Source organism: Lepisma saccharinum, chromosome 7 (genome assembly GCF_977018435.1).
Source record: "Lepisma saccharinum chromosome 7, izLepSacc3.1, whole genome shotgun sequence".
Taxonomy (NCBI): Eukaryota; Metazoa; Arthropoda; class Insecta; order Zygentoma; family Lepismatidae; genus Lepisma; species Lepisma saccharinum.
Genome location: NC_139235.1, coordinates 46864787 through 47441502, shown reverse-complemented (window position 1 = coordinate 47441502; position 576716 = coordinate 46864787). Strand labels below are relative to the sequence as shown.

Below are 576716 nucleotides of genomic sequence, written 5' to 3'. Positions count from 1 at the left end.
GTCATCGATGATTCATCTCCTCCTCCACCCCCGACACGTGGCGCTTAATTAATTAACAATAGCGTCACCCTCGATAATGAATAAAAAGCCATTAATCATAATTAAAAATGACAGAAAATCGATGAAAAACGACGTCGAGGGTTTTTGATTCTACTGTGGGAAAATACTGAAAGTATTGTGACGTTCACTACAATTATCCTAGTTTCATTTGGATACTAAAGCATAATTGGCAGCTCGCTACAGCTCTGGCAAATCTAGGCAATTAATACACAAATAACTTTTTTAGGCAGATTTTGATGTTTCGCCGTGTCTAAATGCTGCAATAATGAAGATATCTTTGAATATCCTACCCTGGTTTCACACAACTTGCAAAACACAATCTTGTCGTCCGTGGAGAACTCATCACCAGGGAACGGAACTTTATGTGCTAAAAAACTCAGAAATATTTATTTTTTATGTCTCATAAATGTTGAAAATATGTGATAAAAATAGGAAAATATGTGATAAAAATAGGAAAATATGTGACAAAAAAACATTTGATAACAAAAACAAGGTATTACATGCATTTTAAACACCTGAAATCAGTTTCTAAATGCTTACCTGTTAGTGAGCTATTTTTTGGAAGAGTTGCAGTGGATCACCTGATAGGTTAGGAGTGAAGGACATGGTAATATAGATTAATATAAGTTGCACAAGATAAAACCAGACGGTGAACAATTAACATATTTAATAGAAACTGGACGTTATGTCCGAAACATTCAAGTACATTGAATCATTAAACAGCAAGAATTACACAGAATACATCTGCTTATGATTCTTCTTCTTCTGGCCGTGAAGACCATACCTTGCAGCCATACGCTTAATACCTGGACCGTATCATCCCTCCAGGTGTCCCATTAAAAAAAAATGAGGTATGCTGATGACCGTATGGATGACTGGTGGGCGGCGAATCCTGGTAGACCTTCTCGGAGATGAGTCAGGTGTGCTAGAACCTGATCCTGGGTTTCCGGCTCTACCTGGGGTAGGTTCTGGTACCGTTCCACCGGGGTTTGTTGAATTTCTATTTGGGATTGTAACGTTGAAGTCGTCGCCATCTTCCAACATCTTCCCCAATTCGACGAATGAAAACTCCTGGGATGTAATATGGAGTACCGTTCTTAGGTGATTGAAACCAAACTGCTGAGTTGATGGCGAAAGTACCATATCTCGATGAAGAGTCGTTCCGAAACTTTGCTGACTTCCTCGGCTTGAACGGAGATTCACTCGACAGAGGCAGATTGTTTGGTTCCCATCAAAATCTGGGCCGGTGTTTCAAGACAGAAAGTGCTGGTGGGCTTCCTTTTCCACCCAGTCGCGTGTTCCGAAGGATGAAAAGAAGGTTAGCGATCCCCATATCAAGTTCAAGCGTGCTCAGATTGGGTTTGTCAGTTATAAGCTTGACAAGAGCGGTTTTAACAGTACGAACGTAGCGTTCGGCTAAGCCGTTGCTGGGGCTGTGATAAGGCGGTGAAGTAACATGTTTGATACCATTCTTAAGGCAAAAGTTACGAAATTCGAGAGAAGTGAACGTTGGGCCGTTGTCGGATACGATAGTATTTGGTATCCCTAGCGTGGCGCAAGATTGCATAAGCCAGCTGATCGTTTCCTTTGTGTTCAATGAGTGTACAGGCCATACTTCTGTCCACTTGCTGAAGGCGTCTACTATCAGTAGGAACTTACGAACTGCAAAGAAAAAAATGGTCTATATGCCATATCTTGTTCACGTATGAAGCGAGAGGCCATGAAGAATCGGGTCCGTTGCGGGCCTTAGGAGCATTAGCTCGGCATGTATTTCAGCCAGTGTTGCCACAATCTGTTTGCACAATTTCCCTTTCCAAGGGGTAAAATTTCCCTTTTTCGCCCATTTTTTCCCTTCATCTAAAGAATTATTATTAAAAAAGTAAAGTGCTCCCCTGTGCATAGCACCACGCCATGAAGGCGTATAGGGGGTGTGGGAGTAACGCCCCACACTTTCTTGATCCGGTCATGAGTGGGGGTGATGTGATCAGCATCACGACCCTGACCGCCTTTACCCCCCAGGGTTTCCCCCAGGTACCCATGTTATTTGACGCTGGGTGGGCGCCGGGGCCGCTTCCAACCTTAGAAAAGTTCCCGGATTTGAACCGGCCGGGGATCGAACCCGGGACCTTGAGCATTGTAGTCAGACGCGTTACCGATTATTATTATTATTATTAATAATAATAATAATAATAAATTTTTATCGTTGACCCATGTTCGTATGTATGTATAAAATGTGAATCAATTTAACTTTTAAATGCTACGACGCCAGGGGTACCGGGTTCGAATCCAGGCCTGTTCATGGCTGTTTGTGAGTGTCCATTCATAAATTTCATCATATCATTACTCATCCCCATCTTTGCAATTAGCCAAAAGTGGCAGAAAAGCGAAGTAAAATAAACCAAATCAATAAACAATAAAATCAATAACTTTTAAATGTTTTTTTGGAAGATTTAGATTTTATTTCTAAACCAAGCTATTTTTTTTTTGTTTTGAGATGAAAGCTAAAAGTATGTTATAGTTGGCAACTGAAGATTTTCATCAGTAAAAAGCAAAACACACAAACAGAGATTGGATTTAGGGAGGCCAATGCCCCTTGTCTTCATCCTACAATCAGAAGAAAATTAAAAATATTCTACACAAAATGAAGGCGCACATATGAAGAGTTTGTGTGGAAAATCACATTTTTGCCTCCCCATAAAAATGTTAAGTTCGGCGCATGGATATACGCGTTTTATTAAAAAAGATATATAGTACATACCTCAGCAAATGTTCTATTCTGGTAAATTTCACATATTAGGTGGAAACTTCTAAAACACAGCAAGTTTTTTATTAAAATTTAATCCATTGTTGGTCACTTCTTGCCACTCTGCACGGAATTTTTTAACTTGTTTCCGTGGTGTTTTTTCATCTTCCGATAATTCTCCACGACGTTTTCTAATATATTCTGGAGTTGCAGGTAGTTGCCTTTGCTTCCCTTGTTCTCGCGTCGTCCAAGACGGGCACAGCCTTCCACCAAACACTCGTACACGACGAATAACCCACCCAGTGTCCAATGAAGGTTTGCGACAAAGATAACTTTATGGTTTGCACGTGTAGTGTTTGAGGCAAAATTCAGAGAACCGGGAAAAGCTTAAATAAACAAAACCTCTCAGAACAAAGTATACGACAAAATAAGAAAAATAATAAGTTCTCATTTTCAAAACTGGAATCTGTTATAATGTTTAATATAATTACTGTAATGTTTAGTCGGTCTTAAAATTTCCCTGAAAATTCGCTGTTTTTCATCGAATTTCCCTTTTCCCTTTTCACTTAAAATTAGCTCCAAATTTCCCTTCAAAAAGGGAAATTTCCCTTCATGTGGCAACACTGATTTCAGCTTGTTACAAAATCCGTAATCTCAGCTGACATGCCTGGCCACCAAAATGTGGATAGACACAACTCTTTCATACAAGTTGAACCTATGTGTCCATCGTGTAAAGCTCTAAGAACTTCATTCCGTTTAACTTGGGAATGATAAGTCTACCCGACCATATGAGCGTTCCCTGCTTGTACGTAAGATGAGCTCTTCTTTCGAAGAAAGGGGCGAGCTTCTTCCGTTCGGTAGACGTGTCGAGTTGATCTGGCCAACCATTTACTACACAGGACACAACTAATGATAGCAGTGGGTCTTCTGAAGTGGCGTTCTGTATTGAGTCTCGAGAAAGAGGAGCTACAGCGTCTTCAATGGACCCGAAATTTGCATGAAGTTCTTCTTCTCCAGCTGGTATTGTGTCACGTGTTTGCGTAGGCAACCTGCTCAGCATGTCAGCTACTTCTACATTGCTGGAATGAATTATATTATATTGGTATGAAGATAAAAGTAGAGCCCATCTCATCAATCTATTGGATGAATGTTTTGAAATGGTTCGATCCGGAGAAAATATAAACTTTATAGCACGTGCGTCTGTAACAATCTCGAAATTGGATCCGAGTAAAAATTTGTGAAATCGCTTGATTCCGTGAACTATGGCTAGAGCTTCTCTCTCTACCTGGGAGTATCTCCGCTCCGTCTCACTGAAGGTGGCAGAAGAGCAGGCGATGGTCTGTAGACCGCTTTCAACTCGATGACACAATTGCGCGCCACAACCGAAAGGAGACCCGTCGGTAATAAGTACAACTGGCTTTGTTGGGTCGAAAGGCACAATAGGATTTACCCGTCGAAGTTCCGCCATGATGCTGTCGAACTCGTGTTGACAGTTATCGTTCCAGTTCCAAGAGACGTTTTTCTTGGGTAAAGAAAGCAAAAAGTGAAGTTTCGAAGTTAAGTTCGGTACAAACTCTCGATGAAAGTTGATCATCCCGATGAACGTAATTGTGATTTGTCTTGAGGTGGTCTAGAATTTAGGACGGCCTCTACGTTCTTGTCTGACGGCCGTATACCAGTGACGTCAATCTTGTATCCTAGGTACTCGATAGATGAGGTTAGGAATTGGCTTTTGCTGGCGCTCGCTTTCACATTGTGTTTGGCCAGACGACTCAGGACATCACACGTGTGTGAAGCATTCTTGCAATGTTTCACCTCCGACGATGACGTCATCAAAATAGAAAGAAACTCCGGGAATGTCATCTTCGCTAGGACCATTTGAAACAGATCTCCACTTATGTTTATGCCAAAAGGTAGTCTGTGAGGTTTATATAATCCCCAAGGTGTGTTGACGACAGTGATGCGTTTGGCAGCTTCAGAAAGTTCCAACTGTCCGTAAGCCATTTGGAGGTCAATTACCGTAAAGTATTTACACCTGGTCAACTTGGAGAAAATATCCTCGACTCTAGCAATGGGAAACTTGACGTTTTGAGTCATTTTATTCACCGTTCCTGAGAAGTCAGGGCAGAGACGAAGTGAGCCATCTTTCTTGGTAACAACGACAAGTGGTGAGGCCTAATCAGAATATTCGACCGGTTCCCATAACCCTACTTTCACTAGATTTTGAATAGAATCCTGAACACGGTCTCGAATACCGTAAGGAACTTAGTAATGTCTACGAAAAATCGGTGCAGAGTTGGATTTCAGTGGTATATCGAGCAAATAAGGTGCAACGGGCTTGGTCAAATCACCATCAAAGATTTTCTCGTATCTAGAAGAAATTTCTCGCCTTAGGTCGTCGGCACCAGCGTTAGTAATAGTGCCTTGAAAGTGTTAGTTGAAAGAACACCAGCTGTAACTAATAATGGCCTCCAAGATGGTTGAATAATGTCCAACCACGTACGACCGATCAATGGATATAAAAGTTTCTCCTGACAGAGAAAGACAGTTAAAGTATAATCCCTATTGTCTAAGTATAGTTTGACGGATGTTTGTGCTGTAACACGTACATATCCTTCGTCTACACCTCGTAATCGTAGACTGGAATTAGATTTAACATAGTGTGGAAACAACTGGTCAAAATACCTTTCGTTGAAAAGAGTAACAGCAGACCCAGTATCTACTTCACATTCAACAATACACTTATTGATTTGGAGATTTATTACGAAGCTATCCGAACTGAATTGCTCCTCCAAAATGTGTTGAGTAGAAGTAACCAGTGTGGAATGATGACTGAGCGCATCAGTGTTGAGATGGGTAAAGCTGAACGTAGACAACTCATCGGATGTTGTGTTCCGTGAGGTTGAACTGGACGTTCTATTCATGCCTCTATCTTTCTGCTTCTTTCTGCATCGTATATTCCAATGGCGTTGTCGTTTGCAGTAGCTACAGGTTGCATTTCTTGCCGGACATAGACCTTGTGGGTGATTCTTTGTGCAGTTGCCGCACTGGGAGTGAGGATTTTGCTTGGTAGCAGTTGAGTTCTGAGGTTGATGGTAGCTGTTCTGCCTCGTTTCGGCCAGAGCGTGAACTCGTTGAAGGGCCTGTTTGACGATCTGGATTCATCCGCGTCAAATTTCTTGAGTTGGTGGCAAAAGTCACAGAATCTGTATTGTACTTATTCGAGAATAATTTAACTTCTCGCTCTAATAACTCACAATGCAATGCAATCTCTTGACATTTGGCAAAGGAAAGATCACTTTCAGATAATAATCTTTTTCGAATACTGTCTGACTGTACACCAACAAGGAATTGTTCAACAAGTGCCTCATCTAAATACTGCTCATACGCACATTTGGCTGTTTCTTGTTTGATTCTCACTACGAATTAAGTAACTGATTCTCCTTGAGACTGAATACATTTTCGAAACTTGAACCTCTCTGTAAACTTGTTGGTTTTGGGCCTGAAGTGCTGAATCATTTTGTCTTGAATGACAGCATATGATAGATTACATGGCATTTCAGGAGCCGTAATATTGCGAAGTACTTGGAAAGCCTTAGGACCAATGACTGCTAATAAAACTGCTGCCTTTCTTACATTCGCCACATTCTGAGCGAGATAGAGTTGATCAAAACGCATGAAATAATTTTCGATATCTTCATTTTCTACAACAAATTCGCTCAATGTAATGTTGAGAGCCATGTTGTTGAAACTTCAAATTACATTAACTGATAGAAACCACTGAAACTTGATTTTGTACAAGCTTGAACAAAATTAGCAAACTTAAATGTTACCTGTAAAACACCGTCTTGTTGATTTGCTACATGAAATCTTACTTGTCATAATCCCGTGACGATAAAGTCATATAGTCATCCTGACGTTACGATTAGAATCCTTCCAATCCTCTGTCAATCCTCTGTTCACTGTCCGCAGCGCCAAATTGATAGGTTTGGAGTGAAGGACATGGTAATGTAGATTAATATAAGTTGCACAAGATAAAACCAGACGGTGAACAATTAACATATTTAATATAAACTGGGCGTTATGTCCGAAACATTCAAGTACATTGAATCATTAAACAGCAAGAATTACACAGAATACATCTGCTTATGATTCTTCTTCTTCTTTCCGTGAAGACCATACCTGTGACTATACTTTGCAGCCATACGCTTAATACCTGGACCATATCATCACCATAGTTTATTTTCCAAATTCTCCATTGTAAATCTGTGACGATTATCTCTAAAAAGGATCTTATATTGTGAGAAAGATCTCCACGTCACAAGAAACAATTCTTGCATATTTGAAGCACGAATGCCACTAATGCTGAGGTTTACCAAAGCTTCCTCTTCCTCTACTTCACCTCATTCCATAACATGCAATTTGGCACAACATTTGAAAACCTTGGTTTTTCCCAAAAATATCTGTACATTTAGACATTAGCACTTGTGCGTTAGATCCAGTGGGAATAATATTTTCCCCCAATAGAATCGTAGGCGAGACGCCAGAAGTCTGCCAGCGAGCGTGTTCAAAAAGACAAAATAAACCTAACACTCTCGATATGAAAAAGGTGCGGAGAATAAAACTTTTTTCCTTCAAGGATTTCGAGGTAGCTGAAGACAATGAGCGATTTTATGTATTTATAATGAAAATTCGCAATATATATATATATTTACATACGGAAAACTGGAAAATATGTGTTTTTATGTAAAATAAATTTTGCTGCGTTGAAATATAAGGCTATGATCAGAATTTTGGCAAAAACGAGGGTCTCTACCTTATCGCAGAAAAAAACCCATTTATTTACCTAAAGTTCCGTTCCTACTCATCACTTCCAAATTCTGTAACTCTCAGTTTCACCGCAACACGAGGCATTCTATTCACTCGCACCGCTACACATTTATACGAGCCTGGGTCAAACGACAAGTGATCTTGAATCTTCTGTACTCGATTGCCGCCAGAATTGGGGCTGTAATGTACCGAATGCTTTTTTACTTTTGACTGAACGTTGTGAGAAACGAAAAAAGGTAAAGAAATGAGAACAATTGAAACTTATTTACTTCCCGTGCCCGCACAACAATGAGGAAGTAAGTACATTCTTCCTCAATAATGTTTACACGGCTATCAATTGTCGGCAGGATAAAAAAGGGAGGTATCATTGTTCTATACTATTTGGTAAGACCTCATCTGCTTTTATTTTCTTCGTTCGTAAATTCCTTATACAGTAACACCTCGTTAATCCGGACCCCCATAAGCCGGATTTTGCTTAATCCGGACAGGCAAAAGGAAAAAAAGATAAAAAAGCAGAATGCAAGGTTTTAAAATTAGGTAGAAGTCAACAATCGCATTCGTCGTACGTACTGCATTGTATGTACAGTATTGCTTTACATTTTACTGTACTGTATAGTGTATTTATGTCTATGCCTAGTTTTAATGCACTTTATACTGTTCTTTTAGGATAGTTCAGTTAATTCGGACTTTCACTAAACCAGTCAACTTATCCCCCCATTAGTCCGGATTAACGAGGTTTTATTGTACTGCCATCGATAATATGAACTATCAATTGCGTTAAAGGTACGATGAATAAATTATAAAATAACCGATTATATGCAAGGCAATTACGAAATTATACAGAAATATGTCTTCTTACGAGAAAATTGAAGAAATTTGTTGTCGGAACGCGAAATTTGTAAAATATGTTAAAATATGCCTTATCAAGTTCATCTCTATCGGCTGATTTTCATCAGATACCCAAAGATCCCACCCAAGTATTTGATCCTATGCCAAATAAAAAATATGTTATAATATAAAGTCCTTGGTTCTAATTATGACAAGTGCTTCTATTTTATTGTACTTAGCATTTCTAGATTTGAAAGCGGCATTTGACTCGGTACCTAGAAAATATCTATGGGAGGCATTAGAAAGTAAGGAAGTACCTAAGGAACTTATTAAAGCAATAAGAAGTGTATATAAGGATGTAAAAGGAATAGTAAGAATAGAAGGAAACGAGTCAAAGGAATTTCAAATAGAAAAAGGAATTAAACAGGGAGATAGTCTCAGTCCTTTACTTTTCATTAATGTAATGGATGATATAACTAAAATTTGCAAAAGAAGAACCCCAAGAGTACAAATAGGATATTGGAATATGAGAGTAGTACAACTGCAAGTACTGCTATATGCTGATGATATAGTCTTAATTGCTAGTAGTGAAGAGAATTTACAGAGGAGCGTAATAGAATGGGGAGAAGAACGTGCGAGAAAAGGGATGAAGATTAATATTAAGAAAAGTAAAGTTATGCAGGTGGCAAAAGGAGAAAAAGATCATGAAATAGCAATTAGATATGGAAACGAGAACTTGGAAGAAGTAGACGAATATGAATATTTAGGAACCATCATAACAAGTGATGGTAGGTGTGATGAAGAAATCCTAAATAGGAAAAGAAAAGCAAATACAGTATATTATCAGTTCAGTAAAACAATAATGGGAAAGAAAGAAGTGGCAGTAAAGACAAAAATGCAGCTATACAAATCAGTATTGGTCCCTACATTAACATATGGAATGGAAAGTTTACCACTTCAAGATAAACATCTGAGTAAAATTCAGGCTAGTGAAATGAAATACCTGAGAAGAGCTGTTAATAAGACTAGGAGAGATAAAGTGAGGAATGAAAGAATAAGAAGAGAAGTGGAACAGGAGTCGCTAGAGAAAATAATTGAAAAGAGACAGCTAAAGTGGTGGGGACATGTATTCAGAATGAATGAAGACAAAAAGGTAAAGCAAATTCTAGAAGTAAAGGTGCAAGGTAGGAGAGGTAAAGGAAGACCAAGGATAATGTTTGAAGACAGAATGGAAAAGATTGGAAGAGAAAGGAATAAGACAATAAATATGATGAAGAGAATGATGGGAAACAGACAGGAATGGAGGAGATGGATCGAGGCAACCAACCCTACGCTATGATGGCAGAAAGGGACTAGAGGAAGTAAGTAAGTAAGTAAGCTTCTATTTTATTGGGTTAAATGAAATGCAATGTTTCGATGTAAACTACTTAGATTTCAACTAAGGATTAGGATTTTCCCTATTTCTTTTTTTCGTTGGCCAGAAATTGTAGGCTTTCAATTTAGAAACAGTTTAAAGACATTTCTGAGACAAATAAATGGATTTTGTAATGACTTTCCTTGCCTACTTTAGTCATAAGTGCCTATTTCGTAAACAATTGCCTTTTTAGTGGCTAAAATGAGAAAATGACGATTTTTTTCTTTAGCGGGGGAACTTTATTTCTAAAATAAAATACAATAACTGGCAAATTATGGGGGGGGGGCTAGATCTCCAGAGGCTCATGTCAGTTGACGCCACTGAAGAAGGAATACATTTAAGTTACTTCATTAAGCTTCTCGTACTTGTTACGTCGACAGTCGCAGAATAACCTTGTATTGGCAGGCTGGTGGGGAGGGGCTCACCGTTCAGGGGCTTGTTCGGTTTGGTGTGTGTTCAAAGTTCTGTGTGGTTTTACTTTATACGCTCGTACACACGAATTCGAAAGAAACGCCCTCCCTGACGGTTATGCAACCCGGAATTTTATATCATCTAGTTTCGCCTGGTAGAGTAGTTCCCGAGAGGAGCAGTGTTTCCAAACCTATAACTGTAGTGTTTCCAACCCTGTATTGGTTGGTTGGTTGGTTGTTGATTTGGTGTTTTAAGTCCACAATGCACGGTATGACTAATCGGGACTAGACCTACAGTTTAAAGTGGGATCCGAACCCCTTTGTGCCTCCACCGGAACCCCTTGATTACAAGGCGACGACGCTACCACTGCGCCATCCAAGCCTGTATTGCTTCGTAGAAGATGAAACCTTCACGTAAACTTCTTCATTCGTGAGTTACATTTGGTTTACAGACTCACATTACAGGGTACTCTTTTCCTGTATTGCATGTTTTCTGGAGTATTTATTTTTCCTTCTGCGGAGAAAATTCTGTTATTATTTTACATCTTATTTTTCGCAATTTCTCTAAGATTTATCGGATAATCGCAACAATGAGGATGAATGATGACTCGATGAAATTGATAAAAGGACAGTCATAAAGAAATCATAGGGTGCTAGATCCATATTATTATTATTACTATTATTATTATCTTTCTTTTTTTACTTTACTTTTGGCTAATTGCAACGATGAGGGTTAGTGTATGATAAAATTCATGAAGGAACACTCATAAACAATCATACCCAGACCGGGACTCGAACCCGGGAATTTCAAAAGCCGACGGCTTACCACGCTCGGGCACAGCGGCGGCCAATTATTATTAGTGATATTGTCTCAAGTAGTGTATTTTCCCACCATATTCTTTCATACAAACATGAAACGGATGAAAATTAAAATGTTAAAATACCCAAATTGTGGGAATACGAAACAGAACCAAGTTAACATATTGGATTGATTTGGTGTTTTAAGTCCACTTTATGCACAATAAGGCTAATCGGGACTGGGCCTACAGTTTAAAGTGGGATCCGAACCACTATGTGCCTCCACCGGGTATCGAACCCGGGACCCCTTGATCACAAGGCATCGACGCTACCACTGCGTCATCGGGGAGGCCCAAGTTAACATATCTTGACCATGGAAAGTGTTAATACAAAATCTAGAAAAGAGCCATTTAACAGTTGCCTGATTGCTTTTCCATTTGTTGTATGGGAAGAATTGTCTGAAATGTGTGTGTAGTGGCAGGCAAAAGAGAATACAAAGATCGAATAGAGAGGCAACACTGTCACTGTTCTACACTGCACAGACAACGCGCCTCGTCGAGTGGGCGGGGCACCGTGGGTGCGAGCGAGCTGCTGTTGCTTCTGCAAAAAGATAACTTACAGACAACTGAATGACGCTAAGCTTAAAATCTAGTCAATCGAGAAAGGATTTGTTGAGGAAGGGAATTGAAATATAAACGCCAGAATTTGGTCTAAGCCTATAATGGTTACTCGCAATAAGAGCTGATCAATTTTTACATGTGGAATTCCGTAATGAAAGAGGCAAGAGGCCGCACTCCCCACCTTTAGCCTGGTAACACTAATAAATCATCTCATTATATGCGTTCGGTTATGCTGATAGTCATGTTTAATATATTACCTTCAAACATAAACAATATCATGGACTCACTCACAGGCAGAATTCAATTTTACGCTTTATTTTCCTGAAGATATTGTATCAATATAATACAGGACCTACAGTTTAAAGTGAAATCCGAACCACTATGTGCCTCCACCAGGAATCGAACCCGTGACCCCCTTGATTACAAGGCGACGAGGCTACCACTGCGCCATCGGGGAGGCACTTAAAGAGTCAACAATCAAAGCTAATACACATCTATTGATCAGAAATTACTAGAGTGTTAAAGTTGTTTTTGTATCTTTTGTTATTATAAGTCGCTCTTCTGCCACTTTCGGCTAATGAGGACGAGTGACGATTAGATTAAATTGATACCATGATACCAATACTGAAGCCGTGGCTCGAACGCGGAAATTTCTTGGGATCGGAAGTGGACCACTTAACGCGCTTGGCCACCAGAGAGAACCTGCTCTGTGGCCAAGCGCTGTTAGTGGTGGACTAACGATCCAGACACCGAATTTTCCGGGTTCGAGTCCCGCCCGGATCTTTGTCAATTTCTTAATCGTCAGAAATCCCTTCACAATCTAAGACGTAACACTTTATCAAAACTTCATTCCCCTCCCCTCCACCTCAAATGTAATACTCAATCTTCCCAACAAAATTTCCATGCCAATTTTAAACTTCCTGTTGATATTGCTCTCTCCAAATAAGCAATCTAAGACGTAATAGTAATACACAAGACTTGGGATTCCCTGCCCCCCAAAATAATTATCAATCCCGCTACCTGAAAATCCCACTAACTTCATTAATCGCCCACCATAATTTCCCTATCAATCTAAGGCCCCCCACTCCAAAATTAATTATTACCCGTAACAATTCCCCTTACAATCTACAAATTACTATTTGTATAACAGCAATGGCTAATTGATGACGTAATTCAACTTGGGCCCTGTTTACTCAGTCAAATTTCCATCACAGTCTGCGCCCCACCCCTGATTTAGAACTGTGACAAGGTGACAGTTAAGTGTTAGGAATGGATGCATGTGTGCTGTGCATTTGAATTTCATGTGAATCAAATCTGTTCACTAATGTGAATATTAATATTATAGAATATAATATAATGGTTCAGGTGTGCGAAAAAGTAACCATGAGCACCCCAAGGTATCAATAAGAAAGAATTGGAAAGTTAAGTTGCATACGGAGATGTGTGTAATTAGTTTTGTTCTGGAATGTAGAAAAGGACCGGTTAAACCGTGCTGGGTTTCAATACTGTGTCCACCCGCCGTTGGATTCAAGCACTGCATCTAGTCGACGAGGCAAGGATTCCACGAGCAGATGTTTGGTCTTCTCCTTAAACTCTTCCAGACATCAAACACGTGCGCCAGTAGAGCTTTCTTTGTTCTCAGCTGTCTAGGTTCCCACTCTCTCACCATCAACGCCCAAATGTTTTCGATTGAAAGACTTCGCTGGCCAATCTACTCTTGAAATTCCTTGCTGCTGATTAAACCGGGTGGTGGTCGCTTTCGATGTATGGACGCTGCTGTTGTCTTGATCGAAAGTCACGTGAGGAATCTCTTCTTCAGGGTGTCTCTCTCGCACGCTTTGAAGCATGTGGTTTTCCAGCACTGCGACGTATTCCTGCGAATTTATTCTCGAACACACTTCCACCAATCCATCCCCACACTGCCACGGATATCCTGCCGCTCCTAGGATCGGTAGAAATGTTCTCGTAGCCGTAGCGAGTGTTCTTGCGCCTACAAACATAAAACTGACCATTTTCGTCAGACGAAAATACTTTCTCGTCGCTCAAAATTACGTTCTGCCAAATTTCTTCAGGAGCTGGTAAATATTGTAAAGCAAAACTGATCCGTGCTTCGTGATGGAAATGCGTCATTGCTTCATTCTTTGCCGCTCGACGGTGTCGAACTGTTGCAGCATGGCACTCCAGTTTCAACTCTTGGCGAATCTTCGTTGCAGCCATGAAGGGGTTGCCCTCGCTCATCTCAATGATGCCTGCATCTTCTTCCCTGGTTGTCTTCCTCAGCCTGCCTTTTTTTTGGTCTTGACTTCATTCCTTGGTCCCCTTCTTCCTCGTAACACCGAATCCAACGCCTGACGCATGAATCGTCCACACCAAGGGTCGTAGCAATCTGTAGTGCAGCAGATCCGGCGCACAAAAACATGCAGACTATCTTCTCTCTTGTAAATTCCGAAGTGTAAGGCATGATGAAATGATATCGTAAAGGGACATTCGGACCGAAGGGACATGCTGCACGTGGCACATACCTCTTGAAAACAACTTATCATTGGTGCATGTAGAGTTTCACGCCCATTCCGGTGCAGAAAGTTTCATTTTATTGGTTCCGTTGCAAGTGACATGCTCAAGGCATAGATACGAGTAAAACTGCTGCAGGATCTCGAACGAAGCACCCACCGGGGCTCGAATTAAAGCCAAAGCCTGGTGGCAAAAGGCAACCGTGAAGTCAAGCAGAGCCTGCGTGGTGTTTGCAAAGAAACTCACTTTGCTTTAGGAAATAAGGATACTATTGAATCAATGCAATATGAAAGAGTATCTACCGTAAAATATACATTATTATTTACTCATGTTTCCCTGAAAAAAATGCATCGTTTTCTCTCACATTTCTGCCTGCAATGAATATAAATGTATAATCTATTAAATTAAGCAGGTGCATGCAGATTTAAAAATATTGATAATATGATTCAATTGAATTGAATTGTTGTTTTTAAAGTTCACTTTGTGCACAGAAAGGCTAATTGGGACTGGACCTACAGTTTATAGTGGATTCCGAACCACTATGTGCCTCTACCAGGTATCTAGCCCGTGAACCCTTGATTAAAGGGTGACGACTCTACGACTGCGCCATCGGGGAGGCCCTAGTCCTCTCACGGAGATAATTCGTTCAGAGCAATAGAAATGTCCTATCAAAACAATTGGGGAATATTATCTTCAATGTGGATATTCTTCGGAAAATATGTATCTAACAACAGTTTACCTAAATAGTGGGGACGTGGGGTGAGAGATAGGCACGGAGTTGGAAGAGAGAGAGGGAAAGCAGTCGACGAGGCAAGGATTCCACGAGCAGATGTTTGGTCTTCTCCTTAAACTCTTCCAGACATCAAACACGTGAGCCTTTGGGATTGCTTTTTCATAGCGCACCAAAAACACAATACGTATAACCCAAATACAACCCAAACCTTCAATGGCGAAATTGTGAGTCAATCACTCAACTGGAATAAAAAAGTTCGGATTTAAATCTAGGAGGCCAGAAGATAGTTATTGCGCTACCACGTGCTAATACAAAAAAAATCACTTTGCCCGCGAGAATTGTCATGCCTGAGTGACATGTAGTTTACGTTAGTTGCGAGAGTTGCTTCAATTCCATTGCCTGCCAAGAATAATGATAGGGCTGAAAGCATAAAATACGGAAATGTGCATGTTTGGCGAGCTATGAGAAAAGCAGATCCTTGTGTTTTCCTTTCGACTTTTACTCATTTTATGTCAACTTTCACATATATCCAATGGCGACAGAGGATGGATGATGCTTCAGGGAAATTGATGGAGATTGAAGAAACAACGAAAAAGAAAAACTCATTATCAGAGGCTAGAACCCATGAACCCTGGCTACGCAGCATGTTATGATATTTAAGTATATCACGGATTGCTGCTAAATCCTTTCCTAGATATTTGAAATGAATGAACCCCCGCCCCCTCTACGAGAAAAATAAAGACTATAGGATGTGAAACATTCACAATGTAATTGCATTGCTTTACATTGCTCTTGGCTGTATTCCAAAGAGATCAGCAATGAGTTGGATTTTTTTTTTTCAAGGTATAAGTGTATTTGAGCGCAAGGGCTACATATTTCATCATTTATAAAGAGTTAACTTCGTCGTTACACTAGCACCAGGCATAAATGCATCCATTTCTATTTCGGTTATTTTACATCACTCTTCTTCCTCTTGAGTTAATCGCGATAATACGGATGAATTATCAATTTATAAAATTGTGACGGGACAAACTCAGTGATACATTCATGCCTGACCAGAGTTCGAATCTGGAACATATGACCTCGCTTCGCTAAAAAGGCTGGCAGAAATGTATCGGAAAAGTATAGGAGCACCAAGAACCGGTTTCACCTAGCACAGACGATGAAATAATTTACAGCGACTCGCTATGGCACTGTTGCTCGCCACCCCCTCCTCCTCGCTCGCAGGTAGCCTTATCAGCACGCCACCTGCTGATGGAAGAGTACGGTCAAAAGCTGCACCTACTTTTCGTTTCAAGCATATTCCGTCTGGAAGGTTTCTGGCACCCCTTCGCCCCCCTCCCTTTCCACCATGGTTAATGAATGAGACCCTTATCGCAAGAAAAAGCTGGCATCAATTATGCACCGCCATACAATAAGATCTACACGGGAAACATTTCCTAACATATTTTCTTGATTCGGACTAAGGGCAAATTAAAAATAGTCAAAGGAATTATACACAGGAGAATTAAATTACTGAAAATATGGAAAAGCGCGACACCGAATCTGTAATGAGTGCGAAGGGAAAAGAAAAGGAAAAAAAGTATAAAAAGTATTTGAATAACCAGATTAAGAGAGATAGTTATCACGGCTCGAACAATGCAAATGAAAAAAAAACGGAAAAAAGAACTAATACGAATTGAAATATACGACAATCGGAAGTAGGCTGAAGGAAACAAATTTTAATAAACGTGGGAAGAAAACATAATCAAAGGAGCGCTGGTTCGATTCGCGACGGAACCTCATATTTGTTGTTCGAATCCCACTCCACACTGTATGTCCAGATGCATTTACACTTAAAACAAACTTCGTGGAACTTTTTCCAAAACAGATGTCGCCAAGCATTTAAAAGCAAAAAGAATAACTCTGAAGAAAAAATGCCGAAAGCGTTATTGCAAAACAAAACAAAAAATGTGTAGTTGGTTATGGGGGTCAGAATCTTCTCTTTGGACTTACCTATGGTGGCAGGACCAACGAGAAAAAGATCTCGAAAAGAATAACTGCAACAATGGAGTTATTCTTTTCGAGTGATGTAAAAACCAATCACAACTTCCACGTCATTTCACTTTTGCCTTTCAAGGGTTGTTCCGAGCACACGTAAATTTTTAAGAAAATTTTTTATTTCAATTTATGCACAGATACATTAATGGAAACGGAACTTATGATCTAGAGTGGTGGGCCATCAGTGGAAATTGTATCTAGGACCGCTTGATTACAAGGCGGCGACTTTAGGCTATCGGAAGGAGCTTTTTTTTTTTTTTTAATAGATAACAGAATTAGTCATAATGCTATCTTCTCGTCTGCAGGACTCTCTCATGGGAGGTGTCAAGTATCCGAGCTATAACGAAATCCGAGATACCTTCTATCTTCACATATTCGTTTGGAAATGGTGAAAGAATAATAAAAAACTCAAGCATAAATGTTAATAACACTTGTTATTATTACCAGAGACATTCTCAATATAAACTTGTTGTCCGTTGAAATCAAATCAAGAGGAAAGCAAGATCTCCACCCGGTCGCGTGAATCTGTGACTAGATTCAAGAGTTGGAAACACTACGTTTCTCGCGAGCTGCTCTTCCTGGCGAAACTAGATGATATAAAATTCAGGGTTGCTTAACCGTAAGGGGGGGAGTTTCCTTAGATTCCCAGTGTACTTGGAAGAAATATGACATCCTTAGCTTTATTGTGTTTCAACAGCAAAGTTGGTTTTTACTGTTCAACTAAAACGAACGCTTTCTAACAGAATCGGTATTGCAAGCTATGGTACATCGAATGCAGACGAGGGTAAGAAGTATTCTAGTTATTAATATGTTAAACAAAATTTGCCGATTAACACAAATTTGTTTTGTGTAAATAATATTTGGTGATTAACATGTCCTTCCTAGGACCACTCTGTAGTTGCGCCGATATCGAGAGACAGTTCCTCTTCCCATTACAGACTAGTGAATAGTGTTCCTTTTAGTTTGAGAGATGTTTGCCTTTGCACACTGTGATTATGACGAATTGCTGTGTTGCTGCCGTATTTGAGTGTGAGTAGCAGGAACACATAACTTAATGTAAGAAGTTTGTCGTCAGAAGTTTTTGTGACGTGTGTTGTGTTTCACCGTTGAATCACGTGCGTGTATTCGATTGAAACGATAGGACATACATATTTCGTGAACACGAACACGAAAATCTATGGTATTGTTTTTGTGTAATTTACGTTCTGTTTGTGCTATATATGTCAATGTTTGATTTATTTTGAAAATTTTTGAGTGACGTCAGCCTGTTGAAGTACACAGTCCCACCTTGTATTTATTAATCTTGTTGCTGGCGTCACGTTGTTAGTTTATAATTTTCTGGTAAAATTTTGCATTACTTAAAGAAGGTCTTAATTGCATAACGCATTATTTAATTTTGCACTGTTACCGTGTCTTTTCTGCATCTTGTTATTATGTATTAATGTTTTTAAACGCCTTTGTCTATTTAATTTATGTTCTGATACTAGTCATCTGTGACGACATAAACAGTATAAATACGGGTCGGTCGGCCAAGATTAGGAACCAATTTTCATTTGCTCTTTAAAGCGTATGTATCTCTCATGTGCCTTACTTAGATTGTCCTTGGTGCTTGTTGTGGTGTGCTTTGTGTGGAGGACTAGGTGGAATACACTCTACAGCCAGGGTTGTTAAAGTGCCAGGAACCAAGACATTGTAATTGGTTCTACTGGGTTCCGCTGCAGGACTGGAACCTATTTTGCTGCACAATTTAAAATCGGTACAAGTTGCGTATTGTTTCATAGAAGAAAGGTTCCTGGAACGTATTTAAATTAATCCGAAAAAAAGAAGTTCCTAGACCGTATTTAAATTGATCCGTAAAAAAGGTTCCTGGGCAAAATTTAAATTCATCCAGAAGAAAGGTTCCTGGACGGAACTGAAATACTTTACACATAAAAAGGTTCTTTACGGTCTAGAACCCATTTACACTTGCTGATTTTGTCTCCCTGACGGAAATTGAATTTATTTACAATTCTTGGACTTTTAACAACCCAGGGGTTTTTAGAGATCCAGGAACCCAGACATTCTAATGCGTTCTATTTGGTTCCGTAACAGAAGCGGAACCATTTTTATCGCACAATTTAAATTCGGTCGAAGTTGCGTATTGTTTCATTTCAATGCGGACCTTGGATCCTATTTAAACTGATCTGGAAAGAAGGTTCCTGAACCACATTTATATTCATCCGGAAAAAAAGGTTCCTGGACCGTATTTAAAGTCATCCGAAAGAAAGGTTCCTGAACCGTATTTAAATTCGTCTGGAAAAAGGTTCCTCGACCGTATTTTAATTCATTCGAAAAAAGGTTCCTTGACCGTATTTAAATTCATCCGAGAAAGAAGGTTCCTAGACAGTATTTAAATTTACCCGGAGAAAGGGTTCCCGGAGCATATTCAAATTCATCCGGAAAAAGGTTTCTGAACCGTATTTAAACTGATCCGAAAAAGAAGTTATCTGGACAGAATTGAAATACATACTTTAAAGGTAGAAATGTTATTTACGGTCCAGAACACTTTAGGATTGCTCAGTTTCTCTCCTGGATCGGAATTGAATTTATTTAAAATTCCTGGACCTTTAACAACCCTGCCTACGGCCCTCTTGTTTTGTACACAACTCGTTTTCGCCCTGGCACTTGTTGAGGTTATCTGTGCGGACGAATTTCTTTGATTTATTATTGTCGAGGCTCGAACCCTAAACCTTTGTTGAGACCGCTGTCTCGGGGTGTGATGTTGTCCGTATGTTTTAACTTGTTTAAGTCATTGCACGTTTATTTTGACTGACAGCCAGTTTGAATTGATTTAATTGATATAAATTGCCTTTGTACACTTATGTACATTTTCATTTATCCAAAAATTATATCTTTCATAATATAAATGGGCCACTCCATGACAAAGTGATCCTTTCACTCAAAAAGTGAAATTAGTCCAAAAGCTATTTAAACAACATTAAACTTAAGCTTTAGTTTGAGCTTGGTGCGGGACACTAAATAGTTAGTAATTTGATATTTACATGTCCTTGAATGGCTTTAAGAATTCAAATTAACAAAGAGAAGTGGAAAATGTGATAAAGATTGTATTTCTTACATTAAGACTTGAGTGTATAAGCAATGCTCAATAAATGTGTAATTTTCACAAATAAATTTCGTTATTATTAAACTCTATGAGTTGAGGAGGTTCTTTTTCCCTATGATATTGTTCAGTTAAAGTATTAGATGAGTAATATGGTATTAAATGGAGTTAATAAATGAGGTATTCACATAGGTCACCCTCAGAACGTTGTTTTAAAAATTAATAACAGTAAATATAAAAATGTTTTCGCTGGAATAAAAGACATGATATGAAAGGATACAATCTACATTTCCCCCCCAAAAATATGATGGATAAAAAAAGTTGTAAAAATTCACATAGTTTTCAAGTTGTGTGGTCTTAGGTGAAGCTTTTACCACCGTTTCACACCCGAAACTCCCGTTATTATTGAATTGCCCAAAAACAACGTTGGTCACAGAGCTCACTCTTCAGGAGAGTAATAATGTCATCATTCTGAATACTGTAATGATGATATGGATGAGATCAATGTCTTGGTTTACAAAATATTTAGATTTGAAGCGTGTGGTTGTCACACCCGAAACTCATGGATTGGCCCAAATATAAATATAGATGTCGAATCTATATTTCAAAACTAAGTTTTGACTGCAAATCTTAATACTTTCTCGTGCTCTGAGATGTATTATTTGTTACCATCGTAGAGTCTCATACTATACATGACATGTATTAATATTATTGTTGTTGCTACTAATACATTTTGTCGCCGCGCCTCCTGTGACATGTATAACATAAGATTGTGAAAACTAGTAGCCAATGAAGCTTAAGCCAGTGACTTTTATGTGAGGTCTTGGTCATCTTCGCCTGTGATAAGAAGGTCCACGCCGCTTTCAGCTGTTGAACTTTACCAAGTAATTATGAAGACGTGAGATTTTGGAACTATGCATTGCAGTATATGCAGTATGCAGAATATTCAGATAGTCACAAAATAATGTTTACACTCTTTCAACGTTAATAACAGAGAAACTATTGATATGACTTGACTGGACGTTATAGTCTATACGTTGTGTGTGTGTGAGCGTGTGTAGGCATTCTGTTGTTTTCAGTTCCGGCACAGTCCGCCAGGCTGTAGGCATTAGTGTACACAAAATAGCAGAAGTGAGCAATTTTTATTTCGAAAAACGTAAGAAGTGTCGAATACGTACACCGTTAGACTTCTTTCTACCTGTGGGGAACTGTTAAGAACGATGCGTGCGCAGCAAAGTCACTGGCACTTGATACATGAGACATGCGATTGGGACTATCTTTCCGTGATTTCCTTTCCGTGGAAACCGTATATGCTCTTTGTCGAACGGTTCAGCGTTGAAGACGATGCATGGCCGTCATTTCGAACATCTTCGTGTGGCACGAAAAAAGTCCATACTTGCTGCTATTAGTGTTCCCGTTACGAACGTCCAATGAGTGTTAACACTATTTTGACATGTAATGATCCTAAGAGATCATACTCCTTAGTAACACTAATGTTTATTTACTCGGTGTATATGTAACCATTGTTATTAGGTTCAAAGTTATTTTATTTACTTGTTCAATGTTACATGTGTTAGTACCTGCTTTGATAATTGTGTTTATCAGTAGTGATTTATTATTATTCTCTTAATAAGGCCCTGCGTGGTCGCAAAGAATATGTATTATTTATCTGATAATTGTATATTAACGTTTAGCACACGTTTAATATTATATGTATTTATCGTTTGTGCCTTGTGCACGTAGTTCGATTGTCTGCCGTAGAGATGGCCTTGCCTGCTCTAGCACGGTTCCACGTATTTCGCGTGAACGGCGCTAGAGGCGCTACTTGAACCGAGTCTATATAACCAGCCGCGGAGCAGATTTTCTTCAGTTGGCTTTCAGGTCGGCTCACGATAAGATCTCTCTTACCAACGGACCTGGAAGAAGGATAACTCCGCTCTTGCGAGAGTCCAAGCATCCTAAGGAAGGAAGTTGCACTCCGCTCTTGCGTGAGGCCAAGCAGCCAAGAGAAGTTGTCCTCCGCCTGCGGGCGAGAGAAGCCACACTCCGCCTTCCAGCGAGAGAGGTTGAACTCTGCCTTTGGCAAGAGAACCCACTCCACTTTCGAGTGAGAGATACCACACTTCGCTTATTGGCGAGAGAGAAAAACTCCACATTAGAGTGAGAGGACCCGCTCCGCTTGCTGCGAGAGGTTTCCTCCCCCTATCAACAAAAATAAACACACGTATATAATTAAGTTATGTTTATCAATATCGTCAGAAGATGGCAGTGCACTTTAAAAAATCGTAAGTTTTGAATTGTGTGTCAAAATGGAGAAAAAAATGGCTAAACATTAATAAAAGTTCCTAAATTTGAAGGGACAACAAAATAAAAAATCAATATTAGACAAAGTGTAAAAGGAAATAATTGTACAGAAGACGGCTATTTGTATATTTTCTCTCTAAAAACATAAGAAATTGTCTTAAATAGAAAGCGAGTGGCATACCCAGTTGAATACAAACTTGTAAAGTTCGATTAATTTTATACTATAATAATAAGTTTTCAAATATTATTAATTAAAATATCACACAAAAGAATAAACTAAAATATTAATGAGAGTAAACTTTATAAATAATCAATTATTGAACAATATCAAACAATTTACTATTTCAAGACAACATAATCATATACAGGTTCTGTCAAATCTTACACATCGAAACGAAGTATTCGAATATTTCCAAATTACAAGAGACATCCGGAAAATCATACATTTCTCATATCTTGAATTGACAAATCGGATCATCCAAGCATTTAAAATGTTTTCAATGACTTCTTGGAAATTCGCCTAAAACTGTTCTTCCTTTCCTTCTTTTCAGCAAAATGTTTGCACTGTCTTCTACTTCTCATTGATTCACTCGCTTGATAAAATACATTCTTTGAAAGGTGAGCTTGAGTTATTTCTTGGCCACTTCCGTGCATTTTCTTCTTGAAGATCGATTGATTTTCTGCTTGGGCCGGTTCAGGGCGTGTTCTCCTTAAAGTTCGCTTGATTTTATACTTGGTCTGTTCAGGCCGTTTCCTCCTTAAAGTACGCTTGATTTTATACTTGGTCTCTTCAGGCCATTTCCCCCATAAAGTTCGCTTGATTTTATACTTGGCCTCTTCAGGCCGTTTTCTCCTAAAAGTTCGCTTGATTTTATACTTGGTCTCTTCCGGCCGTTTTCACCTTAAAGTGCGCTTGATTTTATACTTGGTCTCTTCAGGCCGTTTTCTCCTTAAAGTTCGCTTGATTTTATACTTGGTCTCTTCAGGCCGTTTTCTCCTTAAAGTTCGCTTGATTTTATAATTGGTCTGTTCAGGCCGTTTTCTCCTTAAAGTTCGCTTGATTTTATACTTGGTCTCTTCAGGCCGTTTTCTCCTTAAAGTGCGCTTGATTTTATACTTGGTCTCTTGAGGCCGTTTTCTCCTTAAAGTTCGCTTGATTTTATACTTTGTCTCTTCAGGCCGTTTTCTCCTTAAAATGCGCTAGATTTTATACTTGGTCTCTTCAGGCCGTTTTCCACTTAAAGTTCGCTTGATTTTATACTTGGTCTCTTCAGGCCGTTTTCCCCTTAAAGTTCGCTTGATTTTATACTTGGTCTGTTCAGGCCGTTTTCTCCTTAAAGTTCGCTTGATTTTATACTTGGTCTCTTCAGGCCGTTTTCTCCTTAAAGTTCGCTTTGATTTTATACTTGGTCTCTTCAGGCCGTTTTCTCCTTAAAGTGCGCTTGATTTTATACTTGGTCTGTTCAGGCCGTTTTCTCCTTAAAGTTCGTTTGATTTTATAATTGGTCTGTTCAGGCCGTTTTCTCCTTAAAGTTCGCTTGATTTTATACTTGGTCTCTTCAGGCCGTTTTCTCCTTAAAGTGCGCTTGATTTTATACTTGGTCTCTTGAGGCCGTTTTCTCCTTAAAGTTCGCTTGATTTTATACTTGGTCTCTTCAGGCCGTTTTCTCCTTAAAGTGCGCTTAATTTTATACTTGGTCTCTTCAGGCCGTTTTCCCCTTAAAGTTCGCTTGATTTTATACTTGGTCTCTTCAGGCCGTTTTCCCCTTAAAGTTCGCTTGATTTTATACTTGGTCTGTTCAGGCCGTTTTCTCCTTAAAGTTCGCTTGATTTTATACTTGGTCTCTTCAGGCCGTTTTGTCCTTAAAGTTCGCTTTGATTTTATACTTGGTCTCTTCAGGCCGTTTTCTCCTTAAAGTGCGCTTGATTTTATACTTGGTCTGTTCAGGCCGTTTTCTCCTTAAAGTTCGCTTGATTTTATACTTGGTCTGTTCAGGCCGTTTTCTCCTTAAAGTGCGCTTGATTTTATACTTGTTCTGTTCAGGCCGTTTTCTCCTTAAAGTTCGCTTGATTTTATACTTGGTCTATTCAGGTCGTTTTCTCCTTAAAGTTCGCTTGATTTTATACTTGGTCTCTTCAGGCCGTTTTCTCCTTAAAGTGCGCTTGATTTTATACTTGGTCTGTTCAGGCCGTTTTCTCCTTAAAGTGCGCTTGATTTTATACTTGGTCTCTTCAGGCCGTTTTCTCCTTAAAGTGCGCTTGATTTTATACTTGGTCTCTTCAGGCCGTTTTCCCCTTAAAGTTCGCTTGATTTTATACTTGGTCTCTTCAGGCCGTTTTCTCCTTAAAGTTCGCTTGATTTTATACTTGGTCTCTTCAGGCCGTTTTCTCCTTAAAGTTCGATTGATTTTATAATTGGTCTGTTCAGGCCGTTTTCTCCTTAAAGTTCGCTTGATTTTATACTTGGTCTCTTCAGGCCGTTTTCTCCTTAAAGTGCGCTTGATTTTATACTTGGTCTCTTGAGGCCGTTTTCTCCTTAAAGTTCGCTTGATTTTATACTTTGTCTCTTCAGGCCGTTTTCTCCTTAAAGTGCGCTAGATTTTATACTTGGTCTCTTCAGGCCGTTTTCCACTTAAAGTTCGCTTCATTTTATACTTGGTCTCTTCAGGCCGTTTTCCCCTTAAAGTTCGCTTGATTTTATACTTGGTCTGTTCAGGCCGTTTTCTCCTTAAAGTTCGCTTGATTTTATACTTGGTCTCTTGAGGCCGTTTTGTCCTTAAAGTTTGCTTTGATTTTATACTTGGTCTCTTCAGGCCGTTTTCTCCTTAAAGTGCGCTTGATTTTATACTTGGTCTGTTCAGGCCGTTTTCTCCTTAAAGTTCGTTTGATTTTATAATTGGTCTGTTCAGGCCGTTTTCTCCTTAAAGTTCGCTTGATTTTATACTTGGTCTCTTCAGGCCGTTTTCTCCTTAAAGTGCGCTTGATTTTATACTTGGTCTCTTGAGGCCGTTTTCTCCTTAAAGTTCGCTTGATTTTATACTTGGTCTCTTCAGGCCGTTTTCTCCTTAAAGTGCGCTTAATTTTATACTTGGTCTCTTCAGGCCGTTTTCCCCTTAAAGTTCACTTGATTTTATACTTGGTCTCTTCAGGCCGTTTTCCCCTTAAAGTTCGCTTGATTTTATACTTGGTCTGTTCAGGCCGTTTTCTCCTTAAAGTTCGCTTGATTTTATACTTGGTCTCTTGAGGCCGTTTTGTCCTTAAAGTTCGCTTTGATTTTATACTTGGTCTCTTCAGGCCGTTTTCTCCTTAAAGTGCGCTTGATTTTATACTTGGTCTGTTCAGGCCGTTTTCTCCTTAAAGTTCGCTTGATTTTATACTTGGTCTCTTGAGGCCGTTTTCTCCTTAAAGTGCGCTTGATTTTATACTTGGTCTGTTCAGGCCGTTTTCTCCTTAAAGTGCGCTTGATTTTATACTTGGTCTCTTCAGGCCGTTTTCTCCTTAAAGTGCGCTTGATTTTATACTTGGTCTCTTCAGGCCGTTTTCCCCTTAAAGTTCGCTTGATTTTATACTTGGTCTCTTCAGGCCGTTTTCCCCTTAAAGTTCGCTTGATTTTATACTTGGTCTGTTCAGGCCGTTTTCTCCTTAAAGTTCGCTTGATTTTATACTTGGTCTCTTCAGGCCGTTTTGTCCTTAAAGTTCGCTTGATTTTATACTTGGTCTCTTCAGGCCGTTTTGTCCTTAAAGTTCGCTTGATTTTATACTTGGTCTCTTCAGGTTGTTTTCTCCTTAAAGTTCGCTTGATTTTATACTTGGTCTCTTCAGGCCGTTTTCTCCTTAAAGTGCGCTTGATTTTATACTTGGTCTGTTCAGGCCGTTTTCTCCTTAAAGTTCGCTTGATTTTATACTTGGTCTCTTCAGGCCGTTTTCTCCTTAAAGTTCGCTTGATTTTATACTTGGTCTCTTCAGGCCTTTTTCTCCTTAAAGTGCGCTTGATTTTATACTTGGTCTCTTGAGGCCGTTTTCTCCTTAAAGTTCGCTTGATTTTATACTTGGTCTCTTCATGCCGTATTCTCCTTAAAGTTCGCTTGATTTTATACTTGGTCTCTTCAGGCCGTTTTCCCCTTAAAGTTCGCTTGATTTTATACTTGGTCTCTTCAGGCCGTTTTCCCCTTAAAGTTCGCTTGATTTTATACTTGGTCTGTTCAGGCCGTTTTCTCCTTAAAGTTCGCTTGATTTTATACTTGGTCTCTTGAGGCCGTTTTGTCCTTAAAGTTCGCTTTGATTTTATACTTGGTCTCTTCAGGCCGTTTTCTCCTTAAAGTGCGCTTGATTTTATACTTGGTCTGTTCAGGCCGTTTTCTCCTTAAAGTTCGCTTGATTTTATACTTGGTCTCTTGAGGCCGTTTTCTCCTTAAAGTGCGCTTGATTTTATACTTGGTCTGTTCAGGCCGTTTTCTCCTTAAAGTTCGCTTGATTTTATACTTGGTCTCTTCAGGTCGTTTTCTCCTTAAAGTTCGCTTGATTTTATACTTGGTCTGTTCAGGCCGTTTTCTCCTTAAAGTGCGCTTGATTTTATACTTGGTCTGTTCAGGCCGTTTTCTCCTTAAAGTGCGCTTGATTTGATACTTGGTCTCTTCAGGCCGTTTTCTCCTTAAAGTGCGCTTGATTTTATACTTGGTCTCTTCAGGCCGTTTTCCCCTTAAAGTTCGCTTGATTTTATACTTGGTCTCTTCAGGCCGTTTTCCCCTTAAAGTTCGCTTGATTTTATACTTGGTCTGTTCAGGCCGTTTTCTCCTTAAAGTTCGCTTGATTTTATACTTGGTCTCTTCAGGCCGTTTTGTCCTTAAAGTTCGCTTGATTTTATACTTGGTCTCTTCAGGCCGTTTTCTCCTTAAAGTTCGCTTGATTTTATACTTGGTCTCTTCAGGTCGTTTTCTCCTTAAAGTTCGCTTGATTTTATACTTGGTCTCTTCAGGCCGTTTTCTCCTTAAAGTGCGCTTGATTTTATACTTGGTCTGTTCAGGCCGTTTTCTCCTTAAAGTTCGCTTGATTTTATACTTGGTCTCTTCAGGCCGTTTTCTCCTTAAAGTTCGCTTGATTTTATACTTGGTCTCTTCAGGCCTTTTTCTCCTTAAAGTGCGCTTGATTTTATACTTGGTCTCTTGAGGCCGTTTTCTCCTTAAAGTTCGCTTGATTTTATACTTGGTCTCTTCATGCCGTTTTCTCCTTAAAGTTCGGTTGATTTTATACTTGGTCTCTTCAGGCCGTTTTCTCCTTAAAGTTCGCTTGATTTTATACTTGGTCTCTTCAGGCCGTTTTCTCCTTAAAGTTCGCTTGATTTTATACTTGGTCTCTTCAGGCCGTTTTCTCCTTAAAGTTCGCTTGATTTTGTACTTGGTCTCTTCAGGCCGTTTTCTCCTTAAAGTTCGCTTGATTTTATACTTGGTCTCTTCAGGCCGTTTTCTCCTTAAAGTTCGCTTGATTTTATACTTGGTCTCTTCAGGCCGTTTTCTCCTTAAAGTTCGCTTGATTTTATACTTGGTCTCTTGAGGCCGTTTTGTCCTTAAAGTTCGCTTGATTTTATACTTGGTCTCTTCAGGCCGTTTTCTCCTTAAAGTGCGCTTGATTTTATACTTGGTCTGTTCAGGCCGTTTTCTCCTTAAAGTTCGCTTGATTTTATACTTGGTCTGTTCAGGTCGTTTTCTCCTTAAAGTTCGCTTGATTTTATACTTGGTCTCTTCAGGCCGTTTTCTCCTTAAAGTTCGCTTGATTTTATACTTGGTCTCTTCAGGCCGTTTTCTCCTTAAAGTTCGCTTGATTTTATACTTGGTCTTTTCAGGTCGTTTTCTCCTTAAAGTTTGCTTGATTTTATACTTGGTCTCTTGAGGCCGTTATCTTCTTAGATTTCGCTTGAATTTCTACGGGGCGATATCACAGTGTTTTCTCCTTAAAGTTCGCTTGGTTTTCTACTTGGCACAATGTTGCATTATGTTTGTGAATGTTTGCTTTAATTCATACTTGTCACTTAAGGGTTTTTCTTCTTAAAGTTTGCTTGATTTACTACTTTCCTCTGTTCCTCCATGTTTAAAGAATGTTGAGATACTAATTAGGGAGTCTCTGTGTCGTCCTCCTTCGAATGCACCCCTTTAATGAAAAAAATGAAATTGTTGTTTTTATTATGAGCCCTTAGTAATTTAATAATTTAAATAATTTATTTACAAGTGGTTATTTCATGGTGTTCAGGCTCCTTACTTACACAAATTGTTTAAATTATCCCGTGAATATGAATTTATAACTTGTAAGATCAAAAATATTTTTTTCCATAGCTAATTCTAGGGTATAGCTCCTTGTTTTCTGGTGCTCTAACAAAGCAGCCACTGAGACAGACAGATGTCTTTTTTGTAATGATATTTGTAAATAAATTTTCAATACAATCCTGTGCTCTGTTTTTGGTTTCACTAGCGTATGCATTATTGCTTTCGGACTACGTTGTATCTAGAGGATTATGGCAAGAAACAATATTTAATGTTTTCAGTTATCATTTTGAGATTTTGATTTAATTGTTCTTGAAAGACAAAAATGGTAAAGTGGGGTTATCTTCGAATCAGTTTATTTATATTTTCCACTTTGATTTTTCGATTGTTCTTTACTGCTTTCATTTGACAATTTTGTTTTTTCTATCAATTTGGGAGGGTGCATGGTATGATCAAAAAATTTAAATTATTTTTATAGCACAAACTTTTAGTACATATTGGAGTTATCGTTTAATCTTATTTCTAATATTTCAATCATGTTGCTAATAATGATAACATTTGCAGTGGAAAGGATGCCGAGTAATGGCTAAATAAATATCTGATTAAATTTCAAGCAATTTCTTCTACACAAGGAATAGAAAAGAAATTTTAATTCCATTTCCAAGTATAATTGTAAACATCTCTTCTTTTACAACCTTATACATATACCGCGTGTCTGTGTGTCCTTCCATCAGTCCATTCATTATATTATACTATACTTTTGGAACAAAAGCAAATTCCTCCACATATTTTGAAAATGTTTACATTGCGGTTGTAATACGACAGGTATATATAGTAATTGTAGTGGGAAAACTGTTCACACCTAATTCTTCTGGTTCATTAAATTAGACACTTCAGTTTTTCCTTATTGCATTCAACATCACACATATACGTACACTGACCTACACAATTATAATATGTTGTCATTCTTCTATCGACACATCCAAGTATATTTTCGAAATTTTATTATGTAAGTATCAATCTTCAAAGGTATCGTACTGCTATAAAATACTCACTTCGAGTGCCCTAAATTTACAGCAGATTTAGTAGTCCAAAATTTGGCGATTTGTCTATCCCTTTGACATCCAGCCCTCCTAAATCTTCCACGTTTTATTCCCAAGCATCACGATGAAATATGTGTACATGTGTGAGAGTTTACATAAATACGATAACACTTTCTTGATAAAAGATAAAGACGGTGATTTTCTAGCTGACCCAAGCGATATTCTAAATAGATGGAAGAACTACTTTAATGACCTTTTAAATGTCCATGTAGGAGATATATCAGAAGTAAATGAAGTACACACAGCAGAACCTTTAGTTCCAGAACCTAACTTGACTGAAGTTAAAGATGCTATTAAAAGGCTAAAGAATAACAAAGCACCTGGCATTGATTTAATACCAGCTGAGTTAATTAAATATGGTGGAAATTCATTAATATGTCAAATTCATAAATTAATTTGTTTAATATGGAATAAAGAAGAAATCCCTCAACAGTGGAAAGAATCCATAATTGTTCCTGTGTTTAAAAAAGGTGATAAAATGAACTGCAGTAATTACCGTGGAATTTCTCTACTCTCAACAACATACAAAATATTGTCTAACATTCTTTTAACAAGAATAACCCCATATGCTAATGAAATTATAGGTGATTATCAATGTGGATTTAAACGTAACAGATCAACTACAGATCAAATTTTTCACATCAGACAGACACTTGAAAAAAAGTGGGAATATAATCAAAATGTCCATCAGCTATTCATTGATTTCAAAAAAGCATATGATTCGGTCAAAAGAGATAAATTATATAATATATTAGTAGAGTTTGGAATACCTAAGAAGCTTGTTAGTATGATAAAAATATGCACCAGTGAAACAGAAAGTAAAATTCGTGTGGGTATTAATATGTCTGACAAATTTACAATTCATGATGGGTTAAAACAAGGAGATGCATTATCTCCATTGCTCTTTAATTTTGCCTTAGAATATGCTGTAAGGAAGGTAAAAGAAACTAAAGAAGGACTAAAATTAAATGGTGTGACTCAGTTGTTAGCATATGCAGATGATGTAGACTTACTGGGGGATGATGTGAATACAATTAAGAATAATGCTAAAATATTTTTCAAAACTGCTAAAGAAATAGGTTTGGAAGTTAACAAAGAGAAAACTAAATATATGCTTACAGGCCGAAACCAAGTGTTAGGTAATAATCAAAATCTAATTATTGATAACAACTCGTTTGAACCAGTTTCCAAATTCAAATACTTAGGAGTAATATTAACAAATGAAAATTATATTAAAGAGGAAATAAAAAGTAGGCTTAATTCAGGAAATGCATGTTACTTCTCTCTTCAAAAACTTTTGTCTTCTCGTTTAATATCTAAGAAACTAAAAGTTAAAATATACAAAACAGTAATTTTGCCTGTAGTATTATATGGGTGTGAAACTTGGTCCCTTACATTGAAAGAGGAACATAAATTGAGAGTATTCGAAAAATAAGATCCTTAGGAAAATCTTTGGACCTAAAAGGGATGAGGAGACAGGTGAGTGGAGAAGGTTACATAATTTAGAACTACACAATTTGTACTCATGTCCAGATATTATTAGAATAATTAAATCAAGAGGACTTAGGTGGGCAGGCCATGTGGCACGAATGGGAGAGGAAAGAGGAGTTTACAGGATTCTTGTTGGGAAACCAGATGGTAAGAGACCTATAGGAAGGCCAAGACGAAGATGGAGGGAAAACGTTGAGATGGACCTAAAGGAAATCGGTAGGGATGGAAAAGAGTATATAGATCTTGCTCAAGATAGGGACTGATGGAAGGCCTGTGTTGCTGCAGCCATGAACCTTCGGGTTTAAGAAGGCTACAGAGTTAGTTAATTAGTTAGCTTTCTTTAATTAATTGTAGAGATACTACAAATGTCATATCTTTCTCGTGCATGCCATATGAAAGAGGAAATCAAATCATTTCTATTTTCAGCCACAGTTCGTATTTCTCCCTTTTCCAGCATTTTCCATTACTTGCTAAGATGACGACCATCCGTGTAATTCTTTTCTCTATGTTGCAATACGTTAGAAGCAGGTATCCTTTCCACGGAAAAGGAGCAAATTTACGCTTGACATGACAAATTTGTAAACACTTAGCCTATTACCATGAAAGATATGGCGGAGTTTGTCTGCCATACAATATTTGTGATGTGAAGTGATCTGGATATAAACTTACAAACATCCTTTTGAAAACAAAAATTATATTATTTGTAGTTTTTATGCAATTATTTAAGGAAAATGCTGCTGCACTTTATGAACACCCTGTATAGCTTTCTTGAGAACGTTCTCAACAATGGCCACACGGGTTCGAATCCAGGTCTGGGCTTGGGTGTTATTTCTTATTGTGCCTTCATCAATTTAACATCACTCATCTTCATCTTCGATTATTAGCCACAAGTGGCAGGAGAGCGAAGTAAAATAAACAAACTCAATAATTTAACCTATATTCGTGTCATGTAATTATGCTATAGTCGTATTCTGCCTGGAATTATATATATAATATATATATATACTGTATATAAATGATAGTATGTTCACTGGTTTAGCAACTCCAGTGTAAATACTTCCATTTGCTTGTCAAGTTATAAAATAAGTAGCATGCAGCTTGCTTAGAGGTGAAAGCTTTGCTTCTTATTTGATTGATTGTCAATTGTGGCTAATAGCGAAGATAAGTCGTTTCTTAAGTGACTACATAAAGCATTAATTGAAAGGTATATTCTAGAGGGAAAACGTTGAGCACAAAAGCAACCTGTGAAAGATATGCTACAAAGTAGGGAAAACGATGTTCAATATCAACTGGATATTTTCCAAGACGCCCTTTCCCCTTATACACACACACACACACATTTCTGTGCTAAGTTGTCTATGAAAACTACTTTAAACTATACAATTAGTTAATTCATAGAATGGCATTTATTCTTAGGATACGTACGTGCATGTGGGTCCTTCATATGTTTGATGATCTACAAACAAAGTTGTTGGGGGCCCGGGTTTACCCAAAGCTGCTAGCTTCATCAGAAATTGATACCAGCATATCATAGTATGTTTATTAAAGAAAATAATGTAATTTTCAAAAGCCTTTATTATTTTGCTCTCTTTTTAATGGTGCATCTCTGATAACTACTCAGTAATTATTCCTTACTTTGTTCAAATTAATATACCTTTTTGAATTTACTTCACAACAGTGGCGTAGTGGCCGCAACGTCAGCTCCCTGCTTTGCGGAGAGATGAGGCGAAGTTTAGAGGCCATTAAATGTTCTCTCTGTGTTCCTGGAATTGTAAAGGGTGTCCCAACAAGAACGCCGGATTTGAATTGTGCCATTGTCTTGTTGTTGTTGGGTTGGCGGCACTGTTCTTATAACTTCTGTTGGCATCTTATTTGAAATTTGTGGATATTGAACACTTGTGGTTCCAGCAGGATGACGCTATGTGCCACACATCCCAAGAGACGATTGCCTTCATGCACGACAAATTTCTAGCCCCAGTCCTTACGCGCAGCGGCGACCAGTAACTGGCCAGCGAGGTAACGTGACCTGACACCCTGCGACTCCTTCCTTTGGAGATATGTGAAATCGCAGGTTTATGAAAACAATCCAAGAACCCTACCAGAACACAAGGAGGAAATTCGACAATCAAGTTTGTGTATCACCACTTCATCGATAGATTGATTAATTGAATTGGTGTTATAAGTCCACTTTATGTACAGTAAGGTAAATTGGGACTGGACATACAGTTTAAAGTGGAATCCGAACCACTATGTGCCTGCAGCGGGTATCGAACCCGGACCCTCTTGATTACAAGGCGACGCCTCTACCACTGCGCCATCGGGAAGGCCCCTTCATGGATAGAGGTGACTACATGCGGAGCAAGTCGTGGGGCACATATGGCAGATATTGTATTTCATACTTAAGTAACAACATGCTCTTTGTAATGATGTAGAAATGCATGAGATTTCATAAAAATATTTTTTTAACGTTATTAAATTCGGCGTTCTTGTTGGGACACCCTTTATGTAATCTTAGAGATTCAACATAAAGTAGCACTTACATGACAAAATTAGATTTGAGAAGTAGATGTTCTGGGTCAACAATGTCACAATTTGAACCGTAAATTCTTCGAGGTGGAGCAAGGGATAGAAATACCCTTATGGTTGTTTGTCGGTGAAAAGTCCGAAAAGTAACTTCACGACTTTTTGTTTATTATTGCACGTGGGCAGGTGGTTGATTGACTTCACAGTAACGCAACTCAGTTAGAGGAGCTCGTACAACTTGATGCGGGGGTCCCAACCAAAATGTTGAATTAACTTACTTTATCACAGTTGGTCATCAATAAAAAGTTAGCCTCATCACACTGTTGTGTAATTAGAGTTGTATAATTTCTATTTCAATTTCGTTTTAACTCCACTTATATGCACATATAAGGTAATTGGGACTGGACCTACAGTTTAATGGGATCCGAACAACTGTGCAATGTTACTCCACCGGGTATCGAACCCTGAATCCATTGATTACAAAGCGACAACGATACCACTACGCCATCGGGGAGACCCTATCTCTGGAAACTGGAAGCGAACGTGTTTCTAAATTATATTATAGTATAGTATAGAGTTACTTCTCTCTTCATAAACTCTTGTCTTCTCGTTTAATATCTAAGAAACTAAAAGTTAAAATATACAAAACAGTAATATTGGCTGTAGTATTATATGGGTGTGAAACTTGGTCCCTTACATTGAAAGAGGAACACAAATTGAGAGTATTTGAAAATAAGATCCTTAGGAAAATATTTGGACCTAAAGGGAATGAGGTGACAGGTGAGTGGAGAAGGTTACATAATTTAGAACTACATAATTTGTATTCATGTCCAGATATTATTAGAATAATTAAATCAAGAAGATTTAGGTGGGCAGGCCATGTGGCACGAATGGGAGACGAAAGAGGAGTTCACAGGATTCTTGTTGGGAAACCTGATGGTAAGAGACCTATAGGAAGGCCAAGACGAAGATGGAGGGACAACGTTGAGATGGACCTAAAGGATATCGGTAGAGATGGAAAAGAGTAGATCTTGCTCAAGATAGAGGATGGAAGGCCTGTGTTGCTGCAGCCATGAACCTTCGGGTTTAAGAAGGCTAGAGAGTTAGTTAGTTAGTTTAGTTAGTTAGTATAGAATTTATTTAACCTTTATGTCGTGTGTATTTGTATTTTTAAAATTTCACCTTGCATTTCTGGCACTTTTGGCTAATAGCTACGATGAGGATCTGTGATAATTAGATGAAAATGATGACGGAACAATCAAACCCAGTGTGGGAATCGAACCCAGTAACTTAACTCGTTGGCCATTATCTAGCAGTATTTATGGTGTATGTTACAAAAATATGTGCACATGCAGTAGGCGGCGATTAGGTTCCAAAACCGAAGGGGGGCAAGGTACCAAAACTGGGGGGCAAATACAGTATATTTCTCTTTGTAGATAAGGTTTAGAATAGTGCCGGGGCAAAAGTGGCGAAAAGTGGGGGGGGGGGCAACTTCTCCCTCGCCCCCTCTAATCGCCAACACTGTGCACATGTAAGAAAACTTTATGAAGTAATTAGAACTTTGACCACTAGTTCATTTTTTAACGTTAATTAAAGTAATACAGGGTGGTGCATATTGTATCTACCAATTTGAATTGGCAACCCTAGGGGAATGCTCGTGTGCACGTGTGCCATAATCTGCATCTCCCATATAAATGTTTCACACGAGCTCACTCCCTCTCTGGTGACGTCACGCGTTCGTGCAAGATCGGCAATCTTCGGATGGCTTTACTACAGTGCCTTGAATAACGTAGTGTGGAAAACGACCCAAGAAACCGATTCCCGCGACTGATGAGAACATAGATGGGAGTGCGATCAGATCGGTGCTAATTTTCTTATGAAAGTAATGCGGCTTTGTTAGTTTTTTGAATATATTTTGTAGATTTGTTTATCTCGAAAGGCGGTACTTGAATTGATGGAAACAGTTATATTTGTGGAGTGATTTGCAATCACGAAATGGAATTAATTTGGAAAGAAAAGTAAAATAAAATTAATAAATAAATAGCATGCGTGCGTAACACAAGAAGAAACATCGCAATGTCATTCCGGACGTCAGGTCTTGGACTGTGCATTAGAGTTTATTTTTCTATGTTATAAGAATATAAATAGTATCCTGAGAGATATTTCATACCGAGGCGACAAACCACAAGTGTCGCTTGAAAGCGAGCAGTCGGTAATCAAAGCAGCCTTTCGAACCGTAGGGACACAAGCTCTGACTGCACCGTTTCCTCAAGGAGATTTTACACCAAACGAACACGCGACAAACGATACGAGGATTTCACACAAAAGCGACACGGGTCTTTGGTCCAAGGCTACTTTCATACCGAAGCGACACATGTTGCTTGGAAACGAGCCAATCAAGAGCAACATTTCACATCGTAGCGGCATGACGGGAAGCACAGGCCAGCGTTCGGTTGGTGAAATCCTCAAGCGATAAGTGTCGCGTGCCGCTTTTCGCTTTGGTGCACAATCTCACTAAAGCAAGACACTCATTGCATCGCGAATTCGCGAACAACAAACCTCGGCAACATGTTGCAAGCTATTGAGGAAATGGCCCAGTTTGAGAGACGCAGAAGCGACAAAGCGACACGTGTGGCTTATCGTGTCGCCTAGATCTGTTGTTGTTATGTGCGGTTTATAGTGTCGCCTATCTGTTGCTCGCAAGCAACGCTTGCTAATAGACTGAAGGCACCATGTCGCTTGTCACTTAGTTGGGAACTTCCCCTGTAGCGCGTCGCTTCGGTCTCAGCACCCTTCCTTTAAGGAGCTTTCCGACCGAAGTAACAAGTAGTACGCGAATACGCCATATGAACGTGTCGTTTGCTGTTTGGACTCTCATGTGCAATGAATGCTGTTTTACAGTCTGGAAGTGTTTGTCACTGGTGTGACAGTGTGAACATCCCGTGTCGCTTGTCCCATTGGTTTGAAAGTTTCCTTACACTCATGTCGATGGCACTAAGAAAGTTTTGTGGGGCTCCCCTTGTCATTTCATGCAATCATCATTATCATCATCGCCGCGATTAGTTTAAAGCGGAAGAAAAGATACAGTAAATATCAAAAATATAAATGCTTCAGTGTGTATATCTTTAAAAGAAATGATTATGATGATAATAATAATGAACCTAATTCATACACATTCCACGCGTATTTTTTCTCCCGTATTATAAACGAAAGTATGACGATAACAGGACGTGGTCGACTGTCTAGAATGTTCGTTAATATCTTCGCGACCACTGTACCAAATATCATAGCAATTATCACATTCATAGAAATGCTTCATGTAAAAGAATCAGACGTTGCAGCGAAAACTCCATTTACTTCCATTATAAGCAGACGAATACCAAGCACCGAGTCCAACACCAGCGCCTCTAGCACTATCATTTTCGAGTGGAACCAGCCAGAGAGCGCAGAACCGTGCCGTTTTCCACACTACGTTATTCAAGGCGCTGTAGCTTTACCTAATCTCTATGTACCTTGCCATGGAGCATTGGCCAGCGCAGACGCGGATTGCGACGGTGGAAGCGAGAGCTGTTTCAGTCTTATGGGAGATTGGTTGACCGTAGTTAGTATTCTGTGTTTCTACTGTTCCTCGCTAACCGGCTGAAGTCAAATGCGTGTCCATATTCACGAACCTTTTCTTCTACTAAATTGTATTGCGAGAATGTGAGTAGGATACGTGTAATATTTACAAATAATACCAGCAATGTACGTATTCTACAACTCTTTCATTTACACAATATTTAATTTCCAATTTGGATAAGTAGCTTCATCCGGCTGATCTGCTTCCGTAAATTTTGAATTTCTGTCGTCTGATACTTGTCAATATGTTTTTGGAGATACGGTAAGTTTTGCCTAATGTAGTTAATGTGAATGTAATTATCATAAAGACTGTATGAAATCACTGCGTAAAATTACAGCATTTTTCAAAAGAAAAAATATCGCCAACTAAATTCCGTTCATTTCGCATATCACTAGAGACTTGACTTCAGTATCAAAAACAAACTTTTTAATTAATTGTGAACCATTTGTTGTTTAAAAATAATAATATTATAAACTGTTCAGTGTCGTTATTTTGTAAGGCCCAAGTTCCATGTGTATAAGTTAATCTGCGATGTTATGTTTTCTACAAGCAATTAATTTTCATTCGCCCTCATATTTGATTGCTTGAGTAGATTAGGTGGGTCAGGTTTGGTTCTCTTACTTTTATAATTATACACACGCGAGGAAATAATTAAACCTAATGATTCTGACCTACTTAAAACGGTGCACGGGTGCACTAATTTCAATGTTGTTTTTTTATGTACATATAATACTAAATGATCACTTGAGGTAAATGCAACTTTGTATTGAGAGCAGCATATTTTCAGTTACTATTTTAGGTGAAAACCTCGTTTTCACCTAAATTCATGATTCCTCACAATCTTGGAATTATTTTATAAACATTCACGTTCTCTTGTAAGATTTTGTTTTGCATGGCTTGTTAGGTTCTATGTCTCAAAAAATAATCATCTATACCATGTGATATCACTGGTCTCTAAAAAGTGGTAATAATAATCATAATTTTTAATTTGTGTTAAGCTCTATAGTTAGTTGAGTGATTTAACTTGCAAAGATTGACAATGTGTGAAATATAATAGTATTTGAACATGAAAATGCAAGAAAATTAATCCCACTGTACATATTTGGAATGAAAGTACTAGTATTTTTTTATATATAATAGAGCAGTTATTTAATTTCTAGGAATTATCCACCTGTGTGCGTGTTTTATGCACACAACAAGATAGAAGAGATACAAATGCAAAGTCCGGTATGGGACTTGGACGTGGGAAGTGTAATAAATATGGCACTTCTCTGTTTAAGTCTCGTATCAGCTGGCACGAAGTTCATCAACATTTCTTCATTCATGTTCAGCTATTTAGTAAATGATTAGTATTTGGTTTTTAAATAAGCTGTTTTATGTAAGAGATATTGTAGATATTATTTTATATATATATATGTATGTAGATATTAATTTTGTTAATATTTTCTGTGTATTTTTAAAGTAGAAATATTAATTTTCAATATTAGGGGTTTTCATTCTTTGAATTGCTTTAAATGCTGAAAGAAGTCTTCAAGGAACAACAATTAATTTTCCAAAATATGTTTTCATACTTTTTTTCAGGGTAAAAAGCATATATGTATAGTAGGTGCTGCTGCACTTGCTACAATAAGGTATGAAATTTCACTTCAACTTAATGGTCAGTGTCATGACAGTAAATTTGTGTTAAAGGCTGAACCTTTTCGTAGCATTCAACCTAGTACTTTATATTTATTTGATTTCTGAGAAAACTTCCGAGAATTCTCTTGGTAATTATTATATTTTTTCTGTGCAGACTAACCTATTTCTAATCAGTGCCATAAGGTATGTGAACTGATCAATGACAGTATTGAAATTTTTATTATCGAATTGAGCGTAGTTGCTATACGCAGTCATTTTTTCCTTTTTAATATGTGGCAAACAATTTTTTTTTTTGATCGGTGTAAAATCTTGCAATACAATCCTGTATAACCGAAGAATCAATAAGGAAAAAAATATTTTTGCAAATATGGATTATCCATAATAATAATCGTTCTGAATTACTTATTTCATTCCATTTCTCCACTCAAGAAAAAAAAAGTCCCCTATTTTAAGACGGTCATTTTCGTATGATGAAGAATGTTTTTAAAATGCCTTTAGATGGAATTATATACCGTGCGTCCATTTCGATCTTCAGCCGAGAGATCGGGAGAAGCGTGGCAGGTGGCGCTGACGGAGATGCCGACATTTCCGGCCTGCAATGCCCGCTTGTTTTTATGGACATATGGAGACATTTATATAAATATTGCAAAACGAGCACTAACCTGTGTTATAAGAGTTGTTCAAAGTGATGTCCACCTACATTCACACATTCCTGGCATCGTTTAATGAAATTTTGATACACACGCAAAAGTTCTTCTTCCGTAATTTTTCCAAGTTCTGCCCTTATATTGTCTTTTATTTCGTCGATGCTATGAGGGTTATTTTGGTAGACTATTTTTTAAGGTTCCCCACAAATAATAGTCACATGCGGTAAGATCTGGCGAACGTGAAGGTCTAAACCTCTAGAAATTATTCTGTCATCAAACATCTCCCTTATAGCGTCCAAAGAATCAGCGCCGGTATGGGCTGTGGCCGAATCTTGTTGAAAATACTCATATTTTCTCTCATTATCTTGATTCAGTGTTGCACATTCGAAACCTCCAAACGATCCCCATCGACACAAAACTCTTTCAAGGATATAAACTTAAGGAGGACGTAACTTGTCAAAACTATGATTAAAATGTTTTATTATCTGTGGCTCTTAACATCGTTTCTAAAGCGTATTTATTTGTGTGATGAATTACAGAAGAACTTTTGCGTGTTATAAGACAGGTTAGTGCTCGTTTTGCAATATTTATATAAATGTCTGCATATGTCCATAAAAATAAGCGGACATTAAAGACCGCAAATGTTGGCATCTCCTTCAGCGCCGCCCGCCACGCTTCTCCCGATCTCTCGGCTGAAGATCGAAATGAACGCACAGTATTTCCGCTCAAAGTAATATTGCAATTTCAGGAAGTTTTGGTAATAGAACGTTTTCCATATAATTTTCGTATACTTTTATTTTTGTGATAGAAATCAATTTTAATGCGAAAAGTTTGTAATTAAACGAAAGCATTGCATATAATTAATTTTCGCCATTTCTAACTACGTTTAGTCAATTTGCGCGTATAATTTATTATACGCGCAAATCGCCTGAACGCAGTTAGAAAGTATCGAAAAGCGAATGGTACGGCACACGATAGTGTTTTGTAGTTTCGATCAATCTGCGACTTCTTGCGCATAGCGTTCGTCAACTGTTTTTTCCCCGACGGTGCTGCCGTCGGTGGTCGCGAGGAAACGACCTTCCAGTGCCGCCATACTGTCAACCATTTTTAACCCGCAGCTGTAACATCTTGTAGTAGTATGTCTATGGTGGAAGCCTTCATCCAAACAGGCACCGGGCACTGCAGCGGAACAATGATAATCACCATGGAACTGTTCCAGAGACACACAGCATTCTGTGTGGGTTAGACAGTGGAGAGCCACGGGTAATGTCGTGTTCTGTCTGTCGCCGTGAAATACGTGATATTCCACAGGACATACGCTTAATTCACAAGCGAGATATTTGCTTTTCTCAGCATGTGACAATTGTTTCACAACAGCTGAGAAACGTCCCATTACTGCAAAAAGCACGATGCAAAGTAACATAAAAGTAGTCTCAAGTACTCAGATTTTGTGTAACTGAACACTGCGTTGTTGTTAATTCAGAATTGTAGTTCAGCACCATCTGCGATTCCTTGTTAAAGTATTGACTTCTATTTGGTTCTGTAAAAGGACCAGAACTTTTGCATAGGCAACCTAAGATGGACCTAAAGGAAATCGGCAAGGATGACCCGGGTTCGATACCCGATGGATGATCATAGTGGTTAGTGGTTAAACTGTAGGTTCAGTCCCGATTAGCCTTACTGTGCATAAAGTGGACTTAAAACAGAAAATCAATTAATCAATCGGTAAGGATGGAAGAGATTGATGTGATCTCGCTCAGGGTAGGGACAGATGGAAGGCTTCTGTTGCTGCAGCCATAAACCTTAGGGTTTAAGAAGGCTAAAGAGTTAGTTTAGTTAACATGGGCGACTCTTACAGCCTCTTATCAATGCGTACCTAGAGTGCGCGTCAAATCTCCTGCATATGGCCTTGAACGACTGAACAGCACCAGCGAATCACGGACGTGCGGTGTTGCCTAGTTCAGAAGCTGTTTCACCTCGCTACTAAATCGTGTACCTGGCGCTCGGATATAAATAGATTATTTCAAGTGTCAGTAGTTCAACAGATGGAAAGATAATGAATTTGCGAGTATGTACGAAAAACAAGCGTGATTGTAGCTTATACCGTTCGCTCTGTAGAAGTAATGTTATTATAAACGTATTTGCATTGTATCCTTTTTGCTCTCCCTTCGTTCCTGTTGCATTCTGAAACTTTCCGATTAGCTAAGGGAACAGGGCACGTTCGTTCCCAGTGATGGCAGAAGTAGTTGACGAAGAGAATACCGTCATTGTTCGTTTTTTTTTCATGTGTTTAGTGGGTGTGTGCAGCATGTCGTTGAGTAAACCAAGTGGTAGTGATGGCGAGAGAACAGGGAAAAATACAGTGTCGTACGAAGCCAGGCACGACAGGTGATTTTTCAGGTGTACAATTTTTTTTTAAAAAAAGTGTTCGAGTTACGAACAAAGAAGTAAAATTGACTTTAAGAAGTGCCAGGATCTAACAGCTCAAGCGTGTGGTGTGAATCAACCTACCGTTTCTCGGATATGTTCGGGGGCAAAACAATGTGGATCGGGGCCTGCTCCAATGTTTCAATAACCTAGACTAGAAAGCACATTAATATACCGAAAAGAACGACAAATTTAGATGACTTTGAAAAAAGACGTAGTTCGTAAAACAGTCTTTGAAATTTACGATCGTGGCGAATTTTCTACTACCAAAAAGATAACGTACTCTTTACGGGATAAAATATCTTACAAAGGCTCTACAACTTCCACCTTGAGAATATTGATAGAATTATGCAGTCCCTAATCAGGTATGTTCTTTTCTCCCATTAAGTTTATTATACGTTATATTATCTAATGTTCCGTGTTCTCCGTGACAAGGCGTTTCGCTCGACCACGCTGTCTCTTTCCGTGTGAGATTTCGACATGGCACCGCTGCAGTGCGCTGCTATTGGCTATCGCCATATGCAGGAGATTTGACGCGCACTATAGCAATCCTGAGGAGGAAAGGTTGCTGGAGCGTGGTGCTGATTACAGTATTGTAGATCTTTTTAGGGTAATTTATGTTTAGTTGTGTTATTGTTATTGAAAATCGTTTTTTCCTGGTAGTTGGTTTTGTGGTAAAACTTCACTGAAGGATATTCGCCTGATACTTGAAAATACATTTTTTTTGGACTTTCACTTGTGTGTAGTTTTCATAAAATACGCGACTTTTTTTAAAAAAAATGAGTTACTTAAACAGAAAAACACAATAGGAGAAGTATTTTATGTCAAATGTGAGCATCTGAAATGTTTCAAGAAATTCTAACATATTCTTGTTTAGCTACTGATTGTACAATTGTAGATAAATTACTGTAAACAATATGAAAAGTATCCCAGTCAATTTGCACCATATTTCAACCGAAGAAACAGAAATGTGTTAAAATCATGTCAACATTATCATATACGCTACCTTTTGGACTAACAAGGAAAATACGCAAATAAATATATGAAAAAATGCGTTGATATTGCTTACATTATTAAGTACATTGTCCTCCTTTGTTGTGCACATGGTCTTTATAAATATATCGTAGGTTATCAGTAATCATCAACAACAGGGATGCCCACAGGGGGGATTCATGACGCGCCTCCGTCATGACAATTTTTTGGGGGGGGGGAATTTTATAGTTTAGCTACCAATTTTACATATCTTCACACAAAAATAGGGAGGATCGTTTCGTTTGATTGACTTGTTATTGATTTTTAGTTACGGTTATTATGTACTGTTTTTCTATTTCTTTCTTTCGAAAGGTTTCGAATGCCATACACCTTTCGATTGTGGGCATCTCTGCAGGTGGTAAACAATGCCTGCTGTTTTCTTTGAGGTGGTTCCGTGCCGGCTCGGAATTTCCGACATGGGGACTTCAGTTTTAATGTTGGATGATTTCAGGCACGATATGTATCTTGTAAGTGTTCCTACGACTGACTGGATAATTGTAAAATACTGTCAGTTTTCAATGTCAAAAGCTTACGAAAAGCTTGGAAAATTTATTTTTTAAAAAACGAAAGCAAATTATCAACATTCAAACAAAAATCAATTACTGCGTGATTTTCCAAACTATATTTGTGTGTGCATGTGTGTGTGTGTGTGTGTGAGGGGGGGTTGTGATGAACATTTCCTTTGAGGGGGGATTTTGATGAACAACATTGGGGGGATGCGTCCATGGCCTTGGTGGGGGATGGGCACCCCTTATTTTTTAGCAATCCCCCAGTCTCTTACCTTCATCAGCCGTTTCTTCACGTACATCTTCCACTCTACATTGCATTGGCCTTCATACACGTTCAAAGCATCTTCGTTCATAATTCTTAGTTTTCTTTTGGTGAAGAATGAACTGTTATATGAACATTAAGAACCAAATTAATATTTCGTGAAAATCTGCTTGTATTACCATGGTTTTAACTTCATCATTTTTTCCCCATTATTGTAATTTTCCTTGACTATTGTTTAATTTCCATCACATGTGGATTCACATAGTGAAATTCGTTGTCTGTTTATTGTGGAATTAACGCTACAAGCATAGAACCAGCATGTTAGATTCTCCGCTCAATACAATGGGATGACTTCCCCCTACTGTAACAAATAGTTTCATTAGACTTTAAAACATAATCTTTTTTGTGAATCCAGTATCGTTTCGTACGAACGACTTGACTACTGATGAGCTTAACGATTTCTGGTCATATCATTATCATCACAAATACTAAAAAAATGTGCTTGTTATTCTTGGTTAAAATGTGTAATATACGTATTAATCAATTTATAGCTACAAATGTATTTATGAGATGAGAAAATCTTCCACGTTGGTAGAAATCTGTTCTTAGTAATTTGTATATAAAAAACAATAAATATAATTTTTAAAGATAAATTTCGCTTCTCTAAGAACAGCTAAAAGTTTTGTAAAACATGATAATGGTTAATATAGTTTAACAATTCGTGAAACGTTTTTAAAAAAACCGAATATAATGTGTACACCCTGAATAGTAATTTCTATGAAAGAATGAACAATTCGTTATGAATTTTTATCTTAATGTTTTGTTGTACTTATTGTCACTACTACTACCACTACTTCTAATAATAATATGCATTTATCTACCTTCAAAGAGAAAGTGCTTGTAAATATATTTTTTTATTATTTACACCTGACTCTAGCTATGGACGTCCGAAGCAGAAATGTTAATGGCATTCAGCAAACAACGTCCCCCATGGGTCGCCAGAACAACCGTGAAAGGGATTAAGCGCAAATGTAAAATTGTACGCTCTTAATCTGTTTTGAGGTTGTACCTCTCGCACATATTCCTTCGCGGTTATTCCGTTTCGCGCTTAATCTTTTCGCTCTCATTCCTTTGATCTTCTTCCGTTCTCGCTTAGTCCGTTTCGAGCTAATTCCTTTCGCTCTAATTCCATTCGCTAATGATCTTCTCGCTTGTATTACGGTGTTCAGCTTTAGTTTCGCCTTGATCCGTTTATCGGTTGTCTTTTTCGCTCTCATTCCGGTGTTAAATTTTGGTTTCGCGCTTAATCCGTTTCGCTGTAGTTCATTTCGCGTTTATTCCTTCGCGGTTATTCCGCTCCCGTTCAATCTGTTTTTCGCTTAATCTTTTCACTCTGATTCCTCCTCTCTTGTTCCTTTCTCGCTTAGTTCGTTTCGCTCTAATTCCTATCACTTTAAATCCTCTTGCTATTGATCTTTCGCGTTTATTCCGGTGTTCAGCTTCAGTTTCGTGTTCATCCGTTTATCGGTTGTCTCTTTCGCTTTCATTCCGGTGTTAAATTTTGGTTTCGCGCTTAATCCGTTTCGCTGTGGTCCCTTTCGCGCTTATTCCTACGCGGTTATTCCGTTCCCGTTTAATGCCTTTCGCGCTTAATATTTTCCCTCTTATTCTTTCGCTCTGGTTCCGTCTCTGTTGTTCCGTCTGTGATTAGTCTGTTCCGCTCTAATTCCTTTCACGGTCGATCCTTTCGCTCTTATACCAATGTTAAATTTTGGTTTCGCGCATAATTCATAGATGATTATAATTGATGATTCATAATTAGAATATTGATGTCAGGGGAAAGTTCACACTGTCAGACTTATGACACATTGATTAACATTTCATGCAGGTTACTTTTTAAATGCTAGTCAAAGAAAAATATCTCTACTTTTATGTTGTGTTTTTTAATATTGCCAAGTATTATTATACTATACTTAGCGTGCTAACGCGTCCATCCGCATCAAGGAAGACAGCCCCACTCTGACGGCGCCAACCGGCACGAAAGTGCTCCTGTTAGTACTCACGTGACCGGAGAGCCGCCAGTCATTGGCGAGTTCCCCGAAATCAGATGATGGCGGCTAGTCGCATCTGCTTTATTAAATTCTGTCTTTACATACATGACTTGAAAATTACAATGTTTATATATTACATGAGCATGATGCAAAAGGTCAGGTAAATGACACACCCGGCGCATGAGATCATTCACCACGGCCATATTATCACAAAACAATTGAAGAGCATAATCAGACAAAAACAAAAGCGCCACCAAAGTGGCAAGGAACTCCATGTAAAAAATTGGATATGCTGCAGAGATTATATTATTAGAATATATATTTTACAAAAAAAATCTATGTAATCTGTAATAATGTTCAGTGGGATGCATTCCGACGGTCTATAGAATTGCAGCCACAGGTATTTATACATTTCATATTTATTTTGAAGCAGGTGCATCTTGCAGTCTTGCACTTCGTTTTGGAAGAGCAGGTCACAAGTTCAAGCAAGATACTGGTACTGGAGGTAGTCTTGTCCACTAGGGTTTGATACAACCTAATTCCCTTTTCCAAGCATCTGCGGACAATGTCACAACAATAGTTTCTCTTACTGATTGAAGCCAACTCTGTGCCTGGTACTTTGCAGTTTGCACATGAAGCTCCAGAGCATCACGTGTTGGAGGAAGCAGTTTTAGGACTGTCTTGCCCTTTGTGAACATGTTTTATCTTGCAATGTTAACTAATTTCACCACTGGACTTCCATAGAGGTTGGAAACTAACTCTTCAATCAGCCCAAGCTCACCATCACGACCAATCCCATCTACCAGGCGTGGGTTTTTCAAAAACATTTTCCAGCGGTTTTCTTTTTCCATAACCACTCAATGAAGAGGTTGTATCGCAACCTGTAACTGCATGGAAACTAAATAGGTTATTTCCCACAGTATTGAGAAGGTTTTCTTTTTGCTACTTGATGAATGGTAATGCACTTCTGCTTCTTTGCAATCCCAGAAACCATCCACACTTCACTTGCTTTAGGGGCGGTGAAGTGCAAAAAAAGCAGCATGACATCTGTATCTCTGCACATCATAAGAATTCGCCATATCCAATGTTTCAGAGTACTTTGAAACTTAATCTTTATAAACGAGTTATTTTCTCCACACATTTCTCATACCCACTCATGACACAGATCTCGGTCTATCTAATTTCAACACGTTGTCGTGGCAACTCTTTCAACAACACACACGATCTTTATAGATATTTATTCAAAACCAGATAACATGGGACAATAAACTCGGAGACATACATAAATATCAAAATTTGGGATCCATGAATAAAGTTGGAGAATCATTCCGGAAGCAAAACTTCAACATATGTTTACAGGACTCCACTGTATTCAAATTTAACGCAGTGGTGGCGATTAGGGGGGGAGGCGAGATGGGGGAGTTGCCCCACTCCCACCGTTTGCCACTTTTGCTCCCGCAATCAAGGGAAAGTAAATTGTTCTAGCCCCCCCCCCTCAGTTTTGTCACCTTGCCCCCAACCCCAAGTTCTGGAACCCAATCGCCGCCACTGCTTTAACGTGATTAACTTTGCCCCACAAGGCCTACTTCTGACATCAATATTCTGACCTAAAAATATAACCAAACAGTTTGTCTCGTGCATACATTTCGTTTCATATATTACACGACTATATTTGGATGAGTTTGAAATTTGACCTCTTCCGGCCACAACATGATCTTTAAATTACCTTTAAGGTCAAACTGTTTGGTGGCATACACCCTAAATTTTCTCTCAGATCTATGACTGATTGATTTAGCATGGATGCCTATTACTAACATTCCATGCGGTTAAAAGTTTTTAAAGCTTTTTCGCTTCTTGGCTGGTATACAATGATGACTGTCATATAGCTTCACCCTAATGCCGTCAATGTTATTTGCACTATTATATCTGTAATTGCAAAATAATGCTCGAAATAAGTAGTTTAATTTAATTTATTGGATAACAAGCAGCAGTTATCCGTATTTAACTTCGTGACATTGTATTTCCATTACACATAATTTATATTATGAAATGCCTTGTATCTTTCGTGTAAAAATGACAACTAACCAACTCTCTATCCTTCTTAAACCCGAAGGTTTATGGCTGCAGCAACACAAGCCTTCCATCTGTCCCTATCCTAAGCAAGATGAATCAAATATATTCCATCCTTACGGATTTCCTTTAGGTCAGTCTGCGCGTTATCCCTCCATCTTCGTCCTGGCCTTCCTACAGGTCTCTTACCATCAGGTTTCCCAACAAGAATCCTGTAAACTCTTCTCTCGTCTCCCATTCGTCCCACATGGCCTGCGCACCTAACTCTCCTGGACTTAATTATTTTAATACTACCTGGACATGAGTACAAATTAACCTATGCAGTTCTAAACTAGCAACCTTAGTAAAATAATGAAGTGTAGGTTCTCCGTTAAATACGAGGTCGTATAGCGCACACAACTGTACATTTTCTTGTAAATTTAGCATTTTTTACATAATTTGATTTCGATGTCTGTTAACATATACTGCGGAGTTTTAGCGTTTATGGTAACTTATGGCGAATCAGGCCTATAAATCAGTGTAAATATTTCCTATAATTTCATTCAAATTTAACTTTGTGTGGAATATAGTAAATTAGCTATCCTTGACTATAATTGCCAGTAACTAATTGTTTAAGTTCTCTTACCTTTGTGCCCACAGCATTTAGCTATATTTCAACTCTCTATGACCCTATTCACCCTTAAGAGTTTGGGTGAATCGGATCACGACGGAGGGTGAAACGGGTCAGTTACCTAAAACTGAAATATGAAATATTAGTCTATAATTCCCAATACAAATCTTATGTTCAGAGTGTCGAACCTTATATTTTGTTCGCACATCTTCCATAAATAAACAAACTTTTCTTCCCTGTGCACCCACACATTTCTCGTGATACTACTCTTTAAACTTTCCTTGCCACTGTACTCAATCACCCAATTTCACAGAAACATGATCGATGAATTATTATGGGGACCGTCGACCCATTTCTAACTGCCATAGTTTTGGTGTAATATCCTCTGCCTCGTTATTTATTGACTGAGCCTCATATTTGTGATGGAACTAGACTTGCACAATTCGAACGCTACCTTCCTCACATCCAGGCCAGGGAGGCTCAGCTCCCCCTGCCACTGCCTCAAGCCCCCCTGGCTTTAAGTAAACCTATTTTGAATTCTAATTTCTTTGAGGTGGAGAAATAAAATGTAGACAGCATATATTATTTTGTTCACAAATTCGCGAGGGATAAATTTACAGAACGTAAACAGCAGCTATTAGATTTGTTCATCTTGTTTGTGAGCAGAAGTCTAAGCAGCGGCAAGTGTTTAGAAGATTCTCTTGACTTTAGAAAGTTCTTTCATAGGGGAGCTTCTTTATCTGTAACTTCCCTGCCCCTGTTGCAGCCTTTCGTTTAACAAATATTTGTGACTGTAACGTCATCATTCACATTTCTGGCTCCCGGACCACCCGGACGCAAACACCTCGTTTGGCACAAAGCGCCCTGGGGCGACATCCTTCGGTGCTGGATTTCATCCCGTGGACGATTCTGGAAAGTTGAAGTTTGGAGGAAGCGTGTGACGGGCTGACATGTAATTCACGCAGCGATAAAAGATTACGTACCACTTAAGAAAACTAAATCATGAACGTTTCCCTCTTGGTTCGACTCTGAACTCTTACTTGCCCTGGGAAACCGAAAAAAGGCCTGGGATCTCTGGAAACAATTTCCTAACGAGAACACTCGAAAAACCTACACCGATTTAAGACGCCACTGTAAAAAATTAAATACAATGAATACATCGGAGCTATCACAAACAACATCAAATCAAATCGCAAACGTTTTTGGTCACTCAACTCAAGAAGGCAAAATTCCCGAATACCTCTCGAAGTAAAGCATGACTCAGCACACGAAGAGGGCCCTGACAGAGCTGATCTCTTTAACTCCCTTTTATCTAAAAATACCTATAGTGTCAAATAAATAGGCTTCTTCTCTTCCTAATCTCACTCCAGTTTTCTGTCACTGTCACTCTCTGACATCTCTCTCCACGTCTCCGGGAGAAGTTCAAAGCATCCTATCTTCGTTGCCTGAAAATCGCGCAAATGGTCCCGACGAAATCCCTTCTGTTATCCTCAAAAACACTGCTTCTTCTCTCGCTATTCCCTTCTCTATTTTATTAATCAGATGCTTCAATGAGGCAACAATCCCGGATTCATGGCAAAAGGCTAATGTGGTACTGTTATATAAATCTGGGGAAAAGTATGCTGTTGCTTCTTATAGACCCATTTCCCTGTTATCACCACTTTCTATCGCCTGTGAAAAAATATAAAGGACCGACTTTACAAATTCACCTCTCCATACACAAATACTACAGCACAGCACGTCTTCTTACCAGGAAGCTCTTGCTTAACTAACTTGAGCATCGTATTATCTGACGCTATCAACTGTGTACCTGAAAATTCTCAACTGGATGTAATATATATATATATATATATATATATATATATATATATATATCTTGAATTCTCCAAAGCCTTCGACTCTATAAACCACAAATACCTCCTACATAAATTATCTCATCGTTTTAATATTCATGGGAAATTTCTCTGCTCAAACACTACCTCCGAAACAGACAACAAAAGGTTGTACTTTCTGGAACCTCTTCTTGTTATCGAAGTGTATCTTCTGGTGTACCCCAAGGCAGTGTTTTTGGAGCTCTTCTCTTCATCCTCTACCTTGATGATCTTCCAGAATATCTTTCTGACTCATGTAAAAACCTTCTTTTGTTCGCCGATGATTGCAAAATATACACTAAAATATCAAATTTAATGACATGGAACTGTTGCAAAAGAACTTAGATTCCCTAATAAAGTGGTGTGAAATATGGAACCTGAAACTTAATCCTCAGAAATGTACCACCATGACCTTCTCCTTAAAGAAAAATACATTTAATACGCAATATTTCATAGTAAATTATTGCGCTCAAAGGGTTGCCGCACAGAAGGACTTAGGCGTCATGAGAAACTCTCCTTTTCGGACCACATCTCTGCAGTCACTAAGGGTTCCATGGGTCTGCTGGGTCCCCTCTATCGTTTTACTGAAATAAGCAACCTGTCTACTCTCCGCACTTTTTACAAATCTCTCGTTTCACCAAAACTTGAATACTGTTTTAGTAGTATAAAATACAATATTACTGGGACGAGAAATGATGAACCCCCCTCAGGCAGATTTGGCTACACTTAAAACTAGCTCAACATGCCCATATGAGCTTTTTGCTCAAGTGTGGTACTCTGTCTAATCCAAGATTTTTGTAAAAATGCCCTCGGGAAGTTCCTGTAAAATGATGAGCCCCCTGAGATTGATTTGCCTACACTTATAAAAGGCACTTCTGTGAGATTGTTGTCCATAAATTTGTTAAAAATGTGCCCCTCTTGATATTTTTTTTTGGCTACACTTAAAACTAGGCCAAACGTATTAACACACCCACACCCACCCACACCCCCACACACACACACACATATTTACTTCCGGTTTAAGTTCAATTGGATACCAGGTTCAATTTGTTTATCTAATATTGAAACAATGCATTGTGCACGAATCTTCTAGAATTGCTCTGTGACCCTCTCATTTCTTACATCATAAACATATGATTTTTCACCTATGAGAATAACACTACATATAGTGTCATCAGGGAGTGTATTGTGGAATTCACAGATAATTTAATGTTTGTCCTGTCATTAACCACAACTTGTTTCCTTTTTGAAGTGTTGATGACAAACATGGGTCTCTGTGCTTTGAATTCATCTGGTGTGTAATACATGTCAGTATTGCCAGTAGTGACCCTTTTGTATGCTGTAAATGCTTCATATAATTTAAGGAAATCATCCTTGGACATGTCTAAATTATAATTTTCTCTAGGGAATACCTCATTTCTGCCATTTTTAAGATATATGTTCTTGATGTTGCAGTTATCAAATCTACTTGAATTTTTTTCCTGATTATTGTGTCTTCCAGTCTGAAACAGTACCACCACAAAATCCGGCATGTCATATTGTATACTGGAGAATGAATTTGTAGCATCAAACTCATAATAAGTACCAGTGGCAGGCTTCTGTACACATTGATATGTATAAAATTGTAAAGGTACTTGTGGATTTTTTATTATATCTGCTTTGTATTTAAGAGCATAACTGGCTTCATATTCAACAACTGGGATTCTTAGCTCCATAGTCTGAATAATGCATTTGCCTTCATCAGGTAGGGTAATGGGCAGAGCTTCCCCTGTAGAATTTAATGTACTGTACCTCATCAAAGCATTATTATCATTGGCAGCTCTTCTAAATGTGATTCTTAAACCACCCTTCCACATAATATCTTTGTAATCTGAGAAGAATCCTGGCAACAGGCGCATAGGAAACAGCACTGTGTGGCTCTTGGATAATATTTTATCACCAGCCTCAAATCCACCTATTTTGTAGTAAGAAGCCTCGGTTTTGGATAATTTTAGTGTGGGCAAAGCTGTGGAGGTAATGCCGCGATAATCTACTCTGTTTATAACAACACCATGCTTTCTGATCTCAATTTCAGAGAACAGATGCGGTACAAAATTGTCCACCAATCTTATATTTGAATTTGCCGGATAATCTGCACCATCGAGCTTTACAATATCAAATTTGATGTATAGATCTGCTCTGTGGGGGTGTATAAAGCCATCCCCTACATCAAGATCAACCTCAATTTCTGTGTTGGGTTGATTTAAATTTGCAAATGTCCTCCTGTTTGGAGGGAATGAATGTAGCTCATAACTCTCAATATTTTCCATTTTCTTCTTGTATGTATTTTTATTTAAATATTAATCTCTATGATTGCAGTTGTTGTGGCTCCAGCAAAATCAACTAATTCTTCTTTTTCATTAGTGACCATCAATTCAATATAATGTATTCTATTATGGCACACAGGAAAATATAATGTTGGGGATGGAGTGTAGATGATGGGCTCCATAAATTCAGAATTAGGTTTAAATGTTGCAATGATGCCAGTTTGTTTGTGAGTGCCTATGCCATTTGATTTGGTGATCATACCCTCAGCCACATTACAGTGAATATTTAGAGTCTCTATGGCTAAGAATTTAGGTATATTAATAGCAGTGTGTTTGATGGCTGGTTCAAGATTTGTGTTGTTCTCAAAGCCTAACAGCTCTCCTATAGTACCCAGATCCACTGTTTCTGTAGCAGATACAATCTCTACTCTGTGAGTGACAGAATTTTGAGTTAAGACTATACCTCTGGGTAATTGAGCATTTAGAGTGGACAGATTATATTGCCCTGGAGTGATGACAATTTTTTGATCCCCTACTGCAATTGTGTTGTTGTGGTGTGTAATATTAGGGATCAAGTACATGCCATAAAATGCTCTGAGAGCTATTGTTTTGGGATACACTATATCATCATGTAATCTAAGTTTCAATATTGAATTTTGGCTGGTGAGATGGAATACACCCATAATGTTTTAAATACCACAAGGCCTTTTGAAAATTTTCAATTGATGGTTTATTTATTTGAGACATATATCTAAGAACAGATAAACACAAATGTCCACAATTAACATCTTTGAAGTTTTGAACACGGGCATTATTGTAATAAAGATTAGCTGATTTTAGATATTTTATTAAATTTTCAGGTGGAACACCTCCAAATGAATTAAACACAAATGCCTCATCTTTTAAATATTTAAGATAACAAATCCAGTGAGTGCCCTGATTTTTGTACTTATCCAAATTAACAATGCCACACTCTTTGTTGAGTGGTTGTTCTGGTAAAGAATCAGACATGTACACACCTCTAAAATTTTTGATGCCCAGAGGCTTGATTAAAGCTTCAATATCTTGGTTTGTAAGCGGCTCTTGTTTTTTTAAACTTATTCATGGCTCTCTTAACACCTTTGCCTTGTTTCTCCATGGCCAGGTTATGGCGCTTCAATTCATCTAATTCTGCCCTATTCTTCTTGGCATCTATTACTGTTTTTGCTATTGCAGCTGATCCCCCAGCCAAGCTCCCAACAGCCCCAAGTGCTGCTAAGATGGCCGGGATAGTAAATATGAAACCCCCTGTATGCAATTTTTTTCTAGATTGTTGTAATTTTTTTAATTGGGGGGTACTAAGCAACAATTTCATACCATGGCCCTTTGCAAGACAAGAATTTTTTTCTTCCGCTGCTTTTTGGTTAAAAGGCTATCAATAGTTTTAAGAGATTTAAGACCTGCATAAGGTATTTGATACATAACACCCTTGGCCTTCATTCTAGGTTTATTATATATATATATTCACAGCCCCCACCCCAGTTTTTGTTTGGTGTTCATAGCTATGGTGGTTCCCAATGCTGCTATTCTTTCACTCAAAGAAGCATCTTTGCTTACAAATCTACCAAATGCAGCCTCTTCTAATTTCTTGTCTGCAACATGTCTCTTGTCAAGATCAGTATGTGTGTTGTATGCTATGTCATGGTCTCTGCAAGCAGCATCTAGGGGATTAACACCAGGATCACCTCTGTTTAATCTATGGTCCAATTTTGTACCGGGACCACAATACTGATAGCCTGGAATATGTAGTTCAAATGGCAGCTTGTTTATAATGTCATTAACCAACCCCCGACCCTCAGAAATATTCCAAAATTTAGGTGGTAGAGTATTAATAATTTTTATAAGATATCCAATCCCCTTAGTGTCATTCACTATAAAATTAGACAATTTTGTGCTTATCATGTCCATAATTCCAACCTTTTCATTGTAAAAATTGTGGTTGCCAGCATTTTCCTCCCCAGCTATCACCAATAACCTATCTACAAGTTTCCTGACATCATCAACCCAGACAAATTCTTTAGGCAGGGTGTTGTATTGTTTGATTCCACTGCCAGTCTTGATCTGTGACCATATGGGCTTGATTAAGTTGTTATATTTTGCTCCACTGCTAGACTTGACTCTTTTTTGTGTGGGATCATTGTTCTGGTATAGAGCATGTGATTTTATTAATATTTCTTTGTAGTGCTCATAATATTGATCTGTATAGCTGCCAGGTCTCTTCCTAGTCATCAGTTCCCACAATCCAGGTGTGCCGGGATATTTAACAAAACCACCTTTTTCTCCAAGATGAGATTCTGAATATACAATGAGATCATCTCCCATAAATGTTACTCTGAAATTGCCAATTCTATGTATGATGCTACCATCACGCTCTGTGTCAGCATATAAGCCAAAAACCTCATCTTTGTTGTCTTTAGGTGTGCTTAAATATTTTTGAGCAAGAAGACCCAATTCAAGAGGATCCTGAGTAGCTTCAATTCTTCGAGGAGCAACAGGACTAGGTGTATGAATACTGGAAAGTGGGGTGATTGGATAATCTAATATGTTCCTTGCAGCTACAGGTACAAGCTCTGTGATCAAATTTTGATTTTGCTCTGTAACAGTTTTGATATTTTTACCTAATTCACTAATAGCATCAATAATAGGCTGTTCTGTTTGTTTGTGTTGTTCATAAATTCCTCGGTTCTGTGATTTCCATCCCTTAAATCTTTTTACAAGATAATCTCTTAATTTAAGATCATCAATGATTGGCCTTTTCATGGTTATTTATATATGTTTCAATATCTAGAAAATTGTTGATTTTATTTCTATATTTGCCACTATTGGGTTTTCTTGTCATATCAATTGTGACAAACCCATAACTGTCCTGGTTCCAGCACCTACTGCAAAACTTGGAAAAATCATTGTAGCTCAAGTCCCCACCTACATATTCATCATGTATGTGTTTGAGGTTGGTATGATCTTGATGAAACACACATATAAAATTGCTGTTGTCTCGGATCAGCTGCTTCGGTATTTTAGAAAAAGTCTGTGCCAGGTAGAAGCAATCAATGTTTTTGTGTCGGCCCTGTGTAAAGAAATTTCTAACCTTGTTTTGATTATCCAGTATAATGTCATCAAACACAACAACAGAATTATCGAGACATTCATGGAGTGGCTTAACATCTGGTTCAAAAGTGGCAATATCCAATCCATCATATAGCTTCATCAACTGCTGATATTTTAATTGTTCCAAGCTCTTAGAGAAGACATACAAGTGCCTGTTTTTCCAGTCTAACCAGTTGGGTGCCAATAAAAAATTATCAATCATTAGTGTAGTTTTACCACAAGCCGATGGCCAACAATAAGACATCTAATATTTTCAGGCAGCAACTTGCCATTTCTCTTAATCTGCTGTTCAGGTTCTGGCAGCATTTTTATAACATCCCAGGTGCTCATATTATCACTTTGTCTGCATCGATCCAGCTGTGTTCTAGAAGTCCTAGCCATTTGACAAATAACTTGTTGCCTTTTCTGCGGATGATTTTTTCTATGAGATATGTGTCAGGCTGTTTAGTTTTGCTGAGTTCTTCTTCATAGAATCTGCCTTTGAGAATTTCTCCTCGGTGGTCTTTTATTATATATGTGTTAAGGGTCCCAGGTTTAACTTGAACCACTGTAAATAATTCAGTGCTCCAGTTTCTTGTAAAGCCTCTTTTGAATAAGTGCTTATATTTGCTGATTCTTACTTGATCACCCACCTTGTTTTTGGCTTTTCTTGTTGTTGGCTGGTATCTAGGATAATAAACAGTCCTGATCAATTTTTGCTCATCAGATGAAGTTACTTCAGAGGGTTTCATGTTGATTGTGGAATGGACCGAGTTGTTATATTTATGTAGAAGTTCTGGAAGAATATTAAGCCATTTATAATTACCTTGAAGTGTAAATTGTTTATACATAAGATTTTTAGGGTTTTGTTGAATCTCTCTACAATTGAGGCCTTGAGATCACTGTAACTCGAATAATGTTGTATTGACTGGCTTTTAATAAATTGTTGGAACACAGAATTATAAAATTCTTTGCCATTATCTGTTTGCAAATAGCGCGGTGATCTTCCACTCTGATTGATGATTGTCCTGAAGGCTTCTGTAACACATTTTCCAGTCTTGGATTTGAGTGGCACAGCCCAGGCAAATTTTGAAAATGTGTCTATTACAGTGAGTAGATACTTGTAGCCCTTGTTGATTTTGTCTAAGTTTTTCAGCTGTCCACTTGCCATCTCAATCAAGTCGCTCTGCCATAAATCATCTATGCCTTTTGTGACTACTGGCAGTCTCTTATAATTATGTCTGGCTTGTCTGTGTAATTCATCAACAATAATTTGTCTAGACATAATATGAAAACAAGAATATTGCAACTATGGGGTGTTCAGCAGCTGATATTACAGGATTTTCTAAATATAATTTGTCTCCTATTTGTATATGAAATTCCAGAGAGCCATCATCTTCAGCATAAGATGTTTCTAATGTATTGGGATCTGTAAAATCCTCTAACTCTACACTGGTGATTTTTGGTTTGTTGTCAGCATTTGTTATCGATAAGGTGGGGTAGTGGTGTGCCTGTGGTTGAAGCCAATATTTGATCTTGATTGGTCTCAGTGTGCCCCCAACAAAAAACTGGTAATAAAATTGTGCAGGGGACAGCATATATATTTTGCCACCTGGTGTAAATGGTGAATCATATTCTTTGTTGGGGATGCTGTACAATTCAAGAATTACTGTATGTTTAGGATTCTCGATTATGCCTGTTATTTCTTTTTCTGCTGTAAGCAATCTGCTTGTTACAGATTCAAGGTGCTCATTGATGGTCCTAACAACATCATCATGGCCTGGCTTGATTTTTATGTCCACAACAAGTTTCTTGTATTGTTGCACAATCTCTTGAAGCTGGGTGGCAAAAACAGACAGAGCATTTGCTTGATTGGATTCCATGGTCCCTAGCTGTTGCTTGATATTAGCTACAATTTGTTGCAAATTTTCAATAACTGCCAATTTTGAATTTTGAGCAGTAAGATCATGGACCTGTCTTCTGATATCCTCAAACAGGGCATGCAGTTCATTAATATGTTGATTAGTTGGTAGAGTGGCCACTGTCTGAGTAAGTTGTTTGATCTCTGTCTGGATATTCTTGATATCTTCTGATTTCAATATGCGATTCACTGCTCTCTTAATATTTTTAAGTTCCTGTGATGTGGGAAGATTTGATACTGTATTTTGCAAAGATTCAAGTGCCAATTTCACATTATTTAATTCAGAAGCATCAGCCACATTTTGCATAGCATTTTGGAGCAGGGCTATATCTGCCTGAGTGGGTGTTGATTGTTGTAAAATTTCAAGCTTTGTTTGGATATCATCAATCAAATGATGAAAATGAGATAGTTCAGATTCGGTGTTGAGGTTTTCAAGCTTTGTGATCTGTTGCTGGACACTGACAAGTGTGTCTACAATACCGGGCAGGCGGGATTCTTGTATATTTGCCAAATCATTTTGCACTGCTGCTATTGTACCCTCAAGATGGGTTATGGTACTTTGAATTTTTCCAAAATCTTCATATGTTTCAAGTTGCAGCTTGATGTTTGCAACACTCCGAGTTATTGCATTCAAAGCATCAGAAGATGGCAAATTGTTCATAAAATTTTCAAGTGTCTCAATTTTTTCTTTAACCTCGGCTATGGCATTGTTCAAGGGGTCCAGATTAGGTATCTGGAGTGATTGAATCTGTTCCTTTAGAGTGGAAATCACTAGATCAAAATCTTCTTGTGATTTTATGCTTTTGACAATTGTTTGGAGCTGTGTCTGGACATTATTTATCTGCTCTTCCAATTGCTGTTTCAATTGCTCAGAGTTGGTGGCCTGGGTCTTAAATTTGGCTTGAAGAGCTGCTACAGCCTCTTCTAAACTTTGAAAATTATCTAATGTGGCCAAATCAGTATATTTCTGAAGCAATAATTTGAGTTCTGAGTCAATTTTAAGAAGAGGGTCCATGCATTGTGATTGTAAATTTGTAATTTCTAGTTGAAGACTGGCATTGAGTGTGGTTTGTAAAGCTTGTAAATCACTTCTTAATTTCTTGACTCTGACATCAAGCATCAGAATCTCATCACTGTGATCTTCATGCCTTGTATGGCCAAATATATCATTAGGCATTTTTGTTTTAGTTGTTATTTATTATAGAATATCTAATTCTTAATTCTATAAAAAAAGGTATAAGCTTGTCATAGGATCCCGGGACCTCAATATATAAGCAGTCACCAGCAGAAACAGTATATACAGTGCCAGAAATCATGTTTGAGTGCTTAATTCTATAAATATTTCTCCCTACTGAAATCTTGACATTACCCTCAGGGGTTGTAATAAATTGCAATTGACCACCTACAGGTAATTGGTAATGATTTAAATTATTGTTAAATATGTACAATGTTTTACCTGTTTCATCATCAACATCTGTAAGTATGCTGTTCAGATGAATAATTAACAAAGCACTTAGTTTAGATATCATATCAGAAGAGGGTTGTGGTGTTGGCAGGTCCATAATAGCCTGTTTTTTGAACCCAAATAAGTTCATAGGCATGTTTATTTATTTCAAATCATGCTCTGTAATTGGGCATTGATTACCACTTTTCAAATCACAATGACCCCATGGTAGAGTATGTATGCCACATGATAAAATGCATCTCTTATCATCATGTGGATCCAGAGCCACTTTTCTTACAATATTTGTAGTCAACAAGTGATCCACACTCTGAATTCTGGATTCTGATGTTCTGATTGTGCTACATAATTTGAGGCAATTTTTGTAATCTTCAAATTCAAGCTCTTTGTCTACAGTCACTCTGCCAATGCCCTTGGCCTTTTTGGCAACAGCGCCACTACATGTTTCAAAACTGTACATCTTGGCTCTTAACCCAGCAAATGCCACAATACCATCACCAAGTGTCTCATCTTTTAACTTGCCAGGCACCTTTTTGTTGTGGTGTTTAATCTTTGCATGTTCAGTGATATCAAAATATTTAAACAATTCAGGCTGTGCTCTATCTTGATAAACATCTTCTGTTTGAATATCAAGAACAAAACTATCTGTGTCCATGTACATCAGTTTTACACGATCCTTATAAAAAGGCTTCAACACATTATAAAACAATTTTAACATGTGTAATTTGGCCAATTCCAATATCACAGCCCCTACATAAATAGGCTTATCAAACTTAATCTTTGTTTTTTTCATGTTGAAAAGAGCCATATTTTCATCATAAATTCTTCTGTAATTGAAGTTGGGCTTTGCTATCAATTTTTTGCTCCGGCTGGGGTCAGTAATTATTTTAACATCAATATGTTTTCTGACATTTTCAATTGTTTTGCCATACACAGAATTGACCATCAATTTAAACAAGGTCTTATCAAATTGGCTCATTGCAGATGTTCGAAGCTCTGTGTTTGTATCAATATATGGTTTCAACCATCTTGAGTGCCTGAACCTCAAAACTTTTCCAACTTTGGTCACTTGAACACCATGTTTCATCAGGAACTGGAGGTTTTTGTAATATATGACATAATCCTGTTTCGGCTCTAGAGTCATCATCAATTTCTTCTGTTTAGAACCAGGTGAACACTTAACCTCGGGAATTGGGGGCAGATCAGAAAATGTGTTGTGTAAATCATCAGGAATTGTCAGATCAACCTCTAAGAACAGGCCATAGTTACTGTCATCAAAATCCTGAAGATCTTCAATATTAAAATCTTCAACCCACTCAAGCCCTGCATATGGCAATTTATCCATCATAGCATAACCATAGAGGTTGTTGGCATCTACATACAGTATATAATTTGATGGCAGTGCTGGATCATAATCAGGAATATATTTGTTATTTGCTCTGGCATATCTCTGAGAACATTGCACCATGCCTCCTCTTATACATTGTTCCATAAACAGATACATATCTTTATCCTGGATCAGATCCAATTGCATTTTAGTGTTTAAAAACATTGCAGACCATGCTAGGCCCGGAGCACTGTAAAAATACATTGGATCCAGCTTATAATTTTGCATGGAAGATTTTCTAAATGCCTGAAGTATATCAGCTAAGAGAGTGACATCAAGTTTTAAATAAGCCTTGTGATAATCACCAAATGTCTGGCATTTTAAATTGTTCCACATCAACTGGGCATGGTGATAATCTTCATCAGTGATTCCAGATCCTCTGATTTTGCTGTAAAACTCTTGTTGCGGTGGCAGAGAACACTCATCAAATTTAGAAAAATCTGTAACATAATCATATGGATATACACCCTTCCGCCTAATTAATTTCAGCTCCTGATTTGGAAACAAAGCACATGTGATTTTGAATTGATCATCAGATAATTGAGTGGCCAGTGTAGCCAGGCTAGCATACAGAATTCTGTATGAATCAAGAAATCTTAAGTGAATAGGAACACCATTAACTTTAATTATTTTGCTAATGGCAATATATTTCTCATTATTTTCAGCTAAAATATTTAAATTCTGCTTGTCAAACCCCTCGTACCTGATCAAATGATGAAAATCATAATTGGATGCACCATGGCAAAATATAGGGACAAATTTTGGTCTCTGGATCTTAATATTACAGCTATTACACAGGGCCATTAAGAATTTACCATCTGTATGAGAATGGTGATGAACCTTGATATTTGTATCTGAAAATTCAGAATCACATACCGGGCATTTTTCTGCATTGTTGAAATCTTCAATCTGTTTCTCTGTTAAAGGCAACATAGGTTTTGATTTTAATAAGACATTAGATGCTATGTCATGGCACTCATTTTCTATTCTATCTGCAAATATTTTGATGGCATCTGCTCCCATGTATAAATTTTCTTTACTAACAACACCATCCTATACAACAACATAATAAAAACTAGAAGGTTCATGTAACTGGTATGATGTACTTGAAGATTCATCAGGATCTGGGCTACAGAATGCAAGAGGTTTGAGATTTGATTCAAAATCACAGACAATATATGCTGGGTGTTCCAACAAGGCTTCAAATTTTTTGAATTTGGCATTTTCACTTGGATTAGGCATCACCATATGAACAGGTTTATGGTTGCCACAGTATTTCAGATGCTCAATTAACTTGTTTTTAGCAATTTCTGTATTCACTTCCCGAACCCCATTTACCATTTCTTGACCATCAAATACAATTAAACATCTTCTACACAACTTGAATATTGTAGTGGATTTGTCTAGTTGTGTTCTCACTAAAGCTTCAAGATTATGTATCAGAGTATAATGGTGTGTATCATCCCCTTCAATTAAGAGCAGATCAATCGGAACAGCAGAATCATCATCAAATGTACTGATTCTGAGAGGTGCTATCAAGCAATTGCCACGGCCAGTAGAACAAATAAATACATTAATAGATAATTGTTTACCATTGATATTCCTGGCCTTTTTTCAAATTTATCAATATTCTGAACAGACATTGGATATTCTAAACCCTCCATTGCTTCATCAAAATCATTTTCATGTTGTTTATAATAACTTATTCGCTCAGGATGCCTTGAAACTGGATACAAAGCAGCTAAAATACACCACAAAAAGCATTTCTCATCATTATTTTTTATATTAACCACGGCTTGTTTGTTTTTAATATTGGCAGGTAATGGCAAATATGTAGATCCTTGTAATGGGCTGAATTCAGAAATATTAACATAGAGCTTGTGTGGAGATCAGCATAGGCTCCATCCAGACTCTTTTCCAGCAAATTCAGAGTGTTTAATATTCAATTGATCTATCAAACTGCTTATTATTTTGTCTGAATTTGCATTTGAATATACCGGTACAGTTTCTGTTATGTGGGGCTGTGTAAATTTTGTGCCATTTGGCTTCTTATATTGTGTAAACAATTTGAGAGACAGCTTATAAGAGCCATTTTGTGCATTTAGAATTGCCTGCACATCTGGTTTTATACTGTTCAAAAAATTCTTAATATCACATTTTGGCTCTGATACAAACCGGTGATCCCTAAGTTGGCCATTAAAACTGCTATGGATGGGTTCATAGCGTGGCTGCTTTGCCGGTCCAGCATTAACAGGTGTTTCATGCTTCCTTTTCAGACCAGATGTAGATGGTTGTGGGGGCAATGTTGATGACTGTGCAGAACAAGTACCTTTATGTTTATATGTGAAGTATTCCATGCTATATTTTCTATGGCATTTAGGGCATATATTTGTGGGAGTTCTGCATTTGTCTGGATTACAATTCTTTTGGTGCCTGGCCCAATTGGGGCTGGATATATTCTTATTGCATTGATTACAATATTTTTGATTTGGCATTTTTGTTGTTGTTTATTATATAAGATTTCCTGGGGTCCAAATCAAAATTCTATGCTTAATAAAAAATATCAGTTGGGTTCAGCAGTGTGTTTTGTATATTTAGTGTGTGTGTGTGTGTATGTGTGTAAATATTTTTGGCTTTGGTATTTATATAAAATTTCTTGGGGTTCAAATCAAAACTCTATACTTAATAAACCTATGACAGGTTGTAAAGCTGATAGCCTACATGCACAAAGGCAAAATAAGTACAGAATCACTGCCCTAGCACAAATGCATGTCTACACAGGCATGTCCTAGAAAAAACAATGACCTAATACCATGTGTCATGTATAAGAAACTGGGGCAGATATAAACCTGACTCCAAATATGAGTGGATTACAACAAACAAGCAAGAAGTGTCAAATATCAGACCTGTATGAGGAGCAATGCAACAACACATCTGTACTTCTCAGCCACTCTCACAATACTAACTGATATGTGATGCAAAAGCTCTTTATATAGCCTAAGCACGGACCGCATTGAAAACATCTAAGTGGGTGTGTGTGTGTGTGGGTGTGTGTGTGTTTGTGTGTATGTGTGGGTGTGGGTGTGGGTGGGTGTGGGTGTGTGTGGGTGTGTGTGTGTGTGTGGGTGTGTGTGGGTGTGGGTGGGTGTGGGTGTGTTAATACGTTTGGCCTAGTTTTAAGTGTAGCCAAAAAAAAAAATCAAGAGGGGCATATTTTTAACAAATTTATGGACAACAATCTCACAGAAGTGCCTTTTATAAGTGTAGGCAAATCAATCTCAGGGGGCTCATCATTTCACAGGAACTTCCCGAGGGCATTTTTACAAAAATCTTGGATTAGACAGAGTACCACACTTGAGCAAAAAGCTCATATGGGCATGTTGAGCTAGTTTTAAGACTTGCACAATTCGAACGCTAGCTTCCTCACATCCAGGCCAGGGAGGCTCAGCTCCCCCTGGCACTGCCTCAAGCCCCCCTGGCTTTAAGTAAACCTATTTTGTATTCTAATTTCTTTGAGGTGGAGAAATAAAATGTAGACAGCATATATTATTTTGTTCACAAATTCGCGAGGGATAAATTCACAGAACGTAAACAGCAGCTATTAGATTTGTTCATCTTGTTTGTGAGCGGAAGTCTAAGCAGCGGCAAGTGTTTAGAAGATTCTCTTGACTTTAGAAAGTTCTTTCATAGGGGAGCTTCTTTATCTGTAACTTCCCTGCCCCTGTTGCAGCCTTTCGTTTAACAAATATTTGTGACTGTAACGTCATCATTCACATTTCTGGCTCCCGGACCACCCGGACGCAAACACCTCGTTTGGCACAAAGCGCCCTGGGGCGACATCCTTCGGTGCTGGATTTCATCCCGTGGACGATTCTGGAAAGTTGAAGTTTGGAGGAAGCGTGTGACGGGCTGACATGTAATTCACGCAGCGATAAAAGATTACGTACCACTTAAGAAAACTAAATCATGAACGTTTCCCTCTTGGTTCGACTCTGAACTCTTACTTGCCCTGGGAAACCGAAAAAAGGCCTGGGATCTCTGGAAACAATTTCCTAACGAGAACACTCGAAAAACCTACACCGATTTAAGACGCCACTGTAAAAAATTAAATACAATGAATACATCGGAGCTATCACAAACAACATCAAATCAAATCGCAAACGTTTTTGGTCACTCAACTCAAGAAGGCAAAATTCCCGAATACCTCTCGAAGTAAAGCATGACTCAGCACACGAAGAGGGCCCTGACAGAGCTGATCTCTTTAACTCCCTTTTATCTAAAAATACCTATAGTGTCAAATAAATAGGCTTCTTGTCTTCCTAATCTCACTCCAGTTTTCTGTCACTCTCTGACATCTCTCTCCACGTCTTCGGGAGAAGTTCAAAGCATCCTATCTTCGTTGCCTGAAAATCGCGCAAATGGTCCCGACGAAATCCCTTCTGTTATCCTCAAAAACACTGCTTCTTCTCTCGCTATTCCCTTCTCTATTTTATTAATCAGATGCTTCAATGAGGCAACAATCCCGGATTCATGGCAAAAGGCTAATGTGGTACTGTTATATAAATCTGGGGAAAAGTATGCTGTTGCTTCTTATAGACCCATTTCCCTGTTATCACCACTTTCTATCGCCTGTGAAAAAATATAAAGGACCGACTTTACAAATTCACCTCTCCATACACAAATACTACAGCACAGCACGTCTTCTTACCAGGAAGCTCTTGCTTAACTAACTTGAGCATCGTATTATCTGACGCTATCAACTGTGTACCTGAAAATTCTCAACTGGATGTAATATATATATATATATATATCTTGATTTCTCCAAAGCCTTCGACTCTATAAACCACAAATACCTCCTACATAAATTATCTCATCGTTTTAATATTCATGGGAAATTTCTCTGCTCAAACACTACCTCCGAAACAGACAACAAAAGGTTGTACTTTCTGGAACCTCTTCTTGTTATCGAAGTGTATCTTCTGGTGTACCCCAAGGCAGTGTTTTTGGAGCTCTTCTCTTCATCCTCTACCTTGATGATCTTCCAGAATATCTTTCTGACTCATGTAAAAACCTTCTTTTGTTCGCCGATGATTGCAAAATATACACTAAAATATCAAATTTAATGACATGGAACTGTTGCAAAAGAACTTAGATTCCCTAATAAAGTGGTGTGAAATATGGAACCTGAAACTTAATCCTCAGAAATGTACCACCATGACCTTCTCCTTAAAGAAAAATACATTTAATACGCAATATTTCATAGTAAATTATTGCGCTCAAAGGGTTGCCGCACAGAAGGACTTAGGCGTCATGAGAAACTCTCCTTTTCGGACCACATCTCTGCAGTCACTAAGGGTTCCATGGGTCTGCTGGGTCCCCTCTATCGTTTTACTGAAATAAGCAACCTGTCTACTCTCCGCACTTTTTACAAATCTCTCGTTTCACCAAAACTTGAATACTGTTTTCCGATCTGGTCTATGACATGCCTCTCAAAATTAGATAGACTAAATTCTGTTCTAAATTTCTTCCTGGCCATTTTTCGTCACCGAATTGCACACACAAGACATTAACATAAATCCATCCTTCTGAAAATGCTAAGTATAACCCCTCATGATAGACACACACTTGCAGACCATATTCTCCTCCATAAAATAACCAATGGGAACATAAGAAGTGATCGCCTTCTTCAAGAAATTCTCTTTCGAGTACCGTTCCGCACCACAAAGAGCACTTAGCTTTTCACATATCAGAAACCGAGATTAAGCCTAATACAGTGTTCTCTCTTCTACAGACTACCCGGCTAATACAACACTATACAAAACCGAGTTGACATTTTTTAAAACCAGGCAAGTTTGAAAAAGCTACTGGGTAACAACGTCTAATTCACTTTATCTCATGTATGTATTTTAGTTTATGTTATTATTCTTTATTGTTACTTCCATTGTTATTCTTTGTTATTTCCATTGTTATTACATTCCAATGTAAAATGGCCAAAGTTGTATTTGGAATTCTCTGGTAAATAAATAAATAAATAAATAAATAAATAAATAAATAAATAAATAAATAAATAAATAAATAAATAAATAAATTGCTTTCACAGCTGCGTCAACAGATCCAAAGTTTTGAGAACAAAGATAAGTTTTATTGCTTCGGCTGAGGTACGGTAGGCACTATGATTGAAGTGAATATTGTACATTTTTACTTGTATGATATAAATACCTGTATCGTCAAAAATAGTATAGAGGATGGTGTCAGTAACAGTCAATATATGTTTCAGAAGGTCTAGGAAAAACTGTAGTATTTCCATGATATTTCTAAATTTTATGTTTTATAATAACATAATGCTCCCCCTACAATTTTCCTCCATTTAATACTGTTAAACGTTTGAAAATTGGACTTGGGTGACAAAGCCCCCCTGATAACCCGTGAGTCGCCCTGGAGATCAATTCGCTATGGTCCTGCTCACATCATTGTAGTCGAGGACAAAAAAACACGCACAGAATTTTAATATGGTATATCAGTTTATCCTTCTGTTCCACGGTGAAGGTAGTTTGCACTCCTCCTTTTTTTCTCAAGGGTTCGTCCTGGCCACGAATGGGGAACATCAAAGCGTTCCTCGGCATGTCGTTGGTCCCTCCCCTCGATCTCTTGATCACCTTCTGCATGTCTTACTCATTCACGATGACGATTTCCTTGTGTATTCCCCCCATCTGTGGATCACGAATTAATTTTCAAGCCTCAGATGATGGTAAATCTTATAATCTCTCCTACGACATCAAAATATATTGATACGTACAAATGGTCTTTAAAATATCGCATATAGTGCAAGTGCAGTATACAACACTAATAAATATACATAGCCATTTTCTTAGAACACAGTTTTACTCGTGTACTTATATTTAAAACTTCTGTAGTTTTCTGCACCTTCAAATACACAACTTCTTTGAAGTTTCTTCATTCAACAGATACCAGAAGTTCCGAACTTCACAGGCAGGATTGAAGCACTTTCTTCTGTTCTTTTGGTTTTGTGTATGGAGAGAGAATTGGACGGGTTAAATTACAGTGATGTAAGGCACTTAAAAAAAAGACAGACACAGAAACCAGATATATCGAAGTCAATCTGTTAACAGAAAACGTGAAATAAATTAGAGATTCATTCAACTGTCAACAGATGAGAGCTTAAGGTCTTGTAATAAAGGAAACAGCTGTTGTGTTGATCAGCAAAGTGCTGTGAGTCAGACTATTTTTTTCTTTTTAAGAAAGTGACTTACACCACTGTAACTTTAACCCGTCCAATTTCAAAAGTGACCCGATACACCCTACGTTACCCTACTTACTTCGTGTTTCCTTGAGGACAGTTTTACACTTCCATATACTCCTATTGGGTCGAAGACAAGGGTCCCGGGTTCGAATTCCCGCCTGAGCATGAGTGTTCTTTGTGACAGTCCCTTCATCAATTTCAACATATCATCACTCATCCTCATCCTCGCGATTAACCAAAATGTGGCACAAAAGTAAAGTAAAATAAATCAAACCAAATTCAACACCCGTCTCAGTGGGTGAAAGCACTCACGTGGCATCTTCCAAGGTCCTTCAGCAAACGGCAGACCAGTCAGTGGCGGGAACTGTACCTGGAGATTAACATTCTGAAGTAGAACATCGACCCACTTCTGTAGTTCCAGAGACACAAGGAGCCTGGTTGGACACCTTCTCTTCTTCTTAAGAGTTAAATATATAAAATGCATTACGCTGCTGATACTTACAAATCCATAATTAGACTCACGCACAAAAATACCAAAGAATACCCTATCTCTCCCGCCGATTTTGCCGTCGCTGAGTTGTTACAGGATATTTTTTTGGCTCGGTACTCGGTTATGGAGTATAACCAGGGCCCGAAATGAACCGGAGCCGACCGGAACGGCGTTCCGGTTTGTGAATATCTGGAACCCTTCCGTTCCGTTATTATTATAACTGTTATTATTATTTTTCATTTTAGATATTTCATTACATTTTCTTTTAATGTGAACTAAATTGTTAATACACTTTAATAGTGCATATTGTAACATTCATGTAAGCTTGCAAAGTATACAGCATCTATGTTGCCTAAGTTCGAGAAAAGTACAAAATAAAAGAAAATTATAAAATAAGAAAATTTCAGAAGCCTTGTGTCCAATCATTTGATATTTATAAATATAAGTAGTGTAATATTAGAGGTTCCAGGCAATCTTTTTGGCGTTTTCAATCCTTTTGAAATTAAATCTTCAGTAGTGAACGAACTCGAAAAAGGTCCGACTAGATTTCATGTCACCCCAGGCGCCACTGATGTCAGAGCAGGCTTCTGATCTGAAAATATGGAAGTCTTTGAGTTGTGCACCGAAAGCAGTTCGACGTAGTTTGACTTCAACCGGCAACTTCTTACTCTGTTTTGTCTGGGGCGCATCAGTCGAAGGATTGACAGTTTTTCTTTGCAGAACTATTTGACTAGTCGTTGTTGCTTAGGGAATTGCAGAATTAGATGACGCTTTGCAAATCTTAACGTTCCTTTTTAGGTTGTTCATGCTAATTTTCTTTCCGCATTGAGGACAAGCTTTGGTGGGCCACAACTTTTTTACCGGTGCGCAATTACGTTGATTCGGGCCCAACGAGAACTATCGACACTAGCTTGACACTTGTCACAAAGTTTTCGTGCCGGCATGATATTTCACAGAAAATCAACGAGATTAAAATAAAGTAAACAACGATGGAATTTTGCAGATATGTTATTTATAGAGATTTTCCTGGAGTCAACAAGTAAAATCTGATCGTGTAAGAAATTCAAAAACTAAGAAACACCTTCTAAAAACTCTTTAAACTTGAAATAATTTGTCGAAAACAAGTCTAAAAACTATAGTCGCAAATACGATATAATTTTCAGGTATGTTATTTATATAGAATTTATCGGGAGCAACAAGTAAAATCGGATCATATAAAAAAATTCAATGTGTTTATATTTTTTAAAAAAATGCAAAATATACCTTGGAAACACCCGAAACACCTTTTAAACAGACTCTATAAACTTGAAATAATTTGTCCAAAACAAGTTAAAGGACTATGGTCGCAAATACGATAGAATTTTCAGGTATGTTATTTAAATAGAATTTCTCGGGAGCAACAAGTAAAATCGGATCATCTAAAAAAATTCAAAGTGTTTAAATTTTAAAAATGTTCAAAATATGAGTAGGAAACACCCGAAACACCTTCTAAACAGACACTTTAAACTTGAAATAATTTGTCGACAACAAGTTAAAGGACTATGGTCGCAAATACGATAGAATTTTCAAGTATGTTATTTATATAGAATTTCTCGGGGACAACAAGTAAAATCGGATCATGTAAAAAATTCAATGTGGTCGAAAAAACTAGGAAACACCTTTAAACTTGAAATAATTTGTCGAATATAGCTTTGAAACAAGTTAAAGGACTATGGTCGCAAATACGATTGAATTTTCAGGTATGTTATTTATATAGAACTTCTCGGGGACCACAAGTAAAATCGGATCATGTAAAAAAATTCAATGTGTTTATATTTTAAAAAAATGCAAAATACGCCTTGGAAACACCCGAAACACCTTTTAAACAGACTCTTTAAACTTGAAATAATTTGTGGAAAACAAGTTAAAGGACTATGGTCGGAAATAGGATAGAAGTTTCAGGTATGTATGTTATTTATATAGAATTTCTCGGGAGCAACTAGTAAAATCCGATCATGTAAGAAATTCAATGTCGTCGAAAAAACTAGCAAACAACTTAAAACTTTCAACCAACCAATTCTATTTAGGTTGGAGAAACCTGTACCTATTGTCATTTTTCCGAACTTTGTTATTCCAATGTTATTTTTGACTCAATTTTCAAATTGGCCATTACCAAATTTACCACAAGGAGATGGCGGTATGTTGACGTACTGAAAAAGTTGACAGAAAATTCCAACATTCAAGTTTTGCTCATAGATAATGGCTTTGTCGTCGCCTATCAAAAATTCGAACCTTCTTCTTCTTATTTTTTTTCAAAATTGCAAAAATCATAAAATGGCGACCGGATCTCGGAAACGGCGAAAAATACCCTTCCCGACGACGTAGCAAAAAATTTGGAGGTCCCGAGAGGTCAAGAGTGCCGAAAAGTTTCGAAAAGGACATGGGGTTTCTTGCGTTAGCATGTCCTCTCCGACTGGAAATTTCAAAATGGCGTAGATCCATCTGAAAATATTTTCCAAGTCCTGCGTTAAAAAAAAAACAACCTAAAAATCAACAACGGGGAGATTTTGATGATGCAGAGTACGTGTACAAAATTTTGGGGGACCTAAGTTCAAGGGGGAGGGGGTTTTGTCCACCAAATAAGTCGTAACTTTCGAAAGTATGATCGCTTTTTGCGTTAGCATCGTCTCTCCCTTCATAATTTCGACCGGATCTCGGACGGTCACACTTTGGTCGAAATCTGTTTTTTGAATTAGCAAGGACTAGGTCATGTAAGTTAGTTTATCACGTAAAAGATCGAAAAAAACAATAAAATAGGTCAAAAGACGCGTTAAGAGTAAGAAGAAACATGGTGCAAATTTGCAAGAGGTCAAAAAATAACTTAAAAAGTATTGACAAAGCCTCTACTGTTCATTTTTTTACTTTTAGGTTAGCTTAGCACGTAAAAGATCTTAAAATCAAAAGTAGGTCAAAGTATATCGCCAGAAGCATTTCACCTACTACAAAAGTAGGTCAAAAGGATGTGTATGTTTTCTAACTCGTGAAGGATCTAAAAAAAACGATTAGGTTAAGTTATATCATATAAGATCGTAAAAGGTAATAAGAAAAATAATACGTAGACAAAAACAGCCCTTGTAGGTTAACTTAGCCCGCAATAGGTCGTAAAAACAAAAGTAGCGATGCATTTCTCCCAAGAAAATGGAAAACGACCAAAAGGATTAAAAACGACCAAAAAGATGGCGTGGAACCGTAATATTACACTACTAATATTTTAATATTAACTCTTGTAATACAGTGTGTCATTTCACTAGTCGTCGCTGTAGTAGTCAGTCAAAGAAGATAACATGATGTTAAGGAAACTAAAGCATTTAGTTTCGTGAAAAGTTCCATTTCGAGCCCTGGGGAAAGCAGGGGTAAGAAAGATAACCGAGTAACAAATACCTTTTTTCTGCTCGAAGGGATGAGCTTCATTTTTATTTAATCCAGTCTATGCACATGTTGACTAATTGGGACTGAAATGGCAGATTCAAAGCTCTGAATTCTAAACGTAAACATTTATTTCGATTGTCCTTTATTACAAGTTCTAGGTACCATGGTAACGAATATACTACGTCAGCTGTAGTTTACTAGCCTCCATTTTGAATCCACCATTTTGGGTCCAGGTACAAAGTAGTATTAAATATAACTTGACTGTACTTTTTCCATTTGAAGCTCCAATCTCTACGTTGAGATGTGTGAGCCTGTGAAGGCATTCTGTTGTTTTTTGATACACGACAGTCGGCCAAGGGGTAGGCATGAGAGGTACACAAAATAGCAGAAGTGAGCAATTTGTATTTCAATAAAAGCAAGAAGTAATGAACGTAAACAAAGATCTTCCGATTTAAGAACATTAGATTTGAACCTTGTGGGGAGCTGTGAAGAACGATGTGTAGTCATATAGCTATATATACTGACACTGGAGACAACCGATTGAGACTACCTTTCCCTACTTTCCCTATTAATCTTGCTGATGTGAACGTTCAAAGACTATTAACAATATTTTTGGACACCCTGTATATTATTGTGGACATCGAGTAGATACAAGAAAAAACTTCTCAATAGTCAATAAGTTAGCATTAGAAAATTCACTAATGTTTTATCTCTACACACACTTTAAAGAAAAATAAATGCATATAATGAAGTCGTGTTTATCAATTTCGTCAGAAGATGGTAGTGTACTGAAGGAAATCGTAAGTTTTGAATGATTTCTCAAATTGTAAACAAAATGCACAATGTTAAAGAAACAAATTCAATTTAATGCATAAACGAAACAAAAATCAAAATGTAACGTAGTTTACAAAATAGAGCAGGAAAAAAACCTATTGTAAAAATACCATCTAAAAAGAAATATCAAAAGTTGTCTTAAATACAAACCGAAAAGCAAACGCAGTTGAATCCAAAATTCTAAAGTTTGATTAAGTTGCTACTAAAATATTGCTCTTTTAAAAATAATTATTTAGATTATCACATAGGCAATAAGAATAAACGAAAAATAAAAACATTAATAAGAGCAAATTTAACAAATAATTAATATACAATTATTGAAAAATATCAAACAATATATTATTTCAAGACCACATGATTATGTGTACAAGTTCTCTTTAATCTCATATATCGAAAAGGAGTATTTGAACGTTTACAAATAAGAAAGTACGTCTAGGGAAAATCATATATTTCCCATGAAAAATGTCGTCTAAAAATAGCATCTGAACAGAACAGTCTTCTTCAAATGTTTTGAATTATTTCATGGAAATTAGCCTAAGCGCATCCTCTTCCGTCTCTGATTAAAAAAAAATTGTTTCACATGTATCCTACTTCAAATTGTGCATTTGCTTATCACAAAACTGTTTTAAATACTTTTCATTAACTTGCATGCATTCGCCTGCCTCATATATTGTTCCAGAAACTTCTTGACCACTACACTTTTGTGCATTTTCTTCTAAAAGTTCTTTTCATGTTCTTCTTGGATACTTCCATCCATTTTCTTCTTAAAGTTCGCATGACTTGCTACTTGGATACTTCCATCCTTTTTTCTGCTTCAAGTTCGCTTGACTTGCTACTTCCTCTGTTCTTAAAGTTTGCTTGACTTGCTACTTGAATATTTCCGTCCCTTATTCTTCTTAAAGTTCGCTTGACTTGCTACTTGAATACTTCTGTCCCTTATTCTTCTTAAAGTTCGCTTAACTTGCTACTTGGATCTTACATCCCTTTTTCTGCTTAAAGTTCCCTTGACTTCCTACTTGGATACTTCCATCCATTTTTCCCTCTTAAGTTCGCATGACTTGCTACTTGGATACTTCCATCCTTTTTTCACCTTAAAGTTCGCTTGACTTGCTACTTCCTCTGTTCTTTAAGTTTGCTTGACTTGCTACTTGAATACTTCCGATCGTTATTCTTCTTAAAGTTCGCTTGACTTGCTACTTGGATACTTCCATCCTTGTCTGTTCTTAAAGTTCGCTTGACTTGCTACTTGGATTCTCTGTTCTTAAAGTTCGCTTGACTTGCTACTTGTATACTTCCATCCTTGTCTGTTCTTAAAGTTTGCTTGACTTGCTACTTGGGTACTCTGTTCTTAAAGTTCGCTTGACTTGCTACTTGGATATTTCCATCCTTGTCTGTTCTTAAAGTTCGCTTGACTTGCTACTTGGATACTCTGTTCTTAAAGTTCGCTTGACTTGCTACTTGGATACTTCCATCCTTGTCTGTTCTTAAAGTTCACTTGACTTGCTACTTGGATACTTCCATCCTCCTATGTTCTTAAAGTTCGCTTGACTTGCTACTTGGATACTTCCATCCATTTTTCTGCTTAAAAATTGGCTTGTCTTGCTACTTGGATACTTCCGATCGTTATTCTTCTTAAAGTTCGCTTGACTTGCTACTTGGATACTTCCATCCTTGTCTGGTCTTAAAGTTCGCTTGACTTGCTTCTTGGATACTCTGTTTTTAAAGTTCGCTTGACTTGCTACTTGGATACTTCTATCCTTGTGTGTTCTTAAAGTTCGCTTGACTTGCTACTTGGATACTCTGTTCTTAAAGTTCGCTTGACTTGCTACTTGGATACTTCCATCCTTGTCTGTTCTTAAAGTTCACTTGACTTGCTACTTGGATACTCTGTTCTCAAGGTTCGCTTGACTTGTTACTTGGATACTTCCATCCTTGTCTGTTCTTAAAGTTCGCTTGAGTTGCTACTTGGATACTTCTATCCTTGTCTGTTCTTAATGTTCCCTTGACTTGCTACTTGGATACTCTGTTCTTAAAGTTCGCTTGACTTGCTACTTGGATACTTCCATCCTTGTCTGTTCTTAAAGTTTGCTTGACTTGCTACTTGGATACTCTGTTCTTAAAGTTCGCTTGACTTGCTACTTGAATACTTCCATCCTTGTCTGTTCTTAAAGTTTACTTGACTTGCTACTTGGATACTTCCATCCTTGTCTGTTCTTAAAGTTCACTTGACTTGCTACTTGGATACTCTGTTCTTAAGGTTCGCTTGAGTTGGTACTTGGATACTTCCATCCTTGTCTGTTCTTAAAGTTCGCTTGACTTGCTACTTGGATACTTCTATCCTTGTCTGTTCTTAATGTTCCCTTGACTTGCTACTTGGATACTCTGTTCTTAAAGTTCGCTTGACTTGCTACTTGAATACTTCCATCCTTGTCTGTTCTTAAAGTTTACTTGACTTGCTACTTGGACACTTCCATCCTCCTCTGTTCTTAAAATTCGCTTGACTTGCTACTTGGATACTTCCGATCGTTATTCTTCTTAAAGTTTGCTTGACTTGCTACTTGGATACTTCCATCCTTGTCTGTTCTTAAAGTTCGCTTGACTTGCTACTTGGATACTCTGTTCTTAAAGTTCGCTTCACTTGCTACTTGGATACTTCCGTCCGTTATTCTTCTTAATGTTATCTTGAATTACTAATAGGATACTTCCATCTCTTTTTCCTTCTTAAATTTCACTTAATGTGCTGCTTGGATACTTCCATCCCTTTTTGTGCTTAAAGTCGCTTGACTTGCTGCTTGGATACTTCCATCCATTTTCTTCTTTGGGATATAACTAGGTGTCGCACTCTTCCTAATATATCCTTTGAAATAAAAATGAAATTTATTTTTGTATTGTAAAGCTGTAATTTTAATTTAAAAATTGTGTCTATTTAAGGTGTTCAGGCTGCTTACTTACACAAATTCTGGTAGTTTAAATTTCACCGTGAATATGAATAGCAATCTTGTAGTACGAATAGAGTCTCATTCATTGCCTAATCCTTGGGTATGGCTCATTGCTTATAGATATCTATCAATGCAGGCCACTGAAACAGGCAAATAACTATTTTCTTTAGTTATTTGTAAATACATATTCAAGATAATCTCATTCTCATTGTAAGTACTGACTAGCGTGTGAAGGATTTTTTGGGGACTATGGTGTTAACTTGTATCCAAGTTAGTTACATTATTCAATATTTAACAATTACAATTTTGATATTTTGGAGGGGTTTCTATTTAACAATTTGGTTTTTCCTAGTTCTCTACTGCTTTCATATGATTTTTTTCTATCAATTAAGAGGCGCGTTGTATCCCCTGAGTACGCCAATGTATGACCTGTTCAAAATATTTGTTTATTGCTATCGCACAGAAATATAGTACAGGTTGGAGGTATAATTTAATATTATTTACAGGGTTTTTAAAGTCAAGGAATTTGTAAATAAATTAAATTCCTGTCGGAAAGAGAAAGTCAGTGAACCGGGGTAAATGGGTTCTGGACCGTAAATAAACCTTTTATCTTTAAAACACTTGAGTTTCGTCCAGGAACCTTTCTTTCTGGATGAATTTAAATACGGTGCAGGAACTTTCTTTCATAAAACAATACACAACTTGTACCGAATTTAAATTTCGCGAGAAAAATTGGAACCCCATTAAAACCCATTAGACTTTATGGGTTCCTTGACCGTAAAACATATGAAAGTACGTTTATTAAATTAAGATAACATCAATGTCAGAACCTCTATTTCTTTTCTCTCTTTTGAAAGGTACATTTCTAATAACTATTCAGTAATCATATCTCATTTTGTTGACTGTTGATTTTACTTCACAACAGTGGCATAGCTGAAGCTACCGCAGCTCTCCAAATTCGGGGGGGATAGTAGTGGAAATTAGTTGTTTCTACGCAGTACTTAGTAGGTATCCTCTTTTTTTATCAATTGAATATCAGTTTTTGACATATTTTGACAATTTTTTGTCGATGTTTTAGCGTTTAGCGATGTTTTAGTACAATTTTCAATGTACCACTTTTTTTTCCCACCTCGTACTTGTAGGTATATCACGATCTTACTTGATATAACTTAACCTATTCATTTTTTTTGCTAAACTACACGAGAGCGTCTACATGCTTTGACCTACTTTAGAGTAGTGAGAGAAAGAGAGTTCTGGAACCGAAAGTGGGGCTCGGTGGGGCTCGCCTTAATGGTTTGCTCTTGTAAGGCATAAGCCCCATTTTCTCGCAGTGTTGCCAACACCTTACTCGATCACGATCTTACGTGATATAACTTAACCTATCTTACGATGTTTTGCTCTTGTAAGGCATAAGCCTCATTTTCTCGCAGTGTTGCCAACACCTTACTCGATCACGATCTTACGTGATATAACTTAACCTATCTTACGATTTTTTTTTCAACGATCTTCAGTGACCTATCATTTTTTTTTATTTACGCACCGAACTAACTTACATTGGACTCCGCGTTTGTTTTAATATTTCAGTATTTTAAAGTTTTCACATATTTTATATAACCTAAAAAATGTATTGATTTTTTTTTAGTATGTGGCAATTTTTTTTAGGAATTTTTTAAAACTGCTCCGTGACCCTCTCGTTCTTCACGTCATGGATGAAGGACTTCTCGGCGACCAGGATGACGCTGCACACGGTGTCCTCGGGCAGCGCGTCGTGGAACTCGCAGACGACCTTGATGTTGGTGCGATCGTTGACCACCACCTGCTTCCGCCGTGGGCCACACGATGCACGTGACGATCTGATCGACCGAGTCCGTCGTACGATATCCCGTGTCGAAGTATTCACCCCACGCTTTCTTCAGGATCGTGATCACAAAATTTCTTTCTCGCACGTCTATGGCGGTCCTCAGCCCTTTAAATTGAACCTCGTCGCTGTCGGCCAGCTGCACGACGTACTTTTTCTTGGTCAGCGCGAAAAAGTTTTTCAGTACGAATTCGACCTTCACCCGCAGTTCGGGAACCAACCGCTCGTGCAGGTGATCGATCAAGCTATCCTGAGTACGTTTATCCGTGAGTATGAAAAGCGAATCCGTATCCATGTACATCATGCGCGGTCGCGGGTTCGAGGGAAATTTTTCGACCACGTCGCGCGATTTCAGTAGGATGGTTCGCGACAGAAAAGTGACGAGGGACGCGCAAGCGGGGTTCTTCGAAACGAACGAGCCCCACGTTTTTCCGTACGGCCAGCGAATGTAAGGTTGGTTCACGTGAGCGCGAATTTCTTCGGGAATGTCTTTCAGCTCGTACATCTGACCGTACATGCTGTTCATCATCAACTTCGCAGTGTTCTGTTTCGCGTCCATTTCGAGCAATTTGCCCGGCGGCAGGGCCTTGCAGTTCTTGGCTTACGCAAATACACGTGGAGATCCGCTTCCGTGCAGCCGGTTGGGATTCGTGTTGCCGCGATAAACGTCCACTTCCGTGCCTGGTGGAACGGACGTTTCGGTGTGGAATTCACGCCACTCCCAAAGTTTACGTTGAAGGGCGAGAGCCCCGCTGCGACCATGACGCTCGGGTAGAGGGACGTATGAACCCCGAGAAAATTCTATATAAAATAACATACCTGGAAATTATATTCACAGTAGATTGAATTTTGATTTTTTGTATTCCCCCGAGAAATTCTATATAAATAACATACCTGAAATTCTATTCACAGTAGATTGAATTTTTTTGAGTTTTGTAATCACCCCCAAGAAATTCTATATAAAATAACATACCTGAAAATTGTATTCACAGTAGATTGAATTCTCGAGTTTTTTTGTAATCACACCCAAGAAATTCTATATAAATAACATACCTGAAATTCTATTCACAGTAGATTGAATTCTTGAGTTTTTTGTATTCGCACCCAAGAAATTCTATATAAAATAACATACCTGAAAATTGTATCGCTATATACTAGACTTTTTGATTTCTGTGATTTTGGAGAAAGCAATGGCATCCACCACCAGTTTCAATCGTAAAAATGATAAAACTGAATGTGTTACTTGTGGGAAGCTAATCTCAAGGAACAATTTATCGGTACACAGGGCAAGATGTAGCGAAACAGGTTCGAGAATTAATCGTTCGTTACCTTCTAAGCCTTGTGCTCGATGCGGAAAGATGATCAGCATTACAAATTTAAGTAAACACCTGAGAATTTGCAAACCACCGACCGAACAAGGAACATTGAAAAGAAAAATCGATGATCTAGAAACGGAAGCTTCCACTTCCAAACAAGTTAAATTATCCGATGAACGAAAACCAATTAGATCTGCATTTAACCGTCATATTCAGGATTTCTCTTTTACTTCGGAACTAGGCTGCGACATTCTTAGTTTCTTGCGTGAAACGAAAACATCCGTGATAAATATTCTAAAAAATAAATTGGAAAATAATTCCATAAAAGTATACGTTGATCTATTTTCCGAATACGAAAAAGTCGATGGTACAACAAGAGTCTTTTATCATCGAACAAAAAACCAGGCTCTTCATTTGGCGGACGTCGATAATTTGGACGAATTTTATTCTGATCTTTCAAATGAGCTGGTTAAGAAACACGACGATTTCGAGGCTAAAGGGTCGGGATGGTCTCTGTGTGGTAGTCCTCACACGTTAACTGTTTACGTGAACCAATTCTCGCCTCTTCGCACTTCCAGCTACGTTCCTCTTCCACCGAACATTCAACACAAGAGGGCTGTGTAAAATATACAGAACAGCGATAACAAGTGTTTCCTTTGGTGTGTGTTGGCGGAACTTCACCCGATTCATTGGTCAAATCATCCAGAACAAGCAGCATGAACCTGAACTGGAAAATGCAATGTCTGGCATCGAATACCCGGTGACCATTTCTGATATATCAAAATTCGAAACACGAGCACGAGATGCAGAAGGAAAACGCTTAATCATCAACGTGTATTCCTATACGTTGGATAAACATGTCGTGCATCCCGTCAGGATAAGCGATGTCGACGATGATGATGCTCGTGTGATTAATCTTCTTCTAATTTCAAACGACAGTGTTCACCATTACTGTCTCATTCGTTCACTATCACGCTTAGTCAGAAGTCAATCAACCAAGCATGCAAACCACATCGAAGTTTGCCCGAGGTGTTTGACCACGTTCGACGATCAAAAACAACCCAATTATCGAAAATACACTGGACGTCAGATTGCTATCGATAAACTTGCCGAACATAAAATATATTGCGGCAACAACAGACCGGTTCGAATGTTGATGCCCGAAAAAAACGAAGTGGAAGAATTCAAAATGCACAAGGCGTTGTTGGAACATCCGGCCATCATCGTTGCTGATTTCGAGGCGTTCCTCAAACCACTCTCATACTGCGATCCGGATCCCGAAGTTTCTTCCACCACACCTTACCAGCTTCACGAACCAAACAGTTTCGGTTACGTTGTCGTGTGACAGGATAAAATAGATGAACCGTTCGTATACCGAGGACCCGATGCAATCGAACGCTTCTTCGAAAAGATGATCGAGGAAGTTGGGAAAATTGGATGCATGCTGCCGTGCGGTGTACAGTCTCCATTGTTTGCTTTCGGAAACCAAAGAGACTCATTGTCCTTGCTAGTTATTTATTGTGTATGTGATAATTTGAGACAGTTAAAGTTTTTTTTATTTTAGTTATAGTTATTTAAGTTTATTTTTTTTTCAATTGCATTGCCTACAATTTTTACTAATTTCTAAACGATAGTGTCCCCAAGGCAACGTGTGGATTCCACAAGACAAAATACATCTCTTATCGTCATGCGGATCTAATGCTACTTTCCTAACTTTGTTTGTTGTAATCACATGGTCTACACCAGGGGTTTCCAACTGGCGGCCCGCGGGCCGCATGCGGCCCTCGATGCCTTTTTTTGCGGCCCGCGAAGCCTGTTTGCAAAACACATTAATTTCATGTAATTTTATTAAAATACGTTCTTTTTTTGCTGTTAAATGAACGGAAGCTCTGTGAAGAAAGACAATATCACAGGTAGAATTGATTTTGCAGTCAATAATGATCATCAGAAGAATCTAAAGTGACGTAACGTTCTCTTCACACCATGCATTCACCCCCTTCGCTATGCGGAATGAACTTGCCCGCTTCCCACCTCTTCGCTATGCGGAATTGCAGGGAATCGTAATAAACTTATGATTTTCAACGTTACTTTGGAGAGGAATAACCTGGTCCATTTTCCAAGCTGTTGGCGGCTAGCAGAAGATGAAGAAACACTGGACTTTTCTGAATTCAGTGCAAATATTAAAGAAATAATGCATGAGTTTGACTTCAGATTTAAATATTTTCAAGAACTTAAAAGCAGCATCCAGCTATTTAGCAATCCTCTTGGCGTTAATATCGAAGAACAAGAAGCTTTTCTCTCCTACTTGAATTGTGTGGTTTGCAAGGCGATTTCCTTCAAACTAGGCAAGAAAAGGGGCCCGAGTTTTTCGAATACCTTTCAAAGGAACGCTTTCCAAACCTTCGTAGTTTTGGGTAAATAATGACATCGATGTTCGGCAGTACATACGCGTGTGAAAGTGTTTTTTTTTGTTTTTTTTTTTTCAATTAAGTTCATCAAGAACCGCTACAGAACCCGACTGGCAGATTCTTCACTGCTTCACCTTCTGAGACTTTCAAATACAGAAATTGAAGTGGACATTCCAACTTTAATGAAAGAAGCAGATCGGCCTCAATTTTCTGTTCAGTACTTACAACCTTTGTAATTTTTAATCCCCCCCCCCAAAAATGCGGCCCGCCAATCAACTGCTGGATATAATTTTGGCCCTCGGACCTTTTGAAGTTGGAAACCACTGGTCTACATTTTGAATTCTTTGTTCTATACTTAGTATCGTCGATTGTGAGCAAAGGCAATCGATGTAATCGTGGAAGGTGAGTTTGTTCTCCACCGTATTCTTGCACACACCTTTTGCTTTCTTCGTGACGCTACTTTCTGTTCTCATGGCATACATTTTCGAACGCAAACCCGCGAACTCGACAATAATATCACCGTTACATTCATCTTTCAGTTTACCTAGGACTTTTTTGTTGAGGGAAGGAATCCCAAATCTGTTGGGTTGAGGATATGCAGAAGTATCGAAATACTCAAGCATGGAAGGATTTTTTATGTCTTCATAGAGGTTAGGTGTTTGTATGCTGTAAATGAAGCTGTCGGTGTCCGTGTACAAAAGTGATATCTTATCATTGAAGAAGGGTTTCATCACGTCATAATGAAATTCGAACATGTAAAGTTTCGACAAGTCGAGAACCGTTGCGCCAACGTTAATTGGTTTTCTGAATTTCATCAATTTTATATCTAGATTGAAAAGTGCCAAATTCTCATTGTAAATTTTTCTCGACTTGAATCTAGGATCGGCCACCCACTTCATGCATTTATTTTTATCTGAAACCAATTTCACGTCTACATGATTCCGCACGTTTTCCATCGTCTTGCCATACACCGCGTTATTCATCAATTTAAAAAATCTTTGTCTAAATCGGAAGTGGCAACTGTCCTATGTTGCGTGTTTGTTTAAATGTACGGTTTGAGCCACTCGGAATGTTTAAACCTGAGGACTCTTCTAAAATTCGCTACCTTAGCACCCTTCCCGATCAAGAATCGGAGATTCGAGTAATGAACAACGTATCTCTTTTTCCCCTCTAGAGTCAATAAAAGCTTGCATCGATTAGAATGAGGCGAAGATTTGAACTCGGATGCCGGTGGTAAATCGCTGAACAGATCGTGTAAATGGTCGGGGAATTCGATATCCACCTCTGCGAAGAAGCCATACTCACTATCATCGAAATTTTCTACAGCTATTGATGCCCATTCGAATCCCCCGTAAGGAAGTTTCTGTACCATGCCATGTCCGTAGAGATTATTAACGTCGGCGTAGAAGATGTAATTCGATGCTCGATTTGAATCATAATCTTCTTTCATGTGCACGTTGTTGGCTTTTGCATATCTCTGTACACATTGTACCATCCCGCCCCGAATCCCCCTCTCGATGAAAAGTAACATGTCCACGTCCGATATCAGTTCCAGCTTGACCTTTGTCTGGAATAACATTGCCGACCACGCTAATCCCGGTAGGCTGTAGAAATACGCTGGATCTAATTTATAAATATTCATTGCCGTTTTCCTGAACGCTTGAAAAACATCCGCGAGTATCGTTACGTCTAATTTTAAGTAGGCATCGTGGTAGTCTCCGAGTGTCCTACATTCTAATTTCTCCCACATGAGTTGCGCGTGTTGGTATTCTTCGTCCGTAATTCCTTTCTCTCTGAGTCTGCTGTAAAATTCTCTTGGAAGTGGGAGAGCGTCGTCATTAAATTTAGAATTATCACTAACGTATTCGTAAGGATAAATCCCTTTACGTCTAACGAGTTCCATGTCTACGTTGGGAAAACTAGCTTTTGTAATTTTGAATTGGTCGTCTAAAAGTTTGCTGGCAAGAGCGTCCAGGCTGGCAGAGAGAAATCTGTATGAATCCAGAAACCTCATCTCGATGGTATTTTTAGTCTCAGGAATTATAACTTTCTTACTTATAGAGATGTATCGTTCTTCGTTTTGAGCAAGAATATCTATTTTTTGAGTGTCGTATCCGAGTTTCCTAATTAAGGGATGAAGGTCGTAATTAGAGCCATTGTGAAAGAATATGGGGACGAATTTTGGTTTTTGGATTTTGAGGTTGCATGCATTACAGATTCCGCTTATGAAACGACCGTCCGTATGCGAATGGTGAAACACTTTATGATTGTCGTCCGTGAAGTGGTTATCACACACAGGACACTTGACAGTGTCATAGTAATTTTGAAGTTCGATAGCAGATAACGGAAGCATCGGTTTCGATGTTTGCAGCATGCATCCAATTTTCCCAACTTCCTCGATCATCTTTTCGAAGAAGCGTTCGATTGCATCGGGTCCTCGGTATACGTACGGTTCATCTATTTTATCCTGTCACACGACAACGTAACCGAAACTGTTTGGTTCGTGAAGCTGGTAAGGTGTGGTGGAAGAAACTTCGGGATCCGGATCGCAGTATGAGAGTGGTTTGAGGAACGCCTCGAAATCAGCAACGATGATGGCCGGATGTTCCAACAACACCTTGTGCATTTTGAATTCTTCCACTTCGTTTTTTTCGGGCATCAACATTCGAACCGGTCTGTTGTTGCCGCAATATATTTTATGTTCGGCAAGTTTATCGATAGCAATCTGACGTCCAGTGTATTTTCGATAATTGGGTTGTTTTTGATCGTCGAACGTGGTCAAACACCTCGGGCAAACTTCGATGTGGTTTGCATGCTTGGTTGATTGACTTCTGACTAAGCGTGATAGTGAACGAATGAGACAGTAATGGTGAACACTGTCGTTTGAAATTAGAAGAAGATTAATCACACGAGCATCATCATCGTCGACATCGCTTATCCTGACGGGATGCACGACATGTTTATCCAACGTATAGGAATACACGTTGATGATTAAGCGTTTTCCTTCTGCATCTCGTGCTCGTGTTTCGAATTTTGATATATCAGAAATGGTCACCGGGTATTCGATGCCAGACATTGCATTTTCCAGTTCAGGTTCATGCTGCTTGTTCTGGATGATTTGACCAATGAATCGGGTGAAGTTCCGCCAACACACACCAAAGGAAACACTTGTTATCGCTGTTCTGTATATTTTACACAGCCCTCTTGTGTTGAATGTTCGGTGGAAGAGGAACGTAGCTGGAAGTGCGAAGAGGCGAGAATTGGTTCACGTAAACAGTTAACGTGTGAGGACTACCACACAGAGACCATCCCGACCCTTTAGCCTCGAAATCGTCGTGTTTCTTAACCAGCTCATTTGAAAGATCAGAATAAAATTCGTCCAAATTATCGACGTCCGCCAAATGAAGAGCCTGGTTTTTTGTTCGATGATAAAAGACTCTTGTTGTACCATCGACTTTTTCGTATTCGGAAAATAGATCAACGTATACTTTTATGGAATTATTTTCCAATTTATTTTTTAGAATATTTATCACGGATGTTTTCGTTTCACGCAAGAAACTAAGAATGTCGCAGCCTAGTTCCGAAGTAAAAGAGAAATCCTGAATATGACGGTTAAATGCAGATCTAATTGGTTTTCGTTCATCGGATAATTTAACTTGTTTGGAAGTGGAAGCTTCCGTTTCTAGATCATCGATTTTTCTTTTCAATGTTCCTTGTTCGGTCGGTGGTTTGCAAATTCTCAGGTGTTTACTTAAATTTGTAATGCTGATCATCTTTCCGCATCGAGCACAAGGCTTAGAAGGTAACGAACGATTAATTCTCGAACCTGTTTCGCTACATCTTGCCCTGTGTACCGATAAATTGTTCCTTGAGATTAGCTTCCCACAAGTAACACATTCAGTTTTATCATTTTTACGATTGAAACTGGTGGTGGATGCCATTGCTTTCTCCAAAATCACAGAAATCAAAAAGTCTAGTATATAGCGATACAATTTTCAGGTATGTTATTTTATATAGAATTTCTTGGGTGCGAATACAAAAAACTCAAGAATTCAATCTACTGTGAATAGAATTTCAGGTATGTTATTTATATAGAATTTCTTGGGTGTGATTACAAAAAAACTCGAGAATTCAATCTACTGTGAATACAATTTTCAGGTATGTTATTTTATATAGAATTTCTTGGGGGTGATTACAAAACTCAAAAAAATTCAATCTACTGTGAATAGAATTTCAGGTGTTATTTATATAGAATTTCTCGGGGGAATACAAAAAATCAAAATTCAATCTACTGTGAATATAATTTCCAGGTATGTTATTTTATATAGAATTTTCTCGGGGTTCATACGTCCCTCTACCCGAGCGTCATGGTCGCAGCGGGGCTCTCGCCCTTCAACGTAAACTTTGGGAGTGGCGTGAATTCCACACCGAAACGTCCGTTCCACCAGGCACGGAAGTGGACGTTTATCGCGGCAACACGAATCCCAACCGGCTGCACGGAAGCGGATCTCCACGTGTATTTTTCGTCCGACACGCTCAACGCCCTGTGCATCCGCAAGATCATGACCTTGCGTAAGCCAAGAACTGCAAGGCCCTGCCGCCGGGCAAATTGCTCGAAATGGACGCGAAACAGAACACTGCGAAGTTGATGATGAACAGCATGTACGGTCAGATGTACGAGCTGAAAGACATTCCCGAAGAAATTCGCGCTCACGTGAACCAACCTTACATTCGCTGGCCGTACGGAAAAACGTGGGGCTCGTTCGTTTCGAAGAACCCCGCTTGCGCGTCCCTCGTCACTTTTCTGTCGCGAACCATCCTACTGAAATCGCGCGACGTGGTCGAAAAATTTCCCTCGAACCCGCGACCGCGCATGATGTACATGGATACGGATTCGCTTTTCATACTCACGGATAAACGTACTCAGGATAGCTTGATCGATCACCTGCACGAGCGGTTGGTTCCCGAACTGCGGGTGAAGGTCGAATTCGTACTGAAAAACTTTTTCGCGCTGACCAAGAAAAAGTACGTCGTGCAGCTGGCCGACAGCGACGAGGTTCAATTTAAAGGGCTGAGGACCGCCATAGACGTGCGAGAAAGAAATTTTCTGATCACGATCCTGAAGAAAGCGTGGGGTGAATACTTCGACACGGGACATCGTACGACGGACTCGGTCGATCAGATCGTCACGAGCATCGTGTGGCCCACGGCGGAAGCAGGTGGTGGTCAACGATCGCACCAACATCAAGGTCGTCTGCGAGTTCCACGACGCGCTGCCCGAGGACACCGTGTGCAGCGTCATCCTGGTCGCCGAGAAGTCCTTCATCCAAGACGTGAAGAACGAGAGGGTCACGGAGCAGTTTTAAAAAATTTAAAAAAAAAATTGCCACATACTAAAAACAAATCAATACATTTTTTAGGTTATATAAAATATGTGAAAACTTTAAAATACTGAAATATTAAAACAAACGCGGAGTCCAATGTAAGTTAGTTCGGTGCGTAAATAAAAAAAAAATGATAGGTCACTGAAGATCGTTGAAAAAAAATCGTAAGATAGGTTAAGTTATATCACGTAAGATCGTGATCGAGTAAGGTGTTGGCAACACTGCGAGAAAATGAGGCTTATGCCTTACAAGAGCAAAACATCGTAAGATAGGTTAAGTTATATCACGTAAGATCGTGATCGAGTAAGGTGTTGGCAACACTGCGAGAAAATGGGGCTTATGCCTTACAAGAGCAAACCATTAAGGCGAGCCCCACCGAGCCCCACTTTCGGTTCCAGAACTCTCTTTCTCTCACTACTCTAAAGTAGGTCAAAGCATGTAGACGCTCTCGTGTAGTTTAGCAAAAAAAAATGAATAGGTTAAGTTATATCAAGTAAGATCGTGATATACCTACAAGTACGAGGTGGGAAAAAAAAATGGTGCATTGAAAATTGTACTAAAACATCGCTAAACGCTAAAACATCGACAAAAAATTGTCAAAATATGTCAAAAACTGATATTCAATTGATAAAAAAAGAGGATACCTACTAAGTACTGCGTAGAAACAAATAATTTCCACTACTGGGGATCAATCAATGTTTTCTCTGTGCTACGGAAATTGTATAGGGTGTCCCAATAAGAACCCCGGATTTCCAGATTTAAATTGCGCCTTGTCTTGTTGTTGTGAGGTTGGCGGGTACTATTCTTATATACCTAGGTATATTTAAGTACTGTTGTCCTGTTTAGGGATGGCCAAATCCGGATCCTAAAATTTTTCGGATCCGGATCGGGATCCGTTTTGCCATCACACATGAGCGCTTCTTTAGAAAGTAAGAATGTGTTTATAACATATTGTTACCTGCTAATATATATATATATATATATATATATATATATATATATATATATATATATATACTACCGACAAAAAGTTTAAGACCACCAAGAAAAAGTGCCAAAAATCAGTAGAAATGAGTGTATTTCGTAATTAATGTACAAGAAACAGATGTAAGAATCTGCTTGGCAATGTACAAACATAGATACATCCACTATACATACGAATGTAACCTCATATTTTGCTTTCATCAATATGTCCGCCATGGGCCTTAATGACAGCAGCGCAAACGCGTGGCATGCGCTCCAATAGTTTTTCCAGATAGGATGGTTGAATGTTACGCCAGGCATCGTTGATGAATGCTCATAGGTGTTGAGTGTTGCTGGGTAGCTTCTTCCTGATGTCCCTAACGATTTGGTCTCATAGCAGTTCAATTGGTGAAAGATCAGCAGACTGTGGTGGCCACGTCATGAGAACTAATGCCCCTTCTGTTGCCTTGCGTTCCAAATACTGCGTACACAATTTGGATGTATGTTTGGGATCATTGTCTTGTTGAAAAATAAACCCATTAGCAACAAGACGACGACCGGGTTCGATACCCGGTGGAGGCACAAGTGGTTCGGATCCCACTTTAAACTGTAGGTCCAGTCCCGATTAGCCTTACTGTGCATAAAGTGGACTTAAAACACGAACTCAAACACGAACGAACTCAAACAAGACGACGACCAGAGGGGATGGCATGGTGCACCAATATCTGATGATACCCTTCTTTTACCAATGTTCCCTGAATTTTATGAAGGTCCCCCATCTGGTTTCCGGCAAAACATCCCGAAACCATTACACTTCCACCCCCATGTTTCACTGTGGGAACAAGACACTCTTCTTTCATTCTCTCGCCGACATTTCGACGCACAAAGTTTCGCCTATTGCTGCCAAATAATTCATATTTGGATTCGTCGGTCCAGAGTAAACGTTTCCAGTTATCCACAGTCCAACCTTGGTGCGTTTTAGCCCAGGTCAATCGTTTCGTCTTGTTCACACGTCGTAACAATGACTTTCTAGCAGCTACGCTGTCATGACGCCCTTCTTCACGCAACCTATTCTTCACCGTTGACACAGACGCAGGCGTCACTCTGCTGTTATTCAGGGAAGCAGCGATGACTGGTGTTGTTAGGCGCCTGTTCCGTTTTCTAGTTACTGTAATATATCTATCGTCAGCTGCAGACGTTACACGAGCTCTTCCACTACGTGCATGGTCAGCATGACTGTTGGTTTTACGGAATCTGTCCAAAGCAAAATGAACACCAGTCTTGGAAATATTCAGTTTTCTTGCTATTTCGCGTTCCGGATAACCTTCACTTTTCAGTGCACATATCACAGCACACTTTTCAACCGAAATCGCCTGTTCCCCACGATGACGGGCCATTTCACACAGCTCCACTTACCTTGCAGACCTCACACACAATAATGGGCTCGCAATGTCGCCTGCATGAACAGCAACTGATCCTGAGCCACTGATAAGGATGCGCAAGAGGCTGGCTACCGTACTGACCGGTTTCACGCACACATCTGCAATGTTGCCAGCTTCAGCAACGTTTTTGTCACTTTCCATTTTGCCAACTACATGCTACACATTCGGAAAAAAATTGGTTTCGCGTCTTGCGAGGTTCAAACTAGACTACATTGCATTTTCCATGTGTATCATCGTAACGTCTTTCTTGGACAGGAACCGTTTGTTCCATACAACACTCCATACTGATTTTTTGGGCGTTTTTCATGGTGGTCTTAAACTTTTTGTCGGTAGTGTGTGTGTGTGTGTGTGTGTGTATATATATATATATATATATATATATATATATATATATATATATATATATATATATATACAGGGTGTTTCTAAAGGTCGTTTACAACGCTTGGGAGGTGATTCCTCACACGAAAACAAGCAAAAAGTCTAAGTTCCATTTTTACGACTGAGGCTTCGTTTCCGAGATAGGAGCCTCGCAAAAGGTGACAAAGTGAACGTCACACCTAACTGGGACGAATACTATCACAGATAGAGAGGCGGTTCCAAGGGAATCATAAAGGAATCGTATGTGCTCAGTCCGGAAGTCACTATGAAAAGTTCACTGCACGCATGCGTAATGGAGTCCTCAAAGGAATTGGGGATTTCCAGCAACAACAATGCATGGAAAAGGTATGTAACGCAGCAAGAAGGACCGTGACAATGAGAAATGCGTTCAAGACAACACATCCCGACCTCAAACATCAAAACATGACCACCGAACACAAAATCCGAAAAGTTGAGCACGGTTGCATACCCCAGTTACACGCGAGGAATGAACGAATCATGTCATGTGGCATACGAGAGACAGGAGGAGGGAAAGAAAAACACAATATCAGATGATTGCGACAACGTGTATTTTTACACGCGACAACTACGTAATATCCCCCCCCCCCACCACACACACACAACAAACAACAAATGCTACAATATCTTACGCACAGACAGTCCGTGTCACTGTACACCAACTGAAGATGTCACTTTCACCACACAAAGGGGGTGGGGAGCAATACCAAAAGTGTTCGCACGCGATCATTGTGACGTAAAAGATACCAGTTTTGGAAGCGCTGCACAGGCAAGTCTGGCTCTCGTAGTCTACGTTTGACCTTCATGACTGCTGTTCCCGCGAGAGGAGCTCGAAGGGTTGGTTCTCTCCGGCAGTCGTCCCAATCGTGTTGCAGGTGCTGGGATATGATCAGCAGTTCGCTCTAGGTTGTCATACGCATTGAAGAGTACTAGTATGTTGCATTGAAAGAAGTTGACGTGGTGGAGTGGGCAAGTCAAGTATCGCAACAATTGGTCTGTGGTGTTCGTACGGTGATACGGCCAATTTGTGCAGTGTGCCAGTGTTAAACAAAAACAATACTTTGCAGTTCCAGCTCCCTATTACACAGATGGCTGCGTATACGACTCAGCAGCTAGCAGACATGCATCTCATGTATGGGGAGGCACGTGGTAATAGCCGTGAGGCAAGGCGTCTTTATGGAGAACGCTTTCCACATAGACGTTTACCGTCTCACACCTTCTTTCAGGTAGTGGACAGTCGACTGCGTGAAACAGGGTCAGTGTTACCACCGCGACAAGAAGTTGGAAGACCCCGAAGTGTACGCACACATCAGTTTGCAGAAGATGTGTTAACAGCGGTCGCAGAACATCCTGGCACCAGTACGCGAGTGCTCGCTCGGGCACGAAACACGTCTCATGTGAATGTTTGGCGAGTGTTGTCAGATGAAGGAATGCACCCTTTTAAACTGCAGAAAGTACAAGAACTGTTACCTCGTGACTTTCGCCCTCGTATGGAGTTTTGTCAATGGTTGTTGCATCAGCTGGACACAAACCCTCACTTCGGGGCAAACGTATTGTGGACAGATGAAGCCATTTTCACCAGGATGGATGTCTTCAATAGTAGAAACAGTCATGTATGGGACTTTGACAACCCACATGCACTTTTTGTGGCCCATCACCAGCACAGGTTTTCAGTGAATGTGTGGTGCGGGATAGTACATGATCATTTAATTGGACCATACATTCTCCCTGTTCGCCTGAATGGTCGCACGTATCATGCATTTCTTAGTGAGGTTCTGCCTGAACTGTTGGAGACCGTACCTTTGGCACTGCGGCAAGAAATGTGGTACCAACACGATGGTGCACCAGCTCATTTCGATCGTAATGTACGACATTTCCTGCATGACGTGTTTCGCAATAGGTTCATTGGTAGGGATGAGCCTGTGCCTTGGCCACCGAGGTCGCCAGATCTCAAGCCTCTCGATTTTTTCTTCTGGGGAGAAATGAAAACCCTCGTATACGACACACCTGTCACATCAGCTGAGGACCTCGTTGCTCGCATCAACGTCGCCGCCGCGACGGTAGCAGATACACCTGGCTTGTTTGCTCGTACTCGACAATCCTTGATTCGTCGCTGTCATCTCTGCGTAGAAGTAAACGGCAGACATTTTGAAAACCGTCTGTGATTATTGCCCTCGGCAAATACCAGTGAGAACACTTTTGGTATTGCTCCCCACCCCCTTTGTGTGGTGAAAGTGACATCTTCAGTTGGTGTACAGTGACACGGACTGTCTGTGCGTAAGATATTGTAGCATTTGTTGTTTGTTGTGTGTGTGTGTGGGGGGGGGATATTACGTAGTTGTCGCGTGTAAAAATACACGTTGTCGCAATCATCTGATATTGTGTTTTTCTTTCCCTCCTCCTGTCTCTCGTATGCCACATGACATGATTCGTTCATTCCTCGCGTGTAACTGGGGTATGCAACCGTGCTCAACTTTTCGGATTTTGTGTTCGGTGGTCATGTTTTGATGTTTGAGGTCGGGATGTGTTGTCTTGAACGCATTTCTCATTGTCACGGTCCTTCTTGCTGCGTTACATACCTTTTCCATGCATTGTTGTTGCTGGAAATCCCCAATTCCTTTGAGGACTCCATTGCGCATGCGTGCAGTGAACTTTTCATAGTGACTTCCGGACTGAGCACATACGATTCCTTTATGATTCCCTTGGAACCGCCTCTCTATCTGTGATAGTATTCGTCCCAGTTAGGTGTGACGTTCACTTTGTCACCTTTTGCGAGGCTCCTATCTCGGAAACGAAGCCTCAGTCGTAAAAATGGAACTTAGACTTTTTGCTTGTTTTCGTGTGAGGAATCACCTCCCAAGCGTTGTAAACGACCTTTAGAAACACCCTGTATATATATATATATATATATATATATATATATATATATATATATATATATATATATATATATATACGTGTGTGTGTGTGTGTGTGTGTGTGTGTGTGTGGGTGGGTGGGTGGGTGGGTGTGGGTGGGTGTGGGTGTGTGTGTGTGTGTGTGTGTGTGTGCAGGGTGGCTCAAAAAGTAACTTAACACCCTCGGTACAAGGCCACTACAACGAGCAACACGCGCAACATGGAAATTGTTTATAACCAATCGTTGCCAAGCCAAGGGGGAACCACATTGACGTCATCCGCACGATCGGCGGTCATCTTGATGTCCGCCATCTTGAATTCAACTTCAGAATTTTAAATGGGAAGGGTGTGATATGATATAGCAAATCAGGCTAGAATTTCACGAGAAATGCAATGGTGAAGGTTTTTCGACATATCATTAACCAGAAAAAAGTTATGACTGAATTCTTGTACCAATTTGCTCCTTTTCGAGGTGTTACAAAAATGCCTTAACATTTGTTTAGCGCATCGGTAATGCATCGAGATCAAAGTGATGTCTAGGGAGAGAAGTTCGCATGCCATTGCACACGATTTTAATCGGATACATTCATGAAGAGCTGCGCATTATGAATGGTTGTCGCGAACAATTTACAATGAGAAAACCTTCACCATTGCATTTCTCGTGAAATGCTAGCCTGATTTGATATATCATTAATCATATCATATCACCCCCTTCCCATTTAAAATTCTGAAGTTGAATTCAAGATGGCGGACATCAAGATGGCCGCCGACCGTGCGGGTGACGTCAATGTGTTTCCCCCCTTGGCCTGATAACGATTGCTCATCACCACTTCCATGTTGCGCGCTACAGTGGCCTTGTACCGAGGGTCTTAAGTGACTTTTTGAGCCACCCTGTATATATAGTGCGTGTGTGCGCGTGCGCGATTTGTAATTAATACACTTACAAGGGAGGTCTATATCTCCCCGTCTGATTTCCATGAAACTTGGCAGGTGTATAGAGGGGCCCAAAGGAAGAAATACGTGTTTTTTTTGTTTCGGCTAAAAAGAAAACTGTTTTAGGGGGCAAACCCACCCCCTCAAATGTTAAGATGAGGACAAATTGAAGTGGGCATTTGACCCCGGTCCCCCTCCGATTTCCATGAAATTTGGCAGGTGTATGGAGGGGCCCAAAGGAAGAAGTACGTGTTTTGTGTTTCAGCTAAAAAACTGTTTTAGGGGGCAAAACCCCCCTCAAATGTCAAGATGAGGAGAAATTGAAGTAGGGATCTGACCCCAAAACCACGTAAATATGGCATAGGAAGAAACAGGGGGCATAGGGCCCGGCCCCTCTATACACCTGCCAAATTTCATGGAAATCGGAGGGGGACACAGGGGTCAGATCCCCACGTCAACTTTTCCTCATCTTTACATTTGAGGCGGATTTTGACCCCTAAAACAGTTTTTTAACTGAAACAAAGAAACACGTATTTCTTCCTATGGGTCCATTTATACACCTGCCAAGTTTCATTTAAATCGGAGGGGGACACTTAGATAACCTCCCTTGTTAGTCTTACACGTTGTAATTATATAACACTGCATATATTATAATGTTTTATTTTAATTTATAAAACTGTAACTGTAGAACAATTGTATAATTTTTGTATAACATTTCTATCTTGTTAAATGTGTTAAAGGTTTCATCCTGGAATGGAATGTCTCACATTTATGTGTGTTTCCATTTCCAATACATTCGAATGAATACATATTCGTTTCAATGGCATTTACAAAATCACCTATGACATTTCATGTTAAACAAGTAAGATTATTTTTGTGCACGATTGTGTTAGCCGATGCGTAGCAAAGTATTTTAGGAACAACACTTGAAGGTTTCTTTGTAATCAAATATCATAATACCTTTTAAGGTGTGGTAATATTATAATGGGATTGAGATACCAAACTCTCGGATCCGGATCCGGATACGTAACATTTGGATCCGGATCCGGATCCGTTTGGCCATCCCTAGTCCTGTTGTGGACTTATTTGTATGGGGGGATATTGACCACGTGAGGTTCCAGCAGGATGGCACTACCTGCGACACCTCCCACGAGACTATTGCTTTGATGCACGACAAATATCACGGCCGAGTCCTTTTGCTCAACGGCGACCAGAACTGACCAGCAAGGTCATGTGACCTGACACCCTGCGACTTCTTCCTTTGGGGGTATGCAGGTTTATGAAAACAATCCCCGAACCTTACCAGAACTTAAGGAGGAGATTCGATGAGCAAGCCTCTATAAGAGTCATCCGTACGGCTGAGCCGTAACCACTTTGAACCGATACAAATACCGATACCAATACCTATACCGATACTCTCACCGATACCCACCGATACAGATACTTGTATAATTTAAATTTAAAATATAAAAGGCTAATTATGTGTGTGTGTGTGTAATTATTATTATTATTACATTTTATTCGTATGCATTTCTGGCGAGAGGCGATGAATAAACGAATCCATCGAACGATGCCCTCTTCCTACGATGCATCTCAGCTTTACAGTCCTTTTTTAGATAAGTGACAATCGATCAGATGTTTCAAATAGGAGAGAAATATTAAGTGCAGCTAAGAGTGAGGCAATCGTGTTGTCGTCCTCCTCCTCTCCCCCAATATTCAACTTCCTCTAAAACTAAGGGATTACTCTTCCAAAACACGATGATGATTGGCGATTTACCAGCCCCGGACACAACGTCTAAAACTAACAGTAAAGCTGAAATGTGAAACCAACGTCGTTTCTCTTTTGTCTTTTATCAAAAATAATAAATATTTGTTAACGAAATTTAAGGAGAGAATGAAAACTTACTAGTCTCTTGCTTCCATATCAGGCGATCGATTTCAGTACAGTGATATTCCGACGTGACTTTGCTTTTCATATAATATACTATTGGCAAATGATAAAAAAAAATAAAGGTATAGTGCTATCGCTTGGCGTGAAAGGAAATCCAAACCCATCACTACACTTTCCAGAAAGTAAGTGCCATTAACTGTTGTTCAAAGAAAATTATTCCCTTGTCACGTTCCCTGTGCCGTCAAAACACGCCCGTTGAACCTGTAGCACAGGTATTTGAATATCCAGGAATATGCTACGTACTATGTCCGAGACACGTCCACCACTCACATGGACGATGACTTGTCTCTAAAGAGAGAGATGTCCACAATACACCAGTGGGATTATTGTTACACGAGACGGAATCTGTGGGAACAAAGCCTGGTAGACTTCGAAGGAACTCCTATGGGGATAATTTCACGTTACCCTTGATTTGCAAGATACTTAACCACGAGTATTATCTGCGTATTGATCTTTGTGTCACGTACTTGCTGTTCACGGAAACTTGAGTACAGGTTCATTAAACAAATGCACAATACTTTCTCTCTTTCTTCTTTTTTTTCAAAACCAAAGGTAAATTGGAAAAAACTGAACGAACCTTTTAAAGGGAACAAAGTTTGGCTTTGGCCGCGCTTCTAGTGACTAAAAAACAATGGTATCGGCTAGTATCGGTGCAAAAATATCAACCGATACTTACCGATACGGATACTTCGTTATCGGTATCGGTTCAGTTTTAGTCATCAGCAATATCATCGATAGAGTGACTACATACACAAAGTGTCGTGGGGCACATATGGCAGATATTGTTTATCATACTTAACTAGCAACGTATGCCCTTTGTAATGATGGAGAAATACATGCGATGCCATACAAATAAAGTAATTTTCTCAGGTTATCAAATCCGGCGTTCTTGTTGGGACACCCTTTATAAAATCCTAGAGATTTAACATAAAGTAGCATTTACTTGCAAAACTTCGATTTGAGAAATAGATGTTGTGGGTCAAGATGTCACAATTTGAACTGGAAATTCTGCGGAGTGGAGCAAGGGATAGAAATGCCTTTATGGTTGATTGTCGTTGAAATACTGTACTACGTACAAGTCCGAAAAGTAACTTCAGGACTAAGTGTTTATTGCTGTACGTACATGGGCAGGTGGTTGAATGACTTCATAGTAACATATCAAGTCAGTTAGCTAATTAATACGTGCGTCCCACCCTAAAGGTTGATGCAGGGTGCGATTTGTAGGGGGGGATTTCCCCGTTCAACCACCCGCTCTCAGGTTATGAATGACACATCCCAAACAGGGATAATTAATTCCAACTCACTAAGTACTACCGCCACCTCGTTGTTGACAATGTCAAGTATTCCTTGAGTGATCTCCAACCTGACCCAGCCACCTTATCTGAGCCCCAAACTGTTGGCGCCAACCCGCCTCGAAGTGAAAGTGCAGTTCAACATCCCCCAGCCCCTATCCACCCTGGAAGTTCAGGAATGCAGTACGATCGGCGAAGCAAATGGTCCCGCGGAAATGGCCTCCGGCCTCTCTGAAGATGTCGACGTAGCCACGCCCATCGCAACCTGACAGGTAAGAAGGACATCCCCTCAGGACCCACTGGTGTATTAGTGAAAACAGCTGACAATCTCGAACCTAGCGGAACGAGTACAAACGCAACTAGTGCACACCCCGTTTCTGATAACTCGCCAGAGAATGTACATTCAGTCAAAACCGTTCACGAGAATCAAACAAATCGAGTCCCCATGAGCATTATTTATCAAAACCTAAGAGGTATACGCACGAAAACGAATCAGTTTCTTCTCAGCATTTTGGCGAATAACTACGACGTGGTCTTGTGCGCTGAAACTTGGCTCAACACTTCAATATCCAACTCGGAAATATTTTCAGAACAATACAGTGTTTTTAGATCGGGCCGCAACCCACGAGAAAACGGGAAAACCCTAGGAGGTGGTGTTCTTATTGGTGTAAAGAAAGAACATTGCCCTGAACTGGTGGATTTACCGTTAACTGAACAAACCATAGACTGTGTAATTATAAAATTAAAACCGGAACATGCACATGCCATCTATATTTCTGTAATATACATCCAGCCGTCATCACCCCTACCGGTATATGAAACTTTGTTCTCCCACATAACCGCACATTGTCCTCTAGGGGCCCCATTGCTCATCGCTGGTGACTTTAACATCCCTGACATAACTCATCCTACTAACGACCTCCTCACGTTAGGTTCCCACTGTCGTGAATTGAAGTACTTTATTGATTTTAATGATCTCAAAAACTTAAATACTATACAAAATGCCAACGGTAAAACCCTAGATTTAGTCCTAACAAATATAGATAATGTAACGATACTCCGGCAGGATGCACTGGTGCCGGAAGATACTCACCACCCTCCCCTAGGAATAAATGTACCACGCCCCAAACCTAAGCGTAAAACTTCAGATTCGAGTATTAAGCGATACAATTTTAAGAAAGCTGATTTCGTCAGTATGTTTCACAAATTTAAATCGGCTAACTGGGAACAATTACATAAATACAAAGATATCGATCTTGCAGTGGACAAATTTTATGAAATAATTAAGTGTATATTTGATGAATGCGTCCCATTCTCTCGCTCAACTTATTCTAATCAGTACCCATGTTGGTTCACGCTAGATATTATAAAAGGTATAAAGATCAAGTCGCACCATCATAAAAAATGGAAACAAAAACAAGGGAATGTAGGGTATCATGAAGCTAACTTTAAAGCCCTAAGAACGAAATTAAAAGCGGAAATAAACAAAGCTTACCAAAACTACCTTAACAGCTGCGAAGCTAATCTGACTCGCGACCCAAATCTATTTTGGTCTTTAGTTAAGAATCAAAGGAAGAATCCACCAGCCCAACCAACCAAACTCAATGGTGAACCTATCGATAACAATAACATCCAGAATGTTTATGCTACATATTTCGAATCTGTCTTTTCCGCGGAACCGTCCTCTTACGAAACCACACGTACGAACGCGCTCCCGAAATCCCAACTTAGTCTCTTAAGCATCCCAGAAATCTCCCTAAAAGAAATCGAAAAAGCCATCAAGAAACTCAAACCAAAAAGAGCAGCTGGACCGGACCTAATCCCCCCCTACGTTATTAAAGGTTGCTCAGAGGCGCTCAAGTTCCCTCTCCACACCCTCTTTAATTTAATCTTGAAAACAGAAAAATTCCCCGCAAGTTGGAAAACGACGGAGATTTGTCCAATCCCCAAAGCGGCAGATAAGACAGACATAAGTAACTACAGACCAATCGCGAAACTGTCAGCTCCAGCTAAACTCTTTGAGCAAATAATTTATAATCATATTTACTCTCATGTCAAACCTATCCTTTCTCCACACCAGCATGGATTTGTACAAAACCGTTCAACTGTGACTAATCTCGTTGAATTAACAAATTACGTTGCGTCAACTATTGACGATAAAGGACAGGTCGATGTAATATACACGGACTTTTCAAAGGCCTTCGACACGGTACACCACGATACTTTAATTCAGAAACTAGCTTACATCTGCCTCTCCCCGCAACTTATAAAACTACTTGCTTCATATTTACAGAATAGACGACAATATGTCATGCACCAAGGACTAAGGTCCTCCTATTACGTAGCCAGCTTCGGTGTCCCCCAAGGTTCGAACCTAGGCCCCCTGCTGTACTTGATTTTCATTAACGATTTACCAGATGCACTAAAAAACTCCGAAAAATTAATCTTTGCTGACGATGTCAAAATTTTCAAACAAATTAAAAGTGATCACGACTGTACGAAATTACAAGACGAACTTAACGAAGTACTTGATTGGTGCAAGAACAACAAGGTTAATCTCAATCTCAAGAAATGCAAAATAGTGTCATTCACACGTAACAAACATCCCATCCAATATTCATATAACATTTCCGACATAGAAATCCTAAGAGAGAATACTGTAACTGATCTTGGAGTCACTTTTGACAAAGTTTTAAATTTCCAGACACACACTGCGCGCATCCTCAGTGAAGCGCACAGGAACCTAGGATTTGTGATGAGAATGTGTAGCCAGTATAAGAAAAAAGAAACCTTTTTGCTACTTTACTATACGTTTGTCAGATCAAAACTTGAATATGCCTCAGTCGTTTGGGACCCGTTATTTATAAAGGAAATCGAAAAAATAGAGAAACTCCAAAATAAATTCTTAAGGTATTTAGTATATAAATTAGATGGCATTTATCCAAAATTCACTTCGGGTGACATCTTACGCAACATGCTGAGTGTCCCGTCCCTTGAAAAAAGAAGACAGATGCACCAGTTAACATTCCTTTCGAAACTTGTCAATGGAAAAACAGACTCCTCCGCACTTCTCGCAAAAATAAACTTTTACGTTCCATGCTCAAAATTAAGACCCAGAAATGACCTCTTTAAAATTTCACGCGGTAGAACCAGGATGGCTGAAATGGATCCCATGAGGAGGATGTGCGCGTTGTACAATATAGTCTCCAATAATACCCCTGACATTGATCTATTTAGACCTAAAAGCAAACTTATTATGTGAACCCTGTATATAATAGCATTGTAACCAAATATGTTGTATACTTTATGATATACCACCCTTGTATTATATATTGTTGTTATGTAATGATTATTCTGTTCCGTCTTATACGTAGTTATTTTCTACTTGTCTTTGTTGTTTTCTCTTACCAATTTTTAATTACTTGTTTTGTCAATATGTATGTAAACTGAACTCAGTTAACCTCAAAGCACTGTAACTGGGCATTTGCCCGTAGTGTTTAATAAATAAATAAATAAATAAATAAATAAATAAATTATTTAATATACCATACGATCCACCACAGTGCGAACTAAGCTTTTTGCTTTGAGGGGATGGCCACCCAGTGGCGTATTTGTAAATTCATTTTGTTAGGTTGGTTTTTTGCGTTGCAAAGTTTGAGGTTCTTGTTGTTATTGTTATTAACTTAAGTCCACTTTAGGCACAGACAAGATAATCAGAACTTATTTAGGTATGCACATTTGTATACGTTTTACCAGTCACCCTATTAAACAATTTCCTTGCGGTTCTAAGAAAGCACCTTAGAACATGGGTTCTAACCAAGGTCATTAAATCTTATGATAACATTTAAATGTAATTTAGAAACACTTAGAAGACTATATTAACATTCTAAGAAAACCCAGACATGAAATGTCTTTTTAGGGTGTCTAACATTAGATATGAAGTGGTCCAGTCTTAAGAAAACCAAGTATGTCGTGGTTTCTAAGCTGGTGGGAGACCTCCTCGATGGCGCAGTGGTAGTGTCGTCGCCTTGCAATCAAGGGGTCCCTGGTTCGATTCCCGGTGGAGGTACATAGTGGTTCGGATCGCACTTTAAATTGTACGCCAGTCCCAATTAGCCTTACTGTGCACAAAGGGGACTTAAAAACTTTCTTTTCTCGTATTCCTGTATAGGCGACTCTCGAACTGCCACAGCCTCTTATCAATGGTTACATGGGGACAAACCTGAGGAGGAAAGGATGCGGGAGCGTGTTGCTGATTACAGTATTGTATATATTTAAGTAATTTATGTTTAGTTGTGTTGTTGCTATTGAAAATAGATTATCCCTGGTATGTGGTTCTGTGCCAAAGACTTAAGTTGAGGTTATTCACTTGATATTAGAAAATACTTTATTTCTTTTTTTGCACTTTGAGTTACATGAAGTTTCTCATAAAGTACGCAACTGTTTCAAACAATGCTTCTTAGACAGAAAAACGCAATAGGAGAAGTATTGTCTGTCAAATGTGAGCTTCCGAAAATTTTACAAGGAATTCGAATAAATCACTTTAAAATATATAAAGTATCCCAGTAAATTTCATTCATATTTGGATTGAAGAAATAGGATTGTGTTAAAATCATTTCACCATTTTTATACATGGTATATCCATATTATTTGACCAACAAGAGAAAAACGTAAATAAATATATGCAAAAAATGAGTTCATATTGCTTAAAGTATTAGTTTTCCGATGATACATTGATCTTCTTTGTTGTGCACATGGTCTTTATAAATTAATCCTATGTTATAAATAAGCAACCCTCCCCCAGTTTCTTACCTTCATCAGCTGTTCCTGCATATGCTTCTTCAACTCTTCATTGCAACGGTCTATATACACGTTTAAAGCATCTTTGTTCATGATTCTTCGTTTTCTCTTGGTAGAAAATGCACATTTATAGCGTTTATTTCCAATTATGAATCAAAATAACATTTCGTGAAAATCTTCTGAAATTACCATGGTTACAAGGTCATCATATTTATTTTATTATTGTCATTTTACTTGACTTTTGTTTAATTTCCATCACATGTGGATTCACATAGTGAAATACATTGTTTGTTTATTCTGAAATTACTTCTAGAAACAAAGAACCACCACATTGGATTATCCGCTTCATAAATTGGGATGACTTCCCCTTGCTGTAACAAATTGTTCCATTAGATTTTAAAAATTAGTCTTCTATGTGAATCGAGTATCGTTTCATATAAAACGACTTAACTACTGGGCAGATTCTAATAATATGGTCAGATCAATATTATCACAAATACTAAAAAATAACGTGTTTGCTATTCTTGGTTAAAATGTGTAATGTACGAGTACGTATTAATCAATCAATTTATAGCTACAAATTTATTTATGAGATGAGAAAATCTCCACTTACAGAATTGTTCTCAGTAATTTGTATACCTATTCATAAACTATAACTATATTTTTTCAAATAAATTTTGCTTCTATCAAAATAGTTGGAAGTTTTCTAGAACAATATAACAATTCGTGAAATATTTTTTTAAAATCCGAATATAACTTGTAGGCTCGGGTACAGGGACGTAGCTAGGTTGATCAGTTCGGAGGGACCCAAAACTTAAGATTTTTTCTATCAAGCCATTAAAAACTAACAAACTATTAATTTACCATATATGCCTACATAAATATATGTACAGTATGTATGTATGTATGTATATATATATATATATATATATATATATATATATATAAAATCTTGTTGGAAGAGAACATTATTTTCTCCTGTAGCCCCCAAAAATTTACGGATATAGATTTACGAAATCCACGGCCATTATTCGGGAATCTAAATGCAGAATGAACTTATTAACTTAATGGTATCTAGACAGTCTTTAAAAATCCATGTATTTTCTCTTATGTTAGATTTTTGAGACACCAAGGACAATGTCATTAGTCCTTACTCCTTAGATTTGTAAATTTCCTGAAAAGAAAATTGAGACGTAGAGAGAAACCTCTTCCCTCGGATTAGATATAAAAGGGTGCTGGTATTAGGTGTACGTACAAGTATGACAATGGTCGAAAATGAAATGTTTGTGTAATGAGTTCAAGATAGGCATCCCATGTCTATTGTTTATACCAGAATCGAATCCGGCGGCCTTTAGTGCAATTCGACACCCTTAACCACTATTCTGTGGGACTTGCACGAGTCTTTTGTGGCGTCGTACTGTACACATTGGAGAATGATGACGATATATAAGAAATTTTATGCACACATTTAGTTTCTTAAAAGTAATCTTCTTTGCGCGTGCAAAATTGAATATATGATGGCAATAGAAGCAACAAAATTCTCGCGCGCTCAAATTATTGCGCTCTAGTCTTTCAAGGTTCGATCCCTGGTAGAAACTCTATAATTTCTGTGATGGCCTAACATCGTGATGACAATTGAGAAGCTACTTGAAATCAATATGTAAGCAAATTCCACTCTCCAAACTACGTAGATGGGACTCGATGTGATGACCACGCGTCACCGAATGGAAAAACACTTCGGAGGCTTTGTCCTTCAAAATTAATTTTACTGAATAACTGTAGTTTTCTTTAGAGGACCTAAACATGGCTTTTTTGCACAGTATATTGTTGTTTTCTTTCACCCTACTTTTATAGTTTTTCATTCAAAGGATTACACCCCCGAAGCATGAGCATGACGCACTACGAAACCAGAGGTCCAAGGTTCGGACCTTGGACAGGTGTGGTTGCATCATGTCTCGCATCGCTATTCCTCCGGATCATCATTCAATCTCATCGTCGCATTTAACCCAAGAGGTAGAAAAGCGGCGTAAAATAACGAAATAGAAATTATTGATTGACTTGGTTCATTTTACTTCACTTTTCTGACACTTTTGACTAATCGTGAAGATGAGAATGAGTTAAGATTAACTTGATGAAAGGACCATCACAAAGAAGACACATTCTCAGGCCTGGATTCGAACACGGGACATTCTGCTTCGTATCGTAACCTGCTAACCACTCCACCACGGAGTTGTCGGCCCAAATAGAAATGAAAATTAGAAATTGCCGTCTTGAATTTGCAGGAACCGAGTTCACCAGCAAGGGCAAAAGATTTTCGCTCCCATTAGGATAGACAAATGACAGAAAATGCTTGATAAGTAATTTGGCTCTCCATATTTCATGATATTGTTATGGAAGTAACTATTATTCGCTATATAACTTTGTATTAATTTTATTTGTATGTCTAGTCGACTTTCCCGCAAGCAGCAGCATTTGCGGGTGGAGGCCAGAGTTGCTAAAGGTCCAGGAATTTTAAATAGATTCAATTCCCATCCAGGAGAGAAAATCAGCAAGCGTAAATGGATTTGGACCGTAAGGAACCTCTTCATCTGTAACGTTTTCAATTCGGTCAAATAGGTTTAAATAGGGTCAAAGTTCCGTAGTGAAATGAAACAATTCGCAACTTGGTACGAATTTAGATTGTGCGAGAGAAAAGGTTCCGGTCCTATAACGGAATCCTATAGAACAAAGTAGAATGTATGCGTTCCCTAATCTTTAACAATGCCAGGGTTGTAAATGGTTCATTTCACATCCGGGAGAGAAAATCAGCAAGTGTAAATGGGTTCTAGTCCAAGAACCTTTTTTTCGTATGAATTTAAATACGGTAAAGGAACTCTCTTTTCGGTAAAATTTAAATACGATCCAGTGTCCTCTTTTTAATGGAACAATACACTACTAGGACCGAATTTAAATTGTGCGAGAAGAAAGGTTCTGGTCCTGCAACGGAACCCAATAGAACCCATAGAAGTTATGGATAGATGGACCTTTAACAACCCTGGTAGAGGCTAAATGAAGAAAAATCACAAAATATGCAGAATTTTGAAACGTATTATTTCTAGAGCATACACACTACTATATAAAGTTCACTAATTGAAATGTGACTTATTCTTCATCACATGTGAGATCAACCGCCCTGGGAGTCAAACGCGGTCTCCTGAGTGATGGTCGGACACCAATTTAGAAAGTCAATGTGTTGGATATTTGGTCGATCAATCGATCCTACTTAATTCTTTTCGAGAGGAAAACGAGCTGGCAGCTTCACACTCGAAATTTCACTTCGCCTACCCCCGTGGCGGAGTGGTTAGCACATCGTGCTACGATGCCAGGTGTGCCGGATTCGAATTCCGGATTGAGTATGGGTGTTTGTTGTGTCCATTGATCAATTTAATCATATCATCACTCATCCCCATCTTCGCAATTAGCCAAATGTAGCGGAAGAGCAAAGTAAAATGAACCAAATCAATCGAAATTTCACTCGCAATGCATGAAAATGAGATCACAAGCACCCCGTGATCCTACCGGAATCTCACGTTTACAGAAGCTAACTATGAAACCACTTCTTGGATCAAACTGTTCTTCGAACTAGTTGGCAGTCATCAATTGTCGACCAATCAACACCGTAGGGCAAAAAGAAGCAGATGTTTCTTGAAAATGAGTGGAAAGTTACCAAGGAAGGATATACGTAAAGTCCATTACAAAGGCTTATTATGGTGTTTCCTTTCATTGCAGGTTATGAGCACAAGGGTTGAGTGTGGGAACCTGAAGGAACCGCGACATCTTTGTCATTCATCTCCCGCCAGAAAAGGGACAAACAGTAGAATTTTGTCTCTTGCAATTTGAAAAGCGTATGTCCATTCTTATTCATAAAGTAATTAACCCAGAAAGTCCTAGCCACATGCAGTGCGTTTCGGCCGATAACCAGAGCCAGATGAAGAGAAGATTTTGTGAGAGGGGTGACCTGGCTTAGGCCCCCTGGTGTGCATGAAGGGAAAGTGTGTTTTCAAAAGGTCCCCGACTTCCCAGAAAGGGACGGCCCATAAAATTACTGCATTTCCTACCAATGCATCCGTTTGTGTTCAACCAAAGTGTATGTCACAGTAGAATCCGAGCGCTTCGAGTTCTGTCGGTTGCGAGACTTCTTGAGTCTTTTGTCAACATGGTGCCAATCCGAGTTTCTTTCTGCCAAGGTCGTTGCACCTATGAATCGGCTCTTCAGCTTGAGTGGCAAAAGACATGTTGTACGGAGGAAAGTTGCACCGGAAAAATTACCTTCTTAAATACGATGAAACCTGTAAAACATACACAGATATTTATTCGGGGATGGTCCCTCCGACAAAACATCAATATTCTTAAAATTCTTCGAACGGACTGTGTAAAACATTGCAATACTCCAAACACTGAACCTGCTCTGCAACACAAGGAAAATGCCTCAGTTAGCAATTAATGTGCCTTTGTTAAGTTGGTAAGTTCAGTATGGCACTACATTTTAAATAATGCTCATGGAAAAAATCAATAAAGTTTGTTAAATGACAACGACTCCTTACCACAAGAATATAATTATTATTTACGGATATCTCCTATAACGGTTGGGGGTTCGACGTGCTGACCCAACGTCACCGTATTACTGGTTAAAGATCTCCACACCTCTAGGTAGGATTGTGGGAGGGAGACTGGCAGTCGGGACTTAGACCAAGGCCCTACCAGCGCTGTCGAACCACGGCTTATTATTTATTTATAGATGCTTAAATATATGTGCAACATCACATGTCTTTCCAGTGGCTTATTTCAAGGGTTGTACTTGACTCAACAAATTAAGCTTACTGCGTGAGGCAGATTCATACGAACCAAAAATACCGAAAATAATAACAATAATAATAATAATTTATTTCAAAATTACAAAAATGTATTTACTTGTTCGTGTTAAGGAGTTCAGTTGTGTTGGTGTTTTTATGTCCACTTTATGCACAGTAAGGCTATTCGGGACTGGACCTACAGTTTAAAGTAAGATCCGGACCGCTGTGTACCTCCACCCATGTATCGAACCTGGGACCCCTCGATTAAAAGGCAACAACGCTATCACTGCGCAATCGGGGAGGCATCGTTTGTTAAGGAGGATTCTCAAAATCTGTCTTCACGATATCGAGAAAAATATGAGACTCGAGAAATCGTACAGTTTGTGAAGATAATTACTTTTAACACGCTGCGTGTTTTAGACTGTTTCAATAGAAGAATAGATATTTGGTGCGAATAATACTACTTACCCGGATATATGAGGCATCCTGCCACCATTATACTTATTTAGCGTCTATTACGCTCTGATTAGGGACCAGTTGTAACTGTTTGCATATATGTGGTTTACCTCTGCACAAGCGGTCGTTCTTCAATCTACTAAATCTCAAAACATTGTTTGGACGCAACGGCAACACTCAACGCCCAACCCTGTCTGTTGTTGACCTGCGACTGCTAGGGGTGGAAAGACCGCTCCCTCAAAATTCCGAGAAACGACGAAGTTGTAGGTTCCTACACTGACATCCACTATAGCTAGAACAGGAAAACGAGAAAGAAATGTGGTTTTGGGTTCGTGCCACTGAAATTAAGAACAGTGTTTCTAACTGAAATAAAAGAAATTACTGAAAAGTTATTTTGCAATATTTGTTATGAAAGTATAATTTTCAGCAAATATAGAACAATTTGCTGGGGCCACGTGAACGTTTCGGGGGGCCAGTGCCCCCCGGGCCCCTCCCTAACGACGTCCCTGCCCTGGTAAGGATAGTAGTATTGATGTGCGCCAGTGGCAATTAGTGCACGTATTCACAATTTATTTGCACGTATTTAGAATTTATTTGCACGTATTCAGAATCCATTTGCATAATTTAGAATAAATTTGCATATCATTAGAATAATTTACATTTATGTATTTGCATGTTTATAACTTTTATGAATATATATATATAATTATTTATTTTATGAAAAATATGTATATAGAAGGTAATTAGAGGTACTAAACACTATGCATATGGTTTTATATTCATTACTGCAAAGTATGTAATGTATGAAACGATAATATTAATGTTTATAGTATTGAAAATAAGAGTTTACGGTTTATGAAACGCTATGAAGGGTGTTGATGGTACGAAAGAAGACGGTCCAGGTTCTCGAACCCACGATATGTAACGGTAATAAATGGTTAGGCATATAGTGTACTATGTATGTAATAATTTTATTATGGTATGATAGACGATGGTACGACACGCTAGACAGGAGACGGTGAACTCCGCGCAGGTAGACGAGAAAGGAATTTGGGGGATGTGCGATCTAGGTCAAATGACGTCAGAACGCCAGAACAAAGAAAGAACCCGATTGACCAATCAGAACAGGTTTTCCCAAGGTTAATCAGAACGCAAGAACAGGGGAAAGGTATGCAACGCCGTAGGGCAGGGCAGAGATTGAACCAGACAACAAAGGATGTCTGGGAATGCGCAGCAAGGGTCAAATTTTTTGAAACTGTGCGTCGCTTGCATGCTAGAACATGTTTCTGTCAAAGTAGGCCAAGGTTTTCTAGAACACTAGAACAAAGGATGTCTGAGAATGCGCGCTCAATGCCAAACTCTGAAGCTATGCGTCGCTTGTAGAACCGGTTTCCACCGCCAATTAATATTCCGCTCAGGGTTGCCTCCAAGGCACTGAATTCTGTAGCTTAGGTTTTAGGGTAGAACGCTTGCTTGTCAGAACAGGTTTCTGTCAAAGTAGCCCAAGGTTACCGAGAACACAAGAAAAAAAAGGATTTTGGGATACCCAATTAGATTGGAGCGAGAACTTTACTTTGAACAAGGAGAACGAAGCGTAAGGGTTTTTTATCTGTACTAAGAAGAAGGGAGAGCTATCTGCTTTTATCACGGGGTAACGAACCTAGGACCCTTTGATTATTGATTTAGTTAGTAAATGTATCTTACTGTGTGCTATTTAACATAATATTGAGTTTATTTTTTACCAAACTTTGACTTTATGTTAAATATTTTACAAGTTTTGATGTATTTTTACTCAAATAACACAATTTAAACGATTCTAGCAAGAGTTTTTATTATATTTTCAACACACAAACTACGTTCTTCATTTTTCAATTGTTTACTTTTCAAGTTTTGGACACACAAAGTGTGTCTTGTCAACTTTTAACTTATTATTTTACCAAAACTTTTATTTATCTATTTTTCTTTTATTTTATCTATTCAGCAAACATTTTTTATTATGTTTTAGATTTACAAAGACTTTTTTCAACTTTTAATTTATTATTTTACAAGATTATGCTTATTTTTACCAAAATAACGCAATTTCATCTAATCAGGAAACATTTTTATTATATTTTACTCACAAAGACATTTTTTTCAATTTTTAATTTATTATTTTACAAGTTTATAACTATTTTTACTTAAATAACACAATTCCATCTGTTCAGGAAAGAATTTTAGTTACATTTTCGACACACAAAGTGTGAGTTTTCATTTTTATCTGTTTATTTCACAAGTTTAGCCTAATATTTACTCAAATAACACAATTTAAATGTGTTTTGAATTAAATTTTGTACACACGAAGTGTGTTTCGTCAAGTTTTACCCTTTTATTTTTCAATTTTATGCTTATTTTACAACAGTAAGACGTCTTAGTCTATTCAAGAAAGAGTTTTAAATTATATTTTGGATGCAAAAGTATGTTTTGTCAAGTTCTACCATTTTATTTTACAAGTTTAGACTTATTATTACTCAAATAACACAATTTCATCTATTCGGGAAACATTTTTTATTATATTTTACTCACAAAGACATTTTTTCCAACTTTTAACTTATTATTACTCAAATAACACAACTTAATCCATTCAGGAAGGATCTTTATTATATTTTGGATGCACAAAGAGATGTTTTCAACTTTTTTACTGATTTTATTTCTGGGTTTGTATTAATTTTTATTTATTTTGTTTTGTATCCGACATTCACTAATTTTTAACTTGGAGTTTAGTATTTAATTAAATCTATTCAAACACACTAAAGAAAAAGTACTTTTAGCTAAAATGTAAGCCACAGAATATATTATTATTATTATTATTATTATTATTATGGTTTAGTGATTTCCATTATGCCATTTTTTGTTTTGTATTTCTATATTAATTTAGGGCAGGTTACGCCTGCTACGTAGGAAAGTTTGTTTATTTTAGAGTTTGCTGAGTATTTTGTTACTGTTGTACTAGGTAAAAGTTTTCTAAATATATCAGATAGGGATCCATATACTTTTGTTTTTACTACGTCAAATTCAAGCAGCAAGAGGAATACATAGAAACCAACATGGCATCCAGAAAAGGGAAATCAGTAGTCACATCCATAGCACAATTTAAACAACTACATAGCTGAAACCTTAGAGAAACATAAAACTGCAAACACATTATATCCAGATTCTTCCAAGGCATATGATAGAGTAAAAACATGGCTTGCTTATGGACAAACTCAACAACATAGGACTGAGATGGACAAGCAATCTTATTTTCAGTACAAAATTCCAATTACTCAAATAAGCTACATCGTACGTAGTACATAAGAAGAGCAAATTAGCATCATCAGCAGTAAACGATCATGCAACTTCTACCTGCTGAAACAATTAAGTGAGTCTAATTTATCAGAAAAATGCCTACATTACAGATGAATTACTACCAGAATACTAAGGCTTCAAAAGTGAACACTAAGAATAATGTACAGACTAAGGTATAGGGCATCTTACAAAGGATTAATACTCGCTACATCTACAAGTCAATAACAATTATTCTAAATACTACGAACTTGGACAAAATATAGTCAAATACACAACACAAGAAGGAAAATAATTACAAGTAAAACAGCAGACACTCAATATCTCAAAACAATCAGGTAAAAATATTCTACAACAAACTGCCTCATAACATAAAACTGCTAAGTCCCCAAACCATATCCAAATACAATCAATAAAAACTACTTGAAAAGGGAAAACTGTCTGAAGTGTCACAGAGTTGATGTAAAATAACAGCAAAACTTAGAAGAATTCACAGTGAATAGTACTCAATTTGCATACAGTTCACATGCAAACTCTCATGAAAAGGTTCAACACAGTCTCCCAGCTCAGTTCTCATCTATATTTGGACAACAAAATCCTGCAACAAATTCTCAGAAATCCTACCTTTCCTACCCTTGCTTGAATAGCTAAAGTGCAATCTTCATACTAAAATATTGAAAAAAGGCATATGTATGTACATTAAAGTGTGTACAGATGTGTTTGTCTGCGTGTACTCTTAGATAAATTGATAAAAAAGGAATATAGTTATAAATCAAAGACTATACCTAATAATATTATTTTCAAAATAAGCTGATAGAAAAAATATAATAACTACAATATAAGCTTTTAATTTTTGTTAATTACAAAAAATAAAGTTAAATACAGTAAATAAACTTGGTCCCTTACATTGAAAAAGGAACATAAATTGAGAGTATTTAAAAATAAGATCCTTAGGAAAATATTTGGGCCTAAAACGGATGAGGAGACAGATGAGTGGAGAAGGTTACATAATTTAGAAGTACATAATTTGTATTCATGTCCAGATATTATTAGAATGATTAAATCAAGAAGACTTAGGTAGGCAGGCCATGTGGCACGAATGGGAGAGGAAAGAAGAGTATACTGGATTCTTGTTGGGAAACCTGATGGTAAAAGACCAATAGGAAGACCAAAACAAAGATGGAGGATAATGTAGAGATGGACCTAAAGGAAATTGGTAGGGATGGAAAGGATTATCTAGATCTTGCTCAGGACAGGGACAGATGAAAGGCATGTGTTGCTGCAGCCATGAACCTTCGGGTAAGAAGGCTAGAGAGTTAGTTAGTTATACATTAAATAAGCATAATATTTGGATTGTAAGTAGTGAATATAACAAATGTACAATGCATTGTGCGAAAACTATGTCAAATTTGCATTATAAGCAGAAAATTAAACCAGTTTGCCTTAGAAATAAATTTTAAGAATAGCCCAAAATAGCATGCGTAATAGAAAATTAAGAAAACTTTCTGACGCATAAAAGTACTGACTAGTGCTGAATGAATCAATTACTGTAAAATATTATTCTCTGATTCAAGTAATTTAACTGTAAACATTATCTTTTGTGTGTAAAATATAATTGTTAGTTGCACTGATAAGTACAAATATTAACTTTATACGCCTTCATACACTCTAAATAACATAACTTTGATCTATAAATTAGTAACAATTTGTTAAAAATTAAATTAAACTAGAATTGTTTTCTTAAATAAATATAAAGTAGTAAAAATACTAAACAAATAATTCCTTCTTTAACTATTGAAAGGATGCCAAACAGTGTAAACCAGTTGTTAGTGGCTAAATAACATAAAATTTGAAGGCAGTAACAATATTTTTAAAAATACTGTTTTTTACCTAACTTTGTGAATTAAATAATAGTACATTTTGTCAAATTATAAATAAAATTTACCTATTTCTTTGGTATTTGTACTATAGTGAAGGAAAATGTTACTAAAACTTGGCTAGTACAGTAAATCTGAGAGTTTTATCTTTATTTGTCCGTAATTCGATATAAGTGTAACTTGTTAATCTCGCCAAACACAATATTTACCTCAATTTTGGAAGCTATCTGAACTTTGGCGTTTCGAATTACATATAGTGAAGGCCTCTATAGTGGAAAAATACACCCAGTCTGTAAAAATTTGGAAATGTTGTATCCTTCTCTGTCGAACCAGACCAAGAGTGTTCTCAAGTGTTTCAATATATTTCTTAACATAACTAACTTTTCAAGAAAAGAATACGTTGTGCCCAGATAGCTTAGTTGGTATAGCGTTAGGCTTTTAACCTATCTGTCCAGGGTTCGAGTCCCTGTCTGGGCGATTACAATTTTTAAATTTTGTCATCGGATCTCTTGAAGAATGGATATAAAATATGTTTACAGTCTAACAGATTATTATTTATCTTAAAATTTTGCAAATAAGCTTTTAAGTTTCTCAAATATCAGCATCTTTAGCTAACAGTACAGCATAACCAGTATTATTATGATAGAAATGTTCTGGTGGTAGAACCTACACCTACTGTAATATCTCTGTGGTATTAACTTACATGCAGCCCATAACTTTTGGGACTGTTTCTCCTCCGTTACATTTCCTCGCTATTTACCCTTAGCCTCAGAAGCAAAAAAAGCGAAATCTTATATTTGTTCCTTTTATATCTCTGAAACCACCTATACTATAGAACTACATTTAATGAATTTTGCAGTCTTCCTGTTTGATCTGTTAAATAATCCAGTTAATAAAAATATACTTACATAGAAACATCTGTTTTTTAGATACTTTAATCGGGTAATCTGCTTTTGCGTACTTCCTCAGAAATATACACAATCATAGTTATTTATAAATTTAGCACCTGATATAGAATAAGTCGAAGTCTAGTTAGAGTTGGCCTGTAAGTGCCAATGTAGTTACTTCAAAAAGCAAATATTGGGTGTATAAAAGATGGCATTCTTGTGAAACAGTAAAAAATCAACCTCATTTCCTCGTAATATTGCAGATTAACAAAGCTCTGGCGTGTGGTCCTACGTCACCTACAATCCTTTGTAAGGTTCGTGTTGTCCTATAAATTGTCGATATACATACTAAGTCCCTAGTTACAGCCCAAGATTTTAGTTTCAATCAGAGGATTTCAGTGTTCAGATAGTGATTGTAGCCTCGTATAATAAAACAAATGGAAATAACCCAAGTGTTGATGCACCCAAAAAACCAGTAATACTTCAAAAATACCTTGAGAAAGGCTATAAGGCTAAATTATTCTTCTAGCATAGAAAAAAGTTTAGCAATTGGACCTATGGTCCATATAGTCAGTCGTCTGTGAACTTCGTCTTGTCCTGTGAATTGTCAATATATTGATAAATGGTTATATTAAAAAAAACGAAACAATGTTGGTAAGCGTCCAGTTATGGACCCATCGGTAAAGGGATTTCAGTCTTTATAGACACACAATAATTTTCGTTACACTAAACATTTGGCCTCCTACAAAGGCAAATAGTCGAAATGTTAAACATTTCATGTACGTTATCCAGTAAGCCTTAGCTAGAAATACAATAACAACGTTACAGACATAAAAATTAAGCAAGCTTTGATATTCTAGTGGCACATAATAAGTATAAAATATCCTTTAAAATACTCTGACAAATAGTTGTGGGTTATCTGAGATCAAAATTTTCAAGCCCTCTCTCCTGCATAAATAGGCTCTAGAATTGACTAAGCCTCAAAATAATATTGGGTACAGTAGAATGACTGCACTTCGTTCCTACGCGTCAGCAAAAATTCGATGCGACTGGTGTTATGTTACATCCGGTGTAGCGGGGTACGAGCTGTTTTATTTTTGAGTCAGCAGAACGTGTCTGATCACGTTGAAGACATCGGAAGCGGTGGGGGAGGGGGTCAATGGATTTGTCACGTTGTTTCTTGATGTATGCTAACCTAACACGTGCGTATGTTTGTTTGTGTGTGTGTGTGTGTGTGTGGAGGAAATGCGCGCGCAACCATTGCGTATGATGCAAGGACATGAAGAAATGATTTAAAGATGGCGCCGAAGGTGCTGTACCCCCGAAAGCTTAGCGGCTAAGGTTATTGCTCTGTAAAACAAGAGGCGTCGAGGGTTCGATTCCTGGTAGAGTCAATATTGATTGATTGATAGATTAAGTTAGTTTTTTTCAAATCCGTTTTATGCACAGCAAGACAAATCAGGATTGGACCTACAGTTGAAAAGTGGAGATTCGGACCACTATGTGCCTCCACCGAGTATCGAACCTGGGACCCCCTTGATTACAAGGCGACGATGTCAATATTGAATGGTCTCGATTAGCCTGTGTGTAAATAAAGGCAACAAAATGGTTGAGTTCGAAAATCGAGTTGGGTTAGTGGTTAATGTTGTCACCTGGCAATGAAGAGGTCGCGGGTTCGATTCTCTAGGTAGTTAAATGAGGCCAATTGTTTAGTCCCGCCATTATGGGTCCCTCATTAGTCCATCTGTGCATAAATAGTGTTTGAATAAAATCAATATGGCGGCCTTGGGTTAGTGGTTAATGTTGTCGCCTGGTAATGAAGAGGTCGCGGGTTCGATTCTCTAGGTAGTTAAATGAGGCCAATTGTTTTGTCCCGCCATTATAGGTCCCGATTAGTCAATCTGTGCATAAATAGTATTTGAATAAAATCAATATGGCGGCCGCGTTTTGTGTTCAGCGGCGGCGGCGGGAGCGCGGCGCGGGGCGGAGCGGGGCGGCGCGGGGGGTGTTTTTTTTATTCCGCGAGATGTTTTAACCAAGTGGTCGAATGTTCGATTCCCAATGTTGGTGAAAATTGGATATTCAATTGTATTTGTTTAAAAGTTCCGATTAGCTTTTTGTGCACAAAGAGAAAATGAACTAATTGGAAATAGGATGTTTATGCTGTAATGAAAAGGTCCCCGGGTTCGATTCACAATGTCAAATTGTCTGATAATGAAGTTGTTTTTAAAATTGAAAAAAGAAGTGTGTTGAGTCCCCATTAGTATTTATGCAGGAACAGATATTAAAAATCAAAACAAAATGCCTTTTGATTACAACGCAAAGACTTTACCGCTAATGTATAAACATAAATTAGAATCTGTTGTTTTGCCGTGTGGGGCCCCCAGTACCGATTAGCTTAAATGCATAAAGAGTAGGTAAAATAAGCAAGATGGCCGTCACTATTGTTTTGTGATCAAAGAGGAGTCACAGGTTCGATTCAATCAAAGGAGGCAACATTCTATGTTTCAATTCCATGTAAAAGTCTAAAGTTATGTTTCGATTAACCTCAATGAATAAAAAAAAATTAAACAAAAAACAAGCAAAATGGCGACAGATGTGATAAAAAAATTGAATTAGTTTTTTTTATAGTGACAAGAAAAAATAGCGAATCACTGTTAGAAATAGAATAAAAATAAAGATACCTGCCTTTGCGTGTCCAGCGCTGTGCAGAAAAGCTCTCATGGTTTATCTCCGACAAGTCCACATTACACAATTTTTTTTATTGTATAGTTAATTATTAATGTTGTTATTAACACAGATTCTTACCAGTGCGAAGAAAAGCTCTCATGCTTTATCTCCGACAAGTCCACAATACACACTTTTTCATTATATAGTTAATTATTAATGTTGTTATTAACACCGATTTTTACCAGTGTGAAGAAAAGCTCTCATGCTTTATCTTCGACAAGTCCACAATACACACTTTTTCATTATATAGTTAATTATTAATGTTTTTATTAACGATTGTTACCAGTAAAAATATAAACCATGAGGATTTTTAAAGGGGTGATAAGTGAAAAAAAGCCAAGACATATATTTTATCCCTGTTTATTACCAATATTTACAAAATTCAAAAGAGCCGCACACACACACATACATATGTAAAATGTTTATGTTGTGTCACCAGTTTATCAGCATGTTATTTAACAAGTTTTTATTCTTCAAGTTTGTTCACTCACCCACATAAGGAATTGTGTCACTATCATATCCATTTTCTGCTGCAACCACTGAATTTCCGTCGATGTTTTGTATAGACAAAGGCTCAGGTTTTGTACATCCATGTAGATGGGAAAGCACAAACTTCTCCTTATTACATGCATGGACAGGGGAAATATCTGTGCAACCGAAACATTGTTCGCGAAGGTCGAGAATGCAAGATTCCACACAGTTTCCAAAATATGATTTCAGATACGGCGTCACTGTTTCACACATAACTTTCGCATGCTCGATGCACACAAATATCTTCATAAAGTTCCGCCACGAACTTTCTGCGATGAACACTATCTCCAGGGAACCGTAAGCTGGTTTCTTCCTTATAATGATCTGACGGCGATTGTACAGTGTGGTTTTCAGCAATTCATGTTGCTCACTTAGTGGGTAGGAAACACGAGGCTGCTCACCTGGAATAGCGATGTAATTGTCGATTACTGGAAACAATTCCTGAAGAGCGTGCCACTCCTGCAACTGTAGTTCAACACCGGCCGCCCCGCTTCTGTGTAGCCTGACCACAGGTTGGAAATCCAGATGAGAGGAAAGTCCGATTGAGATAACCTTTGTTTTCGAATCATTCAAATAGTAGGCGTGATCAAATAATATCGACTGGCGTATAAGACTAGTTACTTGTTTTGGTTCTTCAGGTAAATGCTGATCGCTCTCTTTCTGAAGAACCCCCTTGAAATTAGTGTACGGTTGAAATTTTTTTTTCAGCGGCATCGAAATAGAGGATTCCATGACTCAGGCTGTGTCCGAAAGCTGCAAGATCATACTTGAAGCGAGCATACTTCGAGAGCATACTCGCAGTGCGGTCTTGAAGCCTGGAAGCGGAAAGCTTTCGAACTGCACTTCGACTGCAGCGCCAACACAAGTGAGGAATGCAACAAAAGTTGCTTCGAAACTAAAATTATCAAACATCGACTGTATGTGCCACTCTTGTTTTCCGTGAACAACACACACATGACTCGCCGTGCAGTTTATATAACACAGCACGTTATTAATTATAGAAATATGAAAGAAATTTGCTCTTTCAAATTAATTTTCATACATTCCGCAACATGGTTTACGATCGCGGGAAAAGAAATTGTTTTCTCACTTTTAAACACCTTCTCACTAAAGAAGAATGAATATATGAATATATGAATAAAACCAATAAATAAAATTACATAGTATTTTAAAAACTTGTTTACTTACATTTCCACACAATGGAAGAACTACAACTACCAGCTGATTGACTTCAGACGTCCATTTTTTTAACAAATTAAAAGCAAGCACAGATCGCAAGTGTGCACCGCTCGTGTGCTGCGTCCTCTGGTCTTGTACACTCGTTTGCTTGGCGCTTTCGAACTGCACTAGCTGACGTCACTTCCGTCAAGACTGTACTTCAAGTATGTACTTTGTACCTTTTGGACACAGCCTAAGAACTGCGAGATACTGCATGTCGCAGCGTGCAGGTATATATTTCAAGAAATGCGTGGGTGTGTTTTTGAGACGCATGCGAGCGTAGCAAACCAAGCATGTGCTGCACAAAAAAGGTGGAGGGGGGCGGGGCTTTACAAAGATCAATGGTGAGAGAAAAATCAGCAGAATATCATAAACGTCATATTGAGGAAATATTGGATAACAAATATTAATTAATTTAATTAAAGCATCAATCGCATTGTCGATCTGAAATTAGGTTTATAGACAGGGTGCAAAATGGAAAATATCGACGATGTTCTAGTATTGGATTGTTTCTGTATTTCCATCGGTATAATCCTCCACCACATTTGAAGCATACTGTTTTATCCTCTTTTTGAATGTAAAATAATCCTGCTTCGGACAGAGCTTCTACAAACGGGGATTCTTTTGATTGCCAGTTTCTGAAAGAGGACAATCTAGCATTGAAAGATCCCATCTCTGCATATTGCGTCATTGTTCTGTAAAGACACAAAACAAGATAAATATTATAAGTAAGCTGTTGTAAACTGTAACGCTACAAAATTATTAATATACTATTAGGACTATATGTAACTTGTATAAAATTTCAAACAGTATTTACTGTCAATATTTTCTAGTATACGTACCGAGTATTATAAATTTAATTTACGAGTCAGCAAATAAGTTGTTATAATATTGTCGTTTATATCGGTACTGGGAATAAAATTTGAAATTTATGCATGGGTTTACCAGAGGCTCTATGGAATAAATACAGAAAACAGTAATGCCCACAGTACACAGACCCGTAACTTTGTATCTGATGAGTGTTGTACGTATAGAATTTAGAGTTACTTTCCAAAAATCGCAAATGGTTATGCACATGTGGAGGTTTTCCGTAACTATCAAAAGATTCCCCCCGGGAGTTACTGTCTATGTAAATTGCTACCCAGTGCTTCCCGGGGCTATCTTTGGGATCTGTATTTACAATCAACGCTGCTGGTAGTTCCACATGTACAGGTAATTCATTAGAACATGATGATTGTCAAAGGCTCTATTTGATATTAACCCGTGAAGCAAATTTAAAGTCGACAGCATTGCTGGACACTAAATAGTAATATTGTGCAACTCACCTTTTTATACTTCAAAGTAGACGGTACACGTCACAGTAGATTCCAGAACCAATTTGATCTGGGCCACCAAGCTGTTTATCGTTGTTGAAACAATGGAGAGCTATGTAACACAACGCTGATGCTCGGAATATGTAGGCGGGTTTTACAAACGCGCATGCGTACCGTGTTAATGCTACCTGGCATTTGTTGTGCTGTTGTAAAGTGAATTTTGTTCTATAAGAAAATTGTCTGTCTGTGTGTGCGTGTGTGTGTGTGTATATATATATATATATATAAATATATATATATATACAGACACACACACACGTATTTATTTATTGATGAAGTATATAAATATATATATATATAATATAATACAATATAATATATATATATGTAATTTGAAGATACAACATATCAGTAAAATCTAACAACTAGAAAAATATTCATAACATTCGACTTTTATATTATATGTAATTTAAAACATTCTTCACAGTTTGAGAAATGGAGTGCTTGTGGAAACACCCGTTCTCTGCAATATTGGCTGGTCCATCAGGATGCGGAAAGACATATTTTGTGAAGCATTTTCTCCAGTGTTTACCCCAAATGGTAAATGTAAAATTCAACAATATTTTGGTGTGCTACGGGGAATGGCAATCTGCATACAATGATTTCCCTGGTTTTGTAAAATTTCGGGAAGGAATGCCTAATATTGACCAATTTGTGCCAAATTCTGGACCTCATCTTATTATTATCGATGATCAGATGAGGGAATGCGATCAAAGAGTCAAAGATTTATTCACAAAAGGATGTCATCATCGTGATATTAGTATTTTCTTTATCACTCAAAATCTATTCCATCAGGAAAAAGGGAACAGGGATATATCTTTAAATAGTGATTATATTGTATGCTTCAAAAATCCAAGAGACAGAGCCCAAATTAATTATTTATCTAGACAAGTATACCCGGAGAATCCAAATTTTATAAAAGATGCATATTACAATGCCACCGCTGAACCCCATGGATATTTGCTGTTTGATCTGAAGCAGAACACTCCGGAAGAAGTACGTTTTCGGTCACGGATATTTCCCGTATATCAATTATGTATATATTCCTACAAAAAAAGCAAGCATAATCACTAGTCCTTTATTCTGTCATCATGGCTCCAAGAGTGAAACACGCTAAAGTGCTCCAAGTTTTGTCGGATGCTAAACCAGCTCTTCGCACAGCGATATTTCAAGCTGCTGATTCTTCCTTAGTTAATTCAATCTGTGAGTGTTGTTACAATGTTCTAAAAGGGAATGTTCCTCTTTCAACACCTCAGAAAACAAGATTGAGCCAAGAAGGTGATACGTAATCTCTCTGCCAAAGGACACTCTACAAAGCAGAAGAAACAGATAATATTGCAACACGGAGGATATCTACCTGCCAAAAAAATGGTTATAATACCTCAAGAATTTATGGATAACATGAGACATCCTGCTATATCTGCACCGTCTACATCCTTATCGCAATTGGATCAGGATATGAAAGTAATTTTGAATCTCAAAGGTCTTTGAGATGATGAGAAATGGAAGCGTTACAGCATTGTGCTCCAAAAATTTCTGTCTATTACTCGAAAACAAAGAGAACCTGTGTCGCTACCGATTACAGAATCTACTGAGATGTTGACTGATATGAAAGAAGAAATTCTAGCTGCTACACCTAGCATGTATCGTAGAAAAGCCGAACTGTTGTATGAACGTCTTTTACATAATAGTAATATTGATTGGGATAAATATGGGGCAGTTTTTATTAACAATAATAAAATTGAAGGCTCAAATATTGTCAATCTAGTATCGGATATAATTCGACCACGAAAAACAAGCAATCCTGTTGGGTGGCAACTGTTCAATAGAGCTCTGGCCTTATCTAATATTCCTCAAGAATATATTGGAAACCCCCGGAGACAGGAGTTTATTCAACAGATTGTTTTTGGCAACCCCGGACGCCATGTTCCGCTGTCCGGAGCTAACCAAGAAGAGGAACAAGAATTAACAGAAGCAGAAGAAGAAGAAGAAGAAAAGGAACCAATTTCTTTTGTATCATCATTTCCAGGGCACAAACGTAAACGTACTGTTTCACTTTGGTCAAGATACAAACAATGAGCGAAAAAATATTAGAGAATATCTGGTACAATCCATCTCATCCAGCATCCTATTCTACAGCTTCAACACTATGGAAAGCTGTAAAAAAATCCATACCATTGTCAACAATCAAACATTGGTTGACAAAGCAAACTGCATACACTTTGCATAGACCTGTAAAGCGTCGATTTCCTAGAAACTTTTATTTTGTGCATAATATCGATGACCAATGGCAGGCTGACTTGAATGACATGCAGAGTTTGCGGAATCACAACAAAGGGTACAGATATATACTCACAGTTATCGATATTTTTATCAGGCATGCTTGGGCTGTCCCTGTAAAAAATAAAACTGGTGTATGTATAAAAAAGGCTTTCCAGCAAATTTTCAAACAAAGCAAAAGAAAACCTTTGAAATAACAAACTGACAAAGGGCGTGAGTTTACCAACAGTATTGTGCAGCAATATCTCAAAATACAAAATGTAATTTATTTTACAACAAAGAATCGTGATATTAAAGCTAGTATTGTTGAAAGATTCAACAGAACTTTAAAGGAACGCATGTGGAAGTATTTTACTAAGCAAAGAACCAGCTGTTATGTTAATGTACTCCCAAAGCTTTTGAAAGCTTATAATCATAATATTCACTCGAGTATTAAAATGGCACCAGCAAATGTTACTCCTGAGAAGGTTTTGAAAGTATGGCACAATATGTATGACAAAAAACTCAAATCTCATTCATCTCCACTATTGTCATTGAAGATGCCATTCAAAATAGGAGATACAGTGAGAATAACAAAAACCAAAAAAACGCTTAGACAAAGGTTACATGGAAAATTGGACAAGAGAAATATTTGTGGTGGAACGTATTTTGAAAAGAAATCCTCAAGTGTATGAATTAAAAGATCTACAAGGACATAAAATCGATGGAACATTTTATACGGAAGAGTTGCAACTGGTCGGCTTACCGGATATGCATGAAATTGATAAAATCCTTGCGACCAAAGGTAAAGTAGCCAGTAAAAAGTTGTTAGTTCATTGGAAAGGTTACTCCAGATTATTTGACAGTTGGATTAGCGCATCGTTTTTGGAGTCAAAAAAAGAGAGAGAGAGGCATAAATTTTTGTAGGTATTCTCATCATTGGTACAAATAACCTTCATAACACATCATGAGAAAAGCAAACGCTTTCTACCTTACTTTGCCTAGTAACAGTTCCATGAAATATTTCCCAAGTAATACTCTAACTAATTACACCACAAAGCTTCTGAACCGTGTGGAGTTGGACACCAACAAATGGGAGATGGCATTGGTAGAAGTGCATTATCCTTATTCAATACTAAACATTACAAAATTTAACAACTATATTCAATATAAATCTATGGATGATGTCAAATGGAACGAACTTCGAATATCCGAAGGCTATTACGCATCTATAAACAGCATTGTTGCAGAAATCAATAAATATTCTGAAACATTAAATTTTAGTCTCCGATATCATCCTGCGTACAAACATGTGACTGTTGATATATTTACCAAGCAGAGAAACATAAATGTACGATTGTCACCTCAACTGGCACGGATATTAGGTTTTAAACCGACCGATGATCTATCAGAAGTAAAAATTGGACGCTCGCCTCCAAATGTTGTGAGAGAAATTCCTTCCCAGATGTATATTTACACAGATATTGTGGAATCACATATGGTGGGAGATGCTATCGCCCCTCTATTACGTATTATAAACATTAATCCTGTGGAACATACTTTTGGAAGTGATGGTGTGCAAATTTTCGATTCACCACATTACATCCCAATGCAGAAACATAATTTCGAACAAATAGAAATTGACTTAAGGGACAGCACTGGTGCACACATCCCATCCTCCTTCGGACTAGTGTGTTTGAAACTTCATTTTAGATGTTGTGGTGAAAAGCTCTGATTATGAATGACCCATATTTTCAATACTGCCATCAACAAGCTGGATCTGGTGTGGGTAACATATATTACGATGCTGCCTATCAAAAAGGACATGGCATTGGAAGTTTTCTTGGAGGACTTTTTCGGTCAGCTTTGCCTCTTATCAAGAAAGGAGCGAAAGCTGTAGGGAAAGAAATGTTAAAACAGGGGTAAATGTGTTAGGTGATGTTGTAGACAAAACACCCCTAAAACAGTCACTACAATCCAGAATTTCGGATGCCAGATCAAATCTTAAAAGAAAAGCTGAAACAAAGCTAAAAGAAATGAATGGTTCAGGTTATCAGGGGCATAAACATTTCAAAAGGAATCACTCTGCTTCGGGACAGCGAACTGGAAGGACCGCTCAGAGAAAGAAGAGATCCAGTGCCAATACAAACACCAAGAAAACCAAACGCAACCGTAAGAAAATTCAAATAACATCAGATATTTTTGATTAGATATGGCGCTAATTAGGGAGAAATCATGTGAGTGTTTTAAAAGTGAATTGGATATTTTCTCGGTAAAACCTACTCAGACAAGCATCTTAGAACACCACACCATCGGATACAAACCTGTTAGTTCTCTGGCAGATAATGCCCCCACCGAGTTTGTAATACCTGGACATGGTGATGATTATATGGATTTAGCACACACAATGTTGAATATAGATGCCAGAATTGTAAAAGCGAATGGTCAGTTATTGCTACCCACAGATAAAACAATTGGGCCTGTCAATGATTTTCTCAATGCAATGTTCAGCGAAGTACAAATCTACTTAAATAACAAACTCATCTCGTTTCCATCACACATGCACCCATACAGGTCTTATTTTGAAAAAGCACTGAACTATGACATATCTGCAAAATCATCTCATCTCCAAAGTGCATTGTGGTACAAGGATACAGCAGGCGCTTTTGATAACGTTTCGGAAGACAACAAAGGCTTTACAAAACGTAACCAACTAACAAAACAGAGTAAAACATTTGATATGTTTGGTTACTTGCATTCTGATATTTTCCATTAAGAGAAATTTTTGATCAATGAAGTGGAAATGCGAATAAAACTGATTCCTTCGAAAAACACTTTCTGCTTGATGGGATTAGATGACAGTGAAGGCAAAGTGGAAATTCTGGATGCTACACTATATGTGAGAAAAGTATCGGTCAGTTCATCCATCAAACTTAGTCACAATCGCATATTGCAAAAACATACAGCAAAATACCCTCTAACAAGAGTACAACTTAAAGCTGTAACTATTCCAAAAGATATTGTTTCAAAAACAATTGACAATGTGATACTTGGACGTCTTCCGAAACGATTAGTTGTGGGGTTTGTTACCAACGATGCATTCAACGGCACTCTGTCTACAAACCCATTCAATTTTCAACATTTCAATTACAACTTCTTTACTTTATATGTTGATGGAGTCCAAATTCCCGGCAAACCACTTCAACCAGACTTTGAAAACAACAAGTACATAACAGCATATCACACATTATTCTCTGGAACAGGGATACACTATATGGATGAAGGAAACAATATATCGCGTGAGGAATACCCCCAGGGATACGCATTACTTGTTTTCGATATAACACCAGACGCAGCTGCAAGTGCCATATCCCACTGCAGTCTTCAACGGCAAGGGGCTGTTAGCTTGGAAGTCCACTTCAAATCGGCTTTGGAATCTACTGCGACTTGTGTTATCTACTCTGAATTTGACGCTCTCATGGAAATTAATAATCAAAGAGATATTCATCTGGATTAATTGTATACCAAGGTGAGTTGCACAATATTACTATTTAGTGTCCAGCAATACTGTCGACTTTAAATTTGCTTCACGGGTTAATATCAGTAGTATAAAAGTATATAGGATAAACCCGAGAAAGTATGAACCCCCCTCAAGCAGATTTGGCTACACTTAAAACAAGCTCAACATGCCCATATGAGCTTTTTGCTCAAGTGTGGAACCCTGCCTAATCCAAGATTTTTGTAAAAAAGCCCTCATGGATTCCATGAGAAAGTATGACCCCCCTCAGATTGATTTGTCTATACTTACAAAAGGCACTTCTGTGAGATTGTTGTCCATAAACCTGTCAAAAATATGCCCCTCTTGATATTTTTTTAGCCATACTTAAAACTAGGCCAAGCTGCTTATAAGAGCCACCTACACACACACCCATACATATTTACTTCTGGTTTAAGTTCAATTGGATACCAGCTTCAATTTGTTTATTAAAAAAAATGCAATATGCAGAGACCCTCTAGAATTGCTCTGTGACCCTCTCATTTTTTACATCATAAACATATGATTTTTCACCTATGAGAATAACACTACATATGGTGTCATCAGGTAATACCTCATGGAATTCACAGATAATTTTAATGTTTGTCCTGTCATTCACCACAACCTGTTTCCTTTTTGAAGTGTTGATTACAAACATGGGTCTCTGTGCTTTGAATTCATCTGGTGTGTAATACATGTCAGTATTGCCAATTGTAGAAAACAGTAAACAAAATTTGCCTGTTTTAGAGATATTCCAAAAAAATATATATATTTGATAAGCAACAACAACAGGGCCATCTATGTGCAAATGTCTGAACTCGGTGAACACTTGGGAACAAGTCAATTTTTTTCAATATGTCAATATTTTTAACTATTTTTGCCAGTAATAGGGAATGGTAGTAAGCATTAGACAAAGTACTTTGGAGCCGAATATGCCTTTCTTAAGACGTCGTATATTGCTAAAATATCTTTAATTCACATATTTCTCATACCGCCGTATCTTGTTCTATTAGGCCTCTTCAAGAAAATTGCCAATTAGTGAAAATTAATTGAGCACAACAGCAAAAGAGGTACTAATAGGGCAAGCATACAATGATATGGGGATATGTGAATTGTTGGTTTCTTCGATTCAGATAAATGGATTGAATTGAAACTGGGATATTTTGCATTTTTTTATACAAAATCTGATATTTGTTACATCCAGCTTGTTTGTTGTAATCTATTCATATTTAGAGTCAGGCCTATATCTGTCTAAGTTGTTATATAAAATCAATATACATGGCATTAGGTCAGTGCCTTCTGGGACATGCATGTCTGTGCAGGTATTTGTGCTAGGTCAGTGCCTCTGAAGGCCGCTGAAAAAAAGCCTGCGGCACGGCCAGTTCCTCTGCACGGATCAATACTCGGGGCAGTTTCTCAGATTCCCGCGCCGTGGAGTTGTGGGATCAATATTCCCCGCCCGGGCAGTTTTATTCCCGCCAAAGTGGTTCCTAAATACAAAATCTCAAGAACTAATTGACATAGAGCTATGCAGTTTTTTTTGTCTGTACTGAACCCAACTGATATTTTTTATCCAGCATAGAGTTTTGATTTGAACCCCAAGAAATTGTATATAAATACCAAAGCCAAAAATATTAAGTGTATACACACATACACACATACACACACACACAAAGCACAGTGCTGAACCCAACTGATATTTTTTATCCAGCATAGAGTTTTGATTTGAACCCCAAGAAATTGTATATAAATACCAAAGCCAAAAATATTAAGTGTATACACACATACACACATACACACACACACAAAGCACAGTGCTGAACCCAACTGATATTTTTTATCCAGCATAGAATTTTGATTTGAATCCCAGGAAATTGTATATAATAAACAACAACAAAAATGCCAAGTCAAAAATATTGTAATCAATGCAATAAGAATATATCCAGCCCTAATTGGGCCAAGCACCAAAAGATTTGTAACCCGGACAAATGCAGAACTCCCACAAAAATATGCCCCAAATGCCATAGAAAATATAGCATGGAATATTTCACATATAAACATAAAGATACTTGCTCTGTACAGTCATCAACATTGCCCCCTCAACCATCTACATCTGGTCTGAAAAGGAAACATGAAGCAATTGTTAATGCTAGAGCAGCAAAGCAGCCATGCTATGCACCACCTATCCATAGCAGTTTTGCTGGCCAATTAAGGGATCACTGTTTTAAATCAGAGCCAAGATGTGGCATTGAGAATTTTTTGAACAGTATAAATTCTGATCTGCAGGCAATTCTAAATGCACAAAATGGCTCTTATAAGCTGTCCCTCAAATTGTTTACACAATATAAGAAGCCAAATGGCACAAAATTTACACAGCCCCACATAACAGAAACTGTACCTGTATATTCAAATTCAAATTCAGACAAAATAATAAGCAGGTTGATGGATCAATTGAACATTAAACACTCTGAATTTGCAGCAAAAGAATCAGGATGGAGCCTATGCGGTTCATCACATAAGTTATATGTTAATATTTCTGAATTCAGCTCATTACAAGGATCTACATATGTGCCATTACCTGCAAATATTAAAAACAAAAGAGCCGTGGTTAATGTTGAAAATAATGATGAGAAATGCTTTTTGTGGTGTATTTTAGCTGCTTTGTATCCAGTTTCAAAGCATCCTGAGAGAATAACTTATTATAAACAACATGAACATGATTTCGATGAGGCAATGGAGGGTTTAGAATATCCAATGTCTGTTCAGAATATTGATAAATTTGAAAAAAGGGCCAAGCATATCAATGGCAAACAATTATCTATTAATGTATTTATTTGTTCCACTGGCAATTGCTCGATAGAACCTCTCAGAATCAGTACATTTGATGATGATTCTGCTGTTCCGATTGATCTGCTCTTAATTGAAGGGGATGGCACATATCATTACACTCTGATACACAGTCTTGAAGCTTTAGTGAGAACACAACTAGACAAATCCAATACAATATTCAAGTTGTGCAGAAGATGTTTATGTGTATTTGATGGTAAAAAAATAATAAAAGGGGTTTGTAAAGTGAATGCAGAAATTGCCAAAAACAAGTTAATTGAGCATCTCAAATACTGTGGCAACCATAAACCTGTTCATATGGTGATGCCCAATCCAAGTGAAAATTGCAAATTTAAAAAGTTTGAAGCCTTGTTGGAACACCCAGCATATATTGTCTGTGATTTTGAATCAAACCTCAAACCTCTTGCATTCTGCAATCCAGATCCTGAAGAATCTGCAATTACACCATACCAGCTACATGAACCTTCCAGCTTTTGTTATATAGTTATACGGGATGGTGTAGCTAGTGAGCCACACTTATACATGGGACCAAATGCCATCAAAGAATTTGCACATAGAATAGAAAATGAGTGCCGTGACATAGCATCTAACATCTTATTAAAATCAAAACCCATGTTGCCTTTAACAGAGAAACAGATTGAAGATTTCAACAAAGCAGAAAAATGCCCGGTATGTGATTGTGAATTTTCAGATACAAATATCAAGGTGAAACACCATTCTCATACAGATGGTAAATTCAAAATGGCCCTGTGTAATAGCTGCAATATTAAGATCAAGAGACCAAAATTTGTCCCCATATTTTGCCATGGAGCATCCAATTATGATTTCCATCATCTGATCAGATACGAGGGGTTTGACAAGCAGAATTTAAATATTTTAGCTGAAAATGATGAGAAATATATATCTATTAGCAAGATAATTAAAGTTAATGGTGTTCCTATTCACATAAGATTTCTTGTTTCTTACAGAATTTTATCGGCTAGCCTGGCTACACTGGCCACTCAATTATCTGATGATCAATTCAAAATCACAAGTGCTTTGTTTCCAAATCAGGACCTGAAATTAATTAGGCGGAAGGGTGTATATCCATATGACTATGTTACAGATTTTTCTAAATTTGATGAGTGTTCTCTGCCACCACAAGAAGAGTTTTACAGCAAAATCAGAGGATCTGGAATCACTGATGATGATTATCACCATGCCCAGTTGATGTGGAACAATTTAAATTGCCAGACATTTGGTGATTATCACAATGCATATTTAAAACTTGATGTCACCCTCTTAGCTGATATATTGCAGGCATTCAGAAAATCTTCTATGCAAAATTATAGACTGGATCCAATATATTTTTTCAGTGCCCCGGGCCTAGCATGGTCTGCAACGTTTTTGAACACTAACATGCATTTGGATCTGATCCACGATCAAGATAAGTATCTGTTTATGGAGAAATGTATAAGAGGAGGCATGGTGCAATGTTCCCAGAGATATGCCAGAGCAAATAACAAATATATGCCTGATTATGATCCAGCACGGCCATCAAATTATATAGAGTATGTAGATGCAAACAGCCTCTATGGTTATGCCATGATGCAAAAACTGCCATATGCAGGGCTTGAATGGGTTGAAAATTTCAATATTGAAGATCTTCAGGACTTTGATGACAGTAATTATGGCCTGTTCTTAGCGGTTGATCTGACAATTCCTGATGATTTGCACAACAAATTTTCTGATCTGCCCCCAATTCCCGAGGTTCAGTGCTCACCTGGCTCTAAACAGAAGAAGCTCATGATGACTCTGGAGTCGAAACAGGGTTATGTCATATATTACAAAAACCTCCAGTTCCTGATGAAACATGGTGTTCAAGTGACCAAAATTGGAAAAGTTTTGAGGTTCAGGCACTCAGAATGGTTGAAACCATACATTGATACAAACACAGAGCTTCGAACATCTGCAAAGAGCCAATTTGATAAGGGCTTGTTTAAATTGATGGTGAATTCAGTGTATGGCAAAACAATTGAAAATGTCAGAAAACATACCGATGTTAAAATAATTACTGACCCCAGCCTGAGCAAAAAATTGGTTGCAAAGCCTAATTTCAATTATAGAAGAATTTATGATGAGCACATGGCACTTTTCAACATGAAGAAAACAAAGATCAAGTTTGATAAACCTATTTATGTAGGGGCTGTAATATTGGAATTGGCCAAATTACATATGTTAACATTGTATTATGATGTGCTGAAACCTTTTTATGGTGATAATATAAAATTGATGTACATGGACACGGATAGTTTTATTCTTGATATTAAAACAGAAGATGTTTATCAAGATATGTCACAGCCTGAATTGTTTCAATACTTTGATACCAGTGAACATACAATAATTAAACACCACAACAAAAAGGTGCCTGGCAAGTTAAAAGATGAGACACTTGGTGATGTTATTGTGAAATTTGCTGGGTTAAGTGCCAAGATGTATACTTTTAAAACATGTAGTGGCGCTGTTGCCAAAAAGGCCAAGGGTATTGGCAAAGTAACTGTTGAAAAAGAGCTTGTATTTGAAGATTATGAAAATTGCCTCAAATCCCAGAATTTAATCAAAACATCAGAATCCAGAATTCAGAGTGTGGATCACTTATTGACTTCAAATATTGAAAGAAAAGTGCCCCTGGACCCACATGATGATAAGAGATGCATTTTATCATGTGGCATACATACTCTACCATGGGGGCATTGTGATTTGAAAAATGGGAATCAATGCCCAATTACAGAGCATGATTTGAAATAAATAAACATGCCTATGAACTTATTTGGGTTCAAAAAACAGGCTATTATGGAGCTGCCAACACCACAACCCTCTCCTGATATGCTGTCTAAACTGAGTGGCTTATTAATTATTCATCTGAACAGCATATTTACAGATAATGATGATGAAACAGGCAAAACATTGTACATATTTAACAATAATTTAAATCATTACCAATTACCTGTAGGTGGGCAATTGCAATTTATTACAACCCCTGAAGGTGATGTTAAAATTTCAATAGGGAGAAATATTTATAGAATTAAGCACTCAAACATGATTTCTGGCACTGTTTATACTGTTTCTGCTGGTGACTGCTTATATATTGAGGTCCCTGGATCATATGACAAGCTTATACCCTTTTTTATAGAATTAAGAATCAGATACTCTATAATAAATAACCACTAAAACAAAAATGCCTAATGATATATTTGGCCATACAAGACATGAAGATCACAGTGATGAGATTCTGATGCTTGATGTCAGAGTCAAGAAATTAAGAAGTGATTTACAAGCTTTACAAACCACACTCAATGCCAGTCTTCAATTAGAAATTACAAATTTACAATCACAATGCATGGACCCTCTTCTTAAAATTGATTCTGAACTCAAATTATTGCTTCAGAAATATACTGACCTGGCAACATTGGATAATTTTCAAAGTTTAGAAGAAGCTGTAGCAGCTCTTCAAGCCAAATTTAAGACCCAGGCTAACAACTCTGAGCAATTGAAACAGCAATTGGAAGAGCAAATAAATAATGTCCAGACACAGCTCCAAACAATTGTCAAAAGCATAAAATCACAAGAAGATTTTGATCGAGTGATTTCCACTCTAAAAGAACAGATTCAATCACTCCAAATACCTAATCTGGATCCCTTGAACAATGCCATAGCCGAGGTTAAAGAAAAAATTGAGACACTTGAAAATTTTATGAACAATTTGCCATCTTCTGATGCTTTGAATGCAATAACTCGGAGTGTTGCAAACATCAAGCTGCAACTTGAAACATATGAAGATTTTGGAAAAATTCAAAGTACCATAACCCATCTTGAGGGTACAATAGCAGCAGTGCAAAATGATTTGGCAAATATACAAGAATCCCGCCTGCCCGGTATTGTAGACACACTTGTCAGTGTCCAGCAACAGATCACAAAGCTTGAAAACCTTAACACCGAATCTGAACTATCTCATTTTCATCATTTGATTGATGATATCCAAACAAAGCTTGAAATTTTACAACAATCAACACCCACTCAGGCAGATATAGCCCTGCTCCAAAATGCTATGCAAAATGTGGCTGATGCTTCTGAATTAAATAATGTGAAATTGGCACTTGAATCTTTGCAAAATACAGTATCAAATCTTCCCACATCACAGGAACTTAAAAATATTAAGAGAGCAGTGAATCGCATATTGAAATCAGAAGATATCAAGAATATCCAGGCAGAGATCAAACAACTTACTCAGACAGTGGCCACTCTACCAACCAATCAACATATTAATGAACTGCATGCCCTGTTTGAGGATATCAGAAGACAGGTCCATGATCTTACTGCTCAAAATTCAAAATTGGCAGTTGTTGAAAATTTGCAACAAATTGTAGCTAATATCAAGCAACAGCTAGGGACCATGGAATCCAATCAAGCAAATGCTCTGTCTGTTTTTGCCACCCAGCTTCAAGAGATTGTGCAACAATACAAGAAACTTGTTGTGGACATAAAAATTAAGCCAGGCCATGATGATGTTGTTAGGACCATCAATGAGCACCTTGAATCTGTAACAAGCAGATTGCTCACAGCAGAAAAAGAAATAACAGGCATAATCGAGAATCCAAAACATTCAGTAATTCTTGAATTGTACAGCATCCCCAACAAAGAATATGATTCACCATTTACACCAGGTGGCAAAATATATATGCTGTCCCCTGCACAATTTTATTACCAGTTTTTTGTTGGGGGCACACTGAGACCAATCAAGATCAAATATTGGCTTCAACCACAGGCACACCACTACCCTACCTTATCAATAACAAATGCTGAGAACAAAGTAAAAATCAGCAGTGTAGAGTTAGAGGATTTTACAGATCCCAATACATTAGAAACAGCCTATGCTGAAGATGATGGCTCTCTGGAATTTAAAATACAAATAGGGGACAAATTATATTTAGAAAATCCTGCAGTATCAGCTGCTGAACACCCCATAGTTGCAATATTCTTGTTTACATATTATGTCTAGACAAATTATTGTTGATGAATTACACAGACAGGCCAGACATAATTTTAAGAGACTCCCAGTAGTCACAAAAGGCATAGATGATTTATGGCAGAGCGACTTGATTGAAATGGCAAGTGGGCAGTTGAAAAACTTAGACAAAATCAACAAGGGCTACAAGTATCTACTCACTGTAATAGACACATTTTCAAAATTTGCCTGGGCTGTGCCACTCAAATCCAAGACTGGAACATGTGTTACAGAAGCCATCAGGACAATCATCAATCAGAGTGGAAGATCACCGCGCTATTTGCAAACAGATAATGGCAAAGAATTTTATAATTCAGTGTTTCAACAATTTATTAAAAGCCAGGCAATAAAACATTACTCGAGTTACAGTGACCTCAAGGCCTCAATTGTAGAGAGATTCAACAAAACCTTAAAAAATCTTATGTATAAACAATTTACCCTCCAAGGTAATTATAAATGGATTAATATTCTTCCAGAACTTCTACATAAATATAACAACTCGGTCCATTCCACAATCAACATGAAACCCTCTGAAGTAACTTCATCTGATGAGCAAAAATTGATCAGGACTGTTTATTATCCTAGATACCAGCCAACAACAAGAAAGGCCAAATACAGGGTGGGTGATCAAGTAAGAATCAGCAAATATAAGCACTTATTCAAAAGAGGCTTTACAAGAAACTGGAGCACTGAATTATTTACAGTGGTTCAAGTTAAACCCAGGACCCTTAACACATATATAATAAAAGATCATCGAGGAGAAATTCTCAAAGGCCGATTCTATGAACAAGAGCTCAGCAAAACTAAACAGCCTGACACATATCTCATAGAAAAAATAATCCGCAGAAAAGGCAACAAGTTATTTGTCAAATGGCTAGGACTCCCAGAACACACTGGATCGATGCAGACAAAATAATAATATGAACACCTGGGATGTTATAAAAAGGCTGCCAGAACCTGAACAACAGAATAAGAGAAATGGCAACTTGCTGCCTGATAATATTAGGTGTCTTATTGTTGGGCCATCTGCTTGTGGTAAAACTACACTAATGGTTGATAATTTTTTATTGGCACCCAACTGGTTAGACTGGAAAAACAGGCACTTGTATGTTTTCTCTAAGAGCTTGGAACAATTAAAATATCAGCAGCTGATGAAGCTATATGATGGATTGGATATTGCCACTTTTGAACCAGATGTTAAGCCACTTCATGACTGTCTCGATAATTCTGTTGTTGTGTTTGATGACATTATACTGGATAATCAAAACAAGGTTAGAAATTTCTTTACACAGGGCCGACACAAAAACATTGATTGCTTCTACCTGGCACAGACTTTTTCTAAAATACCGAAGCAGCTGATCCGAGACAACAGCAATTTTATATGTGTGTTTCATCAAGATCATACCAACCTCAAACACATACATGATGAATATGTAGGTGGGGACTTGAGCTACAATGATTTTTCCAAGTTTTGCAGTAGGTGCTGGAACCAGGACAGTTATGGGTTTGTCACAATTGATATGACAAGAACACCCAATAGTGGCAAATACAGAAATAAAATCAACAATTTTCTAGACATTGAAATATAAATAAATAAACATGAAAAGGCCAATAATTGATGATCTTAAGTTAAGAGATTATCTTGTAAAAAGATTTAAGGGATGGAAATCAGAGAACCGGGGAATTTATGAAAAACACAAACAAGCAGAACAGCCTGTAATTGATGCTATTGGTGAATTAGGTAAGAATATCAAAACTGTTACAGAGCAAAATCAAAATTTGATCACAGAGCTTGTACCTGTAGCTGCTAGGAACATATTAGATTATCCATTCACCCCACTTTCCAGTATTCATACACCTAGTCCTATTGCTCCTAGAAGAATTGAAGCTACTCAGGATCCTATTGAATTGGGTCTTCTTGCTCAAAAATATTTAACCACACTTAAAGACAACAAAGATGAGGTGTTTGGCTTATATGCTGACACAGAGCTTGATGGCAGTATCATACATAGAATTGGCAATTTCAGAGTAACATTTATGGGGGATGATCTGATTGTTTATTCAGAATCTCGTCTCGGAGAAAAAGGTGGTTTTGTTAAGTTCCCCGGAACACCTGGATTGTGGGAACTGATGACTCGGAAAAGGCCTGGCAGCTATACAGATCAAGATTATGAATATTACAAAGAAATATTAATAAAATCAGATGCTCTATACCAGAACAATGATCCCACACAAAAAAGAGTCAAGTCTAGCAGTGGGGCAAAATACAACAATTTAATCAAGCCCATATGGTCACAAATGAAGACAGGCAGTGGAATCAAACAATACAACACCCTGCCTAAAGAATTTGTGTGGGTTGATGATGTCAGGAAACTTGTAGATAGGTTATTGGTGATAGCTGGGGAGGAAAATGCTGGCAACAACAATTTTTACAATGAAAAGGTTGGAATTATGGACATGATAAGCACAAAATTGTCTAATTTTATAGTGAATGACACTAAGGGGATTGGATATCTTATAAAAATTATTAATACTCTACCACCTAAATTTTGGAATATTTCTGAGGGTCGGGGCCTGGTGAATGACATTATAAACAAGCTGCCATTTGAACTACACATTCCAGGCTATCAGTATTGTGGTTCAGGCACAAAATTGGACCATAGATTAAACAGAGGTGATCCTGTTGTTAATCCCCTAGATGCTGCTTGTAGAGACCATGACATAGCATACAACACAGATTCTGATCTTGACAAGAGACATGTTGCAGACAAGAAATTAGAAGAGGCTGCATTTGGTAGATTTGTAAGCAAAGATGCTTCTTTGAGTGAAAGAATAGCAGCATTGGGGACCACCATAGCTATGAGCACCAAACAAAAACTGGGGTGGGGTCTGTGAATATGTATATAATAAACCTACAATGAAGGCCAAGGGTGTTATGTATCAAATACCTTATGCAGGTCTCAAATCTCTTGGGCCTATTGATAGTCTTTTAACCAAAAAGCAGCGCAAGAAAAAAAAATCTTGTATTGCCAAGGGACATGGTATGAAATTGTTGCTTACTACCCCCCAATTAAAAAAATTACAACAATCCAGGAAAAAATCACATGTGGGGGGATTCATATTTACTATCCCGGCCATCTTAGCAGCACTTGGGGCTGTTGGGAGCTTGGCTGGGGGATCAGCTGCCATAGCAAAAACAGTAATAGATGCCAAGAAAAATAAGGCAGAATTAGATGAATTGAAGCGCCATAACCAGGCCATGGAAAAACAAGGCAAAGGTGTTAAGAGAGCCATGAATAAGTTTAAAAAAAACAAGAGCCGCTTACAAACCAAGATATTGAAGCTTTAATCAAGCCACTGGGCATCAAACATTTTAGAGGTGTGTACATGTCTGATTCTTTACCAGAACAACCACTCAACAAAGAGTGTGGCATTGTTAATTTGGATAAGTACAAAAATCAGGGCACTCACTGGATCTGTTATCTTAAATATTTAAACAATGAGGCATTTGTGTTTGATTCATTTGGAGGTGTTCCACCTGAAAATTTAATAAAATATTTAAAATCACCTAATCTTTATTACAATAATGCCCGTGTTCAAAACTTCAAAGATGTTAATTGTGGACATTTGTGTTTATCTGTTCTCAGATATATGTCTCAAATAAATAAACCATCAATTGAAGATTTTCAAAAAGCCTTGTGGTATCTGAAACATCATGGGGGTATTTCATCTCACCAGCCAAAATTCAATATTGAAACTCAAATTACATGATGACATAGTGTATCCCAAAACAATAGCTCTCAGAGCATTTTACGGCATGTACTTGATCCCTAATATTACTCACCACAACAACAAAATTGCAGTAGGTGATCAAAAAATTGTCATCACTCCAGGGCAATATAATCTGTCCACTCTAAATGCTCAATTACCCAGAGGTGTAGTGTTAAGTCAAAATTCTGTCACTCACAGAGTAGAGATTGTATCTGCTACAGAAACAGTGGATCTGGGTACTATAGGAGAGCTGTTAGGATTTGAGAACAACACAAAACTTGAAGCAGCCATCAAACACACTGCTATGAATATACCTAAATTCTTAGCCATAGAGACTCTGAATATTCACTGTAATGTGGCTGAGGGTATGATCACCAAATCAAATGGCATAGGCACCCACAAACAAACCGGCATCATTGCAACATTCAAACCTAATTCCGAATTCATGGAGCCAATCATCTACAATCCATCCCCAACATTATATTTTCCTGTGTGCCATAATAGAATAGATTATATTGAATTGATGGTCACTAATGAAAAAGAAGAATTAGTTGATTTTGCTGGAGCCACAACAACTGCAATCATAGAGATTAATATTTAAATAAAAATACATACAATGGAAAATATTGAGAGTTATGAGCTACAATCATTCTCCCCAAACAGGAGGACATTTGCAAATTTAAATCAACCCAACACAGAAATTGAGGTTGATCTTGATGTTGGGGATGGATTTATACACCCTCACAGAGCAGATTTATACATCAAATTTGATGTTGTAAAGCTCGATGGAACAGATTATCCGGCAAATTCAAATATAAGATTGGTGGATAATTTTGTGCCGCATCTGTTCTCTGAAATTGAGATCAGAAAGCATGGCGTTGTTATAAACAGAGTGGATTATCCCGGCATTACCTCCACAGCTTTGGCCACATTAAAATTATCCAAAACCGAGGCTTCTTACTACAAAATAGGTGGATTTGAGGCTGGTGAAAAAATATTATCTAAGAACCACACAGTGCTGTTCCCCATGCGCCTGTTGCCAGGATTCTTCTCAGATTACAAAAATATTATGTGGAAGGGTGGTTTAAGAATTACATTTAGAAGAGCTGCCAATGATAATAATGCTTTGATGAGGTACAGCACATTAAACCCTACAGGAGAAGCTCTGCCTAATACCTTACCAGATGCAGGCAAATGCATTATTCAGACTATGGAGCTAAGAATCCCTGTTGTTGAATATGAGGCCAATTATGCTCTTAAATACAAAGCTGATATAATAAAAAATCCACAGATTCCTCTGCAATTTTATACATATCAATGTGTACAGAAACCTGCCGCTGGTTCTTATTATGAGTTTGATGCTACAAATTCATTCTCCAGTATTCAATATGACATGCCTGATTTTGTGGTTGTATTGTTTCAGACTGGAAGACACAACAATCAGGAAAAAAATTCAAGTAGATTTGATAACTGCAACATCAAGAACATATATCTTAAAAATGGCAGAAATGAGGTATTTCCTAAAGAAAATTATAATTTAGACATGTCCAAGAATGATTTCCTCAAATTATATGAGGCATTTACGGCATTCAAAAGGGTTACTACTGGCAATACTGACATGTATTACACACCAGATGAATTCAAAGCACAGAGACCCATGTTTGTAATCAACACTTCAAAAAGGAAACAGGTTGTGGTGAATGACAGGACAAACATTAAAATTATCTGTGAATTCCATGAGGTATTACCTGATGACACCATATGTAGTGTTATTCTCATAGGTGAAAAATCATATGTTTATGATGTAAGAAATGAGAGGGTCACAGAGCAATTCTAGAGGGTCTCTGCATATTGCATTTTTTTTAATAAACAAATTGAAGCTGGTATCCAATTGAACTTAAACCAGAAGTAAATATGTATGGGTGTGTGTGTAGGTGGCTCTTATAAGCAGCTTGGCCTAGTTTTAAGTATGGCTAAAAAAATATCAAGAGGGGCATATTTTTGACAGGTTTATGGACAACAATCTCACAGAAGTGCCTTTTGTAAGTATAGACAAATCAATCTGAGGGGGGTCATACTTTCTCATGGAATCCATGAGGGCTTTTTTACAAAAATCTTGGATTAGGCATGGTTCCACACTTGAGCAAAAAGCTCATATGGGCATGTTGAGCTTGTTTTAAGTGTAGCCAAATCTGCTTGAGGGGGGTTCATACTTTCTCGGGTTTATCCTATATACTTTTATACTACTAATATCAAATAGAGCCTTTGACAATCATCATGTTCTAATGAATTACCTGTACATGTGGAACTACCAGCAGCGTTGATTGTAAATACAGATCCCAAAGATAGCCCCGGGAAGCACTGGGTAGCAATTTACATAGACAGTAACTCCCGGGGGGAATCTTTTGATAGTTACGGAAAACCTCCACATGTGCATAACCATTTGCGATTTTTGGAAAGTAACTCTAAATTCTATACGTACAACACTCATCAGATACAAAGTTACGGGTCTGTGTACTGTGGGCATTACTGTTTTCTGTATTTATTCCATAGAGCCTCTGGTAAACCCATGCATAAATTTCAAATTTTATTCCCAGTACCAATAAAAAACGACAATATTATAACAACTTATTTGCTGACTCGTAAATTAAATTTATAATACTCGGTACGTATACTAGAAAATATTGACAGTAAATACTGTTTGAAATTTTATACAAGTTACATATAGTCCTAATAGTATATTAATAATTTTGTAGCGTTACAGTTTACAACAGCTTACTTATAATATTTATCTTGTTTTGTGTCTTTACAGAACAATGACGCAATATGCAGAGATGGGATCTTTCAATGCTAGATTGTCCTCTTTCAGAAACTGGCAATCAAAAGAATCCCCGTTTGTAGAAGCTCTGTCCGAAGCAGGATTATTTTACATTCAAAAAGAGGATAAAACAGTATGCTTCAAATGTGGTGGAGGATTATACCGATGGAAATACAGAAACAATCCAATACTAGAACATCGTCGATATTTTCCATTTTGCACCCTGTCTATAAACCTAATTTCAGATCGACAATGCGATTGATGCTTTAATTAAATTAATTAATATTTGTTATCCAATATTTCCTCAATATGACGTTTATGATATTCTGCTGATTTTTCTCTCACCATTGATCTTTGTAAAGCCCCGCCCCCTCCACCATTTTTGTGCAGCACATGCTTGGTTTGCTACGCTCGCATGCGTCTCAAAAACACACCCACGCATTTCTTGAAATATATACCTGCACGCTGCGACATGCAGTATCTCGCAGTTCTTAGTCATGGAATCCTCTATTTCGATGCCGCTGAAAAAAAAAAATCAACCGTACACTAATTTCAAGGGGGTTCTTCAGAAAGAGAGCGATCAGCATTTACCTGAAGAACCAAAACAAGTAACTAGTCTTATACGCCAGTCGATATTATTTGATCACGCCTACTATTTGAATGATTCGAAAACAAAGGTTATCTCAATCGGACTTTCCTCTCATCTGGATTTCCAACCTGTGGTCAGGCTACACAGAAGCGGGGCGGCCGGTGTTGAACTACAGTTGCAGGAGTGGCACGCTCTTCAGGAATTGTTTCCAGTAATCGACAATTACATCGCTATTCCAGGTGAGCAGCCTCGTGTTTCCTACCCACTAAGTGAGCAACATGAATTGCTGAAAACCACACTGTACAATCGCCGTCAGATCATTATAAGGAAGAAACCAGCTTACGGTTCCCTGGAGATAGTGTTCATCGCAGAAAGTTCGTGGCGGAACTTTATGAAGATATTTGTGTGCATCGAGCATGCGAAAGTTATGTGTGAAACAGTGACGCCGTATCTGAAATCATATTTTGGAAACTGTGTGGAATCTTGCATTCTCGACCTTCGCGAACAACGTTTCGGTTGCACAGATATTTCCCCTGTCCATGCATGTAATAAGGAGAAGTTTGTGCTTTCCCATCTACATGGATGTACAAAACCTGAGCCTTTGTCTATACAAAACATCGACGGAAATTCAGTGGTTGCAGCAGAAAATGGATATGATAGTGACACAATTCCTTATGTGGGTGAGTGAACAAACTTGAAGAATAAAAACTTGTTAAATAACATGCTGATAAACTGGTGACACAACATAAACATTTTACATATGTATGTGTGTGTGTGCGGCTCTTTTGAATTTTGTAAATATTGGTAATAAACAGGGATAAAATATATGTCTTGGCTTTTTTTCACTTATCACCCCTTTAAAAATCCTCATGGTTTATATTTTTACTGGTAACAATCGTTAATAAAAACATTAATAATTAACTATATAATGAAACAGTGTGTATTGTGGACTTGTCGAAGATAAAGCATGAGAGCTTTTCTTCACACTGGTAAAAATCGATGTTAATAACAACATTAATAATTAACTATATAATGAAAAAGTGTGTATTGTGGACTTGTCGGAGATAAAGCATGAGAGCTTTTCTGCACAGCGCTGGACACGCAAAGGCAGGTATCTTTATTTTTATTCTATTTCTAACAGTGATTCGCTATTTTTTCTTGTCACTATAAAAAAACTAATTCAATTTTTTTATCACATCTGTCGCCATTCTGCTTGTTATTTGTTTAATTCTTTTTTATGCATTGAGGTTAATCGAAACATAACTAGACTTTTACATGGAATTGAAACATAGAATGTTGCCTCCTTTGATTGAATCGAACCTGTGACTCCTCTTTGATCACAAAACAATAGTGCCGGCCATCTTGCTTATTTTACCTACTCTTTATGCATTTAAGCTAATCGGTACTGGGGGCCCCACACGGCAAAACAACAGATTCTAATTTATGTTTATACATTAGCGGTAAAGTCTTTGCGTTGTAATCAAAAGGCATTTTGTTTTGATTTTTAATATCTGTTCCTGCATAAATACTAATGGAGACTCAACACACTTCTTTTCTTTATTTTAAAAACAACATCATTATCAGCCAATTTGACATTGTGAATCGAACCCGGGGACCTTTTCATTACAGCATAAACATCCTATTTCCAATTAGTTCATTTTCTCTTTGTGCACAAAAAGCTAATCGGAACTTTTAAACAAATACAATTGAATATCCAATTTTCACCAACATTGGGAATCGAACCCTCAACCACTTGGTTAAAACATCTCGCGGAATAAAAGAAACACCCCCCGCCCCGCGCCGCGCCGCGCACCCGCCGCCGCCGCCCGCCGCCGCCGCCGCTGAACACAAAACGCGGCCGCCATATTGATTTTATTCAAATACTATTTATGCACAGATTGACTAATCGGGACCTATAATGGCGGGACTAAACAATTGGCCTCATTTAACTACCTAGAGAATCGAACCCGCGACCTCTTCATTGCCAGGTGACAACATTAACCACTAACCCAACTCGATTTTCGAACTCAACCATTTTGTTGCCTTTATTTACACACAGGCTAATCGAGACCATTCAATAATGACATCGTCGCCTTGTAATCAAGGGGTCCCAGGTTCGATACTCGGTGGAGGCACATAGTGGTCCGAATCACCACTTTTCAACTGTAGGTCCAATCCTGATTTGTCTTGCCGTGCATAAAACGGACTTGAAAAAAACTAACTCAATCTATCAATCAATCAATATTGACTCTACCAGGAATCGAACCCTCGACGCCTCTTGTTTTACAGAGCAATAACCTTAGCCGCTAAGCTTTCGGGGGTACAGCACCTTCGGCGCCATCTTTAAATCATTTCTTCATGTCCTTGCATCATACGCAATGGTTGCGCGCGCATTTCCTCCACACACACACACACACACACAAACAAACATACGCACGTGTTAGGTTAGCATACATCAAGAAACAACGTGACAAATCCATTGACCACCTCCCCCACCGCTTCCGATGTCTTCAACGTGATCAGACACGTTCTGCTGACTCAACAATAAAACAGCTCGTACCCCGCTACACCGGATGTAACATAACACCAGTCGCATCGAATTTTTGCTGACGCGTAGGAACGAAGTGCTGTCATTCTACTGGTACATAAGATAAGAAGCAGATGGAGAGTGTTGCTGATCGCATCATCTCCAAAATAGCAAAAAGAAAAGTATATGGATCCCTATCTGATATATTTAGAAAACTTTTACCTAGTACAACAGTAACAAAATACTCAGCAAACTCTAAAATAAACAAACTTTCCTACGTAGCAGGCGTAACCTGCCCTAAATTAATATAGAAATACAAAACAAAAAATGGCATAATGGAAATCACTAAACCATAATAATAATAATAATAATAATAATAATATATTCTGTGGCTTACATTTTAGCTAAAAGTACTTTTTCTTTAGTGTGTTTGAATAGATTTAATTAAATACTAAACTCTAAGTTAAAAATTAGTGAATGTCGGATACAAAACAAAATAAATAAAAATTAATACAAACCCAGAAATAAAATCAGTAAAAAAGTTGAAAACATCTCTTTGTGCATCCAAAATATAATAAAGATCCTTCCTGAATGGATTAAGTTGTGTTATTTGAGTAATAATAAGTTAAAAGTTGGAAAAAATGTCTTTGTGAGTAAAATATAATAAAAAATGTTTCCCGAATAGATGAAATTGTGTTATTTGAGTAATAATAAGTCTAAACTTGTAAAATAAAATGGTAGAACTTGACAAAACATACTTTTGCATCCAAAATATAATTTAAAACTCTTTCTTGAATAGACTAAGACGTCTTACTGTTGTAAAATAAGCATAAAATTGAAAAATAAAAGGGTAAAACTTGACGAAACACACTTCGTGTGTACAAAATTTAATTCAAAACACATTTAAATTGTGTTATTTGAGTAAATATTAGGCTAAACTTGTGAAATAAACAGATAAAAATGAAAACTCACACTTTGTGTGTCGAAAATGTAACTAAAATTCTTTCCTGAACAGATGGAATTGTGTTATTTGAGTAAAAATAGTTATAAACTTGTAAAATAATAAATTAAAAATTGAAAAAAATGTCTTTGTGAGTAAAATATAATAAAAATGTTTCCTGATTAGATGAAATTGCGTTATTTTGGTAAAAATAAGCATAATCTTGTAAAATAATAAATTAAAAGTTGAAAAAATTCTTTGTAAATCTAAAACATAATAAAAAATGTTTGCTGAATAGATAAAATTGCGTCATTTTGGTAAAATAATAAGTTAAAAGTTGACAAGACACACTTTGTGTGTCCAAAACTTGAAAAGTAAACAATTGAAAAATGAAGAACGTAGTTTGTGTGTTGAAAATATAATAAAAACTCTTGCTAGAATCGTTTAAATTGTGTTATTTGAGTAAAAATACATCAAAACTTGTAAAATATTTAACATAAAGTCAAAGTTTGGTAAAAAATAAACTCAATATTATGTTAAATAGCACACAGTAAGATACATTTACTAACTAAATCAATAATCAAAGGGTCCTAGGTTCGTTACCCCGTGATAAAAGCAGATAGCTCTCCCTTCTTCTTAGTACAGATAAAAAACCCTTACGCTTCGTTCTCCTTGTTCAAAGTAAAGTTCTCGCTCCAATCTAATTGGGTATCCCAAAATCCTTTTTTTTCTTGTGTTCTCGGTAACCTTGGGCTACTTTGACAGAAACCTGTTCTGACAAGCAAGCGTTCTACCCTAAAACCTAAGCTACAGAATTCAGTGCCTTGGAGGCAACCCTGAGCGGAATATTAATTGGCGGTGGAAACCGGTTCTACAAGCGACGCATAGCTTCAGAGTTTGGCATTGAGCGCGCATTCTCAGACATCCTTTGTTCTAGTGTTCTAGAAAACCTTGGCCTACTTTGACAGAAACATGTTCTAGCATGCAAGCGACGCACAGTTTCAAAAAATTTGACCCTTGCTGCGCATTCCCAGACATCCTTTGTTGTCTGTTTCAATCTCTGCCCTGCCCTACGGCGTTGCATACCTTTCCCCTGTTCTTGCGTTCTGATTAACCTTGGGAAAACCTGTTCTGATTGGTCAATCGGGTTCTTTCTTTGTTCTGGCGTTCTGACGTCATTTGACCTAGATCGCACATCCCCCAAATTCCTTTCTCGTCTACCTGCGCGGAGTTCACCGTCTCCTGTCTAGCGTGTCGTACCATCGTCTATCATACCATAATAAAATTATTACATACATAGTACACTATATGCCTAACCATTTATTACCGTTACATATCGTGGGTTCGAGAACCTGGACCGTCTTCTTTCGTACCATTAACACCCTTCATAGCGTTTCATAAACCGTAAACTCTTATTTTCAATACTATAAACATTAATATTATCGTTTCATACATTACATACTTTGCAGTAATGAATATAAAACCATATGCATAGTGTTTAGTACCTCTAATTACCTTCTATATACATATTTTTCATAAAATAAATAATTATATATATATATATATTCATAAAAGTTATAAACATGCAAATACATAAATGTAAATTATTCTAATGATATGCAAATTTATTCTAAATTATGCAAATGAATTCTAAATACGTGCAAATAAATTGTGAATACGTGCACTAATTGCCACTGGCGCACATCAATACTACTAAGGATGTTTCTGTGAAAAATGATGGATTCGTTATGAATGTTTATCTTAATGTTTTGTTGTACTTGTTGTCACTACTACTACCTCTACTGCTAATAATAATATACATTTATCTACATTTCAAGAGAAAGTGTTTTTTTCTTGTAAATACATTCATTTTTTATTTACATCTGAATCTAGCTATGGACAGCCTCCTCCTCTCCACAAGAAGCAGAAAATTTAATGGATGATATTTAGCAAACTATTTCCCCCATGGTTCGCCAGAATAATCGCGAAAGAAATTAAGTGGGATTCGAGCCACTATGTCCCTCCACCGGGTATCGATCCCAGTGCTCCTTCATTACAAGGCGACGTTGTTACCACTATGTTATATGAGCACAGCTAGCTGCTTTTTATTTCAGTACACATTTATCAATTCTCTCATTATCATCGTCGCGATTAGCCAAAATTCAAAGCTAAGAAACAATAATCAAATCAAATGCAATCAGTGAGGAAGGAACGTATTGCTCGCAGTCCTGTTTTTCAAAATGAAACCATAAAATTCAGGACATGTTCCTATCCAAGTAGGTAATATTACATTTTGTGATTATCACGGTTATTGGTTTATACATCTTGTTTCAACTTATCTGCTGACTACACATTGTTCATTACTGAAAACTTGCTTTGAGTTTCTGTGTACAACGTACTCAATACAAAAAAATATTAATTTTATACGTATACGTTTTCTAGCTTTCTAGACTCAGAAAGTTAAATATAGCAACATTCCATTCGTCGTTTTTCCAAAATTTTTGCAATTTTCTTATAACCACCATGCCTATTTCCAGGTTACTGCTTACAAACTTGAAATGTTAGATATGGCAACCAGACATTTCTGTTATTTATAAGTTCCCTATTTTGTAATTTTTGCAGTAGTATACGTATGTAACCATTAAATACCTATTTTAACTTCCTGCCTTTAAAATTGGGAAAAATAATCGATTTGACAACTCTGTATTTCATACTATTTGAATTCCTCTGTTCGGCTGTATACAAACAGCATTCCGATTTTCGACTTTATACCTTCATAAAATTAAACCAAATGTGGCAACTTACATTTTTGGTTAAGCCGGTTTTCAACTTTCTAGTTTTAAAAGTTAGATATGACAACTCTGTATTTCAAATTAAAACGTTTCCTAATTGGCCATGTTTACGGTAATATTAATAAGCATGATTCCGATTTTCAACTTCATACATTCAAAAATCGAAAAGTTAAAATTAGCAACCTGAATTTCCAATTACTTTAAACTTTCCCCTTTCGCTACATTCAAAGTATCATACATAACCAACGTAAAATAAAGTTAGATATGGCAATCATGCATTAGCGAGTGTTTTGCATGAACACCTGTCTACCTTTCATCTTCCTCCGTACAAGTTGCTTCGCCTTTCCTCTGCGGGCTCTTGACCTTTGGAACAGAAGGTCGAATGGATTCTCTGCAGTAGTTTCGCCAGTGTTACTCGAACCAATATTCCGGAATAACTCACTTCTCCCGCGGCGTGGACTGTAACGTCGGGCCGATGTGCCGAAGTGCTTAGCCCGAACCAGAAGTTGAACCGAAATGAGTTTCAGTCGTTATCCCTGGTGGCAGGAAATGAGAGAGTGGTTCCATTCTCTCAACTTATAAAACCACAGGTGGCACACCTGCTATTGAAATATATTGTCCCCAGAAGTAGTAGTAGAGTAGTAAAAGTGATAAGGAAAATAATAATAATAAAAACATCGCTCTCTTCACGAAAACAGTCCAGTGAAGATCGAAGCTTCCCCTTACTTCTTCCACACCCCTGGCCCTCCAGGTTTGCCACACTTCTTCTACGCTTCACAGTTGACACATTGCGCGTTGTACTTATGCGGTTGATTGTGCCTTCCCTGGTGTATTGTGTAAGGATTATTCTTTGCTTGTTGGCAACAGTGTAGGTGAGTGACGTGATCTTGGCTGGACTGTTTCCGTGGCGTTAGCTTTAGTAATAATCAATTTTATAACAACAATAACGGGCGATTTTCAAATGCCGTGCAAATTCCACAAACAAAATTCCTAATGTACTCGGAACCTTTGATCGTTAGTTTTCTGTATACACTCGTATTATCCAACCTCGGAGCGATCCGGAGTCGCTCCGGAGCGGAGTGGGCAAGTTCTTAGAATATCGCTCCGGAGCGGAGCATCACAAGGTATCGCTCCGCTCCGGTCCGGAGTGAACCGTTCCCTGGAATTTCCGATTCCCGCTGCTCCGCTCCGAAGCGAAGCGAACCATTTCTTAGAATCTCGCTACTCGCTCCGGAGAGTGGGCAACAACCGGAGCGTTGATCCGCTCCGCTCCGAAACCCTGGCTAGAAGTAAACAAAGGCCTACTTGCTAATTTTTCTTGGCTACTTTTCTACGTGGAGTAGCGTTTCACTTTCACTGCTCCTATATCATTTCCACTGATCCTTGGCGTAGCATACGTTACTTTCATTAATTCATACTTTATTGGTTTTACCGTATACCAGCTCTACAGCAAGTGTCCTAAACATACGTCATGCATGTAACATGATACTGTTACATCAAATTACAAATTTTGACTATATACAATTTTCATATACATTATATATTTACATCAATATCATGCAAAATCTAAGATTGATAATAAATACAATTGTTATATCTAGTGACTATCAAGTTACATATTTTAAATATTTGCAATTTTCATATGTCAATATTAATATTATGAAAAAATCTAAAAATGATAATTACATCTGGTGACGATATTAAAGAGGATAAAGATGTTGGGAGAGGTATTCCTTTTTTTATTAAATTCTTGAATATGATCTCCCTTTGAGTGGTATAAAGAAGACATTGAAATATAACATGATGAGCATCTTCCTGATCTAGATTGCACTTCCACATCCACGAATTGACTAAATTAATTTTATATAAATGGTGATTTAAACGTATGTGACCTGATCTCAATCTTAGTATTATATCAAACAATGAATCATATTTATACATACACAGAGTCGTTGCTATGCAATGCCTGAACCGGAAAGAAAAAATAGAAGTTGATCTGGTCTAGTAGCTACCTAGCCAAGTTCAACCATAAAAGTAAATCTTACTCCATATATACAATGCCATATGCTCACTCACAGCTGTGCAAAATGAATAACTGTGCCAAAAAAATGAATGAAAGGAGAAGACATGATAAAAGGCCAAAATAACAAATAAGAAGGCATGGCATTAAATCTTGCCGGAACTTCAATATGTGAAGGAAACCGTCAAGATTGCAGGTGAAATGAGAGTCCCATGAGATTACCTCAGAACCTTTTACTTGACAAGTAAGAATTATTTTTAAGAGAAAAAAAATTGACTGTGTTATTTTCTAATTATCTATATTGCAAACCAACAACAATATCAGTTCAATAGGACAACAAAACTTACCAGTATAAACTTGATATGATACTTGGATATCGGTGGCTAGGAAGACAATTTTAGTAAATTTCTTTAGAAGCCACTAAGTTAATGTAAAACTTATTAATAAACGAACATTTAGACTGACTTGTTCGTGTAAAATCAAATAATTAATGTTAAGAAAAATTAACCCGAATTTACATTAATAATAACAAAATTACAACAAAAGGTAGTCTGGACCTTTGGCCAGAACAATCCTCATTGGGCTGTGTGTGTGTTGTCCTGTGTTTTGTCTTCGTATGTGCTGAGTGTCCCTTACAGTCTCAGCTTTTAACCTAGGTAAGAATATTTTAGTCCTTTCAAACAGAAAGGTTTTAGTTCTTGCTTAGTAGCAAATGAATGAATTAGTTTTAAAAATTGAGTAAGGAAGCTTCTAAGAGACATTTCTTTTCTTTTTAGAGGCCTGCCCTCCATTTTGTTTTAGTTTAAGGGTTTTACCCCGTATAACGTGACAGGCCGAAATAGCATATGTGCTTAAGTGATCATAATACACAAATCAATCAATCAATGAATCAATAGAAGGTGGAAAATTCTTTGCCTGGTTGGGAACTTAATTGAAGATGCATATGTTGGGAAGGGAAAATATAGAGGATTTCCCCCTTTAATTCGAAAAATGGATGGTAGTAATACGCGTATGGAAAGAACAATGATGGACTTCAAGAATAACAAGAAATATAGTACGATAGAAATTTGCTCTCCAAAATTATTAGATTTTGTACTGACCGCCAATAGGTAGGAAACTAGAAATAAACATTGAACACAAAAACTGCGCAGGCTTGCTCCACATTACTCTACTTATCTTAGTACGAATAACTTTTGAGTCGCGTGAATGAGTAAAATTGTCTTTATCTGTTCTATAATGTTAGATACTGAAATATTGAGTAGGGATAAATGTAATCGAATTCCTATATCTGTATTTGTAGTAGGCTATTATATTTTTGCTTGTTTGATTGAAAACGTTTTGTGGATTAAGTAGTAGAGAAGCCACCGGCTGAACGTTCTCCAGGAAAAAAAACAATGTCTAATTTCTACAGGGCAATCATTAACAAATAACAATTTTCAAAGCAATAAGTTAAGATATCCACACCCCTAGAACTACAGCACTGACAAAAAAACACTAAAAAGAATTCTTCGAAACACATATATGAACTAACCTTCTCCATAAAAAAAATAACTCTGAGAGTTCAATAAACTACGGCGAAAGTTGCGAAGAATTTTGCCGTTATAAAACTGCCCAAATAGTAGATCTGCCTGTTCCAGTAACAATGTGATTTATACGTCCCATCTTTTTCAAGTTGTAGTGGAGGTACCTGAACTGTACAGTAGCCCAGAAATGTAAAAATGCATTTGATGTTCTGCGTTTAAAAAGGATGACTTATTCTCAATGCAGCTGCTTTTGATACGAGGTGTCAAGTTTATAGCGGGGAGAAGGCGTAACACTTCACCTGGTGACTTACTGACGGAGAACCAGGAAGCCAGGGATTTGCAGGGCAAGAACATTTTTACGTCATTAAACTTAATGTTTTCAATTGGCATTAACTGTTATATAATGCTGCTGAATCCATCTAAACGTGAATGTTGCACATTCATTTCCTCAGCAAGCATCACATTGAAATATGCAAGGTTTAAATACAAGTTTATTGTAGCTTAATGTTTAAAGGGTTTGACTCAGTTTCACATAATGTGGACTAGACTTTGAGTTAAGTAGGGTGTGGACAATTATGTGCAATCACGCGGAATCGAATCTGCGACTCCTTGATTGTAAGCCATTAGGGTTAACCACCACATATCGAAAGCAGGGTTGTTAAAGGTCAAGGATCCCATAAATTCTAATGGGTTCTCCGTAACAGGACCGAAACCATTTTTTTCTCGCACAATTTAAATTCGGTCCAAGTTGCGTATTGTTTTATTGAAAAAAGGTTCCTGGACCATATTTAAATTGATCCGGAAAAAAGGTTCCTGGACCGTATTGAAATTGACCCGGGGAAAAAGGTTCCTGGACCGAATTGAAATGTTTTACAGATAAAAAGGTTCTTTACGGTCCAGAACCCATTTACGCTTGCTGATTTTCTCTACCGGACCGGAATTGAATTCATTTAAAATCCCTGGACCTTTAACAGCCCTGTCGAAGAGGCCCTCAGTGAAATGTACGAGTATCAATCTCATTTTAAATCAAGTTTGAAAAATGTTTACTTTATGATTAATCAATGGTGGTAATAACATTATTTGTAATTGCGCCAGGAGTTATTATTATTTTACTTCTTGTTTTGGAGATAAAGGATACATAGTCTTTTTTCCAACCGGAGCTCTAAAATATGATGGGTACATGAATATATATATATATATATATATATATATATATATATATATATATATATAATATACAGTGCACATTCGAACCTGTTGTGTCTCCACCCTTGCGTCTTCCCCATGTCAAAAAATACATATTACATAACATTACACACATACCCACATGTAACATTCGTTATTGAAGATAATTTTTTCGAAGTAACGCATTACTTGGAACGAAGCTACAGATAACTGTTACTTTTACAGTAACTGGGGTACTTTTTAAAATTGGTACCGTAACTCAATCTGCAACTAGTAACTAAATTATAAGTTACTTACTCGGAGCCTCCCCCTAAATACCTCCTTGTTTCTCGACTTTAACTGACTGAAAATTTCTCGCATTGTCCATTTAGATGGAAAGAGGAGTGGGCCAAAGACTTTTTTCGTTTGGGCTACAGCTCCCTTTGTCCTCTTTGGTCACACAAGCTGCATTCTCGACAGAAAAAACACTTTCTCTTTGTTGTACAATTTAACGCTCTCCGCTGCACCCCTGAAAAAAAGTAGCCTTTCTTATGAAAGATCCCCATTCACAACTGTTTATCTTCCTTCTTCGCGGAAATAAACAGTGCTTTCGATATGTTTGCGCAGTCTAAAAGCAACAATAATTTTGGTTGCAATATAATACGGCAAAAAACTCAAATAGATTACAACGGAATCTGTTGGCCATAAATACCGTCAGAAAAACAACAGACTCCCTTCACAAGTCAGTATTCCGTTCCTTTTAAATAGGCTTACCTTCCCTCTGTTGGTGAAATCCTCTTTTTTGTTGACTGGAATTCGCGGTTGGTGCAAAAATGTTTTGGCCTCTTCCTCATCTTCCTTTTTTTGTGTGCTTACCTAAGTCCTTAATATCTCGAATGGTTTTGAGCTGAAGACGGCTAATGGATAACCGTTGGGTAAGTCGGCAAGTACGTCCAGCCTTGGTCCAGCCCTTCCAGTGTTGCCAGGCAGGTTAAATTTTGAAATTAATGTTAATTTTAAAATGTTCTTACCCTTTATGTTAACGTTGTACGTCTGTAAGTTAATCGCTACAATGAGGAATTCATGAAGATATGAAACTCTCCACATGTCGGAAGTCGAACCAGTGGCGTATGCACAACCAATAACTTTTTTGTTGCGAGGTTGTTACTTTAGCACCCAGAGACAATTCAGAAACCAATTTTCACGATCTTGCGTTTTGTGAAAGTAATGAACCTTCCTGTGTGGAAATGCCACTTAGTCCCTGCCCGCTGAAATTCCCTCAACTCTTCTGGTCCTTGCAACCCTGCTTCGACATTTGTACATCTCCCAAAAGTACTCGACGTGTAGTCATCCACCTGATTTAAGACTGCTGATGGAAAATTATGGCCAGGAAAGAAGAAGAGAAGTCCATTATGTAACACTTTCCTTGAGGTTTCAGTCCTGCGCTGCTCTTGATGTTCGGCCCTTCCCCAGGCCAAACCATTCTTCAGGTTGAGATGAGAATTCCTCCAACCACTCACTCTCTTCCAGGAGTCATTTTTACGGTGGTGAATTCTTTCCATCTTTAGTGAAAATTCTTGAATAGTCATTAAATGGGACAGTCTGTCTTTCCATCAGTGTGCTTATTATGTAGGCTATTCTGTTCCATGTGTTACAGAGCATAAGCGGCGCCAAAGGAGGCCGCAACGGAAGTCCCTACGCATTCTTTGCGCACCCCCAGTTTTTGACTCAATAGTAAATAACAAAAATAGTATGTATCGATTCAAATTTGCTGCTTTAAATATTGCAATAAGGTTATCTGCTCTTCTACAGCGGCAATGTCCAAAGTGTAATCCAGACTCCATTAACCTCTTCGTAATAGAACTATTGTTTTCTAATTTTGTAAAAAATAATTTTAATAGGAATTTTAAAGCAGTAATGCGAAATTTTCTTACTGATTTATTTAGTTAATTACTTACATAAAATTAGTACCGAAATCATTATTATTTAATTATTACTTTATTACTATATTTATATATTCCTTATACGTTATGAGCATGTAATACATTAGATAAGTATTGATATTACGAGATCTTTAATGAGCGTAGGACTCGAAGCTGATCAGTTTCGTTATAAAAAGATGCACAAGCAATAACGCTAGCATTAGTGTCATTTTAAATAATAATAATCATATGCTGTCACAGTAAATGATAAACAGTACCCCAAAATAATACAGCCGGGCAAAACCTAGCGGCTAAATTTGTAAAATAAGCAACTGATCGTCTCTCGTAATTACCTTATTCAGTGGAAAGAAAAAAATCAGAATTGAAATTTTAATTTGAAAATAAATTAAATATAGGCCAATAGATAAAACTGATCTAACTAGTCCCCATCTTCGGACTGCAATGTTCTAATCAACGTCCAAAGCGTAGATTAAAGTTACTTCAATTTCTGCGGTGTACAGCCAACGACAAGTATAACAGTAGGCAAATTGTCCATCGCTACGTTCATTCTACGTTTAGTCTACACTGGAATTCTGTTGATGCATATTTTGAAAACTGATCGAATGAAATTTATGTTAGATAATTCATCTACCATTACTTTTGCCATTGTGTAGAAACTAGAGAGTAGTATAGATAAGTATTACGAAGCAAATTGTTCACCGTGTTTATTCTCTTTGTTTTACACAGAATTCAGGCATTCAAACAAAACGCCAAAAAAAAATTTTTAAAAAATGGGCTCACCTCTTCACCAGCATACGTAAAACCCATTCATTAGAAACACGTAGGATGCAGGACTATTAATGGTAATAGTCATGGACAGTGGCGGAGATTAGCGGGTCGAGGAGGGCAGTTGCCTCCCCACTTCTCGCCACTTTTGACCCCGCACTATGCTAAACCTTACCTACAAAGGAAAATATACTGTCTTTGCCCCCCCCCCCAATCGCCGCCACTGGACATGGACAATTTGCCTAGAAAAGAACAGAGAGGAGAGAGGGAGAAGGAAAGACTTAAAGAGAGAAGAATAGGTGAGGGAAAAGAGAGAGACAAAGAAGAATGCGAGGTAGCGAATAGAAAAGATTTGACTTCCTTCTGTTTCTCAATTTCTTTCTACAGTTGCTTCCCTCTTTTATCCTTCCTTCCCATGTTTCGCAATAATTGTTCATCCGACTGTACATTCCGCATTTGCTCTTAGCTCTAAGATAATCCGGATCCTTGTCCACCGTCCGGTGTGGCAAACGGTGGATAATGGACCGAGACTCATTTCCCTAAGACATCCGTAACGCTGTTTAACCCCGCAGATGAAAGTAATCTCGAGGATCCTGCTTCGTGCATATTACGTTGAAGTAAGCGGCAATGGTCGCCGAACCGTTGCAATATTAAGTGAGACTACTTGCGGAATCCGGAGGAGGAGGTTTCGGGTTTCAGCCGGTATCAGATGGAGAGGAGGTGTGTATCACACCTCTCTAATCCTGTGGAAGTTCTTATTTCTTCTTATTTCTGAGAAGACGTACATGTAAAATGATATGCTACATGACCCCCTACCAATTTTAAAATCTGGATGAAATTCCAAGATGGCGGCTTTCAAGATGGCTACCATGATACACACTAGCCCCATCTGGTGTGCCCCACCCCAATTACCCATATCCGAAATTTCATCGCCCTCCGTCAAGTCGTTTTCAAATTAAAAGGGTGGTGCCGGATTCTTTCCTCATCCTGTACATACAAAGGAAGGCTCGCCTCGGCTGCTTTTAAAAATGTTTGTCTTTGTCGTTATTTCTATCACATGCTGGTTAAGATTATACGCCAGACCATTAATATGTAATCATCAAGCTTCTATTATTTGTTTGCTTGCTTAATTACCTAGAGACTAGGGAGCCTAAGCCCCAAAAACCAGACATTAGTGCACCCAAACGCTTATGAGCTAATAAAAAAAGAAAACGAGAAAATATAGGGATGAACTAAAATCTGTTGATTGATTGAGTTGGCGTTTTAGTCCACTTTATGCACAGATAGTATAATCGGAAGTGAACCTAAAGTTTAAAGTTGGCTCCCAACAGCTGCGTGCGATCGAACCCGGAACCCCTTGATTACAAGGCAACGACATAGGCGTGCGCAGGGGGGGGGGGGCATAGGGGCATCCTCTGATACTCTCATTTAGAAATTTAGTGAAGAGGAATCTTATCACCGTTCTTAAACAATATTATGGTCCTTAAGAAAATAAGTATATTCAAGCCGACGGAAGTTCGAAGCAACTACGGAAGGGGAGGAAGGTACATTATTTCCTATGAAATTAAACTATCCAACTTCGTTCTCTAACAAATTTCTTGTCATTAACACTGGCACACATTTATTTCGTTAGTTACGTTACCTCTATGTGTTCGCAAAATGAATAGGACATCAGGGGCGATTGGGTGCCAAAAGTGTGGGAAGCAAGAACAGTTCACTTTCTCTTTTTTTTGCGGGGGCAAAAAGTGGGGGAAGGGGAAATTTCCCCCTTAATCGCCGCCACTGTTGGAAATCAATAAAATACTTGTAGCTGCTTTGAATCTGCTGCACGAAACCATGTTTATATGTAAAATAGCATCTGAACCACAGCGAGGGGGGGTAACGAGCAAAGAACGTTAGTGTCACGGAAGTCTGAAATCTCCTAATGTAGGGATTTTCTACGGCACACTCTATGTATATACTCAAGGGATACAATGAAACTGTGAGATGAAATTAGGTTTTTCTTTCTCCGACTCAACTTTCATCAAGGCTTTGCTCCCCCTTCCCCCAATCAGAGGGTCTGCGCACGCCTATGAGCGACGACGCTACCACAGACGCTACCACTGCGCCATCGGGGTGACCTTTTTGGCCTTTGTCAAGAATGAGGTTTACAGTCTGACGCATTCTTGCATACCATTTGTAAAGGTAACGACAAAGTGCATCGAAAGATGCAAGTGAGTTTGTCTATATCGAGCTGTGTTTTAATGCACCTTGCTGCGTCCTTCTCGATGATGCACTTAAACATTTAGTTTGAGGTACAGACTGCATTATTTTGTCTCATCTGATGCACTTACTTTTGTGCGTGCACCGGAGCAACAGATTGAGAAGAGATACGTACAACCATAGACGGTGTTAGAGTATGACGAGGGACTGTGCTTAGATGCCGTCACCAACCACAAATTATTGAGTGGGGTCGAGGCCCGCGGGACCCTTAGCTCACGACGCTGTGTAGGAAGTAACGAATCCATGTGCAGTCTCTAGAGAATACTGTAGCATGAATGTATGACATCGAATTTTAAACAATTTAGAATACTGCATTGTTGGCGTGTAATAATGTTTGCGTTTCCATAGAAAACTGTACAAAGAAACTTAACTGTACAAACTATAGTTAATGACAGATTGGCTTACGGAATTTTTTAAGCTATTTTAACTTAAATAAAGCGAATATGAAATCAACAACAAAAATAGAAAGGTACGTAAAATTTATATATCAAAATTTAAGTAAATGTAAATATATAACCAGTGGCGGCTGCTTAATACGTGCTACCGTGCTATAGCACGTTGCTAAATTTGTTAAAATGAAAAGAAGAAAAAAGCAAATCTCACAGATGCAAGAAGTTAATGAAGCCCCAAAGTGAAATGAAACTTCTCATGTTAAGAGCCTCAACATTTACCAGCGGCGCCACGTATTTCCCTCACGCTGTTGGGCTATATGGAATAGCGTACCGTGCTAAAATCTCAACAGCACGTTTTCGCCCCTTTTTCATCACTCCGCGCATGAATACTGTACACTCCCACTCCTCGATTTGTACGGGGGATAGGGTCTCGCCTCGAGAAAAATCGTCTGCTAGCGTGCTACAGGAGGACTCAGCACGGTAAGTGTGCCATCTCAGGATAAGAAGAAAGTCTACGACCACCTATTGCCTCTGTCAGAACAACGTTTCTTAATGTCATTTTCAAACGTTCTGTACGTTATCAGTGTAGACTTATGTAATGTTTGTAACATGTCGTATACATTAGCAGCACCTGCAAAAAAGTTGGAACGCGAATTGACACTACACCCTAGCCTTTTATCTATTTCGGTGGTAAGTTGTAAAGACTGCAACTCTGAAACTATAGTCCGTGCCTTTTTTGCTTCCGAAAGTTGATTCTGCTATGTAATTTATGTTTAGGAAATGCTAATTTTATATTTTATCTAAATTACCTGTTTTTAAATGCTGGAAATATATTTCCTTGTGTTTATGTAGCACTTCAATAGTCAAGAAACAAACTTACAGAGTACCGTCATTTTCTCCCGGCTTCCAGACACCCGAAAATTTTCCGAGCGGTTCATTGTGTTAAAATCGCATCGCGTGTGAAGGGGTGGTCATTGTTGTGAAGGATTAGCTTTTTGTTGTTGTTAGAAGTGAAAGTGAGTGTGTGTGTTAGTGTACCATGAATTCGGTGGATTCTTTGTTGCAGCGACCTTTCTCTTCAAGAACACTTGAAGAAAAGTTGGAAATAAAAGCGCTAGGACGGCCGTTGCTAGATTTGGATCTATCGCAAAATGCAAAGGGAGGTCAGAACGCTACGCATAAAAGGCGATTTAATAGAAAACTGTACGATAGTGAACCATGGCTTTGTGGGTGTCAAATTCGAAATGCGAAATGCATTATTCTGTTTTCCTTGCATACCTTTTGGAAGTAATGATTCGTGGTCTAAAGGAGGGGAAAAAGATCTAGGATATTTATGTGAATATATGAGAAAGCATAGTAGTGAATAATGAGTTAAATTTTGTCTCTCTCGGAACTGTCAACATAACAACGCAGTTAAGCCACGCTTATCTAGAATCGCATAATGAGCAAGTCTTGTCAAAAATTATAGACTGCATCAAGTTCTGTGGAGCTTTTGCGTTGGACCTGCGTGGCCGGCCACGATGAAACAGATTCCTCCGCAAACCCTGGGGTATTTTTAGGGCTCCTTTATTTTGTCAGCAGTTTAGACAATGCTGTTAAAGAACATCTTGACAACAGCACTGTATTTAAAGACACTCGATCTCGCCATCCAAGTTCCGGGTTGGAGTCTCGGCCCGGGCATGGGTATTCTTTGTAATACTTTGTAATAATGAAATTAATGAAGGGGCATTCATTCACAAAGAATACTACCCATACCCGGGCCGAGACTCCAACTTCGATGGCGAGAACGAAAGTCGACCACCTAACGTTCGTGGCCACAGAGCCGGCACGTATGTGTGGATGGGGGTGGGTGGGGGAGGGTAGGGGTCATTATAAGTACATGTAAAACAGCATCAGTTGTAGCACGCATCTTTGAAAAGTCACGAGCCGCCGCTGAGTAGATTACTTGTTTGCAGTGTCACATTCACATCAATGCCAAAAGAAGTGGCTTGCAATATTTACATCATATTTAATTGCCATGGCAAAGCAAGTTAAGTTATGCATGGTGTAAATTTCGTGAACTGTTCTCTTTTGTTGAGGAAAATTGTTATAGCAAACACACGTTCATTTCCACCTTTAGGCTTAGGCCTCTTTTGATTGATTAATTGAGTTGGTGTTTTAAGTCCATTTTGTGCACAGTAAGGCTAATTGGAACTGGACCTACAGTGTAAGGTGGGATCCGAGCCACTATGTGCCTCCACCGGGTATCGAACCCGGTACCCCTTGATTACGAGGCGATGATGATACAACTGCGCCATCGGGGAGGCCCCTTAGGCCTTTTTTGAAATGCCATATTTATGTTAATATAATGATATTTATCAAACTTTAAACAGATTACCCTAACCTAGAACAGTAGTTTTTAATTGTATATTTATGATCTTGTATTGGCAGTCGGCAGGCATGCATTTAAATCTAACTTACTAAATTGCAATGTAACTGTTAATCTTAATAGATAACATTTTCGGTGTGCGGACGCAAATACCTAACTAACATTCATTTTTTAAACATATATTTATGTGTTAAACATTACTTTATTTATTGCTTAAGAACAGATGAAGACGAGAAAAATGCAAGTTTATGATTAGTGGGAATGAATGTACAGGTAATTTAGAATCTTTTTCTTTAGAAAGCATTTAGCGATATTATTTTAATGCTAACGGAACTTAACCAAACTACTAGAGCATTTAGGTTTATTATTAGAAAAATGCTAAGGAACCTAATTTTAAAACATTTTTGTGAAAGTAATCGCTACAACTTCACAGTATGTGTTACAGACGTAATTGCATACATAGGATGATGAAATCACGAGATAAAACAAAGACCGAGTTTGCTGCCACGCACATCTCTTTTGAGGTTCCAGCAAAGAACGTAGCAGCAGACACTACCCAAAACAAATGTTTCGGAAGAACGCGCTTACGCACAGTCTAATGTCCACGGCGCAACCAATCAAAAAGTTGCATTTCTCGTATCAAAGTATGAGAATAGATAGGAATCAAAGCAAAACGCCTATAAAATCGCTTGAGCTAACATTGGGCCCGTTCCGAAAGTCGCACGAGTTTAACGCGTTAAACGAGTTATGGCAACTGGCCGTTCCATAAGTGCATCCGTGCGTTTTGTGAGGTTCATTATGCTGTCCCAAAAGTCGCATTCCGTGCGTCTCGTGCAAGAACGAGATTCACCAAACGCACGGGCCAGGTTTGTTCAGTGAGAATCGTCTGCTGCCTGCAGACACCGCGGGTGCGACTTTTGGGACAGCATAATGAAACTCACGAAACGCACGGAAGCACTTATGGAACGGCCAGTTACCATAACTCGTTTAACGCGTTAAACTCGTGCGACTTTCGGAACGGGCCCAATGTGATTAAAATTACTAACAGTTTCCGCAGTAGAGTTTATTTCTGCCAGAAGGAAATGCCTTCCGCTGGACGCCATGCGGAAAATTTTTATAAACAAAACGCTGCGCCTGCGCTTTCGTTTAGAGTGTCCCATAAGTCTGTAAAATAACTGGTTTCACCAGGTTCACGAGCCCAGTTACTTTCGTTCGATTCGTTCGTTTCGTTATGACTTTCGAAACGCGCCCAATGTAACACGGTCTTCATACAAAGTGATTTTTACTAGCATTTTAGGTGCGATTAAAAACTAGTAGTGGCAACATTAGTTGTATTTCAGGAACTGGCAACGTTGCTAAAGGACATTTTAAATGTGCATATTCTACGTGTTGTATATATTTTTAAAAATTATAACGTTAATGAAGGTAACATTATTACAGGATTTGAAATTAATTAATAATAAAACTAGGCTAAGAATTATTTTACAAAGTTTGTGAGTAACGAATTACATTAAGCGGAAAATGTGATATAGCAGACTGCCCTTGAGGGAATAATGTTGACTCGCTTTTCAATCAAAATATAATTACTTTAACGCAAACAATTGTCAGGTTATTCCTATGGGAAATAAGGAAGAATCAACAGTACTCGATCTATGCGATTTCCTTCTCGATTTGCAGTTGGACGGACGATGTATTCATTCCATCATGCTACGAATGCAATTTTAACATGGTTCGATTTCGATTTACTTCTGTTAACACATACTACGGAGTTTTTTGCTATTACTTATGATTTTGTTCAATGTATGCTTTCGTAGTTAGGCATGCAAGGTTTGGTTGTCTTAGCATTAAAATAAAATACCTAAATTTATTCTACTAAGGTTTCGATTCACTTCTATATTAATTCCCACTAGTCTACTACATTCGTTTGCCACATGCTTGTGTAAGGTAATTTTTAATTTTTTTTTTTCAACATAAATAACTTTTTTCGAACCCTTGCCAATATTCCCAACACCGATGCTTGCGTGCCGTCTGACAGACTCACGCGATGACCTGCGTTGAAAACATATTTCTTTGAGGATTATTGTGGTTCAGATGAACCGAAGCGTGAACACATTTGTATTTCAAAGCAATGAATTTATTTAAAAAATACAAAACCTACATATTTAATAAAAAATAAACTAGCAATACACAACAAAAACTTACATTTTTATTTGGATAAAAGACTTTATTAGCCTTGTTGTTTCTAGAACTCATGTTTGGTAACACTTTACTATACCGGAGACAGATTTCTTCAAATTTACAGGAGAAAGTACTTACGCAAATCATTTTCTGTAGTGTTGTTGATGTTCGGGAATGTAGTTTTGATCCATTTTAATGCGAATGCATGTGGTTTTCTACGAAAATCTATTTCCGATGCGCTATTGCTGCTGCCGCCATGATGTCCGTATGTGCTAAATTGAACGAAAGGAGTGCTAATGGAACCTAACCTAACAGGCTTAACCTAACCTAGTAGGCATACATCGTCCCCGTGATGGTTCATGGGTAACGGTAGTATAAACCGGAGACGGATTTCTTAAAATTTACAGGAGAAAAGACGAGAAAGTACTTACGGAATTGCGTTCTTGTAGACTTTCTGAAGCCGGGGAAATTGTTTTTTTAGAATCGTGCAACGTATTTTGCCTGTAAATAAGGTATTTTTCGTCAATTATGCATCTCCGTTGTACGATAGCTCGTACCGCCATTACCGTCGACTACGTGAATCAAATGTTCCATGCGTTCGGTTATGTAATCCCCTCACAGTGTAGCAACCACGCGGTAGTTTGACAAGATGATGTGTGAGCGAGGTTTTTTTTTTCCAATGTAAGGTAAGACTCTAGTTTACGTCATTTTCCTAAGGAATACGTGTCATATATCGTTGGAAAGCTTATTTTATAAGGAATTCAACAACGTAAATCCCAAAGCGAGCAAAAATTTCCTGAAGGAGTAAATCGAGAAAAAACCGATGTTGTCCGGATATGCGCAATTGAACGTATTGAGGAATTTTTTTAGATGATGAAGCACATATTTAGGGGTGAAATGAGTGCTAATGGAACCTAACCTAACAGGCCTAACCTAACCTCGTAGGCATACCTCGACCCCGTGAATGGATAGTGTGGCTATCGTGAACAGAAAGTGTAAAAAGAAAAAGGTACTTACCCGAAGAGATGCCGGGTGCCGTACAACGATCGCGCACCGCGAACACAAAGAAGCAATCAGCATGCAGATAAGGACGTAAAGTAGAGTCTAGCCTCAATTTTAGCTTAAAAACCTTTTGTGAATAGTTTGAGCGGCATTTATCGGTTCATAAGTTTGGAAACACTGCACATCAGCTGACGATACTGCATATCAGCTGACGATAAACAACGTGAGTCAAAATTTGCGCGCCGAATTAGCAACGACCAATAAATGATTATAATGTTAGAAATAATCCTTTTTTCATGGGGAAAAAAGTGATCCCCAGCTTGAAAAACCGCTATGCATATGAGGTAAGTAGCAATGATTTTAATTTGAAAACAAACGAGTTTAATGTGTCTCCGGCTTATACTACTGGTACCGGTTCGTGGGGCTAACGTCAATGGTTTGTGGGAAATAAGGAACAACAGTAAGTACTCGTTAATGTAAGAAATAGACATTATTTTCGTTATAAATTCATTATTTCACCTAAAGAAATGTTCCGCAATGCAGAAGAGTACGTTAGCAATGTAAAAAATTGCGAAATAAATCATTGATAGGTGTCTCCGGTATAGTAAACTAGTACCCTCATATTTTATAACATATGTTGTATTTACGATTTTGTAACATGAGTATCCGCGTCGCATCTGAGAGACTGTGCAGACAATATCACTAATAACTTCTTACCGCACAAACTTGAACTGTCGTAACTCGTTCTGAATAATCATTTGGGTAACATTATAGTATAGGGATGACGGATTTCTTCAAATTTACAGGAGAAAGTACTTACGGAAATCATTTTCTGTAGCGTTGTGGAAGTTCGTGAATGTAGTTTTGATCCATTTTAATGTGAATACATGTTGTTTTCTGTGAAAATCTCTGTCCGACACGCTGTTTCTACTGCCGCCATTTGCTTTCTGCACGAGAGAAATGTCCCATAGTCAGTGTTTCAGCCTCGCCATATTTTCACTAGAACATGACATGTCGAGTATTTTTTTTTTTAACTATGCTTGCCTAACCTAACCTAACCTTACGGAAAATGGTTTTTGGGGCTAACGTCAATGGTTTGTGGGGCTAACGTCAATGGTTTGCGACGTATTAGCATAATTTCAAATCCAGGCACGAAAGTAGGTATTTTCCGGTGAACGAGGTTGCAGCACTGCATTAATCGACTATACACTGTAACAGTAAGTACTCGTAAATGTAAGAAATGGACATTATCTTAGTTAGAAATGCATTATTTCACTTTAGGGAATGTTCCACATTCCAAAAAAGTACGTTAGCAATGTAAAAAAGTGCGAAATATATGATTTATAGGTGTCACCCCCATAACTATAATAGTACCACAATGGGAACCGTTAACTTTACTGTCATTGCCTTTAGTTTATCTATGGTTTGATTAGGGTCTTGTTTAGTTGAAAGGAAGAGAACACCATTTGATTTTGTGGAGTGGAATCTGAATTGGTTTCAGGATTTAATGTTGAATATAGTGGTGGTGGATTTGCTTTAGTTTTTATTTCAGAGTATCCTAGAATATTATAAGTTTTATTTAAAATTATTTTATTAGGATGTGATATATTTTATTTATTTTGCTTGATGGTAACGGTTCTGATTGTTTTATGATTTCTCCTAGCACAAAGACTAATTATCGTAGAATTTTGGAAATCATTGTCACACGAAATTTGAACCTTCCTTAAAGTAATGAGCACTGTTTGGACTCGATAAAAGTTAGTTATGTTGAGAAAAAAAACAACTTTTAATTACCTCACGCACTTCTCATGGATAAGATATTCTTTGTCGACAAGCGACAGTAAATATCGCAGAAGCGTGGGAATGAATGTAGAAGTAAATCGGAACCTTAGTAGAATGCATTTAATGCTAAGGGAACCAAGCCTAACGTAACCACGAAAACGTATATTGAACAAAATATTAAGTGATCGCTAAAACTCCGCAGTATGTGTTAACAGACATAAATCGAAATCGAACCATGTAAAAATTGCATTCGTAGCATGATGAAATCGCAATAAAACAAAAGGAATTTGGGACTGCTTGATTTTTTGGCCTAAGTTCATTTTGTTTTATTGCGATTTCATCATGCTACGAATGCAATTTTTACATGGTTCGATTTCGATTTATGTCTGTTAACACATACTGCGGAGTTTTAGCGATCACTTAATATTTTGTTCAATATATGCTATCGTGGTTAGGTTTGGTGTCCTTAGCATTAAAATAAAGTCCCTAAATGCATTCTACTAAGGTTCCGATTTACTTCTACATTCATTCCCACGCTTCTGCGATATTTACTGAGAATATCGTGTCAATGAGAAGTGCGTGAGGTAATTTTAAAGCTGTTTTTTTTTTTTTTCAACATAGGGTCATTCCACGTCAGTTCAACCAGGCCAGGGAACCCACCATCTCAGATTTTTATGAAATTTGGTACATTCAATCCTTCCATGGTGGTAAGAAACCACATAAAATTTTTCGCCTCTAACTCATCTGGTTTCACAGTTATGGCCTCTCGAACTTTCAGCCAACTCTCGTTTCCCTTCATTTCCGAAGCCCTCATTGAAACCTGCAGCGCTTTACAAAATAAATTCTATCTCGCACACACATGATTCAATCCTTTTGAAATTTCACAACAATATTAACCAAACAATAGGCATTCCAGAAAAAAAATATGACATCACATGATATCAATATTTTAGTAAAACAAAAAATTAATAAAAAAATATTAGCGGGATTTTGTTGCCAAAAACATGCCTTGCTAAAATTTCAATTATCATTAAAAGTGAATGAATTAATACCAGCATAAATATTTTTAAAATTAACGTGGATATGTATTCTAACTTACCCAGCAATAAAAGTTATGATTATTTTATTCCTATAAATATAATCCTACTTATGTCTGATATTTGGATGAAATGTCTTCCGGAGTATTAAAATATTTTGGTTAACTCAAAATCAATCAAATAATGTGTTATAAATTAACACAAACTCGAAATTTACCCAACTGTGGGTAGGAATGGCCGAACCTGCAAGTTGCATTGTTTTTCAAGCAGGCTTTTTAGATTTTTAACTTTTTACCTGTGAATAGGTCTATTGTACAAGTTTTCTTAGGGAACGACATGCTTTTTACGTACTTCTAATAGCAAAAACATAATATTTTAAATGTATCCAAACCAACCCTTAACCACAATCCTCATATTACATTTTTGACGCAGTACTATGTCAAGTACCTAGTTTTTTTATGAACCTGAAGAAGGAGATAGTCAATCTCTCAAACGTCATTCTACAGGAGGAACAATATACTCACATATGTAAGTACAATTTTTAACTTTCCTTTTTTATATTTTGGATTTGTGAGAAACACGCGACTAACCTACAATATGCTATATGCTACATGTGCCACTTAGCCTATATTTCATATAGTGAGCTATATATTGTAATTCATGAAAAACAAAGTAGCAACTTTCGCGACACTTGGAAACGAATCCATTACAGTACAGGAGGAACCTGTAGCTGGATAAAATACAGATCATGGAACAAAATTAATTGTTTGTATTACAAAACATAAAAAGGTACGAGAAAGCTGCAAAAAGCTTGAAATGTATTTATAAGTTAGAAACATGTCCTGGAAACTTTCCGTTTGTGGGTGGATGGTGGAACTTCTTGTACGAGTGTCCAGCAGTAATCTGCCAAAAGGTTTGGCGACCATCTTCCCTTTTATCGTCTTTCCATGGCAGCGATATCTTGGTGAAATCGCTCACCATGTTCGTCACTCACATCTCCGAGATTAGGTGGGAAAATATCCAAATGAGAATGCAGGAAATGTATTTTCAAAGACATGTTGCACCCCATAGCCTTGTAACAGTCCAGCATGTGTTCCGTCAGTTCCCTGTAATTGTCAGACCTGATGTTAGCCAAGAAATTGTTGCATACATCTTTGAAGGCAAGCCAAGCTGCCTTCTCAGTATCTGTCAGCAACTCTTCAAAGGTTATGTCATTCATCAAGTCACGAATCTGAGGACCAATGAAAATACCTTCTTTAATTTTTGCAGTACTAATTGCAGGACATTTGGACAGTAAAAATTTAAAACCCTGCCGTCTTTGTCCATTGCTTTCACAAAATTCTTCATGAAGCCCAATTTCAGATGGAGCGGTGGTAACAGCACACTGTCTTTGTCAACAACGGGTTCATGCCAATTCTGCCTGTGACAATGGCTGTGGTTGGGGCTGTGATGTAGATGGCGTGTAATCAAGATCTTCGTGTTGGTTGGTCACTACCACCATCTGTTTCATCTTCCAGTGTCCATTCCGTTGGTGGTTTTGGAACTGGGACAGAATCGGAATGCGGAACTGGACGCATTGCAGATTCCAAATTTAGATATGAAACTGTGTGTTTTGATTTACTTGAGATTCCAGTTAGTTTCATTGAACAAAAGCAATCTGTTATGTGGTCTCTAGGTTCCCTCCACAACTGTGGTACGGCAAATGGCATAGATGGGTGGGTTCCATGCAACCAGCCTCTTAAATAGCGGGAGCAACGTGAGCAACAGTTCTGTGGTGCCCAACACTTAACCTCATCTACCTTTGATTCAAAATACAACTCGTACGTCTTTTTGACAAGCAGGGAAATGGGATGTCTTTGAGATTTCGTCGTAAACTCACCACACACATAACAGAAAAGGTTTGGTAAATTAACACACTTCCTAGCCATCGCTGAACACAAGAAACACGCGAACATGCTGTTACTTGTCTGGTCCCCCACACTTTACCTCAGCACTCGAGGTTCGATGCACTTCGTACTCGGCTCAGATTTGTCTAGGGGTATCTTTCTTTGTACGACAATGCACGTGGGTTGCTACAAGTCAACATAATTATATAATTAACTACAAGAGACAACGAAAAACCTTTTGCGAAACCTTTATGATCAGGGGGATAAATTACCTTGTCCAGCATGTGTGAAATTAAAAAACGGAAATTTTGGATATTTTCTATAGTTTAATTAACATAAAAGTTGAAGTATATACAAGTCGTATCCGGACGTTCATTTCTCTAATTGTCGGGCCAAAACTCTAATTTTGATGTTGGAATCTCTATTGTTTGTACCTGGATGCTTTACATTTCATGAATTACATCAGGAGTACGCTTGTCACAAGGTAGACTCGCATTTCTCCAAGAAACGTCTTAACAGGCGCTAGGCCGCCCGACGTGTACATTTCTCAACCTCCACGGTGACAAGGCACTAGGCTGCCCGGCGCACCGTAATTACTTCAAAACAACATCCAGTACAAACTACCTTTTTACCTGTAAACTGGACACCAAGGCACTAGCTTGCCCGGCAATCCAATCTCTTACAGCATCCGTTTCGGGAGACCTGTCCTCCGGTCCTAGCTAACCGAAGCAAAAACAGCCTCTCCCTTCCAAGTCTCAGTTCCAACAGCCGACCTCCCCTACTCTCATCTGCGAGTTTATATACGTTTGGTTGGCGTCTGTTGCCAACCGCCCTTCTTTCAAAATTTTTAATCTTTAACAGCTAAACTGCCCACCTTTCTTTTGAACGTTCGAAACACGAAGCAAGAACAGAGAGCTACATGGTATTTATACATGGAATAATACGAACTTAAAAATGCATAATAAATGGATTTACACTAATCACACATATATATGTTTATACACTTGATTACCCAATTAATTAACATATTAATAAATATTTCAATAAGGAAAAAAAACACTGTTGCCCTGACACGGGGGCAGGGTAACAGATTCCCCCTCCCCAGCGTTACAATTCAATCTGAAATTAAATTTCAGTCTGTGTGAATTGTCTTAAAGTCACTGAGAAAAGTTAAGCACTGTATCTGAAAAAGAAAAGTTCACTGAAAAAGTTATTTTCACTACACGTCAAAACGTCTCTCTCAAAAGAAGAGTCTCGATTTCACTGCACTAAATATCCTATTTCCACACGGTTTCTTCCTCCGGAATCCTGGAATCTCCTGGACATCTCGGTCATCTGGTCATCTGGTCTGCTCCCAGGTGCAGGCAGATTCAGCTCCTCCACCTTTCAAAGAAACAAGTCCGGCTCCCACTCTAGGGTCGACTCAGCCTCTCCTCGGTCCATTCGAAGATCCACCGGCTCCTTAGTCCCCTAGTCCTTGCGTCTGGGACTTCTGTGCTACTTGGTTCGACTTCTGTCGAATTTCAGCTTCAAATGCTTTCAAAAGTTCTATCGTTTGATCACACGACCCGACTTTAAAAATGGCTTTCTCATTTTTCCATCTATAAGGATCTTTCCTTTCCTTCTTCGGGCATCGAACTGCCATCCTTCAGCATTCTCTTAGCGATGAAAATCTCATGTCCTCGTGTGCAGAATATTCATCTACTTTTATCGGTAAAAGGTTTACATAACATAAAATCCAACAGTCCGTAATTTAAATCTTACATTCTCATGAAATAAATTTACCAGGACACTAATGTGTAGCGACAATAAATCAGGAACTTAATTACTACTGTACAAACTAGAAGTCGTTCACTCGGCTTCCTTTCCATCATTTTTCACAGACCTTCTACCCCCTCCCCTTGAGATGGATTCTCAGGGTAGAATTTAGGGACGAATGCTTTCCCTCACACTTTTCAATTTCTTCTCGGAATGACCTTCAGCTGGTCAACGTTAGCCAGAACTCTCTTCCCCTCAGCTTCCTTTTCCAAAACAACATTATTTGGAGTAGTGAAATTCAGAATTCTGTAGATCCCTTTGAATTTCGGGAAAAAGCACGCAGTTTGCTTATTAAAAGCAGACGATATTCTATGCTCTTGAAGCAATACTCGATCTCCGACACAAAGATTAACCCTTCTTCTGCCCTTATTGTAGGCCCTTGACGCCTTTTGCCTCGTCTTTTCCTCTTTTTCTTTTGCAAATTCGAAAGCCGCGCCCATTCTTTCCTTTAACTGCATGACGTAATCCATCTGTCTCTCCGCCGTGATGTCCTCCCCGGTTCCATCTTCCCTCTGAAGCTCCATTTTCCGAGTGTCATGCGGTGTGTACAAATCACGTCCAAAGAACAAGAATGACGGCTTCAATCCAGTCATCGAATTCGTTGCATTATTAATGGCAAAACTTATCGCGTCCAAATTTTCAGCCCACGACGAGTGCTCTCTGCAGAACTTCCCAAGTGCTTGCTTGATTATCTTAATAGCTGCTTCTGATTTGTTTCCCTTCGGTCTATATGGCGTAATATAGACCGGCTTGCAATTCACAGAACGCAACGTTTGTGAATACAGTTTGCTTCGAAATACACTCTGGTTGTCACTGACAACGTATTTCGGGAATCCTGACTGAAAACAGTACTTCAAGAATGCTTGCGAGATCGTCCTCGCCGTTGTAGTTCTAAGCGGTGTCAAACTAATGTGCCTTGAGAACTCATCTTGAATGACCAAACAGTACTTGTATCTCCCCTTCGTACTTGTAGGCAGTGGTCCAAAAATGTCCAGAAACACTTTGTATCCAGGCGCAGTAGCTTTCCTCGAGTTCATAAAGCCCATCTTTCTGCTGTTGTCAGGATTATACTAAAGACAAGTGATACAACTTTTGCAATAGTTACTGACATCTTTGACTACTCCGTCCCAAGTATAATTCTCTAGGACCTTAAACAATGTCTTTCCATGTCCTAAGTGCGCAGATAATAAATCATCATGCGAAGATTTAAGTACTTCATTCTTCAACTTCTCTGGTACCCACAGCTTCAATCTGGAGCTAAACGGTGGATAAAGTCCAGTGTTTTCGTCAACGAAACGGTAAAGCAGTCCATCATCGTCGAGACAGGAATGTTGCAGATAAAAGTCAAATTTTCTCTTCTCTCGAGCATCCTTTATTTCAACTTCTTCTCCATTTAAACATCCAATTAATTTCGACAAGTAAGGATCACTCTGTTGTTCTCCTTTCCACATTTCTTTATCGTTAAGATCTACGGGCGGCGAAGTTTCTGTCTGTCCGTCCGTTTGTCTTCCATTTACAGTGTTGCCAGCTGCATCTGTAAACATCGCTTCCGTTTTCCTTTTCTGCTTCCGGTCGAATTTCTGACACACTTTGCCTTCGACTTTAGGAATCTCATGGTGTTCCATTATCGTCCCATCCGGCATCTCTAATCTGAAATATCCTTCAGGCTTGATGTCCTCTATCGGATAATTCTCTTCTGCATCCGAAGATCCAATGTAATTCTCCCTTTCTGAGAATCCCGCTTCGATCCTCGACAAGTAGTCAACCGCTGTGTTATTCCTACCGGCAATGTATTTTACTGTAACTGGAAACCTGGTCACCCTGTTTATCATTCTGTTTATGTGGCTCGGAATATGAGAAGATTTCAAGATATCCACGAGCGCAGAATGGTCAGTGTAAGCGATCACTTCCGGTGCTTGCAGAAAGTAATATTCAAATTTCTCCAGACCCATGGTCAACGCAAATAACTCTTTCGCTGTCACAGAATAAGAACGCTGAGTTTCAGACAGCTTCTTACTCCCAAATGCAACAGTCTGCAATTTTCTGGTTTTATCGTCCTCCTGAGCGACGATATAGCCAAGCGCTATGTCAGAGCAGTCTACAAACAAGTGAAACGGTTTCGAAACGTCAGGAATCTTGAGATCAGGGCTATTTACAATTGCATCCTTCAACTTCTGCAAACTCTCTTCTTGTTCTTTTCCCCAAGAAAATTTCCTATTTCCTTGTAACAAGTCCGTGATCGGTTTGGATATCTTTGCTTGGTCCTTTATGAAATCCGACAGAAAATTTAAGAAACCTACTAGTCTCCTAACTTGCGTGATATTTCTCGGCCGCTGCAATTGCTCTGCTTGTTTCCTCTTACTTTCCGCACAAGATATCGTATTTTCTGAAATTGTAAACCCAAGAAAATCAATTTTCTTTCTGAAGAGACGTGACTTTCGATAACTAATCGTCAGTCCTTTGTCTTTCATCTTTCTAGGACAGAATCCAACACACTCAGTTGTTCTTCCTCGGTAGCGTTTGCAATCACTACGTCATCATAATAACATATTGCATCAGTTTGATAATGCTCTCCTAGCGTCTTCTGCATCAGTTCTGCAAGGTGAAAAGGTCCACTACGACAGCCATAAAATAACCTTTTGTATCTAAACGTTCCCATTTCTGTCAAGAAACCTGCATATTTTCTTGTATCTTCAGAAATCTGCATATTTGCAAATGCAAACGGAATATCCAGAACTGTAAATATAGTTCCCCAAGAAAGCTTACATATTGTCGACCTAATATCAGGTATTTCTCTATGTCTAGCCTCCAATCTCTTATTCAAGCCTTTGCTGTCGATGATCACTTTACATGTGTTATCTCTCTTCACATGAAGAATAGGTGGTGAAAGGTAATCTGTGTCACCCCTTTCAATGATCCCGTCTTCAAGCATCTGCTCAACAGCCTGATTCATTAATTTCCTCTTTTGTTCAGAAAGTGGCCTAGGTTTCGCTCGGAACGGCTTCTCGTCATTCACATCCAAACGAACCTCGTAATCCTTTGCTAATCCCGGTTTATCTTGAAAAACATCAATATGCCTTCTCAGTATGGCAATCAATTTCGGCTTGTTTTCCTCTGAGATATCGGTACCCTCCATCAGCATGGCAATCCTTCTCTCTTCGTCAACCCCCTCCCCTTTGATGTCGCTGCTACGTGTCTCCGCTCCGCAAGCAGAAACGTTCTCTCGGACCCCTTCGACTCCATCCGTGGTCGAACCCAGTCCCCTAGAACCAACAGCATCAACGCTGTCACGTGTCGACGGCGAATCAAAAGGCACGATTTTCGAAAGATCAGGCTCAATTGCCCACCCGTTACGATGAATCATGGGTACAAGTCCCAGCTTAGCCATTAATGTCCTTCCCATTAACATTTCATGATTAGCATTTGATAACACAAATATCTGATCCCGAGCCTTGTGTCCGTGAAACTTAATATTCACGTAAGCGCTCCCCAAAGATTCTACATTTCCTTCCGCAAGTATTACTTTAGTTCTGCAACCCTTCAATTTCACTCCATTTGTCTTCATTTTCTCGAAGACCTCCAAAGACACAAAGTTATTGGACGACGCCATATCAATACATGCGTGTACTTCCACATTAGCCACGTTGCATAAAACGATAGGTTCCCTTACGTCTTTTACATTTACATTGTGACGTGAAAAATTTTCCTTCCGCGTAAAATTTGCTGTTTCCACGCCACGAACTTGACAAATTCGTGGCGATTCTACGCGTTTTTTGTCACTTCATTCCCACGTTCATTTATCTTGTTTTTCCTACGGTGATTTGAAGCTCTGCAACCTTTCTGTCCACAAGTGTAGCATAATTTATTTCGCTGGCAATCTTCTTTCGAAAAGCGGTTCTGTTTGTTTTCATCCCTCACCGCAAGCCGCGAGGGTGGAGGGCGTGAAACCACATGTTCAGCCCTCAGGCGCTCGACTTTCGGGCGGTCAAAACCAATGCTCACAGGGTCCAAGAAAATATCAGATTTCTTTCTCCCCCTCTCCTCTTCGAATTCCTGGTTAACGGACTTTCTCAGAGCCAAGTTGCGAATTTCGTCTTCAGAAACGAAAGACTTGAATCTCTGCCTTTCCAAAAACTCCGATTGTAATTCCAGGGCGTACTCGCTCATTTCTCTCATAGAAGTGAAAGCTTTGTTGTACAAATAATTCCTAAATATCGGATTGCAGTGCGATTTCACAAAGTCAATTCTCTCCTGTGAAGAAGCCGAATTCCTTATCCTACTAAAATGCCTGTCAACTTTGCGAACGTATTCCGCCAATCCCTCGTTACCAAGTTGAAACCTTTGCGACAAAAATAACTCTGCTTCTCTCTGACAATCCAATCCATGAAAAGCCTGCAAGAATTTATGCCTGAAGTGTGAAAAATCACCGAACGGTTCCGTGAACGAAAACCACTCCCTCGCTTCATTTCTCAACGAAAGAGGAATAAACTGCTTCAGAAGATCATCTTCAGAAATTTTCAGCGTTCTCGCGTAATCTTGAATCCTATCCAGATACGAAAAAGCATCTTCCTTCCCTACATTTCCCTCAAATGTCGGAAGCGGCAAACGAATTTCCTCCATTGTCACTCTTGGAACGCACCTTTGTTCCTCAACAACAGAAAGTTCTGACGCGGTCAGGCTGGACCTACTCGAGTTACCAAGCGACATTCTTGTAACTTCCCCTCTTCTGTTTCGCAAGATCATCGGTTCGATCCTCGTCCGTTTCTCTCCTCAACTTTCAAGCAAAAATCTCTTTCAATATCCTGCGACAAGACCTCAAATAACTAAGTTCAATCGCGGACAGAGTCCCCAAGTAAATTTGTTGCTCGTCTGTCCCCCACACTTTACCTTGGCACTCGAGGTTCGATGCACTTCGTACTCGGCTCAGATTTGTCTAGGGGTATCTTTCTTTGTACGACAATGCACGTGGGTTGCTACAAGTCAACATAATTATATAATTAACTACAAGAGACAACGGAAAACCTTTTGCGAAACCTTTATGATCAGGGGGATAAATTACCTTGTCCAGCATGTGTGAAATTAAAAAACGGAAATTTTGGATATTTTCTATAGTTTAATTAACATAAAAGTTGAAGTATATACAAGTCGTATCCGTACGTTCATTTCTCTAATTGTCGGGCCAAAACTCTAATTTTGATGTTGGAATCTCTATTGTTTGTACCTGGATGCTTTACATTTCATGAATTACATCAGGAGTACGCTTGTCACAAGGTAGACTCGCGTTTCTCCAAGAAACGTCTTAACAGGCGCTAGGCCGCCCGATGTGTACATTTCTCAACCTCCACGGTGACAAGGCACTAGGCTGCCCGGCGCACCGTAATTACTTCAAAACAACATCCAGTACAAACTACCTTTTTACCTGTAAACTGGACACCAAGGCACTAGCTTGCCCGGCAATCCAATCTCTTACAGCATCCGTTTCGGGAGACCTGTCCTCCGGTCCTAGCTAACCGAAGCAAAAACAGCCTCTCCCTTCCAAGTCTCAGTTCCAACAGCCGACCTCCCCTACTCTCATCTGCGAGTTTATATACGTTTGGTTGGCGTCTGTTGCCAACCGCCCTTCTTTCAAAATTTTTAATCTTTAACAGCTAAACTGCCCACCTTTCTTTTGAACGTTCGAAACACGAAGCAAGAACAGAGAGCTACATGGTATTTATACATGGAATAATACGAACTTAAAAATGCATAATAAATGGATTTACACTAATCACACGTATATATGTTTATACACTTGATTACCCAATTAATTAACATATTAATAAATATTTCAATAAGGAAAAAAAAAACACTGTTGCCCTGACACGGGGGCAGGGTAACAATGCACAAACAGTATTCTTCACGTTAGGAGTTTGGTATGGCACACACTGCAGGAACAGACACCGCGTGATCCCACTAGCAACTGACTGATGCAAATAACTGCAACTCCATTATACCTTACCATACCTCAACCAAGTGTCTATCTATCTTTTCCCTCTCCACCCCCTCCCCTATGCACTGTCGAGCCCTAGTAACAGTCTGTGATGATAAGTGCGCGACAACAATAACCTGCAGTCGTGCGCTGACAAAATTGTGTTTTCAGAGAAAAGTTTAGGTGATAGCGTAAAAAGGTTTTCACTATCGTCATCAGGGTACTGAACTTCATAGGTACACATGTTTTTGTTCTGCGGCAATTTTCATTGTCGCACAGTGTAATTAGTCTTTCTGCTAAGAGAATTTGAAAAAAAAAAAAATCATAAAACAATTGGAACCGTTACCTTACATTCTATTCTTGTATGCATGTAGTTTTGTAAAATATTAAATAAAGTAATGTAGCCTTTCCCCATCCAGGATGAAGTCTGGAGCATTAATTTTTGCATAATTCCAAGCCTCTTGTTAAAGTACAGCTTCAGTTTTCATCGTAACTGGCCTTGTGGTAGGGGTTTTTTATAGAATAAAAAATATATATTTTCTTAATTTCCAACTATACCTAAGTAGGGGGCGATTAAATAAATGCTAAGAAAAAGTCGTGAAGTAAAGAATTTTGGATTTCTTATTTTGGTAGTTACTGGAAAAAATATGATTTGGCAAGTAGCTTACGTGAGCAGGCATTCTTGGTTTTTGCTCATCTCAGACATGAGTTCTTGCAAACTTTCAATCGAAGCTTGAAGAGTCTTTTATGCTCGAAATATTGGGTGATCAAATGTTTCAAGCGTTTAGGGACATTATTTGAATGCTAACAGCCCTGAATCTTATCCACCTTACCTAACAACAAAAGGATTTTGGGATGTTTTATTTATGATAAGAGCCCTAAATCTGACCTGGATAACCTAACAATGAAAACATTTAGCAACGTATTCCTTTGCACCCCGCGCATGTGAAGTGGATGGCAGCATCAATATGTGGCTGCTCCTGAACAAAGAATCCTACAGGACTATATGGAAGAGAATAAACATTCTCCAGAAAACACATAGCAAGTACTCAGTGAAGTATGTGTTATCAGATATAATTAGAAACCAAACCCTGTAAAAAAATATGTGCACCATGATAAATTTACAATTAAACAATTGGAACTTGGGCGAATAGCCATTTGGTAAGTTCATAACATGTACCAATAACATTTAGCATTAGCAGACATTCAATATCATTGTAGTGTACAATCATCACATGTGTTGAATAAGATAAATATCTTTTTTTTCTGTGTGGGTGCAAGGTTGATTCTAAAAGTATCCAAATTTTGACGATGAAAAATGCAAGTACTCACTTGGAGGTCTTAAACCCAAGTCCCCATCAAGCTGTACACACTTCTTCTAGCGTTCCCACCATTGTTGGAAGCATTTCTGGATGGCCTTTTTTGGGGCTGGGCTGTCGTGTTCTACATAATGTCTGTTTTCTGACCTATTGTGTTCACTTGTATCTCGCCAACTTAATCCTTTGGAATAAACCAGTGTTACTACCAACATGATATCTAATCATTGTACTTCTGGCCACTGGCATACACAGGATTCTTTTTGGGAGGGACTGGAATTGTAAAGGTGGATAGCAAGGGCACCCGCAGGATTTTTCTCAGCAGGGGCAGAGTCATACAGTTTTTATTATTATTATTCCTAGCCGGTCCTCGTGGCAGAGTAGCATATCGTGCTACAATGCCAGGGGTCCCAGGTTCGAATCCTGGCCTGGGCATGAATGTTTGTGAGTGTCCATTCACCATATCACTCATCCCCATCTTCGCAAATTAGCCAAAAGTAAGATAAAGCAAATAATCAATTATTATTTCTATTTTTGTTACTACTACTACTACTGTTTTTTTAAATACATACAAATGAAAAGGTCCACTTTCTTGCAGAAACTTTATTACAGTAGTTGGCTACACATACGAGGTGTGGCTAGAAAAAACTGGATTGATGTTGCTATCGACAAACGGCAAGCGCGTCAAGGATAAGCAGTGCATGGGTGTATAATGTGATATCTTGCCTATCGGCTGTGTGATTGCCCAGGGTGTTCGGTGCTCAGTTCTTCTGTAGCTTGTGGACGAAGTGGACCGTACATCTGTGCTCCGTTGGAAAAAAATTAAGTGTGAAAGTGGAACAGCGTATCAATCTGGAGTTTCTTATCAAACTCGGAAAATCCGCCACAGAAACTTAACTTGTTGAAGGAAGTGTGTGGAGATGTGTGTTTATCACGCACTCATGTGTTTGAGTGGTTTCAAAGGTTTAGAAAGGTGACGGTCTTGCACGTCAAAAACGGAATCAAACATTGCAAATGTCGTTGAATTGATTTGAATTGTGTACCCGAAGGTCAAACTGTCAACCAACAATATTTCATTACGAAGCTGACACCCTTCGTGGGCGAGTAAGAAGACGACAACCTGATTTGTGGAAAAGCAAGTCATGGATTCTTCATCAGGACAATGTTTCTGCCCACACGGCATTGTCAGTCAAGGCTTTATTGGCTAAGTATGGGAGCCCAGTGTTAGAACATCCATCTTATTTGCCGGATCTCGCTCCATGAGACTTTTTTTATTCCCAAAGATCAAATCAGCACTGAAAGGAACCCGATTTAAGACTGTAGAATCTGTGAAAACAAAAGCGACTGATGTCATGAACATGGTTTTGGAAAATGATTTCCAGCACTGTTTCCAGCAATGGAAGATTCATATGGAGCGGTGTATTGATAGTGCAGGGGAGTTCTTTGAAGGGGATAATGTTCATATTGTACAAAATAACCAATAAAAGATATTGTAGGAACAGTCCGGTTTTTTTCTAGCCACACCTCGTATTCACCGTATCAGGTAAGACACTGGTCCCACTTGGTAACAAGGTCATGAATTCCTTGGTAGAAGAAGTCCTTGTGCTGGGAATGAAACTATTCCCTGAGACCTTCCTGCAGCTCAGGACTCGAGGCAAAGCGTCGTCCTCTGAGGTGTTTCTTCATAGGTCCGAAAATGTGAAAATCACATGGACTCAAGTCAGGACTGTATGCAGGGTGGTCTAAGCTCTTCCCAATGGAATGATTGCAACAGATCCTGTGTCTGTCTGGCTGTATGGGGACGAGCATTGTCCTGGAGTAAAATGATGCCTTTGCTGAGTTTTCCTCGACGCTTATTCTTGATTGATGTCCGTAGACGATGCAGTGTTTCACCGTACGTGTTTGCGTTAATTGTGTGTCCCTCCGGAAGGAACTCCACTAGCAGTGGCTCTTGGTGATCGAAAAGTACGGTCATCATAAGTTTGCCGACCTTAGGTTGTGACTTGCTTTTCTTTGGTTTTGCTGATCCTGTATGCTTCCATTCCACACTGTCCTTCCTTGATTCTGGCTGGTAATACGGGCAGATGGATTCATCTTCAGCAATGATTTTGCTGATTAAGTCCTCACCTTCATTCCTCTATCGCATCAAATGAGCCAATGACATTCCCATTCTGCACATTATTTGTTCCTCTGACAAACACTTTGGCACCCATTGTGCGTGCACACTTTCCTGCAACCCAGTCTGTGCCTCACAATGTCATGCACACTACCCAATGACACATTCACTTGTTCGCTAATGTCTGCCGGGGATATTCGTCTGTCTTCTTGAATAAGGTTGTCAATAGCAGCCACTGTCCAATCAGGATTGCGATTTTTCAACTGTCCTGGCCGAGCATCGTCCTTCAATGTGTTTCGTCCACCACGAAAACGCCTACATCATTTTCTCACTGTTTTGTCCGATACACATCTTTCATTCTCCTATGAATGTCCACTGGATGTACTCCTTCGGCATGTAGAAACCGAATTACACCCCGCTGTTCTTCCTTGGACACATCCCTTAATGGCAGCTCCATTGTTCAGCACAGCGTTCCACCTGGGGGAAAGAAAGTGAAGGTGATTAGATAACGGACACGTGCTACCTGGACACACTTGCGCATGGGCAGATGCCTCATTACTAAAACGTCACATATACCTATGGGTATCCAAAAACATGAAATTACTGTCTCGCATAAAACGCTTTTTCAGAAAAAATAAAATGGACCTTTTCATTTGAATGAACTAAGTATCAATGTAAAAGAGACTAAGTTTAAATGTAACCTTACTAAAGAACAACACTAATAATAATAGTTGCTATAACTTACGGTCTATAACTCATAGAAAACAATATTTTTTGTTATAAAATATCACTACAATTTCTCCATTCAAATTACATTACCTTTTTCCATAAATCTGGGGCGAGGTGGCCCCTGGCCCCTTCCTGTGGCCACCCTTGCTGGATAGGATCCCCTGGCCCCTTCCTGCGGCCACCCTTGGTGGATAGGACATAGCTGCTTTCTAAGGGGATGGTACACAATAAGATATTTAGCATATATATATAAATTTCTACTCTCAAAAATGTCACTTGAGGGGCATTTGAAGGGGGAGTTTGCATTTATCACTTTGTTTTTTCCTAAGATCTTCACTGCTTTTATTTGAAAATGTGGATTTTCTAAAATATTCAGAAGGGCTGTTGCCCCATCAGCCCCTCCCTCTGTGTACACCAATGCTTCTGGCAAGGATAAATATATCAGCACCTGGACTTAGAATTAACGAGATACACGTAGTGAACTCACTTATATTGCTTGAGATATATAAATCTTCACTTTTCATGCACGTCATCTATTATGTAGAAGGAAACGCACAACTGGTGTGGTAGCTAGATGTTAAGAATTTTTCGCATGTTATACCCACCTATACCTTGTTAACCTCAAATTTAAAATTATCATTTACATTGAAAAGAAAGGATTTTTTTCTTTCGTCCGACACTGCACTGTGGCTAGACATGTTAAGTGTTTTATCCTAATCCATGATCTCACCTGTACAGGTCTTGGCAAAGCATTAGATGTTCCAAATGAAAGGCTTGGGAGTAAAACATGTCAAGTGAAATATTGGTCAGTATTGAGTTACAATGTAAAAAGAGCCATCCTTCAATTTTCGCGTGTAATTGTCGTGTCATGCAATTTGTATTGGTCTCATTGAACGCTTCTGAAATTGGTAAAGAGAACACAAAAAATAATTTATCTACTATATATATCCTCTAGACAGCCTCCGTGGCAGAGTGGGTAGCACATCGTGCTACAATGGGCATGGATGTTTGTGAGTGTCCTTTCATCAATTTCATCATATCACTCATCTCCATATTCGAAAATTAGCCAAAAGTGGCACAAAAGCGAAGTAAAATAAAACAAATATATCAATATATATATATATATATATATATATATATATATATATATATATATATATATATATATATATATATATATATATATATATAGAGGTCGATTAGTCAAAAAGTTAGTTGCACAACAAGAGAAAACAAAAGAGGGAGCAAGCTTTCACAAAACTTTTATTTGCACCTAAAAGTTCCATACAGAAGCTACTTTTTGACTTAATCACCTCCTTTGTTTGAACAAATTTAAACATTTGTCGAGGTGTGTCAAGTTTGTTTATGCCTGCTGCTAAAGGTCACGTCCAACGTCCGATAACGATTGACGGGTTGCAGCGTGCACCTCGTCATCTGAGTGATGTCATCACTTTGCAAGTCCTTCTTTCATGGGTCCGAAAACATGGAAATCACAAGGTGCAAGATCTGGACTATAAGGGGGTGATCCCACACTTCCCACCGAAATTTGCGCAGAAGATCCGACGTTAGTCTTGCGCATGTGGTCTCGCATTGTTATGCAGGAGCACAATGCCTTTCGAAAGTTTACCTGGCCGTCGATCTTTAAGTGTTTTTCGCAATCGTTTTAAGGTTTCTGTGCAGTTACACTCTCTTGCCCACAAAAACCGAATCACTGCACACACTTCACTTTGGATGCCACCTGCAGCTGCCGAAACATGTTCATGACTGGTTAGCAAGCAACCTCCAACTGCCACGTCAATGCTGCTACATCACAAGCCACAGATACATGTCTGCAGTGTTGCCAACCCGTTGCATGAAAATATCCCTGTACCAAAATTTTTGACGGGGGTGTGCAACTAATTTTTTGACTTGCCCACGTGTGTGTGTGTGTGTATGTATATATATATATATATATATATATATATATATATATATATATATATATACATAAACCTTCTAATAAACTTTTTTCTTAATAAACTCAATAATGTCCAAAATATCACTATGTTTTACTCCCAAGCCCTTCATCCCTTGAGTGGTTAAGTTACACGAATCAAACAAATTGCACAACTAACAGAGCATTTGTCTTTTATGTGTATTTTTTAAGCATTTTGTTAGACATAGGCACAATTTATAGAAATGTAGGTCTTGCTAAGAAACACTTTAAATTCAATTTTTCATGCATATTTAATCATGTTGTCTTATGTTGTTATTTTTTCCCCCCCCAGATTCATTGAATGGTTGCTTTTAATGCAAAACATGGATCTAAATCAGAGTATATCTTACACTTCTAATATTAAGAGGTAAGTGAACATGGGAGTGACATTAACTCTCAAAATCTCTTTTCCAGTACCATTTCGCCTGATATGTTGAGAAAATTTCTTCAATATTTCTTGCCTGCAAAGTTTCACAAGGCATATTAGGATAATAGTTGGCCCAATTGTCTAATGATATGGATAAAGTGATATTAAAAAATCTTACAAATATCAATTGCACCGATTCAAAATAAAGTGGCTAATAAAAGTTTAAAATCATCTTGCATATAGATGAGGTGGGTTACCACCTCTGTTTTTTTCGTCAGTTGTTGCATTATGGAATGTCTGGCAATATATTTGTATGAATGCTACGCTACATTTGGAAAACAAAATGGCACTGTTTAAATGAATGGTTTTTCGATAGTAGATGGGGATTTTTTTAACAAATCTAAAAAAGCAGCAAGAGCATAATTCATTCTTTGACATTAATTCATTCTTGTGCACAACCAAAAAGTATTCATAAAGTACATTGTATTGAAATTGTCATGAAATGTGTGATGTGAAAAGTGGGTAGCCAAGCTGTCCCATTGCGGCAGCAAGTGGTTCAGCACTATACAGATCAGGTAGATAACAATTATAATAATAATCGTTTATTTTAAGTGTTGAGCACAGTATGAAACCTTATACACTTATAAATTGGTTCATAGTAAAAAATAAATTATTTTAGCCTATAGTGATGCAGATATTCAAAATATTTTTGGTATTCTTGTCTTCTTCATCAGTTCATCTTTCCTTCATTCTTCCTCACCATGCAGATTAACCTGCGGAGGTAGAAAAGTGATGTAAACGATAAAAAGGTATTTTGAACAGTATAAAATTGCTACAAAGTTAAAGTATTGTCAGTCCAAAGTTAATACCATCTCAGCCTCAGCTTATCTTTTGTACAAGGCTCATTCAATATACACTATCTACCAGAAAGTAATTGGGCACCTATGATGGTGGTTAATTTAGTATCTAATTTGAATCATTTAGTATCATTTAGTGGGACCACTGGTGGTTGTTCGTGGCACAATGAACTCACAGGCATACTGTACAATACTAGACAATGAAATGCTCCCAACCTTGTGGCGTTTTTACGGAATGGACCCCTGTTACTTCCAGGATGACAATGATAGGTGGCATGTTTTGGAGGCTACTATGCAGTGGTATGCCGACAACAATGTTCACCGATTGGTCTGGCTTGCAAAGAGTCCTCATCTCAATCCCATAGAACACCTTTGGGAAGCATTGGACTGGCGGGTGAGGTCTCGGGAGATGCGGCCAAATTCCATTGTCCAACTTAGTGAGATCTTGCAAGAGGAATGGCGACACATTCCAATGGACGTCCTCCACAAACTAGTCGAGAGCATGCCTGACAGAGTGGCTGCTGTTATAGCAGCAAGAGGTGTCTCCACGAGGTTCTAACAGGGTTCGCACCACCAGACAACCATTTTGTACACATGCCCAATTACTTTTTGGTAGATAGTGTATAACCGGAAATATGTTGTAACAAATATTTATTACAAGCACCAAAAGCACCCCCCCCCCTCCAGTTCAATGCACCTACACCAGCACTTGATAAGGGCACTGATTCCACAGGAAGAAAAGCTTTTGGATGCATGTGTAACCACTCATGCACCACTGACTGGACTTCATCATTCTGGAACCTCGATCCACTTAGTGCATTTTTCAGTGGGTCAAAGGTGTGGAAATGGGAAGGTGCGAGATTGGGGGAATATGGAGGGTGGGTTAAGAACTCAAAACTTTAGGTCCTCGATGGTAGACAATGTGACAATGCCAGTGTGTGGTCTCACATTGTTATGGAGCAAAAGCACACAAGTGGACACCAGACAACCTCGTCTCTACAGAATGGCTGGTTTCATTTTTTCACGCAAAAGGTTGGAGTAGGTGGTACTGTTTACATTATGACCTCTGGGCATGTAATGTTCAAGAATTCACCCCTTTTGGTTCCAAAACAAAGTTTATATGACCTTTCTGGCACTCTGTTGGGCATGCACCTTCTTTGGTCTGGGAGATGCGGCCATGCGGCGATGAATTTCTTTTGGTTTCATGCCTTCACTCAACAAAATTCTTACGACACTTCACAGCTCCAGTTTGGAGCACTCCTGTAAGGGTGTCGCCGTCTTGTGTAAATGTTTCCCATCATCCAGTGCGCGAGGCAGGTGTGCCAGCCCCAGCTATAAATAGCTTACAGATGCCTTCACAAAATAACAAACATATAATAATCATGGTCGTATTTTAGATTTTTTATACTACTTTTCCTGTTATTTATTTAATGCATCTTGTATGTTATGATTTTTTTTACACGATGTTGTTCATGTAGTACTTTAAGGCAGTAACTTGTAATGTGAAATCTGAAGATTTTTTTTTGTTGGTAATATGTAAGATTCCTAAACATTCTCATGCTTGTATTTAGTTGTGAATTTTCTATGATGGGTCTGTTGTTTATTAATTATTTCCTTTTTCTTTTCTTCCTTTTTTGATTAGGCTAACAGGATTTGATTTGAATTCTGCTGTGAACACTGCTCTTTATATCCAAAGGAAAAGAAATTGGGAAAATATTTTCAACTACATAGAATCAAGAATAGTAAGTTATAGTAATGTTATATTACATACAGTAAAAAGTAAAATAAAGTGCTCCCCTGTGCATAGCACCTGGCATGAAGGCGTATAGGGGGTGTGGGGGTAACGCCCCACACTTTCTTGATCTGGTCATGAGAGGGGGTGATGTGATCAGGATCACACCCCTGATCGCCTTTACCCCCCAGGGTTTTCCCCAGGTACCCATGTTATTCGATGCTGGGTGGGCGCCGGGACCCCTTCCAATGTTAGAAAAGTTCCCGGATTTGAACCGGCCGGGGATCGAACCTGGAACCTTTAGCATGGTAGTCAGACAAGTTACCAACTGAGAAAAAAGTATATATTAGTAAATTTTACATGAGCAGGGTTTCCACACATCTGGAAAAACTGGAGAATCTGGAAATTTAGGGAATTTGAGGAAAATACAAATCTGATGGAAGTCTGTGGGGAAAATCTTCTAAATGATCAATGTATCCCAGTGAAGCACTTCGGAGAGACTAAAATATGCTCCTACCTGCTGATTATAATTGCAACTAATAAGTACTAATAACATGGGCCTGCATGTTTCAGGGATTTGAGAAGAAATGGTGTTTTTTTAGTAAATGCATAGTGCTGAACACGAAAATGACACCTGTTTTATTCCTTCACCCATAGTTCTTGCTGTACGGCTACCATGTCATTAATATGTAATACACATAAATCCACTTTGTCTTGTCTGCAATACATTGTGTTTTGTTTCCATTTAATATAGTTCCATGTTTTTTTGTTGTAAGTATGCAGGTGTAGCAACAATGTTTCCCTGATGTTATGTCAGGAATTTCAGAAGAAGGGGTGACATCGTTGCCAGTGACGTAGTGAATGTTTCCAGTATCTGCAATAAATTTTACACGGTATCCTGCGCCAAGGTGAAAGAGGTGTATTTTAGGCACAGATATAAGAAAGTTAATCAAGGATGATTTTTTTTTAATCTACAATGACACATGTTGAAAAGCAGGCATGGGTGAGTTTCGTGGATGTAGTCGCAAATGTTTTTGGTAAGGAACAACATTCTGTAAACAGGAAATTGTTTGTAACAATGTTGACAAACTTTAAAAAATTGTGATGCAATATGAATCTCAAGTTACAGTTATATCTATTGCATTCCCATTTAGACAACTTTCCACTAAGTGTTTATGACACAAGTGAGTAGCACAGTGAAAGATTTCACCAGGAGATGGAGATAATGAAACAACGTTATCAAGCTCATTGGAGTGTGAACATGTTAATAATAGACTACTGTTGGTATATTAAGAGAGAGAAGAGTGGAGAGATTTATAAACGAAAATCAACCAGACTATCTTTCGAAAACAAAAAGGGCTCATTACTGAAGTGTACTGCTTTCTTGCAATTTGCCTGACAAGCGAACTGCAATGTTTATATTAGCCCATCTTATGGATGCACATAGTGGTTTGGATCCCACTTTAATCTGTAGATCCATTCCCGATTAGCATACCTGTGCATAAAGTCAGCTTAAAACCAGGATTGACATTTTGCCTGTTTTTTTTTTTTAAAAAAACAACCCAGGTGGGCTTTTTCAGTTTTTTTGAGATAAAACCCGGGCAAACAGGGTTTATTGTTTTTTTTTTTTCAGGTTATGTTTATAAATATATGCAGTGGCGGCTGGCAGCTAGTATGATGGGTAGTGCCAACGTGATCAGTAAATCGAAATTTTTTTGCTAGCATATGTCATAGAAATCTAATGAAAGAGGTAATTTTAATCGAACTTTGTTTATTAAAATTGCAGACAAAATTTCAGAGTTCCTAAGATTGGTTTATTTTACTTTGCATTTGTACTACTTTTGACTAATCCCTAAGATAAGGATGAGTGAACACTCACAAAGAACACCGATGCCCAGGCTGAGATTCGAAGCCGTGATCCCTGGCATCGTAGCATGCTGTGCTACGGAGGTCAGCCAGAGTTTCTAGGAAATAAATGCGACTATTGAAATTTCGACACCTGTCACTTACCACTTTTTCTTTAAAAAAGAAAGAAAGAAATGGAATTGATGTTTAAATCTGGTGTGGGACGGCCAAGTTGTTTAACTTTTAATTTAATATCGTATAGTACCTTGGAAAACGGTGTATATAATAATGCTCTAATCTGACTCATCTTCACTGACTACCCTTCCTTTCACACACCATCGAACACTTTCACTTCACTAAAAAGAAAAACACTGAACAATTAGACACCAAGTTGAACACTGTATTCTCGCCTTGCTTTGTTTGTAATTTGCAACCCCAGCACGGCAGCCGGTACATCAACAATCAGTGTTTCGAACAACTGAAATATGATTATCTGCTAAACGAACTGTGGATCTACAATTTTTAAAATTCAATGCAAGAAATTGAATTATATCTCCAAGTGAAATTCTTATACTGATAGATTTTCTGTGTGATTTTTTACAAATATTAATGTAAAAGATCCCCTGGTGATGCGAGTTCCTTTTGATATTTAGACAATTCTTTTTTAGAGAAAATGTCTTCAATATTGTACGTCAGTTGCAACATGTGAGTGTCTGTGTGCGAGAGAGTAAGGGATATATCTTTTCTTAAGGAAGGAATGGATAACAAAAAAGTTGGGATGGCTCTTTAGACGCATCTATCTAAATGGTTATATAAATTTGGGGAAGATATTACGTTCGTTCTTGCCAAGTAGGTAGGAAAGTATCTTTCTCGCGAATTACTTCTCCAATGAGTATTATAAATTGGTCAGGATTAGTCACTTCTTTATGAAGTTTGAAACTATGTCAACACAATGCGAAAGCTTTCGCTTCGTGCCAGCCGAAAATGGGCAAGGTTGGTTGTCTTATGGTTACCATCTCCTTGCTCGTTCCCTGCGGAGACTTTTCCATGCCTCCGTGCATGCCACTGTGCACAGGCCAGACTAGGCTGGCCCAGAGCAAGTGAGAGAACAGCTGGGGATGCGGCACAGGAATTGAGGGGGCTGTAAGCTCGAACGCTTACGAGATTCGAATCTCCTCGTTCGTAAATGTATTAATTTAACTATATTTTGGCGAAGCAAGTGCTTTTTCTTTTTCTGAGGGTAGAGCCATGGCACGGCGGCTCTCCCTTTAGAGCCGCTGCTGAATACGAGGGTGTACCCAAAAGAAACCGGATTTTTTTTTAAAAGCAGTTTTTTTTTGTTTTTTTGTTATACAAAACAACCTTATCACCTTCAAATTACTCTCCATGACACTTAATACATTTGTCCAATCTGTGATTCCATTCTTGGAAACATTATTTAAACTCATCTGTTGTGATGGCTGGCATCTCCTTCCTCATTTTTTCCTCTTCTACGTTGTCAAATCGCTGTCCCTTCATGTCCCTCTTGATTCGGGGAAACAAAAAAAAGTCGCACGGAGCGAGGTCAGGTGAGTAAGGGGCATGGGGCAAGAGAGTCATGCTGTTTTTTGCCAAAAACTTGCGCTCGGAGCTCTTCTTTCAAAGCACGGCATGTTTCCATTCGACATGCTTTTTGCTGGTCACTCAGATTCCGAGGCACAAATTTCGCATCGACCCTTCTCATTTCCAAATCTTCCGTTACAATTCGCTGAACTGAGCTCCAAGATAGTCCAGATAACTTCCCAAGCTCTTCAATGGTCCGTCGTCGGTCTTCGAGCACAAGTTCATGCATTTTATCGACATTTTCGTCTGTTCTGGAATCGGGAATTGACAGCAGTCCACATGTCACCTTTCTTGAAGCGAGAAAACCACTCGTACACTTGAGTTATCCCCATAGTGCTGTCCTTGTAAGCTGTGTTCAACATCACAACCGTTTCTGCGGCATTTTTCCCGAGCAGGAAACAAAATTTCACAGCCGCACGCTGGTCTCTTACATCGGCCATCACAAAAAATGAGGTGCGAGCGAAACTGCTTTTACGAAAAAAAATCACCGTGACCAGAGACAACCTTTCATGGTGAAGCCACTGGGTGCACTGAACTCACAACGAGTTGCTCAACGCTTGCCTGGCAGGAAAAATTCGTACTACGGAAGCTCAGCCCAGCGCAGCTTTATTCCATTTTTTTTTTTTTGGGGGGGGGGGTACCCCCTCGTATATGTATATATTTTAAGAATGAAATACATTTCTCCCTGATAGTAATAAATTGGAACATTCAATTTGTATTGTTTTAGTTCACTGAATCAAAAACTATTTAATATTTTCTGTTGACATAGTTAAGAATTGCCAATCAAGCTCTCATACCTTGAAATCATTAAACTAAAAACATACATAACCCGTGCCACAGTAGACCATTGCCCAGGTCTACCGACCGACTGCCGGTCGCACTCCCACCTCATCCTACTCTGAGGTGGGAGTTCATCCAACCAGTTGTGGGGTGATGTGTGGTCAGCACGAGGAACCTCCAGTTGTCGTCTTAGGTTTTCATAACCGGGTTATGCTACTAAATTGTAGCTCTACAATTTAATCATGATGGTGAGTGTTCACCAGTCTCATACACAGGCCGAAATCTCAGGAGAAAAGCTGTTACATTTCCCAAAGAAGACTCAAACCTGCATGCATCCCATAGCCGGAGCCCAAAGCATGACCGCACAGCCACAGTGCGGGACAAATGATTAAATATCTAAAATAATATGTTCTGAAAAATTTGACGAACAGTTTGATTCTACTCTTGCTGGATGGCATAACAGTTAATATATCTATGATCAGTTTCCAGGGTTGTGCATTGCGATACTATACTAATATTTCATAGCTGTGGTGGTTTAGTCAACCTCCACGGCAGAGTGGTTAGCACAGCATGCTGCAATAAGTCGGAGTTTGGTTGTGATCACATCACCTCCAAAATGGCCGAGATCAAGAATATGTTGGGCCCTACCCCCATATCCCCTGAATGTGCCTTCATAGCACGGGGAACTTTACCTTTACCTACTATACAACATACGGTAGCTGCACACACACATTTAAATCTGCTTCAATACAGTTTGTTCACAGTTGTGTTTTATCATTATTTTTGTGGATGTTTTAAGTTTAAATATCTCCTCCGTGTATTAACTATGCCAAAATTATAAGGCTGATATATTTAATTGTCTTGACTGATTTCATCCAAATGAAATACCTTAACCATCCTCAGAAATATCTGGTTGCTATCAAACTTACAGTTCCCATGGACAAAACATTTGTGCCCCCCATTTGGATCCTAACATACATATTACTAGAGCCCGGATTTGTAAGCGAAATGCATATTCTTTTCCAGACTTCTAATGGTAAGGAGAAATGTTATACTTCGTATTACATACCTTGATGAGCTATTTAACTAAGGTTGAAAGTGCTTATAAATGCTTATTTCTGCAGGAAACTGTTATGCTTGCTTATTTTATGATTTTGTTTTAAAATAGCATCTTTTACCCAAATCTGTCTATTTCAATCACACGACGGCATTGGGATGACGAGATCAATGCTTCTAGATAGCCGCTATGGAGAACCGGAATCCAAGAAAAGATACAGTACATCCAAAATCATTTTTCCAAATTGCCTCGTATTATAACACAGTTGAAAGCTCGAAATAATCCATTGCAACATTCGTTTTCTCTCATTGATGAAATTTCAGTAACGTTGTCTTCAGAAACTCACGGTGTTGCTAAAATTGTGTCCAACCTACTCAGTCAGGTATTACTGAAAAATCCCGGTTATAAAACACTATGTGAAATTTATAAAAATATTTCTGGTGAAGAAACAGACATTGAAGGTGAATTCACCGAAGAACTGTGTTGTTTTTCACATGCGCCTGTAATGTCATTCTACGAGGAAAGAACATTTTCACTGCACAAATCATTCTTCACTGACAGACACAGTAGCTTCACACAAGAACATCTCAGGATGACCTTCCTTACATACTGTAACAGCTTTGAATAAGATAAGAGATCTAATAAACAATGTTTTTTCAGATTTTCCTGTATTTGTTTATGCTTATTTTGGTGCTTATTTTTTTCATTTTTGTGCTTATTAACTTGCTTATTTTACTGTTTGATTGTGCTTATAAATCCGGGCCCTACATATTACTGTGTGGTTTTTAAGCACAGCTGGAAAATGGAAATATATTTGTAAAAACTTGAATGTTTGTAAATGCTCTGGCCTAGGTTGCTTTCCCGGTAGCCAGGAAACCCAACAGTTGTTTTCCCTCAACGGCCGTCCTGATTAAAAACTAACAATAGGGCCTTGCCCCGGAAGTTGGGGGTGGGCCAGTTTGTTGGAGGTATATATACCATGTTATGAAACACCGACTGTAGAACCACTGCAAGAAATTGGACTCACCCAATTCTATCCGGGCAGCCAGAAATAGCACTATTATCCGAAACGCATCTTAAGCCCACGGACACGGTCAACTTCCCAGGTTACGTTGTATGCAGGGGAGATCAAAATATAGCCGCAGGAGGAGCAGAACTATTAATCAAAAACGACATAGTGCACTCCTGCATTCCGATACCGCAACCTAGAACAATAGAAGCGGTTGCAGTCAAGGCAGGGATGGCCTCTCGCGAAATCATATTCGTGTCCGCCTACCAAACCCCCTGAAACGACAATAAACTAGATCCCGAGGACATTGTGAAACTTCTCCAGCTAGGCCCATCAGTCCTAATAGGAGGTGATCTCAATGCCAAACATCCGGAGTGGCATAATCTCAGTGGCAACGTTTTATTCAAGTTTATCCAAAACAAACCAATACTGGTCTACATGCCTACCACACCTATCTACTACCCTGATAATCCAAATCAGCTACGATGTCCTCGACATCGTAATCTTAAAAGGACCGCGAATTGTAACTGACCAGGACTCGATCCCAGCTCTCTCATCTGACCACAACCCAGTATTGGTCACACTGTTCGACAAACTGGTGCGGTGCGCAAGGCACAGATGAAGTGCTACAACTAAAAAAAAGCTAACTGGGAAGCCCTACGTGCAGAACTCAAAACAAATTTTGTGAACAAACAACTTCAAGCTGCAATAACGAGTGCAGCCCAAGCCGACGAGCGCATGGCCACAATCACGTCAAAAATCAAAGGTGCAATGGCCAAGCACGTTCCGCTTCTGAGGCCAACCAGGCCAGACCATAATTGAGAAAATACTATTCATGCGGATGTGCCAATCGTTCTACAAACAAGAACAAATGGCGCTCACAAACGAAATCGAGAAAGACATAAATAGTTACCGAAACCAAAAGTGGTGAGCTCAGGTTGATAAGCTTGCTGCAAAGCATCTCTCTCTCTATAAATTCACTCGAAGACTTACTCGTAAGAACGTGAATATGCCCAACTTGCACGGCAAGAACGGCCTCGCGTACGACGATAAGGATAAAGCCAACACGCTAGAAGAAGCCTTTAAGCCTTACGAGGAAACTGACATAACTTACAAAGACGAGGAAGACACCCTCGAAACAGTCAAGGACTTGCTCAGCACAAATGGTGAACACGAGGAACCGACAGTGCATACAAACATGCCCGAACTGCTAAATATTATCAAATATTTACCAAAATTCAAGGCCTCCGGTCCGGACGGCATACAAAATGTCGTATTCAAACATGTGCCGATCAATACGATCCAGGCAATCAAGATCCTAATTAATTTGTGCATGGATCTCCACTACTTCCCGGTAAATTGGAAAGTCACAAAAATCATTTGCCTCCCCAAACCTGGTAAACATAAGAAATTCTCTCAGAATTACTGGCCAATCAGTCTGCTTAATAATCTCAGGAAAATATTCGAACGAGTTCTCATGCGGAGACTGCAGTTCATAGTTCGAGAAGGCAACCTTCTCCCCCCGGAACAATTCGGTTTTAGTGCGAAACACTCAATGGTACATCAGTTGAACACATCACCGAACACTACAATAAAAAGAAAGATACGGGAATGGTTCTCCTTGACGTCGAGAAAGCGTTCGACCGCGTCTGGCATGAAGGCCTTATCCATGCTAAACATCCCCGCGAAACTTGTCAGACTTGTGCAATAGTTCGTGAGCGACAGAAAATTCTATCTCTCCATCCTACAAGACCGATCGAGTACCAGAGTAATAGATGCTGGGACACCCCAAGCCTCTATCCTGAGCCCCCTCCTCTTCAGTCTTTTCATATCCGACATCTCGAAAGATAGAGAAGCGAAAAAAATAGCCATCTACATGGACGACGTGGCAATTTACCAATCGTAGCGGCATACAAAGATCACAACGGGAATGGAAAACTACCTTCACGTATTGCAATAATATTACAATTGCTGGAAGATAAAAATAAATTAACTAAAACAGAAGTGATTATGTTCACTAAGCGCCGAGAACCTCTCCCACCGGAAATCACTCTTAATGGAGTCCATATTCTTTGGCAACCCAAGGTTAAATACCTAGAGGTCACAATGGACAGCAGGCTCTCCTTCAAGAGTCACATGAATACATACTCGACAGAGCAAGAGTTAGGTTTCATCAAATCAAATCATTGATTTATTCTGCGAGCCCGCTAGCTCTCAAATATAATCTCTATAACCTGCATGAATGGAGGTCTCCTCAAAGGGGCCACATGCAGCTAAATCTGGATTTGACTATCAGAGGAGGGCTACCCCTTGGCTACAACCAATCCTGGCTGCCTCAATCAGCCTTACAAGGCAAAGTTGAGACACTAGGAGAGGTTAAAAGCTGGAAAGGGGTAGTTGCCGGTTGACTCAGGTCGGGCACCACTCATCCCTGCGAGCTCCATAGGGACCTCTGCAGGGGCACGTTAGTACTATTCTAAATAGTGCGCTCGTGGAGTGAAGTCCTGTTAAGTGCATTTCTCTGTTTTGGGGCAAATGGCAACCGGGAGCAGTTGTTAATAGATTGTAACGTAAAGATGTATATGCAGAGTAGGGGAGGTATGTAAAATAAATTGTACATAAGAGAGATCTGCCATGAGACGTTATTCTTTACAATATGCACTATATTGTTAAAAAATAATATTTTTCAAGCCAATGCTCTAGAATATGTAAGTCCAAGTCCAAATGTAGTTTAGGCAGATATTTGAAAGTGGCTTCAGAATTTGGAGGTACCTCAGAATATTAAAAAAAATCAATTTTTCATCCACCATCTTGAAATGCTTTCAACAAATGCAATTGCAAAATAAAATCATTCCCTGGGTGTATCTATTTGAGACATGAATTTCAGCTTTAAAAACTAAATTTGCTAGAGATATCGTGGTCTCAAAATTGGTGACTTTCCCCCACCCTTGCTAAACCATACACTATATTACAGAGTTTTTATTACAAACTTCAAGCTCAAGTAATGTCCTAACGTAGCTGAGACTTAGTTTTCTTAATCTACCTAAATCTAAACTCAAATATTTACATAACTTAAAGCTCTTACAAGGCATGTTAAATCAGTCTGTTTTCCACCATCTGTAAACATGGTGACAAATTATTCTCAAAATACAATATGACACCAATCCTTTAAGTTATCTTGTAACTCTAAAAATTGCAACTCAAAAGCTTTACATTTATGGCAAATATATGTTTGCAATTTTACCACCAGTCCTCTCCTAAACTATAAAATATAATTTTAAAAGTTTTACTGTAAAATTGCGGACCGATGAATTATCTACAATGACTGAATTTACTTCCTTATACTCCGAAAATTCACTGTAAACAGTTTTGGGGAAAAAGAGAGCATGGTATCGAACGTGCGTGCAACATGAGGAAAATTAGTTTTTCATTCACCATCTTGAAAAACATTGTTCATTTTCACTCACATTTAATATCATTGCAGTCTGTCAAGTTTTCTAGGTGCAGAAACATGTTATCATGGTCACAAAATAGATGATTTGTCTTTCTTTGCCCATCCACCCTACCCATGTTCCTCCTAAATCGTGCATTATGATTCAATAATTTTATTGTGAATTTACAGTCCGAGTAATGTCACAATGCTCCTGAAAGTTTTATGCACAAAGATCAAAATTGTAGCCTATAAAAAGGTTTGAAAATCTCAAAAATGGTCAAAATATGAAAGTATATGTATGTGTTGTATTTACTTGAGTAACCCACACCCCTATTTTTGAAAAAAATGAAATTGTGGTCGATTATGAGAGTGCTCGACTTCTTGATGGGCAAGCAACCCATTACATTCAATCAATGCACTGAACTGGAGGAGGGGAGGGGTCACTGTCTCAATGCAAGGCATTGGAAAGGAAACAGAACATTTGCACACATACTAAATTTTGAGAAATGAAATGAATCATTTGAAAAGTGTTTGATTTAATTGTAAAAGGTAAAGTGTTCCCCTGTGCTTAGCACCACGCCATGAAGGCGTATAGGGGGTAACGCCCCACACTTTCTTGATCTGGTCGTGAGTGGGGGTGATGTGATCAGCATCATGCCCCTGACCACCTTTACCCCCCAGGGTTTCCCCCAGGTACCCATGTTATTCGACGCTGGGTGGGTGCCAGGGCCGCTTCCATCATTAGAAAAGTTCCCGGATTTGAACCGGCCGGGGATCGAACCCGGGACCTTTAGCATGGTAGTCAGACACGTTACCGACTGAACCACCGCAGCCACCTTTGATTTAATTATACCACAATTATTTTATTCTATATTTTCATGGCATTTCAATAAAATGTACTCATACGGAAGTGACTGATATCCAAAATGCTACCACATTTCAAAATTATAAGCTTTGTTCGTTGAATGTTTTATCTAAATATTTCAGACCCTTCTGATTTTTTATTTCTTGGATATATTTCTGTTAAAAGTCTATTTCTAGCATGATTTGAGAAAAATATCCTGAAAAGACCCACTGTGACTTGTACCATATTAATTATTTTGAGTATTATAAGCTTGGCTAAGACTATTTTACAAGTTTTCTCAAACTGTTGACAATTCTAGAACCTCACAATTATTTAAAGCAATAATTTAAAACATTTTCTGAAAAAAAACTGCTATTTGAGTGGGTTTTTTGGTGTGTTTTTTTCAAGGTTGGTTTTTCTGAAAAAACCTGCGTGGGGAAAACTGGGCTGGCTGCACCCGGGCCAACCCTGCTTGAAACACAAACTCACTTACGCACTTGTTCCCATCTTATTAAGATAATGGCATATGTAATATGGTGGTGTATAATTTATAATGTACTGTCAGTAACATAACACTGTTACTTGTAATGCAGTACATATTTTGTAATGTGGTGTCTATCTGCTTCAATGATCCTTTTGGATGTGTTTTTCATGTAACAGAACCAAACATGTTTTCAAAGCAACACTCCAACTTCTTCAACTGTATGCTTTTCCATGGAAGAAACTTTTCACTCCAACTGAACACTTCTACAAAAGTTGTTATGTGAACAAGTCCTTTTATGAAAGAGAACAGGTATAGTAATGATGATATTGATGACTGTGATTATTGTTATGACACTTTATGAGATTCTGGCAACTTAATGTAACTTCAGTGTGTGTTACCTATGCGTTTATTGCTGTTTTAGAATGAATGAAAGTTACTTATCAGCATTGAATGTTACTTATCAACATTGATTATGATGATGATGGTTGTGAAGAAGCCTTACGTGATGGAGGAGAAAGGATGCCATTTTCGAACTCGGCATGATCGAAATAGTAAATATCACCTAAAATTTTACAAACCCCTGACATGCAGGCCTGTGTAATTTAATAATTGATTTAGTGTGTTTTATGTTGCATTTCTGCCAGTTTTGGCTAATCACAAAGGTGATTATTTTGATGAAGGGACGCTCACAAAGAACACCCATGCCAAGCTTTAATATGAACCCTCCAGGTCACCTACATACTCACTCCACTGTGCTAACTAATATTACAACTACAATAACTTGCTTTACATGAGCTGCTTTGAAGATATAAGCTATAAATATATGTTTATTTTGTATTATACATTTGACATATTGATGAAAAGATTATCTCGGGCTATCGACCAGGTGAGTTGTGGAAAATATTCCAAGCTTTCGAGACGTCACTCTCATCTTCAGGATATAGAAGTGCAGTCCTGGGCATTAACCCAGTGTGTATATATATGGAGGGAGGGGGGGGGGGTTGTCATTGAAGATGGCAGGCCAATTGGGTGCCATGTCTGCTACGTCCATTATCTCTAGCCAAGCTGGGTCCAGTTTGAGCCCTATGTCGTGGTTGATTCTCCTTTTCCCCACGCATAGCTATTGCTTCTTCTATTCAGGATGGCTTTCTTCATGTCAGCTTCATCCCGGTTCCCTGGTGTGTCCGTGTCCCCTGATGTGTCCAGATTTCCTGATGTGTCTGGATCTCCTGATGTGTCCGGATTTCCCGAGGTGTCTGGATTTCCTGATGTGTTTGTCTTCTTGGACAGTACTCGTTTTAATGTTTTATTGATACATATTGTGTTCCGAGTACCCGTTCTGTCTAAAAGCCATGCGAAGATGCTGTATTTCTTCTGATAGATGCTACGTGTCGCCAATGGAAATGGCCTGGTGGAATGAGGTGGATAGTACTGTAGCTTGTTGAGACGGATGGTGAAAACTATTGGCATTTAGATATAGATTGGTGAGAGTCGGTTTTCGGTATACACTGTGTCTCAATGATCCATCTGGCTTGGATCTGATGAAAATATCCAGGCTGTTATTCTTCTGTCTCCATTGTGAACATTAAAACGAGTACTGTCCAAGAAGATCAGCACATCAGGGAATCCAGACACACCAGGAAATCCGGACACATCTGGAAATCTGGACACATCAGAAGACACTGACACTCCAGGGAATCCATACACTCCAGGGAACCGGGACGAAGCTGACATGAAGATACTGCCATACATCGGAAATCTCCGGAATTATAAGCCAAATTCTAAGGAAGCACAACATAAAAACCATTCACAAACCATTGCCGAAAATCAGAAGCCTACTATGCAACCCCAAGGATGATTTAGGACTTAAAACACCTGCAGTTTATCGTATTATATGCAAATGCAGTAAAACATACATTGGGCAGATGGGCAGGACAATAGAACAGCACTGAAAGGAACACCAAAGCTACATCAGGAATTTCCATCTGGAAAAGTCGGAACAAACGGAACATTCAATCAACGAGAGCCATAGACTAGATTTTGGCAACACAGAAATTATAGCCAAATCCTCAAACTACTGGGACCGCATCATAAAAGAAGCATGGGGAAAATGAGAATCTCAATCACGACACGGGGCTCGAACTGGACCCAGCTTGGCTAGCGATAGTCGACCAGGAGCAGCGTGGACGTAGCATACACAGCACCCGATTGGTCAGCCATCTTCACCCACAACCCTCCTCCACGAATATATATGCACTGGGTTGAGGCTCAGTACTGCATTTCTATATCCTGAAGATGAGAGTGACGTTAGGTCTCAAAAGCTTGGAATCTTTTCCACAACTCACCTGGTCGATAGCCCGAGAGAATCTTTTCATAATTCGTCGCCAGGAAAGCTTCAAGACTTACTTTTATTTGACATATTGTTTGTCAAAAGTGTGAAAATATTTAGATTTTCTCTGCATAATTTGTTTGAAATTTTAGTTTGTAAAGGTTAGTTTCACTCCTAGAAAATCTGTATTCTTTTCCTTATATGCGGAAATGAAATTTTGTTTTTGACTTTTGAGGTGTCAGAAGTGATGATAGTATTACAGTGGAACCTTGATTATAAGTTCCCGGATTTTACATTTTCCTGCATTATACATTCAATCTTGATGATCCCAAAAAAGCAAAATGGTATAAAATTTCCATGATTTTACATTTTACTGCATTTTAATTTTTTTCCAGCTTGGTCCCCTGAAAAATCTGAAATCAATCCACTGTAATCATTAGGAATGAACTGATGTGAAATTTTTAATTTTTGCATATAACAATAAACAGAAAACAAAATTTACTGATACCAGTAACTGACATTCTGTCCCACCGTGGCATTGTGGTCCAAGACCAGTGGCAACGATTGGGTTATAAAACGGGGGACAGGGCAAGGTACATAAGGTTTAGCATAGTGTGGGGCATAAAGTGGGGGTTCCCTTTAATTGCTGCCACTGTACAAGACAAGATTTGGGCTCCTGTTATGCTTCTCCTGGGGGAGGAGAAGCATAACAACTTTTCTTTTGAGATTTTGACCTGTGTATGGAACCTGTGTCCACCCACCATTTTGCAGAAATTAGGAAGCTATGAATGAGTAGCATAACATGGTCATTGAAAACCTAGAACAATGCCTGGGGGTTCGTCATGCTGATCACGCATCACCCCATAACTAGTTCGATGATATCTCTGGTGGGAGAGAGGCTGCCAGTTGGTAGGTAGGCACTGTCCCTTATGAGTATTATTATAATAACTGACATCCTACTGCTTCAATATAAAGTTGCAAATGCTCAACTCCTTAATTATTGTTTGCAACTGTGTTATTGCAATGGGTTTTGCCTTTGAAAAGAAAATTCATATTTACACAATTACTTTACAAAACTGTGATAAAGGTAAAGTGCTCCCCTGTGCTTAGCACCATGCCATGAAGGTGTATAGGGGGTGTGCAGGTTAAGCCCCACACTTTCTTGATCCGGTCGTGAGTGGGGGTGATGTGATCAGCATCATGCCCTTGACTACCTTTACCCCCCAGGGTTTGCCCCAGGTACCCATGTTATTCGACGCTGGGTGGGTGGCGGGGCTGCTTCCAAACATTAGAAAAGTTCCCGGATTTGAACTGGCCGGGGATCGAACCCGGGACCTTTAGCATGGTAGTCAGATGCGTTACCGACTGAGCCACCGCGGCACATGGATTTTTTATTAGTAAGAATAATAACAAAATGTCGGATTGGATTGATTTGGTGTTTTAAGTCCACTTTATGCACAGTAAGGCTAATCGGGACTGGACCTACAGTTTAAAGTGGGATCCGAACCACTATGTGCCTCCACCGGGAATCGAACCCAGGACCCCTTGATTACAAGGTGACAACTCTACCATTGCGCCATCGGGGAGGAAACAAAATGTCAGAATATTGCTGTAAATTATAGGCTATTTATAAATTACCAGTAGTTTTTGTGATAAAGTCTTACACCAAAGGCAATACTACAGTATTAGGTTTAAGATATAATCTGTGCCTTTCCTAATACTAATAATAATGAAAAAAGAAGGTGGGGATGGTATGGCTATGGGGAGAAATGTAAAGTCATTATAAAATTAATTGAAAATAGTAGTGAACCAGTACTCTGGAAAGGAGGGTGGGGGGGGGGGGGATGTGAATTCTTTGAAACTCATTTGGAGCTTATGTGGGAACCCTGATGAGTACTTGACTTATTTCCTGTTACTCCGCTACGGAGCATAGGGTCTCAACAAAGCATCGCCAACTGGCTCTGTTTCCAGCCATCTTCCTTATCTCGTTCCAGGTCTTTCCTGCTTCCCATATTTCTTGCTCTATTGTCCTTCTCCAACTCATTCTTGGCCTTCCTCTCCTACCTTGTCCTTGTGGATTCCAGCTCAATTCTTGTCTCTCTATTGCCGATGGATCTTTCCTCAATGTGTGGCCAATCCACTTCCACTTTCTTCTTTTGATCTGTATTGCCACTGGTTCCTCTTGCGTAAGTTTCCATAGATCTTCATTTGATAATATCTGGCCAATATATTCCCAGAAGTTTCCTTAGGCATCTGTTTATGAATGTCTGTAGGTCTTTAGTAATTTTCTTTGTTACTTTCCAAGTTTCACATCCATAAAGGAGCACTGACTTCACATTAGTTCTAAAAAATTGCAGCTTAGTTCTTATTGAAAATTCTCTGGCTTTCCAAACTTTATATAGCTGAATAAATGCCACATTTGCTTTCCTAATTCTTGATCTAACATCATCTTCTGATCCCCCTGTATTTGTCACCAAACTCCCCAGATATGCAAACTCCTTAACCTCTTCAAAATTTTCCTCATTCCTCCTTTTTCCTTCCGTTACCCTCTTCATTACTTTATCAATTACCATCAGAAATATTGTTTGTGATAAAATACATCCTTACTTTACTCCTGAAATAACTGGTATTGGATCCGTAAGTATTCCCTCATGCACAACTTGGCATGTGGAACCATCATAGGAGTTTTTAATAAGATCAATCATACGTGCTGGAATGCCATATTCTTTTACAATTGTCCACATTTTCATTCTATTTACAGAGTCAAATGCTTTCTGGAAGTCCACAAATATAAGGTACAGATTAGAGAAGTATTCCATACTCTGTTCTATAATACAGAGGCTGTTCAGCGTATATTTGACCAAACGCAATTCCTCCCCCCTGCACTCAGAATGAACTCACCCAACCTTGGTTGGGCATGTTTGTCAGTGTAGTGTGTGAGCTGGTTGTGAGTGGTTGTGTTTTCTCACTGGGCCAAAAATCCCACCCAAACTGAGCCGCTTTTGGGAGGAGTGCGTTGTATAACTTTCCAAGTGTTTGCTTTTTCTCCATTGGCCGAAAATGCTACCAAAACAGTCGCTTTTGGGAAGGTTATGTTATAGCCCTTTATGATGCAAAGTTCAGTGTGTCAATGATCAGGAAGTAGTGTAAGAGCAAGAATTGTGACGTTAGTTTGACTTTATTCAAGAATGTGATCGGCAAGTATAAGGATTGCATGGCCCCATCGTTCGGTTCTCCAACAAAGGGGACGAGAACACGTCCGTGCACGCAAGCCACCACCAGTATCACCAGTATGCAGGTGCAAGGTGCGGTTAACAGTTTCCAAAGACATATTTAGATTTTCCATCTGTCTTTGGGTCGGTGGATTCTCTTGCATGGCCATTCTGCGAAGTTTCGCCTGCATACTGGTGGTGGCTTGTGTGCACGGCCGTGTTCTCGTTCCTTTTGTTGGAGAACCGAGCGCTGGGGCAATGCAGTCCTTATACTTGCCGATCACATTCTTGAATAAAGTCAAAAACTAAGGTCACAATTCTTGCTCTTACACTACTTCCTGATTATTGACACACTGAACTTTGCGTCATAAAAGGCTACAACATAACCTTCCCAAAAGCGACTGTTTTCGCAGCATTTTCGGCCAAGCGAGAAAACGCAAACACTTGGAAAGTTATACAATGCACTCCTCCCAAAGGCGGCTCAGTTTGGGTGGGATTTTTGGCCCAGTGAGAAAACACAACCACTCTCTTTTACAGCTCGCACACTACACTGACAAACATGCCCGACCAAGGTTGAGTGAGTTCATCCTGAGTGCAGGGGGGAGGAATCGCGTTTGGTCAAATATACGCTGAACAGCCTCTATAATACGCAGTGTATTTATCTGATCTATACAGGAACGGTTGCTTCGAAAGCCTGCTTGTTCTCTCTGGATCTTTTTCTCAACACATCCTTTAATTCGGTTTAAAATAATTCTACTTAGAACTTTGCTAGGAACTGAAAGTAATGTTATGCTTCTCCAGTTATTGCAGTTAGTAATATCTCCCTTCTTAGGTATTTTTACTAGTAAACTTCTTTTCCAATCTTCTGCTATTGATTTTGTTTTCCATATTTTTGCAAAAAGTGGTCGTAATATTTCAATTGTCATCTCCATGTCTTCCTTAAGAATTTCTGGTGAAATGTTATCAATTCCAGGTGCTTTACCACTCTTTTGTTTTCTCAGTGCTTTTTTAATTTCTTCTTTTGTTGGTTCTTTAGTAGTTATTTCATATTCTGGCATTTCTTCCGGTATTTCAAGCAAATCTTCTGTCCCTTCTATGGTTTGGTTTAATACTTCTGAAAAATGTTCTTTCCATCTATTGAGCTGATTTTTCTTATTCGTAAGGAGTACTCCATCTTTATTTCTCACTGGGTGATTCCGTATGGTTTTTTTTTAGACAAGATCTTTGTAATTTGGTATACTTCCTTCATATTTCCCTCATTTACTTCTTTTTCTTGCCTTCCTGGCTAACTCACTGGTCCATTTTCTACGGTCAGCTCGCGCACTATATTTCACTTCATGATCTTTTTTCCTATATTCTTCTTGTAATTCTGCTTTCTTTTTCCTAGTTTTACACACATTCATCTTCTGCTTAATGTGTTTCCTTTCTTCTATTTTCCTCCAAGTTTCCTCTAACATCCAGTTCTTTTTCTTAGGGTTTCTATATCCCAAAACTTCTTTTGATACCGTTGTAAATGTATTTTTCACCTTTTCCCAGTGTTGTTCCTCCTCATCACCATCCAGCTCCCCTAGTTCTTGATATTTGTTTTGAAGTTACAACTTGAAGTCCTGTTTTACACTATTATTCTGTAGTTTTCCAACAGGGTTCCTACGCATCCTGGAAAACCTGGAATTTTAAAATATTCCTTCCAGGCCTGGAAATGTTATGAAATTTCACATTTTTCCAAGCTGTACCTGGAATTTTGGAGGTTGTCCTGGAAATTCCTTTGCCCTGTTTTATTTGTATGAATTAAATAAGTTTTCATTTAAAACAGGTCAGTGTCATGACAGTGGTTTATTTACTTATGTGACGTTGCTGTGTACTGTAGTCTTAGTTTTGTGCTAAGTTTTATTTTTGTGATTAAAGTATAATGCCCCACGTTTTTGTATTATTTTGTATCACTCAGAGGTGTGGAAAGGAGCAGGTATAGGGGAGTTGGGAGTCTGCATTACGAAAATGTAAAACCTTTTTTTTTTTTTTTAATAAAAGAAAATATGTAATGATGTGTATTTTGCCATGATTACTTTGTACACTTGTCCTGGAGTAATTGTAGAAAATCCTTGAAAAGTCCTGGAAATGTCTTGGAAAAATTTGCATGATTTTGTGTAGGAACCCTCTCCAATGTCAAACTTTGTGATTTGTTTATTAAATTTCTCCTTTGCGGCCATAATTTTTACCCTAAAGCTACCATAAGATGATGATCACTGCTAATGTCTGCTCCACGTTTACTTCTCACATCTAATAAAGATGTTCTCCATTTTCTACTATATGATCAATCTGATTTTGAGTTCTATGATCTGGGGATACCCAAGAGATCTTATGTATATTTTTATGTGCAAATAGTGTACCACCAATAGTCATTTCATTTGAGGCACACCAATCTACAAACATTTCCCCATTTTAATTTCTATCACCTAGACCATGCTTGCCAATCACTTGCTCCAGTCCAACATTTTCTGAGCCAATTTTGGCATTTAAATCGCCCATTACAATAATATCTTTCTTCTTAACCTTATTTAAAGTGTCTTGTAATTCTTTGTAGAAATCTTGTTTTTCTTCTATTTCTACTTGGTTTGTAGGTGCATAGCATTGTATGATGCTCACATTTCTAACCTTTGCCTGTAATCTGACCATAATTATTCGTTCAGATACAGGCTTCCAGTCCAATAGGCTTCCAGTCCAATATACTTCGAGCAGTCTTCTTGTTTATGAGTATGCCTACTCCATTACGATGTTCATCATCTTCATTTGGTCTACCTGAATAGAGGAATGTCATACCACTAGATGTTCTCATCTCCAAATTCATCCCAACGCACTTCACTCATTCCCAGGATGTCCAACTTATATTCTCCATTTCTGCTTCTACTTGTTGCAATTTTCCTGCCTCATATAATGTTATAACATTCCAAAACCCCACTAAAGTTTTCTTTTTAAGTCCAAAGGTCGTCAACAGTTTGTCCGTCTGGCTATTTCCTCGTTTGGTTTCTTTAATAATCTATTTTAAGGGTAGTGGGTTATTGGCCCTCTGACCCCAAGTTCCATGATGGGACTGCCATCTTTAGGCCTTGGCACTTGCCACTCCACAATGTGGGACACAGATGCAGATGTTCGCTTTTGTTTGTTTGGGACTGGGTAGGAATATTAGGATAGGATATACTAGGTAAGATGGGGCGTTGCAGAATGCCTTAGTCTGGCTTCTCTTCTGAGTCCTGTCCAGCATGGGTGACCCTGCTGGTAGAAAATCTACCGCTGGCATAGCTCTCAGCCTCAACATAGCACACAAACCCCTCTGCCCGCACGGTCAGTGCTACTTTAAGGATGATCAGAACCACGCTCCGGCTGCCTTTATCCTCCACCTCCAGAGTTGCACCCAGGTACCCATTTACTTGAGGCTGGATGAGTCCCAGAGTCACTTTATGCAGGGACAAGGCCTGTAAAATTCCAACCTCAGAATACCCACCCCAAGAATCAAACCAGTCTCTCCCACGTGGCATTCAGATACCCTACTGACTAGATCACCACAGCTCTACTTCCATATTGCAAGAAACTGACAAGGCATCAACAATGGATTGTTTGATTGCCAATAGACCACATAGACTACTAAAAGCAAAAAACTGGTGTCTGTTAGAATGACTTGCCACAATACAGGAACAGTTAAGGTTGAAATACCATCTATATATATATATAGACACTCAGCAAAAAAGGCCCATTTTTAGAGAGTCTTTATGTACAGCTCTGCCAAAGTTAATGGGTTAAAACTGTTTTTAAGAAATTTTACAAATCAATACATCACTACTTGGAATGGAAATTTATATGGCATTATATAAGTCAAATGCATTCCAATAGAAGAAGTTGACAGAGAATCTGTGAATAACATATCACATATTGTTTGATGATGAAATATCACTTCAAGCTAATTCATCTGCTATAATTCACCATATTCTTGTTTTTGTTGATAAACATTCAATGTTAATGCTGGAGACTCCCAATACAATTTCATATATACAGAGTAATTTATAATTTCCTCAGAAGTTCTGAACGTTTATAGCACAAGAACTATAACACATTCATCAAAAAGGTGCATATCAGTTCATAAAGAATCTCTCCAAGTTTGCACTCGTAATAGGCCACATCACATAATTGTATATTTAGCTGCTAGGTGGCAGTATATTGCAGTAAACGCAAACATGAACAACTGGTGAACACAAATTGTTCATCTTAGAACTTGTTAAATGTGAGTGGGGTGTGACAGTAAAATGGAGATTTCACACGAAATATCGAGCAGAAACACCTACAGACAAGCCAATTTGTGCATGGTACAACAAGTTTAAGGAGACTGGCTGCCTGTGTGATGCAGGCTGGGTGAGACTGACGGCTGAGACACTAAATGTTGTGTGAGAAACACACACCAGGAGCTCTAAGAAGTCAATTCTTCACACAAGTTGGGAATTGCAGATGTCTTCCAGCTGTGTAGAGTATTCTATGCAAATTTCTTAATGTGAAACCATACCGGGTGCAGCTGTTGGAGCACTAAGTCCGCAGCATCATAATTGTCATTTCTAGTTCTGTCTGAATTTCCAAAGAGAAGCAAGAAGATGGATGGTTTCAGTGATTTTTAGCGACATGACCATGTTTCATCTGTCAGAGTGTATGTATTTCGGTCACAGAAAACCCTCATTTAGTGGTGCCACACATCTGTAATTTCCATAATAAAGTGAATGTGTTTTGTGCAGTTCCTTCATCGAAAGGGGGCCTCCCTGATGGCACAGTGGTAGCGTCGTCGCCTTGTAATCAAGGGGTCCCACGTTTGATACCCGGTAGAGGCACAAGTGGTTCGGATCCCACTGTAAATTGTAGGTCAAGTCCCAATTAGCCTTACTGTGCATAAAGCAGACTTAAAACACCAACTCAACAATATCCTTCATCAAAAGTGTATGAGCCATTTTTCTTTGCAGAGTCATGGTCATGCTGTAACTGTGCCTCATATCACAATTACATGAACATAGCGAGAACCTCATTTTTCAACAAAATTGGGGCAGGTCTCTCCCACATTTCCATGAGGTCATTCATGCTTACCTCAATGCTGATCTTCCTGGTTGTTGGATTGGACGTACTTCTCAAGATGACTCTCCTCATCTTCTGTGGCCCCATGCTCACCTGATATAATCCAATGCAAGGGTGCTGCACCTTTTTGCTGTATGTGTTATATCTCTTGTACTATAAATGTTCGAAACCCCAGGGGGAATTATGAATCACCGTGTACAGTGAAATCATGATTTAAATAGGTGAAAAAACTTAAAATGCAGGAAAATGTAAAATCAGGCATCCACTGTATATACTAAAAAAACTCCGTGGCGCAACATCCCAGTGCCTACCAGAGCGGCTTTTCATTGGGTGATGCGTGGTCAGCGCATCGGATCCCATGGTCACTGTTTTCTGGCTTTCATGGCCGGAGCTCGCTACTGCTTGAAGTAGCTTCCCAATTGCCCTCACGATACTGGGTGAGAGTGCTAACCACTTGGCTACGCAGGAGCCCACTGTATATACTAATCAAGCACTAAATTTTGCATTGTACAGTGTGTTTCAAAGCCCTGCAATCCAAACTTTGATGGCTTATAACATAAAAACTGAAAGAGAAATTTACACCGTTTGTTCTGCATTATAAAGCAGATTATTGTGAAATTTCAAAAAGATTGATTACAAGGGAGATAGAATTATTTTTTCTAAGACAGTGCAGCTCACACTTGCAGGATTTGGGAATGGAAGAAAGGATGAATCACTGAAAGTTTGAGAAGCTACGAGGTTTATTTTTTAATTAGGGGTCGTTTTGAAATAAAACTAAAACATGCAAATGAAGAAATTTAATTTCCTCTGTGGCTGTTCATATGTACATTCAGCTACTTCTCAGTGTAGTTCCCATAGTTGTTGAGACACTTGCCATAGCGGTAGATGAGCTTTTGTAGACCCTCATCAAAGAAATTTGCTGCCAGGTCAGACAGCCAATCTGTCACGGTCTGTTTGGCTTCATCGCCGCTGTTGAATTGCTTCCCAGCGAGGAAAGTCTTCAAGTGGAGGAATAGGTGATAATTGCTAGGGGCAAGATCCGGACTGTACAGAGGGTGGTCCATCCGTTCCCAGCCAAATGAGCGACTGTGTGGCCGTGCATTGTCGTGCGGCAACATGATACCGGAAGACAGCATTCCTTGTCGTTTATTCTGTATTGCTCGGCGAAGTTTCTTGAGAGTGTTGCAATACACGGCTGCATTAACTGTTTGTCCATTAGACAGAAACTCAATCAGAAGCACCCTGAACATGTCCCAGAAGACTGTGAGCATGAGTTTCTTGGTGGAGGTCACTTGCTTGAACTTCACCTTTGTGGGGGATGATGTGTGGCACTATTCCTTGGATTGTTGTTTTGTTTTGGTGGTGTAGAGGAACACCAATGACTTATCCCCAGACAATATGGCTCAACAGTTCGTCACCTTCACTTTGGTATAGTGTCAAAAAAAAAAACACAATGCACTTGCCATTTGCTTACTCTTGCATTCCTCTGTGAGCATTTTGGGTACCCACCGGGCACACAGCTTTCTCAACTTCCAATTCTCCACTAAAATCGTGTACAGTACAGAATGTGAAGCTTGTGGAAACAAATCGGACAGCGTTGACGCTGTTAAACGGCAGTTGGCTCGTATCGCGCTCTCAACATCATGCACCAATGAGTCTGTTATGATTGAAGGGCATCCTGGTCATGGTTTGTCATGAACATTCGTGCGACCAGCCTTAAACAGACATACCCATTTACGCACCTTGTCTTCAACAATGACATTCTCACCATACACCTCACGCAACTGGCGATAAATGTCTGCCTCTTTTACATTTTTCACGGCCAAAAACCTGATCACTGATCGTATCTCACACTCGGTGGGATTTTCAATCACCTGCACCACTTCCATTGTCCACCACAACCACATAACTAACACACATGTGCAAAATGCCAAGCACACAGTGTTGCCAACGTGAGTGCAAAACTGCAAAATGGCCCCTAATTAAAAAGTAAACCTTGTATAAAAATGATACTAGACAATTTAGATACAAAAAAACTATGTAGTTTAGTTTCTCACGACCATGGAAGGATTAAATGTGCCAAGTTTCATGAAAATCTGAGAGAAAATCTCTTCCCCCTCTTTTTGGTTGAATTGACATGGAATTACCCAACATTTAAAACCTTCAGTATAACTTTTAGTAACCACCAACTAATGGAAGTCAACTAAAGAATGGGGAATATTAAATATTCGAGCTTTAGAAACAAATGAATATCCTTTTGCTCTGGATTATTACAACTTGTTGTGTGACTGAAGAATGGCATACAGCATGACACAGTCTGGTCACATTCAGACACAATGGGTGGAGGCTGAATGGGGTACAGACCCTGCTGAAATTTGGAGAAAGTAAAAAATGAAAGCAGTAATCAGGAAAACAAAGTGTAAAACACCCTTAAATAGTAGTAATTACATTTCTCTGACCAGTAAAGATTAGATTCATGGGACTGAACCCCATTCACATTTAGTTGTATATATTGGTACAAGTAGTGGTAAAATACGATAATGGATGTTGCTATTTAATATTCGCAATTTATTTGCACGTAATTAGAATTTATTTGCATGTATTTAGAACTAATTTGCATATTATTAGAATAATTTACATTTATGTATTTGCTTATTTATAACTTTTATGAATATATAATTATTTATTTTATGAAAAAATATGTATATAGAAGGTAATTAGAGGTACTAAACACTATGCATATGATTTTATATTCATTACTGCAAAGTATGTAATGTATCAATTGATAATATTAATGTTTATAATATTGAAAATAAGTTTTTATTGTTTATGAAATGCTATGAAAGGTGTTAATGGTACGAAAGAAGACTGTCCCGGTACTCGAACCCGCGATATGCAACGGTAATAAATGGTTAGGCCTATAGTGTATACTACGTATGTAATAATGTATGTTATTATGTTATGAAAGACGATGGTACGCCACGCTAGACAGGAGACTGTGAACTCCGCGCTGAGGGTAGACGAGAAAGGAATTTGGGGGATGTGAGATCTAGGGCAAATGACGCCAGAACAAAGAATGAACCCGATGATGTTAATTTAGGTCATGGCGGAAGGCTTGTGGGCAAGAGGGGTTGTTGTTGTGTGGGAAGAAATATACAAGTCATTTGGGGAAAATAAATTTGTTAGAGATACGAATCGCTTCCATTTTAGGTAGAAAGAAAATGTATAATGGGATGATTGTTTCTCTTGAAAAAGACAAGAGATCGTAAAATGATAATTTTAAAAGTCTCCCGGTAAGCGGAAAAGTCCGTCTCTGTGTGTGTGTGTGTGTGGTGGGGCGATACAGGCAGTAAAATATTAATCGCCAAAGCAGGTAGTGAATTTGGACGAGAAAAGGATTTTATGTTAAAAGGACAGGAGCTGAAGGTGATATAATTTAAGGCGGGTGGATGTAAGGAATTTTTCTAATGGAAAGAGAGGCTGAGGGTTTTAAATTTGGACGTCTAGAGTTAACGGGGCAGCGTGAATTTAAAGGAATTGTTATTTTCCAGTGTGGCAAATAGGGCTGGCTGGAAGAGGCCTTGAACGTTTGGCCCAATTTTTTGGGGGGTATTTAAACTTGGGAATCCGAATTTGTCCTCAGATTTCTCTTTTTTCTGTTGAGTTTCAGCTGTGTTTGCTGTTGGAGCCTGATTGTTGGAGCGAGTGCGAAGAAATAGAAGAATATGCAGATGCACGATGTAAGTATTGCATTTTTTTTTTATTTAAGTACAAGTGTTATACGAGAATGGAATTTGACTAGTGTTTTATCTTAAATACAAACTAACTAGTCAAGTTCTATCTTGGTTGTGCTTTTTGTTTTGTTTTAGCACAAAGTGTTTAGTGTGGCGAGACGGGATAAAAGTGAATTGTAGTAACAGTCGCGATTAATGTATTTGAGATTTGTGCAAGATCTGTAACAAGGATTGAACCTAGGACCGATTGCACCAACAAAATTAGCTTTTTTTTACTCTACATATAACTATAAACCTCTTATTTTTATTTTTAAAAAGAAATAAAACACACAAGTCTACTACATACAATTTTATTGTTCTAAAACTAATCTACTACAAAATGAATACAGAGTCAAAGTAATTTTACAAAAGGTTATACATAGCATTTACACAACGCTTTACAGTTTTTTATAAGTCAGGTTGTACACATGTTGTAATACACAGCATTCACACAACGCTTTTCATTTTCTCAAGCAAGATTGTACATAGATAGTAAACAGCTTTAACACTACGCTGTTATATTTATACATTATAACTACTCAAAGTACAAAGCTTTTAAGTTGTTACTTTGTGGAACAAATAGCTTCCCAGAACTCGTTCTCCAAAGAAAGATCATGTATGTGAACCCGGTGCGAATCCAAGGCACATGTACAATCGGGTATATAGATACATCCCTGACCACAAAAGTTAAACTTTTTTGTTGACTTTTCATTATTTTTAAACAAACAGTGACGTACGAGATTACCGTACAATTCCCTTCTGCGTAATGTCTGTACTGGCGCCCCAGAAAAGTACACTTCATTATTATTACAGGTGATAAATTCATTTATATACATTACACCTTCTGGTTCTGTTTTTGATTTGTTTGGAGCCCACAAATCATTGCATGTATATGCAATATGATGATTATTGTAGAAAAATTTACTATGCAGAAATTTAGTATACAGTTTCATAACTAGTTCGATATCTACACTGTCCACTTTTGAATCGAACGCCTTTCTGTCACGTATAAATATTCTTTTATGAGCCTGCTGGAAGTAGCAGCAGATAACACCCTTGTAAGTTATGATCAACTGTTTCATTTTATTTTTTTCTATGCATTCGAGATTTAAACATTTGTGGAGTTCTTCTTTTGGATGACCAAGTTCACATTCAGAACATGTAGGTTTGGGATAATTTTCTACTATTGCTTGTGCAATAGTGAAAATAAGACACTGGTCTTCGATGCAGTATTACTGCAGGCACACTGTAAATTAAGGAAAGGCACTTGAGAATTTTGTCAATACAATTCTGTCATTTCTTTTTAAGTTTGTTCCAAACAATGACAGAAAATAGGTTAGGGGTAACTCATGGCACATATAATGTAAAAACATAATACAATAAATTCCACACATTGATGAGTTCGGGTTTTGAAACACCGTTTCACTGATGCACCATGAAATACAGTTCTTTTTTTATAAATTTTAGTACATTTGCACTAGGAGGCTGACCAAAACTATCAAAGTACAGGGCCTCCTTACACTGTTTATAAACAAACTTGTCCAGTGTATCCCTGGTCCAGATTTATTGTCGGTGTTAATAATCAATGCAGCAGGCAATTGCACATTTTTTGGCAATGTATTATTAGCAAGAACACCTCGAAAAATAAAAGACAGACATTTGTCTGATTGAACAGTTTTTTTCAATTTCAATGTTATTCATTGTTCACTATCCGAAAATGCACTATCCTTGGAACAGCAACCTTGCTCGGATAAGTAATACACGCTTGCTGCGTCATTGTAAAACGAAGCTAATGATGAATATCCACTGTCCGATGTTGAGATGTTGTGTTTAGGTGAAGTCCTTGTGGCTTCTCCTATAATATGCTGTTGAAGCATGAAGCTTCGGAGATAAGATGCGTATAAATGTGCGTCTCTAAGAGCACATTTGATTGTCCTTAATATGTGATAATTGCGACAGCAATTTTGTGCAGGGAAGGCTAACAGTGACGCTTTAGGACATCCTAGGTCCTCGAGGTTAACCACAGTGCGGTGAAGTACTTTAATCAAAAACTTGCATTTGTCAGCTCCAAAAGAATAAATAACTGAGGCGTTTTCGGTGTACTGGGAAAGTACACAAAACAATTTTGAATAACAAAGTTCACCGATAGGCCATTCGAGAGAATGCTTGTTTTGTGTTTGCCACATATTTTCGTTTTTTTGCTCCAATATCTAAAGTATCCCATTCGTAAGGTGGTAGAAATATCCGTGATTGCATACTACCTGAGTCTGCATCGACAATAGCTAGTTCTTTAGGAATAAAGTTGCCAGAATTGTCTCGGAATCCTTGAAAATCAACGACAGCCCTCATATTGTGATCCGTACTCCCTCCAGGCTGGTACTCAACTAATTATTATTTTGTATTATCTGGGAAGATACCTCTGTGTTTATCTATCTGCAGTAAAGAGTCGAATTCTCCATAAATAATGTACGTGACCGCCGTAGGCAACGGAGCAGAGAATGACAGTCTAGCACTTACACTCCCATCGCGTAATATGTCCCAAGTAGAGTCAATTTCCATTGTGGGTGAAAGAATAAAGGGATACAAAGCAAATCCATTATCAAAATCTTCTCGGGAGAGACTATTTCCTGTATCCTGGTAATGTATTCCCGTTCCAGAGAATAAATTGTAATATGCTTGGATAATATTTTTGTCTGTGAAGCTTGGGCAGAGAGGTTGGTTTGGAATGGTTCTAGTTCCAACTTGGAGTTGAATTTTATTCAATCCGAAATGATGCAAATCAAAGGGGTTTTTATGTATTTGACCATTGAAAGCAGAATTTTCAACAAAACCTAATATTACATGTTTAGGAACAGTGCCTAAAAATATATTATCTAGATTATAAGAAGTAATATTTTGAGGGATAGTTATTGATTTTACTTCCACGCATGTAATTGGGTATTTAGCTGTAGTAGTTTCAAGAGCATTTGCATGAGCAAGACCTATATCTGGAGATACAGTAACTCTTTTTACATAAAGAGAAATGTCCTGTATTTCTACACGATAAGAAGTATTCTTGGCGGCCATCAATGAAAACACATCGTTTGATCTATGTAATTTAATTCTCATGGACACATTGTTCAAGAGAAGACGAGGTTGGCACATAAAATCAGAATACAGTCGACCATACATGTCGAATGACCGACTTTGCGCAGCAAGACTCATTCGTTTTTCAATTCCTTTATTTTCAGTTAGATTTTCTAATTTTCCAGGCATATCGCGATACCAGAGAGAAGCAGTGAGATGAGATTTTTACCCTCATTAGAATAGTTGAGTAATGTTTCAATGTATGCCCTGTAAGCATAACACCCTGCAGAGGATGAAATCAATTTGTCATTTAACGAAACGTCGACCTGACTGAATGCTGAATGTAGAAAATTGTTTCCAGGGTCAACCAGGTTATCGGCAGCTAAGGCCGTACCATCTGGTTTAGTTATTTTACATTTTAGGTACAGATAAATGTGTGCTGGATCAATGTATTCCCCACTGTCTTCAGTAATGGCAAACTCGACTGGACTGTTAGTAGTTAAAGATGAAATGGGACGATACTCCACTAAACAAGAATTTTCAATGCTAGTTTGAGTTAATGGCAGAGAAAACAAATCCAGTTCTGTATTTGTGCATTCCGATGAGTTACAGTTTACTAACGACATGGTAGTTAATTAGCGAATATATCTCTGTGTACCCTTCGCCTCTTTTTGCGTGACTGGCAGGTAATAAATAATTGGTGGTTCGAATTTTATAGTTTTACCCTTCCGTTTTTGTCTCCCTTTTCCTGAAAGAATCTGAGAAATTTTTCTCTCCCCCTTTTCACGAAGAGCTTGTCCTGCCTGATTTACACGATCTCTGAAAGATTGTTTGAGAGGCCTGTTTTGTAGAACATCCCCAACAAACTCCATTCCCGAATGTAAAGCTTGCTGGCCAATTGCTCTAGCTCCCTGTTTTAATAAAGGGGCCGCATAACGAAACAAGCTTTTAAATATTGAACCGAGGGCCCCGTGGCCTTTCTGATACGGAGGACCGGAGAAATAAGGTAAACCTGTTCCCGCCTGGTTGAGATAATAATCTCGATATAACTGATGTCAATCGTATCTCATTGTCGCTTGAAATGTAGTTTAACACTCAGATCTCCGAAGGCAAATGAGAGTTTACGACCTGTGTTGTCTCTTAAAACTATTTCTATTGTATCAAATAAATATTTCGATACAGGCAATATAATGAACGGGGTTAAATATTATAGATTGTGACCGGCCATAAGGGACCGAAGAAAATGTAAACATTCTTAAAAGAGGTGCCTTTGTATCTCCTACAAACTGGTAACTGAGTACATTAGTGTATACTAAAACCTGCTGAGGATAACCGATATTTAGGTTGGTTTGTTTTGAACTATGTTGTTGTTTAACAAGATTTCTATTTGGTTCGAATCCTAACTGCAGAGCCAAAATATCAGAGAAGTTCAGTGTAGATAACTGAGCATTGTATTTTCCCTCAACAATATTGCTGGACGGGTTATAACCGAATCGAAAAAGCCCTTCTCCAATATGATCTTGATTTAAAACTTGTAAAACAGAGTCCACACTTGAATAATATCCAGGGGGAACAATTGTTTTACCGGTCTGTTTACTTCACTGATCGAACTCTTGGGTATAAAAAGTCCACATAATTTCATTTTGTCCTTTTTGACTGTTTGTGAAATGAATTTCAGACAGACCCACTAACCAGCCTCCAGACTCGAGCCTAACAGCATTAGAAAGTTTAGTTTAAAAATGAGAAGGTGTATTAGTCGGAAAAATATTTTTGGATGCATTTGAAACCAAAGTTACATAGTAATCATTATCACTGCCTTCAGAAATCATTATTCCACTTTTTTAAAATGTAATGTAACGCTTGACGCTCCAAACTCAAATGGAAGCAAAGTTCCATGCTCTGTTTTTAATATAATTTCAATTGTTTCAAAGTAACGCTTCTCGACTTTTAGATACTGCCTGGGCTCAAATATATAACTTTTTATTGCTCCATATTCATAATCAGCCACACTAACCGTTCGTATTACGGGACCTATATTTGCTTGATATTTGACAATATCTGTGCATATGTTGATTTCACGGGGGATATGATAATCTAAATTACAAGGATAAATAGAACTTGATCTTGCCGTACCTGGACCAATAACCGAATGTATAGATATTTCTGACTGAGGAGTATCCAACGAAAAACCAAACACTGGAGCTAATTGTGGAGATATATACACTTTCATAATTTCATCTTCCTCTAGTGTTGTTTGTGTATACATACTATGCGTGGACTAAGTATAGCCAAATCGGACATGTTGAGCAAGCAGTTTTCTTTTTGAAGGGGGAATATTGTTTAATAATAATGGAATATTGGAGTAGTAACCTTTAGGAACTATACTTCCACTATAAAAAATCTGGTCCTTCTTTTTCGGTTTAAATTGATATGAAATGCTATTTGTATCGGAAACAATATTATAAAAACTCCAAGTTAAATGAAGCTCTGTGGCCGCCACCACCCACTGTTCATTTAATTCTATTGGTTCACTCAGCTTAGTACGGTAATGTGCTATTTTATTATCAGGAAACAAGTTCAAGTTTACATTGGAAGGTAATGTAACATAGAATTTGTCCTGCGGCATAATGGCAACTAACCTAAACACACGTAATATCTGATTTATGTACATAACTTGCACATGCGAGGGGGTAGTTTTTCCATTTTACTAGAACAAAGTCCCCCCTTCGTTTTAGAATTTTCTCGATAGTAAATGGTTTGTCTGGATCAAGTGTAATTTTTTGTAACTCTGGTTCATAGAAAATGCCCTTGACAGGATCGTTACTCCAGTCTTTTATACGATATGTAGGGGGATCAGTACTCATACGATCACTAATTATAAAAATTTCCTGTGTCCAACTAGGTAGATATCCTTTCTCAAATTTCATTTTGGCTTTACTTATCCTTACGTAGTTACCAATATTAAATTTAAATTTGATATTATTGGTTTTTTGACTTGCATTGTTTCTAGACTGAGACCAGACCTGCAGCGCATTATTTTCGCTCACCTCAACAGCAGTCATTTTTATAGAACGGTGATACGAGTGATTATATGATTTTATTACAAGGGGGAGAATATCTACATAACGATACGTATTATTGGCTGAGAAGTGTTTATACAATTTTGATTTTAAAGTACGAATAAATCGTTCCACTACTGCTGCCTTTAGTTCTGAATAAACGCTATAATCAATAATATTGTACTTGTCAAACACTTTTTTCACTTGAGCATTATAAAACTCTTTTCCTTGATCTGTCTGGCAGTAAACAGGGGGATATTCTAACATGTTTATAATTTTAGTGATTGCTTTTGCCATAATTTCACCCGACTTGCTTTTCACTGGTATACAGAATGCTTGCCTTGAAAACACATCAATTGCACAAAGTATATAGTGCATACCGTCATTGTACTTGGCGATATTCTGCATATCTGCCAAATCCATTTGCATAAGTTCCAGGGGAAAAGTGGTTTCATAGCGTTTGCGTGGGAATTTTTTTCTAACTGGAACATGTAAAGTATATGCATCTTGTTTTGATAGCCACTGAGAAATATTCTTTCGTGATTGCGTAGAATGTTTGGATAATTTTTCAGTATTGGAAAATGAAGTCGGTAGTTCATGTGTATAATACAATGTTTTAAGATCCATACTTTATATATCTTCCCATATAAACTCAGCTTTCCTATTTCTTGAAGGGGGTGGGGCATGCGTGTAACTATATATTCTTTGGGTATGTTTAGAGAATGAAGGATAGATTGGAACTGATCTCTCTCAACAGGATCTCGACTTTTCTTACGGGGGCGAACAGAATCATTAATCAAATCAATGATATTTGAACCCTGAATTCTTTTTCCATTTATGTACACTGTTCCATATGCATCCCAATTTATATATTGAGAAGAGAATAGTCTTTTAAGTAAAAGTTCTGTTTTTTTCTGAACAGTTTTCGGTACTGAAGCAAGAATTTCTTCCCTGAGGGTAACACTTGGAGGGGGGTCGTCTTGTTGGATTGGTTCACTTATTTGTGGCAGCTTATTTTCTTCTTCGGTCACTGGTAGGTGTGTAGGAATAGGCTTAGTAAAATTAACAAATGGTCGAAGTGCCTGTTGGTAAAGTTTCAATTTTTCACTTTCCCCTATATCTTCACGAGCTAATATTGTACGAATATTAGAATCTAATCTTGATTCGTGTCTCTGAGCTTTCTCAACGGAAGCATGCATATTAGTGGCAAAGTCCTCGGGAACAAGAATCATTTTTCTCACGCTCATTGTGAAAACAATGCACTACCTAACGCTGATATAATCGGACCGATTAAAAATGGTAAAATGCCAGCGCCTTTTTGAATTAACATTTTATTTTTATTTTCGAGCGAAGTGCCCTTCGCCGCTAGTTTACACAAACTGGCCTTATACTTTTGAAGCTTGGTTTTTTGTACCCCTGAAAGCGGAATATTATCGCGTACTGTATTGGCTGCACATTGTCCTAGTACACGAACTAGTCCTGGTGTTGCTCGTTGCAAAAGGCGTTTCCGTTGAATAGGTTTTAATTTACACAATAATTTAAGTGCCGGAACATGTTCTTTTAGTTGTGATGTCATTCTGACGTTCGCACAAGAAATGGTTTGTTTACATGCTTTCCAGTGGCATAAATAGTCAATAGTTCATCGGGGAAAATATGCGCCCTCATACGTAAAATTTCAGGTGTATTTTGTGTGAAATCGAACATTAAATAACTTTGTGGTGTTTCAGTTGCATCTTGAAAAGCTTCCAAAACACTTTTACTATTGTCAGGTTTGAATTCTTGTGCTAAATGGTATATTTGGTGTTTGTCACGTGGATTTTTGAATATCACAAGATAGTGTGAGTTGAGGCTTATGTCTCTCATTTTAGCACCTTTGTGAAATAAATTTTGTACTATAAAAATAACACTTATATTTTTGTGATGAGAATATTTCGTAAATATATCTGCAACAGCTGATTCTTTGCTGCTTTCATTCATTAGATCATCAATGACAATTAATCCAGGAGTTCCAATATCCATATTTGCTACATCAGGGATTCCTTCAATAAACTGAATATTTGTATTTTGGCTTAATTTTAATCTGGGAGGAACTGCACCATACGCCCATATTACTGTCTTTGGAACTTGTGTAAACAGTTTATGTTTATAAAATAGAACCTTATCCACAAAAGTGGTTTTTCCACTTTGTGACGGCCCACAAACCATCATTGCAAAAGGGTGTGTAAAACGCAGTTCCGTATTGAACAACACACGTTCTCTGCTTGAAGCGCAGACACACAATGGCACATTTATATATTATCATAAGTTTTAAACCTAACTATAAACCACAAATTAATTTTATCTTTTCTTTTCAGGATGAAATCAAAAGAGAATTCAACATTTGTTGGGAGGTTGGGTTCAGAGGCAAGAAGGCCCTCATTTACCATCTGAGGGCCGAACACCGCCTTCTGCTGGTGCCCCCTCCTCCGTCGCGCCGGAGGCGAAAAAGATCAGGATGGTGTAGTTACTGCAGTAGATGGCGAATCAACGGGGAGTGTCCATCGATAGCCCAACAAATAGAAGCTCTACGGCGAGCACTAGGCCTTCATGAATAAGCGTCCACAACATATAACAATAAAAAAATGAAACAAAACACTCGTTTCTTATTTAGATACCATATGGCACGGTATTATAATTTCCCATTTTTCTACGTTTTGTGTGGACTGCTTGGTGTGTTTTCTGCTCAGATGCAGAAACAATTTCAAAATTGGCTTTTGGTTTAATTTTACGGGGGTTCTCAACAACTCGCTTTTCAATTTCCCCTTTGACCAGTTGCTTAAAATAATCAAAATTAATCTGGAGTAGAGTTCTGTAATTCATGGTAATGCCCCTTACTTTAATAACATGTTTCTCATCCTGAGGATCATGTTTGTTCACCATTTTATATGCATAGTTTTTGGGACCACCACCCAAAATGCATGTAATTTGGTAGGGCTCTTTAATCTCATCCGTCATTTCACCAAGAAATGAGCCTGTAGGAATAAGTTTTTCATGTTCTCTTTCTACATAGAACACAGAGTCCGTATCCACGTATACCGCGTTTGTTACAACCTGTCCCGGTTCCCGCGCTAGTTGCTCCCTGGCTTTTCTCGGTGCTGGGGAAAGTCAAAGCCAGGCAGCCAATTAAAATACGCAACGTCACAACAGCGTCTACGTAAGCGCCTCTCTTCTGGCTTCCATTCGCTCCTCGCTGCCCAGCAGACAATTTTTTCCTCGTTTCTCATTGGCACCGAAACTGCCGAGCGCTCCCTAGCGCGGGAAGCGGGACAGGTTCTACCAAATGCGGTATAGTGAATACTTTCCTTGACTTTGTCCATAAAAGAATATAAATGCATTCTTCCATAAGCAGTAATAAACGCAGAGACAAATACATTTGAGAGTACTAAGGATATCCTGAAGACTGTTGTTTCAGTCTGAGAAATGTGTGTACATAGTCTTTGAACACATTATCATTCTGGTCAGCCGAAGGAAAATCCCAAATTTCATATATTTTGAGTATTTTGTACCCTTTTTTTACAGCCAGTTTCAGTTCTTCCGATACCCAGGTGCCATGTAAGTATCTTTCTTTATCTGTATGTGAACATTGTTCTTGATTCTCGTTTTGTGCACAAGTTCTGCATAAAGCAAACATTAATTTGTTATTGCATGACATGCCCAGTACTGGTAAATATAAATCTTTAGGGGGGAGAATATCACATTTTACAACCCCAAACACATTATCCAAGGTAGGAAACTCTGACGTGTAAATCACTGGTTTCCCTGTAGGCATTTTTCTTTGCTTCATCATTGCAGGGTAAAGGGAAACTACATCTAGCAGTTTCATGCTCGTATTTTCATTCTCTTGTTTTTCATAAACTGCCCTGAAAAGTTCTGTGCGTCCCCCATTGAAAGCTTGTTTTGGGATAAGTGGGTTATTCAGGGAATAACAATTCTCAGCAATGAATTTGCGTAATTCTGGATCTTTTTTAATTTCTTCATTGAATTCACATTCCCATTTTTCTACAACCGTGTACCCCATTTGCTCTAATATTTCTTTACGGGTAATAGTACATTCGTACCTATGGTCAAGGGTCTCGCCAGTCTCGTTAAGAGGCTTATCCCTGTTTTCAGTAAGGCAAATCCGACAAGCGTTGAAATAACAACCATGAAAACTATAAACAGTTTTCCTTCTTCATGTAGTCCGTCCAACTTATAACGTCCTATTTTAGCCTCCCCCAGATTACCTGCGTGCCTTAGAGTGATCTTTTCAGTATTTTCTTCCCACTTTAACCACTTTAATGCAATTAGAGACTGTTGGTCTTGTTCACGAAATCCAAATGGCGGAACTTTAATAAGGGTGTTTTCTTTCAGATATTTACTTCTAAATATCATAGACACCAGGGATGCAAGAGTCACGCAGCGAACAAAGCACTGTATTCCAGTCAGATCTTCGATCAGATTAGAGAATTTAATACATGCAGCAGCAAGAATTTCCACATCTTTAATACAGTATTCGCGCAACTCTTTTTGAAAATCAAAAATTTTCCCTGCTTGCACAGTTTCTTTATGCCATTTTAGCATCTCTTCTCTTTCTTTGGGGGACTTGGAATCTATATCATAATACTGAATATCTGGGAATGGACCCACATAATTCTGATTTGCGGGGGGTGGAAAACAAATATGGAAAATCGCCTTTCTGCAAATCTTCCGCTAGTCCCAGACTTGCAGGCAAGTCCTTCAATTTCTTGAGCATGAAATTCAACGAGTCCCTGAACACTATTTTCTTTGTAATTGACATCTCTATTATATTCCTACCCTACATAATTACGGATGGGGTAATATTCTCTTTAGTAATCAGGTAATTTAAAACAAAATGAGAATCATATCGCCCTGCATTATGTGCAATACACACAATTTTATCAAAACCTTCCCTCGGAGTTTGTATATATTGCATAAATTCTTGAATATTAGGGAAAATATGGGCACGGGGACCACACGTCTCACAGAAATCTGCATCCGTGTCTTTAAAGACATGACAAGCTTGCTTAGCAACAGCCAGATTGACTTCGTGTTTCTGGTCATTATCTCCCTCTACAAGCACACACTCAAAATCATAGAAAATATAAAGAAACTTTGCACTTGGTTTGGGCTTAATAGGCTGAATATAGCATTTGTGTGCTGGCTCAACAAAAGCATAACAGCTTTTACAAAAGAATTCATCGCATTTGTATGGTGTTTTGCACAATCTCTTGTTCACTACTTTGTAACATACATTACATTGGTGAATAGTTTGGCAAACACTTGATTTCTGCCCTTCTGTGCGCAAATGATTTTCATAACATTTCGGGGACAAAAATTTCCTATTACATGCAGAGCATTTTCTGGGGAAAGTGTTAGTGGTTTCATCGCCATGACTGTATTCACACAATGAACAATATCTAGTGCATTCAGTATGTTGATACTTGAGAGCGAACCCGACTTCGCATTTGGGGCAGTAATAATTTTTCACAAAAAGTGTGGGGACAGAATTAACTATATCAAAATGTTGATCGTGATAGAGTAAATTAATCTGTTTAGGGGCATACGGAGTGCATCAAATAACTTCATACTCCCTTTCCCCCTCTTTAATTGAAAACACTACAATTTGGTACTCTGGTCCCAATCGGTTCTGAAATTTAACGATGACCTCTACAGTGCAACCATTGGTTGGATCAACGCGTGCTTCATGGCATAACCGCATAGCCGCTTCTTTCAGTTTGTTATCATACTTTCGGAACAAGTCGATTTTGTTTGTGTTCTTGTCAATTTTGGCTTGGGCAAATACAATAGCGCATGGCAAGCATAAATTGTCATCGTTAGTCAGAACAGTCTCTGTCTCTGATTCGCATTGTTTATTGTTAGTAAGGGAGCATATTTTCTGTAAAGTGGATATTTTTTCTTCCCTCTACCGTGCTTGGGTTTGACAATATGTGCCATGCATTTCAAAAAGTTATCCACAAAGAATGATTCATTGCTGTTCAGCACTTTGGTTACATAGTGTTGAATAATCTTGGGATTTAATGCCGAAAGTGGGTGCCAAGGGATATAAATATCCTTATTGGTTTCATTGCTGAAAATAATCAAACCAACCTGACTGTCCGAATAAACATAAAAAAAAAATCTTTTTCATTAGAAATTGGAACATAGACCCAACCAAATATTCAGGGTCCCCCACAACCTGATTAGGTATTTCAATGGATACCTCCCGCCCTACCATTCCAAATCGTCTAAAATATCTTTCTCTTTCATCCACAATTGCAAATTGACTTGCCCCCACCCCTAATTGACACATTGCTGTTTGCACTGTCTCACAGAAAAAAGTCGGATCACATGTAGGGATATCGTCGTGGAACACAACTCTGTCACACATATCATAATATGCATTAACGAGTTCTAGTGGGGAAGTATACATTCCAGAGGTAAAATTACGTATAATTTCGTCCAAATACTCACCGCAGTGTGGTTAGCCTCGTTGGTAGAGCTTGTAGACGCCATCTTTCACTAATGGTCCCTTCCAGTTACACGTACACAGAAAATAGAAAAATAGTTGTAGTACTTGTTCACATTACGCATATTCTTTTTGGTTTGCATTGACTTTTTCTTCGTTTCAATCTTAGGATTTACGCATTATTTAAAAAAACAATACATATATGTAACAATTTACTTACCTTAATTATAGCTTCTCTTGAGTCCTTTGTCTTCAACTCTCAGCCAATGATCACAAGTTGATATCTTTTCTGACACAATGGTTCAGAAATTCTTCTCAAACTAACATCATCTTGCTTTTACGTGCTTTTTTATACTTCATAAACAAAACTGACACGTTCTCTGATTGGCTGAAATAAAACCAATGCGTTTTCTGATTGGTTGAAATAAAGCCGACGCTTTCTTTGTTCTTGCGTTCTAGTTCACCTTGAACTCCTTCCCATCATCATTTGTTCTAGTGTTCTAGAAAACCTTGGCCTACTTAGACAGAAACATGTTCTAGCTTGCAAGCGACGCACAGTTTCAAAAATTGACCATTGCTGCGCATTCCCAGACATCCTTTGTTGTCTGGTTCAATCCCTCCCCTGCCCCACGGCGTTGCATACCTTTCTCACCTGTTCTTGCGTTCTGATTAACCTTGGGAAAACCAGTTCTGATTGGTCAATCGGGTTCTTTCTTTGTTCAGGTGTACTGACGTCATTTGACCTAGATCGCACATCCCCCAAATTCCTTTCTCGTCTACCCTCAGCGCGGAGTTCACAGTCTCCTGTCTAGCGTGGCGTACCATCGTCTTTCATAACATAATAACATACATTATTACATACGTAGTATACGCTATAGGCCTAACCATTTATTATCGTTGCATATCGCGGGTTCGAGTACTGGGACCGTCTTCTTTCGTACCATTAACACCTTTCATAGCATTTCATAAACCATAAAAACTTATTTTCTATATTATAAACATTAATATTATCAATTGATACGTTACATACTTTGCAGTAATGAATATAAAGTCATATTCATAGTGTTTAGTACCTCTAATTACCTTCTATATACATATTTTTTCATAAAATAAATAATTATATATTCATAAAAGTTATAAATAAGCAAATATATAAATGTAAATTATTCTAATAATATGCAAATTAGTTCTAAATACGTGCAAATAAATTGTGAATATTAAACAGCAACATCCGTTATCGTATTCTCCCATTGCTGGTACAATTTCGATGGATTCACATAATCTTTTTAGTGAGGCAATTTTTTTAGTCCTTCTCCGTGGCCGTTCGGTCTAAGGCACCTCGCTTTGGACGGTGGCTGTGGGATGGCATGGGTTCGATCCCGGGTTCAGTCTCTGGGAATTTTCAGCCTGTGTATAGGGCTGGTGGCAACCCACCATCGTGAGGAAATTGGGGAGCTACGAGTGAGTAGCGCAACCTGGTCTCGGAAATCTACAACGACTGGGGGTACAACATGCTAACCCCATGTCACCCCATTACCGGTTGAAGAACTCCACACCTCTAGGTAGGATTGTGAGAGGGAGACTGGCAGTCGAGAGTAGGCCCAGGCCCTTTCGAGGGCTATCGAGCCATGGGTTATTATTATTAAATTACTGTTTTGTATATTTTAACTTTTAGTTTCTTAGATATTGTTCAAGATGATAAAAGATGCATTTCCTGAATTAAGTCTGTTTTTATTTCCTTTTTAATATCATTTTCGTTTGTTACTATTACTCCTAAGTACTTGAATTTGGAACTTCCAATAAAGGTTGGCAAAATTTGTGTTTCTTAAAAGAAACAAAAATAATACAGTTCAGTTTTGTTTTGTTTTAAACATGTTTTAATGAGACTTTCTAAGAATAACGGTTGAAAAGGAATATGCTAAACATCCATGGAAGGACTGTGTTTCTAGTTATAAAGTAAAGTAAACACTTGACTACTACTTAAAATACGTATTTATGTTACTTGTGAATCTTGTATGTAGGCAGTTCAAGCAGGTTTGAGTATTCCAGACTTACCAGGCCCCGCTCTATAACCATGGTAGCTGTTCTGTTTTCCGAAATATCACATTTTATCGTGAATGCCACAGAATACATTCACACTAACAACAATGTACTTAAAGTGTAGAACAAAACTGTTTTATCCACATACTATTGAATTATGAAAGTCCTTTAAGCACTTGTAAAAGAATAGCCATGTGTTTTAAATGTGACCCTAACGTTAACAGAATATACATTTGGTCACTGAATAGATTTCTGTGCATAGTAAAGTAAATTGAATTAAATCATAGTTACCATACATTCAGATAGCGTCAATTAGTATCAAGTATCAAAATAGGTGTAAAACAAGTGTAAAAAATGATCGATTTTGCACAATTAAAAAAAGCAACTACTACTTACGCCTAGACCCAGACCAAGTTTCAACACATGTAGCAGAATGACTGATGCAATAGTGGTCTCAACGAGACAACTAGTGACACCTATGATGTGCTAACCACTCTGCCACGGGAGCCGGCACATTTAAAATGAGCCCATAATGATGTGTAGAGAGAGCTTTGTATCTTTTGCAATTATCTGTTTTTAAAATAACCATAAATTCTTTAAAAGCAGGGTGGCGACAGACCTGGAAAACCGGGAAAAGTCAGGGAATTTGAGGTGTCAAAAAAAAAAGTCAGGGAATTTAGTCTTTATCGTTATAATAATATCGTTATGGAACTCTGCACGGGAACAGGAAATCTCGTTCGTAAGTTTCAGCCTCAACTTTTAGGCCCCTTTTATGCACACCACGGTGCCAGAAACCAGTGATGGCAGGAGGATAGAGAGAGAGAGAGAGAGAGAGAGAGAGAGAGAGATAGATAGATAGATTTCTCTCGCCCGGGCTTCTTGGCGTAAATTTTAAGTTCGAACACTCTTTGAAGGAAAATTGTTATAACTCGGGCACTGTGGGAGCAATCTACTTCGGATTACTTTTGTTTTGCAGCTAAAACATCAGAGCATGCAACCGTGTACAATTCAGAACGCCGAACCAAGGAAGGGGGTTTGGGGGGCGCAACCTTTGAATTTCAATGGAAAAAACAAAAGTCTGGAGTTTCCCCCTCTTCTCCCACTATTTTGGGGAGAAGGCGCGAACTTTAGTATTCTTTTCAAAGAATGGAAATTTCTCAAGATAATGAAACATGTTTCATGTTCTTGAGTGCCATACAAGTTTAATAATAAGCCAAAATATGATTTTTTTTTTTTACGAAAAATAGGTAATTTCCATTTCTGGAGGTAAATTGTTATCACTCGGGCACTATGGGAGCAATGTACTTCGGATAAGTTTTGTTTGTCAGATAGAACATCAGAGCATGCAACCGTGTGTAATTCAAAATGCCGGACCGAGGAAGGGGGCTTGCGGGGTGCGACCCCCGAATTTCAATGAAAAACAACAACATAAAAATCAGGAGTTTGCCTCCTCTTCTCCCGCTATTTTGGAGAGAAAGTGCAAGCCTTAGTATTATCTTCAAAGAATGGACGTTTCCAGAGAGAATGAAACATGTTTCATGTTCTTTGGTGCGATACAAGTTGAATAATAAGCCAAAATGTGAAACTCTGTTTTTTACTAAAAAATAGGTAATTTGCATATTACTCAGAAAATTGTTATAACTCGGGCACTATGGGAGCAATCTACTTCGGATAAGTTTTGTTTTGCAGCTAAAACATCAGAGCATGCAACCGTGTACAATTCAGAACGGCGAACCGAGGAAGGTGGTTTGGGGGGGGGGGGGGGGGGCGAATTTCAATGAAAAAACGAAAAAAATCTGGAGTTTGCCTCTTCTTCTTCCTTAGTATTCCCTTCAAAGAATGGACGTTTCCAAAGAGATTGAAACATTTCATGTATCTGGGTGCCATTAAAGTTGAATATTGAGCCAAAATGTGAAACTCTGTTCGGAATTGTGGCATGGATATGTTGCGGGGAGAGGGGGGGGGGGGAAGTTGGTCATCAATATGAATTTCCCAGGCTTGCTCCAGACCTGTGTCAGAGTTTCCACCCAAACATAAGAGTATGAAGGTCCAAAAAGCACATTCATTTCGTAATCAGCACCATGATACCATATGGTATCATGGGGCAAGTACGACCTTACTCTGATGATATGGTATCATCAGGGGAATAAAGGTTAAGCCTCTAAATATTACATGGAAAATGCATTGAATTATCATTTTTTCCTGTCCGTATGGGAGTAGTAAGGGGACTTGTCAACAGATGGAGGGGATAAGAGCGGGTGGCGCCATCCAATAGTTGTCGGACGTCGTAGTAAGGCATTTTGTTAGGCAAACTGAAGGAACATTGAAACAAATAGGTTCCATTGATACATACGATTTTTGTCGAATATCGCCACCCGACAAAGTATCTCACTACAACATGCGACAGAAATTGCATTGACTGCAACATCCAACAAAAATTTCATGCATAAACAAGAAGAGCTTTAGACTGCAAATATGCTGCTGGAATTTATTACTCACTTCACCTTCTTTAATGTAGCAGTGCTTACGAAGGTCTTTTTTCATCATCCTCACGTATTATTGGTTTTGCACAAGTTAACATACGTTTACAATGACTGATAAGGTCCAGGTATTAAGCGTATGACTACAAGGTATGGTCTTCACGGCCAGAAGAAGAGGAATCATAAGCAGATGTATTCTGTGTAATTCTTGCTATATCATGGTTCAATGTATTTGAATGTTTCGGACATAACGTCCAGTTTCTATTAAATATGTTAATTGTTCACCCGTCCGGTTTTTATCTTGTGCAACGTAGTATTAATGCACATTACCAAGTCCTTCACTCCGAACCTATCAATTTGGCGCTGCGGACAGTGATCAGAGGATTGACAGTGAATAGAAGATTGATGGATTCTAATCATATTGTCAGGATAACTTTATGACTTTATCGGCACGGGAAAGTGACAAATACGATTTCATGTAGCAAATCAACAAGACGGTGTTTTACAGGTAACATTCAGTTTGCTAATTTGGTTCACGCTTAAGCAAAAGCAAGTTTCAGGTACACATCGTAACTTTTATATTTTCCAGTTATTTCTATCAGTTAACATAATTTGACGTTTCAACAACATGGCTCTCAACATTACATTCAGCGAATTTGCTGAAGAAAATGAAGATATCGAAAGTTATTTCATGCATTTTGATCAACTCTGCCTTGCCCAGAATGTGGTAAATGAAAGAAAAGCAGTCATTGGTCCTAAGGCTTTCCAAGTACTTCGCAATATTACGGCTCTTGAAATGCCATGTAATCTAACATATGCTGTCATTCACGACAAAATGGTTCAGCACTTCAGGCTCAAAACCAACAAGTTTACAGAGAGGTTCAAGTTTCGAAAATGTATTCAGTCTCCAGGAGAATCAGTTACTCAATTCGTAGTGAGAATCAAACAACAAGCAGTCAAATGTGCGTATGAACAGTATTTAGATGAGGCACTTGTTGAACAATTCCTTGTTGGTGTACAGTCAGACAGTATTCGAAAAAGATTATTATCTGAAATTGATCTTTCCTTTGCTAAATGTGAAGAAATTGCTTTGCATTGTGAATTATTAGAACGAGAAATTAAATTATTCTCGAATAAGCACAATGCAGATTGTGTGACTTTTGCCACCAGCTCAAGAAATTTGACGTGGATGAATCCAGATCGCCACACAGACCCTTCGATGAGTTCACGCTCGGGAGAAATGAACCAGAACAGCCGCAATCAACCTCAGAACTCAACTGCACCAAGCAAAATCCTCACTCCCAGTGTGGCAACTGCACAAAGAATCACCCACAAGGTGTATGTCCAGCAAGAAACGCAATCTGTAGCTACTGCAAACGACAAGGCCATTGGAATATACGATGCAGAAAGAAGCAGAAAGATAGAGCCATGAATAGAACGTCCAGTTCAACCTCACGGAACACAACATCCGATGAGTTGTCTACGTTTAGCTTCAACCATCTCAACACTGATGCGCTCAGACATCATTCCACACTGGTTACTTCTGGGTCTGCTGTTACTCTTTTCAACGAAAAGTATTTTGACCAGTTGTTTCCACACTATGTTAAATCTAATTCCAACATATGATTACGAGGTGTAAACAAAGGATATGTACGTGTTACAGCACAAACATGGGGATTATACAGGGTGCGGCACTTAAAACCAGCCCGTTCCTTCATAAGATATCATTAGATGAACAATTTGAATGATTAAGTGAAATTAAAACAAAATCAAACAAAAGCAATACACCAAATGAAATTTAATGTTGTGTGTTAAGATTTCTCACCTTCACAATAGATGCTGAAAGTGTCCTCCACCCACTTCAACACACGTCTGAGCACGTTTCAGGAGATTCATGTACACCTTTGTTAATTCTTGAGTGGTGATGCTGTTCATGATATTCTGGATGGAGGTCTTGAGTTCTTCAATTGTGTGTGGATTTGTTTCGAATACTTTCCCCTTTAACATTCCCCACAAGTAAAAGTCACAAGTTGACAAGTCGGGTGACCGAGGAGGCCACAGGCCTTTGCTAATTGTCCTCTCTGGAGTAAACATTTCATGCACACAGGATAGTGAAGCATTTGATGTGTGGCTTGTTGATCCGTCCTGCTGAAAGTAACAGAACTGACGCTCCTCTTCTGTCAATTGTTGATAAAACTCTTCCAGAATTCCCAAATACATGTTACTGTCTACTGTGGTTTCAAAAAATATGGGCCCCATAACGCGTTGTGCGGAAATGGCACACCAAACACCAATCTTTTCGTCATGCAATGGCTGCTCGTGGATTACGTGTGGATTCTGTGACGACCAATAGCGATTGTTTTGGGAATTTACGTATCCCGACAGGTGAAACCACGCCTCGTCACTCATGATGAGCATCAATGGATCCAAAACACAACTGGCAACATTCGTCAATAGCCATGAACAAAAATCCACCCTCTTCCCCGGGTCAAGCTCCCTCAGTTGTTGCACTACACTTATCCGGTAAGGTTTTAACTTCAGCACCCTTAACACACGTCTACAACTTCGCTCACTAGCTGGAACCTGTTGACTTAATTTCCTCGTTGATTTACGAGGACTTCTCGCCATTATGTTCTGCACCTGCCTCCGTAATTCAGGTGTGCAGACAGATGGTCGTCTGTCCCTGGGAGCATTTGCAACAGATACTGTACACCTCCATTTCCCAATCAAATCCTGTATTGTGCATTTTGCTGGGACAGGACGTCCTGGAAATTTCTCCTGAAACTACTTCCTTGTTTGCACAAAGGATCCGGTGCACACAAAAGCTTCAACAATTGCAACACGCTCAGGAATCAAATACAGCATTATCACGGCTTCACCCAACAAGGCCTGATTCTCAACTGCTTTCACTCGACCACGGGTTCGCAAGCCACCTGTTGGTGAGAAACAGAATTAGTAACTCATGCAACGCCATCTTCTGTTGACATGTTCATTTAGATGTTTTACATGTTCATTAGCAAGGCAATTACAGCGGGCTGGTTTTACGTGCCGCACCCTGTACTTTACCTGTCTTTCTCTGTCAGGAGAAACTTTTATATCCATTGATCGGTCGTACATGGTTGGACATTATTCAACCATCTTGGAGGCGATTATTAGTTACAGCCAGTGTTCTTTCAACTAACTCAGTGCAAGGTACTATTACTAACGCTGGTGCCGACGACCTAAGGTGAGAAATTTCTTCTAGATACGAGAAAATCTTTGATGGTGATTTGTCCAAGCCAATTGCACCTTATTTGGTTGATATACCACTGAGATCCAACTCTGCACCGATATTTCGTAGATATTACGAAGTTCTCTACGGTATTCAAGACCGTGTTCAGGATTCTATTCAAAATCTAGTGAAAGTAGGGTTATGGGAACCGGTCGAATATTCTGATTGGGCCTCACCACTTGTCTTTGTTACCAAGAAAGATGGCTCACTTCGTCTCTGCACTTACTTCTCAGGAACGGTGAATAAAATGACTGAAAACGTCAAGTTTCCCATTGTTAGAGTCGAGGATATTTTCTCTAAGTTGGCCAGGTGTAAATACTTTACGGTAATTGACCTTCAAATGCCTCCAAGTTCTTGTCTGATGGCCGTATACCATTGATGTCAACATTGCACTATTCTTAGATATCAAGAAGAATCCAACCAAACGGGATATGTATTGAATACTATCACGAAAAAGTGAAACATAAATCTGCAATGGTGAACGTTATAAAAATTGGCAAGTGCATGCTCCCAACCTCAAATTTACTGCAACACTAGTATTGCAATGAAATTAATGCCACTCTCTGTCCTGTCTGTTTAAACTCGTTAGAGATGGTCATTAATCTCATTGAGTAAGGTTAATGTCCAATATTATGAAATAAAATACGTATTTATTATACGTAAATATTTCAATATCATATGTACTCGAATCATTCAATCATAAAAGCAAATTACTTTCTTCAAGAATTGACTTTTCTCTGCCATCCCTGCTAAATTTTCACTTTCCATCTACTGATTTATACGAGGGGTGGCCAGAAAGTAATTTCCGATTAGTAGGGACATTGATTTTTCGGAAACGCCAAAACCGTGAAAAATGGTAATTGCTGTGAAGTTATGTTTAGGAATGTGCAGTGATGTCTGGATACATTTTTCGCCTGTTCGAAATATCGAAATAATGCGAAATTTGAATAAAATGCAAATTGTTGGCTTATTTAGCATTTTTTTTTAAAGAAATGTCCTAAAATAATGAAAAATTCCATGAAATCCAACATTTTACTCAAGAGTAAACTATAGTGTTATATGTACATGGAATAATTCCAACAGCCACATTAAATCATGTAAAAGTGGCAGGGTTCTAACAGGAGATCGAGTGCGTATCTACCGTCACACGGGAGCACATCTTCGTATTTGTCGCACGAGATATGTTTGGAAACTTTGAGGGATAAAGGTAGCCAGGAGCATGGTGCCGATCACATCACCCCCACCTTCAGCCGTGATCAAGAAAGTGTGGGGCCCTAACTCCAAACCCCTATACACCTTCATGGAAAAGTGCAGAGGAGCACTTTACTTTTACTTCCTCAAAAATCTGTTTCAACATATCAAACTGTCTCGAAAATACGTAGACCATGTGACCTACAATTTAAGATAATAGTTTAAAAGCACAAAGGAGTATTAAGTTTCAGTATATTTGGCAGATAAATGTTCTAAAACAAAAATGCGAATTTTGGGAAACGTAACACTAACAAGTCAAAAAAATACAATGCCAATTTTTGGTGCCATAATATATTGGTATCGGTCACATGAGATTGATTGATTTTATTTTTTTGGGTGCGTCGCCACTTATGGTCATTATGCACCCTTCAGTATATACAGGGAAATTTCCATTATCTAAAATCCATACCTTAAATTTTAAAAAAAGGGGTATGGAAAATAACTTTCCCACAATAAGTTTCAAGATATCAAACACTCACGAAGAGGCGTAAGCCATGTGACTTACAATTTGAAACAGTAGTTTAAATTACCATGAAGGTATAATTTGAGATATTTGCCAGAAAATGCGCTAAAATGAAAATGTGAATTTTGGGAAAAATAACACCGTATAGTACAAAATAAAAAATAAGAAAATACACCAATTTGAAAAAAAAAAAATAACAAAATATCAAGGTCCCTACCGATTAGGTATAAATAAGACAAGATTATCAGTTGTAATTTATTGCATTAGTAACAGTGATTCCTAACCTAATTTCCAGCATAATCACCACCGTTGTTCTAGCATTTGCTGTAGCATGGCACTAAATTTTGTATGCCCATGGTATATGTGTCTGACAGCAAGACTGGAACTATCTCTACCGCAGTGTAGCTGTCAAATCCTTGCCCTGCCAGAAACCTCTTCAGTTAAACAAAGAGATGAAAGTCTGTACATTCAAGGCCAGGGCTGTACAGGGAGTGGTCCAAGATCTCTCACCTGAAGTGATGCAAAGGGCCCATGTGTACTCAGCTGTATGGGGTTGTGTACATTCGATTGTCCTTCGTGAATTGTCTGCACCATCGTCTGACCATACTATCACTCACGACATCCAGTCTGCACACGTCACACGATTGCTGGTGGCTCTGTGCCAAATTCTGAGTGTGCAAAAATCTGATTACTACACATAGGCCACATCACAGTCAGTGGGAGACTGTATTAGAGCTGCAATATTTAACCTAGAGTCGTTTGCACGTTCAGAAGACACAGTGGCCTCTTATGGACAATGCTTTTCTTATGGGAAATACGAGCGGGCTGTTGTGAAATTTCTCGATTTACAAATTTAGCTTACGTAAAATCGGTACCTGCAGTTTTGCAGGAAATTTTGTAGAGAATACGATGGTGAGCACAAAAAAGTTGTAACTTGTTTACATATTTTTAGATAAATTAAAACCGCAAATTTTCTGTGAAAAAATTGACACGGTTTTCTAATTGTCATAGGTGATGGTGGTGCTCAGAATTTATCAATACTTTAAAGCATATTCGCATTAAAAAATATTCAAATAAAGTATGTGGAAATTTTTTATATTCGTGCAGCAGAAAATGTCATTGCTGGCCATTTCTTGTTCTGTAATTCCAAGTAAAAACTTCCAGCGACAAAGTTGTGAAGAAAATAATGAAATTATTTTTTATAACCACTCAAAGGTTCCCAGAAATATTACTTCCATGCATTTGGAGTTTCTTTTTAAGCCGAACTGCGCGCGAAGTAAGGAGACGTTGTCTGGCCATCTTGAGCCGACTCACCGCAGCATTCCGGCTAATCACCACCAAGTTTTCGAGTTGTTATTTTATTTCCATTCAGTAAAAATATTAACTTCATTCAGTTTGTTATAATAGAATTGCAATTACTTTAATTTAATAATTGACAATTATTTCCAATGCTGCTGTTGTGAGCAACATTAGTGCTGTCGCAAATACACGTAGTTTTTGTTTACATTACTGTCGACATTAATACTGAAATAAAATCATCTTTCAGTTTCCAACGTACACATAAATCCATAGACAATAATGAATTTATATATATATATATATATATATATATATATATATATATATATGTATCTATGTATGTAACACATTACCATATCTCAATGTTATTCTATGAAATAATTACAGAGAAAGGCGAATGCATATTAAATGTGCCTGTGTATTAAATTAAATCTAATGGGAAAATGACATGCTAATGAACTGTAATGTTCACAGTATAATATTAATATTAATAATTACATATAATTATCATTTTATATAAACTATGTAACACCTACATTGTTAAGGAAGCTCATCATTTCCCGGCGACATGAGCTAGCACTGTATTGGCAACACTGTACGGTTTCTCCATAAGCGCCGTTGTGTCTTCTGAATGTGAAAACGACTCTAGAACTTTCCTAAAACGGCTGCATTGCAACTGTACCTGATTACAGCTACATGCCACTTCTTCCTGCCTGCATGTGTGTGTGTCGCTCTCCGACCACTAGTGCTGCGTATAGGCACCATTGGACCTTTTTTCAGGATGCCACTCGTATATGAACTTTCAGAAGCTTTTATTATTAGAGTGTTCCTGTTTTAATGTGTGGTTAACTAAATCAGGTACCTATAGAATGAAATTCTATAAATTCCTTGCATTAAATTTCTAATACCTACAAACCCTTTTCGTCAGCATTAATGGTATAACTGCATGTTGTCAGTTTCACAGTACTTCACTTGGATATACCGTACTGAAGCAGAAATCCCATTGATAATGTAAGGAAATACGACACTATTTTGTTCGATTCAATTGTTTCACTTATATGAAAGAGTTAAGTTGTTTGCTTTACAGAGAAGAGAGAAGTAGCTTTATGCATTGAAAAATGAGTCCGCACTCATGGTTCTTGCAAGCAGAGGGTTTCAAACCTCAATGGAAATATCAACATATAATCCCGAGAATGTATAAGGAGACTGATAAATTACAAATTGTATTTCTTAATCAATCACTCTTCTCTCTTATCTCATTTAGTCGTAACTTTAAAAATAATAATCAAGTATTTTATTTTAAACTTACTGCATATGACAAAATTCCGTAATCCTTCCCTAGCTTGTGAATTGTAATAATTTTCCAAATTCACTATTTTGCTGTTTGAATTAAAATCATAGAGAATAGAGAAATTAAGTCAATTTCATAGAAGATAATATTGGTACTTAACAAATCCATACGTGGATCTGTATGAGTTTATTATTTCCATTTGCAAAAACATCAATTTAGTTTAGTTGTAATTGTCAGGGAAAAATGTAAATTTTGTCGTGGAAAAGTCAGAGAATTTCATTTCTGCTTGTTTGTAGCCACCCTGAAAAGGTAAAGAAATTAAATTTATTTGTTTAAACTTTTCATTAATAAATAGGAAATCTGTGGGTGTTATTCTTAAATTGAATTTCCTATGCACCCACCTCGATATGGATGTATATATGGAGGTTGAATTTGGTACTCCTCACCCCCAAATAGAAAACATTACTCTGTCACTGAATATATGGACCATCCAAGTTTACAATCCACCTCCTTACTTAAATCCTACATTTGCCAGTGTGAGCCAAAACTAGAACACTAATGTAAGATAAAATCTGTAGATTTTGAAATATTGTCAGTTTACATATTTTATCTGTGATGTGTGAGAACTATCTTTTGTAGTGTAGGAATGGCAAGGAGATTAACCTTTTTAAATTTTACTATATTGCATGAATTCTGGAGCAATATGTTGTAAATGTTAATTTCAGTTCCTGTAAATTTCTCTTCATTTTATAGGTCCCAAGAAGGAACTCTGCAGAACTGGTAGACGATAATTATGGGAAATATCTGCATAGTGCTGGTAAGTTCATGTCATTTATTTTTGGCCTATTCTGAATTTTTGCATATTACTTCTTGAGAGTGCTTGCACATGCACCGTTCTTTTTCCGGGGTAGTTTTCCCAAAACTATGCGGACCCCGGCAGTATGTTTTGCACATGCACTGACACAATCAGGGTTCTCGCCAAGACCTTGGAGGATACGCATAAAAGCCCGATGGCTCCAGTCCTGCAGTGCCAAACTTCTGATATGAAAAAAACTGTTTAGTCTGTGAAATTATGCTAAATGCTGATAAATTGTGCTAGGATCTAAATAATAATAACAATGAATTACTATTATTGATAATTACAGGGTGATTATAGAGGAAGGAAAAGAAAAGTAAGCTGCATGTGTTTGTTTTGTTAGTGTCCTTTGCAGAACAATCTAAGTAACAAAAGGGAAGATTAGTGCAAGGTATCTTTAAGTTGATTAGGTAAATTCGAGTTTGAAATTCTTATACAAATGTAATATTCATACATTAGAATATCCCGTAACATTTGTGACCTGTCCTTGTAGATGTATTTCGAGTCTGATTGTGAGAAATTTAAACTCCGTGCCTTGAATTAAATATTTTACACACACACACAGACATACATACATACATACATACATACATACATACATACCATACATACCTACCTACCTACCTACCTACCTACCTACCTACCTACCAACCAACCAACCAACCAACCAACCAACCAACCTACCTACCTACCTACCAACCTACCAACCAACCAACCAACCTACCTACCTACCTACGTACCTACCTACCTACCTACCTACCTACCTACCTACCTACCTACCTACCTACCTACCTACCTACCAACCAACCAACCAACCAACCAACCAACCAACCAACCAACCAACCAACCAACCAACCAACCAACCAACCTACCTACCTACCTACCTACCTACCTACCTACCTACCTACCTACCAACCAACCAACCAACCAACCAACCAACCAACCAACCAACCAACCAACCAACCAACCAACCAACCAACCAACCAACCAACCAACCAACCAACCAACCTACCTACCTACCTACCTACCTACCTACCTACCAATCAATCAATCAATCATCGCCTTGTAATCAAGGGGACCCACGTTTGATACCACTATAAGCACAGACTCCACAGGGTACGGATACCCTGAGTGAATAGCGTCCGTGGTTGACTGCGGAATCAATCTTTAATGGCATCATGGACCTCAGCATCGTTGGCGAACCGGCGGCCTTACAGATTTTTTTTTTCTTTTTTTGTGGGCACGGAATGTGGTAGTCTCAGGGTGAGAGATCAGGGCTGTTGGGAGGATGGTCGAGGCAGATTACTGCACACCTTCTGCCTTCAAAAATTGAATAATTGCTCACTGGGCCCGTTTGGACGAATCCATGTTGTGAATGTGCTTCTGCATCTGTAAACACCGCACTGCACCATCACACCATATCAGGTATGCATACGATGTATGCTTTCTTACATACAACGCCACCTACCAGAGCAAACACAAAGCTCTGCGTAGTTAAGTTACGACAAAAGTCTGACCCCACGAGGGTTAGTTTCATTTGGGCAACCTTTATACATGCATAGTGCAGAAAGCAAAAATAGTATTGTAGAAAATACTGCCCTTTAATGCACATCTATAAGAAAACACAATCTGGATACATTTTTGTTGCTTCTTGTAGGAATCTGTTAGCTAATGTTGTATGGTTCATGAAGATTATGTTGTTTATGAACATTTTCTGTTGTTTTAGATTGCTGAGATGTGTTAAGGTGAAATAATGTACATCGGTTACCTTTGCCTGAAAGCTAGATGCAAGTGCTTTTAGCACTTAACACTTTTCATGCCGATTGTAATTTTACATTTGTCTTTGGATTTTCACATGTTTTTGTGTGTGTAGAATGCAATTTTGCTTTAACCCCTCTGCCCAGGATTTAAATCTCCTGCCTGCTGAACCTCAAACTGTATTCAAATCACTCAGCTTTAGAGTTTTTTGGTTACATCAAACATATTTCTGTATTTTTAAATTTTGAGAATATTTTAAATCAAATTTTCAGACATCTTGATTGGGGTGATTTTTTTAATTTTGCATGTATTCTAGATGGATTGTGTTTATGACTAATATTTTAAAGTAAGTAATAGTTCCACTCTTAACACAGTTTTTATCACACTAACACTTGAAAAATAATGCAAACTAACACTTGTAATTACAAATAACTTTAAAAATTACATACATTTTCAGGGGAGTGTCATTGTCGAAAACTTGCAATTTGGTCTTACTTTGGTTTTTATGCAAAAATTACCAGTTGGGACATATTGCCGATATTTGCCTGACGAAAACAACATTGTGCAAGTATTGTTTTTTATTTCCCTGAAGATGGCAGTAAAGACTAACATACATGACAATTTGCCAGTGAAGAACTGAAATGTCACCCACTGACACAAATTTCAATGAAATTTTGCATACTTGTAGCTTTGACCTAGGTAAGAAACCATATTCTTTGTTTATTCTTTGAACATTATACTTTTACAGTTACAGGAGGTAAAAGTTTTCAGGATTTGCGTATACAGGGTGTCGCAAAACTCTTTCAACAACACTTGGGAGCTTATAGATATCATAAAAACAAGTAACTTTTCCCTATAAAGTTTACCTCGAAAGCGCTTAGTTTCTGCGCTATAAGCGCTTAAAATCTATCCTGTACGTATGCAACCCAACACAGCAAATGCTTGCTCTGACATAACTAGCAGGGGCGCTAGCAGGGTTGCCACTAGTGTTCCTCGTTAAGAGAGACGACTTAAAAACAACAACTTGAGAGTCTTGCCTGAGCAAAATCCAAAACATTAATGGTACTTGCGATGTTGTAAGAAGCATTCACAGTATTTATAAACTGACCAAAACAAATAATTTGCAAACTGAAATTCAAGATTACTCATTCTAAAATATCTCCATAATTCATTGATTGGTTTGGTTTATTTTAATTTACTTTTTTGCCACCTTTGGCTAATCGCGGAGATGAGGATGATATGATAAAATAACAAATGACACCAATGGCTAGACCCAAGACACCTGGCGCCGTAGCGAGCTGTGCTAACCACATCACCACAGAGTGTTTCATGTATCATGCAATATCAACAATTGCAAGGGACACGTGAGATAGAGGAAATCCACGAACGAACAAATGTAAGCATGATGTGTTTGCTGCCTCGTTTCGAACACGCAGACTGTAATGTTATTACAATTTATTTATTAGAAAATTGTGACCTAGCGCTATTGCAAATAGAGTTCGTTATAAAAAGCAGGCTGAAAAGAAACAAAAATCTCCGGCAGATGAATATTCTTGAGCCACTTCGATGACTGAGTACGTTTAGTGATCAAGACATGATCCCTCTCTACCGAATGTTCCGGACACGAGTTCCGATCTGGACAAAAATGTCACTGGATCTTTTGTCCTCGTATTTACTATTTGCCCGAAAGTGCAGGAAAATTACGTACAATGAGAATAATATAAATTCGCAAGAATTATTCCGGAAATTCGTGAAGTGCATAACACACTAGTACAGGCAGTAAGTATGCACCGAACTCAATGCAATTCCTTTCAATGAAATATTAATTTCTTCCTACAACTTCTTTAATAGAGCATTCAAGATTAACCAGTTTGAGTGGAGAGAAAGAGAGAGAGAAAGGGGGGGGGGGGAGTTTTTAATTTGCATGTTTCTAGTATTGCAAATAATCGTTGGAATTTTCTTGATACCAATTTTTAAAACACATAATTTTTCTTACATGCATATCAGTTGTCGGTAAAATTTATAGGTTGCCACTGTTTTCTAAAATAAGCTAGGGGTCTTGGGTTCGAATCCCGGCTTGGGCATGTATGTTTGTGAGTGTCCATTCATCAATTTAATCATATCATCACTCATCACAATCTTCGTAAATTAGCCAAAAGTGGCACAAACAGCTAAGTAAAATAAAGCAAATCAATCAAACAATGAATCAATCAATCATTAAATTAAAAGAGCCTCGCAATTATTTCCTTTTGAGACAAACACGATTAGCAATAACACTAGTACATATAGGAATAATTTTCAAATAGATTGTAATAACCCGGGTTCGAGTCCTTGTCGAGCCTGCATTTTACGCTGAAAATTTCTACATTACAGTCTGCGTGTTCGAAACGAGGTAGCAAACACATCATGCTTACATTTGTTCGTTCGTGGATTTCCTCTATCTCACGTGTCCCTTGCAATTGTTGATATTGCATGATACACGAAACACTCTGTGGTGATGTGGTTAGCACAGCTCGCTACGGCACCAGGTGTCTTGGGTCTAGCCATTGGTGTCATTTGTTATTTTATCATATCATCCTCATCTCCGCGATTAGCCAAAGGTGGCAGAAAAGTAAATTAAAATAAACCAAACCAATCAATGAATTATGGAGATATTTTAGAATGAGTAATCTTGAATTTCAGTTTGCCCATTATTTGTTTTGGTCAGTTTATAAATACTGTGAATGCTTCTTACAACATCGCAAGTACCATTAATGTTTTGGATTTTTCTCAGGCAAGACTCTCAAGTTGTTTTCAAGTCGTCTCCCTTAACGAGGAACGCTAGTGGCAACCTTGCCACGCACCCCTGGTAGATATGTCAGAGCAAGCGTTTGCTGTGTTGGGTTGCATACGTACAGGATAGACTTTAAGCGCTTATAGCGCAGAAACTAAGCGCTTTCAAGGTAAACTTTATAGGGAAAAGTTACTTGTTTTTATGATATCTACCAACACCCAAGCGTTGTTGAAAGAGTTTTGCGACACCCTGTATATGTCACTCATAACTAGGGCCTGGACTTTTAGGATTTTATAGACATCATTTTAGGCTTTATAAAGATATGATTTAGTCCTTTTTAGGATTTTTTACCTACCCGTATTTTTATTGGAATCAATCACACATCTTTGCATTTGCATGAGTATCAATTATTTTCCTGTAGTTTACGGTTATTACAAGCATAAGGATAGAGTTTTTCATTGTGACGTTTCAGGAGAACACACACTCCCTTCATCAGACATTTATTTTCATTTTGACCAATAGTGTCCCAATAGAAGGTGCCACAGATGCATTACACAGATGGCTTATTGAGATGAAGGTTAACCCAGTAGAATCATGGGAGATGGTTCGATGGTTTACTGTATGTGCAAATTTCAATGACTTTATATTTGATGGCAAAATCTATCAGCAAAGTAATGGTCTATCAATGGGAAACCCAGTATCTGGAATCATCTCCAGCATTTTCCTTCATTACATAGAATCTCCAATTGTTAATGAGATAGGTGCAGATATCATACTGTACAGCAGATATGTAGATGATGTGCTAATTATTGCTAAAAATGAGAAAACCATCATGGATGTATTTAAATTGTTAAATGAATCACATCGTCGCATAAAATTCACTTGCAAACCCATGAATAACATTGTAATTTCTTTCCTTGATCTGCAAATTGAGGCAACTTACACAACAATTCAAACATCAGTCCATAGGAAAAAAATATCCGAGGAAAAATACATCCATGCCAATTCAGAACATTCATGTACAACAATGGATAATATATTTTTAATTTTTTTCCTAAGAACACAAAGACTATGTTCTAATAATAAGGATATCAAAAATGCAGAAGAAAGGCTTTTTTTTTAATATAGCAAAAGGAAATGGCTTTCACACTAACAGAATAAAGCTAATCAAAAAAACAAGTTGCAAGAAAACTAAAGGAAAAGATAAATACAGACAAAGATGAAAAATCTGTTAAAAATAAATTTGTGTGCATTCCATTCCACAAGGGATTCTCACATAAAATTGCCAAAATTTTTAGAAGATTTAATTTCAAAATTGTTTTTAAATCACCAAGAAGTTTGGAATGTACATTTAATGAATTTAAAATGAGAAACTCTCTACCAGATGTGGAAACCACAGAAATATATCATATAAGTTGTTCATGTTCAAAGGATTATGTAGAACAAACAGCAAGGAAAATGGCAGTAAGATGGCATGAACACAATTTGGATATTATAAATCTAAACCCAAGAACGGGTTTGTCAGCTCACATCATCGAAGAGAAGCATTTGATTAAAAAGAGAAGGGTTTTAAAAAGATTGACGGGAAACATATTGTCTGGGAAGCTTCGTTCATTGCAGAAGAACACTGGAATAAATTAAATAATGAAAATGATAACATAGATCCAGTATGGAGTTTTCTTTTTCACAAATGGAGTAAGCCACCATCTTTAAAATTTAATGTAACAGAAAACATCAAGAGACTTTGTGAAAACAATGATGACTTTGAATAACTGATGATATTTGGGATTCATAATTTTAAATTAAAAATAATGTGATCAATTTTTTTTTATCTGAAATAAAAATAATACAGACTGCTTCTTTTCACAATTAAGTTGCTATATTACAACAATGTAACATTGACAACATCCATTATATAAGGGATTCTTTTTGTTTAAAAAATTGCTAACCATTGTTATAACTGTATCTTTAGTCAAAATGAAAATAAATGTCTGATGACAGGAGCGTGTGTTCTCCTGAAACGACACAATCAAAATCTGTTTTCTTATGCTTGTAATAACCGTAAACTACAGAAAAATAATTCTACAATGCAAGCAATGCGTACATACAATAAAAACTATGAGTATCAATACTGCAAACACATTTACCTTCACATATTACATGTTTAGTAAACTTAAAGCATACAAAAAACACAGTTTTTAGAAAATAATAAAAATGTAAAACTTGTCATTGATAAGCTATTTCTTTTGTAATGCCAACTTTGCTTCCCTTCTTTTCTCATGCCCTTTTCCTTCTCTCATTTCCATTGCCCCTTTTGTGTGTGTGTGTGTGTGTGTGTGTATGAGAGGGGGGAGGGGGGTTCATACTGATGAAACAAAACAAGATTTCAGTATTTTTTTAAAATTTATTTACATTTATTTAGCTGAAAAGTTGAATTTAGCCTTTTTTTTAAGATCTTAGCTCCTTTTAGCCATTTTTAGGACCTATAGGATTCATGTATTTCATTAAGAAATGGCTAAAACGAAAATATATGTTAGAATAGTGGAGAGAGAATACATTTTCATATTGCCGTACAGTTAAGAATGTTCACTTTGATGAAACAAAACAAGGTTTCAGTATTTTTGAATTTTTTTTACATTTATTTAGCTGAGAAGTTGAATTTAGCCTTTTTTAGGATCATAACTCCTTTTAGCCCTTTTTAGGACTTATAGGATTCATGTATTTCATTAAGGAATGGCTAAAACCAAAATATATGTTAGAATTAGAATAGTGAAGTTACCAAGTAAGGAATAAAATAGGTTAAAACCTGAGAATCCAGGCCCTACTCATAACTCTGCATTGCAAGTGTGTAGTACATTGATAAAATAATTATATTTCAGCATGCAACCTTCGTAGCTGCATGAAAATTTTTCTTTAAGCCAATCAAAGTATGCAAATTCAAATAAAAAATGCCCGAAGACGGTTTTTCCCATTGTTGCAAGAAATGAGTTTACATAAGCAAAAAATATGTTTCTTGCCTCAAAAAGCATAAATTAATATTTTAGTTAAAGGCGGTCCTTTGAATATGTCTGTATTTGTGTTTCACTAATCTTCTAAGTATGTTCAAACATATTATGACAGAAAATAAACCTTGTTGGGTTTTGATGGTGTATGTATAAAATTTATGCTAATTTATGAAACTTGCTAATGGAGACTGATTGAAATTGCTAAAACTGAACTCACCATCGTATTTCTCATCAAATTCTAGCTTGTTTTGGTATGTTATATGACCACCTTTCCATTTAAGAAAATGATGTTGTCTCTAAATGGTGTTGACCATCTTGGTAGCATGGCTTAGATGGTTTCATCTCTTACCCACATCATGTTTTGCAAAATTGGATTTGTTTGTATCAGCTCGTCTGTATTTTAAGGAGATGTTTCGAAACCATTGGCCAACCCTGTGTACAAATGTATGTAAATTTTCTAAATACAAATACTGTTCAAAGAGAAACCAGACTTTTACAAAATTGAGAAAATGATCATATCCACAACCTATTTGGACCTGCCTCCTTCACTGTACACAAACAGCGCCAAGCATTTCTTCCAGTCTTGGAATGCCTGCTGGAACTCCAGTTTTGGAATGGCCTATAGACCCCATAGCGAATTCCCCTTGATCTCTTCTATTATATAGAATCTGTGACCTTTAAGGGTTGATTTCAACTTGGAAAATAGGAAGACGTCTGCTGGTGTCAAATCAGGGGAGTAGGTCGGTTGTTGGGGCAACAGGTGTCTGGTGCTTTGCCAAAAACTCCAGGACAACGAGTGAGGAATGAGCACATGCATTATTGTGATGAACCATCCAGGACTTGTTCCCCCACATCTGTGGCCTATTACGCTGCACCTTTTCTTGTAATTGTTGCATGACGTTAACATAGAATGCTGCATTCACTGTGGAACCATGCGGCACAAACTCCGATTCCCTACCAGTCGAGGAACATGATCAACATCTTTTTAACATAGAATCTACTCATTCATCGTTCTCGATGGAGGTTCAACCTGATCTCAAACATCTGTACCATTTATAACACTGTGTTCAAGTGATACATCCTTCGCCATAGGTTTCATGTTTCTTTGAAAGTTTATTGCAACTTCACACATACTCGCTGCTCTTCCCTTCCAGTTACTTCATAGTACAGTAACTGAAAATTGTGGCAGGCGCTCAACACACCTGCACTCAACACGATCTAATGCTTTACTGAGGTTAGCAACGGCTTTATAACTAAGGACACTGTTATTCACCACCACTGTTGGTTCTCTTCAACGAATTTATATACAAACTTTACAAAAGGAGTTCGGTTTCTTTTTGAACAGGCCTTGTACATATATATTATGGCACGAGAAGTCATGCAGTTAATTTTCTATAATAGTCATAAAGATAATCATTGTCACCCTCTGTTGACAGTTATAATAAATTAATAGAAGTCTTGGTAATGTTGAATATCAGAGTTTTTAATTGAAGTCTCCATTAGCGTTTCATGTGTTTGCAACAATAGGAGCTGTCCCCTGTGGCAGAGTGGTTAGCACATTGCGCTACAATGCCAGGGGTCCCGGGTTCAAATCCTGACATGGGCATGGATGTTTGTGAGTGTCCATTCATCAATTTCATCCTATCATCACTCATCCCCATCTTCTCAAATTAGCCAAAAGTGGCACAAGAAGCAAAGTAAAATAAAAGCAACAATATGTATATGTATAATATGCAACAATGGGAAAACACGTAAATCTTTGGCAGTTTGTATTTGAATCTGTGCACTTTAATTGACTTACAGAAAAAAAAATCCTGCAGCTATGAAGGTTACATGCTGAAATATAATTTTTTGTCAGTGCCTGCGGTTCAAAAACCCAAAACTGAGTCTCGAAATGTTAATGTGACGTACTCAACGTGTGCCAGTACACACTATGGGAGTTTCGTCACCTTGATGAATAGGTATGCTAAATGGAAACTACCACACTATGATCATCCCATTTAGATGAACACTGAAATTATTTTAATTCAGCCCACAATTTCAATGTAACCCATTACTCTGGTAGCGCTGGTCGCTGTGTCCGTTAATCTACAGGATTACGTATTAATAGCCACACTAAGCAATAAAGTAAAATTTCCAAACATGTTCATTCCATTCAATTACATGAAATCTGCATAGAAATAAGTAAGTTTCACTCAACTGAAATTGTATTTTTCAATGATTGAAGTATCAATTCACATCAGTTAACCCTATATGTGAAACTGAATAACTGGCAAACTAATTACAGTTCATGCCAAATTGAATAGAGTCACAATAATTCACATTCCAATTTATAAAATTTTTGATTCACCATACAATTTCCTACTCTCTCTCCCGACCCTAGCTTGCTTGTGTTAATGTCAGCTGATGTACTGGAGACTGGGTCTTAAGAAAAGTTACCCAAGGGAGGCTGTATACATAAATCTATAGATTAGGATCTGAACTTCAGTGAACATAACCCTTTACCCTGACCTAATTGATGACCCAACTGTCATAGATATTCCTGGGCATTATTCATACTTAGGTGACCAGCACAAAATGAACCTCTTCCTGAAAAGTAACATTTACATTAATTCATATATATATTCTTGTTATAATGCACAGAGGCAGCTTTTGTTTTGATAAATGTCAAAACAATGAAATGAGATAATAAAATATTTTTTTATTATTATAGAGGAAAATAAACCAATAGACTAATTTCTAGTACTTATGACATTCAATTTACCTACTGTGCTCTATATCAGGTAACATATTGCTTCATTCAATTTGAAGAAAATTATTACTCCCTTTGACTAAAATAGCAAAATAAAATGTGATACAATTAATCAACTGTTTTAGGCTATCATCACATGACCTAATAATCCAGCACAATTAATTCGACAAATTCTATCGATTACTTTTGTGGATATCATTAAAGAAATTCAATAACAGAACTTTGTTTATAAATCGCTTGAACCTACATTAATTATTTAGTCCTTAATAGATCGTGTGTTCAATATTGAAACACTTCTGCAAAACTTCAACTTTTCGTGCTTACAGCAGGCGTAGTTATTTCTATGTGCACCACAATGTTTTACCCTTGTTCAGCTAACATAACTCTGACAATATAGTAATCATATGAATTGTGTGCATTAAGTAGAATATTTAACGAATATTTACATTTAACGATTTACAGTTTGCAGTTACTGATCAGCTGTATTTTTACGCCAATATGGCTACCCAACGTGCTGCTTTCCTGCTCAAACTAATGGTGCGATGCATACTGATTAATGGCCATTAACGACGCACACAAATGCTAGCATATTTTGCGAAGTAGAAATCCTTAATGCAGTTATTCCTACAGATGTCTGGGTGCACTTAAATAAATGAAGTTTGGTACTTACAGCCAATGCCAGGACCATGATCCGTACATCACTTAGCACAACAAAGTTATCCAGTATCGGCTGTATCCTTACTTGGTAAACCAATATTCTTTGCGTTTTATGTTTCCTGAACCTTTATGGACCACTTGCGCCATATGAATCGCATAGCAAATTCCCAGATGTTCGGATATTCCTTGATATCCTTTTCCGAACAAAATCTTATGGGCTCTCCATCTTCCTTTCCCGGACGAACGAACCAACTAAATCGATCTTTTACCCGTTGGTAAACAAACTAAGCCGCTCTTCGATTCGCCGTAATAAGTTCAATGTTCTGAACTCCGCTGCTTCAAACTCACTCCTTAAGTTAAAAAAACCTGGAAATGTCTGGGAAGTTCATAATCAAAAAATCGTAGCAACCCTCATACCTCTTGTCCTAAAAATGCAAACCTCTATTTTAGGGCTGAGCTGATACCAATTCCCACCAATACTGATATTTGAACGGGGTTGTTATGCATCTGGACAACCTGGAAAATGTCAGGGAATTTGGGTTATTAGGGAATTTTCCAGACCATATAGATGTTGGTCTTGTTGGCATTTATATTTTTGTTTAACAAGTAAAGCAAAGACATTTTGTTGGAAAAATGATAAGGGTAGTGGACATTTATGCAATGAGTGTTAGTCTGTCTTTTTTGAAAAATCTTTGTTACACATTGGAATAGAACGTGAAAATATTTGTGTATTTTATGAAGATTTTGTCTCGCATAAACATCCATCGTAGTTTTTAGCTCGCTAATATGCTGTATCAGTTATGACCTCATGATGTTATTCTTCGAATATGCACGTGTTTTGTGTTTGTAGAATCAAAACTGCTTTTGAAAAAGAACTGGTATCGGATATGAGGAATTAACGTATTTTGGTTTCACTTTGGCGCTACATATTTTATTTTTATTTATTTTTCATTGAATAGTAAATTTTAAACTAAAAACTGTGTATATTCATAATATTAAATGGACCTGTATATTTAATTTAGAGACACAAGGTTCAAGAGCAAAAAAACATGATGATAAGCATGTCGCAAAAATTTCATTGTATGTATAGCTATTTTACAAAATGTATGGAAATTTGTTGTGTAGAGTAATATTGGACCATGGTACTAACATTTCCATTATTAACAGGTGTAGTAAGTTACTCAAAGAGAGGCCCTAAGTTGGATAAGAAAAGAAAGAAAGAAAATGTTCACTCCAAGCGTGTAGTTGCCAAGAAATGTAAGGCTTTTGTGAAGGATACATTAGGGGATGGCATAACCAATATCCAGAACAAGGTAGGTAACATTACTTCCTAATGTATTTGCATACTGTTGAACTGTTTCACATAACATATGAAATTTATTTACTTTAATAGTTGCTGAAGTAGTCTTTACCAGAGGCGTGACAAGCATGTAACCGGTGTTAACAGCAAAATGTAAAGAATTAAAATGTTGTTTCAGTAAAATGACAACATTGTTAAATACGTTAACCAACAGCGTTGCCAGTTCCGCTACCGTAAAGAGGTAACAAGAGGAGAGGGTGCCAGTGCAAGGGAAGAGTGGGGGAAGACTTTGGGACGAAGTGTGCTATGGGGTTATTCATATGTCTGTTTAGGGGCCCAGTTACCGGCCAGGCCTACCAGAACAAGCCAGTGTTGTCACATTACATTGACAGAAAAGAGCTAAATCCTGCCTAAAATAGGGATACTATTTCTGTGAAGCAACTAGAGGTAGACTGCAAAGCCAAGGCTGGATTTAACTACAACTGAGACCAGTTAGTTAATAGAAGACAAGTAGGTGTGATTCTTGATTTGGACAAACCTTGCTCCAAAAAACTAAGTTGGCGACAGTAGTACATACATCTGGGCTTCCCTTCCACATTGACTGTCGCTGGAGGAGCGGAGTTCTGTCGTCTGCTCACTGCACACATGTCAACTGACCCAAGAAAAGTGTTATTCTTCTTCTTCCCCTTTGCACCTCATAAACAGAGACAGATGAAGAATTGACAAGAGTCGACAACTATTCATTGGATTTTCATGGTAACTGTCTCAGAGTGGTAGTTCTTTGTAGGAGGGTTTGTGGCTAAATGACTGAGTGGATTGCAAAAAAGAACGAAATGAACGAAAATCTAGAGCGAAGATGTTTTTTTTAGGGGGGGGGATGATGATAACGTCTAGCAGGCATAATTGTTGTACTGATTGCCGATAACACTTATGAAAAAGGCATGCCATGCCACTGGTTTTTACACTTAATGCTGGTAGAAACAATAACATATGAATAAGTGTCAAGTGAAATGCAGTGGATTCTTTTTAAGGGTCATGAAAAGAATTGAATTTAAGAAAACGTGTATTATTGAAGAAAATCAGTAAAACAAAACTACTGTACTGTACTATTTATAAACAAAAATAATGAACATGCAGTGGACCTTACTATATAAATTGCCCTAATTTGTGCATGGTCTATAGTGCAAGCAAAAAACAATTCCTCTCACAATAGGATTTAAGCTACCAATAAATGGAAAATATGTTTAAGTAAATACACTGTATTAGCACACACAATCACATACACATGCAATTTTAGCTACCTGTTCCAGGGTACAAAATCATTGAAAACTTTTGGGGGAGAAAGTTCTTAATCTTCAAACCCCCTCCCCCATAAATTTATGTGTAAGTTATATGATATACATATTTGTAATGTTATTAAAAGTAAAAGTAAATTACTCAATTTAAAATACATTATTATTATTATTAATTACATAAAGGAAATTAATTTGTTACTTTTATACATATCAGAAATTGTATAGCAGCTAACTAATACCTTTACTAACTGGTTAAAGATGTTAATAAATTATGAAATAGTTGAAGTGGTTTTATTTTGTGTAAGTTTTTGTTTAGTTTGTGTTTATGTTAATATAAATTAATTAGATTTCATAGTTATTATTTTTTTGCATTCTTGTTTTACTTTTATTGTGCGTATTGATGTAGATGTCTTAATGATCTCTTGAGAGAGAAAGCATTCAATACTCAACTTCACAAATTTATGCATTTTTTCAATATTATTCTTAGTAAAGTATATTTGAAATTAAAAGTAATTGCTTTTCTTTTGTTTGTTATAACAAAAACTCTCCCCCCTGGATTTTTTTGTGGGGGGGGGAGATTTTTGAGGCCAAGATTGTTGGTGGGGGGAAAATGCGGACCCATCCTGTTCTCACTTAAAGAAGGGTGTGATTTTTGTTTGCTTATTTTCCTACATCAATGAGGCACTTTCATCACACACCTTTTTAAATTAAATTCCACACCTCTTTTTAAACCCAGTAAACCAACCTTGAATGTTCATTTTTTCAGCAAAAGCAAAAGACCACTTATTGATATGTTGCACTCACATGATCATTTGAACCACTTATAAACACACTCATGAATGTCTAGAAATTCACCTCCTTTTACATGTTTTCGATTTCCCTCACCTTGTACACTTCAGCTTTCCGTAATTTTTTTGTTGATAATGTGTTCTGCAGTATCACATACCTTATTGATGTCACTTTTCTTTCTCACGCCTCTTTACACTTATCTTAGAACTTCTATTTTTTTTTTCTCTAATGTTAAAGTGCCTCCTCCCATAGAATAGGGTTAACATCATCACCTTGTAATCAAGAGGTCCCAGGTTCGATACCTGCTGGAGGCACTTTGCACCATGATTTGGATTCTCTTTAGAACTGGGTCCAGTCCTGATTAGCCTATCTGTGCATAAAGTGGACTTAAATGAAAAATTCAATCAATCAATTCTCTAAGTATTCACAACATGCTTTGACATTGTGAATAATGTACCCTGACTAATCACAACTGACACAGATAAGAAGACTTTCACAAAGTTGGTGAAAACAGAATGAATGAACATGTTTATAGTGTGTTTTTTAGAGCTGCATCAATACCACTTTGTACCGATAGCCATATGGATGCCGATATTGTTATCAATTCCCACCAATACGAGGGTTGCTGAAAAGTTTCTGCAAACTACCACCAACAGTGGTGCTAGTGTTCTGCTATTATAAAAATTGGAAGAATAGATCTTTTTTATGTTTAAATTATCTTTGATTGTTTGTTTAAGCATATTCGTTTATTTTTCACAGCAGTTTGAAGTAGTTTTTTTATAAGAGAAATGGAAATTTCTTGTGAACACTTTCAGGCAATGATTTTTTATGATTTCAAATTTAGTTTAACACCGAAACAATGCATCGAGCAACTTTATTTGGCTTTTGGGGATGAAGCACCATCCAATAGGACTGTGTACAATTGGCTTTCCAAATTCCAGCATGGTCGCACATTTTTAAGAGATGATACGGAAACTTTGAAACCATTGGATCCCACAACTTGACCAAAGCTCAAAAAGAGGCTCATGTAAATTGTGTAAAGAAATGCTCAAAAAATTCAACCGAGGCAAGTCAAATTTGGTGAACTACAACGTTACAGGGGACAAAACTTGGATCTATTCATACGAATCCGAAACTAAACAGCAATCCACTGTTTGGGTGTTTCAAAGTGAGCCGAAACCAACAAAAGTTGTTCATTCGAGGAGTGCTGCCAAGCAAATGATTGCTTGTTTCTTCGGTTATACCAGACATGTTGCAACAATAGCTTTAGGAGATCAAAGGACTGTAAATGCTGAGTGGTATACTACAATTTGTTTGCCAGAGGTCATCAATGAATTGCATATAACAAACCCAAATCGTCACATAATTCTTCACCACGACAATGCCAGTTCCCACTCAGCACCAGAGGTGTTCACCCTCCGGAGGGCAACCCTTGTGAGAGCAGACCTCACCCTCACCCTCCGGAAGACTTGTGAGGGCAGTGGAGGGTGATGGCGACTGCGATCTCGGAGGGTGAGGGTAAGAGTGATCTTGGAGGGTGAGGGAGAGAGCAATCTCGGAGGGTGAGGGCGAGAGCGATCTTGGAGGGTGAGGGCGATCTTGGAGGGTGAGGGTGAGAGTGATCTCGGGGGGTGAGGGTGAGAGCGATCTCGGAGGGTGAGGGTGGTGGAGGGCAAGGTCGACTCTGATGGAGGGTGAGAGCTGTGGAGGGCAAGAGCGACTGCGACTGCGATCTCGGAGGGTGAGGGCGATAGTGATCTCGAAGGGTGAGGGTGGTGGAGGGTGAGGGTGAGAGTGATCTCGAAGGGTGAGGGTGGTGGAGGGTGAGGGCGAGAGCTATCTCAGAGGGTGAGGGCAACTGTGAAGGCAACGTGTAAAGTAAAACCACATACAGGTACCAACTAACTTCTAGCCATGATTTTGAAACAAAAATATTCAATGTTGAAAAAACACATGCATTCGTTTTATTATTTTTTTCCTTCAATTTTGTTTCATCTTTTAAAATCCGTGTTTTAAATGTGCTTTAGTGTTCAGAAATCTGTGTCCCTTCTGAGTAAATTTGAAAGGTTTATGGGTCATTTCATGTCAATTCAACCAGACCATGCTACCCATGATCTCAAAGTTTGATGAAATTTGACAAATTTAATCCTTACATGGTGGTGAGAAACTACATTTTTTTTTGTCTCTTACTTGCCTGGTTTCATATTTATAGCCCATCGAACTTTCAGTGATTCATCCTTTCTTCTATTCACATAGCCTCCAAGTATGAACTGCGCTGTCTTGGAGAAATAATCCTAGCCCTCTTAAAAATTATTCAATCTTTTTAAAACTTTACAACAATGTTAACCAAACAATAAGGATTCCAGAAAAAATATATTTCAACAGTTAACATTTTATTACACTAATGAATTAATAAACCCAAAACATGGTTCACTAAAATTTTAATTATTGTTGAGAGGGAAACGTGCAACACCAACACAAGTATTTTTATAATGAACTTATATGATCTAACTTACTCAGAAATAAAATTGATAACTTTTTCATTCCTTCTGAAAATTTGACAACTTATTTCTGAAAATTTTTAAAAATGGCTACCGGAGTATATATTATTCAAATTAACGTAAAATCTAAGATTTTAGCTTCAAAATATCATTGAAGCAATTTTTTAGAGTATAAAATTTTAAATAATTCCCAGAAAGCGAGGCACAGGAAGGCGTGCCCCCTTCCTTGGAAAATGTAGGTCAACCTAAAAATATATATTTCACATATATAATTTTATTTGACACAGTTGTTTTTGTTTATTATTAAATGGATATTGCAGGGACATATGATAACTTGATATCAGTGTTCGGAAAGTTACTTTTTTAAAACAGTTACAGTTAAAAAGTAACTGAGTTACTTGTTTTAAAAATCATTAATTGGAATAAAGTAATATGTGAAGACTTACATGCATTTTATTTATGCTTCTTACTGGTTCGAAATTTTTAATAAGTCTTAATTGTATAAGTCTTCATATATTTATATTATTTATTAGAGGTGGAAAGTATGAGACAAGACTTAGCATAGTCTCGGCTCTAGTTGTAAGCACCAATCTCGATCTTGAGGGGCAAATTTTTGTCTCGTCTCAAGTCTGTAAATGTGTAGCATAAGAAACATACACAGCATGTCAATGCACAAACTTTCACAGCGTATAGAGGACGAGACAAAGACATTTTCTTAACAACGTTTTTGTACATTTCGACACAACTAATCCTCGGAAAAGGAGAATTTTATCCTGAATTTATGAAACTTAGCTGCATAAGGCCATGGCTGCCACTGACGGAGTAACTTTGCAATTGCGATAAATAAAATATATACATATCTATAGTGTTGCTCACGAAATGAGACACGATACGGGACAGGCTTTTTGAAACTTGAGATGAAACTGAATGCCTGTCTCGTCTCATTGTTGCAACGAAACAATACAAGATGGTTTATGAAAAGTCTCGTCCCGTCTAGAAACTCTAGAAGAATTACAAACAAAAAACATTAAACATTTGCAAATATATATTTACTTGGAAAAACGTAGTTTCCTTGGAAACCCAGACCAGTGTATATTACGTCTAAAAAAGTATAATGTACGAGGGTGAATCAAATATGAACGAGCCTTGTGCGGAAAAACAAAATTTATTGAAGGAAAGAGAGACATTGCCACATCCTATTTTTCTACATAGTCTCCGCCCTTAGTGATACATTTTTCCCAACGTTGTGGTAGGTTCTTGATGCCGTTCTCGTAGTATGAAGCTGGGCGGGTAGCCAACCAGTTGCACACAAAGGTTTCCACCTGATCGTTGATCGCCCCCAAGTGCTTCTTTTAGGGGTCCGAACAGGTGAAAATCACATGATGAAAGGTCTGGGCTGTACGGTAGATGCGGAAGCGGTTCCCAGTGCATTTCCTCCAGTTTCTGCCACGTAACACATGCTGTATGGGGTCTGGCGTTGTCATGGAAGAACATGACCTGGCAGATGGGGCAGCCTCGTCGTTTGCATCAATACTGCACCTTAACTTGATCCAGGAGGCCGCAGTAGTAGGGTGGGTGCGTTGATGGTCCGACGTTCGTGTAAGAAATCCACCAGTTTGATCCCCCTCCACTCCCAAAACACCGTGGATAACACCTTCCCCGCAGACAACCGAACTTTGGCCTTCACGGGGTTTCCTTCGCCTTTCCTTCTCCACTCCATGCTGGCACGCTTGGATGCTGGGGTGTAATGATGCACCCATGTCTCGTCACAGGTAACGATGCGATGCAAAAATGCTTCCCCTTCCACGTCAAAACGAGTGTGAAGCTGGCGAGCAATGCGAACTCGGTCATCTTTTTGAGCAACATTCGGCAGCTTGGGAACCCACCGAGCTGTGATTTTGCGGAAGCCCAAGTGCTTTGTGATGATTGATTGGACACTTCCATAGGTCACACCAAGTTCTGCCACAATTTGCTTCACAGTGACTCGGCGATCCTGTTCGACAAGCTCACGAACACGAGCCATGTTGTCATTCGTCACACTGGTGCGAGGACGACGGGGGTGCACTTCATTTGCAACATGTTCACGGCCTTGCTGGAATTCCTTACACCACACCTTCACTCTTGCCCACGAGAGGGTACCATTCCCAAACTGGGCCTGCAGTCTCCGGTAAATTTCGGCCGGTTTGACGTTTTCCTGGGTGAGGAACTTGATGATTATGCGTTGCGCAACAGACACTGGCACACTCTGCTCACTCATCATGAGAGCTACTAAACATGCCGGCTGTTCTGGTTCCTGACTCACGACAGCCCCCACCTACCGGCCGCACATGCCCAATCACACCCTGCTACCCATTCCGACGCTTAGCCAATCAAGGCTCATTCATATTTGATTCACCCTCGTACAAAGAGTAATGAACGAATATCTAAACTTTTTTTTAATACTCTTTAATAATGGGAAGTAACCCATCGTTATTACCCATTTTTCAATTTATTCAAGGTTATTAATTGTATGTTGTGTTAAAACTCTAAATACAAATGCAATTCATACAACACAGATTTAGTTTTTGTGAAAAGAATTGTGATAGGGAATGGGCAGTTCAAGAAAATATTGTAAACTGTGTAAACAAAATTGAGGGCTTTGCTTCTTTAAAAAAATATATTATTTGCTTATTCTTTTAAAAGTTCCTGTTTCTAATGCTTGAGAAACATTTTATGAAGCTTTTAGGAAATCCTTTCTTTTGTGTATTGTACTAAGTATTGCAATTCTGGATAGGTTTTGTGTTCGCATTACACACATTTAAAAATATATTTTTTGTTGCTTCCCAGTGGCAAGATTAGAATTTAAAGAAAACAGTCCATTTTCACAGTGCATAGAAGTTCTTATAAGAATTCAATAGCAGTAATGAAAAAGCACACTCATTTATTGAACTTTCAGACCGAAGCAACATGTAACATGTATCTTTTGGAAAGCAATTTTCTGAAATAAACACAGTCTTTCGAACTGAGGTGACACAAGAAGCTACAGGTATCGCTTACGTGTCGCTCGGTCTATTGGAATACGCGATTAATGCATGTCACTGGAAACAAAGCCTTAATAATACATGAAACCTTTCGAACTGACGTGTGATGCTCGGACTGAATACCTTCTTGCCCCAGTTTGTTTCGTGGCGAGTGCATGCAGAATGACTGAAGTGTCGCTTGTCGTTTCGGCTTGAAACTTCTGTGTTACTTGTTGCCTCTCTCTTCGCTATGGAAGCAACAGAGGCCCCTTCAATCTAAGCAAGCATACACTGCATGTACACGAACAATATAACTTCAAAAAGGAAATCGAAATAATAAAGAACTATTTAAGATCCATGTTGACAACATGCCTGTAGTTGTTGCTATGTTCATTCGCAGATTTTGGTTTGCGAGCAGTAGCCATTTACCACTGCAGAAAATCAGCAACAAAGTACTTGCATTCTCTATCACTATCACAGATCAAATAAAAGGACTCCTTGTTCTGCAGCTATCAACCGAGTGGACCTGTTTGTTATCCCCCTAGGTGACTTTCTGAAGCAGATTCCATTCTCAGTATGAGGAACGTTGATATCTGGAAATCTTTGTCAAGACAAGAGAATGGGATATTGTGCCTTTCATTCTGTCCCGAACATGGCTGGATCAAGAAAGAGGGGAAAGGGAGGATGGCAACTGAAAGCGAAACGGGTGTTTAAACATGCCGGATATTGCCTTTGCTTAGTTTTGTTATTAGTATCAGAAAGTGAACTGGTGTGAAATTTTTCAGATAACTAAAAATCAACTGATTCTTTCACCTCCTCATTTAGTGTGTGTGATGAAGTGATTCAGTGGGTTTTGTCTTTAACCCTACAAGACTAACCCTTATTGGCAGAAATGTGTTCACTAACTCCTCGTAAATTTTATGATGGTACTTCATTTTTTAAGTATTTACAAAACCATTTGTAATTTTCAAAACTTTTTTTTTCATTCGTACATAGTATTGCATGTCAAAATATGCAATTTTGTTAGTTTCTCATTTACCTCTATATTTTCGACCTCCCCAATGGTGCAGTGGTATTGCCCTCACCTTGTAATCAAGGCATTCTGGGTTCGATTCCCAATGGGGGCAGAAAGTGGTTCGGATCCCACTTTAAACTGTAGACCCACTCCTAATTAGCCTTACTGTGCATAAAGTGGACTCAAAAACAAAGAACCTTTAATTTTTGTTTACAATTGTTCTCACTTAACAGTCTTGAAAATGCAAAATTTGGGGTCCAAAATATCTCGTCTGAAAGTTGATATTAAAAAATTATTTGGCAAACAACTTTTTCTTTGCAATAATGAAAGTGAAAAAAAATTGCTCTCTAATATTCAAAATGTAAAGTATTTTTTTAATTTATCAATTAGATTTTAAATTGAGATTACAATTAAAAGGCATTACATCCTACTTTACTTGGTTTTGTAAGTCTTTATTTTCCTTGTATCAGCACTCAGATGTCCCCAATCATTATTGATTCATTGACTGATTTAATTTATTTTACGTTGATTTTCTTCTGCATGTAACTAATTGGAATGGGGATGAATGATGATGAGATGACTTAAAGGACAATCAAAAACACATGACTTCTACACAGATCAAACCCAGGGTGGCGACAGACCTGGAAAACCTGGAAAACCGGGAAAAGTCAGGGAATTTGAGGTGTCAAAAAAAGTCAGGGAAATGTCAGGGAAATGTCAGGGAATTTAGTGTTCATTGACTTTTTTTTAAAAAAATATTTATTTATTTAAAGATATCATTACAGAACTCTGCACGGGAACAGGAAATCTCGTTCGTAAGTTTCGGCCTCAACTTTTAGGACCTTTTTATACGCAACACAACCACGGCGCCAGAAACCAGTGATGGCAGGAAAAGAGAGAGAGAGAGAGAGAGAGAGAGAGAGAGAGAGAGAGAGAGAGAGAGAGAGAAATTTCTCTCGCCCGGGCTTCTCGGCGGGAATTTTGAATTTGAACACTTTTTGGATGGAAATTGTTATAACTCTGGCACTATGGGAGAAATGTACTTCGGATAACATTTGTTTTGCAGCTAAAACGTCAGAGCATGTAACCGTATACAATTCAGACCACCGGACCAAGGAAGGGGGCTTGGGGGAGCACGACTCCTGAATTTCAATGAAAAAACATAAAAATCTGGAGTTTGCCCCCTCTTCTCCCGCTGTTTTTGGGAGAAGGCGCAAACTTTAGTGTTCTTTTCAAAGAATGGACATTTCCAAAGAGAATGAAACATGTTTCATGGTCTTGGGTGCCATACAAGTTGAATAATAAGCCAAAATGTGATTTTTTTTCTATACGAAAAATAGGTAATTTGCATTTTTGGAGGAAAATTGTTGTAACTCGGGCACTATGGGAGCAATCTACTGCGGATAAGTTTTGTTTTGCAGCTAAAACATCAGAGCATGCAACCGTGTACAATTCAGACCGTCGGACCGAGGAAGGGGGCTTGGGGGCACGACCCCCGAATTTCAATGGAAAAAACATAAAAATTTGGAGTATGCACCTTCTTCCCCCGCTATTTTGGGGAGAGGGGGCGAAATTTAGTATTCTTTTCAAAGAATGGACATTTCCAAAGAGAATGAAACATGTTTCATGTTCTTGGGTGCCATACAAGTTGAATAATAAGCCAAAATGTGAAACTTTGTTTTTTACGAAAAATAGGTAATTTGCATATTGCTCAGAAAGTTATTATAACTCGGGCACTATGGGAGCAATCTACTTCGGATAAGTTTTGTTTTACATCAGAGCATGCAACCGTGTACAATTCAGAACGCCGAACCGAGGAAGGGGGGTTTGTGGGGCGCAACCTCCGAATTTCAATGAAATAATCATAAAAATCTGAAGTTTGCCCCCCTTCTCCCGCTATTTTGGGGAGAAGGCGCAAACCTTAGTATTCTCTTCAAAGAATGGATGTTTCCAAATAAATTGAAACATGTTTCATGTTCCTGGGTGCCATATAAGTTGAATAATGAGACAAATTGTGATTCTCTGTTTGGAAATGTGGCATGGATATGTTGCGGAGGGGGTGTGGGAGAGGGGGGAGGTTGGTCATCAATATGAATTTCTCAGGCTTGCTCCAGACCTGTGTCAGAGTTTCCACCCAAACATAAGAGTATGAAGGTCCAAAAAGCACATTCATTTCGTAATGAGCACCATGGTACCATATGGTATCATTGGGCGAGTACGACCTTACTCTGGTGATACCATATGGTATCATCGGGGGAGTAAAGGTTAAGCCTCTAAATATTACGTGGAAAATGCATTGAATTATCATTTTTTCTTGTCCATATGGGAGTAGTAAGGGAACTTGTCAACAGATGGAGGGGATAAGAGCAGGTGGCGCCATCCGATAGTTGTCTGACGTCTTAGTAAGGCATTTTGTTGGGCAAACTGAAGGAACATGGAAACAAATAGGTTCCATTGATACATACAATTTTTGTCGAATATCGCCACCCGTCAAAGTATCTCACTACAACATGCGACAGAAATTGCATGGACTGCAACATCCAACAAAAATCGCATGCATAAACAAGAAGAGCTTTAGACTGCAAATATGCTGCTGGAATTTTATTACTCTTCTGGCTCACTTCACCTTATTTAATGTAGCAGTGCTTACGAAGGTCTTCTTTCATCATCCTGACGTATTACTGGCTTCGCACAAGTTAACATACGTTTACAATGACATTGCACTATTCTTAGATATCAAGAAGAATCCAACCAAATGGGATATATATTGAATACTATCACGAAAAAGTGAAACATAAAGCTGCATTGTTGAACGTTATAAAAATTGGCAAGTGCATGCTCCAAACCTCAAATTTACTGCAACACTAGTATTGCAATGAAATTAACGCCAATCTCTGTTCTGTCTGTTTAAACTCGTGAGAGATGGTCATTAATCTCTCACTGAGTAAGGTTAATGTCCAATATTATGAAATAAAATACTAATAATAAATATGTAAATATTTTAATATGATATTTACTCGAATCATTCCATCATAAAAGCAAATTACTTTCTTCAAGAATTGACTTTTCTCTGCCAGCCCTGCTAATTTTTCACTTTCCATCTACTGATTTATACGAGGGGTGGCCAGAAAGTAATTTCCACGTAGTAGGGACAATGATTTTTCGCAAACGTCAAAACCGTGAATAATGGTAATTGCTGCGAAGTTATGTTTAGGAATGTGCGGTGATGTCTGGACACATTTTTTGCCCGTTCGAAATATCGAAATAATGCGAATTTGGCATAAAATGCGAATTGTTGGCGTTTTTGGTGATTTTTTTAAATAAATCTCCTAAAATAATGAAAAATTCCACGCAATCCAACATTCTTGTCTTTTCTAGGCCATGTTTGTGTACATAGAACATGCAAGTTTTCCAACATTTTACTCAAGAGTAAACTATAGAGTTATACGTACATGGAATAATTCCGACAGCCACATTAAATCATGTATTTCCCACGATTTTTTCAACTTCTATCAAAACCATTTGTATCACAGAGCCAAGTGGCAGGGTTCTAACAGGAGATCGAGTGCATATCTACCGTCACACGGGAGTCACATCTTCAGATTTGTCGCACGAGATATGTTTTGAATTACCAAGCTAAGTACGCAAAATCTGCATTTGTCAAGCGAGTAATAATGGAGCTCAGTCGTTAGGGCGTCTGACTAATATGTGAGAGACCCGTGGTCGATCGCCTGCGGGGGAGAACCTGGATGTTTTCCACCTATTCAAACTGCTCCGGTGCCTACCCAGCATCATATGAAGCTGATACCTTGAGGAAACTTTGAGGGATAAAGGTAGCCAGGAGCGTGGTGCTGATCACATCACCCCTACCTTCACCCATGATCAAGAAAGTGTGGGTCCCTAACTCCACATCCCTCTACACCTTCATGGAAAAGTACAGGGGACCACTTTACTTTTACTTCCTCAAAAATCTGTTTCAACATATCAAACTGTGACGAAAATACGTAGACCATGTGACCTACAATTTAAAATAATAGTTTAAAAGCACAATGGAGTATTAAGTTTCAGTATATTTGGCAGATAAATGTTTTAAGACAAAAACGCGAAATTTGGGAAATGTAACACTAACAAGTCAAAAGAAGATAATCCCAATTGTTGATGCCATAATATATCGGTATCTGTCACGTGAGATTGATTGATTTTAATTTTTTGGGTGCATCGCCACTTATGGTCATTATGCACTCTTCAGTATATACGAGGAAAATTCCATTATCTAAAATCCTTACCTTAAAATTAAAAAAGGGGTATGGAAAATAACTTTCAAGATTTCAAACTCTCACGAAGAGGCATAAGCCATGTGACTTACAATTTGAAACCGTAGTTTAAAAACACCATGAAGATATAATTTCAGATATTTGCCAGAAAATATGCTAAAATGAAAATATGAATTTTGGGAAAAATAACACAGTATAGTAAAAAATAAAAAATAAGAAAATACACCAATTTGAAAAAAAAACAACAAAATATCAAGGTCCCTATGTAAAAAAAAGAATGTCAGTTGTAATTTATTGCATTAGTAACAGTGAGTCCTAAAATAATTTTCGGCATAATCAACACCGTTGTTCTGGCATTTGTCGTAGCATGGCATTAAATTTTGTATGCCCATGGTATATGTGTCTGACAGCAAAGACTGGAACTATCTACAACAGTGTAGCTGTCAAATCCTTGTCCTGCCAGAAACTGCTTCAGTTAAACAGAGAGATGAAAGTCGGTACATTCAAGGCCAGGGCTGTACAGGGAGTGGTCAAAGATCTCTCACCTGAAGTGATGCAAAGGTCCCGTGTGTACTCAGCTGTATGGGGTTGTGCACATTCGACTGGCCTTCCGTGAATTGTCTGCACCATCATCTGACCATACTATCCTGTCTGCACAACTCACACGATTGCTGGTGGCTCTGTGCTAAATTCTGAGCGTGCAATGTAGGCTTCATCGCAGTCGGTGGGAGACTGTATGAGAGCTGCAATGTTTAACCTAGAACTGTCCTAAAACGGCTGCATTGCAACTGTACCAGATTACAGCTACATGCCACTTCTTCCTGCCTGCATGTGTGTGTGTCTATCTCTGACCACTAGTGCTGCGTATAGGCACCATTGGAGCTTTTTTCAGGATGCCCCTCGTATATGAACTTTCAGAAGATTTTATTATTAGTGTGTTAATGTTTTAATGTGTGGTTCGCTAAATCAGGTACCTATACATTGCAATTCTATAAATTCCTTGCGTTAAATTTCTAATACCTACATACCCTCTTCGTCAGCATTAATGGTATAACTGCATGTTGTCAGTTTCACAGTACTTCACTTGGATATACTGTACTGAAGCAGAAATCCCATTGATAATGTAAGGAAATATAACACTTTCTTTTGTTCGATTCAATTGTTTCACTTATATGCAAGAGTTAAGTTGTTTGCTTTACAGAGAAGAAAGAAGTAGCTTTATGCTTTGAAAAATGAGTCTGCACTCACGGTTCTTGCAAGCAGAGGGTTCCAAACCTCAGTGGAAATATCAACATATACAGAAATACCGAGAATGGATAAGGAGACTGATAAATTACAAATTGTATTTCTTAATCATTCACTCTTCACTCTTATCTCATTTAGTCGTAACTTTATTTTAACAAATATTTTATTTTAAACTTACTGCATATGACAAAATTCCGTAATCCTTCCCTAGCTTGTAAATTGTAATAATTTTCAAAATTCACTATTTTGCAGTTTGAATTGAAATCATAGTGAATAGAGAAATTAAGTCAATTTCATAGAAGATAATATTGGTACTTAACAAAACCATACGTGGATCTGTATGAGTTTATTATTTCTATTTGCAAAAACATCGATTTAGTTTAGTTTGTAATTGTCAGGGAAAAATGTAAATTTTTGTCCTGGAAAACCTGGAAAAGTCAGGGAATTTCATTTCTGCTTGTTTGTAGCCACCCTGAAACCGCTACAGAGGATTATACTATCTGTGAGTCCTGATGCCAGAGCCTTGTTAGCCTGGTTCCTGGACCCACAGCTCTAATAAAACCCCTTAAATCACAAAATATATGTAGTCTTGATATCATTGAAGATAATTTATATACATAGTCACTAACCCCACATCAAATTTATGATGCCACCCCCAACAGCAAATGACAATTGCAACCTATCGGGATGGTAGCTCGGCATAGACTTTCAAAGAAAATTAGGAAGGTACAATAAAGGGCAGTCTACAGGAAAACATACTTTCTTCAAAACAAGTTCTATCAATTGAGCTCTTAAGAATTATGATGGGTTAGGGTTAACGAAGAACTGTGTATTTAGACATTTACTTCACAAAACTGAGGCATATGAATTGTTTGATAATAATAATAATAAAATGGCAGAATATTACCCAAAATTACAGACTACTTATAAATACATCAGATTGGTAAAATTATCACTAGTATTACTGATACACTGATATGTGGATACCAATAGAGTAACACTCAATGTTCCAACTCTAATGATAAAAGCCAGAGGTCCCGGATTTGAATCCTGACCTGGGTATAGGTGTTCTTTGTGAGAATCTTGTTCCTTCATCAATTTCATCATATCACTCATCGTGATTATCCAAAAGTGGTAGAAAAGCAGTGCTAAATAACAAAAATCAAATCAAATCTAATACAGTGAAATCTCAGTTATACATGTTATGGGGGACAGAAGGATAAAAACGTATAACTGAGAAAAACGTATTATTGAAATATAATTGAAATGGTAAAATTAAGTGCAGAAAGGAAGAAAAGGAGGAGTACTACATATACACCAAAATTTGCTGCATTGCACTAATCTGTTCTAAAACTTTATTGTAAATTCACAAATTCACAAGAAATAGTCATTGAAGGCATAGGGGGGTTAAAGGGGTACAGTCCTGTCACAAATAAATGTTGCATAGAATTTTTCTAAGTCCAACGTCTATCCAAATTATGTTGGTAGCTCTGCAACAAGGAAGTGTTGTGAAATATACGATTCTCCAATCAGAGTGAAGTACGCTTCGGAGGAGCAGGAGGCTTGACTCACTGTCTTGTCCACAGGACTTTTAACCAATGCAGCAATTTCAAACATGAGATAATGTCCCCATTGGTTAAATATTGTTTCAATAACACTAATCAGCAGAAAGATTGTGCAAAAGTTTACATTGTCGCTTTAATTGCATTTAATCGTATTAAATTGTCCCAATTATAGTTCTCGAACTTAATATATGTATTCATGTATGTGTTTGACAATAATATGTCACTCATTAGATCAATTTTCACATTGTTTTCACCACGTGAGATGATATTTCATTTACATTTACGATAAAATAGTGAATTTGGATGTAATAACAGTTTTTATTAATTAATTTAGAGATGCATTTTTATTTGTTGAGTTAATGATTAGGATAATTCATTATTTTTCATGGAAAGAGGGAACCACAGCTGAAAGAAAATACACAAATTGCATTATTGAGGTCAAGAGTTCCTTTTGACATTACTTTTTGCACACATATGCTAATCACGACTCTGGATACATTTAAATTGGAATCTGAAACATTATGTGACCTGACTCGAACTCGGAAAAGGACACACTGATCACAATATGTCGATACATTACCACTATGGTCTGGCAAACTCCTATAATAATGAGGTGTTGTGGAAGAGGGAGAGGAGTGACAGAAAGTAGAAAATAAATAGTGTTTTTTGGGGGTATTGAATTTTATAATTATACACATGGATGCCTAAGAAAATATTTATTTTGATACATGTGTGGGGGGGAGGGGAAAAGAGAGAATCAGAAAGATATTGGGAGAGAGAGGATGAAGAGGTGATTATTTTAGTTGTAGAAAATGTTTTATTTGACATTCAGTACTACGGTAAAAGCAATCAATAATGATTATCTTATAAATACCATATTTATTGTAAATTTATTTTAGAAATGGGGGCGGGGAGCTGTTTGTTGAAGTTCAGTGCAGGAGAACAAGAGGTTCCAATTCATATACTCGGTGGAGACACATAGTGGTTTGTATCTCACTATAAACTGTATGTCTTGGACCGATTAGCCTATCTGTGCATAAAGTGGACTTAGAATTCAGTAGCAAAATAACGTCGATCTAGTATTTTGGATTTTAGATGCTTTTAGACCACTAAAATTACCATTTCTAATAACAAGAAACCTGTCCTCATCTTTTCATTTTGAAAGAGAGAGAGTTAATTGTTAATTTCAAATAAGACTAATTCAAATAGTAACAATAGGAATGAATAAAGCTTACGAAAAGTTTTTGCCACCGTGGGGATTTGAACCTACCACCATTCAAGTGACAATCCAGTGCGATAACCACTACCCCACGAGTTTGTTCCTTCATACGGCATGATTATAAGGGAAGACCAATTCGTTCAATGTGAATTTAAAATATAATCCCCACCCACCTCTATAAATAACACACCCAAGCACTCCTTTGAAGCAAATTAAAGAAAGGTGGTATGAATGTCGCAAAACATTTAAGCAAAATCTACTATATTTACTTCGAAGTAGTTTTACATGGAGAGGCTACAGGTTGGAAAATTGAGGTTGTGACGTGGCTTCTTTTAGTGGTAGGGTAGATATTGGTATGGCAAGGTTCTAGCGTGCACTAGCCAGTATTTCCGAGGTAAAACCCCTCCTTTTTTTTTTAAGATTGTAAAGTGGTTCGGTGATAGGCTATCAGTTTCACACGCCAAAGATTCTAGGTTTGGCTTCTGTTCAATTACCCCTGTTATTATTATATCGAGCAACTATGTATTGTATTTAATTAATAATTTAAGGAAATAAAAATATCTATTTTTTAAAATGATTTTTCAGAATATGTTTTTGAATTTCTCATCATTTTACAAATATTTGCAAAAGAATTTGACAAAATGTCATGTAGCGAAAGTTATTCATTTTTATATCAGGGAAAATGATCAAGAAACAAAACAAATAAATACTATTGACTTTTTTTGTGAATAGTATTTATTTTACACTTTCTTTTTGTTCACCATGCAGAGTCGTATTCTTGTAAAAGCATGAAAAACAATATATTTCTCAAACATTTTGCAAAGCAAATAATATACGAATTTTCGTAATAAGTAAAATGCAATAAATAATATTTCAATTTAATAAAAAAGAAAAATCGCAGGGGGAATCGAACACAGAATTTTACATCCCATAAAATTCACTTGTAGCATTTTCAATGAAGTGATGCAGATTCAGATTTCATACAAAATCGCACGTTATAAGATTGTTCAAATACAAACTTATAACGATCAAATCTTGCGAACTATCAGGCAAATAGATTAATCACTGTAATAAGCAATAAAAAGAATTGGACTGCTGTGGCTGTTCCCCGAGAGTTCCTATGTGGAATACAAATGACAAGCCGGTTTCCCAAGCGAGGAGGCCAATCCTCGGGTAAAAAAAAATAAAAAATAAAATACAGCTTTGGAGCCAATGAATGGATTTGATTGAAATTTAAGACAGCCCAGTATCGGATCCTGATCGGCAAAATCCCAAAAACACAACATGATAGGAGATGAATTAAGGGAGATATTAAAGGTTAAAGAGTAAGAGTGGATGACAATACGTACAGACTCCCCGTCGCTGCCTACGGAGCGACTGTGCAGAATACAATGGATCCGGCAAGAGGGTAGCCTCCCTTCGAGGAGTGTCTGGAGATAGGTCAAGGAACTCAAAGATAGAAGGGTAAGATGCCACGGTTTGAGTACGATTTAACAAGGTGTAGACCGAGAGGGTATCATAACGAACATTTGGAATAGCACATAAATAGACAAGTGGGGAAGCGGAAAACACAGTTTATCGTACACAACCTCTCGGGAACCATCCGTGCTTACAAGTACTTGTCTTGTGTGTCTAACCAATCAGCGTTGTGTTTAGTTCGCCCAGGATTGTTTACAATCACGATGGAGTAGAGAGCAGGAAAGAGCCCACGTGGGTATCGTGGTATCATTCAACCCTTTGCCTCCCTCGAAGATGCTGAGATCTAGAATTGTGAAGCCTTCGCGACATCGTCATCTTACCCACTTCGCCAACTTGCCCCTCTTTCCCCTATATATAATATAGCCTTTGTTATTTTAAATTGGAATTATGCAAGCATCAGTGAGAGTATTGGTATCTATTCAACGTGGTATGGCTCAGCCCTACAATTTACTGACTCTTTTTTAAGAGTTGGACATATTCCTAAGAATATGTAATTTCCACTCTCCTGTAAATTTGATAAATTGGAGTTACATCCCTCTGGTTCTCATGATAAATTGTTCACAAGTGATGAAAAAAAAAAGTCACACCCTTTTTATTCGAAAGTATTTTTTTGTTTATTTCTCTTTTGTTTGCAGAGCTTCAATCAAGAGCCAAATCAACTTGTACCTAAGACTTGTATGTCAGCTTGTACCCAGGAAAGTTCTTCTGTTATGAGCATTAAACCAGCAAAGGGAAGGAAAAAGAAACATAAAGTTGATGAAGGAAGAATTGGTAAAAAAAAAAAAAAAAAAAAAAAAATATTGTTTTTCTGGTATTTTATGATTCATAGTTTCTCTACCTAAAATATGTTGAAACATATATTTTTAGCCAGAATTGGATTTTTAAGTTTTAGAAGTATTAGTTTTTTTGAGAACTACCACAATTTGTAGATTTTATTTATTATAGAATGCTCGTTTCTTCCATTTCTTAACTAAGTTGTGAATTTAGTTAGTGTTGTAGAATGTTAGAATCCCATATGTGCAGTAAATTTGATAAACAATAACATACATCAAAATTAATTGTAGGTTGTGATGGTTTAAGGTGATATGCTACAATGAGATGGCCATCTGTTGAAGTTTTGCCAATTTAGGAACAAAATATACTTATTTGTTTCTATTTCTGACAACTTAAGTTTTATTCGACATAAAAAAAAAGGTAAAGTGTTCCCCTGTGCATAGCACCATGCCATGAAGGCGTATAGGGGGTGTGGGGGTAACGTCCCACACTTTCTTGATCCGGTCGTGAGTGGGGATGATGTGATCAGCTTCGCGCCCCTGACCGCATTTACCCCCCAGGGTTTCCCCCAGGTACCCATGTTTTTCAACGCTGGGTGGGCACCGGGGCCGCTTCCATCGTTAGAAAAGTTCCCGGATTTGAACCGGCCGGGGATCGAACCCGGGACCTTGAGCATGGTAGTCAGACGCGTTACAGACTGAGCCACCGCAGCATAATACCATCAATATGTCATATGACTTCTTAAGAGGCACATATTTTTGGTAAATAGAAGAGGAAAGTTTTGGTACAAAAACAGTCAATTTCGGTTCAAAAGCGGTAAATAAAATAAAATTTCGCTGTCATAGCAGTGAAAAATCTGATTAAAAGCTGTATATAAAATGACATTTTGGTTTTAAAATTGTGAATATAATCCTAAATTTGATTTTGAAACTGCAGTTATTATGCAAAACATATTCCTTCTAGTAGCACATTTATGTAGTTACCAGAGTATTAAGTTATTCCTGTATAAAGGGATCCATTTTTGCTTCTCAATCATTTACAACTGAATTAATCAATTTTCCGTGAATTGCATAACACTCAGGACAATTCAAACTTCAGAAAGTGTCATGTCGGTAAATAAGCTTTAAATTTCGTATTTTGCAGTTCATTTCGCATTATTTTGTGACAAAATAGGATAAGAAAATTCATCTAGCACCTTTCAGAAACATGAAATATTAACATTACAATGTGTTATTTCACATATTGTGTTTTATCAAAAACGAAATATGCATGCCTCTAGTAATACACAGTGGTCAGAAGTAGTGAGCTACTTGTAGCATCGCTACTGTAGCTAGCTACAAAATTTGTAGAGGTAGCTGTAGCGACGCTACATTTTGAAAATTGTAGTTGTAGCGGTAGCGAAGCTACAAAATTCCTGTAGTTGTAGCGAAATTTTCGCTACAGCTACATTTTTTCTCAGCATTTTGAGGTGAATTTTGAATGTGTCAACAGCGTCAGAAAAAATCGATAGTAACCCTTAATTTTGCAGGAGGTTCATAAAGACAGTCTATTACATGGCGATACAGATTATCTACATTGTAGATTATAGATATCTGTGTAATTTATTTAATTAGTATATGAATAATTCAGATATCCAGATAACTAACTGACATATATGAATATATTCCTGCTAACAGCTACGTTTTTTTAGCTGCATCGTTATTTTGGGGAGAAACATGCCTCATTTGCTGCACCACTGGAAAAAAAGTGCCTCGTTTGCGTCTCCCCCAGAACAAATCCTGTGGATATTCATGGTGTAAGAGACACCAAAATGTCATTAATTGCTGTGTAAGACACAACTTGCAGTGCAAAAACGAGCGATGGATTCTCCACTGCACTGACAAGGGAGTAGTGCCAGCAATAAATGGCTCAGTACATTAACAGCATTGATCATCCATCGTCAGTATATAGGATCTCGCCAGCAAGAAATTATTGTTACATGAATGATAGAGTTTCTGGAATTACAATTATTTTCGCGATAGTATTTGTTCACAAATTTTAAAATTACAATATGTTTAGAACACTCAGGTTTACACGACAGTTTCCTCAATAATTTTATCATATTGCAAAAAGTATGTACGAGTTATTGACTTTCCTGCAGAAACGACAATTTTCTTTAGTTAATATACATAGTTTTCAAATTTATGTATTTCTCCTACTTTTGCGTCACTTTTCTGTAACTTTTGCTAATCATAACATCATCATCATCCTTTGCCGTTTCCTGCCTCTGGCTGGGTCAGCATAGAAGTCAAGCCTCTCCATTTTTCTTGGTCTTTCACAACTCCTCTCTTTCCATGGTGTTCCAATCTTGTCCTCTTCTCCTAACACTCTCCACTATCTGCTCTTTCCACCAACATTTTGGTCTTCCCCTTGGCCTTATTCCCACTCCTTGTCATTGTAAGCTCTTACTGGTAGTCTTTCTGCATCCATCCTCATCTGTGCCTGATCTATCCTGTCCTGAAACTTCACTACACCCACTGTCTGTCGGATCTCCTGATTTCTTATTCTATCCCTTCTAGTCTTCCTCAAAAGACTCCTTAAAAATTTCATCTCCACTGAATGACTCCTTAAAAATTTCATCTCCACTGAATGCATCTTTTCTTTGTCTTTCTATGTCATTGTCCAAGTCTCTGCTCCATACGTAATTATTGGCACATAGTATGTGTTATATATTACCTTCTTGCATTTCATAGGTACATCCCTGTTCCATATTAATCTTCGAATGCTTTGATATAGTCCACCACCCATTTGTCCTCTTCTGTTTACCTCCTCATCTTTTCTTCCACTTCTCTCAATCATGACAATGAGGATGAATGGTTTATTTAATTATTCTCTTTTCTATAGTCGCTTTCTGCCACTTTCGGCTAATTGTGAGAACGAGGAAGAATGATGAATAATGAACAGTTTGGGGAATGGAGGAGCAGGAGGAGCCCATCCCCCCCAACTTGGCGTCTTCCCTAGCTTTTGTTTTGAGTCCATTTTATGCATAGATAAGCTGATCGAGACTGGATCCTAACCACTATGTGCCTCCGCTGGGTATCGAACCTGGGGAACCTTTTGTAGTGAAAGGGCTCCAGGTACTTTTCATTCAAAATGCTGACTTCATATCAGTCTATAAAAAATGAAATATTTATTCTCAAGAAAAATATGTTGATGTGAACATAAATACTTAATCCTACCAAATTTTATTTGTGTATAGTTGTAATAATTAATTTGTGTAACACCATAATTGCAATATTCATATATCAAATTTGAATTGATATGCCACTTGCATAGGTATGGTATTCTCAAAAACTATAGTAAAAATAAGTAACTGAAGTAACACTGCTATCAAAATTATCGAATGACTGGAATCATGATAACAAATAACAGAATTTATTTACCAGTAGTAGGGGATTTTTTTAATACTCATATGGTTGTTTTCATTTTTTTTATGCAGAAGTAGCGCAAAATGTAGCGAAGTAGCGAACAGGAGTAGCGTAGCGAGCTACTTTTTGGTAAATGTAGCTGTAGCTGTAGTGAAGCTACTTTTAAAATGTAGTGTTCTGATCACTGGTAATACATAGTTATGGTGAATAAAATGTCAGACTTCAGTACAAAAACTGAACAAATTACAGGATCAAAAGTGGTACATAACATGACATTTTGGTGTTACAATGGTGAATAAAATTCCATATTTGATTTAAACCTGTTCTTAATACTGTACTTATACAAAAGGAAAATTTCCATTCTAATAGCAAATGTATTATTGGAGTACGAGGGCCAGTCAGTAAAGTTTGAGAATGAATTCATTAGTCACTATTAAATAGTGTGTAGGATTAAGGATATTGTTTGTGACCAGTATGAATGTGGATGAACTGCACTCAAAATTTGAAGCTGGCCACTGGACAATTGAATAAGTAGCAGATAATTTTTGCCTTTAGGTTACAGTCTTGCTCAGGATGGATTGAGTACAGAATGAACAGTACTGGGTCTGTGTCTGTGTGAAGAAACCACCTTGGAAGCTTATCAATTGTTGCAGCAGGCTTGCGGGGGAGATGCTCTGCAGCAATCAACAGCATTTTACAGTTCATTGAGTTTAAGAAAGGCTGCATGGGTCATTCCATGTCAGATTGACCAGGGCCTCCAGGTCATGGTTATTTGATTTGGATGAAATTTGGCATGAAGGTTCAATCATGTCTGGAAGGCTTGTAGTCCAAATATTACGTTCTTCCGAAGAATAGTTTTTGAGTTATATGTAGTCTGTGGAAGAAGGTGGTGCGCAACAGAAAATGTGATCCAAATATGAGAAATGAGCCTCAGAGCTAACTTTAGGATTCAATAACTTTGGAACTATTGATCACAGTCTAGTGATATTTACACACCAAAACCTCTCACCAAGGAACACGTGTATTGCATCAAAATACCCTCAGCTTGTTTACGTTAGCAAATAAAATACCCCAAAAAATGCTTCAAATAACCTTACATGTAAAAAAATGCATATTTTGTGTGCCTGATGTTACAACTGAATTCCAACCAGGAAGGTGGCCTTAATTTTTCTCGTAACCCTGATGTGAGCTCAGTATGCACACATTATGTCGTCTCCATATACAGGTGAAGCAAAAAGATGTTAACAATAAATAGGTGTTTAATCACTTTCAGTTACAAGCAGGGATTTGGTTACAGGATTTCAATTTGGCACCCATCCCTATCAATGCACTCATTGAGTCTGTTCATTGTTGTTTGTAAGGCCCTCTGGGCCATTTGGGCAGGACTTCCAGGTGATGACATGAGTGATGCAGTGTTTCAGGTTGTCTAGGTTGTGAGGTTAGCTGGCGTAGACCTGATCCTTGACCATGTCCCATGGCCAAAAATCGCATGGTTCTAGGTCGGGTGAACGTGCTGGCCATGGGAGAGGACCACCTCTATCAATCCAGCGTTTACCGAACGTGTCATTCAGGTAATCCCGAACCAGCAGACTGTAATGGACTTTCTTGCTGAAAGTACCCTCACTGGAGAATGGCAAGTGGTACGTTCTCCTGCATGAACGTGCTGAGCATGGCAAGGTAATTCTCTCCCCTGACGGTCTTTTCTTCAAAAAAGTATGGTCCAATCACTCCAAATTTGCTCACGGCACACCAAACGTTCACCTTAGGGGAATCCCGCATGTGCTCTCGAACTTCCTTCGGGTGCTCAGTCGCCCATATGATACAGTTGTGCTTGTTCACATGACCGCTGATGTGGAATGTTGCTTCGTCAGAAAACATGAACAGAATGTCAGGCTCAATGTTCACCATTTCCAAGAGAATTTCTGCAGCCTTCACACGTGCTTGCTTGTCCGCGCTTGTGAGCTGCTGCACAATCTGCAAGTTTTATGGCTTCATTCCTAAGTCACGATGCAAAATTCTAATCAGTGGCCTTTGCGAAATGTTAGTTTCTAGAGAAAGTATGCGCGTGGACTTGGTTGGACTGGCTAACATCGCTTCCTGGACGCAGATGATATTCTCTTCCGTTCGGACAGATCTCGTTCTACTGCTGTTCCCCTTGCAATCGTCTTGAACGGACCCCGTCCGGACAAACTTCTCATAGGTCCTAGCAATTGTCAGGCACGATGATTCATCCCGTCCGGTCCAGGCCTTGAATTTTTCTTGTACGATGCGTGGGGACTGGAAGACCTCCATCCAGGCAGCTATCTTCCTTCGTTCCTCAATGGAATATCGGGCCGCCATGGTTTAATCTGCAAAAAACAAAAAAATATTTAGTCTCCCATACAGTGTTAACATCTTTTTGCCTCACCCTCTATATCACACAATCCATATTATATGTGGTTGAATATGCAAGAAATTGAAAAATCACCGGAAATTGGTGGATTTTTGAAGTGGTGTAGCACAAAAGGGACAAGAGATATCCAAGCCAAGTTGCATACACTACATAATTAGACCTTCCTCTAATGTGTGTCAAAATTTCAACTTGTTATTGCAAGGCCCTAGTGAACAGTAAAGGTAGACCCTTAAACACCCAGTGCATTTTCAGTAGGAAGTTTAAAATTGCACAAGGTTTTAAATGAAGATTTATATCTCCGTAATTACGAATGTTATAGTTACAAATTATAGCTCGTTTCTTTCAGTTCAGTCTCAGCTAAACACCTATTGTTGAAAAGATTGAATTTTCACTAACCAAAGACACTAACCAAAGAAGAAGACAAAAGTTAATAATCTTATTTTTTCTTTACAAAATTTCAATTTCGTCGGGCCCCCACGTAGGCAACGACAGGGCGTGCGAGTTCAAAAAAGTTCCTGCGTATTGCCTAATACGTATTTCATTCTCGTAGCAAGAATTGTGCACTTACTGATGACACTTTCGTAGAAAAATATTTTCTAATATAAAAGCCATAATTTTTAACGAGAAATTCAAAATTCCAAAAATTGCTATCTCGGAAACTCTGAATCCTAGAGTTAAAACTTATATCTAGTTTTCTTTCGTACACACTAGACAATACGCCCATGGTCGAATAAACTTAGTTTTCATTAATCAAGTAGAAGAAGAAGATGAAAGTTAAATAAAACAATATTTTTACGAAATTTTATTTTTATCAGACCCCCACGTAGGCAACGCCAGAACTTGATGGTTTAAAATGGAACCTGCATATTGCCGGATATGTGTTTCATTTTTGTGGCAAGAATTGCAGACTTGCTTCTGATACTTTCGGAGGATAAATATAATTGTTAATGTAAAAGCAGGAAATGTTTTTCAGGGCAAATTGCACCCCCCCCCCCAAATATATTCAGAAGCAAATTGAACTTTACAAAAGACTAATAGGATTCTTAAGGCTCTTTGTGTAGCACTCAAGACATGTAAATCTTAACATTGCCTGAATCGAAGCATGCTCCAAAAGTCGAAGAAACCAAATGTGACGCATTCCATCTCAGCGTTTATTGTTTAAAAACATGTAGGAAACTGAAGGAAACCTTTGTTTTTTTTTTAGCACAAGTGTCCACAAGTTGCGACAGGGGTTACCCTGCATTGTCTAAAAATAGAATTTCAAGCAGCTGCAAGAATCGGTGCTCATTTTGCACTGCGTTCTAGCTTTTCGTCCGTGAATGTTGTGCGTAGGTGTCGTTTTGTGCCCAAGTGCGAGGACATTTTTTGGGTGAAGTGATAATTTTTTAAAATAATTTTTGGGGGTTTTCTCCCTTCGCCCCTCCATATATATGCCAAATTTGCATAAATTTTGCATTTTGTGCATTTTGATATTTTTTTTTCGGGGCGGGGCAGGGGGAAACACCCTTTTTTTTAAGAAAAGTATTGTTGAGGGTATTTCCCCCCTTCCCCCTCCATATGTACGCCGAATGTGCATAAATTATATATCGCCTGAATCTGTGATTCATTCTGCGTACAACGATATATCTTTCATATCTCTAGGGCATTTAGTTTCTGAGCTATAGTTATTTCAAGGTACCGCTGCATTTTGAAGCTTGAATCAGTGGCGTTCCGACCATTCCTTATGGGTTTACAACAACTGGTTACATTGGTCATACGACAATGATGCAAATATTTTTCTGTTTCTTACATTCCAGCGATAATTTCTATGTGCATTTTGAACTTTTCATATCCTTTACGGGGGGGACCCATTTTTTTAAAAAAAAGTATTTTCAGTTGATTTCCACTCTTTCCCCCTCCATATATATGCCGAATATTCTGCGTACAACGTTATATCATTCATATCTCCAGGGCAAATAGTCTCTGAGCTAAAGTCATTTCAAGGCACCGCTGCATTTTGAAGCTTGAATCAGTGGCGTGCCGACCATTCCTTTTGGGGGTACAACTCAAGTTACATTGGTCATATGATAATAATGCAAATATTTTTCTGTTCCTTACATGTCAGCGATCATTTCCATGTGCATGTTGACACTGTCATGTACTTTTTTCTTGAGGGGAGGGTGGGGGAACCAAAATTTTTTTTTCCGAAATTTTGGAATTTTGAGAGTTAGTCCCCTCCCCCCGCCACATATACGCCGAATTTGCATAAATTTCATATAGTCTGAATCTCTAGTTCATTCCGCGTACAACGGTATATCACTCATCTCTCTAGGCAATTAGTCTCCGATCTACACTCATTTAATTGAAACTCTGCATTTTGCTCAAAATCGGCTCGGGACAGAGAGGCTTACTTGTGAAAATTGCCTTGGGACTGAAAAGGTTAAACCATCAAGTTCCGGCGTTGCCTACGTGGGGGCCTGATGAAAATTAAATTTCGTAAAAATATTATTTTATTTAACTTTCGTCTTCTTCTTCTACTTGATAAATGAAAACTAAGTTTATTTGACCATGGGCGTATTGTCTAGTGTGTACGAAAGAAAACTAGATATAAGTTTTAACTCTAGGATCCATAGTTTCCGAGATAACAATTTTTGGAATTTTGAATTTCCCGTTATAAATCATGGCTTTTATATTGGAAAATATTTTTCTACGAAAGTGTCATCAGTAAGTGCACAATTCTTGCTACGAGAATGAAATACATATTAGGCAATACGCAGGAACTTTTTTGAACTCGCACATCCTGTCGTTGCTACGTGGGGGCCCGACGAAATTAAAATTTTATAAAGAAAAAATAAGATTATTAACTTTCATCTTCTTCTTCTATTCGGTTAGTGAAAATTCGATCTTTTCAACAATAGGCGTGTACTGAAAGAAACGAGCTATAATTTGTAACTATAACATTCGTAATTACAGAGATACAAATCTTCATTTAAAACCTTGTGCAATTTTAAACTTCCCACTGAAAACACACTGGGTGTTTAAGGGTCTACCTTTACTGTTCACTAGGACCTTGCAATAACAAGTTGAAATTTTGACACACATTAGAGGAAGGTCTAATTATGTAGTGTATGCAACTTGGCTTGGATATGTCTTGTCCCTTTGTGCTACACCAAATTTAAAATCCACCATTTTCCGGTGATTTTTCAATTTCTTGCATATTCAACCACATATAATATGGGTTGCGTGATATATATGGAGACGACATAATGTGTGCATACTGAGCTCACATCAGAGTTACTAGAAAAATTAAGGCCACCTTCCTGGTGGGATTACAGTTGTATCAGCAGGCACACAAAATATGCATTTTTTTTTACACGTAAGGCTATTTGAGGCATATTTTGGGGTATTTTATTTGCTAATGTAAACAAGCTGAGGGTATTTTGATGCAATACACGTGTTCCTTGGTGAGAGAGGTTTGTTTGGTGTGTAAATATCACTAGACTGTGATCAATAGTTCCAAAGTTATTGAATCCTGAAGTTAGCTCTGAGGCTCATTTCTCATATTTGGATCACATTTTTTGTTGCACACCACCTCCTTCGACAGACTATATCTCCAGAACTATTCCTCGGAGGAACCTAGTATTTGGAATACAAGCCTTCCAGACATGATTGAACCTTCATGCCAAATTTCATCCAAATCAAAAAACCATGATCTGGAAACTTTTCTGAAATTGGTCGATTTGACATGAAATGACCCGTTCTTTGCACCCAAGGCAGGTGGTCATAATGAACAAAGTCACCAGGTAATTATTGACGACTTGGCACACATGTTACGTATCTCTCATGATAGTGCCTTCACCATTCTTCAGAGCACTTCTATATATCTCGTTGCCTCCCCGATGGCATAGTGGTAACGTCAATTTATAATCAAGGGGTCATGGGTTCAATACCTGGTAGAGGCACACAGTGGTTCAGATCTTGCTTTAAGGTGGTGTGTAGCTAAGGTCAGTGGTCACAGGTGACAAACGTTTACTCATCACTACGATCTGGATCAAGCTAGCACCATTTGAAAATCATCCCCTCTCTGATGCTAAAGAAGGCCAAAGTCATTCCTTGTGAAAATTAAGGTAATATATATTTTGTGCTTTTACTGGAAAGGAATGGCTTACCAGACCTCCCTGATATCATAGTGGTGACATTGTCACCTTGTAACCAAGGGGTCCTGGGTTCGATTCCCGGTGGATCCCACCTTAAACTGTAGGTCCAGTCCCGATTAGCCTTCCTGTGCACAAAGTGGACTTAGCCAAAACTCAAACTGAAACAAATGATTTACCAGCGTGAAGTTCCACCAGATACCTCAGTTCATGGGCCAGTATTACATGACTTGAAGAGCCTTACTGATCCATCTGCTGAAAATCCCCAGAGTTGTATCCATCTTCTTGGTGTCTCCATCATAACAGCACCAGATCACAAGTTGCCAACATTTGTTCAAGGAAAATATGAAACTAATGCAATTAAATATCCCATAAATTAAATGCCAAAAGTTGAAAATCTCCCTTGAATTCATTGCCGAAAGTTGGTCACCCTAGGCAGACCTGTTCGTCCAAGTGTATTCAACTGAATGGAGACTACTTTGAAAAGAACCATGTCCTGTTGGACCCTGCCTAATAAATCATTCTCTTTCTCATTCTTTGTTAACTGACCATGAGGGAAGGAGAGGGAGATAATGGTGGGGGGAAGAGGAGGATAAGCAAATGTTCGAATCCGGGCAGATGAGAGGAGGTGAAAAGAGAAGAGGTTTTCACCCCCTCTCACCCTCCATCCCGATAGAGGGAGGGAGGGAGGGTTGCATACCTCTCTCTCTCTTTCTTTCTCAGGGATGTGTAGAAAACTAGTTTCTGGGGGGCAGGTTTGGGAGAAGAGGGAGGGGTGATGTGAGAGAGCCCTTCCTCCCAGGTTGGGAAAGGGAAAAAAGGCAACACTGGAGTGAAAACAACAAAAGAAGAAAGGAGGATAAACTATTTGTTGGACCTCCTCTTCGAAAGAATTCCCCCCCCCCTCCTCGCTCTTTCTTTCTTTCTTTCTTTGAAAAGAAAAAGAAAGAAAGGTCGGCCAGGGGTGTGATGCCATTTCAGGAGGGTGGCCCTAATATTAAGTTTATTCCTGTCGATTTTTCCATTCATATTTTGCAACAAAATCAGTGTAGCAAGATATTGCATAATTCAGAGGATAATTCAGGCTCTGGAAGTGTTGTATCCATAAAGAAACTCTAAATTTTGTGTTTGAATTTATTTCCCTTTTTGCAGTTGAATTTGTATCGTTTCTTGACAACAAATGATAGGGAAATGTACCTCACACTTTTAACAAACCACAAAAATAAATAATATAGTGGGTAATCTCACATTTCATGTTTCTGTCAAAAAATGAAATATGCACGTGCCTGTACATCACATATATACCGTGCGTCCATTTCGATCTGCAGCCGAGAGATCGGAAGAAGCGTGGCGGGCGGCGCTGACGGAGATGCCGACATTTGCGGCCTGTAATGCCCGCTTATTTTTATAGACATATGCAGACATTTATATAAATATTGCAAAACGAGCACTAACCTGTGTTATAACACGCAAAAGTTCTTCTGTAATTCATCCAAGTTCTACTCTTATATACACAAATAAATACGCTATAGAAACGATGTTAAGAGCCACAGATAATAAAGCATTTTAATCATAGTTTTGACCAGTAACGTCCTGTTTAAGTTTATATCCTTGAAAGAGTTTTGTGGCCATGGGAATCGTTTGGAGGTTTCGAATGTGCAACACTGTATCAGGATTACGCTGCAGACGAAACCGATAAAAGTGAATGGTTTTCGTGAGCTTCCTTGCAATCCGAAATATCCGAGCTCGAGTTTTTTGTTCCTTCGCGACTAGATGAAGACAGAGTTGTGAATATAGTGGCGAGCAATGTAAACCAAGAGCGTGTTAATGTCGTACTGTGCGCAAGAGTGTTATTCTTGGTTACTTGCAGTTACTTGTTTGTGTTATTGCAGTGTGTATGTGTGACGTGTCAGTGAGACGATTTGAATGCCAGCCGCAAGGTTCACGTTAGAACAAAGATTTTTTATGTATGACATGTGCGTGAAAACAAACTCGTGTCGAGACGTGTGTAGGTAATTTGTACAGAAATTCCATGCGTTTCAACTCCACACAGAGATACGGTTAGACATCTTGTCCTTAAATTACGAGAAACTGGATCCTTAAATTTTAAAACACCTAAGCAAAAACGACGGATTCTAACCGAAGCAAAACTCGATGATATTGGTGCAGCATTAGAACGTTCTCCAAACAAACCTCTATGCCGTGTTTCACTAGAGGTGGGCGTGTCAAAATCATCGGCACATACAGTCACTAAGCTACTAAAATTAAAACCATACTCTTATAACACAGGTTAGTGCTCGTTTTGCAATATTTATATAAATGTCTGCATATGTCCATAAAAATAAGCGGGCATTTCAGGCCGCAAATGTCGGCATCTCCGTCAGCGCCGCCCGCCACGCTTCTCCCGATCTCTCGGCTGCAGATCGAAATGGACGCACGGTACATCCCATGTTGTCTGATCATGAAAAAGCACACCAAGGGCAAAATGAGCAACAAGTGCTCCAATCCTCTTGAGGTTTTGACCTGTGTATTCTCCATGTTGTGTGTGTTGAAACTGAGATAACAGTTGGGCTGAAAAGTTCGTAGGCTAACAGTAAAAAATATTTTTTTGACAAAATTCGATTTTATTATTCAATATAGTTGCCTTCGAGGCCGATACAACAATTATAGCGGTCAGACAATTTTTCGATGCCATTTTTATAGTACGATTTCTCTTTAGCCTCAAAATAGGCCCCAGTTTCGGCGATTACCTCTTCATCAGTGATAAATTTCTTTCCAGCGAGCATTCTTTTAAGGTCTGCAAACAGGAAAAAGTCACTGGGGGCCAGATCTGGAGAATATGGTGGATGGGGAACCAATTCGTAGTCTAATTCATATAATTTTGCCATCGTTTTCATTGATTTGTGACACGGTGCATTGTCTTGATGAAACAACACTTTTTTCTTCTTCAAATGGGGTCGTTTTTTCGTGATTTCATCCTTTCAATGCTCCAACAACGCTATGTAATAATCGCTGTTGATGGTCTGGCCCTTTTTGAGGTAATCGATGAATATAATACCATGCGCATCCCAGAATACTGATGCCATAACCTTGCCAGCCGACTGTTGCGTCTTTCTACGCTTTGGATTCGGTTCATCACGTGCAGTCCACTCAGCTGACTGTCGATTGGACTCTGGAGTGTAGTTATGGAGCCATGTTTCATCCATTGTAATATATCGACGGAAAAATTCGTGTTTATTACGGTTGAATATCGCTAAACATTGCTCCGAATCATCAAAATGTTGTTGCTTTTGATCGATTGTGAGCACGCGCGGCACCCATTTTGCACACAGCTTTCGCATGTTCAAATATTCATGCACAATATGTCCAACACGTTCCTTTGATATTTTTAAAGTCTCAGCTATCTCGATCAACTTCACTTTACGATCATTTAAAATTATTTTGTGGACTTTTTTGATGTTTTCGTCGGTAACAGCCTCTTTGGGGCGTCCACTGCGTGCATCGTCTTCGATGCTCATTTCGCCTCGTTTAAATTTAGCAAAGCAATTCTCAACGGTTGATTTTCCTGGTGCAGAGTCCGAATAATGTTTATCAAGCCAAGCCTTGGCTTCAACAGTATTTTTTTTCGCCAAAAAGCAATGCTTTATTAACACACGAAATTCTTTTTTATCCATTTTTTCACAATAACAAAAGCTGCTTCAATCACAATGCTATATCTCACGAACTAATTATCCGGCAGCTGTGAAATTTATACACGTATCTTTTGAAGGTTAGTACTAAGTAAAAATCACATGGATTTAATTCTAGTAACGCCATCTATGAGTCAGCCTACGAACTTTTCAGCCCAACTGTTATAGCTCATAGGCAGGTCTCATGCAAGTGAGTTTTTGCTGGTCGAAAAATGGAAAAGGATCAACGGAACCTATTTTGTCTGGTTTGACACATGCAAGTTGTATGGCTGTGAATTCAAGGAACTACAAAAGTGAGAAACTTTATTCTTGTTCATGCACGGTTTAAATTGTAGCATTACAAGGAACACACAAACACAATAAACTCTATTATATGTAGTTAGTTAATTTCTTCTTTTTCTTTTCTTAATCAAGGTGTTTACGAGTCAAGAAATCAACCAGTAGGTCAAGAAAAGTCAAGAAATTATGCATGTGGTCAAGAATTTTTACTGTTTTTTACAGTATACTGAGTTTTGATTGTTATATACCTGTACTGGGATTTGATAAAATTCAATATTTGGAAATTTATAATTGTAGTTAGTTAAGATTTATTGACTTTGTTTCTTAAGAATTACATTCTTGTATGTGTGAAGTTTTATAAAAATATTAAATAATATGGCCATTCCCCATCTAGGATGAAATCTGAAATATTAATTTTTACATACATTAAAAACTAAGGCAGGTCTAAAATTCTTCTTAAAGTACAGCTTCAGTTTTTTATCTTAACCGGTCTTGTGGTAGGGGTTTTTCATTGAATAAACTTATCCATTTTTCTTAATGTGCAATTATAGCTAAGCAGGGTCCGATTAAATAATGTTAAGAAAAGGAAAGAGATTCATGTTGATGCAGGAGCGACTTACTTACATAGTATAAATTATCGGTATAATACAAAAAGAAAAATCTTTTATAAAATACCTAAAAGTACTTACGTTGGTGAGTATATGATTTCCGTGAAACAACATTTCGGGATGTAACTACTCCCTTCAATCAGGTAAATAAGCTATGCCAATTTGATTATGACATAGGCTGCGTCGAATAAGACTTGGATTAAGAGGTATGGTAAAAATGGATAAAAAGGTTAAAATGTGATTTAAGGCAGCTAAACGTGTGTAGGTGCCTTATTCCTACCATTGTGTTAAAATCCTGATGTAAGCATCTATAAAACCACTAAAACAATTGCACTCAAAACACGTTAAAAAACACTTTTCCAGAAGTGGCTCGGTGGACCTTGTGCAGCTGTCTAAGGAGGCCTCTCATGGAATGCCGGAAGTTGTGCGGTACATTTCCCTCTTACTTTCTTTTCTTCCCCCTACATCCGTTGGTTTACATCATATCTAGCTCGAAATCTATTACTTCACAAGACGTGTTGATCACGGCCGGGGTGACCTGGAAGCATGAAAGTTATGTGGGGGGAACATGACAAACATATAAAAGAAGGAACCCCAAGGACCTGACTATCAGAACATGTGATCGACGAAGAGCATGAAATTAAGAAGCGAGAAATAATGAGAGTTGATCATAAACCATTAAGTAGGAATGTATACAAGGCAGCGTATATCTGCAAAGGGAGGGATAATAAACTAAACAGAGAAGACAAGAACATTGACGAAATGTTCAAAAGGTGGGATACAACAAGAGGAAAAAACTGCTTCCAGGTCACGCTGGCCGTGATCAACACGTCTCGCAAAGTAATAGATTTTGAGCTAGATATGATGTAACCCAACGGATGTAGGGGGAAGGAAAGGGAGTAAGAGTAAGAGTAACTTCCGGCATTCCATGAGATTCCTCCTTAGACAGCTGTACAAGGTCCACCGAGCCACTTCTGGAAAAGTGGTTTTTAACGTGTTTTGAGTGCAATTGTTTTAGTGGTTTTATAGATGCTTACATCAGGATTTTAACACAATGGTAGGAATAAGTCACATACACACGTTTAGCTGCCTTAAATCACATTTTAACCTTTTTATCCATTTTTACCATACCTCTTAATCCAAGTTTTATTCGACACAGCCAATGTCATAATTAAATTGTCATAGCTTATCGACCTGATGAAGGGAGTTGTTACATCCCAAAACGTCGTTTCACAGAAATCATATACTCACCAATGTAAGTACTTTTAGGTATTTTATATAAGATTTTTCTTTTTGTATTATACCGATAATTTAAAGGAAGGAGAGGTCAAGAAAAAGTCATGAGAAAGTCAAGAATTTTGTATTTGTTATTTTGTCTGACACCCTGTTAATAAGCAAAGAAGCAGCTAAATCTTACTTGACTGAAAAAAAAAAATCCAAATGGAACAAACTAGAGCAGCAGTTCTTGAACTTTCCTAGACCGCGGATCCGCTTCAGAGATCACTTGCCCTCACGGACCCCCAAGAATTAACTCAAAGTTTAAAGCCCGAATTTACATCATTAAAGAGTAAATGCTCTTGTCTTTTTTCGAACCTTTATGGAACACGGGGAGGGTTTCGCGGACCCCCTGAGAGGGTCCCGATGACCAAAGTTGAAGAACCGCTGCACTAGAGTACTGCAGGAAGAGAATTTCACTCAAGCGACAAATAGTTTGCACGGACGATTCTAGCTAGTATATGGAATTGAGAGCATCTTCACTTGAGTGAATAATACTCGAACAGGCAAAATTAACACTATACACTCAAAGCCCAGTAGTACACGTATAATTATAATTTATCTGTGGTAGTGGGCGTAAAGGGAAAGACACAGTGAAATTTAAATTTAAGTGGTCATAGTCATCACCTGCATTTTGGAAAGTAAACCCATGGCATAACAGCCCATGAGAGCCAGTGCCTACCTACCGACTGCCGGCCTCAACATATGTGAGTGATCATCCAACCAGTTATGGGGTGATATGTGGTCAGCACAATGAACCCCCAGTCATTGTTGTAGGTTAGGTTATGCTACTCATTCGTAGCTCCCCAATTTCCTTGATGGTGGGTCGCCACTGGTCCCATACACATCTCAGGAAAAATTGATACGCTTTTCCAATGCAAACCTTTGTGCATCCTGTAGCTGGAGCCCAAAGCTTGCACCTTCAACTGCACGGCCATAGTATGATTAGAAGTAGTTTAATCTATCTTACCAATACACAGCATTATATGAAAACGAAGATGATTGTTTTCATGATAAGGGGAATGAACAACGTGGTTGATAATATAAAATGTAAGCGATTTACTAAAGATATATCCACAAAACTTACTTGTAAATGTTCTATTAATTTCGGTGACCTCTGCCACCATTCACTTGGGAACTTGATGCTTTACTGTTGATTTGACTTCCGGTTCCTGTTGTTTCCTTCCTTACCACTAGGGGCGCTGGTGCAGCCATTTCGTCTTCTGCACATGATGGGGTTGAGTTGTTGTAATAGCGGAAGCCAAACATGATGAGCCTGACCACTGTCGATATTCAGTTCGTGCGGAAAGTGCATAATTGCATGGAAAGAGACCATCCCAAGTGGATGGTGGTAGAGGCCACCGAAATTATTAGAACATTTACAAGTAAGTTTCGCAGATATATTTAGTAAATCGCTTACGTCTTATAAGATGATTGTGGGCTGAAACTACCTAGGTGACCAACCGTTGCATTCTGGCTTCGAGCAGCCATGATTGAGGTCAGTTCTTGTAAGAATATAGAATTCAAGTGGGTGTTGTTGTTGAGTTCGTGTTTTAAGTCCACTTTATGTACAGTAAGGCTAATTGGGACTGGACCTACAGTTTAAAGTGGGATCCGAACCACTCGTGCCTCCACAGGGTAGCAAACCTGGGACCCCTTGATTACAAGGTGACGACCCTACCACTGCGCCATCAGGGAGACCTGAAGTGGACATGTGGGAGATCCTAACAACATATTCGTGATTTAAAATAGACGTGCAGTTGGTGTAGATGTAACGAACGCTATATAGTGGATATTTCCTTGCAAACGACAAATAAAATGCCCTCAAACATGGCAGCTGTGCACATCCTAATGTCGCATGAAACCCACCTATATGTGCCTACTGGGAGACTCTAACAAGTACAAGTGAGCGAAAGGGGTCCAGTTCAGTACTTAGTATCCACTTTAATGAGGCCCTCTGTCTGACGTGGAATGATTGAAAAATAAATAAAAACAAAGAATTAGGTTCAGTCATCAGGCCATCAAATTTAAACACTGCAGACCTATGATTTCTGAGATGAAAGATGTTATGTATGATCATAACCAGCTCTAAAGGCTTGCCAGGCTTTAGTAAATAGGTCTGAGGAGAGTGAGGGAGTGAAGGTCTTGATCCCACTAGCTCTTCTATGGCTCATTTTGCAAATGTGTGGAGTACTGAGTGCTGCACATCGGCCAGATTTGTTTACTAGGCCCGCCTGGGTGGCAAGCGAGTAAGTTTTGGGTGGCAAGCGAGTAAGTAAGAGCTGTTTAGAACCGTCAAGCATTGAAAGCCCATGGGTAACTGGCAGACCTTGCAAGACCCAGCTCGCTTATCTGCAGCGAACCCTCATTCTGGTTTTGCACCGTCTCCAGATACATGAGTCACTGTGTCCAACTTTAAACTGTTCAAGGAGCACTTGAAATGTTCATCATATTTATCAATTTGAAATTGCAGAGATTTATTCCGTGGTAGAAAACATTTGTATCACTCACACCCAATGTCGGGTGTTTGGATTCCAAAACTAGGGAGCCAGGATGCAGAAGTGTGTGTGTATGGGGGTGGGGGGGGAGGCAAGGATAGTTTAATTTCCCTTGATACATAAGGCTAGCATGGTGCAGGGGCAAAAAGTGGAGGGGGGCAACTGCCCACCCTTGCCACCCCCCCTAATTGCTGCCACTACTGACACCAGTAAAGGAATACGAACAAAGTTTCACAAAAAGTGCCATCGTAAATATTTTGGAACATTGTGTGACTGGTGGTTGTTCTACATTAAACTTTGGGGGCAAAATTTTACAGTTATACAACCTCAAGGCACCTGCGACTAGCATAAATTCAAATGTCTCCATGGGTAGTGAAATAAAATGGCCATTGGCAACACGTGATTGCTTAATACCTGGGCAAAGAGAAAAACCAGGCAGGCATCGAGGCCTGTGGAGGGAAGCTCGCTTGCGCAATGTCCAACACCTGCTTTGATGCGCATGGTGCATATTATTGTAGGTGTGACTCCTTGTGGACAGTTTTTTTTCTGGGTCTCGTGCAGGCCTCTGGTGGAGTATTGGATCTAAACTATCTTAACGTTTCACAATTGTACATGATGTGTTACTTGTTATATCACTTACACAACACCCAAATAATTTTGTTTAAAAAATTAATTTTGAAAATTAATAATTCACAAAAGTTATAAAATATAACAGACATTTCTAAAAACCACTTTGTGTTAATTACAGGTTAATATAATAGTTGTAACAAAGATAATTTTATTGGTAATAGCAATAATTTATTCATTTATGTTTCTTCCAGATACTTCGAGGCCATGTAATAGTTCAGGATATGCAGATAATGGCAAATTCAATAGCAAGAGTTCTCAAGTTCTGAAAAAGCAAAGTTGTACTTGCAAAGTTAAGAGCAGATATTTAAGATCTAAATGTATGAAATGTATAAACAGTATGTTTAACAGTCATAATAGAAAAATGAAGGTTGAAGTTACAGCCCAATACAGCAAATTAGATGCAGAAAATATTTCGAAGCATACGAGTACAACGGTAATGCCTTCCAGACAGCAACAAGCAGATGATATTGCCTTAGAAGTAAGTAGCATGTTATCTTCACACATGTAATGCATAAATGTTATTTTAGAACTGTAAAAGGCATGCAAAATTTTGTTGTTGTTTTTCAGCAGAAAAGTGAAGTAATGATCACTTTGTTACTCCCTTACTGCCAATGTAATTGGTGAATGGATGCCATGCAGGACGTGTTCCAATAAAAACTGAACTTTGTAGTAGAGCATACTGCAACTACTGCGTGCACTCAGCAGCTGGTTTTGACAACAAACTATCATTTACCCATTTCTGCTATGAGCAGTGGTGGTTGATCTATATTTGTGGAACTGAGCACATACACAAGCTGTTCATCCAAGGAACTCCGTTCAGCTCCAAAGAAACCTGCTGCATTTTACAGATACGTAGACGACACCTTTGTCATCTGGCTGCACAGCAAAGCAGCGCTACAGATGTTCCTGGTCACCTCAACAACCAGTACCTGAACGTCAAATTCACCATGAGATCCCAACAGCAGCTTTCCGTTCCTGGACATCCTCATCACATGCAAATCGGATGAGACCTTAATGCCAAGAGTTTTCATCATCCAGCACAGCAGTCAACCATACTTTCTATATTGGTTCACCAGGTCATCTCCATATACTTTTATTTGCCCCAAAATATTACAATTTTACTTATAGTGTTACTATTAATAATTGGGGTGTAAGGGGTGCTCCTTCCACGTAGTGCACCCTATAGTCAATCTCACTTCCACATAGCACACCCTGGACTGCAGACCAACGAGGCTCTGGCAACTGGCCCCATGGCCAGTATAATTTTGTATTTTTTGTGCTGAGTGCTCCTTTACAGCCTCAGCTTTTAACGAAAGTCAGAAGATTTAAATCTTTTATGATTTTAGTTATGCAACGGTAGAGTTGTTCTGTGTAACGATAAGGGGCTGGACCCCGTATAATGTGACGGGTGCAAAATAGCCTTAGTGCTGACGCACCCAAAATTTTCAATTCAAATTCAAATTCAAATACTATTAATAATTATTCTTGCAGTAAAGCAGCAATATATTTCTGAGAACTGCAAATGTAAATATGTATCAGCTTCACGTACGTTAGTTCCGATAGTATTGTGTTTACATTTGATTTTCATTTCTGTTAGACTTACTTTTCAATTATAGGAATGCTCCAATATAAGTTCTTATGCATTACTTAATCTACCCTAACCTAAACATATCTCTGCATCCCATTGGCATCAAAAACCTGTTTTTGAGAAAATGACTAACCCAAATTTTGAATACACCTTCACAAAATTCCACCCCCTACCCCTGGATGTAGAAATGTAATAGCTCACATCAAAGAGCTTTCCAAGACTTACCCAACAGTGTGTGAATCATTTCTATAGGTGCCCTAATTTCCAAAATATTGCAATTAAATAAACAGGGTGGTGAAAAAATGGTCAAAATCACACATTTTGCACCTCTGTAGGAGAGATAGAGAGAGAGATAGTGTATAGGCCAGATTTCAAATGAATCAAAATATATGAGGTTGATTTCACATGCAATGACCTTTTGTATTAACTATTCATCTTATCCCTGCTTCTTGTTCATTGCTGTTCATTTTAGATAACATAACAAGCTATTTTACTGACACTTCTCTCAGTCTCTCATACATGTTTGATTTCACATTCTCTACACCACATAAACCACTGCTATTGCTAGTTCATCATGTTTCTTCCCCATTATCCTGAAATGATTTTCATTCTCTTGAGAATTTATTAGAAATGAAGTTTCTATAAATCAGATATGCTATTCATGATTGTACCTTTGTATTTTTCAGGTTGGTAAGAAAACAGGTACAAAAGTAGAAGAAAATCTCAAAAGAAGACAAAAATCTGAAGGTATCACTATTTTCTATCTCTATAAACCGACAATAGAAAAGGACTTTGCAAGCATGTACAGGGTGAGGCAAAAGTCCAGCACCACCCTTTTAATTTGAAAATGACTTGATGGAGGGCGATGAATTTTCTGATATGGGTAATTGGGGTGGGGCACACCAGGTTGGGTTAGTGTGTATCATGGCACCATCTTGGAATTACATCCAGATTTTCAAATGGGAAGGGGTCATGGAGCATATCATTTTACATGTGCGTTTTCTCAGAAATAAGAATATGCGGTTATTTTTCCCCTAACTATTTGGTGAGGATATTTTCACAGTTGAAGTTCACATTTGGTGTAATGTAATGGGTTGGTATTTATTTGTTCCAGGTGATATAACATGGCTCTAACCCTCCAAGAACGGATCGAAATTCTTGTTATAAGTGGGGAGCGCAGTGCCAGGGTCATTGCAGAAGGTAAATAAGCAGAATCATCGTTATTGGTCAGACATGAACCCATTGTGGACAGATCCTCGTAAGGAAGTAGGTGCAGCAAAAGTAATGGTGTGGTGTGGGAAATTGAACACCTGAATAGTGGAACCTGTCTTCATCCATGGCAACCTGAATGGGGAGAGATATCTGAATATTCTCCAGGAAGATGTGATCCCCTCACTGATGAACCCAGACAGCAAATTACCAGCCTATTTCCAGCAGGACGGCACGCATTCACACTACGCATTGTGCGTCAGGCAGTGGTTGGATGAACAGCTCCCAGGTCACTGGATTGGTCGAAGAGGGCCCACTGAGTGGCCAACCATTTCTCCGGACCTTACGCCCCTTGACTTTTTTTACCTTCGGGGTCATCTTAAAGCCATAGTTTATCAAGAGAAAATCACTGATCTCCGACATCTCCAGCACCGGATCCAACAAGCATGTGACTCTGCCGACCCTGCTGTGTTATTGCGTGTCCATGAGGACTGGCTGAAACATCTTACGTTGTGTGTAGCACAGAACGGGCAACACATAGAGCACATCTTATAGGATGCTGTGCTACACGACCCCCTTCCCATTTGAAAATCTGGATGTAATTCCAAGATGGCAGCTTTCAAGATGGCCACCATGATACACACTAGCCCCATCTGGTGTGCCCTCACTCCAATTACTCATATCAGAAATTTCATCGCCCTCCGTCAAGTTGTTTTCAAATTAAAGGAGTGGTGTCAGACTTTTGCCTCACCCTGTATTTGTAAAAGTATTGGTATTAGGGATGGCCCACTATGAAATTTTTGCCATACCAGTAAAAATACTGATATGATATTAGAAATATTTCATGATGAACCTGAAGTTTCATAACCTCCTTAAGGAAACCAGGTGGCCATAATAGGTTTTGTCTTGGAAAAAGGACATTAAATTTACATTAAAAAACCAGGGTATGCAAATTATATTTGTACATTAATGATGATAATATAAAATTGGAAGATTTTTGTACATAGTTCCAGGCTATTTGTAGAAATACCAGGAACGACAGGCTATAATCACATTGCTTCTTTTCTGCACGTGTGTGGTAACCACCTCTGTCAAATTCTAACCACTAGATATCGTGTTTTCTTCATTGCTAAATTTTACTTGTACCAGTGTCGAATTACTTTGTTCCTTTTCTTATATTCTTGTATACAGGTTGTAACATAAATATATGTCAATACTTGGGGGACATGTTCCTCACATGGAGACGACGAAATAATGCAGGCATGTCCAACTTCAATGAAGTAGTGACCTACTTTTTATTGTCGCAACAGGCAGTGACCTACTATTAATCAGTTATGTTTTGACTCATCTCGATTCGCCACACGACAGTGTTTCTTGATAATTGAACATCTTTAACAGCAGCTGAGATCTCTTTCTGGTTCTTATTTCCCTCAAAATAATTATCGGCTATTTCCAGAAAACAATCTTTTACAAAATCCCCTTCGGTAAACGATCTGCAATTTTTAACTATCAGGTGGCTAATTTTGAAAAACAAAGGGTAGCTTTGATAGATTGTGAAGTTGGTTTCATCATAAATTGTTGTTAAACAACTAAATTTGATTCAAGTTCATTCAGTTTAGCTTTACGAATGTGAGTTTTGGGTGGAAAATCGGCATCGTATTTATTGCTATGCAGTGCTTTATAATGACACTCTAAATTGCCCTTTTTTGGCAATGATATTGAGGCGTTACAAATTAAACAACAACATTTGTCTTTTACCATTACAAAAAGTACTCGCTTTCCCACTCATTGTGAAAATGGCAGCTCTTGCTGTTTTTAGAAGAACTCATTTTCTATTATTATTCTCCCTGTTCAAACAACGATATTACACATGCACATACATATATACACGTTTGAACCTCAATCACACTGTCACACAGACGCGCACTAAACCCACGAACACAGCAAAGCATGAATCTTTGCCTGCACAGCTGAGTCATACCCGCTGGCATCTGTAAGAGAACAACAGATGATGGGGTTCAAAACTGCACCACTTAAAAAAATGGAAAGAATAGCAGTGATAAATATTCAAAATCTGAAATTTGCATTAAAAATGGATCAATCCATTATACATTATAGAAGTTGAATTCAAATAACACATTGCCCGACCCTGTGGCCGAGTGGTTAGCACATCGCGCTGCGATGCCAAGTGTCCCGGGTTCGAATCCCGGTCGGGCTTGGTTGTTTGTGAATGTCCATTCATCAATTTCATCATTTCATCACTCATCCCCATCTTCGCAAATTAGCCAAGAGGCACAAAATGCGAAGTAAAATAAACTAAATCAAATAAAAAAAAAATAAATCAAATAACACATACGTATTCGTATAATTACAATAGATAGCTGCGATCGACCAAAAAACATCCCGTGATCGACCAAAAAATGTCCCGTGATCGACCAAAAAATGTCCCGTGATTGACCAAAAACATCCCGCGATCGACCAAAAAAACGTCCTGCGATCGAACAAAAAACGTTCGACGCGTTGGACATGCCTGAAATAATGTTATCTGAACGGGTACAGAAATGCGTCATTGATGCGTTAGAGTGCATTTTCAAAAATACTGGACACTGTGTATGAGGCGAAAGCGGTATAGTGTGGAATGTCGAAAAAGCTATCAGATGCCACATACACCACATCTGAACTGGTGGGCAACATGGTGGGAGAGAGATTGGCATTGACCCCGGGTGAAATTGGGGGGGGGGGGGGCTAGTGTAGTAGTGTTCTGTGAATGGTTTCGCCATGAATGTGCAACCCCTGACTTTGGTTTAACTATGCTGTTTACTGATGAGGCGGCCTTCCAATGTGACCAGATTGTGAATTTCCACAATCAGCACTTATGGGCCGACGCGATTGTGTAATCATGTCATCAACACCGGTTTGCCGTCAATGTCTGGACTGGCATTGTGTGTGATTGCTTGGTGGGGCCGTATGTGACCCCCCCCCCCCAAGCTTAATGGACTGACATACAAAGCATTCTTACAGGACACCTTACCTGTGCTATTGGAACAAGTGCCACTCGATATACGTCGACACATGTACTTCATGCACGATGGAGCTCCTGCCCATTTCAGTGTGAATGTTCGTCGGTTTCTGCATCAACATTTCCCTGGTAGGTGGATCGGTAGGGGTGGACCCATTCCGTGGCTCCACGCTCTCCAGACCTCAACCCACTAGACTTTCATTTGTGGGGACATTTAAAGACTCTTGTGTATGCAACACCGATGCACGATGCTGAGAGTCTTTGTGTCCTTATTCTGGACGGATGTGATACGATACGGAATTCTCCAGGGATTCACAAGCGCATGCGGGAGTGTATGCAATGGAGGGTTGCTGCATGTTTTGCTGCGCATGGCGGACATTTTGAGTATTTCTTGTGAACCTGTTTGTCTGTTACCTACAGATCTGGTGTGCATTGTTCTGGTATGGGGTGTTGTGTAGTATGTAGCATGCTTTTTCGACATTCCACACTACACAGCTTTCGCGTCATACAAAATGTGCATCATTTTCAAAAGTGCGTGCTAACGCTTCAATGACACATTTCCGGACCCATGTTCATATAACATTATTTCATCATCTCCATGTGAGGAATATGTCCCCCAAGTATTGACATATATTTATGTTACACCCTGTATAGCATTGATCAATGTATATGAACATTGAGTAAATTCTTTACAAGGATTCTGCTTTGGATTTCACAGTTATTGAAAATTTCGATCTGAAGAGGAATTTCTTAGGTTATTTCTTTAGTTCTTAGGTTTTCATTATTATTATATTATTAATATTCATTACTATCATTGAAATTATTTCTATGTTACCTATTCAAAATTTGTTTTCAATACTTTTATTTCAATGTTATTATAATATTTTCTTTAAAAAGAATTGTTGCAGAAAAAAATCATAAATGTGAGAAACTTTTATAAAATTGTAACATATTATATATCCATGTAAAATGATGTTCTGTGGATTGCATAAAAATTGGTAAATAGTAACATATTAGCAACATATTTTCTATGATTTTCTGAAAAACAGTGTGGAAAAGCACTGTATTTTCAGGCTCATTCGCAATTTATATGCCTATGCCTATGTTGGTTCATAGCAGATAGAGTACTGATTCAGGGTTGCTACACATCTGGAAAACCTGGAAAATGCCAGTTAAGAATCAGGGAAATGTCGGAATTTTGCAGATCGTTTGGAATTACGTACATTTTGGAGTCTGCAAGAGAAAAAGTTGCAAAATGAACAAGCAGTTCTCTTCTACTTCTGGATTCGGTTCTTGTGATTCCACTCCCAAAAAAGATCCAGTTTAGAAACTTGTTTCTTTCGTTCTTATGATTCTCAGTCTTGTGCAGAATTATGGTTCCTTTGAATTTCTGTAATAAATTTTCACTTTTATAATAATAGATATTAGAAAGAATATCAAAGTAGAACTTGTAGTCCAGATATCTGATTGATAACTAAAGTACATTAACAATATGATCATAATTATTGGAAAGGTTGGTGAAAATGAGGTTATAGTGTATTATTTTATAGATCTTAGTCTTGTTGGCATTTCCTATAGAATTCCTATATGCAACAAAAATTTCTCCAAATGCTGTATACTTATAAATGTAAGCAAGAAAGCAGCATTTTCTACGACACTATAAATCCTCCAGAAAATGAAAAATTGTGTATGGTTTATGAACATTTTCTGTTGTTTTTATATTGTGGAGATCTGTTATGGTGAAATAATGTACCTCTGTTTTCTTAGCCTGATGGGTAGATGCACGTGATTGTAGCATCGAATACATTTGATGCCGATTGTAAGTTTACATTTTACTCTTCGAATTTTCATGTGTTCTTGTGTGTGTAGAATGAAATTTCCTTAAAAAAAGTTGTGAAAGTGAATATTCATAATAATTAACGGATTATATATATAATCGAAAAACATAAGTTCAAAGCAAAAATCATGATAATAAACATGTCTGAAAAATTTTATTTTTAGACTGGAAAACCCAGAAATGTCGGGGAATTTCATAATCAAAAACTCGTAGCAACCCTGTGATTACTAACTTGTATTGAGAAGGAACCTGATCTGAATATGTTAAAAAGTTTCTTTTTTTTCTACATCTAATTATAACTTCTCTTTGACCTAGTGATACTTAGAAAATAAATGGGGAGGGGTTTTCATGAACAGATACTAAGAAAAACTCTGTTTTGAAGTCTTACCTTCATCCATATGAAATTTGTGAGTACTTACCACCAACAATACCAAGTTTAAGTCCTATCCTAAAGTCGTTTTCACGTTCAGAAGACACAATGGGCTCTTATGGACAATGCTTTTCTTATGGGAAAATACGAGCACGCTGTTGTGAAGTTTCTGGATTTTCAAATTTAGCTTAAGTAAAATCGGTACCTGCAGTTTTGCAGGAAATTTTGTAGAGAATACGATGGTGAACACAAAAAACTGGTAACTTGCTTACATATTTTTAAATAAATTAAAAACGCAAATTTTCTTTGAAAACAAAATTTTTACATTGTTTTTATTCCTAACGTTGAAACATGCCGTGAAATTGAAGCATTCATTATTAAAAAAATTGACACTGTTTTTCAATTGTCATAGGCGATGGTGGTTCTCAGAATTTATCAATACTTTAAAGCATATTTGCATTAAAAAATATTCAAATAAAGTATGTGGAGATTTTTTATATTCGTGCAGTAGAAAATGTCGTCGCTGGCCATTTTTTGTTCTGTAATTCCAAGTAAAAACTTCCAGCGACAAAGTTGTGGAGAAAATAATGAAATTATTTTTTATAATCACTCAAAGGTTCCCAGAAATATTACTTCCATGCATTTGGAGTTTCTTTTTAACCCGAACCGCGTGCGAAGTAAGGAGACGTTGTCTGGCCATCTTGAGCTGACTCATCGCAGCATTCCAGCTAATCACCACCAAGTTTTCGAGTTGTTATTTTATTTCCCTTCTGTAAAAATATTAACTTCATGCAGTTTGTTATAATAGATTTGCAATTACTTAAATTTAATAATTGACCATTATTTCCAATGCTGCTGTTGTGAGCAACATTAGTGCTGTCGCAAATACACGTTGCTTTTCTTTATATTACTGTCGACATTAATATTGAAATGAAGACCACCTTTGAGTTTCCAACGTACACATAAATTCATAGACACCATATTAACCTTTGAAAGGCTTTCCAACACGTGACAAAATATGGGGCTTCAAGATAGAAATATGACATGCCTTGCTTGAGTCATTGACGTCTTATCAGTTCAAGTGGGCCATAACTCATTTGTTTGTTTGGGTTGCAACTTGAATCTAACCCATGTGCCAGGTTCACCTTACTTGAGTGAGAGATCTGCTTTGGTCTGTTTAGACTTTTTTTTTTGGTAGAAGTGTTTTCAGTTGTGTGAGCGCTCAGTGATTTTTTACTTTTTTAAGTGATTTCTGAAGTGTCATTCGTGCATTACACTCGCGCGTGTAGTGATCGCAATGGATCATAGTGAAAAGGGTAACGTGTATACGTTCACAGTATAATATTAATATTAATAATGACATATAATTATCATTATATATACAAAATATGTAACACCTTCATTGTGAAGTAAGGTTATTATTTCCCGGCGACATGAGCTAGCGCTGTATTAGCAACACTATGCGGTTTCTCCATAAGCGCCGTTGTGTCTTCTGAACGTGAAAACGACTATAGACATTAGACATTAGGCATTCTTTGTAAAGGGTCCCTTTATCAGTTCCATCTAATCATTTTTAATTCTCATTCATTTTCATTATTGTGATTAGCCTAAAAGGCAAAAAGTGATGGAAAGTTAGAAAAATACAACTAGGAATTTCTAAATACATTACAGAATCCTAATGCTGACATTTGGGCATTATCACAAAGTAACAATAATTATAAATAACTCAGCATAAAAATTACATTGGATATATTTACAGTATTAGTAGTTAGTTTGTAACTACCTAGTCATGTGATAAATTCTGTTACAAAGTTAATAATGAACTACAGGCACAGTGAGCAAGCTAAGGTATTAATATTTGGATGTTACAAAGGTACAGGTCTTGTCAACACAGATCATCAGTCACTGTTCAAAATGGCCACATATGACCTTCACACAGGCCCGAAGTCTCTGAGGCCAGTCATCAATCACAGCACGCATGGTCTCGAGGGGAAAGTCCGCCACTGTTTTCACAAGAGAATGCTCGAGACTCGTAAGGTTTGGATACCTCTTCCTACAGACCATGCCCTCCAAAACGGACCACAAGCTGTAGTCAAATGGGCTGAGGTCGAGGATGCTGGAGGACCAATCAGCCGGAGCAATGAAATCAGGTACATTCCTCTGAAGCCACTCCTGTGTGATCTTTGCCTTGTGAGCCGGTGCTCAGTCCTGCTGGAAGCTCCACGGCTCATTGTTGAACATGGTGCAGGTCAACAATTTCACAAGTGGCTCCAACACTGTCATTTGATACACTTTTGCAGATGTTTTCACACCATGTTCACAGAAGTGGAGGTAAGTTGTGCCATTGTATGAAACCCCACACCAAACCATCACTGAGGCGGGATGATGGCCTCTGAGGATCCGTGGCATGTTTTCACGAGCTTCCTGGGATGTCTAAGCATAAACACGGTCGTTTTGATGATTTTTAAGACTCTTCAATCGAAGATTTTTTCGTCCGTGAAAAGGATCCTTCTGTGGCCACCATTTGCATAACGCTGAAGGAGTCTTTTTGTTTTCTGCTCCCTCTGGACCTTAAGCTGTGGAGTGAGGAAGTGACCAGTACTTCGCCGATAAGCGCAGAGTCCTAGGTCACTTCGGAGCACACGTGACATCAACATTTTCGAAATGTTCACCTCTCGAGCCATCACTGCTTGTTTCCTGACAGGATTTCATCGAATCTGCACCGCCACTGCTTTCACGAGCTTCTGGCTCCTCACACTGCGAGGTTTACCTTTCCTGGGGTGGTCCTCAATTTTCCCTGTGTCACAGTATCTGTTGATGGTCCGATGCACGAACATCCTGCTGATATTCAGCTTTTTCAGGGTGTTGAAAATGTCCGATGGTGATATGCCAACTTTGTGCAATGCGATTACTGCCACAGGGTTCTCGTATACACCCCACTCCATTCGACCCACAGTGAAATTCACCTTTCCACTACCACAGTCAAACACACAATGATGCTGGTTGTTGTTTGATCCAACATTGCGGGGTTACCTTGCCAACCAATCTTGCCATCCCTGTCTAAACTTTGTAACAGAATTTATGATATGACTAGGTAGTTCTTTCTGAAGTTATGTTAATATTAGCTCAACTCAAGAATGTTACACGAATTATTATTATGTCATAAATAAGTTTCTTTTTGTGCATTTCAATAAACCAATTTTTGCTTATTTCCCAGTGCTTTCTAGAAGAAAGACAAGAAAATTGTTTAACAAGCAAATATATGACAAAAGTCCATCACGGAGTGTAATTGTATTAAGCAACTTCCACAATGTTCCAGATGACATACTTGAAGAAGATGAGGAAACTAATAACTGTAAAGAGGTTTGTATGTGTAGATACACTTCTAAAGATGCATACTAGCCATCAAGGATTAAGTTCTGTTACCAACCCAGTTAGTTCAACATGATGTATGAAATTCATTTACATACCTTAATGTGGTTGAAACAAATGAAAGAAATGATGATTAAACGAAGTGTGCTCTTTTAAGAAACCATCTGTTGGAGATATGAGAGTTGTTAGATTTTGGTGTCGCAAGCATTGGCGTTTGTAGTTTCTTTTCTTTTGTATATTCAATTTTACATGTCATTTTATGTACGAGGGCCATTTTGCTTGTAGTGGCAACATGAGAGAGAGACATGAAAGAAGATACATACCTGGAATCCTTTACAATCCTTCAATGTAATCTCCTGCTGCTGTGTGAACATGTTTCCAAACATCTGGCAGTCGTCAGATGCCATTGATAGCTCCTGTTCGGGGTGTAAGGGGTACCTTCCACGTAGGCGCCCAAAAGTCAACCTCTCTTCCACGTAGTGCACCCTGGACTAAAGACTAACGAGGCTCTGGCGACTGGCCCCATGGCCAGTATAATTTTGTTTGTGTTGTCCTGTGTTTTGTCCTTATTTGTGCTGAGTGTTCTTTGCAGCCTCGGCTTTTAACAACAGTCAGAACATTTTAATCTTTTATGATTTTAATTAAGCAACGTTAGAGTTGCTACGTGTAACGGTAAGGGGCTGGACCCCGTATAGTGTGACGGGTGCAAAATAGCCTTAGTGCTGACGCACCCAATAATTTTAAAATCAAATCAAATCAAATAGCTCCTGTTCGTGCCAGTGTGTTCAGAGACTGCCCTGTGGCCGAAATGATGCTCGGGACGTCTGGAAAGCGTTTCCCCCTCAGTGGTTCCTTCATCTTGGGAACGAAATCAAATTCGCAGGGACTCGTCAGGAGAATAAGGTGGTGCTCCAACACCTCCCAATCCCATTGTTGCAGTACGTTGTGCACCACTTATGCTGTATGACATCTGTGTGTTGATCTGTTGCCATGTGAGAATGCCCGCCACCATGTTCTTTCGCAGCTGATTCATGACCACTTTCAAATGCTTTGGCCCATCTGGCAACGGTAAAGCATGGTCCCCACATGCATCGCGTAAGCCCTTGTGAATTTGCCGTGCATTCCTTCCATGTGCAACCTGAAATTTGATGAATATTCGCTGTTCTTCACGCGTGAACATTGTTCAGGGTGGTATTATACACACACTTCACTTTATCGTCTTCTAACTACCACACAACAGTACTATTCAGCAGTGATCAGAAAGCTACATTTTAAAAGTAGCTTCGCTACAGCTACGGCTACTCTTCCAAAATGTAGCTTCGCTACAGCTACAATTACATTTACCAAAAAGTAGCTCGCTATACTACTCCTGTTCGCTACTCGCTACTTTTTGCGCTACTTCTGCATAAAAAAAATTAAAACAACCATATGGGTATTTAAAAAATCCCCTACTATAGATCCACCAACTCATCTGAAGCCCTAGCACGGGAGCTGTGGCACTAGTGTCGCTAGTTAAAGCTACGGGGAAGCCTGTAGTTCTCATATTTTCCGAGGTTTCAGAAAGCTTGGTGGATCTATACTGGTAAATAGATTCTGTTATTTATTATCATGATTCCAGTCATTCGATAATTTTGATAGCAGTGTTACTTCAGTTACTTATTTTTACTATAGTTTTTGAGAATACCATACCTATGCAAGTGGCATATCAATTCAAATTTGATACATGAATATTGCAATTAGGGTGTTACCCAAATTAATGATTACAACTATACACACATAAAATTTGGTAGGATTACGTATTTATGTTCACATCAACGTATTTTTCTTTAGAATAAATATTTCATTTTTTATAGACTGATATGAAGTCAGCATTTTGATTGAAAAGTACCTGGAGCCCTTTGACTACAAAAGGGCCCCAGGTTCGATACCCAGCGGAGGCACATAGTGGTTAGGATCCAGTATCGATCAGCTTATCTATGCATAAAATGGACTCAAAACTAAAACTAGGTAAAACGCCAAGTTGGGAGGATGAGATTCTCCATTCCCCACACTACTCATCATTCATCATTCTTCCTCGTTCTCACAATTAGCCGAAAATGGCAGAAAGCGACTATAGATAAGAGAATAATTAAATAAACCATTCATCCTCATTGTCATGATTGAGAAGAGTTGAAGAATAGATGAGGAGGTAAACAAAAGAAGACAATTGGGTGGTGGACTATATCAAAGCGTTCGAAAATTAATATGGAACAGGGATGTACCTATGAAATGCAAGAAGGTAATATATAACACATACTATGTGCCAATAATTACATATGGAGCAGATACTTGGACAATGCCATAGAGAGACAAAGAAAAGATGCAGGCAGTGAAGATTAAATTTTTAAGGAGCTTTTTGAGGAAGACTAGAAGGAATAGAATAAGGAATGAGGAGATCCGACAGACAGTGGGTGTGGTGAAGCTTCATGACAGGATAGATCAGGCATAGATAAGGTGGTTTGGACACATTTATTTATTATTTATTTATTTACGACTTTGTTTACATGGCGAAGTTAAGGCATTAATGCCTTCTCTTCCACTTAACCAGTAATTACAGGGATCATTTTTTGCAGTAAATTGTATACAATTAAAAAATTAAAAAATATAAATGAAAAATAAAATAATAAAAGAAAAATAAAGTAATGAAAGTAAAATGAAAATAAAGAGGATGGATGCAGAAAGACTACCAGTAAGAACTTACCATTTACAAGGAGTGGGAATAAAGCCAAGGGGGAGACCAAGATGTCAGTGGAAAGAGCAGATAGTGGAGAGTGTTAGGACAAGAGGACAAGATTGGAACACTGTGGAAAGAGGGGAGTGGTGGGAGACCAGAAAAATGGAGAGGCTTGACTTTTATGCTGACCCAGCCAGAGGCAGGAAACGGCGAAGGATGATGATGTCATGATTAGCAAAAGTTACAGAAAAGTGACGCAAAAGTGGGAGAAATATATAAATTTGAAAACTATGTATATTAACTAAAGAAAGACCTCCCCGATGGAGCAGTGGTAGCGTCATCGCCTTGTATTCAAGGGGTCCTGGGTTCGATACCCGGTGGAGGCACATAGTGGTTCGGATCCCACTTTAAACTGTAGGTCCAGTCCGATTAACCTTACCGTGCATAAAGTGGACTTAAAACACCAAATCAATCAATCAATCAATTAACTAAAGAAAATTGTTGTTTCTGCAGGAAACATACATACTTTTTGCAATATGATAAAATTATTGAGGAAACTGTCATGTAAACCTGAGTGTTCTAAACGTATTGTAATTTTAAAATTTGTGAACAAATACTATCGCGAAATTAATTGTATTTCCAGAAACTCTTATCATTCCTGTAACAATAATTTATTGCTGGCGAGATCCTATATACTGACGATGATCAATGCTGTTAACGTACTGAGCCATTTATTGATGGCACCATTCCCTTGTCAGTGCAGTAGAAAATCCATCGCTCGTTTCTGCACTGCAAGTTGCATCTTACACAGCAATTAATGACATTTTGGTGTCTCTTACACCATGGATATCCACAGGATTTGTTCCGGGGGTGATGCAAACGAGGCATTTTTTCCAGTGGTGCAGCAAACGAGGCATGTTTCTCCCCAAAATAGCGATGCAGCTAAAAAACGTAGCTGTTAGCAGGAATATATTCATATATGTCAGTTAGTTATCTGGATATCTGAATTATTCATATACTAATTAAATAAATTACGCAGATATCTATAATCTACAGTCTAGATAATCTGTATCTCCATGAAATAGACTGTCTTTATGAACCTCCTGCAAAATTAAGGGTTATTGTCGATTTTTTCTGACGCTGTTGCCACATTCAAAATTCATCTCAAAATGCTGAGAAAAAATGTAGCTGTAGCGAAATTTTCGCTACAACTACAGGAATTTTGTAGCTTTGCTACCGCTACAACTACAATTTTCAAAATGTAGCGTCGCTACAGCTACCTCTACAAATTTTGTAGCTAGCTACAGTAGCGACGCTACAAGTAGCTTGCTACTTCTGACCACTGCTATTCAGCACCAAACACCTACACACAATCTGTAGTACAAGACTAAACAAGAAGGGGTGTAAAGGGTGACCTTCCACATAGTACACCGAAATGTCAACCTCACTTCCACGTTAGTACACCCTGGACTGCAGACTAACGAGGCTCTGGCGACTGGCCCCATGGCCAGTATAATTTTGTTTGTATTGTCCTGTTCTTTTGTCCTTATGTGTGCTGAGTGCTCCTTTACAGCCTCAGCTTTTAACGAAAGTCAGAAGATTTTAATATTTTATGATTTTAGTTCTGCAACGTTAAGAGTTGTTATTTGTAACGATAAGGGGCTGGACCCAGTATAATGTGACGGGTGCAAAATAGCCTTAGTGCTGACGCACCCAAAATTTTAAATTCAAATCAAAGACTAAACAAGACATGATTGTCTTTTGCCCCAGCAACAACTGACAAGCATATATCAACAGTGTTGCTACTACAAGAAAAATGTATCTTGTATTTCATCTACTCATATTTGCTCCCTTCATCACAAATGACATAAAGGGGTAGAAAAATTATCTTAAATATGCAAAAACATGAATATGAGGTATGACAAATTAATTCCAAGACTGGCCATGTAATAACAAAGTTTGCTTATTGATGCACCAGCGGCTACTGTCACATTTGAAATATCTGAAATGAAATGTGAAGCTATGCACTGTGTGAGACGACTGTGTCGCTGCCAGAAACAGTCTTGAAAATTGGTTTTCAGAATTCCTTGCACTAGGTGTCAGGAATGTCACCAAATCTTTACCGCTTTGTACTTTGAGGACTGACTGACACTCGCACACACACACACACTGTTGCTCTCTCAATCTGTCTCTGTCTTAAATTTATCTATGAAGTCTCGAAATAAGGTGGATGGTCCGGTCCATTTTTGTAATGAAACTCTTGGACAGAAACTATTTTATCACACCCTAACCTGCATGGCTTTCTCTTTCCCATGCAATAATGGTCAGTAAAGCACTAACTAACCTGTCTATACTATTCTACCAAAAACATAGAAGCGTTCGTGCATTTGTTTCTGGTGTTCTATCAGTTGCTTACATGCGTCTGAAGTGATCACTGTTTCCCTCAGGCAGCACTCCGTACTGTGCGTGGGATGTTTTCTGCCCTAAATCATGGCACGCCACCTGTGAATGTGGAGGAAAATAGAATGATAAAACGATTGTATGTTGTTCAAGATGCAAATTATTTTCAAGCTGAAATCATTGCAATGCCTGCCGATATGAAATATCCAAGTTGTAAAAATAACAATATTGAAAATTGACAACATTCAGTTCCTTTTGTTTGAGCCTGTATGTTTTTTTTTATGTAGATCTTATAAATGCAGGATAAAAATATCGAGAATTGAACATTTCAAAAATGTTTTGTAAGTACCTTCGAGTTTAGTTTTACACATTCATAGCTTCTTCTGCAAGTTGGTAAGATTTTGACAGTGAGACTTTTAGAACAAATAGTTATTTTCTTAGATCATATAAGTTATACGATTTCAATACATTTTGAAAAATACTTTGGAAATGTTGTGAACAATGAGTTCCATTTTTAGTTCCTTCATTACATGTCAAAGCCATTCCAGGAATTAATTGTCACACCTCATACATTATAATCGTTTAGTCTAAGACCTTTTTGTGTTTAGCCCAACTACAGTGGAATCTCAATTTTACATTCCAAAGTTTTACATTTTCCCAATTATACATTTAATCTTCAAAGCTTGAACACACAGGTATCTTTTAAAATTTCCTACGATTTAGCATTTTCCCTCATTTTAAGTTTCTTCCATTGGTTCCTGGGAAACGTAAAATTGAGGTTCCATTGAATGTTTTTCTCTTTATATTGCTTGAAGAATACTTACTTTGGAAGTCTTAACTTATTTATTTTATAAGTCCTAACTTCTGTTGTAGATTGTGCCCATAAAGAAGGTGAGAAGCTCTGAACCTGGAAATGCAGTTTTTGCTCATGTAAATGATGATATCTTAGAAGAAATGGCAAGAGAGGAAACTCTTGGCACAACCAACAATACTAATGCACCAACTTCTGTTTGGAGAACATATTTTGTTGGTAAATATAGAAATATTAGCTTTAAGAAATATTTATTTATTAAATTTATTTTAAAGGTGAACTGACATAAAACTTTCACTGATTCCAATAATGTAAAGTTTTTATTTATTTATTTCTTTTTTTAGGCCAGCTTTTATTAAACATCCATTCCAAAAAGCTAGCTGGCTCTTTTGCAACTCTAATTTTTGACATTTTTGCTTCATCCATTCTTCTTTTGCATTATCAGTTTCTCCTCTTACCTGCTTACAGTTTTTGCACATGTATAATGTGCACTTTTTTTCCAAAATTATTGCCCCCAAAAACTGTGGCATGTTTTATGCACAGAATAATTCGAACAGCCAACATGAAACTACGCATGTTTTCACTATGTTACTACATACAACACATGTATATTAACGGGTGCAAATTACAAGGTTGGGTTTCTTGAGCAATGATAATTAAAAAGAAAAAAAAAACACATAACACACATAAAAGTGAAAGGGTCATTCATTAGAACATTAGGCAACACAGAGAAAAGCCGCAACATTTTGGTGGAATTTGAGCATGCATCTCCCATCATACAGGATGTATACCAGCAGTATTTGTCACGAGAAAAATAACCCCCAAAAAAAATCCCGCACAATTGCTATTGACTCTTGATAATTGTGTATAACACATATGTACAACAGCTGCAAATACAAATTATGCCCTTGAGTTTCTTTCGATGTTTTGCAGGAAATCATCATAAACAATTCCATTAAAAATTGCTTCCAGTGTGTAAAACTTTTACTATAAGGTGTTTCCAGCTTCGTCTTCATAGTTTTGTGCAAATAGGTTAGGTTAGACAGCAAGGTTGGATTTCTTTAGCAGTAATATATATAAAAACACACATAAAGAAAAGTGGGGGGGAGATCCCTGAAAGAGCTTGATGCCCTGGTGCCTATAAATACATACCAGGGCCAGTGGCAAAGCTAAGGCGTAAATACTGGGTAGGCTGAAAAATCTGCTGACCTTATACTTTTTTATACAGCAGGTCCATGCGTCGATTCTTGTTGGTCGCAAAAGTATCAATTACTCTTTCCTTGCATCCTTGATCAATAGAAAGTTCTTTAACCAGTTTTTTTTTCAATGGCTATTGTACTGAGAGAACTTAATCTTTCATTTTTCATTGAATTACGGAAATAATTTTTTACTCTCTTGAGGGTGCTCATACTTCTTTCGGAGGAAACCTTTTGTAACAGGGAATGTTAAGACCAACTTGATAAGTTGTGTTACTTCTTTGTAGATTGTTTGAAGATCATTGCTAACTATGAATTTTAGAAGGTCTGCAGGAGGTAAATGCTTTTCTTCATCAGCATAGATATTCTTTAATTCATTTTCTAATCGTTCTTTGTTGAAAAATGGATATGTGGACAGAAGGTTATTTTGGTCTAGCAATTCAACAAATTTTATCTTTTCAAGATCTCCAAAACGTATTTCCATTTGTACAGTCAGTGTGTCCAAGATTTCGTCCAAGCATCTGAGAGCCACAAAGTCTTGTTCATTTACATTTATTTCACTGCAAATCCTCTTAGAGTTTTCAACACATAATTTCACAGTATTTTCTGATCTCATATTCCTTATTACCTCGATGGTCTTCTTGATTTCTGTGTTACACATATTTATGTCTGATGCAACTTTGTATTGAAGGAGTGCAAAAAGGTCGTCTATATATGTAAAAATGTATTTGTAAAGGCAAAGCAGGAAAATAAATTGCATTTTATTAAGTGTATTTAGCAGGCCCGAGGCACAATTGAACGAATTTGCAACCAAATCTTCAATATTGTCTGTAATTGTCTGGAAAATGTCTTTCAGCTCATTGTATTTTCCATAAATTGTATGCACTGCTTGGGAATTAAAATTCCAGCAGGTACTACATGTTTGTGACAATCTGAATCCTTTACTTTCTAAGAGTACTGTTCTCTTTGAGGATTTACTGAAAAATGTATGGAAAGCTGCAAGATTATAAATGAAAAGCCTGACTTGTTTGATTGTTTTTGAACAATGTAGCAGCACTAGATTTAATTTGTGTGCATAGCAATGTAAAAATATAGCTCGTGGACATACACAGTGCGGCAATTTGAAATCGAGACTGGTGCTGTAAAAAAGAAACAAGTCTTCATAGAAAGTTACTTACCTTGGATCATTCAAAGTACCTCCTGCATCCACACATCGTAGGGCAATGCCTACCAGTGCATGGAAGGATTGCTAGAATTCGCCCAAATTTTCTAGGAACCCATAAATTCAAGATGGCCACCGCTTAACACACCAACAAAAGAAATCGATCATAACTCCTTTAATATTGGTTTTTGACAATTTTGCATACAGACATATTTTGTTCAGAATTAAAAACTGAACAAAAAATATTCTTACAGTTTTTTTCATATCTTGCACTGTTATGGAGATATATCCAGTGAAAGAATTCTGTACCCTTTTCTGCAAGGATTCTAAGGAATATTTTATGAGGCGCATCCAGAAAGTAAGTTCCCTATTTTTTTCCCGTGAAAGTAAACATAATGAGCCATGTAAATTGTGCATGCGCAGCAGAGCTAAGACGTATCAATCATATGCCAGGCGGACAGATCCCGCCCGGCGCCAGTAGCGAGGCAGCAATGGTCCGAAGTGGAAGCTCGTATTCCTTCTCCCGCCGCATGCCAGTAGCGAGGCAGCAGTGGTCCGAAATGGAAGCTCGTATTCCTTCTCCCGCCAAATGCGAGGTTCGGTCGGTGATAAAGTTCCTGAATGCACAAAGCATTGCGCCAATTGACATTCATCGTCAGCTCTGTGAGGTCTATGGGCCGAACATTATGAGTAAGCAGATGGTGCGTCGCTGGTGTCGGCAGTTTTCGGAAGGTCGTCAAAGTGTCCATGATGAAGAGTGCAGTGGGCATCCGTCCCTCATCACTAAAGCCCGGATTTCTATGTAATTACATATTTTTTCCTTTATATGTACAAGCGTGGAATTAAAATATATTGACGAATATAGAGATGTCACAGTGAAGTTTTATATTACATATTTTTACATATTTTACTAAATGTTACATATTCCTAAGATATGAAATATTTTTTACATAAAACAGTCCTTAAGAGGAAAATCCAATGAACTTTTGGCTTACTAGTTAAAAAAGTATCTTCTCACTTCCCCTCCCCATTTCCAGGTCTAAAAAAATATAGTAACTTAAAAGTGCGATTTGCCTTCGTTGTACGTACATAGCAGTTCGTTGATTCGCCGCATCGTAACAATTACATCAAGATTCGACAGTGTTTCAGTTTCCAGTTTGTAACATGGAGCGGCAAGCAACACACAGCGAACGAAGAGAACCAACAATGGAAGGCGGCAAGTACAAAGCTGAGAGGCACTTACCTTTCATCCGTACATTGTTGTGATCGTTTTGATTTTTGCAGCCGGCGGCGACAAATCTTGAATGAAGTATTGTAGAATTTCGTATATATATTTCGTCGCCTTTTCATTTTAACCATTGGAGTTTTAAGAAGAGCTTGCCTCAGTATTTAAACAGTGTTTTAGCCGTAGAAAGCTGGAATGGCTCCGCCTACCTCCTCGTTATCTCAAAAGTTGCGATCTTGGATAGCAGTCGATGATGCATTTACTATGGATGGTAAAGTTATTTTTTGTCGAGTGTGCGATAAAAAAGTTGGGTGCACTATGAAGTCTCAATTAGATCAACATGTTCGCACTTCACTTCATGTGAAAAACAAACAACTACGGAGTGAAAAGAAGCAAGTTTTACTAACCCAGATGCAAGAGGATTCTTCATTCAGTGTGTTTTACAAGGAAATGTGTGAAGCAATGATTGCAGCAAACATCCCTTGGTATAAAATTTAAGTACCGAAGTTCCGGGATTTTCTGGAAAATTATTGTGGCCGTAAACTTCCTGACGAGTCAACCCTTCGAAAGCGATATCTTCCACATTCCTACAAAGAAACTTTAGAATTAATTAGGGCAGAAGTAGGCAGTTCCTATGTGTGGATTTCCATCGACGAAACAACTGATGCTTTGGGACGGTATGTAAGTAATTTCATTGTTGGAATGCTAATTGCTGATTCTCCATCTACACCACATCTCATTGCATGCAAAGTTATAGAGCGTACTAATCATTCCACCATAGCACGATTTGTGAATGACAGTCTTAAATTGTTGTATCCGGATGGCGTACAAGAAGAGAGAGTTCTTCTCATGTTCACAGACAGTGCGTCATACATGTTAAAAGCTGCTACGGCACTTAAAGTGTTTTATCCTAACTTGATCCACTTTACTTGCTTGGCACATGCTCTCCAACGCATTGCTGAGGAGGTGAGAGGCAATTTCCTGGAAGTCAACCAACTTATTTCTTCCACGAAAAAGGTGTTTCTGAAGGCACCACAACGTGTGCAAGTTTACAAGGAACAATTGCCAGATGTACCACTTCCTCCGGAACCTATTCTTACTAGATGGGGCACTTGGATCCAGGCAAGTAAGTTTTACAACGAACATTTTGAAGAAGTGAAATCTGTGCTTGACTCATTTTCGGCGGACTCAGCTGTATTGGTACGCACTGCTCAAAATCTCTTCAAGGACACCAAACTTGCTTGCGATATGGCATACATAAACAGCAATTTTGGTTGGATTGATACAAGCATAAAAATAACTTGAAACTGTTGGGCTTCCTCTCCTGGAAGCCATGGATATATATGAGGATGCCAGAAAGAAACTGTCTGCTGTTGGAGGAGATGTGGGAGAGAAAGCTCGAAGAAAATTTGACGCAGTGACTGAAATAAACCCAGGTTACGTCAGCTTATTTACAGTGAGCTGCATTCTCAATGGTGAAACAGTTAACCCTCCCAATGATATTTCTCCCGACCACATTCACCTCCTGAAGTACGCTCCGGTTACTTCTTGTGACGTGGAGAGAAGTTTCTCTGCGTACAAGAACATATTATCTGATCGGCGACAAACATTTACTTCTGAACATTTGGAAATGTACCTGGTAACATATTGTAAGTTAAATAATTAAATACAGTGCCTGCCCCAAGATCAAAGGTAACCTGAATTTTTGTAAGTGCTTTTTGAGTGAAAAATTTGGGCAACGAAAATTTATTACTGAACATTTTGAATGGTACCTGGTGACATTGTATATTAAATATTGAATATATTCAAATTGTGGTTAATATTTTTGCTCTATAAGAACATAAAAAATACTTAATGTAAGCATTGTAATATTGTAACTTCAATTTTTGTAAGTCTTTTTGAAATAAACATATCCCTTTGTGAGGAAAAAATGTAACAAAAATAGGAAGTAGCGTTTGGAATAAATATTTATAGTACATATTTCATTATGAATTTACATATTTTTTACATATTTCAGACATTTTTATTACATATTTATGTACATATTTTAGGGGTTGATATTACATAAAAATCCGGGCTTTACTCATCACTGATGATCTGGTTGAGCTGGTGCGGCAGCGCATCGTAGAGAACCGTTGCTTCACGATTACGGAGTTTAGTAGCCTTTTTCCGCAGATATCGCGATCCATGTTGCATGAGATTGTCATGCAGCACGTTCTGTTCACAAAATTATGTGCCAGGTGGGTGCCGAGAAACCTGACACCCGAACACAAAATGAAACGTTCAGGAGCAGCACTGACATTCCTGCAACAGTACCATGATGACGGCGATGATTTCCTCGACAGGATCGTCACGGACGATGAGACGTGGATTTCGCACTTCACCCCGGAAACCAAGCAGCAGTCAATGCATTGGCGGCATAGTGGATCTGCGGTCAAGAAGAAATTCAAACAGACGCTGTCGGTACAGAAAGTGATGTGCACCGTGTTTTTGGACAGGAAGGGCATTTTGCTAATTGACTTCCTCCCCAGAGGTGAAACGGTGAACGCTGACCATTACTGTGAAACACTAAGGAAATTGCGACGTGCCATTCAAAACAAGAGGCATGGTATGCTTACTGCAGGTGTTGTGCTCCTCCATGACAATGCTCGTCCAGATACGGCTCGGCGCACAGCAGCTGTTTTGACGGAATTTGGCTGGGAGTTGTTTGATCATCCACCTTACAGTCCTGATCTGGCTCCCAGCGATTTTCACGTTTTCTTGCACCTCAAGAAATCCCTGTCCTCCGGTGAGCGTTTTGGCAACGACGAAGAGCTGAAGACGTCTGTCACACGCTGGTTCCATTCACAGGCGGCAGAGTTTTACGACAGTGGGATCCAAAAGTTGATACCACGATATGACAAGTGTCTCAATTCTGGTGGTTGCTAGGTTGAAAAATAGCTGAACCTTTGCTGTACCTGTTGCCAATAAATGGTTTCCTGAAACTGTGTTGTTGTTTTTTTTTAAAAATAGGGAAACTTACTTTCTGGATGCGCCTCGTATATTTCCAATTCCTAGCCATAAGACCCAACGAAATTTTCGATGTGGACGAGTTTTCTCTTTTGATCCTGTTAGGGCATGCCTAAAGAAAGGAAAAAATCTTGGGTAGACATCTGGCATACCGGGCCTAACATTTCTAGGGGATCTTAAAATCAAGATGGCTACTGCTTCACCACGCACCAACAAATGGAATCGATCATAACTCCTTTAATCATGGTTTTTGACAATTTTGCATAGAGATATATTTTGTTTAGAATTTAAAACGGAACAAAAATTATTCTTACAGGTTTTTTCATATCTTGCATTGTTATGGAGATATATCCAGTAAAATAATTCCATACCCTTTTCTGCAAGGATTCTAAGCAATAGTGTACACTTTACTTGACATTCTGGCATATAAAGGGCAAAAAATTACTGCCTACTGTTGTGGCGCATGGCAGTAGCGGCTCATGCCTAATATAACAGGTGAAGAAGTACATTTATAGGCAATGAAAAAACAAAAAAAAATGAAAAAAACTTTGAATTGTAACTTACACTTTAAATGTTCCACCGAATCATAGTGCTTATGCAGAGAACGCGTTATATTGACAAGATCGTTATAACCTTCTTTATTCCACACATTGTATTTGTTGCTAAACAGTAAACAAAGCCAGCAGAACAATGATTGCAAATATCGACTACTACATAACCAAGGAAAGTCTGCAAACCAGGAACTTTTAAATTTAATGTTGTACGATTTCCCTGCCTTTTTGTTCTCTCGCTTAACTGATATTTGAAGAATGTCAGTGGGCCGCCCACAATTTAAAACGTCTTTTTTGTCTTCATCTGTCCATCTGGAAAATGGTTCTGTAACAAATTACACACTAAGTCATTTACTGGGTTCATTGTACAAACCACAGCTCAACACATGAACACAACACACGATAGGAAACGCAAGACACACACACACGGAACAAGATCTTGCAAGAATGCAACAATTTTGCCACAACCACTGGAAGCAATGTTTTCTGTCGACGAGAGAACTGCTGCATGTACAAGGCAACACCCGTTCAAGGCCAACACTAGATGATGTCACCGTTGCCATGACAACTAGCTAAAGTCTTCTGCAACCTGGCGGCATCTACCCTTGGTTTCTTTATGCTACGACAAACTCTTCACGTGTGTAATGCCAAGCGGCGTATTATTTGAGTATTATCGTGTGCGTTCTGCTGGGAAATAGTTTAATTTAACAACCAAATGAAAAATGTCAATCTTAATTCGAAAATTAGGTGAAAACATCTGCACTTGTTGCACTTGGCCAGCCACCACTGGCGCATGGCCTGTGTGACGTTATACATGAAAGATGGCTGCCTCTAAAGACATTAACAAAGATAATCGACCATGTCTCCTTATGTGCTTCAGAAGTCATTTTGACCATTTGGCATGCAATCATAAGTATAATACTAGGTGTTTCCCTGGACAATGTGTCAAGTGAAGGCACATGGCGTCAGGAATTCAAGATGGCCACCACAGAGGTTCTGAGCATAAAAACTGTCCATATCCTGATTTAGAGTTCATTTATCAGAATTTTCCAGTCCTTATCTGTTAATAAATAGCAAGTGAAAATATATTATTATAATTTTGTAACTACAGTAGTGTCCAAAATTTAAGCATGCGAAGATATAACAAAATGTGTTATGGATAAAGTGTCAGAACTGCACAAAACAAATTGAAAATTAATCAAAACATTAAATAAATTAACAATTGTTTTTAGCGTGAAGACAAAAAGTCTAAAAATAAGAAAATTGAAGATCGCTTCCTTAACAAGAAATAGAGGTTTGTATGGGGCGTGATCATCCAGAACAGCTACACAGCCTTGCAACAACGTAAAAGGTGGTTCAAGAGCTCTACAGGCACCTGGTTCCATTCCCCACGAAGAGCAGTGCGGAGCTCTGGAAATGTCTTTGGTGGAGGCTGGCAGGCTGTAATTCATCTCCTTAATGCACTACAGTATTTATTCCTAGAGACCTCGGTGGCCAGTTCATGCGGTGATAACTTCATCTTCAAGAAACTCACCGAACAATTTGGCTCGATATACACATGTATTATCACCTTAGAAGATTAAATCTGGGTCGACTGCCACATGTTGTTGAGGACCTCGTCTCTGTACTCCTGAGAAGTAACAATACCTCCAGCAAAAAGGTGCAGCTCTGTACGTCCATTTTATGCTCAGAACCTCCGTGGTGGCCATCTTGCATTCCCGATGCCATGTACCTTCTCTTGACACATTGTCCAGCAAAACATCTAGTACAGTGCGATCGAAAAGCCCCCGAACCCAAACTTCAAAATTTTTTTCGCCGGTCGTTATGATGATAATTTAATAATTTCTGTGGAAGCTGGTTTGCGAGGGTCTTGGCTGTACACGACACAAGAGATGGCACTGGGGAGTGGCGCTAGCAGTCGTGGCGAGGAAATGAACTTCGAGCAGTGCTGGTAACAAAATAATCATGCCAGTTGCAAGGATCAGTTTGTCGGTGGAGGAGCGTGTGTTTTTGTTAGAGGAGTATTTGAAAACGACAGCTGAAACCACCCAGCAAATTGGCAGTCCCCTCCCCTTACCCTCCCCCTCCCACCTACACAGAGCTCAGGCTGTAGCTGCCTTCTACCGCGACGCTTTTCGTCAAAAGCCTCACAGTTTGGACCGAACTCGCTCTCCTCTTTCTGGCCTGACTGCCGAGACATCTGGAAGGATTGCGGAACCAAACGTTCAGATTACATAGTTTAATTCGTTATAACAAACTTTGATTGTTACAGGGTACAAGAACATTTTAATTTCAACATTTTTTGGGTAGGCTAAGCCTCAAAAGCCTCATAGGAGCTTCGCCACTGAGTCCAGCACATCAGTTTCCTCCGAAATTTTGGTTCCTCCATTTTCCTTTTTGTGCTCAATTTACTTAAATATTAGTTACAATGTAATACAACGATATAATATGAAAACATAATACAATCTGTGTACAAAATTTGATCATGCATCTGGTGACAAACTGGATGCGTATCGTCTGTATTTGCCGCGCCAGATGTAAGGCAAAATAACTTCCTGAGTGTAAATACAAATTATGCCTTCCATCTTTTCTTGCTTCCGTCATTCTCTTACAGTTGCCTCACCATGTCGAATTTTCGAGCCACAGCCCTGTTGTCGTTTTCCTTCATATACAACACTAGTTGTAAACCAAATGTTTGAGTAAAAACAGGGTACAGTGATTATTCAGTGGCAACACTTTAGCAGTGAAATGTGGTACATTAGAGGCCTTGTGGTGTCATGAAGAAAGGCCAATGATAGATCTTGAATGTATACTTTACATATAATATGATTTTTTAGGATCAAACTACCAATATTTATACAGTGGAACCTTGATTTTACAATTTTCAGGGGACCAAGCTGAAAAAAACTTAAAATGCGGGAAAATGTAAAATCGAGGAAAATTTTATACCGTTTTGCTATGTTGGGACCATCAAGATTGATCATATTATGCTTGAAAATGCAAAGTCGAGGTTCCACTGTTTGTGTTTTTTTCCTTTTTTTCCAATTACATCAATTAAGAGTTCAATCAAAGCAGATAATTCAGGTATTTACGTTTTCCGCGAAGCTGTTTTAAGTAATTTTCTATTAATTTTGGTAGCCACTGCCAGCATCATTGTTTGAATCTGTTGTCATTTTCTTCCTAAATCACCGCTAGGTGTGCTGTTGTCACGTGTATGTCTGCATATGTGTCGTCTGCTGTTCACTGGTGTTAATTGCTGCAGTAAGGGAAGTCAAGCATGGTGTGACTGACCACTATCTATGTTGAGTTCATGTTTGTAGCGCATGATGGCATGTTTCTTTGATTTTTGTGTCTATGAGAGTGTGTGCATTGTATTTGACATGCACTTTTTGGATTTTATGGTTGTGGACTTTGATATGTTTTGGAAGTCTGGTGTTGTGTTGGGCCATTTTTCTATTTGATAGGTGCTGCTGGATTCTCTCTCTGATAGGCCTGATGGATCTGCCGATGTAATGAGCCTTGCACTCTCATTCAGCATCATAAACACCTGGGTTATTGAGAGGGGAGAGGAAGTATCGTTTGTGTTTGTTTAGTTGGTCAGCTATTTTGGAGGTTGGTTTGTGTGCTATTTGGATGTTGTAGGGGCAGAGGGCTTTGGTAAGGTGGTTGGATGTGGTAGGATGGTAGGGGAAGGCAAACCACTTAACTTTGTTACTGGGATCTGGTTGCATTGATGGAACAGGTTGTGTTGATGGTGCAGGTTGTCTGACATGGATTTCAGCTGTGCTTCACCATGTGGAGAGTTGACATTCAGTATATCCATGCTTTAGTGCCAGTTCGGTGATGGTACTATCTCAGGACTTCTTCTCTGGAGCAGTAGAAGCAGGCCAAGGTGGCTACTCACTGGGAATTCCTTGAATTCTCAGAATTCTGCGTGAATTATTGGCTCCGGGAATTATGCGTGAATTCTGCTTGAATTATTCTCCATAGACGTGAAAAATTGCAACTTTTATTAATCCAAATCCTATTGAATTTATACATATTGATAAATGCCCTGAGGTGAGATTTTCACAGTTGAATTTTTATTTTTATGGAGGAAGGAAAATAATGTGTGAAAAATAAAACAGAATTTTCTTGATCTGTTAAGTTTGTTACTGTTCTTTGGAGAGCAATCTGACAGACGGAAGATTATTGCAAGATAAGATTTCTTGAAGATGATTAAGTAGATTTGAGTTTGAAATTCTTACACAATTAACAATTTTTTGCAGGTTAGAATATATACCATAATATTTGTGTGACTTATGTTTGTAGATGTATTTCAAGTCTGAGTATGTGAAATGGCAAATGTAAACTAAGGACCTCAAATTAAATGTTTTAAATATACCGTTTAATTAAATTAGAATTTTTGGATACATTGGAATCACACAGACACTTCATATTGTTACTATATTTGTGTGTGCATATCAGTGGCACAACCACAGTGGGGCAGGGGTATCCCTCCCCCCAACCTTGAATAGAAATCAATTCTAAGGAGGGCAAGGGAGCAAACATTGATGGCCAAGGGCACCTGCAGAAGGGCAATTATCCCCCTCGATTTCAAATTTTATGCAAATAAAAATACATTTCATAAAATTTTCTTGCTCCCTTCACTCACAATGCCTGCTTTTCTTAGTATCGTCATGTTCAGAACCGCAGTAGCTAAAGAGCGGCGGAAGTCAGCCCTGGCCACCAAACAATCTAATTGATAAAAGTTGTAAAAGAGAGAATGCCATGACACCTCGTGAAATTATTTGCGTCCTATTAAATCAATATTGTTTTCAGTTTGCAAATAGAATTGTTTAAAAAATTTCTTGTTCGCTTTACTCACAGTATGATTGTTTTCTGTAATGAATTGTAAATTTCCAGAGAGAGAGAAATAAGACTTCTCTTATAATGGATTTTGTCTTAAATGCATGAACAATTGTTGGAAGGAGAAGGAACGTGCACATTTGAGAGAAAAATTAAATAATTTTTGCTGTTGGTTTGTTATGAGGTGGATGAATTGATTATGTATTGAATACAGTCAACTCTCAATTCAACGACCTTTCACAGTTCCCGGGAAAAGGGTTGTTATTTCGAAGGGGTCGTTATTGAAATTTGCACCAATTTTCAGCTTAAACAGAGCTCAAACGGACACAAAGAGGAGATGGTAACACCATTTATCCTGGTAGTTATATAACCTGTTATGCACAGGATGCGTTATGTGAGAAGGGAAATAGAACATGAAAACGTTTTCACAAAAAAAAGAAAAAATAATGTTACTTTCTTTCAATTGTGCACAGTCTTTTCCAGGATATTCTTACAATTCTAGTTCATGAGAAATCCGTTTGCACTGAGACCTATGGAAAGGAAAACAATCTCTCGCTTATTGCAAGCAAAACTCGAAGAATCTTGACACCAGTCAGACTGGCACCAGCAAAAGTTGGGAGATAATCGGGCAGAATGAATGTTGGATTTCTTACGGGTCTACTGGAGCATTGTCTGTTACAAGATTAACTAGTAAGATTGGATCTCTCCGGAGAAACAACACAACCTTTCTAGGAAAAAAAGGGGGGGGGAAGGCAGGACTGTAGTTTTCGTTCTGGTTCGGCTGTGTAAAATACATCGCAAAAAAAAAGTCATGTTTTCTTTGCTTCAACCAACTTCATTCACCCTCCTCCCCCCATTCAAGGGAGCAGTCCAAACTCCTTCCTTGACTTGCATTGTAATCCAGCGTGAAAAAGGAAACACGCAACTTGCAAACTGTTTTCACCCAATGCATATTTTAGGACACGTTATGAAACAGCGTCACAGTCAATAATCATTCGGGTTTGGAATTGAATTTCATTTAAACTGTATATTTAGTCCCGATAAACCCATCAGCATAAAATGAACTGAAAACAAGCTTTATGAAACTGCGCATTTTCACATATCAAAATGGTAGATCGTTATTTACTCTCACGTTAATCGACAATTTAATGTTGGATTTAGGAGTATTCTCGATGTAAAACACCCACTCCTCCAAAAGTTTTTCCCTTGAATAATGTCTTTTTAATCGGTCTCGGCGACCATTCATACATTAAACACTTTTTTTTTTTTTTTTTCACATGAATGGTTCTGAAGAAAAGTGGATGCGAATTAAATTTACAGATTTGCTTATCAGAAGGCGCAGAACATGAAGTTATTTTAACTCTTGTTTTCCTTTCTGGAGATCGAATTTCATTATCGTCAAATCAAAACAGATCAAAACAGCTTTGTGAGATTCAAAACAATAGCTCTTTCCTTGCTCTGGATGAGTCATTGCTGTTATCGGCAAGCAAGAGCTTTGCAGATGCTAGACATAACACTGGCTCCAGCTGCATCGAAAAAACAAGGAGACCAGCTGGAAGTTCGAGCAACAGGTGGCGGAAGAGAAAAATCCCAGCATTTTAAAGATAACGCAACTGTCAAAGGCGGAACTTTTAACAGCAGTGTAAAGAAGAAAGAAATTACCCTTGCTTTAAGTTTTACCATGCAACAGACAATAATACGGGCAATATTTCCTATGCAGACAACAGCATTTAAAGGGAAAAAAAAAGGACCTGAATTCTGCAATTATCAACATTGCCGTGCACACCAGTGGCGGAGAATGATCTGGGGAAAGGGGGAGAGGGTCACTCTTTTTTTTTACTTGTTCTATGGTTTTGTTCGTTTTCAAGAATATATCCAGAACTGGTTCCCCCATTTTAGACGTCAAAGGAAAAGAAGAGGGGTGGGTCCACTTCCACCCTCGCCTGTAATCAACCTGTGTGCATACACGAGCAAGAAAACTGTGACTGAAACAATCGGCACCCCCCCCCCCCCCCCCCAATGTTTGCTGACAGGAAAAGAGGGAGAAGTAAGTCAGTCAGCCAACGGAACAATTTTTTGGCAGATGTTACAACATCGACACAATTAGGAAAATGTATGAAGTGGGAAATGGGGAGTTATGAATCATAACATAACATAATCATTGATGCACGTAAGATTGAAGTAAACTTTTGTGGAAACTTGGATGACAACACATTAAGCGGGTTGACAATCTTTAGTTCACCTATGTGGTTTTGATTATCTCTAACAGTTTCACTTTTTTATGAAGTGTTGCAGGGAACAAAGAACTTGTTTTGAATGAAAGCCGTTACCGGAAGTTGTCGGCTACAAGGCCAAAAGTTGCTCACTCACGGGAACCTGCTGAACTCTAGGTCAGAGCTGGACAGATGGGCCAGACTTCCAGGTGCCACGCATCTGTATTTTGGAACATTCCTGTGATCTTCTCTCTGAAGATGGTGTATTTATCGATGAAAGAGCTTGACCTGCCATTCACATTGGCAAAGACTGCAAGTCCAGCAGTCATTTTGGGCTGCTCCCCCACAAATTTTCAGCAGCTCTTAGGACAAGGAAACAAGTCAAGGTCGATTTAAAATAACATCCAAGCACATTTGATCTTCTCTTCTTGCGTATCCAATAGCAAGCGTGGCAAAACAAGCCTGGCATGTTAGGTAGCAGCCGTCGGGTGCATGGTAACATTGGTGCACTTGAGGGAGGGGAGGGCAGAGGTCAAGTGCTATTGGATATCACTGAAGCACACGGTGTGGTGGTGCCTATTTAGTTCAGACCAAATTGTGAGCGGTAGAGCGCTCGTGAAGGGAATGAGTGAAAAAAAAAACAACACATTTTTCGCCCGATTTCCTTCAATTTTCAACTTTTTTTCCAAATTTTTCAATTTTTTTCTAAATTTTTCATGGTTCCCGGGAAAAGGGTCGTTATATCTGGCATCGTAGAATAGAGAGCTGACTGTATAAATAATATACACACACACACACACACACACCCCCCCCCCACACACACACACACACACACACACACACACACACACACACACACACACACACACACACACACACACACCCCTGTTTTCCCACCCTCCATTAAGAGGAAGCTGGACTTTTCACGCCAAAGCGAGGAAGTTTTAAAAGTGCTCTGATTGGACTGAGATTTTTATACATAATAGAGGTACTCCCGAGGATAGCGGGAATCTGGGTGTGGCTGCTATACACTCCATGGAAGTTGAGATATTGACAATGAATGGGCGGACAAGCACAGCACCCCCAAGAGAGGAAGGTGCAAACTTAAGAGTATTGCGAGGAATCGTTATTCATTTGTTATTTCTTAGGTCACACACTGCGTTGACGAAACGTTATGTAAGAGGAAGCCACAAGCACCAAACCCCGAAGCGAGGAACCAACTAAACACAATAGTGTCCGTAAAACGTGAATAGAGAGGAACTACGTGTCACGTTATGATGAGTGACGGGTGATTCGAAGCGCGCGCTGGTGTTTGACGTTCCTAACTCGGCCCCCATTGGCTGCGCTACCTGTCAGCAATCTGCCGTCGATCACGCGGCAACCCAAGCACCGCCCTCCATACCAAATCATATGGGAATAAATGTTGCAACAATGTGCGAGAGCGTCTCCGCGCCAAAAGGGGTGGAACAAGCTGGTTTCGGATGGCTTCGTAACGGTGCAAGCGGTACGACAGGCGAGGAACGTACGTACGGTGGCCATTTTCTACCTCGCGCAATTAGTCGACGTAAGGTGAAAGGACATAAATGGGGAGATAGACTAAATTGTGGTAGAATGAAAAATTATTCTTATAAAAAGAATATATTTGAATTTTCATCACATGGAATTGTTACTTGTTTGGGTTAGTTCTTAACACCGCTTTATGCACAGAAAAGTTAATCGGGACTGGACCTACAGTTTAAAGTGGAAACCAAACCACCGTGCAATGTGCATCTACTACCACCATTGCATGGCATCAGATAATATTATTTCGATGGATATTGTGATGCGTTGGAGGCTGATCGCTGTTAGTATTGTCAGTTGGGATGTCTAGATAAAACTGTTTTTTCTTGACTTCCATTAGAACGTCGTTAAGTCATGTTGATATTTACTTATATTTATTTATTTAACATAAAATATGTGTACCATCACTTTTGAACTAGAAGATGGTCGGCCCCCGTTGCGGAGTGGTTAGCACATCGCGCTGCAACGCCAGGGGTCCCGGGTTCGAATCCTGGCTTGGGCATGAACGTTTGTGATGTCTATTCATCAATTTCATCATATCATCACTCATCCCCATCTTCGCAAATTAGCCAAAAGTGGCACAAGAAGCGAAGTAAAATAAATTTTGCTTTCTAGTGTCCTTTCGGGAGGCACTCGCTTCACTTTCACCGGCAAATGTTCCACACGTAGGACGCTGCTCCTCAATCCTCAATACTCAGTGGTGGCGATTGGGTTCCAAAACTAGGGGTCAAGGTACCAAATCTGGGTGGGGGGGGGGGGGCAAAGACAGTATATTTCCCTTTGTAGATAAGATTTAGCATAGTGTGAGGGCAAAAGTGGCGAGAAGTGGAGGCAAATGCCCCCCTCGCCTCCTTCCTAATCGTAACCAAATAGCCCTTTCACAAAACAACATCGAAAACTAAATCAACCGCAAACGTACGGTCGCGGACACTTGTCGGTTGTAATGAATGAATTGAAAGTCAATGGTATTGTTATAATCCAGAAGTGTCCCTGACTGTACAACGTGCAAAGTGTCAACTTAACAGCTTAGAACAAGCGAGGCAACCCTAGAGGGCCAGGGGTGTGGAGGAGGCAAGGGGAAACTCCGAAAGCGAGTGACCTTGACTGGAGTATACTTGGCGTCAGTATTGCCAATAACTTGAACGTAAAAGTCGTGAAAAGTCCTTAGAAAATCCGCTAGAATGTCGCTAAATGAAATGTAAAGGCTCTAGAAAAAGTCGCAAAATGAAATGTACTTTTAAAAAATAGCAAAAAGGTGAAAAAATCTAGTACTTGCCTATAAAAGTATTTCCTCGTTACTTTCCTCTTCCTCTGAACACTGCACTTCACACTGATTACGATGTCAGATACTAAATCATCGAGAAAATGCACTGCAAGAACGTTGTTTATTATTTCTGTGCACTTGGTTTTCTGCAGGCGAATGCATGGTGCACTGCAGCTGTCAGTCACCAAACCTTTTCATACATAATTAGGACAAGTGATTCACGGTTAGCAAAGAACAGTGTTCGGCAATGAATAAAGCTAAAATAGCTTCAGCACTAGAAGTATTTAAATTTTCCGGTTTGAACTGTTTTTCTTCTGTTTTGCAGAACAGAAGTAACCAGATCTGACTTTATGTTTCTGTGTTTCGAAAGTTTTTTTCAGATCAGTAGTTTGGGCATACATATAGTTCTACTTTGCAGTACTTACAATACGCTTTCGCCGTGTCACTATCGACAGGGGTTAACCATTTGTAGTTTTCCCACTCCTTCCGATAATGTTTCTTGTATTGCGGTTTTCCCCACACTGGACACTGCCCTGCCCTGGGCTGACCTCCGCACAAACACACACGAACTTTATAATTTACACTAGCACTTCCTTTGTCACCACACACTACCCAAAAAACTCCAATCTGAACCCACGCACGACGCGACCGCGAAGTCAAACGTTCTGTTTTATAATAAGGCAGCCGCAATGGCGCCAGGAGGAGTGTCTGATAACAATGAGCTGTGAACAGTGATGTTTACAAACATCACAAACCATACTGGAAAAGGGGGTACGCTTTGCTTCAGTTTCTCTTTGTGCATCAGAAGTGAATTACGAGGGTATTTCCTTATTTAATAACTATAAAACGGACATTTTTAAGCATTTAGACGTACCTACGCAGATATTTTGTGAATTCTCCAAATTAGTCGCTAAAGAGCACACGAAGTAGCCAGAAAAGTCGCTCGTCACTTTTTCACGTCTTTTGTCGCCAGCTAGCCAGATCCGCCAGATTTAGCGACTTCTCGCTAGAGTTGAAAACACTGCTTGGCGTCAGCTTTAGTAAAGTGTAATATCATTAATTTAGAATTCATGAATACCTTAAAAATTAATTGTTCAAAGAATGATGAAGTAACTTTCTTTGTAAACAAGAATTACACTTACAGGCTGTATTATCGATGTATATAAATGTCTGAATTATTGACAATCCATTTCTATTTTGCATGAAAAGTGTTCACAATTTAGATCCCATGCTGTCAAAAACTCTTCGCCATAAATCGGCACGACAAAAATGTTAATTAAATGAATTTCACTGTTTTAATGCGACGTAATATCCAGAAAAGAATATTCCCTCTTGTTTCTCTGCACTTGATTTTTATTTCACTAGCTTTGTTGCTGCTTAGGCTATATCAGAGAAGAAGCCTCATGATTTTTTTTTTTTTTCAGAATAATACACGAGCTTAATAAATTCCGTGGCGTAACAGTTCTGCACATGGTCTACAAAGATGTCAACGGAAAGTTTAAAGGAAGCGTCAAGAATGATAAATAGAAAAAAAATCGACTTTGGTAGTTTTTGTTCCTTTTGTGCGGTCCTGGAAGACAATATGTGTAGTCATAGTTAAAGCCCGCTTATTCCTCTTTCGGTGGAGCCCTATTTCAAATCCGTGGGTTTAGCTGCTTGCACGTAACATTCATTCCAGTGATAACTTGCACTTCTCCAGCATTCAGCATTCAAAGTTTACCACCGCCTGGAATTTCAGGATGCGGAAAGGGCTGTTGATATGTTGTTTTGACATCAAATAGAACGATGTGCAAATTTTCAGATTCACACAATTTTTGCAAGATTAAAACCTAAATTGACGGTCTGTAAGTTTAAATGGAAAGTTAGTCTCTTTGGCTGCCCCAGTCGTTACAAAGCTATCAAGGCGCGAAAGAAGAATTCCTTTTAATTTTATTTTTTATTTTGTGCGAGACATGAGAGTGTATAGTTGTGTTTGTCCCATTGTACACTCGTAAATGCATTCTCATCGTCACCGCAAGAGATAAAAAACAACGAAAATAACTGAAGAAAAAGAGAGTGAGTGTCGAGAAGTTTCGACCTATACAATCGTTGAGGACGCGGTGCAACCTAAAAAGACCAATACTGTTAATTGTGTGCATTACCTTGTTTTTGCTGATCGCTGATTAAATGGGTTTTTTGCATACTTGTAAAATATGCATTGCACATTGAAAACACTTGTTTTGTAAATATAAAACCAATCGAACGCAGGCTTAGGGTTGTCCGACCTGTCATGATATGCTGGAACTGCTGTTGTCGTCGTGAAGAGATTCCTTCCTAGAGTTTTCTCACTAGCCACTGGATTAACTGTGATCCTATATATTTTATACCCTGAGTCCCTTACCGTTGGAAAGAAGTATGCACACAAAAATTACAAAGCAATTCGAACTTTCAGGATTCGTGATATTGTTTATTTCCCTTCGCTCTTGTGCCACTTTTGGCTAATCGCGAAGATGAGGATGAGTGGCGATACAATGAAATTGATGAAGGAACACTCCTCACACACCCATGACGAGGCCGCGGGATTCGAACGCCGAGACCCCTGGCGACGTAGCGTGCTGTGCTAACCATCCACCACGAAGGCCAGCCTTTCAGGATTCGTCCATTACAGTGCGGCGAGGGGGTTTAAGCTTTCACGTTTAAACGTACGTTCCTGTCGCCAGGAAAGAGATGAGCAGGCAAGCAATGTTCGTTTTTTTTCACCCATCCTACTGGTATAAATCATGGTTGCAGTTTAGTGTTGCTATGCGAAGGTAAACTTCCCTCAGGGCAGGAGAATTGAGACAAAATTTTAGGCGAAAAGCAGTGGCGGCGCCAGGGGTGCGTGAGTGAGTGCTTGCGCGCCCTTTAATTTTCTTCCGCATCCCTTCAGCACACCCTACGTTCAACTGAAAACATTAATATGTAATATTATGTCATGTCATATTGAGGGCCGAATGATAGGTTATTATTGTATGCAACAGGCAAGCAGTGAAAGAGGTACCAATACTTTTCTGTACTTGCGGCAGCCTCTGTAAAGATCAGCGGCCGTTTTTCTTCTTTCGTCAGCATTGTCGTTATCAATTTTTTCTTCTTTTGTTTCTTCAAGTGGTCTGTTCGTGGTTTTTGATAATTGGCTATAGATTACTGTGAGTTATGTTTTTTTCTTTCTTGCATTGTTCATAAACGGTTTGTTTTCCGTCTACTTGTTCTTCCTTACACTGGAGCAAAAAATTCAGGTACTTTTAAGGTATCACCTCATCAGGTCGTGCTCTGGAAATTATTTAATGCGAGTTGTAACATGAAGGGTACTGTTCTTCTTAATACGTTCTATATATTTGTTCCACGTTTAATGTCCAGTAAACGTACCATTTCAAACTTTTTCCAAGACTGTTAGGAAGATGCCCAATGTTCACGAAGAAATTTTACAGTTCGTTGTTGGGGATAGTGCGGCAGAAGGGATTTTAAAGATGACACAGTTCCTGTACTCTTCGCGTTTTGTCTTGTGGTAGACGGTGCCTTCATTGGTTTACATTGAGAAGGTTCAAAAATTGTCTTTTTAAGGGCAGGATGGTTTTATTTTGTATTTCACTACATAGTTCAATAAGACTGCAACGTGTATCTGAATGTTTACACTGCATGGAATGACCACTTTCTTGTAATACATATCGCACCCCCTAACTTTCTTTCCGCAACCCCTCAGCACCCGTAGATGAATAATTCTGGCGCCGCTGTTGGTGAAAAGAGATCGAAACTGCAGAGATATTTGAAGATACAGTCGTTGCATATTAAAATCAAGCTGGATGGAGGCATGAATTATCCGTTTTTCATAATTACATATTTCAAACTTCTTACTTGGTAAAACCGTATTTTCTTGGTAAAGTTTTGTGATCGTGTTTTAGTTTTTCCTTGGATTAATGGAAATTTTTCATAATGCAAAGGAAAATTATACTTTCCACTTTTTGCAACAGTTGTTTGTTTTCTAAGTAACAATTTACGGAGTTCCGTGATTAATAATGGAACAATGAAATCTGAGTGCTCGTGTTCCCATTATCGCGGTTATCAGCTGAAAATGAGTTTGAGTTTTTGTTTTGAGTCCACTTTATGCACAGAAAGTCTAATCAGGTCTAGTCTTACAGTTTAAAGTGGTATCCGAAACACCATGTATCGAACTCAGAACCCCTTGATTACAAGGCGATGACATTACCACTGCGCCATCGGGGAGAGGTCTTGGCTTAAAAATCGAAAGATTCCTTGGTAAAGAAAACATTATCTCTTTCAAGTTTTCATGTTCATGCCTATGTGCGAAATTTAAATGTAAGTACAGAGAAGTTCCCAATGTTTCCTTTTCTCTCTCCAAGCTACTCGTGAAGAAAAATATAAAAACCATTAACGTAAATAGTCATTTACAATTTTGAGCAAGCCTTTACATGACAAATTGCATGATATGCTTACAAAATTTCGAGGTTGTTTAAATCAGTTTGATTTAAATTGTGTGATTGACAAAAATCAGTGTTCTTTTAAAATAAAATAAATATACAATAATGCACATAAGTAATTTGTGAATATCAGAATCACTTTTGGTGAAGATACATCAATTTCTTGATAATTCAATAGTTTTTACTGGGCTTCGGTGTATAAAGTGGGCTTAAAATCAAACTTAAACAAAGAAACAATATCGAAGGAAAATTAAGTGAACAAATTATATGTACTCATGGAGTGAAACTCGTAAGAGTTATGAATGCAGCAGTAGCCCCCCCCCCCTTCCCAACAGATGAATAAAATCAGCTTAAATGTGAACTCCTTGGCGTCGCAAGGCCTTTTTACGTGACACGTCCTCTCGTTAATTAATTAACCGCCATATTAATGCTAAACTTCGTCACACCTTTTGCACTACTCAAATACTCTGGATTTTGAGATATTGAATGAAATGAAAGACGCAAACATATGCACCGCACTACAGTGACAATGATTTATGGATTACTGACAAAGTATATCGGCAGGCTTCCTTTGTAACTAAATTTCTCGGAGACATTAGCTGCCACACAACAATCGTAACATAACCTCCCACCTTTAGTGTTATTGGAGAGTTTGGCTGGTTGTTTCCATCGTGGCTTCTCACCTTTCATCAAAGCCTTGCCGCCTGAAAGTCTCCCTCCCTTCTTTTATCTGCTCAAGCTACAGCCAGGGCATTTGAAGCGGTGTTTGTTTTTCGTTACGAGTACTTCGTCTGTGGGCTGCATAGGAGTGCGCAGACACTCTGATTAGGGGGAGGGGGCAAAAGCCTTGATGAAAATCCAGTCGGGAAATTAAAACCTCATTCCATATCAAAGGCGCATACCCAGATTTTTTTAGGGCGGGGGAGATCCTAAAATGTGGAACAAAGAGAAGGGCCGAAAATGCAGTTGGATTAGTTGAGTTAAATTACTTTACGTCACTTTTCTGCCACTTTTGGCTAATCGTGACGATGCGGATGAGTGATGATATGATGAAATTGATGAAAAACACTTACAAAGAACACCCATGTCCAGACCGAGATTCCAACCTGGCGTCAGAGCGTGATACGCTAGCCACTCTGCCACGGTTGTAGGCGAAATGCTGTTGGAGTATTAGATGTCACCATCAATGCTATGGTGGTATTGCAAGGAGATATATAATTGTAGAGTTGAAATTATGGTCCAAAGTAACGAGAAAAATAAACAATAAACCTGGCAATAAACAGCACAGTCGCTCACATACAAAGTCTGTCACACAGCGTACAACTGAGTGATTATTTTTGCACTCAATTCTCAGAAGTATTCTAATAGTACTTTCCTCCGCAAATTGTGTTTTCAATTTTCCATTAATTTTCTTACACCAGCACCATTGAACAACCATGATAATTCTACGTTTAGATAATAATATATTTATAAATTAAATGATGCGCATTAGCAATGATTCTTCTAGTAAAAAAATGTATATTTCTGAGTTAACCAATAGAACATTTTTGCATTTTCGCAGCACCATTGCAGTTAAAATGAAAGTCGGGACACTGATGGAGACGACTGGCCGAATCTGAACAAAATTCCCGACCCTTCTTTAACTAAACCTTTCACTACGCACACGTTTGCAAATTAAAGGCTCATATTTTTACATATATATTTACAAATATTGGATAACGTAAACACTGATCGTCCAAGATTAGAATGAACTTTTGCCGTCTTAGGAGAATATCTTATACTACAACGTTAGTCTTCTTACAGTTGGTAGAAGTTTCAAACGCCTCCAATGTCACTGACACAATCCTGTGCGACAAAATGTTGCTTAACATAAGGCAACAATAGATAATTTAAGCTGTTTAAACGGGTATCTGATATTGCACCATCTTAGAGAACACCCATTCACACGAACAACTTTGTCACAGGAAAAACAAAGTATCTTCAGCAGTGGCGGTCATGGACGTCCGCAGGGAGGAGCAAGGTAATTTTTCCAGCGGGGGGGCAAAGGAGGCATATATTTCCCCAAAATAGTGATACCCCTCAAAAACACTGCTTCAGTCTGAAACATAGGCGCCGACTCCATGGGGCTTGGGGGGGCTCGAGCCCCCCAATGTTAAAGATGTGGGGCAGAGCCCTCCAAATAATTTTGCTTAAGAGGATCTAATGTATTATTTTGCTTCTCTTGTAAAGTTTACTCTGAATTGTGCCACATGAACTGAACTTTAAATACACATTTGAAATGTTATAGACCATCAACTTGGGGGGGGGGGGGGGGCTGAGCAAAACACATGACTTATTACTATATACTAAGTATGTAATTATGAGTATTGTTAATTTTTTTTACTAAAAAGAGTTTCAAAAGACGATATGCATGAACTAGGGTAGTTCGGGCTACAAATGGCTCTCACATGACATTCAGAACGAGATCATTGATATATTAGAGAGATCTGTTTTGCGCTCCGTGGTAGCAGATATTAAAAGTCGGGAATATTTTGCTATTATGGTTGACGAAACTTGTGCCATATACATCCGTGGACAATTAATATTCTGCATTCGAACTGTGAATAAAAATTTTGACATTTATTAGAAATTCATGGGCTTTTATGAGATTCCGAACAATGAAGCCAAAACTTAAAAAAGGGAGAGCGAGTCATTCATTAATTTATTTCAGTGATCAGAGCCCCCTCCAATAATTTTGACAAGTCGGCGCCCCTGGTCTGAAATTATCATGTTCCTTCAATGCCCTAATAATAATTAACAAAAATTAGTGTGTCTGAATGAAATTGTGTGAAATACATATAATTTAAGGTGGACAGAATTTTAGAAAAAAATGTACATGTCGCATTTGACGTAGTATCAGAATCATTCAACCACCTAAGTATGAGGGAGTGCTAAAAACAAGAAATTTTCTGGAATGTTAATGACAATAAATTTGTTAGAGTATAAAGTGGGAAAGTCCAATTACATAGTAAATAATGTATCCCCTACGTAATTGCTTGGAACTCTCATTGACATGAAGATATTTCATTTTTCTTTAGTAGTATAATATTGTCGATAATATTCCTCTACACTAAATTTCTAATCGGCAATATTAAGGGACAACTGCCCCCCCTTGCCCACGCCTATGGTGGGCTGTACTCTTGAGATTTGTTTTACAAATTTATACAACACGTAACTACGGCCAGGGCCTTTATTGTTATAACATATTTTTCATTTGGCATCGAATCGAATACTTATCTACACTTAACTGATGAAAATCAGCCGAAATAGACAAACTTGACAAGGCATATTTTAACATATTTTACCAATTTCGCGTCTATACAACGTATTTCTTCAATGTTCTCATAATAAGACATATTTCTGTATAATTTCGTAATTGTCTTGCACATAATCGGTTATTTTATAATAGTGATGGGTCATGGCAGTTCCATTTCGGGAAGCAGTTCACTGGAGCTCGCTCACCGAAAGGAAGCGTTCACCGGAAGTCATTCAAAGGAACTACGAAGCCGCGGAGCATGCTCTCGGACGAGGCAGTTCCTTTTAGATAGGCAGTTCACTGGAACTTGCTCGTTGAAGGAGTCGTTCACAGCCATACCAACACAGCTCGAAGTTGATTTCGTGGGCGGAGGAGGGGATGTGGGAGACTGCTTCTGGAGTGGGTGAAAAGAATTAGAGGGGAGGAATCCGTCTTCGTGCACATATTAAACAGCTATAGGAAACAATGTATCGACTGACCGACCGAGGTTCGGGAGCTGCTTTCAGGGTGGGGGTGAATGAAAATACATTTTAATGGATAATTGAACTTTAGCAGACAAAAAGTCCTCATCGGAAAGGAAAAGTTGGACAAGTTCTCTTCCTTTCCAAAAATGAATTCCTACCCCTTGTTGTCGCAGTGCATTACAGCGCCTGGTGATAGATTAGGAAAAATAATTGTAAATATTTTAAACATGGACGTCCGCTGTATTTTCTCCAGGGAAGGGCAAACAATGTATTTTTCCAAGGTGTCAAACGAGGCATATTTTCTTCCAAAATAGTATAATCTCCTAAAAAAAGAGTTCAGTTTGAAGTTAGCATGAACCTGTAACGCCCTTCTAATAATTAACAAATTGAGATTGAAATGAAATTATACGTATGTGTAAAATGTACAAATTGTAGGTTGAAATTTATTTTCTAGGGTGGCCGTCGCCCCTCCCCACCATTTCAGACTTTCATGCAATTAAATGAATACACGGTCAAACAAACATCCGTAAGAGAATGGAAGAGAGGACGCTAAATCTTTGACTACGAAGAATGCATTCGTATTTTTCAAGCTCTCTCCGCCTCCCGGCCCCACTTTTACTTTGAGAAAATGGAAGAGCACGGAAACGGAACATTTGATATGATGATCTTATATCTATCAAGTTCCTTGCAATGCGACTTGCGAAAACATGCCACAAAAAGGATTAAAGGTGAATTAGTTGCCCATCCCTACCTCATTGTTGAGCTTCTGCAGCATTACTGTAAACAGAGTTGAACGCATAGCTACGCGGAAAACCGCCACTATCAACAATCAGCAACAAAAGAATGGACCTCGCTCTCTCTCTCTCTCTCTCAGGTTCGTAGGAGTGAGTCATCCAATAGGAGCGTTGGCAACATACAAGCAAAGCTCACGACTTCTGAGGAACTACCACGGGTCATGGCAGTTCCTTTTCGGGAAGCACTTCACCGGAGCTCGCTCACTCAAGCAGCCATTCAAAGGAACGAAGGACCAACTCCTCCCGATGTTGGTTTCGTGCAGCTGAAGTGAAGGGGGTGGGGGAGGACTTTCTGGAGTTAGCTTGAGTGAAAAGGATTAGGGGAGAGGGAACTGCGCTTACTACTACTCGACTTCCCACAAGAAAACCAGAGAACATACACGCAAAGCTCACGACTCCTGGAACAAGGAACGGTTCGTTCACGAACGACCCATCACTATTTTATAATTTATTCTTCGTACCTTTAACGCAACGGATAGTTTATATTATCGATGGCAGTATAATTAAATTAAGGACAAAGAAATTAAAAGAAGATGCCGTCTTTTCTTACCAACTAATGCAGAACAATAATATCCCCCCCCGATTTTTTTTATCCCGCAACAGTTGATAGCTGTGCGAACATTATTGAGGAAAGAATGTACTCTGTCATTGTTGTGCATGCACAAGACTCACAGTAAACAAGTGTCAACTGTTCTCGTTTGTTTACCTTTTTCGCTTCTCACAATAATCAGTCAAAAGCAAAAATAGCATTCTGTACATTACAGCCCCTACTCTATCGGCAATCGAGTACAGGATAGGGTTACCAGACGTCCGGTTTTTCCCGGACATGTCCTACATTCTAGCCTTATGTCCGGCGTCCGGGAGGAATTTGAAAAATATCATAAATGTACTACATTTTGAGCATCACATAATATTAATTAGGAATATACGTAAGAGTAAAATTAAACAAGTTACAAGTCTATGGACTGCGCTTCCCTACTCAATAGTCGGGGCCTCCCCGATGGCGCAGTGGTAACGTCGTTGCGTTGTAATCAAGGGGTCCCGGGTTCGATACCCGGTGGAGGCACATAGTGGTTCGGATCCCACTTTAAACTGTAGGTCCAGTCCCGATTATCCTTACTGTGCACAAAGTGGACTTAAAACACCAAATCAAATCCTTACTCAATAGTGAAATTTATTTTGATTCAGTCATTGCCCAAAAAGAAAAAAAGTTTGTCCTGCTATTAAACAAACGGGAAAACGGAAACAATTAATGAATAAAGTTTTGGGACCACTTTCTGATAACGTCACTGTTCATTGCCTGAGCGGAATTTCTTGCCTTAGGGTTTATACTGATGGAACAAGGTGTTGCCCATTCTTATTCAATATTCAATATAATTTGATTGTAAAGCAGGGGTATAGAGAACAAAGTTATTCAGGGTGTCTGCCAAAGTCATGAAAGTCAAGAAATAGTAAAGAAATCAACAACCAGGTCAAGAAGTCAATAAAAAGGCAATAAATTATTCTTGTGGTCAAGAATTCTTGCTATTATGACTGATTGATTGATTTGGTTTATTTTACTTCACTTTTTTCTGTCCCTTTGACTAATCGCGAAGATGAAGATGAATGATGGTAAGATGAAGGGAGAGTCACACACATATAGGGACAACCGACAGAAGCCCCACATGAGATTATACTGGCTGAGAGGGTGAGTCCAGATGCCAAAGCCTCGCTTGTCTGCCAAACACAGTTCAGGATGCATTAATACGAGAAAGCAGATCTAATTCTCTTCTTAAATTCAACTTCAGTTTTTATCTTAACTTGCCCTTTAGTAGGGGTTTTCATTAAATAAATAGGTCTAGAAAAGTCCAGAAGAATTCTGGATGTGCTATTTTGGTAAACTACCCAAGATTAAACTTCTGGAACTATTTTAAATTACGGTAATTGCTGAATATTTCTTTGCCATTACAGGTTATAATTCAAATGTTGAGGGAGTACTTTCATTACCATCAGCATAACAGACTCACAAGAGAAATTATTTTTCATAAAGTCTGGAAAATGTATGTCATAATTTCAAAGAATTTGACAGTCCACTCTAACATAAATATAGTTTGACTATACCTGAAATTTTGATAAAAATTGTCTTCTCTGAGAAGTACCACTTAAATCATGTAGTAACAGGTGCATTAATTAGTATGATTGCAAGGTTTGAAATTTTGCACTTAAAAATTCATGAAGAATTCATTTCTTTAAAACTGAAAAGTGTCATTTTTCAACTACTTTCTGACGTATAGAAATGGTGTCGGGAAAAATGCGCCCGGGAAAAGTGCGCTCTCGCAATAAAAGTGGGAAAAATGCGCCCTCCCAAGAGTAACCACAATGAAAAGTGGGAAAAATGCGCCCAGCACAGACGACCTTCATCAATATGATAATATGTTGATTAAAACAACCTTGATGCAGCTTCCCCTTACACTTAACACAGGCTTGGGACTGTCAGGAAAGAGAGTTTTTTAAAAAAAGTACAGTAAAAATATTATCTTTTCTGGCGTGTTTAGAAGCTGGAGATGATGTCCTTTGTCATAATTTTTTTTTTACTTTTGTAATTTCTATTTAATATGTTGTAATTTTTATTTTATTTGATTAAGGTTTTTATTTACATTTGTATTTCCATTTCTTGTGACCTCCGTTGACGATCTTTTACTCCAGACTTCTCAGGCACTTGGTAAGGTCCTTGGGTGTGCTTGTTTTGTAAGTATGTAAAATTTTGCTAATCTGTTCATCCAGTTTTATGTACGTTTATTACCTCTTCGTTCCTTCCAAACCGATGCTAGCCCTGTCATATTTGTATCCGCTGTATTCCGCTTCCTGCTTCAGCGTCTTCAGAAGGGTGTAGAATTTGGGATGAAGTCGAACTTTCTCCTGCAGCTTTTGTTCCACCCTTCGACAGCATTGTTCGTGCGGTGCTTTGCATCTCCACAGTGCCACACATCAACTGGTAGATTTGGATTTTGCAGCCATTGTTGCACAAAGTAGTGAAGAAACGCTGTCAGTTTCTCTCCTGCTGGCGCCGTACTATGGATTTGGAGCCACCCATCTTCAACGTCCTCGCGGGGGATCATTGCCAGAGCGCTGCACATGCGGACATGAAGCCTTACTTCGTCATTCGTGTAGTCCGGTACCAATCCAACGTCTTGAACTTTGCGCCACAGACTCGCTTAATTGTGTGCTGGGCGCATTTTTCCCTCTTTCTAATGTGGTTACTCTTGGGAGGGCGCATTTTTCCCACTTTTATTGCGAGAGCGCATTTTTCCCGGGCGCATTTTTCCCTGATTCATAGAAATATATATATTATTTATTGAGAATGTTTTGTGTCCTACATTTTGACTTAATGTCCTACATTTTGGGACAGCATGTCCTACATTTCCCTTACAGCGATCTGGTAACCCTAGTACAGGAGTTTCAAGATATCTTGTCGTTGGAGCCAGTGTGTATACTCTGTCCCTCCTTAGAATAATTGCAGTGAACCTCACGACATTTCCTATATTTTCCCACCACATTCTTCGGTTAAAGGAATTCTGTCTTTATTTAATACCCCACCTTAATCCATCTTCCCCGAATAATGAGAAATTTGAAAGTACTGTTGTGCATATATTTAGTTTTACAGGGAATATTTCTGCATTTTCTGACATTTTACATTTTTTATGACATTTCTAATTTCGTGTGACATATTTTTCAACTTTTATGACATAATAACACATATTTTACAGTTTTATAGGACATAAAGTCCTGGGCCCTACACATAATACATGCCCTAAGCTCTTGTTCTCCCTTATTTGCATGATGACGATATGACCACGAACAGTGTTAATAATATAGAACACTGACAAGTATCAAACTGAAAATCTAACGGATGATTATGAGCAGTAATTAAGTTGTGAGAATTCTTTAAGGGTATGCTGTAATTATGAAAATTTTTGTTTTGTTAAATTCTGGGACTTTATTTCTAAAATATAATAACAATAAGAGACAAATTGCTGAATGGTCTTGAGCTCCACAGTTGGCGCCACTGAGATAAATCGTACCTGGGCAATTCCGTTGAAGATTTTTCACCTATTTCATGTTCTTATGTACGTGGAACACTCCAGTACAAAACGAATTTTCATACACGTACGTTCAAAGGAAATAAAATCAGCTACTCAAAATTCATGGTAATGTAGTAAAAAGTCCTGGAAAATATAAAAACTTTTTTTTTCATCTATCATTTCATATCATATTTAACGGGTAGTTACTTCAAAGACACTGGGGTCACCTATCCAGAGGTAGCTTCTCTCACAGACCCCTTACAAAAGCACTGCACGGATCAATGCTCTTCATCTTCTCATTTACATATTATTTCCAATCCCATCTACAAGAAAGCATGCTTTTAATCTTCTAGTGTCAGTAGAGTGCCAAAGCAGGTGTTGGTTGGGCCATACCCCTCATCCCTTTGCCACAGCATTCCTTTAAAGTGAAGGCATCAGGCTCCCTTATGAAAATCCTTGACATACCACTGTATGGGGTACAGAAAAATTTGGACAAGCAAACCCGTGAATTGCTTTAAAGAAAATTGGGGGGGCGGGGGGTTATCGAGATACATGTACATCCGATTCCAAAGTGAAGTTATTTATATTCAGACAGAAACACGTATATTGCTGGGTGGTTTATGCTTGATTGTTGTAATTTGTATTCTTCTGAGTTGCTATTTTCCGTTTTTTAGTTTAATAGCGATGATTGGATGGAATTTATGATGATGCATGCCGGAATTAGTACTAGACTCCTGTGTAATAGGTCGTGAGTTGATTACTGAAAATACTTCTCCACCAGAAGCGGTAAATCTACTATTGGAAAAGTTGACGTGTCTTCATAAAAATAAATTCGCAGTACCATTTATATGCGATTTGCATGTTATGAAACGAGTGAATTATGGAAAAATAATGATTGCGTATTTAAATCATAGCTTAATCTTATGTACCCGTGGTGGATCTATCGGGAGTGTGTTACGCTGCCACGCGGCGAACACGGATTTGATTTGCAAGGTGGGCGATCTCCACGTCAATATTTGAGTCCGCTATATGCTCAAATAGGTTATTCGAGATGGGGTTACAGTTTAAAGTGCTATCCCAATCACTGTGTGCCTCTATGGAGAATCGAGACGTATTTGTTCTGCTTGCAAGTTGTTTTCTTGCAATTGTTAACCCGGCAGGACGCACGCTGTGTAATTTTAATTGTTTTAAAGCTTGTACTTAGTAATACCTTTATTGATTAATTTAATTTTATTAATTTCGAACATTTGAATGGAATCACACAATTGATAAAAACGAGAAAAAAATAACATGTTGAAACACCAAACTGAAACGTGTGAGCACGCGTTGGGTTAAATTTATCCAGGCAGTTTCTAAGATCCTGCTAACTAACGAACTAAATCAATGGGCCATATTATCGGTTACGTCACTGGCAGACTGCTGAACTTCGCACACTTTTTCTCCTTATGATATACGATTTGAGCTAGATCGCAAGGCAGGGCCGGCTTTAGGGCGATGCAAACGGTGCCACCGCATCAAGGCGCTGTAGCTGTGGTGGCGCGTCAGTTAAGATTAATTTGATTGTTGTGTTGCCTCTGCACTAAAACCACCCTTTCTGATATATTTCGCGATATGACGGAATACTTCCTAATTTCGCATGTCATATTTGTAAGAGACAGATGCAAGGGGCTGATGGGATTACAGAATCCCCAAATCCATGAACGAAAAATAAAAATGTGTGAAATGTTTGAGAGATCATATTTTTTTTTTTTTTGCTCACTACACTCGCAATACAAATGTTTTGAAAAGGATCATACCAAGTTTATACTTAGGCCTATTACTTTAAAAATATTGGTGCATTATCAAACTAATGTTGTTTTTGGTTTGCAAATAAACATATTTGCCAAAAAAAATCTTGCTCGCACTCTAAAACATTTTAGGCATCATCAAATGTTTCTGCCTTGGGTCTCGTGTTTGATACGCGGTGGAGGCGCAAAATGGCCCGAATCCCACTTTAAGCTGTAGGTCCAGTACCGATTAGCCATATTGGCATAAAGTGGACTTAAAACACCAACTCAATAAATCAATCAAATGTTTCTTCTCTTAAAACTAATTCCGACAGAACTAAAAGATTTTTCTTCCTAAAATTGATGTGTGGCGCCGAATTCTTTTCTTGATCGGGACCCAGGAGTGCTCACAAGGGGGATTCATGGCGTGCCTGAGTCATGGGAATATTTAGGGGGGACAACAGTTTATAGTTTAGCTACCAATTATACATATCTTCACACAAAAATGTGGGGATCGTTTCGTTTGATTCACTTGTTATTGATTTTTAGTTATGATTGTTATTATGTACAGTTTATCTACCTACCTGTGGTTGATCACGGCGATGGGATAGAAATGAAACACCCCCTCTCATGCCTTAAGAATCGGTTTGGATGGGTGGGGGACATGCTGTTCTCATTAATACAAGGTTAGTCAAGCAAACAAACTGATAATAATAAGGTTCAGTACACTAACAATGGCAGTGAGACTCAGCAGTTTTGTACGTTTTATGTTAGCAAACATGAAAGTGAGCCGTGCCTTTTCTATCTTGTGTCTTTTAATTTCAACTGCAATGAAAGGTTTCGAATGCCATGCGCCTTTCGATTGCTGGCATCTCGACCAGTGGCAAACATTGTCTCTATGCACAACTCCTTAAAAGAGAGTGAAAGTTCAGTTCAGGCACAGGCGACATGAAGGGTTCTGAAGATTATGTACGATCAGCAGAAATGCATTAACCCTTAAGAATCGCTTTTTTAGACCATACGTTGTTGTTGTCCAGTTTTCGACCTTTCCAAATGTGCAGGTATTGTATAAAATTCTGATCACCATACCAGTGACAAGTTGCTCTGCAAAATGCACAAGGAGTGTCATAAGAATCATTAAAAGCAGACTAAGTTCGTGAATTGCTGATGAGTGGTTAAAGTCTACCATAATTCCATCCTGTGTGTCCGATATTTCAAAGTGGTACAAAATGAGGAAATTATCGATAGTTTTGCTGCAACAACTTTGTAACGTCAGAAGTTATTATAATTTATCTAATTGTTATTTCACTCAACATCAAATAGATTGATTGATTTGCTATATCTTACTTCGCATTTTGTGCCACTTTTGGCTAATTTGTGAAGATGGGATCATGATGAAATTGATGAATGAACACTAACAAACATCCATTCCCAGGCCAGGATTCGAACCCGGGACCCCCAATCAATGTCAAAGTAACATATAATAACCATATAAATGTATATATTGAAAACAATACCTAAAGTAAACATGTAGTGCTTACATTTGTTTATATTGTATTGTTCCGCAAATTTTTTGTGACCAAAATAATTTCAGTAAATAATTCAGCATAAAGATGGGGGTGGGGGAAATATTATATCTTTATGGGGGAAGGAGTGCGTCAAAGGCCTTGGGGAATGGGCATCCCTGCCGGGATGTAGATATATTTAGCTAAGACTTTCCTTCAAGTTTAGGTTTCCTCAAAAAGGAATGAATATTCCTACAAAATGAACTTACATGTCGGGCCTCCCCCATGGCGCAGTGGTAGCGTCATTGCCTTGTAATCAAGGGGTCCCGGGTTCGATACCCGGTGGAGGCACAAGTGGTTCGGATCCCACTTTAAACTGTAGGTCTAGTCCCGATTAGCCTTACTGTGCATAAAGTGGACTTAAAACAGCAAACCAAAGCATGTGAACTTACATGTTTTTGAAATGAGACATGCATTTTTCTTTATATTCTCAAGACACAAAAACAGATTTCGTGACATTGAATCAGAGGAATGAATTTAGCGAAAATGTACTCCCATGTAATTCACAAGATAATCCTTGAAAATGAAGAGGTGGGCGCCAGCTTGTTTCCTCGAACAGGGCGCAGCCAACCCTGAGGCCGGATCTATCGCAAGGAAAGGAACTATCATTTGGGATGGCTAGATCTGGAACTCGGGTGATACTGGATCCTGATATCCGGTTCTGATTTTCGGTTCCGGATACCCGATTTTTATTTTCATACAAGATCCGAATCTACAGTTCTAGATTCAGATGTAGATAATTAAGCATGTCACAATTTTTGTTGTATTATCTTTATACTACATTACTACTTACGATACTCGTACGTCATGCTTCTAAATTGAGCATAGAAATGAAAAGGTACTGACTGTATCGTATTTTCGTCGATATCTGGTTACTCCAGATTCCCGGAGACACAAGCAATCATAAAGAGAGTTGTCATGTTTTCTCTTTCGTCCTATTGTTCGCAAAGTTAGCATATAATTACCGGGAAAAGTAACTTTAGAAGTAACTAAAAAAACCTGTTACATTTACCTAAAAAGTAACAGAGTTGCAGTTATTCCCTTTCGAAGGTAACTGCGTTACAGTTAGGTACTCGATGAATTTAAGTATTAGTTGCAAACGGCGGCATTATAAGTAACGAATTACTTCGAAGCACTGACCCATCTCCACTATTTACTTAAGTACATAGTCTAATCTTCACCTTCCCGTTGCAAATTTCAAACACTTCTGCCTTATAGTGTAAAAATTATAATAAAATGAACAGTTAAATTGTAAGCAAGAAATGCCATCTTTCCAAACGTGAGATCACACATTCCAGTTTGGTACCTTTCTTGAGGTTACTTTTTGGAAATTGGAAATAAGCGAATATTACACAAGAATGAATCCACCACGACAACTAGCGCCCCCCTCCATCTTATGACCCTTTGCCTCACAGAGGGTGGTATTGATTATTTTGGGCATCACTCCTCGAGCAATATGGTTTACCATTGAATCTGATCCCAACAGATACATGATGCTACTATTGACGGGAGTTGAAAAACACAATGGCTATGCAGTTGAACCTGAGTTATACGTATGTCAAGGTGAAGAGAAAATAATACGTATAACTGAGAATTACTTAGAAATCAGATTTACTTAACACGCCATTATTAAAATAACTGCATCTATTTTGAGTTACAACATACAGTATAATACAGGTCATTTCTGTAATAAAGTGCTAAATTAACGAATTTACAAGTTAAAAGTTTAATTCTTAAGTGCATTACATTTGTCACTTGAATACTTTTATGTGGATTAGCGTTGACTTCCCGTATACAATTTACTTTCTGACCAAGCAGGTAACTTTTCCTCTCTCATGAATTTAAACTCATATTCATTGTTGCAATTAGCCAAAAGTGACAATAAGACGTGTTAAATAACAAAAATAAAATAAAATCAAGAGGAAAATAGATTAAAGAGAATTATGTAATGTTTCAGGAAACACATAAGCAGCATGATTTTTTCTTTGCCAAAGAGGGGGGCGGGGTGTACTGGACCCTGTGCTCTTTTAGTTATAGCTACAACCCCCCCCCCCCCCTGCTAGCATCCATGAATGTCCTAATTTTCTGTTAAGAAAACGTGGCCAACCTAGTGTACGTACAAAAAAAAATTCGTATCTTGTTCTCAACAACTGCGTCAAATCTCCTCTGATTTCATGCCGCGTGCCGCCTCTGTTTGTTGTCTTCTCTGTGACACCGCCGCGCCGCACTACCCTTTCTCGCAATTCCAGACCGACCGCCGCCATATCCACCTATCCTGTTGCGTATTTGTGTTTTTGTGTGACATTGTTGTAGCTTGGTTACGTACAAATCAACTGTATTTTATGTTATAGGTTGATTGATTGATTGATTTGTTGTTTAAAGTCCACTTTATGCACAGTAAGGCTAACCGGGACTGGACCTACAGTTTAAAGTGGATGTTATAGGTATAACACAGAATTACCTATAAATGCATTACGTACAAGTAAAGGTTAATTAACACGTTTTAAAATTATATTTTCCCGAGACCTACAGTAATTTACGTATAAAACCGAATTACGCAGAACTGAGTTACGTAGATCGTGACAGCTACGTTCAGATTGGGTTCGATTGTTGGGCCGAGTAAAACAGGCAAACAGACAGGCTGATCTAGAATAGGCATATCATATTGTATCAACTTGATAATTCACAGTTAATTCAAATCACCAAATTTCGTACTTGTAACTAATAGTTGCAAAAATATCGCAACATCAAATATATCATGTGATATCGGTTTGGTGTTCTTTGATTTCTTTTTTTACTTAAACCTATCCAATCATTAATTTTACCTTTACACCATGCACCATTAAAGTGTTTATCGAACCTATTGGCAAACAACTAATAAACACAAGAAACCAACCAACACAATAAACAGCGTCTAAAATAGAGGAGTAGCATAACCAAAATCTCTCTTTTCTGTCCGGTTTAATTCATTGATTTGGTGTGTTAAGTCCACTTTATGCACAGTAAGGCTAATCGGGACTGGACCTACAGTTTAAAGTGGGTTCCGAACCACTATGTGCCTCCACCGGGTATCGAACCCGGAACCCCTTGATTACAAGGCGACGACGTTTCTGTCCGGTTTAAGTACTAGGGTATAATAATCGGAGGTTGAAATATACAGCTAATGCAGGGTTTTCTTCTAATCTGGTAATTCGCTTTCTACTTTTCTAGTGATTAACATTTTATGTTTGCAGTTGCAGGTGCATAAAAATACATGTTTGGTTGAAAATATATTTTAACGCCAAAAAGAAAACTTGTGAACTATCAGTCATTCGTAATGCGCCCCCAGGGCCTCCCCGATGGCGCAGTGGTAGCGTCGTCGCCTTGTAATCAAGGGGTTCGGGTTCGATACCCGGTGGAGGCACATAGTGGTTCGGATTCCACTTTAAACTGTAGGTCCAGTCCCGATTAGCCTTACTGTGCATAAAGTGGACTTAAAAAAACTCCAAATCAACAAAAATTAATGCACCCCCGAAGCTCGGCCCCCTTCCCCCGCACGATGGGGTTGCGGGGGTGTTATTTACGCCACTGGTTATGGCTTATTCTTCTTAGCACACAGTCTAAAATTTTGCCATCTTCTCATTTATTCGACTTCTACTTTGTTTTAACCTGGGTCAAATACGGGGCCATAACTCCCATCAACTACATGGGTACGGCAGTGCGAGCTTGGCACAATCAATACTTATCAAAGCTCTCAAACCGTTGAACTATCACAAAAGCCATTGTAGAGCCAGTAATTGAGACGTATGGAAACTGTGAGGCTATTCTTTCACTGAAAACATTTAAATGACTATTATCAGATTTTACGATAATGATACCTTTAAAAAGACACAAACCTCCTCCACAAACCATACCCAGACACTTTCAATTCACTATTCTGTTTATGACAGTATTAAAACACGATTTGTGAAAGTTTTTGATGAATTTACTTACTTTTATAACTCGTAATGCAAGATAGTACAGTTGTTCAAAATTTTCTTGTGAAGTAATACATTTCAAGCCCGATGAGACGCGGCAAGAAATTTCATAAAATTCCAGATTTTTTCTTGCAGACAACAGGAGCCTACTAGGCGTATGTCCACAATTTTGATGCGAAGAAAATCGTAAATTTCAAGAAGTTTTTACTTGCATTGCTATTTATGGTCAAAATTATATGTATCCAGGTTAATTGCGGCATGAGGATGAACTATTAAATATGTGATAAATGAAACACAATCTAAAGGCAGCCACACTCTGCCTGACCAGGATGAATATCATGACTCATTGAATTTGCTGTCAGAATTAGTAGGTCACTCCACTAGACATTAATAACAAAAGGGGAAGTGAGTTACATTTTCCTTCAAAATTCGATTACTTTAAACAAGAAGAGTAAAGTTATATACACCTGTTTCTTCAATCTATTAATATTTCCAATATCAATTTTCAGCATTTTATGGAGTTGATTGATCAATATATATTTCAATGCATAATAATTAGGATTATTAAAGTATAATGAAAGCATTCATTATAATTGAATTGAATTGTTGTTTTAAGTCGACTTTATGCACAGAAAGACTAATCGGGACTGGAACTACATTTTAAAGTGGAATCCGAACAACTATGTGTTTCCACAGGGTATCGAACCATGGACCCCCGATTACAAGGTGACGACGCTGCCACTGAGCCATCAGGGAGGCCCACACAGACCTATTATAAGTCTCGAAGTAAAAATCATATGTTGCAACAAAAGGAAAGAAATTAATGACGAACTATGCATGCAAAAACAATAGTAATTTCTCATACACACATTCTTCGTTTGGCAACTTCGCTCATTGCTATACCATTTCTTCCCTCTAATCTCTTCAACGCTGTCACTTACATTGTACTTAATTCCTAGCTATACAAGCGATTTCAGGATTATTGTGTTTCTGCACAGCAAAAACAAGAGAAGAGGGCCTTGGGGAATACTGCACACACTCAAAAAGCCAAAACATAGATATCAACTGAGCAGACGGTCCCACGAATCACAACTGTTGCCACTTTCAGGTGAATGTGGAGGAGGGGATACAAATTATATACGTATACGTACGTATATAAACACAACTGTTTATTATTATTATTTTATTTATTTGCTTACATAAACGTCCTCGTTGTCCCCAACGGAGAGAAAACCACAACCGTAAATCTTGGTGCGTTGCCAGAATTAATTATATACAGAGCATTCCCTTACATTCGCTACGAGACTCGGCGGCAAGCGGCCCGGTAGCAGCGCTCGTCTTTCCCTGTGAACGGGGTCCGCGACAGTCGCTAGAATCGGCTATTAAAATTACAGTTTTCATATTGTGTACTAACCTTGAGTACAGAAGGTGTTGAAAATGATGTCCCTCTGCTGCAACACATTCCTGGCATCTCCGAAGGTAATTGGCATTTACACGTGCAAGTTCGTCTACTGTAATTGTCCCGATTTCTCGTACAATACTCTTTTAACTCACTGATGGTGTGCGGATTGTCTTTGTATACTTTATTTTTTAGATTTCCCCATTTTTCTTTCCACTTTTATTCAGAACTGACCCTGTTACTCTAAACTTTTTTACGAGGTTTAATATAGTAGTTCTATGTGGAACGGGAACACCAGGAAATTTCGTTGCAAAACGTCGTCGCACTTCTCCACAATTCCTCTTTCCGAAGTAATACTCGACAACGTAAATTCTTTGTTGCAATGTAAACTTTTGTTGTGCCATATTAAGCCACAATCTTCAACACACGGACACGACACAACACAACTTCCGAGGGAGGATTATACTGGCGTCAGTCTGCAACGTCAACAGAAAGGGAAAGAGAGCGAAGGCAGGGAGAGCGAAAAAAACAGACTAGCGTGCGACTGTCGCGGACCCGTTCACTGGGAAAGACAAGCGCTGACGCCGGGCCGCTAGCCGCCGAGTATCGTAGCGAATGTCGGGGAATGAATGCTCTGTAGAAGTGCTGAGAGGGTGTGGAATGAAATTTAAGGGGCGCGGTGTTGAAAATAAAGAAAACATGAAACATGCATGCATGTTTTAGCCACTAATTGAAATTCCAATAATATGCCAATGAAAGTGGATAAAACTAGCGAAAGGTGTCCCGGGTTCGATACCCAATGGAGGCACACAGTGGTTCGGATCCCACTTTAAACTATAGGTCCAGACTTACTGTGCATAATGTGGATTTTAAAACTCCAACTGCTTCACTCTTGCTCGGTTTTAGTACAAGACATGTTTAGAAATTTGATTGATTGATTGATTGAGTTGGTGTTTAAGTACACTTTGTGCACAGTGAGGCTAATCGGGACTGAATCTACAGTTTAAAGTGGGATTCAAACCACTATATGCCTCCACCGGGAATCGAACCCGGAACCCCTTCATTACAAGGCGACGATGCTACCACTGCGCCATCGGAGAGGCCAAAAATTTGAAAAGAACAGCTTGTTGAAGGGAGGCCAATGACATACATGAAAAATTGGAAGATTTTTTCCAAGGAAATGCAAGCAAGGTATTTTCCCACGGGATGGGAGGGAATATGTTTCAGAAAATTGATAAGACACATTTGACTTTTTACCCAATAAAAAAAAATTGAAAATTAAGAATTCTATTTACAACCTTTCTCCCTGCATATTTAAATTCGATCACGATCGGACGATTTTTTAAATTTTTTGGATTTCTTGTTTGGAAAACGCAAAAAACGGCACTTTTTTTTATTCTCAAGACGACTAAAAATCGAATCATACTCGAAAAAGAATTGGTTACTATAGCTTAATACAGAATTGAAACAGTCGAATTTTGATGTAACTCGTTTTTATGTAGGTCTACTGATTAATTTTTAATTGGAGTCCAAAACTCGAGTATACATAATTTTTGATCCGACAGTAGGCAGACAACAAAAACGGTGTATCAACAACGCAAAGGATAACACAAAGCACCTGACACTGAGCTATAGGCACTTATCGACAAACACAGACTACGTGAAACATAAGAAGAAACAATTCTTAACAACAATGCTGACAAAAGAAAGAAAATGGCGGCTTGCCTTTATAAACTGCCGACAGTACAGGAAAGAAATCGGCGATCGGTGTTTACCTGTTGTAAACAATAACAGCGGTCTCACTTTAGAACGTAACATTCGGCGGTGAATATGACATGAGATAGCATGGCACTCTAAGAGTTGTTCTTGTTGAGTTGGTATTTTAAGTCCACTTTATGCACAGTAACGCTAATCGGGACTGGAGCTACAGTTTAAAGTGTGCCTCCACCGGAGATGGCACTCTTAAGAGTTGGTGTTATTGGTTGAAAAATGTGTGCGGAAGAAAATTAAAAGGTGCGCAAACACTTCTTCGCACCCCCATCCCCGGCACTGACAAAGAAAGGGTAGTTCAGAGTTGCCAAGCGTCTGGTCTGAACGTCTGACCACTCTCTCCCCTTAAACAGGACAGGGAGGGGGAGGCGGGCGGCGTTTTCGTTTGGTTCGTTTTTTTTTCAAGGGTAGCAAATAATCATTGCAGTTCATTCCATCAATACTTGCGTCAGTAACATCTCTATAAGCAAAGGACAATTTGATCAGATCTCAATGTTTTCGTACTTCATTACGTACTCTATTAATTAAAGTAATTATTGTTAATATTATTAATATTAATATACATATTCAAACTTGCAAGCAAAAATGTAATTTCAATCAAGTTCAATGTAAGATTGTTTTTAAGTACACTTTATGCCTAGAAAGGGTAATCGGGATTGAACCTACAGTTTAAAGTGGGATCGGAACCACAATTGCCCATGGGCGTCCGGAAGGGGGGGGCAAGGGGGGGCACACATATAATTTCATTTTAGCCGCAATAATATGTGTTAATTATTGTATGAACACCATAAATTCAAATTAAAGCAATGTTTTTTAGGGAACAACACAATTTTTGGGGAAAATTTGCCTTCGTTTGCCCCCCTGGAAAAAAATACCTTCCTTGCCCCTCCCTGGAAAAAATCCTGCGGACGTCCATGCAATTGCCTCAACCGGGTAACGAACTCTGGACCCCTCGATTACACTACTTCCTGGAGAGAGAGATTCCAAAATGGCAAACCTAACTAAGTTAAATACAATTGAGTCGCTGTAGTTTTCTGGTTTTCGATATCATAGTCTGCTCCAATTGTTCTCACGGTGCCACTGGCGTAAGCAGGATTTTTGTTCTGGAGGGGCTGAAATTGTAAAGGTGTATAGTATATAGCTTTGTTCTAGAATTGTGGGATACCGAATAAAATATATAGGCTCTCGTACATTTTGAACTTTTCACTCTTAAAATTGTACTCGAAGACAGAAATGGTTATCGGGTGTCATTTTAACTTTAAGGGAGGTTTGCGTTTACATCTTTCCTTTCTTTGAGTTCTTAACAAATTTTCATCTAAAAATTTGGATTTTCTTAAAATTTCTGGAGGGCAGTAGCCCCATCAGCTCCCCCCTGCGTACGCCAGTGCAAGGTGCTATGCCCCACAGGAAATCGAAACCTTTATTGCTCGCACAAAATCATGTGTGTCGTGTCGTTTCAGTGTGAAATCCCCCTGTAACGTGCTTCTTGAAAACAAAAATTTTGAACTGAATCGACACAAGCTGCATTTGTAGCTTGGACTGGACTATGTTCTCAATACGGTGCATCGTGTCACCTGTTTCTGTTGTTCCCGCATACGCAATGAATCTTTTGCATTCGATTGAAGGGTCTCGTGTCGCTTGTCGCTTGGGTGTGAAATCACCATGTCGCTCGGGCCGTGCATCAAATTGACTTGGTCTGTTCACTTGTGCGCGGTGTATGTGTTGCTTTAGTGAGCTTTTACATGTCTCTCGAACTGGGCTCTTCTCTCATTGAGAGATTTCACATTGAAGAGACATGTGGTGCTTGAGAATCTCACCAGTCGAACTCAGTCTTCTGGGGCTACCGCTAAGGTGTGAAACGTTGATATTGATTGACTAGTTCCGAAGCGACATGTGTTGTGTGTCGCTTTGGTCTGAAAGCTGCTTGGCATCTCCGTGTTGTTTGTCGCCTGTAACTTTCAGACCGAAACGTCAAGCAACACGTGGATTTCACTCCAAACAGCAAGTGCAAATGACATATGTCGATTGGAAACGCGTCAATCCACAGCAACGTTTCATAACGTAGCGGCAGGCATAATAGGGCTCAGAAACTTGCGTTGGATTGGTGAAATCCTCAAGCAACACGTGTCGCTTGTAAGTTCGGTGTGAATTCTACCTTAGTTTAGAGACATGTATTACGAAAAATATTGAAATGTTAGTGAAGAACCTATTCTTATTATTGATTGATTGATTGATTTAGTTTATTTTACTTCGCATTTTGTGCCTCTTGGCTAATTTGCGAAGATGGGGATGAGTGATGAAATGATGAAATGGATGAAAATGGACATTCATAAACAACCATACCCGACCGGGATTCGAACCCGGGACCCTTGGCGTCGCAGCGCGATGTGCTAACCACTCGGCCACAGGGTCGGGCTCTATTCTTATTAATGTTTAACTACGTATTTTGCCATTTTTGAACATATGCATCTGCATTCTAGTGACGAAAGAAACATTTTAAGGGTGGAAGGTATTTCGGGAAGGAGATTAAAGTCGTACTCTTAAATACGCCACTGTCACCACAGAGGAGGAGCAAATTTTTAACGAGTGGAGTTGACGGAGAAAACGAATAGTTAGACCATAATTAAGAACGTAAAAATGTATGTTGTTTTTGTACTATATTGTCCTGTATCTGGCTTTTGTGTTTTAGTCAGATTAATCATTTCCAGTATTCTAGCATAGGAACTCTGGTTGAATATTTTATTAATTAATACAAGAAGAAATCCTACTAGTTTGCTTTCTTGATGAGGAAATACACAAGCATTTCCTACAATATTCTTTGCTCGCTCACACGCGCCCTCCAGCAGATTGCTACAATTCTTCGTTGATATATATATTTTCCGAGAAATACGAGACATAATTGCCCAAGCTCAAACCGATATATTAAATACGGCTACTATCACACAACGAACCCTCTCGGAACGCAATCGTGAAGCGCCATTAACATTTCCCATGTAGGCAATGATGTAGCAACGCTGCATTCTCCAGCGTTGCAACTTATGCAGCACTGCGAACAATGCAACGTTCACAGCCGTCAGTGAAAAATGCTGAGTCATGTAAGTTGAGGGGGAGATCCGACAACGCTGTTCTCTGCAACCGCAGGCCCCACCCCCTACGATCTTCCTCGCTCCGCCTTGACGTCACCGCTGATGTAGTTCCGCAATTTTTCACACACTGCAGATGTCTCTGGCGTCGCACAAACGACACACACGTTGTGTGTAGGTGATAAGCACAGAGCCCCGTTGAGAGGAACCGATAAACACCTGATACACACGTACAGGCACAATGCCCCGAAAAGAGGAACCAGAAAAATGCACTGTTTTGTAGCATAACTCCGAGTACAATTGTCGGACATTGTTCTATCTTTTATCAAAATATAGATCTTGGTCCCCTTCGTCGATTAATTCCACGACATTAAATTTTCCTTTGCCCGTTCGGCCATTATATTAAATAATGTGCTCTCTCGTTCCGAGGAACCACCAAAATTACCTCGCAATGAAAAAGTCCCTCTTAATGCTGGTAATTTTTCTGATCTTGTTCCTCCTAATGACGGGTATACCAACGCGCGCGTGCACACACGCGCACACACACACACACACACACACACACACACAAACACACACACACACACACACACACACACACACACACACACACACACACACACACACACACACACACACACACACACCCACCCACCCCTGTTTTCCCACCCTCCATTAAGAGGAAGCTGGACTTTTCACGCCAAAGCGAGGAAGTTTTAAAAGTGCTCTGATTGGACTGAGATCTTTATACGTAATAGAGGTACTCCCGAGGATAGCGGGAATCTGGGTGTGGCTGCTATACACTCCATGGAAGTTGAGATATTGACAATGAATGGGCGGACAAGCACAGCACCCCCAAGAGAGGAAGGTGCAAACTTAAGAGTATTGCGAGGAATCGTTATTCATTTGTTATTTCTTAGGTCACACACTGCGTTGACGAAACGTTATGTAAGAGGAAGCCACAAGCACCAAACCCCGAAGCGAGGAACCAACTAAACACAATAGTGTCCGTAAAACGTGAATAGAGAGGAACTACGTGTCACGTTATGATGAGTGACGGGTGATTCGAAGCGCGCGCTGGTGTTTGACGTTCCTAACTCGGCCCCCATTGGCTGCGCTACCTGTCAGCAATCTGCCGTCGATCACGCGGCAACCCAAGCACCGCCCTCCATACCAAATCATATGGGAATAAATGTTGCAACAATGTGCGAGAGCGTCTCCGCGCCAAAAGGGGTGGAACAAGCTGGTTTCGGATGGCTTCGTAACGGTGCAAGCGGTACGACAGGCGAGGAACGTACGTACGGTGGCCATTTTCTACCTCGCGCAATTAGTCGACGTAAGGTGAAAGGACATAAATGGGGAGATAGACTAAATTGTGGTAGAATGAAAAATTATTCTTATAAAAAGAATATATTTGAATTTTCATCACATGGAATTGTTACTTGTTTGGGTTAGTTCTTAACACCGCTTTATGCACAGAAAAGTTAATCGGGACTGGACCTACAGTTTAAAGTGGAAACCAAACCACCGTGCAATGTGCATCTACTACCACCATTGCATGGCATCAGATAATATTATTTCGATGGATATTGTGATGCGTTGGAGGCTGATCGCTGTTAGTATTGTCAGTTGGGATGTCTAGATAAAACTGTTTTTTCTTGACTTCCATTAGAACGTCGTTAAGTCATGTTGATATTTACTTATATTTATTTATTTAACATAAAATATGTGTACCATCACTTTTGAACTAGAAGATGGTCGGCCCCCGTTGCGGAGTGGTTAGCACATCGCGCTGCAACGCCAGGGGTCCCGGGTTCGAATCCTGGCTTGGGCATGAACGTTTGTGATGTCTATTCATCAATTTCATCATATCATCACTCATCCCCATCTTCGCAAATTAGCCAAAAGTGGCACAAGAAGCGAAGTAAAATAAATTTTGCTTTCTAGTGTCCTTTCGGGAGGCACTCGCTTCACTTTCACCGGCAAATGTTCCACACGTAGGACGCTGCTCCTCAATCCTCAATACTCAGTGGTGGCGATTGGGTTCCAAAACTAGGGGTCAAGGTACCAAATCTGGGTGGGGGGGGGGGGGGCAAAGACAGTATATTTCCCTTTGTAGATAAGATTTAGCATAGTGTGAGGGCAAAAGTGGCGAGAAGTGGAGGCAAATGCCCCCCTCGCCTCCTTCCTAATCGTAACCAAATAGCCCTTTCACAAAACAACATCGAAAACTAAATCAACCGCAAACGTACGGTCGCGGACACTTGTCGGTTGTAATGAATGAATTGAAAGTCAATGGTATTGTTATAATCCAGAAGTGTCCCTGACTGTACAACGTGCAAAGTGTCAACTTAACAGCTTAGAACAAGCGAGGCAACCCTAGAGGGCCAGGGGTGTGGAGGAGGCAAGGGGAAACTCCGAAAGCGAGTGACCTTGACTGGAGTATACTTGGCGTCAGTATTGCCAATAACTTGAACGTAAAAGTCGTGAAAAGTCCTTAGAAAATCCGCTAGAATGTCGCTAAATGAAATGTAAAGGCTCTAGAAAAAGTCGCAAAATGAAATGTACTTTTAAAAAATAGCAAAAAGGTGAAAAAATCTAGTACTTGCCTATAAAAGTATTTCCTCGTTACTTTCCTCTTCCTCTGAACACTGCACTTCACACTGATTACGATGTCAGATACTAAATCATCGAGAAAATGCACTGCAAGAACGTTGTTTATTATTTCTGTGCACTTGGTTTTCTGCAGGCGAATGCATGGTGCACTGCAGCTGTCAGTCACCAAACCTTTTCATACATAATTAGGACAAGTGATTCACGGTTAGCAAAGAACAGTGTTCGGCAATGAATAAAGCTAAAATAGCTTCAGCACTAGAAGTATTTAAATTTTCCGGTTTGAACTGTTTTTCTTCTGTTTTGCAGAACAGAAGTAACCAGATCTGACTTTATGTTTCTGTGTTTCGAAAGTTTTTTTCAGATCAGTAGTTTGGGCATACAGATAGTTCTACTTTGCAGTACTTACAATACGCTTTCGCCGTGTCACTATCGACAGGGGTTAACCATTTGTAGTTTTCCCACTCCTTCCGATAATGTTTCTTGTATTGCGGTTTTCCCCACACTGGACACTGCCCTGCCCTGGGCTGACCTCCGCACAAACACACACGAACTTTATAATTTACACTAGCACTTCCTTTGTCACCACACACTACCCAAAAAACTCCAATCTGAACCCACGCACGACGCGACCGCGAAGTCAAACGTTCTGTTTTATAATAAGGCAGCCGCAATGGCGCCAGGAGGAGTGTCTGATAACAATGAGCTGTGAACAGTGATGTTTACAAACATCACAAACCATACTGGAAAAGGGGGTACGCTTTGCTTCAGTTTCTCTTTGTGCATCAGAAGTGAATTACGAGGGTATTTCCTTATTTAATAACTATAAAACGGACATTTTTAAGCATTTAGACGTACCTACGCAGATATTTTGTGAATTCTCCAAATTAGTCGCTAAAGAGCACACGAAGTAGCCAGAAAAGTCGCTCGTCACTTTTTCACGTCTTTTGTCGCCAGCTAGCCAGATCCGCCAGATTTAGCGACTTCTCGCTAGAGTTGAAAACACTGCTTGGCGTCAGCTTTAGTAAAGTGTAATATCATTAATTTAGAATTCATGAATACCTTAAAAATTAATTGTTCAAAGAATGATGAAGTAACTTTCTTTGTAAACAAGAATTACACTTACAGGCTGTATTATCGATGTATATAAATGTCTGAATTATTGACAATCCATTTCTATTTTGCATGAAAAGTGTTCACAATTTAGATCCCATGCTGTCAAAAACTCTTCGCCATAAATCGGCACGACAAAAATGTTAATTAAATGAATTTCACTGTTTTAATGCGACGTAATATCCAGAAAAGAATATTCCCTCTTGTTTCTCTGCACTTGATTTTTATTTCACTAGCTTTGTTGCTGCTTAGGCTATATCAGAGAAGAAGCCTCATGATTTTTTTTTTTTTTTTCAGAATAATACACGAGCTTAATAAATTCCGTGGCGTAACAGTTCTGCACATGGTCTACAAAGATGTCAACGGAAAGTTTAAAGGAAGCGTCAAGAATGATAAATAGAAAAAAAATCGACTTTGGTAGTTTTTGTTCCTTTTGTGCGGTCCTGGAAGACAATATGTGTAGTCATAGTTAAAGCCCGCTTATTCCTCTTTCGGTGGAGCCCTATTTCAAATCCGTGGGTTTAGCTGCTTGCACGTAACATTCATTCCAGTGATAACTTGCACTTCTCCAGCATTCAGCATTCAAAGTTTACCACCGCCTGGAATTTCAGGATGCGGAAAGGGCTGTTGATATGTTGTTTTGACATCAAATAGAACGATGTGCAAATTTTCAGATTCACACAATTTTTGCAAGATTAAAACCTAAATTGACGGTCTGTAAGTTTAAATGGAAAGTTAGTCTCTTTGGCTGCCCCAGTCGTTACAAAGCTATCAAGGCGCGAAAGAAGAATCCCTTTTAATTTTATTTTTTATTTTGTGCGAGACATGAGAGTGTATAGTTGTGTTTGTCCCATTGTACACTCGTAAATGCATTCTCATCGTCACCGCAAGAGATAAAAAACAACGAAAATAACTGAAGAAAAAGAGAGTGAGTGTCGAGAAGTTTCGACCTATACAATCGTTGAGGACGCGGTGCAACCTAAAAAGACCAATACTGTTAATTGTGTGCATTACCTTGTTTTTGCTGATCGCTGATTAAATGGGTTTTTTGCATACTTGTAAAATATGCATTGCACATTGAAAACACTTGTTTTGTAAATATAAAACCAATCGAACGCAGGCTTAGGGTTGTCCGACCTGTCATGATATGCTGGAACTGCTGTTGTCGTCGTGAAGAGATTCCTTCCTAGAGTTTTCTCACTAGCCACTGGATTAACTGTGATCCTATATATTTTATACCCTGAGTCCCTTACCGTTGGAAAGAAGTATGCACACAAAAATTACAAAGCAATTCGAACTTTCAGGATTCGTGATATTGTTTATTTCCCTTCGCTCTTGTGCCACTTTTGGCTAATCGCGAAGATGAGGATGAGTGGCGATACAATGAAATTGATGAAGGAACACTCCTCACACACCCATGACGAGGCCGCGGGATTCGAACGCCGAGACCCCTGGCGACGTAGCGTGCTGTGCTAACCATCCACCACGAAGGCCAGCCTTTCAGGATTCGTCCATTACAGTGCGGCGAGGGGGTTTAAGCTTTCACGTTTAAACGTACGTTCCTGTCGCCAGGAAAGAGATGAGCAGGCAAGCAATGTTCGTTTTTTTTCACCCATCCTACTGGTATAAATCATGGTTGCAGTTTAGTGTTGCTATGCGAAGGTAAACTTCCCTCAGGGCAGGAGAATTGAGACAAAATTTTAGGCGAAAAGCAGTGGCGGCGCCAGGGGTGCGTGAGTGAGTGCTTGCGCGCCCTTTAATTTTCTTCCGCATCCCTTCAGCACACCCTACGTTCAACTGAAAACATTAATATGTAATATTATGTCATGTCATATTGAGGGCCGAATGATAGGTTATTATTGTATGCAACAGGCAAGCAGTGAAAGAGGTACCAATACTTTTCTGTACTTGCGGCAGCCTCTGTAAAGATCAGCGGCCGTTTTTCTTCTTTCGTCAGCATTGTCGTTATCAATTTTTTCTTCTTTTGTTTCTTCAAGTGGTCTGTTCGTGGTTTTTGATAATTGGCTATAGATTACTGTGAGTTATGTTTTTTTCTTTCTTGCATTGTTCATAAACGGTTTGTTTTCCGTCTACTTGTTCTTCCTTACACTGGAGCAAAAAATTCAGGTACTTTTAAGGTATCACCTCATCAGGTCGTGCTCTGGAAATTATTTAATGCGAGTTGTAACATGAAGGGTACTGTTCTTCTTAATACGTTCTATATATTTGTTCCACGTTTAATGTCCAGTAAACGTACCATTTCAAACTTTTTCCAAGACTGTTAGGAAGATGCCCAATGTTCACGAAGAAATTTTACAGTTCGTTGTTGGGGATAGTGCGGCAGAAGGGATTTTAAAGATGACACAGTTCCTGTACTCTTCGCGTTTTGTCTTGTGGTAGACGGTGCCTTCATTGGTTTACATTGAGAAGGTTCAAAAATTGTCTTTTTAAGGGCAGGATGGTTTTATTTTGTATTTCACTACATAGTTCAATAAGACTGCAACGTGTATCTGAATGTTTACACTGCATGGAATGACCACTTTCTTGTAATACATATCGCACCCCCTAACTTTCTTTCCGCAACCCCTCAGCACCCGTAGATGAATAATTCTGGCGCCGCTGTTGGTGAAAAGAGATCGAAACTGCAGAGATATTTGAAGATACAGTCGTTGCATATTAAAATCAAGCTGGATGGAGGCATGAATTATCCGTTTTTCATAATTACATATTTCAAACTTCTTACTTGGTAAAACCGTATTTTCTTGGTAAAGTTTTGTGATCGTGTTTTAGTTTTTCCTTGGATTAATGGAAATTTTTCATAATGCAAAGGAAAATTATACTTTCCACTTTTTGCAACAGTTGTTTGTTTTCTAAGTAACAATTTACGGAGTTCCGTGATTAATAATGGAACAATGAAATCTGAGTGCTCGTGTTCCCATTATCGCGGTTATCAGCTGAAAATGAGTTTGAGTTTTTGTTTTGAGTCCACTTTATGCACAGAAAGTCTAATCAGGTCTAGTCTTACAGTTTAAAGTGGTATCCGAAACACCATGTATCGAACTCAGAACCCCTTGATTACAAGGCGATGACATTACCACTGCGCCATCGGGGAGAGGTCTTGGCTTAAAAATCGAAAGATTCCTTGGTAAAGAAAACATTATCTCTTTCAAGTTTTCATGTTCATGCCTATGTGCGAAATTTAAATGTAAGTACAGAGAAGTTCCCAATGTTTCCTTTTCTCTCTCCAAGCTACTCGTGAAGAAAAATATAAAAACCATTAACGTAAATAGTCATTTACAATTTTGAGCAAGCCTTTACATGACAAATTGCATGATATGCTTACAAAATTTCGAGGTTGTTTAAATCAGTTTGATTTAAATTGTGTGATTGACAAAAATCAGTGTTCTTTTAAAATAAAATAAATATACAATAATGCACATAAGTAATTTGTGAATATCAGAATCACTTTTGGTGAAGATACATCAATTTCTTGATAATTCAATAGTTTTTACTGGGCTTCGGTGTATAAAGTGGGCTTAAAATCAAACTTAAACAAAGAAACAATATCGAAGGAAAATTAAGTGAACAAATTATATGTACTCATGGAGTGAAACTCGTAAGAGTTATGAATGCAGCAGTAGCCCCCCCCCCTTCCCAACAGATGAATAAAATCAGCTTAAATGTGAACTCCTTGGCGTCGCAAGGCCTTTTTACGTGACACGTCCTCTCGTTAATTAATTAACCGCCATATTAATGCTAAACTTCGTCACACCTTTTGCACTACTCAAATACTCTGGATTTTGAGATATTGAATGAAATGAAAGACGCAAACATATGCACCGCACTACAGTGACAATGATTTATGGATTACTGACAAAGTATATCGGCAGGCTTCCTTTGTAACTAAATTTCTCGGAGACATTAGCTGCCACACAACAATCGTAACATAACCTCCCACCTTTAGTGTTATTGGAGAGTTTGGCTGGTTGTTTCCATCGTGGCTTCTCACCTTTCATCAAAGCCTTGCCGCCTGAAAGTCTCCCTCCCTTCTTTTATCTGCTCAAGCTACAGCCAGGGCATTTGAAGCGGTGTTTGTTTTTCGTTACGAGTACTTCGTCTGTGGGCTGCATAGGAGTGCGCAGACACTCTGATTAGGGGGAGGGGGCAAAAGCCTTGATGAAAATCCAGTCGGGAAATTAAAACCTCATTCCATATCAAAGGCGCATACCCAGATTTTTTTAGGGCGGGGGAGATCCTAAAATGTGGAACAAAGAGAAGGGCCGAAAATGCAGTTGGATTAGTTGAGTTAAATTACTTTACGTCACTTTTCTGCCACTTTTGGCTAATCGTGACGATGCGGATGAGTGATGATATGATGAAATTGATGAAAAACACTTACAAAGAACACCCATGTCCAGACCGAGATTCCAACCTGGCGTCAGAGCGTGATACGCTAGCCACTCTGCCACGGTTGTAGGCGAAATGCTGTTGGAGTATTAGATGTCACCATCAATGCTATGGTGGTATTGCAAGGAGATATATAATTGTAGAGTTGAAATTATGGTCCAAAGTAACGAGAAAAATAAACAATAAACCTGGCAATAAACAGCACAGTCGCTCACATACAAAGTCTGTCACACAGCGTACAACTGAGTGATTATTTTTGCACTCAATTCTCAGAAGTATTCTAATAGTACTTTCCTCCGCAAATTGTGTTTTCAATTTTCCATTAATTTTCTTACACCAGCACCATTGAACAACCATGATAATTCTACGTTTAGATAATAATATATTTATAAATTAAATGATGCGCATTAGCAATGATTCTTCTAGTAAAAAAATGTATATTTCTGAGTTAACCAATAGAACATTTTTGCATTTTCGCAGCACCATTGCAGTTAAAATGAAAGTCGGGACACTGATGGAGACGACTGGCCGAATCTGAACAAAATTCCCGACCCTTCTTTAACTAAACCTTTCACTACGCACACGTTTGCAAATTAAAGGCTCATATTTTTACATATATATTTACAAATATTGGATAACGTAAACACTGATCGTCCAAGATTAGAATGAACTTTTGCCGTCTTAGGAGAATATCTTATACTACAACGTTAGTCTTCTTACAGTTGGTAGAAGTTTCAAACGCCTCCAATGTCACTGACACAATCCTGTGCGACAAAATGTTGCTTAACATAAGGCAACAATAGATAATTTAAGCTGTTTAAACGGGTATCTGATATTGCACCATCTTAGAGAACACCCATTCACACGAACAACTTTGTCACAGGAAAAACAAAGTATCTTCAGCAGTGGCGGTCATGGACGTCCGCAGGGAGGAGCAAGGTAATTTTTCCAGCGGGGGGGCAAAGGAGGCATATATTTCCCCAAAATAGTGATACCCCTCAAAAACACTGCTTCAGTCTGAAACATAGGCGCCGACTCCATGGGGCTTGGGGGGGGCTCGAGCCCCCCAATGTTAAAGATGTGGGGCAGAGCCCTCCAAATAATTTTGCTTAAGAGGATCTAATGTATTATTTTGCTTCTCTTGTAAAGTTTACTCTGAATTGTGCCACATGAACTGAACTTTAAATACACATTTGAAATGTTATAGACCATCAACTTGGGGGGGGGGGGGGGGCTGAGCAAAACACATGACTTATTACTATATACTAAGTATGTAATTATGAGTATTGTTAATTTTTTTTACTAAAAAGAGTTTCAAAAGACGATATGCATGAACTAGGGTAGTTCGGGCTACAAATGGCTCTCACATGACATTCAGAACGAGATCATTGATATATTAGAGAGATCTGTTTTGCGCTCCGTGGTAGCAGATATTAAAAGTCGGGAATATTTTGCTATTATGGTTGACGAAACTTGTGCCATATACATCCGTGGACAATTAATATTCTGCATTCGAACTGTGAATAAAAATTTTGACATTTATTAGAAATTCATGGGCTTTTATGAGATTCCGAACAATGAAGCCAAAACTTAAAAAAGGGAGAGCGAGTCATTCATTAATTTATTTCAGTGATCAGAGCCCCCTCCAATAATTTTGACAAGTCGGCGCCCCTGGTCTGAAATTATCATGTTCCTTCAATGCCCTAATAATAATTAACAAAAATTAGTGTGTCTGAATGAAATTGTGTGAAATACATATAATTTAAGGTGGACAGAATTTTAGAAAAAAATGTACATGTCGCATTTGACGTAGTATCAGAATCATTCAACCACCTAAGTATGAGGGAGTGCTAAAAACAAGAAATTTTCTGGAATGTTAATGACAATAAATTTGTTAGAGTATAAAGTGGGAAAGTCCAATTACATAGTAAATAATGTATCCCCTACGTAATTGCTTGGAACTCTCATTGACATGAAGATATTTCATTTTTCTTTAGTAGTATAATATTGTCGATAATATTCCTCTACACTAAATTTCTAATCGGCAATATTAAGGGACAACTGCCCCCCTTGCCCACGCCTATGGTGGGCTGTACTCTTGAGATTTGTTTTACAAATTTATACAACACGTAACTACGGCCAGGGCCTTTATTGTTATAACATATTTTTCATTTGGCATCGAATCGAATACTTATCTACACTTAACTGATGAAAATCAGCCGAAATAGACAAACTTGACAAGGCATATTTTAACATATTTTACCAATTTCGCGTCTATACAACGTATTTCTTCAATGTTCTCATAATAAGACATATTTCTGTATAATTTCGTAATTGTCTTGCACATAATCGGTTATTTTATAATAGTGATGGGTCATGGCAGTTCCATTTCGGGAAGCAGTTCACCGGAGCTCGCTCACCGAAAGGAAGCGTTCACCGGAAGTCATTCAAAGGAACTACGAAGCCGCGGAGCATGCTCTCGGACGAGGCAGTTCCTTTTAGATAGGCAGTTCACTGGAACTTGCTCGTTGAAGGAGTCGTTCACAGCCATACCAACACAGCTCGAAGTTGATTTCGTGGGCGGAGGAGGGGATGTGGGAGACTGCTTCTGGAGTGGGTGAAAAGAATTAGAGGGGAGGAATCCGTCTTCGTGCACATATTAAACAGCTATAGGAAACAATGTATCGACTGACCGACCGAGGTTCGGGAGCTGCTTTCAGGGTGGGGGTGAATGAAAATACATTTTAATGGATAATTGAACTTTAGCAGACAAAAAGTCCTCATCGGAAAGGAAAAGTTGGACAAGTTCTCTTCCTTTCCAAAAATGAATTCCTACCCCTTGTTGTCGCAGTGCATTACAGCGCCTGGTGATAGATTAGGAAAAATAATTGTAAATATTTTAAACATGGACGTCCGCTGTATTTTCTCCAGGGAAGGGCAAACAATGTATTTTTCCAAGGTGTCAAACGAGGCATATTTTCTTCCAAAATAGTATAATCTCCTAAAAAAAGAGTTCAGTTTGAAGTTAGCATGAACCTGTAACGCCCTTCTAATAATTAACAAATTGAGATTGAAATGAAATTATACGTATGTGTAAAATGTACAAATTGTAGGTTGAAATTTATTTTCTAGGGTGGCCGTCGCCCCTCCCCACCATTTCAGACTTTCATGCAATTAAATGAATACACGGTCAAACAAACATCCGTAAGAGAATGGAAGAGAGGACGCTAAATCTTTGACTACGAAGAATGCATTCGTATTTTTCAAGCTCTCTCCGCCTCCCGGCCCCACTTTTACTTTGAGAAAATGGAAGAGCACGGAAACGGAACATTTGATATGATGATCTTATATCTATCAAGTTCCTTGCAATGCGACTTGCGAAAACATGCCACAAAAAGGATTAAAGGTGAATTAGTTGCCCATCCCTACCTCATTGTTGAGCTTCTGCAGCATTACTGTAAACAGAGTTGAACGCATAGCTACGCGGAAAACCGCCACTATCAACAATCAGCAACAAAAGAATGGACCTCGCTCTCTCTCTCTCTCTCTCAGGTTCGTAGGAGTGAGTCATCCAATAGGAGCGTTGGCAACATACAAGCAAAGCTCACGACTTCTGAGGAACTACCACGGGTCATGGCAGTTCCTTTTCGGGAAGCACTTCACCGGAGCTCGCTCACTCAAGCAGCCATTCAAAGGAACGAAGGACCAACTCCTCCCGATGTTGGTTTCGTGCAGCTGAAGTGAAGGGGGTGGGGGAGGACTTTCTGGAGTTAGCTTGAGTGAAAAAGATTAGGGGAGAGGGAACTGCGCTTACTACTACTCGACTTCCCACAAGAAAACCAGAGAACATACACGCAAAGCTCACGACTCCTGGAACAAGGAACGGTTCGTTCACGAACGACCCATCACTATTTTATAATTTATTCTTCGTACCTTTAACGCAACGGATAGTTTATATTATCGATGGCAGTATAATTAAATTAAGGACAAAGAAATTAAAAGAAGATGCCGTCTTTTCTTACCAACTAATGCAGAACAATAATATCCCCCCCCCGATTTTTTTTATCCCGCAACAGTTGATAGCTGTGCGAACATTATTGAGGAAAGAATGTACTCTGTCATTGTTGTGCATGCACAAGACTCACAGTAAACAAGTGTCAACTGTTCTCGTTTGTTTACCTTTTTCGCTTCTCACAATAATCAGTCAAAAGCAAAAATAGCATTCTGTACATTACAGCCCCTACTCTATCGGCAATCGAGTACAGGATAGGGTTACCAGACGTCCGGTTTTTCCCGGACATGTCCTACATTCTAGCCTTATGTCCGGCGTCCGGGAGGAATTTGAAAAATATCATAAATGTACTACATTTTGAGCATCACATAATATTAATTAGGAATATACGTAAGAGTAAAATTAAACAAGTTACAAGTCTATGGACTGCGCTTCCCTACTCAATAGTCGGGGCCTCCCCGATGGCGCAGTGGTAACGTCGTTGCGTTGTAATCAAGGGGTCCCGGGTTCGATACCCGGTGGAGGCACATAGTGGTTCGGATCCCACTTTAAACTGTAGGTCCAGTCCCGATTATCCTTACTGTGCACAAAGTGGACTTAAAACACCAAATCAAATCCTTACTCAATAGTGAAATTTATTTTGATTCAGTCATTGCCCAAAAAGAAAAAAGTTTGTCCTGCTATTAAACAAACGGGAAAACGGAAACAATTAATGAATAAAGTTTTGGGACCACTTTCTGATAACGTCACTGTTCATTGCCTGAGCGGAATTTCTTGCCTTAGGGTTTATACTGATGGAACAAGGTGTTGCCCATTCTTATTCAATATTCAATATAATTTGATTGTAAAGCAGGGGTATAGAGAACAAAGTTATTCAGGGTGTCTGCCAAAGTCATGGAAGTCAAGAAATAGTAAAGAAATCAACAACCAGGTCAAGAAGTCAATAAAAAGGCAATAAATTATTCTTGTGGTCAAGAATTCTTGCTATTATGACTGATTGATTGATTTGGTTTATTTTACTTCACTTTTTTCTGTCCCTTTGACTAATCGCGAAGATGAAGATGAATGATGGTAAGATGAAGGGAGAGTCACACACATATAGGGACAACCGACACAAGCCCCACATGAGATTATACTGGCTGAGAGGGTGAGTCCAGATGCCAAAGCCTCGCTTGTCTGCCAAACACAGTTCAGGATGCATTAATACGAGAAAGCAGATCTAATTCTCTTCTTAAATTCAACTTCAGTTTTTATCTTAACTTGCCCTTTAGTAGGGGTTTTCATTAAATAAATAGGTCTAGAAAAGTCCAGAAGAATTCTGGATGTGCTATTTTGGTAAACTACCCAAGATTAAACTTCTGGAACTATTTTAAATTACGGTAATTGCTGAATATTTCTTTGCCATTACAGGTTATAATTCAAATGTTGAGGGAGTACTTTCATTACCATCAGCATAACAGACTCACGAGAGAAATTATTTTTCATAAAGTCTGGAAAATGTATGTCATAATTTCAAAGAATTTGACAGTCCACTCTAACATAAATATAGTTTGACTATACCTGAAATTTTGATAAAAATTGTCTTCTCTGAGAAGTACCACTTAAATCATGTAGTAACAGGTGCATTAATTAGTATGATTGCAAGGTTTGAAATTTTGCACTTAAAAATTCATGAAGAATTCATTTCTTTAAAACTGAAAAGTGTCATTTTTCAACTACTTTCTGACGTATAGAAATGGTGTCGGGAAAAATGCGCCTGGGAAAAGTGCGCTCTCGCAATAAAAGTGGGAAAAATGCGCCCTCCCAAGAGTAACCACAATGAAAAGTGGGAAAAATGCGCCCAGCACAGACGACCTTCATCAATATGATAATATGTTGATTAAAACAACCTTGATGCAGCTTCCCCTTACACTTAACACAGGCTTGGGACTGTCAGGAAAGAGAGTTTTTTAAAAAAAGTACAGTAAAAATATTATCTTTTCTGGCGTGTTTAGAAGCTGGAGATGATGTCCTTTGTCATAATTTTTTTTTTACTTTTGTAATTTCTATTTAATATGTTGTAATTTTTATTTTATTTGATTAAGGTTTTTATTTACATTTGTATTTCCATTTCTTGTGACCTCCGTTGACGATCTTTTACTCCAGACTTCTCAGGCACTTGGTAAGGTCCTTGGGTGTGCTTGTTTTGTAAGTATGTAAAATTTTGCTAATCTGTTCATCCAGTTTTATGTACGTTTATTACCTCTTCGTTCCTTCCAAACCGATGCTAGCCCTGTCATATTTGTATCCGCTGTATTCCGCTTCCTGCTTCAGCGTCTTCAGAAGGGTGTAGAATTTGGGATGAAGTCGAACTTTCTCCTGCAGCTTTTGTTCCACCCTTCGACAGCATTGTTCGTGCGGTGCTTTGCATCTCCACAGTGCCACACATCAACTGGTAGATTTGGATTTTGCAGCCATTGTTGCACAAAGTAGTGAAGAAACGCTGTCAGTTTCTCTCCTGCTGGCGCCGTACTATGGATTTGGAGCCACCCATCTTCAACGTCCTCGCGGGGGATCATTGCCAGAGCGCTGCACATGCGGACATGAAGCCTTACTTCGTCATTCGTGTAGTCCGGTACCAATCCAACGTCTTGAACTTTGCACCACAGACTCGCTTAATTGTGTGCTGGGCGCATTTTTCCCTCTTTCTAATGTGGTTACTCTTGGGAGGGCGCATTTTTCCCACTTTTATTGCGAGAGCGCATTTTTCCCGGGCGCATTTTTCCCTGATTCATAGAAATATATATATTATTTATTGAGAATGTTTTGTGTCCTACATTTTGACTTAATGTCCTACATTTTGGGACAGCATGTCCTACATTTCCCTTACAGCGATCTGGTAACCCTAGTACAGGAGTTTCAAGATATCTTGTCGTTGGAGCCAGTGTGTATACTCTGTCCCTCCTTAGAATAATTGCAGTGAACCTCACGACATTTCCTATATTTTCCCACCACATTCTTCGGTTAAAGGAATTCTGTCTTTATTTAATACCCCACCTTAATCCATCTTCCCCGAATAATGAGAAATTTGAAAGTACTGTTGTGCATATGTTTAGTTTTACAGGGAATATTTCTGCATTTTCTGACATTTTACATTTTTTATGACATTTCTAATTTCGTGTGACATATTTTTCAACTTTTATGACATAATAACACATATTTTACAGTTTTATAGGACATAAAGTCCTGGGCCCTACACATAATTCATGCCCTAAGCTCTTGTTCTCCCTTATTTGCATGATGACGATATGACCACGAACAGTGTTAATAATATAGAACACTGACAAGTATCAAACTGAAAATCTAACGGATGATTATGAGCAGTAATTAAGTTGTGAGAATTCTTTAAGGGTATGCTGTAATTATGAAAATTTTTGTTTTGTTAAATTCTGGGACTTTATTTCTAAAATATAATAACAATAAGAGACAAATTGCTGAATGGTCTTGAGCTCCACAGTTGGCGCCACTGAGATAAATCGTACCTGGGCAATTCCGTTGAAGATTTTTCACCTATTTCATGTTCTTATGTACGTGGAACACTCCAGTACAAAACGAATTTTCATACACGTACGTTCAAAGGAAATAAAATCAGCTACTCAAAATTCATGGTAATGTAGTAAAAAGTCCTGGAAAATATAAAAACTTTTTTTTTCATCTATCATTTCATATCATATTTAACGGGTAGTTACTTCAAAGACACTGGGGTCACCTATCCAGAGGTAGCTTCTCTCACAGACCCCTTACAAAAGCACTGCACGGATCAATGCTCTTCATCTTCTCATTTACATATTATTTCCAATCCCATCTACAAGAAAGCATGCTTTTAATCTTCTAGTGTCAGTAGAGTGCCAAAGCAGGTGTTGGTTGGGCCATACCCCTCATCCCTTTGCCACAGCATTCCTTTAAAGTGAAGGCATCAGGCTCCCTTATGAAAATCCTTGACATACCACTGTATGGGGTACAGAAAAATTTGGACAAGCAAACCCGTGAATTGCTTTAAAGAAAATTGGGGGAACGGGGGGTTATCGAGATACATGTACATCCGATTCCAAAGTGAAGTTATTTATATTCAGACAGAAACACGTATATTGCTGGGTGGTTTATGCTTGATTGTTGTAATTTGTATTCTTCTGAGTTGCTATTTTCCGTTTTTTAGTTTAATAGCGATGATTGGATGGAATTTATGATGATGCATGCCGGAATTAGTACTAGACTCCTGTGTAATAGGTCGTGAGTTGATTACTGAAAATACTTCTCCACCAGAAGCGGTAAATCTACTATTGGAAAAGTTGACGTGTCTTCATAAAAATAAATTCGCAGTACCATTTATATGCGATTTGCATGTTATGAAACGAATGAATTATGGAAAAATAATGATTGCGTATTTAAATCATAGCTTAATCTTATGTACCCGTGGTGGATCTATCGGGAGTGTGTTACGCTGCCACGCGGCGAACACGGATTTGATTTGCAAGGTGGGCGATCTCCACGTCAATATTTGAGTCCGCTATATGCTCAAATAGGTTATTCGAGATGGGGTTACAGTTTAAAGTGCTATCCCAATCACTGTGTGCCTCTATGGAGAATCGAGACGTATTTGTTCTGCTTGCAAGTTGTTTTCTTGCAATTGTTAACCCGGCAGGACGCACGCTGTGTAATTTTAATTGTTTTAAAGCTTGTACTTAGTAATACCTTTATTGATTAATTTAATTTTATTAATTTCGAACATTTGAATGGAATCACACAATTGATAAAAACGAGAAAAAAATAACATGTTGAAACACCAAACTGAAACGTGTGAGCACGCGTTGGGTTAAATTTATCCAGGCAGTTTCTAAGATCCTGCTAACTAACGAACTAAATCAATGGGCCATATTATCGGTTACGTCACTGGCAGACTGCTGAACTTCGCACACTTTTTCTCCTTATGATATACGATTTGAGCTAGATCGCAAGGCAGGGCCGGCTTTAGGGCGATGCAAACGGTGCCACCGCATCAAGGCGCTGTAGCTGTGGTGGCGCGTCAGTTAAGATTAATTTGATTGTTGTGTTGCCTCTGCACTAAAACCACCCTTTCTGATATATTTCGCGATATGACGGAATACTTCCTAATTTCGCATGTCATATTTGTAAGAGACAGATGCAAGGGGCTGATGGGATTACAGAATCCCCAAATCCATGAACGAAAAATAAAAATGTGTGAAATGTTTGAGAGATCATATTTTTTTTTTTTTTGCTCACTACACTCGCAATACAAATGTTTTGAAAAGGGTCATACCAAGTTTATACTTAGGCCTATTACTTTAAAAATATTGGTGCATTATCAAACTAATGTTGTTTTTGGTTTGCAAATAAACATATTTGCCAAAAAAAATCTTGCTCGCACTCTAAAACATTTTAGGCATCATCAAATGTTTCTGCCTTGGGTCTCGTGTTTGATACGCGGTGGAGGCGCAAAATGGCCCGAATCCCACTTTAAGCTGTAGGTCCAGTACCGATTAGCCATATTGGCATAAAGTGGACTTAAAACACCAACTCAATAAATCAATCAAATGTTTCTTCTCTTAAAACTAATTCCGACAGAACTAAAAGATTTTTCTTCCTAAAATTGATGTGTGGCGCCGAATTCTTTTCTTGATCGGGACCCAGGAGTGCTCACAAGGGGGATTCATGGCGTGCCTGAGTCATGGGAATATTTAGGGGGGACAACAGTTTATAGTTTAGCTACCAATTATACATATCTTCACACAAAAATGTGGGGATCGTTTCGTTTGATTCACTTGTTATTGATTTTTAGTTATGATTGTTATTATGTACAGTTTATCTACCTACCTGTGGTTGATCACGGCGATGGGATAGAAATGAAACACCCCCTCTCATGCCTTAAGAATCGGTTTGGATGGGTGGGGGACATGCTGTTCTCATTAATACAAGGTTAGTCAAGCAAACAAACTGATAATAATAAGGTTCAGTACACTAACAATGGCAGTGAGACTCAGCAGTTTTGTACGTTTTATGTTAGCAAACATGAAAGTGAGCCGTGCCTTTTCTATGTTGTGTCTTTTAATTTCAACTGCAATGAAAGGTTTCGAATGCCATGCGCCTTTCGATTGCTGGCATCTCGACCAGTGGCAAACATTGTCTCTATGCACAACTCCTTAAAAGAGAGTGAAAGTTCAGTTCAGGCACAGGCGACATGAAGGGTTCTGAAGATTATGTACGATCAGCAGAAATGCATTAACCCTTAAGAATCGCTTTTTTAGACCATACGTTGTTGTTGTCCAGTTTTCGACCTTTCCAAATGTGCAGGTATTGTATAAAATTCTGATCACCATACCAGTGACAAGTTGCTCTGCAAAATGCACAAGGAGTGTCATAAGAATCATTAAAAGCAGACTAAGTTCGTGAATTGCTGATGAGTGGTTAAAGTCTACCATAATTCCATCCTGTGTGTCCGATATTTCAAAGTGGTACAAAATGAGGAAATTATCGATAGTTTTGCTGCAACAACTTTGTAACGTCAGAAGTTATTATAATTTATCTAATTGTTATTTCACTCAACATCAAATAGATTGATTGATTTGCTATATCTTACTTCGCATTTTGTGCCACTTTTGGCTAATTTGTGAAGATGGGATCATGATGAAATTGATGAATGAACACTAACAAACATCCATTCCCAGGCCAGGATTCGAACCCGGGACCCCCAATCAATGTCAAAGTAACATATAATAACCATATAAATGTATATATTGAAAACAATACCTAAAGTAAACATGTAGTGCTTACATTTGTTTATATTGTATTGTTCCGCAAATTTTTTGTGACCAAAATAATTTCAGTAAATAATTCAGCATAAAGATGGGGGTGGGGGAAATATTATATCTTTATGGGGGAAGGAGTGCGTCAAAGGCCTTGGGGAATGGGCATCCCTGCCGGGATGTAGATATATTTAGCTAAGACTTTCCTTCAAGTTTAGGTTTCCTCAAAAAGGAATGAATATTCCTACAAAATGAACTTACATGTCGGGCCTCCCCCATGGCGCAGTGGTAGCGTCATTGCCTTGTAATCAAGGGGTCCCGGGTTCGATACCCGGTGGAGGCACAAGTGGTTCGGATCCCACTTTAAACTGTAGGTCTAGTCCCGATTAGCCTTACTGTGCATAAAGTGGACTTAAAACAGCAAACCAAAGCATGTGAACTTACATGTTTTTGAAATGAGACATGCATTTTTCTTTATATTCTCAAGACACAAAAACAGATTTCGTGACATTGAATCAGAGGAATGAATTTAGCGAAAATGTACTCCCATGTAATTCACAAGATAATCCTTGAAAATGAAGAGGTGGGCGCCAGCTTGTTTCCTCGAACAGGGCGCAGCCAACCCTGAGGCCGGATCTATCGCAAGGAAAGGAACTATCATTTGGGATGGCTAGATCTGGAACTCGGGTGATACTGGATCCTGATATCCGGTTCTGATTTTCGGTTCCGGATACCCGATTTTTATTTTCATACAAGATCCGAATCTACAGTTCTAGATTCAGATGTAGATAATTAAGCATGTCACAATTTTTGTTGTATTATCTTTATACTACATTACTACTTACGATACTCGTACGTCATGCTTCTAAATTGAGCATAGAAATGAAAAGGTACTGACTGTATCGTATTTTCGTCGATATCTGGTTACTCCAGATTCCCGGAGACACAAGCAATCATAAAGAGAGTTGTCATGTTTTCTCTTTCGTCCTATTGTTCGCAAAGTTAGCATATAATTACCGGGAAAAGTAACTTTAGAAGTAACTAAAAAAACCTGTTACATTTACCTAAAAAGTAACAGAGTTGCAGTTATTCCCTTTCGAAGGTAACTGCGTTACAGTTAGGTACTCGATGAATTTAAGTATTAGTTGCAAACGGCGGCATTATAAGTAACGAATTACTTCGAAGCACTGACCCATCTCCACTATTTACTTAAGTACATAGTCTAATCTTCACCTTCCCGTTGCAAATTTCAAACACTTCTGCCTTATAGTGTAAAAATTATAATAAAATGAACAGTTAAATTGTAAGCAAGAAATGCCATCTTTCCAAACGTGAGATCACACATTCCAGTTTGGTACCTTTCTTGAGGTTACTTTTTGGAAATTGGAAATAAGCGAATATTACACAAGAATGAATCCACCACGACAACTAGCGCCCCCCTCCATCTTATGACCCTTTGCCTCACAGAGGGTGGTATTGATTATTTTGGGCATCACTCCTCGAGCAATATGGTTTACCATTGAATCTGATCCCAACAGATACATGATGCTACTATTGACGGGAGTTGAAAAACACAATGGCTATGCAGTTGAACCTGAGTTATACGTATGTCAAGGTGAAGAGAAAATAATACGTATAACTGAGAATTACTTAGAAATCAGATTTACTTAACACGCCATTATTAAAATAACTGCATCTATTTTGAGTTACAACATACAGTATAATACAGGTCATTTCTGTAATAAAGTGCTAAATTAACGAATTTACAAGTTAAAAGTTTAATTCTTAAGTGCATTACATTTGTCACTTGAATACTTTTATGTGGATTAGCGTTGACTTCCCGTATACAATTTACTTTCTGACCAAGCAGGTAACTTTTCCTCTCTCATGAATTTAAACTCATATTCATTGTTGCAATTAGCCAAAAGTGACAATAAGACGTGTTAAATAACAAAAATAAAATAAAATCAAGAGGAAAATAGATTAAAGAGAATTATGTAATGTTTCAGGAAACACATAAGCAGCATGATTTTTTCTTTGCCAAAGAGGGGGGCGGGGTGTACTGGACCCTGTGCTCTTTTAGTTATAGCTACAACCCCCCCCCCCCCCTGCTAGCATCCATGAATGTCCTAATTTTCTGTTAAGAAAACGTGGCCAACCTAGTGTACGTACAAAAAAAAATTCGTATCTTGTTCTCAACAACTGCGTCAAATCTCCTCTGATTTCATGCCGCGTGCCGCCTCTGTTTGTTGTCTTCTCTGTGACACCGCCGCGCCGCACTACCCTTTCTCGCAATTCCAGACCGACCGCCGCCATATCCACCTATCCTGTTGCGTATTTGTGTTTTTGTGTGACATTGTTGTAGCTTGGTTACGTACAAATCAACTGTATTTTATGTTATAGGTTGATTGATTGATTGATTTGTTGTTTAAAGTCCACTTTATGCACAGTAAGGCTAACCGGGACTGGACCTACAGTTTAAAGTGGATGTTATAGGTATAACACAGAATTACCTATAAATGCATTACGTACAAGTAAAGGTTAATTAACACGTTTTAAAATTATATTTTCCCGAGACCTACAGTAATTTACGTATAAAACCGAATTACGCAGAACTGAGTTACGTAGATCGTGACAGCTACGTTCAGATTGGGTTCGATTGTTGGGCCGAGTAAAACAGGCAAACAGACAGGCTGATCTAGAATAGGCATATCATATTGTATCAACTTGATAATTCACAGTTAATTCAAATCACCAAATTTCGTACTTGTAACTAATAGTTGCAAAAATATCGCAACATCAAATATATCATGTGATATCGGTTTGGTGTTCTTTGATTTCTTTTTTTACTTAAACCTATCCAATCATTAATTTTACCTTTACACCATGCACCATTAAAGTGTTTATCGAACCTATTGGCAAACAACTAATAAACACAAGAAACCAACCAACACAATAAACAGCGTCTAAAATAGAGGAGTAGCATAACCAAAATCTCTCTTTTCTGTCCGGTTTAATTCATTGATTTGGTGTGTTAAGTCCACTTTATGCACAGTAAGGCTAATCGGGACTGGACCTACAGTTTAAAGTGGGTTCCGAACCACTATGTGCCTCCACCGGGTATCGAACCCGGAACCCCTTGATTACAAGGCGACGACGTTTCTGTCCGGTTTAAGTACTAGGGTATAATAATCGGAGGTTGAAATATACAGCTAATGCAGGGTTTTCTTCTAATCTGGTAATTCGCTTTCTACTTTTCTAGTGATTAACATTTTATGTTTGCAGTTGCAGGTGCATAAAAATACATGTTTGGTTGAAAATATATTTTAACGCCAAAAAGAAAACTTGTGAACTATCAGTCATTCGTAATGCGCCCCCAGGGCCTCCCCGATGGCGCAGTGGTAGCGTCGTCGCCTTGTAATCAAGGGGTTCGGGTTCGATACCCGGTGGAGGCACATAGTGGTTCGGATTCCACTTTAAACTGTAGGTCCAGTCCCGATTAGCCTTACTGTGCATAAAGTGGACTTAAAAAAACTCCAAATCAACAAAAATTAATGCACCCCCGAAGCTCGGCCCCCTTCCCCCGCACGATGGGGTTGCGGGGGTGTTATTTACGCCACTGGTTATGGCTTATTCTTCTTAGCACACAGTCTAAAATTTTGCCATCTTCTCATTTATTCGACTTCTACTTTGTTTTAACCTGGGTCAAATACGGGGCCATAACTCCCATCAACTACATGGGTACGGCAGTGCGAGCTTGGCACAATCAATACTTATCAAAGCTCTCAAACCGTTGAACTATCACAAAAGCCATTGTAGAGCCAGTAATTGAGACGTATGGAAACTGTGAGGCTATTCTTTCACTGAAAACATTTAAATGACTATTATCAGATTTTACGATAATGATACCTTTAAAAAGACACAAACCTCCTCCACAAACCATACCCAGACACTTTCAATTCACTATTCTGTTTATGACAGTATTAAAACACGATTTGTGAAAGTTTTTGATGAATTTACTTACTTTTATAACTCGTAATGCAAGATAGTACAGTTGTTCAAAATTTTCTTGTGAAGTAATACATTTCAAGCCCGATGAGACGCGGCAAGAAATTTCATAAAATTCCAGATTTTTTCTTGCAGACAACAGGAGCCTACTAGGCGTATGTCCACAATTTTGATGCGAAGAAAATCGTAAATTTCAAGAAGTTTTTACTTGCATTGCTATTTATGGTCAAAATTATATGTATCCAGGTTAATTGCGGCATGAGGATGAACTATTAAATATGTGATAAATGAAACACAATCTAAAGGCAGCCACACTCTGCCTGACCAGGATGAATATCATGACTCATTGAATTTGCTGTCAGAATTAGTAGGTCACTCCACTAGACATTAATAACAAAAGGGGAAGTGAGTTACATTTTCCTTCAAAATTCGATTACTTTAAACAAGAAGAGTAAAGTTATATACACCTGTTTCTTCAATCTATTAATATTTCCAATATCAATTTTCAGCATTTTATGGAGTTGATTGATCAATATATATTTCAATGCATAATAATTAGGATTATTAAAGTATAATGAAAGCATTCATTATAATTGAATTGAATTGTTGTTTTAAGTCGACTTTATGCACAGAAAGACTAATCGGGACTGGAACTACATTTTAAAGTGGAATCCGAACAACTATGTGTTTCCACAGGGTATCGAACCATGGACCCCCGATTACAAGGTGACGACGCTGCCACTGAGCCATCAGGGAGGCCCACACAGACCTATTATAAGTCTCGAAGTAAAAATCATATGTTGCAACAAAAGGAAAGAAATTAATGACGAACTATGCATGCAAAAACAATAGTAATTTCTCATACACACATTCTTCGTTTGGCAACTTCGCTCATTGCTATACCATTTCTTCCCTCTAATCTCTTCAACGCTGTCACTTACATTGTACTTAATTCCTAGCTATACAAGCGATTTCAGGATTATTGTGTTTCTGCACAGCAAAAACAAGAGAAGAGGGCCTTGGGGAATACTGCACACACTCAAAAAGCCAAAACATAGATATCAACTGAGCAGACGGTCCCACGAATCACAACTGTTGCCACTTTCAGGTGAATGTGGAGGAGGGGATACAAATTATATACGTATACGTACGTATATAAACACAACTGTTTATTATTATTATTTTATTTATTTGCTTACATAAACGTCCTCGTTGTCCCCAACGGAGAGAAAACCACAACCGTAAATCTTGGTGCGTTGCCAGAATTAATTATATACAGAGCATTCCCTTACATTCGCTACGAGACTCGGCGGCAAGCGGCCCGGTAGCAGCGCTCGTCTTTCCCTGTGAACGGGGTCCGCGACAGTCGCTAGAATCGGCTATTAAAATTACAGTTTTCATATTGTGTACTAACCTTGAGTACAGAAGGTGTTGAAAATGATGTCCCTCTGCTGCAACACATTCCTGGCATCTCCGAAGGTAATTGGCATTTACACGTGCAAGTTCGTCTACTGTAATTGTCCCGATTTCTCGTACAATACTCTTTTAACTCACTGATGGTGTGCGGATTGTCTTTGTATACTTTATTTTTTAGATTTCCCCATTTTTCTTTCCACTTTTATTCAGAACTGACCCTGTTACTCTAAACTTTTTTACGAGGTTTAATATAGTAGTTCTATGTGGAACGGGAACACCAGGAAATTTCGTTGCAAAACGTCGTCGCACTTCTCCACAATTCCTCTTTCCGAAGTAATACTCGACAACGTAAATTCTTTGTTGCAATGTAAACTTTTGTTGTGCCATATTAAGCCACAATCTTCAACACACGGACACGACACAACACAACTTCCGAGGGAGGATTATACTGGCGTCAGTCTGCAACGTCAACAGAAAGGGAAAGAGAGCGAAGGCAGGGAGAGCGAAAAAAACAGACTAGCGTGCGACTGTCGCGGACCCGTTCACTGGGAAAGACAAGCGCTGACGCCGGGCCGCTAGCCGCCGAGTATCGTAGCGAATGTCGGGGAATGAATGCTCTGTAGAAGTGCTGAGAGGGTGTGGAATGAAATTTAAGGGGCGCGGTGTTGAAAATAAAGAAAACATGAAACATGCATGCATGTTTTAGCCACTAATTGAAATTCCAATAATATGCCAATGAAAGTGGATAAAACTAGCGAAAGGTGTCCCGGGTTCGATACCCAATGGAGGCACACAGTGGTTCGGATCCCACTTTAAACTATAGGTCCAGACTTACTGTGCATAATGTGGATTTTAAAACTCCAACTGCTTCACTCTTGCTCGGTTTTAGTACAAGACATGTTTAGAAATTTGATTGATTGATTGATTGAGTTGGTGTTTAAGTACACTTTGTGCACAGTGAGGCTAATCGGGACTGAATCTACAGTTTAAAGTGGGATTCAAACCACTATATGCCTCCACCGGGAATCGAACCCGGAACCCCTTCATTACAAGGCGACGATGCTACCACTGCGCCATCGGAGAGGCCAAAAATTTGAAAAGAACAGCTTGTTGAAGGGAGGCCAATGACATACATGAAAAATTGGAAGATTTTTTCCAAGGAAATGCAAGCAAGGTATTTTCCCACGGGATGGGAGGGAATATGTTTCAGAAAATTGATAAGACACATTTGACTTTTTACCCAATAAAAAAAAATTGAAAATTAAGAATTCTATTTACAACCTTTCTCCCTGCATATTTAAATTCGATCACGATCGGACGATTTTTTAAATTTTTTGGATTTCTTGTTTGGAAAACGCAAAAAACGGCACTTTTTTTTATTCTCAAGACGACTAAAAATCGAATCATACTCGAAAAAGAATTGGTTACTATAGCTTAATACAGAATTGAAACAGTCGAATTTTGATGTAACTCGTTTTTATGTAGGTCTACTGATTAATTTTTAATTGGAGTCCAAAACTCGAGTATACATAATTTTTGATCCGACAGTAGGCAGACAACAAAAACGGTGTATCAACAATGCAAAGGATAACACAAAGCACCTGACACTGAGCTATAGGCACTTATCGACAAACACAGACTACGTGAAACATAAGAAGAAACAATTCTTAACAACAATGCTGACAAAAGAAAGAAAATGGCGGCTTGCCTTTATAAACTGCCGACAGTACAGGAAAGAAATCGGCGATCGGTGTTTACCTGTTGTAAACAATAACAGCGGTCTCACTTTAGAACGTAACATTCGGCGGTGAATATGACATGAGATAGCATGGCACTCTAAGAGTTGTTCTTGTTGAGTTGGTATTTTAAGTCCACTTTATGCACAGTAACGCTAATCGGGACTGGAGCTACAGTTTAAAGTGTGCCTCCACCGGAGATGGCACTCTTAAGAGTTGGTGTTATTGGTTGAAAAATGTGTGCGGAAGAAAATTAAAAGGTGCGCAAACACTTCTTCGCACCCCCATCCCCGGCACTGACAAAGAAAGGGTAGTTCAGAGTTGCCAAGCGTCTGGTCTGAACGTCTGACCACTCTCTCCCCTTAAACAGGACAGGGAGGGGGAGGCGGGCGGCGTTTTCGTTTGGTTCGTTTTTTTTTTCAAGGGTAGCAAATAATCATTGCAGTTCATTCCATCAATACTTGCGTCAGTAACATCTCTATAAGCAAAGGACAATTTGATCAGATCTCAATGTTTTCGTACTTCATTACGTACTCTATTAATTAAAGTAATTATTGTTAATATTATTAATATTAATATACATATTCAAACTTGCAAGCAAAAATGTAATTTCAATCAAGTTCAATGTAAGATTGTTTTTAAGTACACTTTATGCCTAGAAAGGGTAATCGGGATTGAACCTACAGTTTAAAGTGGGATCGGAACCACAATTGCCCATGGGCGTCCGGAAGGGGGGGGCAAGGGGGGGCACACATATAATTTCATTTTAGCCGCAATAATATGTGTTAATTATTGTATGAACACCATAAATTCAAATTAAAGCAATGTTTTTTAGGGAACAACACAATTTTTGGGGAAAATTTGCCTTCGTTTGCCCCCCTGGAAAAAAATACCTTCCTTGCCCCTCCCTGGAAAAAATCCTGCGGACGTCCATGCAATTGCCTCAACCGGGTAACGAACTCTGGACCCCTCGATTACACTACTTCCTGGAGAGAGAGATTCCAAAATGGCAAACCTAACTAAGTTAAATACAATTGAGTCGCTGTAGTTTTCTGGTTTTCGATATCATAGTCTGCTCCAATTGTTCTCACGGTGCCACTGGCGTAAGCAGGATTTTTGTTCTGGAGGGGCTGAAATTGTAAAGGTGTATAGTATATAGCTTTGTTCTAGAATTGTGGGATACCGAATAAAATATATAGGCTCTCGTACATTTTGAACTTTTCACTCTTAAAATTGTACTCGAAGACAGAAATGGTTATCGGGTGTCATTTTAACTTTAAGGGAGGTTTGCGTTTACATCTTTCCTTTCTTTGAGTTCTTAACAAATTTTCATCTAAAAATTTGGATTTTCTTAAAATTTCTGGAGGGCAGTAGCCCCATCAGCTCCCCCCTGCGTACGCCAGTGCAAGGTGCTATGCCCCACAGGAAATCGAAACCTTTATTGCTCGCACAAAATCATGTGTGTCGTGTCGTTTCAGTGTGAAATCCCCCTGTAACGTGCTTCTTGAAAACAAAAATTTTGAACTGAATCGACACAAGCTGCATTTGTAGCTTGGACTGGACTATGTTCTCAATACGGTGCATCGTGTCACCTGTTTCTGTTGTTCCCGCATACGCAATGAATCTTTTGCATTCGATTGAAGGGTCTCGTGTCGCTTGTCGCTTGGGTGTGAAATCACCATGTCGCTCGGGCCGTGCATCAAATTGACTTGGTCTGTTCACTTGTGCGCGGTGTATGTGTTGCTTTAGTGAGCTTTTACATGTCTCTCGAACTGGGCTCTTCTCTCATTGAGAGATTTCACATTGAAGAGACATGTGGTGCTTGAGAATCTCACCAGTCGAACTCAGTCTTCTGGGGCTACCGCTAAGGTGTGAAACGTTGATATTGATTGACTAGTTCCGAAGCGACATGTGTTGTGTGTCGCTTTGGTCTGAAAGCTGCTTGGCATCTCCGTGTTGTTTGTCGCCTGTAACTTTCAGACCGAAACGTCAAGCAACACGTGGATTTCACTCCAAACAGCAAGTGCAAATGACATATGTCGATTGGAAACGCGTCAATCCACAGCAACGTTTCATAACGTAGCGGCAGGCATAATAGGGCTCAGAAACTTGCGTTGGATTGGTGAAATCCTCAAGCAACACGTGTCGCTTGTAAGTTCGGTGTGAATTCTACCTTAGTTTAGAGACATGTATTACGAAAAATATTGAAATGTTAGTGAAGAACCTATTCTTATTATTGATTGATTGATTGATTTAGTTTATTTTACTTCGCGTTTTGTGCCTCTTGGCTAATTTGCGAAGATGGGGATGAGTGATGAAATGATGAAATGGATGAAAATGGACATTCATAAACAACCATACCCGACCGGGATTCGAACCCGGGACCCTTGGCGTCGCAGCGCGATGTGCTAACCACTCGGCCACAGGGTCGGGCTCTATTCTTATTAATGTTTAACTACGTATTTTGCCATTTTTGAACATATGCATCTGCATTCTAGTGACGAAAGAAACATTTTAAGGGTGGAAGGTATTTCGGGAAGGAGATTAAAGTCGTACTCTTAAATACGCCACTGTCACCACAGAGGAGGAGCAAATTTTTAACGAGTGGAGTTGACGGAGAAAACGAATAGTTAGACCATAATTAAGAACGTAAAAATGTATGTTGTTTTTGTACTATATTGTCCTGTATCTGGCTTTTGTGTTTTAGTCAGATTAATCATTTCCAGTATTCTAGCATAGGAACTCTGGTTGAATATTTTATTAATTAATACAAGAAGAAATCCTACTAGTTTGCTTTCTTGATGAGGAAATACACAAGCATTTCCTACAATATTCTTTGCTCGCTCACACGCGCCCTCCAGCAGATTGCTACAATTCTTCGTTGATATATATATTTTCCGAGAAATACGAGACATAATTGCCCAAGCTCAAACCGATATATTAAATACGGCTACTATCACACAACGAACCCTCTCGGAACGCAATCGTGAAGCGCCGTTAACATTTCCCATGTAGGCAATGATGTAGCAACGCTGCATTCTCCAGCGTTGCAACTTATGCAGCACTGCGAACAATGCAACGTTCACAGCCGTCAGTGAAAAATGCTGAGTCATGTAAGTTGAGGGGGAGATCCGACAACGCTGTTCTCTGCAACCGCAGGCCCCACCCCCTACGATCTTCCTCGCTCCGCCTTGACGTCACCGCTGATGTAGTTCCGCAATTTTTCACACACTGCAGATGTCTCTGGCGTCGCACAAACGACACACACGTTGTGTGTAGGTGATAAGCACAGAGCCCCGTTGAGAGGAACCGATAAACACCTGATACACACGTACAGGCACAATGCCCCGAAAAGAGGAACCAGAAAAATGCACTGTTTTGTAGCATAACTCCGAGTACAATTGTCGGACATTGTTCTATCTTTTATCAAAATATAGATCTTGGTCCCCTTCGTCGATTAATTCCACGACATTAAATTTTCCTTTGCCCGTTCGGCCATTATATTAAATAATGTGCTCTCTCGTTCCGAGGAACCACCAAAATTACCTCGCAATGAAAAAGTCCCTCTTAATGCTGGTAATTTTTCTGATCTTGTTCCTCCTAATGACGGGTATACCAACGCGCGCGCGCACACACGCGCGCACACACACACACACACACACACACACACACACACACACACACACACACACACACACACACACACACACACACACACACACACACACACACACACACACACCACCCACCCCTGTTTTCCCACCCTCCATTAAGAGGAAGCTGGACTTTTCACGCCAAAGCGAGGAAGTTTTAAAAGTGCTCTGATTGGACTGAGATCTTTATACGTAATAGAGGTACTCCCGAGGATAGCGGGAATCTGGGTGTGGCTGCTATACACTCCATGGAAGTTGAGATATTGACAATGAATGGGCGGACAAGCACAGCACCCCCAAGAGAGGAAGGTGCAAACTTAAGAGTATTGCGAGGAATCGTTATTCATTTGTTATTTCTTAGGTCACACACTGCGTTGACGAAACGTTATGTAAGAGGAAGCCACAAGCACCAAACCCCGAAGCGAGGAACCAACTAAACACAATAGTGTCCGTAAAACGTGAATAGAGAGGAACTACGTGTCACGTTATGATGAGTGACTGGTGATTCGAAGCGCGCGCTGGTGTTTGACGTTCCTAACTCGGCCCCCATTGGCTGCGCTACCTGTCAGCAACCTGCCGTCGATCACGCGGCAACCCAAGCACCGCCCTCCATACCAAATCATATGGGAATAAATGTTGCAACAATGTGCGAGAGCGTCTCCGCGCCAAAAGGGGTGGAACAAGCTGGTTTCGGATGGCTTCGTAACGGTGCAAGCGGTACGACAGGCGAGGAACGTACGTACGGTGGCCATTTTCTACCTCGCGCAATTAGTCGACGTAAGGTGAAAGGACATAAATGGGGAGATAGACTAAATTGTGGTAGAATGAAAAATTATTCTTATAAAAAGAATATATTTGAATTTTCATCACATGGAATTGTTACTTGTTTGGGTTAGTTCTTAACACCGCTTTATGCACAGAAAAGTTAATCGGGACTGGACCTACAGTTTAAAGTGGAAACCAAACCACCGTGCAATGTGCATCTACTACCACCATTGCATGGCATCAGATAATATTATTTCGATGGATATTGTGATGCGTTGGAGGCTGATCGCTGTTAGTATTGTCAGTTGGGATGTCTAGATAAAACTGTTTTTTCTTGACTTCCATTAGAACGTCGTTAAGTCATGTTGATATTTACTTATATTTATTTATTTAACATAAAATATGTGTACCATCACTTTTGAACTAGAAGATGGTCGGCCCCCGTTGCGGAGTGGTTAGCACATCGCGCTGCAACGCCAGGGGTCCCGGGTTCGAATCCTGGCTTGGGCATGAACGTTTGTGATGTCTATTCATCAATTTCATCATATCATCACTCATCCCCATCTTCGCAAATTAGCCAAAAGTGGCACAAGAAGCGAAGTAAAATAAATTTTGCTTTCTAGTGTCCTTTCGGGAGGCACTCGCTTCACTTTCACCGGCAAATGTTCCACACGTAGGACGCTGCTCCTCAATCCTCAATACTCAGTGGTGGCGATTGGGTTCCAAAACTAGGGGTCAAGGTACCAAATCTGGGTGGGGGGGGGGGGGGCAAAGACAGTATATTTCCCTTTGTAGATAAGATTTAGCATAGTGTGAGGGCAAAAGTGGCGAGAAGTGGAGGCAAATGCCCCCCTCGCCTCCTTCCTAATCGTAACCAAATAGCCCTTTCACAAAACAACATCGAAAACTAAATCAACCGCAAACGTACGGTCGCGGACACTTGTCGGTTGTAATGAATGAATTGAAAGTCAATGGTATTGTTATAATCCAGAAGTGTCCCTGACTGTACAACGTGCAAAGTGTCAACTTAACAGCTTAGAACAAGCGAGGCAACCCTAGAGGGCCAGGGGTGTGGAGGAGGCAAGGGGAAACTCCGAAAGCGAGTGACCTTGACTGGAGTATACTTGGCGTCAGTATTGCCAATAACTTGAACGTAAAAGTCGTGAAAAGTCCTTAGAAAATCCGCTAGAATGTCGCTAAATGAAATGTAAAGGCTCTAGAAAAAGTCGCAAAATGAAATGTACTTTTAAAAAATAGCAAAAAGGTGAAAAAATCTAGTACTTGCCTATAAAAGTATTTCCTCGTTACTTTCCTCTTCCTCTGAACACTGCACTTCACACTGATTACGATGTCAGATACTAAATCATCGAGAAAATGCACTGCAAGAACGTTGTTTATTATTTCTGTGCACTTGGTTTTCTGCAGGCGAATGCATGGTGCACTGCAGCTGTCAGTCACCAAACCTTTTCATACATAATTAGGACAAGTGATTCACGGTTAGCAAAGAACAGTGTTCGGCAATGAATAAAGCTAAAATAGCTTCAGCACTAGAAGTATTTAAATTTTCCGGTTTGAACTGTTTTTCTTCTGTTTTGCAGAACAGAAGTAACCAGATCTGACTTTATGTTTCTGTGTTTCGAAAGTTTTTTTCAGATCAGTAGTTTGGGCATACAGATAGTTCTACTTTGCAGTACTTACAATACGCTTTCGCCGTGTCACTATCGACAGGGGTTAACCATTTGTAGTTTTCCCACTCCTTCCGATAATGTTTCTTGTATTGCGGTTTTCCCCACACTGGACACTGCCCTGCCCTGGGCTGACCTCCGCACAAACACACACGAACTTTATAATTTACACTAGCACTTCCTTTGTCACCACACACTACCCAAAAAACTCCAATCTGAACCCACGCACGACGCGACCGCGAAGTCAAACGTTCTGTTTTATAATAAGGCAGCCGCAATGGCGCCAGGAGGAGTGTCTGATAACAATGAGCTGTGAACAGTGATGTTTACAAACATCACAAACCATACTGGAAAAGGGGGTACGCTTTGCTTCAGTTTCTCTTTGTGCATCAGAAGTGAATTACGAGGGTATTTCCTTATTTAATAACTATAAAACGGACATTTTTAAGCATTTAGACGTACCTACGCAGATATTTTGTGAATTCTCCAAATTAGTCGCTAAAGAGCACACGAAGTAGCCAGAAAAGTCGCTCGTCACTTTTTCACGTCTTTTGTCGCCAGCTAGCCAGATCCGCCAGATTTAGCGACTTCTCGCTAGAGTTGAAAACACTGCTTGGCGTCAGCTTTAGTAAAGTGTAATATCATTAATTTAGAATTCATGAATACCTTAAAAATTAATTGTTCAAAGAATGATGAAGTAACTTTCTTTGTAAACAAGAATTACACTTACAGGCTGTATTATCGATGTATATAAATGTCTGAATTATTGACAATCCATTTCTATTTTGCATGAAAAGTGTTCACAATTTAGATCCCATGCTGTCAAAAACTCTTCGCCATAAATCGGCACGACAAAAATGTTAATTAAATGAATTTCACTGTTTTAATGCGACGTAATATCCAGAAAAGAATATTCCCTCTTGTTTCTCTGCACTTGATTTTTATTTCACTAGCTTTGTTGCTGCTTAGGCTATATCAGAGAAGAAGCCTCATGATTTTTTTTTTTTTTTCAGAATAATACACGAGCTTAATAAATTCCGTGGCGTAACAGTTCTGCACATGGTCTACAAAGATGTCAACGGAAAGTTTAAAGGAAGCGTCAAGAATGATAAATAGAAAAAAAATCGACTTTGGTAGTTTTTGTTCCTTTTGTGCGGTCCTGGAAGACAATATGTGTAGTCATAGTTAAAGCCCGCTTATTCCTCTTTCGGTGGAGCCCTATTTCAAATCCGTGGGTTTAGCTGCTTGCACGTAACATTCATTCCAGTGATAACTTGCACTTCTCCAGCATTCAGCATTCAAAGTTTACCACCGCCTGGAATTTCAGGATGCGGAAAGGGCTGTTGATATGTTGTTTTGACATCAAATAGAACGATGTGCAAATTTTCAGATTCACACAATTTTTGCAAGATTAAAACCTAAATTGACGGTCTGTAAGTTTAAATGGAAAGTTAGTCTCTTTGGCTGCCCCAGTCGTTACAAAGCTATCAAGGCGCGAAAGAAGAATCCCTTTTAATTTTATTTTTTATTTTGTGCGAGACATGAGAGTGTATAGTTGTGTTTGTCCCATTGTACACTCGTAAATGCATTCTCATCGTCACCGCAAGAGATAAAAAACAACGAAAATAACTGAAGAAAAAGAGAGTGAGTGTCGAGAAGTTTCGACCTATACAATCGTTGAGGACGCGGTGCAACCTAAAAAGACCAATACTGTTAATTGTGTGCATTACCTTGTTTTTGCTGATCGCTGATTAAATGGGTTTTTTGCATACTTGTAAAATATGCATTGCACATTGAAAACACTTGTTTTGTAAATATAAAACCAATCGAACGCAGGCTTAGGGTTGTCCGACCTGTCATGATATGCTGGAACTGCTGTTGTCGTCGTGAAGAGATTCCTTCCTAGAGTTTTCTCACTAGCCACTGGATTAACTGTGATCCTATATATTTTATACCCTGAGTCCCTTACCGTTGGAAAGAAGTATGCACACAAAAATTACAAAGCAATTCGAACTTTCAGGATTCGTGATATTGTTTATTTCCCTTCGCTCTTGTGCCACTTTTGGCTAATCGCGAAGATGAGGATGAGTGGCGATACAATGAAATTGATGAAGGAACACTCCTCACACACCCATGACGAGGCCGCGGGATTCGAACGCCGAGACCCCTGGCGACGTAGCGTGCTGTGCTAACCATCCACCACGAAGGCCAGCCTTTCAGGATTCGTCCATTACAGTGCGGCGAGGGGGTTTAAGCTTTCACGTTTAAACGTACGTTCCTGTCGCCAGGAAAGAGATGAGCAGGCAAGCAATGTTCGTTTTTTTTCACCCATCCTACTGGTATAAATCATGGTTGCAGTTTAGTGTTGCTATGCGAAGGTAAACTTCCCTCAGGGCAGGAGAATTGAGACAAAATTTTAGGCGAAAAGCAGTGGCGGCGCCAGGGGTGCGTGAGTGAGTGCTTGCGCGCCCTTTAATTTTCTTCCGCATCCCTTCAGCACACCCTACGTTCAACTGAAAACATTAATATGTAATATTATGTCATGTCATATTGAGGGCCGAATGATAGGTTATTATTGTATGCAACAGGCAAGCAGTGAAAGAGGTACCAATACTTTTCTGTACTTGCGGCAGCCTCTGTAAAGATCAGCGGCCGTTTTTCTTCTTTCGTCAGCATTGTCGTTATCAATTTTTTCTTCTTTTGTTTCTTCAAGTGGTCTGTTCGTGGTTTTTGATAATTGGCTATAGATTACTGTGAGTTATGTTTTTTTCTTTCTTGCATTGTTCATAAACGGTTTGTTTTCCGTCTACTTGTTCTTCCTTACACTGGAGCAAAAAATTCAGGTACTTTTAAGGTATCACCTCATCAGGTCGTGCTCTGGAAATTATTTAATGCGAGTTGTAACATGAAGGGTACTGTTCTTCTTAATACGTTCTATATATTTGTTCCACGTTTAATGTCCAGTAAACGTACCATTTCAAACTTTTTCCAAGACTGTTAGGAAGATGCCCAATGTTCACGAAGAAATTTTACAGTTCGTTGTTGGGGATAGTGCGGCAGAAGGGATTTTAAAGATGACACAGTTCCTGTACTCTTCGCGTTTTGTCTTGTGGTAGACGGTGCCTTCATTGGTTTACATTGAGAAGGTTCAAAAATTGTCTTTTTAAGGGCAGGATGGTTTTATTTTGTATTTCACTACATAGTTCAATAAGACTGCAACGTGTATCTGAATGTTTACACTGCATGGAATGACCACTTTCTTGTAATACATATCGCACCCCCTAACTTTCTTTCCGCAACCCCTCAGCACCCGTAGATGAATAATTCTGGCGCCGCTGTTGGTGAAAAGAGATCGAAACTGCAGAGATATTTGAAGATACAGTCGTTGCATATTAAAATCAAGCTGGATGGAGGCATGAATTATCCGTTTTTCATAATTACATATTTCAAACTTCTTACTTGGTAAAACCGTATTTTCTTGGTAAAGTTTTGTGATCGTGTTTTAGTTTTTCCTTGGATTAATGGAAATTTTTCATAATGCAAAGGAAAATTATACTTTCCACTTTTTGCAACAGTTGTTTGTTTTCTAAGTAACAATTTACGGAGTTCCGTGATTAATAATGGAACAATGAAATCTGAGTGCTCGTGTTCCCATTATCGCGGTTATCAGCTGAAAATGAGTTTGAGTTTTTGTTTTGAGTCCACTTTATGCACAGAAAGTCTAATCAGGTCTAGTCTTACAGTTTAAAGTGGTATCCGAAACACCATGTATCGAACTCAGAACCCCTTGATTACAAGGCGATGACATTACCACTGCGCCATCGGGGAGAGGTCTTGGCTTAAAAATCGAAAGATTCCTTGGTAAAGAAAACATTATCTCTTTCAAGTTTTCATGTTCATGCCTATGTGCGAAATTTAAATGTAAGTACAGAGAAGTTCCCAATGTTTCCTTTTCTCTCTCCAAGCTACTCGTGAAGAAAAATATAAAAACCATTAACGTAAATAGTCATTTACAATTTTGAGCAAGCCTTTACATGACAAATTGCATGATATGCTTACAAAATTTCGAGGTTGTTTAAATCAGTTTGATTTAAATTGTGTGATTGACAAAAATCAGTGTTCTTTTAAAATAAAATAAATATACAATAATGCACATAAGTAATTTGTGAATATCAGAATCACTTTTGGTGAAGATACATCAATTTCTTGATAATTCAATAGTTTTTACTGGGCTTCGGTGTATAAAGTGGGCTTAAAATCAAACTTAAACAAAGAAACAATATCGAAGGAAAATTAAGTGAACAAATTATATGTACTCATGGAGTGAAACTCGTAAGAGTTATGAATGCAGCAGTAGCCCCCCCCCCTTCCCAACAGATGAATAAAATCAGCTTAAATGTGAACTCCTTGGCGTCGCAAGGCCTTTTTACGTGACACGTCCTCTCGTTAATTAATTAACCGCCATATTAATGCTAAACTTCGTCACACCTTTTGCACTACTCAAATACTCTGGATTTTGAGATATTGAATGAAATGAAAGACGCAAACATATGCACCGCACTACAGTGACAATGATTTATGGATTACTGACAAAGTATATCGGCAGGCTTCCTTTGTAACTAAATTTCTCGGAGACATTAGCTGCCACACAACAATCGTAACATAACCTCCCACCTTTAGTGTTATTGGAGAGTTTGGCTGGTTGTTTCCATCGTGGCTTCTCACCTTTCATCAAAGCCTTGCCGCCTGAAAGTCTCCCTCCCTTCTTTTATCTGCTCAAGCTACAGCCAGGGCATTTGAAGCGGTGTTTGTTTTTCGTTACGAGTACTTCGTCTGTGGGCTGCATAGGAGTGCGCAGACACTCTGATTAGGGGGAGGGGGCAAAAGCCTTGATGAAAATCCAGTCGGGAAATTAAAACCTCATTCCATATCAAAGGCGCATACCCAGATTTTTTTAGGGCGGGGGAGATCCTAAAATGTGGAACAAAGAGAAGGGCCGAAAATGCAGTTGGATTAGTTGAGTTAAATTACTTTACGTCACTTTTCTGCCACTTTTGGCTAATCGTGACGATGCGGATGAGTGATGATATGATGAAATTGATGAAAAACACTTACAAAGAACACCCATGTCCAGACCGAGATTCCAACCTGGCGTCAGAGCGTGATACGCTAGCCACTCTGCCACGGTTGTAGGCGAAATGCTGTTGGAGTATTAGATGTCACCATCAATGCTATGGTGGTATTGCAAGGAGATATATAATTGTAGAGTTGAAATTATGGTCCAAAGTAACGAGAAAAATAAACAATAAACCTGGCAATAAACAGCACAGTCGCTCACATACAAAGTCTGTCACACAGCGTACAACTGAGTGATTATTTTTGCACTCAATTCTCAGAAGTATTCTAATAGTACTTTCCTCCGCAAATTGTGTTTTCAATTTTCCATTAATTTTCTTACACCAGCACCATTGAACAACCATGATAATTCTACGTTTAGATAATAATATATTTATAAATTAAATGATGCGCATTAGCAATGATTCTTCTAGTAAAAAAATGTATATTTCTGAGTTAACCAATAGAACATTTTTGCATTTTCGCAGCACCATTGCAGTTAAAATGAAAGTCGGGACACTGATGGAGACGACTGGCCGAATCTGAACAAAATTCCCGACCCTTCTTTAACTAAACCTTTCACTACGCACACGTTTGCAAATTAAAGGCTCATATTTTTACATATATATTTACAAATATTGGATAACGTAAACACTGATCGTCCAAGATTAGAATGAACTTTTGCCGTCTTAGGAGAATATCTTATACTACAACGTTAGTCTTCTTACAGTTGGTAGAAGTTTCAAACGCCTCCAATGTCACTGACACAATCCTGTGCGACAAAATGTTGCTTAACATAAGGCAACAATAGATAATTTAAGCTGTTTAAACGGGTATCTGATATTGCACCATCTTAGAGAACACCCATTCACACGAACAACTTTGTCACAGGAAAAACAAAGTATCTTCAGCAGTGGCGGTCATGGACGTCCGCAGGGAGGAGCAAGGTAATTTTTCCAGCGGGGGGGCAAAGGAGGCATATATTTCCCCAAAATAGTGATACCCCTCAAAAACACTGCTTCAGTCTGAAACATAGGCGCCGACTCCATGGGGCTTGGGGGGGCTCGAGCCCCCCAATGTTAAAGATGTGGGGCAGAGCCCTCCAAATAATTTTGCTTAAGAGGATCTAATGTATTATTTTGCTTCTCTTGTAAAGTTTACTCTGAATTGTGCCACATGAACTGAACTTTAAATACACATTTGAAATGTTATAGACCATCAACTTGGGGGGGGGGGGGGCTGAGCAAAACACATGACTTATTACTATATACTAAGTATGTAATTATGAGTATTGTTAATTTTTTTTACTAAAAAGAGTTTCAAAAGACGATATGCATGAACTAGGGTAGTTCGGGCTACAAATGGCTCTCACATGACATTCAGAACGAGATCATTGATATATTAGAGAGATCTGTTTTGCGCTCCGTGGTAGCAGATATTAAAAGTCGGGAATATTTTGCTATTATGGTTGACGAAACTTGTGCCATATACATCCGTGGACAATTAATATTCTGCATTCGAACTGTGAATAAAAATTTTGACATTTATTAGAAATTCATGGGCTTTTATGAGATTCCGAACAATGAAGCCAAAACTTAAAAAAGGGAGAGCGAGTCATTCATTAATTTATTTCAGTGATCAGAGCCCCCTCCAATAATTTTGACAAGTCGGCGCCCCTGGTCTGAAATTATCATGTTCCTTCAATGCCCTAATAATAATTAACAAAAATTAGTGTGTCTGAATGAAATTGTGTGAAATACATATAATTTAAGGTGGACAGAATTTTAGAAAAAAATGTACATGTCGCATTTGACGTAGTATCAGAATCATTCAACCACCTAAGTATGAGGGAGTGCTAAAAACAAGAAATTTTCTGGAATGTTAATGACAATAAATTTGTTAGAGTATAAAGTGGGAAAGTCCAATTACATAGTAAATAATGTATCCCCTACGTAATTGCTTGGAACTCTCATTGACATGAAGATATTTCATTTTTCTTTAGTAGTATAATATTGTCGATAATATTCCTCTACACTAAATTTCTAATCGGCAATATTAAGGGACAACTGCCCCCCTTGCCCACGCCTATGGTGGGCTGTACTCTTGAGATTTGTTTTACAAATTTATACAACACGTAACTACGGCCAGGGCCTTTATTGTTATAACATATTTTTCATTTGGCATCGAATCGAATACTTATCTACACTTAACTGATGAAAATCAGCCGAAATAGACAAACTTGACAAGGCATATTTTAACATATTTTACCAATTTCGCGTCTATACAACGTATTTCTTCAATGTTCTCATAATAAGACATATTTCTGTATAATTTCGTAATTGTCTTGCACATAATCGGTTATTTTATAATAGTGATGGGTCATGGCAGTTCCATTTCGGGAAGCAGTTCACCGGAGCTCGCTCACCGAAAGGAAGCGTTCACCGGAAGTCATTCAAAGGAACTACGAAGCCGCGGAGCATGCTCTCGGACGAGGCAGTTCCTTTTAGATAGGCAGTTCACTGGAACTTGCTCGTTGAAGGAGTCGTTCACAGCCATACCAACACAGCTCGAAGTTGATTTCGTGGGCGGAGGAGGGGATGTGGGAGACTGCTTCTGGAGTGGGTGAAAAGAATTAGAGGGGAGGAATCCGTCTTCGTGCACATATTAAACAGCTATAGGAAACAATGTATCGACTGACCGACCGAGGTTCGGGAGCTGCTTTCAGGGTGGGGGTGAATGAAAATACATTTTAATGGATAATTGAACTTTAGCAGACAAAAAGTCCTCATCGGAAAGGAAAAGTTGGACAAGTTCTCTTCCTTTCCAAAAATGAATTCCTACCCCTTGTTGTCGCAGTGCATTACAGCGCCTGGTGATAGATTAGGAAAAATAATTGTAAATATTTTAAACATGGACGTCCGCTGTATTTTCTCCAGGGAAGGGCAAACAATGTATTTTTCCAAGGTGTCAAACGAGGCATATTTTCTTCCAAAATAGTATAATCTCCTAAAAAAAGAGTTCAGTTTGAAGTTAGCATGAACCTGTAACGCCCTTCTAATAATTAACAAATTGAGATTGAAATGAAATTATACGTATGTGTAAAATGTACAAATTGTAGGTTGAAATTTATTTTCTAGGGTGGCCGTCGCCCCTCCCCACCATTTCAGACTTTCATGCAATTAAATGAATACACGGTCAAACAAACATCCGTAAGAGAATGGAAGAGAGGACGCTAAATCTTTGACTACGAAGAATGCATTCGTATTTTTCAAGCTCTCTCCGCCTCCCGGCCCCACTTTTACTTTGAGAAAATGGAAGAGCACGGAAACGGAACATTTGATATGATGATCTTATATCTATCAAGTTCCTTGCAATGCGACTTGCGAAAACATGCCACAAAAAGGATTAAAGGTGAATTAGTTGCCCATCCCTACCTCATTGTTGAGCTTCTGCAGCATTACTGTAAACAGAGTTGAACGCATAGCTACGTGGAAAACCGCCACTATCAACAATCAGCAACAAAAGAATGGACCTCGCTCTCTCTCTCTCTCTCTCAGGTTCGTAGGAGTGAGTCATCCAATAGGAGCGTTGGCAACATACAAGCAAAGCTCACGACTTCTGAGGAACTACCACGGGTCATGGCAGTTCCTTTTCGGGAAGCACTTCACCGGAGCTCGCTCACTCAAGCAGCCATTCAAAGGAACGAAGGACCAACTCCTCCCGATGTTGGTTTCGTGCAGCTGAAGTGAAGGGGGTGGGGGAGGACTTTCTGGAGTTAGCTTGAGTGAAAAAGATTAGGGGAGAGGGAACTGCGCTTACTACTACTCGACTTCCCACAAGAAAACCAGAGAACATACACGCAAAGCTCACGACTCCTGGAACAAGGAACGGTTCGTTCACGAACGACCCATCACTATTTTATAATTTATTCTTCGTACCTTTAACGCAACGGATAGTTTATATTATCGATGGCAGTATAATTAAATTAAGGACAAAGAAATTAAAAGAAGATGCCGTCTTTTCTTACCAACTAATGCAGAACAATAATATCCCCCTCCCCGATTTTTTTTATCCCGCAACAGTTGATAGCTGTGCGAACATTATTGAGGAAAGAATGTACTCTGTCATTGTTGTGCATGCACAAGACTCACAGTAAACAAGTGTCAACTGTTCTCGTTTGTTTACCTTTTTCGCTTCTCACAATAATCAGTCAAAAGCAAAAATAGCATTCTGTACATTACAGCCCCTACTCTATCGGCAATCGAGTACAGGATAGGGTTACCAGACGTCCGGTTTTTCCCGGACATGTCCTACATTCTAGCCTTATGTCCGGCGTCCGGGAGGAATTTGAAAAATATCATAAATGTACTACATTTTGAGCATCACATAATATTAATTAGGAATATACGTAAGAGTAAAATTAAACAAGTTACAAGTCTATGGACTGCGCTTCCCTACTCAATAGTCGGGGCCTCCCCGATGGCGCAGTGGTAACGTCGTTGCGTTGTAATCAAGGGGTCCCGGGTTCGATACCCGGTGGAGGCACATAGTGGTTCGGATCCCACTTTAAACTGTAGGTCCAGTCCCGATTATCCTTACTGTGCACAAAGTGGACTTAAAACACCAAATCAAATCCTTACTCAATAGTGAAATTTATTTTGATTCAGTCATTGCCCAAAAAGAAAAAAGTTTGTCCTGCTATTAAACAAACGGGAAAACGGAAACAATTAATGAATAAAGTTTTGGGACCACTTTCTGATAACGTCACTGTTCATTGCCTGAGCGGAATTTCTTGCCTTAGGGTTTATACTGATGGAACAAGGTGTTGCCCATTCTTATTCAATATTCAATATAATTTGATTGTAAAGCAGGGGTATAGAGAACAAAGTTATTCAGGGTGTCTGCCAAAGTCATGGAAGTCAAGAAATAGTAAAGAAATCAACAACCAGGTCAAGAAGTCAATAAAAAGGCAATAAATTATTCTTGTGGTCAAGAATTCTTGCTATTATGACTGATTGATTGATTTGGTTTATTTTACTTCACTTTTTTCTGTCCCTTTGACTAATCGCGAAGATGAAGATGAATGATGGTAAGATGAAGGGAGAGTCACACACATATAGGGACAACCGACACAAGCCCCACATGAGATTATACTGGCTGAGAGGGTGAGTCCAGATGCCAAAGCCTCGCTTGTCTGCCAAACACAGTTCAGGATGCATTAATACGAGAAAGCAGATCTAATTCTCTTCTTAAATTCAACTTCAGTTTTTATCTTAACTTGCCCTTTAGTAGGGGTTTTCATTAAATAAATAGGTCTAGAAAAGTCCAGAAGAATTCTGGATGTGCTATTTTGGTAAACTACCCAAGATTAAACTTCTGGAACTATTTTAAATTACGGTAATTGCTGAATATTTCTTTGCCATTACAGGTTATAATTCAAATGTTGAGGGAGTACTTTCATTACCATCAGCATAACAGACTCACGAGAGAAATTATTTTTCATAAAGTCTGGAAAATGTATGTCATAATTTCAAAGAATTTGACAGTCCACTCTAACATAAATATAGTTTGACTATACCTGAAATTTTGATAAAAATTGTCTTCTCTGAGAAGTACCACTTAAATCATGTAGTAACAGGTGCATTAATTAGTATGATTGCAAGGTTTGAAATTTTGCACTTAAAAATTCATGAAGAATTCATTTCTTTAAAACTGAAAAGTGTCATTTTTCAACTACTTTCTGACGTATAGAAATGGTGTCGGGAAAAATGCGCCTGGGAAAAGTGCGCTCTCGCAATAAAAGTGGGAAAAATGCACCCTCCCAAGAGTAACCACAATGAAAAGTGGGAAAAATGCGCCCAGCACAGACGACCTTCATCAATATGATAATATGTTGATTAAAACAACCTTGATGCAGCTTCCCCTTACACTTAACACAGGCTTGGGACTGTCAGGAAAGAGAGTTTTTTAAAAAAAGTACAGTAAAAATATTATCTTTTCTGGCGTGTTTAGAAGCTGGAGATGATGTCCTTTGTCATAATTTTTTTTTTACTTTTGTAATTTCTATTTAATATGTTGTAATTTTTATTTTATTTGATTAAGGTTTTTATTTACATTTGTATTTCCATTTCTTGTGACCTCCGTTGACGATCTTTTACTCCAGACTTCTCAGGCACTTGGTAAGGTCCTTGGGTGTGCTTGTTTTGTAAGTATGTAAAATTTTGCTAATCTGTTCATCCAGTTTTATGTACGTTTATTACCTCTTCGTTCCTTCCAAACCGATGCTAGCCCTGTCATATTTGTATCCGCTGTATTCCGCTTCCTGCTTCAGCGTCTTCAGAAGGGTGTAGAATTTGGGATGAAGTCGAACTTTCTCCTGCAGCTTTTGTTCCACCCTTCGACAGCATTGTTCGTGCGGTGCTTTGCATCTCCACAGTGCCACACATCAACTGGTAGATTTGGATTTTGCAGCCATTGTTGCACAAAGTAGTGAAGAAACGCTGTCAGTTTCTCTCCTGCTGGCGCCGTACTATGGATTTGGAGCCACCCATCTTCAACGTCCTCGCGGGGGATCATTGCCAGAGTGCTGCACATGCGGACATGAAGCCTTACTTCGTCATTCGTGTAGTCCGGTACCAATCCAACGTCTTGAACTTTGCACCACAGACTCGCTTAATTGTGTGCTGGGCGCATTTTTCCCTCTTTCTAATGTGGTTACTCTTGGGAGGGCGCATTTTTCCCACTTTTATTGCGAGAGCGCATTTTTCCCGGGCGCATTTTTCCCTGATTCATAGAAATATATATATTATTTATTGAGAATGTTTTGTGTCCTACATTTTGACTTAATGTCCTACATTTTGGGACAGCATGTCCTACATTTCCCTTACAGCGATCTGGTAACCCTAGTACAGGAGTTTCAAGATATCTTGTCGTTGGAGCCAGTGTGTATACTCTGTCCCTCCTTAGAATAATTGCAGTGAACCTCACGACATTTCCTATATTTTCCCACCACATTCTTCGGTTAAAGGAATTCTGTCTTTATTTAATACCCCACCTTAATCCATCTTCCCCGAATAATGAGAAATTTGAAAGTACTGTTGTGCATATGTTTAGTTTTACAGGGAATATTTCTGCATTTTCTGACATTTTACATTTTTTATGACATTTCTAATTTCGTGTGACATATTTTTCAACTTTTATGACATAATAACACATATTTTACAGTTTTATAGGACATAAAGTCCTGGGCCCTACACATAATTCATGCCCTAAGCTCTTGTTCTCCCTTATTTGCATGATGACGATATGACCACGAACAGTGTTAATAATATAGAACACTGACAAGTATCAAACTGAAAATCTAACGGATGATTATGAGCAGTAATTAAGTTGTGAGAATTCTTTAAGGGTATGCTGTAATTATGAAAATTTTTGTTTTGTTAAATTCTGGGACTTTATTTCTAAAATATAATAACAATAAGAGACAAATTGCTGAATGGTCTTGAGCTCCACAGTTGGCGCCACTGAGATAAATCGTACCTGGGCAATTCCGTTGAAGATTTTTCACCTATTTCATGTTCTTATGTACGTGGAACACTCCAGTACAAAACGAATTTTCATACACGTACGTTCAAAGGAAATAAAATCAGCTACTCAAAATTCATGGTAATGTAGTAAAAAGTCCTGGAAAATATAAAAACTTTTTTTTTCATCTATCATTTCATATCATATTTAACGGGTAGTTACTTCAAAGACACTGGGGTCACCTATCCAGAGGTAGCTTCTCTCACAGACCCCTTACAAAAGCACTGCACGGATCAATGCTCTTCATCTTCTCATTTACATATTATTTCCAATCCCATCTACAAGAAAGCATGCTTTTAATCTTCTAGTGTCAGTAGAGTGCCAAAGCAGGTGTTGGTTGGGCCATACCCCTCATCCCTTTGCCACAGCATTCCTTTAAAGTGAAGGCATCAGGCTCCCTTATGAAAATCCTTGACATACCACTGTATGGGGTACAGAAAAATTTGGACAAGCAAACCCGTGAATTGCTTTAAAGAAAATTGGGGGAACGGGGGGTTATCGAGATACATGTACATCCGATTCCAAAGTGAAGTTATTTATATTCAGACAGAAACACGTATATTGCTGGGTGGTTTATGCTTGATTGTTGTAATTTGTATTCTTCTGAGTTGCTATTTTCCGTTTTTTAGTTTAATAGCGATGATTGGATGGAATTTATGATGATGCATGCCGGAATTAGTACTAGACTCCTGTGTAATAGGTCGTGAGTTGATTACTGAAAATACTTCTCCACCAGAAGCGGTAAATCTACTATTGGAAAAGTTGACGTGTCTTCATAAAAATAAATTCGCAGTACCATTTATATGCGATTTGCATGTTATGAAACGAGTGAATTATGGAAAAATAATGATTGCGTATTTAAATCATAGCTTAATCTTATGTACCCGTGGTGGATCTATCGGGAGTGTGTTACGCTGCCACGCGGCGAACACGGATTTGATTTGCAAGGTGGGCGATCTCCACGTCAATATTTGAGTCCGCTATATGCTCAAATAGGTTATTCGAGATGGGGTTACAGTTTAAAGTGCTATCCCAATCACTGTGTGCCTCTATGGAGAATCGAGACGTATTTGTTCTGCTTGCAAGTTGTTTTCTTGCAATTGTTAACCCGGCAGGACGCACGCTGTGTAATTTTAATTGTTTTAAAGCTTGTACTTAGTAATACCTTTATTGATTAATTTAATTTTATTAATTTCGAACATTTGAATGGAATCACACAATTGATAAAAACGAGAAAAAAATAACATGTTGAAACACCAAACTGAAACGTGTGAGCACGCGTTGGGTTAAATTTATCCAGGCAGTTTCTAAGATCCTGCTAACTAACGAACTAAATCAATGGGCCATATTATCGGTTACGTCACTGGCAGACTGCTGAACTTCGCACACTTTTTCTCCTTATGATATACGATTTGAGCTAGATCGCAAGGCAGGGCCGGCTTTAGGGCGATGCAAACGGTGCCACCGCATCAAGGCGCTGTAGCTGTGGTGGCGCGTCAGTTAAGATTAATTTGATTGTTGTGTTGCCTCTGCACTAAAACCACCCTTTCTGATATATTTCGCGATATGACGGAATACTTCCTAATTTCGCATGTCATATTTGTAAGAGACAGATGCAAGGGGCTGATGGGATTACAGAATCCCCAAATCCATGAACGAAAAATAAAAATGTGTGAAATGTTTGAGAGATCATATTTTTTTTTTTTTTGCTCACTACACTCGCAATACAAATGTTTTGAAAAGGGTCATACCAAGTTTATACTTAGGCCTATTACTTTAAAAATATTGGTGCATTATCAAACTAATGTTGTTTTTGGTTTGCAAATAAACATATTTGCCAAAAAAAATCTTGCTCGCACTCTAAAACATTTTAGGCATCATCAAATGTTTCTGCCTTGGGTCTCGTGTTTGATACGCGGTGGAGGCGCAAAATGGCCCGAATCCCACTTTAAGCTGTAGGTCCAGTACCGATTAGCCATATTGGCATAAAGTGGACTTAAAACACCAACTCAATAAATCAATCAAATGTTTCTTCTCTTAAAACTAATTCCGACAGAACTAAAAGATTTTTCTTCCTAAAATTGATGTGTGGCGCCGAATTCTTTTCTTGATCGGGACCCAGGAGTGCTCACAAGGGGGATTCATGGCGTGCCTGAGTCATGGGAATATTTAGGGGGGACAACAGTTTATAGTTTAGCTACCAATTATACATATCTTCACACAAAAATGTGGGGATCGTTTCGTTTGATTCACTTGTTATTGATTTTTAGTTATGATTGTTATTATGTACAGTTTATCTACCTACCTGTGGTTGATCACGGCGATGGGATAGAAATGAAACACCCCCTCTCATGCCTTAAGAATCGGTTTGGATGGGTGGGGGACATGCTGTTCTCATTAATACAAGGTTAGTCAAGCAAACAAACTGATAATAATAAGGTTCAGTACACTAACAATGGCAGTGAGACTCAGCAGTTTTGTACGTTTTATGTTAGCAAACATGAAAGTGAGCCGTGCCTTTTCTATGTTGTGTCTTTTAATTTCAACTGCAATGAAAGGTTTCGAATGCCATGCGCCTTTCGATTGCTGGCATCTCGACCAGTGGCAAACATTGTCTCTATGCACAACTCCTTAAAAGAGAGTGAAAGTTCAGTTCAGGCACAGGCGACATGAAGGGTTCTGAAGATTATGTACGATCAGCAGAAATGCATTAACCCTTAAGAATCGCTTTTTTAGACCATACGTTGTTGTTGTCCAGTTTTCGACCTTTCCAAATGTGCAGGTATTGTATAAAATTCTGATCACCATACCAGTGACAAGTTGCTCTGCAAAATGCACAAGGAGTGTCATAAGAATCATTAAAAGCAGACTAAGTTCGTGAATTGCTGATGAGTGGTTAAAGTCTACCATAATTCCATCCTGTGTGTCCGATATTTCAAAGTGGTACAAAATGAGGAAATTATCGATAGTTTTGCTGCAACAACTTTGTAACGTCAGAAGTTATTATAATTTATCTAATTGTTATTTCACTCAACATCAAATAGATTGATTGATTTGCTATATCTTACTTCGCATTTTGTGCCACTTTTGGCTAATTTGTGAAGATGGGATCATGATGAAATTGATGAATGAACACTAACAAACATCCATTCCCAGGCCAGGATTCGAACCCGGGACCCCCAATCAATGTCAAAGTAACATATAATAACCATATAAATGTATATATTGAAAACAATACCTAAAGTAAACATGTAGTGCTTACATTTGTTTATATTGTATTGTTCCGCAAATTTTTTGTGACCAAAATAATTTCAGTAAATAATTCAGCATAAAGATGGGGGTGGGGGAAATATTATATCTTTATGGGGGAAGGAGTGCGTCAAAGGCCTTGGGGAATGGGCATCCCTGCCGGGATGTAGATATATTTAGCTAAGACTTTCCTTCAAGTTTAGGTTTCCTCAAAAAGGAATGAATATTCCTACAAAATGAACTTACATGTCGGGCCTCCCCCATGGCGCAGTGGTAGCGTCATTGCCTTGTAATCAAGGGGTCCCGGGTTCGATACCCGGTGGAGGCACAAGTGGTTCGGATCCCACTTTAAACTGTAGGTCTAGTCCCGATTAGCCTTACTGTGCATAAAGTGGACTTAAAACAGCAAACCAAAGCATGTGAACTTACATGTTTTTGAAATGAGACATGCATTTTTCTTTATATTCTCAAGACACAAAAACAGATTTCGTGACATTGAATCAGAGGAATGAATTTAGCGAAAATGTACTCCCATGTAATTCACAAGATAATCCTTGAAAATGAAGAGGTGGGCGCCAGCTTGTTTCCTCGAACAGGGCGCAGCCAACCCTGAGGCCGGATCTATCGCAAGGAAAGGAACTATCATTTGGGATGGCTAGATCTGGAACTCGGGTGATACTGGATCCTGATATCCGGTTCTGATTTTCGGTTCCGGATACCCGATTTTTATTTTCATACAAGATCCGAATCTACAGTTCTAGATTCAGATGTAGATAATTAAGCATGTCACAATTTTTGTTGTATTATCTTTATACTACATTACTACTTACGATACTCGTACGTCATGCTTCTAAATTGAGCATAGAAATGAAAAGGTACTGACTGTATCGTATTTTCGTCGATATCTGGTTACTCCAGATTCCCGGAGACACAAGCAATCATAAAGAGAGTTGTCATGTTTTCTCTTTCGTCCTATTGTTCGCAAAGTTAGCATATAATTACCGGGAAAAGTAACTTTAGAAGTAACTAAAAAAACCTGTTACATTTACCTAAAAAGTAACAGAGTTGCAGTTATTCCCTTTCGAAGGTAACTGCGTTACAGTTAGGTACTCGATGAATTTAAGTATTAGTTGCAAACGGCGGCATTATAAGTAACGAATTACTTCGAAGCACTGACCCATCTCCACTATTTACTTAAGTACATAGTCTAATCTTCACCTTCCCGTTGCAAATTTCAAACACTTCTGCCTTATAGTGTAAAAATTATAATAAAATGAACAGTTAAATTGTAAGCAAGAAATGCCATCTTTCCAAACGTGAGATCACACATTCCAGTTTGGTACCTTTCTTGAGGTTACTTTTTGGAAATTGGAAATAAGCGAATATTACACAAGAATGAATCCACCACGACAACTAGCGCCCCCCTCCATCTTATGACCCTTTGCCTCACAGAGGGTGGTATTGATTATTTTGGGCATCACTCCTCGAGCAATATGGTTTACCATTGAATCTGATCCCAACAGATACATGATGCTACTATTGACGGGAGTTGAAAAACACAATGGCTATGCAGTTGAACCTGAGTTATACGTATGTCAAGGTGAAGAGAAAATAATACGTATAACTGAGAATTACTTAGAAATCAGATTTACTTAACACGCCATTATTAAAATAACTGCATCTATTTTGAGTTACAACATACAGTATAATACAGGTCATTTCTGTAATAAAGTGCTAAATTAACGAATTTACAAGTTAAAAGTTTAATTCTTAAGTGCATTACATTTGTCACTTGAATACTTTTATGTGGATTAGCGTTGACTTCCCGTATACAATTTACTTTCTGACCAAGCAGGTAACTTTTCCTCTCTCATGAATTTAAACTCATATTCATTGTTGCAATTAGCCAAAAGTGACAATAAGACGTGTTAAATAACAAAAATAAAATAAAATCAAGAGGAAAATAGATTAAAGAGAATTATGTAATGTTTCAGGAAACACATAAGCAGCATGATTTTTTCTTTGCCAAAGAGGGGGGCGGGGTGTACTGGACCCTGTGCTCTTTTAGTTATAGCTACAACCCCCCCCCCCCCCTGCTAGCATCCATGAATGTCCTAATTTTCTGTTAAGAAAACGTGGCCAACCTAGTGTACGTACAAAAAAAAATTCGTATCTTGTTCTCAACAACTGCGTCAAATCTCCTCTGATTTCATGCCGCGTGCCGCCTCTGTTTGTTGTCTTCTCTGTGACACCGCCGCGCCGCACTACCCTTTCTCGCAATTCCAGACCGACCGCCGCCATATCCACCTATCCTGTTGCGTATTTGTGTTTTTGTGTGACATTGTTGTAGCTTGGTTACGTACAAATCAACTGTATTTTATGTTATAGGTTGATTGATTGATTGATTTGTTGTTTAAAGTCCACTTTATGCACAGTAAGGCTAACCGGGACTGGACCTACAGTTTAAAGTGGATGTTATAGGTATAACACAGAATTACCTATAAATGCATTACGTACAAGTAAAGGTTAATTAACACGTTTTAAAATTATATTTTCCCGAGACCTACAGTAATTTACGTATAAAACCGAATTACGCAGAACTGAGTTACGTAGATCGTGACAGCTACGTTCAGATTGGGTTCGATTGTTGGGCCGAGTAAAACAGGCAAACAGACAGGCTGATCTAGAATAGGCATATCATATTGTATCAACTTGATAATTCACAGTTAATTCAAATCACCAAATTTCGTACTTGTAACTAATAGTTGCAAAAATATCGCAACATCAAATATATCATGTGATATCGGTTTGGTGTTCTTTGATTTCTTTTTTTACTTAAACCTATCCAATCATTAATTTTACCTTTACACCATGCACCATTAAAGTGTTTATCGAACCTATTGGCAAACAACTAATAAACACAAGAAACCAACCAACACAATAAACAGCGTCTAAAATAGAGGAGTAGCATAACCAAAATCTCTCTTTTCTGTCCGGTTTAATTCATTGATTTGGTGTGTTAAGTCCACTTTATGCACAGTAAGGCTAATCGGGACTGGACCTACAGTTTAAAGTGGGTTCCGAACCACTATGTGCCTCCACCGGGTATCGAACCCGGAACCCCTTGATTACAAGGCGACGACGTTTCTGTCCGGTTTAAGTACTAGGGTATAATAATCGGAGGTTGAAATATACAGCTAATGCAGGGTTTTCTTCTAATCTGGTAATTCGCTTTCTACTTTTCTAGTGATTAACATTTTATGTTTGCAGTTGCAGGTGCATAAAAATACATGTTTGGTTGAAAATATATTTTAACGCCAAAAAGAAAACTTGTGAACTATCAGTCATTCGTAATGCGCCCCCAGGGCCTCCCCGATGGCGCAGTGGTAGCGTCGTCGCCTTGTAATCAAGGGGTTCGGGTTCGATACCCGGTGGAGGCACATAGTGGTTCGGATTCCACTTTAAACTGTAGGTCCAGTCCCGATTAGCCTTACTGTGCATAAAGTGGACTTAAAAAAACTCCAAATCAACAAAAATTAATGCACCCCCGAAGCTCGGCCCCCTTCCCCCGCACGATGGGGTTGCGGGGGTGTTATTTACGCCACTGGTTATGGCTTATTCTTCTTAGCACACAGTCTAAAATTTTGCCATCTTCTCATTTATTCGACTTCTACTTTGTTTTAACCTGGGTCAAATACGGGGCCATAACTCCCATCAACTACATGGGTACGGCAGTGCGAGCTTGGCACAATCAATACTTATCAAAGCTCTCAAACCGTTGAACTATCACAAAAGCCATTGTAGAGCCAGTAATTGAGACGTATGGAAACTGTGAGGCTATTCTTTCACTGAAAACATTTAAATGACTATTATCAGATTTTACGATAATGATACCTTTAAAAAGACACAAACCTCCTCCACAAACCATACCCAGACACTTTCAATTCACTATTCTGTTTATGACAGTATTAAAACACGATTTGTGAAAGTTTTTGATGAATTTACTTACTTTTATAACTCGTAATGCAAGATAGTACAGTTGTTCAAAATTTTCTTGTGAAGTAATACATTTCAAGCCCGATGAGACGCGGCAAGAAATTTCATAAAATTCCAGATTTTTTCTTGCAGACAACAGGAGCCTACTAGGCGTATGTCCACAATTTTGATGCGAAGAAAATCGTAAATTTCAAGAAGTTTTTACTTGCATTGCTATTTATGGTCAAAATTATATGTATCCAGGTTAATTGCGGCATGAGGATGAACTATTAAATATGTGATAAATGAAACACAATCTAAAGGCAGCCACACTCTGCCTGACCAGGATGAATATCATGACTCATTGAATTTGCTGTCAGAATTAGTAGGTCACTCCACTAGACATTAATAACAAAAGGGGAAGTGAGTTACATTTTCCTTCAAAATTCGATTACTTTAAACAAGAAGAGTAAAGTTATATACACCTGTTTCTTCAATCTATTAATATTTCCAATATCAATTTTCAGCATTTTATGGAGTTGATTGATCAATATATATTTCAATGCATAATAATTAGGATTATTAAAGTATAATGAAAGCATTCATTATAATTGAATTGAATTGTTGTTTTAAGTCGACTTTATGCACAGAAAGACTAATCGGGACTGGAACTACATTTTAAAGTGGAATCCGAACAACTATGTGTTTCCACAGGGTATCGAACCATGGACCCCCGATTACAAGGTGACGACGCTGCCACTGAGCCATCAGGGAGGCCCACACAGACCTATTATAAGTCTCGAAGTAAAAATCATATGTTGCAACAAAAGGAAAGAAATTAATGACGAACTATGCATGCAAAAACAATAGTAATTTCTCATACACACATTCTTCGTTTGGCAACTTCGCTCATTGCTATACCATTTCTTCCCTCTAATCTCTTCAACGCTGTCACTTACATTGTACTTAATTCCTAGCTATACAAGCGATTTCAGGATTATTGTGTTTCTGCACAGCAAAAACAAGAGAAGAGGGCCTTGGGGAATACTGCACACACTCAAAAAGCCAAAACATAGATATCAACTGAGCAGACGGTCCCACGAATCACAACTGTTGCCACTTTCAGGTGAATGTGGAGGAGGGGATACAAATTATATACGTATACGTACGTATATAAACACAACTGTTTATTATTATTATTTTATTTATTTGCTTACATAAACGTCCTCGTTGTCCCCAACGGAGAGAAAACCACAACCGTAAATCTTGGTGCGTTGCCAGAATTAATTATATACAGAGCATTCCCTTACATTCGCTACGAGACTCGGCGGCAAGCGGCCCGGTAGCAGCGCTCGTCTTTCCCTGTGAACGGGGTCCGCGACAGTCGCTAGAATCGGCTATTAAAATTACAGTTTTCATATTGTGTACTAACCTTGAGTACAGAAGGTGTTGAAAATGATGTCCCTCTGCTGCAACACATTCCTGGCATCTCCGAAGGTAATTGGCATTTACACGTGCAAGTTCGTCTACTGTAATTGTCCCGATTTCTCGTACAATACTCTTTTAACTCACTGATGGTGTGCGGATTGTCTTTGTATACTTTATTTTTTAGATTTCCCCATTTTTCTTTCCACTTTTATTCAGAACTGACCCTGTTACTCTAAACTTTTTTACGAGGTTTAATATAGTAGTTCTATGTGGAACGGGAACACCAGGAAATTTCGTTGCAAAACGTCGTCGCACTTCTCCACAATTCCTCTTTCCGAAGTAATACTCGACAACGTAAATTCTTTGTTGCAATGTAAACTTTTGTTGTGCCATATTAAGCCACAATCTTCAACACACGGACACGACACAACACAACTTCCGAGGGAGGATTATACTGGCGTCAGTCTGCAACGTCAACAGAAAGGGAAAGAGAGCGAAGGCAGGGAGAGCGAAAAAAACAGACTAGCGTGCGACTGTCGCGGACCCGTTCACTGGGAAAGACAAGCGCTGACGCCGGGCCGCTAGCCGCCGAGTATCGTAGCGAATGTCGGGGAATGAATGCTCTGTAGAAGTGCTGAGAGGGTGTGGAATGAAATTTAAGGGGCGCGGTGTTGAAAATAAAGAAAACATGAAACATGCATGCATGTTTTAGCCACTAATTGAAATTCCAATAATATGCCAATGAAAGTGGATAAAACTAGCGAAAGGTGTCCCGGGTTCGATACCCAATGGAGGCACACAGTGGTTCGGATCCCACTTTAAACTATAGGTCCAGACTTACTGTGCATAATGTGGATTTTAAAACTCCAACTGCTTCACTCTTGCTCGGTTTTAGTACAAGACATGTTTAGAAATTTGATTGATTGATTGATTGAGTTGGTGTTTAAGTACACTTTGTGCACAGTGAGGCTAATCGGGACTGAATCTACAGTTTAAAGTGGGATTCAAACCACTATATGCCTCCACCGGGAATCGAACCCGGAACCCCTTCATTACAAGGCGACGATGCTACCACTGCGCCATCGGAGAGGCCAAAAATTTGAAAAGAACAGCTTGTTGAAGGGAGGCCAATGACATACATGAAAAATTGGAAGATTTTTTCCAAGGAAATGCAAGCAAGGTATTTTCCCACGGGATGGGAGGGAATATGTTTCAGAAAATTGATAAGACACATTTGACTTTTTACCCAATAAAAAAAAATTGAAAATTAAGAATTCTATTTACAACCTTTCTCCCTGCATATTTAAATTCGATCACGATCGGACGATTTTTTAAATTTTTTGGATTTCTTGTTTGGAAAACGCAAAAAACGGCACTTTTTTTTATTCTCAAGACGACTAAAAATCGAATCATACTCGAAAAAGAATTGGTTACTATAGCTTAATACAGAATTGAAACAGTCGAATTTTGATGTAACTCGTTTTTATGTAGGTCTACTGATTAATTTTTAATTGGAGTCCAAAACTCGAGTATACATAATTTTTGATCCGACAGTAGGCAGACAACAAAAACGGTGTATCAACAACGCAAAGGATAACACAAAGCACCTGACACTGAGCTATAGGCACTTATCGACAAACACAGACTACGTGAAACATAAGAAGAAACAATTCTTAACAACAATGCTGACAAAAGAAAGAAAATGGCGGCTTGCCTTTATAAACTGCCGACAGTACAGGAAAGAAATCGGCGATCGGTGTTTACCTGTTGTAAACAATAACAGCGGTCTCACTTTAGAACGTAACATTCGGCGGTGAATATGACATGAGATAGCATGGCACTCTAAGAGTTGTTCTTGTTGAGTTGGTATTTTAAGTCCACTTTATGCACAGTAACGCTAATCGGGACTGGAGCTACAGTTTAAAGTGTGCCTCCACCGGAGATGGCACTCTTAAGAGTTGGTGTTATTGGTTGAAAAATGTGTGCGGAAGAAAATTAAAAGGTGCGCAAACACTTCTTCGCACCCCCATCCCCGGCACTGACAAAGAAAGGGTAGTTCAGAGTTGCCAAGCGTCTGGTCTGAACGTCTGACCACTCTCTCCCCTTAAACAGGACAGGGAGGGGGAGGCGGGCGGCGTTTTCGTTTGGTTCGTTTTTTTTTCAAGGGTAGCAAATAATCATTGCAGTTCATTCCATCAATACTTGCGTCAGTAACATCTCTATAAGCAAAGGACAATTTGATCAGATCTCAATGTTTTCGTACTTCATTACGTACTCTATTAATTAAAGTAATTATTGTTAATATTATTAATATTAATATACATATTCAAACTTGCAAGCAAAAATGTAATTTCAATCAAGTTCAATGTAAGATTGTTTTTAAGTACACTTTATGCCTAGAAAGGGTAATCGGGATTGAACCTACAGTTTAAAGTGGGATCGGAACCACAATTGCCCATGGGCGTCCGGAAGGGGGGGGCAAGGGGGGGCCGTGCCCCCCCCTGGAAAATGAAAGTCAACTAAAAATATGTATTTCACACATATAATTTCATTTTAGCCGCAATAATATGTGTTAATTATTGTATGAACACCATAAATTCAAATTAAAGCAATGTTTTTTAGGGAACAACACAATTTTTGGGGAAAATTTGCCTTCGTTTGCCCCCCTGGAAAAAAATACCTTCCTTGCCCCTCCCTGGAAAAAATCCTGCGGACGTCCATGCAATTGCCTCAACCGGGTAACGAACTCTGGACCCCTCGATTACACTACTTCCTGGAGAGAGAGATTCCAAAATGGCAAACCTAACTAAGTTAAATACAATTGAGTCGCTGTAGTTTTCTGGTTTTCGATATCATAGTCTGCTCCAATTGTTCTCACGGTGCCACTGGCGTAAGCAGGATTTTTGTTCTGGAGGGGCTGAAATTGTAAAGGTGTATAGTATATAGCTTTGTTCTAGAATTGTGGGATACCGAATAAAATATATAGGCTCTCGTACATTTTGAACTTTTCACTCTTAAAATTGTACTCGAAGACAGAAATGGTTATCGGGTGTCATTTTAACTTTAAGGGAGGTTTGCGTTTACATCTTTCCTTTCTTTGAGTTCTTAACAAATTTTCATCTAAAAATTTGGATTTTCTTAAAATTTCTGGAGGGCAGTAGCCCCATCAGCTCCCCCCTGCGTACGCCAGTGCAAGGTGCTATGCCCCACAGGAAATCGAAACCTTTATTGCTCGCACAAAATCATGTGTGTCGTGTCGTTTCAGTGTGAAATCCCCCTGTAACGTGCTTCTTGAAAACAAAAATTTTGAACTGAATCGACACAAGCTGCATTTGTAGCTTGGACTGGACTATGTTCTCAATACGGTGCATCGTGTCACCTGTTTCTGTTGTTCCCGCATACGCAATGAATCTTTTGCATTCGATTGAAGGGTCTCGTGTCGCTTGTCGCTTGGGTGTGAAATCACCATGTCGCTCGGGCCGTGCATCAAATTGACTTGGTCTGTTCACTTGTGCGCGGTGTATGTGTTGCTTTAGTGAGCTTTTACATGTCTCTCGAACTGGGCTCTTCTCTCATTGAGAGATTTCACATTGAAGAGACATGTGGTGCTTGAGAATCTCACCAGTCGAACTCAGTCTTCTGGGGCTACCGCTAAGGTGTGAAACGTTGATATTGATTGACTAGTTCCGAAGCGACATGTGTTGTGTGTCGCTTTGGTCTGAAAGCTGCTTGGCATCTCCGTGTTGTTTGTCGCCTGTAACTTTCAGACCGAAACGTCAAGCAACACGTGGATTTCACTCCAAACAGCAAGTGCAAATGACATATGTCGATTGGAAATGCGTCAATCCACAGCAACGTTTCATAACGTAGCGGCAGGCATAATAGGGCTCAGAAACTTGCGTTGGATTGGTGAAATCCTCAAGCAACACGTGTCGCCTGTAAGTTCGGTGTGAATTCTACCTTAGTTTAGAGACATGTATTACGAAAAATATTGAAATGTTAGTGAAGAACCTATTCTTATTATTGATTGATTGATTGATTTAGTTTATTTTACTTCGCGTTTTGTGCCTCTTGGCTAATTTGCGAAGATGGGGATGAGTGATGAAATGATGAAATGGATGAAAATGGACATTCACAAACAACCATACCCGACCGGGATTCGAACCCGGGACCCTTGGCGTCGCAGCGCGATGTGCTAACCACTCGGCCACAGGGTCGGGCTCTATTCTTATTAATGTTTAACTACGTATTTTGCCATTTTTGAACATATGCATCTGCATTCTAGTGACGAAAGAAACATTTTAAGGGTGGAAGGTATTTCGGGAAGGAGATTAAAGTCGTACTCTTAAATACGCCACTGTCACGCGCACACACACACACACGCACGCACGCACGCACGCACGCACGCACGCACGCACGCACGCACGCACGCACGCACGCACGCACGCACGCACGCACGCACGCACGCACGCACGCACGCACGCACGCACGCACGCACGCACGCACGCACGCACGCACGCACGCACGCACGCACGCACGCACGCACGCACGCACGCACGCACGCACGCACGCACGCACGCACGCACGCACGCACGCACGCACGCACGCACGCACGCACGCACGCACGCACGCACGCACGCACGCACGCACGCACGCACGCACGCACGCACGCACGCACGCACGCACGCACGCACGCACGCACGCACGCACGCACGCACGCACGCACGCACGCACGCACGCACGCACGCACGCACGCACGCACGCACGCACGCACGCACGCACGCACGCACGCACGCACGCACGCACGCACGCACGCACGCACGCACGCACGCACGCACGCACGCACGCACGCACGCACGCACGCACGCACGCACGCACAGAGAGAGAGAGAGAGAGAGAGAGAGAGAGAGAGAGAGAGAGAGATAGATAGATATATATACATACATACATACATACATACATACATACATACATATATATATATGCTTATTGCAGAAAGGGACCTGAGTCACTTTTGCACAATTCTGAGAAAAACAATGAAAAATCGTATAATATTAATAGTGTAAGAAAGAAATGTGCCGTTGTTGGCTCAAATATTCAACATAATGAAATAGTTAATTTTGCAACCCTCAATGCACCCCCCTGCAGTATGCTGCTAGACAAAGTGGAGATGAAAAAATTAACTCCGATACCTCAAAAATGTGACTCAGGTCCCTTTCTGCAATAACCCATTCATATATATATATATATATATATATATAATATGTATATATATGAATATGAATACATATATATATATATATATATATATATATATATATATATATATATATATGTATTAAAGAAAGTTTGAATACGTACATAATTTAGCATTGGCATCAATTTTCTTATTTTACATCACTCCATTTTCAATATGTGTAAAACATATGTTGTACATGAAAGTTATGAATGTTATATGTACAAAAATAATAATATTCGGAATGCATTTTTATCATGCATTTTCTGCTATTCAAAAGTACATTTTGTGTACATGTTTTCCATGATTAATTAATGTGAAATTGAAGTTTTTTTTAAATGTTTAAAATCGTTTGTTCCAACACAAATGATTACCCCTTGTTGTGTAATTTACGAGGATGATAACGTCTTTGACACTAACATAACTACTACTACTACTAATAATAATAATAGTCATAGTAATTTCATTATTATCATTATTATAGGTACGTTTATCCTGGTACTTGCCACCCCCCCCCCCCCCCAGACAAAAGTTCTGGCTTGCGCCCCTGTTGCATGTGTGTGGCTGTTGAGAGGCAGTAATACGCAACGTTGAAATAGAAAAAACATCCGTTTGTGGCCTTGAATTTTTGGAAAATTTGCCTTGAAAACCTGGAATTATACTTGAATTTTATCATGGTCCTAGAGTGGCCACCCCGAAGGCTCTTCAGTAGAAGTTTAGCCATACATTTGCCTTTTACTTGGGTGGATGGTTTGATAGAGCATGGATATATTGGTTACCTGCATCTGGTTTTCTGAAAATTGTGGTTATGAATTTGTTGATCCCGCAGCTGATGGTGAGGTCCAAGAAATTGATTTTGCCCTCCTTTTCATGCTCTACAGTGAAGTTTAGTCTGGAGGGGATACTGTCTAGTTTTTCCAACAAAAGGTTGATCTTGTCAGCTTTTTTGTATATGACTATGGTGTCGTCAGCGTACCGTCCATATCTAATGAATTTGAGTTCGGGATTTTGGAGTATACTTTTTTCAGCCAAATGCGTAGCTATGTTTGCTATGGGATCTGATAGTGGGTTTCCCATGGCAAGGCCTTCATATTGTTCATAGAAATTATTTTCAAATTGAAAATAATTGGTCTTAAGCACACTTCTAGTAAATTGGCAGTTTCGTACACTCCTAGTGTAGGGACTTTGTTTATAGTTCAGCCTCCTTTCAACTGATGTTAGTGCTAGGTTAATGGGTATTGAATTATACATGTCCACTATGTCGATGCTTGCTCTATCTGCTTGTACTATGGATGTTACCAGGTTTTTGGCATCGGCACTGGTACGAAATACATATGAGAGTTTGTGGTTGAATTTAGATATTTTGTTTTTGAGCCAGTTAGTAAGGTGTATGGTAGGGTGGTTGAAGCCAGCTATTATGAGGAACATGGGAATTCCTGATTGTACAGATGTGTACATCACACATGTTTAACTCAGAACTCAAAAACAAGTGCTAAAATATAAAATTCCAATCTTTTCTGCTGTACACAATGGTTATAGCAAAACTTGGTATCACATTAAAACAAACTTTACATGTTAATTAAAAAGAAATTTAGTATTGTTAATGATATTATTGAAACACACACTGAGAGAGTATATACTGAAAGAAGCTTGTACACCTTGTATGGTACTATTATGACCAATCAAGGATTGAGCATACATGTTCAGACACAAACACCCACAGACCCAACCCAAGTGCAAGGGCCATTAGGTTAATAATAGATTGATTAGATAATCTCATTGATTAGAAAATGTGACATGACATGAGCTACAAATTTTCTTCATCATGTTTCAGAGATTGAAAACATAGGAAAAAGGATCAATATAGGAAAAGAATTACCGAAATATGTTGTTTTATGTAAAGTAAATTAGCAAATATGTAAAATATGTCAAAATATGTAACATAAAACTCAAAATCATGTCAGTTATGTAATTTGTTGACATTTTCCTGTTCAGTGTATGTATCTAGAAAGGAATAGAATATGTAATTACATACAAATCCGAGCTCTAGTTAATACATTCTTAAATTCCGAAGGAAAGTTTGTGTTTATTTGTAGTTTGGGACTGATGTATGTAGTGATGCAAAGTCAATATAGTTTTCGCTCGCTATGTATATAAAACATCTAGAAATGCACAAGTTTTCAAGGGACGAAGTAACATGAATCGTTTATCATTTTAAAGAAACTAAATGTTATTGTGTAGACTATATCTATTTTAATGAAAAAAATGCTGTGATATTCATGAGTAATTAGATTTACTAAAATAATAGTTTTCATATTTTGTCTCTGATAAATATCGACAATACATTAATTCAATTAATCTAAGATAAAAAAAAATCAAATCTGCAAGAGATTCAAACATGCGATCTTTAGATAACTGACCTAGCTCTTTACTACTTCCCCACTTTGTGTCGAATAAGTTAAGTTGAAATTTTGTCTTTAGAGTCATCAGCAATCTTGCAAACTTAGTTAACCTACTGTTTCTTACTAGTTTATTTTACAAGCTGGAATAAACTTTAGGTCTGCAACTCAGAACTTTACTTCTGTAGTACATAACTTATTCTTTCCCATCTACTCTAATGTGGCATATCTCATGTATTGTAAATGCAAAGTGGTATTTTTACATGTTGCAAATAATTCCACATTTGACAACAGCCATTTACTTTCTGGACATTACTCCTTGATTTTTTCTTATATTTTGGTACTCTGCAAGTAAAGAGTACAAACATGAATTTTAGTGTGTGTGTAATTTCATAAATAATTCTAGTCTTCTGACTGTGACACATATTGGATTCCACTATATCACACAACTACATTTGAGCACTGACTGGCACTTTCAGCCGTGAGCAGAGCTAAAATATTGGCCACTAAATTCCAGTGCACTGCCTAATGACATTTGAACCTATTCTTTAACAGTAATACAATACATTTCAGCATAGCAAAAATAAAAAGTGCTGTGGAAAAAACTATACAGTGATAAATATCCTTAGATCTTTTTTACTGGCAGGGAACAATTTTCACATACTTGTAAGAATAAATATATTTTTTTAAACTTTAAATCATTACAAGAAATCAAAGTTTCAAAAACATATTTACAGTACAACAATCTACTGATTTAACTTACCAGAAATATGTCAATGTATTTTCTGTTACAAAAGAATTCAAAATATGAAATTCAATATTAGAATCAGATTAAATATTGTAATTGTACCAATTCCATCACTGGTGCCACTTTTATCTTATATTCATACACTGGAAATTGACAACATCACAGGCCTATGTTTAACCTTTTGCATCCCGAGCATCTCAATTGAGATCCTCTAGCATGCTCGTAGTTTTTACGTTATAATGTCGCTATTTTTGGTTGGATTTGTGATTTTCTTCTTTTACATTATTGTTAACACACATATTAAACAATTATGACTCTTGCACCACTTGGTGTCGAACAAAAAAGGCGGGAAAATGGCGGCTTTTTCTATGCGGCTTCCTCACAAAGGAAAAATAATTCTGACAAACAAAGGCTGGATTTGTTAGCAATTCTTTTCTTCCACCACTGGAAACTAGACAGGTGAAAAGTTTGCTTCTCGGTTCCCAAGGCCACAAGGAATTTTCCTTTTATTAAAAGTATTAAAAATGAGAACATGTGATGTGCACACTGCCTTCTTTCCCCAGACCTCTAGAAATGGTTAAAAACTCACAAATAATAATCAAGCTACAATACAGAAGTACTTCACACTTTTCCACTGCGTGTGTCACACATTCACATTTTTAATACTTTGGTATAAACATTTCTTTATTTTGCCTGTAATTATTGTCACCAATTCTTAATTTACACTGTACTCTATGATACTGCAGCATTCAGGGACAAGCATGTGCCATTTTTGGCTACCAGTGAGGCTCGTACCAGTGTACAGCCTAAACTGTGCACGATACGTTGAAATTTCAAGCATTTTAGATTGAAACTCTCCTATTTCCAACAACTGTCCCCTCTTTCCATTTTTCGCTATGTATACTAATAACGGAGTTACCTATGGGACCAGACTTTTGAATCACCCTGTATTTTTAATAACTGCTAATTTAAACATTAGATTCATGTACAATAATTCAAACAATGTTGAATTTCATTTCTGTTAGACGTTTACTTTTGCATATTAGGAATTTGTCTATCAAAATATGTTAAAATGTATTACCTAACCTACTCTACCCTACCTTAAATCTAGCGTAACTCCTGATCTCATTGGCGTCCCATTTTTAAATTTTGTACAGTTATTGAGTAATAGTGTATGTATGACATACAATTTTTTGAAAAAATTAAAAGACCCGTTTTTGAGAAAATGGCTACCAGTTTTCTTTACACCACCTTTGTTGTTGTTGTTGTTTTTTTTTTTTTTTTTTTACCCTGACATGGATATGCAATATCTCGTGTGAAAGAGCCCTTCAAGACCTTGCCAACGCCATCCGAATCATTTCTATAGGTGCCCTGGTTGCCAAAATATTGCAATTTAAAGTTAACAATATGTTGGAGAAAATGGTCAAAATCGCATTGTTTGCAACCCTGTAATTTCGAAAATACAAAAGATATGGATCTGCAACTTTGTATATTTTCCTATCTCAGTTGACCCTTCCAGAATGCCAAATTTCAAATGAATCAAAAAATCTAAAGGGGTGATCTTCCACATACTATGCTCAACTGTGAACCTCACTTCCACATAGTACACCCTGGACTGCATTTTGCAGACGAACGAGGCTCTGGCGACTGGCCCTGTGGCCAGTATAATTCTGTGTGTTGTCCTGTTTTTTTGTCCTTATGTGTGCTGAGTGCCCGTTTACAGCCTCAGCTTTTAATGGAAGTCAGAATGTTTTAAGATTTTAGTTATGCAATGTTAGAGTTATTTGTAACGGTAAGGGGGTGGACCCCGCATAATGTGACAGTTGCAAAATAGTCTAAGTGCTGACGCACCCAAAATTTTAAAATCAAATTCAAATTAAAAAAATCTAAGGGACCTTGTTGGTTTCACATGGAATGACCCAAAAAGAAGCTAAAGTACATGCCCATTGCATCAAGTCAAGTGAAATCTTGGCTGATCTGTGAATGAACGAAATCCTCCATTGCTGAGGTTCCCAATTGATGTGATCATTGTCTAACTGCTGGGAGGCTGCTTTATGCTGCAGCATTAAATGGTGAGATTGAATGAGCTATCCAGGTCCATCTGAGGCCCGTTGGACATCTCTTGCTGTAACAGTACTTGATGTAAATAGGAAATAACCAGATCACTACCGTCCTTCATCATTTCCAGTCTCTGGCTTGGTTAGTAGAGCCTCTGAATCTTCTGATCTTTCACCACTGCTTTCCAATCATGTTCTCTACTTCGTACACTCTCTACTACGAAGTTTCTGCTAAATATATCTAAAATTATACCTTCAATGTGCTTCAATAATTATAACTGGGTATTTATTGTAACATTTAATTCATGCCCATAAACAAGATAAATATATGATTAAACAGTTGATTAAATAAATAAATAAATATTAGCAATTTGATCAGGTTATAACCCTCAAGAAAACATTTACTATTCAAGAACAATCCCAGCATAACAAAAATTATAACAATTCTACAATGTCTTCATTTTCTTAACATTCAAAGTAATAATCTTTCATTATCTACAAGCTTCACTATTCACGATGGATGCAGTTTAAAATTACTTACGTGAAATTTAGAAATTTCTTATTTCCGCATTGCAAAATTTAATGGTTAAATCCTATTAATTTCGAAGATCTTGTTTGCAAACAAGAAAAAGGAAAACAGGGAAGTGAAATGTAAAGAATGTCAGAGTGTGACATAGGGGAAACGAAAAAGAGGCTGAAAGACAGGTTGAAACAACATAGGGATGATGTACGACTTAAGAGGGAGAGAAATGCGATATTTAAACACATGAGAGAAACAGGACATGACATAGAGTGGGATGAGGCTAAGCAGATAGGAAGGGAGAAGAGAATACTAGTGAGAAAATGGAAGGAGTCCAAGGAAATACATAAGAAAGGTGAAGAAGGCACAATGGTCTGGAATGGGGGACTGAAGTTAAACAAAGAATAGAAGAATGTGTTAGAAAGAGTGGAAAGGACAAGAGAGAAAGAGGAGAGAAGAATGAAGGAAATAGAGAATGAGATAAAGAGTCCAACTACATTCTCTTTCAGTTGAAAGTACAGTTGACAAGGGAAAGCCACCTGCTAGATTGTTCCAGAACAACTTTCTAATAGTCTAGAGGGGACTATTTTTTGTGTATATATATCGTCCTGTTGTGTACCTTGTTACATTTGTACTTGGTACAGAGTCTGAAGAAGACCTTGCTAGAAGGTTGAAATGTTACGTTTAGTTTATGTTTTATAATAAAATAAATTTCTGCCTTGGTCAGCAGATTGAGTTTTTTAATTCCAGTGTACTGTGTAATAACTTTTGAACCGATTCTTATATACCTACATGGTTATTTAACAGTAATTTCAGCATACCAAAAATAAAAAAATACTGTGAAAAAACTGTTGGTACATGTGTGATATCCGTTGACTTTTTGCACTGGTAGGAAACAATTTTCACATATTAGTAAGCAGTAGGGATGGGCCAATATTGATAAAGTACCAATATAAAATTTATTGATACCAGTAACTGAGATTCTACCGATCACCACACACTCATCATGAACTACCAGACATGAAATTTTTGCATAAAATCATTAATGGCAAAATTAAAACTGAATTCCTTGTCAACCAATTCCATGTACGAGTACCTGCACGGCCAATTCGCAACGTAAAGCTCTTTCACATTCCCGCTACAAGCCTCTCTCCTACAACGGTCTCTTTACTATAGGCTCCCCCACTTATGTAATAACATGCCTGTAAATACAGATATTTTCTTGTGAGAACACAGTTTCCGACAATCGCTAAGAATGTACATGTAACAATTCCTTTTTTTTTCATCTGCCATCTTGTATTGTCTTGTTTTGTTGTTATTTTAAATTTTTATTTTTATTATTATTATTTTTTCTTGTTGCTACAGTTTCAGTATATAATGGTCTTTCAGTACTGTATCTGAAACTTTAAGTAAATAAATATTCCAAATGGTCTTGAAGACTTGAGTGGTTCAGTGACCTCCTTTGTAAACATGTTTCAAGGTGATTGCAGTGCAAAAGAAGTTGCATATTTAGACATTTACATTTTTAAAAGGTAGGGCATGTAGAGTATTTATAAAAATTATAACAAAATGGAAGAATTTTGCACTTAACTATAATTCATCCACAAACACTTGCATGAGTCCATCCTTCTGAAAATGCTGAATATCCATACTCCTCACGATAGACACAAACTTTCAGACCATTTATTCCTCCATAAAATAACCAATGGGAACATTAGAAGTGAACAAAAATACGTTAGAGTATTGAAATTTGTATTCTTACGTAAGTGAGTATGTATTCGTATCTGAACTACGTTTCGGAAACTTTACTGCTTCCTTCTTCAGATGGTCGTATTTTAGGCTCGGAACATCAAGCCACGTCGGAGAAGTGTCATGCGAGGATACTAGGTGAACTAGGCAGGGAACTAGGGCTTTCAACGTCCACTCAAGTACACCATAGTGGTGGTTTTAACATGTTTTATCGAGAGTTTTAAGGCTTTTTAACAAAGGTAGTTTTAATTCTGTATATGTCGAGCACTATGAAGTGTTTATAACCCAAACCTTTCACCTAGTATCCTCGCATTACACTTCTCCAACGTGGCTTGATGTTCTGAGCCTAAAATACGACCACCTGAAGAAGGAAGCAGTGAAGCTTCCGAAACGTAGTTCACATACGAATACATACTCACTTACGTAAGTAGACCAATTTCAATAATCTAACGTAGTTTTGTTTATAGATAGTGAGTAACGCGCACGTAACCAATATGCTATTAACATTAGAAGTGATCGTCGGCTTTAGGAAATTCACTTTCTAGTTCCGTCTCGCACCACAAGGAGTACTCAAGCTTTTCACATATCAGAAATTAAGATTATGCCTCATCCAGCATTCTGTTTTCTACAGACTACCTGGCCAATACAACACTAACAAACCAAATAGACATTTTTGAAAACAGGCACGTTTCAAAAGGCTATTGTGTAATAATATGTAAAGCACTTTATCACATATATGCATTTTAGTTTATGTTGTTATTCTTTATTGTTACTTTCTCTTGTTATTTTTGCTCTTATTTTCTATTGTTTTTACATTCCAATGTAAAATGCCTAATGCTTAATTTGGAATTCTCTGGTAAATATCAGGTTGGTAAAATAATAATGTAATTTTACCAATACATCAATATGCTTATATCAGCCAATACTGATAAGAGTACCAATTAATGTGTCCCAAAAATATATTTGTGACATTTCAATTCATTACAAGAAAACGATATTTCAAAAACACATTACTATAAAACACTACCAATTTAACTAACCAGAAATATGTCAATATATCTTGTGTCTTCCAAAAGAATAAAAAATATGACATTGAATATTAGAATTGAATAATATTGTAATTTTACCAATTCGATTATTGGTGCCACTTTTAGCTGACATCTATACAGTGGAAATTGCCAACATCGCAGGCCTATGTTTAACACTCTGCATATGTTAAATGGTGACGTATTTGAAATAATTTAATGACTTTTGACATATTTGGCATTCCAGAAATGATTAAAACCAAGAAAAATACCTTATGTTTGACCTCTTCAGAAGGATACCAGAAATCAGCTGGCACCAGGTTTTCATTAGCACATGAAGGAGCTTCAAATAGTGTGCCTGGAACTAAACAAACATCAACATATGTGTGGAATCGTTTAGAAGGTTCTAATTTGATGCCTTCCGACAATGCAATTAACAAAGTTTCCAAAGATGTTGCTTGTAAAAGAAGTAAGTACAGTTTTATATATTAATATTATTTTTCATTTTACTGAACTTTATAATTTAGAATTTAATATATGCGAAATGTGCATAAGTATCTATGTACCTGTTTATATTTTTTTTATTAATTTCGGTTCCCAGATAACTACAAGTTCCGATGTGATGGTGACAGTGGTCACTGAAATTATTCTCAATTTTTGCAGGTTCATTGTATTAGGTAGATCATCACAATGCCAATTTATTCATATTAATTTAATTACATACATTTCAATTGAAATCATGCAAGTGCATATTCATTTGTATATTTCAAGAAACTAAAACTTCGAGCCCAATGAAACATGGTGAGAAATTGAATGCAATTCTTACATTTTATTCTGTGAACGTTTGTAACCAAAGGACAACTTTTACACAGTATATGTAAAAAATCAGAAAAAATAATTATAAAAGTGTAGTCATTGTGAACATTGTGTGTAAGATAATGACCAACAGCTATCAGTTACATCGCAGTGAATTTGACTTCTAGGAATTGGAGGGCAAACCAATAAAATCTAATTTAATTGGATGTCTGGTTAATTAGTCTATGAACCACTCCAGATTGCCACAAATTGAATCTGTTACATTCCACTCTTTTTTAAAAGGAAACCATTTACTGAAATGAAAGGCTTAACATGTTTTTTTCTTTGTGAAGGTTTCTTGCTTGAGAATGACATTAATATTTGTAGAAATTGATTGAATATTTCATCATGGATGTTACATCATTTTGGAACTTCTCTCTGCAGTCTTCTTAAGTGGAAAACACAGGTCCCACAAGTAAATGGTGTTTTTTTTTAAAAAGAGTGGAATGTAACAGATTCAATTTGTGACAATCTGGAGTGGTTCATAGACTAATTAACCAGACATCCAATTAAATTAGATTTTTTTGGTTTACCCTCCAATTCCTAGAAGTCAAATTCACTGTGATGTACGGGCAGGCAGTGTATACCTTTGAGTACATCATTTTGTGATAGTGTACAAAGAGAAATGTCAGAAATGATGCTGAAGATGTCATGGAAGCATTTCCCCCCTTGTCCCTCTCTTATTTTTGGAAACAAGTTGTCACATGGATGAGTAAGGGGCATGCTCTAGTACTTCGAACTCCACTTCTGCAGTAAGTTCTTCACGTTAGGTTGTTATTAAGGACAGTGGATAACGATTTTTGTTATTGTAGTGTCTTTTGTCAGCAGGGTGCAGGTGATGTTCCAGGTAATGAGCATAATAGGTAGTAAGTAATAACAGCTGTCCCTTGTGGAACAGTACACAAGAATAACCCCATGTTGGATATGCCAGCATTATCATGACCTTTACATTTGGGGCTCTTGGGCATGCTGAAGATGATGATGCCAGTCATTTGATTGTCTTTTCATTTCAGGTTCATAGGATCTAGCCCACATTTCTTCCATTGAAATAATGCCACAATGGAATACTTCACCTTCATTTTCTTAACATTCTAGAAGAATCTGTGCCACTTCTGCACTTTGGCACCCATTTCCTCCATTACTTTATGCTTGAACAGGTCTTTTAACATTAGTTTTGGTCAATTGCAATATTAATAAAATATCAACCAAACGATATCAACTACACAATATTTTGACAATATATACCGTGTCAGCGAAATATCGTAATGGTATTTTGGCAATATATATCGTGTCGGTGATGCTTCACAATATTTTAACAATATATATCGTATCAGTGATATATCGTCATGATATTTTAGTGGTATATCATCATGATATTTTGGCGATATATATTGTGGCTACAATATATATCGTGTCAGCGATATACTGTCATGAAATTTTAGAAATATATATCACGTTGCCTATATATCGTCATTATATTTTATCATCATGGAGACGATATATCATCAATATCACAAAACTAAAAATATTGTATTGTATCATCTGTGACGATATTTTCTTGAAGAAATATATATCACGATATCAAATTTTCAATATTGTCCATCCCTAGTTAACATGTGGTACACAGCTAATGGTGGGGCACATCACAATGTGGGAAGTGCATCCAGGTGATGTTGATACCTTGCAGTACGAGTGTACCCTCTGCCATGTTTGGTGACTCATTTGTGGCCACCTTGAAATGTCCTTGCTCGTCTGGCCATGCTATGAAACACTGCATTATTCATTTTAGCCACCATTAAACTGAGTGCATGGTGTCAGTTAACAATAGACAGGTGTATTGCCAATGATGGGATTTTGATGATAAGGTCTGCAATAAAATCATTCCTGTCAGTATAGAAGCGTTGGTTTGCCAGAGGTACTCTCAGCCGGCACCCCACCCCAGTCCCTTTAGCTCAATTTCCATTTTCAAAAAATAGCCACATGGAAGAAAATATGGCAAATTACATGATGTGGCATTTAACGAACACTGCCGATGACGGCGTTGTTATCAGCAAACTGCATGATTTCCGTGTTGGTTCGACTCCGAAGTGCGGGATGTACTGGCCAACAAGACACGAGCATGGCAACTTTGGAAGGGCTTCCCGAGTGAACACATGCACAATACCTTTGCTGCTCTGCGACGACACTCAAAGTATCTCCTTCGAAAAAAATATAAGGAACATATAGACAATATCACTGCAACAATCCCGGAAAACCCAAAAAACTTTTTTAATCTAATAAACTCAAGGAAAAATAACAGTAGGATTCCAGCTGAAATTACGCATGATAGTGAAAGTGCGATAGGCGACCGAAGGGCTGAACTCTTCAACGCTTGTTTTCATGGTAACTTCTGCCCCCCGTCTTCCCTTGCAGCATTGCCAAACGTAAGACCAGTCTGTTCCTCCTCTCTAACAACGCTTGTCACTACACCCGATGAGGTGAAGGATCTATTGTCGTCTCTTTCAGTTCACCGTGCCCTAGGACCGGACGATATCAACACCATGTTCCTCAGGAAAACTGTGCAATCCCTGTGCTATCCCCTTTCCATTCTCTTGAACAGATGTTTCTCGGAAGGCATCTTTCCTCACGCTTGGAAACAAGCTAACATCACACCGATTCACAAAAGTGGTAACAAAAATTTTGTTTCATCTTACAGACCAATCTCCTTACTCTCTCCTCTGTCAATCATCTGTGAAAAAGTAATCAAAGACAGACTGTACAAATTTGTTTCTCCGTACTTAAGCTCTAAGCAACATGGTTTTCTTCCTGGTAGCTCCTGTCTTACAAACCTGTCTGTTTTACTCTCACATCCTATGAAATGCATTTCAAATAATTCACAATTAGATGTAATATACTTTGATCTGGCCAAAGCCTTTGATACTGTTAGTCATCGTCTTCTGATTCATAAATTATGCAATAGATTCAACATTCATGACAAATTTCTCACCCTTCTCACAGATTACCTTAGCGATCGCCAACAACGTGTCGTTCTTCCAGGAACTGTTTCTAACTTTCTTCCTGTCCTCTCTGGAGTTCCGCAGGGTAGTGTTCTAGGACCTCTCTTGTTCATATTATTCGTCGATGACCTTGCCGACCATCTCACAGCTCCCTCTAGCAATTACCTTCTTTTCGCAGATGACTAAAATTTTCAGGGAAATCTCCACTTCCGACGATACTCATCTTCTTCAGAATGACATAGCAACATTTACTTCCTGGTGCCTGACATGGGACCTTACATTACATCCTGACAATTGTACTACTCTCACTATCTCTCTCAAGAAGAATCTGTTAAAGTCAACTTACTCCATCTCTGGCAATAACATCAAAGCAGTATCCTCTCACAAAGACCTAGGCATTGTTTTCGACCAAAAGCTCACATTTAAGGAACATATTTTATTCACCACAAAAAAGGCCATGCGTCTCTTAAGTTTACTCTACCGTTTCACTGAAATTAGTAACATCTCAGCCCTCACCTTGTACTTCAAATCATTCATCTCCCCAATAATAGAATACTGCTCTCCCGTCTGGTCCATGGCATGTCCCACTCACCTCTCCAGAATCGATTCAGTCTTTAACTTCTTCCTAGCTATAGTCCGTCACAGGGTTCCCTCATTACACAATTTTTCATCTCCGCATCTCTTGTCTTTTCTAAACTTACAAACTGCTTATCAGCGACGTTTGCAGAATGATTTTAGTTACTTATACAAAATTGTGAATGGCAAAATCCGCTCCAACACACTCCTTGAGGAATTCCACTTTAGAGTACCTATGCACACAACTCGCAATACAAGGTTATTTTATACAAAAAAACGTAGACTAGAAATTCAAAAAAGATCTCTCTCTTATAGACTTGCAGCACAATACAATGATCTCCCCTCAAGTATTGATATATTTTCCTCCGAGTTTGCCTTTCGGTCTTCTATCAGAAGAAATACTTGTAATTAATATCACATAGTGCCATCTCTTACTTATTTTTTTGTTCATTTGCTATTCACTTTTATGTTGTTTTGTTACTCTTAATTATTTCTTATTTATTTTAATTTTTTTTATTTTGTTATTTTTATGCTTATTATAATTATTGCTTTCTCATTGTTGACAATTTCAGTGTAAAATGGCCACCTGTGCTGTATCTGAAATTTTATCAATAAATAAATAAATAAGTCTGATATAAGCCTTCCAAACAGGGACTGTACGACGCGGGTGGCAGAAGGTCCCATTTCAATTTGCTGAGGGCTGCCATAGTTGTTTTGGCTGTATGAGGCCGTGCATTGTCTTGAAGGAAAGCTACCCACCTCTCTTCCGCATGGATTGGATCTTTTCCTTCACTTCTGTTGTCATGAGTTCTGAGTAATAAGCTGCAGTGACTGTTCTGGCATCTGTATGAAAATCTACATGGATAACCCCCTGCCAGTCCCAAAAAAACATTGCCATCACTTTTCCTACCGAACGGGTTCTTCGTGCTTTCTTGGGTGTGGGAGAACCGGTACGCCGCCACTCATGTGATGACTGTTGGGACATCATTCTCCATGCGCTCTCTTCCCTCTCTGAAGTACTTACACCACTCAAACACACAGGTTCATGAGAGACTCTCTTCCCCATACTGTTGTTTGAGTCTCTGCAAAATTTCAGATGGCTGGACGTTTTCTCCAATGAGAAATTTCATCACAATGCGTTGTTCCATGCTCCGCGGCACCTTCTGTTTGCTCATCACTCTAGCAACACTCGGACACAACTGAGCAGGTTCTAACCTGCATGTGAGGGAGGATGGGGGTTGTGGCTCTATTCTCCCAAATGCACAGCTGCTGCGCGTGACAGGTTGTTTGAAAAGAAATCAGTCCCGGTCATATTTGAATGACCTAGTAATTTCCATGTGAAATTCCTGGGTATGCTAGTGGGGTGGGGCACCATAACTTTTCATGCCTCCACCCTCAACCCATTAATTTGAACCCAGCCCATGTGTGTTTATATTAGTCAGGAAAATTTCACATTTTATCTTGGGAACATTTAGCTTTTTCATAGGTACCCTGCATTAGTACATTTAGCATAGAGACACTTTCTGGGCTTATACCTGTGTTTAACTGCTACTAATTGTAGTGTAAGGGGAATGGTCATTCCATGTAGTACACACAAATGTGAAGCCATGTATTACACCCTGGACTGCATTTTGCAGACTAACCAGGCTCTGGCATCTGAACCTATGACCAGTATATTCCTTGTAGTGCTGTTTGTGTGTTGTCCTTTGTTTTATCTTTGTGTGTGCTGAGTGCTCCTTTACAGCCTTAGTTTTTAATGCAGTAAAGAATATTTTAGTCCTCCAACATTATAGGTATGTTATTTTAATTATGGTAAGGGGGTGGAGCCTGTATAATGTGACAGGTGCAAAATAGCCTAAGTACTGACACATATACAATTTCAAATTGACTTCACTTGGCTTGTATAAAAGACCACTACTACAGTAATTTTAATTGTAGTGAGAATTAGCCTTTTATGATATTTTGTTGAAGATAATGTTCCATGTAAATTATATTGAAATTTTTATTTCATTAACAGGATGCAAACATTTTGTATTGACTTTTTTTTTTCAATTTCTCACATGAATGCTGTTTTCAACTACTAATTTTCATTATTTCCATTATCTTTTTACAGAGAGAAAACTGGATGCAAAACTAGATCACACTCCCAAGAAAAAGAATATTTCATACCCGAAAGTGAGTGACAGCAGTTCACCAGATAATTTACTTTCGAGTGACAAAAATCCAACTTCATGTGGTAGCGTTACAGACTTGGAACAATCTTGTTTGTTATCATATCAGAGAGAAAATAACAACGGTAGCACCAAGACACATAATACAAGTAAGTAACATGTGAAAGCATATCACTTTTGACTTCTATTCATATCTTCACACATCAGAAACTTACATTATTATTATTATTATTATTTTGTTTCAACTAACAATGTTCATTATTTTTTTTTACAGAGAGAAAACTAGATCACACTCCTCCCAAGGAAAGTAATGTTTCATACCGGAAAGTGAGTGACAGCAGTTCACCAGATAATTTACTTTCAAGTGACTATAATCCTGCTTCATGTGGTAGCGTTAGAGACTTGGAACAATCTTGTTTGTTATCATATCAGAGTGAAAATAAGAACAGTAGCACCAAGACACATAATACAAGTAAGTAACATGTGAAAGCATATCACTTTTGACTTCTATTCATATCTTCACACATCAAAAACTTACATTATTATTATTATTATTTTGTTTCAACTAACAATGTTCATTATTTTTTTACAGAGAGAAAACTGGATGCAAAACTAGATCACACTCCTCCCAAGGAAAGTAATGTTTCATACCGGAAAGTGAGTGACAGCAGTTCACCAGATAATTTACTTTCAAGTGACTATAATCCTGCTTCATGTGGTAGCGTTAGAGACTTGGAACAATCTTGTTTGTTATCATATCAGAGAGAAAATAAGAACAGTAGCACCAAGACACATAATACAAGTAAGTAACATGTGAAAGCATATCACTTTTGACTTCTATTCATATCTTCACACATCAGAAACTTACATTATTATTATTATTATTTTGTTTCAACTAACAATGTTCATTATTTTTTTACAGAGAGAAAACTGGATGCAAAACTAGATCACACTCCTCCCAAGGAAAGTAATGTTTCATACCGGAAAGTGAGTGACATCAGTTCACCAGATAATTTACTTTCAAGTGACTATAATCCTGCTTCATGTGGTAGCGTTAGAGACTTGGAACAATCTTGTTTGTTATCATATCAGAGAGAAAATAAGAACAGTAGCACCAAGACACATAATACAAGTAAGTAACATGTGAAAGCATATCACTTTTGACTTCTATTCATATCTTCACACATCAGAAACTTACATTATTATTATTATTATTTTGTTTCAACTAACAATGTTCATTATTTTTTTACAGAGAGAAAACTGGATGCAAAACTAGATCACACTCCTTCCAAGGAAAGTAATGTTTCATACCGGAAAGTGAGTGACATCAGTTCACCAGATAATTTACTTTCAAGTGACAATAATCCTGCTTCATGTGGTAGCGTTAGAGACTTGGAACAATCTTGTTTGTTATCATATCAGAGAGAAAATAAGAACAGTAGCACCAAGACACATAATACAAGTAAGTAACATGTGAAAGCATATCACTGGTGACTTCTATTCATATCTTCACACATCAGAAACTTACATTATTATTATTATTATTATTATTATTATTTTGTATTTTCCCCTCTAATGTGAAGTAAGTTTAATGGCAAGTGTATAGAACAGGGTGTCTACCAGTCTGAAAATCCTGGAAAAGACATGGAAATTTACTGTTTTTCTGAAAAATCAACATTTTTGTAGTAATGCACTAAAAATAGGTTCTTGAGCAAAGAAAAGTAAGACAAACAAGAAATTTTAAATTGTAACTATACTTCAGGTTGATGTACTTAGTATTACCACTAGTTACAATTAAAATTTTATAGTAAATACTCTAGGAAAGAAGAAAGACAAGAACAATAGTAAAGGAGGAAAGAAGAAAGTGGATGGAAGAATGGGCCAAAGTGCTAGAAGAAGATGTAGATGGGAACAAGAAACTATTGTATGGATTAGTGAGAGAAAAGAGAAGAGAAAGAGGAGACAGCTGTAAGCTAAGGGATGAAAGTAGAAACGTAGTAGAAGAGGATGAAGAAATAAGGAGAATGTGGAGAAATCATTTCGAGAAATTGCTGAACATGAAAAAGGGAAATGAACAAGTAGAAGTGAGGGGAAAAGAAAACCGGAAGGAAAAGGTGAATCTCACACGGAAAGAAGTGGAGGAAGCACTGAAGAGAATAAAGAGAGGTAGAGCACCTGGAGTAAATGAAGTGCCAGTGGAAAAGATACTAGGAGCAGGAGTGATTGGTGTGCAGTGGCTATACAGAGTGTTGAAAACATTCTGGCAAGAGAGAGAAGTGCCAAGAGATTGCACAAAGGGACTAACAGTTCCCATATTCAAGAAGGTTGACAGAAAGGAATGTAAAAACTACAGAGGAATAACACTTATGTGTCACTCAGCAAAGGTGTATGAGAAAAGAATCAGGGGAGTAACATATCTGAACATGAGAGAGGAACAGTATGGATTTAGAAGAGGCAGATCAACAGTAGATCTGATATTCACCATGACTTAGTAATATGAGGGCAGGGGCACGGACTTGCCAAAATTATTGGGGGGGGGGGGCCCTTCTGATAACTGAAATAAATTAATGAATGACTCACTCTCCCTTTTTTTTAAGTTTTAGCTTCAGTGTTCGGAATCTCATAAAAGCCCATGAATTCCTAAAAAATATCAAAATTTTTATTCACAGTTCGAAAGCAGAATATTAATTGTCCATGGATGGATATGTCACAAGTTTCATCAACCATACGAGGGTCACTATGTATATTTTGAGCCTAACAATGAAAAAACAGGAATTTGGCATTGAAAACTGCTTTATTGTTTTTCGAAGTATTCTCCTTTATGGTCAATACACTTTTGCATTCGTTCGAACCATTTGTCAAAGCAGTTTTTCCAATCTTCTTGAGACACCTCCATAATATGGTTTTTGAACGCATCAACGGCGTCTTCCGCCGACAAAAATCGTTGTCCATGCAATTTATTCTTGACATTCGGGAACAAGAAGAAGTCATTGGGTGCCAAATCAGGACTGTATGGCGGATGACCCATCAATTCGATTTTTTGACTGTTCATAAAGTCGGTTGTTAAACGAGATGTGTGACAGCTGGCATTATCTTGATGAAGAATGATCCGACGGCGTTTGTTTGTTTTCCGTATTTGACCGAAGACCTCTGGCAAACAAATTGTTGTGTACCATTCAGAGTTGACCGTTCTACATTCCTCTAAAGACACAGTTGCCACATGACCAGTTTTCCGGAAAAAACAGGCGACCATTTGTTTCGATGTGCTTCGAGTGCGAACAACTTTTGTTGGATTGGGTTTATCTTGAAACACCCATACAGTCGACTGATGTTTACGTTCCGGCTCATATGCATATATCCATGATTCGTCACCTGTTACAATCTTATATACGTCTTTTGAAGCACCACGATTGTATTTATTGAGCATTTGTTTGCACCAATTGACGCGAGCGTCTTTTTGAGTTTTTGTCAAATTGTGTGGGATCCAACGAGAACATACCTTTCTCACAGCTAAATGATCATGTAATATTTTATATATGCTGGTGGAACTAATGCCTATGGTTGCCTCAATCTCACAGTATGTCACATGACGATCTTGCAGTATTATGTTTTGCACAGCATCAATGTTTTCTTGAACAACTACTGATTTTGCACGACCTTCGCGAATCTCGTCGGTGAGCGAATGGCGGCCCCGATTAAATTCGTTATACCAGCGTTTCACAGTGGCAAAGGATGGGGCTTCATCGCCAAATGTGGAAGTAAGTTGATTGATGCACTCTTGTCTTGATAATCCACGTCGAAAATCATAAAAAATCATGGCACGAAAATGTTCACGAGTTAATTCCATTTTATTGTTGTCGCGCAATCTCCAAGGCAACATAAACAACACAAATGAAGCTATTGACAAAACATTTGAAGTATGGTATGGTCAATAATGCCAGACGATTCCGTGCAAATGTCAAATCGCGCCTAACTTCAATCAGTGTTGCCAAGGCTCAAAATATAAATAGTGGCCCTCATAATAGCAAAAGATTCCCGACTTTTAATATCTGTTACCACGGAGCATAAAACAGACCTTCCTAATATATCGATCTCGTTCTGAATGTCATGTGAGAGCCATTACAACCATCGTATTCATTACAGGAAAACCTCGTCAATACGAAGATCAAGGGACCAAAAAATGTCAACTTCGAATTAAACAAAAGGCGCCTGTTTTTCAGGTGTAAATAAAGTAGACATTCATATTTACTATGTGAGAATTACTCACAAGATTAACAATATAAATTCAGTTTTACTTACATTTTTTACGAGTATAGTTCGTTCTTCAATTACGACGTTTCGAGAGATTCTCTCTTCTTCAGGTTATAAGCAATTCATAGCTTTGTCAAAATATTTCTTCCATAGTCAACAGGATCGAGGATTAGGTGAAATGTGAGCAGGGAAAAAATATAGGAAGATCGATTACACTCTGACAATTTACGTTCTTGAAAGCCATCGTTACCTAAGTTAAAACCTATTATAAAAACTTTTTGGTCCTCCTGTATAAATTTTTTTAAAAAAAACTGTAAAAACCTTTAAAATTCTAAAAACAGTTCACTATTCCCAGTGAAGTTGTCCACGACGAGCTTTCCTTGCGAATGTGGGAGCAGTCGAACCAGCTGTCTTTTGTTCGTTATTTCCCCTCCCTCCCTTCTTCATTACGTCATATCTAGTTCAAACAAAATCTTCCTCTTTTGAAGCCTCACGTAAAACTTCCGGGGTGACGTGGAATCCAAGGCTTTTATATTCTTTCTTATCCCATTTTTTAAACATTTCTGTCCAAACTTCATGTATATTTCCGTCGTCCCTATTTAATTTGTTCTCTCTTTCTTTACAAATATATGATCCTTCATAAACATTTCTTCTTCCTAATTTACTCTCCTCCCTTAAAACTCTACGTTCCACTATTACATGGCCTTCTTCGAGAATATGTTCTGACAAACCCATTTTGGGAACCTTTTCTCTTATGTCTTTATCATGTTCCCCAACCTTATATTCATGTTTCTCCCTGTTTGGCCGATGTACTCTGTATTACATTCACATGTTATTCCATACACTCCCTTTGAATCTCCTTCTTCCTTCTTTCCTTTATCTCCTTTTTTATATATATATGAATATAAAGTGGGGGGAACATGATAAAGACATAAGAGAAAAGGTTCCCAATTTGGGCATTAGAACTTGAAATTTACATTAAGTGCAAACTTGGAAATCGTATAAATTTGGAATGCCGTATTAAAGGGATAAAGACATGCACTTTTCCTATTTTCTGTTAGCACATTGTTTTTATATATATATATATATATATATATATATATATATATATATACACACACATACATACCACGTGAGGCACCTAAAAGTACCACCTGAAATAGCGAAGAAACCAGAAACAGTAGCGATGTGAGGTTTGCGGGAAACAATAATATCAAATGGGGCTCGTAAATCGGAGGTATGGGGTGGGTCGAAAAATATCGACAAATGGGGCATCTGGAGCAAAGTCATATTTTTTTAAATGGAACGATATACAATAACATGCATAATATAAAAGAGCACACACAGAGAAACACAACGCCGTTGGTCTCATGCATCTACTGCACATAGGAACGAAGATATGGCCATGTGAAAATATGTAAACAAACTAACAAGTGGCCCACTTGACCGTCAGTACCATGGCATGTACAAGTATGAGATGTCGGAAGCCATTGAACAAGATGAAGACAGAACGTGTTAAAGGAAGAAAAAATACAGTAGACATCGTCAGCACCATGTATTTGACAGTGTTACAGCATAATGAAAATGACCATGACAGTATGTCGAAGAACCACTGCGTAAGAAGCGAAAACCTGTCAAAGTGTGTGTTCATAGTGGTGGCCGTCAGCTGCGATACAGGCAACGAGGCGCCCATGCAAAGATCGTTGCACAGAATGTAGCATCTCGTAGGGAATGTCCCTACAGGCCGCAGTAATGCGGTGTTGCATATCCTCTGGAGTTGTTGGCGCATCCCGGTAGACAATGTCCTTCAGCTTTCCCCACAGGAAAAAGTCTAACGGTGTCAAATCTGGGGAACGAGCCTGCCATTTGACAGGCCCTCCACGTCCAATCCAACGATTTGGAAATGTATTTTCCACACATGCTGTAGCGCGTCTTGCACTGTGAGCTGGACACCCGTCATGTTGGTACCACATTTCCTTCCTTGTCTGAAGTGGTATGTCCAATAGTACAGGCAGTTCATGTTTTAAAAACTGTATGTATCGGTCAGCATTCAGTGTCCACTATACCACACCACACGTTCACACTCCATGGGCGCTGGCGTTCCACTTGGCGAAGCCAATGTGGATTTGTCACCGACCAATAGTGCATGTTCCTTAGGTTGACATTTCCATGATTGGTAAAAGTTGCCTCGTCAGTGAAGAGGATACGTGACAAATCGGGTGTGTCGTGTCGTAACATCCATGTGCAAAGCCGAACACGGTCCACAAAATCATTCCCGTGAGGTTCCTGATGGAGGGAGATATGATATGGGCGAAACTTGTGTGTGTGCAGAATGCGCAATACACTTCGCTGACTCATCCCAGCATCCCTGGCAATTTCACGGGAGCTAACGTGCGGATTCACAGCAACAGCGGCGAGAACATTTGTTGCACCTGCCTCACCTGTACTTGGCTTGTTCCGCACACGTGCTCGTGGTGTTACACGTTTGGTGTCTCTTAATTTAATAAATAACTTACCAAACAGACGTCGAGATGGCTGTCGTCTGTCCGGATATCTCTCTGCGTACACACGGTAGGCTTCTGAGGCATTCTTTCGGCATTCCCCATAAATCAGGATCATGTCCGCTTTTTCTATGTTTGTGAACACCATAATCTTCGCTCTTACCACTACGACTGCTTGCTATGAACTAACACGATCTCGTGGACCTGCTATCAAAACTTGCTCTGCGTAAAGGCAGTTCTGTCAGGCACCTGAGAAGTCTTACATGCCGTGGTAATGACGGTCAAGTGGGCCAATTGTTAGTTTGTTTACATATTTTCACATGGCCATATCTTCGTTCCTATGTGCAGTAGATGCATGAGGCCAACGGCGTTGTGTTTCTCTGCGTGTGCTCTTTTATATTATGCATGTTATTATATATCGTTCCATTTAAAAAATATGACTTTGCTCCAGATGCCCCATTTGTCGATATTTTTCGACCCACCCCATACCTCCGATTTACGAGCCCCATTTGATATTATTGTTTCCCGCAAACCTCACATCGCTACTATTTCTGGTTTCTTCGCTATATCAGGTGGTACTTTTAGGTGCCTCACGCGGTATATATATATATATATATATATATATATATACACACACACACACACACACACACACGAAGAGAAGTTATTCTATATTTCACAATCTGAGTCGCATTTTCAAGTTAGAAGGAGAAAGATCGGTGTTACTTGGAGAAGAGGCACAGAATGTGGTAAGTGTTTACTGTCTCCTTCATCATTAGTATTTATCCGCCCTTCTGGCACCTTTTCTGATCCTATTCCTGTGTTTTTATATATATATATAAAAATCAAAGAAGGTAAAAGGAAACACTCACTGGACAGTAGAAAAATTCAAAATTTTTGCTAACTTTCTCCTCACACCGATGATGCTACGAAGTTAGCGAAAATTTTGAATTTTTCTACTGTCCGGTGAGTGTTTCCTTTTACCTTCTTTGATTTATATATATATATATATATATAGCTTATTCTCTTTGTGGTTGGACTTTCCCTTGCAACGACACACTCCAATCAGTTGTACCAGCGTTTCGGGTGGGACACTCGAGAGCCATCTTGGAATGGTTCATGGTTAATGTAGTGGTAGTTTGAGATATAGTAGATCGGTTTTTGGGGCTCTCGTGACGTGATTGCATGCAGGTAACCCTCACCTCTGACATACAGTCTCATTAAGATTAGTGAGACTCAGTGGTTGAGTTTTTGCTGCTGGGGAAGTTCTGGTTTTGAACAAATAAGTTTAAACAATTAGTTTAAATGAATAAGTTGCAGCAAATAAGTTTGAATAAAGTTTTGTTGAACTGAACGGGTCTTGTTAAGATTTGCATTTTATGTACGAATAAGTATTAAAGATGGGTACTGAACAGGAACCTGTCACTTTGGACACATTGCTTACTTTCATCAAGCAAAGTGAGTAAAGAAGTAATAAATGGTTCCAAGCGGCCAGGGAAAGCACACAGGTGTTGAAGTCTGAGCTTTTGACTTGCACTAGTGAATTGGTCGGTAAGCTTCACTCTGACTTGTCCAAAACTAACAGAACTATGTCAGAGTTGAAACATGACACGTTAAAGACAAGTGAGGGTTTGCATGACCTCACACTGTGTGTGTCTCCATATAGGATAGAGTGCATGAGTAGGGCAGAAGGTTTGGAAAAGAAATGTCACGCCATAGCAAAAAGGTTAGATTTGGAAGTACAGCATATGCAAAGTTCTATTGATCAACTGAAGTCTCATAGTGAAGCCAGTATTAGATCTTTGGAAGGGCGGATTGTGGAGAAAGTATTGGATAAAGTTGTGGATAGAAATATTCCGTTAGTCCAGATTCTAATGGTGTCCCAGGTGGTAAAATCGGCTAGTGATAGTGAATTAATGGGGCCAAAAGGGGAGTTTCCTTCATTGGCTCAGGTGTCTTTGCAAGGTTTCCCTAAGCAACAACAGAATGAACCTATAGGTACAAAGGATCTGTCTCCAGAGGTTGTGATGTCACTTAAATCTTTAGAGACTACTATGGAAAGGTTTAATCATGTTTTGGAAAGGTGGTAGGCAAAGGACTCAGGTTGTCATTCTCCACAGCAGAGTAGCAAGGGAAAGTTATCTGAGAATAAATGTTTTGGTTTCTCTGTACCTGGTTTGGAGAGAAGGGGTCATGCAGATAAAGCTACTTCGACTGACAATTCAGACCAAGAACATGCAAAAAGATTTTCTAGGGGGTACTCAATCAAGTAGTGTTAGAGTCCTCAAGCGAGGTGGAGAAGCCTATAAGGGTCAGTTCTGGGATGAAGAAAAGAGGGTATCTCAAGACCAGACATAGGAAGGATGTGTTGAATTGATATAAAGACAAGGTTGACAATCAGGGAGAACAAGTGAATGATGTTCAAGGATGCTTCCGCCCAAAGAATGGACTTTGAAATTCTATTTTTGTCTTTTTTGTTGAAAGTTAGGGAGGGTCACGTGAACCGCTGAACCAATCAGCTTTGACCAGTTGCCGTGGTGAGGGGGAATTCTCGTGGTATTCTGCGTTGCCAAGTGTATGCCTGACAGCAAAAGTTCAGCGTTATTATGCGGGTTGTTTGTGCTTTTTTTTTCCGTATCTGTGATTTTTATACTGAAAGATGATGAACCTAACGCGAATACACCGGCGAAATCGGAAGAAAAAAAAAGTTGTCAGGCGTGGTATTCCTCTGCGTGGCCAGACTCGTGAATTAGTATGTGCAGTGCAAGATTATTTTGAAAATGAAAGAGATAATAATGGCTCTTTGATTCCGTTTAAAAAAAAAGTGATTGGTAGAACATCAGCTGCTCTGGGAATTATCAGAACGTCCGTGATGTCCATCGGGAAGGAAAAGTTCCACTTAATGGAGACAGACGCATCATAAAATGCTATAGTACCACTGGAGTAAGCAGGATTTTATTTCGGAGGGTTGGAATTGTAAATGTGGATGTTACAAAGCTGCATTCTTTCCCATGGGGCAGAATAAGTAATAAAACATTTCATAATTATTAGAGTTGAACGGATATCCACACCCAGCTGATTCTCGTACCCTTGTTTGAAAATGATGTGTATTAATTAAAAGCTGTTCAAAATATTGACTAATATTAGTGTGTAAGTAAATACTTCCAATTGTGTGTATCAATTTATTAGGGTTGTGATTTAAACGTAAGAATTACATCAAAATCTGAAAATATTATTATGTAATCACAAAATACACTTTTCCATACAACATTGGTTCAAAATAACGGAAACTTGGAACTTGGAATTATGCATAAATTCAAGGACACCCTGAAAGTGCTTGCTGCATATTTGCAAGCCTCGCAAAAGATTAAAATGTTGGAAAAGTATCGGCTGGTGTCGGTAAATATAATCCAACCGATATCTTCCGATACTGATACCACGGTTAAAAGTGGTTTAAAGACAAAAATGATATTTGGGAGGTTGATTTAAGAGGTTCTTCAGTTACCAATTTGGTTTTCCTGATTTTTTTTTTTATACTTTTAGTTGAAACTTTTGATTTTCTCAAAATTTTGGGAGGGAACTGCGGCCCCATGAGTCCCCCCTCGACCCAACCACCCATTCTATATCACATAAATTCTGAATTCAACCTAAATATCAGCATCTTACTAAACATGTTGTAGATACTCTTGTGAGGATATCAGTAAAACACATAATGTTCGTTCACTTCCAATCAATTTACAATTCACTATTTGATATCGCTGTGTAAACAACAATGAAATTAATATAAGCTATAAAGGATGGATAATATTGAGAAATCGGAACTCGATGTGCAATTTTAACTTGCGAGCAAAACGAAATGTGCCACGACAAGTAACTGGATCCTAAACCCCATACAACCCCATACGAACAGTCTCCACAATACTCTAGAAAGAATTCTAACCCTCCGCAATAATTCAGAGTTTTCAGCTCATTGTCCCCCCCCCCCCCTTCCCACGAGAGAGTCCACCATCAAAAAGGCCAAGCACGGTGAAGCAGGTTGCCGCGGTGTAGCAAGCGAATACGTGGGTCTCTGCCTCCCTGCCTCTGCCTGAAATGCGAGCGAGCAAAGGGTGCATGTTGACAGGAAAAGATGTCCTGTACGACTGGACAAAAAAAATCAGACTCTCAGACGTTTGGCAACATCGCTTTCCCCCTTTCACACTAACACAAGTGGAGACGAAAAGTCTGGGGTTCCTCAAGTCCAAACTCTAGTCAGAGCAACTTTATTGGTAACGTTAACAATAATAGTATTTGCAGAAAGGTGTACAGTATAAAACCACAAGATTTGCTCAAATTTCCAAAGTTCAATGGTTTAATTACAACAGTGACTCCAACTGAATTTCTAGAAGAGGTGTAAGAATTGCTGGAGCTTTATGGGATTGAGGTGGCACAGTACGTTAAATATATATCCCGAAATTGTTGACGGAAAGTGCCAAACTGTGGTATTCCGAATGGAAAGCTCTGCTATTGACCTATGAATCGTTTAACACGTTCACTGCTGATCTAAATTTGAATACTCATCCCAGGTGCTGAATTTTTTGTTTTCCACATTATGTACTTTTATGGTTCCTTGTAGTTACTAGACATCATAAAACACGTTTTTTTTGTTATGGAAGTCATCATGAACAAATATGGCGGTGGACGCCTTTCGGCACCATTAGCACACAGTATCAAATTTCCTTGCTCTGTGCTGAAGATGCCGAAAGGCGCCCACTGATACTTTTGCTTTTATCTACATTCACAACATTCAATTCTGAGGGAGTTGTTAAAAATTATTATTTATTATGTTATACAATGTTATACAAATATTTGCTTTCGTTTTTAGAGATAAAAATTTTACTAACTTATTACTTGTACATACAGCAAACAAAATATTGGTACATCAAAACTTCCACATATTCCAGGGGTCCCGGGTTCGATACCCGGTGGAGGCACAAGTGGTTCGGATCCCACTTTAAACTGTAGGTCCAGTCCCGATTAGCCTTACTGTGCATAAAGTGGACTTAAAAAAACCAAATCAACCAACTTCCACATATTCTTTACATGACATACAGACATTATTTTCAAATAATTACTTTACTTGTTTGTGATAATTATAAAAACATGGATGCAAACACAGTCCAGGAGTACCAGGACAGATTACACAGTTGTAAATAGTGTCAGTTCTCTTTCCATTTTTCTTGCATTCCCGACATTTCTTCCGCAGTATTCTTACCTTTGGTCCTTGCTGACACTTTGTTGGTAGATGATCTGATTTTCTTGAAGGAATTGGAAGAACTTCCGGTCTGGCTGATTTGAAGGACAGCAAGTGTCTAATTATAACCAATCTGAAATCATATAGGTTCATTGTTTTGTTTAGAGTGTATTTGTTGTGGAGGTGGAAAGCATTTAGAACCATAAGCTGTACGTAGTGGACAAACAGTTTTTTATACCACCTTATTGTCTTGCGATCACTTGGGTAGTAAGCCATTATTTGGTCCTGTCTGTCTACTCTCGACATGTAGCAATTGTACTGTACAATCAAAAGTAGTTTCATGTGTTTTTCATTTCTTTTATTTATGATCTCAACTAATTCATTTGGAAATTCTGTAGATATATAAAGCACATCTCTTTTATCGCACCATTTGCCGATCATGATGCCTCCATCAGAGTATTTCCCTGTGCTTTCCCCCTTTTTGAGTTTCGCTTGTGTGACTGTCTGTGGTTTGTTTTTTCTGTTAGCCCTAAGGGTACCTGTAGAATAAGTTTTTTTTCTCCAGGAGAACCTGGGATAGTTCATGGCTGTTGTAGGAGTTGTCCATGTAGAGGGAATGTCCATTGTATAATTTTCCCTCCATGAGATGCAGGACTACTTTACTGGAGTGACCCTTTCCACCTTGTTCATCATATGCACCACTGTATACCAAAGTCTTTAGTACAAGGCAATCAGGTTCTGTTAGTACATATATTTTAATACCATATTTATGTCTTTTACCTTTTATGTACTGCCTAAAGAAAAGCCTACCATGCCACAGAAGCATTGCTTCATCTAAGCTGAGCTCCTTTCCTGGATAGTATAGTATACTGAGTGCATCTTATTGTTAAAATGGTGTAACACTGATCTTATTTTGTATAAACGATCATCAGGTTCAGGCTCATCAGAACGAGGATTTCTGCAGAAATGTAAACAGCGCAGTATGATAAAAAATCTGTCTCTGCTCATAAATTGAGGAAAACAACTCAAGAATAAGGTATCAACTTTCCAATAGTCCTGTAAACGAGGCATAGCGACTGTCCCAGTATGTAGAAGAAGACCTAAATCCAGTTCACTAATCGTCACGCTCTCGATATCAATATTTTTAACCCTTGATGAAGTAAGAGGCCGATTCATTTCCCTGCATCTTTCATGATTCATTTTCTGCAGAACTTCGCAACGAATGCAACAATGAACTAAATCTAAACTTCATCTACTGCCACATTCAGTATGACAATGGCTGCAGTAAAACTGGCTGGCTGATCTCCCTCCAAAATCAACTCTGCACGAAGCGAACGCGAAGCGCCAATTGGCATCCAACGCATATCGGGAGAAATCACCCAGACGCCGATCGGCGCTTTCAGCAGTAAACGTGTTAAGAAAGAATTCATAGAACACTATGAAAATTCTAGGTGGAGGAGTTCGTGTCTTGCGAAAATTCTAAACACACCTTACTCGAAAACTATAGATGAAAGTGTCTTACAGTTCTCAAAAAACTTCAACCTTTTGCTATCTGTGCAGCCTAACGCAGAAGAGTCGCACATCATTGCTCAATTGGTACGCTGTTGCCTTATAAATTAAGAGAGCATTTTGTCATGCTAGACACAGCATCTTTCACAGAGGCTATTCATGTGATAGAGAATTTTGAATCTCTAAAAGATGGGGTTAAGAAGGATTGGATTCCACCTACGAAGGGCAAGAGTATCAGAGGAGGAATAAGAAGGGTAGCGATAGAGTCTCCCAGCTCGGTGGAGAAGTCCAACAATGGCAATAAGGTTACAAAGAGTTCTTCTTTAAATGAGGAGAGAGGAACGTATTGTAGTCTTAAGTCTAAAAGGAGTGGGTGAAATATGCTGGTAACTTCTAATGTTTCGGCGTTGGGAAACGAACCTCAACTCACATTGTAAGAGGTGATGTGGGTTCGGTTGTTAGTAATCCTTGTTGGCAAAACTGGTTCGGTATCTCCGCACGGTAGTAAAGAAATTAAAGGTGGGTCTCTTTCCCCGGTTCCGTCGTTTGAAAACAAACAACTAATTGGAGACAACATGATGGTTAGACTGGTGCATAATTTTGGTCATCACAAAATAACGTTTGATGAAAAGGGCAACCGAAGAATAGGTTTCACTGTCAGTGGGCAAACCACGGAGCAATTAAATGATAGGCTCCGGCCGTGTTCGAAGTTGTCCGACTCGGTAGTTGTTATGATTGGAACCAATGACATTCTCAATTTCAGGTCGGAAGAGGCAATTAAAGAGAGCTTATTAGGTACCTCAACGCTTTTATCAGAAAGAACAAAAGTAATATATTGATTAACCTTGCCTCTGTTAGCTCAAGTTATGCACGACAAAAATTCTAGTGTGTGGCGGAAATGGCAAAGAATCAATGAATTTATCGCTTCATTTCATAATGGCAGGAATGTGAGGGTGGTTGACATGTGCCTTTATTCTTTAACGATCATGGTGCAATTAGAGTTGAATTGTATGAGGAATATTTAGGTATCCCTTCATGTGGAAAAATAGACAAAATCAATTGGAACAAAGAAGGGATGGCTCGGGTTTTGGACCAACTCAAAATGAAAGGGGATTTTAGAAGCTTGGGTCATATGGACAGGTCAAAGGGTTCTCAGCTCATGGTGGAAGCAGAAATTCATGCTATTGATGAGTGTCCCAGCGACAGTCGGGTGTCACCTGTGTCGGAAAACTGACAGAGGTCCCTTATCAAGGAGCAGGGGGTGAGGGCGTGAAGAGACAACCTGCTATTTTATTTGTAAATATTGAAGAGGGAAGTGATGCAAGTGATGTAAATGAGGCAATGAATTCCGTATTTCCAATTAATGCTAATCTTCATAGTTGTGTTTCAGCACTGAACAATATACCGATTTTAGGCAGATCTTTTGTAGCTCTCTCTGCGACAGTGGCGGTGAAGTGGGCCTCGAAGAATGCAGTGCTTGGAAATCGATTTCTTCGTTGATTTCTAGGCCTAGATTTTAATCGGCGTCCAATATTAAATTAGTTGATTATGTCGGATCAAAATCTAAGTCTGTGGAAGGAATCACGAGATTGAATATAAATTTAGGGGGTTATGAATATTATGTACAGTTAGTGGTTAAGAAATTGAATGTTCCAATCATACTTGAGTTGGACGTTAAAAAAAAAAAAAAAAAAAAGGTAAAGTGTTCCCCTGTGCTTTTTCACCATGCCATGAAGGCGTATAGGGGGTGTGGGGGTAACGCCCCACACTTTCTTGATCCAGTCGTGAGTGGGGGTGATGTGATCTGCACCATGCCCCTGACCACTTTTACTCCCCAGGGTTTCCCCCATGTACCCATGTTATTCAACAGTGGGTGGGTGCCGGGGTCGCTTCCAACGTTAGAAAAGTTACCGGATTTGAACCGGCCAGGGATCGAACCCGGGACCTTTAGCATGGTGGTCAGACGCGTTGCTGACGTGGGTTGGACGTGATTATGGAGTTCATGGAGAATTAAATTTTGATAATGATGCCTTATTCTATCATACTTCAAATGGTAGGGTGCTCCTGAGATTTCCCTCCACTCAAAGAGGTAGAATCTATTGATCAGGATTCGTTTGTAGCAAACATTAAAGTAAAGGATTCTCTTAATTTGGAGGAAAACTTTATTTCTCGTTTGGTTGATGTCCTGAACGACTTCGAGTCGATGTTTACAGATGAACCAGATCTGTGCACTGAATATGTACATAGTATGGAATTGGACACTGAGGTACCCATAGTCGCAAGAAACTATCCCATTCCCTATGCTTACCGGGATAAGGTCAGGGAGCATTTAAACCAAATGCTAGCGTTGGAGGTTATAGAACTTTCGACTTCAGAGTATCGCACGCCTCTACTGGTTGTTCCTAAACCTAATGGGAGAATACGTTTGTGTGTGGATTTAAAGAAAATAAACCAACACTTCAAACCAATTCAACTTTCGCCTATGAAATTCAATGATTTATTGACTTCATTCATCAGCTGCAAATTTTTCACATTCCTAGATCTAGGAAACGCATTGGCAAGTTCCCTTGCATGAGACCAGCCGCAAGTACACAGCATTTGCATTTGATTGGATTCTTTACCATTTAAAGAGGGTTGTTTTCGGTTCAGTTAACGGCACGGCTGTGTTTGTAGATGTGATGAATCAGGTGCTTGGGTCATTCATAGACTTCGTGGTGGTGTATGTGGATGACATCATCATCAAATCGAAGGACTTTGAGTCACATCTAAAACATGTCGGGATGGTTCTCGAAAGATTGCAACGAGCGGGTTTTACATTAAAGCTGGAAAAATGTAAATTTGCTGTGAAAGAGTTCAAATTTTGGGCTATATAATTACTACTCAGGGTTTCAAGAAGTATCCTGCGTGTGTGGAGTGCATTGTCAATTTGCATAAACCGGAAAATTTAAAACAGTTGCAAAAGGTGTTAGGATGTTTCGATTGGTTATCCAAATACATTCCAAATTATGCATGCGTGGCCCACCCCCTCTACGAACTTTTAAAACAGAAGACCAAATGGCATTGGATGGTAGAAGCTGATGAAGCATTCAAATTACTGAAGGCGTTGGTAGTCCAAGAGGTAACACTTAGTTATCCAGATTTTAAGAGTACATTCTACATACAAACGGATGTTTCTCTGGTTGGGATAGCAGGTTACTGTTATCAGATCGTGGAAGGCAACATGAAGCCCTTAGGGTTTGTCAGTTGGCTGCTTAAAGCATATGAAAACTTGTACACATCGACAGAAATAGAGGTTTTGGCCATTCTGTATACCATTGAAAAATTTTCAATATTTCTCAAAGGTAGGCAGTTTGTTGTTGTCTGTGACCATAAGTCATTGACATGGTTGGAATCAGCTCACTCATGGAATGTTAGGCTGACGAGATGGTTCATTCAGGTTCAGCAGTACACCTTCTTTGTGAAATATTGTAAAGGTACAGACAATGTATTGGCTGATACGCTTAGCAGAAATTTCCCAGAAGTGCCTGATTCACAATTTTTGGTAAATGTCTGCTGTTTTGAAATCTGATCAGCAGATCTTTACAAGAAATGAGTTGATAAGTCTGCAGGAGGACGAGCTCGATTTGAAGGAAATTTTCGATCATCTAAAGGGTGTAAGTGAAAGGGTGAATTCCTGATCCAGATCCTGGCATCAGACCTATCGTCTGCATGACAAAGTGCTATACATTAAAGACTTTCATGCCAATACGCAATGTAGGATATGTATTCCCGTGAAATTGATAGGTAAAGTTTTGATAGCATGTCATGACAAAATGGGTCACTTTGGTGTTGCTAAAACTCTTTTGCAAATTTATTAAACCTTCCATTGGAAGGGGATGAAATCCGACATCAAATCATACATTAAGGACTGCAAGCTTTGTCAGCGTACGAAGCCAAACAAACACCCAGCAAAGTTTGTTGCGAGGTCACATTTCACTGATAGGCCAGGTCGGATGTTATTTATTGATCTACAGGGTCCATTCGCTTTAGAGCCAAAAAGTGAGAAATTTCTGTTCACGGTCCTGGATGCGGCCTCGAGGTATTTAGTGGCATACCCAGTAGTCAATAGCAATGCTAGGACAATAGTAAACAGGTTAACAAACACATATTTTGTTCATTAGGGAGTTCCTCAAAGGATAATATCGGACAATGGGCTGCAGTTTAAATCAAACAATTTCCAGATACAATGAATATGTGGGTGGGGGGAGGTTTCAGCTTACCTACACTCCTGTATATCACCCATGTTCAAACTTAGTGGAACGTTACCATTCAGAGTTAAATCGTTTGATGAGAGTGCTCTGCAGCTCGAATCATGCAAAATGGCCTGATGAGGTACCGAAAGCCTTGAGTCTTCTTAATGGTCCCATATAATTACAAATTAGATACTCTCCGGCAGAGTTGAGATTAAATATGTCCAGGAGTGTCACTAGCTTATTATTGCTGGGTGCAAATGCTGATAGCACTACATGGAATGATAACTTAGTAATGGCCAATCTTTCGAGTTTAAACAAAAGACAAAACAAGTTAAAAAAGCATAATGACATAGGAGTTAATAATCCGGTTGTTGAAGTGGGTAACTTGGTTTTTGTAAAAAATCAAACTCTTAGTGGCACTGGGGATAAGGTAATAAGAAAATATGGTGAGCTCTTTGTAGGTCCTTACCTTTGTGTGAAAAATAACAATGATTCAACGCTGTCCTTGATAGAATGTATTACAGGCGAACAAAATTATAACCAGGCAATCGAGAATCGCAAATGCTCCAGGGATAGGTTAAGGGTTTGGTTAGAAAAGTTATTAGATATGGATTTGGGGAATGTGGGAGAGTTGTTGAAGAAATTGTTGGACGGTGGTAAACTAGGAATTGAAGGCGAAGATTAAGGGTTGGTGATTCTTGTGTGGGTAAAGTGAAATCATGCCTGCGGCGGGTATTACAACCAAATAGGTGCCTTTCTGCGGTGAACCAGCACATAAGATGACAGCCTGGAGTCTTCTTCCTTAGTTTTGCAATGTATTGAGGAATTCTTCACCTCAGAATATTCGTTGAGTTTTCCAGTCTGTGGTAAATGGTTTGGTGGTAAAGATGGTTATGATACTGTGATAAAATAACATAAATAGAGGTGTTTAATGGGTAGTAATGATTAAATTCTGGCATTAGGACTTGAAATTTACATTAAGTGCAAACTTGGAAATCATATAAATTTGGAATGCCGTATTAAAGGGATAAAGACATGCACTTTCCTATTTTCTGTTAGCACATTGTTTATATATATATATATGTGTGTGTGTGTGTGTGTGTATGTATAATGGATAAAAGCAAGGAGGGCCATAAAGGCTAAGTAAAAATCAAAGAAGGTAAAAGGAAACACTCACCGGACAGTAGAAAAATTCAAAATTTTCGCTAACTTCGTAGCATCATCGGTGTGAGGAGAAAGAGACGGAACCGGAAGTTGGGGCCCTGCAGAGTTGTCAGGTCCCATCGAAGAAGAAGCAGTGCATAGAATGAAAAAAAAACACTGTTATGGCCGATATATAGGCCCCCTCCCATCTTTTGCGAACAGAGGTGTTGGCTGGTTGGGGTAGGAGATGGATGATCGCTACCTGGAAGCAGTCGTTGAAACTGATGTTGTGGTGGTTGGTATGGACAGCGACAGTGAAGTCCAGGTTGTGGGTGGAGGAGCGGTGGTTATTGATGCGGAGGTTGAGGGCTGTTGATGTTTCCCCCAGGTAAAAATCACCACAGATGTTGCAGGTGAGGATGTAGATAAGGTTTGAGGCATGGCAGGTCCCTTTGGGATGGAGGGTAAATTTGACTGGCCGTGTGCACCTGGAGGGTGTGAGAGGTAATGAGGATGGGGCAGGTCTTGCACCTGGGGTGGTTGCATTTATGGGCAGGGGGTGTTGGATGTGTGGTGAAGGAGTGTTGTGGACCAGGATGTTTTGGAGGTTGGGGGGGGAGCGTTTGAAAACCACTCTGGGTTTGTCGGGAAAGATGGGAGAGGGCCTATATATCGGCCATGAGTGCAACCACTCCACCTGGCCTGAACAAGGCCACCCAGTAATGCCCATCCCTCACCCACCTTCCCTCCCTAGCCATTCCATCCCTCCCGCCCCCTCCCAACTCATCCTACACACTCACAGTTTACGACGAGCCTGGTGATGAAACAGTGTTGTTTTTTCATTCTATGCACCGCTTCTTCTTCGATGGGGACCTGACAACTCTGCATGGTCCCAACTTCCGGTTCCGTCTCTTTCTCTTCACACCGATGATGCTACGAAGTTAGCGAAAATTTTGAATTTTTCTACTGTCCCGTGAGTGTATATATATATATATATAGGATAAAAGGAAGGAGGGCCACAAGGGCTAAATAAAAAGTGAAAGAGGAGAGAGGAAACACTCACCGGACAAAGAAAAAATTTAAATTTTCGTGATGGTATGTCACATCTTCAGGAGTAGAGAGACGTTGTAGAACTTAGTGACAAGAAGGAAGAGTAAGCATGACCTGCAGTGTTGCCTGGCTTGTCGAAAACTGTGAGTGGTGGGGTGGGGGGTTGGTTGGGGAAAGGTGGTGGTGAGGGTGAGGATATGGGATGAGGGGCATTACTGGGTGGCCTTGTTCAGGCCTGGGGGTGTGGTTGCATTCATGGTCGATATGTAGGCCCTCTCCCATCTTCTACGTATTGAGGTGTTGGTGGATTGGGGCAAGGAGTGGAGGATCGCTACCTGGAAGCAGTCATTAAAAGGAATATTGTGGTGATTGGTGTGAATGGCAACAGCAAAGTCCAGGTTTTGGGTAGAGGAGCGGTGGTTGCACTACCTTTCCCCAACCAACCCCCCTCCTCCCCCCACTCACAGTTTTCGACAAGCCAGGCGAAAGAACCATCTATATATACACTAGCATGCAAAAGTCTTTGCCCAAAGGTAATAACTGTCAAAAATGAACCAAATATATCGAAAAATGACATAAAATTTATTTGAAATGTTATATAATATAACATTTGAACAAAATAGAAACACAGAGGTTCATTAGTTAACATAAACAATGTAAATAAACTTATATTTTGCTCTCATCGATATGACCCCCTTTAGCACGTATCACAGCTTGACATAACTTCGGCATTCGAGACACTAAATTTTGCATTGTTTCGTGTCCAATATTTTTCCAGGCATCTTCTAAACACTGCCACAAACATTGAAGATTCGTTGAAGCCATCATACGAACCTTTCTGTCCAACTCGTCCCACAGCTTCTCAATCGGGTTGAGATCGGGTGGTTGTGGAGGCCACATCATCACTTTGGGAATTTTTTGCCTCCTTTGTTTTTAATAGTTTGTACACAGTTTGGACGTGTGTTTTGGGTCATTGTCCTGTTGAAATATAAATCCCTTTCCAATAGTCTTTGTTCCAGATGGCACTGCATGACGTACTAAGATATTGTGGTACATGTTTTTGTCCATAGTTGACTTTATTTGCACCAAATCTCCAACTTTTCCAGTTGGATTAAATGTAGGCTGTTCTAACTTGTTGATATACATCAAAGACATTCCAGAATAGAGTCAAAACTAATATTTATTTGAGTTTCATAGCATAAATCACAGATAATGACTTTGGGCTAAGACTTTTGCACGCTAGTGTATATATATATATTTTGTGGTACTGTCAACACTTTTTTTTCTTTTCGGGACCTGGCAACACTGCAGGTCATGCTTACTCTTCCTTCTTGTCACTAAGTTCTACAACGTCTCTCTACTCCTGAAGATGTACATACCATCACGAAAATTTGAATTTTTTCTTTGTCCGGTGAGTGTTTCCTCTCTCCTCTTTCACTATATATATATATATATATATATATATATATATATATATATATATATATATATAGTTTGGTTAAATAGCTTATTCTCTTTGTGGTTGGACTTTCCCTTGCAACAACACACTCCAATCAGCGCTACCATCATTTCGGGCAGGACACTCAAGAGCCATCTTGGAAAGGTTCATGGTTAAGTGGTAGTTTGAGATATAGTAGATCTGTTGTTGGGGCTATCGTGAGGTGATTACGTGCAGGTAACCCTCACCTCTGACGTATTGTCTCACAATGGGAAATAAGTATTATAATGAATGTCTAACGGCAAAAGCAAGAGGTGCTGTGAAAGTCAATAACGGATTAACGGGATCCAATTTCGAAGGTAGGGACGGTGGATGAATGCTTCTAACTGCCGCCTATTAGGTTCAGTTTATGCATCTGATCGTGTGAGATCTCTGTTTACTCTGTAAACTGGTAATTAGTTGCTATTTTTAGAAGTCCCTGGTAATTGGAGGGGGGGGGGGTGATCATTTATAGCTGGACGCCAAGTATCTGTATACACTGTAATCAAAGTGTCCTCAAGACGTGCAGAATGGTTCAGATTCCACTTTCAGCTGCATATGTATCCAGTCCCGATCAGCTCAGCTGCATATGTATCCAGTCCCGATCAGCCCAACAGCATGAAGTGAACAAAACAAGCTTTGTCAAACTTACTCATTTTTAGACGTCACAATAAATTACCAGTGAAGTGCGCAGGATTTTCGAAAGGAGGAATGGGGTTACGTATACTAGTAGGGAAAGTGGTATGTTCTAGATCACCCCCCAAAATCTAACTATTTTATAGTGATCACTACAAGTGTAATTTAAACAAAAATTAAAAATTTTGCTGTTTTTCTAAGTGTAAAAAGTGAAAATTTGCTTCATGCAAAAGTTCAGCATTCAATTTTTATAGAGTAAAATTGCAAGATTTAGATAATTTCCCCTTATTTTTTAAAAAATGTTATTTTTTTTGTTTTGAAGCGGGTTGAATTTCAAAATCCCCTTCTATTGCAGATTTTTCTAATTTAAAAAAACTTTTTTCTTAAGCAGTAACTTCAAACAAATTGAATACTAGTAACAGAAATGTGGCAAGAATTCTCATGTAACCTAGTTTTTACTTAGACAAATCAATAGTCTTGTCAAGAGAATTGTTGCATTCCAGAGAGTGATATTTCGAAGCGATTGTTCTTTTAACATGCACATGAACTAGCCATGCAAAGAATGTTAGTCATGCAATGTATTGCACGATCGATCCTAACCTGTTGTCCCTGAAGGTATGATGCTGATGGAATGCATGTAAACTAAGCTTTGTATCTCTTTTTTATACTTTCTTGTTTTGTATACCCCTATTAATTCTTTTCCTCCGAATTTTTTCCAAGTTATTAAAATACTTATATCTCGAGAACCAAGTAACATAGAAAGGTGCATTTTTTTGCATTGGTTTTGTTTTGATGTTCTCTATCATTTGATACCAAAAAAGTAACCAAAAAGAAATAATGCCCATGAATGTGTTTGGTTTTAAAAACATATTCAACAATTATAGAGAATTCCAGTAAACATGGATATCATTAAGGATATTCATCGTAAACTAAGATGCGTTATCATCCATCTAAAATAGTATCTGGTATCAAGTTGATGAGGATACGGGTAAACAATTACATGTATTCAATAATAACCAACCATCATATAAAATTCCTGTCAGTGGAAAAATTCAAATAAGTATCTCTCCATCCAATGCAGCAGTTGTACACATGGGTCGAAATTTGTATAGACTTAAACACAATGCAATAGATCCCAACAGAACATACGTAGTGGAAGCAGGTGATTTCCTCTATGCTGAAATAATTGGGGAGTATGATAAATTAATTCCTCTCTTCATCGAAATAAGAATAATCTATCCTCTCATGAATATATAAAAATACCAAACAAAAAAATAATGGATATATTTGGAAATAGAAGGCGACAAGAGATACCAGATAATTCCAGCGATATTGCCAGATTAGACGAGCATCTTAAGAAACTAAAAGCTGATTTATGAATTTTACAAAATTCACTAAATTTAAATATACAAGCTGAGATTACAAATCTCCAAACTGAATTAATTAATCCCATAGTGAAAATTGATGGCGAACTTAAATTCCTACTTCAAAAATATACCAATTTAGCTTCAATTGACAATGTTCAAAACTTGGAGGAGAGCATAGCCAAGTTGAAAAATGATCTTGAGAAATTCCGACAAATCTAAACATGCACTTCAGAGCAATTAAAACAAGAATTAAACAATCAAGCAAATACTACTTGTACCGAACTGCTTTCTATTATTCAAAATATCAAAAGGCAAGAGCAATATGAACAGGTCAATGCTAGTATTCTCAAATTACGAGAGCAATTTCTATCTTTCGAAATTCCTACACTAGAAAATATTAAAACTGAATTGCAAATAGATTAGTTACACAGGGCCATAACAGAAGTTCAAGCCAAACTACAAACGTTGGAAGATTTTATCAATAATTTACCTTCATCTTCTGAATTAAACACCATCACATACAGTGTTGCCAGTATCAAATTACAGTTGGAGACTTATGAAGATTTCGGGAAGATACAGGGTACCATAGTTCATATTGAAGACACTTTGACAACCATGAGAAATGAATAGACAAATGTACAGGAAACTCTGGAATTCAAGTTGCCAAGCATATCCGAATCTTTAAACATAATTCAACAACAGATTACCAAATTAGAAAATCTGAATACCGAATCTGAACTATCCCATTTTCATCATCTCATAGATGATATTCAGAACAAATTACAAATATTACAACAATCTACACCTACACAAGATGACATACAACAACTTAAAAAATGCTTTGAGCAATGTTGCAGATGCTACGGAGTTGGATGCTGTCAGACAAGCTTTGACCACACTTCAAAATACTGTAGCTAATTTACCCACTTCCCAGGAGTTACGAGCAGTAAATTGAATACTCAAGTCAGAGGACATCAAGAACATTCAAGCGGAAATTGCTGTAATTCAAGACACCATCTCTACTTTGCCTACCAACCAGATAGTCAATGAACTTCATGCATTGTTTGAAAAAATTCAGAAGTCAAGTAAACGATCTTACAAGCCAGAGTACTAAATTGAAACTTGTAAAAAGTTTACAAGAGATTATTTCTAACATTAAGCTACAAATTTGTATCCTCGAAACAAGTCACGAATCTACTTTATCAAGTTTTACCTCACAACATGATCTCAAAGAACAATTTAAACAATTGAATGTCGATGTGAGAATCAAACCCAGCTACGATGAAGTGGTACCCACCATAAACAAATATCAAGAATCAGTATTAAGCAGATTAGACGATCTTGAATTACGTCAATTTTTCACTGTTGAGATATTAGACTTGAGAGTGTAGCAAATGTACAAGGGCACTGGACTTATGTTAATGCCGGTAATGTTTACAAATTGTATCCCTACAGTCAGTCTCGTGAATTTTTTCTTGATGGTAATATTAGGTTTTTAAAATTTGGCTATGTAAAGAAGGGAAAACATGTGGAAGTGCCAAATTTCACCATACAGAGAAATGATGGTGTGTGCAGAGCACTTCAGATACCTATTGCATATTGGGATGAATCTCCAAAGAAATATAAAATACATGAGGATGAACAAAATTATCTGGTTTTCATGTGGAAGCTGGTGACCAATTATTATTTGAAGTGAAATAATTATACCCTGAAAATAATCCATTTTATGTCATATTTTCTTATAGCACCCAATGTCAAGACATGATATAGTTAATGAATTACATAAAGCAGCTCGTCGCAACTACAAACGATTGAGTGTGGTAACGAAAGGTGTAGATGATTTGTTTCAAGCTGATCTGATAGAAATGAGCACAGGAACTTTAAAAAAATTTACATAAGATAAATCATGGTTACAAATATATGCTCACAGTTATTGATACATTCAGTAAATATGCATGGGCTATTCCTCTAAAATCCAAGACAGGTACTTGTGTTATCGAGGCTTTAAAGTCCATATTTAGTGAGGGTAGGATACCAAAATATTTACAGACAGACAGAGGAAAAGAATTTTACAATTCCACATTTACCAAATTAATGAATCAACATAATATTAAACATTATTCTACATACAGTGATTTGAAAGTGAGTATAGTGGAACGATTCAACAGAACATTAAAAAACCACATGTGGAGGCAATATACTCTACAGGGTAACTATAAATGGGTACAAATTTTACCCGAGCTAGTTCATAATTATAATAATTCAGTACACAGAACTATTCACTAGAAACCTGCTGAGGTAACCAAGTCTGATGAGTCTAGGTTGATTTCTACTGTTTATTGTCAAAAATATAAATACACTACCAAGAAACCAAAATACAAAATAGGATATCAAGTGAGAAATAGTAAATTTAAACTTTTATTTGAAAAGGGATTCACCAAAAATTGGAGTACAGAGTTATTCACTGTAGTTCAAGTTTGACCAGGTAATAGAAATACATATATCAGAAAAGATTATTGTAATAATATATTGAAGGGGAGATTCTATGAAGAGGAACTCAGTAAAACAAAATATCCAGATACATATTTAATTGAGAAAATATTACGTAAGAAAGATAATAAATTGTATGTTAAAGGGCTAGGACTGCCAGAAAGAAGTTTGGTAGAAGCAAACCAGGTGATTCTTTGACACCAACATGGAATGTGGTACAGCATTTACCAGATTTAGTAGAAACTAGTAAAAAAAAAAAAAAAAAAGGGAGTTGTTACCTGATAATATAAGGTGCCTCATTGTAGGTCCCTCTGGTTGTGGAAAAACCACTCTGCTGGTAGATAATTTCCTGCTCGCCCCTAATTGGCTAGATTGGGAAAATAGACACCTGTATGTATTCTCTAAAAGTTTAGAACAACCGAAATATCAATAACTCATGAAGCTGTACGAGGGACTTTTTTTGCGTCAAAAATAAAACCTCTCGATGATTGTTTGAAAAATTCTGTTGTAGTTTTTGATGATGTGATTCTAGAAAATCAAAACGAAATCCGAAATTTCTTTACACAAGATCGTCACAAAGAAATAGACTGCTTTTATTTAGCTCAAACTTATTCCAAAATTCCTAAACAATTACTACGAGATAATACAAACCTAATTTGTTTGTTTCGTCAAGATCATACTAATTTGAAACATGCATATGATGATTATGTAGCGGGTGACTTAAATTATAACCAATTTTCAAAATTCTGTTCATCTTGTTGGAACAGTGATGATTTTGGATTTGTTACCATCGACATGACTCGAAAACCGAACAATGGAAAATTTAGAAATAAAATCAACGACTTTTTGAATGTTGAAACGATATAAAAAAACGTTATAACATTATAAAATAACCTCTAATCAAAATATGACAAAATATAAAATCGAAGACAATTTGAAATTACGTGATTTCCTGACCAAACGATTTAACATCGTTTACCGGAATATTGAAACGTTTATATATCCTCATCTTCGCGATTAGTCAAACGTGTCACAAGGATGTAACTGCTGTTGGTAAACTTACGAGGAAAATAAGTTTTGTAGGAATTCCCTTGGCAATATAAATACCGTGTTACTACCTTTGTTTTGTTTTTTAAATATGTGAAACCATTTACATTGAATATAAATTAATTAATTAATTTTCTAGCCTTCTTGAACCCGAAAGTTCATGGTTACAGTTCAAATTGTCCGTATCCTGAGCAAGATCTATATATATTTTTAATTTTTTTAGTTCCTTAGATATGAAACGAGCCTTCCTTTCATTTCCTCTTTAATATAATTTTTCATTTGTTAGTATTACTCCTAAGTATTTGAATTTAGAAAACTGGTTCAAACAAGTTATCATCACTTGGTTTTGGCCTGTAAGAACATATTTTTAGATTTCTCGTTGCTAACTTCCAAACCTATCTCTTTAGCTGCTTTGAAAAAAATATTTTAGCATTATTCTTAATTGTATTTACATCATTCCCCAGTAAGTCTACATCATAATTTTGCTGGGGCCTGACTGGATGAACGTATTAAGCGGGAAAACTTATAATGCGGAAACGTAATATCGGGGTTTCACTGTATATGTATTTTAGTTTATGTTGTTATTCTTTATTGTTATTTTTGCTCTTATTTTTCATTGCTTTTACATTCCAATCAGGTGCGGCTCCTGCATTATTTACCTGGGGGTTCACTGAAGTCATGTGATGCATATTTAGTTTCTGCAAATAGGCTTCCTTCACAACACAAAAGGGCAGGGGGTGGGCTTATAAGGTTTATCCAGAATTTTTTTTTCATCTGGGACTATAAGGTTCATAGTAGGGGTGTGCGAATAAATTTAGGGCTGAAACTACAATAAATTGTGCCTTTATGAAAAATGTGGGATTTTATTGGAAAATTATGGACGTCCTCAGGTAGGAGCAAGGAAGATATTTTTTTCCAGGAGGGGCAAGAAAACACTCCTTCAGTCTGAAGTTACTGCAATGCTTTTATAATAATTACCATAAATTACTGACTGAAATTAAATTATATGCTTGTAATATATAATTTTTCGTTGACATTCATTTTCCAAGGGGGGGGGGGGGATGTCCATGCTGACTAATCAGAACTGGTCCTACATTTATTAAAGGGAAATATCAACTAATGGCATGTTGATACTAGAAATCGAACCTGAGACACTTTCATTGATATGCGACATCTTTGTCACTTTTATCTGTGGCTTTGTTCAAATTTGGGGCTGGTCGACCAGCACACAGTTTCTTTCAGCTGACAAGAAAGTTTGTTTACGTTAATTATGTGCATTTGTAGTGGTCATTCCTTACTTGCACGGAGAGCAACACCTACACTACATCAAATGACATAATCTATGTAAAGTCCATCGCTTGCTTCATTCGCAGCATCATTTAATACTTTCCAACAAGTATCCAAGCACTTCAAAAACTAACAAACTTGAAACATTGATACCGAGCGAGAGCGAGTCAAGACTTCATGCCATTCTTTCTCTTTTGCGAACCAAAAGTGTTTCCACCTTAAAGGAAAAACCTCTGAATGCATGCACGAGCTATTTTGGTAACGTATCTCTTTTTTTTTTAATTTATCACATCTAATTCCAGCTTTATTCATGTCTATTCATCCATCTCTGCTACAATTGTGCATTTATTGCAAGAAGTTCGGCACAAAAATGATACAAAGAGATGATTGAATATGCAATGTGTGCGCTTCAAACTTGAACCCCACAGGGCAACACTGGAAGGGAGGAAGCAGCGAGAATGGCCCCTTGTGCCGTGGCTTCTGCGAGAGAACAAACTGTGCATGACCGTTTGTTGGAGATAAGGGTTCGGCAGTATCCTCTTCCATGTATTTTGTCCTATTCCCAACTGGAGATTCTGCTCCCGCACAAAGCTTTCACAATGGCACGAGCTCTCCTGTGGGGGTTCAACTCAGGGTCTGCACCACGGTGGCAGACTTGCGGTTTCTACTTCTCAGCAAAAGAGTTTGCCGTGTTACGGACACAAATACATGACTTATTGTGTAAAAATTTTAGGGAAATAATGTGAAAAGGCAATGTTCATTCTCAAGGTGATTATCATATATTACTGGAGGTTCACTGATCCTGTGTGTTTATTGTTCATTCTCGAGGTGATTATCGTATATTCCTGGGGGTTCACTGATCCTGTGTGCTATAGGGCCAACCGTGCCTGATTCCAATGTAAAATAGCTAATGCTTAATTTGGAATTCACTGGTAAATATAAGAGATCATTAAAATAATCGGTAATTTTACCAATACACCAATATGCTTATATCAGCCAATACTGATAAGAGTACCAATTAATAGAGGCATGCATATTGCGTTTTAGACTAAAACACAAAATTTGAAATAACACATTGTAATGTTAATTTTTTAAGTTTCTGAAAGATGTGAGGTGCATTTTCCTAGCCTGTTTTGTCACGAAATTATGCGAAATAGACGCTTAAACAAGAAATGCAGAGTTTATTTACCGACATGACACTTTCTGAAGTCAGAATTATTCTGCGAGTTATGCAATTCACGGAAAATTAATCAATTCTGCTGTAAATATTTGAGAAGCAAAAATGGACCCCTTTATACAGGAATAAACTTAATATTCTGGTAACGATATAAATTTGCTATTATAAGGGATAAGTTAATTTTGTGTAATAAGTGTGGTTTTTAAATCAAATTTAGGATTATATTCACATTTTTAAAACCAAAATGTCATTTTATATACTTCTTTTTCACCACTATAACTGAAAAAATTTATTTTATTTACTGCTTTTGAACCCAAAATTGACTTTGTTTTTGTACTGAAATTTTGCTTTTTTATTTACCAAAAATATGTGCCTCTACCAATTAATGTATGCCATCCCCAGTAAGATGAAATATGTTTGTGAAATTTAAAATCATTACAAGAAAACAAAATTTTAAAAACACTACCAAATTACCTAACCAGAAATATGACAATATATCTTGTGTCTTCCAAAGGAATCAAAAATATGGCATTGAATATTAGAATCGAATAATATTGTAATTTTACCAATTCCATTATTGGTGCCACTTTTAGCTGACATCCATATAGTGGAAATTGCCGTCATCATTGGCCTATGTTTAACTCACTGCATATGTTAAATGGTGATGTATTTGAAGTAATTTAATGACTTTTGACATATTTGCCATTCCAGAAATGATTGAAACCAAGAAAAATACCTTATGTTTGACCTCTTCAGAAGGATACCAGAAATCAGCTGGCACCAGGTTTTCATTAGCACATGAAGGAGCTTCAAATAGTGTGCCTGGAACTAAACAAACATCAACATATGTGTGGAAACGTTTAGAAAATTCTAATTTGATGCCTTCCGTCAATGCAATTAACAAAAATTCCAAGGATGTTGCTTGTATAAGAAGTAAGTACAGTTTTATATATTAATATTATTTTTCATTTTACTGAACTTTATAATTTAGAATTTAATATATGCGAAATGTGCATAAGTATCTATGTACCTGTTTATACTTTTTTTATTAATTTCGGTTCCCAGATAACTACAAGTTCCGATGTGATGGTGACAGTGGTCACTGAAATTATTCTCAATTTTTGCAGGTTCATTGTATTAGGTAGATCATCACAATGCCAATTTATTCATATTAATTTAATTACATACATTTCAATTGAAATCATGCAAGTGCATATTCATTTGTATATTTCAAGAAACTAAAACTTCGAGCCCAATGAAACATGGTGAGAAATTGAATGCAATTCTTACATTTTATTCTGTGAACGTTTGTAACCAAAGGACAACTTTTACACAGTATATGTAAAAAATCAGAAAAAATAATTATAAAAGTGTAGTCATTGTGAACATTGTGTGTAAGATAATGACCAACAGCTATCAGTTACATCGCAGTGAATTTGACTTCTAGGAATTGGAGGGCAAACCAATAAAATCTAATTTAATTGGATGTCTGGTTAATTAGTCTATGAACCACTCCAGATTGCCACAAATTGAATCTGTTACATTCCACTCTTTTTTAAAAGGAAACCATTTACTGAAATGAAAGGCTTAACATGTTTTTTTTTTCTTTGTGAAGGTTTCTTGCTTGAGAATGACATTAATATTTGTAGAAATTGATTTAATATTTCATCATGGATGTTACATCATTTTGGAACTTCTCTCTGCAGTCTTCTAAACTGGAAAACACAGGTCTCTGATGAAAGTAAATGGTGTTTTTTTTCTTGTAGGGCTCTTCCATGAAGAATGATGAATCTGAATCTTTAAGATTTTTCAATGATTTCACTGTGGAAACTTTTAGAACAGTATAATTCCATTGGTTTTATCACTGATGTTACATAGCAATCCTGTTGTTGACTAATTTCCTGTGAAAAAAAAAAAGGTTCAAAGTTTTGAGGGTCATTTTTCTTGAGATGAGGCAACATATCTGGTACATAAAAAATATAAGACTTGGATGTGATTGTAATCTCTCGATGTAATCTTCTGCTTCTGCAAGAACATGGTTCCAAACATCGAGCAGGCAGTGTATACCTTTGAGTACATCTTTTTGTGATAGTGTACAAAGAGAAATGTCAGATATGATGCTGAAGATGTCATGGAAGCATTTCTCCCTTTGTCCCTCTCTTATTTTTGGAAACAAGTTGTCACATGGATGAGTAAGGGGCATGCTCTAGTACTTCGAACTCCACTTCTGCAGTAATTTCTTCACGTCAGGTTGTTATTAAGGACAGTGGATAACGATTTTTGTTATTGTAGTGTCTTTTGTCAGCAGGGTGCAGGTGATGTTCCAGGTAATGAGCATAATAGGTAGTAAGTAATAACAGCTGTCCCTTGTGGAACAGTGCACAAGAATAACCCCATGTTGGATATGCCAGCATTATCATGACCTTTACATTTGGGGCTCTTGGGCATGCTGAAGATGATGATGCCACTCATTTGATTGTCTTTTCATTTCAGGTTCATAGGATCTAGCCCACATTTCTTCCATTGAAATAATGCCACAATGGAATACTTCACCTTCATTTTCTTAACATTCCAGGAGAATCTGTGCACATTTCCATCTGTGCCACTTGTGCACTTTGGCACCCATTTCCTCCAACATGTGGTAAAGAGCTAATGGTGTGGCGCACAGCAATGTTGGAAGTGCATCCAGGTGCTGTTGATACCTTGCGGTACGAGGGTACCCTCTGCCATGTTTGGTGACTCATTTATGGCCACCGTGAAATGTCCCGGTCATATATGAATGACCTAGTGTTGTCTTTCTTTCAGGAGACATATACAGGGTGCAGCATTTAACATTTCCCATTTTAAACATATCATAACTGATTTATTATGAAAAGAAATTACATGAAATTATCAATGTTAAGCACGTTATAGTCTTGGATTTACAGTTCAGACCTTATTTTTTGAATATTAGGCTAAGTCCTTCAATGCATTGTTGCAATCTTCCATGTACACTGTCCATTACTTGCTGTAGTGCGTTTGACGTAACATTTGAAAGTTACTCACAAATCACATTTTTGAGGCTGCTGAGACCAGGGAGGGTACAAGCATACATCTTAACCTTCAGGTACACCTGCAAAGAAAGTCTGGTGAAGTAAGGTCAGGGATACGGAGAGCCACTAAATGTCACCAAACCTGGAGAAAGCAGCAGTGTGTTCATCGAAAGACATGCTGTACATGATGTGGCCCCATGCTATTCAAACCACAGGGTTTCCATGTTCTAGTTACAATGTGTCACCTCAGGCAAGAAAAAGGTTGTTAGTATGGTGTTGTAACATTGGGAGTTGACGATCACTGCAGCACCGTTATTGTTCTCAAGTAATTCCTGCGCTGCAATGGCACACCAGACTACCAGGTGTGCTGGTTAATAATTCCTGATTTCGTCGCTGGATGGCACTGGAAACAAGGGTTGGTGCACAGTCGCAACTGTTACGTCAGTGTGATGCCAGGACAGTACCTGTCAAAACACCGTGGATGCGCAACCGAGTGCGAGTGTCGTGATATTGGGTTTGTGTGGGAAACATGTTGACCTTCAAACCAAATAAGGAACATGTGCGGCATGTCCTGCTTTTCTTGTTCAATCAAAAGAAAAATGCGAGTGAAAGCCATCGTATCCTTGTGGAAACGTACAGTGACAATGTCCTAACGCAAGACACGTGTGTGCATTGGTTTCGACGATTCAAAAGTGGTGATTTCGATTTATAAGACAAAGACCGCCCGGGGCAGCTGAAAAAATTCAACCTTCATCAACCACAAAACCAAATTGCTTCGGAAGGAAGACAATGCTGTGCATTTGGTGGGATCAGAAGGGTGTGGTGTACCATGAGCTTCAGAAACCAGGTGAAACAGTGAATGTTGTTCGCTACCGTCAACAACTCATCAATTTAAACCATGCATTGATCCAAAAGTGCCCAGATTGGGCGACAAGACACTGCAAAGTGATTTTGCAGCACGAGAACGCCCCATCACACACAGCAAAAGGCGTCAGAGACACCATTTCTGCACTTGGCTGGGAATTGTTGCACCACCTGCCATAATCACCAGACTTAGCCCCTTGGGACTACCACTTGTTTTCATCGATGTCTCACTCACTTTCCCAGCAACACTTCAACAATTACGAAGATGTCGAACTATGGCTTGCTGACTGGATCACCTCAAAATGTGAACGATTTTTCTGGAAGGGTATCCACAATTTGACAGACAGATGGGCACAATGTATAGTTAGCGATGGTGCATACTTTGAATAAAGCATTTGTTACCTTTCTCCCCAGATACACTTGTTTTCTTTCGGATCAATTAATAATTATTAACCGGCACACCTGGTACAACCTTAGGACTGTGTAGTGGTCACTTGAAGATTTTGCATGGATTTAAATCAGCTCAATATTGAAAGTTCTGCTTAACTGCTGTTAAATTCTACACCCTCGAACCCTCCCTGATCTCAACAGCTTAACAAATGGGATCCATAACATTCAAAAAATAAGGTCTGAACTGTAAATCCAAGACTATAACATGCCTAACATTGTTCACTTCATGTAATTTCTTCGTACAATCAATCCGTTATGGTATCTTGAAAATGGGAAACGTTAAATGCCACACCCTGTAATTTGCCATATTTTCTTCCATGTGGCTATTTTTTAAAAATAGAAATTGAGCTAAACGGACTGGTGTGGGGTGCAGGTTTTTTTATTTAACTTCAATTGTTCAAGCTTATGGTGTGAAACCTCTCTGGACAACATCATACAGGCCGCAGGCGAACCAGGTGGAGCGGATGCACTGCGAGATAAACCGACTGCTGCGAGTATTCTGCCACGGTAACCACCTGGAATGGAGCAAGCATGTCACTTCTGTTGTACTTTTACTCAACAACACGGAGTCCGACACGTTAGGATTTACGCCCGCAGAGCTTCACTTTGGAAGTGTTCAACGAAGAGAGGTGATACGTCACTTCGGGTTACAGGAGGATGACCGTGAACCAAAAGTCAGCCAGGAGATAGGCGAATGAAAAGGCAATGCAAGCCAGCGCTGAGATCAAGCAAGAAGATCTCGTGTTTGTAGAGAACCACGGCCTAAGCTTGCAGGTGGAAGGAAAAATAAAGAAGTTATTTTTCATGTATGATGGACCATATATCTGTAAGGGTTCGCGGCCTCAAGCTCGACACGTAGTTGCATCAGAATGCTCACTTCCCTTGCCAAAAAACTTGTAGTGAACAGTATCTGGGTTCAGTTTATTTTTTTTAACTGCGGTATTTGGTTGGTAGTGCATAATTATCCGTAGACAAATGACTGATTCTCCGAGAATGTAGTGGCGGAATAGTTATTACTATTTATTAAGTCTATCGTATATGCGACCTAAACGCAAGCTTGGGCTAAATAATCAAACTTTCAGGTAACAGGTATATGCGTTGTATTCCACGAATCTTCGTTGCGCTGCCCATCTTGCAACTAGCAGACGACTATGTTGATCACAGGTAGCACGTGGATTCCTTGCAGCTTGAAGTAACAATTGCTACCTCCCAACTCCCAGGTAGCAAGTGCCTCCAGGGGGCTTGCTACCCCGTTGTGCTCCAACGTTGAGCATTCTTGGATGCACCCAATGTCTTTTCCTCGTAAAAACAATGGAATCCAGATACAAAGGGTGCTGCAGAAATGCTAGCACACTGTTGCTGGTGCTTACAGCAAGAATATACTACTGAATACCGCAGAACATCGAAACGTTGCAATGTTTCATGTGAAGGTGTGAAGATATTGAAGATTGCCATTAGATTGAAATAATTTAATTTTTTTAAAGGTTTTTCCACCAGAGAAGGTGGTATGTAAATTCAACCCCCTTTCAGTACATCGTATGTCAGTATAACATATGTAACGTATTCAGTCACGTAAAAGGTGTCTTGTCTTTCGGTTTGCTACACATATCTTAAAATTTATTGTTTGGCTTGTAATTTGTTTTTGCCCACTTGATGTGGCAGAGAGAAACCGATGCCAGATTTGAGTTTATCACATTCGAATTGACAAATATCAGGTATTTTCATTCATGAAGCAAAGCAAACGTTTCAAAATGTATACCAGTGTATTCAGAGCCATTTTTCAGAAACAATGCAGACTTTTCTTGAAAGAAAAGCTTTCATAAAAAGCATTTTTAACCACTAGAAATAATTGTATAGTTTTTTATGCGAGTATGCCATTAAATCAAGTGTATGTATAATAATGAACAAAATTAATAAAGTTAAAAGATTGTCAACTGTTTTGTAGATGCCATCATGTTCTACTGTTCCACACCACCAGTGGACCTACTGTACTGTCCTATACTTATACAAAATAGTACTGTAATAACACATTTGTGTAGTAACTGGAGAATTAACTTTATTTCTACGTGCAGAAGTCTATTTTTCCATTCCTAATTTTTCAGCTGGATTATTCAATGTTCTGATATTAGCATAACTTAACTAACAGTATAATTAACACTGGGACTTCTTTTTAAACTCTAAATTTCATATTTGATTTTTGTACATGATTTTTCATCATTTTGTGACAGGATATGCTTGGAAAAATTACCTCCCACCTTCCACAACCATCAAAAATAAACAAGAGAGAGTGAAACATGACATTACCATCCAAAACAAAATATGCATGTCCCTAGAAGTGTGAGAACCAGAGCATGAGCGTTGCCAGAAATTTTTGCAAGGGGGGTCGGACAAATGATAAAAGTTGAATAGCAGAAAAAATAACAATAAGTGTTATTACCATGGTTATAAATGTCATTATACAATAATAAATATTATAAACTAATAAAAACATATTTTATTCGAAATAAAAAATATAATAATAATAGGCTAATAATAATAATTATTGTGTAAATGTGGAGACTCGATCTACCAAACGAGTCAATAGCAGCACAACTATTTTCCATTATTTCTTTTGCATTTTATGCAGTCAGTATCTGAAATGCATTTTGATATTAACTTTACACGTCGCGTTCAAGAAAAGGTTTTAAATGTTAGGGGAAATTCTTGTTCATAAAGTCTCACCTACGTAATTATTAGAATTTTGAAAACTGTGGGAACATTTGTTCTTTGTATGAAATGGTAGATTATAACCTTGTTCCTGTATATGTCACTCAATGTTTTCGATCCAATGCATTTTTAGTTCGATTATTCTGTTCGAATACTAACTAAATGAACTTTATTTCTGTTCTTAACAATAAGAGTAACAAACTTTCGGCTTTCTTGTATCTTTAAATGAACGATGTCAATTTCCAGGGGGGGTCCAACCCCCCCCCCTCCCGACCCCCATGAACCAGAGGGACAAAACTCCAATTTATCAAATTTACAGGCGAGAGGAAATAATATATTCTTAGGAATATGTCTAACTCTTAAAGAGTCAGTTAATTGGAGATACATGACTCCACCTTACTGCTATGGATTGGAACTGGAGATATGTTGATCTTACTCCAAATGTTGCTTTGCAGAGGAGTTTATTTAAACAAAACCGAATACAGCATTTTTGGAGTTACATTTCTATGGTTCTCATATGATGAAACTGAAAATGGAATTAAGAAAACATTACCATAAATAAATAAATATTTTTATCCGAACGGCATAAGAGTGCAACAATAAAACTTTTTTCAAAGAATTGTTTTTCTCCTATGGCGTTCTACACTAAATACATGGTTCACGAAATGTCATATATTTGTTTTGTTGATTACACATTTATTTATCATCGAAATATTACAAAAGTAATGCATAGTTAATTATCCAAGTATGGAAAGTTAGTTTAGTGCAGAATTTGTTCAATGTGTTGATCATTATGGTTCATCATCTTTCAAAAAAATCCATAAAAGAATAACATGGATTAATATCCGGGCTATGAAGGGGCCACTGTCTCCCACCTTCGTGACATTCAGGAAACCGATGTGACATTACATGCACATTAAACATCTACTACAGGAAATCAAGAACAACGTTTGAAGTATGTGCGTGAGCTCAGTCTTGCATGAACCACTGAGTGTGTAAAAGGAGACCTGTTGCCAACAGCTTAGGAATAAATCTGTTCTCCAACATGTCCTTGTATCTATCTTTGTTCACTGTTTCATCAAAGAAAATAGGTCCGATGATTCCGTTGGTTGAAATTGCTGCCCACACACTGACCTTTTCTCCATAATTCTCACTTTCATGCAGTCTGTGAGGATGTTCACTTGTCCAGAATTGAACATTTTGCTTATTCACCACCATTTAAATGAAAGTACGCCTTGTCGGTAAACCAAGTGTTGTGCAGAACGTGATTTTCTTCCACTAACCATAAAGCCTTCGTTCCTTGTCGGGGTGTAAGGGGTGACCTTCCTCGTAGTACACCCAAATGTCAACCTCACTTCCACGTTAGTGCACCCTGGACTGAAGACTAACGAGGCTCTGGCGACTGGCCCCATGGCCAGTATAATTTTGTTTGTATTGTCCTGTTCTTTTGTCCTTATGTGTGCTGAGTGCCCCTTTACAGCCTCAGCTTTTAAAGGAAGTCAGAACATTTTAACATTTTTAGTTAGGCAACGTTAGAGTTGTTATTTGTGATGATAAGGGGCTGGCCCCCGTATAATGTGACGGGAGCAAAATGGCCTAAGTGCTGACGCACCCAGAAATTTTAAATCAATCAATCGTTCCTTGTCCACTGCCATTAGTTTGTGGACAACTGTCATTTTGTAAAGGAACAAGTGAAGATCAGACTGCAGAATCTTTTGGATTGACCTACTAGATATTCCTATCTCAGCAGCCGTCCTCATTGTTGATTTGCTGGGACTTCGTGTCAAAGCCACGCGAACTGCTTCAATGTTTTCAGGTGTGCGGACACTTGATGGGCACCGTCGATTCTTCTCCAATACAAAGCCAGTGGCTTCGAATTTCTGACACAATCTGTGAATGGTCTGTTTGCAGAGAGCCCATCTTGTACCAAAGTGTGCACGAAAACATCTTTGTGTCGCCATCAAACTCTTCGTTTGTGCAAAAAAACATTACAACTTTCACCTTCTGTTCGATACTCAACCCGCCGTTATCCGCCATCTTGCAAACTGCTGTTTTGCGGCAAGTTAGAGTCCGATACTGGCTTCTCCTGACATCTACCAGATTTTCCATGAACCAACTCACCCGAATACGCGTTTTAAACATTCAATATATGATATTATTAGAAATTTTATGGGATGATTGAAGGTATGACATTTTGTGCTCCACCCTGTATGTTAGAGAAACAAAGTGTAGTACCATGTATGTCTTTCTATCCATTTATCAATACATTAAAAATTATTAACTGGAAAAGCTATTGGGAACAAGAATTTACTGTCTGTCTGTTGGTGGTATTTTGTGGTGGGAGGGGCCAGAATGTACCGTTCCCCTGTGAGCTTATTATTTATCACGTTCTTTTGTCTTTACTTTACAGGTAATAATTCAAGATCAGACAGATGTTTTCCAAATGAGGATAAAGAGAATCAGCTTCAAAAACGTCCATTTCGGCGATTTTCCCTGATCAGTAATGTTGAACTGTCTTAAAAGGATTAAAACATTATTCTAATTTAGCAATAAGTGTGCATGTAAGAACATTAGGATTACAACCAAGAGTTTAAAATAATTGTGCTCCGTATCCTTACATGTGTCATATTTATGAAAAGAAGTGATAAAGCCAGTAATAATGTCAATCATAATTTTGTACCAATCATCTAATGATATTTTATTTTGTTATGTAAGCTTAGAAGCTGCCATTTTTATTAGCTATATGTCGTTGCTTGCACTAAGTGTGGTTCCATCAAAATACAATATTATTGAGGATTTTTCAAGGAACTCCCTGTCACAGATATTTTTTCTAGTTGCTAAAACTATCTTTGTATAAACACGTGTTTCAAGATTTTTTTTAAAAATTCATAATGGAAGAATAATACTATTGGTGTCTTCTTATTAATTTTCACTGCAAAGACAGTAATATACAACCTTTGTCAGAAAAGTTCCAGGACTGATCTCTTAAAAAATAATTTATTCAACTTACAGACTAATGGTCCTAGGTCTTGTCAAAATAGTCCCTTCGACTACCTATGCACAGCTGCCACCGTTTCTGTAGATCATGGAAGCAAGCAGAGAAAGCTTCATCCGGGATGCTTCTCAGCACATCTGTCACAAAACTGTTTGGATTGCTACAATATCTTCATGACACTTCCCTTTCAGCAGCTTTTTCACATGGGGAAAACAAAAAAACAATCACACGGCGACAGTTCATGTGAATATGGGGGATGTTGTAGAGCAGGGATACGATGCTTGGCCAGATTTTTCTGGACTGATAAAGCAATATGGGGCCTTGCATTGTCATGCAATAAGACCCACTGCCAAGATGCCGACAAATCAGGACAGCACCGCCAATTGCTTGACAAAAACGTTTCAACTCATCGATATAAAAGTTTTGATTGATCGTTTATCCTTCAGACAGATATTCATGGTGCATCAAACCTTTAGCATAAAAAAATGTGATCAACATTGTCTGTGGATCGTCTTGCACTGAATCTCTGCCCTCCCAAAACCTTTTGTGCCAATCAAAGATACGGCTTCTTGATAATGCCTTGTCACATATATCATATGCCATGTTTCACTAGAGGTTTTCCCAGCTTAACAGAGAACTTAATGTTAACTCTCTGCTCAGAATCCACATCCATCTCGTCACTCGAGTAACTTCCAACTAAATGTGCCAACAAGCCGAACACTGTTGCAAAGCACAGCCCTGCCACCTAGTGAGTTTACATGAAAACACTTCCAAGGCATATCAGATAACCCATTTCTTGTGTTTCAATATCATAGGTAAAGAATAAAAGAATAAAAATCAGTCCTGGAACTTTTCTGACAAAGGTTGTAGTTAGTAGGGAACTGCTTGCATAATCCATGCAGAATCAGTGTGAACAGAATTTAAACCATGAAGGCAAGAATGAAAATATTTTTAATAGGGCTGAGCCGTTATCGATGCCGATACTACATATTACCGATTCCCACTGATACCGATGTCGTTACTAATAACCAATTCCCACCAATACCGATGCCAATACTATTACCGATTCCCACCAATACTGATACTATTACCGATTCCCACCAATACTATTACCGATTCCTACTGATACTGAAACAATTACCGATTCCCATCGATACCGATACTTGAAAATTGCAATAATTAAAATTTGTTCAAAATATTGACCAGTGTTGGTGTGTAAATATTCTTCTCCAATTATATGCAAGAAATAGCTTCAGAATATTCAAGAATTACATCAGAATATTAAAATAGATAACATATAATCGTAAAATATAGTTTTTCGGTGCAAAATAAATAGTAAGTTTGAATTTTGCATAATTTACAAGATAATTAGACCCTGCGAAAGTGTTGCACAGCATATTTGCAGACCCTGTGAAATACCAATATGCAGTGAAAGTATCGGCTGGTATTGGTAAATGAATTTCAACCAATACTTTCCAATACCACTGGTATCGGCGATACCGATACATCAGCATTGGTATCGGTTCAGCCCTAATTTTTAATATAAATGGTATGTGTGATGCAGTAAGAATTTTATCTCAGGTGAAAAAAACATAATATGTATAATGCTTTGAAAATTACTACTTCTGCAAGTACATCCTGAAAAAAATGTAATTTTTGTTTTTACAATTTTTTGTGAACTACAGCTTCATTGTCGAGACTTGGAGCTAATATCTATATATCGTATCAATATTACTGTATGGGAGAGTATTCGATGATATTATTTTAGAGGTCTGTACCAATATTTGATGTTAAAAAATGTAATTAATATTTATTTTGAAATATTGTGTTCATATTCACATAAATAAACATTAAGAATATATTTTTGTAAACCTCTGCTGGTTTTGGATTGTACTGTTCATATACTAAAATTTTTAAATATTCACTATAATTGTAAATTGCTGAAATTAGGATGTGATGAAGGAAAAAAATTACTGATTACAGTCTATTCACCAATAAATTTTTGAACTGATACCAATTCCAATACATAAGCTTATTCAATAGAAATGGAATGTTATTTTCAGCATGACAAAAATTTATTTCCTATAAAAATTTCTGTTTGCATTTATGTGTGTGTATATATATTCTCAAAGACTTAACTAGTACAGAAAAATGGTTATTCACAAAACGTTCCAATAGAAAGTGAAAAATCATGACTAACAACCATGTCACTTTATATGTGCTTTATTATTATAATTAATATTAAGGCTAAAGTAATTCAACCTGGCTGCCTAACACACAAGATTATAACAAATAATTTCTGTCTGTTTACAAGCAAGATGGCGCCAACGAGTGAAGACGTACTTTTATCAGCTCCTCTCAAATTCAAGACAAAATATGATGATAAATGTGCAAAGTGTAAAAGATCTGTGAAAAATGGAATTCTGTGTGACATTTGTGACGAATGGTTACACTTTAAGTGCGGCAACTTGAATGCCGATGAAGAAATCGACCAAAACAGTGAATGGTTCTGTCCGCAATGTGAAAACGGAGAAAAAAGTGTTGAAAATGAGTAACTCGCGAATCTTTTGCTGGTAGTGAATCTACTGCAAAGTGATATAAAGGAGTTAAAAAATGAAAATGAGGCCCTGAAAAACAGACTAGAAACTATTGAAAAGGCAAAGGTAATAACAAATACTACATCCTCATGGACTCAAGTGGTTAGGAAATCAACAAAGAAAAAACATCACATCGATAGCATAAATTTCGAGAGTAAAAACATATTTTCTACACTACAAGATTTCCAGACTGAAGAAATACACCCAGAAACTAATTCAAGAAAGTACAGAAGAAATGTGAAGTCAAAAAACACAACCACAAACGTCTCGAAAATAGAAAAATCGAGTGTTAGTCAACCAGAAGTGCTCATCTATGCTGATAGTCATGGCAGAGGAATGGCAGAAAAAGGGAAGAGTCAGCTAGGCGATGTTTCAGTGTTAGATATTGTCAAGCCAGGTGCAAAAATTGGGCAGGTTGTAAGCATCCTAAAACCTCAAAACAAAGAAATCAGCAGCTGTGTAGTACTAATGGCAGGTGCAAACAATGTAGCATGCAATAAAGGCCACGATGTGATATATACATTGGAAAAGAAACTACCTGAAATAAGAAACTCGAAAGTGATTGTAGTTAATATACCAACGAGATACGATCTCATACCAGAATCGTGTGTTAATGTAGCCGTAAAAGAGACAAACAAGAATATCAGACACCTGTGTAAAAACTTTAGTAATGTCGATATTGTTGATGTAAGCAGGCTAGAGAGAAACAATTTCACAAATCACGGCATGCATCTGAACTGATCTGGAAAAGAAAAGGTGTCAAAAGCAATAGGTACGGTGATAACTGAATACATTATAAACCAAAGAAGAAAGTGCAATCCTATTGAACTGAAATGGCACCCGATAAATAATCAGGGAAGTGAAGTGGTAAATGTAAAGAAATACAGTCAACTCTCGATTCAACGACCTTTCACAGTTCCCGGGAAAAGGGTCGTTATTTCGAAGGGGTCGTTATTGGAATTTGCACCAATTTTCAGCTTAAAGGGAGCTGAAACGGACACAAAGATGCCTAGGAGATGGTAACACCATTTATCCTGGTAGTTATACAACCTGTTATGCACAGAATGTGTGAGAAGGAAAATAGAACATGAAAAAGTTTTCACAAAAGAGAATTTAAAATAATGTTACTTTGTTTTAATTGTGTACAGTTGTTGCTTTTCCAGGAAATTCTTACAATTCTAGTTCATGAGAAACCTGTTTGCACTGAGACCAATGGAAAGGAAAACAATCTCTCGCTTATTGCAAACGAAACTCGAAGAATCTTGACACCAGTCAGACTGGTGCCAGCAAAAGTCGGGAGATAATCGGGTAGAATGAATGTTGGATTTTATAGAGGTTTACTGGAGCATTGTCTGTTACAAGATTAACTGGTAAAATTAGATCTCTCGGGAGAAAAAACACAACCTCTCTAGGTACCAGACAAAAAAAAAAAAAGGCAGGGCTGTAATTTTCGTTCTGGTGCTGTGTAAAATAAATCGTAAAAAAAAGTCACTTTTCTTTGCTTCAACCAACTTCATTCACCCCCCCCCCTCCCCCATTCAAGGGAGCAGTCCAAACTCCTTCCTTGACTTGCATTGTAATCCAGCGTGAAAAAGGAAACGCACAACTTGCGATGTGTTTTCATCCAATGCGTATTCTAGGACACGTCATTAAACAGCAGCGTGGCAGGTGATAATCATTCGGGTTTGGAATTGAATTTCACTTTAAACTGTATATTTAGTCCCGATTAGCCCAGCAGCATGAATGAACTGAAAACAAGCTTTATGAAACTGCGCATTTTCACATATCAAAATGGTAGATCGTTATTTACTCTCACGTTAATCGACAAGGATTTAATGTTGGATTTGGGAGTATTCTCGATGTCAAACACCCACCCCTCCAAACGTTTTCCTCAACGACCATTCCTACATTGAACACCCCCCCCCCCCCCCACATGAATGGTTCTGAAGAAAAGCGGATGCAAATTAAATTTACAGATTTGCTTATCAGAAGGCGCAGAACATGAAGTTATTTTAACTCTTGTTTTCCTTTCTGGAGATCGAATTTCGTTATCGTCAAATCAAAACAGCTTTGCGAGATTCAAAACAATAACTTTTTCCTTCGAGCTGAATGAGTCATCGCTGTTATCGGCAAGCAAGAGCTTTGCAGACCCTAGACAAAACACTGGCGCCAGCTGCATCGTAAAAACAAGGAGACCGGCTGGAAGTTCGAGCAACAGGTGGCGGAAGAGAAAAATCCCAGCATTTTAAAGATAACGCAACTGTCGAAGACGGAACTTTTAACAGCAGTGTAAAGAAGAAAGAAATGACCCTTGATTTACGTTTTACTATGCAACAGACAATAATACGGGCAATATTTCCTGTGCAGACAACAGCATTAAAAAAAAAAAAAATAATAAATAAAAAAAAAACTGAATTCTGCAATTATCAACATGCCGTGCACACCAGTGGTGGAGAATGAGCTGGGGAAAGAGGGTGAGGGTCAATTTTTTTTTACTTGTTCTATGGTTTTTGTTCGTTTTCAAGAATATATCCAGAACTGGTTGCCCCATTTTAGACGTCAAAGGAAAGGAAGAGGGGTGGGTCCTTTTCCACCCTCGCCTGTAATCAGCCCGCATCAGCAAGAAAATCGTGGCTGAAACGATCTGCATCGCACCCCCCCCCCCCCTTCGTTTCCTGACAGGAAAAGAGGGAGAAGTCAGTCAGCCAACGGAATACTTTTTTGGCAGATATTACGACATCGACACAATTAGGAAAATGTATGATGTGGGAAAACAGGGAGTTATGATGCACGTAAGATCGAAGTAAACTTTTGGGGAAACCTGGATGACAACGCATTAAGCGGTTGACGATCTTTAGTTCACCTACGTGATTTTGATTATCTCTAACAGTTTCGCTTTTTTATGAAGTGTTGCAGGGAACAAAGAACACGTTTTGAATGAAAGCGATTACCGAAAGTTGTCGGCTACAAGGCCGAGAGTTGCTCACTCATGGGAACCTGCTGAATTCTAGGTCAGAGCTGGACAGATGGGTCAGACTTCCAGGGGCCATGCATCTGTATTTTCGAACATTCCTGCGATCTTATCTCTCAAGGTGGTGTATTTATCGATGAAAGAGCTTGACCTGCCATACACATTGGCAACCCGCGAGTTTTCAGCAGCTTGACAAGTCAATTTAAAATAACATCCAAGCACATTCGATCTTCTCTTCTCGCGTATCCAAGAGCAAGCGGCCGCCGGGTGCGGGGTAACATTGGTGCGCTTCAGGGAGGGGAGGGGCAGAGGTCAAGTGCTATTGGATATCACTGAAGCATGGTGTGGTGGTGTCTATTTTTAGTTCAGACCCAATTGTGAGCGGTAAAGCGCTCGTAAAGGGAATGAGTGGAGGAAAAAACAACGCATTTTTCAGCCGATTTCCTTCAATTTTTCAACTTTTTTTTTCCAAAATTTTCTAAATTTTTCATGGTTCCCGGGTAAAGGGTCCTTACTTCGAGAGGGTCATTATATCCGTTGTCGTAGAATTGAGAGTTGACTGTATAGTGATGTGGTAAATAGCGGAAAAGTCTGTCTTGTGATGAATGGTGAAAAATGCAGTAAAATGGTAAGTGATGAAAAAGGTAGTGAAGAAAATGAACATTACAGTGAAGTGAGAAAATATGAAAAAGACAAGGAAGTGGAAAATGACAAAAGAGTTAATGTAAAACAAAAAGAACCATCTGCATGAACATCTGATAGAATAAGGAGTGTTCCGGGCAAATTTAAAGATGATTTTTTATTGTAAAATGTAAAAATGCAACAAATATTGTAAATGTTAAACCTAAGGAATAGGGTCTTACACCCAATAGTTTCTCTCAAATGAAGAAGACAGTTATACAATGCAATATTGTGCATCTAAACATTCAAGGTATTACAGGCAAAGTGTTAGATTTAGAAATGCTCCTAACCGATGAATGTTTAGATGCACATGTACTGTGTGTTACTGAGCACTGGCTGTCCAAAGATGAAATTACTTACCTTCAAATTCCAAATTTCAACCTAGCTAGTTTCTCATCAAGGTCTCTAATAAAATGAGGGGCGAACAGGCATATTTACAAAAAATGATATAATTGCCAAACAAATTGTCCCCAAAACTGTGAGACCTATAGAAAAACATTTTGAAGTTAGTGTTGTACTTCCTGCACAGTATAATTTAATAATAGCATGTTGCTACAGAACACCTGATGCAGACTATACAATATTCATAAAAAATCTGTCAGCATTGTTAGATTAATTAAAAAGTTATACATGTGAAATTGTGGTATGTGGGGACCTAAACATTGATTTTCTAAAAAATACAGGATGGAAACTGCACTTTGAAGCCACAATAAACACTTTTGGCCTAAAGCAAATTGTAACTACACCCACGCGCATAACGAAAGAGACACTCTCCCTCATAGACCACATGTTAATAAGTATACACTCAAAAGAGTTTCAATGTGAAAACATATCAGTCCACTTCTCCGACCATGAAGCACAATTTTTATGTCTCACATGTAAAAGAGAAGCTACTGAATATCATAGAAAGCCACTAAAAATGCAGAAACGTAAATATGATGAAGGTTCTATACTCATGTTTATTGGAAAACTAAACAGCAAAAATTTGGAAGATATTTATAATTTACCTTCCACAAACGAAAAATTTAATCTCTTTCTGAACAAAATTATCTGGTTACACAATGAATGTTTTCCATCTAAACAAGTAAACATATCCACTGAGTGTAAACCATGGGTCACAAACGGAATCAGAATCTCAAGTAGAAAACTAAAAATGCTCCATTCTGAAAGTAAGGTGAATCCCAATCCATCTTTTCTGAAATATTACAAGAGGTATAAGCAAATATATAAAAATATACTCCACCAATCAAAAATTAATCATAATGACTGTAAAATCAATAATTCAAACAATAAATGTAAAACAATGGGAAATTATAAGAAATGCATCAACAAAACACCAATTTTTACGTAATAATATGGTGATATGCATTAATGGAAAAGAAGTCCAACATCCCTCTAATGTTGTGAATGCTTTCAATGAGTATTTTGTAAATGCAGTTCCAAATAGAAGGAATGGGCTTATGGCTGCTCCAGAAGAATGTTCTACACACATAACAGTAAATGACAAATCCTTGTTCATTTCCCCCATTACTGAACAGGAATTAAAGATAATCTTCAGGCGTATAAAAAACAAACGATCTTCCGGCATTGATGAAATACCAGACTTCCTAATTAAGAAATGTTATAGTTCCCTATGTCAACTATTACTACATATAATAAACAATTCCATTGAACAGGGTATTTTCCCAGACAGGCTAAAGATAGCTGTTGTTAAACCCTTACTGAAGAAAAATGACCCAAAGGATTTATCAAATTACAGACCCATTTCGCAACTCTCAGTCTTCTCAAAAATTATTGAACATGCAATAATGATGAGAGTAGAAAATTTCTGTAGTAAACACTCAATCTTAAGCTTGTCGCAGCATGGTTTTAGGTCTGAACGAAGCACGAAAACAGCATTAGCAGACTTAGTAGAATGTGTCACACAATCGCTGAATAATTGTAATCACGCGGTAGGAGTCTTTTGTGACGTATCAAAAGCTTTCGACTCTGTAAATCACGAGATATTGCTGTGGAAACTTCAAAAACTTGGTATTCGTGGACTACCACAAAAGTGGTTTCAATCTTACCTTACCAACAGAAAGCAAATTGTAGAAATCGCTCACACCACAGCAAAAGGATATGTAACACATCAACACTCCACCATGAAAAGTGTAATATGTGGGGTGCCTCGGGGAACTATTCTTGGCCCTCTTTTGTTTCATATGTACATAAATGATTTACCAAATGTTATACCCGAGGCAAATGCAATATTATATGCCGATGATACAAATATTATAGTAACAGACACTTCCAAATATGCTCTGCAATCCAAGGCTAATAACGTATTAAACAAATTAGATGACTGGTTTTTAAATAATAATCTACTCCTCAACAGCAAAAAAACAAATTACATTACATTTTCTACAATCCAAACCAGAAACCAAATAAGCCTCAATCTAATATCTGGGAATACACAATTAGAGCCTAAAAACAATTCAAAATTTCTGGGTATCATTCTGGATGAACACCTTAGCTATACAGAACTCATAAACACGCTACAATCAAAATTTAGTAGTGTGTGCTATGCCCTTCGAGAAATGGTAGACATCTCAAGCACCCAAACTCTAAAGTGCCTTTATATGGCAAACTTCGATGCTTTACTAAGATACGGTATTATGGTTTGGGGTAACAAGGGCCACTCCAATGTCCTTTTTATGCTTCAAAAAAGAGCTATAAGAATCATAGCTGGAGTAAAGAAAACTTATTCATGTAGAACTCTTTTCCGTAAACTTAATGTGTTAACTCTCCCCTGCATATACATTTATGAATGCTTAATGTATGTTAAGCAAAATATTTCCAACTTTGCCACAAATGAGGAAATACATGGTCTAAACACAAGAAATAAAGACAAACTTCACATAGACATACGTTTTTCGAAAAATAATAACAGACCCGATTTTGAGGACGTTGTTACCAAAATTTCTATTCCACCATTGTCAGTTGTTCTTTACTTAAATATAGTCTTGTAATTTGTACAGAGACTGGCCTACAATTATATAATATTCTATTTCCGATTGTTACGTAAATTATAATTAAATCCATTGGTGAAAATAAACGACAAACGAGACCAACCAACCAACCATTGGTGATTCCCACCCACCCGCCAATCCAACCAATGGCCCACCCGCCCGCCAACACCTCCAGCCAACCATTGGGGGGCTCGGGCTCAATTCAACATTAAGATTTGAAATAATATTGTATATCCACACCATACATGACATTTAAGTTCGTTTGCATCACCTCAAATCACACAATTCATTATTACACATGGTTCCGGTATTCACAAATATGAAGAGATATCTTTCGTTATGATATTGTCAAACCATATTTACAAACATTGCATATATATATATATGATCACATACGATTATTTAAATATCCCAATCAAGTATGAATATAACTTGTCCAAATCAAACTGAAGAATATTCCTCTTTGAAATGGTTCTCAGCATAGCATGGAATTCGATCGCAACCATGCATTCTAACCCGACGAAAAAATTCGCCTACTTGGCTTAATTGTCTGCCGACCGCGAAACTTGACATGGCCAACTGACGAAGAGAAATTATCTACTACCCAGCTACTTAAGAATTCACAGGAACATTCCTTTAGGAACAATATTTTTCAGCCAATGAACTTCCAATACCAGTTTTACATACTCATCAGCCATGTCTATGTTTATATTTTTTCAACCCACTAAACGGTAAGAGAATCGATCGCATCGTACTATCTAACCCACTGCAAAATTTCGCCCACTTCATATTCTTATCCACCGCTTGCAATACTTTACTTCACCCTCTTACGAAGTCAAGGAATCTACTTCCTGAGCACCTTACAGTTAACATTAGCATTCCTCATGGAGCCACCACATTTACAAACGTTATAAATAGATGTTTGATACTTTCAATATCCTTGTTTTCCTGATCTTATCCACTTATAGAATAGGTGGTCCAAAACTGCTCATGTCAGGGTTATTAACAACATACACCATTGACCATGGTGCATTGATCACATATTTACATGTGACTTGTTATATCTTTAAGAATGATCTTTTGAAGAAACTGTTGTCATAATGTTGTTCACTCCACTTCCCTACTGTACAATTTATTTTTACTTTATTGTTATGTTTGCTTGAATATTCCCTCATACTCTATTACACAAATTGCACAAATAGGTGTAACGATTTCTAAAACTCCCAAGATTATGAGCTAAATCACATCTCCTCTCTTCACTACTTCTTTCTCTATACCAGTAACTTCCACCTCCAATTCACCTATCTGATTCGCACAATCTATAATCCATCCTTTATAAAGATTCTCTCTTTCCGCATCAAGCATCGTTGACAGCAAATCATTCTTTCGTTCTACTCCCTCAGCCCTATTCATTCACTCGAATCTACATTGAGAAACGCTGAATATAATATCTTCATTACACGCACGCAATTCCAAAATATTTCCGTTAGTATCTCATTGAAAGACATGTAAATCAGATTTCAGCTCCTCTTTCAGCCTCAAGCATGTTTTCTCAACACAATCTTCGAGGTCATTTTTTGCCTCACTACTTTCATCTTTGCATACTATAAGTTCCGCTTTGAGCAACTCCTTTCTTTCAATAAGCTCCGATTTCAGCAGTTGATTGCTTTTCTCTTGAGACACGCTAAGAGCCTGTAGCTCTTCTTTCAATTCAAGAAACACCGAATTTCAGATGCCACATTTCATTACCACATTAGGTGTCGACTCTTTGTTGCACTGTTATATGAAGATTAACAAAGTATCTAAAGTTACTCGTTCCTAATCTGAACCCATTTTGTATAACAATAGGGAGAAAAATTTCTTTGTTAGTTTTTACAAGTGGCAGACTATGGATTCTCAAACCTGACTGTCATCTGTGTTTTACCATTGTACGCCAAAGTCGCCTACGTCCCCAAACCATCCAAGTAACAAAACCCCATCTCCATACTCATGATTTTCAAATTGCTCACTCCAAAAATTGATTATGGAACTCCCGTCCGGTAACGCACGAAACGCAATTTGTAGGTTCACAGATATGCAGAATTAGAAAAAGGAAAAAGATAATTACAAACATTTTACTCCCATCTCTTATCGAAAGACAGGATCGATAAATCTCTCCCTATATTTAGTTTGAACTTTTGTTATTCGTCCAATTTCTTCATGGGCAACCCACGCACTACTTCACCAATTTGAAGACAGAGAATATTTGATTGTGATTACTCTTATTTATATTTGGAACTTTTGCATTTCTATCAACACTCGCACAATCGATAATTAAACGCACACATTTGTTATGCACAGGGAAATCTCCATCAAGCAGGAGAACGATTGTAATGAATGCACACAACAAATAACACTTGTTGTGACATTTGTAAATTATAGTATAAATTTGAACAAATTCAAATTTTGGATATAATGTTCATTATATTAATAACTTTGTATGAAAAGTTGAATAGACCAGTTATCAATAGATATTAGGATGTTACTCAAAAGGTTTTAAGGTTTTATCTTTACGAACGTATTTTATGCTACGAACCTAATGATTCAGAATAAAAACGAACGTGCTTCGCTTTGAATTAACACTTTCCACAGTAAGCTGAACATTACTTTCACACTCAACATACATATAGAAAATCAATCACCATGAATAAACTATCAAAATAAAAGTAAAATTATACTCGTCTTAATAAAGATATCTCAACCGACTCTTAACTTAACCTCTTAACCTAATTTAGATCTAACATAACTCCGGATCCGATAGGCATCCCATTTTAAAGAGTTGTACAGTCACTCAGCTCTAGTACATGTAAGACATACGTTTTTCGAGAAATAATAATAGACCCGATTTTGAGGACGTTGTTACCAACATTTCTATTACACCATTGTCAGTTGTTCTTTACTTAAATATGGTCTTGTAATTTGTACAGAGACTGGCATACAATTATATAATATTCTATTTCCGATTGTTACGTAAAGTGTAATTTAATCTATTAATGAAAATAAACCACAAACGAGATCAACCATTGGCCCACCCACCCGCCACTCCAACCAACCAACCACTTGCCCACCCGCCCGCCATCACCATCCTACCAACCACTAACCCACCCACCCGCCACTCCAACCAACCAACACAGAGCCCTCCCACCTTCCGCACCCACCCACCAACCAACTAGAACAACCCGACCACCAACCACAAACAACCAGCGTTCGCTTGCTGGACGACTATTCAAATCACTAATATAAAATGTAACTTACAGTTGATATTACGTCAGAAAGCCACAGGCGCGGTGGTCCCCAAACCGATTAATTAACAAAACCCCAGCCCCATAACAATTGTGTCGCTCACAATATCTATGAATAAAAATGTAAACTCCTTAAACATTAACATGCGCATATGACAAGATGTCATAATTGGGTACCCTGCATGGGCTCAATTCAACATTAAGATCTGAAATAATATTGTATATCCGCACCATACATGACATTTAAGTTCATTTTGCATCACCTCAAATCACACAATTCATTATTACACATGGTTCCGGTATTCACAAATATGAAGAGATATCTTTCCTTACGAAATTGTCAAACCATATTTACAAACATTGCATATATATATATATATATATATATATATATATATACAGGGTGTTTCTAAAGGTCGTTTACAACGCTTGGGAGGTGATTCCTCACACGAAAACAAGCAAAAAGTCTAAGTTCCATTTTTACGACAGAGGCTTCGTTTCGGAGATAGGAGCCTCGCAAAAGGTGACAAAGTGAACGTCACACTGAACTGGGACGAATACTATCACAGATAGAGAGGCGGTTCCAAGGGAATCATAAAGGAATCGTATGTGCTCAGTCCGGAAGTCACTATGAAAAGTTCACTGCACGCATGCGCAATGGAGTCCTCAAAGGAATTGGGGATTTCCAGCAACAACAATGCATGGAAAAGGTATGTAACGCAGCAAGAAGGACCGTGACAATGAGAAATGCGTTCAAGACAACACATCCCGACCTCAAACATCAAAACATGACCACCGAACACAAAATCCGAAAAGTTGAGCACGGTTGCATACCCCAGTTACACGCGAGGAATGAACGAATCATGTCATGTGGCATACGAGAGACAGGAGGAGGGAAAGAAAAACACAATATCAGATGATTGCGACAACGTGTATTTTTACACGCGACAACTACGTAATATCCCCCCCCACACACACAACAAACAACAAATGCTACAATATCTTACGCACAGACAGTCCGTGTCACTGTACACCAACTGAAGATGTCACTTTCACCACACAAAGGGGGTGGGGAGCAATACCAAAAGTGTTCGCACGCGATCATTGTGACGTAAAAGAGACCAGTTTTGGAAGCGCTGCACAGGCAAGTCTGGCTCTCGTAGTCTACGTTTGACCTTCATGACTGCTGTTCCCGCGAGAGGAGCTCGAAGGGTTGGTTCTCTCCGGCAGTCGTCCCAATCGTGTTGCAGGTGCTGGGATATGATCAGCAGTTCGCTCTAGGTTGTCATACGCATTGAAGAGTACTAGTATGTTGCATTGAAAGAAGTTGACGTGGTGGAGTGGGCAAGTCAAGTATCGCAACAATTGGTCTGTGGTGTTCGTACGGTGATACGGTCAATTTGTGCAGTGTGCCAGTGTTAAACAAAAACAATACTTTGCAGTTCCAGCTCCCTATTACACAGATGGCTGCGTATACGACCCAGCAGCTAGCAGACATGCATCTCATGTATGGGGAGGCACGTGGTAATAGCCGTGAGGCAAGGCGTCTTTATGGAGAACGCTTTCCACATAGACGTTTACCGTCTCACACCTTCTTTCAGGTAGTGGACAGTCGACTGCGTGAAACAGGGTCAGTGTTACCACCGCGACAAGAAGTTGGAAGACCCCGAAGTGTACGCACACATCAGTTTGCAGAAGATGTGTTAACAGCGGTCGCAGAACATCCTGGCACCAGTACGCGAGTGCTCGCTCGGGCACGAAACACGTCTCATGTGAATGTTTGGCGAGTGTTGTCAGATGAAGGAATGCACCCTTTTAAACTGCAGAAAGTACAAGAACTGTTACCTCGTGACTTTCGCCCTCGTATGGAGTTTTGCCAATGGTTGTTGCATCAGCTGGACACAAACCCTCACTTCGGGGCAAACGTATTGTGGACAGATGAAGCCATTTTCACCAGGATGGATGTCTTCAATAGTAGAAACAGTCATGTATGGGACTTTGACAACCCACATGCACTTTTTGTGGCCCATCACCAGCACAGGTTTTCAGTGAATGTGTGGTGCGGGATAGTACATGATCATTTAATTGGACCATACATTCTCCCTGTTCGCCTGAATGGTCGCACGTATCATGCATTTCTTAGTGAGGTTCTGCCTGAACTGTTGGAGACCGTACCTTTGGCACTGCGGCAAGAAATGTGGTACCAACACGATGGTGCACCAGCTCATTTCGATCGTAATGTACGACATTTCCTGCATGACGTGTTTCGCAATAGGTTCATTGGTAGGGATGAGCCTGTGCCTTGGCCACCGAGGTCGCCAGATCTCAACCCTCTCGATTTTTTCTTCTGGGGAGAAATGAAAACCCTCGTATACGACACACCTGTCACATCAGCTGAGGACCTCGTTGCTCGCATCAACGTCGCCGCCGCGACGGTAGCAGATACACCTGGCTTGTTTGCTCGTACTCGACAATCCTTGATTCGTCGCTGTCATCTCTGCGTAGAAGTAAACGGCAGACATTTTGAAAACCGTCTGTGATTATTGCCCTCGGCAAATACCAGTGAGAACACTTTTGGTATTGCTCCCCACCCCCTTTGTGTGGTGAAAGTGACATCTTCAGTTGGTGTACAGTGACACGGACTGTCTGTGCGTAAGATATTGTAGCATTTGTTGTTTGTTGTGTGTGTGTGTGGGGGGGGGATATTACGTAGTTGTTGCGTGTAAAAATACACGTTGTCGCAATCATCTGATATTGTGTTTTTCTTTCCCTCCTCCTGTCTCTCGTATGCCACATGACATGATTCGTTCATTCCTCGCGTGTAACTGGGGTATGCAACCGTGCTCAACTTTTCGGATTTTGTGTTCGGTGGTCATGTTTTGATGTTTGAGGTCGGGATGTGTTGTCTTGAACGCATTTCTCATTGTCACGGTCCTTCTTGCTGCGTTACATACCTTTTCCATGCATTGTTGTTGCTGGAAATCCCCAATTCCTTTGAGGACTCCATTGCGCATGCGTGCAGTGAACTTTTCATAGTGACTTCCGGACTGAGCACATACGATTCCTTTATGATTCCCTTGGAACCGCCTCTCTATCTGTGATAGTATTCGTCCCAGTTCAGTGTGACGTTCACTTTGTCACCTTTTGCGAGGCTCCTATCTCGGAAACGAAGCCTCTGTCGTAAAAATGGAACTTAGACTTTTTGCTTGTTTTCGTGTGAGGAATCACCTCCCAAGCGTTGTAAACGACCTTTAGAAACACCCTGTATATATATATATATATATATATATATATATATATATATGATCACATACGAATATTTAAATATCAAAATCAAGTATGAATATATCCCTCCAAATCAAACTGAAGAATATTGATCTTTGAAATGTTTCTCAGCATAGCTTGGAAATCGATCTCAACCATGCATACTAACCCGATGCTAAAATTCGCCTTGGCTTAATTGTCCACCGCCTGGGAAACTTGACTTGGCCAACTGACGAAGAGAAATTATCTACTCCCCAGCTACTTAAGAATTCACAGGAACATTCCTTTAGGAACAATATTTTTCAGCCAATGAACTTCGAATACCAGATTGACATACTCATTAGCTATGTCCATGTTTTCATATTTTCAACCCACTAAACGGCAAGAGAATCGATCGCACACTATTATCTAGCCCACCGCAAAATTTCGCCCACTTCATATTCTTATCCACCGCTTGCAATACTTTACTTCGCCCTCTTACGAAGTCAAGGAATCTACTTCCTGAGCACCTTACCGCTAACATTAGCATTCCTCATGGAGCCACCACATTTATAAACGTTATAAATAGATGTTTGATACTTTCAATATTCTGTTTGCCTAATCTTATCCACTTATAGAATAGGTGGTCCAAAACTACTCATGTCAGGCTTATTAACAACATACACCATTGACCATGGTGCATTGATCACATATTTACATGTGACTTGTTATATCTTTAAGAACGATCTTTTGAAGAAACTGTTGTCATAATGCTGTTCACTCCACTTCCCTACTGTACAATTATATTTACTTTCTTGTTATGTTTGCCTGAATATTCCCTCATACTCTACTACACAAATTGCACAATTAGGTGTCACGATTTGTAAAACTCCCAAGATTATGAGCTAAATCACACCTCCTCTCTTCACTACTTCTTTCTCTATACCAGCAACTTCACTAAGGGGGGTACTTGATGACACTTTTCAAAATATGCTTTATATATTTCAAAAATCACCAAAAACATAAAGAGAAATATTCAAAATCAAGGTAAAAAGTATTAAAAAATAAAATAAAAATTTTGTTATATTTTGTCACTTTCTAGAGCAGTACAAAAAATAACCAAAAACATAAAGAGAAATATCCAAAATCAGGACAAAAATTTAAAAAAAAACAAGCTAAAAATTCTGGCCGATGATGACACTTTTCAAAATATGCTTTATATAAGATAAAATTCACCAAAAACATAAAGAGAAATATGCAATATCAGGGCAAAAAGTGTTAAAAAAACAAAATAAAAATTCTGCTACATTTTTGTCACTTTCTAGAGCAGGCGCCAATAACCGCAAGGTAAAAAACCCAAAATCAGGGCAAAAAGTATTAAAAAAAACAAGGTAAAAATTCTGCTATATTTTTTTATTTTCTGGAGAATTATTATTTTTGGAGGAAACCGATGGTGTTGTTTATTATTCTATATTATCTGATTCCGCTTTGATACAATAATCATCATGGTTTAACAAATTCAATGTCATGCTTTGTTTGCTTATCAAAGAGTTCTTTTTTACCTTTATATATAATTTTAAATTTATCGTCAACAAGTTCTTGCATCAATTCATTAGTTAAGGTTTTGCCATATCGATCTGGTAAAAACAATTTGTTTTTGTTATCTAATGTAACGCGTGCTTTTAGACCATGCATTGTATTTACAATTTCACCATTGGTGATTTCATACGGTTTACCTATTTCTAAATTTTGCATCTTGATATACTCGAACGACGAATTTAACATTTCTTCTAATGATTTAGCGCCTAGGTATTTGTGTGATGACTGATTCATTTATAAGATAAAAAAATTATAAATAATAAATGTACAAGTTTATTTTATTTAATATCCATAAGGAATCGTGTCAATAACACCATCTTTTTCCGGTAAGATCACCCGTCTATCGTATTCCAATTTAAATTTCTTCTGAATTGTTTTGTTAACCAAAGTATGGGTTTTTCTGCTTTTTGTAATTTGGTTATATTCTAAAATAATTTTATCAATTTCTTTATTTAAAATCTTTATCATTTCAGCCATATTCAATTTCTGAGAGTTTATGTAGTTTAATGTGAATCCTTTAATTTTGCACACAACTTTACCTTTTGATGTTTTATATGCATAGCTCTTTGGTCCTGTAGATATGAATTTTATTATGTAATCACCGCTTAACTCATCTGTCCATTCTCCAAGCATGCAACCTGTTTTTGCAGTGTTTGTGCCATCATCAATATATATAATAGAGTCAGTATCGTAATAAACTACTTTGTCACCTAGTTTGTCAAGCATATCATATAATCTCAATCTAGAATATGAGGTTGTAAATAATGCAATCAATATGTTTGTTTTAGTAGGATCTTCCAACCACTCATCTTTTGTTTGATACCTAACCTCAATCATGTCATCGTTGATTAATGAAAGGTTAATACATTCCAGTTTAGGATTCAATAATATATCATACAGATCTTTTGCTGAGTTGATATAATCTGTTGTTTCCATTTTCCTACGTTGACCAAATTTACCGTAGAATGCGTTTAATAATAGTTTAGCCATTGCACGTAAAACTGGATTAGGTTTAATGTTATCAATGTCTAATTCGATATCTAATCTATTTTTTACATCTTCGACATACAATTCTTTAGTGCTGTAATTATTTTCCCATTCACTTGTTTCTAATTTTATTTTTAAGAATTTCGAAATATAGCTTTTGAACATGTTGGTGCTAGTTTCTTCAAAATGCCAAACTTCATATATCTTTGTTATTTTGTATCCTATTTCAATTGCTTTATTAATTTCTGGTGTACTCCATGTTCCATTAAATCTACGTTCAATATCTGTGTGATTGCATTCACGACTTTTAGAATAAACGCATTTACCACATAATGGAAATATTAGTTTTTCTTCTTTAATAGGTAGTACTGGATGATATAACTTTCTTGGTGGCTGTATTTTGCATTTAATTAATCCAAACCAATTCGGGTTGTAATTTTGAGGATGTAATATTTTTACTGGATGACCAACAGGAAACTTGTCATAGAACATAACTGTTGGATACAAACTACAAATATCTATATATTTTAACTTTTTTCCACGAACGTGTAATTTACTTGCATTTGTTCGTCCACCGAAATAAGCATCCCTAGGGGTGATTGGTGTTACTATATCTTTTATTTCATGTTTACGTTTTTTGTATGTAGGTTCCCAATCACACTCCCACATTTCTATAACATTGTACCCTTTATCTTTTAATTGCTGAGTAAACTGTTTTGTTTTTTCATGAAGGTCACCCATACTTTCTTGCTTTTTGTTGTTAATTATATTATTTTTGTAACAGTTGGGGCAACCATGCCAGAAGCACCCATGGAACTGATAAACTGTGTTGGTTGTTTTATCAAAGCCATCAACCTTCCGTCCTAGTATAGTTTCTTCCCCACCGTTTAAAGCGTGTTTTACATTATCCCCAAATGTTCTAAGCCATGATATAGATTTTTTACTATACGTTTCATGGTTGCTATCTTTTAATACAGCTATGGTATCGGATTTTATATGATGGTATCTAAACTCAGCCATTGCCACACTTGAGATTGTTATATATTGAAATGGATCGATGTTACACGTATCTAGAAATGTTTGTCTAAGTTTTATAACTGCTTGAGTAAGTATGTCTACATCTGACTCACAATACTCACTCATTTCTTTTTGAAAGTCAAATATGTAATTCTCTTCAGCTCGTTCATCATGCCACTGTAAAAAGTGATTTCTTGTATGCCAATGTTTACAAGTCGCATCTGTGTTGCATTTACTGCATCTTTTCATAGTGCTCTCTCCATAATATTCAATATTCGGTATTGGTCCCACATATGTCTGGTTTTCTGTTGTGTTGAAGAAGTGAGGAAAGTATCCTTTTTTTAACTCGGCTAATTCAAATGTTTCTGGGAATGTACTCAATGGTTGTGAGATAAAGTTGTAGCTATCTATGAATCGCATATTTGCATTCATAAGAATCATGGACATGATTTGGCAACCTTTATAAATTGTGAACGGTTTGTATCCATTTCGCATACAGTAGTTCATAACAAAATACCAATCATATGATCTAGCGTTGTGCGCTATAACTGTATAACCACGATGATTTTTAGATATTAACCACTTACAAAATTCATCGCTATCTTTGAAATGAATCTTTTGTCCATTTCCAAAAGCATACTCAGCAACCACATAATTGGGTTTGTGTTCTCCAGTTTCTTGGTTAGCCTCGAAATCAATTGTTATATATTTTTTTGTGAATGTGCATGTAGGTTTTTGTAATGTATCCGCTTCACAAACATCACATGTTTTCACTTTTGAAAGTGGAACCTTTAAGGTTGTGTAGTTTTTACATTCTTTACATTTGTACATATATCCATCTACTTTCTTTTTTTTTAAAGATTCAACATAACGATCCACAACTTCTTCATCGTAATCAAAATCAGGAAAATAGTTTTCTTGTATATAATCACATGCAAGTTCTTTCATTTCTTTTTTGGTATATTTAGTTACTATATGTACATTATTTGGTGAGCAATTTTCACATCCTTCTACGTAACTGTCATCATTTAATTTTCTTATACATTTTCCACCCTTTCCTTTTTGCCACTGCATGTAACACAGATGAGTTTTTGTTTCAACTTCTTTTTTACAATTTACACAAATTTCGTATCCACATTTATGCTCTTCATTTCTTTTACATATTTTATTGCATTGTAAACATTTGTAAACCGTTGGACATACTTTCTTTTTGTGTTGCACAAAACACTCTTCGTTATAGCAATATCTATTGCAATCTTTGCAGTATTTGGCAGATTTGTTACCAAGATGAGTACGACCGCAACATGTTACACATAATGCTTTGCATTTATGATTTTTATGCTTATAAGGTGTTTCACATCGATCACAGAAATTCGACATTCCTAAAAACGCAATCATTTTAGTAATCACGTGAAAGTGATTTTCAACTTTGTACAAGAATATAGTTATATCTCGTTCACCTATTCCTTTGTATATAATGGTGTTAAAGTTTTCGGCACAGACAATTTTTATACACACGTTTTTAAGATAGCGTTCAACTTTTCTAAAAGAACTTAGATCAAACGGTGCACCAGGATCGTGTCTAATTTTGTTGCATAGCTCTATTGCTAAATTTTTTTGTAGAGTTCGCCCCTTTCGTATATAAGTGATATCATTATTATTTAGCTCTCTGTCAAGTATAATGTTTGTCTTGTATGTCAATGCTGCAATAACAGCTCTTGGTCCACACAGGTTGTGGTTTGGATTTTTTATTTGCAGTATGCTCTGTTTTGTTCTAACATCTTCAGCTAAGTTTATTATTTTTGTAGGTCTTCCACCAGTTGGCATTTTAACTATTTGAATATAGAATTTTGTATCTTCTAAAGCAATCTCATCATATTGTTCCATTATTTCGTTAAAATGGTTTACCAGAGCACCATGGTTGATTGTTGTACTAAAACCTGTAGAGAAAGCTTTACTATGAAGCCTTGGATTTTCAATAACAAAGTTTATTCTATCTACGCCTTCTCTAAACTCAACACCTACTTTTCTTTTTTCAATAATTTGATTAATAATATCATGTAATGCAAAGAAATCTATATTATTGTTGTCAACTATAAATTCCACTCTATAGCGAGCATCCGAAAATACTGTAAGGTGTCTAACAGATTCTTCAATAGCTACAAAGTTATCATTGGATGCATCAGTATCAATTGGAGAGATATTAAATATATCCTCAACATCAACAGTGGATTGGTTTGCCTCCAAAGTATCATCTAATGGACGTGATATGTTAAATATGTTGTTATACTCATTATCAGTTTGAGAACTTGGTGTAAATAGATCATCACTGTTTGCAATATCTGTAAATGGCAATTTTTCTAGTTGAGTTCTTATGTAGAACCGAAGGTCACTTTTTTTTTATATTTGCTATATCCAGTAATTCCATTATCTCTAGCAAATTGTTTTAAATTATTTATACCCTTGGTAATATCTAACATGTCAACTGGTTGTGGAAATTCAATATGACGTCTTGCAAATTGTTGTAAATCCAGCATATGTTTTATATAATCCCTTAGTTCCTCGATTGTTTTATATTTGTTGCATCCAGTTATATTATGCTCTTTAGCAAACTTAACTAAATTACGTCTACCTTTTATATTATCAACAGCATGAGTGGAAGCCTCTTGTGTTAGTTGTCTTCTTATGTACTTTCTTAATCCGTTTATTGTTGTGCATCTGTAACATAATATTCTTGCCTGACTCTGTGGCTCAGGGAGTTAAGGCAACAGTCTAGTAAGCTTGGTTCAACCGATAACGTAGGTTCGAACCCGGCTGAGGAAGAACAAATTTATACACCCGGCCGGGTATAAATTTACTTCCACGTGACTGTTAATGCAACTGAGTATTGGTGGGGAGTGGGAGATGTGGGGTATATGTATGCTCTCTCAAGTTAGCTAGTCTACACTTAGAGTTGACGCAATAAATTAGGGGCCCCTAACAGGATGTAGAAAATTGGAAAAAAATAATAAGAAAAAACCTGGGTGTCCATCTGGGGGGAAAATAATAAAAACCAGCGCTGGTCCTCTCAGATGGACATCCAGGTTTCTCCAAACACGGAGTTTTGCTTCCGTAAATAACAGCCCTGGTAAAAATTCATTGAATAACTCCATATCTCAACTAAAATTCACCACATAATCATAGATAAAAATCATTGCATAACTCCATATCTCAACTAAACTTCACCACATAATCATACCATAGAAAAATTGAACCTCTGGCGTGGACGTAAAGTCTCGTAAGTTAATCAAGTAATGAGTAAATGAAGGTCACTGGCGAGAGATTAAGTTTTCCCTAAACCTGTGTGCGCACAGCTGAAACCTCTGGCGTGGGCGTAAAATCTCGTAAGTTAATCAGCTTTCAAAAAACCTAACTAAGGGAGTTAGTCTCTGGTGAGGTTTCCTCATAAGAGGTTTTTTAGTGGTCTTAAAATAAATTGATGCAAGAACTTGTTGACGATAAATTTAAAATTATATATAAAAATAAAAAAGAACTCTTTGATAAGCAAACAAAGCATGACATTGAATTTGTTAAACCATGATGATTATTGTATCAAAGCGGAATCAGATAATATAGAATAATAAACAACGCCATCGGTTTCCTCCAAAAATAATAATTCTCTAGAAAATGACAAAAATATAGCAGAATTTTTACCTTGTTTTTTTAAATACTTTTTGCCCTGATTTTGGGTTTTTTACCTTGCGGTTATTGGCGCCTGCTCTAGAAAATGACAAAAATGTAGCAGAATTTTTATTTTGTTTTTTTAACACTTTTTGCCCTGATATTGCATATTTCTCTTTATGTTTTTGGTGAATTTTATCTTATATAAAGCATATTTTGAAAAGTGTCATAATCGGTCAGAATTTTTAGCTTGTTTTTTTTTTGTCCTGATTTTGGATATTTCTCTTTATGTTTTTGGCTATTTTTTGTACTGCTCTAGAAATGACAAAATATAACAAAATTTTTATTGTATTTTTTTAATACTTTTTACCTTGATTTTGAATATTTCTCTTTATGTTTTTGGTGATTTTTGAAATATATAAAGCATATTTTGAAAAGTGTCATCAAGTATCCCCCTTAGTAGTAACTTCCACCTCCTATTCACCTATCTGATTCGCACAATCTATAATCCATCCTTTATAAAGATTCTCTCTTTCCGCATCATGCATCGTTGACAGCAAATAATACTTTTGTTCTACTCCCTCAGCCCTATTCATTCACTCGAATCTGCATTGAGAAACGCTGAATATAATATCTTCATTACACGCACGCAATTCCAAAATGTTTCCGTTGGTATCTCATTGAAGGACATGTAAATCAGATTTCAGCTCTTCTTTCAGCCTCAAGCATGTTTTCTCAACACAATCTTCGAGGTCATTTTTTGCCTCACTACTTTCATCTTTGCATACTATAAGTTCCGCTTTGACCAACTCTTTACTTTCAATAAGCTCCGATTTCAGCAGTTGATTGCTTTTCTCTTGAGAGATGCTAAGAGCCTGTAGCTCTTCTTTCAATTCAAGAAACACCGAATTTCAGATGCCACATTTCATTTCCACATTAGGTGTCCACTCTTTGTTGCACTGTTATATGAAGATTAACAAAGTATCTAAAGTTACTCGTTCCTATTCTGAACCCATTTTGTATAACAACAGGGAGAAAAATGCAATTTTCTTTGTTAGTTTTTACAAGTGGCAGACTATGGCTTCTCAAACCTGAGTGTCTTCTGTGTTTTACCATTGTACGCCAAAGTCGCGTACGTCCCCAAACCATCCAAGTAACAAAACTCCATCTCCATACTCATGATTTTCAAATTGCAGATCTCGTAAAATTGCTCACTCCAAAAATTGATTATGGAACTCCCGTCCGGTAACGCACGAAACGCAATTTGTAGGTTCACAGATGTGCAGAATTAGAAAAAGGAAAAAGATAATTACAAACATTTTACTCCCATCTCTTATCGAAAAACAGTATTGATAAATCTCTCCCTATATTTAGTTTGAACTTTTGTTATTCGTCCAATTTCTTCATGGGCAACCCACGCACTACTTCACTAATTTGAAGACAGAGAATATTTGATTGTGATTACTCTTATTTATATTTGGAACTTTTGCATTTCTATCAACACTCGCACAATCGACAATTAAACGCACACATTTGTTATGCACAGGGAAATCTCCATCAAGAAGGAGAACGATTGTAATGAATGCACACAACAAATAACACTTGTTGTGACCTTTGTAAATTATAGGATATATTTGAACAAATTCAAATTTTGGATATTATGTTCATTATATTAATAACTTTGTATGAAAAGTTGAATAGACCAGTTATCAATAGATATTAGGATGTTACTCAAAAGGTTTTATAGTTTTATCTTTACGAACGTATTTTATGCTACGAACCTAATGATTCAGAATAAAAACGAACGTGCTTCGCTTTGAAATAACACTTTCCTCAGTAAGCTGAACATTACTTTCACACTCAACATACATATAGAAAATCAATCACCATGAATAAAGTATCAAAATAAAAATAAAATTATACTCGTCTTAATACAGATATCTCAACCAACTCTTAACTTAACCTCTTAACCTAATTTAGATCTAACATAACTGCGGATCCGATAGGCATCCCATTTTAAAGAGTTGTACTGTCACTCAGCTCTAGTACATGTAAGACATACGTTTTTCGAAAAATAATAATAGACCCGATTTTGAGGACGTTGTTACCAACATTTCTATTCCACCATTGTCAGTTGTTCTTTACTTAAATATAGTCTTGTAATTTGTACAGAGACTGGCATACAATTATATAATATTCTATTTCCGATTGTTACGTAAATTATAATTTAATCTATTGATGAAAATAAACGACAAACGAGACCAACCAACCAACCAATGGCCCACCCATCCGCCACTCCAACCAACCAACCACTTGCCCACCCGCCCGCCATCACCATCCAACCAACCACTAACCCACCCACCCGCCACTCCAACCAACCAACACAGAGCCCTCCCACCTTCCGCACCCACCCACCAACCAACTGTAGAACAATCCGACCACCAACCACAAACAACCAGCGTTCGCTTGCTGGACGACTATTCAAATCACTAATATATAATGTAACTTACAGGTGATATTACGTCGGAAAGCCACAGGCGCGGTGGTCCCCAAACCGATTAATTAACAAAACCCCAGCTCCATAACAATTGTGTCGCTTACAATATCTATGAATAAAAATGTAAACTCCTTAAACATTAACATGCGAATATGACAAGATGTCATAATTGGGTACCATGCAGGGGCTCAATTCAACATTAAGATCTGAAATAATATTGTATATCCGCACCATACATGACATTTAAGTTCATTTTGCATCACCTCAAATCACACAATTCATTATTACACATGGTTCCGGTATTCACAAATATGAAGAGATATCTTTCCTTACGAAATTGTCAAACCATATTTACAAACATTGCATATATATATAAATATATATATATATATATATGTATATATATATATATATACATACATATATATATATATATATTTATATATATATGATCACATACGAATATTTAAATATCAGAATCAAGTATGAATATATCCCTCCAAATCAAACTGAAGAATATTGCTCTTTGAAATGGTTCTCAGCATAGCTTGGAAATCGATCTCAACCATGCATGTTAACCCGATGCAAAAATTCGCCTACTTGGCTTAATTGTCCGCCGCCTGCGAAACTTGACTTGGCCAACTGACGAAGAGAAATTATCTACTCCCCAGCTACTTAAGAATTCACAGGAACATTCCTTTAGGAACAATATTTTTCAGCCAATGAACTTCGAATACCAGGTTGACATACTCATCAGCTATGCCCATGTTTACATTTTTCAACCCACTAAACGGCAAGAAAATCGATCGCACACTATTATCTAGACTACCGCAAAATTTCGCCCACTTCATATTCTTATCCACCGCTTGCAATACTTTACTTCACCCTCGTACGAAGTCAAAGAATCTACTTCCTGAGCACCTTACAGCTAACTTTAGCATTCCTCATGGAGCCACCACATTTACAAACAATATAAATAGATGTTTGATACTTTCAATATCCTAGTTTTCCTGATCTTATCCACTTATAGAATAGGTGGTCCAAAACTACTCATGTCACATTATTATCAACATACACCATTGACCTTGGTGCATTGATCACATATTTACATGTGACTTGTTATATCTTTAAGAATGATCTTTTGAAGAAACTGTTGTCAAAATGCTGTTCACTCCACTTCCCTACTGTACAATTATATTTACTTTCTTGTTATGTTTGCATGAATATTCCCTCATACTCTATTACACAAATTGCACAATTAGGTGTCACGATTTCTAACACTCACAAGATTATGAGCTAAATCACACCTCCTATCTTCACTACTTCTTTCTCTATACCAGCAACTTCCACCTCCTATTCACCTATCTGATTCGCACAATCTATAATCCATCCTTTATAAAGGTTCTCTCTTTCCGCATCAAGCATCGTTGACAGCAAATCATACTTTTGTTCTTCTCCCTTAGCCCTATTCATTCACACGAATCTGCATTGAGAAACGCTGAATATAATATCTTCATTACACGCACGAAATTCCAAAATGTTTCCGTTGGTATCTCATTGAAAGACATGTAAATCAGATTTCAGCTCCTCTTTCAGCCTCAAGGATGTTTTCTCAACACAATCTTCGAGGTCATTTTTTGCCTCACTACTTTCATCTTTGCATACTATAAGTTCCGCTTTGAGCAACTCTTTACTTTCAATAAGCTCCGATTTCAGCAGTTGATTGCTTTTCTCTTGAGAGACGCTAAGAGCCTGTAGCTCTTCTTTCAATTCAAGAAACACCGAATTTCAGATGCCACATTTCATTTCCACATTAGGTGTCGACTCTTTGTTGCACTGTTATATGAAGATTAACAATGTATCTAAAGTTACTCGTTCCTATTCTGAACCCATTTTGTATAACAACAGGGAGAAAAATGCAATTTTCTTTGTTAGTTTTTACAAGTGGCAGACTATGGCTTCTCAAACCTGAGTGTCTTCTGTGTTTTACCATTGTACGCCAAAGTCGCCTACGTCCCCAAACCATCCAAGTAACAAAACCCCATCTCCATACTCATGATTTTCAAATTGCAGATCTCGTAAAATTGCTCACACCAAAAATTGATTATGTAACTCCCGTCCGGTAACGCACGAAACGCAATTTGTAGGTTCACAGATGTGCAGAATTAGAAAAAGGAAAAAGATAATTACAAACATGTTGCTCCCATCTCTTATCGAAAGACAGTATTGATAAATCTCTCCCTATATTTAGTTTGAACTTTTGTTATTCGTCCAATTTCTTCATGGGCAACCCTCGCACTACTTCACCAATTTGAAGACAGAGAATATTTGATTGTGATTACTCTTATTTATATTTGGAACCTTTGCATTTCTATCAACACTCGCACAATCGATAATTAAACGCACACTTTTGTTATGCACAGGGAAATCTCCATCAAGAAGGAGAACGATTGTAATGAATGCACAAAAACAAATAACACTTGTTGTGACCTTTGTAAATTATAGGATAAATTTGAACAAATTCAAATTTTGGATATTATGTTCATTATATTAATAACTTTGTATGAAAAGTTGAATAGATCAGTTATCAATAGATATTAGGATGTTACTCAAATGGTTTTAAGGTTTTATCTTTACGAACGTATTTTATGCTACGAACCTAATGATTCAGAATAAAAACGAACGTGCTTCGCTTTGAAATAACACTTTCCTCAGTAAGCTGAACATTACTTTCACACTCAACATACATATAGAAAATCAATCACCATGAATAAACTATCAAAATAAAAATAAAATTATACTCGTCTTAATACAGATATCTCAACCAACTCTTAACTTAACCTCTTAACCTAATTTAGATCTAACATAACTCCGGATCTGATAGGCATCCCAGTTTAAAGAGTTGTACTGTCATTCAACTCTAGTACATGTAAGACATACGTTTTTCGAAAAATAATAATAGACCCGATTTTGAGGACGTTGTTACCAACATTTCTATTCCACCATTGTCAGTTGTTCTTTACTTAAATATAGTCTTGTAATTTGTACAGAGACTGGCATACATATATATATAATATTCTATTTCCGATTGTTACGTAAATTATAATTTAATCTATTGATGAAAATAAACGACAAACGAGACCAACCAACCAACCAATGGCCCACCCACTCGCCACTCCAACCAACCATCCACTTGCCCACCCGCCCGCCATCACCATCCAACCAACCACTAACCCACCCACCCGCCACTCCAACCAACCAACACAGAGCCCTCCCACCTTCCGCACCCACCCACCAACCAACTGTAGAACAACCCGACCACCAACCACAAACAACCAGCATTCGCTTGCTGGACGACTATTCAAATCACTAATATATAATGTAACTTACAGGTGATATTACGTCGGAAAGCCACAGGCGCGGTGGTCCCCAAACCGATTAATTAACAAAACCCCAGCTCCATAACCATTGTGTCGCTTACAATATCTATGAATAAAAATGTAAACTCCTTAAACATTAACATGCGAATATGAAAACATGTCATAATTGGGTACCCTGCAGGGGCTCAATTCAACATTAAGATCTGAAATAATATTGTATATCCGCACCATACATGACATTTAAGTTCATTTTGCATCACCTCAAATCACACAATTCGCTATTACACATGGTTCCGGTATTCACAAATATGAAGAGATATCTTTCCTTACGAAATTGTCAAACCATATTTACAAACATTGCATATATATATATATATATATATATATATGATCACATACAAATATTTAAATATCAGAATCAAGTATGAATATATCCCTCCAAATGAAACTGAAGAATATTGCTCTTTGAAATGGTTCTCAACATAGCTTGGAAATCGATCTCAACCATGCATGCTAACCCGATGCAAAAATTCGCCTACTTGGTTAATTGTCCGCCGCCTGCGAAACTTGACTTGGCCAACTGACGAAGAGAAATTATCTACTCCCCAGCTACTAAATAATTCACAGGAACATTCCTTTAGGAACAATTATTTTCAGCCAATGAACTTCGAATACCAGTTTGACATACTCATCAGCTATGTCCATGTTTACATTTTTTCAACCCTGTAAACGGCAAGAAAATCGATCGCACACTATTATCTAGCCCACCGCAAAATTTCGCCCACTTCATATTCTTATCCACCGCTTGCAATACTTTACTTCATCCTCGTACGAAGTCAAGGAATCTACTTCCTGAGCACCTTACAGCTAACATTAGCATTCCTCATGGAGCCACCACATTTACAAACATTATAAATAGATGTTTGATACTTTCAATATCCTTGTTTTCCTGATCTTATCCACTTATAGAATAGGTGGTCCAAAACTACTCATGTCAGATTATTAACAACATACACCATTGACCATGGTGCATTGATCACATATTTACATGTGACTTGTTATATCTTTAAGAATGATCTTTTGAAGAAACTGTTGTCATAATGCTGTTCACTCCACATCCCTACTGTACAATTATATTTACTTTCTTGTTATGTTCGCATGAATATTCCCTCATACTCTATTACACAAATTGCACAATTAGGTGTCACGATTTCTAAAACTCCCAAGATTATGAGCTAAATCACACCTCCTCTCTTCACTACTTCTTTCTCTATACCAGCAACTTCCACCTCCTATTCACCTATCTGATTCGCACAATCTATAATCCATCCTTTATAAAGATTCTCTCTTTCCGCATCAAGCATCGTTGACAGCAAATCATACTTTTGTTCTACTCCCTCAGCCCTATTCATTCACTCGAATCTGCATTGAGAAACGCTTAATATAATATCTTCATTACACGCACGAAATTCCAAAATGTTTCCGTTGGTATCTCATTGAAAGACATGTAAATCAGATTTCAGCTCTTCTTTCAGCCTCAAGCATGTTTTCTCAACACAATCTTCGAGGTCATTTTTTGCCTCACTACTTTCATCTTTGCATACTATAAGTTCCGCTTTGAGCAACTCTTTACTTTCAATAAGCTCCGATTCCAGCAGTTGATTGCTTTTCTCTTGAGAGACGCTAAGAGCCTGTAGCTCTTCTTTCAATTCAAGAAACACCGAATTTCAGATGCCACATTTCATTTCCACATTAGGTGTCGACTCTTTGTTGCACTGTTATATGAAGATTAACAAAGTATCTAAAGTTACTCGTTCCTATTCTGAACCCATTTTGTATAACAACAGGGAGAAAAATGCAATTTTCTTTGTTAGTTTTTACAAGTGGCAGACTATGGATTCTCAAACCTGAGTGTCTTCTGTGTTTTACCATTGTACGCCAAAGTCGCGTACATCCCCAAACCATGCAAGTAACAAAACTCCATCTCCATACTCATGATTTTCAAATTGCAGATCTCGTAAAAATGCTCACTCCAAAAATTGATTATGTAACTCCCGTCCGGTAACGCACGAAACGCAATTTGTAGGTTCACAGATGTGCAGAATTAGAAAAAGGAAAAAGATAATTACAAACATTTTACTCCCATCTCTTATCGAAAGACAGTATTGATAAATCTCTCCCTATATTTAGTTTGAACTTTTGTTATTCGTCCAATTTATTCATGGGCAACCCACGCACTACTTCACCAATTTGAAGACAGAGAATATTTGATTGTGATTACTCTTATTTATATTTGGAACCTTTGCATTTCTATCAACACTCGCACAATCGATAATTAAACGCACACATTTGTTATGCACAGGGAAATCTTCATCAAGAAGGAGAACGATTGTAATGAATGCACACAACAAAAAACACTTGTTGTGACCTTTGTAAATTATAGGATATATTTGAACAAATTCAAATTTTGGATATTATGTTCATTATTTTAATAACTTTGTATGAAAAGTTGAATAGACCAGTTATCAATAGATATTAGGATGTTACTCAAAAGGTTTTAAGGTTTTATCTTTACGAACGTATTTTATGCTACGAACCTAATGATTCAGAATAAAAACGAACGTGCTTCGCTTTGAAATAACACTTTCCTCAGTAAGCTGAACATTACTTTCACACTCAACATACATATAGAAAATCAATCACCATGAATAAACTATCAAAATAAAAATAAAATTATACTCGTCTTAATACAGATATCTCAACCAACTCTTAACTTAACGTCTTAACATAATTTAGATCTAACATAACTCCGGATCCGATACGCATCCCATTTTAAAGAGTAGTACTGTCACTCAGCTCTAGTACATGTAAGACATACGTTTTTCGAAAAATAATAATAGACCCGATTTTGAGGACGTTGTTACTAACATTTCTATTCCACCATTGTCAGTTGTTCTTTACTTAAATATAGTCTTGTAATTTGTACAGAGACTGGCATACAATTATATAATATTCTATTTCCGATTGTTACGTAAATTATAATTTAATCTATTGATGAAAATAAACGACAAACGAGACCAACCAACCAACCAATGGCCCACCCACCCGCCACTCCAACCAACCAACCACTTGCCCACCCGCCCGCCATCTCCATCCAACCAACCACTAACCCACCCACCCGCCACTCCAACCAACCAACACAGAGCCCTCCCACCTTCCGCACCCACCCACCAACCAACTGAAGAACAACCCGACCACCAACCACAAACAACCAGCGTTCGCTTGCTGGACGACTATTCAAATCACTAATATATAATGTAACTTACAGGTGATATTACGTCGGAAAGCCACAGGCGCGGTGGTCCCCAAGCCGATTAATTAACAAAACCCCAGCTCCATAACAATTGTGTCGCTTACAATATCTATGAATAAAAATGTAAACTCCTTAAACATTAACATGTGCATATGACAAGATGTCATAATTGGGTACCCTGCAGGGGCTCAATTCAACATTAAGATCTGAAATAATATTGTATATCCGCACCATACATGACATTTAAGTTCATTTTGCATCACTTCAAATCACACAATTCATTATTACACATGGTTCCGGTATTCACAAATATGAAGAGATATCTTTCCTTACGAAATTGTCAAACCATATTTACAAACATTGCATATATATATATATATGATCACATACGAATATTTAAATATCAGAATCAAGTATGAATATATCCCTCCAAATCAAACTGAAGAATATTGCTCTTTGAAATGGTTCTCAACATAGCTTGGAAATCGATCTCAACCATGCATGCTAACCCGATGCAAAAATTCGCCTACTTGGTTAATTGTCCGCCGCCTGCGAAACTTGACTTGGCCAACTGACGAAGATAAATTATCTACTCCCCAGCTACTTAAGAATTCACAGGAACATTCCTTTAGGAACAATATTTTTCAGCCAATGAACTTCGAATACCAGTTTGACATACTCATCAGCTATGTCCATGTTTACATTTTTTCAACCCTGTAAACGGCAAGAAAATCGATCGCACACTATTATCTAGCCCACCGCAAAATTTCGCCCACTTCATATTCTTATCCACCGCTTGCAATACTTTACTTCACCCTCGTACGAAGTCAAGGAATCTACTTCCTGAGCACCTTACAGCTAACATTAGCATTCCTCATGGAGCCACCACATTTACAAACATTATAAATAGATGTTTGATAGTTTCAATATCCTAGTTTTCCTGATCTTATCCACTTATAGAATAGGTGGTCCAAAACTACTCATGTCAGATTATTAACAACATACACCATTGACCATGGTGCATTGATCACATATTTACATGTGACTTGTTATATCTTTAAGAATGATCTTTTGAAGAAACTGTTGTCATAATGCTGTTCACTCCACTTCCCTACTGTACAATTATATTTACTTTCTTGTTATGTTCGCATGAATATTCCCTCATACTCTATTACACAAATTGCACAAATAGGTGTAACGATTTCTAAAACTCCCAAGATTATGAGCTAAATCACACCTCCTCTTTTCACTACTTCTTTCTCTATACCAGCAACTTCCACCTCCTATTCAACTATCTGATTCGCACAATCTATAATCCATCCTTTATAAAGGTTCTCTCTTTCCGCATCAAGCATCGTTGACAGCAAATCATACTTTTGTTCTTCTCCCTTAGCCCTATTCATTCACTCGAATCTGCATTGAGAAACGCTGAATATAATATCTTCATTACACGCACGCAATTCCAAAATGTTTCCGTTGGTATCTCATTGAAAGACATGTAAATCAGATTTCAGCTCCTCTTTCAGCCTCAAGGATGTTTTCTCAACACAATCTTCGAGGTCATTTTTTGCCTCACTACTTTCATCTTTGCATACTATAATTTCCGCTTTGAGCAACTCTTTACTTTCAATAAGCTCCGATTTCAGCAGTTGATTGCTTTTCTCTTGAGAGACGCTAAGAGCCTGTAGCTCTTCTTTCAATTCAAGAAACACCGAATTTCAGATGCCACATTTCATTTCCACGTTAGGTGTCGACTCTTTGTTGCACTGTTATATGAAGATTAACAATGTATCTAAAGTTACTCGTTCCTATTCTGAACCCATTTTGTATAACAACAGGGAGAAAAATGCAATTTTCTTTGTTAGTTTTTACAAGTGGCAGACTATGGCTTCTCAAACCTGAGTGTCTTCTGTGTTTTACCATTGTACGCCAAAGTCGCTTACGTCCCCAAACCATCCAAGTAACAAAACCCCATCTCCATACTCATGATTTTCAAATTGCAGATCTCGTAAAATTGCTCACACCAAAAATTGATTATGTAACTCCCGTCCGGTAACGCACGAAACGCAATTTGTAGGTTCACAGATGTGCAGATTTAGAAAAAGGAAAAAGATAATTACAAACATGTTGCTCCCATCTCTTATCGAAAGACAGTATTGATAAATCTCTCCCTATATTTAGTTTGAACTTTTGTTATTCGTCCAATTTCTTCATGGGCAACCCACGCACTACTTCACCAATTTGAAGACAGAGAATATTTGATTGTGATTACTCTTATTTATATTTGGAACCTTTGCATTTCTATCAACACTCGCACAATCGATAATTAAACGCACTCTTTTGTTATGCACAGGGAAATCTCCATCAAGAAGGAGAACGATTGTAATGAATGCACAAAAACAAATAACACTTGTTGTGACCTTTGTAAATTATAGGATAAATTTGAACAAATTCAAATTTTGGATATTATGTTCATTATATTAATAACTTTGTATGAAAAGTTGAATAGATCAGTTATCAATAGATATTAGGATGTTACTCAAAAGGTTTTAAGGTTTTATCTTTACGAACGTATTTTATGCTACGAACCTAATGATTCAGAATAAAAACGAACGTGCTTCGCTTTGAAATAACACTTTCCTCAGTAAGCTGAACATTACTTTCACACTCAACATACATATAGAAAATCAATCACCATGAATAAACTATCAAAATAAAAATAAAATTATACTCGTCTTAATACAGATATCTCAACCAACTCTTAACTTAACCTCTTAACCTATTTTAGATCTAACATAACTCCGGATCTGATAGGCATCCCAGTTTAAAGAGTTGTACTGTCATTCAACTCTAGTACATGTAAGACATACGTTTTTCGAAAAATAATAGTAGACCCGATTTTGAGGACGTTGTTACCAACATTTCTATTCCACCATTGTCAGTTGTTCTTTACTTAAATATAGTCTTGTAATTTGTACAGAGACTGGCATACAATTATATAATATTCTATTTCCGATTGTTACGTAAATTATAATTTAATCTATTGATGAAAATAAACGACAAACGAGACCAACCAACCAACCAATGGCCCACCCACTCGCCACTCCAACCAACCATCCACTTGCCCACCCGCCCGCCATCACCATCCAACCAACCACTAACCCACCCACCCGCCACTCCAACCAACCAACACAGAGCCCTCCCACCTTCCGCACCCACCCACCAACCAACTGTAGAACAACCCGACCACCAACCACAAACAACCAGCATTCGCTTGCTGGACGACTATTCAAATCACTAATATATAATGTAACTTACAGGTGATATTACGTCGGAAAGCCACAGGCGCGGTGGTCCCCAAACCGATTAATTAACAAAACCCCAGCTCCATAACCATTGTGTCGCTTACAATATCTATGAATAAAAATGTAAACTCCTTAAACATTAACATGCGAATATGACAACATGTCATAATTGGGTACCCTGCATGGGCTCAATTCAACATTAAGATCTGAAATAATATTGTATATCCGCACCATACATGACATTTAAGTTCATTTTGCATCACCTCAAATCACACAATTCATTATTACACATGGTTCCGGTATTCACAAATATGAAGAGATATCTTTCCTTACGAAATTGTCAAACCATATTTACAAACATTGCATATATATATATATGATCACATACGAATATTTAAATATCAGAATCAAGTATGAATATATCCCTCCAAATCAAACTGAAGAATATTACTCTTTGAAATGGTTCTCAACATAGCTTGGAAATCGATCTCAACCATGCATGCTAACCCGATGCAAAAATTCGCCTACTTGGTTAATTGTCCGCCGCCTGCGAAACTTGACTTGGCCAACTGACGAAGAGAAATTATCTACTCCCCAGCTACTTAAGAATTCACAGGAACATTCCTTTAGGAACAATATTTTTCAGCCAATGAACTTCGAATACCAGTTTGACATACTCATCACCTATGTCCATGTTTACAGTTTTTCAACCCACTAAACGGCAAGAAAATCGATCGCACACTATTATCTAGCCCACCGCAAAATTTCGCCCACTTCATATTCTTATCCACAGCTTGCAATACTTTACTTCACCCTCGTACGAAGTCAAGGAATCTACTTCCTGAGCACCTTACCGCTAACATTAGCATTCCTCATGGAGCCACCACATTTACAAACATTATAAATAGATGTTTGATACTTTCAATATCCTTGTTTTCCTGATCTTATCCACTTATAGAATAGGTGGTCCAAAACTACTCATGTCAGATTATTAACAACATACACCATTGACCATGGTGCATTGATCACATATTTACATGTGACTTGTTATATCTTTAAGAACGATCTTTTGAAGAAACTGTTGTCATAATGCTGTTCACCCCACTTCCCTACTGTACAATTATATTTACTTTCTTGTTATGTTTGCATGAATATTCCCTCATACTCTATTACACAAATTGCACAAATAGGTGTAACGATTTCTAAAACTCCCAAGATTATGAGCTAAATCACACCTCCTCTTTTCACTACTTCTTTCTCTATACCAGCAACTTCCACCTCCTATTCACCTATCTGATTCGCACAATCTATAATCCATCCTTTATAAAGATTCTCTCTTTCCGCATCAAGCATCGTTGACAGCAAATCATACTTTTGTTCTACTCCCTCAGCCCTATTCATTCACTCGAATCTGCATTGAGAAACGCTTAATATAATATCTTCATTACACGCACGAAATTCCAAAATGTTTCCGTTGGTATCTCATTGAAGGACATGTAAATCAGATTTCAGCTCTTCTTTCAGCCTCAAGCATGTTTTCTCAACACAATCTTCGAGGTCATTTTTTGCCTCACTACTTTCATCTTTGCATACTATAAGTTCCGCTTTGAGCAACTCTTTACTTTCAATAAGCTCCGATTTCAGCAGTTGATTGCTTTTCTCTTGAGAGACGCTAAGAGCCTGTAGCTCTTCTTTCAATTCAAGAAACACCGAATTTCAGATGCCACATTCCATTTCCACATTAGGTGTCGACTCTTTGTTGCACTGTTATATGAAGATTAACAAAGTATCTAAAGTTACTCGTTCCTATTCTGAACCCATTTTGTATAACAACAGGGAGAAAAATGCAATTTTCTTTGTTAGTTTTTACAAGTGGCAGACTATGGATTCTCAAAAACCTGAGTGTCTTCTGTGTTTTACCATTGTACGCCAAAGTCGCGTACGTCCCCAAACCATGCAAGTAACAAAACTCCATCTCCATACTCATGATTTTCAAATTGCAGATCTCGTAAAATTGCTCACTCCAAAAATTGATTATGTAACTCCCGTCCGGTAACGCACGAAACGCAATTTGTAGGTTCACAGATGTGCAGAATTAGAAAAAGGAAAAAGATAATTACAAACATTTTACTCCCATCTCTTATCGAAAGACAGTATTGATAAATCTCTCCCTATATTTAGTTTGAACTTTTGTTATTCGTCCAATTTATTCATGGGCAACCCACGCACTACTTCACCAATTTGAAGACAGAGAATATTTGATTGTGATTACTCTTATTTATATTTGGAACTTTTGCATTTCTATCAACACTCGCACAATCGATAATTAAACGCACACATTTGTTATGCACAGGGAAATCTCCATCAAGAAGGAGAACGATTGTAATGAATGCACACAACAAATAACACTTGTTGTGACCTTTGTAAATTATAGGATATATTTGAACAAATTCAAATTTTGGATATTATGTTCATTATTTTAATAACTTTGTATGAAAAGTTGAATAGACCAGTTATCAATAGATATTAGGATGTTACTCAAAAGGTTTTAAGGTTTTATCTTTACGAACGTATTTTATGCTACGAACCTAATGATTCAGAATAAAAACGAACGTGCTTCGCTTTGAAATAACACTTTCCTCAGTAAGCTGAACATTACTTTCACACTCAACATACATATAGAAAATCAATCACCATGAATAAACTATCAAAATAAAAATAAAATTATACTCGTCTTAATACAGATATCTCAACCAACTCTTAACTTAACCTCTTAACATAATTTAGATCTAACATAACTCCGGATCCGATAGGCATCCCATTTTAAAGAGTTGTACTGTCACTCAGCTCTAGTACATGTAAGACATACGTTTTTCGGAAAATAATAATAGACCCGATTTTGAGGACGTTGTTACCAACATTTCTATTCCACCATTGTCAGTTGTTCTTTACTTAAATATAGTCTTGTAATTTGTACAGAGACTGGCATACAATTATATAATATTCTATTTCCGATTGTTACGTAAATTATAATTTAATCTATTGATGAAAATAAACGACAAACGAGACCAACCAAACAACCAATGGCCCACCCACCAGCCACTCTAACCAACCAACCACTTGCCCACACGCCCGCCATCACCATCCAACCAACCACTAACCCACCCACCCGCCACTCCAACCAACCAACACAGAGCCCTCCCACCTTCCGCACCCACCCACCAACCAACTGTAGAACAACCCGACCACCAACCACAAACAACCAGCGTTCGCTTGCTGGACGACTATTCAAATCACTAATATATAATGTAACTTACAGGTGATATTACGTCGGAAAGCCACAGGCGCGGTGGTCCCCAAACCGATTAATTAACAAAACCCCAGCTCCATAACAATTGTGTCGCTTACAATATCTATGAATAAAAATGTAAACTCCTTAAACATTAACATGTGCATATGACAACATGTCATAATTGGGTACCCTGCATGGGCTCAATTCAACATTAAGATCTGAAATAATATTGTATATCCGCACCATACATGACATTTAAGTTCATTTTGCATCACCTCAAATCACACAATTCATTATTACACATGGTTCCGGTATTCACAAATACGAAATTGTCAAACCATATTTACAAATATTATATATATACACATATATATATATATATTTATATATATATTATCACATACGAATATTTAAATATCAGAATCAAGTATGAATATATCCCTCCAAATCAAACTGAAGAATATTGCTCTTTGAAATGGTTCTCAGCATAGCTTGGAAATCGATCTCAACCATGCATGTTAACCCGATGCAAAAATTCGCCTACTTGGCTTAATTGTCCGCCGCCTGCGAAACTTGACTTGGCCAACTGACGAAGAGAAATTATCTACTCCCCAGCTACTTAAGAATTCACAGGAACATTCCTTTAGGAACAATATTTTTCAGCCAATGAACTTCGAATACCTGGTTGACATACTCATCAGCTATGTCCATGTTTACATTTTTTCAACCCACTAAACGGCAAGAAAATCGATCACACACTATTATCTAGCCCACCGCAAAATTTCGCCCACTTCATATTCTTATCCACCGCTTGTAATACTTTACTTCACCCTCGTACGAAGTCAAGGAATCTACTTCCTGAGCACCTTACAGCTAACATTAGCATTCCTCATGGAGCCACCACATTTATAAACGTTATAAATAGATGTTTGATACTTTCAATATTCTGTTTGCCTAATCGTACCACTTTTAGAATAGGTGGTTCAAAACTACTCATGTCAGGCTTATTAACAACATACATCATTGACCATGGTGCATTGATCACATATTTACATGTGACTTGTTATATCTTTAAGAACGATCTTTTGAAGAAACTGTTGTCATAATGCTGTTCACTCCACTTCCCTACTGTACAATTATATTTACTTTCTTGTTATGTTTGCATGAATATTCCCTCATGCTCTATTACACAAATTGCACAATTAGGTGCCGCGATTTCTAAAACTCCCAAGATTATTAGCTAAATCACACCTCCTCTCTTCACTACTTCTTTCTCTATACCAGCAACTTCCACCTCCTTTTCAACTATCTGATTCGCACAATCTATAATTCATCCTTTAAAAAGATTCTCTCTTTCCGTATCAAGCATCGTTGATAGCAAATCATACTTTTGTTCTACTCCCTCAGCCCTATTCATTCACTCGAATCTGCATTGAGAAACGCTGAATATAATATCTTCATTACACGCACGCAATTCCAAAATGTTTCCGTTGGTATCTCATTGAAAGACATGTAAATCAGATTTCAGCTCTTCTTTCAGCCTCAAGCATGTTTTCTCAACACAATCTTCGAGGTCATTTTTGCCTCACTACTTTCATCTTTGCATACTCTAAGTTCCGCTTTGAGCAACTCTTTACTTTCAATAAGCTCCGATTTCAGCAGTTGATTGCTTTTCTCTTGAGAGACGCTAAGAGCCTGTAGCTCTTCTTTCAATTCAAGAAACACCGAATTTCAGATGCAACATTTCATTTCCACATTAGGTGTCGACTCTTTGTTGCACTGTTATATGAAGATTAACAATGTATCTAAAGTTACTCGTTCCTATTCTGAACCCATTTTGTATAACAACAGGGAGAAAAATGCAATTTTCTTTGTTAGTTTTTACAAGTGGCAGACTATGGATTCTCAAACCTGAGTGTCTTCTGTGTTTTACCATTGTACGCCAAAGTCGCGTACGTCCCCAAACCATGCAAGTAACAAAACTCCATCTCCATACTCATGATTTTCAAATTGCAGATCTCGTAAAATTGCTCACTCCAAAAATTGATTATGTAACTCCCGTCCGGTAATGCACGAAACGCAATTTGTAGGTTCACAGATGTGCAGAATTAGAAAAAGGAAAAAGATAATTACAAACATTTTACTCCCATCTCTTATCGAAAGACAGTATTGATAAATCTCTCCCTATATTTAGTTTGAACTATTGTTATTCGTCCAATTTCTTCATGGGCAACCCACGCACTACTCCACCAATTTGAAGACAGAGAATATTTGATTGTGATTACTCTTATTTATATTTGGAACTTTTGCATTTCTATCAACACTCGCACAATCGATAATTAAACGCACACATTTGTTATGCACAGGGAAATCTCCATCAAGAAGGAGAACGATTGTAATGAATGCACACAACAAATAACACTTGTTGTGACCTTTGTAAATTATAGGATATATTTGAACAAATTCAAATTTTGGATATTATGTTCATTATATCAATAACTTTGTATGAAAAGTTGAATAGACCAGTTATCAATAGATATTAGGATGTTACTCAAAAGGTTTTAAGGTTTTGTCTTTACGAACGTATTTTATGCTACGAACCTAATGATTCAGAATAAAAACGAACGTGCTTCGCTTTGAAATAACACTTTCCTCAGTAAGCTGAACATTACTTTCACACTCAACATACATATAGAAAATCAATCACCATGAATAAACTATCAAAATAAAAATAAAATTATACTCGTCTTAATACAGATATCTCAACCAACTCTTAACTTAACCTCTTAACATAATTTAGATCTAACATAACTCCGGATCCGATACGCATCCCATTTTAAAGAGTTGTACTGTCACTCAGCTCTAGTACATGTAAGACATACGTTTTTCGAAAAATAATAATAGACCCGATTTTGAGGACATTGTTACCAACATTTCCATTCCACCATGGTCAGTTGTTCTTTACTTAAATATAGTCTTGTAATTTGTACAGAGACTGGCATACAATTATATAATATTCTATTTCCGATTGTTACGTAAATTATAATTTAATCTATTGATGAAAATAAACAACAAACGAGACCAACCAACCAACCAATGGCCCACCCACCCGCCACTCCAACCAACCAACCACTTGCCCACCCGCCCGCCATCACCATCCAACCAACCACTAACCCACCCACCCGCCACTCCAACCAACCAACACAGAGCCCTCCCACCTTCCGAACCCACCCACCAACCAACTGTAGAACAACCCGACCACCAACCACAAACAACCAGCGTTCGCTTGCTGGACGACTATTCAAATCACTAATATATAATGTAACTTACAGGTGATATTACGTCGGAAAGCCACAGGCGCGGTGGTCCCCAAACCGATTAATTAACAAAACCCCAGCTCCATAACAATTGTGTCGCTTACAATATCTATGAATAAAAATGTAAACTCCTTAAACATTAACATGCGAATATGACAACATGTCATAATTGGGTACCCTGCAGGGGCTCAATTCAACATTAAGATCTGAAATAATATTGTATATCCGCAACATACATGACATTTAAGTTCATTTTGCATCACCTCAAATCACACAATTCATTATTACACATGGTTCCGGTATTCACAAATATGAAGAGATATCTTTCCTTACGAAATTGTCAAACCATATTTACAAACATTGCATATATATATATATATATATATATATATATATATGATCACATACGAATATTTAAATATCAGAATCAAGTATGAATATATCCCTCCAAATCAAACTGAAGAATATTACTCTTTGTTATGGTTCTCAACATAGCTTGGAAATCGATCTCAACCATGCATGCTAACCCGATGCAAAAATTCGCCTACTTGGTTAATTGTCCGCCGCCTGCGAAACTTGACTTGGCCAACTGACGAAGAGAAATTATCTACTCCCCAGCTACTTAAGAATTCACAGGAACATTCCTTTAGGAACAATATTTTTCAGCCAATGAACTTCGAATACCAGTTTGACATACTCATCACCTATGTCCATGTTTACATTTTTTCAACCCACTAAACGGCAAGAAAATCGATCGCACACTATTATCTAGCCCACCGCAAAATTTCGCCCACTTCATATTCTTATCCACAGCTTGCAATACTTTACTTCACCCTCGTACGAAGTCAAGGAATCTACTTCCTGAGCACCTTACCGCTAACATTAGCATTCCTCATGGAGCCACCACATTTACAAACATTATAAATAGATGTTTGATACTTTCAATATCCTTGTTTTCCTGATCTTATCCACTTATAGAATAGGTGGTCCAAAACTACTCATGTCAGATTATTAACAACATACACCATTGACCATGGTGCATTGATCACATATTTACATGTGACTTGTTATATCTTTAAGAATGATCTTTTGAAGAAACTGTTGTCATAATGCTGTTCACCCCACTTCCCTACTGTACAATTATATTTACTTTCTTGTTATGTTTGCATGAATATTCCCTCATACTCTATTACACAAATTGCACAAATAGGTGTAACGATTTCTAAAACTCCCAAGATTATGAGCTAAATCACACCTCCTCTTTTCACTACTTCTTTCTCTATACCAGCAACTTCCACCTCCTATTCACCTATCTGATTCGCACAATCTATAATCCATCCTTTATAAAGATTCTCTCTTTCCGCATCAAGCATCGTTGACAGCAAATCATACTTTTGTTCTACTCCCTCAGCCCTATTCATTCACTCGAATCTGCATTGAGAAACGCTTAATATAATATCTTCATTACACGCACGAAATTCCAAAATGTTTCCGTTGGTATCTCATTGAAGGACATGTAAATCAGATTTCAGCTCTTCTTTCAGCCTCAAGCATGTTTTCTCAACACAATCTTCGAGGTCATTTTTTGCCTCACTACTTTCATCTTTGCATACTATAAGTTCCGCTTTGAGCAACTCTTTACTTTCAATAAGCTCCGATTTCAGCAGTTGATTGCTTTTCTCTTGAGAGACGCTAAGAGCCTGTAGCTCTTCTTTCAATTCAAGAAACACCGAATTTCAGATGCCACATTCCATTTCCACATTAGGTGTCGACTCTTTGTTGCACTGTTATATGAAGATTAACAAAGTATCTAAAGTTACTCGTTCCTATTCTGAACCCATTTTGTATAACAACAGGGAGAAAAATGCAATTTTCTTTGTTAGTTTTTACAAGTGGCAGACTATGGATTCTCAAAAACCTGAGTGTCTTCTGTGTTTTACCATTGTACGCCAAAGTCGCGTACGTCCCCAAACCATGCAAGTAACAAAACTCCATCTCCATACTCATGATTTTCAAATTGCAGATCTCGTAAAATTGCTCACTCCAAAAATTGATTATGTAACTCCCGTCCGGTAACGCACGAAACGCAATTTGTAGGTTCACAGATGTGCAGAATTAGAAAAAGGAAAAAGATAATTACAAACATTTTACTCCCATCTCTTATCGAAAGACAGTATTGATAAATCTCTCCCTATATTTAGTTTGAACTTTTGTTATTCGTCCAATTTATTCATGGGCAACCCACGCACTACTTCACCAATTTGAAGACAGAGAATATTTGATTGTGATTACTCTTATTTATATTTGGAACTTTTGCATTTCTATCAACACTCGCACAATCGATAATTAAACGCACACATTTGTTATGCACAGGGAAATCTCCATCAAGAAGGAGAACGATTGTAATGAATGCACACAACAAATAACACTTGTTGTGACCTTTGTAAATTATAGGATATATTTGAACAAATTCAAATTTTGGATATTATGTTCATTATTTTAATAACTTTGTATGAAAAGTTGAATAGACCAGTTATCAATAGATATTAGGATGTTACTCAAAAGGTTTTAAGGTTTTATCTTTACGAACGTATTTTATGCTACGAACCTAATGATTCAGAATAAAAACGAACGTGCTTCGCTTTGAAATAACACTTTCCTCAGTAAGCTGAACATTACTTTCACACTCAACATACATATAGAAAATCAATCACCATGAATAAACTATCAAAATAAAAATAAAATTATACTCGTCTTAATACAGATATCTCAACCAACTCTTAACTTAACCTCTTAACATAATTTAGATATAACATAACTCCGGATCTGATAGGCATCCCAGTTTAAAGAGTTGTACTGTCATTCAACTCTAGTACATGTAAGACATACGTTTTTCGAAAAATAATAATAGACCCGATTTTGAGGACGTTGTTACCAACATTTCTATTCCACCATTGTCAGTTGTTCTTTACTTAAATATAGTCTTGTAATTTGTACAGAGACTGGCATACATATATATATAATATTCTATTTCCGATTGTTACGTAAATTATAATTTAATCTATTGATGAAAATAAACGACAAACGAGACCAACCAACCAACCAATGGCCCACCCACTCGCCACTCCAACCAACCATCCACTTGCCCACCCGCCCGCCATCACCATCCAACCAACCACTAACCCACCCACCCGCCACTCCAACCAACCAACACAGAGCCCTCCCACCTTCCGCACCCACCCACCAACCAACTGTAGAACAACCCGACCACCAACCACAAACAACCAGCATTCGCTTGCTGGACGACTATTCAAATCACTAATATATAATGTAACTTACAGGTGATATTACGTCGGAAAGCCACAGGCGCGGTGGTCCCCAAACCGATTAATTAACAAAACCCCAGCTCCATAACCATTGTGTCGCTTACAATATCTATGAATAAAAATGTAAACTCCTTAAACATTAACATGCGAATATGAAAACATGTCATAATTGGGTACCCTGCAGGGGCTCAATTCAACATTAAGATCTGAAATAATATTGTATATCCGCACCATACATGACATTTAAGTTCATTTTGCATCACCTCAAATCACACAATTCGCTATTACACATGGTTCCGGTATTCACAAATATGAAGAGATATCTTTCCTTACAAAATTGTCAAACCATATTTACAAACATTGCATATATATATATATATATATATATATGATCACATACAAATATTTAAATATCAGAATCAAGTATGAATATATCCCTCCAAATGAAACTGAAGAATATTGCTCTTTGAAATGGTTCTCAACATAGCTTGGAAATCGATCTCAACCATGCATGCTAACCCGATGCAAAAATTCGCCTACTTGGTTAATTGTCCGCCGCCTGCGAAACTTGACTTGGCCAACTGACGAAGAGAAATTATCTACTCCCCAGCTACTAAATAATTCACAGGAACATTCCTTTAGGAACAATTATTTTCAGCCAATGAACTTCGAATACCAGTTTGACATACTCATCAGCTATGTCCATGTTTACATTTTTTCAACCCTGTAAACGGCAAGAAAATCGATCGCACACTATTATCTAGCCCACCGCAAAATTTCGCCCACTTCATATTCTTATCCACCGCTTGCAATACTTTACTTCATCCTCGTACGAAGTCAAGGAATCTACTTCCTGAGCACCTTACAGCTAACATTAGCATTCCTCATGGAGCCACCACATTTACAAACATTATAAATAGATGTTTGATACTTTCAATATCCTTGTTTTCCTGATCTTATCCACTTATAGAATAGGTGGTCCAAAACTACTCATGTCAGATTATTAACAACATACACCATTGACCATGGTGCATTGATCACATATTTACATGTGACTTGTTATATCTTTAAGAATGATCTTTTGAAGAAACTGTTGTCATAATGCTGTTCACTCCACTTCCCTACTGTACAATTATATTTACTTTCTTGTTATGTTCGCATGAATATTCCCTCATACTCTATTACACAAATTGCACAATTAGGTGTCACGATTTCTAAAACTCCCAAGATTATGAGCTAAATCACACCTCCTCTCTTCACTACTTCTTTCTCTATACCAGCAACTTCCACCTCCTATTCACCTATCTGATTCGCACAATCTATAATCCATCCTTTAAAAAGATTCTCTCTTTCCGCATCAAGCATCGTTGACAGCAAATCATACTTTTGTTCTACTCCCTCAGCCCTATTCATTCACTCGAATCTGCATTGAGAAACGCTTAATATAATATCTTCATTACACGCACGAAATTCCAAAATGTTTCCGTTGGTATCTCATTGAAAGACATGTAAATCAGATTTCAGCTCTTCTTTCAGCCTCAAGCATGTTTTCTCAACACAATCTTCGAGGTCATTTTTTGCCTCACTACTTTCATCTTTGCATACTATAAGTTCCGCTTTGAGCAACTCTTTACTTTCAATAAGCTCCGATTCCAGCAGTTGATTGCTTTTCTCTTGAGAGACGCTAAGAGCCTGTAGCTCTTCTTTCAATTCAAGAAACACCGAATTTCAGATGCCACATTTCATTTCCACATTAGGTGTCGACTCTTTGTTGCACTGTTATATGAAGATTAACAAAGTATCTAAAGTTACTCGTTCCTATTCTGAACCCATTTTGTATAACAACAGGGAGAAAAATGCAATTTTCTTTGTTAGTTTTTACAAGTGGCAGACTATGGATTCTCAAACCTGAGTGTCTTCTGTGTTTTACCATTGTACGCCAAAGTCGCGTACGTCCCCAAACCATGCAAGTAACAAAACTCCATCTCCATACTCATGATTTTCAAATTGCAGATCTCGTAAAAATGCTCACTCCAAAAATTGATTATGTAACTCCCGTCCGGTAACGCACGAAACGCAATTTGTAGGTTCACAGATGTGCAGAATTAGAAAAAGGAAAAAGATAATTACAAACATTTTACTCCCATCTCTTATCGAAAGACAGTATTGATAAATCTCTCCCTATATTTAGTTTGAACTTTTGTTATTCGTCCAATTTATTCATGGGCAACCCACGCACTACTTCACCAATTTGAAGACAGAGAATATTTGATTGTGATTACTCTTATTTATATTTGGAACCTTTGCATTTCTATCAACACTCGCACAATCGATAATTAAACGCACACATTTGTTATGCACAGGGAAATCTTCATCAAGAAGGAGAACGATTGTAATGAATGCACACAACAAAAAACACTTGTTGTGACCTTTGTAAATTATAGGATATATTTGAACAAATTCAAATTTTGGATATTATGTTCATTATTTTAATAACTTTGTATGAAAAGTTGAATAGACCAGTTATCAATAGATATTAGGATGTTACTCAAAAGGTTTTAAGGTTTTATCTTTACGAACGTATTTTATGCTACGAACCTAATGATTCAGAATAAAAACGAACGTGCTTCGCTTTGAAATAACACTTTCCTCAGTAAGCTGAACATTACTTTCACACTCAACATACATATAGAAAATCAATCACCATGAATAAACTATCAAAATAAAAATAAAATTATACTCGTCTTAATACAGATATCTCAACCAACTCTTAACTTAACGTCTTAACATAATTTAGATCTAACATAACTCCGGATCCGATACGCATCCCATTTTAAAGAGTAGTACTGTCACTCAGCTCTAGTACATGTAAGACATACGTTTTTCGAAAAATAATAATAGACCCGATTTTGAGGACGTTGTTACCAACATTTCTATTCCACCATTGTCAGTTGTTCTTTACTTAAATATAGTCTTGTAATTTGTACAGAGACTGGCATACAATTATATAATATTCTATTTCCGATTGTTACGTAAATTATAATTTAATCTATTGATGAAAATAAACGACAAACGAGACCAACCAACCAACCAATGGCCCACCCACCCGCCACTCCAACCAACCAACCACTTGCCCACCCGCCCGCCATCTCCATCCAACCAACCACTAACCCACCCACCCGCCACTCCAACCAACCAACACAGAGCCCTCCCACCTTCCGCACCCACCCACCAACCAACTGAAGAACAACCCGACCACCAACCACAAACAACCAGCGTTCGCTTGCTGGACGACTATTCAAATCACTAATATATAATGTAACTTACAGGTGATATTACGTCGGAAAGCCACAGGCGCGGTGGTCCCCAAGCCGATTAATTAACAAAACCCCAGCTCCATAACAATTGTGTCGCTTACAATATCTATGAATAAAAATGTAAACTCCTTAAACATTAACATGTGCATATGACAAGATGTCATAATTGGGTACCCTGCAGGGGCTCAATTCAACATTAAGATCTGAAATAATATTGTATATCCGCACCATACATGACATTTAAGTTCATTTTGCATCACTTCAAATCACACAATTCATTATTACACATGGTTCCGGTATTCACAAATATGAAGAGATATCTTTCCTTACGAAATTGCCAAACCATATTTACAAACATTGCATATATATATATATATGATCACATACGAATATTTAAATATCAGAATCAAGTATGAATATATCCCTCCAAATCAAACTGAAGAATATTGCTCTTTGAAATGGTTCTCAACATAGCTTGGAAATCGATCTCAACCATGCATGCTAACCCGATGCAAAAATTCGCCTACTTGGTTAATTGTCCGCCGCCTGCGAAACTTGACTTGGCCAACTGACGAAGATAAATTATCTACTCCCCAGCTACTTAAGAATTCACAGGAACATTCCTTTAGGAACAATATTTTTCAGCCAATGAACTTCGAATACCAGTTTGACATACTCATCAGCTATGTCCATGTTTACATTTTTTCAACCCTGTAAACGGCAAGAAAATCGATCGCACACTATTATCTAGCCCACCGCAAAATTTCGCCCACTTCATATTCTTATCCACCGCTTGCAATACTTTACTTCACCCTCGTACGAAGTCAAGGAATCTCACTTCCTGAGCACCTTACAGCTAACATTAGCATTCCTCATGGAGCCACCACATTTACAAACATTATAAATAGATGTTTGATAGTTTCAATATCCTAGTTTTCCTGATCTTATCCACTTATAGAATAGGTGGTCCAAAACTACTCATGTCAGATTATTAACAACATACACCATTGACCATGGTGCATTGATCACATATTTACATGTGACTTGTTATATCTTTAAGAATGATCTTTTGAAGAAACTGTTGTCATAATGCTGTTCACTCCACTTCCCTACTGTACAATTATATTTACTTTCTTGTTATGTTCGCATGAATATTCCCTCATACTCTATTACACAAATTGCACAAATAGGTGTAACGATTTCTAAAACTCCCAAGATTATGAGCTAAATCACACCTCCTCTTTTCACTACTTCTTTCTCTATACCAGCAACTTCCACCTCCTATTCAACTATCTGATTCGCACAATCTATAATCCATCCTTTATAAAGGTTCTCTCTTTCCGCATCAAGCATCGTTGACAGCAAATCATACTTTTGTTCTTCTCCCTTAGCCCTATTCATTCACTCGAATCTGCATTGAGAAACGCTGAATATAATATCTTCATTACACGCACGCAATTCCAAAATGTTTCCGTTGGTATCTCATTGAAAGACATGTAAATCAGATTTCAGCTCCTCTTTCAGCCTCAAGGATGTTTTCTCAACACAATCTTCGAGGTCATTTTTTGCCTCACTACTTTCATCTTTGCATACTATAATTTCCGCTTTGAGCAACTCTTTACTTTCAATAAGCTCCGATTTCAGCAGTTGATTGCTTTTCTCTTGAGAGACGCTAAGAGCCTGTAGCTCTTCTTTCAATTCAAGAAACACCGAATTTCAGATGCCACATTTCATTTCCACGTTAGGTGTCGACTCTTTGTTGCACTGTTATATGAAGATTAACAATGTATCTAAAGTTACTCGTTCCTATTCTGAACCCATTTTGTATAACAACAGGGAGAAAAATGCAATTTTCTTTGTTAGTTTTTACAAGTGGCAGACTATGGCTTCTCAAACCTGAGTGTCTTCTGTGTTTTACCATTGTACGCCAAAGTCGCCTACGTCCCCAAACCATCCAAGTAACAAAACCCCATCTCCATACTCATGATTTTCAAATTGCAGATCTCGTAAAATTGCTCACACCAAAAATTGATTATGTAACTCCCGTCCGGTAACGCACGAAACGCAATTTGTAGGTTCACAGATGTGCAGATTTAGAAAAAGGAAAAAGATAATTACAAACATGTTGCTCCCATCTCTTATCGAAAGACAGTATTGATAAATCTCTCCCTATATTTAGTTTGAACTTTTGTTATTCGTCCAATTTCTTCATGGGCAACCCACGCACTACTTCACCAATTTGAAGACAGAGAATATTTGATTGTGATTACTCTTATTTATATTTGGAACCTTTGCATTTCTATCAACACTCGCACAATCGATAATTAAACGCACTCTTTTGTTATGCACAGGGAAATCTCCATCAAGAAGGAGAACGATTGTAATGAATGCACAAAAACAAATAACACTTGTTGTGACCTTTGTAAATTATAGGATAAATTTGAACAAATTCAAATTTTGGATATTATGTTCATTATATTAATAACTTTGTATGAAAAGTTGAATAGATCAGTTATCAATAGATATTAGGATGTTACTCAAAAGGTTTTAAGGTTTTATCTTTACGAACGTATTTTATGCTACGAACCTAATGATTCAGAATAAAAACGAACGTGCTTCGCTTTGAAATAACACTTTCCTCAGTAAGCTGAACATTACTTTCACACTCAACATACATATAGAAAATCGATCACCATGAATAAACTATCAAAATAAAAATAAAATTATACTCGTCTTAATACAGATATCTCAACCAACTCTTAACTTAACCTCTTAACCTATTTTAGATCTAACATAACTCCGGATCTGATAGGCATCCCAGTTTAAAGAGTTGTACTGTCATTCAACTCTAGTACATGTAAGACATACGTTTTTCGAAAAATAATAGTAGACCCGATTTTGAGGACGTTGTTACCAACATTTCTATTCCACCATTGTCAGTTGTTCTTTACTTAAATATAGTCTTGTAATTTGTACAGAGACTGGCATACAATTATATAATATTCTATTTCCGATTGTTACGTAAATTATAATTTAATCTATTGATGAAAATAAACGACAAACGAGACCAACCAACCAACCAATGGCCCACCCACTCGCCACTCCAACCAACCATCCACTTGCCCACCCGCCCGCCATCACCATCCAACCAACCACTAACCCACCCACCCGCCACTCCAACCAACCAACACAGAGCCCTCCCACCTTCCGCACCCACCCACCAACCAACTGTAGAACAACCCGACCACCAACCACAAACAACCAGCATTCGCTTGCTGGACGACTATTCAAATCACTAATATATAATGTAACTTACAGGTGATATTACGTCGGAAAGCCACAGGCGCGGTGGTCCCCAAACCGATTAATTAACAAAACCCCAGCTCCATAACCATTGTGTCGCTTACAATATCTATGAATAAAAATGTAAACTCCTTAAACATTAACATGCGAATATGACAACATGTCATAATTGGGTACCCTGCATGGGCTCAATTCAACATTAAGATCTGAAATAATATTGTATATCCGCACCATACATGACATTTAAGTTCATTTTGCATCACCTCAAATCACACAATTCATTATTACACATGGTTCCGGTATTCACAAATATGAAGAGATATCTTTCCTTACGAAATTGTCAAACCATATTTACAAACATTGCATATATATATATATGATCACATACGAATATTTAAATATCAGAATCAAGTATGAATATATCCCTCCAAATCAAACTGAAGAATATTACTCTTTGAAATGGTTCTCAACATAGCTTGGAAATCGATCTCAACCATGCATGCTAACCCGATGCAAAAATTCGCCTACTTGGTTAATTGTCCGCCGCCTGCGAAACTTGACTTGGCCAACTGACGAAGAGAAATTATCTACTCCCCAGCTACTTAAGAATTCACAGGAACATTCCTTTAGGAACAATATTTTTCAGCCAATGAACTTCGAATACCAGTTTGACATACTCATCACCTATGTCCATGTTTACAGTTTTTCAACCCACTAAACGGCAAGAAAATCGATCGCACACTATTATCTAGCCCACCGCAAAATTTCGCCCACTTCATATTCTTATCCACAGCTTGCAATACTTTACTTCACCCTCGTACGAAGTCAAGGAATCTACTTCCTGAGCACCTTACCGCTAACATTAGCATTCCTCATGGAGCCACCACATTTACAAACATTATAAATAGATGTTTGATACTTTCAATATCCTTGTTTTCCTGATCTTATCCACTTATAGTATAGGTGGTCCAAAACTACTCATGTCAGATTATTAACAACATACACCATTGACCATGGTGCATTGATCACATATTTACATGTGACTTGTTATATCTTTAAGAACGATCTTTTGAAGAAACTGTTGTCATAATGCTGTTCACCCCACTTCCCTACTGTACAATTATATTTACTTTCTTGTTATGTTTGCATGAATATTCCCTCATACTCTATTACACAAATTGCACAAATAGGTGTAACGATTTCTAAAACTCCCAAGATTATGAGCTAAATCACACCTCCTCTTTTCACTACTTCTTTCTCTATACCAGCAACTTCCACCTCCTATTCACCTATCTGATTCGCACAATCTATAATCCATCCTTTATAAAGATTCTCTCTTTCCGCATCAAGCATCGTTGACAGCAAATCATACTTTTGTTCTACTCCCTCAGCCCTATTCATTCACTCGAATCTGCATTGAGAAACGCTTAATATAATATCTTCATTACACGCACGAAATTCCAAAATGTTTCCGTTGGTATCTCATTGAAGGACATGTAAATCAGATTTCAGCTCTTCTTTCAGCCTCAAGCATGTTTTCTCAACACAATCTTCGAGGTCATTTTTTGCCTCACTACTTTCATCTTTGCATACTATAAGTTCCGCTTTGAGCAACTCTTTACTTTCAATAAGCTCCGATTTCAGCAGTTGATTGCTTTTCTCTTGAGAGACGCTAAGAGCCTGTAGCTCTTCTTTCAATTCAAGAAACACCGAATTTCAGATGCCACATTCCATTTCCACATTAGGTGTCGACTCTTTGTTGCACTGTTATATGAAGATTAACAAAGTATCTAAAGTTACTCGTTCCTATTCTGAACCCATTTTGTATAACAACAGGGAGAAAAATGCAATTTTCTTTGTTAGTTTTTACAAGTGGCAGACTATGGATTCTCAAAAACCTGAGTGTCTTCTGTGTTTTACCATTGTACGCCAAAGTCGCGTACGTCCCCAAACCATGCAAGTAACAAAACTCCATCTCCATACTCATGATTTTCAAATTGCAGATCTCGTAAAATTGCTCACTCCAAAAATTGATTATGTAACTCCCGTCCGGTAACGCACGAAACGCAATTTGTAGGTTCACAGATGTGCAGAATTAGAAAAAGGAAAAAGATAATTACAAACATTTTACTCCCATCTCTTATCGAAAGACAGTATTGATAAATCTCTCCCTATATTTAGTTTGAACTTTTGTTATTCGTCCAATTTATTCATGGGCAACCCACGCACTACTTCACCAATTTGAAGACAGAGAATATTTGATTGTGATTACTCTTATTTATATTTGGAACTTTTGCATTTCTATCAACACTCGCACAATCGATAATTAAACGCACACATTTGTTATGCACAGGGAAATCTCCATCAAGAAGGAGAACGATTGTAATGAATGCACACAACAAATAACACTTGTTGTGACCTTTGTAAATTATAGGATATATTTGAACAAATTCAAATTTTGGATATTATGTTCATTATTTTAATAACTTTGTATGAAAAGTTGAATAGACCAGTTATCAATAGATATTAGGATGTTACTCAAAAGGTTTTAAGGTTTTATCTTTACGAACGTATTTTATGCTACGAACCTAATGATTCAGAATAAAAACGAACGTGCTTCGCTTTGAAATAACACTTTCCTCAGTAAGCTGAACATTACTTTCACACTCAACATACATATAGAAAATCAATCACCATGAATAAACTATCAAAATAAAAATAAAATTATACTCGTCTTAATACAGATATCTCAACCAACTCTTAACTTAACCTCTTAACATAATTTAGATCTAACATAACTCCGGATCCGATAGGCATCCCATTTTAAAGAGTTGTACTGTCACTCAGCTCTAGTACATGTAAGACATACGTTTTTCGGAAAATAATAATAGACCCGATTTTGAGGACGTTGTTACCAACATTTCTATTCCACCATTGTCAGTTGTTCTTTACTTAAATATAGTCTTGTAATTTGTACAGAGACTGGCATACAATTATATAATATTCTATTTCCGATTGTTACGTAAATTATAATTTAATCTATTGATGAAAATAAACGACAAACGAGACCAACCAAACAACCAATGGCCCACCCACCAGCCACTCTAACCAACCAACCACTTGCCCACACGCCCGCCATCACCATCCAACCAACCACTAACCCACCCACCCGCCACTCCAACCAACCAACACAGAGCCCTCCCACCTTCCGCACCCACCCACCAACCAACTGTAGAACAACCCGACCACCAACCACAAACAACCAGCGTTCGCTTGCTGGACGACTATTCAAATCACTAATATATAATGTAACTTACAGGTGATATTACGTCGGAAAGCCACAGGCGCGGTGGTCCCCAAACCGATTAATTAACAAAACCCCAGCTCCATAACAATTGTGTCGCTTACAATATCTATGAATAAAAATGTAAACTCCTTAAACATTAACATGTGCATATGACAACATGTCATAATTGGGTACCCTGCATGGGCTCAATTCAACATTAAGATCTGAAATAATATTGTATATCCGCACCATACATGACATTTAAGTTCATTTTGCATCACCTCAAATCACACAATTCATTATTACACATGGTTCCGGTATTCACAAATACGAAATTGTCAAACCATATTTACAAATATTATATATATACACATATATATATATATATTTATATATATATTATCACATACGAATATTTAAATATCAGAATCAAGTATGAATATATCCCTCCAAATCAAACTGAAGAATATTGCTCTTTGAAATGGTTCTCAGCATAGCTTGGAAATCGATCTCAACCATGCATGTTAACCCGATGCAAAAATTCGCCTACTTGGCTTAATTGTCCGCCGCCTGCGAAACTTGACTTGGCCAACTGACGAAGAGAAATTATCTACTCCCCAGCTACTTAAGAATTCACAGGAACATTCCTTTAGGAACAATATTTTTCAGCCAATGAACTTCGAATACCTGGTTGACATACTCATCAGCTATGTCCATGTTTACATTTTTTCAACCCACTAAACGGCAAGAAAATCGATCACACACTATTATCTAGCCCACCGCAAAATTTCGCCCACTTCATATTCTTATCCACCGCTTGTAATACTTTACTTCACCCTCGTACGAAGTCAAGGAATCTACTTCCTGAGCACCTTACAGCTAACATTAGCATTCCTCATGGAGCCACCACATTTATAAACGTTATAAATAGATGTTTGATACTTTCAATATTCTGTTTGCCTAATCGTACCACTTTTAGAATAGGTGGTTCAAAACTACTCATGTCAGGCTTATTAACAACATACATCATTGACCATGGTGCATTGATCACATATTTACATGTGACTTGTTATATCTTTAAGAACGATCTTTTGAAGAAACTGTTGTCATAATGCTGTTCACTCCACTTCCCTACTGTACAATTATATTTACTTTCTTGTTATGTTTGCATGAATATTCCCTCATGCTCTATTACACAAATTGCACAATTAGGTGCCGCGATTTCTAAAACTCCCAAGATTATTAGCTAAATCACACCTCCTCTCTTCACTACTTCTTTCTCTATACCAGCAACTTCCACCTCCTTTTCAACTATCTGATTCGCACAATCTATAATTCATCCTTTAAAAAGATTCTCTCTTTCCGTATCAAGCATCGTTGATAGCAAATCATACTTTTGTTCTACTCCCTCAGCCCTATTCATTCACTCGAATCTGCATTGAGAAACGCTGAATATAATATCTTCATTACACGCACGCAATTCCAAAATGTTTCCGTTGGTATCTCATTGAAAGACATGTAAATCAGATTTCAGCTCTTCTTTCAGCCTCAAGCATGTTTTCTCAACACAATCTTCGAGGTCATTTTTGCCTCACTACTTTCATCTTTGCATACTCTAAGTTCCGCTTTGAGCAACTCTTTACTTTCAATAAGCTCCGATTTCAGCAGTTGATTGCTTTTCTCTTGAGAGACGCTAAGAGCCTGTAGCTCTTCTTTCAATTCAAGAAACACCGAATTTCAGATGCAACATTTCATTTCCACATTAGGTGTCGACTCTTTGTTGCACTGTTATATGAAGATTAACAATGTATCTAAAGTTACTCGTTCCTATTCTGAACCCATTTTGTATAACAACAGGGAGAAAAATGCAATTTTCTTTGTTAGTTTTTACAAGTGGCAGACTATGGATTCTCAAACCTGAGTGTCTTCTGTGTTTTACCATTGTACGCCAAAGTCGCGTACGTCCCCAAACCATGCAAGTAACAAAACTCCATCTCCATACTCATGATTTTCAAATTGCAGATCTCGTAAAATTGCTCACTCCAAAAATTGATTATGTAACTCCCGTCCGGTAATGCACGAAACGCAATTTGTAGGTTCAGAGATGTGCAGAATTAGAAAAAGGAAAAAGATAATTACAAACATTTTACTCCCATCTCTTATCGAAAGACAGTATTGATAAATCTCTCCCTATATTTAGTTTGAACTTTTGTTATTCGTCCAATTTCTTCATGGGCAACCCACGCACTACTCCACCAATTTGAAGACAGAGAATATTTGATTGTGATTACTCTTATTTATATTTGGAACTTTTGCATTTCTATCAACACTCGCACAATCGATAATTAAACGCACACATTTGTTATGCACAGGGAAATCTCCATCAAGAAGGAGAACGATTGTAATGAATGCACACAACAAATAACACTTGTTGTGACCTTTGTAAATTATAGGATATATTTGAACAAATTCAAATTTTGGATATTATGTTCATTATATCAATAACTTTGTATGAAAAGTTGAATAGACCAGTTATCAATAGATATTAGGATGTTACTCAAAAGGTTTTAAGGTTTTGTCTTTACGAACGTATTTTATGCTACGAACCTAATGATTCAGAATAAAAACGAACGTGCTTCGCTTTGAAATAACACTTTCCTCAGTAAGCTGAACATTACTTTCACACTCAACATACATATAGAAAATCAATCACCATGAATAAACTATCAAAATAAAAATAAAATTATACTCGTCTTAATACAGATATCTCAACCAACTCTTAACTTAACCTCTTAACATAATTTAGATCTAACATAACTCCGGATCCGATACGCATCCCATTTTAAAGAGTTGTACTGTCACTCAGCTCTAGTACATGTAAGACATACGTTTTTCGAAAAATAATAATAGACCCGATTTTGAGGACATTGTTACCAACATTTCCATTCCACCATGGTCAGTTGTTCTTTACTTAAATATAGTCTTGTAATTTGTACAGAGACTGGCATACAATTATATAATATTCTATTTCCGATTGTTACGTAAATTATAATTTAATCTATTGATGAAAATAAACAACAAACGAGACCAACCAACCAACCAATGGCCCACCCACCCGCCACTCCAACCAACCAACCACTTGCCCACCCGCCCGCCATCACCATCCAACCAACCACTAACCCACCCACCCGCCACTCCAACCAACCAACACAGAGCCCTCCCACCTTCCGAACCCACCCACCAACCAACTGTAGAACAACCCGACCACCAACCACAAACAACCAGCGTTCGCTTGCTGGACGACTATTCAAATCACTAATATATAATGTAACTTACAGGTGATATTACGTCGGAAAGCCACAGGCGCGGTGGTCCCCAAACCGATTAATTAACAAAACCCCAGCTCCATAACAATTGTGTCGCTTACAATATCTATGAATAAAAATGTAAACTCCTTAAACATTAACATGCGAATATGACAACATGTCATAATTGGGTACCCTGCAGGGGCTCAATTCAACATTAAGATCTGAAATAATATTGTATATCCGCAACATACATGACATTTAAGTTCATTTTGCATCACCTCAAATCACACAATTCATTATTACACATGGTTCCGGTATTCACAAATATGAAGAGATATCTTTCCTTACGAAATTGTCAAACCATATTTACAAACATTGCATATATATATATATATATATATATATATGATCACATACGAATATTTAAATATCAGAATCAAGTATGAATATATCCCTCCAAATCAAACTGAAGAATATTACTCTTTGTTATGGTTCTCAACATAGCTTGGAAATCGATCTCAACCATGCATGCTAACCCGATGCAAAAATTCGCCTACTTGGTTAATTGTCCGCCGCCTGCGAAACTTGACTTGGCCAACTGACGAAGAGAAATTATCTACTCCCCAGCTACTTAAGAATTCACAGGAACATTCCTTTAGGAACAATATTTTTCAGCCAATGAACTTCGAATACCAGTTTGACATACTCATCACCTATGTCCATGTTTACATTTTTTCAACCCACTAAACGGCAAGAAAATCGATCGCACACTATTATCTAGCCCACCGCAAAATTTCGCCCACTTCATATTCTTATCCACAGCTTGCAATACTTTACTTCACCCTCGTACGAAGTCAAGGAATCTACTTCCTGAGCACCTTACCGCTAACATTAGCATTCCTCATGGAGCCACCACATTTACAAACATTATAAATAGATGTTTGATACTTTCAATATCCTTGTTTTCCTGATCTTATCCACTTATAGAATAGGTGGTCCAAAACTACTCATGTCAGATTATTAACAACATACACCATTGACCATGGTGCATTGATCACATATTTACATGTGACTTGTTATATCTTTAAGAATGATCTTTTGAAGAAACTGTTGTCATAATGCTGTTCACCCCACTTCCCTACTGTACAATTATATTTACTTTCTTGTTATGTTTGCATGAATATTCCCTCATACTCTATTACACAAATTGCACAAATAGGTGTAACGATTTCTAAAACTCCCAAGATTATGAGCTAAATCACACCTCCTCTTTTCACTACTTCTTTCTCTATACCAGCAACTTCCACCTCCTATTCACCTATCTGATTCGCACAATCTATAATCCATCCTTTATAAAGATTCTCTCTTTCCGCATCAAGCATCGTTGACAGCAAATCATACTTTTGTTCTACTCCCTCAGCCCTATTCATTCACTCGAATCTGCATTGAGAAACGCTTAATATAATATCTTCATTACACGCACGAAATTCCAAAATGTTTCCGTTGGTATCTCATTGAAGGACATGTAAATCAGATTTCAGCTCTTCTTTCAGCCTCAAGCATGTTTTCTCAACACAATCTTCGAGGTCATTTTTTGCCTCACTACTTTCATCTTTGCATACTATAAGTTCCGCTTTGAGCAACTCTTTACTTTCAATAAGCTCCGATTTCAGCAGTTGATTGCTTTTCTCTTGAGAGACGCTAAGAGCCTGTAGCTCTTCTTTCAATTCAAGAAACACCGAATTTCAGATGCCACATTCCATTTCCACATTAGGTGTCGACTCTTTGTTGCACTGTTATATGAAGATTAACAAAGTATCTAAAGTTACTCGTTCCTATTCTGAACCCATTTTGTATAACAACAGGGAGAAAAATGCAATTTTCTTTGTTAGTTTATACAAGTGGCAGACTATGGATTCTCAAAAACCTGAGTGTCTTCTGTGTTTTACCATTGTACGCCAAAGTCGCGTACGTCCCCAAACCATGCAAGTAACAAAACTCCATCTCCATACTCATGATTTTCAAATTGCAGATCTCGTAAAATTGCTCACTCCAAAAATTGATTATGTAACTCCCGTCCGGTAACGCACGAAACGCAATTTGTAGGTTCACAGATGTGCAGAATTAGAAAAAGGAAAAAGATAATTACAAACATTTTACTCCCATCTCTTATCGAAAGACAGTATTGATAAATCTCTCCCTATATTTAGTTTGAACTTTTGTTATTCGTCCAATTTATTCATGGGCAACCCACGCACTACTTCACCAATTTGAAGACAGAGAATATTTGATTGTGATTACTCTTATTTATATTTGGAACTTTTGCATTTCTATCAACACTCGCACAATCGATAATTAAACGCACACATTTGTTATGCACAGGGAAATCTCCATCAAGAAGGAGAACGATTGTAATGAATGCACACAACAAATAACACTTGTTGTGACCTTTGTAAATTATAGGATATATTTGAACAAATTCAAATTTTGGATATTATGTTCATTATTTTAATAACTTTGTATGAAAAGTTGAATAGACCAGTTATCAATAGATATTAGGATGTTACTCAAAAGGTTTTAAGGTTTTATCTTTACGAACGTATTTTATGCTACGAACCTAATGATTCAGAATAAAAACGAACGTGCTTCGCTTTGAAATAACACTTTCCTCAGTAAGCTGAACATTACTTTCACACTCAACATACATATAGAAAATCAATCACCATGAATAAACTATCAAAATAAAAATAAAATTATACTCGTCTTAATACAGATATCTCAACCAACTCTTAACTTAACCTCTTAACATAATTTAGATATAACATAACTCCGGATCCGATAGGCATCCCATTTTAAAGAGTTGTACTGTCACTCAGCTCTAGTACATGTAAGACATACGTTTTTCGGAAAATAATAATAGACCCGATTTTGAGGACGTTGTTACCAACATTTCTATTCCACCATTGTCAGTTGTTCTTTACTTAAATATAGTCTTGTAATTTGTACAGAGACTGGCATACAATTATATAATATTCTATTTCCGATTGTTACGTAAATTATAATTTAATCTATTGATGAAAATAAACGACAAACGAGACCAACCAAACAACCAATGGCCCACCCACCCGCCACTCTAACCAACCAACCACTTGCCCACACGCCCGCCATCACCATCCAACCAACCACTAACCCACCCACCCGCCACTCCAACCAACCAACACAGAGCCCTCCCACCTTCCGCACCCACCCACCAACCAACTGTAGAACAACCCGACCACCAACCACAAACAACCAGCGTTCGCTTGCTGGACGACTATTCAAATCACTAATATATAATGTAACTTACAGGTGATATTACGTCGGAAAGCCACAGGCGCGGTGGTCCCCAAACCGATTAATTAACAAAACCCCAGCTCCATAACAATTGTGTCGCTTACAATATCTATGAATAAAAATGTAAACTCCTTAAACATTAACATGTGCATATGACAACATGTCATAATTGGGTACCCTGCATGGGCTCAATTCAACATTAAGATCTGAAATAATATTGTATATCCGCACCATACATGACATTTAAGTTCATTTTGCATCACCTCAAATCACACAATTCATTATTACACATGGTTCCGGTATTCACAAATACGAAATTGTCAAACCATATTTACAAATATTATATATATACACATATATATATATATATTTATATATATATTATCACATACGAATATTTAAATATCAGAATCAAGTATGAATATATCCCTCCAAATCAAACTGAAGAATATTGCTCTTTGAAATGGTTCTCAGCATAGCTTGGAAATCGATCTCAACCATGCATGTTAACCCGATGCAAAAATTCGCCTACTTGGCTTAATTGTCCGCCGCCTGCGAAACTTGACTTGGCCAACTGACGAAGAGAAATTATCTACTCCCCAGCTACTTAAGAATTCACAGGAACATTCCTTTAGGAACAATATTTTTCAGCCAATGAACTTCGAATACCTGGTTGACATACTCATCAGCTATGTCCATGTTTACATTTTTTCAACCCACTAAACGGCAAGAAAATCGATCACACACTATTATCTAGCCCACCGCAAAATTTCGCCCACTTCATATTCTTATCCACCGCTTGTAATACTTTACTTCACCCTCGTACGAAGTCAAGGAATCTACTTCCTGAGCACCTTACAGCTAACATTAGCATTCCTCATGGAGCCACCACATTTATAAACGTTATAAATAGATGTTTGATACTTTCAATATTCTGTTTGCCTAATCGTACCACTTTTAGAATAGGTGGTTCAAAACTACTCATGTCAGGCTTATTAACAACATACATCATTGACCATGGTGCATTGATCACATATTTACATGTGACTTGTTATATCTTTAAGAACGATCTTTTGAAGAAACTGTTGTCATAATGCTGTTCACTCCACTTCCCTACTGTACAATTATATTTACTTTCTTGTTATGTTTGCATGAATATTCCCTCATGCTCTATTACACAAATTGCACAATTAGGTGCCACGATTTCTAAAACTCCCAAGATTATTAGCTAAATCACACCTCCTCTCTTCACTACTTCTTTCTCTATACCAGCAACTTCCACCTCCTTTTCAACTATCTGATTCGCACAATCTATAATTCATCCTTTAAAAAGATTCTCTCTTTCCGTATCAAGCATCGTTGATAGCAAATCATACTTTTGTTCTACTCCCTCAGCCCTATTCATTCACTCGAATCTGCATTGAGAAACGCTTAATATAATATCTTCATTACACGCACGAAATTCCAAAATGTTTCCGTTGGTATCTCATTGAAGGACATGTAAATCAGATTTCAGCTCTTCTTTCAGCCTCAAGCATGTTTTCTCAACACAATCTTCGAGGTCATTTTTTGCCTCACTACTTTCATCTTTGCATACTATAAGTTCCGCTTTGAGCAACTCTTTACTTTCAATAAGCTCCGATTTCAGCAGTTGATTGCTTTTCTCTTGAGAGACGCTAAGAGCCTGTAGCTCTTCTTTCAATTCAAGAAACACCGAATTTCAGATGCCACATTCCATTTCCACATTAGGTGTCGACTCTTTGTTGCACTGTTATATGAAGATTAACAAAGTATCTAAAGTTACTCGTTCCTATTCTGAACCCATTTTGTATAACAACAGGGAGAAAAATGCAATTTTCTTTGTTAGTTTTTACAAGTGGCAGACTATGGATTCTCAAAAACCTGAGTGTCTTCTGTGTTTTACCATTGTACGCCAAAGTCGCGTACGTCCCCAAACCATGCAAGTAACAAAACTCCATCTCCATACTCATGATTTTCAAATTGCAGATCTCGTAAAATTGCTCACTCCAAAAATTGATTATGTAACTCCCGTCCGGTAACGCACGAAACGCAATTTGTAGGTTCACAGATGTGCAGAATTAGAAAAAGGAAAAAGATAATTACAAACATTTTACTCCCATCTCTTATCGAAAGACAGTATTGATAAATCTCTCCCTATATTTAGTTTGAACTTTTGTTATTCGTCCAATTTATTCATGGGCAACCCACGCACTACTTCACCAATTTGAAGACAGAGAATATTTGATTGTGATTACTCTTATTTATATTTGGAACTTTTGCATTTCTATCAACACTCGCACAATCGATAATTAAACGCACACATTTGTTATGCACAGGGAAATCTCCATCAAGAAGGAGAACGATTGTAATGAATGCACACAACAAATAACACTTGTTGTGACCTTTGTAAATTATAGGATATATTTGAACAAATTCAAATTTTGGATATTATGTTCATTATTTTAATAACTTTGTATGAAAAGTTGAATAGACCAGTTATCAATAGATATTAGGATGTTACTCAAAAGGTTTTAAGGTTTTATCTTTACGAACGTATTTTATGCTACGAACCTAATGATTCAGAATAAAAACGAACGTGCTTCGCTTTGAAATAACACTTTCCTCAGTAAGCTGAACATTACTTTCACACTCAACATACATATAGAAAATCAATCACCATGAATAAACTATCAAAATAAAAATAAAATTATACTCGTCTTAATACAGATATCTCAACCAACTCTTAACTTAACCTCTTAACATAATTTAGATATAACATAACTCCGGATCCGATAGGCATCCCATTTTAAAGAGTTGTACTGTCACTCAGCTCTAGTACATGTAAGACATACGTTTTTCGGAAAATAATAATAGACCCGATTTTGAGGACGTTGTTACCAACATTTCTATTCCACCATTGTCAGTTGTTCTTTACTTAAATATAGTCTTGTAATTTGTACAGAGACTGGCATACAATTATATAATATTCTATTTCCGATTGTTACGTAAATTATAATTTAATCTATTGATGAAAATAAACGACAAACGAGACCAACCAAACAACCAATGGCCCACCCACCCGCCACTCTAACCAACCAACCACTTGCCCACACGCCCGCCATCACCATCCAACCAACCACTAACCCACCCACCCGCCACTCCAACCAACCAACACAGAGCCCTCCCACCTTCCGCACCCACCCACCAACCAACTGTAGAACAACCCGACCACCAACCACAAACAACCAGCGTTCGCTTGCTGGACGACTATTCAAATCACTAATATATAATGTAACTTACAGGTGATATTACGTCGGAAAGCCACAGGCGCGGTGGTCCCCAAACCGATTAATTAACAAAACCCCAGCTCCATAACAATTGTGTCGCTTACAATATCTATGAATAAAAATGTAAACTCCTTAAACATTAACATGTGCATATGACAACATGTCATAATTGGGTACCCTGCATGGGCTCAATTCAACATTAAGATCTGAAATAATATTGTATATCCGCACCATACATGACATTTAAGTTCATTTTGCATCACCTCAAATCACACAATTCATTATTACACATGGTTCCGGTATTCACAAATACGAAATTGTCAAACCATATTTACAAATATTATATATATACACATATATATATATATATTTATATATATATTATCACATACGAATATTTAAATATCAGAATCAAGTATGAATATATCCCTCCAAATCAAACTGAAGAATATTGCTCTTTGAAATGGTTCTCAGCATAGCTTGGAAATCGATCTCAACCATGCATGTTAACCCGATGCAAAAATTCGCCTACTTGGCTTAATTGTCCGCCGCCTGCGAAACTTGACTTGGCCAACTGACGAAGAGAAATTATCTACTCCCCAGCTACTTAAGAATTCACAGGAACATTCCTTTAGGAACAATATTTTTCAGCCAATGAACTTCGAATACCTGGTTGACATACTCATCAGCTATGTCCATGTTTACATTTTTTCAACCCACTAAACGGCAAGAAAATCGATCACACACTATTATCTAGCCCACCGCAAAATTTCGCCCACTTCATATTCTTATCCACCGCTTGTAATACTTTACTTCACCCTCGTACGAAGTCAAGGAATCTACTTCCTGAGCACCTTACAGCTAACATTAGCATTCCTCATGGAGCCACCACATTTATAAACGTTATAAATAGATGTTTGATACTTTCAATATTCTGTTTGCCTAATCGTACCACTTTTAGAATAGGTGGTTCAAAACTACTCATGTCAGGCTTATTAACAACATACATCATTGACCATGGTGCATTGATCACATATTTACATGTGACTTGTTATATCTTTAAGAACGATCTTTTGAAGAAACTGTTGTCATAATGCTGTTCACTCCACTTCCCTACTGTACAATTATATTTACTTTCTTGTTATGTTTGCATGAATATTCCCTCATGCTCTATTACACAAATTGCACAATTAGGTGCCACGATTTCTAAAACTCCCAAGATTATTAGCTAAATCACACCTCCTCTCTTCACTACTTCTTTCTCTATACCAGCAACTTCCACCTCCTTTTCAACTATCTGATTCGCACAATCTATAATTCATCCTTTAAAAAGATTCTCTCTTTCCGTATCAAGCATCGTTGATAGCAAATCATACTTTTGTTCTACTCCCTCAGCCCTATTCATTCACTCGAATCTGCATTGAGAAACGCTTAATATAATATCTTCATTACACGCACGAAATTCCAAAATGTTTCCGTTGGTATCTCATTGAAGGACATGTAAATCAGATTTCAGCTCTTCTTTCAGCCTCAAGCATGTTTTCTCAACACAATCTTCGAGGTCATTTTTTGCCTCACTACTTTCATCTTTGCATACTATAAGTTCCGCTTTGAGCAACTCTTTACTTTCAATAAGCTCCGATTTCAGCAGTTGATTGCTTTTCTCTTGAGAGACGCTAAGAGCCTGTAGCTCTTCTTTCAATTCAAGAAACACCGAATTTCAGATGCCACATTCCATTTCCACATTAGGTGTCGACTCTTTGTTGCACTGTTATATGAAGATTAACAAAGTATCTAAAGTTACTCGTTCCTATTCTGAACCCATTTTGTATAACAACAGGGAGAAAAATGCAATTTTCTTTGTTAGTTTTTACAAGTGGCAGACTATGGATTCTCAAAAACCTGAGTGTCTTCTGTGTTTTACCATTGTACGCCAAAGTCGCGTACGTCCCCAAACCATGCAAGTAACAAAACTCCATCTCCATACTCATGATTTTCAAATTGCAGATCTCGTAAAATTGCTCACTCCAAAAATTGATTATGTAACTCCCGTCCGGTAACGCACGAAACGCAATTTGTAGGTTCACAGATGTGCAGAATTAGAAAAAGGAAAAAGATAATTACAAACATTTTACTCCCATCTCTTATCGAAAGACAGTATTGATAAATCTCTCCCTATATTTAGTTTGAACTTTTGTTATTCGTCCAATTTCTTCATGGGCAACCCACGCACTACTTCACCAATTTGAAGACAGAGAATATTTGATTGTGATTACTCTTATTTATATTTGGAACTTTTGCATTTCTATCAACACTCGCACAATCGATAATTAAACGCACACATTTGTTATGCACAGGGAAATCTCCATCAAGAAGGAGAACGATTGTAATGAATGCACACAACAAATAACACTTGTTGTGACCTTTGTAAATTATAGGATATATTTGAACAAATTCAAATTTTGGATATTATGTTCATTATTTTAATAACTTTGTATGAAAAGTTGAATAGACCAGTTATCAATAGATATTAGGATGTTACTCAAAAGGTTTTAAGGTTTTATCTTTACGAACGTATTTTATGCTACGAACCTAATGATTCAGAATAAAAACGAACGTGCTTCGCTTTGAAATAACACTTTCCTCAGTAAGCTGAACATTACTTTCACACTCAACATACATATAGAAAATCAATCACCATGAATAAACTATCAAAATAAAAATAAAATTATACTCGTCTTAATACAGATATCTCAACCAACTCTTAACTTAACCTCTTAACATAATTTAGATATAACATAACTCCGGATCCGATAGGCATCCCATTTTAAAGAGTTGTACTGTCACTCAGCTCTAGTACATGTAAGACATACGTTTTTCGGAAAATAATAATAGACCCGATTTTGAGGACGTTGTTACCAACATTTCTATTCCACCATTGTCAGTTGTTCTTTACTTAAATATAGTCTTGTAATTTGTACAGAGACTGGCATACAATTATATAATATTCTATTTCCGATTGTTACGTAAATTATAATTTAATCTATTGATGAAAATAAACGACAAACGAGACCAACCAAACAACCAATGGCCCACCCACCCGCCACTCTAACCAACCAACCACTTGCCCACACGCCCGCCATCACCATCCAACCAACCACTAACCCACCCACCCGCCACTCCAACCAACCAACACAGAGCCCTCCCACCTTCCGCACCCACCCACCAACCAACTGTAGAACAACCCGACCACCAACCACAAACAACCAGCGTTCGCTTGCTGGACGACTATTCAAATCACTAATATATAATGTAACTTACAGGTGATATTACGTCGGAAAGCCACAGGCGCGGTGGTCCCCAAACCGATTAATTAACAAAACCCCAGCTCCATAACAATTGTGTCGCTTACAATATCTATGAATAAAAATGTAAACTCCTTAAACATTAACATGTGCATATGACAACATGTCATAATTGGGTACCCTGCATGGGCTCAATTCAACATTAAGATCTGAAATAATATTGTATATCCGCACCATACATGACATTTAAGTTCATTTTGCATCACCTCAAATCACACAATTCATTATTACACATGGTTCCGGTATTCACAAATACGAAATTGTCAAACCATATTTACAAATATTATATATATACACATATATATATATATATTTATATATATATTATCACATACGAATATTTAAATATCAGAATCAAGTATGAATATATCCCTCCAAATCAAACTGAAGAATATTGCTCTTTGAAATGGTTCTCAGCATAGCTTGGAAATCGATCTCAACCATGCATGTTAACCCGATGCAAAAATTCGCCTACTTGGCTTAATTGTCCGCCGCCTGCGAAACTTGACTTGGCCAACTGACGAAGAGAAATTATCTACTCCCCAGCTACTTAAGAATTCACAGGAACATTCCTTTAGGAACAATATTTTTCAGCCAATGAACTTCGAATACCTGGTTGACATACTCATCAGCTATGTCCATGTTTACATTTTTTCAACCCACTAAACGGCAAGAAAATCGATCACACACTATTATCTAGCCCACCGCAAAATTTCGCCCACTTCATATTCTTATCCACCGCTTGTAATACTTTACTTCACCCTCGTACGAAGTCAAGGAATCTACTTCCTGAGCACCTTACAGCTAACATTAGCATTCCTCATGGAGCCACCACATTTATAAACGTTATAAATAGATGTTTGATACTTTCAATATTCTGTTTGCCTAATCGTACCACTTTTAGAATAGGTGGTTCAAAACTACTCATGTCAGGCTTATTAACAACATACATCATTGACCATGGTGCATTGATCACATATTTACATGTGACTTGTTATATCTTTAAGAACGATCTTTTGAAGAAACTGTTGTCATAATGCTGTTCACTCCACTTCCCTACTGTACAATTATATTTACTTTCTTGTTATGTTTGCATGAATATTCCCTCATGCTCTATTACACAAATTGCACAATTAGGTGCCACGATTTCTAAAACTCCCAAGATTATTAGCTAAATCACACCTCCTCTCTTCACTACTTCTTTCTCTATACCAGCAACTTCCACCTCCTTTTCAACTATCTGATTCGCACAATCTATAATTCATCCTTTAAAAAGATTCTCTCTTTCCGTATCAAGCATCGTTGATAGCAAATCATACTTTTGTTCTACTCCCTCAGCCCTATTCATTCACTCGAATCTGCATTGAGAAACGCTGAATATAATATCTTCATTACACGCACGCAATTCCAAAATGTTTCCGTTGGTATCTCATTGAAAGACATGTAAATCAGATTTCAGCTCTTCTTTCAGCCTCAAGCATGTTTTCTCAACACAATCTTCGAGGTCATTTTTGCCTCACTACTTTCATCTTTGCATACTATAAGTTCCGCTTTGAGCAACTCTTTACTTTCAATAAGCTCCGATTTCAGCAGTTGATTGCTTTTCTCTTGAGAGACGCTAAGAGCCTGTAGCTCTTCTTTCAATTCAAGAAACACCGAATTTCAGATGCAACATTTCATTTCCACATTAGGTGTCGACTCTTTGTTGCACTGTTATATGAAGATTAACAATGTATCTAAAGTTACTCGTTCCTATTCTGAACCCATTTTGTATAACAACAGGGAGAAAAATGCAATTTTCTTTGTTAGTTTTTACAAGTGGCAGACTATGGATTCTCAAACCTGAGTGTCTTCTGTGTTTTACCATTGTACGCCAAAGTCGCGTACGTCCCCAAACCATGCAAGTAACAAAACTCCATCTCCATACTCATGATTTTCAAATTGCAGATCTCGTAAAATTGCTCACTCCAAAAATTGATTATGTAACTCCCGTCCGGTAATGCACGAAACGCAATTTGTAGGTTCACAGATGTGCAGAATTAGAAAAAGGAAAAAGATAATTACAAACATTTTACTCCCATCTCTTATCGAAAGACAGTATTGATAAATCTCTCCCTATATTTAGTTTGAACTTTTGTTATTCGTCCAATTTCTTCATGGGCAACCCACGCACTACTCCACCAATTTGAAGACAGAGAATATTTGATTGTGATTACTCTTATTTATATTTGGAACTTTTGCATTTCTATCAACACTCGCACAATCGATAATTAAACGCACACATTTGTTATGCACAGGGAAATCTCCATCAAGAAGGAGAACGATTGTAATGAATGCACACAACAAATAACACTTGTTGTGACCTTTGTAAATTATAGGATATATTTGAACAAATTCAAATTTTGGATATTATGTTCATTATATCAATAACTTTGTATGAAAAGTTGAATAGACCAGTTATCAATAGATATTAGGATGTTACTCAAAAGGTTTTAAGGTTTTGTCTTTACGAACGTATTTTATGCTACGAACCTAATGATTCAGAATAAAAACGAACGTGCTTCGCTTTGAAATAACACTTTCCTCAGTAAGCTGAACATTACTTTCACACTCAACATACATATAGAAAATCAATCACCATGAATAAACTATCAAAATAAAAATAAAATTATACTCGTCTTAATACAGATATCTCAACCAACTCTTAACTTAACCTCTTAACATAATTTAGATCTAACATAACTCCGGATCCGATACGCATCCCATTTTAAAGAGTTGTACTGTCACACAGCTCTAGTAAATGTAAGACATACGTTTTTCGAAAAATAATAATAGACCCGATTTTGAGGACATTGTTACCAACATTTCCATTCCACCATGGTCAGTTGTTCTTTACTTAAATATAGTCTTGTAATTTGTACAGAGACTGGCATACAATTATATAATATTCTATTTCCGATTGTTACGTAAATTATAATTTAATCTATTGATGAAAATAAACAACAAACGAGACCAACCAACCAACCAATGGCCCACCCACCCGCCACTCCAACCAACCAACCACTTGCCCACCCGCCCGCCATCACCATCCAACCAACCACTAACCCACCCACCCGCCACTCCAACCAACCAACACAGAGCCCTCCCACCTTCCGAACCCACCCACCAACCAACTGTAGAACAACCCGACCACCAACCACAAACAACCAGCGTTCGCTTGCTGGACGACTATTCAAATCACTAATATATAATGTAACTTACAGGTGATATTACGTCGGAAAGCCACAGGCGCGGTGGTCCCCAAACCGATTAATTAACAAAACCCCAGCTCCATAACAATTGTGTCGCTTACAATATCTATGAATAAAAATGTAAACTCCTTAAACATTAACATGCGAATATGACAACATGTCATAATTGGGTACCCTGCAGGGGCTCAATTCAACATTAAGATCTGAAATAATATTGTATATCCGCAACATACATGACATTTAAGTTCATTTTGCATCACCTCAAATCACACAATTCATTATTACACATGGTTCCGGTATTCACAAATATGAAGAGATATCTTTCCTTACGAAATTGTCAAACCATATTTACAAACATTGCATATATATATATATATATATATATATATGATCACATACGAATATTTAAATATCAGAATCAAGTATGAATATATCCCTCCAAATCAAACTGAAGAATATTACTCTTTGTTATGGTTCTCAACATAGCTTGGAAATCGATCTCAACCATGCATGCTAACCCGATGCAAAAATTCGCCTACTTGGTTAATTGTCCGCCGCCTGCGAAACTTGACTTGGCCAACTGACGAAGAGAAATTATCTACTCCCCAGCTACTTAAGAATTCACAGGAACATTCCTTTAGGAACAATATTTTTCAGCCAATGAACTTCGAATACCAGTTTGACATACTCATCACCTATGTCCATGTTTACATTTTTTCAACCCACTAAACGGCAAGAAAATCGATCGCACACTATTATCTAGCCCACCGCAAAATTTCGCCCACTTCATATTCTTATCCACAGCTTGCAATACTTTACTTCACCCTCGTACGAAGTCAAGGAATCTACTTCCTGAGCACCTTACCGCTAACATTAGCATTCCTCATGGAGCCACCACATTTACAAACATTATAAATAGATGTTTGATACTTTCAATATCCTTGTTTTCCTGATCTTATCCACTTATAGAATAGGTGGTCCAAAACTACTCATGTCAGATTATTAACAACATACACCATTGACCATGGTGCATTGATCACATATTTACATGTGACTTGTTATATCTTTAAGAATGATCTTTTGAAGAAACTGTTGTCATAATGCTGTTCACTCCACTTCCCTACTGTACAATTATATTTACTTTCTTGTTATGTTTGCATGAATATTCCCTCATACTCTATTACACAAATTGCACAATTAGGTGTAACGATTTCTAAAACTCCCAAGATTATTAGCTAAATCACACCTCCTCTCTTCACTACTTCTTTCTCTATACCAGCAACTTCCACCTCCTATTCACCTATCTGATTCGCACAATCTATAATCCATCCTTTATAAAGATTCTCTCTTTCCGCATCAAGCATCGTTGACAGCAAATCATACTTTTGTTCTTCTCCCTTAGCCCTATTCATTCACTCGAATCTGCATTGAGAAGCGCTGAATATAATATCTTCATTACACGCACGAAATTCCAAAATGTTTCCGTTGGTATCTCATTGAAAGACATGTAAATCAGATTTCAGCTCTTCTTTCAGCCTCAAGCATGTTTTCTCAACACAATCTTCGAGGTCATTTTTTGCCTCACTACTTTCATCTTTGCATACTATAAGTTCCGCTTTGAGCAACTCTTTACTTTCAATAAGCTCCGATTTCAGCAGTTGATTGCTTTTCTCTTGAGAGATGCTAAGAGCCTGTAGCTCTTCTTTCAATTCAAGAAACACCGAATTTCAGATGCCACATTTCATTTCTTCATTAGGTGTCGACTCTTTGTTGCACTGTTATATGAAGATTAACAAAGTATCTAAAGTTACTCGTTCCTATTCTGAACACATTTTGTATAACAACAGGGAGAAAAATGCAATTTTCTTTGTTAGTTTTTACAAGTGGCAGACTATGGATTCTCAAACCTGAGTGTCTTCTGTGTTTTACCATTGTACGCCAAAGTCGCGTACGTCCCCAAACCATCCAAGTAACAAAACTCCATCTCCATACTCATGATTTTCAAATTGCAGATCTCGTAAAATTGTTCACTCCAAAAATTGATAATGTAACTCCCGTCCGGTAACGCACGAGACGCAATTTGTAGGTTCACAGATGTGCAGAATTAGAAAAAGGAAAAAGATAATTACAAACATTTTACTCCCATCTCTTATCGAAAGACAGTATTGATAAATCTCTCCCTATATTTAGTTTGAACTTTTGTTATTCGTCCAATTTCTTCATGGGCAACCCACGCACTACTTCACCAATTTGAAGACAGAGAATATTTGATTGTGATTACTCTTATTTATATTTGGAACTTTTGCATTTCTATCAACACTCGCACAATCGATAATTAAACGCACACATTTGTTATGCACAGGGAAATCTCCATCAAGAAGGAGAACGATTGTAATGAATGCACACAACAAATAACACTTGTTGTGACCTTTGTAAATTATAGGATATATTTGAGCAAATTCAAATTTTGGATATTATGTTCATTATATTAATAACTTTGTATGAAAAGTTGAATAGACCAGTTATCAATAGATATTAGGATGTTACTCAAAAGGTTTTAAGGTTTTATCTTTACGAACGTATTTTATGCTACGAACCTAATGATTCAGAATAAAAACGAACGTGCTTCGCTTTGAAATAACACTTTCCTCAGTAATCTGAACATTACTTTCACACTCAACATACATATAGAAAATCAATCACCATGAATAAACTATCAAAATAAAAATAAAATTATACTCGTCTTAATACAGATATCTCAACCAACTCTTAACTTAACCTCTTAACATAATTTAGACCTAACATAACTCCGGATCCGATAGGCATCCCATTTTAAAGAGTTGTACTGTCACTCAGCTCTAGTACATGTAAGACATACGTTTTTCGAAAAATAATAATAGACCCGATTTTGAGGACGTTGTTACCAACATTTCTATTCCACCATTGTCAGTTGTTCTTTACTTAAATATAGTCTTGTAATTTGTACAGAGACTGGCATACAATTATATAATATTCTATTTCCGATTGTTACGTAAATTATAATTTAATCTATTGATGAAAATAAACGACAAACGAGACCAACCAAACAACCATTGGCCCACCCACCCGCCACTCCAACCAACCAACCACTTGCCCACCCGCCCGCCATCACCATCCAACCAACCACTAACCCACCCACCCGCCACTCCAACCAACCAACACAGAGCCCTCCCACCTTCCGCACCCACCCACCAACCAACTGTACAACAACCCGACCACCAACCACAAACAACCAGCGTTCGCTTGCTGGACGACTATTCAAATCACTAATATATAATGTAACTTACAGGTGATATTACGTCGGAAAGCCACAGGCGCGGTGGTCCCCAAACCGATTAATTAACAAAACCCCAGCTCCATAACAATTGTGTCGCTTACAATATCTATGAATAAAAATGTAAACTCCTTAAACATTAACATGTGCATATGACAACATGTCATAATTGGGTACCCTGCATGGGCTCAATTCAACATTAAGATCTGAAATAATATTGTATATCAGCACCATACATGACATTTAAGTTCATTTTGCATCACCTCAAATCACACAATTCATTTTTACACATGGTTCCGGTATTCACAAATATGAAGAGATATCTTTCCTTACGAAATTGTCAAACCATATTTACAAATATTATATATATATATATATATATATATATATTTATATATATATGATCACATACGAATATTTAAATATCAGAATCAAGTATGAATATATCCCTCCAAATCAAACTGAAGAATATTGCTCTTTGAAATGGTTCTCAGCATTGCTTGGAAATCGATCTCAACCATGCATGTTAACCCGATGCAAAAATTCGCCTACTTGGCTTAATTGTCCGCCGCCTGCGAAACTTGACTTGGCCAACTGACGAAGAGAAATTATCTACTCCCCAGCTACTTAAGAATTCACAGGAACATTCCTTTAGGAACAATATTTTTCAGCCAATGAACTTCGAATACCTGGTTGACATACTCATCAGCTATGTCCATGTTTACATTTTTTCAACCCACTAAACGGCAAGAAAATCGATCACACACTATTATCTAGCCCACCGCAAAATTTCGCCCACTTCATATTCTTATCCACCGCTTGTAATACTTTACTTCACCCTCGTACGAAGTCAAGGAATCTACTTCCTGATCACTTTACAGCTAACATTAGCATTCCTCATGGAGCCACCACATTTATAAACGTTATAAATAGATGTTTGATACTTTCAATATTCTGTTTGCCTAATCGTACCACTTTTAGAATAGGTGGTTCAAAACTACTCATGTCAGGCTTATTAACAACATACATCATTGACCATGGTGCATTGATCACATATTTACATGTGACTTGTTATATCTTTAAGAACGATCTTTTGAAGAAACTGTTGTCATAATGCTGTTCACTCCACTTCCCTACTGTACAATTATATTTACTTTCTTGTTATGTTTGCATGAATATTCCCTCATGCTCTATTACACAAATTGCACAATTAGGTGCCACGATTTCTAAAACTCCCAAGATTATGAGCTAAATCACACCTCCTCTCTTCACTACTTCTTTCTCTATACCAGCAACTTCCACCTCCTTTTCAACTATCTGATTCGCACAATCTATAATTCATCCTTTAAAAAGATTCTCTTTTTCCGTATCAAGCATCGTTGATAGCAAATCATACTTTTGTTCTACTCCCTCAGCCCTATTCATTCACTCGAATCTGCATTGAGAAACGCTGAATATAATATCTTCATTACACGCACGCAATTCCAAAATGTTTCCGTTGGTATCTCATTGAAAGACATGTAAATCAGATTTCAGCTCTTCTTTCAGCCTCAAGCATGTTTTCTCAACACAATCTTCGAGGTCATTTTTGCCTCACTACTTTCATCTTTGCATACTATAAGTTCCGCTTTGAGTAACTCTTTACTTTCAATAAGCTCCGATTTCAGCAGTTGATTGCTTTTCTCTTGAGAGACGCTAAGAGCCTGTAGCTCTTCTTTCAATTCAAGAAACACCGAATTTCAGATGCCACATTTCATTTCCACATTAGGTGTCCACTCTTTGTTGCACTGTTATATGAAGATTAACAAAGTATCTAAAGTTACTCGTTCCTATTCTGAACCCATTTTGTATAACAACAGGGAGAAAAATGCAATTTTCTTTGTTGGTTTTTACAAGTGGCAGACTATGGATTCTCAAACCTGAGTGTCTTCTGTGTTTTACCATTGTACGCCAAAGTCGCCTACGTCCCCAAACCATCCAAGTAACAAAACTCCATCTCCATACTCATGATTTTCATATTGCAGATCTCGTAAAATTGCTCACTCCAAAAATTGATTATGTAACTCCCGTCCGGTAATGCACGAAACGCAATTTGTAGGTTCACAGATGTGCAGAATTAGAAAAAGGAAAAAGATAATTACAAACATTTTACTCCCATCTCTTATCGAAAGACAGTATTGATAAATCTCTCCCTATATTTAGTTTGAACTTTTGTTATTCGTCCAATTTCTTCATGGGCAACCCACGCACTACTTCACCAATTTGAAGACAGAGAATATTTGATTGTGATTACTCTTATTTATATTTGGAACTTTTGCATTTCTATCAACACTCGCACAATCGATAATTAAAGGCACACATTTGTTATGCACAGGGAAATCTCCATCAAGAAGGAGAACGATTGTAATGAATGCACACAACAAATAACACTTGTTGTGACCTTTGTAAATTATAGGATATATTTGAACAAATTCAAATTTTGGATATTATGTTCATTATATCAATAACTTTGTATGAAAAGTTGAATAGACAAGTTATCAACAGATATTAGGATGTTACTCAAAAGGTTTTAAGGTTTTATCTTTACGAACGTATTTTATGCTACGAACCTAATGATTCAGAATAAAAACGAACGTGCTTCGCTTTGAAATAACACTTTCCTCAGTAATCTGAACATTACTTTCACACTCAACATACATATAGAAAATCAATCACCATGAATAAACTATCAAAATAAAAATAAAATTATACTCGTCTTAATACAGATATCTCAACCAACTCTTAACTTAACGTCTTAACATAATTTAGATCTAACATAACTGCGGATCCGATAGGCATCCCATTTTAAAGAGTTGTACTGTCACTCAGCTCTAGTACATGTAAGTAGAGGCCAGCATAGTGTGCCTTTTACCTACCCACTGCCCGCTTGCACGCGATAACAGGTTTACCTGCTCGCCTGCCCACGGCAACGAGTCGACTTGCGTCTCTACCCGGGTTCTTGGTCTTCAAGGCGCTCTGCGCTTACACGGTACCTGGGCATTCATCAAGACCCGGGCGCCTGCAAAACCTGCTGGAAGGAAACAGCCCTCCGGCAACGTGTCGCTCCAGGTGTTTCATCACCACGTGGACGGCTGCAGCCAGTGTTGCCTACTTACGTAGCTACTAAATCCTACGAAGTCCTAGGAGGAGCTTCTTCTCCAAGGAGAATTTATATACTTAGCGATTTCAGTTCAGCGTAAGCAGTTTTTATCTTATTGCCAGGAAATGCACGCAATATTACAGTTTCATTTATCTAAATGAATGATCGAGCAAACAAAAATCTCCTCACTGAAAACTAATTGTTTTCCATTGCATGGTGCCTTAACCAGGCACGCAGTGGCGCAACCAGAGGGGGCAGGGTGCATTGCTCACAACCTTGGACGGAAATTGTCTAGCGGAGGGGTCAGGGTGGGGTCAAACATTAAAGTGCAAGTCTCATCAAGTTCAATGCCGTAGCAAAGGGGTAGCGGGAGTCGGCCCTGAGCGCCGAACGATCTAAGTGAGAAAAGTTTTAAAACAGAGAATGCTATGGCGGCCCGTGATATTATTTGCTATTAATGTTGGTTTGTTACGAGTTGGATGAATTAATTATGTAATACGTCGCTCCATGTGAAAAGAAAATATTGTACATGGAAATTTTACATGCCATATGTATGTACATTCGGAATGCATTTATCATGCACTTTCTTTCTTTCAAAAATAGTTTGTGTGCTTGTTTTCCATTATTAGCTAACGTGAAATTGACGTGTTGAAAAAAAATATTTCTAATCCTCTGTTTCAACACAAATGCGTGAGAACCGATTTCTACCCCCTTTTTGCGTGATTTATGACAATAATAATGCCTTTCATGCTACTTTATTACTATTATTGCGATTGTTGTTGTTGTTACGTTTATCCAAGTACTTGCCCCCCCACCCCAAACGAGGGTAACGGCAATGCCCCTGGCTGGCTCTACGGCGCTGGTGTTCGCAGTAGAACAGTGTGTTGTTTGACTCGCGACTTCAGCGTCGAACGTGACATGTTTCAGTCCTGCCCTATATCACTATATATACGTATATTGGTTATTTACGACATATACTTATGGATCCTGTGCCACGGAAAACCTATTTCAATGTGTGTGTGTGTGTGGGGGGGGGGTAGCAACATTCGTAAATCTCATTTCATTGGTGATGTGGCTTACGAAGCTTCGAGTTCCTTTTTTAAGTAGTGCAAATCTATTGCAGTTGGCAACACTGCAGAACGGTGTGGGCCCGGTGCAGTTTCTACTCGAAGCAACTACGTCATGCAGAGGGAGGGGTCTGCAGTTGATGGAAAGAACGAACTGAGACCTACTAGGTATCGTAAGACTGCGGGTACCCGGCGGGTCTACAATGCCTGCCAGGAACGATCTGGGCAGGTAGCCAGACAAGCTGCTCAAGCGAGGGTGTTGCGCAGGTTGCATGGCATTTCAGGAGCGATGTCTCGCGAACGGGTCTGCTCCAGGTCTTGTGTAGGCCTCTGCATGTAAGACATACGTTTTTCGAAAAATAATAATAGACCCGATTTTGAGGACGTTGTTACCAACATTTCTATTCCACCATTGTCAGTTGTTCTTTACTTAAATATAGTCTTGTAATTTGTACAGAGACTGGCATACAATTATATAATATTCTATTTCCGATTGTTACGTAAATTATAATTTAATCTATTGATGAAAATAAACGACAAACGAGACCAACCAACCAACCAATGGCCCACCCACCCGCCACTCCAACCAACCAACCACTTGCCCACCCGCCCGCCATCACCATCCAACCAACCACTAACCCACCCACCCGCCACTCCAACCAACCAACACAGAGCCCTCCCACCTTCCGCACCCACCCACCAACCAACTGTACAACAACCCGTCCACCAACCACAAACAACCAGCGTTCGCTTGCTGGACGACTATTCAAATCACTAATATATAATGTAACTTACAGGTGATATTACGTCGGAAAGCCACAGGCGCGGTGGTCCCCAAACCGATTAATTAACAAAACCCCAGCTCCATAACAATTGTGTCGCTTACAATATCTATGAATAAAAATGTAAACTCCTTAAACATTAACATGTGCATATGACAACATGTCATAATTGGGTACCCTGCATGGGCTCAATTCAACATTAAGATCTGAAATAATATTGTATATCAGCACCATACATGACATTTAAGTTCATTTTGCATCACCTCAAATCACACAATTCATTATTACACATGGTTCCGGTATTCACAAATATGAAGAGATATCTTTCCTTACGAAATTGTCAAACCATATTTACAAACATTGCATATATATATATATATATGATCACATACGAATATTTAAATATCAGAATCAAGTATGAATATATCCCTCCAAATCAAACTGAAGAATATTACTCTTTGAAATGGTTCTCAACATAGCTTGGAAATCGATCTCAACCATGCATGCTAACCCGCTGCAAAAATTCGCCTACTTGGTTAATTGTCCGCCGCCTGCGAAACTTGACTTGGCCAACTGACGAAGAGAAATTATCTACTCCCCAGCTACTTAAGAATTCACAGGAACATTCCTTTAGGAACAAAAAATTTGCAGCCAATGAACTTCGAATACCAGTTTGACATACTCATCACCTATGTCCATGTTTACATTTTTTGAACCCACTAAACGGCAAGAAAATCGATCGCACACTATTATCTAGCCCACCGCAAAATTTCGCCCACTTCATATTCTTATCCACAGCTTGCAATACTTTACTTCACCCTCGTACTAAGTCAAGGAATCTACTTCCTGCGCACCTTACCGCTAACATTAGCATTCCTCATGGAGACACCACATTTATAAACGTTATAAATAGATGTTTGATACTTTCAATATTCTGTTTGCCTAATCGTACCACTTTTAGAATAGGTGGTTCAAAACTACTCATGTCAGGCTTATTAACAACATACATCATTGACCATGGTGCATTGATCACATATTTACATGTGACTTGTTATATCTTTAAGAACGATCTTTTGAAGAAACTGTTGTCATAATGCTGTTCACTCCACTTCCCTACTGTACAATTATATTTACTTTCTTGTTATGTTTGCATGAATATTCCTTCATGCTCTATTACACAAATTGCACAATTAGGTGCCACGATTTCTAAAACTCCCAAGATTATTAGCTAAATCACACCTCCTCTCTTCACTACTTCTTTCTCTATACCAGCAACTTCCACCTCCTTTTCAACTATCTGATTCGCACAATCTATAATTCATCCTTTAAAAAGATTCTCTCTTTCCGCATCAAGCATCGTTGATAGCAAATCATACTTTTGTTCTACTCCCTCAGCCCTATTCATTCACTCGAATCTGCATTGAGAAACGCTGAATATAATATCTTCATTACACGCACGCAATTCCAAAATGTTTCCGTTGGTATCTCATTGAAAGACATGTAAATCAGATTTCAGCTCTTCTTTCAGCCTCAAGCATGTTTTCTCAACACAATCTTCGAGGTCATTTTTGCCTCACTACTTTCATCTTTGCATACTATAAGTTCCGCTTTGAGCAACTCTTTACTTTCAATAAGCTCCGATTTCAGCAGTTGATTGCTTTTCTCTTGAGAGACGCTAAGAGCCTGTAGCTCTTCTTTCAATTCAAGAAACACCGAATTTCAGATGCCACATTTCATTTCCACATTAGGTGTCGACTCTTTGTTGCACTGTTATATGAAGATTAACAAAGTATCTAAAGTTACTCGTTCCTATTCTGAACCCATTTTGTATAACAACAGGGAGAAAAATGCAATTTTCTTTGTTGGTTTTTACAAGTGGCAGACTATGGATTCTCAAACCTGAGTGTCTTCTGTGTTTTACCATTGTACGCCAAAGTCGCCTACGTCCCCAAACCATCCAAGTAACAAAACTCCATCTCCATACTCATGATTTTCAAATTGCAGATCTCGTAAAATTGCTCACTCCAAATATTGATTATGTAACTCCCGTCCGGTAATGCACGAAACGCAATTTGTAGGTTCACAGATGTGCAGAATTAGAAAAAGGAAAAAGATAATTACAAACATTTTACTCCCATCTCTTATCGAAAGACAGTATTGATAAATCTCTCCCTATATTTAGTTTGAACTTTTGTTATTCGTCCAATTTCTTCATGGGCAACCCACGCACTACTTCACCAATTTGAAGACAGAGAATATTTGATTGTGATTACTCTTATTTATATTTGGAACTTTTGCATTTCTATCAACACTCGCACAATCGATAATTAAAGGCACACATTTGTTATGCACAGGGAAATCTCCATCAAGAAGGAGAACGATTGTAATGAATGCACACAACAAATAACACTTGTTGTGACCTTTGTAAATTATAGGATATATTTGAACAAATTCAAATTTTGGATATTATGTTCATTATATCAATAACTTTGTATGAAAAGTTGAATAGACAAGTTATCAACAGATATTAGGATGTTACTCAAAAGGTTTTAAGGTTTTATCTTTACGAACGTATTTTATGCTACGAACCTAATGATTCAGAATAAAAACGAACGTGCTTCGCTTTGAAATAACACTTTCCTCAGTAATCTGAACATTACTTTCACACTCAACATACATATAGAAAATCAATCACCATGAATAAACTATCAAAATAAAAATAAAATTATACTCGTCTTAATACAGATATCTCAACCAACTCTTAACTTAACGTCTTAACATAATTTAGATCTAACATAACTGCGGATCCGATAGGCATCCCATTTTAAAGAGTTGTACTGTCACTCAGCTCTAGTACATGTAAGTAGAGGCCAGCATAGTGTGCCTTTTACCTACCCACTGCCCGCTTGCACGCGATAACAGGTTTACCTGCTCGCCTGCCCACGGCAACGAGTCGACTTGCGTCTCTACCCGGGTTCTTGGTCTTCAAGGCGCTCTGCGCTTACAAGGTACCTGGGCATTCATCAAGACCCGGGCGCCTGCAAAACCTGCTGGAAGGAAACAGCCCTCCGGCAACGTGTCGCTCCAGGTGTTTCATCACCACGTGGACGGCTGCAGCCAGTGTTGCCTACTTACGTAGCTACTAAATCCTACGAAGTCCTAGGAGGAGCTTCTTCTCCAAGGAGAATTTATATACTTAGCGATTTCAGTTCAGCGTAAGCAGTTTTTATCTTATTGCCAGGAAATGCACGCAATATTACAGTTTCATTTATCTAAATGAATGATCGAGCAAACAAAAATCTCCTCACTGAAAACTAATTGTTTTTCATTGCATGGTGCCTTAACCAGGCACGCAGTGGCGCAACCAGAGGGGGCAGGGTGCATTGCTCACAACCTTGGACGGAAATTGTCTAGCGGAGGGGTCAGGGTGGGGTCAAACATTAAAGTGCAAGTCTCATCAAGTTCAATGCCGTAGCAAAGGGGTAGCGGGAGTCGGCCCTGAGCGCCGAACGATCTAAGTGAGAAAAGTTTTAAAACAGAGAATGCTATGGCGGCCCGTGATATTATTTGCTATTAATGTTGGTTTGTTACGAGTTGGATGAATTAATTATGTAATACGTCGCTCCATGTGAAAAGAAAATATTGTACATGGAAATTTTACATGCCATATGTATGTACATTCGGAATGCATTTATCATGCACTTTCTTTCTTTCAAAAATAGTTTGTGTGCTTGTTTTCCATTATTAGCTAACGTGAAATTGACGTGTTGAAAAAAAATATTTCTAATCCTCTGTTTCAACACAAATGCGTGAGAACCGATTTCTACCCCCTTTTTGCGTGATTTATGAGAATAATAATGCCTTTCATGCTACTTTATTACTATTATTGCGATTGTTGTTGTTGTTACGTTTATCCAAGTACTTGCCCCCCCCCACCCCAAACGAGGGTAACGGCAATGCCCCTGGCTGGCTCTACGGCGCTGGTGTTCGCAGTAGAACAGTGTGTTGTTTGACTCGCGACTTCAGCGTCGAACGTGACATGTTTCAGTCCTGCCCTATATCAATATATATACGTATATTGGTTATTTACGACATATACTTATGGATCCTGTGCCACGGAAAACCTATTTCAATGTGTGTGTGTGTGTGGGGGGGGGTAGCAACATTCGTAAATCTCATTTCATTGGTGATGTGGCTTACGAAGCTTCGAGTTCCCTTTTTTAAGTAGTGCAAATCTATTGCAGTTGGCAACACTGCAGAACGGTGTGGGCCCGGTGCAGTTTCTACTCGAAGCAACTACGTCATGCAGAGGGAGGGGTCTGCAGTTGATGGAAAGAACGAACTGAGAACTACTAGGTATCGTAAGACTGCGGGTACCCGGCGGGTCTACAATGCCTGCCAGGAACGATCTGGGCAGGTGGCCAGACAAGCTGCTCAAGCGAGGGTGTTGCGCAGGTTGCATGGCATTTCAGGAGCGATGTCTCGCGAACGGGTCTGCTCCAGGTCTTGTGTAGGCCTCTGCATGTAAGACATACGTTTTTCGAAAAATAATAATAGACCCGATTTTGAGGACGTTGTTACCAACATTTCTATTCCACCATTGTCAGTTGTTCTTTATTTAAATATAGTCTTGTAATTTGTACAGATACTGGCATACAATTATATAATATTCTATTTCCGATTGTTACGTAAATTATAATTTAATCTATTGATGAAAATAAACGACAAACGAGACCAACCAACCAACCAATGGCCCACCCACCCGCCACTCCAACCAACCAACCACTTGCCCACCCGCCCGCCATCACCATCCAACCAACCACTAACCCACCCACCCGCCACTCCAACCAACCAACACAGAGCCCTCCCACCTTCCGCACCCACCCACCAACCAACTGTACAACAACCCGACCACCAACCACAAACAACCAGCGTTCGCTTGCTGGACGACTATTCAAATCACTAATATATAATGTAACTTACAGGTGATATTACGTCGGAAAGCCACAGGCGCGGTGGTCCCCAAACCGATTAATTAACAAAACCCCAGCTCCATAACAATTGTGTCGCTTACAATATCTATGAATAAAAATGTAAACTCCTTAAACATTAACATGCGAATATGACAACATGTCATAATTGGGTACCCTGCATGGGCTCAATTCAACATTAAGATCTGAAATAATATTGTATATCCGCACCATACATGACATTTAAGTTCATTTTGCATCACCTCAAATCACACAATTCATTATTACACATGGTTCCGGTATTCACAAATATGAAGAGATATCTTTCCTTACGAAATTGTCAAACCATATTTACAAACATTGCATATATATATATATATATGATCACATACGAATATTTAAATATCAGAATCAAGTATGAATATATCCCTCCAAATCAAACTGAAGAATATTACTCTTTGAAATGGTTCTCAACATAGCTTGGAAATCGATCTCAACCATGCATGCTAACCCGATGCAAAAATTCGCCTACTTGGTTAATTGTCCGCCGCCTGCGAAACTTGACTTGGCCAACTGACGAAGAGAAATTATCTACTCCCCAGCTACTTAAGAATTCACAGGAACATTCCTTTAGGAACAATATTTTTCAGCCAATGAACTTCGAATACCAGTTTGACATACTCATCACCTATGTCCATGTTTACATTTTTTCAACCCACTAAACGGCAAGAAAATCGATCGCACACTATTATCTAGCCCACCGCAAAATTTCGCCCACTTCATATTCTTATCCACAGCTTGCAATACTTTACTTCACCCTCGTACGAAGTCAAGGAATCTACTTCCTGAGCACCTTACCGCTAACATTAGCATTCCTCATGGAGACACCACATTTATAAACGTTATAAATAGATGTTTGATACTTTCAATATTCTGTTTGCCTAATCGTACCACTTTTAGAATAGGTGGTTCAAAACTACTCATGTCAGGCTTATTAACAACATACATCATTGACCATGGTGCATTGATCACATATTTACATGTGACTTGTTATATCTTTAAGAACGATCTTTTGAAGAAACTGTTGTCATAATGCTGTTCACTCCACTTCCCTACTGTACAATTATATTTACTTTCTTGTTATGTTTGCATGAATATTCCTTCATGCTCTATTACACAAATTGCACAATTAGGTGCCACGATTTTTAAACTCCCAAGATTATTAGCTAAATCACACCTCCTCTCTTCACTACTTCTTTCTCTATACCAGCAACTTCCACCTCCTTTTCAACTATCTGATTCGCACAATCTATAATTCATCCTTTAAAAAGATTCTCTCTTTCCGTATCAAGCATCGTTGATAGCAAATCATACTTTTGTTCTACTCCCTCAGCCCTATTCATTCACTCGAATCTGCATTGAGAAACGCTGAATATAATATCTTCATTACACGCACGCAATTCCAAAATGTTTCCGTTGGTATCTCATTGAAAGACATGTAAATCAGATTTCAGCTCTTCTTTCAGCCTCAAGCATGTTTTCTCAACACAATCTTCGAGGTCATTTTTGCCTCACTACTTTCATCTTTGCATACTATAAGTTCCGCTTTGAGCAACTCTTTACTTTCAATAAGCTCCGATTTCAGCAGTTGATTGCTTTTCTCTTGAGAGACGCTAAGAGCCTGTAGCTCTTCTTTCAATTCAAGAAACACCGAATTTCAGATGCCACATTTCATTTCGACATTAGGTGTCGACTCTTTGTTGCACTGTTATATGAAGATTAACAAAGTATCTAAAGTTACTCGTTCCTATTCTGAACCCATTTTGTATAACAACAGGGAGAAAAATGCAATTTTCTTTGTTAGTTTTTACAAGTGGCAGACTATGGATTCTCAAACCTGAGTGTCTTCTGTGTTTTACCATTGTACGCCAAAGTCGCCTACGTCCCCAAACCATCCAAGTAACAAAACTCCATCTCCATACTCATGATTTTCAAATTGCAGATCTCGTAAAATTGCTCACACCAAAAATTGATTATGTAACTCCCGTCCGGTAATGCACGAAATGCAATTTGTAGGTTCACAGATGTGCAGAATTAGAAAAAGGAAAAAGATAATTACAAACATTTTACTCCCATCTCTTATCGAAAGACAGTATTGATAAATCTCTCCCTATATTTAGTTTGAACTTTTGTTATTCGTCCAATTTCTTCATGGGCAACCCACGCACTACTTCACCAATTTGAAGACAGAGAATATTTGATTGTGATTACTCTCATTTATATTTGGAACTTTTGCATGTCTATCAACACTCGCACAATCGATAATTAAACGCACACATTTGTTATGCACAGGGAAATCTCCATCAAGAAGGAGAACGATTGTAATGAATGCACACAACAAATAACACTTGTTGTGACCTTTGTAAATTATAGGATATATTTGAACAAATTCAAATTTTGGATATTATGTTCATTATATTAATAACTTTGTATGAAAAGTTGAATAGACCAGTTATCAATAGATATTAGGATGTTACTCAAAAGGTTTTAAGGTTTTATCTTTACGAACGTATTTTATGCTACGAACCTAATGATTCAGAATAAAAACGAACGTGCTTCGCTTTGAAATAACACTTTCCTCAGTAAGCTGAACATTACTTTCACACTCAACATACATATAGAAAATCAATCACCATGAATAAACTATCAAAATAAAAATAAAATTATACTCGTCTTAATACAGATATCTCAACCAACTCTTAACTTAACCTCTTAACATAATTTAGATCTAACATAACTCCGGATCCGATACGCATCCCATTTTAAAGAGTTGTACTGTCACTCAGCTCTAGTACATGTAAGACATACGTTTTTCGAAAAATAATAATAGACCCGATTTTGAGGACGTTGTTACCAACATTTCTATTCCACCATTGTCAGGTGTTCTTTACTTAAATATAGTCTTGTAATTTGTACAGAGACTGGCATACAATTATATAATATTCTATTTCCGATTGTTACGTAAATTATAATTTAATCTATTGCTGAAAATAAACAACAAACGAGACCAACCAATCAACCAATGGCCCACCCACCCGCCACTCCAACCAACCAACCACTTGCCCACCCGCCCGCCATCACCATCCAACCAACCACTAACCCACCCACCCGACACTCCAACCAACCAACACAGAGTCCTCCCACCTTCCGCACCCACCCACCAACCAACTGTAGAACAACCCGACCACCAACCACAAACAACCAGCGTTCGCTTGCTGGACGACTATTCAAATCACTAATATATAATGTAACTTACAGGTGATATTACGTCGGAAAGCCAAAGGCGCGGTGGTCCCCAAACCGATTAATTAACAAAACTCCAGCTCCATAACATTTGTGTCGCTTACAATATCTATGAATAAAAATGTAAACTCCTTAAACATTAACATGTGCATATGACAACATGTCATAATTGGGTACCCTGCATGGGCTCAATTCAACATTAAGATCTGAAATAATATTGTATATCCGCACCATACATGACATTTAAGTTCATTTTGCATCACCTCAAATCACACAATTCATTATTACACATGGTTCCGGTATTCACAAACATGAAGAGATATCTTTCCTTACGAAATTGTCAAACCATATTTACAAACATTGCATATATATATATATATATATCTATATATATATATATATATGATCACATACGAATATTTAAATATAAGAAACAAGTATGAATATATCCCTGCAAATCAAACTGAAGAATATTGCTCTTTGAAATGGTTCTCAGCATAGCTTGGAAATCGATCTCAACCATGCATGTTAACCCGATGCAAAAATTCGCCTACTTGGCTTAATTGTCCGCCGCCTGCGAAACTTGACTTGGCCAACTGACGAAGAGAAATTATCTACTCCCCAGCTACTTAAGAATTCACAGGAACATTCCTTTAGGAACAATATTTTTCAGCCAATGAACTTCGAATACCAGGTTGACATACTCATCAGCTATGTCCATGTTTACATTTTTCAACCCACTAAACGGCAAGAAAATCGATCGCACACTATTATCTAGCCCACCGCAAAATTTCGCCCACTTCATATTCTTATCCACAGCTTGGAATACTTTACTTCTCTCTCGTACGAAGTCAAGGATTCTACTTCCTGAGCACCTTACAGCTAACACTACCATTCCTCATGGAGCTACCACGTTTACAAACATTATAAATAGATGTTTGCTACTTTCAATATCCTTGTTTTCCTGATCTTATCCACTTATAGAATAGGTGGTCCAAAACTACTCATGTCACGGTTATTAACAACATACACCATTGACCATGGTGCATTGATCACATATTTACATGTGACTTGTTATATCTTTAAGAATGATCTTTTGAAGAAACTGCCGTCATAATGCTGTTCACTCCACTTCCCTACTGTACAATTATATTTACTTTCTTGTTATGTTTGCATGAACATTCCCTCATGCTCTATTACACAAATTGCACAATTAGGTGTCACGATTTCTAAAACTCACAAGATTATGAGCTAAATCACACCTCCTCTCTTCACTACTTCTTTCTCTATACCAGCAACTTCCACCTCCTATTCACCTATCTGATTCGCACAATCTATAATCCATCCTTTATAAAGATTCTCTCTTTCCGCATCAAGCATCGTTGACAGCAAATCATACTTTTGTTCTTCTCCCTTAGCCCTATTCATTCACTCGAATCTGCATTGAGAAACGCTGAATATAATATCTTCATTACATGCACGCAATTCCAAAATGTTTCCGTTGGTATCTCATTGAAAGACATGTAAATCAGATTTCAACTCCTCTTTCAGCCTCAAGCATGTTTTCTCAACACATTCTTCGAGGTCATTTTTTGCCTCACTACTTTCATCTTTGCATACTCTAAGTTCCGCTTTGAGCAACTATTTACTTTCAATAAGCTCCGATTTCAGCAGTTGATTGCTTTTCTCTTGAGAGACGCTAAGAGCCTGTAGCTCTTCTTTCAATTCAAGAAACACCGAATTTCAGATGCCACATTTCATTTCCACATTAGGTGTCGACTTTTTTTGTTGCACTGTTATATGAAGATTAACAAAGTATCTAAAGTTACTCGTTCCTATTCTGAACCCATTTTGTATAACAACAGGGAGAAAAATGCAATTTTCTTTGTTAGTTTTTACAAGTGGCAGACTATGGCTTCTCAAACCTGAGTGTCTTCTGTGTTTTACCATTGTACGGCAAAGTCGCCTACGTCCCCAAACCATCCAAGTAACAAAACCCCATCTCCATACTCATTATTTTCAAATTGCAGATCTCGTAAAATGCTCACACCAAAAATTGATTATGTAACTCCCGTCCGGTAACGCACGAAACGCAATTTGTAGGTTCACAGATGTGCAGAATTAGAAAAAGGAAAAAGATAATTACAAACATTTTACTCCCATCTCTTGTCGAAAGACAGTATTGATAAATCTCTCCCTATATTTAGTTTGAACTTTTGTTATTCGTCCAATTTCTTCATGGGCAACCCACGCACTACTTCACCAATTTGAAGACAGAGAATATTTGATTGTTATTACTCTTATTTATATTTGGAACTTTTGCATTTCTATCAACACTCGCACAATCGATAATTAAACGCACACATTTGTTATGCTCAGGGAAATCTCCATCAAGAAGGAGAACGATTGTAATGAATGCACACAACAAATAACACTTGTTGTGACCTTTGTAAATTATAGGATATATTTGAACAAATTCAAATTTTGGATATTATGTTCATTATATTAATAACTTTGTATGAAAAGTTGAATAGACCAGTTATCAATAGATATTAGGATGTTACTCAAAAGGTTTTAAGGTTTTATCTTTACGAACGTATTTTATGCTACGAACCTAATGATTCAGAATAAAAACGAACGTGCTTCGCTTTGAAATAACACTTTCCTCAGTAATCTGAACATTACTTTCACACTCAACATACATATAGAAAATCAATCACCATGAATAAACTATCAAAATAAAAATAAATTTATACTCGTCTTAATACAGATATCTCAACCAACTCTTAACTTAACGTCTTAACATAATTTAGATCTAACATAACTCCGGATCCGATAGGCATCCCATTTTAAAGAGTTGTACTGTCACTCAGCTCTAGTACATGTAAGACATACGTTTTTCGATAAATAATAATAGACCCGATTTTGAGGACGTTGTTACCAACATTTCTATTCCACCATTGTCAGTTGTTCTTTACTTAAATATAGTCTTGTAATTTGTACAGAGACTGGCATACAATTATATAATATTCTATTTCCGATTGTTACGTAAATTATAATTTAATCTATTGATGAAAATAAACGACAAACGAGACCAACCAACCAACCAATGGCCCACCCACCCGCCACTCCAACCAACCAACCACTTGCCCACCCGCCCGCCATCACCATCCAACCAACCACTAACCCACCCACCCGCCACTCCAACCAACCAACACAGAGCCCTCCCACCTTCCGCACCCACCCACCAACCAACTGTAGAACAACCCGACCACCAACCACAAACAACCAGCGTTCGCTTGCTGGACGACTATTCAAATCACTAATATATAATGTAACTTACAGGTGATATTACGTCGGAAAGCCACAGGCGCGGTGGTCCCCAAACCGATTAATTAACAAAACCCCAGCTCCATAACAATTGTGTCGCTTACAATATCAATGAATAAAAATGTAAACTCCTTAAACATTAACATGTGCATATGACAACATGTCATAATTGGGTACCCTGCATGGGCTCAATTCAACATTAAGATCTGAAATAATATTGTATATCAGCACCATACATGACATTTAAGTTCATTTTGCATCACCTCAAATCACACAATTCATTATTACACAAGGTTCCGGTATTCACAAATAAGAAGAGATATCTTTCCTTACGAAATTGTCAAACATATTTACATATATTATATATAATATATATATATATACATATATTTACATATATATGATCACATACGAATATTTAAATATCAGAATCAAGTATGAATATATCCCTCCAAATCAAACTGAAGAATATTGCTCTTTGAAGTGGTTCTCAGCATAGCTTGGAAATCGATATCAACCATGCATGTTAACCCGATGCAAAAATTCGCCTACTTGGGTTAATTGTCCGCCGCCTGCGAAACTTGACTTGGCCAACTGACGAAGAGAAATTATCTACTCCCCAGCTACTTAAGAATTCACAGGAACATTCCTTAGGAACAATATTTTTCAGCCAATGAACTTCGAATACCAGGTTGACATACTCATCAGCTATGTCCATGTTTACATTTTTTCAACCCACTAAACGGCAAGAAAATCGATCACACACTATTATCTAGCCCACCGCAAAATTTCGCCCACTTCATATTCTTATCCACAGCTTGGAATACTTTACTTCACCATCGTACGAAGTCAAGGAATCTACTTCCTGAGCTCTTTACAGCTAACATTAGCATTCCTCATGGAGCCACCACATTTATAAACGTTATAAATAGATGTTTGATACTTTCAATATTCTGTTTGCCTAATCGTACCACTTTTAGAATAGGTGGTTCAGAACTACTCATGTCAGGCTTTATAACAACATATATCATTGACCATGGTGCATTGATCACATATTTACATGTGACTTGTTATATCTTTAAGAACGATCTTGTGAAGAAACTGTTGTCATAATGCTGTTCACTCCACTTCCCTACTGTACAATTATATTTACTTTCTTGTTATGTTTGCATGAACATTCCCTCATGCTCTATTACACAAATTGCACAATTAGGTGCCACGATTTCTAAAACTACCAAGATTATTAGCTAAATCACACCTCCTCTCTTCACTACTTCTTTCTCTATACCAGCAACTTCCACCTCCTATTCACCTATCTGATTCGCACAATCTATAATCCATCCTTTATAAAGATTCTCTCTTTCCGCATCAAACAACGTTGACAGCAAATGATACTTTTGTTCTACTCCCTCAGCCCTATTCATTCACTCGAAACTGCATTGAGTAACGCTGAATATAATATCTTCATTACACGCACGCAATTCCAAAATGTTTCCGTTGGTATCTCATTGAAAGACATGTAAATCAGATTTCAGCTCTTCTTTCAGCCTCAAGCATGTTTTCTCAACACAATCTTCGAGGTCATTTTTGCCTCACTACTTTCATCTTTGCATACTATAAGTTCCGCTTTGAGCAACTCTTTACTTTCAATAAGCTCCGATTTCAGCAGTTGATTGCTTTTCTCTTGAGAGACGCTAAGAGCCTGTAGCTCTTCTTTCAATTCAAGAAACACTGAATTTCAGATGCCACATTTCATTTCCACATTAGGTGTCGACTCTTTGTTGCACTGTTATATGAAGATTAACAAAATTGTATCTAAAGTTACTCGTTCCTATTCTGAACCCATTTTGTATAACAACAGGGAGAAAAATGCAATTTTCTTTGTTAGTTTTTACAAGTGGCAGACTATGGATTCTCAAACTTGAGTGTCTTCTGTGTTTTACCATTGTACGCCAAAGTCGCCTACGTCCCCAAACCGTCCAAGTAACAAAACTCCATCTCCATACTCATGATTTTCAAATTGCAGATCTCGTAAAATTGCTCACTCCAAAAATTGATTATGTAACTTCCGCCCGGTAACGCACGAAACGCAATTTGTAGGTTCACAGATGTGCAGAATTAGAAAAAGGAAAAGATAATTACAAACATTTTACTCCCATTTCTTATCGAAAGACAGTATTGATAAATCTCTCCCTATATTTAGTTTGAACTTTTGTTATTCGTCCAATTTCTTCATGGGCAACCCACGCACTACTTCACCAATTTGAAGACAGAGAATATTTGATTGTTATTACTCTTATTTATATTTGGAACTTTTGCATTTCTATCAACACTCGCACAATCGATAATTAAACGCACACATTTGTTATGCAGAGGGAAATCTCCATCAAGAAGGAGAACGATTGTAATGAATGCACACAACAAATAACACTTGTAGTGACCTTTGTAAATTATAGGATATATTTGAACAAATTCAAATTTTGGATATTATGTTCATTATATTAATAACTTTGTATGAAAAGTTGAATAGACCAGTTATCAATAGATATTAGGATGTTACTCAAAAGGTTTTAAGGTTTTATCTTTACGAACGTATTTTTTGCTACGAACCTAATGATTCAGAATAAAAACGAACGTGCTTTGCTTTGAAATAACACTATCCTCAGTAAGCTGAACATTACTTTCACACTCAACATACATATAGAAAATCAATCACCATGAAAAAACTATCAAAATGAAAATAAAATTATACTCGTCTTAATACAGATATCTCAACCAACTCTTAACTTAACCTCTTAACCTAATTTAGATCTAACATAACTCCGGATTCGATAGGCATCCCATTTTAAAGAGTTGTACTGTCACTCAGCTCTAGTACATGTAAGACATACGTTTTTCAAAAAATAATAATAGACCCGATTTTGAGGACGTTGTTACCAACATTTCTATTCCACCATTGTCAGTTGTTCTTTACTTAAATATAGTCTTGTAATTTGTACAGAGACTGGCATACAATTATATAATATTCTATTTCCGATTGTTACGTAAATTATAATTTTATCTATTGATGAAAATAAACGACAAACGAGACCAACCAACCAACCAATGGCCCACCCACCCGCCACTCCAACCAACCAACCACTTGCCCACCCGCCCGCCATCACCATCCAACCAACCACTAACCCACCCACCCGCCACTCCAACCAACCAACATAGAGCCCTCCCACCTTCCGCACCCACCCACCAACCAACTGTAGAACAACCCGACCACCAACCACAAACAACCAGCTTTCGCTTGCTGGACGACTATTCAAATCACTAATATATAATGTAACTTACAGGTGATATTACGTCGGAAAGCCACAGGCGCGGTGGTCCCCAAACCGATTAATTAACAAAACCCCAGCTCCATAACAATTGTGTCGCTTACAATATCTATGAATAAAAATGTAAACTCCTTAAACATTCACATGTGCATATGACAACATGTCATAATTGGGTACCCTGCATGGGCTCAATTCAACATTAAGATCTGAAATAATATTGTATATCAGCACCATACATGACATTTAAGTTCATTTTGCATCACCTCAAATCACACAATTCATTATTACACATGGTTCCGGTATTCACAGATATGAAGAGATATCTTTCCTTACGAAATTGTCAAACCATATTTACAAACATTGCATATATATATATATATATATATATATATATATATATGATCACATACGAATATTTAAATATAAGAAACAAGTATGAATATATCCCTCCAAATCAAACTGAAGAATATTGCTCTTTGAAATGGTTCTCAGCATAGCTTGGAAATCGATCTCAACCATGCATGTTAATCCGATGCAAAAATTCGCCTACTTGGGTTAATTGTCCGCCGCCTGCGAAACTTGACTTGGCCAACTGACGAAGAGAAATTATCTACTCCCCAGCTACTTAAGAATTCACAGGAACATTCCTTTAGGAACAATATTTTTCAGCCAATGAACTTCGAATACCAGGTTGACATACTCATCAGCTATGTCCATGTTTACATTTTTCAACCCACTAAACGGCAAGAAAATCGATCGCACACTATTATCTAGCCCACCGCAAAATTTCGCCCACTTCATATTCTTATCCACAGCTTGGAATACTTTACTTCTCTCTCGTACGAAGTCAAGGATTCTACTTCCTGAGCACCTTACAGCTAACACTACCATTCCTCATGGAGCTACCACGTTTACAAACATTATAAATAGATGTTTGATACTTTCAATATCCTTGTTTTCCTGATCTTATCCACTTATAGAATAGGTGGTCCAAAACTACTCATGTCACGGTTATTAACAACATACACCATTGACCATGGTGCATTGATCACATATTTACATGTGACTTGTTATATCTTTAAGAATGATCTTTTGAAGAAACTGTTGTCATAATGCTGTTCACTCCACTTCCCTACTGTACAATTATATTTACTTTCTTGTTATGTTTGCATGAACATTCCCTCATGCTCTATTACACAAATTGCACAATTAGGTGCCACGATTTCTAAAACTACCAAGATTATTAGCTAAATCACACCTCCTCTCTTCACTACTTCTTTCTCTATACCAGCAACTTCCACCTCCTATTCACCTATCTGATTCACACAATCTATAATCCATCCTTTATAAAGATTCTCTCTTTCCGCATCAAGCATCGTTGACAGCAAATCATACTTTTGTTCTTCTCCCTTAGCCCTATTCATTCACTCGAATCTGCATTGAGAAACGCTGAATATAATATCTTCATTACATGCACGCAATTCCAAAATGTTTCCGTTGGTATCTCATTGAAAGACATGTAAATCAGATTTCAGCTCCTCTTTCAGCCTCAAGCATGTTTTCTCAACACATTCTTCGAGGTCATTTTTTGCCTCACTACTTTCATCTTTGCATACTCTAAGTTCCGCTTTGAGCAACTATTTACTTTCAATAAGCTCCGATTTCAGCAGTTGATTGCTTTTCTCTTGAGAGACGCTAAGAGCCTGTAGCTCTTCTTTCAATTCAAGAAACACCGAATTTCAGATGCCACATTTCATTTCCACATTAGGTGTCGACTCTTTGTTGCACTGTTATATGAAGATTAACAAAGTATCTAAAGTTACTCGTTCCTATTCTGAACCCATTTTGTATAACAACAGGGAGAAAAATGCAATTTTCTTTGTTAGTTTTTACAAGTGGCAGACTATGGCTTCTCAAACCTGAGTGTCTTCTGTGTTTTACCATTGTACGCCAAAGTCGCCTACGTCCCCAAACCATCCAAGTAACAAAACCCCATCTCCATACTCATTATTTTCAAATTGCAGATCTCGTAAAATGCTCACACCAAAAATTGATTATGTAACTCCCGTCCGGTAACGCACGAAACGCAATTTGTAGGTTCACAGATGTGCAGAATTAGAAAAAGGAAAAAGATAATTACAAACATTTTACTCCCATCTCTTATCGAAAGACAGTATTGATAAATCTCTCCCTATATTTAGTTTGAACTTTTGTTATTCGTCCAATTTCTTCATGGGCAACCCACGCACTACTTCACCAATTTGAAGACAGAGAATATTTGATTGTTATTACTCTTATTTATATTTGGAACTTTTGCATTTCTATCAACACTCGCACAATCGATAATTAAACGCACACATTTGTTATGCACAGGGAAATCTCCATCAAGAAGGAGAACGATTGTAATGAATGCACACAACAAATAACACTCGTTGTGACCTTTGTAAATTATAGGATATATTTGAACAAATTCAAATTTTGGATATTATGTTCATTATATTAATAACTTTGTATGAAAAGTTGAATAGACCAGTTATCAATAGATATTAGGATGTTACTCAAAAGGTTTTAAGGTTTTATCTTTACGAACGTATTTTATGCTACGAACCTAATGATTCAGAATAAAAGCGAACGTGCATCGCTTTGAAATAACACTTTCCTCAGTAATCTGAACATTACTTTCACACTCAACATACATATAGAAAATTAATCACCATGAATAAACTATCAAAATAAAAATAAATTTATACTCGTCTTAATACAGATATCTCAACCAACTCTTAACTTAACGTCTTAACATAATTTAGATCTAACATAACTCCGGATCCGATAGGCATCCCATTTTAAAGAGTTGTACTGTCACTCAGCTCTAGTACATGTAAGACATACGTTTTTCGATAAATAATAATAGACCCGATTTTGAGGACGTTGTTACCAACATTTCTATTCCACCATTGTCAGTTGTTCTTTACTTAAATATAGTCTTGTAATTTGTACAGAGACTGGCATACAATTATATAATATTCTATTTCCGATTGTTACGTAAATTATAATTTAATCTATTGATGAAAATAAACGACAAACGAGACCAACCAACCAACCAATGGCCCACCCACCCGCCACTCCAACCAACCAACCACTTGCCCACCCGCCCGCCATCACCATCCAACCAACCACTAACCCACCCACCCGCCACTCCAACCAACCAACACAGAGCCCTCCCACCTTCCGCACCCACCCACCAACCAACTGTAGAACAACCCGACCACCAACCACAAACAACCAGCGTTCGCTTGCTGGGCGACTATTCAAATCACTAATATATAATGTAACTTACAGGTGATATTACGTCGGAAAGCCACAGGCGCGGTGGTCCCCAAACCGATTAATTAACAAAACCCCAGCTCCATAACAATTGTGTCGCTTACAATATCTATGAATAAAAATGTAAACTCCTTAAACATTAACATGTGCATATGACAACATGTCATAATTGGGTACCCTGCATGGGCTCAATTCAACATTAAGATCTGAAATAATATTGTATATCAGCACCATACATGACATTTAAGTTCATTTTGCATCACCTCAAATCACACAATTCATTATTACACATGGTTCCGGTATTCACAAATATGAAGAGATATCTTTCCTTACGAAATTGTCAAACCATATTTACAAACATTGCATATGTATATATATATATACATATATTTACATATATATGATCACATACGAATATTTAAATATCAGAATCAAGTATGAATATATCCCTCCAAATCAAACTGAAGAATATTGCTCTTTAAAGTGGTTCTCAGCATAGCTTGGAAATCGATCTCAACCATGCATGTTAACCCGATGCAAAAATTCGCCTACTTGGCTTAATTGTCCGCAGCCTGCGAAACTTGACTTGGCCAACTGACGAAGAGAAATTATCTACTCCCCAGCTACTTAAGAATTCACAGGAACATTCCTTTAGGAACAATATTTTTCAGCCAATGAACTTCGAATACCAGGTTGACATACTCATCAGCTATGTCCATGTTTACATTTTTTCAACCCACTAAACGGCAAGAAAATCGATCACACACTATTATCTAGCCCACCGCAAAATTTCGCCCACTTCATATTCTTATCCACAGCTTGGAATACTTTACTTCATCCTCGTACGAAGTCAAGGAATCTACTTCCTGAGCTCTTTACAGCTAACATTAGCATTCCTCATGGAGCCACCACATTTATAAACGTTATAAATAGATGTTTGATACTTTCAATATTCTGTTTGCCTAATCGTACCACTTTTAGAATAGGTGGTTCAAAACTGCTCATGTCATGCTTTTTAACAACATACATCATTGACCATGGTGCATTGATCACATATTTACATGTGACTTGTTATATCTTTAAGAACGATCTTTAGAAGAAACTGTTGTCATAATGCTGTTCACTCCACTTCCCTACTGTACAATTATATTTACTTTCTTGTTATGTTTGCATGAACATTCCCTCATGCTCTATTACACAAATTGCACAATTAGGTGCCACGATTTCTAAAACTACCAAGATTATTAGCTAAATCACACTTCCTCTCTTCACTACTTCTTTCTCTATACCAGCAACTTCCACCTCCTATTCACCTATCTGATTCGCACAATCTATAATCCATCCTTTATAAAGATTCTCTCTTTCCGCATCAAGCAACGTTGACAGCAAATCATACTTTTGTTCTTCTCTCTCAGCCCTATTCATTCACTCGAATCTGCATTGAGTAACGCTGAATATAATATCTTCATTACACGCACGCAATTCCAAATTGTTTCCGTTGGTATCTCATTGAAAGACATGTAAATCAGATTTCAGCTCTTCTTTCAGCCTCAAGCATGTTTTCTCAACACAATCTTCGAGGTCATTTTTGCCTCACTACTTTCATCTTTGCATACTATAAGTTCCGCTTTGAGCAACTCTTTACTTTCAATAAGCTCCGATTTCAGCAGTTGATTGCTTTTCTCTTGAGAGACGCTAAGAGCCTGTAGCTCTTCTTTCAATTCAAGAAACACTGAATTTCAGATGCCACATTTCATTTCCACATTAGGTGTCGACTCTTTGTTGCACTGTTATATGAAGATTAACAAAGTATCTAAAGTTTCTCGTTCCTATTCTGAACCCATTTTGTATAACAACAGGGAGAAAAATGCAATTTTCTTTGTTAGTTTTTACAAGTGGCAGACTATGGATTCTCAAACCTGAGTGTCTTCTGTGTTTTACCATTGTACGCCAAAGTCGCCTACGTCCCCAAACCATCCAAGTAACAAAACTCCATCTCCATACTCATGATTTTCAAATTGCAGATCTCGTAAAATTGCTCACTCCAAAAATTGATTATGTAACTCCCGTCCGGTAATGCACGAAACGCAATTTGTAGGTTCACAGATGTGCAGAATTAGAAAAAGGAAAAAGATAATTACAAACATTTTACTCCCATCTCTTATCGAAAGACAGTATTGATAAATCTCTCCCTATATTTAGTTTGAACTTTTGTTATTCGTCCAATTTCTTCATGGGCAACCCACGCACTACTTCACCAATTTGAAGACAGAGAATATTTGATTGTTATTACTCTTATTTATATTTGGAACTTTTGCATTTCTATCAACACTCGCACAATCGATAATTAAACGCACACATTTGTTATGCAGAGGGAAATCTCCATCAAGAAGGAGAACGATTGTAATGAATGCACACAACAAATAACACTTGTAGTGACCTTTGTAAATTATAGGATATATTTGAACAAATTCAAATTTTGGATATTATGTTCATTATATTAATAACTTTGTATGAAAAGTTGAATAGACCAGTTATCAATAGATATTAGGATGTTACTCAAAAGGTTTTAAGGTTTTATCTTTACGAACGTATTTTATGCTACGAACCTAATGATTAAGAATAAAAACGAACGTGCTTTGCTTTGAAATAACACTTTCCTCAGTAAGCTGAACATTACTTTCACACTCAAAATACACATAGAAAATCAATCACCATGAATAAACTATCAAAATAAAAATAAAATTATACTCGTCTTAATACAGATATCTCAACCAACTCTTAACTTAACCTCTTAACCTAATTTAGATCTAACATAACTCCGGATCCGTTAGGCATCCCATTTTAAAGAGTTGTACTGTCACTCAGCTCTAGTACATGTAAGACATACGTTTTTCGAAAAATAATAATAGACCCGATTTTGAGGACGTTGTTACAAACATTTCTATTCCACCATTGTCAGTTGTTCTTTACTTAAATATAGTCTTGTAATTTGTACAGAGACTGGCATACAATTATATAATATTCTATTTCCGATTGTTACGTAAATTATAATTTAATCTATTGATGAAAATAAACAACAAACGAGACCAACCAACCAACCAATGGCCCACCCACCCGCCACTCCAACCAACCAACCACTTGCCCACCCGCCCGCCATCACCATCCAACCAACCACTAACCCACCCACCCGCCACTCCAACCAACCAACACAGAGCCCTCCCACCTTCCGCACCCACCCACCAACCAACTGTAGAACAACCCGACCACCAACCACAAACAACCAGCGTTCGCTTGCTGGACGACTATTCAAATCACTAATATATAATGTAACTTACAGGTGATATTACGTCGGAAAGCCACAGGCGCGGTGGTCCCCAAACCGATTAATTAACAAAACCCCAGCTCCATAACAATTGTGTCGCTTACAATATCTATGAATAAAAATGTAAACTCCTTAAACATTAACATGTGCATATGACAACATGTCATAATTGGGTACCCTGCATGGGCTCAATTCAACATTAAGATCTGAAATAATATTGTATATCAGCACCATACATGACATTTAAGTTCATTTTGCATCACCTCAAATCACACAATTCATTATTACACATGGTTCCGGTATTCACAAATATGAAGAGATATCTTTCCTTACGAAATTGTCAAACCATATTTACAAACATTGCATATGTATATATATATATACATATATTTACATATATATGATCACATACGAATATTTAAATATCAGAATCAAGTATGAATATATCCCTCCAAATCAAACTGAAGAATATTGCTCTTTAAAGTGGTTCTCAGCATAGCTTGGAAATCGATCTCAACCATGCATGTTAACCCGATGCAAAAATTCGCCTACTTGGCTTAATTGTCCGCAGCCTGCGAAACTTGACTTGGCCAACTGACGAAGAGAAATTATCTACTCCCCAGCTACTTAAGAATTCACAGGAACATTCCTTTAGGAACAATATTTTTCAGCCAATGAACTTCGAATACCAGGTTGACATACTCATCAGCTATGTCCATGTTTACATTTTTTCAACCCACTAAACGGCAAGAAAATCGATCACACACTATTATCTAGCCCACCGCAAAATTTCGCCCACTTCATATTCTTATCCACAGCTTGGAATACTTTACTTCATCCTCGTACGAAGTCAAGGAATCTACTTCCTGAGCTCTTTACAGCTAACATTAGCATTCCTCATGGAGCCACCACATTTATAAACGTTATAAATAGATGTTTGATACTTTCAATATTCTGTTTGCCTAATCGTACCACTTTTAGAATAGGTGGTTCAAAACTGCTCATGTCATGCTTTTTAACAACATACATCATTGACCATGGTGCATTGATCACATATTTACATGTGACTTGTTATATCTTTAAGAACGATCTTTTGAAGAAACTGTTGTCATAATGCTGTTCACTCCACTTCCCTACTGTACAATTATATTTACTTTCTTGTTATGTTTGCATGAACATTCCCTCATGCTCTATTACACAAATTGCACAATTAGGTGCCACGATTTCTAAAACTACCAAGATTATTAGCTAAATCACACTTCCTCTCTTCACTACTTCTTTCTCTATACCAGCAACTTCCACCTCCTATTCACCTATCTGATTCGCACAATCTATAATCCATCCTTTATAAAGATTCTCTCTTTCCGCATCAAGCAACGTTGACAGCAAATCATACTTTTGTTCTTCTCTCTCAGCCCTATTCATTCACTCGAATCTGCATTGAGTAACGCTGAATATAATATCTTCATTACACGCACGCAATTCCAAAATGTTTCCGTTGGTATCTCATTGAAAGACATGTAAATCAGATTTCAGCTCTTCTTTCAGCCTCAAGCATGTTTTCTCAACACAATCTTCGAGGTCATTTTTGCCTCACTACTTTCATCTTTGCATACTATAAGTTCCGCTTTGAGCAACTCTTTACTTTCAATAAGCTCCGATTTCAGCAGTTGATTGCTTTTCTCTTGAGAGACGCTAAGAGCCTGTAGCTCTTCTTTCAATTCAAGAAACACTGAATTTCAGATGCCACATTTCATTTCCACATTAGGTGTCGACTCTTTGTTGCACTGTTATATGAAGATTAACAAAGTATCTAAAGATTCTCGTTCCTATTCTGAACCCATTTTGTATAACAACAGGGAGAAAAATGCAATTTTCTTTGTTAGTTTTTACAAGTGGCAGACTATGGATTCTCAAACCTGAGTGTCTTCTGTGTTTTACCATTGTACGCCAAAGTCGCCTACGTCCCCAAACCATCCAAGTAACAAAACTCCATCTCCATACTCATGATTTTCAAATTGCAGATCTCGTAAAATTGCTCACTCCAAAAATTGATTATGTAACTCCCGTCCGGTAATGCACGAAACGCAATTTGTAGGTTCACAGATGTGCAGAATTAGAAAAAGGAAAAAGATAATTACAAACATTTTACTCCCATCTCTTATCGAAAGACAGTATTGATAAATCTCTCCCTATATTTAGTTTGAACTTTTGTTATTCGTCCAATTTCTTCATGGGCAACCCACGCACTACTTCACCAATTTGAAGACAGAGAATATTTGATTGTTATTACTCTTATTTATATTTGGAACTTTTGCATTTCTATCAACACTCGCACAATCGATAATTAAACGCACACATTTGTTATGCAGAGGGAAATCTCCATCAAGAAGGAGAACGATTGTAATGAATGCACACAACAAATAACACTTGTAGTGACATTTGTAAATTATAGGATATATTTGAACAAATTCAAATTTTGGATATTATGTTCATTATATTAATAACTTTGTATGAAAAGTTGAATAGACCAGTTATCAATAGATATTAGGATGTTACTCAAAAGGTTTTAAGGTTTTATCTTTACGAACGTATTTTATGCTACGAACCTAATGATTCAGAATAAAAACGAACGTGCTTTGCTTTGAAATAACACTTTCCTCAGTAAGCTGAACATTACTTTCACACTCAAAATACACATAGAAAATCAATCACCATGAATAAACTATCAAAATAAAAATAAAATTATACTCGTCTTAATACAGATATCTCAACCAACTCTTAACTTAACCTCTTAACCTAATTTAGATCTAACATAACTCCGGATCCGTTAGGCATCCCATTTTAAAGAGTTGTACTGTCACTCAGCTCTAGTACATGTAAGACATACGTTTTTCGAAAAATAATAATAGACCCGATTTTGAGGACGTTGTTACAAACATTTCTATTCCACCATTGTCAGTTGTTCTTTACTTAAATATAGTCTTGTAATTTGTACAGAGACTGGCATACAATTATATAATATTCTATTTCCGATTGTTACGTAAATTATAATTTAATCTATTGATGAAAATAAACAACAAACGAGACCAACCAACCAACCAATGGCCCACCCACCCGCCACTCCAACCAACCAACCACTTGCCCACCCGCCCGCCATCACCATCCAACCAACCACTAACCCACCCACCCGCCACTCCAACCAACCAACACAGAGCCCTCCCACCTTCCGCACCCACCCACCAACCAACTGTAGAACAACCCGACCACCAACCACAAACAACCAGCGTTCGCTTGCTGGACGACTATTCAAATCACTAATATATAATGTAACTTACAGGTGATATTACGTCGGAAAGCCACAGGCGCGGTGGTCCCCAAACCGATTAATTAACAAAACCCCAGCTCCATAACAATTGTGTCGCTTACAATATCTATGAATAAAAATGTAAACTCCTTAAACATTAACATGTGCATATGACAACATGTCATAATTGGGTACCCTGCATGGGCTCAATTCAACATTAAGATCTGAAATAATATTGTATATCAGCACCATACATGACATTTAAGTTCATTTTGCATCACCTCAAATCACACAATTCATTATTACACATGGTTCCGGTATTCACAGATATGAAGAGATATCTTTCCTTACGAAATTGTCAAACCATATTTACAAACATTGCATATATATATATATATATATATATATATATGATCACATACGAATATTTAAATATAAGAAACAAGTATGAATATATCCCTCCAAATCAAACTGAAGAATATTGCTCTTTGAAATGGTTCTCAGCATAGCTTGGAAATCGATCTCAACCATGCATGTTAACCCGATGCAAAAATTCGCCTACTTATGTTAATTGTCCGCCGCCTGCGAAACTTGACTTGGCCAACTGACGAAGAGAAATTATCTACTCCCCAGCTACTTAAGAATTCACAGGAACATTCCTTTAGGAACAATATTTTTCAGCCAATGAACTTCGAATACCAAGTTGACATACTCATCAGCTATGTCCATGTTTACATTTTTCAACCCACTAAACGGCAAGAAAATCGATCGCACACTATTATCTAGCCCACCGCAAAATTTCGCCCACTTCATATTCTTATCCACAGCTTGGAATACTTTACTTCTCTCTCGTACGAAGTCAAGGATTCTACTTCCTGAGCACCTTACAGCTAACACTACCATTCCTCATGGAGCTACCACGTTTACAAACATTATAAATAGATGTTTGATACTTTCAATATCCTTGTTTTCCTGATCTTATCCACTTATAGAATAGGTGGTCCAAAACTACTCATGTCACGGTTATTAAAAACATACACCATTGACCATGGTGCATTGATCACATATTTACATGTGACTTGTTATATCTTTAAGAATGATCTTTTGAAGAAACTGCCGTCATAATGCTGTTCACTCCACTTCCCTACTGTACAATTATATTTACTTTCTTGTTATGTTTGCATGAATATTCCCTCATACTCTATTACACAAATTGCACAATTAGGTGTCACGATTTCTAAAACTCACAAGATTATGAGCTAAATCACACCTCCTCTCTTCACTACTTCTTTCTCTATACCAGCAACTTCCACCTCCTATTCACCTATCTGATTCGCACAATCTATAATCCATCCTTTATAAAGATTCTCTCTTTCCGCATCAAGCATCGTTGACAGCAAATCATACTTTTGTTCTTCTCCCTTAGCCCTATTCATTCACTCGAATCTGCATTGAGAAACGCTGAATATAATATCTTCATTACATGCACGCAATTCCAAAATGTTTCCGTTGGTATCTCATTGAAAGACATGTAAATCAGATTTCAGCTCCTCTTTCAGCCTCAAGCATGTTTTCTCAACACATTCTTCGAGGTCATTTTTTGCCTCACTACTTTCATCTTTGCATACTCTAAGTTCCGCTTTGAGCAACTATTTACTTCCAATAAGCTCCGATTTCAGCAGTTGATTGCTTTTCTCTTGAGAGACGCTAAGAGCCTGTAGCTCTTCTTTCAATTCAAGAAACACCGAATTTCAGATGCCACATTTCATTTCCACATTAGGTGTCGACTCTTTGTTGCACTGTTATATGAAGATTAACAAAGTATCTAAAGTTACTCGTTCCTATTCTGAACCCATTTTGTATAACAACAGGGAGAAAAATGCAATTTTCTTTGTTAGTTTTTACAAGTGGCAGACTATGGCTTCTCAAACCTGAGTGTCTTCTGTGTTTTACCATTGTACGCCAAAGTCGCCTACGTCCCCAAACCATCCAAGTAACAAAACCCCATCTCCATACTCATTATTTTCAAATTGCAGATCTCGTAAAATGCTCACACCAAAAATTGATTATGTAACTCCCGTCCGGTAACGCACGAAACGCAATTTGTAGGTTCACAGATGTGCAGAATTAGAAAAAGGAAAAAGATAATTACAAACATTTTACTCCCATCTCTTATCGAAAGACAGTATTGATAAATCTCTCCCTATATTTAGTTTGAACTTTTGTTATTCGTCCAATTTCTTCATGGGCAACCCACGCACTACTTCACCAATTTGAAGACAGAGAATATTTGATTGTTATTACTCTTATTTATATTTGGAACTTTTGCATTTCTATCAACACTCGCACAATCGATAATTAAACGCACACATTTGTTATGCACAGGGAAATCTCCATCAAGAAGGAGAACGATTGTAATGAATGCACACAACAAATAACACTTGTTGTGACCTTTGTAAATTATAGGATATATTTGAACAAATTCAAATTTTGGATATTATGTTCATTATATTAATAACTTTGTATGAAAAGTTGAATAGACCAGTTATCAATAGATATTAGGATGTTACTCAAAAGGTTTTAAGGTTTTATCTTTACGAACGTATTTTATGCTACGAACCTAATGATTCAGAATAAAAACGAACGTGCTTCGCTTTGAAATAACACTTTCCTCAGTAATCTGAACATTACTTTCACACTCAACATACATATAGAAAATCAATCACCATGAATAAACTATCAAAATAAAAATAAATTTATACTCGTCTTAATACAGATATCTCAACCAACTCTTAACTTAACGTCTTAACATAATTTAGATCTAACATAACTCCGGATCCGATAGGCATCCCATTTTAAAGAGTTGTACTGTCACTCAGCTCTAGTACATGTAAGACATACGTTTTTCGATAAATAATAATAGACCCGATTTTGAGGACGTTGTTACCAACATTTCTATTCCACCATTGTCAGTTGTTCTTTACTTAAATATAGTCTTGTAATTTGTACAGAGACTGGCATACAATTATATAATATTCTATTTCCGATTGTTACGTAAATTATAATTTAATCTATTGATGAAAATAAACGACAAACGAGACCAACCAACCAACCAATGGCCCACCCACCCGCCACTCCAACCAACCAACCACTTGCCCACCCGCCCGCCATCACCATCCAACCAACCACTAACCCACCCACCCGCCACTCCAACCAACCAACACAGAGCCCTCCCACCTTCCGCACCCACCCACCAACCAACTGTAGAACAACCCGACCACCAACCACAAACAACCAGCGTTCGCTTGCTGGACGACTATTCAAATCACTAATATATAATGTAACTTACAGGTGATATTACGTCGGAAAGCCACAGGCGCGGTGGTTCCCAAACCGATTAATTAACAAAACCCCAGCTCCATAACAATTGTGTCGCTTACAATATCTATGAATAAAAATGTAAACTCCTTAAACATTAACATGTGCATATGACAACATGTCATAATTGGGTACCCTGCATGGGCTCAATTCAACATTAAGATCTGAAATAATATTGTATATCCGCACCATACATGACATTTAAGTTCATTTTGCATCACCTCAAATCACACAATTCATTATTACACATGGTTCCGGTATTCACAAACATGAAGAGATATCTTTCCTTACGAAATTGTCAAACCATATTTACAAACATTGCATATATATATATATATATATATATATATATATCTATATCTATATATATATATATATATGATCACATACGAATATTTAAATATAAGAAACAAGTGTGAATATATCCCTCCAAATCAAACTGAAGAATATTGCTCTTTGAAATGGTTCTCAGCATAGCTTGGAAATCGATCTCAACCATGCATGTTAACCCGATGCAAAAATTCGCCTACTTGGCTTAATTGTCCGCCGCCTGCGAAACTTGACTTGGCCAACTGACGAAGAGAAATTATCTACTCCCCAGCTACTTAAGAATTCACAGGAACATTCCTTTAGGAACAATATTTTTCAGCCAATGAACTTCGAATACCAGGTTGACATACTCATCAGCTATGTCCATGTTTACATTTTTCAACCCACTAAACGGCAAGAAAATCGATCGCACACTATTATCTAGCCCACCGCAAAATTTCGCCCACTTCATATTCTTATCCACAGCTTGGAATACTTTACTTCTCCCTCGTACGAAGTCAAGGATTCTACTTCCTGAGCACCTTACAGCTAACACTACCATTCCTCATGGAGCTACCACGTTTACAAACATTATAAATAGATGTTTGCTACTTTCAATATCCTTGTTTTCCTGATCTTATCCACTTATAGAATAGGTGGTCCAAAACTACTCATGTCACGGTTATTAACAACATACACCATTGACCATGGTGCATTGATCACATATTTACATGTGACTTGTTATATCTTTAAGAATGATCTTTTGAAGAAACTGCCGTCATAATGCTGTTCACTCCACTTCCCTACTGTACAATTATATTTACTTTCTTGTTATGTTTGCATGAACATTCCCTCATGCTCTATTACACAAATTGCACAATTAGGTGTCACGATTTCTAAAACTCACAAGATTATGAGCTAAATCACACCTCCTCTCTTCACTACTTCTTTCTCTATACCAGCAACTTCCACCTCCTATTCACCTATCTGATTCGCACAATCTATAATCCATCCTTTATAAAGATTCTCTCTTTCCGCATCAAGCATCGTTGACAGCAAATCATACTTTTGTTCTTCTCCCTTAGCCCTATTCATTCACTCGAATCTGCATTGAGAAACGCTGAATATAATATCTTCATTACATGCACGCAATTCCAAAATGTTTCCGTTGGTATCTCATTGAAAGACATGTAAATCAGATTTCAACTCCTCTTTCAGCCTCAAGCATGTTTTCTCAACACATTCTTCGAGGTCATTTTTTGCCTCACTACTTTCATCTTTGCATACTCTAAGTTCCGCTTTGAGCAACTATTTACTTTCAATAAGCTCCGATTTCAGCAGTTGATTGCTTTTCTCTTGAGAGACGCTAAGAGCCTGTAGCTCTTCTTTCAATTCAAGAAACACCGAATTTCAGATGCCACATTTCATTTCCACATTAGGTGTCGACTTTTTTTGTTGCACTGTTATATGAAGATTAACAAAGTATCTAAAGTTACTCGTTCCTATTCTGAACCCATTTTGTATAACAACAGGGAGAAAAATGCAATTTTCTTTGTTAGTTTTTACAAGTGGCAGACTATGGCTTCTCAAACCTGAGTGTCTTCTGTGTTTTACCATTGTACGCCAAAGTCGCCTACGTCCCCAAACCATCCAAGTAACAAAACCCCATCTCCATACTCATTATTTTCAAATTGCAGATCTCGTAAAATGCTCACACCAAAAATTGATTATGTAACTCCCGTCCGGTAACGCACGAAACGCAATTTGTAGGTTCACAGATGTGCAGAATTAGAAAAAGGAAAAAGATAATTACAAACATTTTACTCCCATCTCTTGTCGAAAGACAGTATTGATAAATCTCTCCCTATATTTAGTTTGAACTTTTGTTATTCGTCCAATTTCTTCATGGGCAACCCACGCACTACTTCACCAATTTGAAGACAGAGAATATTTGATTGTTATTACTCTTATTTATATTTGGAACTTTTGCATTTCTATCAACACTCGCACAATCGATAATTAAACGCACACATTTGTTATGCACAGGGAAATCTCCATCAAGAAGGAGAACGATTGTAATGAATGCACACAACAAATAACACTTGTTGTGACCTTTGTAAATTATAGGATATATTTGAACAAATTCAAATTTTGGATATTATGTTCATTATATTAATAACTTTGTATGAAAAGTTGAATAGACCAGTTATCAATAGATATTAGGATGTTACTCAAAAGGTTTTAAGGTTTTATCTTTACGAACGTATTTTATGCTACGAACCTAATGATTCAGAATAAAAACGAACGTGCTTCGCTTTGAAATAACACTTTCCTCAGTAATCTGAACATTACTTTCACACTCAACATACATATAGAAAATCAATCACCATGAATAAACTATCAAAATAAAAATAAATTTATACTCGTCTTAATACAGATATCTCAACCAACTCTTAACTTAACGTCTTAACATAATTTAGATCTAACATAACTCCGGATCCGATAGGCATCCCATTTTAAAGAGTTGTACTGTCACTCAGCTCTAGTACATGTAAGACATACGTTTTTCGATAAATAATAATAGACCCGATTTTGAGGACGTTGTTACCAACATTTCTATTCCACCATTGTCAGTTGTTCTTTACTTAAATATAGTCTTGTAATTTGTACAGAGACTGGCATACAATTATATAATATTCTATTTCCGATTTTACGTAAATTATAATTTAATCTATTGATGAAAATAAACGACAAACGAGACCAACCAACCAACCAATGGCCCACCCACCCGCCACTCCAACCAACCAACCACTTGCCCACCCGCCCGCCATCACCATCCAACCAACCACTAACCCACCCACCCGCCACTCCAACCAACCAACACAGAGCCCTCCCACCTTCCGCACCCACCCACCAACCAACTGTAGAACAACCCGACCACCAACCACAAACAACCAGCGTTCGCTTACTGGACGACTTTTCAAATCACTAATATATAATGTAACTTACAGGTGATATTACGTCGGAAAACCACAGGCGCGGTGGTCCCCAAACCGATTAATTAACAAAACCCCAGCTCCATAACAATTGTGTCGCTTACAATATCTATGAATAAAAATGTAAACTCCCTAAACATTAACATGCGCATATGACAAGATGTCATAATTGGGTACCCTGCATGGGCTCAATTCAACATTAAGATCTGAAATAATATTGTATATCCGCACCATACATGACATTTAAGTTCATTTTGCATCACCTCAAATCACACAATTCATTATTACACATGGTTCCGGTATTCACAAATATGAAGAGATATCTTTCCTTACGAAATTCTCAAACCATATTTACAAACATAGCATATATATATACATATGATCACATACGAATATTTAAATATCAGAATCAAGTATGAATATATCCCTCCAAATCAAACTGAAGAATATTGCTTATTGAAATGGTTCTCAGCATAGCTTGGAAATCGATCTCAACCATGCATGTTAACCCGATGCAAAAATTCGCCTACTTGGGTTAATTGTCCGCGCCTGCGAAACTTGACTTGGCCAACTGACGAAGAGAAATTATCTACTCCCCAGCTACTTAAGAATTCACAGGAACATTCCTTTAGGAACAATATTTTTCAGCCAATGAACTTCGAATACCAGGTTGACATACTCATCAGCTATGTCCATGTTTACATTTTTTCAACCCACTAAACGGCAAGAAAATCGATCACACACTATTATCTAGCCCACCGCAAAATTTCGCCCACTTCATATTCTTATCCACAGCTTGGAATACTTTACTTCTCCCTCGTACGAAGTCAAGGATTCTACTTCCTGAGCACCTTACAGCTAACATTAGCATTCCTCATGGAGCCACCACATTTACAAACATTATATATAGATGTTTGATACTTTCAATATCCTTGTTTTCCTGATCTTATCCACTTATAGAATAGGTGGTCCAAAACTACTCATGTCACGGTTATTAACAACATACACCATTGACCATGGTGCATTGATCACATATTTACATGTGACTTGTTATATCTCTAAGAATGATCTTTTGAAGAAACTGTTGTCATAATGCTGTTCACTCCACTTCCCTACTGTACAATTATATTTACTTTCTTGTTATGTTTGCATGAATATTCCCTCATACTCTATTACACGAATTGCACAATTAGGTGTCACGATTTCTAAAACTCCCAAGATTATGAGCTAAATCACACCTCCTCTTTTCACTACTTCTTTCTCTATACCAGCAACTTCCACCTCCTATTCACCTATCTGATTCGCACAATCTATAATCCATCCTTTATAAAGATTCTCTCTTTCCGCATCAAGCAACGTTGACAGCAAATCATACTTTTGTTCTACTCCCTCAGCCCTATTCATTCACTCGAATCTGCATTGAGAAACGCTGAATATAATATCTTCATTACACGCACGACATTCCAAAATGTTTCCGTTGGTATCTCATTGAAGGACATGTAAATCAGATTTCAGCTCTTCTTTCAGCCTCAAGCATGTTTTCTCAACACATTCTTCGAGGTCATTTTTTGCCTCACTACTTTCATCTTTGCATACTATAAGTTCCGCTTTTTTTGCAACTCTATACTTTCAATAAGCTCCGATTTCAGCAGTTGATTGCTTTTCTCTTGAGAGACGCTAAGAGCCTGTAGCTCTTCTTTCAATTCAAGAAACACCGAATTTCAGATGCCACATTTCATTTCCACATTAGGTGTCGACTTTTTTTGTTGCACTGTTATATGAAGATTAACAAAGTATCTAAAGTTACTCGTTCCTATTCTGAACCCATTTTGTATAACAACAGGGAGAAAAATGCAATTTTCTTTGTTAGTTTTTACAAGTGGCAGACTATGGCTTCTCAAACCTGAGTGTCTTCTGTGTTTTACCATTGTACGCCAAAGTCGCCTACGTCCCCAAACCATCCAAGTAACAAAACCCCATCTCCATACTCATTATTTTCAAATTGCAGATCTCGTAAAATGCTCACACCAAAAATTGATTATGTAACTCCCGTCCGGTAACGCACGAAACGCAATTTGTAGGTTCACAGATGTGCAGAATTAGAAAAAGGAAAAAGATAATTACAAACATTTTACTCCCATCTCTTGTCGAAAGACAGTATTGATAAATCTCTCCCTATATTTAGTTTGAACTTTTGTTATTCGTCCAATTTCTTCATGGGCAACCCACGCACTACTTCACCAATTTGAAGACAGAGAATATTTGATTGTGATTACTCTTATTTATATTTGGAACTTTTGCATTTCTATCAACACTCGCACAATCGATAATTAAACGCACACATTTGTTATGCACAGGGAAATCTCCATCAAGAAGGAGAACGATTGTAATGAATGCACACAACAAATAACACTTGTTGTGACCTTTGTAAATTATAGGATATATTTGAACAAATTCAAATTTTGGATATTATGTTCATTATATTAATAACTTTGTATGAAAAGTTGAATAGACCAGTTATCAATAGATATTAGGATGTTACTCAAAAGGTTTTAAGGTTTTATCTTTACGAACGTATTTTATGCTACGAACCTAATGATTCAGAATAAAAACGAACGTGCTTCGCTTTGAAATAACACTTTCCTCAGTAATCTGAACATTACTTTCACTCTCAACATACATATAGAAAATCAATCACCATGAATAAACTATCAAAATAAAAATAAATTTATACTCGTCTTAATACAGATATCTCAACCAACTCTTAACTTAACGTCTTAACATAATTTAGATCTAACATAACTCCGGATCCGATAGGCATCCCATTTTAAAGAGTTGTACTGTCACTCAGCTCTAGTACATGTAAGACATACGTTTTTCGATAAATAATAATAGACCCGATTTTGAGGACGTTGTTACCAACATTTCTATTCCACCATTGTCAGTTGTTCTTTACTTAAATATAGTCTTGTAATTTGTACAGAGACTGGCATACAATTATATAATATTCTATTTCCGATTTTACGTAAATTATAATTTAATCTATTGATGAAAATAAACGACAAACGAGACCAACCAACCAACCAATGGCCCACCCACCCGCCACTCCAACCAACCAACCACTTGCCCACCCGCCCGCCATCACCATCCAACCAACCACTAACCCACCCACCCGCCACTCCAACCAACCAACACAGAGCCCTCCCACCTTCCGCACCCACCCACCAACCAACTGTAGAACAACCCGACCACCAACCACAAACAACCAGCGTTCGCTTACTGGACGACTTTTCAAATCACTAATATATAATGTAACTTACAGGTGATATTACGTCGGAAAACCACAGGCGCGGTGGTGCCCAAACCGATTAATTAACAAAACCCCAGCTCCATAACAATTGTGTCGCTTACAATATCTATGAATAAAAATGTAAACTCCCTAAACATTAACATGGGCATACGACAAGATGTCATAATTGGGTACCCTGATTGGGCTCAATTCAACATTAAGATCTGAAATAATATTGTATATCCGCACCATACATGACATTTAAGTTCATTTTGCATCACCTCAAATCACACAATTCATTATTACACATGGTTCCGGTATTCACAAATATGAAGAGATATCTTTCCTTACGAAATTGTCAAACCATATTTACAAACATAGCATATATATATACATATGATCACATACGAATATTTAAATATCAGAATCAAGTATGAATATATCCCTCCAAATCAAACTGAAGAATATTGCTTATTGAAATGGTTCTCAGCATAGCTTGGAAATCGATCTCAACCATGCATGTTAACCCGATGCAAAAATTCGCCTACTTGGGTTAATTGTCCGCGCCTGCGAAACTTGACTTGGCCAACTGACGAAGAGAAATTATCTACTCCCCAGCTACTTAAGAATTCACAGGAACATTCCTTTAGGAACAATATTTTTCAGCCAATGAACTTCGAATACCAGGTTGACATACTCATCAGCTATGTCCATGTTTACATTTTTTCAACCCACTAAACGGCAAGAAAATCGATCGCACACTATTATCTAGCCCACCGCAAAATTTCGCCCACTTCATATTCTTATCCACAGCTTGGAATACTTTACTTCTCCCTCGTACGAAGTCAAGGATTCTACTTCCTGAGCACCTTACAGCTAACATTAGCATTCCTCATGGAGCCACCACATTTACAAACATTATATATAGATGTTTGATACTTTCAATATCCTTGTTTTCCTGATCTTATCCACTTATAGAATAGGTGGTCCAAAACTACTCATGTCAGGGTTATTAACAACATACACCATTGACCATGGTGCATTGATCACATATTTACATGTGACTTGTTATATCTCTAAGAATGATCTTTTGAAGAAACTGTTGTCATAATGCTGTTCACTCCACTTCCCTACTGTACAATTATATTTACTTTCTTGTTATGTTTGCATGAATATTCCCTCATACTCTATTACACGAATTGCACAATTAGGTGTCACGATTTCTAAAACTCCCAAGATTATGAGCTAAATCACACCTCCTCTTTTCACTACTTCTTTCTCTATACCAGCAACTTCCACCTCCTATTCACCTATCTGATTCGCACAATCTATAATCCATCCTTTATAAAGATTCTCTCTTTCCGCATCAAGCAACGTTGACAGCAAATCATACTTTTGTTCTACTCCCTCAGCCCTATTCATTCACTCGAATCTGCATTGAGAAACGCTGAATATAATATCTTCATTACACGCACGACATTCCAAAATGTTTCCGTTGGTATCTCATTGAAGGACATGTAAATCAGATTTCAGCTCTTCTTTCAGCCTCAAGCATGTTTTCTCAACACAATCTTCGAGGTCATTTTTTGCCTCACTACTTTCATCTTTGCATACTATAAGTTCCGCTTTTTTTGCAACTCTATACTTTCAATAAGCTCCGATTTCAGCAGGCTATTGCTTTTCTCTTGAGAGACGCTAAGAGCCTGTAGCTCTTCTTTCAATTCAAGAAACACCGAATTTCAGATGCCACATTTCATTTCGACATTAGGTGACGACTCTTTGTTGCACTGTTATATGAAGATTAACAAAGTATCTAAAGTTACTCTTTCCTATTCTGAACCCATTTTGTATAAGAACAGGGAGAAAAATGCAATTTTCTTTGTTAGTTTTTACAAGTGGCAGACTATGGATTCTCAAACCTGAGTGTCTTCTGTGTTTTACCATTGTACGCCAAAGTCGCCTACGTCCCCAAACCATCCAAGTAACAAAACCCCATCTCCATACTCATGATTTTCAAATTGCAGATCTCGTAAAATTGCTCACTCCAAAAATTGATTATGTAACTCCCGTCCGGTAACGCACGAAACGCAATTTGTAGGTTCACAGATGTGCAGAATTAGAGAGAGGAAAAGATAATTACAAACATTTTACTCCCATGTCTTATCGAAGGACAGTATCGATAAATCTCTCCCTATATTTAGTTTGAACTTTTGTTATTCGTCCAATTTCTTCATGGGCAACCCACGCACAACTTCACCAATTTGAAGACAGAGAATATTTGATTGTGATTACTCTTATTTATATTTGGAACTTTTGCATTTCTATCAACACTCGCACAATCGATAATTAAACGCACACATTTGTTATGCACAGGGAAATCTCCATCAAGAAGGAGAACGATTGTAATGAATGCACACAACAAATAACACTTGTATTGACCTTTGTAAATTATAGGATATATTTGAACAAATTCAAATTTTGGATATTATGTTCATTATATTAATAACTTTGTATGAAAATTGAATAGACCAGTTATCAAGAGATATTAGGATGTTACTCAAAAGGTTTTAAGGTTTTATCTTTACGAACGTATTTTATGCTACGAACCTAATGATTCAGAATAGAAACGAACGTGCTTCGCTTTGAAATAACACTTTCCTCAGTAAGCTGAACATTACTTTCACACTCAACATACATATAGAAAATCAATCACCATGAATAAACTATCAAAATAAAAATAAAATTATACTCGTCTTAATACAGATATCTCAACCAACTCTTAACTTAACCTCTTAACCTAATTTAGATCTAACATAACTCCGGATCCGATAGGCATCCCATTTTAAAGAGTTGTACTGTCACTCAGCTCTAGTACATGTAAGACATACGTTTTTCGAAAAATAATAATAGACCCGATTTTGAGGACCTTGTTACCAACATTTCTAATCCACCATTGTCAGTTGTTCTTTACTTAAATATAGTCTTGTAATTTGTACAGAGACTGGCATACAATTATATAAGATTCTATTTCAGATTGTTACGTAAATTATAATTTAATCCATTGATAAAAAAAAACGAGAACAACCAACCAACCAATGGCCCACCCACCCGCCACTCCAACCAACCAACCACT

At 38.0% G+C, this 576716-nt stretch overlaps 1 protein-coding gene across 1 annotated transcript; it reads left to right on the top strand.

The window, feature by feature from the left end:
- Positions 1-159398: 159398 nt before the first annotated feature.
- LOC145989840 (uncharacterized) lies at positions 159399-459585 on the top strand. Its single transcript, XM_083125242.1, has 17 exons — positions 159399-159484; positions 180159-180233; positions 182733-182832; positions 233772-233835; positions 245987-246132; positions 265136-265271; positions 284377-284663; positions 286460-286520; positions 295426-295571; positions 301567-301723; positions 412680-412901; positions 418973-419179; positions 419623-419832; positions 419953-420162; positions 420283-420492; positions 449142-449363; positions 457893-459585. The coding sequence occupies exons 2-17, from the start codon at positions 180181-180183 to the stop codon at positions 458000-458002; spliced, it is 2541 nt and encodes an 846-aa protein (XP_082981368.1). The 5' UTR covers positions 159399-159484; positions 180159-180180; the 3' UTR covers positions 458003-459585.
- The last annotated feature ends 117131 nt before the right edge of the window (positions 459586-576716 follow it).

What these genes read in the sequence shown, in the direction of transcription:
- LOC145989840 (XM_083125242.1), top strand. Translation starts at nt 180,181, where the DNA reads ATGCAAAACATGGATCTAAATCAGAGTATATCTTACACTTCTAATATT. An exon ending in CAGATGATATTGCCTTAGAA is followed by an intron (nt 284,664 to 286,459) that starts GTAAGTAGCATG and finishes TGTATTTTTCAG; the next exon opens with GTTGGTAAGAAAACAGGTAC. An exon ending in CACCAAGACACATAATACAA is followed by an intron (nt 419,833 to 419,952) that starts GTAAGTAACATG and finishes ATTTTTTTACAG; the next exon opens with AGAGAAAACTGGATGCAAAA.